Genomic DNA, 547,594 nt, shown 5'->3' on the forward strand with positions numbered 1-547,594 from the left:
ATTGCTCCGGGTCTGCAGCCAAGGGAGGAAGGAGCAAGGAGTTCATTTGTGCCAGGGAGCCCCAGCTCTGGGTTCCAGGGGGCTGTTGGGGCAGTGCAGCTGCGGGGTGTGAGCCAGGGCTGTGTGCAGAGCAGGGTCTGGGGGCTCCAAGCCTGGGGGAGCCCCTTAAGCCAGGCTCAAACCAAGAGGGTTTTGCTTTTGGACCTTTCCAGTCAAACCATTGAGCAAAGGGTCTCCAGCTCTCCTGGAGATGATCCCTGGGCTCGGGGAGCAGAAGCCAAGCATTTCAAATGCTTTAAATGACATGGCTTGAAGGAAAAGCAGCTCTGAGCCTGTTGAGTCACCTTCAGGAGGAGCTTTGGTACCTCCTTGTGCTGCCCATGATTTGTCCTGGGTGAAACTGAGCTGGTGTGGCTTTTACTGGGCAGTTCTGGATTTTACTGGGCAGTTCTGGTGCTGGGCTCTGGATCATGGGGGTCACAGGGGGCTGTGTGTGAGCAGCAGGACTGGGAGCTCCCTGTGCTTCTGGGTAAGGAAGGAAATTCCTGGAAACCTCAGCAAAGCCCCTGGTGTTCTGTTTGATGGTTCCTGAGTGGGTTTCATGGTGGTGCTCACTCAAATCTTGGCTTGGTGACCCTGTCCAGAGAAGCTGCCCCTGGATCCCTGGAATGTCCAAGGCCAGGTTGGAGCAGCCTGGGACAGGGAAGGTGTCCCTGCCTTTGGAATGGGACGGGCTTTAAGGTCCCAAACCATTCTAGGATCCCATAACTCTGTGTCCTTGGAGGTCTTTTCCAACTTTAATGATCCAGTGATTGGGGTGTTTCCCTCTCTGGGTGTACTTCCATGGGAATTGTGACTTTCTTTGGGCAGTGGTGGCTGGGAGGACCCTCTGACAAACCTGGTGGGACATGCCCAGGGTTCTGTCACCGTGGCTGCTGGCAGAGCCACCCCAGCTCAAACTTCCCCCCAGGATCTGATCCCCAGCACCCTGGGGCTGAGCGAGGGATCCTGCAGGAGGGGAAGTGAATGCCTCAATGTGATTGTTATCTTTGCTTCCTGGGCTGCTGATAAGGTCTCTCCAGGGCATATAGAATTTGAGCCTGTGGTTTCTGGAGCTATAAATGTAACACCAGTGTGTTTTCATTAAGTCTGAGGACAAATACGTGCAGTGAAACCTTATCTCGTGCGTTACCCTCATGGCCTCACTGGTCCCAGGGCTGCAGGTTTAGAGGGGTGCACGAAGGGTGACCCAGGTTTGTGCAGCTCAGATGCCTCGTGCCAGATGTGTGTCACAGCCCCAGAGCAGTGACAAGTGTCCCAGAGCCACTGCAGCACCAAGCACAAGCAGACCTGGTGCCTTGTGCGGGTCAGGCACTGCCCAGTCCAGTTCTGTCAGGGGTTCATTTTTGACCCCACAGTCCATGCAGGGTTATTCATTTCATTATTTGTGTGGAAATGGTGCCCCCAACCCTGACCCCTTGGTGGAATGCAGAGCAAAATTCTCATCCCTCTTCAGTGAGCAGGGCCATCTCCAGGCAGCCCCATCCAGCCCAGCCTTGAACATTTCCATGGCTGGAGATCTCTCTGAGCATGCCATGGCAGGGTTTGGCCACCTTCACTGTAAAATCTGCCTCTGGAACAGTCCCAGGTATCAGAGAGTCACTAAAATACTTTATTGTAATTTTAGAAGAAAAATATTGTTTTAATCTGAGTCTCTTATTAGGAAATAGGGGGTAAAATCCTTAGGCCATAAGTGTTTCTTTTCCCCCCTTTTTAAACCAGTGCTGCATATTAAATAAATCACATAATTAGTGAATTATTTAAAGAAGATATTCTTAAACTTAGGGCAAGAAGGGAATGTTTAATTTCCCTGAGTGGGAGCATGTGATGAAGCTTCTGATGTGAGAGGTTCCCATCCCAGATGGGAGTCTGGTCCATGCTGAGGAAGGAATGGATGTGGGGAAAGCATTTGACCCCGTGGTACAGAGGGGTGGATGCAGGGGTGCTGCTGCATTCCAGGGGATGCTCCAGCTCCTCAAACTCAGCCATTCCCAGCTGGCAAATCCACCCAGAAGCTTCTCCCCTCCCATTTTGGTTCAGATATAAAGGTCTCTGGATTTTGAGCTGGGTTTTATCCAAACCCCAGGCTCTGAGGTGCAGGGATGGCTGGAGCACAGAGATGGTTTGAACATCACAGCAGCAGGGATGGATCCCAGCTCCCAGCCCTCAACACGGTGCTTTGAAGCTGAAATGTTCATTTTCCACTCCTTGCTCTGGATTCTTGGATCCTGCTCCCCCCTGAGAGCTGGCAGAGCTTCCCTTGGCTCCCAGCTCCCTCGGGAGCCCCCAGCACACAGGAGGTTCCACCCAGGGCCAGCTCCTCCTGCTGCTCTGACAGGGGGAAGGAGCATGAGGGAAGAGCACTGGCAAAGGCTCCACTTCATTCTGCTCCAAGCAGAAAGTTTGTTCACCCAGAAGCCCTTTTGGGGGAGCTACTTATTTTCTAATCTTGTGGTAATAGTGGAATGACACACAAGTCTGGGGATAATGAAAACTGATTTCCTCATGCACCGAGCATAAAAGGAAGCAGGGAAGGGTTTCAGCGACAAGGCAGGAAAAGAGTTTATTTTAAATAAAGATTACAAAAATAACCTACTGTCAAAGATGATGTGAAAACCATTAAATAGCAATTTAATGTAATTATAATCATGGGTGAGCTAAGGGCTATCTCACACAATTCCAATCAATCTTGCTGCCTGGATGTGCTGTCCCAGCCCTCACTCCTGACTCCAGCCCTGCCTGCCTGCTGCAGGAATGCTCTGCCTGGAATTCCCTGCCAGCAGAGCCATGGACAGCCAGTGATGTCCCCCAAGGGCTGAGGGAGCAAAACCCTTTGTGCTCTGCTTCCCCAGCCCTGAGAGCCCTTTGGGAGCCCCTGCAATTGACACCAGAGAGTGGCACCAAACGAGGGCAGATGGCACTGCCAGGCTTGGCTGTGCTGAAATTCTGTGGCTGTGCTGGATCCTTGTTTACTAAATTGGCATTCCAAGGAAGATCACTGACTGCATTCCAAGGAGTGGCACCAATCAGGCAGGCCAGGCCCACAAAGTGCTGCTGCTCCAAGGAGTAATGTTTGAGAGAGACAATGAGGCCAAAAGTGCCTCCAGCAGAGGGAAAAGCCAGCCCTTGACTGAGTGTGGCACCCAAAAAGGCCCTGGAGGAACCCCCAAGCTGGGAATGGAGGGTCTGTGCTGCTCTGGGTGGGATCCTCGGCCAGGACCCGGCGTGGGGGGCACAGGGATGTGACACCCCAGGTCTTGCTGCAGCATTTTGGGGTGAAACAAAGGCTCCTCTGCCAGCTGGGAGTGAAGAACCCCCAAAATTAATATAACTAATCTCAGTAATCAAATGTAGAGCTGGTTCAAAGGACTGTGTGAGCTGGGGAGGTTAATCAGAGTCATTCATAGGGCTTGGCAGCAGTTTGGGCAGGGCAGGACCTGCACAGCCATGGTGGGGAGCTGCTGGGACCATCCCATCCCATGGTTTATATCTCAGCAGGGATGAGGGGCTCAGCTCTGGCTGCTGCCAACAGCTTTGGGTGTGCTGGGCAGGGGTTGGGCTCCTCTTGTTCCCAGGAAAATCCCTGTCTGCACCTTCTCCTTCAACTGGAGAAGCAAAGAGAGGCAGTGCTGGGCCAGAAGGGGTGGCTGGGTGTTTCTCTGTGTCAGGTGGATGTTTCTGAGTTGGGCTTGATGATCTCAGAGGTTTCTCCAACCTCAAGGGTTCTCTGAGTCTGTGGGAAGTGCAAAGCTTTGCTCAAGGAGCTCTGACAGCTTCTCCTGCCTCCTCCTGAGCCAAGGAACCTTCCCAACCCTCCACACTGGTACTTTCCAGCTCCAGCTCAGCACAATGTTCTTTGGATCACAAGAAAAGCCTCTTGAAAAGGAAAAATGAGCAACAGGACCAAGGGGGAGATGGCCAGAACCCCTTTGAGCAGCCTCAGAGAGCTCATTTCATCCCCGAGCAAAGGGGAGCTGGGGATTAGCTTTGTGTCACAGACTGTTCTGAGGGGGGAAATGGACTAATTAATTGGATTTTCGTTTGGAGAGGGGGCGGTGGTTTCAGAGCCGGATTCCTGCCAGCACATTAATTTCTGCTGGAAATGTGGCTGCAGTTTATCCTGATCATATTCAACTCCAGGCAATGAAAATTCTTCTTGCTATTTGTCTTGGCTTCCCTTGCTGGTACAGCGTCTGCAGAAATCTGTCATGCATGAAATGCTCCCCTCTCTTTCTGACAAGTTATTCCTTCTGCTGGCTAATTTTTCATTAAGAAAAATGCCAGGAACACCAGATACCCCGTCAGGCCTCTGTGAGGGCTGTGCACCCAGATTAAAGGCTGAGGAGTGTGGCTCTGCTGGCATTGCTTTGGATCCATTCTTTTAATGGACTTGTTATTTAAAAAAATAAAAAAAATTAAAATCCTCCCGACCCCTTGGTGCACTCCTCAGTCCTGACAGCTGGAATTTTGCCTCAGTCAAACCCAGAGAAGGAGTGAAACGTGTGGTTTGTGCAAGGCAAAGCTGCTGGCCAGGCTGAGCTGTCACAGCCCGTGCTCAGCCAAAATCTGCCTCTGGCTGGTGCTGGTGGCTGAGGGGGGAATCAGTGGGACTGGGGCACAAAACTGAGGTTCCAGCCAAAACAAGGGGTTGTGCATTAGGCAGCCTAGAAAAATGCATTGATTGCAAATAATTCCCTGCTGAGGAGTGTCCTGGTGAAAGGGAGCACAAGGGTGTGGAGCAGGGCACCGGTGCCTCAAACACCAGCAGGAGAGATGCTCAGGAGGTTCAGGTGGCTCTGAAGCCTCCATGGGGACATCCCCCAAATCCCTGCAAGGGCTGGTGGGGTCTGAGGACACAGTGAGGCCATGGGAGTGATTTAGTGATGTGAGGCCAGCAGGACCTGGAGCTGGAAAAACTGCAGTGAGAAAGATGTGAGGTTTGGGTGGATACAGGGGATTTTAACAGTGCCCAGCATTACAACCTGCTGGGGAAATGCATTGGGTGGTGGGGCCTGGAGCAGCAGGGCAGGTCCGGCCCTGGGATGAGCTGGAAAATGTTCTCAGGCACAGGATGGGATCCCTGGGGTGGCCTGTGCACGGCCAGCAGCTGGATTAGATGATCCTTGGGGGTTTCTTCACGAAATTCTATGATTCTATGACATCTTATGATTCTAAAGGTGGTATTTGGGGTATTTTCATCATCCTCCTTACCCCTGCCGCCTTCTGCTGTGCCTTGTCAGCTTCCTGAGGCACAGGGGAAACTTTATAAAGGCATTAAAAGGGGTTTTAGCACAGAAGTGGGCAGTTAAACAGAGCAGGCTCTGCCAGACAGATCGAGGCTCCTCCAACAAAGCAGCAGTGGGTGAGCAAATCGGTGTTTTGGTACCCAAAATAACAATTCCTGCACGTGCCTTCAAGCACGGAGCAAGCTGGGGGTGCAGCTGCAGAGAGGCTCCCGAAGCAGGGCTGGGCTTGGCACCGAGTCATTTCCATGGTAATTAATGGTGCCTGTGCAGAGGGGGCTCCCCGGGGACCCCCCTGTCCCAGCACATTCCTGGGGAGCCCTGGGAGAGCGGGGAAGGAAGCGGAGCCCCCAAATAACTTCATTTCCTCACGGACCTTCCCCGACAGATGGGAGAAAATTGCCATAAAAAACCCGAATCCCAAGGCAGGAAAATGTAATGAGCTATGGGCAAGGGGAAAAATAAATGCTGAGGGATATTTATGCGGCATGGGGAGCAGGCAGATCAAATCAGAAATTCCAATTAAGCTCATAATTTATTTCAACGGAAATAATAAAATTAGAGATGGGCCCAAGCGGCGAATTTCCGATTGGGATCCCCATCCAAGCAGCCTTTTTGGGGTGTTCCATGTTGAGCAATCTCCATCCTGTGGTGATGGCCAGCACGGACCTGCAGCAGTGGCAGGGCCTCCAAAATTCCTTCTGGAACCCACCTGGGGGAACTAGCAGCAGTCACAGGGCATCATAAATGGGAGATAGTGGGAGAAAGGAAAATTTTTAAAAAACTCAAAACAGAAGACCCAAGAGGGACGGATTCATTGAGAAATAGCCTTTACACCCTGTCCACATGGGAATTAAAAGCAGGAGTTAGCCCTGGGAATGCCCAGGGGGAAGAAGGGGCAGCTCCCTTTGGCTTGGTTTGGCTCTTGGTGTGAGGAATTCAAAGCCTGGCAAAAGCTGCTGGGGATTTATGGAAGGAAGCGTTTTTAACCCCATTTCAGCAGGATTCCATATTGCAATTTCTTCTTATTAAAAAACTCTCAGTAGTTGCCCTGAGGTTTCTCCAGGTCTCTGTAGCTGTGTGAACAGTGTCCTGGGAGGGTCTGGTGTCACCCACCCTGCCCGTGGCTGGATGTGATGGGACCCTGCTGGTGCTGCTGGCATGGCAACCTCAGGGAATGCAGGGAAAACCTCATTTTTTCCTGGGAATGACCCAAAGGAGCATTGTGTTGGTGGCTCCCTGCAGCTCATCATCATCATCCTCACCACCAAGGAGGGATCTGTGGTTTTTCTCTGCCTGGCTCTGTGTTGTGATGCTCTCTGGGATCCTCATCCCATGGCCATGAACTCCATGCATGGAGCACTTGGGATAGAAGGATGTACCTGGGGTCCCTGAAGCACCTCCAGCAGCACCCTCAGCTCTCGTGCAGGTCACCCCAGCCCCTGGGGGCTGTCCCAGCTGCTCACAGCTCCTCAGGACACTGCTGTCAGCATTTCACCCATCCCTCAGCCCCACTGAGTCACCTTTTCCACCCCTCTTATTTCACCCCCATTTCAGCCAGGACATTTTGCAGCCCGGGGTTGTCATGATTAGAAATGTGAGTTTGCAGTGTTCCTCCCTCCCTCTGCCCTGTTCAAACCCTCCATTTACAAAAAGTATTTTAAACACAGAGATCAAAATTGCACACCGGCTTAAATGTGTCACTTTTTGGCACGGCCACCTCGTTTCTCAGCCAAGACTTGCAACTGACTTCTGCCCCTCTGTTTTATTGATTTCTTTATTTTTTTCTTTTTTTTTTTTTTTTTTTTTCTTTCCACAAGTCCAAATAGCCCCTTAACAAAAATAGATTTAACCCCTAAGCAGCTGCTCCATCGTCTTCCTTGGGGGTTGTGCTAACCCAGAGAATTTCCCAATATTTTCCCATGGTGGTGCTCATTGAAGTTTCTCAGCTTCTCCAAGTTGTCTCAGATCCCTCAGTTTGGAGTGAAAGCAGCTCCACACAAGCTGTCCTGGCTTTTCCCAGTTGCAAATGTGGGTTTCTTAAATAGAAAGGTGTGACTCTTCAGGAAATAGGGGCTAATTTATAATCCTGCATCTCATTTTAAGGAGCTCTGAGTTTCTCGAGTGTTGTGGTCTTTAGTGCATCGTGGAATTAAAGGGGGGATTGTGGCTGCAAATGCAAGAGCCAGGAGGAGCCTGGTCTGACCTCACAGGAACCTCAAGGTTCCTCAGGAACACACCCAGAGGGTCTCAGCCCCAGATCCAAGCCCTGCCCCTCAGCAGCTGCTGCCAGGCTTGGGGGGATGGAGCTGTGCCCTGGATTCAGGAGAACACCCCACTCCTCCAGCCCTGGGTCCAGGGAACACCCCACTCCTCCAGCCCTGGATCCAGGGAAACACCCCACTCCTCCAGCCCTGGATCCAGGGAACACCCCACTCCTCCAGCCCTGGATCCAGGGAACACCCCACTCCTCCATCCCCAGCACTCCCATTCCTGGATCCAGGAGAACACCCCACTCCTCCATCCCCAGCACCTCCCAGACCAGGGCAGGCCTTCCTCCCTGCCCTCATTTCCACCAAACGTGGCCACATGGTTCAAACAACCTCGTGTTTGTGCAGGTAATGATGATCTAGGCTCATTTATGCAAGATTATCCTTTTATCACATTTCCAGACTCATTTATGAGGCTCATGTTTTCCCCCCAAGGGCATCATCAAGTGAGTTAAGTTGTACTATTTGCCTCCCGCAGTGAACTGGCAGGAGCCTACTTCATTGACTGATGAGGGCTGCTGCCTTTGCCAAATAGGGGCTGTGTGATGGATATTTTACTTGTGAATATTAGAGCTGGAAATTAGCATGTTTATTGAGGTAGAATGTGTTTGTTTACATTCTGCTACCCATGGTATTACCTTTTATGACCTGAGTTATTTAGCTGAGGAGAAGCAGAAGCGCTCCCTATCTGGGGGGAGCAGAGAGGGGGAATAAAAAAAATAGATTAATGAGCTACTAGATATCAAATTATGCTTTAAGTGAGTGACAGAGAGGCCTTGCTGGGAGCTGCCCCGTTCCTGTCACCTGGGCTGGAGCACTGAGGGTGGGAGGGAGAGCCTTGGCTCAGTCTCACTTGGATTTGCCTATGGAGAAAGAGGCTGTGCAGGAGGAAACCTCCCAGGGCCTCTTGGTGGGGATGGGGTGGGAAGGGCTCAGGGTCTCAATCCTCACCTGCAGCACCTCCCATTCCAGGCTCCTTCCCCATCCCATTGCCCTGATCCCATGGGCAGAGCCTGACCAGCACATTTCGGGGCAGGGATGCTTTCCCCAGCCAGGGAAACACAGGAGATCTTACAGAAAATTACCCTCTTTGTGTCAAATCTCCCCAAAATCTCATTCCTTCCCTACTTCAAGTGGATTCATTGTGTGGGTTGCAGAGCTGGTGTCCCAGCCCACAGTCTGGAGGGTCTGGAAAAATGACACATTCCCAGCTGTACAGAAGGGAAGCTGTGAAGTGCTCACACATCAAGTGCTTGGGAATGCAGAAATATTCACACATTCAGAAATGCCTGCCGGGAGCAGGGAATCTGCCTGGGCTGGCTGTGGCACTGGGCACCCTGCTCCTGGGTCTGTGGGGTTCCAGCCTGTCCTGAGCCTTGTCAGGGTTTAATTTGCTTTGCAAAGGTGCCTGCCAAGGTCTCTGGCTTGGTGCAGCCTGCAGACAAAACGTGGTTTATATCAAGTCAAAGAAATGCTCTCTTTTGTCTTTCAGCAAAATTCAGCTCTAATTTGTGTGGCCTTTAAAGACCCTTTGTCACATGTGTGCAGAAGAGAAAGGAATTAATGTTGTGTCAGACAGAGAGCAAGGAGGGGGTGTCAGTGAAGGGCAAAGCTCCTCCTGTGCCCCTCATGAGCCGTGAGGGGCAAACAGGGACTGGGGAATCCTCCAAAGTCCCACCAGCCCTTCCCTGCTCGGGGGATGAGAGCTCCCACCCATCCCTGCCCGCCTGCACAGCGTGGAGGGCTGGCAGGTGACACTGGCAGTGCCACCAGCCCCTGCCCACCCTGCTGTGCCCCCACGTGTCCTCACTGCCACGTGGCTCTCCGGGGTGACACGGAGACAAACACAACCTCGCTCTCACAATAACAGGCAATAAAAATTATGATTGCCAATATCTGGGAGGCACTTGTGAGTCGTGAGATGGAGAGAATTAACAGCTTGAAAAATTGTTGTCCCTGGCAGAAAGCAGAGCTGTAAATGCTGGGATTATTTCCCCCGTGCCATGGCTGCCAGTCAGCAGGGGATGGTGCAAGTGGGATGTGCTGTGGCTCCCACCAGGAATCATTTCCCCTCTCCCTCTTCCTCATGGGTGCTGGAGTTGTTGGAGTGGCAAATGTAGCTGTGCACAGGTCTGTGGGTGTGTAAATCAGCTGTCAGGGGTCATGTCCAGTGGCATCCCCAGGCCACTCGGTTGTGACACCAGCCACAGTCATTCCTTCCCACCTGCAGGGCCAAAACTTGGTTTATCCTGAGTCTGTGCCTCTTCCTGCTCCCCTAAAGAGCTCTCAGTGTTCCTTTGTCCATGTTCTTCCTCTCCTCATCCTGCTCTTGGCCTTCAAACTCCCATGATGTCATAAATTCTTGGGGCTAATTGTGCGTTCTGCAGGAAATATTCAAAGGCAACACTTTGCCCAATGGGCTAAAATACATTTGCATGAAGTGCTCATTGAGCAATTATGAATAACCTACAAGTTTTAAAAACAGCCTCTTTGTGGCTAATTTGAATGTTTGCTGCAAAGTGCAGCATTTGCTGAATTAATGAGTCATTACAGATATTTCACTGAGCTCTGGTGGCACTGCCTGCTGCTGCAGGAAGGGCTTTTTATTCATCCACTGCACCTGTACCATTCCAGCGACATGCAATGCTTAATTTCTGCAAATTACTCCTACTAGAGCAATATGAAATACAACTAACTTGGGGGAAGGAGAGGTATACTTTAATTAAATCATCTTGCAATTAGTCCTTGAGTGATGAGGTGAAGGTGGTTTATCTCCCTGCAGTGGCAGCAAACCACTGAGGAGATGCACTCAGAGGGAATTCCAGAATTCCCAGCGGCCTTCCAGTGCCTCAGGAGAGCTGGAGAGGGATTGGGACAAGGGATGGAGGGACAGGATACAGGGAATGGCTTCAAATGCCAGAGGGCAGGGATAGATGGGATATTGGGAAGGAATTCCTCCTTGTGAGGGTGGGGAAAGCTGGGCTGGAATTCCCAGAGCAGCTGTGGCTGCCCCTGGATCCCTGGCAGTGCCCAAGGCCAGGCTGGATGGGGCTGGGAGCAGCCTGGGATAGGGGAAGGTGTCCCTGCCATGGCAGGGCTGGGGCTGGATGAACTTCAGCGCCCTTTCCAACCCCAATATTCCATGATTTTATGATTTCATAATCAGATGAGTTGTTCAACAATTGGACATTTCCTAAAAGCCTCTGAACAGCTCTTTACAGCATTCAGTCTGACTCCATGAAAATTTACATTTCCTGAAATGCATTGGGCCCTGATTCTATAGAATAACACACAGAGAAACTAAAACATGCCATCAGTCAGATGTTCTGTGATGAGGAGGATGCACAATATTGAGTGTAGATACTGGATTTGGTTCTTTGGGATCTTCTCAGCTGTGGGACTCTGGCTCTGCTCCTCTTTGCACTTTTGGGGATTTTTTTTTTTGTGCTTGGAGAGCAGGGAGATGTCAGCCCCTCACACCAGTGTCATGGTCCCCCTTGTCCCTTCCATGGTGACACAGAAGTCAGAGATCCACCCCAAACCTCTCCTAGGTGGGACAAATTTTTCCCCACTCGTTTCCCTTGGGATTCTCTGCTGCAGGAGGAGATGGATGGCTGAGTGCTTCCAAAGGCACAACTCCCCCGGCAGCATTTAGCAGGATGTAAAGTTTTCCTCGTGATTTATTGTCCCCAGTGCTTTAGACAGACAAAATATGCTGGCAGTCTGTCCTGGCTGACACTGCAAACCTTGTCTGGAGCACAGAGCCCTCCACAGAGAGGAACATCTCTTGTTTGCAGACATCCAGGAGCCCCTTGGGAAGTCTCTGGGAATTCCTCTGTTGGCAGATTCTGTCCCAAATTGAAGAGCAAATGTTAAACAAAGAACACGTGCAGGACAAATCTGTCCTTCAATCACTGCTGTCTAGGTATAAAACCTAAATTTGTTTTTTAAAAAGCCCCTAAGTGCAGTTTAGCAGCAGAATTTGGGATGAAATCGTTGAAGGCAAGGAAATTCAGCAGCAATTCCTCCCTTTCCTCTCAGCCACCTGAACATTGCAAGAAGCAGTGGGATGGAACACAGGGGTAGTTTCATGCCAAATGTGATTTCTTGAAGTTCAGGAAACTGTGTTTATAGTAATAGAACTTCAGGTTCTGATAAGCAGCAGGTTCACAACACACAGCCACACAGGATGCAGACAGCACAATGCCTGAATTTAGATTTTGGGCTTGTCTTAGGTTGCTTAACAGCCTCAGTGTTACTTAAATGTAGGTGTTTAGTGTGTGGGTGCATGCTCCTGTGTGTGTGTGTCTGTGTGTGTGCATTAATAGCAATTTGTGATAGATGCCTCTGGGGCCCACACATTCAATAAGGAAAAAAGGAGTTTTTATGGGAGATAACATAACTGTTTGCAATTTGGCTATTCATTGTATCTTTGGCATTTTATGTACTGCATTAGCTGAGGCAATTTCATGCATATGGATATAATGCATTAAGTAGCAGCATTTAAATATAGTGAAACTAATTTTATGATGATTAGTTGAAGGAAAACATTGCATTGGTATCATCTATACAGGAGCCAATTTGCATGAAAATGCCCAAAGTTGCTATGCCAACATTTTCTGTGTTGCCGGTCGGGGTCGTCTCTGTGTCAAGACTTTGTATTAAAAATCGGTCTCCAGTGCCCGTGTCTTTTAATTCATTGCAAGCTGTAGGCCATTTGCTCACAAAGCGCTTGCAGTAAAACAAATGAATAGCTAAAATACTCATTTGCATGATTCCCATTTGAAAACGATTCCCCTGAAATTAAGGAAGCGTGTGACTCGGTTGTGAAGATGGATGGGCAGATGAGCCGTGCAATTAATATTTTTCGGCGCTCTCTTTTAAAGCCCTCCTAAGACTCCGAGCAGCACATGCTGCCTCCCAGACAAATTGGGTCCCGCAACAGTTCCAGGGCTGCCATGGCAGCAGCTTGTTCCCACTCTCTCCCCTTTATTGTCTCACTTACATTATGCAGTAATTAAAACTATTTACCATTCCTACTTATCTGCCATCTGCTGCCATGCAAGTTTCCTCTCCTTTATAAAGCCATCTTCCAGGAGAGGAGCGGAGTCAAGGGCGGCCGGGGGGAGGGAGGAGATGCTCCTGCTTTCATTAATAGGTAGCGGACCAGGACGGGGTTGAGTGTTGTAAACAGCCGGGTACTCGCACGGAGAGTGTCGTTTGCTGGCATTTACGGCTGCCCACCGTGGCGGGAGGAGTTCTGTCCTGGAGCAAACGGGGGCGGAGGGGAGCGGGCAGGGCAGGTGTGCCAGGGTATCTCCTCTGCTTTCACACCTGGAGGGGAGCGGGCAGGGCAGGTGTGCCAGGGTATCTCCTCTGCTTTCACACCAGGAGGGGAGCGGGCAGGGCAGGTGTGCCAGGGGATGCTCCTCTGCTTTCACACCTGGGCGCTGCTGACGGCTCACCGACCCCTCAGACAGAGCGGGAGGCATGAATGAAGAGTTTGGGGCTGGTTTGGGTTTGAATGGACTCTGCTCTCGCGAATGGGAGGGAGCTGGCATTGCTGGGTGCAATCCTGCCGGGGATGATCGCAGCCAGGCTGGATCCGCAGCAGGAGCAGCGCTCGGGGTCGGTGTATTGGAGAAATGCGATGGAAATGCCCAGAGACCTGCAGGGCTCAGGGAAAATACCGAGCTCGGGGCCCGAAGTGCTTAAATCCCCGCTGGGGTGGGGACGGGAGCGCTGACAGCCAGGTGAACGCAGCCTGCCCGGTCCTGCGGGCACATTTAGGGAGGGCAGGGCGGCCCTGCAGGGCTCGTTCCCAGCCGAATGGGCCAATAAAGCAGCTCCCGGGGTGCTGCCGCTAATAAAAAGTGAAGAAGCCGGCAATTACTGCCGCCCTCGTCGCGTAACTCATGCTCCAGATTATTTACAGTGACTCTAAAATTTAAAAAAATCCAGTTGGCTTAATTGGCTTTTTCTGCCGTGGGGATGCCAGCGAGGGAGGGCGGCACAAAAGCCGGGGACCAGCACGTCTGGAGCTCTGGGTCTGGTCGGGGTAGTCAGGAACAGTGCTCAAAAACACCGAACTTCGCTAAAAAAATGCTAAAAAGCACTTTTCAGTTGTACATTCTCCTTTCTTCCAGCTCTGGCAGGCTGAGTTACAGCTCACAAAGCCAGCCATGGCACACAGGACTCTGGCTGAGTTGGGTTTTTTCTTAGAAAGCCGTGGCAGTTCCACGAGTTTTCCATCGTTCAACTGCAATTGATTTTCTCAGTGCTCTTTTTTTAATATGTAAACACTCAGGTCTGGATTTCAACTCTTTTTCGTGGCAGTCCCTGTTTTTGCCACCATCTCTTGGTCTGGGGAAACCATCAAGGGAAAGGAGGAGGAGAAAATGTTTAGTTCTGGGTTTGGGTTCTTAACCATCGGGGCTGTTGGTTTGAAGCATCATCCAAGAAACTCTGGCAGAAATAGTCCCAAATCTACAAAAATATGCAACAGGGAGAAATTGCTGCGCTGGTGTTACAAACAATGCTGGCAAATGCTGCCAGGCTGCTGGGGTGGCTCGCTCAGGGCTCCAGAGATCCCTCCTGCCCACAGATCTTTGGGGATTTCGGGCTTCGGTGAGAACCAGCACCCAGCTTCTCAGCACTTGGTGCGCATTTCTCAACAGCTGGGTGCTCGAAGGACAGTCATTTCCCAAGCCATTGAATTCCTTTGTTACCGGGCAAATCCTTTTCATTCCTTGCCGAGTACAGCAGAGGGGGCGCTGGATTATTTACAGACACCCGGCTGAAACCCAAAATCACGGGGCTCCTTCTGCTCCTTTTTGGTGCCACACTGGGCTGTCCCCTTGGGACACCCAGCAGGATGGGACCACCCTGCTCTCCCCATTGCTCCTGAACCTCATCCAGATACGGCTGAGATCCACAGGAGGATGGAATTTGGCCTCACCACAGCATAATTTGCTTTTTGTTTGGTGTTGGTGAGGCTGGGCTGCTAAAGGTTGAGTGAAACCTCTGGAAATCTTAAATATCCCCTTCATTGAAAGTTGAAAAACTGGCTGAGTTTTCTTTATGCCATCCAGCATCCCCATCCCTTTCAGTAAATGATTTTGCATCACAATCCTGCAAAAAAAAATTACCATAGAGATCCCATTTAAGGCAAGGAGGAAAAAAATAATGTAAAAGGAAATATTTTAGGTAGGAGTTGAACAGCAAATGCTTTTTGGTCTCTGTGGGGAGTAATGATCCACAACAAGGACACAATTCTATATGCATGTAATATTATCACATGCTTCAAAAAGCTTTTAAATCACATAAATGCAGTTATGGACCATTGTACAAAATAAACATTCCACTTGTGTTTAGGCTGTTTTTAGTTCTTTGATCTAAAGTGATGCTTGCAGATTTTATTGCTTTGTAAATTAAAGCAGCTTTGATTTGATTGAACTAAATTAATAAGGCTTCTGCCTTGTTGCAAGATAACAACTACAGTATATTTTGGCTGCACTGCACGTAAGGAAACTGCAGTCTGTAACAATTCCACTGAAGCTTTGTGGAGGATTTCAATACCTATTTTAATTAAAACAAAAGCCACTAATGTGTTCCTTAAAGAGAAAAAAAAACTTAGAAGTCCTTTTAAATCTATTTTAATATGTCTTAAGGACTAGAAGATAAATGGCAGGAGAGCTGGGTTCTGACAAGGGACTTTTTCTCCGCCTTTTGAATTTGCTTCTTGCGCGTCTGAGGCGTGGCTCCTTTAGGATGATAAATCATGGAATCCTGGAATGGTTTGGGTTGGGAGGGACCTTAAAGCCCATCCCATCCCACCCCTGCCATGGCAGCTCCCACTGTCCCAGGGGGCTCCAAGCCCCAATGTCCAGCCTGGCCTGGGACACTCCAGCAGGGATCTGTGGGCTCTGACCATGCAGGGAAGGCCCTCAGCCCACTTTAACCACTGTGCTGTGACATTTTCCAGCTAATTTCTCCTCTGTGGGGCTTTCCAGCACAGTCACCATCTTTAAGTTACTCTGGAGAAGCTCCTGTAACTCTCAGGAAGGTTTGGGATGTGGACATTCCTGGTTCAAACCATCTGATTATTTTAAGGAAGATTTTCACTGCCTGTAGGTCTCTTTGGGGTTTTTTTCCCCTTGGGAAGTTTGAAACCAGAACTGCTTCTTGCTCAATTTCATTTCCAAAAAAAAAAAAAAAGCCTTCAACAAAAGCTGCTCTTTGAAATCTCTAACAATAAAAAAAAGGCAGTGCCAAAAAGACAAAAAGACAGAGCTGCCACATCCTGACCACAGGGGCACCATGGGAGGAGTGCAAGAACAGTTCCCAGCAGGGAAAAACTGGGAGCAAAAGGACTCCATTGGTGGGCATCCCCATGTGCCCCATCCCTGCAAGTGTCCAAGGCCAGGGTGGACACTGGGGCTTGGAGCAACCTGGGATAGTGGAAGGTGTCCTTTAATATCCTTTCCAACTAAACCTTTCTGGGATTCTGGGATCTGCTGGGGTTCCCAGACACAACTGCAGCTGGCAGGGCTCAAGCCTCAGCTCTCCCTGCACATCTCCAGGGATCTGGGATGGAAACAGCCAAAGAAAGTGCAAAAGCTCCCTCAAAATCTCTGTGGCCCCATTCCTGCAGCCCCTGGTTCAATAGTGCCCCATAAGGGACAGTGTTTGCTCAGGGGCTCCATCCATTTTACCCCAGAAACTCAGACCCATCCAATCTCCCCTCCTTCACCACGTGGGTGGATCTGCCCCTCACAGCAGTGCTGGGATGCTCCCCAGTGTTTTCCTAACTGGTTTGGAAGGACAGATTTACTGGTCCAACCTTTGCATGGGCAGGGGACCCCTGGTCCTGATGCTGAGCCCCAGTCTCTGCTGTGAGCTCAGTAGTGGGATGAAAAACCTGCCCCAGGCTCATCTCCCCCAGCAGCAGCCCCAGCTCCCCATCCTTCCCCTCCTTCTTATTCTTTTCATAAATAATTTTAATATAGTCCAGAGTGGCTCAAAACAGGAAACTCTGCTGTTTTAGTTTGGTCTGGAGTCAATTTTCCTAATCCCTGCGGTGGAGTTGCTAAGTTACCCTATCCCAGGGCCCTCGCTGCTGTTTTCATGTGGAAAAAAAAAAAATAATAATCATAAAAAAAATCAGTTCTTCCCTAAAGTGGCAGAGTTTAGGAAAGCTGCGGCTCGTTCTGTGCCAAGGGCTGGGCACAAGGAGCCTTTGCAGAGCTGCCCTCTGAAATCCCCTTTGAAACCCAGCCCTGGAAAAGCCAAGCCCTGGGCGGCTGGGCCGGGGTCAGGAGGGTCAGACAGAGATGAAATGAAAGACAAACAGCGGCCGTGGAAAGCTTTCCCTGCCATCTCCTCGGGCCTAATGAGCCCTGGCTGCGCGCCTGGACCGAGGCCAAACATTCATTTACCACAAATCTTCTGTAAATGATTACATTACCTTACATTAGTTTCTGCAGTACCCCCAACTGTTCCTTCCAAAGCAAGTTAAGCAGAAGGAAAGCTGCCACCTCCTGTAATTATTCTCCCCTGGCCACTGGGCCGCGCTCCTGCCCGGAGGTGTGGGACAGAGGGGGACAATTCTGCCTTCCTGCAGTGGCCTCTTGGACACTGCTGCCCTGGGTGAGGGAACAGAGGTTCCCAGTGTGGGATGGAGGGTGCAGAGCAGGGATGCTGCTGGAGGTGCAGAGCCTCCCCAGAATTGCAGCTGGGAACAGGAGCAGGTGATAATCATGGAATGGTTTGGGTGGGAAGGGACCTTAAAGCTCACCTCATCCCAAGCCCTGCCAAGGGCAGGGACACCTTGCCCTAGAGCAGGATGCTCAGAGTTGCTTCACAGCAGCAGTGATGGGTCGTCCTTTTGCTCCTGGGGTCTCCTTGGCTGCTGGAGGTGCCTGGGGCTGAAGTTTGGCCCTCAGCAGTGTGACCAGGCTCACAGGGAGGAAGGCCATGGCATCCCTGCTGCACTCCAGGCAGGGCAAAAGCCTAAGAGAACTCTTTGGCTTGTGAGCTCCAAGTGTGGTGTCATCCCAAATCTGGAAGTTTTAGAGAAACCCTATCTCTCCTTAAGCAATTCCTCTTTTTTCCCACTCCACCTCCTCCTTTCCCTACAGCAAAACCACTTGGCACAGCCTCTCCTCTCTCTGCAGCGATTCCCCAGCTCCCTCCTCTGCTGGACTGCTTTGTCCAAGCTGTGTTTGCCTTCTGGGGCTCCTCTCTCCAGCCCAGCCATGTGCCTGTGAGTGATGAAAGAGCAACTGGGCCCTTCAGCCGGGTGCAAACTCACGCTCTGCTGGTGTGAACTACTTTTCCTTGATGGGATTGACAACCACACGGTGATTTCTCCCCTCTCCACTCCTCCTCACATGACAGATTCCTGTGGCTTGCAGTACAGGGCCAGTTTATTTATTTTCCCCCAGCCCTACATGTGCAGCCCATGTTGCAGAGAGGCAGAGTGATCCCTGTCCTGACAGTTTTCCATCTCCCCAAGGCACAGGAAATAGCATTGCTTCGCCTGCCAGGGCTGCAGTTACACTGGAGGCTGGGGCTGGGGCTGGTTTGGTGCTCAAAAACCCTTGGGAAGATGCTTTGAGATGAGCAGCAAACTAAAAATAATCCCTGGGAGTCAATTCTTTCTTAAATTAAGCCAGGGAGCACCAGAGCTCTCTGTTATTCCCAGGTGTGCTCCCCTCCCTGTGTCCTCCCTCCCTTCTTCCAGCCTTTTCCCCAGGCCTTCTGTAATCTGCCATTTGTTATTGATTTTATTTAAGCTGCAGCAGTTTGTTATTATTATTAATTCCAGGCACATTTTTAACAGCACTAATAGGCTGGAAGAGAGAAGTGCTCTCATTTGCACATCCCTTCTCTCTGGAGGTGATTTAAGCCCATCCATCTCCCCAGCACAGAAAAAGAAACTGGAAAAGGGAGATAAAGGCTGTAAATGGTGAGTTTAAAGTGCTGAGGTGTGAGTGTAACGGGCAGGAGGTGACACCAGGAGGTGTTTAATTATCATCCTGTGCCATCACAGGTGATAAGGGAATGGAGCTTCTGCTGCCTTATGGGAGCCCAGGAAGGCAGTGCTGATCCTGCAGTTCCTCCCCATTAGACAGACAGCCCAAACAGCCAAATATTGGCTTAAAATGTTGTAATTTGGCCACATGTTGGCAGCTTGCTCTGGAGCTTGTCCTTGTGCTGAAATCCAGAGGTTCATCTGAGGGAGCAGGAATGGAGGGAGCTGCTGCTCCTCGGTACATCCATGCTCCTGCAGCTGATGTTTGCTGCTCACACCATGGGAGGATTTCCCAGCAAGGGAAAATGCCTTTATTAAGGGAAATTTTGGAGTAAATAACTCCTGGATTATGCTTGCCAAGCGCTGCCTTGCTTGGAGACGCTGGGCACCCTCAGAGTTCGAGGCTGCCCTTGGAAAACCTGTGGGACTCTTTGTTGGCATCTCCCCGTTCACCTCCTGGAGTGGAGGGGCCTTTTCCAGGATTGAGGGAAGGTCACTGCTGTCCTGAGAGGCCTGGTGTGGGCAGGAGCTGCTCCCGGTGCCATCGATGCCATCGATGCCATCCCTGCCATTGATGCCATCCCTCCATCAGTGCCACCACTCCATCGATGTCATCACTGCCATTGATGCCATCACTCCATCGATGCCATCCCTGCCATTGATGCCATCACCCTGCCATCGATACCATCCCTGCCATCAATGCCATCGCTGCCTCCACTCCATCGATGCCATTACCCCATTGATGTCACCACTCCATCGATGCCACCTCTCCATCAATGCCATCACTGCCATCGATGCCATCGTTCTGTCACCTCCATGCACGTGGCTCCGCTGTCCCTCTGGGCCTGCAGGAGATGAAAGCAATCAGAATAACAGTGGGACACGAGCTGTGTGCAGGAAAATCCCAATTCTGAGGCATCACAAAGGGGCCCTGGCTGGATCCGAAGTTGCTGCTTGCAGGAAGTTTGCCTTTTGTTTGATCTATTTTGCGCATCCCTATTAAATAACTAATTATTTAACATCTTTTAAAGCTTTGCTATATATTACAGCAGGCAGGACACAAATGGCTGCTTTTAATAATATAAAAGCCCATTAGCTTCATTTACTGTTAATGTTAAAATAAACATGAGGCAATTTAGATATACTATTCCAATTTCACGGAAACTTTGATGTTTTTCTTCTCCACTCACATAATTAAGGGAAAAAACTACTAATGATATTAAGTTTGTACAGTGTTAATGACAGAAACAAGCTGCAGTAGAAATTGCAGCCATTAATATGGAAAAATAAAATATTTAACACAGGAGATAAATGAAAGCAATTTTAATAAAGTAAAATGAAGAAAATTAATTTTAGAAACTTTCAGCATTCTTAAAACGCTCTCGGTTTGTGACACGTTTTGTGTGGTTTTCTGGTCGAGATTATTTATGATTATTTTTAACACCTACCTGTTTTCTTTTTTTCTCTTCCCATTGTTTTCTCTGAAGGTCGAATTCTGCCCTGATTTACACCCCATAACCTGGCAGCAGCTAAAGGTGAGCTCATCTCTAGGAGATGCTTTATCACAACCGGTTTTTTTTTGGGAATCAGGAGCCCTTCAGGCATTTCAAACCCCCAAATGCCATCTGGGGATGCAGGGTGGTGCTGCCTCATGGGATGGGGCTCATCCAAGTGGCACCAGCCTGGCTATACAGCACTCCAAGGGGATGTGTGGCAGGGTTTGTGGCTCAGGAGAGTTGGGGTTGGGAACAAGGTGGTGCTGTGGGCTGAGCCTCAGGGGCACAGAGAGCAGCTACAGGGGCTGTGCTCCAGCAGGATCTGGGCTGAGACCACCACAGCATGGAAATCTGAGTCCTGGGAGCAACCTGGAGCTTGGCCAGAAACCAAAGGGGTTCTGTGGTCAGGGCAGGAATAACCTGTGGGGTGCAGCAGCCAGCACCAGCCTGTGCTCCCCCTCCCATGGGCTCTGCTGCCACAGAGACCAGAGCAGAGAGGAACATCCCTCTGCTCCCCATCACACCTGCTTCCCACAGGAGAGGGGCGGGGAGGGCTCAGCCCCAAGCAGAGAAGCTCTTGCTTCATGGCTCAGCCACCCAGGCCCCACCATCCTGCTCATTTTGGAGCCCTTAAAGTGAATCCATTCCCAAGAACAGTCCATTCCCACATTTCCAAACTTTGGAGGGAGGACAATTGGCACCCACGTACATTTCAGTCTCTCTTCCACACCATCAGCTCCCTCACTAACATGTGGCAGCCTTTGCCAGCAACCTACCTTTAGCAACAGCTCGGTGATTTTTTTTTTATTCTGATGCATTTATTTACAGGAAATGATTAATTAAGGAATTCTTTTCATTGCCATTAATAGTTTTGCAGACAACCCGACGAGATAATCATCACACGCTGGCAATCACTTGCCATCAATTATCCCCACGCTGCTGCTGTCAGTGGATCACAGCCCCTACCTGGTGGGAGTCACTGCTGGTGCCACCGAGGCATTTTCCAGAAATGCAGGGCTGGGGAGGATGGGAAACAGCTTCCAGACAGGCTCTGAGATTGATATGCACGCCAAAGGGAAATGCATTAAACTATTTAACTGCCTGGAAATCCAGCATAATGAACATCCAAAGGTATCTTATTACTAGTGCACTGTAGCTTGCCTTTATTTATTTGTTAGCATTTAAATTTTGTTCCAATTAGTTCTTGTGTTGGGAACACTCCTGCTGCAGGGGTGGGTCCTGCTGAAGACCCTCAGATCTGTGTTTCTGCTCAGGTGGGAGTGGGAAGGGAGGGGGATGAGGAATGGCAGACAGGGAACAGCCAGGTCAGGGATGGTGGCAGCACCGACAGGGACCTGGCCTTGTGGAATTTGGGTGGCCCTGGATGAGCTCTCCTGTCCTTCCCCATGCCACCATTTCCCCACCCAGGGCCCATCACCAGGGGCTTGTCACCACCTCCACTCCCTATTGCCACATCACAGAATCCTGAAATGGTTTGGGTTGGAAAGGACCTTAAAATCATCCCATCCCCTGTCATGGGCAGAGCCACTTTCCACTGTCCCAGGCTGCTCCCAGCCCTGTCCAGCCTGGCCTTGGACACTTCCAGGGATCCAGGGGCAGCTCCAGCTGCTCCTGCCAGGGCCTGCCCACCCTCCCAGGGAAGGATTTCTTCCCAAAATCTAATCAAAACCTATCCTCTGGCAATGTTAACCTGCCCCTTGTCCTGTCACTCCAGTTCCCAATGAATTTTCCCTCTCTAGCTTCCCTGTAGCCCCTTCAGATCCTGGAAGGGGCTGTGAGGTCTCCACAAAACCTTCCCTTCTCCAGGCTGAGCAGCCCCAGCTGTCCCAGCCTATCTCCATAAAGAGGGGCTCCAGTGCCCTGATCCACCCCATGGCCTTCTCTGGAAGTGCTCCAACATTTCCAGGTCCATCTTTTGTTGGCAGCACCAGAGGTCAGCACTGCCTGTTGGATGTTTTAGGAAAAAGCCCAAACCCTTCCTGCCAGGGCTCTGTGTGTGCCCCCAGTGAGGTGTGGGGAGCACTGGGGAGCTGTGGTGGCCTCCTGCTCTCCCTGGGAAGAGCCAGGCACCCAGTGAGCAGAGATTTTGGGAAACTGGACCAGCGTGCTCAGCAATGCCTGAGCCTCTCAAACATGCCAGAAGGACATTAAATGGAACGTATTCAGTGCTAAGAATTATGGTATCTTTAGAACCTAAAGTGTATAATTAAATTATAACATCTGAGATTGGAATTGCTTTCTCACTTGTAGGGGAAAAAAATAAGACATTTTAATAACATGTCATAAGTTTTACAGTTATTGGATTTTCAAATTGTTTACAAAAGCAATATTGTTCAATTGCATTGTTGTTTTGTTGGGGTTTTTTTCTTAAGTCTTTTGATAAAAAGAATAAACTAACAATAATGTTCCCAGGAGGTAGAACAAAATTGCATTTCACTTTTGTTATTTGTTTAATTATCCATTTAGCCAGTCAGTATATAAAACTCATTTTCAGCAGATTCCTCCTCAAAGTCCCTGGCTCCAGCTGTAACTGCAAAGAGCTTTCAACTTTTATTTAACATTAATAACCCAAGGAAATCCTGGTGTTCAGGTACTGCAGCACCTTGCCTGCCATTCCAGGGACATGAGTAGGAGAGAACATCAGGCTGGTAATTCCCAGTTTTCAGGATTGGAGGGGAACACTGGCTCACAGTGTCCTGTTTATTTTCAATAGGAAAACACAGGGGAGTCCTAAAATTCCACAGTCCCTGGTGGTTTTACAAATCTTGAGCAGTTTGGGGGGCTGTGCCCTCTCATTCTGAGCCCGCTGGGATTCTTTTCCTGGCTGTTCCTCCCTGTTTGTAGGAGAAGACCTTGGGCCAGGAGAGGGATTCTCCAGGCCATGACCTGGCTGAGGTTCACATTTGAAAGATGATTTGTGTTAGGACAGGACCTGATCCCATGGCAGGTTTGGCTGGTTGTGTCCTGGTTTTGAGGAGATTTAATTAATTCATTTAATCAGTAGCTTTCTGTCTCCATCAAAACGTCTGTATTTCTACAAACCCATCAGTCCCAGCAGCCTTTAAACCCATGACTTGCTTGGCAAGGAGAAGTTGGGCATGGCTGGAATCCCACCAAAGCACTCAGTGGCTCATCTGTGTAGATGCTCATGTTGAAGCTGTTCCTGTTCATGGCACAGGGTGGAACCAGATGACCTTGAAAGGTCCCTTTGAACCCAAACCACCCCGTGATTTTGTGATTTATGATTCAATGATTTATGATTCTGTGATTTTCATTACTCTGTTTCCATGATTAGCAAGCACTGCACAGTATGTCCATCAGTGTTCTCTCTCTTTCAGCATCTCCTTCCAGAGGCTGATTCCTGCCGTGTTTGAAGCACAATTGCTGATATTCAGGATCATCTTCCAGCCCCTCCTCATAGCAGGGAGCAGCAGGATCCCACCCATTCCTGGGAGCTCCGCAGGACACCCCAGTGATAAAACCCTGTTTTTTGGGATTTACGGGCACATAACCCCCCAGAGCAGCACCTGAGCTGGAGACTGTGGGAAAACAAAATGAAAGAGGTGTAAAATGGAGCCACTTTCTTTCCCAGCCTGCGTTCCTGGGGTGAGGCAAAAGAAGGAGCTACTCCATCCCTCTGGAGCTGCCTGCTCCTCCTGCCAGCGCATATCGGCTGTTAAATGCTTACCCAGCACCGGGAGGGGGTTATTAGGAGCAGTGAATTCCTTTGATAAGTTCCCAGGTCATAAAGATGTTTGACTCCTCATTTGCACGTTCCTCTTGGAATCGATCAAAGCGGAAAAGCTGGAGGGTAAAAATCGATAAGGGAGAAGGGTCTGTGGGAAGACGTATGGATAGAGCTGGGCAGGGGCAGGGCAATCAGTTATTGTGCTAATTGATGGCAGGATGAGAACTCAGAATTGATCAGAGGCTGCCTGAGCTGATACAACTCAGTGGCTCCAGAATCCTGCTCTGGAGATGTCTCAGAGGGATGCTCGGATCAGCTGCACCGTTCCCAACCCGTTCAGCTGCAGGGGTTTATTGACAGGGAAAAGCAAAATGAGCCTGGCTCTGGGTTAGATCCTCCAAAAAGCAGGACTCTGCTGATCGGGGCTCCTGGTATTCCAGCAGATTTCCACTGCTATGTGGATCCAGGGGCTGTTGGTGTATCCATGAATCACCCACCCTCTCCTCCACTGAGGGTTTAGAGCAACCTCTGCCTCCCTCCAGTGCACCACAGGACATCAAGGATAAATAATTCACCCTCCTGACACCACTCTTGTGGGCTGGAGTCTGTCCAAAGGAGAGAGGAGACTGAGGCACAGGCACAGTGAAGAGCTGGTTGCTCCTGAACCTCACTGCGAGAGGAGATCAGAGATCAGGAGATCAGCTGTGCACCAAGGCTGTTCCCATTTTTTGCAGAGAGTTCCCAGCACTGCTGCTGTGGTATGAGACAGGAATCCTCCTGCCTCAGGCTGCCCTGGAAGGCACAGGTTTGACATTCCCAGTGAGTATTTCTGGATGAAACAGAGCTCGAACACCAGAGGGAAGCCTACAGATCCCTTTTCTTGAAAGGTATTTGATCAGATAAACCAGATCCAATCCACCTGCTTGTGCCCTCCAGGTGGGAATTCCCATTTTCCATGGGACAAACTGTGCTCCAATTCTCCTCCCTGCAGTTCCTTGAAACAAATCATACTTTGGGGATAATTTCTGGAAGATCTGCCCTGAAGCTGGATGGGAGGAAGGTCAAAGCCACCTCCATTGCAAAGCTCCAGCAGTGACCCCACAACAGGAACATCAGTGCCAGCACTGGGAATTCTGAAGACCAGGTAAGAAAAAAAAGAGTTTGAACAAGGATCAGCCCTGGGGCAATGGGGTGGAAGGTGACCAGGCAGGGTTCTTCCATTTCTGTGCCCCTTCCTTGGCCACAGGGAGCTGCCCAGAAAGGGGCTCTGCTGGTGCCCAGATACCTTGGGCTTTTCACTGCCCTGCAGCCAAGAAAAGGAAAGGAAAAACAAATTTCTTGGTAACAGCTGTGTTTCCTTAACAAACAACTGTTCCCTTAAAACATCCAGGATGACGAGTTGACAGTAATGAAGTAACATCTGTCCAATCAGTGCACTTTTTGGCAGCTCTGGAGCCTCTGAGTGAACGTTCCCTAATGTTCACCAGACACTTGCAGCACCTGCTCTGCACCCCCAGCCTCTTAGGCTGCCTCCAAATGCAGAACAGATGTGAGGGCTGAGATAAAAAGCTTCCCCAAACAATCTATCAGTCTAATAGCATTGATCAGATAAAACTATCCTGAAACATCACTTGTTTTGCTTTGGGCACCTTCCACCTTTCCTGGGAATCAACCCTGCTGTTAACCCTTGCAGGGTGCCAGGAGGGAGGGCTGGGGCTCTCAGGACCCAGCAGGGCCCACAGTCCTGTTGTGGGCCACTATTATTATTGTTGTTGTTGTTGTTTTGTTATAGATGATGGTGATTATTAAGTACATGGTGGGATTTTTGGGGTGCCCTGTGCAGAGCCAGGAGTTTGTCTCAGTGATTCTTGTGGGTCTCTTCCAACTCAGGATAATCTATGATGCTGTTGATGGGAATGCAGCATAGGATATGAATTCCTGCAAGGCTCTGCTGGGAGCAACAGTGGGACAGAAAGACCATCCATGGATTAAGAGAGATGTTTTCCATGGCGGCATGGGGATGCTGTTGGCATTGCATATGGCACTGGGGACACCTGGCATATCCAGAGCAGCTTGTTTGTGGCAAACGAGCAGGGAAGGGCAGCTTGGGCAGCTGTGAAATTCATCTTCTGAGGGGCAGCTTGTCCTGGCTGTGGAATTCCCCTTCTGAGGAGCCATTTGTTCTGTGTGACCCAGGGCAGGGATAGCGGGGCTGGAAGGATGGGCTCTGTGGATCTGGAAGGAGGAGACCAGGAGATACTGATGTCTCTGCATCACCCCCAGCTCCCTGCTGCTATAGAGAATGATGAAATCACACAATGGTTTGAGTTTAAGGCTCCTTGGAGCTCATCTCATCCCAGGCATGGGCAAGTGGCACTTCAGGACTGTTTATTTTCTCCCAGATTAGCTCAGGCCCAGCTGCAGCTCGGGGGTCAGCATCTCCGGCCCTGGAAGGTGCTGCCATCACTGGTTTTTGCTGTTCATTTCTCAGCAGCCTTTCTCATCCCCTTGGCTCGGTGCACTGAGAGGGTCCCTGGGCTGCTCTCCCTCATGGGGACACATTTCTGGGCCTGTGCAGTGACAACACGAGCAGCCGGTCTCCTTGCCCTGGCTTTGGCTTGACAGCCCTTGCCGCACAGCCGGGAGGGGTGGGAGCGCCTGGGAAAGTGGGGAGCAGCAGATCTGCCCTTTGCGTTAGGAGGAAAAGAAAGAAAAGGAGGAAAAAGCAGCGCCGGCAGGGCCGGGAGCGGGGCCGAGCTGAGCCCGGCTGCGCTGCGGGTCCGCGGCCACGGGAGGGCGCGCGGAGCCCGGGAACGGCACAGGAGGGCCCTGAGGGGGCGGCTGAGAGCGGGCTGGGGCTGTGAGGGAACGGCTGAGAGCGGCTGAGGGCCCTGAGGGAACGGCTGAGAGCGGGCTGGGGCTGTGAGGGAACGGCCGAGAGCGGGCTGGGGCTGTGAGGGAACGTCTGAGAGCCCTGAGGGAACGGCTGAGAGCGGTCTGGGGCTGTGAGGGAACGGCTGAGAGCGGCTGAGGGCCCTGAGGGAACGGCTGAGAGCGGGCTGGGGCTGTGAGGGAACGGCCGAGAGCGGGCTGGGGCTGTGAGGGAACGGCTGAGAGCCCTGAGGGAACGGCTGAGAGCGGGCTGGGGCTGTGAGGGAACGGCTGAGAGCGGCTGAGGGCCCTGAGGGAACGGCTGAGAGCGGGCTGGGGCTGTGAGGGAACGGCTGAGAGCGGGCTCGGGCCAGACTTCCACAGGGTCCTGAGGCGTTGGCTTTGCCCTCTCTGTTGCTGCGTTTGGAGCAGTTAAATCATCAAAGGTTACGTTGGAGGGAGCCTAAAGCCCATTCAGTGCCACCCCCTGCCATGGCCAGGGACACCTTCCTCTGTCCCAGGCTTCTCCAACCCCCAATGTCCTTAGCCAGTGCCAGGGATCCAGGGGCAGCCACAGCTGCTCTGGGAATTCCATACCAGCCCCTGCCCGCTCTCCCAGTCAGGAAGTCCTTCCCAATATCCATCTAAATCTCACCTTTCCCAGTGTGAACCTATTCCCTGTGTGCTGGGGAGGGATCCTGGAGCCCCTTTAGGCACTGTAAGAAGTTCTGAAGGTTCCTTTGAAACTTCCCTGTTGGGTCCTCTCTTCCTGCTCACAGTTCCTGGTACCAAACGTAAGTTATTTAAACCTGGGCCACTTGTACAAATGAAACAAATTAATTTATAAGAAGCCAGAGCATTAATGGGTACATCTGTCTTTTAAAACTCATGGAAGTTCACTGATCTACTTCAGCTCAGAGCACACAAATGGACATAATGTGGTATCTTTTGAGCTGGAAGGAAATTTGATACCAAAGTTAAATAATCCTGCCTGAGCTTCTGGGACAGGGATTGTGCTCACAGGCTGGCAGCAGAGCATGGCAGGCCCTGCCATGATTCCAGCTATTACGGGACAAAACTGTGGATTTGTTGTCCCATTAACACAAAGCCAAGATGAGTTAGCAGAGGTAGAAGGTGAAAGGTTTGTCTGCAGGCTCGCCTGGAGTCAGAGGGGTCTCAGCTCATTTTGCATGAAGTGCAGCCAACCATAGCCTCAGCATCAAGGCTCAGGGCCATTGAGTTTATGTACATTGATTTCACACCTTCACTCATTTGCCTTTCCTCTCCCCAGTCCTTTCCTGCAGATAAATTTAAGGCCCAGCAGAGAAGGAACATCCTTAGCTGGAAAAATCAACTGTGGCAAATTTGCGATAAAAGTCAATCTTCCGTGCACCTTTGTTTTACTGGGTGTTGTAAGAGATTAGACATCTATGTTATCCAGCTGGATTTTCACCCTGGGCACGCTGAGTTTTCCACAGGATGGATCAAACAGGAGGGAGGTTGCTGTGCTTTGCTCTCCTGAAGCCCAGTCCCAGCAGCAGCACTCCAGATCCCTGGAAATACAGACCCTTAGACCAGGATGCTGGGCAGGGATTTCTGTGGGGTTTTTTTGGGCTGGAATTGGAACCATTTTAGTTTTAGGAAAACCAATTGGCTGTGCAGGCACATTTATCTGAAGTGGGGGATATTGGTCCAATGTTGCAGCAATGAGGGGAGAACCTCACCCCCCATTTCTGGTGCCCCTTTTTCTTTCTGGGGTTCTCTACAGCAAACATCAGCTTGCAGCTCTTTTACTCTTTCTTCCTGCCTTATGCTGCAACCTGAAACAAGTAATTGCCTTTAGCCCAGGAAAAAATAGAATCTGTATTGTTTCCTGCATCCTCTCCAGTCCCCATTCTCTTTCCCCACTCTAGCACAGTTGTTCAGTTTATAAATTTGACAAATGCATGTCAGGGCACTTCAGACATCAACCCTGAGCTGGTTTTATTGGCAGCAGTGAGATCCTGGGCACGTTTGCAAGAAGCATCTCTGAGCTGTGGGTCCAGCAGTGGGAACTGCTGGTATGAGCTGGGCTCATCCTGAGGGAAAAGCCTTCCTCATCCCCTGAGGGACCCAGTTCTGCAGGAGAGCCACAGCCCTGGCTGTGCCAAGTGTTCATCCCACTGGAGGAGCGCAGCCCCAGCTGCCAGGCATGAGCTGGATGAGGCATCTCCTTCCAGGCTTTGTTTGGACAAAGCAGTGCTGCTCCCAGCTGCAGTGTTTGATCTTTTCCAGAGCTGAGGAGATAAGAGCAGGGTCCTCAGGGAGCTGGGAAACCCTCCCTGCTCTGCAGAGTGAGGCGAAGCTCTGAGCAGCACTGGGACCCTCAGGGGAGGGAGTGCTTTTCTTACAGTGCCATAAATCCCAGCTCCAAGGCTGCTCTGTCAGAAGGGAGAAGCAGGGAAGGGGCAGTGGAGCAGTTTTTAACCCTGGATCACCTGGAGGGCTGGGATGTGCCCTGGTGTGGCAGAGTTGCCCTGTGTGTGCCAGTGTGGGAGCTGTGCTACTCTGCCCCACTCCTTCATTTCTGATTGGCAATTACGAGCAGAGCAGGTCAAAGAAAATGTCTACAAAGTCATCACACATTCCCCTAGAATAAATCTTCTCTCTTTCTAAGTAGAACAGGGGAAGAAAGAGGAGGAAGAGGTGACTTAGGGAAGAAAGGATATTCTGGAGTGAGGAATGCCCAGGTTGGCACCACTGTGAGCCCCCCAGAGAATTGTGGTGGAGCAACCTCCTCATTCACAACCATCAGCATCGGGGGTGACTGTAGGGAAACAGTGACCAAAACTCCTCATGGCCTTTGCTATGTGTATCCCACAAAAATGTGCTTTCATCCCAGAATAACGGGGGAGAAAGTCTGTGGTTTCATCCCTGGCGTCTACAAAAGGGATAAAACCCCCTTATCTCTCAAAGCCATAAATGGCTGCTTTTCTTAGGGGTTTGGGAACAGGGTGACCTGGAATGGGGTGATTCATGCAGCCAGGGCAGCAGGAATTCCTCCTGAAAGGTGTCCTTCCCTCAATCTGCTTTTTGCCGTGTGAGTAACAGGGAACCTCAGCTCTCTGTTATTAATATGCCATCAGACCATATGTTCTCAGCCTCAGCCCATATGTATTTTTGAAAAGAACCACCTGTGAGTAATTCTGCCTCCTCAGAGGAGTGAGTAAAATCTGCTTCGGTGTGTGTGTGCTGTGTAGGGAAGGAGGACTACGGGTTTTTAGGGAATTTGTAGGAATTTCGCTGTTTTGGGCCCGCCCTGCTGCGGCTCGGGGGTTACCTGGTCCCTGTGCCGTCAGCTGTGCCACCTCACCGCCGCACAAAGCAGCCCTGAGGAGAGGCTGTTGTTGTTTTCAGGGCATGGACGGTGGTTCTGCTGTCTCAGGTTATTTGAACAGCTGCCCCGCGCGGTGCAGGCGGAGCCGGGATCGCAGCGCTGCCGGTGACTCACCTCCGCTGCCAGGGACAAAGCACAGAGCCAGCGGGGATGCCAACGGTGAGAGGCTGCCCTGCTCCTGCTCGGGGTGCTGCCAGGGCTCAGTTACCCCAGACAGGCAGAGCTGTGTGCCTGACCCTGGCCACAGGCTCCTTTTTATTTACCTCTGTTTTTAAGGGATTTCAGATGGACCGAGGCCCTTTGCAGAGCTCTTAGAGCCTCTCACCCACTGCAGCCCTAAGGGATACCCCAAAGACAGTTGTGACTCTCCCATTTCCTGAGGGTCAAATCCCTGTCTGAGCTGCTGGGGATGGCTGCACCCCCACCCGAGAGGCAGAAGGACAGACCCACTGAGAGGGGCAGCTGCCCTTTGGAAAGAAACTTCACCTTTTTGGTTTCAGGGAAGCCAAGGCACTATTGCAGCAGCAACCACGGGCCAGTGAAAGTCTGGAAGTAGCTATTGTTTGCAGATGCAGGAGAAAATGTTTGCTAAACACGTAATGAATCAGTGTTTTAAGGGATTGAAACCACATGCCTGTGTGGCTGATGTGTGGATTTCTTCATGGTAAAATGTTAATGAAAAACTCTTGGGCAAGCCAGTTCCAGTAAGCCATATAGCCCAAGCCTGTGTGATGCTGGGAATGCAGGACAGAGGAGCAGAATTTTTTTTTAAATGCTGTGAATACAACAGAGGAGTTGTTTCCCATCCCTTTCATGCCCTGCCCATGCTCTCCTCACTCCCCTGGCACACACGTAGCAAAGCCCGGGATAATTCCTGCCCCTTGCAGGAGGAAAGAGTGCACACGTGGAAAGCTGGCACCTTGGATCACTCCCCTCCGTCTGAGCAGGCTGGCTGCAACTCACAGAAGCTTTTTTCCCTTGCAGACGGAAAATATTGCTCAGTGGAGCCCCAGGATTTGAGTGACACAACAACAATATTCCCTCCAAGCGCGTGGGGCAGCCAGGTGAGAGAGGCTTTGCTGGCACCGCTGGGGATGCGCTGATGCCGGCCCCTGGCCCCGGCCGCAGGCTTCGAAGCACACGATGCTTTCCAAGTGGGATTGCACCTGGAGATTTGCACCTTCTCCAGCCTGGAAGGAGCAGCCAGAATGGCAGTGCCTTGCTGAGGCTGTGCTACAGCCAGTGCCCAGGTATTTTCCACCACAGTTTGGTTTTGAGGGGTTAAAATTGCCCAGGAGTTACACCCAAGTTTTTATCAGGGCTTCAGATTTGGGTTTAGGAGGAAATCCAAGCTTTTGGGCAAGGTGTTGGATTTCGATGCTCACTGCGTCCAGTCAGTGGAGCCATTCAGAAACATCAGCTCCCTGTGGCTTTGCAGAGAGCAGATCTGCTCCCAGCACACAGTCCCAGTTCAAAGGGACAGGGAGGTCACTGGTGCTGCAGGGACAGCAGCATCACCAGCAGGCACCGAGCTCCCAGCCACCCACCAAATGCCAGTTTGGGCAGGAGTAATGCAAATTGCTGCTTCCCTGGGTCATCCCGGGCACTCAGCAAAATCATAGAATGGTTAAAGTTTGGAAAAGACCTCCAAGATATTGAAGTCCAACCAAGTCCTTCAGCATACATTTAACACCAAGTTTACTCAAGATTCATTTAAGCACAATTGCTCATTTTAGTGCCTCACTTGGCTCAGGCACCAGATACAGTTGCTGTATGTGCCATTCCCTTTTAGCCTGCTTTCCTCTCTATCATTTGGGCAGCAAATGCTTGCTCAACCCCACTCTGCTCCAGCTGCAAAGCTTCACTCCTGCTTTTTAGAGAAATTAGGAAGTTGTACGTTGTGCAAACAAAGTGTGCCATGTGTGGCCTGAGAGTTTCATTCATTCATTTGTTTAGGAGAAAGAAAGGGAAAAGCAAAAGGCCCCAGCGCAACTAAGAAAACAGTAATTGGGAAATAAAATTTGAGTGACGATCATTTCAGGTCCACTGGGGTTATGCATCATGTGTCAGGGTCTGGAAGGGAAATGGGCTTATCAGATCCTTTGCCTTTTGTACAGATAAAGAAAATATTTCCTTACAGAAGAACACCATAAAATCTGGCACCAAAAGTCTGTCTTGGCTCGGTGGCAAGAGTACAGTGTGGGGGTTTGGTCCATAAATGTGGTGAAAATCCATATTCCCAAGCAGAGAAGCTGTGCAAGGCAAAGTTTCCAGAGCAGACCTGACCTTTGTTTATGAATCACTTAAATCATACATTTAATGTAATGCAGAAGGATTAACCCACTACAGATTTTTGAAAGTAAGCTTTAGAAAGATCACTCTCATACATTGTGGGGGTTTTTTTAGAGCAATGCCTCAATTTAATCTATGTGGAAGCTATTGTTTAAGCTGTTAAATTCCATAGGATTTCTCATGGGATTGAGGATGAGTGAGAGGTAGACAGACAGCTGATGACCAACACTGACTATTCCAGCTGCTGTTTTCTCTCCAAGGCCTCTCTTTAGTAGGGGCAATCTTAAATGTCACGCCTCGACCAAGGAACAGGGATACTTCCAGGTGCCCTTTCCTGGTGATCTCATGTCTGCACCAGGGAGACCTTAATTACAAATGCTAGGAACAGCAAGGGGGGTGCATCCCACCACCCCTGCAGCCCCCCTGCAGCAGGGCCCTGCTCTGCTCCCTCCCCAGCCTGTTTACTGCAGCCTCCAGCACCAGCGGTCGGAGCAAAGGGAGGAGCGGGGTTTTGGCTTTAGGGCTCAGCACCAAAAATAAAACTCTGCTGAAAGCCAGGCAGAGCTGGGAACCTTGAGAGAGGCTCCCGCCCAAGCAGCCAGACGGGCTTCCTCGGGTGGAAAATTAGAGATGGGCACTGAGCAGGCGTGGGCGGAGGGCGCTGCTGGAGGACTCACAGAAAGCAAGGCTGCCCTGACACAGACACAGCTGGGCTCCAGTAACCAGTGCCCCACTCTGGGGCAAGCACCACGGGGCTGGGGGACTGGCCAAGCCCAGGGGGGAGCCCTGGAGGCAGCAGGGAGAGCCATGTGGGTGCTTATGGAGCTGGGTGCTGCTGGGCAGGCCCTGGCACAGGTGCCCAGAGCAGCTGTGGCTGCCCCTGGATCCCTGGCAGTGCCCAAGGCCAGGCTGGATGGGGCTGGGAGCAGCCTGGGATAGTGGAAGGTGTCCCTGCCTTGGCAGGAAGTGGAAAAGGATGGGCTTTAAGGTCGCTTCAGCCCAAGCTATTCTGGGATGATCTCCCAGAGCCTCAAGCAGTGCAGTGTGTAGCCCACCTAGGGCCAACCTTTCTTGTTCAAATACACTACTGATATTCACCCATATTGTTTTGATTTTGGCATCTGGTTTGCCACCTCTGCTTGGAAATGGTGCCGCAAGACCATTTTGTGTCAGCAGCTTACCAGGTGACACCAGGTGTGTGTCTCTGCTCAGATGTGTCCCCAGGACTCTGCCCCTCCATCTGTCTCTTCTGATGGACCAAGAAATAGACACAGCTTTTGTAAGCCCACAGTGTGACTCTCCAAATTCTTATTTGCAGAAAGACATTAATGTTCACATGTGGTGTCAGAACAAGATAAGTGTCTGTGCAATTAAGAAACAGCTGTTGCTGGCAGCTTGCCCCAACCAGTCTCAACAAGGAGCAAGACAGGTAGCCTGGTTTTATCAGACTCTGGGATCCCTTTCCAACCCCTCCTGCGTGTTCCCAGCAAGACAATATATCAGCCTGTAGGAATGGCCCCTTGGTTTGGGGCCAAAACACAAGATTAAGTTGTTCTGAGGCAGCGTGCGCTGTGGCGAGGACAGCGTGTTTCCCCAAACAACACCTGGCAGCAGGGATTCAAAACAATGCTGAAATCAGGCCAATCTAAAGATTTGCGGGAGCTGCTAGTGATGCAAAACGAGGACAGGAGTGGCCATATTTCCAAAATTGCCCACAGCCAGTGTTTCAGGAACTTGGCAGCACCTGGCTGGGACAGATTTTCTAAGGAGGTCAGCACCCAAGATGTGGAGCCAGCGTGAAAACCCATCCCAGAATATCTAGCAGAGAAATACATCCCTTGAGGGTGGCACAAATGTTTCCCCACTGCACCAGGAGCAAGGAGACCTCAGACCCTTCTGCAGCCCCTGGACACAGCCTGGCAGTGCTAGAGACCTCTCCTACACCCAGCCAGAGGTGAGTGAGGAATCTTTTTGAGTTATCCTTGACTCAGTTTGTGGTTTGACAGCAATTCCTGTCATTTCTTGAAAAATACCTGTGCAACTCCTTTTCTTTTTCTCTCCTTACCTTTTCTCTTTTCTTTCACTCTTGATTTTTTTCTGCAGTTGGCTTTAATTTCCAAAGGGTTATTTGTGTTGTGGTGTGGAGCATTCCCAGATGATGCTGGAAGGTGCACAGACACCTCTGTCTGTCCTGCTGTCCCTACCCAGGGCTCAGGCAGGGTGGCAGCTCCTCTGAGCCAGAGCAGGATGCCCTGAATGAAGAGATGCCTCCAAACCACCTCTGTCCAGCCTTGGGAGAGGTGGGAGTTGGATCCCAGCTCTTGCCATGGTTCAAATTGGACTCAACCAAACCCAGACACCCATAAATTCTGGGAAAGTCTGGTTCTGAACTCTGTGGCTTGGACTCTTCTTTAATTACAGGTCACTGCTAAAGCTGGTTGGAAAATGTTAAATATGTTCTCTGCAAAAATGGTTGTGCCGTTAAAATTTTTTCACAGATTTTTGTTCCTTGATTCTTGTAACTTTTTATTGAGGGCTCACATACATTTGGCTGTCAGTTTTTCCACTGAGCTTCCGTTTTTCCAACAGAGGAACAGATTAAGTGACAGAAAATCAAAACCCTCCTCATGTGCATTTTTGTCCGAAAACTTGGAAAATTCCAACCAAAACAAAGAAGAACTTTAGCCAAGAGCCATTTTTGTCAACGGAGTGCTCTGTGAGAAGCCAAATTGAAACCAGCCCTGGGCACAAAGCTAAACTGGCTGCATCCACAAAGTGCTGTGGGAAGGAGTTATCCCAGCTCCCTCATCCTGTGCCCAGGGTGTTGTCCTTGCTGAGAAACCCCAGTGTGCAGCTGAAGGGGCTGCAGGAGCCCCAGGAGGGATTGAACCCTGTGGCTGTGGCACCTGGGGACATGGCTCAGTGTCCTTGGAGGAACTGGATGGGCTTGGAGGCTTTTCCAAGCTCAGGGATCCTGTGATTCTGCTGTGTTCCCTGCCAGCTCCTCCCAGCCTGTGCCCTGGCTGCTATCTCCACTCCTTCCCTGTCTTTAGGGCTGGGGAAAGTGCAAGTGGTGCATGGGCAGGACAGTGATCCAAAGGGACAGGGATGGCTGTTCCTGGGAAGTGAAGGGTGTGCAAGGAGAATTTCTGCAGTGCCTCAGTGGAAAAAAAAAAAAAAGAATTAAAAAAAGAATGCCAAGTGTCTTAAGCAATGGTGCTTCCTGCAGAGCCAAACAACAGTGAGGACAACCACCTTTGGGAATTGGTGATGCAGAAGAGCTCTTCTACCAGAGGAGGAAGCGAGGAAGTGGGAGGAAGCAAATCAGCAAGGCAGGCCAATGCTGCTGAGCAGCCTGGCCCATTGAAGTCTGCATTTTATTATTAGAATCATTATTATTTGTATTGTGGCAGCATCAAGTGGCCCCAACTGGAAGAGAGGCTCATTGTACAAGGCACTAAACAAACATGGAATAATAGACACTCCCTTCCCCGTGGGATTTGCTGGCACAGAAGATACACAGAGGACCACAGCGGACAGGAAATTGTCATTTTATGGCATTTCTTGTGAGTGTAACGGCACCTCTGTGCTAAGGACACTCTCCCACTACCCTTATTCCCATGGAGGGCCTGATCCAGAACCTAGTGGAGTCAGTGGAAACAACTCAAACCAACATTTATTTGTGCTCCCTTCCTGCCGACAGTTCTGGTTTCCAGGCAGCCCTGGCTGGATACAGATGCAGCCTTGAGACGGGAGGGACATGTTCACACTCCTCCTGGAGCTGGCAAATCTAATTTTAGGTTTGTCAGCCTTGGTTAAGTCCTTTTAAAGGCTGACCCAGGAGGGAAAAGCCAACTGTGCAGCTGTGCAGAGGCCATGCACAAGGACCACGAGTCTCTGATTTCCCTGGCCTTCAGCTTTATGAACTGGGGATTACTGCAGCAGCCTTGGAAGGGAAACTTGAGATACATCCAAGGTTGACAGATCTCCCTGGATTAAGGTCACTTGCTTTAAAAATCCATTTTTTCCACATATGTAAGTGGCTGGGACTCACTGTGTGCATCTCCAAGGAAAGTGGCACAGGGAAGCATATTCTGCAGGGTCTCCAGTTCTGAAACACAGTCCTTGTGCTGCCAGATGTGTGATAAAGAATAGCTCCAATTTACTCCATTTTTCATGTTTTTATTTTAGTCAGCTGTCTGGGAGCAGAAGTCCAGGCCTGGCAGATGATGAGCACTTTGAAATCCATTTGAAACAATGGGGGCTGCAGAGGGAGCAGCTCCACACCAGTGGGTGGTGCTTAAGGGAGGCATCATTCCCTGCTTCCAAAACCTTACAGTGGCTCACAGCAGCAGATTCCTTGCCTGCCCATAATCTGGCTGCTCTTAGACTCACACAGATGATTGGATATTCCCAATGCTCCCGCTGAGCCTGACAAAAAGTCTCTGCACAACCCAGCTGAAAAATGTCAAATCTAGTGCTCCAACACGGCTCCCTGTGCAATGAGTGGGAGTTTTGCCATTTGCCACGGGCAGGATCAAGGCTCTTGTTGATGGAGGTGGAACAGAGCTACTCAGATCTGAAGGAGGAGAAATGAAATGTGCTGTGTGAACTCCAACCTGTGTCACTGCCGAGCAAGGAGCCATGTGTGGAACATGTCCAGGGGTCCATTGCCCACCGCTGTCCCCAGAGGGCTGACACGAGAGCAGGCAAGCACAGCAGCTTGTGCCCAGGTTTGTGGCAGCTCTGAGAACAGGAAACTCTCTAGACAATTGTTCAGAGAGGTGTAGGCAGGGCACCATTTGCAAGCAGAGACTGAAAAGCAAGAAATCTTTTCCAGCCCAAAGTGACCCCAACCCTTTTTGTTGTCTGCAAGGTATCTTACCTTGTCTCTGATCTCAACAATGCTTCTTTTTCAGAGAAAGGCTTCTTTTGGCACTTAAGCATCAAAATCAAGCACTCAGCAGCCAAGTTCTCAAAAGTGTAAGTGCTGCTGAGAAGGAAGGATGCTCCCTGAGCCCAAACGTTCCCATGCCCCTGTGTTATGGTGTTTTTCTCTGCTCTGGCTCTGCAGAGTTTTCCTCCTGGGCTCCTGTCTCTTTCCATGTACCAGCTTGCTCAGTGAACCATTATTCACCCTCTTGCTGTTCCTGGTTGTGCAATGTGAGCCCCTGTGCCTCACTCACTGCTCACTATTCAAATCCTGCTCCCAACACAGAATTATTCATTTCCTTGGGAGTGCTGTTCTGGCACTGATGACAGGCAGTAGCAAATTTTATTCTTCACATTCCCCTGTGAGGTGTGGGGGGTGGCATTTGCTTGGGTTCTAGATGACGTTTGAGGCAGAGAGAAATCATGTTGAAGGGTCCTCACCAGCTCTGGGTTTGGACACGATGTGTGAGCGGTCATGGTCCCTTGCAGTGCTGCAGCTCCTTACAGCCCCACTGTCTTCAGATCCCCCCAGGAACCTGGTGAATGCAGAATGCGTTTTAGTGATGATCTGGGAACCTTTTACCCAAGTGATTTGCCTAATTCTGCTCAAAAATTCTGTGGCAGAGGCAAGGATTTCACTGACACTTTTTCCAGGTTGGTTTTCAGCTGCCTTAACTGGTTCTCTTTCTGATTTCCTCCTTAATTCCCTACATGCTACCCATCTCCGGCAGCAAGTGGAGCAGGAGCTATCAGGTTATAGCTGCCATCACCTTGCAGCCTTTATTCACCCCTTAATAAGGTCTTGCCTGCATGCTGATAGAAAGTGAGGAGACAAGGACGTGGCGATAAAATTGGTGATAAATGTTTTTGTGGGGCCACAATAAATTGACAGACAGGTCATCAGGTCTGTGTCTTCTCTGGTTCCTTCCAGAATGGTTTCATTTGAATTAATCTAAACCAAAAGAGTAAATAAAACCTCAAGGCAAACCAGACTATGGCAGGCCTTTGACATGAAATTTTCTGCTCGAGTGATGAAAGTTTGGCAAAGATTTCAGCAAGTCTTGGCATCAGGGCAGAGCTGCAGCACCAACCCTGAGAGCCACGTTTGACTGCTGGAGTGACCTCATAGCGTTTTGCAACCAAAGAAAGTGAGATGAGACAGTGATATTAAAGGTATTAAATCATTAAAGATTGCAGGAGTGGTAATCTGTGGTTCAAAGGCTGGTGGAGATGCTGGAGATAGGGCTGAGCACTGCATCCATCAGCTGGGACACCGCTGTGCCTGGGGCTCTTGGCCTCTACAGCACAAGATTCCCCAAGAGAAAGCTGGGCTGAGGCTCTGCAGCTCTCCTTTCATTTCTTATGATGGATTTCTGGGTGTGGAAGTAGTTTAGAACTAAAATGGAAACCCTCCCATGCAGCTTTTAAAAATAAACAGGCCTTAAAGGGAAAGCTCTGCTTGGGCAGAAGTGGGGCTGGCCTGACTCAGGGACTCGTGGTGTGATCACTGAGGTGAGGGGTAGGAAAGGAAAGTGGAACAAGTTCTGCCTTGAAAAAGGCAATGGGAGTCAGGGAAGAGAGTGTGTTTGAATGGGGGATGGAGTCATGGCAAGGGGACGTTCCAGTGAAGAAGGAAACACTGCTCAAGAGATGCTGGTGATGTGCCTTGGCTGTGTGCTCCTGCATAAACCAGAGAAAAGCTGGGACACAAAACTGGGATGTGATCAGCAGGTAAGGGTTCTCCAGCTTCAGGATTCATCAGTGTGGGTCCAAACCCATTACCAAGCCTAAAGCAATGGCTCTGTTTCCAGTGAAAAGTACTAATCACAGAAATCCTTTATCCTGCAGATCCCAAAAAATGGAATAACCCCTTCAAGGCTCCCCTCTGGATGGGAAAACACTGCTTGGTTCAGCTTTGCATCAGCACAACTCTTCCCCCAGCACATCCTTTGGGACAGGTAGGAATAATATCCATCAGTTCCTTTTAATTGTTGGGCAATAGGGAAATTTTCACCACTGGATATATATATATATTGCTCTTAAACTTTTCCTCTAAAAGGTCTCCTGTTTAGAGAACAGAGTAACAGCCATCCCTTAATATAATATATTTAAACATCATGATAAAAGTCCTCTCTGGGGAATTTAACAATATACTATTCCACCAACATTATAATGGATGGTTTTCTTCTTTTAAATGCCTTGCCATTAAAGTTTAATGAGCAATACTTACTTTCATTCTAAACTTATTTTTCTCCTTGACAGATTGGATACTTAGTTTGGATTTGTTAACATTGCTGGTCATAAAAATGTCTGCTTCAAATAAACTGATAGATACTGTCCTTAGGAAATTGGGCTTTGATGCCTTATTTGATTTCCATGGCAAAGTTCAGATTTCTTTTTTGGAAAAAGTGAGGTACTGTACAGAGAAAGCTGAGAACCTCATGCCCCTTTTTATTTTCCAGAAATTTCAGTTTATATCAATTTCAGTTTTTATCATTTTTTTCTATTTATATCAAATTTCAGTTTATACTATTTCTGTGTAGCTCAGAAAAGTTCTAACTCACACGGGACTTTTTAACAATGAGGGGGCATTTGTGGAATTTTCAATGGAGCTTTGACTTTCTCTCTTCTAATCCTTTAAGAATATGTACCAAGAATAACCAGAAATGAAATTGCAACAAAAGCTCATGTCTTTACATCAGGGTTATTTATGGCATCACACATCTTAACCAACAGTCTGGTTAATGTCCTTCACAGTGTTTCCAGTCCTCGTGGTTTTACTTTCAATCTCACAATATTACTATTTCTCCTTATTCTGCAGTTTCCTTCCAAAAATTTATTCTTGCCATAGATTTGGAAAGGGAAGGCTCACCTTATGAATTCTCATGCTTTAAGACAAGTAGTCATTTATTTTGAACCTTAAACCAAAAGAAGCTGCAAAGAAGGAGGGATGAACCTGACATGATTTTTCTTACATTCAATTTGTCCTTCCTCTGACATATTCAGACTCTCTTGGAAGAGTCTCTGTGATGGTGACAAGCCTTGTGCTTCAGGAACAAACAGGGAGGAAAATCTCCTTGACCCCCTTAGTGCCTGATGGCTGAGAGTGTTGTTAAGAGTTACAGCAGAGAAACAAAGCCAGTGATTCAAAGGCTTGCAAGAAATATTCACGGGGGGGGCAAAAATGCTGAGCAAGGACGTTCAGAATTTCTTTACCATCATTTCCTTCCAACAGCTGCTGTCGTTACCCTCTGCTCCAGAGCTGAGCTGCAGCACCTAGCAAGGAGCCTTTTCCCAGCTCAGACAAGGGCAACAGGTAATTGGGATTTGAAGACACTGGCAAAGAAAAAAGCAGCCCACAAATAGCCGGCAGAAAGCCCTACAACAGCGCAGCAAACATTTCCTAATTTACTGCAATGCCAGAAGATGAGTCACCCCAGTGTTCCTGTTGCATAATCTTCCCCAAAGCTCAGGAGAGTGAAACCAGAGAAGCAAAGGTCTCGCTGGGCTTTCAGTGACATTTATGTTTAGACTGAACTTTCAGTTAGGAAAGTGTGAGTTTTTCTCTGATGACAAAGGAGGGGGAACCGATAGAGTAAGGTGTTCTTTCGGAAATGATAAACTCCTGAGTGTACAGATTGTCACCTCCCTAAGCCCCCAGCCGGAGCACGGGCTCTTCTGCCCTTCCTGACTCCCAGACAGGTCTCCCCATGACCTGCTCAGCCTGCCTGGTCCCCGGGGAGCACAGCTGGGCCCCGAGAGCCTAAAACCCCTCCAGACAAAGCACGGCCATCCCTCAAGGCTGGCTTAGCTCACAGAAGGATCGTGGGGCTCCCCAGACCTTTCAGTGGCTGCAGGAGGGCTGGAAACTCCTGACACGTGTTTGCTGTGCCTCGGCATCGTGCCGGGGTAGATCCAACCCTTCCAAAGCAGCAGGATCCCCTGGCATGCAGGGAGCCCCGGGCACACACAGCTGTGCTGCCTGTGCAGTCACAGGGAATCCCACCTGGGACAAGGGAGTCAGGGCAGGCAGCAAGGTCACTGCTGCACAGCCCCTGAGAGGTGTTACTTATATACTGCTGGGTATTTTAGGGGCTAATCCACTTTTTATTCTTTAAAATCAAGTCAGGTGAATTAGGGAATGCTGCTCATCTTCAGAGGAATGTCAGGCTGAGGGCTGCATTCCTGCTGGGCTGTGTTATCCTGGGTTAGTGCCTGGTGCCAGGCATTTTTCTGTGCTGATTTGGTGAATGTTGTTTCAGAGGAGCCGGAGTGAGCAGCACAGGACTCCTCCACACCTCAGCAACTTTCTGCTCTCTGTTCCACCAGAGTGAACCAGGTTAGTTCCTCCTTCTGGGCACCATTACTACAGGCAATGTAATTTCTTCCTCTCTCTGTTGAGAGTAGAAGAATTTCCTTTATTCAGAGAGACAAAAAAAAAAAAAAAAAAAAAAAAAAAAAAAAGCGCCGAGTATTCTGAGGGTAGTTTTGTAGTTTTGTTTTTCTCAGCATTTTTGTGGGATTTCCAGGGCTGTTTCATGTCCCCCTCCCTCCAGCTGATGACCTAAATGAGCTGCCGATGGCCAAAGCATTTGTGGAGTACTCGTGTGGAAGAAATGCCCTTTTGGGAAGGGAAGGGAGGTCCTGAGCACAGCCTGGGCTCTGCAGGCCCTGGTTCAGGCAGAGCCATCTCCTCCCTGCAGCAGGGAATTTCTCCTGCTGGCTGCTGCCCCGTGCTCTGCCCTCTCACCAGGGCTGGATGTGCCCTCTGCATCCAAGCATGGATCAAACAATCCACGGGCCTGGCCTCGAGGAGGAGAGAGGGAGATCCCCAGGTGCCCAACAACAGCTGCTGGAGAGAGGCACGGGTAATCCCGAAACTGAAGAGGCTTTAGGGTTTGAGAACAAGAGGACACGGCGAGGGCAAGCTCAGTGCCACGGGGAGCACTGGGAGCCAAGCTCAGTGACACGAAGGTTCCTCACGTTTTTCAGCAGAGACCACAAAGCCAAGAGGCAGCTGCCTGTGGCTGAGAGAGGCTGCCTGACTCACCAGCGTGCCACCATGGCATGGGAGAGTGCAGGGAAGCACAGCTCCATCCCTCCCAGCCAGGAGCAGGAGCCCTGCCAGAAAGGGGAACAAAAACTCATCAACTCAACCACAGCTGTGGTAGAGAAAGGAAGATGGGGTTTCACAGCCTCTCTGCTCGCACATGAGGGCTGCACAGCACAGGGAGGGAGGGTAACCCCACACTGCTCCCAGCCTCACACCATTCCCCAGTGGAGCTGAAGGCTTGTGGTTTTTGGGTAGGGATGGGATGGAGCAGGCAAAGGCATTGAGGCGTGGCTGCCTCCTACATCCCTAAAGCCATTGCATTAAATGGAGTCATCCATGAGCAGAAAACACCAACTGGGTGAATTGTGGAGGTACAGGTTCAGCTGACAGCCTGAACAGAGAGAGCAAGGGCCTGTGGTGGTGCAGATGATGCTGAGATTGTTCTGATCTGATCTGTCAGTGGCACAGCAAAAGGGAAATAATGAGTATACATGGATTTAGAATCTACCTGAGAGGCTATAATTCCTACCATAAATGATTCCTGTCATGTCTGTGCACTGAAGGTTCCATGTAAGGAGAGCAGCTCTCCAAAAGCAGGATTGTGCACAGCTCCCTCAGAGGTACAGAGTGGTTTGGAAATGATGGGGGTACCAACCCAAAAGGAAACTTTCTCAATCCTAGATATTCTGCATGAAAATACTTGTGGAATTTTGGGAGGGGAGGAGGGAAATGTCTTCAGAGTTGCTGAAGGACTGATCATTTTCAGTGCTAAGCTTGAAGCAGGTGTTTGTGGCCAAGTTGTTAAACGGTTTCTGATGGATGGTGGCACCACCTTAACTGCAGCAACAATGGCAGGGGCTGCTGAGGCTCTGTGCTCAAAGCAGCTGGGGCTGCAGAAATGGGAAACAGCCTCTTGTTTGTTCCTCATTCTGAAGCAGGGAGGGCATATGTGCCTCCCGTGGCACAGCCCCTTCCTCTTGTATCCTCTAATCTGTGATCTTCAATATCCTGTTTTAACTGGAAGTCGAGGCTTTAGCTTCATAAGGCTGCCTACAAACTGGGAGGATGAAACTGAAGCAGGGCATGGATGCACATCAACTTCAAAGTCCTGCAAAACAAACACGTGTTCAAGTATTCACTCAAATCTATTCTGTATCAAGAAAAAAAGTATAAAGATGATTCAGTGTTTTGATCAGCAAAGGGAGATTTAAGCATACACTTAATTAATTCAGAAATTTTGTGCCCAAGGGCTGCTCCAAAAGTGTTACAAGATGTTCCTTTTTACAGAAGATCTCTTAGAGAATTCTCTTTGCAGAGTCTCATGTTATTCTATTTTAATTCATTACAGGCTAGACTTTGCCACTTCCATTAATGCAAAACCATCCCTTCATGTCGAACTGAAAATAGCTAAAAGCAAAACCCTAATTTAACCCTTAAAACAAGCAGAGTGCTGAAGGCACTGTTACAGAGAGGAGGCTGTGCCTGTGCTCTGTTTGATCTGTGCTAACTGGGGGCTGTTCAGGCCTGGGACATGCCTTGTTCACTGGAAATCAAATTGCACCCTGTCATAACAGTCTATTAACAGCCCTGAATTTCTGCAGAGCTTCACCTCTTTGCTAGAAGATAACATTTCTCTTTCCTCCCAAGGATAAAATAGCTTCCTTTCTTGCAGCCCTGCATATAATGGTGCTATTGCTTGACAGGGATGTCAACTTCCCTTGACTATTAAGGAGAGGGGAAATGTCTTTGTTACACATTTCTGTTCTCCTTTCATCCTCTTCAGAGAGGCCCCCAGCTCGATCTAAACAAAATAAAACCAGGGTATCAGTTAAAAACAAAACCATTTTGAAAACTCTTTGATCTCCCTGGCTTCCTGTTAAATATACAATCGACTGTTTCTCCACATCCTTGACCACTACAGATCTGATTTTCTCTGCAGTTTATATTGACTTTGGCACCACACAAAATTAACATATCATTGGCTATAAAATCTCTTAAAGGCAAAGAAATCCAACCCCTCCTCAGCTTCACCTTTGCCTCTCTGTGTTCTCTGCTTTTCAGTCTTGCCACCCACCCTTCTGTTTGTGTACAGGGAGCCTGGGGTTGGAGCCTGTCTGTTGTCAGACTCCTGTTTGTGACTCCTGCCTGTCCATCAGCCCTGTCCCCAGGCCAGCACAGACTGGTAGCTCTGGAAAACACCAGCATCTCTTTTGCTCTCAATCTGCACATCTTTTTCCCCCTCAGAAGTTCCTCCTGCCCTGCTCCACCAGCACTGTACCAGGGACTCTGCTGGCTTGGGTGTCTTTTTCCACCCCTGCCCTTGCCTCGCTCCGTCCTGTGGATGGGGAGGAGCTCTGGGTACCCTCCCCACGTCCCACCACCCCCCCTGCAAGGCTGGGCCTGGCTGCCCCCATCCTTCCCTTCCTCCTCACCCCTTCTCTTCCTGTGCTGCTGGTTAACACTCACTCCATGATCTTGGAGAGCTTTTCTTAATGGTTCTGTGATCCTGTGCAGCTCAGCTGCATCTCAGCCCTGCCCTTCTCCCTTTGCAGAATTTCAGCTTTTCCACTCTATTCACAAGGAATTTCTTCTCTCTCAAAGGGCTTTATGCCTTCATCCTCACCCCATTGTCATTTGAACAATCCACTGCCTTTTTTTCTTTTTTTTTCCCCTTTGAGAGGGTGACAATGGGTGGATGGGAATGGGATAGTTTGCTGTCAGTTTTCTGCTCCTTGAATGTATCTCAACTATCCAGTGTTCATCAATTTTGGTGCATTAATGACTCAGACAACATTTACTAATGATTTAGGCTGAGGAGGGAGTTCTATCTGATAGAGATGAATAGATTGTAAGGTATTTAGGTCTCACTGTACTTGTGCAAAGCACTGCACATAATCTATGGAGTTCTACAAGTAGCAACAGGAAGTTTAATCCTCTGTACTGGCAAACTGGTGACTTGGTCTCTTCCAGCATTAATGACACTGAAGAAATACAAAACGTTGTAGCTTTCAGGACTAACTGCTCCATTAAGTGTAGCATTCTGAGCAAGAGAAATGTTTGCACACAATGGAAAGTCACATAACGCTGCTCCATGCACAGATCAGATAAATTGTTCTGTAGCTTCAGTGACAGCAGAGACAAAAGGCTCTGTCTCCCTCATTGTAGCACTAACATTTGGGTGGCTGCCTCCACATTTCTGCCCTGACTTGAGGCCTCTCCACATCCCAAAAACAGGGAGGGAACATTGTTTCTCATTCCTCAGGTAGCCCCAAAATGGGCCAGGGCCTGAAGGGGCTGGGAGGGTGGGATGGATCTGATGGGATGGAGATCTGGAGGCTTCAGACTCAGGAGATCCTCCGGTCACAGCTCAGGAGTCTTTGAGGAAAACACAATTCTCAGAACTGGCAGAAGACCTACAAACAAGCTGACTCATTTCAGACATGCCTCAATCTCCACCTCAGCAAGCCTGGTTAAATTCTTAGGAAACAACGCAGAAAGCAATGCAAACCCCAAACCAGAAACCAGAGTTGCAGACAACCATCTTTGCAAATTTAGTTTCTAACCTGGCTTCCTTTCTTTCAGGAATGGAGCAGCTCTTTGGGAAGCTCTGTGAACCCCTTTGTTTGTCATGGCTGCTCCTGGGCAGTGATGGCACAGGAGTGAGGGAGTCACTTCTGAGGCAGCTTCCCTAAAAGAAAGGTCAGCCACGAGGTCACTCCCTATGGACCAGAGCTCAGGTATGGACCTGTTCATTAACCTTTACCTAGCAGCACATTCCACATCCTGTAAGTGGGCAGCATAGTGAAATTTCTGCCTACAGTGATCATTATTAATATTTTCTGTATTGTTATAAAAATATCCTTACTTTCAGGAATTTGCCTACACCACAAAATTATGCAATATTTCAAGGGATACTGAAATATATACATATTTTGAAATATGAATGTGAGAAAACAAGGAATTGATGGACATTTAATAACTGACATACAGCATTCTGTTTTTTTCAACCCAAGGACGTTCAAACTCTCCACCAGCCAGGGAAGCTGTGGCTGCCCCACCCCTGGAAGTGTCCAAGGCCGAGTTGGAAAGGGCTTGGAGCAACCTGGGATAGTGGAATGGGATGAGCTTTAAGGTCCCATTCTGGGATTCTTTACAAACCCTGATTTCCTGCCTGTGATGGGTTTTGTATCAGGCCCCCCAGAATAAAGAAGCCAGATCTCTTTTCCCAGCTCCCTCATTGCACCAGAGGCACAAATTACATTTTATTTTCTGCAAGCTGGGGAGTTGCAACCAGCTCTGGTGCCTTTGGGGTAGGCGGGGAAAGAAGTGCGGCTGATTCTAAATAAAAGTTACTGTCAGATCAACCTTGATAGCAGATAATGGCAGTGATCACATGGGAATAAAGACTCAGGCTCTGGTTTAATCATCACTCCCTATCAGCTGCACTGATGCAGTTCTGCATGACTAAGTCAAATAAATGTTAGGTAACTGAAATTATCTCCTTGCTTTGTACTCCCCCCTCCAGTACCCACAGTTTGTTTCGGGGACTTTGAAATAGGGAAATCTGTAAAGGACATCTGTGAGTGCTGATAACAAACAGGACAGGGTTTTTGTGAAGAGGTAGCTGAAGTTAAGCTATGAAAGAGAATTCCAGAGGCAAGAAATAGTCCTAAGGTCATAAAAATCACGTGTTCCTTTGAAAATTTCTATCAAGGCTGTACCCAGCTGCCTAAATTGGCTTCCATTCACTTCACAGGGTCTCTCTAAGTGCTGGAGCACGTGATCTTCAATTCTACTCCCAAAAACTCGGTAGGGGAAAGACCACCAATATTGAAAAAATGACTGACACATTACAGAAACCCCTGTAACTAGTGGTGTGACATTTTCATTTTAAAAGACCCCCAAAATCTCATATTGAAACCAATAGGAAGCCTCATGCAGGCAGTCCTGAGGTTTGGCTTGAAATCTTGATCCAGATCCAAGTTATGCTGGTTAGTTTATCCTAAAAGAAAGAATAAATGTGTAGGATCCTAATGTGTTCCAATAAAGCAGCATCCTTAATTTGTTCAGTATCTCAGGTAAATTAAAAATTAATAATTAATTGGACTTTCTCCACAGCTCTGGTTTCTTTTGCAATGCCCGTACCCCTCAGGAGCTGACTGCAAGCTCACACAGGTGATGTTCCTTAAATCCTTAACTCCCAGAAGGACAGAATTGCAACAGAACCTCCACTTTCAGCTCACCTCAGCTCACCTCATCTCATCTCTTACCTGGGCCAGGACAAGGTAGGAAACATGACCCCTTTGACACCCAGCAAAAGCTGAAGGAAGGAAACGACACTATTATTATTATTATTTTAATTTATTTGCTAAATTTCAGACCCATTTGAACAGGTTTCACTCAGGAGTTTTCAGTGTTTGAGTTGGTACTTCTGCCTTTAGCCCCCATAGCAAGGACTACTCTGTGTATTTAAACTGAATTTGATTTAAGTTTAGTTTTAATTTAGGGCAGCTTGCCCAGATTTCTTTCCCCTCTGCTGACAAACTTGGCAATGCTTTTACAGGGCCCAGAGAGCATTTCAGCCTCTCTTGCAAAGAGCCTTCACACAAAGCACTTTATTTCCCCCAGAACAAATAAACAAGGAGTAAACATCCCTCCTCTTACACACACAGAACATTTCCTTGTCATTCTCTTCCCATTTGTGCCATTTCTACTGCCCAAGTGGGACTTGAGCTTTATGAAAATGTTATGAAAAGGCAAAGCTGCATTTTTGCAATAGTAAGGACTCAAAAGAAAAAAATAAACCCAAGGTTTTTTGTATGTTTGCATGCACAGCTTGTGGACTCCCTCCAGTTCAGCTGTGTTTGAGGATCCCAACAGTAAAGGGACTGTGCTCTGTTCAAAATGCAGTGAAACCCCTGGAAGGGGAGAGCAGGCAGATTGGGGTGGTTTGATTTCCCCCTTTTTTATCTTGAAGAATGCACTTTCTTGGGTTACACATTAAACTGTCAGGAGGCAAAATCAACACTTGGGATTCTACAGGGAGCTGGAAACATTGCTCCACACAGCATGGCCATGCAGAGCTTCTCCCACACATCTTCAAGTTGTTTCCCTTATCTAACCAAGCTATGTATAAATATTAACATATTATTCATGGGCAAATAATTCCATGCCACTCCTTGCTGCTGCCTTAGAGTATTCTTGGTTGAAATGAAAATGACAGTCCTTTTGTGAGGCCTTCAATGCATTTTAGGTTAAAAGAATTGAAGAAAAAAAAAAGAGAGAAAGGGTAACTTAAATAAGTAAACCTCAAAAATGAAGAAGTGGCCTTTAACTGTTGGTTTTAATGTAGGGGAGCCACCACCACATAAAAACTACTGACTGAACTCTATAGTAATAGCAATTAGTCAACTCCCACTTGACTTGGGTGAGGTAGGGCTGGGATCCAAAGGATTTGCTCCCTGCTGTGTGCATGGATGATCTTGTGAGCAGTCTCAAGCTCAGCCCAGGTTCTGCACAAGTCTTGGCCCAAGCAAAGTCAGGCCCAGAGTTTGAACGTGATCAGGATCTCCCTGCAGTGCTGGGAGGTCAGTTTGGCCAGGCTGTTTCTGTTTCCCAAAACTGGTGGGACTGACCTCTTCATTACAGGTGAATTTTTTCATTAAATTGTTCCTTGAGAATATCCCTTGCTCACAAGGAAAAGTGTGTTCCTCCAGAAGAGGATTCTTCTTGCAGAGGGCCAGACATGCCAGCAGTTGTGGACAAGAAGCCACTGCAAGTGGAACATTGAAAACAGGAGCTTATTCATAAAAATAATGTATTTATATTTACTCCTTTAAAGCCTTTGCTCAGGAGCTTTTTTAAAGTTCAGCTGGATAGAAAATGCCCATTTCAAAACCAAAGCAAAGACTTTAACAGATGTGCCCTGGCGAAGAAAAAGGGTGCAGACACAGCAAGGAATTGAGAAACGACAGACAGTCATATATGGACACGGGTAAGGAATCTCAAATAAATGTTTGTGGCTAGAGCTGGAGTTTTTGTGCTACCTGCAATGAGCCTCTGGTTTTGGGGCCTGGCCTATTCCTCTCTTTTTTCCTGACTGCAGCTTTTGGTGCTTTTTTTATTACAGCAGACAAGGGAATCTCAGCAGCACCTCGCTCCCTCCAGCAACCAGGGCAGGGACGCATCTCATGAGGAGCACTGCCCCTAAAACTGAGAATTTGGATTTTATTTCTTAGCCATATTAAACCCCATGAAATTCCAGGTTGCCAGAGTGGGACAGGGCCATGTTTGTCACACTGAGAGCAGCCTGACAGCAGCTCCTTGTATGCAAAGTCTGGGCAGGGCTGAGTATGCAGGTGCTGCCTCCTCACACCCAGGTGCTGAAAATCCTCCACTGCATCCCTCAGGATATCAGCACATCCCACTGGGTGGCCACCCTAGTGACAGTTTTATCTCCAGCCTAATTAAAAGCATATTAATTTCAGGCTGTTAGCACATTTGGAAAGATTAGATCAGGCCTTATCCCAGTGATTGTGGCTCAGGAGAGGGCTCAGCCTCAGGAGGCTTTTGTGTCCCTGTGTGTCCCTTTCTGTGCTCTGACAGCCATGCAGGAAAGAAGCTGGAGTGTCCTCATCAAGATCTTTTATTTTCTCTTATGAAATTCCAAAACCAAACAAGGAACTGTCCTCCAGACTATCACCGTCCGTCTCCCTTCATACATTGGACACTTGCAAACCGTGCCAGGACTCCCCATGTAAGAGCCTATTAAGATTTCAAAGCCAAGCCTCTGGAAGGAGGAGGGAAAAGCAGAGCTGGGATTCCCTATGAAGGTGTTTGTGAGGAGGAGGCCCTGCCTGGAGGGATGTGCCATAAGGGGTTTGTGAGGAGAGCCGTGTGGCCCTGCCCAGCAGGATGTGCTGAGTTAGTGAAGCAGAGCTGGGATTCCCTCTGCACCCTCTGAAAGTGTTTGTGAGGAGAGCTGAGGGGCCCTGCCCAGCAGGATATGCTGAGTTAGTGATTGTCAGATTTCAAAGCCAAGCCAAGAAAAAAGGAGGGAAAAGCAGAGCTAGGATTCCCTCTGAAGGTGTTTGTGAGGAGGGCTGAGGCCCTGCAGGATGTTCTTTGAGGGGTTTGTGAGGAGGGCTGAGGCCCTGCCCAGGAGGATGTGCCATGCCAGTGAAGCAAAGCTGGGATTCTCTCTGGAGGTGTTTGTGAGGGGCTGAGGCCCTGCAGCCTGTCCCATAAGGGTTTGGTTTGTGAGGGGGGCTGAGCCCTGCCCAGCAGCATGTGCCATGGCAGTGAAGCAGAGCTCGGCCACTTCCTGTACAGCTGCGAGTGCCCCGAGCAGCCCCGACCCCAGGGGAGCAGCCAGGGCCCCCCAGCTCACCACAAACACCCCCTGAGGCCCAGGCTGCCTCACATCTCACTGAGACACACAGGGGAAAACTCACATTTCCTGGGAGATCACTCGCCTGCCCCAGCCTCAACACTGCCCTTTCTCTCTCTGCCGAGACCTGTACAGTTCATAAAGGAAATCACGAGGGAATTGTTATTTGCAGTGGATAATTTCAGTTCTTCTTCAGAGCAGCTCTGTCCTGTGCCCCACATGGGCCATGGGAAGGCTACTCAGAGGTGTAAATCAGAAGCAGAGAGGTTTAGGAGCGCAGGAGTGGCCTGTCCATGGCTCTCCAGGGAGGTCAGCTCCAGTTCAGGAGCGCCTACACAAATAACTGCCAGGAACTGGGAGAGTGTTTCAGAAGGATCACTCTGGACGTGCTGCTGCCTTGTATTTTTTCCTTAGGCAAGAGGTGCTGCCGTGGTAACAGAAAGGATTCTGGCTTAACTAGAAGTGGTTGTGTGCTTTTTGCACCACTGAGGCTCTTGGAACATGCAGGTGAATTGGCTTGTGTGTATGAAGCAATAGGAATTTCCAACAAAACAACTTTTTATTGTGTGTGCATGTTTTCTCATCTGCAGAGAAGAATAGTTGTGGTACCCTGCAAGGATTTGACTGAGCTGTGTATTTCACAGAGCTGACATTACTGCTGAAGACATTAACTTAGAAAGGCCTCGCTTTTTTCATGACTCACGCCAGAAACTATTTTCCCGTAGGTTTGTTCTGAGTGATTAAGATAGGTTTGCTTGCATATAAATGCTGTTCTACACATATAGATATATATATTACCTTCATCAGGGAAAGCTCCCACACTTTCCCTTGTTTATGCACATTATACATGATTTAGGTTCCAAGTTAAATGTCACAGCCCTTATTTACAAGGTAAGCAATGAAGATAACCCAATTTAAAACTCCTCATTTTCAGTGCTGCCCATCTCACCCTTCATGGAGAACACTGGACAAGAGGAGTTGAGGCCACCAGCCTGTCTGCTGTGAGCTTCCCAGCTTGTCCACCTGGGAATTGCAAAATTCCATGTACAGGTAGGAAATTACATTTAATATTTCAGCCAGTGAGGTAGAAATGGGGGCAGCACCTCAGAAACTGCTTCTCAACCACTCCCTGATTTTCAGCCCAGCCACAGTGGCACGTTGGGAGCTGTTGGAGCAGGCAGCCGGCTCCCTCAGAGCCCGAGCCCAGGCAGGGAACAGCGTGCTCTGGCCACGCTGCTTCCATCCTGCCTGTCCCAGCTCGCCCTGAACACCTTCCTGTCTGCCCCAAAAATCCCTTCTTGCTACTCAAAGGATGCAAAGGGAACGTGGAGCAAAGCACACAACAATTCTTCAGTCTCTGAAGCCGTTAAAAATATTTTGGATAAAGGTACATATATGCACAGCTGAGCTCCAGTGAACACCTTCTTGTTTCTCATGCTAATTTGATATTGTTCCTAAAGCAGAGCCTGATTTTTCTCTTTGTGAAAGGAGAATTTTAATCCTGGTCCTATTCATTAATCATATCAAAACCCAAGGTATGCAGATATTATTTTTTCAGTAATTTTAAGGTGCTAGTGTATTAGTAAAAGGTTAAGAAATGCAAAAGAGCTGTAAAGGGTTTGGGTTTTTTTTCTTGAAGTGTTTAGTTTCCTCACATTATTGCAGACTACATATATCTTTATTTCTCAGTAAGAGCAGACTGTGGCCCTGAACCTCTACAATTCCAAATACAAGAAAAGATAATGACTTTTTAAAAGTAAAGAACAAATTGTTCCACAAAAAATGAGCACAATCACAAAAAAGAAGCATAAACTTCTCCTGCCTAGTGGTGGCTTCCAAGACGTCAGACATTTTGTAAACCAGCAATCGGATCCAGACCATGCAGAATTGGGACGGTCCTGCTTTTCCTGTTAATTTTTCCACCATGAGTGTCCAAAACTCTCAGAAATAAAGGATTACTGTCTAGGGGTTCAGAAAGTAATATTTTCATAGACCAGTTCTTTCTGACAGGTAACCCCAGCAAGCACACAAGCTGTTCCATTAAATATCATGTCCTTAAGTATAGAAATGTATCCCACATCCCAAGCCCAATTGTTTGTTTGTTTTCAGGAGTGTTTTCAGTGCTGCTGTGGCCCAGAGTTTAGATCAGTGGTTTAGCTGCCTACACCTCATTTCGAGGTTGTAAGCAAGAGACCCAGTTTGGTTTAGTGTTTAGCAAATTATCTTCACCCTTTTGCCACTAAATCACTGTACAAGCACAAGCAAACCACTCAGCTCTTCCTCTCCTTCCCCTTATTCAAATGTACCCAGACCATGACTTGTGATATGACTGTGAGGAGTGAAGATCAGCCCATGAACATGGACAGAAAATTCTAGAAGCTCTGCTGAACCAAGGTCACAGCATGAATTGTGAGTGTAGAGATGGGATTTGAGTATTATCAAAATTTTTCTGGATGAAAAAAGCATGGAATAGTGCCCGTGGTTTTCTATCTAAAACAGCCAGAAAGAAATGCTGTTCCCCAGAACAGAAATCTGCTCTGAGATCACCCTGGTGTAATATGGACTTAGCAGGTCTGAGGCAGGTCCTTCAGCCTTTGGGCTTGCAAAATGTGCTGGGGCAAGAATTGACAAAACAGAAAAAGATTATTTAACTTCACCCCATTTCAAAATGTAGTAAGAATGTATTTCTGCATTTAAAAAAATTTGACTTCCCCATCTGTGTTTCACTTGGTTGACATATTCAAGCCATTTTCTGGAGTTGTGAACAACTTTTAAATCAGAGTTCAGACCCTTAAATAATCACAAACTATCAGAAACTTGGCCTTTTCAGAAAAACACAAATATACAGCAAGTCGACAGCACCAGCAAGTCAGTAACTGAGGCATCCTGCTTTTAGTGTAAATAGTATCAGTAATTTTATTTGCAGTGCTTTAGAGGTATTGAGAAGATATTTCCTTAAACGATGTTGGGATCATCATCTACAGGGGTTCCACATCTTTGTACTTCAGGCATCTCAACCAAAGCAGCCAAAAACTGGGTCAAGGCAACAGTCCAAAATTTTAGTGGTGAGCCTCCAAAATTCAAGACACTCAGGGAATGCATGTTGGGGAATAATATGAGAATGCTGAAGGAAAAAAAAAAAAAAGAAAGACATATTTAATTTGCATCCAATATTAATATTTCAAAAATTGGTGCTGTCAGTTTGGAATAAAAGCCTGGGTTTGAAGTGCCTGTGAAAGCCAAGGCAGCTGCCTCAGAGCTCAGCCGCTGTCTGATGCCATCGGTTGCTGAGTTGCCAGGAGGCAGTGTGGATGGCTGGCCGCTCCAAATCCACAGGCACCCACAGGGAGCTTTGGGATGCCGCTGTCGAGGAGTCTCCCCCGGGTTACTCTGGATCCCGGAGTATGGGAATGTGGGTTGGCAACAACCCGCGGGTCTGGGAGCTGCCGAGCTGCCCCGCAGGCTTCCCAAATTCGGGCTCACCGCCGCCCCTTCTGATAGGATGGAGAAAACTGGGAAGCGTATCTCAGCTTGAAAACTCAGCATTCGGGAGCCAAGTCCCACAAAATTTCACCCTGTGGCTCCTGGGCAGCTGCTGCAGGGAGATGAGATGCAGCTGGACCAGATAAAAGGAACCAGCCTGGTTGGGGGCTCCTGCAGAATCACCAGGTGCCTGTGAGAGTCCTTGCTCAGCACCATTTTGGGGTAGTTTAAGAGAGAACTGCTGCTTTGAGTAGCTAAAGTTTATAATTATATGTTTTTTTAGGACCTGGGCTGCCTTTCAGCATCCTTGAGACTGGGGAGTGTGACAACCCAGTCTGCCCAGTGATGGAAAGTTAGAAACTGGAAATGTACCTGGATGCCACCCTGAGTCAGCCCAAACCGAAGCATCTCTACAAAACACCTAGATGTGAACAAACTGCCATCCTCTGACAAAAATATTCCGTCTGAGAATTTCTGACCAGCTGCGGCGGTAAACACCTCCAGGGTGTCCTTTTTGTCTGATACAGGGCAAAAATTATTCGGGTGCCTGTTGCTCGGGGTGGAAAGATGAGGGAATGGAATAGTAAATTAAAAGGGTTGGAACAAAAAGCAGCTGATTGTCTGAGCACGGCTGGCCAAGCTGCGTTCGGGTATCTGTGTGGGAATGGACGAAATGTCCGTGGCAGGGGCCGCAGCCACGCCGTGGACCCTCTCGTCCCCTTTCCCTCACTGAGCGGACTTTACACTTGTGGGGCTTTACACTTGTGCTTATTTTCCTGCCTGCCCTCGGTGGGGTTTGTCCCGGCACCTCTCCTTGTCCTGCTCCTGGGCCTTTCTGCCCTCGCCGTGGGCCCCGCGGAGCGCGATCCCCTCGGGGAGCCGGGGCCTCCGCAGGCGGCGATGGAGGCGCGGAGTTCCCGGCGGGCCGGCCGCCTCCCCGCCCTCCTTCCATCCTCCCTCCCTCTCTCCCTCCCTCCCTCGGCGGCGTGTTTGGGAGGGAAGGAGGGGGTGGAAGCCGGGCCGGGGCGGCCAGCAGGCAATTTGCATGAGAGACAGACTGGGAATGAGCTGGAGTGGGCGCCTCTCCGCGCACACAGAGCGGGGCAGGAGGGGGAGGAGGAGGGAGCTGCCGCCGCCGGGGAGAGGCGGCGAACTCCGGGCAAAGTTTGGAGCCGCGGGCCCGCGGCGCTGAGGCAGCGGCGGGCGGGGAGCGGCCGGGCCGGGCCGGGCCGGGCAGGGCCGCGCGGTGTGAGGCGGCGGCGGCGGGCAGAGCGCGGGGGGCGGCGGGCAGAGCGCGGAGCCGGCGGCGGGCGCTGCCGGCACAGCCAGCATGTCCTCCATCCTGCCCTTCACTCCTCCCATCGTCAAGCGGCTCCTGGGCTGGAAGAAAGGCGAGCAGAACGGGCAGGAGGAGAAATGGTGCGAGAAGGCGGTGAAGAGCCTGGTGAAGAAGCTGAAGAAGACGGGGCAGCTGGACGAGCTGGAAAAGGCGATCACCACGCAGAACATCAACACCAAGTGCATCACCATCCCCAGGTACCGGGCTGCGGAGGGCGCGGCCCCGGGGCCTGCGGGGTGCGGGGGAGCAGCGGGACCCGCAGGGACCCTCAGGGACCCCCGAGCTCCGGCACGGCCGGGACAGGGCTCGTTTGGCGTCCCGGCCCTGCCGCGCTCGCTGCGGTGTTGGTCCTCTCTGCCTGCTCCTTGTCTAGTTCAGAAAAACCCCGTAACTGGCTACAGAATTGAATTACTCTCTAGTAACCAGAGAGAAAACGTAGTGGAGAAAATATGCCTCTGGCCGAGATCATAAAAAAAGAAAAAAAAAAAAAAGTTGGAAGCGCTGCGGATCAGTTCCACTCACTGAGGGTGCTCTCATTGTCAGAAGTTTCAGCGTGTTCTCAAGTGCTGTTGCATTACGATTTTCTTGTGATTAGTGCGTCAGGAAAACGGTTTTGTTTGGGTTGTTTGGCTTCTTCCTTATTACTCCTCTGAAGAGGTGATTTAGAGCCCTGCTCTGCTGATGTTTTCGAGTTACTTTTTAAATCGGGAATGCAAATGGCAGAGTTGAAGGAGGTCGTTCGGAGTGCAAAAACACCCCACACATGTGAGGGTGAATAGAACTGATTTTTTTCCTCCATTTTTTGAATGAACATAGATTTTATTTTTAGTCTGCGTTCCGAACTCGATCCATAGAGCCATCATAAATCATAAAAGACGTGTATAAAACTATCCCACCTAAGAATAATTTTCCAAGTAACTTTCAAATGGCTGCCCACAAGTGGTGTTTTATTGCTGCAGATTGTTGATTTCTGTGAGCTCAGCCAGATGACTGCTGGGTCTGTTCCTGATTGTTGTTTGAGAGTACTTTTTTTTTTTAAAGCAAAGGCCAAAGTTCATTCCAAATATTTGAATGCTGCATAATTGTGTGCTTCTGCGTGAGAAGATATCTGTGTGTGTGTGTGTATTCATGCTTCTCTCTGGCACAAACAAATGTATGCTTTCTTGGTTGTCAGAATGATTTAATATGCAGGAGCTGATACAAAGCAGCATCTGTTGCATGAAAAAGTGAAGCAAGTAGCTTAGAAATGTGGATGTTTGGAGCTCCTAAAATTTTCTTCCAACAACTGCAGTGTTTTTTTAAAAGGAAAAATAAAGCCTCCTTATCTTTTTTGGTGCTGAATGACTGTGGCTAAGATTTTGGCCAGTAATGCAAATGAGAGCTCTCAGCCTTTGTTAGAGTTGCTCCGGCTTCTACTTGAAGCAGAAATCAAAACCTGTAGAGCCACCACACAATACAAACGCCTTAAAACCTATATTTTTAAAGTTCTTGGTAAGCAGCTTGCTTTCCACGTACTTAATTCACTGTTTAAAGCACTTCCCTGAAATATTTACCATTTCAAAAGAAGAAAATTGCTGTAGCAGCCCTGCTGCTGTGACCTGGGTATTGTGTGTGGCTGATGCTGACCCGTTAGGGAGCAGAGCATGAAGGCCCTTGGAACTTCTGTGACTCCTAACAAGGTGGTTTAAATAAGGAAGGATTTGATATTTTATGATTTAAAGGAAGAAAAGAGTTGGGCCAAACACAACGCTTTATTAAAGAAAAAAAAAAAAGTAGAGGTTGAAAATAAATAACACAAACATGTATCACAAGTGATGAATACTCACCTTCAGAGATTGCCCTGGCTGTTCCTCCTCTGTTAATGAAAATATGTGCAGAAATGAAAACATTTCATGTTCATTTATGACACTGAGCCTGCATCCTGCAGATCTTACACCTCAGTATGGGGGAGGCATCAGCCTGTTTGGTGGGAGCCCCTTGTAGCTTGGCATTTGTTTTTAAACACAACTTCATGTCTGCTTCTTTATTGTTCAGAAATGACCGTGGTTAGGTTTTCTGCACTGAGATATCCCATCTGTGTGTCAGAGGTTGGGGAATGGAGCATAGAAAGATCTCTCTGAAGTCAGTGCAGAGCTGCAGCTCTGACCAGGCCTTGTGACTTTAAGAGCTGTGCCTTTTCCTCTGGGCTGCACTGCTTGTCCTAATGTATCTGTGAATCTGATTACTGTGTCATCTGAAATTAGCGTTTGCAAGACGATTTTAGCCTGGTTTTAGTTTGCTGTTTGTTATTTTCATTTAATAATTTTAACGTATGTCATTTTACTATTTACTCAAATAATATGTTGGGGAGGGGGGAGAGGGGGAAAAGCATCATTAAGGATTAGCTCATGTTGTGCATTGTCTGTAATGCATCAGTAGACTGAATTACAGTGGAGCCATGCCAGTGATGACTCTGGCCCAGCAGGAGCAGGGTAAGTCCAAAATTAGCTATTGTATCCATGAGACAGAGCAAGTTTCACATGGAAAAGGGCTCGAGCTTTGCAGAAACGTTGCTTGTGGGAATGAGGGCTATGCAGCAAATTCCTGGACTGATCAGGTGGGATTGTTTGAAGAAAGGACAGGAAAAAAATATTTGTTTTGTTGTAGGGCTGAGGAATTAGAATAACAAATGTATTCCTGCTGTCGTGTTTATCTGCTGGGATCTGGAAGCATGTACTGCTGCTATCTCCTGACAGATTAGTAAACAGGGATTAGTTTATTTGCTTGTGTATTTGCTCAGCATGTATTACTTCTCCAAGTGCTCAGTTTCTGAGGTGTGACAGACACCCCAGGTTTTCTGCTGGGAGAACCTGTGGCAGACAGCAGAAGGCTGGAGAGGCCTTCAGGGATTTCAGTGTGACTCTCCTGGCAAGAAGGATTTTTCCTTGTTTTTACTGCTGGAGGAGGAAGTCATTTCCACCTGCAAAACTCTGGTCTCAGACCAACTGATGGTTTCTGGTGCTGCACAGGGGAGCTCCTTCAGAGGCTCTTCCTTCCCTCCTGCTCTGGGCACAGCTGCCAAGGCCCATCCTGCCCCAGCAGGACCTTTCTTTAAACCTTTGTGCCCTTTGGTGTCAGAGCTGACCTGTGAGTCCGGGTCTCCCTGGCAGAAGGGTTTTTTCATCCTCTATTGGGTGATAAAAGTTGAGAGCACACATTCTTCTGCCATTAAAATGCATCCTTTGTCACAGTTGCTTATCTTGCAAGCCCAGCTTTCAGGATGAGCATTTTTATCACTTTTCAGACCAAGCTGGGCACAAGTGTGCCATTAACACCTACCCAGCACAGGCAGCTGGGTGTTTGTGGCTTCCCTGCTTTGCTCTGTGAGCAGGCACTGATCTGCTCCAGCTGCTTGCAGGATTTTGGTGCCTCTGTTCTCTTCAGAGACCCAAAAATGTGGTAAGAATGGCATCTACATCTGGCATTCATACAAACCTGCAAAAATCTGAGTTTCTAGCACTGTTCTGAGCAGAAGTGAGGCTGTTTTGTGCACCTGAGAAACCAGCAGCATTTGCCCTGGAAATGAGGTGTGATGAGTGTTCAACTCAACATTTTTAGGGTCTGATCTGCAGAAACCAGACACTTGATGGGCACTCAGTAATTTCTACAAGCTGGGCAGTATCTGTAGTCCTGCTTTATGAGATAGTAAATGCTTTTTTTCAAGAGCTTTAGTGGTGCTACACACACAGCCATAAATCTCCTGACATTTTGTAATATATTTTCATATGCACATTTTTCTTTTGAAGTCATTACTGTATTTATTTGTTTTGGTATCACCAGTGGTTTTAGGGGAGCCAGGATTCCTGTATGGAAGGAACACCTTCTTTTAAGTGGTGGGTTGTATTTTTTTTTTTTTTAATTTAGAAAACAGTTTTGCAGAGAGGTGGGTGTTATTTCTTGTGGAACTCATCTGATAAGGGCAGAATGTACCAGTTAAAATGGAAACATGGCACATTTGCTTCTTAGAAGCCACTGAACAAGGTGTTCCTTAAATTATTTACATTTTGGTGGGGAAAACCGGGGATAATACACAAGGAACTTAATGAATAAGGATAATTGAGAAGGAACATAAATATTTCAGAAACATCTTGGGTGTGAGCACAGCTTTGGTTGTGTTGGTAGTTGACCACACAATATTTACAGGACTTGATCATGTTCTTGGGTTTGAGGTGATACCAGGAAAATGGGAAAGCTGTGAGGATGTGAAGTGGCAGAGGCTGTCTGCAAGACCCTGAAGGATGCTGTGTTTCACATCATGGTGTGATTTTGGGGTCACTGGACTTGCTCCTTGTGGGTCCCTTCCAGCTGGGGATATTCTGTGATTCCACACTTCTCTTGGGGCTGCCCATCTGATGCAGTAACCAGCAAAGGATCAGTCACAGCTCTGTGTGTCCACGTGTAAATTTATTTCTTTTTCAATGCCAGTTTCGAGCTACCTTGTTTTCAGTTTTCTGTCCCTGAGTGTGAGGAGCTTTAATATTTCATGGCCTTGTCTGGGAGCGCCTGCAGGGGCTCAGCCCTCGTGTGCAGGGTGGCTACAGCCCAGTCCCTGTGTGCAAACCCCCCTGGCTGCCATCCTCCTGCTCAGCTCCATCTGCTGGGATTTGCCTGCTGCAAACCCGTGTCAGTGACCTCTGTCCTGCCCGAGCTTCATGGGCAGGGTTTACAGCCCTGCCCAACCTTTGTGCTGCTGCAGAGTCCTCACCAGCCCGGCTGTGTGGCCTCTGTGGGACAGGCAGGTTGGGTCTGCAGGTGAAGGTACAGGGAGTGCACATGGGCCTGAGCCTGACAGGGCTCCAGGAGTGCTGGGCCCTGCTCCTGGGCACAGGGTGTGACTCTTGGCATGGTCCTGTGCAGGGCAGGAGCTGGACTCTGTGATCCTTGTGGTGCCATGGGGCTGTGCAGGGCAGGAGCTGGACTCAGTGATCCTTGTGGTGCCATGGGGCAGGGCAGGAGCTGGACTCAGTGATCCTTGTGGTGCCATGGGGCAGGGCAGGAGCTGGACTCAGTGATCCTTGTGGTGCCATGGGGCTGTGCAGGGCAGGAGCTGGACTCAGTGATCCTTGTGGTGCCATGGGGCAGGGCAGGAGCTGGACTCAGTGATCCTTGTGGTGCCATGGGGCTGTGCAGGGCAGGAGCTGGGCTCAGTGATCCTTGTGGTGCCATGGGGCTGTGCAGGGCAGGAGCTGGACTCAGTGATCCTTGTGGTGCCATGGGGCTGTGCAGGGCAGGAGCTGGGCTCAGTGATCCTTGTGGTGCCATGGTCCTGTGCAGGGCAGGAGCTGGACTCAGTGATCCTTGTGGTGCCATGGGGCTGTGCAGGGCAGGAGCTGGACTCAGTGATCCTTGTGGTGCCATGGTCCTGTGCAGGGCAGGAGCTGGGCTCAGTGATCCTTGTGGTGCCATGGGGCTGTGCAGGGCAGGAGCTGGGCTCAGTGATCCTTGTGGTGCCATGGGGCTGTGCAGGGCAGGAGCTGGGCTCAGTGATCCTTGTGGGTTCCTTCCAGCTCAGCTTTTCCTGTGTGATTCCGTGACTTTCTGCCTGCAGTCCTGCTTGTGCGTCAGTGCCTTTCTCATCTCCCCACAGGTCAATTCCCCCTCTCTGGGCACAGATTTCTGCTCCCTGCAGCCCCTCCAAGTTTTTCTCTCCCCCTTGCACTTGTTCGTGCCTCTGACATCAGCCTGGGTGATGTGTGTGGAGTTGTTGTATTCCATTGGCATTCCCAGAAACAAAGCACTGCTGTCAGGCTGGAGCAATAATGTTGGTACAAGCAGTTAGGGAGCAGCTACACACTCAGTTATTGTGGCAGAGACAAGGAGCAGGGAGAGGAGGGAGGCTGGGGAGGAGTTGTGCTCTCTCCCCTCCAAAGAGTTGCTGCTGGAATAGCACAGCAGCCCTTTATTAAAGTGCCTCCTCTGTTTTGTAATTTCTTGTGCAGTCACTACCATTCAAACCCTTTTGCCAATATATATATTTATCTTTTTGCCTGAGTTGTGCAGGGCAGCTCACACTTTGCATTAAGACCAGTGATAAAACTCCTCCTGTCTTGAAAAACAACTGAAGTGTTTATCCAGGACACTGAGGGGCTAAGAGGAAAAAATTGATTTTACAATTTGTTAAGATGCTTTCAGATATTCATATCTCTGTCTTTCATTCTTCTGCCCTTTCTCAAGAGACTAAAAGAGTTAAAATAGCTTCTGAAGGGCCTCATGATGTTCTCATTATATTGTGTAGTAAGTGTTGAATCTGTGTGAAATAAAATATTTTAAATGGTTGCTTAACTTTCGTAGCATTAGGAAAAGACCCTGAATATCACAGTCATTTAAATATAATGAGAAATAAATGCAAAAAATTGATGAAATAAGGAAATACACACTGTACAGGATTATCACATCAGGGATCCAATTAAAACGAGTTCTTCTAATAAATATTGGTTTAATAATGCAAACTTGTGATTGCTATATTATTACAACAAAAATAAAATAAACGAGATTTAATGGACTGAGCAGCCATTAATTTTCACTTGTTAATTTATTAGGAACTTCTAATGCTGTTAGATGCACAGTAAAGCCATTATCCTGCATGAACTACTTGGTGAAATAAATAGGGCCAACAAGTGCTCGAATTAAATTGAAATCAGTTTTTATTCCCAAATTATCTCTTTCTGTTGTTTGGGTTATTTTTTTATGATTACTATGTTTTAGCTTTCCTCTACTGAGTGCAATTAAATTTTCAGGGATGGGATGCAGCACTCCTCCAGCCAGGCTTATGAATAGTCCTAATTAACTTTTGTCCTTGTGTGCCTTGATGTGTTTGTAAAATCCCTGTTGCAGTCCCCAGCTGCCCGTGCTGATGGGATGGGAGCGAGGCCAGGGCAGAGGTTCCTGTCCAGGCCCTGCAGTCCCAGCTCCAGCAGGTGTTTGCTGATTCCTGGAATTGGTGATGATTGCACGGCTTTGTTAGCTGAGGAGGCAGTAATGTGTGGGTTGTTGCGGTAATGCTGCTTTTAAAGGTGTTTGGGAGCTTTTCAGACTGGATCCTCCGTTGCTGGCATCTCTTTGCCCCCGGGGTGATGGGACTTGCCCTTAGGGAAGTTTGACTGCTCCGGGTCCTGTGCCTCCGTACAAACAATACAAAGGCAGAGCTCTTTTCTTCTGTCCTAAAGACTCAGCTCATCGGAGGACAGCTGTGAGTGGGAATAAACTATTCCCGCACAGTCATAGCAGCCCTGTTAAAAACCCTACCAAATAAAACCAAGGGTAACCCCTAACTTCACAAGAGCCCAGCCAGGTAAGAAATAACAGCCTGCTTTTTAAAGTGTCACCCAGGGATCATCTGAGCTCCAGGAGGAAGTCTTTGTTAGCTAAGGAACCCTGAGATATTAGAGCTACACAGTTCCAGATACCCAGATTTGTTCCTTCAGCAGCAAGGGAGGTTTTTGTGTGTGCTGCAGAGACTTCTGACAGCAGCTGCTGTGGAAAACATGGATTATTATATCTCTCACTGGTGAGCCTTGTGGAAGAACGTGCTTAAAGCTCCTGCAAAACCTACCTGGGAGAAATGGAGCCTGTGGTGTGAGTCTAGGGAAGGTGGAGAGGTGATCCTGGTCAGTTGTGTGTGTGTGTCACAGAAAAAGCCCACACAGCTGACCTGCTGTTCAGCACGGGGTTATGAGGGCAGGGAGGGGACAGGTCCCAGGTGCAGCTGTGCCCAGGCTGTTCTGGAGCAGCTGCACAGGTGGGCTGGGACCATGGATCAGCTTATGGAGCACGAGGGTGTGAATCCAGGAGAGGGAGTGCAGTGGCTGGTGTGGCACGATCCTCTCCCTGGGGTTCCTTAGGTTGGAAGTAGTGGGTGAGCCCTCCTTTGCTCACTTTATAATTTGCAGTTGAGAATTTGAGTAAATTTTCCTCACACATTGCGTCAGAGGAAAAGTCGGAGTTTCTCTCTGCACTGGTGACGTTCATGAACCATAACTCAACCTTTTTTTAGAAAGGAAGCCAGAACAGAAATTTCCTCCTTTGTGGTGAAGCTGCAGCCAGCAGTGGTTGAATGATGGATGCTGACACTGACTCTCCTTTTTCACAACAAAAGAGGAGAAACTTTGTCCTTCCTCTTTTAGTTGCTTGAACATGAAAAGAGAAATTCACTTACTCTTCACACATGTCAGGTTTACAGAAATATTGGGCTGAGAGGAGGACATCTGTGCACGTGAGAATGCCTCTGTTCCTGGATTGAATGTGTGACTGTTGTTGCTTTATCTACTTAACAGCTGGAGAATTCTTTTTTCCCCAAATTTCCTTTCCCTCCATTAACTGGAATTTTTGTGTTGCTGTGTGGGAAGACAAAGACCCAACCTCAAGAACCTTTAATTTTCTTATTCTGAGCAAGACCAGATGAGGGTTTGTTTCATAGGGATACAAAGTCTATGGTTTCCACATATATGGAACTGTACAGCAAGGTCCTTATTATTTGTTGAACAAATTGTTGTTCCTGAGATGCAGAGCCAGTTTGTAGCACATGTGTAACAAACAGTATCTGAAAAATTCTATCCATGTTTAAAAAGCGCTCAAAGTGAAAGGCTAATAAGCAGCTGGAGGCTTTTCCCACTCTTTTTGTGTTTGTGTAGTTACATGGATTTCAGTAAATTTATTTCCAATTTACAGGCAAGTGAGGGAGAGTCGGGCCAGCACAGGAAAGCAGTGAACTGAAAACAGGGGAGAGGTGTTTGTTGGTTGAATATTGTTCACTTTTCTCTTTTAAATTCAGGGATTTGGTGGCTTTTGTGGGTTCTTGGCAGGATTTGAAGCCTGCCCAGCAGAGCCTGTGAGACCTGGGGGCTCCAGCCCCAGGAAGGCTGAACTTGTCAGGCCTGGGCTGGAAATGTGGCAGCAAGCCAGGCAGGCTTTAGCTGGAAGTTTGATGAAAATGATACTGCTCTGCAAAACATTTAATTTTCAGAGGAGTTCACTGATATTTCAGGGTTTGCTGATGGGCGCTGGTGGGACTGGGCAGGGACCCTGGCTGAGGTACCTCTGGGGTGGCTGATCCTGTGCCTGGCCAGAAGGCAGCATTGGGCACTTCTATGTTTGTTTTTGTCCTTTTAAAAACCATTTTAAGCAGCTCTCAAACCAGTGGTGAAGGCCTTGTTCCAGTGTGCCCCTGCCCCACAGCTCCCCAAGCTCAGGAAGCAGAAATGTTTTTAGATAAAGCCCCCCACAATTAGAGGCCTTGAACTCAGGAGAGCACAAGGTCTGCTAATGACATCTGTCCCTGCTCTCCCAACAATCAGCAGCCCCTGGGATAAAAAGCCTGGAATAGTTGTTGATGCTGGCCTGGAATCTTCAAGCAAAATTCCAGTGGGCACTGGAGATTTTGGATTAATGACCTTGTCAGAGTTCCACAGCTTGGGATGGGCAGGCTTAGAGATGACCTGGCTGATCTTTCTCCATATCTGCTGCTTGGGCCTAAATTTACCTGACTTACTCAGTATAAGCTTCACCATCAGCCAGATCTGTCCTATTGGCCTGGTTTGTGTCATTGTTTTCTGATCAAAATTATATATATATATTTTAATAACCAGTTTTTGCACGAGAATGGTAGAAATTGCAAACCAGATGTGAAACCACTGTGGTAGAATGAAGCTTTACACAGCAAAATGGCAAATTTTAAAGAGCTGATAATCACTGTCCACTTTTGGAGCTGATACAACTTTCTGGCTGGTTTCTGTTGCCAGTCAAAGTCTGCTTCTGAGTAGAGCTTTGCTCTGAATTTAGATGCCATAAATAACTCGTGTGTAGGTAGACAGCTGATCATTGAAGCTTTTCCCAAGCCTGGTTCTGCTTGTTTGGGAGAACTGCAGGCTGAAAGTTCAGGTATAGAATTGCAATTGCATCTTTGTTTTTCCCAATCATAACTGAATAAAGATGGGGTTTCACTTGTGGATTGCTGCATAATGAATGCTCGTTGTGGTTAGGGAAGGCTGAAAATACCAGGGCTTGTTCCACACCACTGTGTAACTGTGAGGATAGCATTGCACCCTGCTTGTACCTCAGCTACCTCCCAGATGCACTCCTTGCCTGTCAGGGAATTTAATTACAGTTGGGAAAGCTCTTAAAATCCCAGGATTTTAAAAACCTGTTGCAAACCTCATTACCTCGCTGCTTTAAAAAGCTTTCTGCTGCTGCCCAGCAGCAGAAAATGAGTACACCATCTCATTTGTACTAAGAAAGCAATTTTAATTTTTGTTGGAAGCTCTTTTTGAAAATCTGTAGGTGCTACGTCAGTGAGAATATTAGAATTCCACAGATGTTTAGTGGTAAACCTTGGCTGGGTTTGCCTAATATTTATCTATTCATCTCTGTAGCAGTGCCTCCTGTGCACATGGAATATTTTGACTGGTTGATACACATCATACCACAGAGTTCTGAGCTCCAGTCTGAGTCTGTTAGCACAAGTCCAGGGGAAACTCTATACATGTAGCCTCATGTTTTCAGTTATATTCTATAGCCATATGTGAATTTAATGCCATCCAAATACAGGATGGGAAATGAAAGAAATGTGTGTCTGATGCTGGTGGGCTTTTACAGCCATGACCTGCAGCAAAACCACTTGGAAAAATGTGATTTTTGTACCTGTAGCTGTGTCTTTTACTGAATGTTTTGGCAGCCTCTGAGTGTTGAGCACTCCCATCTATTTGCTTCAAAGCTCCTTTGCATGTGAAGACTTTGTGGGGAATTGTTCTGAAAGAGATGACTGAAAACTAATAGCTGGCCATCTGGCTGGAAACAACATTATTAATTAAACGTTCTCTTTTAAATCATTTACAAGTTTGAAATAAATGCTCTTTTCAAAGCTATTGAAGCAAGATGAATTTGAAGCCCTGCTGTGGGAAACAGAGTATTTAATGTATCTCCTCACTAAAATTAAGGATGGAGAAATAACATCTGAGATCAAGGTTACGTAGATTAGCTGAGAGCAAAACAGCCTCTGGATTTTTTCCCTGTGTGTTTTCCATGGTTAGTTTCCTTGAAGGAGAACAATTAAGCTCCAAAGCTGGCAGCTACTCCCATTTAAAAATAATAATAATAAATCTTTACTATACAATATTCATTGAGTCCTCTTAAAGACCTTTTCATTATGTGCTTTTGAAGGGAGAGCATTTGTGGCCTCTCATTTTGTACCAGAGTTCTGATCTTAAATCCTTTATAGCAGAAGGATTTTTACCCTCTTTTGCTGATGGGAGAGAGTGAATCCTGAGAATGGGGTTGATTTACCTGAGGCTGATGGGGGCAAAGGGGGCAGACATCCTAAGGCCTGCTGCAGTTTTCCGTGTGCAGGACTGAAGTGGCATCTTCCTGTGCTCTGGATGGAAAACAGCAATCAGTTCAAAAGCTGCTCTCTCTGAGTTACACCAGTAATTTGTAACATGGGGATTTTATATTCATAAAGCTAATTTTCAGCTAAATAGAGGAAGAAGCCTCTAGCATTTTAGAATTGTAGACCCAGAACAGTGGGTGTTGGAAGGGACCTTCCAAGCTCATCCTGTCCAGCTCCCTGGATGTCCAGGGCCATCTTTTACTGGGGAACTCAAAGCACCCTCCAGCCTCCCTTGGAACACTTCCACTGCTGGGGCATTCACAGCTTCTCCACACAAAAGAAGTAAGGAAGTGCTGAGGATACACCTCAAGAGATGCAATTTCATTTTATGTCCATATTTTCCAGGCTTAGGATGAGCATGGAGCCTTTCTGCCCTGGTTTTTCAGTACATTAAGGGTCCCAGCAATTATTTTTGAAGTGTCTGAGTGACCCAAGAACCAGCTTTAATTCAAACCTATCCATATTGCAGTTCCTGTTGGCTGCATATGGAAAATGTGTGTTAGGGTGTTGGAACAGAGAAGCCATTTGAATGGATAGAAATTCATGAAGGGAGCACCCTTAAATAGGGTTGAAATAATAGTTCCATGTAAACATCCCCTCTGTTTCCTCCCTTTACTTCTCCATTTGTTCTCTGATGGGGTTCGTGGGGTAAAACAAAGCTGGTGCCAGACACAAATGAACCCATGGAGCCAGGGAAGGGCTTGGAAATGCTGGCCTGGAGTGGGGTCCTGTGAGTCCCTGCTCTGCCTGCCAGGCTCTGCTGGTTTGAAGGGCCTGCTGGGGGAGCTGCTTCTAAACAGGAATAAAAATAGCCATTGGAGTGTTCTGATTTTAGAAAGAAAAAATAGCATTTATTGGATTATGATTGGCTGATGACTTTGAAGCTGGAGACAGTTTTATATTACAGAGCTTCTCACTCTGCTTATTCTCTCAGTTCCTGTTCTCCCCCCTCCCCTCTTATTTTTCCTCTTTTCTTGCTTTCTATTTTTAGGGTGGCATTTCAGAGTTTCTGCTCTGCTGCCAGACCAGCTATTCCAGAAGAAAGAGGAAAGGTGGGAGGTAGAGCTAATGAGCACTGTTATTAATTTGGCTTTTGAGTTGGTGTTCAAAGTTTATATGTTTCCAATTTGTCTGACAATCAATGAAAGATCTGTTTGTGCTTGAAGCCATTGATCATGCACATTTGACAGTCTCTCCCGTAAAAGAGAGGAGAGCAGGGAGTTTAGGACTGGAGAGAGGCCATTAAAAGTTTAAGGTCAATGTTATATTTTGTTGTATCTGTATGTATATATTTAGGTTTTTATAATATATATGTAAAAATTTGTATCCCGTAGAATCAGCTTCAAGTGGAACATGGTATTTAATTAATCATTCTGTGGAGAAAAAAAGTATTGTAACTTCATTAAAAAATGGTAATGGTCTGTTACCACTGGAACAAAACACTTGTTTAGTGTTACATATGCCCACACAAATAAAATAATGGGATAAAGGTTTTCCAGTCAGCTCTAAAGCTGATCAGAGTTGCTTTGAGGCATAGAAGCAGAGAGAGGGAATTTCCAGGAGTACCCTGGTGGGTATGGAGGTGACATTCCTGCACCCTCCTGCCAAGGGCTCTGCTGCTGGCTGCCCTTGGTGCTCAGAGTTGTTCCCTGGGCTGCAGCTGCCCAGAGGCCCTTGGCTCCTTTGTGCCTTTGTCACTTGCATTCTCCTGGGTGTGCTTTTCTTTGTTTATTTGTTTAGGGATTGGGGTGAGGTTTTTTTTGTTTAAATATTATTTTTCTCCCTTGTGCTGTGGCTGAGAACCTTAAACAACAGGGGAAGATGGTTATTAGGAGGGCAAGGAAGGGGACAGAAATGTTCTTTGTTGTGAGAGCAAAGGGCATTCCTCAGTGTGAGTGTGTAAAACAATCCAGCCACAGGTCTGGGGTTCAGACCTGACTGGGGGGTGATTTTGTTATTAGTTCAGTAAATCACATTTTTCACCTGTGTGAGTTTGGGGCCATCATTTTTGCACGTGCAGAGCAGCTCTGAATTTACATCACTGTGAGAGAGGAACTGGGGAGGCACAGAAGGCTTGATCACACCTTTGCTTTAGGATCACCTCTTGATTTTAAAAATCCTGTCACGTTTCATTCTTAATTTTGCTTTGCGGCCCCTGTGCTACTTGGAGCTCTGAAGGATATTTTTCTAGGCCCATTTGAGAGTTCAGTGTTGTCAAAAGGTGGCCGAAAGTCGGTTGAGTGTAACTGCCCATGTAATGTATTGCTGCAAATTAAATAACCCAGGAATTGGTTTTGGAAGACAAGGATTATTTCAAGACACAGCTCATAACTTTTCTACCAGTGATTCAATAACTTCTTCCTGTTGGTTAAAAATTGCACCTCATGTTGAGTTGGAGGCAGTGCCAACTTGCAGGATATTTTTTAATATTTTTTTTTTTCAGCAGTGAGGTTTCTCCAAGGTACTAATCCCCTTCAAAATAAAAATGTTTTAGAATCAACATGAGACAAACAAATCTTGTGCTTCACAAAGCTGATCCAGTTTGTTTTGTGGCTGTCAGGGACACTGAGGAGTGCTGCCCAATCTGAAGCTGGCAGTCCTTTGGGGATTCAGTGTACAGTCTTGCCCACAGGATAACCTTTCTCCAGTTTAGCTTTCTGCTGTTATCTCCTGGCACAAAAGAGTGGAGGAGAGAGCTGGTCAAGTGTTGAAAATTTGTCTATATTTATATCTCCTGCTGTGGTTTTCAGGCCTGAAGAAGGTGACTGATGGAACCCCGAGTGTGTGTGCTGTGCAGCAGCTCACAGGGCTGAATCTGCTCCTGGGGGTCTCTTTTGGGAAGTTTTAAATGAAGTTTTTCCAGGCTGAAGAAGCCAAAAGCCACTGTGAGTGTGTGCAGTGGGCTGGCAGATGCAGCTTGGTGTAGCAAGGGGCATTATGTTGGTGGAATGAGATAACAATAACCCCTGCTTTTATTTGTCAATAATTTTTTATCTTTTACTTTAAACCCAAATATTTTCTTCATATGCCAATAAATGGCAGAGTGGATTTGGACTGAGCAGCCATCTCTGGCTGTGCTGCTGAGCTGTTTGGAAGCCAAATTAATTGTAACATAAATGACAGCTCTGAATGTCTGATTTCCATGTACCTTTGTACTGTCATATCTCTCCATATTCTGATAATGATACATCAGTGTCATAATTTCATTTCTGGTTTCACTTCAGTGAGGTAGCTCCTGTTAATCCACTGCAGGAATGTTACCCACCGTGACCCCCGTGTCTTGGAAGGCTGTGACCGTGCTGAAGGGTTTGGTTTCTCACATCCCACCCCGGGCACCGGCAGTGTCCTGTCCCCAGGGATGGTTCAGTACCAGTTTGTGCTCCGGTCGTGTTTCATGGGGAGCAGGCACCTCACCCTATGCACAAGGCACCGCTCTGGCCATTTGGGGACTGTGCTGGAGGTGACAAGCGCTGAGGGTGCCAACCCCGTGCAAACCTTCTGATGTCCCCTTCAAAGCAAACGCTAAACGCTGTTCATTGTGTGAGGTGAGTGGCCCCGTTAGTGGCCATGTCCTTTAATGAAGAACTTGAGCTCTTGCATTATCCTTAGTCTGGCGCTTTTCCTGAGTGTTGAAAGCGTTTCTGTGCCGGAGCAAGGTGTTACAGCAAAGTCAGACGTGGGTGCAAAACCGCCTGGGTGTAGCAGGGATTTGGCATCCCCGTGTGGAACGTGAGGAGCTGAGTGACCCTTGTGCAATGAATAAATGAAATCCTGCTCCGTCTTCTGAACCAGTCTGCCTCTGCAATTCGGGCATTCCTTGCCCACAGATAAGATAATTAATTGAACAAGAGGCAACATTACCTGGCAGTTGCCTAATCTTCCTCCCCATGTGCAATGATCTGCGACCCAGATGTGTTGGACAATGCAGATGTGAAATGCTATAACTTTATAGCACTCTTTTAATGTGCTGAAAATCAGCTGCAGCACCCAGGTTTTGTCAGAGATGAGACTGTTTCAGAATGTGGACGTGCAAATGTCAATGACAGGAATTGTGCCTGGAGTGTACTGAAAATACACTCCTTGAAATGTTTTTCCTTTAATTTACATCAAAAGAATCTTGTCTAATTTTAACATATTGTTGCCATCGGGTGGTGGTGTCCATATGCAGCTCCAATCAATGCAGCACTGCTTTCCTTGTCTGTTTGCCTTCACTGAAGCCACTCATGAAATTATTTCAGCTAAAACCTCTCATTCCCTGGAATTTGGGCTCTTCCTCTGCAGTACATAAAGTGATAGATCAGCACCTAATAAAAGTGGGATTATCTCTGAGCTGGAAATAAGTGGAAAGAGCCTGCTGTGGAAATGACAGGGCTTGCTTGTGGTTACACATTTAATAATAATACTTGTTGTAACTCCAGCAAGGTGAGGGTCTTCAGAGGGCTTTGTCACAAACTGCTTTTTACTCCTTGCAAACTCTTTAGACTTTGGCTGTTCACACTGTTCCAGTGCTCTCACTGCAGTCATGCAAATATCACAAGCTGTTCAACTTGTTCATTTATTCTCTTGGAAAGGCAGAGAGGAAAAACAGCCTGGACTTGCACCCTGGAGGGAGCTGTGCGAAGCCAGGCTCAGGATTCTGGGGGGAGCTGTGGGGTTTTCTGTTCTTTTGTGGATGAGACTTTGCTTTCTGTCATCTCTTAGCAAATAATGAATAACAGTGATGGAGACATGAAATCTGGAAGCGTTTATTCCAATTGTGTGCGAAGCAGAGTCATCAGCAGAGCCAAGTTTCTCACGGGCTGGTCTGGTTTGTGCCTGGGGCAGGAGTTTGCAGCTATCTTGGTAATAAAGGCTCAGGGCCTCTGCTCTTTCTGCTTCCCAGGTTCCCTGTGCATGGCAATTACTGTCCCTTCTGGGATTAACACCTGGCTCTCATTTCCAGCAGTAACAAAGGGCCCAGCTCTATAAAACCCTCTGCTGTTTGTGTGTGGAGCACTTTGCTTTTACAGTCCAGGGCTGGAGGACACCACAAAAGCACATGAAAGCCAAGTGAAGCCGTTGCTGCAGTAGGCCTAAAACAAACTTTAAAAATCGTGAGGTTTTTCCTTCCTTCCCTTCGTGGTTTATTTTTGTCTTTCTTTTTTCTGTGGGGGAGGGGGGTGTGTGGTGAAGATTTATCTCTAAGCACAAACACTGAAATTTCGGTGGGGATTTTGCACTCTGTTGTTTGGGGAATTTTTAATCACCTTCCCCACTTTAAGAAGTGCTTTTTTAAAATCAAGATTTCCACAAAAACTCAGTCCTGCAAACCTTCCCATGGCCACCCCTGCGTCCATGGAGAGCTGGAGGAAGCTCCTTTGCCCTGTGCAGCCTTAGGATGAGTAATAATGGTCCCAGCACATTCACACGTGCTCCAAGTCCTGCATGTTATGAAGAATTTTGCCAGGTTGAGCCCCCTGTAAGTCCGTGGAACTGGTCACATGTCAGGGTTTAACCCTGTCATTCCCTTCCTGAGAGCTGCAGCTGCCTGTGCCACTGCCTGAGCTGGTGTCACATCCATGTGTTTGTTTCTGAGGTGCTTTTCCTGCAGTAACATTGCTTCACTTTTATTTTTCACTCTCCACAGCAGATCTGTTTAACAGCAGGGTTGCTGCTGCTTTGGACTCTAAAAGCATTTTGGGCAGGATTGCAGTAAAGTGATTTTTCAGCTTGCAGTGACTGCAGTCTGCTTACTAAATACCTATTTACTACTTTCCTTCGGGTTTTAAAGAAAGTGGAACATCAGATAATCAGTTTAACTCCTTGTGTGCAGTAATCTCATCTCTGTAGCCAGCAAATGTAAAACAGAAGGAGGCATTGGGGGGTGAGTGAGGATGTGGCTTCGTGTTACAGCCCTGATTTGGGTAGAACACCATTGAATGGCATAATCCCATTTCTGGCTGTCTCTGAGTTTTCTGCAGTTCTGAGTCTCTTTTTATCTTTATGGCAACAGGACCACCCACTCTAATAGCTTGTAAATGGTGCACTTCTAAATCAGAGCTTTGGGTGGAGTTTTGACCTCTGTTGAAATCAGAAACCTGGACAAGTGTCTTTCAGAAATGCATCCTGTCTTTATTTAAAGATACCAAGACAGACATTCCACTATGTTGGTTTTTTGTTTTGGATTTTTGTTTGTTTGTTTTAACAACTAATAATCTCCTCACATTAAAAAAAAAAAAAAAAAAAAAACAAAAAAAAAAAAAAAACCTACTGTATTTCAGCTGCAATTGGCCCAGAGTCATCTTACAGCATTTCTTCATTTTACCTCTCTTGGCCAGACTGACAAATCCTGCAATATTCCCTTTTCCCCCTTCAATAAACATACTTCATACCCTGCTGGGATTCAGACCTCAGTCATCTTTGTCTTATTAGAAACAATGGATTGAAACTCTCATATCTTTTGTTTTAAGATGTTTTCTTTTGCCCTAAACTGGTTTTTGTGGGTTTATTTTTACCAAGCTGATTGCTTTACTGAAGTCTAAAGGCATTATATTTGTAAAATTACCTTTTATCAACCAACTTTCTCCTCTAACAAGGGAATTAAACAAAATTTGAGAAGATTTGAAGCTAGATTGCACCTTAATTCTGTAGAGGTCTAATCTTTTTCACTGGAGAGAAAAATGTAACCCTGTGCCTGCCTGTAGCAGCCTCCCACCAAATTATGTTAAATCAGGTGATGATGGTAAATTTTGTCTCATGATGGGTTTTTAAAAATGTTTTGGGTTGTGTGCCCTTGTGGCTTGTGCTCCTTCAAAGAACTTTCCTGAACCCAGCTTCACTAGGAGCAGCAGTGAAGGAAGGCAGAGTTGGGATTTCTGTGTGATTCCCACAATTTTAGGAAAAACAGAAATTTAATATCATCTATCTTCTTTCCTATTTATCTTTGTTTTTATTTAAGATGTGGTAGGACTTTGCAGTTTCAGGAGTGGTGTGGGAAAGACAGATATTACCAATCCTTCAAATATTTCTTTTATGGGTAAACTCAGGACAAAACGGTGTCGTGTTTCAGGCTGCACTTAGCATTTCTGCCCTGAGGGAAGAGCAGGGCTGCAGAGCATCGAGGGCTTGCTTGGACAAGCTGCAATGAATGTTGAATAACTGTTTGGGAGCAGCTCGTGCTTTTAACTTCATAAATATACATTGTGGTGATGTTAGAGGAGACCTCAGGATTATAATTATTTGAAATACGCTTTCCAAGTGCTTAGCAAAGCAAAGCAGTTTGGAGCCTCAGTGAGGAGCACACGCTCTGAGGAGATGCAAGAATTCTCCTTCATCCCGTGTGGTTTAGAGCAGCAGAAGAGATCTGCCTCTCCTTTGGCATCCAGTAGGGGCTGGGAGGTGTTGCAGAAGCACTGGAAGATGTCTTTAAATACATCCCATGGTGGCAGAATGATCCTCAGCTGGAGCGACAGTTGCTGAACAGCAGCTGAGCAGCAAATTCTGCTCAACTGAGATTGGTGCCTTGAGCTCCTTGTGCCTGGAGTGCTGCAGTTCCAGGCAATGATCAGAAATATTCCTTGTGACTGATTGATAAACTGATGCCCTTGGAAAGCTTAAAGGTCTGTGAGCAGAAGGAGGAGTTATTGAGCATTTACCTGAGTGGTTCTGAGGTCCAAAAGAATCTCCCTGTGCCTGTTCATAGCTCCACTGTTGTTGTGAGTTTGGTTAGATAAAAAGGGCTCCTGTTCTGTGGTGGTTGCCATTCTGTGGAATCTTTTGTTTACTTTAATCTCGCATTTAATCTAGTGCAGAATGAACTCTGACACTTTGGAGGCATTAAAGTAGGTAAGATTATAAACTGTTGTGGTGTAAATTGTCAAAAGGTGATTAATGCTGGAAGCTGTTTATTTATTGTGGTTGTGTGGACAGTGGCCAACAAAGAGCTGCATTGTTCTTTGTGAGCAGAGCTTGGGGCACTCCTGTTTCTGTGCAGGGTTTCTGGGGCAGAAGCTGTGTGCAGCTGCAGTGGTGCACACACAGAGGAAGCTGGCAGGTTTGGAAAGCTCAGCCCCAGGTTTCGGGGCAGGCTGGATGGGCTCACGGTGGGAACTGACTCCACAAGAACCCTGGGAGCTGAGCTGCCTCTCCAGGGTCACACTTGTCCCCATGTGCAGTGACATAATTGGGCTTTCTGGACTTACCACAACCTGTGGCTTTGACCAGGCACAAAGAAAAGTAGAAAACCTTCAAGCTCTGCCCAAACACTTTTTAAAATAAATCTGCGAAACCTGGAAGCTATTTAAAATGGCAAAGTGATTAATTTCCACTTCATTTCTCCAGCTGGAGTCAATACTTTGGACAAGAGCTGCACCCTGGGAACCAAGCATTGAAATGCAGGCTGAGAAGAAAGGAGATTGCTCACATACCTTTTGGCTTGTTTCTGCTCAAAATAGCTCATACAAATGGAAATTGGTGCCCAACTTGCCCTGACTGGACCTGAAGTGAGCCCTGTTCTTTCTCTCAGCGTGGGGGGACTGTCACAGCCTGTCCCTAAATAGACCTGATGTGCATTTAATGATGGTTCATTTCTCCGGGGAAATTCTAGGGTTGGCTTGTTCCTGTTGGGGGTTCCTCAGTCAGAAATCAATCCAGGGTGTACCTCATGGACAAGGACACACTGCAGCGTTTTGTGAGCCCCTGGATTTGCTGTGTGCTCACAGGCAGCAGTTTGTGGTGTCTCCAGCTTTCTGAGGGAGCACATTCCCGCTTTCCTCGCTGTCACTCCTCTGTGCAGCACATGAGCCCTTGTGGTTTAAACTCAGCTCTGCCATGGCATTCCAGGGGAGCCTCAGCCAGCTCCCAGCTGCCTCTTTCCCAGGCACTCTTAGGTCTGAGCAGGGGATGGGATGCACCCGGGATGAGCTGTGGGACAAACAGCCCGTTCCCAGCCACCATCCTGCCCGGGGAAAGTGTGCCCGAGGCCACATGAAAGGAAGGAGGGAGCTGGGCCGGGGCCCTTGGCTCTGGGGGAGCAGCCTGGGGTGAGCAGGACAATGTGGAGTTCCCTTCCTCCTCCACAAAGCGCCAGGACTCCTCATGGGCTCCAGCAGGATTTATGGGACACTCGGATGTACAGGGTTTTTTTGGGGGTTTTGAAAAGAAGGATCAGCTTGCAGAACTGTTAGATGTTGATGCCAGATGTATTTGGATGTGGTTTGCTTTGTTCTTAAACAATAGACAGTTTTAAAGAAAGAGAAATATTCCTTGTGCCCATATGTCCCATTGTTTCCACCATGGGTATAATCCTGGCTACAGGGCTCAGCATTATCATGCTGATTCTGCTGGGAGTGACTCATGCAGCTGGATATTTGTCATCCAGTTTGTGGAATCTTTGATCTCTGCCCTTCTCTTCTCATCAGATCTGGGATCTGCACCTTGAGCTGGAGTCAGGAGTTCTGAAGGAGGAAATCCCAGCGCTGCACACCTACGAGGTGCAGGGGCTGTAAGGTGTGAGCAGTCAGTTCTGGTGCAGCTTTTCATGGTGCTGTGTTGACCAGCAGGGATTTCAGAGGGAAATAATATGCAGATTAAAAAATATTCTAATGGCAGACCAACAGCATGAATTTAAAAAGTAATTTTCAGAATACTCTGAAAAGAACAAAGAAATCCTCCTGGTGGCACTTGCTTTTAATGTCAGCTAAGCATCTCCTTCTTCCATGAGGGTACATCAAATCTACTTTGAAAATGATAGGAAGCTATCAGGAGCTCATGCACCTGAGAATCATTTAGCTTTTTTTTTCTTACTTGGAATTCTCAGGTCTTAATTAGTTTGCCTGAGACATCACTGAGTATCTTTGATTTCTCCCTGAAATTCAGGGCTGATGGCTGAAAATACTGCAGCACCATTTCCTGGCTGTGTGACCCAAAGTAGGAGTGGGGAAGAGCATAATTGGATTAAATGTTTTCCTTTACCGTTGGGGACATGGGTAAAATCTGTGTCTTTGAGTAGTTGTGTTTTGTCCATGCTGGTTAAAGGTCCTGGGCTGGTGGCTGTGTCACAAAGGGCTGAATAGCAGATGGCAGCCGTGCAAGTGTAAATTAGCAGCAGCTGACAGTTCTGGAGAGCCACTGATTGTGCAGGGCCCATTCTGGGGTGAAGTGCTAGATACTCCATCAAAACAGGATAGAACCTCTTGGAATCTTTCACTCAGTTAACCCATCAAGAGTTCTTTCTTCTGTCCATTTACACTTTCTCTGGGTGTTCCTTTATTCACCAAAATAACTTGTTGTGTGAGACCTGGATTCTAGTTTATGGACAAAAAATTCCTAGGCTTTACAGCAGCCAAAATTTGTATTATTGAATGTTTTGTCCTTCTTTCTTGGGCTGTTCCCATTCAGGCACACAGAGGTGAGGGAGAGGGCCCAGTTCCCATCGGAAGTGCCTGGGGGAATTCGGTTCTCTCCAGCAATTTGTTGCTGACTTGGGAGTGGTGGTGACAGGTTTTGCAAGAAGTAACATCCTGTGTCCTTGGCCAAGTGAGTCCTGAGTGTGATTCAAGGTTTTTTTTGGGAAATAGTGGATTTAGCAATACAGGATTGTCATATTGGCTCAGCACCTGGGGCACCTGCTGGTGTGTCAGGCTCCACAGGAGCTTCCAGGCCTTCCCAAAAAGATCTTGGCAAAGGTGGCAGCAAAGAAAATCAAGCCTTTGGGCCTTGATATAGCAAAAAGAAATACAAATTTTTACCTAGTTTTAGTCAATTACTCAAAATGGCAGTCCCATTTTTCAACATCTTTAGTACTGGATTTATCTTTTTTTTTCTCCTCAAAGAATTAGGAAAGTGCAATCAAGGCATGACATGAATGGAGTAGAGCAGCAACCCCAAAGCATCTGATGCTTTCCCCAGCCTAATAAATAATTAAATGGATATGCAGACTGTTGTACAGCAGTGTTTGCATGGTGCTGCTTTACTCCATGATTGCTCCCTAGCATGGAAATGTTACATTAACACTGGATAAAAGGAAAATACAGGACTTCAAGTCAAGAGAGAGATCAGGTTTGCTGGTAAAAATCTTCAAATCCAGCTGCTGCTACAAATCTGGAAATGACTTTTGTGTGCAGCAGAACTTCTCAGGTGTTCTCCTTTCAGCCCTGGAAGTGAGGGGGGAAGGTGTGTGGAAAATCAGCATTTCGAGGTCCCTTTTCAGCCCTGGAAGTGAGGGGGGAAGGTGTGTGGAAAATCAGCATTTCCAGGGCTCTGAGGTGAGGCTTTGGTTCCCACCCCACATTGTGGGCTCTCCTGGCTGGAGCAAGTGAAAATTGAGAGCTGACTGAACTTCATGGTAGGTAAAGCAGTGATTTCAAACACGAGCAATTTATCTGCACGTTGCTGAGGATTTATTTGTGGCTGGATTTCATTGTTTGGAAATATTTGTGGTTTTACTCTGAGGGGAGTTCTGGGGGGGGGAGCTGCCCCAAATTGCTTCTGCAGCTGCCGGAGGCTCCGTGAGCCTTCCCTGCTCCCCAGGCAGAGCTGCTGCTCCTTTTTCAGGATTTCTGTCCCATTTTAGCCCTGAGCAGCTGCGTGTGCTGCCCCTGGAGCCGTGTTCTGTCCTGCCTGCAAGGGGGCCTGGCTGGGGGCGGTGGGCAGGGCAGGGAGAAACAGGATGGGAGCTGCCAGGACAGATCCTGGCTCCAAACCTCCCTCTCTGGGCTTCCCATTCCCTCTCTGGGCTTCCCATTGCCTTCCCTGAGCTTCCCACCCCTCTGAGGCCTGCTGCCTGTGAGTGTTGCCATCAGTTTGGGTGGGTCTGGCCCTTTCTGTGGCAGGGCTGGCCCTCCTGCCCGGATGGGTGACCATGGGTGCCATCATCTTTGGCATCAGTTTGGAGCTGGATCACCCAGCAGCTGCAGCTGGGAGCTCTTTTTATTTTCAGTCTTTCAGGGATGCAGATCAGGGTCTCATTACTTTATGCTTTCTTGCTTAGAGACACACACATACATATATACATATGTATATTCACTTTTTTTAAAAATCTGATTTTTTTTTCCCTTTTTACTTATTTTTTGATTAAGAAAAAGACATGAGGAACATCTTTAAGCAGTTAAGGTGAACGCTGAGGTGAGACCCTACAGCATCCATTCTGCACTAAGGGAAGGTCTCTCCCAAGCTTAGGAGCACTAAGAAAAGCCTAAACTCAAAGAGGCTCCTGTTATTCAGCGCTCAGAAATGTAATTTTTCCCTTTTAACTTACTTTTCCAATAACAAAAAGCCATCAGGAGCATCTTTAATGTGCACTTAGCAGGCAGTCAGGGTGAAGGCTGAGGTGTGACCCCACAGCAGCACTGTGCACCCGGGGAGGGTCTGTCCCAGGCTCGGGAGCCCAAGGAAGGCTGGGCTCAGAGCTGTGTTATTCAGCGCTCAGGAATGCACAGCCCCGCTCCAGCCGGCTGTGGGCGGCTGTTTGCTTTGCGGTTCTTGCTGGGGGGTGGGTGATTTTGAAAAGCACTTGCTGAATTCGCATTTGGGTGAATAATGGCTACTTTATACACAAATGATAAATGTTAGTCACAGCCGAGCAAAAGAAGTTTCTTGTGTTGGTCATGCTTTTGGCATATCAAAAAAGGGAGAGGGGAAAGGGAAGAGAGAGAGCAAGCCCAGGGTTTCAGTGCTTCAGAAACTGCAAATTAAACAGAGCTGCATTTATGTTATGTGACATCTCTAAGCCTTTGGCTCTCTCGCCTTAATGCCAGATATCTAATTTGGAAATATTTATTGTAACTGGCATATCTTTTAGAAGCCTGTCATCACGGAAAAGCTGTCATCAAACTGTCCTTGTTAACTTGGTTCTGTTAAGTGACTTTTTTTTCAGTGCTTCAGAGTCAGATGAATTTCTGCTTTCCTGTGGCACACAGTGGCTGCTACAGAAAAGCTTTCAGGATCTTGACTGCATTTATGTGCTGGGTTATTTTTGGTTTGCTTTACTTTTGTTGGTTTTTTTTTCAATCTAGAATCAAAGATTCTGCAAAATCAGATGCTTGAAGCTGCATTCCTAGAGTATTAAAAGTATCTCTGACAGAACACCTTGATATTTATGTTTTCCCCCAAGTGCTGAGGGCTCAGCAGCTCCTCTCAGACTCACACTCTGCTGACCTGATTTTTTCAGGTTACTTTAGTGCATTAATATGGAATGAGGATAGAGTTCTACATGAAAAAACAAAGAGCAGGTTAGGCATAGAACTTGTTTGAGGATGAAATTTTATTTTCCAGCTGACTTTGGTTTTTAAATGCTTTTTTTTTTTTAGTTTTACTATTGATTTGCTGTTATTGGTATTTTAAAAAAGCAAAGCTCAGTGCTCCATGCCTGGCTGAGGTTAATCCCAGTGCCTGGATCACTGAGATGCTTCCTCTGGATCCAATATTTTTGCTCTCCTGCTGTTCTCAGGCAGGTGCCCAGAATTCCCAGCTGCAGTACCTGCCTTAACTTGGTGTTAGATCCCAAAAGAAGCATCCCAGCGTGTAGAATCCAATAACAGGCTTTGCCTTTGGGAAAAAAATTTACAAAATCCCAACTACATCAGTGCAGCAGCTCCCAGAAAGGCACAGAGAGTTTTAGGGGGTAGGGATGATTTGATTTGAAACAGATCCTTGCAAATCTTTGCTGCTCTGGCTGGTTCCTCTCTGCCCCAACAGTGAGACTTGTTTAAAACTGGGCTTGGCTTTGCTCATTTTAAATTATGTGTCAAATACCAAGCCTCAGACCCAAAGGGAACCAGTTCAGGACACTCAAGATGAAGCTGAGCGCCGACTCCTTGCTCTGCTGAGCATCCTGGCAAAGGTGGATTAGAGAAATCCCAGTTCCACTGAAGGGGAAAGGATTCCTCCTTTGACTTCTGTGCAGCAGCTCCAGAGGGTCGCTGAGGCAAGTTTTTAATTAATTTTTGTGGGGGGAGGAATCCTCAAATATTTCCCTGTTTTTTGAGAGATGAAAAGGGGCCTGCCTATCGCTTTTAACGTCAATGATGTTAATAATGCAAAGCCACAAAAAGGAAATTAAACTTTAAAAACCATGTTAAAATAACACTGAGAATTTGACTATAGCCCACAGAGGCAGGAAAGTTCAAAGGGAAGAGTGAACTTTATCTGACCCTGACGTGCCTAGGAATTGCAACACAGTTTCTATGTAATATTATCCAATTTTTTGAGAGGCTTTAGCCGGGCAGGAAGAGGAAGGTTACTGGAACCCTATTTAAAATTGAAGTTAGTTCCCTGTATAGTTTGTACAATGCTGGGAAAAAAAGACTTTAAAATCATCATTTTATGCATCCAAGCCCTGAAGTTATTTTATATGTGCCTATTTAGATGATGCCTATCAGGAAAGTAAAAATATCCTTAAACTTACAGGTTTTTTGTTTGCTTTTTGCCCCAGAGAAGGTATATGAGCAAAATATCTTTCCTCTGGAGGTTAATACTCTTTTGTTCCTCTAAACTTTTAGACTTTCAAGCTGTAAATCACTTCACTTGATATATGTTTCTCATTAATCACCTTTAAGCCTTTCTGCTCTTTGTGGCTGGTGGTTTGATGGTTTTTTTCCTACTCTTGTTGTGCCATCTTAGTTTTTGTGTGCATGTATGTGAGGGGAGGTTTTTCAGTGGGTTTTTTTGCTGGTTTGGAGTTTCATTACAGGTGTTGGTGTGGTTTGGCCCTGCACTTGAAATACTGTCAAGAATTGTGGCCCCTAACAAGCTGGGAAATTCTTGAGTTAATGAGGACTGCCTTTCTCACAGGTGCTGCAGCTCCGTGCAGTTTTGGCTTGGGGAGGAGTTTTTAATCAGAGCTGTGAGTGTTTGCTGGTCCTTGGCAGCCTGGGGAGATGTGTGCCAGCTGCCCAGCACGCTGTGGAGGCTGTGGAGGGGAGATGAGCTCCATGCCAGCCCTGCAGTTTGGCCCTGATGAGTTGGGGCTGTTTGCACCCACCAGAGGAGCTTCCCCTCTGTTCTTTGTTGTGTTCACCCTTGGGGCTGCAGCTCCATGCTGGGAACCTCCCTGTTTCCTCTGCTCTGGCAAAAGCCTCACCTTCCCTGTCACTCCTGCAGGTTGCAGAGCTTTGTTAAGCCATGAGATCCCTTCTGCTTTTGGTGTCTGCTGTCACTTCCAGTGGTGCTTTGGTTTTCCCTGAATTGATGGGGGGGTTCCTCCCTAATGCTCTTAAAATTGTTAAAAGTCTTCCAGGCAGATGCTTCTCAGAGAAACCTGCAGCCTGCTGTGCTTGGCTGACCAGAAACCCCAAACTCCAGGGCAGGCCAGAAGGGGCAGAGGTGTTTGTGGGCTGCACATGAGTAACACAGGGGGGAGAGGTGAAGCTGCTCCAGCCCCCTGGGTTTGGAGTCACTGACTCAGGGAGGAGGGATCCCCACATGGAGGGAGCTTGGACAGCCTCAGCTTCTGCCAGCCAGGTGCCTTTGGAGGCCTCAGGTTGGCTTGGAAGGGTGCTGGGGAGGGATTTTCTTTGGTCGTTCTGCTCTGACCTTGGCCCTGCAGCTCCATGAACTCCCCGGTTTCAGTGGTGCCGCTCAGAGGTTGTGCAGGCCCTGTGGTTTCACTCTGGGTGAGCTTCACGTGTGTTTTCCTGACTCCTTGCAGGGCAGATTGTGCTGCTTGTCAGCAGAGGGGGAAGGTTTTCCTGCTCAAGTGTGAAGCTGCAACGTGGGCACTTCAGTTTGGTTTTGTGTTTGCTTTCCTGGAGAAGCTCCAGTGGAGCTCTTCTCCTCTGAGTAACCCTGCAGGCCTCCTGCACAGCCTGAGCACATGGAATTCCCACAAGAGACACTCCACAAGAATTTTTTTTTTGAAATAGCAGCCAATTAATAAGAGACTGCTGCTGTAAAGACTCACTCCGTGCTCATTCAGAATGTATTTGATTCTGCCAAACCACACAGAATAGATGGGACAGAGACATGAGCATTTGCAAGGGAGGAGTCAGTGGTTCATTTTCCCAGTGACCTGTGAGAGACCCAGGGAGGGTGACTGGTCAAGTGCAATCTACAGAATTCACTGCTGGAGCAACATGGCAATGACGTGGAAGCCCTGGACTGTGGGAAGATTTTTTTATTTTAATGATTTTTTTTTGAAGTTATAGTAAGCAAATCTATACACAGACACGACTGGCCTGATCCAAAGTCTGAGTGCATTTCCCAAACTCCTCCTGAGCTTTGGATCAACTCCTAAGTCTGCAGAGAGGAACAAGGGAGTTATTTTTTGGGATTGTGGCTGCCCTGGGCTCTGGCTGTGCTGTGAGAAGCAGGATGTCAGGATTGCACATGGGATCTGCACACACTCTTCTCCAAGGTTTAGGCAGGAGGGCTGTAACCACCACAGGAAATATTAGAATGTCTGTTTTACAATAGAATATATGTAAGAAATGTTAATCTTCACTGCTGTAAGCTATGATGAAGAATTTCCTGTCTTGTCACTGCAAGATGTAAGATAAAGTTTATTATTATTTCTTGTTGCATTTAGTTTCTCAAAGAACACACACACGTGGTAGTGGGACCGCATTGCACATGTGGCACAAGAGAACTGGGAGAACTGCACCTCTGTTGTTGTCACCCTCCAGGTCTGGGAGTGTCCCTGTGCCTCAGTTTCCCTGCTTTGAAATGGAGCAAACCATTCCTTGGGGCACTGAGACAAGTGAGTGAAAGTGTATCACAAATGGAAGTGTCTGATGAAATGGGAGCCAGAGAATTGCATAATTACATTTAAGACAAAATTTTCAGGTTATTGTGGGCATTAAGTTGTGTAATGGTGTAAGAAGGGAAAATTTAATGCTCTGAAGGCATTGTGTAGAATTTCAGTGTGGTGAGCAATGTTTCTGTTTGGGGACAGAGCAGGGTGCAGAGGCTGCATTGCATCCCTGTGGCATGGCAGGGAGCAAACTGCAGGGAAAGCTGACCTAAACCCAAACTGCAGGGAAAGCTGACCTAAACCCAAACTGCAGGGAAAGCTGACCCGAACCCAAACTGCAGGGAAAGCTGACCTGAACCCAAACTGCAGGGAAAGCTGACCTGAACCCAAACTGCAGGGAAAGCTGACCTGAACCCAAACTGCAGGGAAAGCTGATCCAAACCCAAACTGCAGGGAAAGCTGATCCAAACCCAAACTGCAGGGAAAGCTGACCTAAACCCAAACTGCAGGGAAAGCTGACCTAAACCCAAACTGCAGGGAAAGCTGACCTAAACCCAAACTGCAGGGAAAGCTGACCCAAACCCAAACTGCTCCCTGGAGTGACTCAGGAAGGATTGATCTGGTGGCAGATCCCTGCTGATGGTGGGTCAGGATGTGCCAGCAGGGGTTTTAGCACTTGGACAAGCACTGGGTACCTTGCAGGTTGCTTGAGGGTGATCAAGCAGCATTACTTAGAACTTCACTTCTATTTTTTTTTTTTTTCAAAAGAAACTAATCTGAATTTTTAGTAGTAAAGGAATCAAAGCTTGTCTTGCCAAGGGTCATGGGCAGATGATGAAGAGGAGGAAAAGAGCAGTGAGTAAACATGTTCATTGGTAAGGGATTTTTAAGGCAAAGAAGTAAAGCTGGTGAGTTACATTTTGGAGTCACAAGTATTTTTTTAAATTTTATTGGTGAAGTGTTTGGTCTCTCAGTGACTTCACTCAGATAATTTTGGTCAATTATTTTATAAAACTCTGCCTCATGGGAGCGTGCCCTCCCAGGACAGAGGATCTTTTAGCAGTCTGTGTCCTGATTTGCCATTGAATCAGGAGGAATCTGGGAGTTCCCCTGAGGTATGTGCTGTTTTGGCTGCACCTCTGCTGGTGCAGGTCTGGCACTTGAGAGGGGATTTTGTCCTGCACAGAGGGGCAGGGCCACGCTGGGACAGCAGCAGGCAGGGGAAGGGCTGGAAAGGAGAACTCTGCTGAATGTGAGCATTTTGCAGCCCCTCCTGAGCTTCCTCAGGCTGCCAGTGCCTGTGATGGGCACTCAGTGCTGAGCTGGTGGGGAAGCCAGGGACAGTGAGCATTCCTTGCCAAGCTCCAGCATCCAGCAGAGCCCTTCTCCCCCTCTCAGAGGAGAAGGATCCTTAGGGAGCAGTGGGGATCTGCTCTGGAGCTCTAAAGGAGACTGCAGGATCCCACAGGGCTGGAAGGGACCTCTGGAGATGCTTCAGTCCAACTGTTCCCTGCAAAGCTGCTTCTGGGTTGCTCTGGCTTCTGGGCAACTCCAGCCTGCTTTAAGAATTTACCCAAGCTTGGAAATGTCCCCCAAAAAGCTGAGTTTTACTGTGGAGTGTTGTGCCTTAGTGATGTTCTCCAAGGTAACTAAACAGTCTGCCAGTATAACTTGATATCAGTTATAAATGTTAATTAATTTATCATGGTATAAAAGCCATCCTTAGTGATACTGCTGCAGCAACAGTAGGGCTTCTGGCAAAAAAAAAAAAAAGATCACAAGAAATACACTTTAATCAATTTAATGGGGGGAGAGGAGAGGAGAGTCCCAAAGCTCTGCATGGGATCTCTGCCAGTTTGAAACCCAGCCCTGTGCTCCCCTGCCCACCAGCAAATAACACAGAGCCCAAATGTTCAGTGGAGCTGGAGTTGGGTCGTGGTTAAGAGTGAAAGGCCTTGATTGCATAAACAGAGCCAAAACACAAGGAACAATTGGTGGGAGAAAGAACAAGGAGGAAAAAAAGCCTTCCTAAATCATTTTAATCAGTAACACCCCACATGAAGGAGAGCTTGTTCTTTGGGAATGTGGTCCCACAAGGGGTGGTGAGTACATGCAGCCCACAGTTTTGACAAGGTCAAACCATCAATTTTTCACAAGGTTTGTTCTCTATTTGTTGTTTTGGGGGCTTGGGTTTGGTTTTTTGGCAAAGCAAGTTGCTTTTACTTTGTGACTTTGTGCATCGTGACTGGAAATGTGCATTTTTCATCAATGGAGAACATACACTTTGATATTCTTGGTATTGTGTCACCCATAAGGGCCATTTAATTAAGAGTTGGACTCAGTGGTCCTTGTGGGTTCCTTCCAGCTTGGAATATTCTGTAACTGCTGCCTGCTGAGCCATTAGTACCAGTTAAGCTCATGGTGACACTGACCTTCATTTATCACCCCTCATACAGTCATCAAGATTTCATTGTTTGTAATCTATCACCAAATGCCTTTAAAAAGCAGTTCCTGCTGTGAACAAAGCAAAGCAAGCCCAGCAATGGTTATTTGGAAGTGTGCTCTGTTTCTGCATCCTGCATGGAGGCTGTTCCTGTGAAGGAATGATTGCCATCAGTGGAGGAGTGGACTGGCAGTGCCATGAGTGGGATCCTTCCACCCCCTCAGTGCCAGGGAAGCTGAGCCCTCCTTCCCAGTGTGAGCTCTCAAGGTACGTCAGATTTCTCATCTCCAAAACTCCTTGCCCAGAAGCTGCAGCCCCAGCAGTGAGATTTGTGCTTTCTGTGCTGCTTTAAAAAGAGCCCATTGTTTCTCTGGCCTTCCTGTCTCAGCTCTTTGTGCCTTTTTCCTGTTCCAGATGTTGTACCACAGGGCTCCTCTGGAACTCACTGCTCCTTCAGGCTTCAGTTGCTTTTTTGGGGACACATTGTGACAAGTGGCACAGGAAAGCTGAGCCTCCCTGGTGCCTCAGGTTTGAGCTTTTATGTTGTTCAGGTTCTGTGCTGCTTTAGTCTGAACTTCACATGAGGGGATGGTGAGCTCTGTGCACAGAGCAGGGACACAAAACAATTCCTGCTCCAGCTGGGCACCAAGCACAAATGCCCCAAATCTCAGCCCAGGAGCACAAACCCCGTGGGCTGCAGAGAGAAAAACAAGCAGGGTGGGACTGCAGGGCTAAAGCTGGAATGGGACAATGAACTGCAAGGTGCAAATGGAGCAGAGCTGATCCCAGGGACAGAGCCCGTGCCCGGCCGTGCATTTTGGGGCCATTTTGGTTCATCTTGGGTGCAGCCCTTGCTGGGCTCTGGTGCTGCCCAAGGTGGATCCATGGAGGAGATGCTGTCAATAAATCCCTGCTTTGTTCTGGAACTCTGCCCAGCCTCTGCTCCAGCTCAGCCCAAGGCATCATCCCTCCCAGCCTGGCCCTCTCTTGGTTGTCCACACAGTCCCTCAGCTTCTGCTCTGTACTGAAAAACCTGATTATTCTCCCAAAATTGCCATTATCAGCTTCTTGAGAAATATTTCACTCTTTGTGAGTGGAAACTTCCAGAGCCCCTTGCCTTTTGTGCTGTTGGCAGAAGCCAAAGCAGTGATTCCATGGGATTTTTTCCAGTGTGGCAGTGAATGCTCTGTTTTGTGGAGCCTGGTTAGTGCTGGGTTCTGGAAGGTGATCCTGGACAGCCATCCTGCTAAAATAAACACAGTGCTGAGGGTGATCAGCTTGTGGTTAATTAGCAGCACAGAGAATGAATGTGGATCAGTGTTCAGATGTTTGAATTGGAAGTTCTTTATGTAACTTTACAGCCTTGGATGCTCTAGCATTTTTTCAAATCCTAAGGAACCATCAAAAAATGTACTTTAAAAGCTCTTTTGAAGGCAGCTTTCTGTATTAAACCAATTGAACTGAGGGCTGGTGATGTCATTTCCCACAAACTTGCTGCAAAACTCCTATAAAAGCCTAATGTTAGGAAAACCACAGCAAAATGAGAGTGTGCCCAAGGAATAATAATGCCATCAGAGTGGAGTAACAGAGTCTTGCAGCAGCCTGGAAGGAGCCCAGGTGGTTTTCCCTGAGGAGGTGTTTGAAAGCCTCCTGTGCTCCTGGAAGCCTCTCTGTGCAGTGCTGACACTTCCCAGCACGGTGTCCTGAGGATTCCTGTGATCCTGACAGGAGAAAACAGCCTGCTTGTAAAACAGCCTCTTAAAACAAAATGTTCCACAGAGAGCGAGCTGGCAGCACCATTGTGTGCTTTCTTTGAAATGTCTGCTGATCCAAACTTGTGATCTGCTGAGCTTTGGGCTGCTTTGGTGTATTTTTGTGGCTTCCCTTGGTGGGTTTTTTTAAGGTTTTCCCTGAAGCAGTGCAGGGGCTCAGTGAGCACTAAAGCCAGCCAGCAATGCCATTCTGGAGCTTTGTGCACATGGGATTTTTACTGCTGGAAAAGGAGTATCTTAAAGGAATCTCTGTGTGAAAGTAAGCAAGTTTGGCAAATAAATATCACTAAATTTGCCCACACTGTTGTAAACATTCTGTGTAAAGTGTAAGTCAGACAGGTTTAATGTTGTGACAAAGCAGAGCAAAATAATCTTAGAAAAGAAATGTAATGAATCCTTCTGTGTGCCAGGCTCCACTCTCTGTTCCCTCCCCAAAATATCCCCACGGCTGTTTTTAGAGTGCTGTGATAGGATGAACCTGGTGCCTTTTCTGCTGTGCTGAATTTTGGGCTGAGCACTCTGGGATTTCAGTGGTGAGGTACAAACCCAGCTGGGCTTGGGCACGTTGGGCCAGGATTGCTTCAGGAGGTGCACAATCAAATTAAATGTGTTGTAACAGGGAGTAAATGCCCTGCTGGGGTTTGGGCAGTGCCCAGAGGCTCCCACAGAGCTCAACAAGTCTCTTTTCCCCTTTCCATGGACCTTGTGCAATGATCTCCACCAGCAGGGCAGAAATCTCTGGATCGTCAGGCAAGGGGGAAACATCAGGAGCCTTTTGGATAAGGAAAAGCAGGAGGCTGCTGGCTGGGAAATCCTTTCTAGAGCAAAGCATGCTGGAGTGGTGTTAACTCTGTGTAACTGGGTCCTTCACACAGGCTGGTGCAAATTCATCCTTTATTTTTAGGGAAAAGACATTTGCAGTTACCTTTTCCATCCAGTGAAAACTTGGGCTTTGAGTTTTTTCAACTGTTCCAAGAAAGAAGATGAAATGTTGACTTTAAGCACCTCAGTTAAATACTCCCAAGCTGTGAAAGTGCACATTTAATAGAGGAAAGTTCTGGTTTTAATGCAGTAGTTTGCATTTATAGGAAAGATAAACCCAGTCTGAAGTAACATTTCTCTGAGCCTTTTTTGGTAGAATTTGATCAGTGGTTTAAGTTCCAGGAACACTTCAAAGCAGGCACTTCTCCTTGGCCATTTGCAAAATCACCTTCTGAGACTGAGGCTCTGGAAATGCATTTATTCATAGAATATGTCTTGCATTAGTCCTCAGTTGGCCAACAAAATTATCTAAGGCATGTCTGAGGCAGCTACTAAAAAGAAACTTAAAAGACATTACTGTTCTAGTGAAGATGATGCAATCCACTGGAGCTATTATCAGTCTCCAAGTAAAATTAAATACATTCAAATGAACTTGTTCTGAAGGGATTTGATGAATACAGAGCTTTAAAGAAAAGTTGCTTTGAGTGGAGGCCCACCCTTGTTAATTTATTGTGCCTGAAAGCTGAGGTGAAGGGAGGGTGCCTGTCCCCACCCTGAGCCGAGCCCAGGTTTGCATGGGATGAGAAGGAAGTGACACATGATATTCCATCTTGTTTTCCTCATCTCACAGGCCAGCCCTACTACACTGGAATCTTTGCAGCAGGAAGCAAAATGCTAAATGAGTTGGCTTTTATTCAGCTAGAGCAGAGTGGGGTGAGTGTTCCCTTTAAATCAGAATTCCTAGCTGTTGCCTTGAGGTACCTCAGACAGCACTGCCTGCTGGGGCTGAAATAAAATGTTATTTTTATTTGTTGAAACACTTCATTATCTAAGGGAACAGCGGTGTTTTAAGATTTCAAAGTCTCTTTCATCCTAACTGAGCACAGCAAAGCTCTGCCTCCATCCAGGAACTCTGCAGGGCCTCTGAGGCCAGGCTTGGACTGAAGAGTTAAATTAATGGAGCTGTGAGCAAATGCCCACACATTCCAAGGCTTCTGCTGATGCCTTGGCAAGGCTGGGCAGAGTTCCAGAACAAAGCAGGGATTTATTGACAGCATCTCCTCCATGGATCCACCTTGGGCAGCACCAGAGCCCAGCCAGGGCTGCACCCAAGATGAACCAAAATGGCCCCAAAATGCACGGCCGGGCACGGGCTCTGTCCCTGGGATCAGCTCTGCTCCATTTGCACCTTGCAGTTCATTGTCCCATTCCAGCTTTAGCCCTGCAGTCCCACCCTGCTTGTTTTTCTCTCTCCAGCCCACGGGGTTTGTGCTCCTGGGCTGAGATTTGGGTCATTTGTGCTTGGTGCCCAGCTGGAGCAGGAATTGTTTTGTGTCCCTGCTCTGTGCACAGAGCTCCCCATCCCTCGTGTGAATGCAAACCCACCCACTAAAGCAGCACAGAACCTGAAAAATATAGAATCCAAACCTGAGACATCACTGGGATGCCAGGGTGGGTAGGGAGGGCTCGTTCCTCACTCGGAGCTCTCCGGGCCCATCAGCAGGTGGGGCTGGCAGCAGGTGCTGCTGCTCCACACCCCTGTCACCAATGGCACCGAGCACTCCCAGCTCCTGCCTCCACAGCCCTCTGGGGAATGTCTCACGGCTCTCAGAAAACAATTAAGAGGCCATTAGCAGGAAATGCTTTTGCCAAGCCAGCACCTGACACAGCCACTGGATGCACCTTCACTTGTGAGTCTGAAATGCAGCTGCCTTGGTCAGGGGAGTATTCCCCCAATGGGCACTCTGGCCCTGCTCCAGCATTTTATTTTATTTTATTTTATTTTATTTTATTTTATTTTATTTTATTTTATTTTATTTTATTTTATTTTATTTTATTTTATTTTATTTTATTTTATTTTATTTTATTTTATTTTATTTTATTTTATTTTATTTTATTTTATTTTATTTTATTTTTCTCTTTATTTTATTTTATTTTACTTTATTTTTTCATTTTCTTTTATTAATTTAATTTTTCTTTTCATTTTTATTTAATTTATTTTTATTTTATTGTTAATATCAAATGCTCCAAAAAACCCCAATACCACCTTTTTGCATGGTTTCCATATCTGTGCCTCTTGTAGCCATCCATGTTGCTTTTTTTATTACTAAGTAGTAGCTGGCTGAGCAGCCAGAGCTTTTATAGCAGTGAAATCGTTCTGTGTGGGAGGGTGTGGCCCTTGTGGAAGTTTCAAAGGCAGAGACAATCTTATCTTCCTAAAAAGTACGAGTAAATAATTTAAAGCAGATTTTAAAAGAATCCCTAAAGAGTCATAATAATTTATCAAGGGCGATCAGCAGAGGAAAGCAGAAAGGATTGATGCTCTTTGCTTTACTCATATACACATTTCCCCACAGCCTTCCCTTCCTCATGCCACTCTGATTTTCAGGGAAAAAACATTGTATTTTTAGTTCCTAGCATGTTTTTTCCCCTCTTTCCTCTCTCTGCCTGTAGAAGAAACCGTGTATTTCCCAGGATTTGCTCACCTGGACTTGAGCAGCCATGTTTTGGAAGTGAAATGGGATGAATTGCTGCAGGAAGAATGGGATGGGGACGTTTCTGCTTTCTGTTCCCCACGAAGCCTTTCACAGCCCTAGCAGGATAACTGCTCCTTCCTGTCTGTCCTCTCATTTACCTGCTCATCCTGCTGGAAATGCAGATCCTGGGTCAGGGACTTTCTCTTCTCTGCTGCCTGTGTATTGGCCCCGATGTTTGCTTGGGGTTACTGGGTGCTGCCATAAAACAATGGGCATCCTCCAGAGCCGGGTGTGAAGGGTGGGATGGAATCTGCTGAATCCATTGCGTGTGCAGAGGAGCACAGCCAGGTTCAGCTGAGAGCTCTCCTGCAGGGAAACAAACCTGGCAGGTTTGGGGTGCCTGGCTGGACACCCCCTTCCACCTGAGAGCTTTCCATAGCTCTGGGCACAGGGAGCTCCTGAGCTCAGATTAAAGTGTCTCAGTGCTCCTGGCTCCTACCCGAGGCTCCCTTAGGTTTGGGAACTGTTATGCATAACTGCATTGATGATTTGGAGTTTTGACATATGTTTTTGTGGTGTTGGAGCTCCTGGAGTGTTTCCAGAGTCCTTGCACATTTGCACAGCAAGGAGCTGCCACTTGTATTTACAGAAAAGCATTGAGAGCAATGGGGACAATTTTGATAAGGATAAAACACTTAAAAAGCACCTGAAGATTTTGAGAACTTTGGTTTAATTACCAAATCCAGCTAAGCTTTATGTGCTAGAACAAGAAATTCATCTCACTTTGCTCTGTTGGAGAACTGTGTTCCCAGAGCCTCACTTTTTTCTATCTGGTGTGGCTTTTACCATTCTCTCATTTATGCTAAACAAAATATTTTCCCCTTCAAGCCCAAATATTGCAAATTGGGAGCAAGGAATGCAGAATGTGATGTATTCCAGTTACCCGAGGCTCTCATGTTTTATCTTTGATTGTGCTGAGAGAAAGGAGATACCAACTGCTCTTCCCTGGCAGGGAGGAGGAGGAGGAGAAGTATTTTCAGCATTACAGCCCCGTGGTGAAACAGCACATCCCCAGGCTGGGTTTCCTGCTGTGGGCAGGACGTGGTGCAGAGATGGGACCCCAAAGTGCCACTTCCTCACCTCACCAATTCCTGAGACAGCCCAGCCACACTCCCAGGAGAGCTTCCCACCACTGTTCCCAAACAGAGAGGGATTTATGGGGTCAGGAGCATGGCACTTGGGGATGGAGGCTGCAGGAGGAGCAGGGGGCTCTGATGGAGGCTGCAGGATCAGGGGCTCTGATGGAGGCTGCAGGATCAGGGGCTGTGGGATGGAGGCTGCAGGAGGAGCAGGGGGCTCTGCTGGAGGCTGCAGGATCAGCACAGGTCTCTAGGATGGAGGCTGCAGGAGGAGCAGGGGGCTCTGATGGAGGCTGCAGGATCAGCACAGGTCTCTAGGATGGAGGCTGCAGGATCAGGGGCTCTGCTGGAGGCTGCAGTTCTTCACAAACCCTGTCCCGGTTTGCCGTGGGTGCCCTGCTGTGCCCAGCGGTGCCGGTTCACACGGGGCTGTTTGCAGAGCTCAGGCAGGATGTGCGCCGCGCTGTCTCACTGCATTATCTGCTCCTGGTGTATTTTTAGGCTCTTGCTTCCATGACAAAATATTCAGTGACAGTATATTTGCCCACAAGCCTTTGAAGGGCTGGTTTTGCCTCGTGGAAGAGCTGCCATTGTTTGGGACTCAGCCAGCCTTTCAGCAGCAGTGCTGTGTTTTGCATGTCATCTCCATAATGTTTCTAGAAACAAACTTCGCGTTGCTTTCAGTAAAGCCGCGGCTGTGCCTCAGAAAGGTTGAGTTTGTGGCAGGCTGGCTGCTGCTCGGTCCCGGGTGCCAAACGAGTTGTGGGGAATGCTGTGAAAGCAGGGGAGGGTGTGTGTAATTGCAGCAAACAGAGCAGCCCGAGGAGGAGCTGCTCTCCTCCCTCCTGCCTCACCCCGCTCCCTACCGGGGAAAGACCTTCCCGGAGATCCCGGAGAGTGCACAGTGATGGTGCAAGTGCAGGAGCTGAAATGTGAGAAAGTCGTGCTCTGAGGGCAGGATGGAGACTTCTGCTGTGAAGTCCTGGGCCGGAGCTGTGGAACTTTCCACCAGCACTGAGAGCTAATTCCCCAAGCTCAGCATATTCAAAGTCTGAATTCAAAACTCATCTTTTCCATGAGTATTTTTTTTTTCTCACAAGCTCACAATGGATAAAAATAAAATCTTAAGAACTAATCCAGTTAAGCTTTTTCTTGCCGGCTGAGAAGAGAGGAAGACAGGAGGAATAATGAGCACTTTGTTTCTGTTTTGCAATATCTGGTCAGTGGTCAGATACAACAGAGGTGAAGGGGTCACATAACCACAGATCATTTGGAGCTGGATGTGTTGCATCACAGGTCTGGGTGGGACATTTTGGAGGGGACAGAACCAGCATGAAGCTGTGTGGGCATGGTGACTTAAAAGACTGAAGAAGACAAATCCTTTTTTTCAGGCTCATCTATAAATCAATTACCATTTGTTCCTTATTAATAATTTAGCTGCCAAGAACGTGCTTATTGCTTTAGAAGAGGGGGAAAAATACAGACTGTCCCTGTACTGAGGAGCTGGCAGGCTCAGAGATGCGAGGCAGCACTCCTGGGAATATCCAGCGAAAACTGTAACCACGGGCTGTATTAATTACTGCAGTAATTTTGCACTTTCTGCTCCCTGCAAACCTTTTTGTCTGCTTGCACGGTGTTGATCCTGGTTGGTGCTCTCAGTTTAATCAGCCTTCCCAAGGAAACGAGAATGTGAAGGATCATCCTTCCATCTCCTCAGGGCTGGAAGGAATTTCTGCACACTGTAATGCTGAGAGCTGCCAAAAGCAGGGAGAGGGGCCCAGGTGGGAGGGGAGGAGAAGCCAGAGGGAAGCATGTGGGGGATGTCCAGTCTGGACATGGAGTTTGGGACAAGCTGCTGGTGGGATGAGCCCTCAAGTGTGTTATAAAAGAGGGCTGGAGTGCCTTGAGGACAAGGGTTTGAACTTAATACCTCTGAGAAAATATGGGACAATGTGAGAGAGGAGGGTGATTGATGGGTCACAGTGATAATTTTAGCAGCTGTGTTTTCTGATGGGTTGGAGGAACAAGATATTTATCTGATGTGCCAGAGAGGAGGAAGAGGTTAGTTGGGATGACATAAGGACAGGCAAGTTGTTTTGATTGCTGAAAGGAAAAATAAGGGGTAGGTCTTCACTTGCTTCAGAGGTTTGGATTTTTTTTTCTTTAACTTTTGTATAAGGAAATGTACCAAACAGAAAGTGGCTGGGAAGGCTGCTAGGGGTGGTCTGGAGCAGTGGGTGTGGATGGTGAGTAGTCTCTAGGGTAAGGTTTGGTGCCAGGATGGGGCTGAACCTGGGGGCTCTGGCTGCAGGTGCAGGCAGTGGCCTTGCCTGGGGCAGCTCAGAGAGACACAGCACAGGTGAGGTGCAGAATCAGAGAATAACAGAAAGGTTTGGGTGGGAAGGGACCTTAAATCCCACCCCATCCCACCCCTGCCATGGCAGGGACACTTCCCCTGTCCCAGGCTGCTCCAACCCCGTCCAGCCTGGCCTGGGGCAGTGCCAGGGACCCAGGGGCAGCCCCAGCTGCTCTGGGCCCCTGTGCCAGGGCCTGCCCACCCTCACAGGCAGCAATTCCTTCCTTATATTGAATCCAGATCTCCCCTGTGCCAGTTCAACCCATTAAGGCACAGCACAGAGCTTGAGCTCAGGTGCTCAGGGGTGTTGGAATGCAGAGCAGGGAGCTGCCAGTGCTCTCCTCTGGGGGACAGCCCCTGGCACAGCCCTTGGCATGGATTGAGGGCTGGTTTGGGATCAGCTGGCATGCTGGGCACTGCAGTGTCCTTCCCCTGGCAGCAGCTAGGAGTGACTGCAGTGAGTTCATCTGGGAGAGGGATGTTTGCAGAGGTGGAGGTTTGGGAATGGGATAAGAGTTGGACTTGCTGGTGTTTCATGTCTCATTGAGAGGGGGAGTTGGATCCTGTCACAAACAGAGCAGACTTAGTAAATAGGCTGAGTGCTGAGGGGGAGGCTGGTTGGTCACTGCCTCTGTGTGTTTTAGAGCAATCACATTTGTTTTTTTGAGGATGGAGTGGGTGTGCGGACCAAAGGCTTAGTCACGAGGGGAGGGGAAAGAAAACTGTCTTGACTTGTGAAGTCAAATATTTGTGACTTATCCCATTGTTTCCCTATCTTTGTGTAGTTTCTGTCCGTGCTCACATGCTGTGGGAGTGAGCAGTGCTGCTCCATCTGTGTTTGCCATTATTCCTCTTTGCAGCATCCAGGAATTCCCAGAGCTTTCATGCTCTTTTGCACCCTTGGTCTGTGCTGTGTCCTCCCTCTCCTGCCCTGGACAGCCTGGGCAGTGTTTGGGGAAGGTGCAGGGAGTGAGACATCTCCCACCAACAGAACCTGGAGGGTGCTTCAAACCCTCTGGGTGATTCAATGGAAAGCCCTCTGCCCTCTGAGTCACTGCTGCCCCAGGCACCCAGCAAGTGCATTTTGCTGCTCCAGAGGAGACAGAAAATGCCATAATTGAACCTTACCCCTCTGTGCCTCATCGTGTTGGTTTGGAGGAGCTGGGTGGTGTTCCTGGGCCCCCTGTCTGCATTTCATCTGCACAGTGATTGTGGCTTGCTCAGAAGTTCCCAGAGCTTTGATTTGGAGGCCTCATGGTGGTCTCACGGTGCCATCTGGGATGTTGGTGTTGGCTGCCACACAGGGCTCTGCTGTCCCTCTCATCCTGGCTGCCCCACACACATGGACACATCTATCTGTGCACTTTTGGAATGCTGAAAACAATGAAGGGTTTGAAGGAGCTGGGAATTGTTTTGTCTTCTCTGGATTCCCATTCAGGGCACAGCAGAGGGTGTTGGGCTGCTGTAGGACAGGAGGGGTCTCTCCAAAGAACTTCCAGGCTTTATCCAGCATTATTGCCCAGGAGGGTGTGAGGGCTGTGCTGGGCATTCCCAAACATCATTCCCTGCCCCTCTGGGGAGTGCCAGGAGCCCCTGCACAGCCCAGCCCTGCCCACCTCTGTGTGCCTGGCACCTGCCAAGAGGGGCCAGAAAGGAAATGAGGAAAAAAACATCCCTTCTTTCTAGAATTCTGCTGGCTGTCTTCCATCATCTGCCTGCCTGTGTCACTGTCCCCCCAGAGCAGCTGCCAGGTGCTTGTCCCCCCTTACCACCTTGGCCTTCCAGTGGTTGGCAGAGCTTGGCATGAAAATCAAAAGCAGCTTTAAAATGTGCTCTGGCTTTTTCAAGTACAAACTAATATTTACCTGTGAGTCTGCTTCTCTCCTCATTGCCTCTCCTGGGCAAGATCCAGACCTGCTTTAAGCTCAGTGTTTAAGCATTTATCCAGTGAGGTTCCCAGGCCATGAATATCAAATATTCTTTGGGGTTTGGAGGGGGGAAGGGGGAGCTGACTGCAGGAAAGGTGCCTGAAATGGCTCTCTGTTCCTTAAATGTGAGTTTGATATTTTCAGCTGTTCATAGTGGACACCTCATGGAAAACTTTTGAAAAACATCTCATTTGGGAACAGTGCTGCGTCCTGTGGTGGTTGAGAGGTGACCTGTTTTCATGCTGGGGTTTTTTTCTGGACTGTTCTTTAATCACTTCTTGCCTCAAGCTTTTATTACTGCTGACATTTACATGAAAATAAGGTATTTGTTTATGTTGATTTTAGCCACTTGCTTCTTCCTGCTGCATTTGGTGTCACCCCAGCTGGATTTCCAGGAGCAGGAAGGGCCCTGTGCACACACACTGGAGATCCTGTTTGGGTGATAAGAGTGACTGACTTGGCGTGATCCTGGTGCTGTGGAGAGCTCTTATTCACTGAGCTGCTCTCCCACACATCCTGCATTAGTCAGAGCTCAGCTTTGGAGTTAGACATCACTGCTCCAGGAGCACCAGGGAAGAGGGAAGGACAGAGGGAAATGCTGCATCCAGACAGCAGCACCGTGGAAAAACTACATTTTTGGCAAGCAGAGAATCCCTTGTGTCTCACAGCATGGAGAAGATAAGATACTCTTCCCCCTCCTTTTCTCAAAGTTTTTCAGGTTTTTATAACATAATCTGTAATTTATGGAGGCAGAATTTGGCTTCCATGAATGAGATAATTATCTTGGCTGAGGGAGTGACTTCTCTGCATGAAAACAACCCTTGCCCCTGTTCTGGAGAGTCACAGGAAGAAAGGAACCTTTCAGGTAGGCCCCATACACAGCTTCCTTTTTGCTGCTGAGAGTCTGAGGTGTGGGAAAAATATATATTTCAGCTGAAGCTGCTTCCACCTCTCTGGTCCAAAGAACCCATTTTTCTTACTGTAAGGATAGATCAGAGTAATAACCCCAAAAGCAGCAGCACCTCCTGCCTGCCCTCAGCCTCCTCTGAGGTGCTGTAAAAGCTGATTATGAGACAGAGGAGGTTCCAAAATGCTTCCTGCAAACACAGCCAACACTGATTTCACTGGCAGTTACCAATAGAAGGGACTGTTCAATATTAACTCGTGTGAGCTTTTCATGAGCAGCTCCATCTGAAATCTGCAGCACTCCCCAAAGCCATCCCATTCTTTGGGGCTGCTTTTGGGGCTGGAGTGCTCCTGCATGGCTGGTGACTCACAACAGAGCAACTCAGAGCTGTAAAATGAACAGAGCCTGCTTCCAGTACCCTTTTCACCTCAGCACACACCTTGGTTAACTCCTGCTGGAAACTCCTGCTGGAAACTCCGGGGTTTGTTTGGGTCGCTCTGTGTCATCGGGATTAGGGGGAAGCCTGTGGGAATTGCTCTGGGATGAAGCACATGGGAAGTGATTCACCCACAACTGATTCACTGGAGCTGGGAAAGCTCCTCTGGAATACAGAGCTGGGGAAATAATTCCTTGGGAAGAGGGGAGAGCCTGTAAGGAGCCCAGAAAGATTTTTGTGAGCAAGCTGGGTTTTATTGAAAGGAGACCAGACCCCTCACGTGGGGATGGGTCCCAAAGGACATCCCTGGGGAGGAGCTGGAGGAAGTCTGTGGGAGCAGGTCCCCCTGTTTGTGCTGTGCTGTTAATTGCTGCTGGTTGTGCAAATAATTACATCTGTGAGTGGCTGCTAAGCCAGCTTGGGAAGCAATAGAGCACAGAGGCAGTGGGATTAAGGGAAGACTTGAAAGGCCTCTGTAATTCCAGCAGAGCATTGATCTCTGCCTTGAGTTGCTTTTGGAAATGGGCGATGGGCACTCTGGAAAATTTCACCCTGGATCTCATTATCCGTGCGGGGGAGGGCCAAACGCAGATGGGCAGACCTGCAAATAGCTGCTTTTCAAATTACAGGAAAAGCAGCAGCATTTTCACTGTATAATAAAGAAAATAACAGCAACGAGCCTCGAGTAGCCTCAAACTATTCCAAACAAGATAATTGGAGGCTGGAGCACAATGTATTTTTAGCTATATCTGCTATAAAGTAAACATGTTCTTTGTCCAGGACCACCAGAAATGTTTCCATAAGAAATGTTGGCTTTGGCCCAACTTGATAGAATGCACAAACATTTGTCTGAGGAGCCAGTTTTGACTCTGGTATTTATATGAAGGTTCTGTTGAAGGCACTGGGAATTGTATATATTGTGGAGGGGAGGCCAAGGTCTTAAAACTGTCATTTTCCACCCTCCCTCAGATTTCCCCTTTGCTTTTGTTAGCACACACATATTTGGGGCAGCAGTTCTTGGTGTGAGGCGTCTGTCCAAACACTGTGCAGCACAAGTTTCTTTTTCCTTTCTTTCCTGGGTTCTCTAGCTCTGGTTTATCTGGGTTATATCAACAGCTGATGCTGATTTGCAGAACTCTCTTGATTTCAGTGAAAATAGGAGGGTTTTTTCCCTACAGTATCAAGAAGATGCACATAGAAACTGGATAATTAATGTAAATCAGTGTAAGTACCGTGGAGGCAGACAGAATAACTGAGCTTTACAGCAGCTTTTTTGCCTTTTTCTCCTTTCTGATTGCCATGTGCTCCAGTAATTCAGTCTCCCTTGAAGTGCTTTTGTTGTGGATGCACTCTGGGTTGTGGAAGATGATCTGAATTTCCTTGGCATTTCCATCCATCCCTTTTCTCCTCCTGAAAGTGCCCTGCCCATGCAAGGCCACGGCCCCTTCAGGATGCCTGGAGTCTCCTGGGAGAGGGGAAGTTGCTGCTTTGCTTGGATGAAAGAGTGCTGGGGTTTGGATTTCAGCTCTGGAGTTAAATACAGGATTCGGGGAAGGAGTGACGGGCTCTGATAAATGACTTTTCAAAAAGGCACGTTCAGAAACCTCTCCTGGGTCCCCTCCCTGCACCCTTAAGGCTCAAGCACAAATAAATTTCAGTCAGTCTGACACAGATTTGGGCCAATAAACTTTGCTGAAATAAATAAAAGGACCAGGACTGCTTAGAAAAACTGGGTTTCACATTTAGAGGTCCCAGGGATGCAATACTTTCGGAAACACAACCTCAAATCCCACTTATATTTTCAGTGGAGAAAAGGCAGAAATATTGGAATGTATATTAGGAAGTTTGGAAGTGGGTTTGTGATTAAGCCTTAATTAAGCATTAGGGTATATTCTGTCCTTTCTGGGGTAGGAGGGGGTGTGCTTGGGTCTCTGGGGTATCTGATTTGTTTGCTGTGCTCCTGGCTATCAGGAAAAGGAGGAGCTGAAAGAAATAGAGGGGCATAAAATTACAAAATGGCTAAAAATAGAGGAGAGGGAGCTGGGTTTGGTAGCCACCAACCAATATCCTGTAGCTGGGGCAGAAACAGAAGGGGTGTAAATAACAGAGATCAGTGAAAAATACAGGAGAAAAAATAGTTGGTGATATAGGAGAAAATGAGATCTCTCCATAGCTTCAAAGAAATCTGAATTCAACTGAGATTGGAAGGGGGACAAGGCTGTGTGGAGCAGCAACAATGGGCAGAGAGTTTATGGTAAACCAATAAAATGTACTTATGTCTGAATGTGAAATTAGACTCTGAAAAATACGGTCTCAAGGCACCTGCTAAAGAGCTTACTGGAATCTTAATAAATGACTCATGCTGTCATAATCTGATCCTGACATCAACTCCCAGGGCTGGAGTTCTTCAGCCCTGCAGGGGGAAGGGAGGCTGCAAGGACTGGGGTGGAAATGGGCAGGTAAAAACCATTTCCACAGGAGGTATTGGTAATTTTTGCCATTATCAGCTCCTTTGCAGACCCAGAACAAAGGAGACTCGGGCAGAGGAATTGTGCAGCACCAGCAGAAAAGATGGATTTCTCTTTACTTGGTGCTGTGGGTTGTTTTGTAAGGGATGTGTGGTTTCCTTCCAAATCCAAAAGAGGATTTTAGTGGGAAGAAAGAACCAGATGAGAGATTTACCAGCACAGAATAGGGGTGATCACTGAGAGTACTGAGGGAGAGATTCACTCTTCTCTCCTGGTCTTGGCTCTGCCTCAAAACTTTTCTTTTGCTTTGGGAAAATCCTTTAACTCCATTCATTTGGAGGTTATAAAAACTTTCCCTCTCCATAGGCATATGTTGAAAATTACATTTATTAATTATTTTAATCTTCTATAAATTTTCAACAGGAGTGTTAATTATTAGTTTCCTCTCTGGTAGCACATTGCAAACCTCAGCTTGACACCGGGAACTTCTTTTTCCAGACTTTGAATGACAGCACTGTTAGAAGTGCCCCAGAAATTGGAAAATTCAGCGATGCTGAGCAAATTGAGGGGAAAGAGATGGCAGAGGATCAGCTCTGGAGTTACAAATGTGCTGTGTGGGTCATTTTTTTATTCCCTCTTGTTGGTTTGGCCGCTGTTGAGGGAAAGTTGAGATTTTCTCCAAGTGCTCAGTGAAGCCCTGTGGATATTGCAGAGCTCTGCACACAACACCAGATTCTGCTGCAGGAATAAATGCAATTTCCCTACTGCAGGGCCAGTAAGGAACTGCTCACCATGTTCTGTGTTCAGGAGAAAATCACAGCCTGTGGCCACAGTTCTTGGTGCATTTTGGAGCAACTGGCAACTTATTAGTCATGGGTTTAAAAACCAGCTCCTGCTCGTGGTTTTTAAAGTGAATAATTTCACTTTTTCTCCTGATGGTTTTTCTTTCTTTCCTTTTTTGCACACAGTGATGTTGCTGGATACTTGAGTTTTCCAGGCATTTTGCTCTCTTGCAAGATTAATGACAGGGATATAAAACTGATGGGGAGGGGAAGGGATTGGATTTCTAATGGAGTAAGTCTGAATTTTTCCAACCTGGGCAAAACTCTTTGATTGCTTAGATCACTCTCCTTAATTTGCACTCCTGGGTTTTGCACCCCTGATTTCAGCTTTGCTTTTACAGCAGGAGGATGGGTGCAAGGCAGAGTTTCAGTATCCATCTAAAGATAGCTGCTAAATGCTCAAAGAGGAACAAATAAATTGACCAAAAACTTTCAGAACGTGGGGTGGGTTTTTTGTCTTTCGCAATCCAGGATCTTTCAAATTAAATACAGTTAAAAAAAGCAACCACAAAACAAACCCCAACAGAAAAACCCCAACAACAGCAAACCCCAAACAAGCAGAAAAAAACCCCAGTCAGGCCTGGAAATCAAATTCAGGTTGTGCAATGTTCTCCTGTTTAGTTCAGACAGATTGTTTAAAAATAAAGCTTCGATGTTGCTGTCATTTTTTTCCCTCCCCTCGCTGGTTTTGCCATTAAAGCCTCACTGATGCCCTTTGCTCTTTGAGCAGCTTTTGGCCTTGGAGAGGCAGCTTGGTGTGGTACATTTCCCTAGGAAATGGCTTTAAGGATGGATCCCTGCTGAAGGTGCTCAGCCTGAGGGGTTTTGGCTCTCAAGGACTCCTTGGAATACTGGGATGACAGAGCACAAACTGTGCTGGTTTTGTGGAAATGTGGGGCTCTTGTATAACTGATTAATATGATTAAGTAGAAGTTGTTTATTGTTTACATTACACATATATTTATAGATTGTACAAATGACTAAGCACACACTTGTTGATTGGTGTCTTTGTCTTGTTCACTCGTTTGCTGTTTGTATTTCTTGGAGTAGATGATTGGTTCTGGTCTAGGTGTTTCAGCCTTCTGTTATCTAGTTTGTGTGGTCTTGGTATTCGGTTTCTCAGCCTCTTCTTTCTTAATTTAGCACAATTGTTGTTCTAATAGCTTTGACAAATTGCTGAGGTTTTGATAACAAACTTAGCACAGGTTGGCTGGTGCCCACTGTGGCCTCACCCTTGCAAATTCATTGCAACATGCTGGTTTTTTAGAGAAAAACCCAATACTAAATTTTTCCCAAAAATTTTTGGTAGTTTCAAAAGCAATCCTGTTAAATAGTATGGAATAATAAATATATCAAGGCAGTTGTACAGGGAGAACTGCTCAGCCCAGGCTGGTTTGAGGAAAGGTAAAAGGGAGGAACAGTTCAGCGTCCCCAGGAAATCTGGGGTTAAATTCTGCTGATTGTAATGAAGTCTGGCTGTGCTGAGCTCTGGGATGCTTTGGGGTCAGCCCGTGCTTCAGAACAGGAGCAGGAGAAGGAAGAAGTTGTGTGTGCCCTGGAGATCATGATGGGATGGCTCCATGGCACCTGTGCTGGGTCACCCCTGGGGCAGAGCAGTGTTGGCTCCTCTCATCTCCTGCCCCATCTCAGCCACACCAGGAGCTGTTCCTTGGGACAAAAAGCCCCTTGAGGGCTGAGGAAAATGCTCCTGGAGGGTTGGGGCAGAACAGCAGCAGCAAGTGGAGCTGCCCAGTTCCCAGCCACGCTCTCAGGGACGTGCAGGTGATGCTGGTTTGTCCCAAATCCCTCATGGGGAGCCTAAGGAGAGATTTCCCAACCAGAAAAACCCAAGGAACCCCCAGGGCTTTGGGGGAATATCATTCCTATTACCATATCTCTTATGGAGGGGAGAGGGGAGGTTGCTGGACTGGAAAATAAACCAGATGGCTGTGTCATTGTAAAAAGTCTCTCCAGATAAAAGTGCAGGGAATTCCATCTGTGTCTGTGCTGTGGGCAGAGCCTGTGTGGGGGCAGGAAGAGCCTTTCCCACCCCAGCTGACTGGGGAGGTTGTTGTTGGGGAATGCAGGGAGAGCCCCATCCTTGGAAATCACCCCAAAGTCAAACACATTTTGTGTGAATGCCCCAGCTCAGCTGCTCTGCCCAAATCCACAGTGCCCACGTGCTGCTGGAGACTGGGGGCAGCAGTAACCCTTCCCACTGCTGGGATGCTTGGAACATTCTCTCTGAGCCTTCTTTTTTCTCTTTTTTCCTCACTTGGATGCCAGAAATGCTGCCAGGCAGGCAAAGGTGAGGGGGATGGAGAAGCACTCCTGGTTTATTCCTTGTCTCATCTCCTTTTGCTAAATTCAGTGAATATTTTCATATGTATTTTTTTTAAACCTGGTTAGTTTGGAAGTCGCATCACTGCAGTCTTGGCTCCAGTGAAATCAACACCAGAATTCCCAGCTTTCCCAGCAGCTCAGGTGTAGCCACTCTCCTTGGGAATACTCCCCAGTTTTGGCTGGAATCAGTTGTGTTTTGCCTTGCCTGTTGTTGTAGCAGTGTTTGCAGAGGTGTGTGTGGTACCAAGCTCTGCCAGAGCAGCTTTTGGGAAAACTCTGCTAGGGCAGCCAAGATGAGCCCAGCCTCTTTGGGATAATTGTCTGTGTGCTTTGCTTTGGGTTCGCTTTGTTTTTCTAACTCTGCTGCCAACACAAAGAACCAGGGGAAATAATTCTGGGTAAAATTTCAATTTTCTTTATTTTTCTCTCTCCTTGACAAATTAAAAAAGAGAAATATTTCATTTCACCAAAGCCCTGAAGTGTTTCATTTGGGTCATTAGGAAAAGCAAGGGAAATGAAGGGTTAGACTTCAAAGGAAGTGCCTGGGGGCAGCTCCCATTCATCCAGGGTGGAGGAGACCCTGCTCCAGCCTTTTCCTCTGCTGGAGAGGAGCTGAAAACTCTTGTCCTGCTTCTGGGAAGCTTTGCTAGGAAAAGGCTGTTCTGGGGTGAGGATGGGATTAGGTGAAAAAATGAGCTGCAGGAGACACAGGGTAGATGTAAAAATAAAAATAAGCAATGCTGTAAAAACTCTGTATTTGCTTTCAAGCTGCAACTTGGAAACAAAAGTGGAAGTCTGGGTTGTTTGTAAGGGTCCCTGAACTTTATATAGACATAGTTGATAAGTTTACAAAATGGTATCTATATTGATTTGGTCACAATGAAAATTCATCTATCTGTGTCTTAAGAGTCCAGGTTTATTAACACACATTTTAAGGTGTAACACCTTTCCAAGCACAGCAGATTTGGCTGAGAGCTGTGCAAACCCTGCTTGTTTAGGAAATGTCAGTGTTTTGAGTGCCACTGAATTGTCCTGTTCTTGCTGGCTGTAGCTTCTGTCTCTGCCTCCTAATCAACCATAAAATAGTAAAGAAACAAGTTAAAAATCCAGATCTCCAAAAGGAAATCCAGAGCAGAGCTGTTGCATAAAACAGATATTATTTGTTGAGGATGCTTCATCCAGGGCCTGAAGGGGCTCCAGGAGAGCTGGAGAGGGACTTGGGACTAGGGATGGAGGGACAGGACACAGGGAATGGTCTCAGATAAAAGAGGGTGGGGTTAGATGAGATTTGGGAAGGAATTGTCCCCTGTGAGAGTGAGGAGTGGCTGGGCTGGAATTCCCAGAGCAGCTGGGGCTGCCCCTGGATCCATGGAATGTCCCAGGCCAGGCTGGACACTGGGGCTTGGAGCAGCCTGGGACAGTGGGAGGTGTCCCTGCCATGGCAGGGATGGCACTGGATGGGCTTTAAGATCCCTTCCAACCCAGACCAGGCTGGGATTCCATGATTTTACTGCTTTTGGAGGGAAATCCTTGCCCTGAGGGTGGGCACCAGCGGCGGCCTGGCAGCTCTGGGTATCGGTGACCGTGCCAGGTGTTTGTTGGTGACCGTGCCAGGGCAGAGGCAGCCGTGTGTCCCTGTCTGACTGCAGGCTCACAGCCCTGTGTCCCCTGTGCAGGTCCCTGGATGGAAGGCTGCAGGTGTCCCACAGGAAGGGGCTCCCCCACGTCATCTACTGCCGCCTGTGGCGCTGGCCCGACCTGCACAGCCACCACGAGCTGCGCGCCATGGAGATGTGCGAGTTCGCCTTCAACATGAAGAAGGACGAGGTCTGCGTCAACCCCTACCACTACCAGAGAGTGGAGACCCCAGGTACAGCACAGCCCTGCCCCCTGCCTCTCCTGCAGCTGGGGGCATCTCCAGGGGCATTCCCAGGGGATCCTTGCCATTCCCAGCCTCTCCTGCAGCAGGAGCCATCTCTGAGGGCATTCCCAGGGGATCCTGCCCTCCCCAGCCTCTCCTGTAGCAGGAGCCATCTCCGAGGGCATTCCCAGGGGATCCTGCCCTCCCCAGCCTCTCCTGCAGCAGGGGACATCTCTGAGGGCATTGTCTATTATTGGTGATAATCCCTTCCTCTCTGCAGTAGCATAATTTATGAACGTTCACTCAGGGAAAATATCGTTGGGAAATGATGAAATCCCAGTGAGCAGGTTCCCAGTGTGCACATAACTCACAGCAGGAAGCATGGCAGTGTTCTGTGCATCCCTCACTGCTGGGGTTAAATTCAGGATAAACTGTTGAGCTGGGTCTAAGAACAGCTCCAAGCTTCCTGTTCTGGAGTCTCCTCCTGCCTCTGGAAGAGACTTTGATCTGGAGCTGCAGGAGCTTCTGCTGCATGTCAGCACAGATCTGCAGAGCCAGGCAGGATGTTTATGCTAATCCCACCTGCCTGCTCCATCCTATGGGAAACTCATTCCTTGGGAATCATGGGGTGCACCATCTCCTAAATGGTGTTTCCAGCAGAGCTGCAAGGGGGCACAGAGAGCAGATGTGCTCAGATAAGCTCTGTCCCATTCCCAGCTGGGAATAAACAGCATCCTCACCTGCTGCTGTTATTCCAGAGGCAAACATCAAATCCTGTCCCTTAACGAGCCCTGTGTTTGAAGCTGTCACTGCAGCCTGGTTTCTCCTGTTCCTGCTGTTTCCCTGCCCTCACTGCTGTTCTCTGGCAGTGCTGCCCTGTGTTTGAAGCTGTCACTGCAGCCTGGTTCTCCTGTTCCTGCTGTTTCCCTGCCCTCACTGCTGTTCTCTGGCAGTGCTGCCCTGTGTTTGAAGCTGTCTCTCCAGCCTGGTTCTCCTGTTCCTGCTGTTTCCCTGCCCTCACTGCTGTTCTCTGGCAGTGCTGCCCCCGGTGCTGGTGCCGCGGCACACGGAGATCCCGGCCGAGTTCCCGCCCCTGGATGACTACAGCCACTCCATCCCTGAGAACACTAACTTCCCTGCAGGTATCGAGCCCCAGAGCAACTACATTCCAGGTACCTTGTGTCTTCCATAAGGGAGCAGAGGGAAGGGGCAGAGAGCACAGGCAGTCCCAACCTGGCAATCTTCCTTTCCAGTGTTCCTCTGGAGCTACAGAGTGCAGGAATAGCTGGGAATTGTAAATGGGGCACTCAGCATGTTCATGGCTTGGTTTTGTTGGGTTTAAACTCACCTCTGCATTCAGTGGTGCAACTTCAGTTTATTGTGAAATCTAAACTGGATGTTTCCTTATTGACTTGAGATTTGCATGAAATTCAGCCATTTTGAGTAAAACTCTCCAAATTTCTGATGGAATTGAGCTCTTCTATTTATGTATCTATTTTACAAGCAATTTACACCTTATTTGCATGGACAAGTTATGCAGCTGCACTCCAGGAGAGGAGAAATATGTGGACAGAAAACTGCCTCCATGGCTTAAAGTTTCATGGGACTGAAAATCCGGATTTTTTTGTTTTCCCCCTCCTCTGTTATTCACAAATATGGATATCACCCTGGCTGTGCTGGCTCCTCCTTCCAGCAGCTTGAGAAAGAAAAGTAATAAAAAAGAATTTGAGCTCCTTGTGAATGACAAAGTGAATGTTTTTGGTGCCTAAAATCCAGAGTTTTCAGTTGCACTGACAGTGTGATGGTTTTGTGCCTCCAGAGACCCCTCCTCCAGGCTACCTGAGTGAGGATGGAGAAACCAGTGACCACCAGATGAACCCCAGCATGGATGCAGGTGAGTCACCTTTGGGGTTTTAATTTAGTGGCTGTGTCCCAAAGGAAGTTCAATGTCCAGGTTTTCTCTCATTGCCACAAAAAGAAGTAGCCAGGTTTGGAATGAGGGTACCTAATTAATATTCAGATAATCCATATATTATGTTCAAATAGCCCATATTAATGTTCACATGTCATGGACTTCCCTCTTTATAGAAAAAAAAAAAAAAAAAAGAAACCAGCTCAGAACAATGTGAAAGGAAATGTAAAAATGGGCTGCACCATCAGTCTGCATCCATGGGACATCCAAGTGCAGATACTGAAATTATAGGCCCAGAATTGGTGGCAAATTTACATGATGGAGGATAAAACTCTGACAGCTTTTTGGTCAGATCTGTGTAACCTGATCCAACACTCCATTGTCCCAAACCTAGCAGGATTTGGGATATAAATGTTATGGTTTTAATTTTATTTTGTCTGGCAGTGTGCACCCAAGCTCTTTAATGTCCAGCTAACTGGGTTTGTCAGGATGGTACCTGAAAGCAAAACAGCCAAGTGCTGCTCAGTGTGGGAAATTAATGGGTTAAACTCCAGTGAATTCCCTGTGAAGGGGCAGCAAGCTGATATTTAAGGAGTAGTGAACATGAGAGAAGCTGCAGTGTCAGAAATGAGGCTGCAGTGAGCACTGGGCTGTCCCTCCAACAAGCCTGGGCAGCCCTGCAGATCCTGTGAATGTTTTTCCTGGTGCAGATTCCATAGCAATAATTACCCCTTCTTGATTTTCAGGTTCTCCAAACCTATCACCAAACCCCATGTCTCCAGCACACAACAACCTGGGTAAGCACATGATCCTGGCAGCTGTAATTACAGCCAAGAGGGTGACATTTGGATGATGCTGTGGAAGTTGTGCACTTCTTGCAGTATTCCAATGGTTTGAATCTCCCATAGGGCAGCTTTGGGTTGGATGTGAGCAGGGAATTGTTCCCTGGGAGGGTGGGGAGGGGCTGGGCTGGAATTCCCAGAGGAGCTGGGGCTGCCCCTGGATCCCTGGCAGTGCCCAGGGCCAGGCTGGAGCACCCTGGGACAGGGGAAGGTGTCCCTGCCATGGCAGGGGTGGGACTGGATGGGATTTAAGGTCCCTTCCAACCCAGCCTATCCTGGAATTGTGTGATTCTGTGAGACTGAGCATGGTCTGAGCACAGAGGAGTGGAGGAGGTTGGTTGGTGTGGGGCTGGAGAGCCCAAATGAGCAGGGAATGTGCAGGAATGCCAGGGAATGGAGAGGTCATGGTCAGCATTCCAGGGGTGGTGCTGGTGGGGGAGATCAGGGGAGGACTGATGTGGCTCACAGCAGCTGCTTTTCCTCACCCAAACCCAAATCACTCTGCAGTCTGGAGTTGTTTCCCCCCCCAGCTCCATCCTGGGCACAGGGAGCACATTCCAGCCCCAAGGGCTCTGTCAGGCCATGGCTGGCACTGTCTCATCCCACACCTGGGGCAGAACAGGGCAACCCTGAGGAGAAGGGAGAGCTTTTGTGGCTCTCTCTGCACCTCTGTTATCTCAAAAGTTCCACCCCGTCTGTTCATTCTGATCTCCACCACTCTGAGCTCCTGGCCTGTTTGGAATTGCTGTGCCATAAAAATCCCTCCCAGCTCTGCCTGGCTGCAGGATCAGCTCCCCAACTGTTCATTAAGGCAGCAGACAGAGCCCACTGGAGACTCCTCTGGAATAACCATGGCCATAAAGTTTACATATGCTTTTAATCCTGGCACGCAGGACTTTGACACTGCTCCAAAATTTGTCAGTCATTGGCTGACTTTTGGATATCTTGGGGCTGTTGAACAGAGGATTTCTTCCCCCACCTCCTTTTTTAATATTGCCATGGTGACACAAAACTTTTATTTCTTTAACTGCTACAGCCCAAGAAGAAAATGCATGACTGAGACGTTTTTATTTCATTTTTCCCAGTGAGAACTGATGAGATGTTCTTGCAATTTTTCCTGCAATTCTTCCTTTTTTTTTTTTTTCAACTTAAAAAGCCAATTCCATGTAACAAACTCAAGCTGGCAAGTGGTATCTGCCTTCCATAAGGCAGAGAGGAGTTCCTAGGAAAGAGAGCCCTCATATCCTTCCTGACAGGGACACTGGTTGGTAACACATCAGATGTCTCAGGTGCTGTCTGGGGACAAAAAAAGGAGCAGGTGAAGCTGGTAAAGCATGAGGAGTCTCTTTGTAGTCTGAGGAGCAGACAGCAGAGAAGCAGTTTAATTTACCAACATTAAAAAATGCCTTTGAATTCTTGCAAACCATATTTATTGCTCTCAGGCAGGAGCTTCCACAAATGAAGAACTTCTTGTTGCTTTTAATTTTATTGTAAATTTTTGCCTTTGAGGAAGCTACGAAATAAGAAATGAAAGAGCAGCTGATCCACACTTAAAAGTGTCCAAGGGCAAAATTGCCATCACATGAGTGTTGTAAATGGTTTATCAGCAGCAAGGAGCTGCTCTCAGGGAAGTCAGACCTTCAGCCTGATGGCACAGCCCAGGAAGGAGCTGCTGGTGAGCTGCTGCAGCACTCCTGTCGTTCCTGGAGAAGCAAACTCCACTGTCTAGGGCTGGACTTTGCTCTGCAGGAGTCCACAGAGGCTTTCTGTGTGTCTGTGGAGGAAATGGAACAGAAATCCAAACCCCAGCAGTGTGTGCAAGGAGGAGGTTTCTCAGCTCTGGAGCAGAGAGTGGGCTTTGCCATGAAGAAAACAATGTCCCAGGATTGCTTTGTTTGTTTGAGCAGAGCTACCTGAAGCTTTTAGGACAGTTCACTTTGCGTAAACTGAACTTTGGACCCAAATCCCATGGCCATATTGCAGAGGCAGTAAAGCAGCATGAGGCAAACCAAGTGTGACACCAGGGGCAGGGTTACCTCGAGGGCAGGGCAGGTTTTCCATGGCAGGCTGAAACTGGGATGGAGGGAGCTCAGGGAATTTCATCTTTCCATTCCAGGCACAAAAGTGTTGCAAGGTAACATATTGGGGATTTTTAAAAAAATTCTCCCTTCAGTTTGTGTTGGAGTTGGAAGTGTTGGAGTTTTGGTTCCAAATTACACTTGTCAAGTTTTCAGTTGTCAAACAAAAGCTTTAAGTGGAAGTCACAAGATGCGAGGATCTCTTCCCTATTGCTGAAACACAGACTGAGGGAAATACTAAAAACAAAATGAAAGGAGAGTTGCCAGCATTCTGTGGGCACTGGGAATGAAGTCAGGGATTGGGGCTGGCTGAGGAGCAGCCCTGTGGTCACACAGCCATTGTTGTTCCGAGGGGGCCATCCCTGGAGCACAGGAAATCCATTGTCAGGGATTGCCCCATGAAGGGCCCAACGCAGGAGCTGCCAGAGCAGGGAGCACACGGCCCTTGTCACATCCCTGTCCCTGTGTCCCTGTCCCAGGGCACAGCCAGCCCTCCCTGCTGCAGGGGGAAGGGAGCATCTCCTTGTTCCCAAGGAGAGGGCTGGGATTGGCACAGGGAACATCTGAGTGAGCTGTGGGCCACACTGTGATCAGCACACTCCCTGAACCAGGGTAACAACCTCCCTCCCTGTGTCACAGGGGAGCAGAGCACACAGCACATTCTCCCCAGGACTTTGATCTGGCAGGGAGGATGCAGGGCTGGGACCATCCCAGGGCCCAGAGGACACTTCTGACAGCAAAGCTGTGTCTGAGTCAAGGCTGAAATTGTGCAGAGACGATTCAGGCAGGAATTGCCCGGGTTTCATGTATCCTGTTTTATTGATTGTGTACCCCCACAGGGCTCTTTGGCTTTAGCAGAGCTGCATTCTCTTCCTTTTCCCCAAACACTGAAGCCATAAATTGAAAATGAATATTTAGGACAGCTCTAACACAAGAGAGAACATGCCCATCCTACAGCAGCTTAAGCTGAGGTTTAAAACTACAAATCGTAGGAGAAAGCAGCATCATAAAAAACTTGCTTGCAGTTTTTAGAGACAAGCTTTTCCTCAAACAGGATTTGTTGGTTTATGTCTTTCCTCAGGCTGCAGATAAGCCAGAAATAAAATTTCTGTACATCCTTCAGTGAGGAATCCACAGTTCCCTTGGGCCCCAGCGAGGTGGAGGTGGTTTCTGAAGGAAAGGACCACAAAACCATGGAGAGGTTTCAGTGTTTTTCTAACTTGAATAGCACCAACCTGAGGGTATTACTTAAGGATCAACACAAGTTGATTTTTCTGGAGCTGAGCAGCGTTTTGATTAGAAAAGCACTTGCTGTGGAGTAAGAGCCCAGTCATGTGGAACGGATGTGTTTTCTTTGGTGGGTGCTCTCACCTTGGGAGGCTCTGGGCAGAGCTGGTGTTTGCTGGGCCTCTCTCCAAACTCTGCTGGGGCCTCAGAGCCCACAGCAGTCCTGAGGTGGCCACAGCTGCTGCTGGGAAAACTTGCCTGCTGTGGCAGTTTCCAGTGGGAACACCAGATGGAACGTGCAGGAGAAAAAGGCAGGGACAGTAAACTTGTGGCACTCCTGGATGTGTGAAACAATCTGTTTCTATCAAAGAGGGGCTTGCTTTGAGCTGTAAAATTCAAATGTGAGGAAGTGGCAGGTAAAAGAAGCTGGGGATGAGTACAAACTCCAAATTTCATAGATTGTGAAGACTGCTAAGGATTACAGAGTTCCCCAGATGTACTTCTATTCAATTCCTTATTTGCTGTCAGCAAAGCGTGTAACAAAGCAGAAAGCAAAGTGATTTTCCTGATTAATGGGAACTCTTCCAGCAGTGGAGAGGAAGCCAAGGTGCCTTTTGGCTGCTCCAGCCTGTGCCTGAAAGTTATGGAGTAACAGGTACAGGTGAGAAAAGGCTCCCAGACCTCTGCAGAGACCCTGGTCAGTGTGAGAGGAGGCTGGGGTGGTGAAAACCTGTCTTGGATTTTTTTGGAGTTGATCTCTTAAGCCCCACATTCTCCTAAGCCCTGCAGGAGCAGCAGATGAGAAAAACCTGGGTTTTGCTGCTTGATGTTAACTCCTTGGCCAGATGGGAGCTCTTCTGTTCTCTCTTTAAGCACCATTTGAATGGGGGTGAAGTGATGAATTGAGGGAGGGCTGGAGGGAATTCTCCTGCCCTGGATGTGGGGAGCAGCACTCAGGAATTGGCTGGGTCTGCTTTGCAGTCCCTGCTCAGCTTGGCTCTCAGCAGGGCTGGCACCTCCCTGGGCTGCATTTCCAGGAAATTCTCCTTGAGCCTTGCTCTGCTGGAGTCTCCTGGGCTTCAGTAGAGCAGTGAAATCTCTCAGTGCTGTCAGAGTGCCCACCTGCCTTCCTGAGGCTGCCTCAGCTCCCTCTGCTCCTCAGCTTCAGCCCCTTGGCTTCGGTCCATGAGGCAAACCAGGACCCCGGGGGAAGAGCTGAGCCTCCACCTGCTGGGAAAATGGATTTTCCTGTGGTGCTTGGAGATCCAGTGCACTGGGAAGGTTTTTAAATCACTTTGATGCCACTGTTAAAGGCAGTTTGGGGCATACTTTTCAGACTCTACTGGTTTCACCAGTGCCAGAGAGGTCACAGCAGGGTCAGTGAGAAGGAAAGTTGGATTTACTGGTTGCAAGTGCACAGATTTAGGGTGCAGTACACCTGTGCTATGGACAGCAGGTCTGTGCTTTATGCTTGCCAAGGTTTTCTGCTCCTTGCTTTTCTTTGTCTCCTTAAGGAACTGTCTGCCTAAAAGGGATCCCACATTTCATAGTTAAAGCTGAGTTTATTTATTTAATTTCCCCCAAGTGTGAGGCTGCTCAGTGACACCCCACTTGCTAAGTGAGTAATGCCTTTGACTATCTGTGATTGCTCCACGTGCCAGAAGCTCCAGGGCTGATGTCACCTCCTTGCTGTGGTCCATTAAAAAGAAACCTTGGTTGAAGTGAGCCTGAGGAATGAAGCAGAACAATATTCCGAACCAGCTGGGTTGTATTTTTTCCATCCCCCTTTCCCTTGCTGTGGCTGATGTGGCTTTTGTTTGGTGCAGACCTGCAGCCCGTGACCTACTGCGAGCCGGCCTTCTGGTGCTCCATCTCCTACTACGAGCTCAACCAGAGGGTGGGGGAGACCTTCCACGCCTCGCAGCCCTCCATGACCGTGGACGGCTTCACCGACCCCTCCAACTCGGAGCGCTTCTGCCTGGGGCTGCTGTCCAACGTCAACCGCAACGCGGCCGTGGAGCTCACCCGGCGCCACATCGGTAACGCGCTGCCCCCAGAAACCCCTCCTCAAAACCCCTCCACAGAATCTCCTCCTCAAAACCCCTCCACAGAATCCCCTCCTCAAAAACCCCTCCATAGAAACCCCTCCTCAAAACCCCTCCAGAGAATCCCCTCCTCAAAAACCCCTCCTCAAATACCCCTCCTCAAAAACCCCTCCACTGAATCCCCTCCTCAAAAACTCCTCCACAGAATCCCCTCCATAGAAACCCCTCCACAGAAACCACTCCATAGAAACCCCTCCTCAAAAACTCCTCCTCAAAAACTCCACAGAATCCCCTCCTCAAAAACCCCTCCACAAAAACTCCTCCTCAAAAACCCCTCCGTAGAAACTCCTCCATAGAAACCCCTCCTCAAAAACCCGTCCATAGAAACCCCTCCACAGAAACCCCTCCTCAAATACTCCTCCATAGAAACCCTTCCTCAAAAACCCCTCTACAAAACCCTCTGTTAGCCGGTTTAGAGCCCGGTTTAGGGTGGGAATATCAGGCTGATCTTCCATACAACAACACTAATTGTGATTTTTCACATAATTGTAATATAAAAATGCACCAAGGAACGCTAAAATTGCTGCATGTCATAGAATTTAAACCATTTCACACACTGTGTATCTGGAGGGATGTCAGGGATAATTTTCTGTGTTCTTTTCCCCTCCTGCACTGTTTTATTTTCTGAGTGACCTTTTATAAATGGAAACTGAGCTCCTTGATTGTCATCTCAATTTCCACTTTTCCTCCAAGGTCCCAGCCAATTTGTTCTCAGTGAAACTTGTTCTAAGTGGAACATCCCAAATTTCTGCAATTTTGCTAAAAGTCAATTGCTTGTTCTTTACTGTTTTCTGATGACTCCTATCAAAAATGAACCCAATTTTTGTCCTAATTTTGCTCCCCTTTCCCGAGCAATTGGAGAATCCTCCCTTTTGCACAGGAGGATCTTTTCTCACTTGTTTTGAAGATTATTATATTCCAATCCCCAGAACCCACCGAGATTCAGAAATCAGATTTTAAATGCAGCAGAGTCCTTCTGCTCGGTGGAAGGATGAAAGCAGCATATTCAGACAGGAATGTGAGACCACATCAAATGTTTATTTGAGCAACAAAATGTATTCTTCAACTTTGTTCCTTTATTAACTGAGATTTTAATGATTTGTGTAAACACCTATGGGCAATGTATGTGTCCTGGTACACAAAGTCATCTTCAGCAAAAGGCCAGGATTTGGAAGTGCTGTGGAATTCCATTCTGAATCATTGAGTAAATCTCCAAACAGTTGTGTCCAGCTGGGATGACTTTCAGAAGAAATTATGATTTTCATGTGTTAACTGATAGAAATGATGACTTTCATGTGTTAACTGATAGAACATTCATATGGAAACTATCAGTGTGCATGAGTTGGAGGGACCTGGCTGGGGCTGGAGGTACAATTCCAACTGGAGCTGCTGCTCCTGCCTCCCTCAGCTCGCCTGCCCTTGGAGCAGTTTATTGGAATGTCCAGTGGGACAGAGTTTCCATCAGTGGTGGCTGAGCTGCTGGTTTAGAGCTGGCTCAGGGAGCCGTCCCAGCCCTGGGGTCAGTTTCTCCCCCTGAGGGAGCCATCCCATCCCCGGGGTGAGTTTTTCCCGGTGTTTTTCCCCCTGAGGGAGCCATCCCGGTCCCGGGTCAGTTTTCCTCGGTGCTTCCCCCCCGAGGGAGCCATCCACCCCTGGCACATTTTTCTGCCCTCAGGGAGCCGTCCCAACCCCAGGGTCAGTTTTCCCCCCCCTGAGGGAGCAGTCCCAACTTCTGGGTCAGTTTTTCTCGGTGATTTTCCCCCTGACGGAATCGTCCCAGGCCCTGGGGCAGTTCATCTCCCCTGAGGGAGCCATCCCAACCCCGGGGTCAGTTTTCCCTTCTGAGGGAGCTAACCCATCTCCGGGGTCAGTTTTTCCCCGTGTTTTCCCCCCTGAGGGAGCTATCCCATCCCCGGGCTCAGTTTTTCCCGGTGTTTTCCCCGGTGTTTCCCGCTGACCCTCGCTGTGTGGCAGGCCGCGGCGTGAGGCTGTACTACATCGGCGGGGAGGTGTTCGCCGAGTGCCTCAGCGACAGCGCCATCTTCGTGCAGTCGCCGAACTGCAACCAGCGCTACGGCTGGCACCCGGCCACGGTGTGCAAGATCCCGCCAGGTAAGGGCACACACAGCCCCGGCACTGCCCTGCTCGGGGCACTCCGGGCAGCTCTGAAATCATACCGGGCTGCGGTGGGATGGGTTGGGTTGGGTTACATTGGGTTGGAACGTCCCCTTCCACACCTGGCACTCCCCCATGCTGCTCCAAGCCCCGTCCAGCCTGGCCTGAGGCACTTCCAGGGAAGGGGAGCCCACAAATTCTCTGGAAAATCTATTTTACTCTTTTAGAAGCCACTCGACAATTCCAGCAGGGCATTTTTATAGCTTAAGGGATGGAGGTACTGCTGAAGGAAGCTGCTGTGGAGCCTCCAGTAGTTGCACTGCGTTCATCTAACAGAACAGAATCTTAGCACAACTTAGAGCTGAATCTGCCCCTTGTTCCTTCAGTGTTTTATCAGTCTGTTGTTGTATTGTAATTATCTCACAGACACGTTGATAATTTTGTTTGTGCCTCTAAGTAATAGTAAGAAATTTCTCTTGATTTAGATTCACCCATAATAGATTTAAATCGCTCCTTTTTTTCTGGTCTCTAGTAAAATCCCTTCCTCTGTGTGAATTGGTTTGTTCTAAAGAAATCACATTTGCAGACACCTTGTTGTTCTGGTTAGAGCCTGAAGTTTTTGCTGAAACATTACAAGATAATTTATTTCATCTACTTGGGAAGAAAAGGCTTTTTTGTTAGATAAATGCAAAAAAGCTGGTAAGAGAGGAGATGCTGTTTGAAATGGAATTTTGTTATTTAGCTAAGCTTACACAAGCTGACTTTTTTACAGTTAAAAGCCTGTATATATTTAAAAACTGAACTTCTTTGTTTAGAAATATTTGAATTCTTTTCTATTGAGAGGAGATCCATACGCTCCAAGCTCTGGCCCATCCTAATGGGTTTCCTTTCTCAGATGCAGCTGCCAGTGCTGCAAATTATGACTTAATTCCCCACCACATCACAGGAGTCCACCCTGGCTGGAGTCAACATCTGCAGACATGAAAAGCCCACATTTCCGCTCAGACCCAGCTCAGGCTCAGTTTTTGGATCCAGCTCTCCCCACTTTTGCCACAGTCTTTGGCCGCCTGCTCTTCAAATCTTTGCTGGGTTTGGAGCAGTTTCTTCATTGCCTCATTGACAGCATCGAGTCATTGCCTCCCTCCCCCATGGAGAGACCTGATCCCAAGTGCTCCCAGGGGCTGGGATCCAGCACTGGGGTCCTCCTGGACTTAATTCCTCCTTCCCTGAGCTCAGCCTGGCCCTGGCACTTGCACCCTCCAACCTTCCCTTCAGGCTCCCTGAGACTGCAGCCCTGGGCTCCTGCCTGGTTCCAGAAGTGGGCAGTGCTTCCTGCAGCTGCTGTGGTCACCCTTTGCTCCACACCAGAGGAGTCCAGCCCAGGAGAGGAGGCTCACAAAGTGATTTTTAGCAAAACACAATTCATCCCACTCCAAATGTTGTTTTTCAGCCTTGGCCCATGTGTAATCCCAAATGAGCCTTAGCTGAGTGCCTGGTTTCAGAGTTTTAACTTGTTTATGGTTATCTGGGAGAAAGCAAACGTAGAAACACTTTTTAAAGAGTGGGGCATTTATTTATTTATCTAAACTCTGAAGGATGTTATTATATTTCACCTTTTTCCCCTAAGAACAGTTGGATAAGTTGTTCTCAGTTGTTTAGCTGGGGCTAAACATCAGGGGAAAAACTTGTGTTTTGAAAGGAATGTGTTTGGCACATGGCAGTGAAAGTGGAGAGAGGATTTGAGCAGGAGCAGCCCTGGCACCAGCCCTGGCACCTCTTTAACCCTCAGAGCTGCTTCCTGGAGTGTCAGAGTGGTTTCACTGCAGAGCTCCCCCGTTCTGTGACAGACTCGTGTCAATCCAGCACAGGGAGCTCCTGTGTTCACCCTGTGTTCCTCCCCTCCAGGCCTGCAGGGATCTCTGCTGGCCAGTGCTCAGTCACAGGCAGCCTTTAAATTACAATAGGAAGGAAATGGTATCCAGGAGAGAGAAGGAGGTTCCAGGGGAGGATCCCAAGCCTGGTCTCTCCAGTCACAGTCTGCTGGGGGGCTCCAGCATTCAGAATTCTCCCTGTGCAAATGTGGCAGCGTCCATTCCTGTCCCTGGGCTCTGGGGACATGGGAAGGCAGCCTGGAGTTCTCTGAAAAGCCAGAACTCTCAATGCCACCGAGCCAACGGCGTGTCCCTGCTGTGTCCTTTCCCCCAGGCTGTAACCTGAAGATCTTTAACAACCAGGAGTTCGCGGCGCTGCTGGCGCAGTCGGTGAACCAGGGCTTCGAGGCCGTGTACCAGCTGACGCGCATGTGCACCATCCGCATGAGCTTCGTCAAGGGCTGGGGCGCCGAGTACAGGTGGGGCCTCCTGGGCTGCTCCTGCTCTGCTCCTGCCTGGGACAGAGAGCCCTGCAGAGCTGCCAGTGCTGTCTGCAAGGGGGGGACAGCCTGCCCAGGAACAGGGATGGGCTGTGCCTACTGGGATTGGATCAGGGATCGCCCCAGGCTCTGCTCCTCCTCAGCTCCTGGCTGGGAGAGAGAGCCCTGCAGAGCTGTCACTGCTGTTTGAAAATGGGGAAAATTGCTCTGTCACCCCACTGGTGAGCAAACATCCAGGGGAGAGCAGGGATGGATAGTACAAGCAGGTGAGATGCAATTCAGTGGAAAATGGGTGTAATTTTCTGAGAGGGCAAGCTGGTGAGGGATGTGGAAACACTGGACTCTGCACGCTTTAAAGCTGTGGCCTCACTCAGAGCTCCGTGGGGTCGCTGCCATTCTGGGGCTGCTCTGCTGCAGGAGGGGGAGAGGCCTCAGGAGCAGCTGGGGCCCAGGCCCTGCACGTTGCTCTGCCACTTTCTTCATTTCTCCAGATGTTTGGAGTCCATTTTGTTTTGAAATCGTCCTGAGCTGGGGCCAGAGCAGCGCAGGGCTGGCTCCCAGCCAGGCCCTAATGAGCTGCAGAGGAGCGTGACTTACGGAAAGCCAGGGATCCCTGCAGGGCAGGGCTGCTCTGCCCATCCTGCTCTCCCTGCCACAGAGTTCTCCATGTGATGCAGAGATGGAGATGTTCCTGTGGAGCATCCAGAGGGCCATTCCCTGATCCCTGGTTCACCTTTGAGCAGTGATGGGGATGTTTAGTGCTCCTCTGTGCCAGGGATCTGGTGCAGGGAAGGGGGAGAAGCCAATTCCATGAGCAGCCTGTGATGGACTGGGATGGTGGTGGGGGGCAGCCCCCCAAGCACAGGGTCAGTCCCCTTTTCACCTCTGGTTGTCCCTGGTCCCACAGATTTCAGGTTCTTCCTCCCATCACCAGATTCCAAGGGCAGCTTCTGTGGGAAGTGGGGGTGTAAGGCGAGGCTGTTTCTCCTGCTTTGTAATCTCCCTCCTCCACAGCAGCTGTCCCTGCCTGGAACAAGACCTCGGCCATGCCTCAGCAAGGGAGGGAGAGCCCCTGGCTCCATGTCTTGGTCTCCCTTTCCTTCTTTTCCTCCCCATCTCTGTGCTTTGCCTTCTGGAGATACCTGTGGGGTCTGGGCTCAGGGGGAGTGACAGGAGGGGAACAGGGATTTGTGCAGGGGAAGGTCAGAGCAGCTGAGCTCCGGCCCAGCAGGGCCATGGATGCAGGAAGGGTCTGCAGGGCTTGGGGTGAGCTCCTCCCAGCACTTCCACATTCTACTAAAACTCAAGGGTGCAGTAAAAAGTGAATATCCTTGTCTTGTGCATAGGAAAACTGAAGATATTTGGTGAACACAGACCTTGATGTCTAACTAGGAAAGGTCTGCAAAGGAAAAATGGGTTTTGCATGGATTGACACCTTGTTTCCCTTCAGGGAATCAGCTGCCTGTTCCCAGGAATCTGAGCAGTAAATAGCAAGCTGCTCCTGTGGCATCATAACAAATATGGAGGGACAGGGTGGGTTTTTAAAAGAAATCAGCAGCGCCTGGCAGAGGCTGTGGCAGAGCAGAGCCACTGCTTTGGCCGGGTGGCTGTGGAGGCAGCTCAGGAGCTGGCAGCCTGTTGTGTCTGCTGAGGTCTGTGGGTCACGGTGGTGTTGTGTGCTCTCCCCTGGCAGGAGGCAGACGGTGACCAGCACTCCCTGCTGGATCGAGCTGCACCTCAACGGGCCCCTGCAGTGGCTGGACAAGGTCCTGACACAGATGGGCTCCCCCAGCATCCGCTGCTCCAGCGTCTCCTAAGGAACCCCCTGGGGCCCTGGGGAACGAGGACTGCAACGCCCTTAGCAAAGGCTTAGTAAACAACTCCCCAGTTACTCAAGCAATGAGAAAAAAATCTGCTTCAAAAACAAAAAGAAGTGGGTTTTCTTTGTTTTGTTGTTGTTTTTAAATACCCATTTAAGCCACTTCCACTGAAACTGTCGGCACTTTGGTCGGACTGCAGTTGGAATTTGGAGCTGGAGTTGGTGAGGATGAAGAGCTGGATGTTGTTTCAGTGGAGAGCAGGCACTGCTCACCTGCCTCCAGGCTGTGTGTGGCACAGGAGCCATCCCAGCTGCCAGGAAACTTCCCCTTCCTTCACACAGCTCCAGGCTCTGCAGCATCCCAGGAACCCCAGAGCCTGAGGGCTCCAGGATGGGAACACCAGAGCCTGAGGGCTCCAGGATGGCTCCTGCTCATGCATCCCTTCCCCACCCACCTGATGCACACCAGTACTGCAGCAGCAGGGGGAAGGAGGCATTTCAAACACCCAGAAGAAGGAATTCCCCAGGAATGTTCCGAAAAGGAAGGAATTTCCCACCCTGGACCTGCAGCAAGGAGGCAGAGCCTTGCCTGGTGCCCAGGGATGATGCCCTCAAGGATCAGCCTGGATTCACGTGGAGCCAAAGCCCACTGAGGGCTCTTTGTGGTGTTGCTGCAGCAAAGTTTGACTGGAGCTGCTCCCAGAGGGAGAGTTGTCCCTGGGGAGCCCTGCCTGGAGCATCAGGCTCATTCTCTGCAGTCTGTCTGCATTCAGCCAGCAGCTCTGGGCTGTGCTTTCCCAGTCTCTGCCTCTCCAGAGCCCGAGGGGCTCCTGTCCAGGTGGAGCAGGGCTGGAATGTCCAGGCCTGGCTCTGGAGCAGCCCTGGAGGGGGAGCCCGTGCTGTCACGTGCAGCAGCCAGGACACCTCAGACACAACCAGCCCTCTGTGCTGTGGGAAACTCTTCCAGCTGATGAAAATGCTCTAAGATGTGTTTTTGCCTGGAGAAATTGGGAGAGTGTGTATTTACTTGTATTATAAAATGTTCATTTTAAACATACATGCTCCAGACTGTTTAATATTTTTTATCCCTGCAGCAACTGTCGTGGCAAACAATTTCCACAACTGGAAAAAACCCTTAGCACTTGTTTTTATGGTTCACATTTGCCAAATAAGTCTCATAACTTTGTCAGTGCTGTCCAATTATCTGTTTCTTTATATCTGCAGTGAATATCTTATGCATTTGTGCCAAAATATTGGAGGGGGACGGGAGAAAGTGATAATCAGTTTCCTATGGAAATCTTTTTTTTTCTTGTTTTTTTATCTATGAAAGACAAACAAGCTGGATGTGGGAAGGACTGACTGGGATGGACTTGAGGATGGTTTTGATAAAGATTTAGTCCTGCAAACTTCTGTGGGAGTGCCCTGATCCACAGGGGGAACTGACTGGATCAAACACCACCAGGAATTTCCATGCTCCTCCCTTGCCAAGGCTCCTTCCTCAGAGACCTCTGCCAGCCTCTCCTGCTTTGGCACAGCCTGTCACACTGCTGCAGCTGAGGGCACCCAGTGCCACCAGAACAGATCCCAGAGGCTGCTGCTGCTGAACGCAGATGAAGGGATGGTTTGGGGAGTTCCCTTCCAGAGAAAAGCACCTGCCTTGTTACACACCTGAAATGCAGGGAGGACTCTGATGGTGGATGTGCTCCTGGTCACACAGGACTCTGGATATCCTGGCTGAGTCTGGACTGCAGCTGTTCTGTGCAGCACAGCACAAGCAGCACTGGAGGCTTTTGGATGTTTGTTAAATTTTACAGTGTGCCTGATCTGAGTTACAGGTCTGCCTGCACAGACTGGGACAAGAAGAGATCTGTATAAAACAGGAGTTATTTGGGCCTTTTACAAAGCAGGTCTGTTGTCACCGTGGGTTGGTTCAGATACAGGTTTCTAAATAGCTGTGAAGAAAAGTTTATCCTAAATTTTGTAGAAATATTTGACTTTTGGCTGTTTAAATGAGAGGGGAAAAAATGTGCTCTGTAAAATGGCTCTGGGTTTCCTCCATGAGTGTCTGATTTGCTTATTTTGGTGACAAATGTTGTTGTTGTTTTCCTCATAATCACAGAGGAAACTGGACTCGGCTGCCTCCTGCATTAACCACAAAATGCCCTCTGAAATCCCAGAGGGATTACAGGTGATGGTGTGAGCAGGAGCCCAGCCTGATCCTGAGGGCACAAGTGGGAATAAATCCCAATTTAATATGAAATCTGCACACGGAGTCACCTCCTCAGCCACCCTGCATTTCCGCTGGGAACCGGAGCTACAGCCCCTTGCTAAAGGATAATTAATTGCTGACCAATATTAATTGAGGCCTTTTGAAACCCAGGATTCAGATGATGCATAAAAACTTTGCTTAATCTCCCCTCATCATCTCTTAAGTGAAATGACTTCCAGTGGAAAATGTGAGCTGGCCCAGCAGTGCAGTGAGATAAAGGGGAGATTATCTCCACTCCAGCATTAATTTCCTCTCTCCCCTTTGTTTGCTGCTCCCTGATTCATGAGAGCTCTGTGGGTTCTGGAGTCACCTTGGGGAGCCCAGCAGGGCCCTGGGCAGGGCTGGGGCTGAGCCAGGGATGCCCTCACTGCCCTGGATGCTCACAGTGGCTGCAGGTGAGGTGAATTCCTGTTCCTGTGGCCAGGGAGCAGGGACTGCTGGGGGCAGCTGGGCCCTGAGGGCACCCGAGGCTTTGTTTGATTTCTCCTAGAACTTGATTAAAGCAGCTTTGGTGTGGAGCTCAAAGGGATGAGAGCAGCCTGCCCTGGCTCAGCTTGCAGCTCCAGGCTGGAACATCCTCTCATTTCATGGCAGGCTGGGCTCGTTTCTCCAGGATTTCACCCGGGTTTGTTCCTCCAGAGTCAGCAGCAGGACCTTTGACTCTTCCCTTGGTGTGGCTGCACAGCACAGGACACCCTGTGCTTTCCCAGGCTCTGGTGATCTGTTTATTGTTAATGTATTGAATGCAGGTTGTATTTTGTGTTAAGCTTGTCTTAGGAGTAATCCAGTGCTGTCCATTTGACTTAATCTCCAGCAGTCAGTGCGCAGATGCACAAAGAAGGAGAAATCCCATGGTAAGGCATTTCCCTGGAGCTCTGGCTGCCCCTGGGTGTCAGGAGAAGGCTGAGGGAGCCCCTGAGTTACTCACAGTTTCCTCCCCCTTGCATCAGCGTGGTTGAAGCCTGCAGGATCCTCTGTAGGTGAGGGATGTTCAGGACTCACCCCAAGCAGCCAGTGGTGGCTCCTGTGCCCTGAGCCACTTCCCGACTGGAAAAGCAGGAAAGCCCAGCCCAGGGAAGGGCTGCAGCCACAGGCACAGCACCCAGAGCTCTGCTGGTCCCTGAGGGGCAGGAGGATGGAGTTCCATGGCTGTGCTAAGCTGGGATGAGAACCAGGCCCTCTCTGGTGGTGGCCTGAGAGGTGTGCTTGAGAAATTAAATGTTTTTTACTATGTACCTGCTTTTGTATTTATGTGTCTGTCTCGAATATTCAGATGAATCCAGTATTTAATTTTTAGCAGAAGGGGCAATTAAGGACTCAGAGTATTAAATCTTCCATCTGCTCTTTGCTGATGACTGCTGGAAATGAGGAGTTTGTGATGTGAGACCAGAGCTGAGCACAAACTCCCCGAGCCCTCGGTAGCCACGGTGCTGCTGCTGCACCAGGTCGGGGTCTCAGAATGGCTCTTGGGGCTTGATGGGGCTTTAAAAACCAAACCTGTTCCTCCAGAGCTGCCTGGGTCATCTCTGCCCCTCCACACCTGGCAGTCCCTCCTGTGCTCCCCAGCCCAGCTGGGCTCCCCGTGCTGGCTGTGCTGGGACACCCAGCCCTGCCCCTGATGCATCCACGGGAGCTGTGAGTCCTCCCTGGCTGTCTGTCCATCCTGCCCTGCCCTGCAGCATTACTGCCTTTGTTACGCCAGGCCTGTCCCATGTACGCCCTCCCTTTCCATGTGGAACTGTAAGGTCTGTTTTTGACATTTTAATAAACTTTGATTTGAAAACTGAGGCTCGTGAGCACATCAGGCTGTCGGAGGAATGTATTTAAGGACACAAATTGACAGTTTGGGTGTTGCCATGACAGTGATTGGGACACAGCAGCATCCTTAGGTTGGTGCAATCCCAGTAAAGCACACAAGAGCTCAGTGACAGGTAAGACCCTCCTTCTTTTTACAGCTGGGACAGTTTTGTTCAAGAATTTAAAGTCAAATATATAAAAAAACGTTTAAAATTGCATTTAGTTCTTTTAACTAATGGGACTCAGGGGTGAGTATAAGTGGAGTTCTGTGCTCCAAGGATTTACTGTTCTCCAGTTGCTGGAGAAGTCAGGCACAGTTGAGTATTCACGGGTTCCAAGTGCCACTGGAATTCCATGTAGGGAACTGGGGAGCTGTTCCCAGCTGAGGAGAGCAGGAGCTGCAGAGGAGCCATCAATCACTGCTCTCCTGCAGTGCCCTGTCAGGAGCAGACCCCGAGTTCCTGCCGTGTCTCTGTGCTGGAGCTGCAGACACGAGTCCAGCCAGTAAATCCTGGAGAAAGCCCTGAGGAGCAGAGATTGCACCCTGGTGAGCCTCCCTCCCTGGTGAGCCGTCCATGGCTGCCCTGTGCTCCTGCTGGGAAGGTTTTCCTCATTAACCCCAGGCTGCGATGCCATCCCGGGGACAGGACAGATCCCTGGCACTCCGTGCCCTCGGGGCAGGCACTCCAAAGAGCCCCGGGGAGGCTCCAGGCACACCGCGATCCGATCCTGCTGTGAACTCCTCACGGCCCCCGAGGGTTTCACTGGAATTCTCTGCTTTGGGGCTGTTTTTCCTGACAGGATTTACGAGAATGCTTTTTCCACTCGGGTTTCCAGCCATGTGGTAATGAAGGGTCTGGTCCAGGCTCTGTGCTGGGCTCGCCAGAGCTCGGGCAGGCTGCAGCGAGTCCGTGCGGAGCTGGGGGCTCTGCTGGGTCCCGGTGTCCCGATCCCTGCTGGACACGGGCAGCGGGAGGAATTAAAATCCTCAGCCGAAATGAAGAGTGAACTGCCACGGCCTGAGCGGGTGCTTCAGGCCAGAGCTGGGTGCCAGGGCTGGGTCGGTGGCAGGGAGGTCTCTGCCAGCCCAGAGCTTCAGCTGCAGCCTGGCCTGCCCAGGAACACTGGGAATGTCTGAGCTGGGAATGCTGCAGCAGCAACAGCTCTGAACTGGCACAAGGACACCAAACCTGGGGCTGTCCCTGCCCGTGGCAGGGTGGGACTGGGGGCCTTTAAGGGCACTTCCAACCCAAACCACTCTGGGATTCTGTGGAACCAACTGGGAATTCTTCTACACAAAGAGAAACTGAGAGGCACAAATCTGCCTTTCCGCTAATGCCCCCTTTATTCATTTCTGTAACAACTTCTTTTGTAAAGAAATTCTGTAGCCAAAACCAAAGGGTCTCTTCAGAAAAACCCCAAACAACCCACAAAAAAAATAAGCACCAGCAAAGTAAACCTTGATTTTAAACCACAACACAACAACCTCAAAGGATCATTAAATTATTTCCCAGTGTCTTCAGCCACACTTCCTGCCTCCATGATTTGTGCCCCTACAGAGAAGACCCACATTTACAATAAATCATGTTTAAAAGAGTTTTGAGTATGGGAATGAGCTGCTGCTACCTCATAAAAAGGCAGCAAAGCACTGGGTTTTAACTGATATGATCTCATTAAATTTAAAATGTCACATCTCTATCACATGTCTAAAGAATGGGTTTATAAAGTGTCCAAGTCCATTTTTTCTTCGCTGCCTCCACTCCATTCCCTTGGCACTTTGGCCATTTATCAGCATTGCACAACAAAGATTTAGAAAGGGCAGAAACAATCTCAGCTCCCGAGAAGCCAATGGGGAAACCATTCATTCCCTGCCTGGAATGAGCCACCTGCAGCTCTGTGCCTCATCCTCTGTGCTGGGACAGAGATGGAGAGCAGGAGAAGGTGCAGTCACAGCAAGGCCCCGCAGCTGCCTGGGAAGGTGTCCCTGGCAGGTGTTTCCTTGGCTGTCTCATATTCCAGAATTCTTCCCAAACCAGGTGTTTCACCACGGGGGAGCTCCTGCTCAGGCTTCAGCTGAGAAACGCTTCCCAAACTGCCAGTGAGGCTGCAGTTCTTGTCCTTGAACGCTGCAGTTTCCATGCAGGAAATGATTCCCAGCATTCCAAGAATGATGATTTACATTCACCTTTGCTTCAGCATTAAAAAGGGAATTCAAGGAGCACTCTGAAAGTGCTGCAGGACGTAAAGCCATCCAAGAATCGATGGCAAGCCCATGTCCTGGGACTCGGCAATTTAGGGGACATTGGAAAAGGTAATTTTGGAATTCCTAACTGAGGGTGCTTAACAGGGTGGACTTTCAGATGGATAAGGAAAAGTTCTTGGGGCCAGACTCTTCCTGTGGATCCACAGCCTGTGCCTGCACAGAGGAGCCAGGGTGGCATCTCCCCTTCCTCCTCTGGCTCCTCACCAGGCTCCACGTTCCTTCCATGTCCGTCATTCCAGAGGCTCTGTGCCCTGTGCTGCTGTGGAAGTGACGGGGGCTCCCTCCAGGAAAGGGAATTCCCTCTGAGCCCTGATGGACACACAGGGAGTGGGCACTGAGCCCACCCAGGGGCACCGAGGGCTTTGGGAACTGTGCACAGAGCTCCCAGAGCAGCTCTGTGCACTCTGCCAGGCCTTGCACAAGGTTTGGGCAGGGAACTCCACCCCAGGAGCAGCAGCAGCCATCTGGCATTCCAATGGGAATCCAGGGAGTGTGCACAACACCTGGCACTGCAGGGAAGCCCCTGTCCTTACACAGGCAAAATCCAAACAGAACCCAAGCCTGGGGCCACGTGTAATGGCTTGGGCACTTGGCAGGATGGGGCTCAGCAACCTCCTCCTCATGGCTCATCCAAATCTGGCCAGTCTCAACTGGGAAAAGCTCCATAAAACCATCCAAGAGCCCTACAGCTGAAAAATGCAGTTTGGAATTCAGGAGTGACTTCCCAAGCCCCAGCCCTGTGTGCAGAGATAACTGGGAGCACATTTGTTTATTTAAACCCCAGAGAGGAAATAATAAAAATGTTCATTTGTAAAATGTAAACTCATCACTGTTTCCTTGAACCACACTCGTGTCACCTCCCAAAGTCCTCTGGGAGAGGAGACAGGACAGTCAGACAAAGCCTCTGGAGCTGGAGATGCTGTGGAATGTGGAACATGGGGAATGCTGTCACCAAGGGCAGCAGCTACAGCTAAATGGGGTTTTTGGCAATGAACACTAATTCAGGGAAGGAGCGTTCCCTCAGGATTGCTCTGGCACTTCCAGCTACAGAGGAATTCAGTTATCTTCATCTGAGGAGAGACCTTCAATCTCATCCCTGTCTCCTCCAATTGCCATCCAGAAGGCTTTGGCCACCTACAATGGGAAAGAGATGGGAAAGGGAGAACATTCCCATCACATGACTGAAGATTTTGTATTTCCCATCCAAAGAGCAGGAACTGAGCAGCAGCTGAATCTGGCAACCAGCTCTGTGAGTGCAACACATCCTCTCTGAGGTGAAGGAATTTTAGCTACACAGGTGCAATGGTTCAAGTCACGGGAGGCACCTGTGCTACAAAACCTGTGCTATTTAAGGCATCATTAAATTCTCCAGGAGATCCAGACTTTTCCATTGACTTGTGGAGGCTGGCCAGCACCCCCAGTGACTGCAGGGCTTTCAGCTCAGAATTCAGAAAGAGGAAAGTCTTTTTTTATGGCACTGGGGTGGAATGAGATGATCTTTAGGGTCCCTTCCAACCCAAACCATTCCAGGATTTTATGCTTTTCTGGTATTTCAAACTTCCAGGTTATTCAGTTTTTGGGAGATACCTGACAACTCTCATAGGACTGTGTGGTTTGTTCTCACAGCTCTTAATCCAGGAACTCTGCAGGAGCAGGAACTGTGCTTGGAAAGAAATCACCCATTTTACTGACCCCACCCCAGTTCCCAAGGCTCACCTTCTCTGCGTGCAGCTTCCTCTGCTCGTGGGGCAGCGTGGCCGCTTTGTCTGTGGGGAAGGAGAGGAGAGGGGCTGTGAAGCTCAGGAGGGAGCAGAGAACAGAGAGCACCTCCTGCCCTGGATTTGGGAACTGCAGAGAAAACCTCCTGTCCTGGGTCTGGGAACTGCAGAGAAAACCTCCTGCCCTGGATTTTGGGAACTGCAGAGAAAACCTCCTGCCCTGCATTTGGGAACTCCAGTGCAACATCTGCCGCTTCCAAGAGCATTATCAAGATAAAGGACAAATGAATGGAAACAGCAGCTACCTCTCAAGGACCTGAGGCAGGAGAACAGGAATTTCACAGCTTCCCAGCTCACTCCTGGCTCTATCTGAGCCACTGCAGGAGGTGCCAGAGCTCAGGTCCATCTCTCCAGGTGCATTACCTTTCATTTCTTTCAGCTTTGAGAAGAGCCTTTCGAAGTTCTCCAGGTCCCCATCCCTCGTGGTCAGGCTGGCCAGCTCCTGGATGTCCATATCCAGCATGGGATCTGAAATACAGCTTGGTTGAAATGATTCTGGTTTCTCAACAGAAAACCAGGATTTTAACAGCTGCAAATCCCATTTACAAATTCCAATGTCATAAGAGAGAAAGAAACACTTAATTTACTGATTGCTCATAAAGACAAATCATGGCATTGTTACAGTGGTGATTAATTTTATGGCAGAAATCCTTCCCTGTCAGCATGGGCAGCCCTGGCAGAGGAGCCCAGAGCAGCTGTGGCTGCCCCTGGATCCCTGGCAGTGCCCAAGGCCAGGCTGGACAGGGCTTGGAGCACCCTGGGACAGTGGAAGGTGTCCCTGCCATGGCAGGGGTGGAATGGGATGAGCTTTAAGGTCCTTTCTAACCCAAAATATTCCAGATTCCACGATTCTGTGATACATTACATGTGAGCTCATCCAGTATTTAAGATTTCTTGCTGATTCCAGAATGATCTGGATTCACAGCCACAGAGTGCATCAAAGACTGATGAGGGCACATCAAAGATGCAGATGTCACACAGAGCTGGTAAGGCACTCCCCTCTCCTGGAACGCTGCAGGGATTTCTGGCAGTGCCCCACGCTGCCCTGTGTCCCTGCCAGGTGTGCTGAGCTCACCTGCAGCACTGTCAGGCTCCAGGCTGTGTGTGCCAGCTCCATCCTCCCCACCATCTGACTGGGATTCCTCCCTCTCTCCTGGGTTGGACTGTCAGGACACAAAGATATTTCAGTATCCAGTAATGCATGAAAAAACCTCAGCAGCAAATCAGGTGCTCCCAGCTTTTCCTTCAAACCCTTGCAGGTTATCTCAAAGTGTTACTGCACAACCTGTGCCATGAAAGGTCCCTCCTGCAGCACTGGGAACTGGGGCTGCATGAAAGGATTTCAGGATGGATTTGTTGGGGTTTTTCCAATAACACCATAGAATGACAGGTTTTGTTGTGCCCAAAGGGGATAATTTGGATATAATCAAGCCCATCTTGAGTGGAGCTTTTAGTGCTCTTTCCTTTGGCTCTGTGGCACAAGGGGAGGTCCCGGCCACCCCCAGTGGGTGCAGGCAGGGCCTGAGCAGAGCAGCAAGCAGGAATTACTGGAATCACTGTTTACTTCTGTCTCCGGGGTCTCTTCACAGCCACGGCTCCTGTTTGCTCCTGCCAAGGTGCTGAGGAGACCAAAGCCCTGGGTCCTGTCTGCAACAAAGCACAAATTCCAAAATTACTGCAAATACTGGGGCTGGCCAGGTGGGAGAGGGGGAATTTCACAGCACCATGGAAAACTGTGCCAGTGCACTTGCAAACAGATTTTAAGCAGAAATTTCACATCAATTCTAAGCTTTAAACTGTGTCTGCACCGTTTGCTGCTAAATATTCCCCCCAGGGAAGGGAATGTGAGCCACAGGAGATGTGGGGTCTTTTCAGAGCTTGTTGGAAGCCTCTGCTGCGTTGGGATCTGAGCTGGTAAATCCCAAATGGGCAGCTGGAAAATCCAGAAGCAGAATTTTCTGTTCCTGGTGCCCAGGTTTAACTCCATGGGAAGCAGCCCCGAGTCTGAGGGTGGATTCAGGAAAGGCAAGGAGAGCCTTTGCTCACACTGAACAGGCTGAGCACGACAATCATGGCAAAGAAAATTGTTAAATATCTAATTCAGAATTCCTGGGTGGATTCATCCATCAAATCCAGGGTTTCTTCTCACTACAAGGTGCTCTGGGCTCTCCCCACTGCTGGCCTAGGGTGTATTTCAATGCCGTTTTAAAACCCAACCTAAAAAGTGATTTCAAACCTGAACAGTCATCTAAGACAATAAATGTGGTGCAGTATTTTTAATTTGAACTGGCTGTATTTTTAAACCTGTTTTATATAAAAATATGTGCATAATGGGTGATATGATGAGGTGTTTTTTACTAAGTCAGGTTTTTCTAAGTCAGTTTACTACTCAATACAAACTGGCCTTGCACTGAGTAGTAAATATTTGCAGTTACACAAGGCACTCAGGAGATTTTTCTGCAAACCTTTGTATTTTAGTCAACTAAAACTGAAAAAATGTGAAGTTATTGTACTAGAAATAGCCAGGAAACAATGACTTCTGCCAGAAGCAAGATTTAATGTTACTTTTTAAGAGAAGTATGTTCTAAATTATTACACTCATGACTAAGCTCTAGACTCAACTGTTGAGGTGATGTCATTTGGATGCTCTGCCCGAATTTCCTTGCCATTTCTCCAGCCTCTCCTTCTGAGGGGTTGGATGTGTAACTGGGCCCATCCAGCACTCACACAAACACATCTCCATGGGAGAATCCTGAGCCCCAGTCCCCATTCCCTGCTCCTGCAGCTGATCTGTTCTGCCCCATCCCTGGCAGGTATTTGGGGCCCCTGGCTCTGCTTTATCCCTTTTGCTGCTTTAGCAGATCCCTGGCCAAAGGGGTGGGAAGAAGTGAAGCAGTGGAGCTGAATGAATTCCCTGGAAAACCTTCAGCTGCCTGTGAAGTCCAGCAGGTCAGTGAACAGGGATTGCAGGATAAAGTTTGGGATTTGCATCCCAAAGAAAGCAGCTTGCCCAGTTTCATGGGCTGAGCAGAGAGCTGGCTTTGGGGAAGCTGTGAAGGTGGACATGGAGCCAATCTCTGAGTCACCTCAGGCAAGGCTGGACACTGCAGTGCAGAATGTCCTGGAGAGAGAACATTCCCACACTGGCAGAGAGGTGGATGCAGTGATCTAATCATGGCCCTCGTTCATGGCTGGGATTAGAGTCTGTCCTGCACAGAAAAATGGCAGTGGCTCCACATTCCCTCCTCCAACACTGCAGAACCTCAGCCAGAGTTATTACAAATGTCATCCCTTCTGAAAAACCTGGAGTGTGCAGCAGGGATCTCTGAACAGCAGCTGTTTGTCCCTGGATCCATGTTTAGGGAGGAGGCAGACACAACACTTGGTTGCAGGCACACCCTTGGAAAGCCCTTCCTATAAACTCCATTTATTGGATGTAAAAGTTATTTCAACTTCTGGGTGCAATTCAGGAAGTGGGTGATGCCTTACACAGTGTTCTTGAGGCAGGAAAGCCAAAAATTAGCTCATCCCACTTATGGAGGAGTCAGTGGCTACGGTGGAGCCCAGAGCAGCTGTGGCTGCCCCTGCAGGGCAGGAATGGGATGGGATTTAGGGTCCCTTCCCACCCAAACCTCTCCTGATTCCATGCTCTCTGTAGCTGCACAGGAACCACTCATGATGCTCTGAACATGGATTCAGCATTCCCAGACTCCTGTTTCATGGCCAAGTGTTTTCCACTGCCTTTACCTATTATTATTCCTCCTGTCTCCAGCTGACACATGGTGATCCTTACACATAAAACTGGAATTAACACATCAAAATTCACAATTTGTTTGAATGGCCTCCCTAAATGAGGTTAATTGGCTGTGATTAGAGCCAGGCTCATTCCTGGCCCCACCTGAGGTAAGCAGCTTCACCTGGGATCACTCAGGCTGGGATTTAAGCAGGAAAGACGCCAAGCAGCCTCTTCTAGAGGACTGGAAATGGTTTCTCTTCTTGCCACAGAGGCTCTTGCAGGGACAGGGAAGGTTAACAGCACTTTAATGCCTCTGTGGGGAGGGAACTGTGTCACCTGGAGAATCCCTCACGTTCTCCTGCTCAAGAAAACTTCCAGAGACTGACGGGACCTCCAAGGCCTGGAGAACCAACCTGACAGCAGCTCCAGGGAGGATTTGCCTGGCAGAGTCCCAGGTAAGGCTGCTCCTTTGGCTTGGAGTAGAGATAATGCTGCTCCATTTACTCACAAAGCACGTGGGATTGGTCACTTGGTGTAAACTTGTTTCTAATTCAACTGTGTTACATTTAATAATTCTTTTTATGGATTGTGTGAGAATGATGCATTTAATGGTGAGAGAAAAAATCTGAAGTTTAAAATTTTAATGAATAGGTGTGTGAAAAAAACCTGCAGCTTGACAAGAATTGTGTTGGGGCTTAATGCAATAAAATAATGAGTTTGGTGTTTGTGCTTGAAAAAGGCTATTCCTGCTCTGTCTGTAAATTTAAATTCTCAAGGAAACAGGTTTTGAATGAAGGCAATGCTGTTGAATAAAGGCTGCACCTAACAGTGCTGTAAGTATTTGCTAGTAGGCATTTACTACTGGAACTCTCTTAGGGTCTCTGATAACTCCTCCCTGCATGGTTTTTAACCAGCCAGGAGTTGCAGGTCATTTTCAGTGGAAAAGTTAAAGTTGGATTTACATGGCAGCCAGTTTCGAGGATCTGGAGGAAGCTGAAAACAAAAGATATGTTACAGGTTGTAAAAAGTTTTATTTTAAGCAAAATGAGCTCAACAATTTTCCTTTGAAGGCACAGTCAGGCTGCAACACCTTCTAAGTATAGCTGACTTCCTGAGGGGTTTGTGGTGGTGCAGCAGTGCTGTGTGGGGCTGGTGCTGTGCAGAGAAAATCAGGATTTGTCAAGGAGCCTGACCTTTACAGAACACAGCAGTGATGTGCAGGAATTTCCCCCTGTGAGGAACTGAGCATGTGACTAAATTCTGCTGTTCTGTAAGGTGGTATCTGCCAGATACAGGAAATGTGTTGGTAAAAAACCATTTTTAGCACAAGTGAGATAAATAACCTGACACCATCTGCCCAGGTTACCTGGTTCTCTGCAATGGTTACACTGAGTCACACCCCACCTTCACTTCAGTTCTGATGGGCAATGAGAAATCCTCAAAAAGCTGCATTAAAAAATGGAGGTTAATAATGCTCATCCTGGTTTCACTGAGTCCCAGCAAGCCCCTTGCAGATGCAGAGATTAACAGCAGCCTCTCAGGGCTTTTAATCATTCCACAGTTAATGGCTGCAGGAAGGGAGAAGCCACAGCAGAGGGAAATGGGACATCAGGGAGCAGAGAGGTGTTGGAAGGTTGGTGGTGGGATGAGGCTTTGTGAATAAGAAATTCCAGGCCAAGCACTCCTGAAGAGTTTGATCTTCCTACATTTTCTGTAGCAGTTTGTGTGATTAGAAAGGTAATTAAAGGATTTCAAGTAAATGGAAGGATCTACCCTTGTAACCACAGCATTTCCTTTTCTGATGACTCTAAGGCTAAAGTGATTTTTCCAAATTCTAACTCTACCTGATATCCAGCTTCCTCAGGAAATTATCTGGGGTTGCCCATTTTTTGCACTGTTGTAAATAAAATATGTGGTTTCCATGTACTCAAGTGGGGTTTTCTGTAGCAAAAACAGCCCTTAAATGTTTGACACAGCTCCTTTGCCAAATCTCATCTCTGCATTTTCTATTCTCATCCCTAGTACAAAGATTTAAAAAACCAACCAAAAATCCCCTACAACAAATGTGGAATTTAGCCTTTACTTCTACACTGACGCATGTATCAGTCTGGTAAAGCTGATAATTACAGCCTATTTCTTACTAGAGTTTGGTGGAATCAACTTTGAGTTTTCATTGCAACCTGCAGGATTAATGGAATATTTAACTGAAATTATTGGTAGAGTGCAAGTTAAAGCAGAGAGGGAGCAGGAGCTGGAACAGGAGCAGTTTTACACAGAAATCCCTTCCTGTGAGGGTGGTGAGGCCCTGGCACAGAGCAGCTGTGGGTGGAAGTGTCCAAGGCCAGCTGGGTGAGCTTGGAGCAGCCTGGCACAGAGGACAAGCTGAGCTTTGAGGTCCCCTCCCACCTAAGCCATAAATTCTGTGATAAATCTCACCCACTGCCTGTGGGGGTGAAAGCAATGCCTGGGCCCTGCTGTTCCCTGGGGAAGGTCCCATTGTGCTGCAGCTGTGCCTGTGCTGGCCCAGCTGCCCCACGTGAGCTCCCCCAGGCTGCAGGGCCAGGCCCAGGGGCACCACCTACCCCCCTTCATCACCACGTTGGACCAGACGTTGGCGTTGAGGGCCTGCACGATGCGCTTCACTCCCGTGGACTCGGGGAAATCATCTGCACAGAACAGAGAGGGGCTCTGAAACTCCTGAGAACAGCTCCAAACACCACCCCATGCCTCCAGAGCTGGGGCTGAAGGCCTCTCCTGGCTTCTCAACATCATTGCCAATTCTGCTCCTAGTACAAAATGCAGATTTTGCACCTTTGATTGATGAGAGGCCAAGTAAATGTAAATTAATGCCTCACTTCTTGGGCTGAGCTTCCAGAGATAATGAAATGTGAGCTCAGCATTTTGCAGGTATCTAAATCCTTTTTGTTAAATATTTAGCAGGAGGCCTATATTAAGTAACATCTTCATAGCATATTATAAAAGTAAAATATACTTTAATATATTATAATTATAAATATTAATAAATTAATAATAACAAAACAGTAAATTATAATAAATGACAGTATATTATACTTTATAGTATATATATATATAAATTTAATAGCAACAGACAAGAAACTTCCATCTTTCACTCCAAGATCTTTTACAATGCTGTATAGCATAGAAATATATTAGAAAATAGATACCAGAATTATTTTTCTTTCTTTTAGAAAGTAAAGAACTTGAGACAACCATTTAAAAAGGGCGTGATGCCTGTAAAAAATGGAAAGGAATATTGTAAAGCTGTCCCCACAATAACTTACTCCAAAAGTTCCAGTAATCCTGGGAATTACAGGAACTTGAAAGCCCAGGGAAAGCATTATTCAGATTTTAATTTATTTACTGAATAGATTTGACACCACTTTAGATCAAGTCAGTTTTCCCATTTCCTCAGTTTAGTCAGCTTCCCATGTTTGTGCAGGTTGACAAAGGGAAAAAAAAAAACCCACCCAAACAATCCTTTGGATACAAAACTGTTTTTGTTTAGAAATCAAACTCAAGTGACTCAGGGATCAGGTGCAGTAATTGAAACTGCCTTTAGAAATGCATTTAAGGGTGAAATCAGATGTTTTGCCCTCTGTGGTGCTGCTGTTTGGTTTGATATCAGAGTCCTTATCAAGAGTCCCAGTTTAGAGCTCTTGTCCTGGCTGTGCAAACAACTGACAATGAGTCAAAACCAAAGTTCCAGTTTATTTGAGATGAGCTGCCTGAAATGTCAGAATTTGGAGTAGAGATTGGCCCAGTGTGTTTACAGCATCTGTTGTGCCTTTGTAACTCACCCAGAATGTTTGGGGGGTAAATAAGTTACTCACAGGAACAGTTCCTCCTCTGCATGAGTCACAGTGAATCAACCACCAGATTAAACAGCTAGGAAAGAACATGTATCCCAATATCCCACAAATTAACATCCTGAGTTGTTATTATTCCCATTAAAGAAATGGTAAAGAGCTTGTTCCCATAAATGGCAAAGAGCTTGTTCTTTACAAGAATTATTCAATAGGAAAATAACTTGATTAAAGGTTACTATTTTTAAAGCAATTAGTATTTGTTTAGTCTAAGGAGTCCTCACTTCCGATTTTCCCAGTTTCTGTGAATCAAATCTGTAAATCTCCCTCCTTGACTAAAAAAAGGGAAACACTTTTAAAGGCATGCTGGGGAGAGAGGGAAACTTCCCAGCTCCTCAAGATCCAATTTTAGCAGGCCCTTAAAGGGGGGAAAGGGGTGGGATGTGTAGCAGTGGGGATTTTATAGTGAATTATTTTTGGTGGCTGCAGTGTGCTTGGAGAACCTGAAATAGAGCAAATGTTAGTGACTAATTCCTCTCCAGCCCGCAGTTATCTCATTTTACTCCAGGGAGGTAAGGTGTAAATGCTTTTTTGTGTCACTGAAGTGAGGAGATAAGGCTGATGCTGATAAGGCTGTCAGGAAATGCACAGTCACTTTTCAAGAGTGGAAAACCACATTTGACTCTTCTTGCTGGTTTTTTTTTCAAGTTATAAATGTTGGGCAGCCAGTGATTCTGAAACTGGTTTATTTCCTGTGTAACAGCTCCTGTTGCTCTGAAATGTTTTTAACAACCTGCCATTTTCAGCCTATCATGTCACTGTTTGTACCAAGATAGCATAAAATAGTTTTCAAGTCTTTTTAAAACCAGAATTTTTCTGCCCTCATGCAGAAAAATGTTTCTTTAGATTGATTTTTCCAAGTGGAATATAAAAACTTCTGATGTATCAATACAGTCCCAGGGCAGTGCCAGAAAAAGGAGCAGATATTTTGACGTAGGTGCTGCACAAACAGCAGCTGGATTTGGGAGGGGACAAATGGAATTTCTCAGAGGAAATAACCTCCTCCCCCTGCTGACCTTTTACAGCTGAGACAGCCCCACCAACCCAGAGCATTCCATGCTGTAATCATGTGCCATATCAACAACTGCAAGGGGCACAACTTTACTTAGAAGGTATTTCTGGGCACTTTTCAGTCTCAAAATGGCAAGAGAAGCAGCAGACCTACCATCTTCATCAGGCAGCTCCTCAGGGCTGAGCTCTACCAGCTCAAAGCCATGCTTGATGCACCATTCTTGAGCTTTCTGTCTGTTTACACCTAAATTGGGAGACAAAAATGGGTATTAAAGGAGAGATCTGAGACCAGTACCAGCACATTTATCAGAATATTTAGCTGTGTTTTATTCCCTCAAAGTTGTTTGCTTGCTCTGGAGTGTATGGGAAATGTAGAGCAGCTGGCATGGATCCTCCATTCACTGTGGCTTCCAAAAATAGAGTTAAACTCCTCCTTGGAACTGAGGAACAGAATCAAATGGTTTTGCAGAGGGTACAACGCAGGTGTGAATGAAGACTTCTGCTGACTCTGGCTTTGACACTGAATTGAGCTGCAGGGACACATCAGCACCTCCCAGCTTGCTGTGGCCTAGAACCACAGCAAATGTGTGTGCTCAATCTCCAAATGTCAAAAAAATGGCATTAGCAACCAAGTTCTCCCCCTCTTTCAGCAGGGTCATGCACATGCAGCAGCAGGAATGCCTTTTACTCCCCCTGCAGTGGCAGGACAGAGCTGACTGAGCAATCTGGTAAAATTCTGGTTGAGTTCTAACACACCCCACTGAAGGTTTCAGCTCCTGCTCCCCTGAGCTCTCCAGGCCACTCTCACCCAGACTCTGAGAGGTAACTGTTGATGTAATTACAAAGTCAATTATTATGCAGGCTAATGGCTCTGAGTGAGGATGGGAGTTCTCTGGGTCTCCTACCGTTCTCAGACACTCTGTCACAAACCAGGATCATCACTTCTGGCAGCCACTCTTCTGTCAGGGGCAGCCATTCAGAGACACCCTCCAGTCCAGTTTTCTGCAGGGGAAAAGAAAAGTGTTCTTCAGAGTGCATTCTGCAATACTTTAGTTTTTAATAGTATAAGAATTGAATTATATAAAGAAATGGGCTTTTTTTGTCTCAACCTTTCTGGTTTCTGCTAAACCAGTTTTCACTGCTGCTGGTTTAGTAGAAACAATTTTGGGTGAAATGCCCTTTAAAATGAATTTTACGTTTAGCTCCCAAAATCCTGTCTGTCCTAAAGGAGCCTTTAAGAAGCAGCACCAGCTAGGAATAAAGCTGGCAGATGGATTTGCCATGGTGGCATAATGGCTCCTGAAAACCCCTCTTCCAGCTGGAGGAGAGGAGTAAGGGAGAAGGAAACTGCTGCTGTTTTTGTTAGCAGGGAAATGGATTAGTTAGTATTGAATATTGACCTTCTGCCAGTGAATAGAACACTTAAAGGGGATGGGTGGGGTTCTGGTTGATGGTCTCACTGTGGGAAGGCAGGAGAATGAAGCAGGAGAGCCCTTACTGTTGTGCTGTCAAAGTACACCACAAATGCCTGCACAGCCTCGGCGATCTCTGCGGTCACGTGGAACGTGTTTGGGACCACACAGAGGTGGATATCTGCACAATAGTATTTGTTATCTATCGTCCAGGGGTAGAAATTCACTCTTCCACTTGTTATTGCACCCACAGTCAGGTCATCTTCTCCTGTGATACCTGCAGGAGAGAAAAAGGGTGAGGAGGAGGGTAAAAGCAGCAGCAAGAAAATAATTTGTCTAGAAAAGCACAGTGCCAATGCAGATCCATCTTTACTACAATAAACCAGTACATAATCAAGATCTTTAAAAATTCAACTCAATTTGTTACTCTGTCCCAGATTTTATTGCTTAGCTTTCAAAAGAGTTTATTTTCTAGTTTTCAGTCTAAAGTATGACCCAGAAGCTGCAGAAAGCCTTTTGTTTTCCTGGAAATGCCTTTTCAAGTGTTAACCTCACACTCAGTGGCTGTAAACAGGATGTATGGAGAGAAAACCTAAACTTTATTACAACCCTTGCATGCTCTTTGAGATGTAAAGATCTGTTTAACTGTGACCAAAAGCTGAAGGTAACTAATGAGAAAATAAACCCAGTTGCTACAATTCATCTGCAATTCCCATTAAATTCCTTGTGGGAGCTCAACCATTAAAATCCAGTGCTTTGCTCAGGTGCTGCCAGGCTCTGCCCTCCGAGGCAGGAGCCTTCCCAGAACACTCCTGGAGCTGAAGCACAGCACCCCAATATTCCTTGAGGGAAAGGCCAGGAAACCTTGCTCAGGCTGGATGAACTCGTGGACACTTTGGAACACAGGTCAGTGATTTCTAAAATGGACTGAGTCATCCAGAATTGCCTGGGGCAGGAGAAGAGTTAAAGAATAAAGCTTTTCAAGGATTTGTATTTGAAGGTACTGAGAGTTCCTGGAGCTGCTGGAACAGGCTGTTCCCCAAATAGTCTGGAGATGAATTTGAATTTATCTGTATCTTATTAGTAAAGAGACAGGAAAACCTCCTTGCCAAGGCTGCAGTGATTTTTACAACTAAACTGCAAAGCTGAGAAATGGATCTGGTGACTGAGCACGGGGCACAAGGCAGGGAGAGCTGCAAACCAGGATTATCTGCAGCCCTGGGGAGGAGATGGAATCTGAGGGAGAAATGTGACCTTGGAAACAGAAACCTGTAGCCATTTCCTCCTTAAGAGAGTGAAACAGGAGTCTCCTCTCAGGGTTGCTTAAAATAAGAAGTGCCACATCTAAATGATTTTTCCAGGCTCAAGTTTGATTTATTTTGGATGGCAATTATTTTTCAGATGATTTCAGGTGATCATCTTTAATCAGATGATATTCCATGCTAAGATTACCCACCTCTCTTTGGAGCTGGGGGACAAAGATCCTGAGTCACCACCAAACAAACCTGGGTTCTGAGCTTTGTATTCTCAGAGGTTTGTTTGGAATATGATATTAATTTCCCTTTACTAGTGTTTTGACAGTTAAAAATAAGTAAGTAAATTAAAATCAGTCTGAGCTAACAGAATTACAAGTCAATGCCACAAGAGGCTAAGAATAAAAGGGTCCACAGAAATTACAGAAACCCAGAAAATCAGCAGTAAGACTTGGGGAGGGAAATGGGGTGAGGAACAAAATCAGCTCTGAAGTCATTGAGTCAGTCACCCTAACAGGGATACAAAGGGGAAGAACCCTCAGAAAAGGTTTTCAGAAGCTGATATGAATTTCACGTCTGCTTTGTAAGGGACATTTTTTAGAAGAGTTCATGGACAAATTTAGGTCTGAAAGCACTGCTAGAATGAGGCCATGTCCCATTTCCTATTACCTGCTGCTTGTTCCTGTGTTTTAAGGGGTTTTCTTTCATCCCATTGTGCTGCTGATTTCCCATCCTTCATGCTGAGATTCTGCCAGTTCCCTGTGGAATTTCTCTCCCAGTAATTGCCCTGTTCCCTAATACCCAAGTAGTATTTCAGCACTTTTAGCACATTGTGTGCATAATAATAATTTTTAAATGATTACAACTTCTTTTTGCAGTTTTTTTTCCCCAAAGAGATTAAGATATTTACCACTTTCCGTAGTGTTTTTCAGATTGAATAAATGTTTTAAGAACATAATGCCCTAAATGCTCCCAAATCCTCAGAGCTGTCAGGTATATGGAGCAGTTCCCACATTCTGGGCCTTGAGAGCCACCTGGTGGAATGAACCATAAAAAATACTCCTAAAATTACACCAAGGAGTAAAGAGAGCCCAAATATGCTGGGGAGGAGGGGAGTGGTAAAAATCCAAAAAGAAAAGGAAGAACAATCAGACAGAATGAAAACTGAACCAATCTTATTTGCAGTTTTGTAATACATCACAATAATAACAGGCAGATCTATGTTGAGCACTTTAAAAAGATTTGTTTTGCCACAGTGTCCCATGAATTAAAGCATTCAGAAAAACAAATAAAAATATATCTAGCAAATGTATCATCAGCTGCTTCTCATCCTCCAGCCCTTTTCCATTGAACAGAAGGAAAACCCTGGAAAAAGTCTTGGAATTGACCTGGAAAGTTCTGGCAGGTTCTCTCACCCCCCCAAACCCTCCCCACTGCTGCCCCGTCCCTGCCTGGGTGTCCTTGAATGTTTTACAGTCTGCTGCCTCTGATTTAATGTCACTTGGGGCTTAAGATGCTGATGGTATTTATTTTATCCAATGATTTTATTTCTTTCAGGAGGGTTTTAATGTCACCCAGTCAGAGGACACACAGAAAAGACTCCAGTTTTGGTACTGGGAGCAGTGGAAGCTGAGATATTCCAAAGTGAGTACTAGTCTTAAAAATATATGAGCTTGTATTTTAAGATTTTCTCAGATTAAGTAGCTTTTTGCTCACCTACCTTTTCTACCTGTTTCACTTTACTATGCAAAGTAATCAAAGGGGAAACCTAGAGGAACCTTGAGTAATTCCTTCCAATTTGCTTATACCTTCCTCAAAAATAAGGTAATAATAATATTTTAGGTGTGGAATCTTTAAATAATTCAGTGTCTTGCAGCTGCTCTGACAGAGAAGCCTTTGACTGCATATCTTGTACTGTTATTTTTCTTCCAAAATGTGCTTTAATGAGGTGGAGGGAGCCAGTTCCTGGGGGCAGCCCTGTGCTTGGTGAGGTTCTAAGAACTGTTCAGAAAGAGAGAAAAACAAATCCAGAGAAGATTTGAGGGAGTTAAATTCTACATCTCAGTGTGCACAGCAAACTGTTCATGAACTCCCTAAAAAACAGGGCTGTCCTAACACAGGCAACCCACCAAGATCATGAACAGCTTCTTCCTGGAAATCTCCCGATTTTAAAAATATTTTTAAAATACCAGAAATTCCACCATGGCTTTCTCTACTACCAGATCTTGTGTTCCCTTTTTGAGCCAGAAAAACAGCAACTGGTTTCCAGGAAAAACCACTTCCTACTGAATGAGTTCTATGTACTCGGTACCGAGTGTAATCTGCAATTCTACCAGCTGCAGGACAGAATTCTTAGCTTTCCCTTTCAGTCCTTCCGCATTGAGAAAGCGGTGAATTATTTCCTTAAATCACTGAGGAGGCTCCCGATACCCTCTGCAAGGGCTCGGGGGCTGCGATCCCCCTGTCCTGAGGGGAGGACTGGGACCCTGAGAGCAGAACTGCGACCTTGACGGGAAAAATGAGAACCTGAGGGGAAATTTGGATCTGTGAGGGGATGGCGGTGACCCTGAGGGGAAAACTGGGTCCGTGAGGGGATGGCGGTGACCCTGAGGGGAAAACTGGGTCCGTGAGGGGATGGCGGTGACCCTGAGAGGAAATTTGGATCTGTGAGGGGATGGCAGCGACCCTGAGGGGAGAACTGTGATCCTGAGGGGAAAACAGCCCCCCTGAAGGCCGGGGCTGAAGGGAGCCGCTGCCAGCCCGGTTCGCGCGGGTGCGGGCAAACCGCGACCCCTGGTTCCGCCCGCTGCGGCGCCGCGGCGGCCCCGACTCACGTTTGACGAGCTCCTCGGGCGCGAAGCCCGCGGCACAGCTGGTGAGCAGCGCCAGCGGCCGCGCTGCCGCCGCCATGGCGCCCGCGCCCCGCCCCTTCCGCCGCGCCGCTACCACCGCCCGCGGGGGGCGCGGCCGGGGGAGGGACCGGGCGGAGCGCGGGCTCGGCCTTCGCTGGATGCGCTGTCCCCCCCCCGGCGGCGGGGCGGATGGTGCGGCCCGGCCGGCGCGTCCCGTTGCCGGGAGCGGCGGTGCCGCCGTGGCCGGAGCGGGGCTGACGCTGCCCGGTGGGTTCGGACAGCGCCGGGAGCGGCTCCTCCCTGCCCCGACCGGCCTCTGTTGGCCCGGCAGAGCAGCCGGGACACCCCGGGTTACCCTCAGCACCCCGCGTCATCCCTGGGCTGAGCGCGGCGCGGCCGGTGCCGTGAGGGGCCGGGGGACGCGCGGGGCTCGGCCCTGCCTGAGGGGCAGCGGGAGGGAGCGGGAATCGCGCTGTGGGTGCTGCGGGGCTGGGGAGCCCGGAGCTGTTTGGTTAACGTGAATACTCGGGTTTGACATGGGCTGGGCTCTCCTCACAGGCTGCCTGCAGTTTGTGTCCCTCCTTAAGGATTTTGAGATCCCTGCCCACTGAAAGCACCTGTGCCGTGTGTGAGATGTGTGAGGAAACATCCTTCCTTAAGCGGAGAATCTCAGTCCTGAAGTTTATTGTCACTGCTTTGTGAGGTTTGTTTTAAAATTGAGTTTTTCCAGCCTTTCTACAATCAGTTTAAATACTTGGGTTTGTATTCTTGGTTTATAATAGTACAGAACTACGGGGAGTCACATGGATCCTTTTTCCTGTATTTAGGAATAATTTAATTTGAATTAACCTCATAGGGTTTGGTCGATTTTTGTCCTAACTTGCTTTTTAGATTCAAGAAGACATTCAGAAGCTTAAAATGGAAAAAAACAACTTGAAAGGAAATGCAGAAGCTGTGGATATTTGTGACCTCAGAAAAGCAACTGAAAGGACTGAACTTGGGCTGAGAGTAAGTAAAATAGAGCAGATCCGCACAATTATTCTGTTTTTAAAGTCTGTGTTAATAATTCACTTGGCCACTTATTTGTTGTGTTACAAGATCCCTTTCCAATCAGCAGCTGATGAGATTATTCAGACATTACAGTTCAGAAAGATGCCTCCCTTTTGTGGGTCATCAGAATTAACTGATCTTGATCAGCCAAAATCAGATTTTTAGTCTGACAGAGACACAAAGTTTATCAACTTTTCAGTCAAGCAAAGACCTGGTTGCCTAATGAACCAAGTTAAATAAAATTAATTTCCCTTATATCCTTGTAGTAGGCTAAACATGTTTTTTCCCTCTAACAGAAACAAGCTGAAAATTATTCCAGTGTTATAGATGGCCAAGAGTTAACTCTTTTTTCAGCTGGTAATAAAGAAGTAAATTCCAAAGAGCCCCCTAAGTGGTAAGTGAAACAGATGTTTTATTGCAGCAGGACACAAAAACTGAGGTGACATAATCATGTAAAGCAAGTGGGAGTATTGACCTAGAAAAAGTTAGTTTAGTCATTTCCTATTTTGATTTTAAGTTAAAAAAATATGCAAGTGTAAATGCAATTCTAAGTGGCTTCAGCAGTGCTCTGCTAACTTGCGTGATTTTACTTCTGCAGAATGCAAGTTTAAATAAAAATACAGTCATTTGGATAGAAGTGGGTGGAAGCAGGGTGGGTTTAGCAGGTGAAATCCAAGCAGTTTTTAGGAAGCTCAGTGCCTGTTTCTGTCCCCAGCAGGAATCCTGAATTTGGAGCCTGTGAGCAGCAGCTGGTCCTGCCCCGGGTGCCGCCCCTGGCTGTGCAGAGGAGCAGCAGAGCAGCCCCACGGGTGTGGAACCACAGCCTGATCCTGCTGCACATCCATGGCTGCTGGGTGTCCTGTGCATCCCATAATGCTCTGGCTGCCATGGAGTCAGGCTTTGATAGCAGGGTTTGGTATCAGGGTTTGAGAGCACCCCATGATGAAAGTGTTAAAACTCCTCAGCAGAAGGAGCGGCTGAGACAGGAGCCCTCTCCCAGCCCAGGGTAACACTTGGGCTGGGAAAGATCCCAGTGTCATCCATGCAGGGTGGAATTGGCCCTTCCCACCCACCCAAGCTGACAAAGCCACTTTATCAGGTGGTTTTTTATTAATAATTCCAGTTCTTGTTATCCTGTGTGGCACCTTCCCCTCTCCATTGATCATTTCCCTGTCAGCTGAGTGAGGAGTTTGCACTGGGAACCATCTCCTGCTTTAATTGAAAGGTGCTCAATTCCCCCAATTCTGGTTTTAATAGCACCAGCACTTTCCTCCCTGCATAACGGTGTGTTATAGTAATAAAATAAATACCACAAAAGCACTGATGAGGTGAAAATTGAACTTTCTGTCTCTGTGCAGCCATGTGGCTAAAAGAGTAATTGGCTTGGATAATAACTTGTGTTCTTACAACCCCAAATCTAAATGAGCATCTCATTGATACATCTGCTTGTAATTACCATCAAAAGAAGAGAGAATATATAGTGCAGATAAATAAATTAAAGCATTTTTACTGCTTTCACAAAGTAACACAGTTCTTCAATACTTCAAGTACACATCTAATGATTCTTGAACTTTTTATGGCATATTTTGTTTCTAAAAATTGGAATTTTTCTGGATTTATTTTTACATTTATACAAAAGAATATGCACCAAAATATTTTTAACTTAAGAAACTTCTACTGTAGTAAAAACATAGGGCATCCCTCTGGGGTTTATAGGTATGCTTTAGGTGTTTCTTATAACAAGAAGAAACTTTTAAAGTCTTTTTCTGCCCATTGGGATTTAAATCATCATTATTTTTATTAGCAGAATAGTTGAGCTCATTCCATGCAGATCACAGAGTGCATTAAGAACTATATTTTAATTCTGATTACTGTCAGGGGTTTTTAATTCCTCATTTACTAATGGTCAGGTTCTGTGCCTGCATTGATGTGTCCATTTGGATAAAAGTTCCACTCCTTACAAAGTTTTCCATCTAAGCAAAGGCACTTTGCTGTTTGCCCAGTTCTGTGTGGAGTCAAAAAATACCAATTTTTATAATTATTTTGCAAATTTACAACTTGTTAGCCAGTTTCTACTTCTACTCACTTCAGCTCCAGTGTAGTTATTTCAGGATTATCCCTATTCTCTATTTCAGCAGCAGGTGGAAATGGATTTTAAAATCATGCTTGACCCAGAGAACATGGAGAATAAAGCTGGTTTAAAACTTCCCAATGATGAGACCAGGCTGCCACTTATAGCTAAGAAAAAATCTGCTCCTGTAAGTAACTTTTATTATTTTATGGGTTTGTTGTATGCATTGCTTTACAGTATTACAGTTAATATTTACTAGTCCTAAATAAAATATTCACATTAAAGTTATTCCTCATAATTTCCTGCTTTTTGACATGGGTATTTAAAGATCAGAACATTTTGAGTGGTGATACTGGGAAAAACAGATCTGAAATGTAACAGGTTTATGTCCCAAGATCCCAATCCAGCAAAAATAGGGATGTGCATGGTCAGGAATGTCAGGAAAATCAGGCAGAGGGGATCAGCTGGAGCTTGGGCACTTCTGCATGGGACCCAAAGGTGCAGCAAGAACTAAAAGCCCACTCCTCTCCCTGCTCTAGGAGTGTTCAGATTGTGCAAGGTGAAGTTTTGATTTTCCCAAATTTCCCTCCTGCAACTGCAAATTTCAGTTTTGCTGCCAGTTCTGGAATTATTCTGCAGCAGTTGAATGTAAAGATATTTTTAGCAAAGAATGCTTTCAAAAAAAAAAAAAAAAAAAACCAACAAAAAAGAGTAGGCACATCCACCCCTCCAAAGAATCAATTATGTTCACAAATTTAGCACAGCACTCTGGTCCACACAGCCAATGGTCTCACATGGGGATGCTCTCCTAAAATTTAATTTATGTGGCAGAAGCATCCTGCAGCAAGCCCAGTGCTCTAGGAGAGATTCTGGGTGTTTGGTTTTAAACAACACAAAGAGAATCTGTGAATGGCGCAGTTGTGAGCTGCCACTTATGAAAAAATGATTTTTGGAAAGCTGTTGCCCAGACTTGAGAGGTGATTTGTGTAACCCTGTGATAATAGAGTTAATTAGAAAAAAGCATCATGGCTAATAGGTTTTTAGAAGCACTCTAAAACACTCACAGAGAGGAATATTATCTGGCTGCAGAGAGCCATGTGTTTTACCACTCTCCCTGAAACATGCACTGAGCACAGGGAACTTCTGGGGGATTTAAACTGCAAACATTTAATGTGAATTGTGAATTGCTCAGGCTCCCAGATAGATATTTACAGTTATTGAGGAGCTGACAGGCTTAAAATCCAAGCAGGTATTTCCTCTCTAATTTATTCTCTTCAAAATTTTAGGGCACAATGTGTGGTTTGGGATGTTCTGCCTTCTCTGGCTGTAAAATTTTTGCAGTTGCTATTTGCTAGATATATTTGTTGTTAAAGGGAGCGCTTAAGGGAGGGATTTGATGTGATCTATACGATGATACCTGTGATTATTAGCGGTAAGGCCAATGAATCTGGTGCAGTTTCAGGCGCACAGTTTGGGTTCATTTGGGTAAATTTCCATTAAAGCGGCTGCGGAAGGGGCGGCCGGCAGGGGGCGCTGTCCGTACGCGCACGTCCCTGCGCTGTCCGCGGGGTCAGCGAGCGGCTCCCCAAGAAAACCCCAAAAATCACCCGCGTCCGAGCAAATTCCAATTAAATTCCAAACTAATTGCTTGTCTCCCTCCATTCAGGAGTTTCCAGCGAGGGCTGAGCGGCTGAAAGAGTTGTGAGGTTGAAAAGTCGGGGTTGGAGGTGACCTGAGGGGTCAAGCACAAATCTACCCGGACTTTTTATTACCCTGCCATTCCACTAGTTGGAAAAATTATTAGTCAGGGTTTCATTGTTTCACCAAAAGTGATGTCTTTTCTTCTTCTTTTGGTATTATAAAGTTGCTGATGCTGGGTTTTATTATAGAAACTAAGAACAATTAACTGTTGCCCTTTTGGACCTTTTTGGGTCTAATAATAATGCTTCATCCTCTGCCAAGTTCTGTAGTTATTTTAAAATGAAGGCTGTAATTCTGTTTGAAACACACACTGGGCATCACTTTTTTTTTTGCAGTTTATATCTGGATGAGAGATGAAAAATGATGAGTGGATAATTATTAAATATGTATACTTCCCATGGAGTATCCAGCCAAAGGAACAGTAATCTGAATTGCAGCAAAAATAATTCTGATGTACTGCTGCAATGTAGAAAAGATTCAAAGCTCTACCTTCTGTTTTCATAGGGCTGCTGTTCTGTTATAGAATTATACTGGCACTTTTGGGTCCTTGTTTTCTTATAAATGTATATTATACTGTAAACTTAGGAACCTTTTCATTTATTCATGAGGTAGAATTTAATATGGTGATGATTTCTAGCCTTTATGAGTTGCATCTTATCTAGTGTGGCTCTAATGGTGATGGCAGTGATTCTGAGGCTTTTTTTAAGCTCACTTGTTTGAGCACAACCATTCTAATCATATCTTCAATTATTCATTCTTTATTCAGCATTTGCATGCTGCTAATCATTAACGCTTATCCCTGAAAGTGTATTTATTTTCAAAATTATAAAGCAAAGCAGGGAAATTCCTTTCATTTCAAGTGACTGGAGGAAGATGTAGAAGAAATCCAGGTTTTTTGGTGGCCCAGAGCTGATTGTGTTTTAAAGCCAGGCATGTGGCTCTAATTACAGCCAAAGCAGAGTTTGGCAGTGGTGGCAGGATGAGACTTAAACAAATTGATGTCACACTACAGTAAATCAAAAGAAGCTCCTTGCATTTGTATTAGGGTGTGTGATCATAATAAGCAGCACGGTGATTGAATAAAATCCTCTTGTCACTAAAAATAAAAAGGAAATAATTGCTGGGAGAGAGTTAAGGTAACAGATGAGTGCAGTCAGCATCCTCTCAACCTGGAAATGGGAGTGTGAAGGTCACCCCATCTCTCCTGACAAACGCAGAATGTTTTGTTGGTAAACAAATTAATCTTTTGAAAGGTCACCATTTGTTTGAAGTTTTTATCCAGTTCTTGTCATGTGGAATTGGAGCTGGAGTGTGATTTTGCCAGGCAGGGGTGCAGGCAGAGCTGCTGAAGCTGTTTGTGTGCAGCCCAGCGTTCCCTGCCAGCTCTGTGCCTGCTTGGGATGCCACGGGCTGCTGCTCACAGCTGGACAGGGAGGGAGCTCACCCTGAATTCCAAGCAGGGATTGATCCCACAAATCCTGGCCCCCTGCCCACAGGAAAGCATCCTGTGCTTCAAGGCAGCAATTATCTGCCTCCCTCCCTTCTGTGCTGCTGCTATTTGACAGAGCAGATGTGGGATGCACCAAAGTTCTCCCTTCATTCTCTGTCCCACCTGTTAGGGAGGAATTCTGGTGGATCTGGGTTTCTGGGGGAGCAGGAGGTCAGGAAAGGGGCAAAGCTCAATTTTTTCCAAATTGACAGTTCAGAGCCATCTCTGGCTACTTTAAGAGCTTAGAGAAGGTAAGGATAACACAAGATCTATTGTTAAAGATGCAATTCCAAATTTTTCCAGTTAAACTTACCCTCTCCAAGCCATTTCCTGATGGGCTCCTGAACATCCTGGAAAGTGACCTTAGTTCCATTGGTTTTATTTTGCTGTGCTTCCTCTTTCCCTTTATAGGGGTGAGTGCTGTGTCCATCAAATCCTGGCAGGAACTTCTTAACAGCAAATCTGACAGTTTGGAGAAGATTAATTTATCATTACATCTATCTGTTATATCCCTTTTTTCTCATCACTATCAAACCCTCAGATTTTCTGATATTTATTTACTAGATCTCATATCTCTTTTCCTGGTACACAATACTCCTCTTTCCTCTGTATTTAATACCAATCTCTGTTTCTTTTACTGGAAGAAAAAATACTTACAAAGATATTTACCAAAAAAACACAAAAAAAAAAAAAGTTCTAGTTAAATATTGCTAGGTAAAAAGAAAACAAATAGAGAACTAATCAGAAAAATCCCTGTGGTGTTCCAACAAGTGCCCTATTTAAAATGAAGCAAGAAGAAAAAAAATTTAGAGAGGTTTATCCACAGGAGAAAAACACTTTAGAAAGGGTAATAGAATTGTTTTCCTTGTGTCCCAGGTTAATTACACTCAGAAGCACTTGAAATGAAAAAATAGTTTTTTAGCACACTCCAAGCATATTTTAAGGCAAGTCAGCCTTGGTCTGCCCTGCAATTTAAGAGCTCCCTTCCAGCCCTGCAAAACTGAATTTTAGAAGTGCTCATGATGAAGCAGTGATGTTAAAACTAAAACCTTTCTCTGGCAGTACTTAATATTATGTTTGGGGTCTTATTATGGTTGTGTTGGTGTAGTTTTAGTGGCAATAACTCCCAGAGTGGCAGCAGCTGGGCAGTTTTGCCGTGGTGTCTCCCTGAGGTCTCCAGGAGGGAGCCAGAGCAGCAGTCAGGGTGCTGGGGGTGAAGGGGTGGGCTGGGATTTTCATGGGGAGCTGCTCTGGATCAGCTCCCTGTGCTCCTGTCCTGCTGATGGTGGCACTGGGCAGTGTCAGTGAGAGATTAAATTAAATTAAATTCCGTTTCTGTTCCATCAGCCCTTGTTCTAACATCACACCTGCCATGGACTTTATAGAAATTAATGGATGCAGCACAAAGGAATTAAATATCTGTCTCCAATTAAAAAAAAAAAATCAAAACCCCCAAGCCTCCAGGCTGCTTTTGAACTCACACACTGCACCTGAACTGCTTTTCCTTGCAGCCTATTCCATCTCTATGAACACAATGAAAACAAATATATTTCATGTGCTGTTTATCATAACAAAACCTCATAACTGGGATTTCAATTAGGATAAAACTGACCAGGAGTTAAATCAGTGCTGCCCTACTGCTGCACCAGCAACAGTCTGGAAGAGGAATCACTGTTTAATTCAATTTCTTACCTTTTTATATATTTTTGTTGTGGCCTCACCAGACTGCTGGGTTGAGGGTGAGCAGGAAAATGTGGATTATGATTTCCTTTTCTCAGTATCACTCACATGGCAGCAGACACGAAGTTAACCTTTGTTCATGGTTATTGCTGTTTTCTTGGAAAACCAGGACATGAGGATTCATCCACCTCCATCCCTTAGAACAGGACGTTCCAGAATGGCCATAACTGAAATGAGGGCCTGGGATTGCTCTGAAGGGTTCTCTGTGATGATAAAAAGTGCAGATTTTCTCTCCCTCGTCTCTTGTGGGCAGCACTGTTAGACAAATTGGGAGGAAAGATTGGAATAGTTAATTTGGATCTGTCTCATTTCCCTCCTGAGAGTTCCTTCTCTTTTTAGAAAGTTGCTGGGTGCTGTTATTCAATAATTAGGACACAACAGTGCTCCAAGATCCCAGTCATGGCTAGGATTGCACTAAAAGCTTGGTAATCACTCATTAAAAGCTAATATTTTAAACTGTTTCTTTCTCCTTCTGCTTCCTTGCCTGTTGTATGCATTTTATATTTTTAACACCAATGTTTTGTCAAGAAACACTGCTCAGTTTCAAGGAGAGTAGTGTAAATACAAACTTCCTGAGATCCCTTCATTAAATAGTACACAAGGCATCAATTAAATTTAATTAACTTTATTTTCAATGACTGAAGCAACAACAGTAGACAATACTGTAGCATGTTCACAAGTAATAAAAGGAGTGGTGCACTGTTAATTCTTAATGAAACAGTCACAGCAGAAATTCTGTTTATTATTTATTGCTGCAGGAGTAGAGGATGTGTAAATGTGTAAATCCCAGATTCCCTGTGTGACAGGAGGTTCTGTCTCTCCCAGGTGTGCAGTCAGAGGACAGGGAAGGATCCCACAGCCCCCAGCCCTTGGGCTTTGCCTGCCTTCCTCTCCCTGGGCTCTCCCTTGCCCCTGCTAGAGGGGGACACCCCAACAGGTGAGTCCCAGAGGGCCCTGGGTGCTGCTGCTTCCAGCAGATGTTTGGGAATGGAATTTCCTGCCCCCTCCAGGCTTCCAAGAATTGTGATTTCAGACATTACAAAGGGTGGGGTGAACTTTAGGGTGTAGGGTGATGGAGGGTGTGGAGTGTGTCCTGTGAGCATCACCCTGAGGAGCTCTGGAACTCACAGGGTTCATCTGAATTGTGAATTGTCTGTGTGGTGGAGGTTCTGGTCTAAATGCCACTCAAACTATCATCATTAACAGCTGGTTATTAATTGCCCAGTCTTAACTAGGCTTGCACTGTTTTAGCAATCAGTTTTTAGTGGGAATTGCATGATTATATTGTGCTTTGCAAGAGTTGATTCTCATCTATTCTGCATATTAAATTGCATTGTACAAGCAATGCGATTAATAGATACACAAACATGTAATTATAGATATACAAACATATTTTAGAATTAGCACTGCTGCAATATCTTACATGTATTTATCAAGTGTGATAGGCACAGCTCACCTTCCTTCAAGGTAAAATATTGACTGTTTAAGATAGGAATCTTTCAGTTAAAGGAAACTGCTGCTTTTGTGGTGTTGATGCAGAACTTGGAATTCTTTCTTCATTGCCAAGAACTCCTTGTCATTCCCAGCTGGAATGGCTCAGGAGTTCCATCTCCCTGTAGGTGCCCTGAGCCCCAGTGGCCAGAGGCTGATCCTCCCAGCAGCACTGAGAGCTCTGCCAGCCCCTCCTGCCATGCCCAGAGCAGCTCCTGGCCCTCAGTTCCCCAGGCAGCACAAGAAACCAGCTCTAGGTGAGTACAGAGCACTGCAAACAGCCTTCAGCTGCACCTCCAGCTTCACTCCCAGCTTTTATCTCCCACTCACCATATTCTGCAGGGCACAAAGCACAGGGAAATCCTGTGTCTTGCAACTGGGTTGGAATCAGATTTCTTCATCCCTGGGAGGGTTTGGTTCCTGTACATTCTGGGCTCCTCCTACCTGCACATTTCAAATTGTAAGCACCCAAATCTGAAGCCCTGCCCAGTGCTGGGTGCTGGCAATCATGACTTTGACCAGATGATCAAGCTCCTGTTTGCCACATTGTTAAATTAACAACTGATAATAAGTTGATAAAAAGTGCAATCCACGATTTATTTGTACAGGAGAGATGAGTGTCAGGCTGGACCCTGAGAGCACAGACACCATCACCCTCCCAAAGCCAAAGGAAGCAGTTTATGGCACATATTCCTCTAGTAAAGGGAGCATTCCATCACTCCCATCCAGCAACTCCGTGCTTTCAACAAGGAGATCAAGGCCAGAGTGGAGGTGTTCAGCTCAGCAGCTGCAATCTGAGGTGCACATTCCGCCTCAGACGCAGGTAACTGATGGAAGGGTCACTCAGTGAGGATAATGAGGGTTTTATTTGTGTTTTTTTATTGTCTTCACCAGGGCTGGTTTAGGGAGGGACTGTAAATCTCAGGAGGGTTTGAACCACGTCCAGTAAATACTGAAATAAAATAGCAAATACTTTGTGTATTCCCAATTTCTGCTCTTTCAAGTCTTCTACCTGAATTTGTCTGAGTTTTTTTTTTTTTTTCACAGAATCTTAGAAAATTAGTTTAGAAGGGATGTGAGGAGGTTATCCAGACCTCCAGGCAGAATCACTTGTACCTGTAATATTGCAGACAGCTGTTTTCTAACCTGTTCTGAAAACTTTGGGTGATAGCAACCCCTCAGCCTCCCTGGGCCATCTGTTCCAGTGCTTAACTAACTATCTTTACTGTTATAAAGGAGTTTTTGAATGCTTCATCTCCATTTCCCCCACTGCAGTTAAGCAAATGTGGTGTTTCCCTTTCTATTTACAGAAGACTCTGGGGGACTTTGACCTTGACTGCTCAGTGTCTGCTCCTTGTTCCTGATCCCAGTGGAAAAGGGACATTTCTTTCTTTTGTGGATAATTACTGTGTTCTGTGACAAAATCTCTGGAGTTTTGTTCCATCTTTTCGGACTTTTTGACTTTTGTTCTGTTGAGGAGGTGTGAAAATGAGAGAGAAAGTAAACTTGAGAAATGGAGATTGTGGAATCATGGAATAGTTTTGGGTGGAAGGGACCCTAAAGCTCAGGGACACCTTGCACCATCCCAGGGTGCTCCAAACCCCGTCCAGCCTGGCCTTGGGCTCTGCCAGGGATCCAGGGGCAGCCCCAGCTGCTCTGGGAATCCATCTCAGCCCCTGTCACCCTCCCAGGGAACAATCCCTGTCCAAACTCCCATCCATCCCTGCCCTCTGGCAGTGGGAGCCATCCCCTGTGTCCTTTCACTCCAGAGCTGTAATACCCTCCCCATCTCTCTTAGTGCCAGTGAGATGTTGAAATAAATAAAAATAATTACCCAAAAATAGTGTGAGTGTAGTGCCCTTAGATTGGAAATCAGAGCTAATGAGTTGCTGGCTGAAGTTGCCAGGAGTTAGGGAGTGCTGGAATGTTTCTGTTCCAAGCTTTACCCCATTTGCATTTTTATGGAAGGATGTTTCCCATTCTCCTGGGAAAGGTGGAGGCAGCCTCAGTGCAGGAATGCCACTGCAGTTACTTGCTGATTTTAGTCCAGTGAATCTGTAAAGTTTAATTTTTATATTTGGTAAATCAAGCACTCCTTGCTGCAATTGATGTATTTTTTTTACATGGCTCAGAGTTTTGCATGACCCTGGAGGTTTCTGTGTGGCAGTGGGTGTGATGGTAGAGCTGGGCAGGATTTGTGGCTCTGGTGGACAGAACCAGGATCAGTGCATTTCAGATTCACAAATCCCCTCAATCAAGTCATAAAAAAATAACAAAAAAGTGCATTTTGACCCCTCATTTACAGCCCATCTGTGATTCTTCTCTTCCCACAGCCCCCACAAACAGCTCAACCCTTCCAGGATCCCTGCTCGGACATTGCTGTTCACCAGAAAGCTCCAAGTGTTCTGACCCTTCAACACCTCCATCATTCCTCCTGGGGGAGCACTGTGGGGTTTTTGGAACCCTCAGAAAAGCTCCTCAAAGACCACTCTGTCCCCCTGGCCACCATCAACAGCCAAAAGTTGGCACAAATCACCTCGGACTTGGATTTTAAAGAGAATCCCACCAAAAGTGACATTTTGTCCATGATGAAGAATCAGCCAGCTGTGGAAGAGACCCCAAATGGAGCTGGGCAGGGGGGCAGCACAGGGGGGCACAGGGGGGGTCCCAGCCCCGTGCCAGGCTCAGGCCAGCAGCAGCAGCAGTGGGCAGCAGGTGTGACCAGCCCCATGCCAGGCTCAGGACAGCAGCAGCAGCAGTGGGCAGCAGGTGTGACCAGCCCCATGCCAGGCTCAGGACAGCAGCAGCAGCAGTGGGCAGCAGGTGTGACCAGCCCCACGCAGCAGCAGTGGGCAGCAGGTGTGAGCAGCCCTGGGCAGCAGCAGTGGGCAGCAGGTGTGCTCAGCTCTTCCTGGCGCTCCTGGAGTCACCTGGCACGGCTGAGGGGTGCCCTGAGGGCAGCACGGCGCAGACACCTGGAGAATTTCTGCAGCAGGGCCAAGGTGTGTGCTGCTGGCAGCTGGTGCTGCAGCGCTGCCTCTGCAAACATTGCTGCTCCCATCCTGCTCCCCCTGTAAGCATCCCCCTGTCCAAGGATCATATTTCATCTTTCATCAGCAATTCAGCCTTTGTGGCTGCAAAATCTGTCGCAGTGTTTCTGGTGAAAATGTCCCTTCTCTTTGGCTTCAGTGGTTCTGTCAGAAAATCAATGTTTTAACTGCATTACCTTAGTTCCTTATATATACCTTGTGGCACTTAATTTGCTGCAAAAAAAAAAATCCCTCTCTTGTCTACATTCCTGTCACCACTTTGTCAGAAAGTATTTAAGTTTGCAGACAGCCTCTTAATTAGTGCTCACAATTTCATTTATGTTTGCTTTCTTTTTTTTTTCATTCATATTCTGTTAATTAAGTGAGCAGCCTCTAATCTTCCCCTGCCAGTAGCTTCATGTAGCCACCTAATTAAATTAATTGGGGAAGATGTTTTAAGTATGTAATTAAATCAATTAATATAATTTATGCCTGGCTTAACTGTACAGTGGAAAAACAGCTGAAGTTTGACTAGATGAATCCACTACAGCTTCCTGTCACTGATCAATGCTCTTCTTGATTTTTAGCATCTGGCAGCCAACTGGAATCGCATCAGGACCTCCAGGAGGACTATTATCCATATCCCATCATTAGGTATAACACTTTTGCCTGCAAATCTATCAGCAACCTCTATTACCCACCACATTATGACTCCTTGATTGAGTTCAAGGAAGGCCCCTTGTTTTATTCAAATTGGTCTCGGCAGGAAAATGTTCTCGACATGATGAGAGTAATAACACAGGGCCCTCGCTCGAAATGCCGTTTAATTTGGGGATTAAGCAAATAAAGTCATTATGTGGGGGCCTCTATTCAGTGGAGAGGTGATTTGCTGTAATTTGCTTTCATCTGTATGAAATGAACTAAAAAGTTGTGTATTTTTTTTTTCCCTCTGAAATAACAGATAATGTTTGCAGGCTCCTTTAATGAGAGACGATGCCGGGCCCGTGCACGCCGGTGCTGGTGCAGCAATAAGGCAGGATATTGCTTGTACACTGATTTTAATCAAATGTGCAGTCAAAATGATAAGCTACATTCTCTGAAATTATTTAGTTCTAATTACGAGCAGATGGGATGCTTTATTTGCACCTAGGGCGCCTGAGCAAAAGGAAATGCTGTGTGAACAAGAATAATTAAGAAGTTGAATAGTGTTTTTTGCGCTTAAATAATCTGCAGTTTCATGTTAATTAGCACTAATGTAATTATTTAATTACATTTATGAACTGGGGGAGCCGAAAAGCTGGTTCCTGCCACGTAATGGCAAAGTGGAGGTGTTGAGAAATTAAGAGGATGATTTCTTGGGAATTTCTAGGACGCACTGATAATCTCCTAAAACATGAAATCCTTGTCAAAACGCTCCTAACTGCATTTATAATTTGTATTTACACAGCAAATTAATTGACCTGAGAGCTTCAGGATTTTGTAAAGTGAATTGGTTAAGACCTGAATTAATGAAGATGGTAAATAAGTTTTAAACTCTGTTTGGCAGCCCAGATAGCCCTTTATTCCCTGATCCTGCTGACTGTGTCTAACCTAAATATACATTTGATCAACAGCTCCTTCTAATTACACCTGTCCTAAAGTCTTGTGACCATCCCAGGTTGAATCATGACTGAATCCTATTTTAAACCAGGACAATTTAAAAATAATTTAGACATTCCAGTGTTCTAAACTGGATAGAAACGTGGAGGAGAGCATTTAGGCAGAAAAAAAGCAATTATTAATCAGGTGTGAGAATTCCAAAGTCAGCAGAGTTGTTGCACACCAGATGTTTTCAAAGTCGTATTAAAATAATCCTCAGTATAATCAAAACAGGCTGACATCAAAATTAATCATTATGTCTCTGTTCTTCTGCTGGATTTGGGGATTTATAGAAGATTTTTAAATTATTTCAACCTCTTAAGTAAATGGTAAAACTCCAGGGAAATTCCACTTTTTTCAGCACTTCACTGGGAGCCCAGGCCCTGATTTTCACAGCCTTGTGCTGTAAATACAGGAATTTGGAGATGTAGGATTTGAGTGGAATCTCCCCCTTAATGAGGAAGAAAATATAAGAAAGATAATTTGAGTGCAGGTATTTTTTTAGAAAATTAGAAAACCTATATAAGTAGGTTAAAATATTGAAAAAATATAAATTCTTCCTTTTAAAAGAGGGGTTTGAAAGTGCTGTTTGGAAAAGTTATTCCTGCTTGTTTTATTAAATGCAGCTATGTCTGGATATTTCCAGTATTCCATAGGGATTTTACATGGATTAAATCATGATAAGTTTATTAAAATATAATGGAAATATTTGGGGATTTTTTCCTTCTTTTGATGTGATAAGATTTAGACTGATTTTGAGAAACAGCAACAAAAAAAAGTCTTAACATTGAGCAATTTTGGTTTGATCTAATTTTAAGAACAGCTAATATTTAAAATTTTGAAAGGTGAAAACATAAAATCCCTACACTAAAAACTTTTAAAATCTAACAATAAAAATTTTTTATGTTTAATTATTCTGCTCCTGCACATTTGATAATTTAAAATTAAGAATTATTGGAGTAGGCTTAGAGGAAGCTGGAAAACTTAAACAGCAAATATTTAGCTCAGTCAAAAAGGACTAAATATGTGAATTGCCAGCTGATTTCAGCAGTGTTTTTATTTTTTACTACCTTTTGCTACCATAAAAAAATTTTTAAGCTACAAAACCTGGGACAGAGCAGATTAACAAGAAGACACCAAAGTTTGATGATACTCAGTGATTTTTCTGTTGAGTTTTGTAAATCAGAAATAAAACCTGAAATTCTCTGCTCAGTGTCCTTGATTTCAGCATTTGGGACAAATCAGAGTCTGATTTTTCTTCCCTTGCAGGTGGAATTCCAAGGAATGGTGATAGAGGCAGGAGGTGAATTTCTCATTTCACAACAGTTTCAGATTCATGTCAAGTTTCTGGAAATAATCCAGGAAAAGGGATGGTGAAGGGCTTGAATTGTACTGCTGGGAGCAGCAAATGGTTCCTTTTATTTCACCCAGACAAAAACTTGGGATTTCTAGGATAGTTAAAAAACAAAGCAGAATCCAGTGTTGAAGGATTGTTGTCAGGCAGAGTGAGGAGAAATTAATTTGAACCTTTAAATCAGATTTACTGCCACAAATGTGTGCCAAGCACAGAGAAAAATTGAGTTTTATTGATGAAACCTTGGCTGTTGTTTCCCAGAGCTGTCCCAGGTCCTGGGGAGCAGCAGGTGAGTGATCCCAGCTCCTTTTCCTCCTTCCCCTTCAGATCCTGCCCAAGAACTTTCTGTCCTGTCCCCCTCTGCTGCTCCTGTTCTCCAAGGAACCTTTGAGGATTCTTTGTTGGGAGAAGCCACTTGGAGATGAGCAGAATTTATTAAGGAAATGTCAATTAAAGGGTCATTAAAGGGCTGAGGTTGGAAGGGGAATTAATTCCTCCTATTTTGGCACTGCTCTTGCACTTTGGAGTCATGAATGCCAAACCCAGTCCCACTCCCAAGTGCTCCTTTGTCCACATCCCAAATTCCAGGCACCATTTGGAATTTCTTGTCCAGGAACCAGAACTGATGGCACAGCTGCCCTGGAACATGAGGGTGTGACCACCATATATTGCATTTATTTGGCCTGGGGTTTGTTTAAACTGGAAGAAAAGTAATATTAACCCTTTAATGAGATTTTTCAGGTGTCCAGTTGTGGAGTTGGGAATGCTCAAGGTGGGTCAGGAGGAATGTGGTTCATCCTGCCCAGTGGGAGGGTGAGGATTCACCAGCAGTGAATATTCCTCATTAAATCTAATGGGGTCATGCCAGTGCAAGTTAATATATTGTCACTTAATATGGTTTATTAACCTCCCTCTGCAAAGTACAGCACTGCGTCTGCAGAGCCTGAGCAAAATGCAGATTTTAACTTATTTAATTGCCACTTTGTTGTTCCTTTCAAATAATTCCTGGCTTTCCAAGTGATGTTGGCATGTTATTTTTTGGCTCTATTCTTAAAACCCAATGTTTTCAGGGTAAGGAAATCACAGCATTCTGAGGCTGACTTTTAAATGGTTTGAAAATATTAGGCAGCATTTCTAGTGCCTTAAAATTGGGTGGGAGAACAAAATGAAGCCTTGAGACTAAAGTTTAAATACTCTGAGCAAGCTTTTTTCTAATTATTGTAGCTTAATACTAGAGGAGTTAAAAAAACCTAAAATCAATGTATTTTACTTAGATGAGTTCTCCAAGTGTCTGGTACCACTGTGCTGACTGTAATGTAAGTTTGGTAAGAAATGACCAAAAATTAAACTGGTAATTTAAATTTCTCTGTATTTTCTGATGTTCTGTGTGCAATTGCCACAGCACCTTAGAATGCTGATCACTTGCAGTAATTGTCTTTGTAATTAGGCTGAAATATCCACTTTGCTGTTCTCTACACGAAAGCACTGAAATAACTGAGCAGATTTTAGCCAAATTAAGTTTTCCCTGAGTTTCTGATAATTTTCCTTGTGCAGATATATGGAAATGTAAGGATCTTGTTCCTGAATCAGTCACGTTTTTATGGCAAATACTGAAAATTGGGACTAATCCTGATGGATTAAACAATTAATATCCCTGCTGGTGCTTGTCAGTGGAGCTGTGGCTGTTTGCACAGACACCACAATTCCTTTGGAATTCCACCAATTTGAAAATTACAGCCTTCAAAAAATTATAGTTACAGTGCTGCTGTCGTTTCCTGCAGTGTTTTTGAACGTGAGCAGGGAATCAGCTGGAATTGTGACCTGCAAAGAGATAATCCAGGCTCAGACAGGCTGTCACTCACCTTTCCTCTGCAACAAAGTGAGCAGGTAGCACTGAGACATCTCCTTAATGAAGTGGCTTGGGTGCCTTTTATCTGTGTGAAGGACAAAATTACCAGGATTCTTGCTTAATGATGGTGTCAGGGTTTTTTTCTTCTCCAGTGTTTACAAAAAAAAAAAAATTATCTAGCAACATGAAAGACTCCCAGCAAAATGGTCTGCATGGTTAAATTAGAAAACTCTGTAGGGCTGTAACATTCCGGTCTGTATTTAAATGAGAGAAAAATGTGAAGTTACATCAGTAATAAAAGTAAATTCAGAGAAATGCTGCAATGAGTGCTGTGAAATTTCAAATAGGGTTTTTTCCCCAGCTTTTTTGAATCCAGAAATCTGATTTTTTTTTTCCCCCCCCAAATCTGTGCCAGGGGTTTCTGACTGCAGTTTGAGGGGGGCTTTCCTTGTTTTCCAGGATATTCCCAACACATCCGTGAGCACATCCCTGACCTTGCTGTCCAGCAGAACCTGCAGATGGGGAGGCTCTGTGACATCCTGGGTATGTGATAGCCCCTGCTCTCTGGTTATTCCCCCACCTGCCACTGAAAGGAAACAGCACAAACAAAATTATTATATTAAAATTATTATTATTAATGTTAAATATAGAGCACAGGCTCTGACATCCTGGATATGTGATAGCCCCTGCTCTCTGGTTATTCCCCCAGCTGCCACTGAAAGGAAACAGCACAAACACTTTTTAAAATTATTATTAATATTAAATATAGAGCAGGGAGAAGCTGAGAAGGAATTGTGGTGTTTCTAGCCATGTTACCCATAAAAATATCCATATTTTTGCCCCTCTGTGCTGAGGTGGAGCAGCTTCTCCTGTGAGCTGCTCAGCCCCACAGAGTGTTCAGGGCTCCCAAAATGAGGGAGCCCATGAGAAACGTGCTCCAAAAGAGCAAGCCCTTATTTAAACCCTTTTTTTTTCCTTTTAAATCAGCAAATGAGGCATAATGCATCTATTTAAAAGTTTGGGGTTTTTTTCCTGGCAGGCTTCTTTTAAGCAAAGCAGGGAAGGATATTAGTTAGCAGTGACCAACTGCATTGGCTCCCTGGAATGACATATTTTACATGATTCATGTATATTTCAGGATCATGATTATTTTATAAATGCCATTTAGTAAGTTTGGAACAAAAATATATTACATCCAGAAATTTACAGTTGCCTAAAATAATAATGTAATTGCCTTTATATATTATCTAGGCACTAATACTGTTTCTTTTCCACTGTACTGGTTTTTTATTTATTTTTTTAATGTGGATTTTTTTTGGCTCTTAAATGATAGAAACTTAAAGGGACAAAGTCACACATTAAACATTTTTGTTCTGATTTCTGAACATGAAAATTGGTTCTGCTGTAAAATAGACTACGAGGAAGATACAAACTAGTGAACTATTGACTAAATTATGGACTGGATCATGTGCTTTACCTGTGCCTGGCAGAGGAGACTTAGATTTTCCATTTTGGTTTGGTTTTTCTTTGGAAAAGCTGAGGATTTCCTTGCTGTTTGTGATCTCCTGTGAGTGAAACTCTCCCTGGAGCCCCTCTGTGTCCTGAGGAGACTTTATCTCTCTTTGTAGGGCAGTGCTACAGCAGTGAAATGTGCTGCAGCTTTTTATTCCCAAATTCACCTGAGTTGTCAGTTTTGCACTTGAGTAGTGACTGGTGAATGGTGCTGAACTCTTCCATTAGTTATTTTTAATAGTGATCTGGTAAATAATTATACAAATACTGTGCTTGTGGGCTCTGTGGTACTTCAATGCCTCAGGTGAGTTCTGGCCTCACATTTTAAATGTGGATTATTTCCCTGCAGCTCTGGCAAAACAAAGCCAAGCAATGGGGATCTCTCATTCACTGTCCAACATTTGGCTCAGGGTTTCCTTGTCCAGGCCTTGCTGTGCTGCAGTCCTTCCATGCAATAGCAGTTATCCCTGGCACTTGTGCACAATAAAACAATGCAAGGCTTCCCACTGATTTGGATCAAAATCTTGGAGTGCTCTTTGCCTATCACTGCCTCAAGGCCCATTAATTCATTAGCTCATCTATCGCCATTAATATTTTAGCAGAACAGAGTGGTTACAATTTTCCCAAACTGCCTGTGTTACAGATTTCCCTTCTGTGTGGACACAGCCCTTCAGCCCAAGCTGTTTTCCATGAGGAAAAGCAGATTTCCCCACCGTGCTGCCCTGCACACTGCCATGCCAGCAATGGTTATTAATGACACCCCACCCTGAGCTTTTGTGTGGGCAGCACAGGAGTAGGAACAGCCCATGGAAAATCCAGGCAGCGTAGAAAATTGCAATTTCCTCAGCTTTCTCAACTGAATGGCTCAGTTTTATAATTTACTGGCATTAATGGGATATATTTTCCAAGCAGTTCAATTCCCATTGATGTTAATGGGAGCTGGGCTCACAAATCCCCCTGCACCACTTCCCAAATCCTGCCCCAATATGTTGTGCAGATTGAATCCCAGGAAGCAGCTCTTCCTCTGGGTCACTGCCCTGCCTGCAGAGAAATGCTGAAGCACAGCAAACAGCCCTAAGATTAGGGAGTGAAGCCCCATTTTTCTCTATTTGCAGTGCTTTTTGAGGGAGGGCTGTTGGTGAGCAGAGGGTTGGGCATGTTGGCATTGCTGTTGGGAGTGTGGCACCCTTGTCCCAGCAGTGAGCACTGTGCCCCTTTGTTTCAGATGCCAACGTGGACGTCATCTACATCTGCCCCCTTGCTCTGAGTGAGGAGTTACTGCAGTACTACAATAAACTCCTGGGTCTGCAGGCAGCTGTTAGATCTGGGAGCCCTGAGGACATGGCTGACCTGCAGGACAGGTTCAGAATTCTCACCCCTGAAGCTATAAACAGCTTCCCTGTGAGTTTGTCTTCTAATTACTACAGCTTGAGGGATGCAGTAAAATTAAATTGGAAATTTTATAACTTGCAACGCTCTGGTACACATCAGTGAAATATTATTGCAAGTTTAAGGGCTTTACTGATTAGACTACTAGTTAGAGCATTGGAAATAAATATCCTGGTTTAGCTTTATAGACTTGCTTGAGATAGTCCTAGATTGGCTATTTGTAGGCTCTCGTCCCTTCTGACTCTGTGCTTGGGACTGGGAACTTGATAGATTTATATCTCTAAGCAAATAATAGCAATAAACCATTCTTATTGCTCAAATTTTATCTCTGGCTAGCCCAGCACTCAATCATTGCTGTGTTTGCAGTGGCTCTTGCAACTAAATCCAGTGCAGAGCTCCCTAAAGAACAAGGCTTAAACAAAATTAGGTAATAATACAGAAATCTGAGTTTCAAACACGTCAGAATAATATATAAATATGAGCTCCAATAATACAAAAGTGATAGTTCCAGAATAGCAATTAATAATAGAGAAATATTAGTTCCAAACCTGTCAAGTCAGATTTAAATCAGTGTGCTAAAACATGTTCTAATTAATGTACAGTGTGTTCAGTGTTTCTGGAAATGCTGCAGTGCAGTGGACACTTCACAGTGAAGAATATATTTTATTGTTTTATAGTTTTATATTCTAAAATTTATATTCTAATTTAAATAGTATTTATATTCTAATTTAAATATTAAACGCAGAGTGTCTTGGCTGGGATTGGATTGTTATCAAACTTTGTGGCACATTTAGGGGCTTTAATTGAAGCCTTGCTGCTGGTTTTGCTATTTTTTCTTTGTAAGTTGCACTTTAACTGTCATTGCAGGGTTTTTCTCTAGATTATTTTCCCAATAGTAACTTCCAATTATGAATTAATGCCAAAATCTGTCAGGACAATGGGCAACACCAGATTTTAGGTGAAGCAGGTTGAGGTGACCATGGCTCTTGGGTGCCATGCATCTGTTAATGTGCAAAACCCACCCTGTTTTCATTTAACATGTGTTCTTTACCATATAATAATTAATATTTTTAATGAATACATTCTCTGTGTGGAGAGGAACCTGCTCTGAACTGCTCCTGGTCATCCCTTGGCTTCAGTGCCAATTTGGGCTGTGTAAGGGTTTGAGCTTTATAAGTTACTATAAAGCATCTTTCTCCTGGGTTATTGAATAAAAAGCTTTCATTGCACCTAATGGATCGAAATTTATTCCCAATCAATGAAATTGTGGCTTGAAGGCCACTTCAGAGGGCTCCTTTTAGCAATTCCAGAGGCACAGATCAGCCCTGCACTGGAAAATGTGTGGAAAAGGCAGAGCTGGCCCTGATCCTGCACTTGAGGTGTGCCCAGCTGAAGGCAGCTTTGCTGTCCTGGTGATCCCAATGCCAAGGGCAGATCTGGGATCTTGGGCAGCTGAAAACAAAACAGAAATCAACAGGTTTGAGAGCCAAGAATTTTGGTTAATCCCGTATCCCCTGTTCCTGCTGGAATCCCTCAGTTCTGCTTTTCCCTGCTCTCCCTCCCACTTCCATATACCCTGGCATCTGTAGCCCTCCCAAAAAGCAGGAATGAAGCAGCTTTTACAGCCTGACCTCCTTAATTAGCTGTAAAATCCATTATTGAGGGGCACAAAGCAGATCTCCTCCCCACAGCCCCACTGGCCCCAGGCTGGGAATGGATCCTGTTCCTGCAGGCAGAGCTCTGGGCTGGGCCAGGCCCTGCTGGGACCAGGGCTCAGCAGAGGGAATCCATCCATGGAGCAGGGCTTGCAATGGTTTGGCTTTAAAACTGATCCAAGCAAAAGGGCTCCAGGTGATTCGTTTGCTGTTCTTTTCATCTGAAACTTCATCTGAAAATTCTCTTTTTCTGCTGGAGCTTTGGGGATTGTCTCGTTCCTGCTGTCCTTGCAGGGTGCTCAACTCCTTCACAGAGAGATCTGGGCACTTTTGGAGCTGTGTTTGGTGTGAGGAAGCACCAAGGAGATTCCTTGTGTTCTTTTCCAGCACCATCCTCCCTACCCAAGCAATGAAATCAGGATTTCTTCAGTCCCTGGCAATGAACTTCCAGGACTTGGGAGGAAAATATTCTGTGTCCTTCAGTGCTGGAAATCCCTGGCAAATCCAGGATTTACATTATCCTGAAAATTGCTGTGGCCTAAATGAGATGAAATCTCAATAGGAAGATGATTTTCTCCTTGTTGGGATTATGATTTGTTCATGACAATTTATTGCAGTGGATTTCTCTATACGTGTCTCATCCTCAGTATATTTTTGGGAATATAATTGGAATATATGCATGGGATATATGTTGTTTAAAACATTTCTGAGGTTTCACCTGCCATGACTGATATTCTTAATTAAATTCAGTTTGTAGGGTACGTCATGAGCTGCTTGTTCAGCAATAGATTTTTTTTGGGGGGAAGAAATGAAAAATTCCTTCAAAAAAGTTGGTACCTTTGTGTTTTAAGCAAAAAAAAACCCTACTACAAAACTGCTCCCCTCTCCTTAAGTGCTCCTTTAGATCAGCAATCAGAGCTCCTGTGAAATGGAAATGTGCATCCCCAGTAATTTAATGTAAGCACTGAAGGCTTTTGTAAATCAAAGTGTTTTATTCTCAGAGAATCACTTCAAATACCCTGAACTGTATGTGAAATACATTCCCTGCTATAGGGAGGGGGGGATTCTTCATTTTTTTATTGATTTTGAGGAGCTCTGGAGTTAAACCATGCCAGGAGTGTTGCTGAGATGAATCACTATTATCCAAAGGCCAGCAGCCTCTGTGCCTGACAGAAGGATAATTCCACACGGATCAAATAAATACAGATGTGTAGTAATTAGTTCTATTCCCAACGAGGCCATTTCCAACCCACTAAAGATGTGCACGATTATGGAGCCTCACCCCAACAGCTTTTATCAATTTAAACTGCTAAGCTACAGGATAGGTCATAACCCAGCCTGCTATTAATAATGTATTTATTGTGGGCAACATTTGGAATTAGGGGGAGGAGAAAAAAAAAAACAAAAAAAAACAAAAAAACCCCACTTTTCATAAGAGTAAATGAAGAATAAATGCTCTCTTTTTGCAGGAGCAGCACATGTGCCTGGCCACGGTGCTCAAGTACAGCCCCAGGACGCTGCAGAGGCTCCAGGGTCTGCTCCAGGGCAGGGATGCCTACATGGTTGGGGGTGTTCCCCACCTGGATGAGCTGGCTGTGGCTGACCAGCTCCAGGTGCCACTTCTGGGCTCAGAGCCAGCAGTGGCTCAGCTCTGCAGCACCAAGTCTGGCAGCAGGAGAATCTTTGCCAGTGCTGGAGTGCCAACCCCTCCCGGAGAGGGGGACATCCACAGCAGGGAGCAGGTGAGCATTTGGGGCATCCCAAGAACTCCACTGATGAAACCCTCATCAAGTTTTACATTGCAAATATTTAACCGACAGTGCCTAGGCTGGGATTTGGTTTTTAGCAAACTTTGTGGCACGTTTAGGGGCTTTGCTTGAAGCCAACCCAACCTCTTGATTGGGATTTGATTTTTAGCAAACTTTGTGGCACATTTAGGGATTTTGCTATTTATTTTTCTTTTCTAACTGAACTTTGACAGTCATAGCAGTTTTTTTCTGGATGCTGGGTTATTTTTCAATGGTAACTCCCAACTATTTTCCCATTAGTAACTCCCAAACCCTCATGGGTTTGATCGAGTCTTGGGTGAGGTTGGGTCCTTTCTTGGCTCAATTAAATGCAGTTTGTGCCCAAGGCAGGAAGGAACACAATTACCCTGGGGCTCTTCATGGGCTTGAGGATATAAAAGTGTTTGGTCCAATATTTGAGACAGCTTGTGCTGGTGAAGTCATGGAATTAATCCATTTTACCAGTGACTGAAGATGCACATTTTCCAAAAATCCTTGTTCTAAGGGGAAGAAATCTCCCTTCAATGAGCCTGTTCCCACTGAGCATCTTTGCAGTTTTACTTTGCAGCCTATCATTGCTAAGTTCATCTCTCTTGTTGGCATGACCAGTAGGAAAATAACAAAACCCTATTGAACTGAAATTACGAGGCACAAGAGGTTTCTGTACTTCCATTTTACATGTTTATTTTGCAACCAGTCCCTCAGTATTTTATTCTCTAAGCTGATTTTTCAATTTACAATGATATGTTTACATATTTATTTTAAAAAAACTCAACATTTTTATGGTGGTATTACTTCTCATCCAGGAAAATAATCATTGCTAAGGTTTTTTGTAGGTGCTCCTGCTTCTTCAAGAGGCTTTTCACATTGCTTTAGTTTTTATTAATCACCTTTAGCACTGAACAGTCTAAGCTACACAAATCCATTGCTACTTCTCCAGTAGATGAAATAAATGTATGATCAATGACCTGCAAAACAGCTGTTTGATTTATTTGATTCACGTAAATTATTTAACAATACTTCTGGTTCATCCTACAGGGTTATGGAATTTCTCCTTCTGTTGTTTGCTTGTATGAAATATTGACATTTTAGGTTAAATAATCAAAGTGAGGTGACACCATGGTAAAGCACAATTCAATTTTCACTTAAAGATAGCACATAATTCTTTGTGATTGGTGCAGTCCTTACAGGATTATTGATCCTTTTCATTACTGTAGGGGGAGCCCTCAAGAAAAACACATTTATGTGATTCTCAAAAGCCACAAATGGAACACATGTAATTGTATTTTAGGTCAATCTTTAAAAAAAAAGAAACAAAAATCCCTCAAATTACTCCGTAAAACATAGAAGACTCCAGCCAATGCAACAAGATCTGAGAATACTTTCAGCAGGTTCAAAGTCATTTGCAGTTTCTAAGAAGCTAATTGCATCCTGCACCAGCTGGGCAAAAGGCATTTGGAAGCCATTTAAATCTGTGTACATACACAAATAAATAATTAGCATTTTTATAAAGCCTGCCTGGTACCTCCTCCGTGCATTTATAACCATGGGCTGCCCTCTCCAGCAGCAGCCTTTCCCAGCTGTTGGGGCTGGTGCTACCCTGGCACATTTCTGCAAATAGCATCGTCCATCCCACGTGGTTCCCTGTCACAAACATTCATGGAGCACTCCCGGGGATCCAAAACATCAGACAAAACCAAAAAACAACACCTGGGCAGCGGATTCCTCTGTGCAGAAAACAGGGATGTCCTCAAAGGCAGCTTTCAATCCACATCCAAACAGCTGTAACAACACAAACACCTCTGAGAAAAGGAACCCATATTGTTGGACTATGCCCTTTCCTGACCCAGAGGTGTTTTAAAAACTTTTATTCCATTTTCAGACAATACAGATGTTATAATTAATGCCATTGCAGTCAGAAGCCAACTAATTCCTAATTACATTTAAGTGTTTCTTGGTCTATCAGCTTTGGCCACACCATGCTGTAAATGCCTTAAAGCCAGTCATCTAAAATTACCCCTCGTGGGTCCTACCTACAATGCATCTTTCATAGTTCTGTTTCTCTAAAATATCTAGTTTTATTTGTAAGGCCATCCTTTGAGATTGTTTCTAGTCCCATTTCTCTCTCAGCAATGTCTGTCCTGTTCCAGGGCATTTCTAAATCAGCATTTCTTAGCTCAAGCTTTGCATATGGATGCACACTATGGGTCTTCTGTTAAGCTTTGAGAATTTCCTACAAATCCATTTCCCACATTTCCCCCTCTCTCTTAGACAGAAAAAACTTCTTTGATGGTTTTGTTCATCGATTGCTGTGCACAATGAAGTACACAGGGCGTTATCACTGACGTCACTGTAATAATCAATGTATAGAAACTTATTTTAATAAATAATTATAATATATATAATATAAGATATAAATACAGTGCATATATTATCTAATATATAATATTTTAGATATATATCATACTATATAAATCACACAGGGCTTTATCACTGGCATTGTCACTATAATAATGAATGTATAGAAACTTATTTTAATAAATAATTACACTATAAATAATATATAATGTCTAAAATATAGTATACATTCTCTAATATATAATATTTTATATATAAATATATATAATAATGTATATAATCTTAATAATCAATGTATAGAAACTTAAAGCTCCTTTAGCCAAGGTGCAAAACTCTGTCTTTCAAATAAGTCATCTAAGTCATCACACTATGTGAGCCTTCTGTCGGGCTTTGAGAATTGTCTACAAATCCATTTCCCACATGTATTTAGGAAAATAAGCATTAATAAATGTCCCAAATCAATGTTTGGGAGGTGGAGGTGTGAAGGGTTTTGTGTCCCTGCCCTGCAGCTGCTCCATGCCCTCAGCCAGCTCGTCCTGGACAACCTGGAGGTGCAGCGCTGGCTCTTCAAGGTGGATGATGAGCGTGCAGGAGATGGCACTGCCTTCTGTGATGTCATTTCTCACCTGGAATGCCAGCCCTGGATCCAGAGGGAGCAGCAGGAACACGGCCCCGGGGTGTGGAGCGAGAGCCAGGCTCGTGTGAGTAACAAAACTGTGTTGTCTTGGCTCTTTATGTCCCCTGAGGTCCCTGCTCGCTGCAAATCTCCTCCCTGAGCCTTCATTGGAAGGTAAATGTTGATATCACAGCCCAGCCTGGCTTCACAAAGCAGCAGTAATTCAAATAAAACAGGGAAATATTCCAAAATAATATTCCAAAATATGAAGGAATGCCTGGCAGCCAACTGTGGAAGGATTTGTAACACTTCCTATGCAATAAAAGGCAGGGTTTATACATTTTTGATACATATAAAGTTTTATATATTTTTGTGAAGACATATAAAGGAAGGTTTATAGGCAGCACAGCCTAATCTCCATTGGAATTCTTTCCATAGAAATTTAGAATTATTGAAACAAAGATTAATTGGGATTGGGATTAAAATAGCTGAACGCCACTAATTTGAAATCGTACCAGCTGATTGGTTTTTCAGCTGGTTTTCTATGGATTATTTTTTCTGGATGATTTGCCTCATTAATAACTTTTAAACCTGTATGAGACAACACTTGTAGGTTTTGGTGATCATTAAGATGCTGTAAGTTTTATTACCAGGGATGTTCAGGTAAGGAGAGCCATCTGTAAAAATCTAACTAAGGGAAACATTAGAGCATGAACTCAGGCACTCCTGGATTCCTAAGAATCCCCAGGATTGAGAGGCTGGAAGATGATACATTTTAACTGCAGAAAAATCCATATGAAACCACACTTCATTATTCTGGCATTCCAAGAACTATTTGTAGTTTAAATATTCATTGGTATTTAAATGTCTTAATTTCAATAAGCATTTGATATTTCTGTATATCTTGCCAAATTCATTCCTAATGTAATGGTTTTAAAGCCAGAAGGAATGTATCCAGAAAAATTGTTTAATTTACATAAACTACTCATTATAGCTCCTCTGATTTTTTTAAATTCAATCAAAATGGGTTTGAAATTTGGGGCTGATTGAATTATATTGTATATTAAAGTTTCAAATTGGGCTGATTACAGTTCTGCTGTGTTTGACAGATACAGAATAATTTCACATTATAAAACAGTTCCTGATAGAAAGCTGAAGGGATAATTCCTCTGATCTGCAAGTCAGGCAGGATGAAGCAGACCCTGAATTTCCACCCCAGTGGGACACAAAGCTCAGGATGTGTCCAGGGCCTGCCCCCAGACCTGAGCCAGGACACAACCAGGAGCCAGCACTGCAGTTCTGTCCCTGATAGCAGTGGCATTCCCTGTTTCTGTGCCTTTCTCATTCTGTTCCTAAGTGCTTCTGCATAAAGGCCACAGTGAGCCCAGACTTCCTTTTTACTGCCTCGAGCTTGGGTACAACCAGTGAGAAACCCCTAAATGCAAACACACGTTGGAAGTTGGGAAACAAACATGGAATAATGAATTTGATGTCATTTCCCAAAGTCAGCAGACAATTCCAGGCCAGTGCTGACGTGGCCTTTGCCAAAGTGTTGTCCAGAGAAGCTCTGGGTCCCTGATCCCTGGAAATGTCCCAGGCTGGGCTGGACAGGGCTTGGAGCAGCCTGGGATGGTGGGAGGTGATGGGATGGGATCGATGCCTTGGTCAGGCTGAGCTGGAGCAGAAGCTGGGCAGAGTTCCAGAACAAAGCAGGGATTTATTGACAGCATCTCCTCCATGGATCCACCTTGGGCAGCACCAGAGCCCAGCCAGGGCTGCACCCAAGATGAACCAAAATGGCCCCAAAATGCACGGCCGGGCACGGGCTCTGTCCCTGGGATCAGCTCTGCTCCATTTGCACCTTGCAGTTCATTGTCCCATCCCAGCTTGAGCCCAGGCAGTCCCACCCTGCTTGTTTTTCTCTCTCCAGCCCACGGGGTTTGTGCTCCTGGGCTGAGATTTGGGGCATTTGTCCTTGGTGCCCAGCTGGAGCAGGAATTGTTTTGTGTCCCTGCTCTGTGCACAGAGCTCCCCATCCCCTGTGTGAGGCCCAGACCCACACGCTAAAGCAGCACAGAACCTGAAAAATATAAAAGCTGAAAGCTGAGGCATCAGGATGATCCTGAAAATCCCTCCCAATCCAACCTCTCTGATTCCAAAGTGTGGAACTTGCTGCTGTTCTGAGCACCTTGAACATTTCTCCAATTTCCCTGCCTTCCACGTTTACCCTCTTTTGAAACAAGGACTCACAGCCTCCCCAGCCTCAGCACAGGAGAGCAGGGGATTAAAACACTCCTTTGTCAGGGAACACCATTGTAATGATCCACATTTAAACATCAAAGCAGGAGTTTGTGCTTTCATGTCCTGGTGCAGTGTGGGGACCTGGTTCCTTTGATAATGAAGACGTCGTGTCACTGCCACACACAAACGGATGCTGGCAGGTTATTAAAAAATTCAGCTTCTTGATGAAAGACTATCCTGCAGGCTAGCAGCACAGTGAAAAGCCTCTCCATTCTGGTGGAATTATTAGAAATGAGAACATGACTGTAAGCACTAAATTATGGTAATACTTACAAATAGCATCATTTGCATAGCAGTTTAAGACACGCCACCCAGATTCTCCTCAGTGGCGTGGAGTAGGCAACAGATTAAAAATAATGGACTTGGTGAGTTTGAACTGTGTAAAAAACTATTCCAGCTAAAAATGAGCCTGATTTTAGATTCCTCAATGCAAATACAGCATTGGGGCAGCCCCAAATGCACGACAGGATTATGGATGGGTTTCACCTTGTTGACTTAATGCAGCCTCTGAGTTATCTGAACAATTAATCTGCAGCTGCAGGAAGGGTTGAATTCATAAACTGCAAAATGTCTCCAAGTCCATCAGCCCCCTGTGCACTGCTTGAGTCTGTCAGCAGAGGAATTTCATCCTGAGGCCCAGGCTCCAATGGTTCAATATCCAGAGAACTGCTGAACTTTTGGCACTCGTGGGGTTGGTTCTGGAGACATCTTCCAGTGTGGAAAAGAACATCAGGGTCTGGCCCTGGTTGTGTACAAAAAAACCCCCAAAAACAGGTAGTCTGATAAGGAGACTCAGTATCCTGTAGGGTGAGTGATGATTGTAGGGAACAAATAAATTCATTTTTAACATCTGCAGGTTTTCTGTGCTAGTTCAAGCGGCAGTCACCCCATGCATAGCACAAAAAGTGGTTTTGCTGCTGTAAGAAAAAGTGAATCATTTTTTGGAATATCTGGATTAAGATATCCATAATCCTTATTAATAGATGGTTTAGCTGGGTACCTCATTCCTGCTCCAAGTCAGCAGTTCAGATTCTGGAAAATCTCACCCAAACTTTTATGGACCCTTGCTGGGAGACTAAATTCATGAAAAATTCTCATTATTGCTGACACAATCTCTGATTTAGAGGGATTCTGACTTCTTGGAGGCTGGGAGAGTATCCAAGTAATGGATAAACTCACTCTGTCTTCATATTTTCCTTTTTCTTAGGAACTCAAACTCCCAAGACTCTTCCCTTTTAGGGCAAAGGGAAGAGTGTTGGCCTTGCCTTTTTTCTTCTTTTAACAACTCCCTTTATATAAATAACACAGGACTGCAGGATCCCATCCTCTTGTATAAATGTGGAATTGTAGTAAATCACTAGATTAAATTACTACTGAAATTAATTTTAGAATTATCTTTTATTGCCCTGTGACTTAATTAACCACCAGGATCAACAACATGATGTGAGTTTATCTAGCAGCAAGTCTGAAAAGAACAAAGATCAGGCTGGAGACAAAGGGATAAAGAAGAGCTGAAAATCCAGGGATAGAACAAGACACAGAAAAACAAGCAACAAATACTCTCTAAACAAGCCTTTAAAAGGTAGCTACACAGCCATTTCAAAACTCTTCATCAAATATCTGTCAAATATTATCAAATAGGGGAAAAAAAAGGATTTAATGCACTTGGGCAGCCCCTGCTAGAAAAATGTTTGAGTTTTACTCCTCCAGTTGAGTCAGAGGATTTTGTCTCTGTTTTTTTTCCTTGCAGGCAGTTAATTAATTAATGCAGTTTATTTATTACAATGAGGAAATCAGAACCTTTTCAAAAGGACAATTGTGGACAATTTGGTCTGAATCACCTAAAACAAGATTTGGATGCTGCTTGCAGGATTTTGCAATGATTGCTGTTGGGAAATAGGAATGCAAAATGCAGGATGCTCCTTTAAATGAACCATTTTTTGGTCAGCTTTTAAAAGTCCTGCAGGAAGTAATAGATGAATTTTGGGATTAGCTGGCAGTTAGGAATAGAGGGGAGCAGATTGTGTCCTGCTTGGATGAATTCCATGCACTGAGATTTCCACACCTTATTTCTTTGCTGAGTTCAGGAACTCAGAGGAGGATGTGTGTGCAAACAAATCAGGATAAAACCAATCCATCAAAAACGTAATTTCAGAAACCTGCCAGTGCCAGCACACTCCTTCCTGACCCCCTTTGAACACAGCAGAGCTTCCTAACACTGCTTTTTTCCTGAGTTTTTGTTGATTGATCTGAGTGTAACACCTAGAGCCCACGGAGGGGGTTCTCAAGGAAGGAGCCAGCTGTGCACGTGCAATTGCAGGTGTGGAATTCTTCCAGCCTCAAGAGGGCCAGAAACCCTGACAGATCCCCAGAAAATGCATTTCCAGCATTTTAGCATTTCTTCTAACTGATATCATGTTTAACAGGGAAAGAAAAGGGAGCCCAAAGACTTCAGGAAGAGCTCAGTGATGGAAAGGAGCAGTGCTGGAGGTTTTTTAGTGAGAGCAGAGCAATTATTCCAAATAATTGAAATATTCATTGCACCTGCAGACAACCCTCAGTTTATTGAGATTATCTGCACGTGATGAGCAAATCTGAGGTGAAATGAAGCAGATTTGTGTCCCTGGGCTTGGTGAAACCCAGAATATCATCTCTGAACCACAAGCAGGGGCTCTGCAAGCTGTTGGGCTGTGTGTCCTATTGATTTAATATGCTCCTAATCAGTACATAAAGCTATAGGCCTGCAGTGTTAATTTTTCATATGCTTACAAAGTACCCTTTGATTTTCTGTCACGCGTTAATTACAGCGTTTTGCCATTAAATAGGAAGCTTTGTGTAAACTAATTACTAGGTAATCATTGTCTACCGCCAGCGTGCTGTTCCTACCTTTTATTTTATTCGAGAAATGCACAGATCTCAGTCTGGAACCACTATACCTTCCAGCCATTAGCTCTCACTAATTCATAGCATTATTGTGCTAAGATTGTAGGAGTTGTAATTGTTGTGGTATCAGTGCTGTTAATTACCGGAGTAAACAGTTGAAATGGTGCCAAGGTCTATTGTACAAGGCAGAGGAAAAGGAGGTTTAAATGTTACTTCCACCATCTGGGGACTGGAGGAGAGGCAAATGCTAGAAAACAGCAGTGAGGCAATATCAGAACTTCAGCTCCAGGGTTTGAGGCCATATGGATCCAGAATATTTTGAATCAATTGAATTTAAGTGCCAGTTTGTAGCAATAACAGTGGGGAAAGAGAGGATAAAGCAGGAGCACTAAAGAAATCTGAAATGCCTTAATGTTGGTGCAGCCAATAAAATGCCTGCTTGGATTATTTTAAAAATGTTTGTTTTGCTAAAATCCAAAAAGTAACGCATAGGCAACTCTGGGAATAAAGGGAGTTTAAGTGTGTGTTGTTTGTGAAAAACAATGCAGGTTTTGTCTGACAATTCCTGTAGCATTACAGCAATTTCCATAAAATTCCTGAGAAGTGACTGTGGATTTTCCATATAAGGTTTTTTTTCCTTTCTGAAACCACATTTTTGGAATTCATTAGAATATTTTGTTTAGAGGTACAAACCAGAAAGGAGAGCAAGTCACAGAAGTGTAGCAATTTTATAGAGATGGAAAAAAAGGAAAGTCAATTAATTGCGAAAATAATTTTCTTCTGAGGACATCAGAATTGTTTGTGCATTTGCAGAAATCTCACTAAAATACAGAAAATGCACTTGCAGAAATCTCTCTAAAATACAGGAAAATGCTCTTGCAGAAATCTCTCTAAAATACAGGAAAATGCCTTCAAACACTCCTGGTCTCATTTTATGTGAGAATCAACATCCCAATGTCCTGAACTTACAAATGCTGCCTTTAAAATAAATACAGGATTATTGTTTTGAAGAGAGATTTTTGAAGATCGTGACAATTATGTTTTCTTTGCTCTGAAGGAAGATGTGGGGAACCTTGCACATGCAGGATACACCTTGCAAAAGACACAATTTGGAATATTTATTTAGATTAGAAAGCAAACTAACTAATAAAATTATCCTGATCCTAAATTCACATTCAGTGGGTAAACAAGCAGAATTATTTGAGGAGTTCACAGCACTTTGAAGATCCTTTTCCTGGCTGATTTTTGCAGCACAGATTTGATCTTTGATTTCCCTGCATAGATTGTTTTCCGAGCAGGGATCTGGCAGCAAATTGCCGCTGCCACTTTCGGAGTGTTTGCAGGAAATAGGAAGGATCTCTCTTCCTAAACAATCCTGGTTTATTTATTTTTTATTGGTCTGTTAGCAGATGTTGAAGTAGTTCGGGGCACAATGTAAACATGTGCTTTTCAATGGATGCTAAATAGGAAAGTGCACAATGAAAGGAGCGCTTGGGAGGGGGTTTGGAGCGGGGCAGAGGGGGTTTTGTGGGGTTTTTGTGTGTCTGTGGTTGAATTTAGAATTAAAAGAAGTGCTTGATCTTTCAGTGCCCAGACCCTGAGCGCGCAGAGCCGTGGCCCCATGTGGTGTGAGAAAAGGAGCAGCACTTGAAGGGCTGGGGCTTTGAAAAGGAGCTCAGCTCCTTGTTGTGGCAGCCTGGAAGGGGCTGTGCTGTCTGTGGGGCTCATTGAGGCATGGCAGATGTGCCCCAGCCCCACAAACCCTCGAGTGGGAGCAGCGCCGGCCCGGCGGGCAGCGAGGATGCGCCCAGGCAAGTGCAGGATTGTGGGCTCTGTGTTCTGCACCCCCTCCATGGCAGGCAGCTGAAATGGGCCATTAGCTATCAGGGAAAATTGTCTTTGCTCCTTTCAGCAGATGGAGCAAATATTTTACAAAGCAATTTTACATAGGAAAAGCATTTGTGTGAGGCGGTAATGACGGCTGTTTGCCATGATGGGACCCGAGCTCAGAACATGCTTTCCCAGCTCTGGGGAAGGCAGAATTGGCACTTTTTAAATTTTAAAATTTGCAGTTAACACTGAAAAGCCCGGGGTTTAAATCAGGTTGCACGCTTTAAGAAGATAGAGGGTGTTCAGTGTGCTGCTTCCAAAGCCATTCCCAGTTTTAGAGATCTCTCCATTTATTCTGTTCACTGTGGTACTTTGTGCTTCTGGCCGGGGTGGACCTGTCTGAATAAGAAAAAAGTGCCCAATCAGTTTAATTTGCAAAACAGGAAATAATGGCAGTTACTTGGACATTTGGGCAGCAGGCGCTGGCTCCTTCCATGGTTGCTGGTGTCACTGAGAGCATCAGGGCTGGACCAGCTCCCACCCAGGCTGGAGTGAGTTATCCCAGCTCCACTGCTCACAAGAGAAAGGATGTGCTTATAAATGGCAGGAATTGTCATTGTGCCATCCAAGTGGCATAAATGGCCACAGCTCCACTGACTGCAGCAGAGTCGTGGCACTTTGTATTGCTCAGGAGTTCTCTGCTGATTTTATTCCTCTCTGACGCACTCAGCTTTCCTTTAAAGGAATTTGGAGTTCCTTTCTTCACTGTGTTTGCTTGCAAGGTCTAAATGATCCTTTCCATCTGGTTTTTAGCTAAAAACCCCTGCATCTTATGCATCCTGCTCTGCAGCCTCTTGCTTTCCCCAGATCTTTCTTCCTGTTTCTATTTCTTCTTCCTATTTATTTATTTATTTCTCTTCTCAACCAGCTTTTCAGCTTTTCTTTCTTTTTCTTTCTGTCTCCAGCAGATTTCCTACTACAGCCTTCAACATCTGCCACTCTTGGTCCTAATTTTGTGTTGCAACTGCCAAAGAAAACCTTTCAAAATTCATCTTGCAGAAGGGTGAGAAATTATTTCTCATTTAGTGGGAAAAAGCTGTAATTTTTTTTTGTGCTTCTTCATTGTTATAAAAAGGTGCTAAACCAATTGGGAGAGATGTAAAGATTTCTACATGATGTAAACAATATTTGAGCTGCTCATTTTTAGTGCTTCTGAGAAACATCAGCTGCAAGGTTTGAACAAATGCTCCCTGTTTCTGTTGAGCCTGTGGTCCTGGATTGTTTGGGGCCACATCAAGAGAGAAAACATTGGTAGGCTCTGCTGGAGATACTGTCCAATTTAAATGAAATTAGCCAGCTGAGCACTGATCCTTTTAAAAGGTTTGACTTCATGAGTGAATGTTGGATGCGGGCTTGAATTTGCCTACTAAAACTCCCTATAATCAGGATTATTGCCTTTTTAGAGCTTACAGTTGCAAAAAACCCTCCAACCAGGATTCCAGGAGCTGATCCCTAAAGGGTGAGTCCCTTCTGTGGGCACCCTGAGTGCCCAGGCTTTGTTCTGAGAGCCCACCTGGGCTTGGGGCTCGAGGGAGGTTTGGCAGATTTTCTTGAATTGATTATTTGTTTAAAATCCTGCTTTGTTTCTGTCAGACAGGTTTGGTGCTCACATCCTTCACACTCCCCAGAGCTGTGGCTGCTCCTGGATCCCTGGAGGTGTCCAAGGCCAGGCTGGAACCTGGGATAGCAGCAGGATGGAATGGGATGGGATTTAAGTTCCCTCCCAACCCAAACCACTCCAGGATTCTGTGATTTATTATCCTAAAGCACCATCCCTAGATGTGCAAGAGAAAATTTCCTTGAAGTTGTGCCTGATTTTGCAGCCAGGTTAGGGAGGTTTCTTCCACAGCCAGGTGTGATCCTCCAGCTCTGTGTGAAAGGAGAAGCAGCTCAGAACTGTGGCACTGGAAATCTGTGTCCCACTTTAATTGTTCCTTACACAAACCTGGGCACAGCACTCCCAAATGCCTCCACATCCAGCAGACATTTCTGTTTTGGTTTTTTTCCGCCTGTGATTTATCAAAATCTTTCAGGCAGCCGCGGCACACCTCTTGCTTTGTTTGTTTTTATATTTCTGTTTAAATTGCTCCATACCCTGAGTCAGCAGGTCTCAGGGATGAGGAGGGAATGACAGAGGTGTTGCTGGGTGCACTGCCAGCTGGGAGCTGATTTGTGGGGCAGCAATTCCAGGCCATCCATCAAGGCTCACATCCTCCCTCCAAAGATGAGAGGATTTTCATGAGCCACCTCAGCCCGTGCCTTGTTGGCTCAGCAGTAATTCAGCACAAACACAAACCTACACAAGGCCAATGGGTGTTTGCTCACTGCTCTGCTCTTTCAGTCAGCTCAGCCATCCAAACCCAAAATTCCTCCTTCAGATCCTCAGGAAATCAGCAGGGTAAAACCCTGAAGCTGGGTAAATTCTGAGTTTAGATCTCATGCTTTATGTGCTCCTTTATTATTGGGTAAATTCTGAGTTTAGATCTCATGCTTTATGTGCTCCTTTATTATTGGGTAAATTCTGAGTTTAGATCTCATGCTTTATGTGCTCCTTTATTATTGGGTAAATTCTGAGTTTAGATCTCATGCTTTATGTGCTCCTTTGTTTTTGCCATGAGGTTGTGCTGCTCAATGTATTGATCTACTGACTAAAACCACTTTTAACCCCTTTCTTTGTGATATTTTTTAAGTCAAGAACATATTTTCCTCTTTATTATATGATAGGGGTCCACATATCCCAGATCAGCATCACCATGTGAGCACCCATATTTTTAAGGTATTTTTCCCCTCAGTTGTCCCCCTTCCATGGCTGGGCAGCTGAGGAGGCCCAGGTGGAAAATCCCTTTCCCAGGTGGAAAATCCCTGTCCTGCAGTCTCAGGGTGGCTGCAGCCAGCAGCAGGGTTTATCCAGCTCTCCTGCACGCAGAGTTCATCCCATATTCCCCAATTGTCCAGAGGAGCTGTTGGTGCCCCTGGATCCCTGGAAATGTCCAAGGCTGGATGGGCTTGGACAGCCTGGGACAGGGGAAGGTGTCCCTGCCTTGGCAGGGGTGGAAAAGGGTGGGATTTCAGTTCCCTTCCCCCCAAACCATCCAGTAATTCCAATCATTGCTCCATCCTCCTCGTGCTGGTAGGCAAATCCCAGTGAAGTCATTTGGAATTTGCATTTTTGGTTACTTTCCATCATGTGCTCCATGACAAAGCCCATCTCTGCAAACTCACTGCTCCGGAAAAACAGCTTTCATTTTTTATTTGCTATTCTTAGCTGTCAGCCACAAGGATTCCTCATGTTCCTCCAGAGGCTGGCATGGGGTGATGGTGGCTGAGGACATGGCAGGGCCAGAGCAGGGCTGGTCACTGCTGCAGCTGAGCAGAGGGGATGGAAACGGGGGAAGGAGCCCCAGGGGAGCAGGGGAGGCTCATGAAGCAGCAAGGAAAGGAGCCTGAAGCAATCCAGTCAGGGTCCTTGCACTTTATATGCTCCTGTTCTTCTGGGGCTTTGGGGAGCACTAAAAGCAGAGCAGTTACTTGCTGTATTTAATGGGGCCGGGCTGTGTGTGTGATAATAAAGAATTTGAAACTAGGAAAAAAGCTGCTTTAGCTGTGGAGTGACTAATCAAATCCCAGCAAAGACACGGGCACTTGGGAATTTGTTACAGATATTTTGCAGATTTAAAAGGATATCTCCTGCTTTAGAAATGCTTTTGCTTGATTATTCCTTTTTCTCTTTTTTTTTTCTGTCAAAAGGGTATTTGGGTTGCTAGAAGAGCTTAAACATAGAACCAGCAAAACTATTGCTGGCATATGTGACTATTTCAATATGCTGCTTCAAAATACAAGCAATGTACAAGTTATTGACTGCTGCTATTGATCCCAAAGCAGTTACCAAGTACTTGGCATTTTCAGATGCCAGATCCAATTATTGATATAAATTATAATGCGAGAGATGCTGTGCTGAGGGGGAGATTGGCTTTCAGAGAAGGACAGTTTGCAGGAGGAGGGAAGAGGAGCAAGCAGAAAAATTAAAAAAGGCTTCCTGACTGTGGGTAAACAGTAACCACATTTTTTTTTTTTTGCCTGTTGGAGGCCTGGTTTTTAATCACCCCACAAGCAGTTTTCATTTCTGTAGTAAAATTGCTTGTGGTTCTATTTAATTTGTTTCTGCAGGAGCTAGCTTTGGTGAAGATCTCCCAGGAGCTGCCGGGCCTTTTAGCACAGCACGTACAGCCAGTCAATGAGAAACGATTCCCTACATGGGAAAAATTCCTCCAAACATTTCTTACTCAAGGTAAATAAGACTGCAAAGTCGCTGGGAAGTGTTAGAAGGAGTAATTATGCCATATTGTCTGCCATATTCTTGTTAGTCTTGGGCCCATTTAAATATTTATCTCCTTTTATTTCTCCATTATGCTTCAAATGTTCATTTACCAATGAATTATGGGCCACTGTTCTATCATTCACTTGTCCTATCCAAGCTTTTAGTCCATATTTATCCTGGATTCTGAATCTATAAGCACCAACTCCTTAATCCTTGGGTCCTGCACCAAAGGTTGTCACATCTGGGGAAAGGTTTTGGGGAATTCCAGCATGTGAGGTAAATGTGAGAATATTTAATATATAGATTTCTTTATGGAAGTGGCAAGGATGAATCAAAGCCTTGAAGGTATTTTTATTTTTAAATAATGCCACTTAACACATCTAGTACCAATTTTATTACATAGCTGTTAATCCAAATAAATGGGATTATGGCATTATATGCAAGGAAAAGGCAAATCCAGAGTGCCAGGCAGTTACCTTGGTGATTTTCCTGTGGAAAACCAAGCTGGAAATTGTTATTTCCGTGCCAAATTCCTCTTGTGGGTGAATGCCACAGGCAGACTCTTAGCTAAGACCATTACATGGATGGGAGTCTCCAAGATGAGCTCCCAGCATGAGCTGCCATCCCCCAGATCCCAACATTGCATTTCCCAGCTGTTCTGGGCTGGTGCTGAGCTGGATTCTCTCCTGCCACCCCAGGGATTGTTTTCCAGTCAGTGTGGGACTGATCCCCTTTGGAAGTGGGAATGAAAATCACAAATTCAACTCCTTGTTCTTCCGTGAGACCCGCGATCCTGGCTCTGCTGCTCCCCTCGCTCCGATTGATTTGCTGTTTCTCCTGGAGCTGGGGGCTCCATCCTGTGCCCTCTGAAGGGCAGCACTGGTGGGTTTGATCCCACGGGAATTCCTGTCCCGTTCCAGGGGGGGTGATCGAAGCCTTTCCCTGCTCGGGCAGCGTCGCCAACCTGACGGTGGATCTGCTGATCGAGCCCACGGGGGAGCTGACTCTGCTGGCATCTGGGGAGCAGCTCCACGCCGAGGGGCCCCTCAGATCCTCTGGCACCACCATCCCACAGCGTTCCGTGGATCCCGGCCTTCTCCAGGCTCTCTGCCTGAAGGTTGGGGAGGCCTGCAAAGCCAAAGGAGTGCTGGGCTACTTCTCTGTGGACTTCGTGGCTTTCACCCATCCCCAAACGGGGCGGCAGCAGGTGAGTGGGGCAGGTTTGGGACCTCACCCTGTCTCCCTGAGGCTGAGAAACCCCAACTTTCCCATGGAACTCCAAAAAATGTCAGGAAAAAGCTTTGCCCTTTGGAACAAACTATTTCCAAACTCTGGGGCATGCGAGCTGAGGGAAGCACGGGGGTATTCTAACAGCACCTGAGGCATCTCCTTGTTTTTCACTCTCCTGACATTGTTTTCTTCCGGGATCTTCACTGAGGACCTCACCTCACTGTTTAGGATGTGTTTGACTGTAAAAGGGAGCATCTCTGGATTTTAAGGCTGTGGGGAACTGGGGAGCTTTGAGGTTTTTGGGAGCTGACAGCACTGTAAGGGTGGCTGTGGTGAACAAGAGAATCAGAATAATCATGGAATCATGGAATGGTTTGGGTAGGAAGGAACCTTAAAAATAATCTCATTCCATCCCCTCATTTTAACACCTTTCACTGTCCCAGGTTTCTCCAAGCCCCATCCAGCCTGGCCTTGGGCACTTCCAGGGGTCCAGGGGCAGCCCCAGCTTCCCTGGGCACCTGTGCCAGGGCCTGCCCTCACAGTAATCTGTGAGCTCTGCAATTCAGATCCCGGCTATATTTGACTCCCAAAATGGATGTGCAAGGCACTGCAGTCAGAACTCTGGGTGAGCCATACTGGGCAAGTTCCATGGGAAGTTCTTTAAAAAGAGGAAGGGATGACATCCTCACCCATGGAAATCCATGGGAGTTCTGCCAATTGCTCCACTCAAGCCAGGAGGTCACTGAAATGCAGGATTGCTTCCTGGATTATTGAGGTTGTGACATTTCCTGGCACAAACAAGGACACATTAAATCATTTAGTGATTATTGTGGCTTCTTAGAATTCCTGTCTGTTCCCTCTTGGTTTTCTTCCCTGTTCCTAGCTGATTTTTACCTTAACATTTCCTATGTTTATCAGCATGTACCACAACCTTAACATTATTTAAGCACAGGTTTTTAAATTTAACTGGATGTGGAGGCAATTAATGAGGCCATCTGTCTTGTGAGAGAGAGATCACACAAAGGCTTGTGTTCCTGAAAGCACCATTTTTTTGGCAAACAAGAAATCCTGTCAGACCCTTGGAACATTTGCTCACTCCTTTCACAAGGGTCCCCTTGAATGCAGTAGGTGGGAGGCTCAGATGTAGCTCCTGGAAGTACAGGATACTCAGGAATTCTTTCCAAGTGTGTTTTACAGAAAATAAAATATTGATTTTTGGAGCACTAGGAGAAAAGGATGGATAAGGAACAATGTGTGTTGTCTCAGTGGGGAGACAGAGCCTTGGCTGCCACGAGATCCAAGGGGCAGGGAAAGCTGGGATTCCACACAATTCCCTGTTTGCCTCAGGAATTTGTTTCCATCTCAGTTTCAGTTTGTGCCTTGATCCTGAGGGAAGGGAGATGGAGATGCTGTTTTCAGTGTCATGGGGAAGAAGTGGAGGTGCATCATTTGGAGTGAATCCCTTCTGATTCCCACTTTATTTTCCACAATGATCATTCCAAGCCAAACCTTGGTCCCTGGGAGTGGAATCCTGCCCAGAGCTGTCAGATCCCAGCTGGGAGCTGCACCCAAATAAATCCACGGCATTGACTGGGAATATTTAACACACCCACTTCCTTACATAATAATTTGGAGAAGCAGGATCCTAAGCCACCTTTTCCATAGGTCTGGTGGCTTTTACACAGCTCCAGCCTTTCCTAACAGTGAGGGAATAATAAATTGGATAAAGTGCTGGGGCTGGACAATTCCAGCAATTTTCTCCAGACAAAAAACAACACATTTTTCTGTGCTATCTTCCAACAAGAGCCAGAGTGCTGCCACCAACCATCACCCAGCAGGACAGAGGAGTGGCAGAGCCCTAAAATTGGAGTTTTTGGGCGAGCCCAGCCCATGCCAGCAGCTGCCACGAGATGGCAGCCGGAGGAGAGCCTGCAGCACCGCCCCAATCCATCCTCCCGCAGGTTGGGAAGTCACAAAAGCCACTCTCTGCATTAATATTTTACTAATTGACATTTTCACAGTATCACTCAAGCACTTCTTTAAAACTAGCACGGGTGCTCTTCACAATAACGCAGCCGTCGATAGCAAAGCAGATAAAACAGCTAAACCAGAGAGAGCCGAGCTGTAATTTAGGAACTCTTTAAGAATTTATGTTTCCTTCCCTTCTCAAGTTTACATTCTAACGCTGAAGCGTTTTTATGGAAGCTGTAAAGAATTCCAGCATAATTGTGGCTTTATTCACTGGAGCTGTCTTCAGCACAAAGCGCCGGCTCTGGAGCTGTGTGTGCCCAAGGAGAGTCCCCTGGAAGCAAATGTTCCCTGGGATAAACAGCCAGCAAGTCTTGCAGGATGTATTTCTAACTCCTTTTGTTTCCATTGGTGGGAATCTGGAGAGTCCTAATCTGTTCTGTGCTTAGCTTGACCTAAAACCAGTCTTAAATCTATCTAAAATCTTAATTACTGCCTTTGGACTTTGAAAATCAAGTATCAGTTCTAGGCTGTTCTGTCCCACTTTAATTTCTGAACATAAATTCTGAAAATCCCCACACTTCAGATGAGAACTCCATGTGTTCTGCTAATTTTCCATGCAGTCCTGTCAAGATCTGACACCACCAATCATAAATGTGTACAATTACATGCCTGCCCTTATTGTGTATGCTCAGAAAATGGGGATGGGGTCATTAATAGATGTTTGTTAATCTGTAGGGTTGTATCATTCTTTACTTAAACTTCACCTTTGCACAGGTCATCTCTAAGAGCTCCTGATTTACTGGAGGAGATTATTTATGTGGCCAGACCCCTTGTCCAGGCCCCATGTTCTCCCATTTCTGTAGCAGCACAAAGGGGATTTAAAGGACATTTTTGTGTTTCCATGGCAAAAGGGAATCCCCTGCTAGGATAAAGCTGGAAAATCTTGTGCCATCTGATGCTTCTTCCTCTCTCCCCCACGCCAGGGATGTTCTGGGACACATCCAGGGCAGGAGGGGACATGGCCACAGCCAAAGTGTTCTCAGAGAGCCCCGAGCCAGGCAATCAGTCCTTGGGGGTGATCCCAGCTGGCACCAAGGAGTGACCATTTGGCTGCTCTGAGTTCCAGCAGGGGTGGTTCAGCCCCGGGCTCAGGGATGGAAGGAGGTGGACAGGTGGCTTCCAGCCATGTTTGCCTTCCTCCTATTCCTCCTCCTCCTTCTCCTCCCCACACCTTAGATTGGAAAATGAAAATATTACAATGACTTTACCTGAGGAGAATGTGAAGCTTAAGGGGGTTTTGGAGCTCTCCTTTGTTACAGCAGGGGAGGGGATGGACATTTCCTTCATCCCCCTGTGGATCCAAACTCTTCATTTTACAGGCAGCAGCAGGAATGGGGCTGAGATGATGAAATCACACACAAAAACGATTTAATCCTCTCTGGATGCAAACAGCAACTCCTTAAACCAGTATTTGGTCAATCTCATCATTTCCAGCACAGAGGTTGCCCTGCTGAAAGCTTTTTCTGTTCTTCCTTGCTCTCCCAGCCCTTTCCTTGGGAGCCATTCCCTGGAGCAGGGGCTCCAGAGCAGCTCCTGGGCACTGGGGCCAGCCTGGCGGGCTGGGGCTTTGTTTAGGTGCTGTGAAATGCATCACACTAGTAATTACTGCGTTTTGTCTCCGTCTGAAATGAAAACAATGTCATTTGCTCCTGTTTGAGTTGTAGGCACTGACCAGGTAGGATCTGCCCCAGCCTGGTGGGGTTTGTGTGGGTCCCTGGGAGGGGGGAATGGATTCATCCACTGCTGATGGCTGCTTTGTGAATGTTTGTTAATGTTTTATCTGCTGTTAAATCCTCAGCCCATTCCCTGCATTTTGCTCTGGGACTCACTTCAGTCACAGGGATGTTTTGGCTGTACCTTTTTCTACCCTTTGCCTTTTTCATGGTGCCCCTTTAGTCCAGCTGCCTCCTGCAGCTCTGTTTGTGTTCAGTAAAGCTTCAGGTGTGGATTTTGAGATCAGGTGTAATATCAGAGTCTGGGATAAGAGCAAACACTTCACCTGGAGCCAGTGAACAGCCCTCAGATATCTGAGATTTTCACTCCCTGGTTCCCTCATTCAGCTTTGTCACTTCTTTCTGAGGGCAAAGTTTTAATTGAAAGGGCAAAACCCAGCTCAGACAAGATCTAGGACATATTGACACAGATTTGTTGATAATATTTATCAAAATTAATGGAACACTCCCACAATGTGAATACTTTATAATTATTATTTGGCTCATTGAAAAAGTTGGCACACAGTGGGAAAGGAGAAATGGACAGCAAAGTTCCTCCTGTCTCACAGAAGTGATGATAAACAATAAATTATTGAAGAAAATTAAGTATTATAATTGGGGAACATTCCCCTATTACTAAGTAAAGCCAGCCATTAGCATCCAATTTGCATTTTAGACCGTGCAGCAGGAAATATTTAAGTTGACAAATAGGATATTTAATACAGCAACAGATACTTGGCAGTTAGACATTAACAACTGTTACTGGGGTGATTTATTCCCCATTATCCAAAGGGCATTACTCTGTGCATATGATTCTGAAATTAACTCCACTTTTCCAAGAGGCCTTGGCTGCCTGACCCCTTAATATCCTTATAATGAGTCCATTTACCATTCCAGGGCTGAGGCGAGTTGTTCACTGGGAGATTTGTTTTAAGGGGTCCTCTGTAGGGCAGCTCTTGGTGTGTGGGAACATCTCTCACTGGCAGAGTAGGCACAGGGATTTTTAAAGTGGGAAAAGCAAGCTCTTGGGGTGGAGAGCCTTGCAGAAGGAATCCATGGTGCTTCCCTCAGCCTCCCTGGAGGATTAGTTCTGAAGTTACAGAAGAGTTCTGGCTGTTCCTGTTTGGAAGTGGTTTGTGGAATCACAGAATCCCAGACTGGTTTGGGTGGGAAAGGACCCTAAAGCCCCTCCAGTGCCACCCCTGCCATGGCAGGAACATTTCCACAGTCCCAGGCTGCTCCCAGGCCTCTCCAGCCTGGCCCTGGGCACTGCCAGGGATCCAGGGGCAGCCCCAGCTGCTCTGGGCATCTGTGCCAGGGCCTGCCCACCCTCACAGACAGCAATTCCTTCCTCACATCTCCATCACTGCCAACCCTGCTCCAGCACCGGAATGCCAACACACAGGACAAAACCAGGCAGAGATGTTCCTTCACAAATGCTGAATTTTGCTCTTCTTGTTGTTCTTTTTAATTTATTTGAATGCCCCTCTTTGTTTTTGATTAGGTGTGGGCAACAGACCTTGACCTTGGCTACAGTGACCAGCTGGCCCTGAGTCAGCTCCTGGTGTACCTGACAGATGGAAATATGGATTGTGGCTCCAGCATCCTGCAAGCACCTCTGGGAGCAAAGGAGAGCCAAAGCCAGGGCGTCCAGCACGAGGGGACAAAACCTGTAAGCAGTGATGTGCTCCTGAATACAACCATTCATGGAACTCCCAGTTCATGTTCTGTTCCAGAGGAGCTGAATCTGCTCCCTTCAGGTTTTAAACTGCTGCTCTTGGAGTTTACCAGGTTAATGAAGCCATGGGCTAACAGCACAGTGGGAATTAAAGGGGAACAATCCCATCCCAAGGCCAGGCTGGACAGGGCTTGGAGCACCCTGGGATGCCCCAGGTGTCCCTGCCCATGGCAGGGGTGCAATGGGATCAGCTTCAAGGTCCCTTCCCTACACAAATATTCTGGGGCTCTATAAAATAGGAAGAAAAGTCTTTAGAAAAGCCAGCATAAGGAAGTGTCTGTCTGTGTACATACACATACGGACAGACAACAAAAGCTGTTTGCCATATTTTGACAGAAGATTCACAGCTCCCTTTTTTCTATCCGTAGAGGAGGGGATGTATCACCATTCCAAAAATGTCATGGAGCTGTAATTTAGAGGTTAACGAGCTCTTGATCCATTGTTCTCGTCAAGCAACCACTTTTAGTTGGAGAGAAGTAAATTAGATCTGATTAGTCCCAGTAGTCCAAGTTTTAGAAATGAAAAGTAATCAAGTAGCAACTTTTTTTTAATTAAAATTCTGTCAGAATTAACATAAATTGTTGTTATTTTATGCTTTATTTTTAATTCTTTCTGTATTTCTGAGATTTTTATCTCCTGAAGAGTTAACTACAAGACTCCAGTCTCCCAGGAAAAGAGAAAAAGAAACAAACCAAGAGACAAATGTTTTTACTGCACATGATCTGTAATGAATGATTAAGTAAAACACTTTGTGTAAAATTATGATGTTAATAATGATTCTGTCCCTTTTAATTTATTAGATATTCTCCATGCTGGTAGGGCTGATTTTGATAAAACGGAGCAGCCCCGCAGTTTGTGCAGGGATTTTATTTTTAGAACTCCTTCTTTGAAAGAACAAATTTCCTAGATACTGCTGCTCCTGTAATTATGTACAAAACCAATCACTCATTATAGTTAGGATACATTATCTTCTAGACAGATGAGGCTAAATAAGCAACACATTAATAATTCATCCTGCAGTTCATTATGCATGTGTATGCATGCTTTGTAGCTGAAATAAGCACCTCATCAACCTGATGCCAACCCTTAAACAATAGTTCTGTGTTATTGCAGCCACATTCAAGTTTACGCTTGTTAAACTGCTGCTTGGATTATTTTATCAAGCATTCATTTATTTGTGGTCCCCTACTGCAGAGAAACAGATTTTGGAAGCTCCTTTTTTAAGTTAATGACTTGAGCAATGGGTGTTATTAATTCTCAGAATATTATAAACATGATTAATTTTCAGGCAGAGATGTATTAGATCAGGATTTCAGCTACGTCAACTTAAATGAGTCAATGTCAAAACAAATATCATTTTAGGGGAAATACTGTAAATTACAGGCTTTGATGTGCAGTGTCCCTGTTCCCAGGGACATTAAAAATAGCACCAGGAAAGCCCTGGTTTGGAACAGAGCTCCTCAGAGCAACATCTCTGTTCTTCTGGCACTGGTGGGAGTTTAAACTTGATGCAGCACCAACCTTAATCCAAGGGGGAGAGAGGGCAAGGTCAGGTGGGAATAAATATTGGGAATAAATTCCTCCCTGTCAGGGTGGGCAGGCCCTGGCACAGGAGCCCAGAGCAGCTGTGGCTGCCCCTGCATCCCTGGAATGTCCAAGGCCAGGCTGGATCCAGTGCTCTCACAGAGCTCAGTGACCACTGAAGCTATGAAAACACCAAAATGGGCTTCATGGAGCAATTCTGTGGATGTGATCTGTCAAACAGGGGTTTGTGGAAATGTCTGTGTCCAGCAGAGCCTGTGAGGAACAGGAATTCCTCCAAATGGAGCCTTACTCCATGCTGAGTTCACTGGCAAAAAGCCATTTATGGAATCACAGGATCCAGCATGGTTTTGGGGTTGGAAGGGAACTTTAAGCTCATCCCATCCCACCCCTGCCATGGCAGGGACACCTTCCACTGTCCCAGGGTGCTCCAAACCCATCCAGCCTGGCCTGGGACATCCCAGGGATCCAGGGGCAGCCCCAGCTGCTCTGGGAATTCCAGCCCCGGGAACACTTTGTTCCCAATATCCCACCTAACCCCACCCAATCAGTCTGAATCCATTTCTTGTCCTGTCCCTCCATCCCTTGTGAACAGCCAGTCAATAATTCAGCATTTTAGCTGTTGGGTTCTGATATAAATGGTGTGACAATGAGGAATCCTGGGTGCAAAGCCAGTAATTCAGCATTTAGCTGTTGGGCTCTGATATAAATGGTGAAAATGAGGAATCCTGGGTGCAAAGGCAGCAATTCAGCATTTGGCTGTTGGGCTCTGATATAAATGGTGAAAATGAGGAATCCTGGGTGCAAAGGCAGCAATTCAGCATTTGGCTGTTGGGCTCTGATATAAATGGTGAAAATGAGGAATCCTGGGTGCAAAGGCAGCAATTCAGCATTTGGCTGTTGGGCTCTGATATAAATGGTGACAATGAGGAATCCTGGGTGCAAAGGCAGCAATTCAGCATTTGGCTGTTGGGCTCTGATATAAATGGTGACAATGAGGAATCCTGGGTGCAAAGGCAGCAATTCAGCATTTGGCTGTTGGGCTCTGATATAAATGGTGACAATGAGGAATCCTGGGTGCAAAGGCAGCAATTCAGCATTTGGCTGTTGGGCTCTGATATAAATGGTGACAATGAGGAATCCTGGGTGCAAAGGCAGCAATTCAGCCCTCAGCTGCTGGGCTGTGCCCCGAGCTGGCGTGACAGTGAGCAATGCTGGTGTTCTCTGCAGCCTGCCCCCAGCAGCCCCCGGTGTGCCGTGGCCAGCAGCCAGCTGAGGCACTGCAGCCTCTCAGGGATCTCCTACAGCCTCCTCCTGCACACCTGCAAAGCCCACGGCATTGGATTTGACCCCCAGGTAAGAGCAGGAAACATGAGACAAATGTGATGTTCCTCCTGCAGAATTTTTGTTTGTGAAGTCTTTTATGGTAAAACCACTTCTAGCAATGTAAGTCATAAATCATGGAATTGTTAGGCTTGAAAAAGACTTCTAACATCATCCAGCCCTCAACCCACCACCCCCATGTTCACCACTAAGCCATGTCCCCAAGTGCTACATACACCTATTTTTCTTTCAATTTAAGTGTGTATAAGACTTTTAGGGGTTAACCTGCTTCTTGACAAAAATAACTGTGTAAGGAGATAATTTTTAAGACACTTTTGACCATCCCTTACTGCTTTGAAACCCAAATATTTGCTGTGAAATAGACTGCTGTATTTATTGTATTCTCTACAATAAGTTAAAACAATAATCTATTTAAACTGAGCAAGAATTCCTTACACACAATCCCAAACCAGCCCTCCTTAGTTTGGGTGTGTACTTACTGTGACACATTTATCACAATTCCCACTATTTGGGGAATAAATAAAGCAATTTTGTCTTCATTTACAGGAAAAACAGGGAACAGTTTTTGTGTTGTATGAAGACCAGAAGCGACACAGCCTGGGAATGATGTAAGTGTGGAGTGTCCCTAACCCAGGGTGACAAACAGCTGGGGACACCCTGGATGTGTAGAGAGTGACAAAGGCTAGTGACAAGGGCCCTGACCTGTCCCAGGACTGGCCTTTGGGGCAGTTTTAGGGTGCATTTCAGCATTTCAGCAATAAAGAAAGGCCAGGGCTGTGCTGAGCCGGGGCTGGTGGCACTGCAGGCTCAGGAGCTGCTGGAATTGGCTTCAGGAGAGCTGCATTCCCTTCAGGAGCAATCCCTGCCGTGGATCAGCACAGCCTTGCTCTTACAGGCAACATTATTAAAGGCCTGACTTCCAGGAGGCAAAGGAGGGTGAAGTTTAATGCCTTTTTACATTGTTCTTGCCCAAGTCTCCTGCCCAAATGGGCTGTAATGAGGGAGGAGCTGCAGCGTTGTGCTCTCAGCCTGTTCTGTATTCCTTTGGTGCTGCAGCTATTTCATTAATGACCTGGATAACAAAACAGCTTCTTCAAGTGCTGGATGTGCCTGCAAGTGTTCTGGAGGGCAGGAACAGAATTCAAAATGATCTCCACAAATTGAAGGAACAATATGAGAAATAGAATTAGGTTTGGCTGGAACCAGGTGAAAGAAATTACATTTAGAGAGAAGTAATGAATATGAGGAACAAGGAGGTTTTGGGAGCAGGATCTGTGAATTAAACAATGTCTTTTTCCTGTGCAAAAAGATAAACAGTGAATCCTGGGAGATGCTGGAAGAAATCCTGCTGTTCTGTGAGAGGGAGGCAATGAAAATGTTTAGAGTTCTGGAGAGCATGAGTGACATGGAAGGACTAAAAAGGAGAGGGAGGGCAGAAATGGGATCTGCTGACGATCTCCCAGCACAGAAAAAGCCTCTGCAGGAAGGAAAAATCTGATTTTTTGGTAGAAGAAAGAAGAAATAAACTCAACTTGCAACAAAGAAAATTCCTGTTGTCTGCCGCACATTTTCAATGCAACTTCATAGCCTTAATTGGGAGCTATTTTCAAGGTTGTAGGAGTTGGAGCTTATGAAGTAACTGAAATACCTGAAACATCTCAGAGAATTACCTATTTTATTCCATTAGAGATCTGTGGTCGATTCCAGTGCATGAGGTACATTATTCCTCAGTGAAATTCCCTGTCCCGTGAGGTGTGGGGAGTCTGTGTGGACCTGGGAAACCAGAGCCTCAAAAGCCACAACAATCCAAGGAATGCTGATCCTGCTGAAATGTCTTGCCCACATTTTAGGCTGAAGTTTTTCCCAAGTGATGTGGGTGTTCCAAGTGTCCTGCTGCCTCAGTCCTTCCTCAGCAGTCACCTTTTACTTGGAGTAGCTGAAACCTCTCTGCTTACTTCTGCTAAGTTGATTAATAAAAATTATTTATTACACAAATCCTTCCCGTTGACAAGTTAAAATGGAGCCTCATCTTTCATATCTCCCTGAAGATTTTCACCTTGTGAGATTGAAAATCCTCATTAAATTCCAGCACCAGGCAGGCACAAATGAGAGGGCGATTGTTTTTAAGCATGTGAAGGGAATCATTGGTAAACTCATTTGTTTGGATATCATTAACAGAACAATCGGAGAGGATCTCCAGGGGGTCCTCCTGACCTTTGCTCGCAATCTCTTCATCATCCATCAAGAAATATCAGCACCTAATATGCAAGGCGAGACCAATTTTAAGGTGAGGTGTTAATTAACTAACGATCCTGGTTAATTTCTGTACAAGGCCTGCAAATACCTCATGCTGGATCATAAACAAGTGCTAAACCATTCCTTTTTTATCACTGCCTGTGTGTGGTTTACAGTGTCTGGGTCAGTGTAGTGGGTCTCCCACGGAACCCGTTAGTTAAATTTAAGTTTGAAACTTTTTCTTTGAAAAGAGGCATCCTTGAGAGTGAAATTATTTGTAATCTAATGTTCCTGAGTGTCCTTTGGAAGAGCAAAGGAGCTGTTGGCACTGCCTCACACAGTTCTGTCACAATTGTCTGCTTTATTTTAAAGGGACACCATCAAGGTAAGAATCTTAAATTAGAAACAATTCTCTCAGTTGGTAATAACTGCTTGGATTATTAACACTCATTTCTTCTAAGAGAGGCAGCCACTAATCCATTCCTTCCCACCCTCACCCTGCCATCCCTTTCCAGGTGGATTTTGTTCCCAATTCTCTGTGCTGTTGGAAGGTGCCCATCCAAGAGGGGGAGTACAAAGCTCAGGGGCTCACCCTGGGGAGGTTCCCCCACCCTGCAGCCAAAACCAGCAAAGAATCACCAACCCAAGCCCGTGCCCTGGGACAGGCCCTCCTCACAAAGCTGCTTTTGATCCCACAGAATTGCTCAGCTGCCCACAGGGAGCTCCTTTTGCTTTAACTTTATAAAAACTTTCCAAGATGCTGTGTGTGTTTTGTGAAAGGTGAAGGGGAACGCTGTGTTAGATTTGTATCTTCAGTCATGTCACATAATTTATAGCAGATTTCTTTCCACCCTGACTGGATTTTCCAGTAGAGTGTGAAATGACAGATTTTGGGGAAGACATAATTAAATTTCAACATGTTACAGAATAAGCAACAACAACAACAAAAAAATCTCATTTTTCAATATGAGGGAATGAAAAGCAACCACTGAGGAAAAATAAAACAGAGAAGTTTTCTCCATTGTGCACGAACATATGTGAAATAAAACACCTGTTAGTTAATTAGGAGCACAAATTGTATTTTTATTTACCTGGGATTTGTACATATTTACTAATAATTTCCCCCAGTGTCTCCAAAGTAATATTAAATTTAATTGGTGCATCCTGTCCCGTGTAACCCTGTTACCTCTTCAAGGCAGGCACTGCCAGCTGTGCACCCTGGCTGCTGGATTCCATTATAATGGCCATTAAATAACTTGTATTCCTGGAATCTGTTACAGATGGCAATTCGAGACATTGAAGCAATTCTAGGAGTTACAGCAGAAAACAAACTGAGATTGGAAGAAGAGCAACCTTGGGAAGCAGATGCTCTGAAAGAATAGTTAACAGAAAATGTTCAAGTGCCTCATTCCTTATGCTTCTGGAAAGGCTTCCTCATCTGTAAGAGCAGGTTTGGTTTTCCTTCTGAGCTGGTGTGTGAAGTAGCATTAACTGAGACAGAAAATCTCTGTGGCTGCTGCCTGTGGCACTGGGAACATCCCACCTTTCTGGCTGGAAAGCACAGGATCATCCCAATGCTCCTCATGTCCCTGTTGGCATTCCTGGAGTTCAGCACGTGGGTTAAAAATCTCATTAATGGGGTCGTGCTGCCTTTGTCACTGATTGAGCAGGGGGAGCACATCCACTGAAAAGAGCCCTGGGAGCCCAAATTCCCTTTCCAACAGGCTGAAACACTGAGCACTGAAAGAAAGGAGTGCAGAGACTGCCAGGGTGGGCAGATGCAGAGACTGGCAGGGATGGAGCAGCTCTGCAGGGAGGAAAGGCTGGCACAGCTGGCATGGCTCATGGTTCACCTGCACAGGAGAAGCTTGGGGTGAGCTCAGGGTGGCCCTGAAGATGGAGAGAGACTCCTCAGGAGGACCTGGGGTGCCAGGACAAGGGGGAATGGCTTCAAACTGAAGGACATTGGGGTTAGCTGGGGTATTAGGAAGGAATCTTCCCCTGTGAGGGTGGGCAGCCCTGGCACACGTGCCCAGAGCAGCTGGGGCTGCCCCTGGATCCCTGCAGTGCCCAGGCTGGATGGGGCTTGGAGCAGCCTGGGATGGTGGAAGGTGTCCCTGCCATGGCAGGGGGGTTGGATCTGGAGGATTTTTAAGGTCTCTTCCAACTCAAACTATTCCATGGGTCTTTTGCCTATAAATGCTTTAATTTAAGCCCCACTTCATCAGTAATCCCAGCAACCCTCATTCCCCTGCAGAGCCATCTCTATTGTTATGCTGCTTTTTCTGTTATCTAAACACTTTTGCAGCAGTTCTTTCATGGTCATTTTCAAATTATCAAAAAGAACAGTAATAGCACTAATTCATCAATAGAATTCTACTTGCACTGTGATTCCCAGAATTCCATGGCTTTTGCAGGTCTGTCCATCTGCACTTTGGACACTGGTGACCCTTTTGGTCACAACTGCTGTGCACTGTTGTTAAAGGACAACATCATATTTGTAAAATCATCTTTATCAATCAAATCTTTAATATCCCAACAGACAACACACTCCACATTTTACTAAGGAAGAGCAGATCTCACTGCATGGAGCTTTTATCCTAGGAATAGCAAATATCCTTGGGATTAGTTCCCAAACAGCTCAGGCCAAACCAGTTTTACCACAAATACTAAACAAGACCAAGAAGTTGCATGAGATCAGCCCCCAGTTTTCCTGACAGCAAATCTTTGATCCCTCAGCATGACACATTATTTTCTGTGGAGTTTTTTCCTCTTCCACTTTGATCACAGAATTAATTCATTGCAGATAAAAACATTTGCATAAATGCTGGTTACTGCTTCAAACAAAAATCCACAGGAGTATTTTTAACTCCTGGTTTTATTGCTGTTTTACCTCAGTGTGGTGCTGGGTTTGGATAGCCCACAGAGACTTTGCCAAGGTGGAATTTAGCTGCACTTGAGCTGGTGTGCAAAGGGTTAAGGAAAAGGAAGCCTTGATCCAAGCCAGAACAACATAAGGTCTGAGAGGCTCATTAGTTCACTGGCACTTGATAGACTGCAGTGTCCTGGGAGGAAATGGAACCTGCACTTCCTTCTGCCTTTGTTCTGCCCCGACAAAAGAAAACTGTACCTGTGTTTGCAGGAAACAAGTGACCTGAAAGTTCCCTTGGTGAGAGAGATTTCACAGCATGTGCAAAGTGTGAAATGTATTTTGAGGGGGGGAAAAAGAAAGTTTTTAATTACTACTAACACTTCTGAGCCTTGAGCTGATGGAAGGATTGAAAACTGCTTGGCAGTCTCTCACATCCAGCTCCCATGCTGCTGGTGCCAAAAATGTGGGTTTTAGCAATGCTGCAGATTTAAAATGAAATTATAATGTTGTTAAAAAGTCAGGAATATATTCTGTTCACACTACTGGATTATTTATTCCCACTCGTTAAAAGAGTAATAGAGTTGTTGAACTGTAGATTGAATTTCAGAACGTGAAATGGATGGGAAGAAAACAGAACAAGTGTGAAGCAAAAGATTAAAGGTGGCCCAAGTGTGGCTTCCCATCAGAAACTCCCCCAAAAAATGCCAGGTTTGGGCAAAAGCTGGAGCTGGCTCCATCAGAAACTGCCCCAAAAAATGCCAGGTTTGGGCAAAAGCTGGAGCTGGCTCCATCAGAAACTGCCCCAAAAATGCCAGGTTTGGGCAAAAGCTGGAGCTGGCTGCTCAGCTGCAGGGAGAGCAGGAATGCTCGTGGAAGCAGGTGAGGGCCAGCAGGTTTGGCAGCAACTGCAGTGGATGCAGACAATTAAAATAAAGGATTTGTGCTCCCCAGGAGTCAGAGCTGGAAATGGAGATGTTTGTTTAACTGGCAGCACTTGGTGGATTTTGTTTGAGCCAGAATTCAGGGCAGCACAGACCAGGTCAGTCTCCTGAAAGAGCTACCTGGAGCTGATGAGACTGGAAACTGGGTCTCCTGTTTTAGGTAGTTGGGTTTAAAGCCCTGGGTAAAAGAAATAAAAAAAGCTTTTAGCCCACATTTCCACGTTTAGAATGACAACTCTGAGCACAGAGAAAAAAAAAACAAGCAGTTTATCAACACAATTTCCAGATGTCTTCTGAAATGAAATGTTCACCCTCCCTCTTTCCTGGAATATCTCCAGCACCTCAAGATCAGGAGAATTCATCACCTTCCCTCTAGGTTAAGGTAACAAATCTCTGCATCTTTAAGGCTATCCTTAAAAACTCGTATCAAACCCATTTAACAACAGGATACTGTAGCTCGAGGCATCCCCTGTTACATTGCACAGATCCTCTGCATTTCATTTTAGACTGCAGTATTTGTTATATTGATGAAGAACAAAAGATTAAGAACTACAATCATTGACAACCTTCATTAATGTAATTAATGAAACACAACAGCATTGTATCACTTTTAAGGTTCAATACTTTATTTCACCCCTTCAGCACAATACCACATTCTAACTTTTCTATCCTCAGCCACCACTAAAGAAAGATATTAGAGCTAAACTATATGCTCTATTAATTACAGGGAGGTGAACTTGAAGGGGAAATTTGTTGCTGGTGATGATTAATAATTACTTGTTCTACACACATGTAGTACAGTAAATAATCAGGGCATATTGTTGGGTAGTAACTGATTAATTAGCATGTTCATACTGGATAGCTCCATGGTCTAAGATTGCTGAGTTTGAGATATTGCTTGCAATTATTGAAAGAAAAAAATCTGTTTGCATTTCTCAGTTTTCTGGACGTTTCCCCCCCTCTCAAATAGAATGTTAAATGGTTCAAAACCTTAGCTTTTAATTAGAAAAATGGAATATAGGCTGTAATTTTAAAATATTTCTTTGGAGGGGTCTGACACTTGAAGGCTTTTAGGGAGGTCTGCCAGGTAAATCTGGATACACTCCTGAGCCTGGGTGGTGCTGCAGGTGCTCCCTCAGCATCAGTGTCAACAAAACCTCTCTAAAAACGCGATTGTCCATTTTTTGGTGATGCTCTCACTGTGGGGCTCAGGGTGGTTCATCCCCTCAGCACGGGCAGCTCCAGCGCGGCCTCGGTGTGTCTGTCACGGAATCCCAGAATCGCGGAGGCTGGAAAAGCCCTCCAGGGTCACCCAGTCCCAGCTGTGCCCATGCCCACCTTGTGCCCAGCCCAGAGCCCTGAGGGGCACCCCCAGGAATTCCTGGGACACCTCCAGGGATGGGCACTGCAACCCTCCCTGGGCAGCCCCGATGTCTAATCCGCCTTTCTGGGAAGAAATTCCTCCCAACGTCCAACCTGAGCCTGCCCTGGCTCGGCCTGAGGCCGTTCCCTCTCCTCCTGTCCCTGATCCCAGCCCGATCCTCCCGGCTGTCCCCTCCTGTCAGGAGTTGTGCAGAGCAACAATGTCCCCCCGATCCCCCTTTTCTCCAGGCTGAGCCCCTTCCCAGCTCCCTCAGCCCCTCCTGGGGCTCCAGCCCCTTCCCAGCTCCGTTCCCTGCCCTGGACACTCTCCAGCCCCTCAGTGTCCTTCCCGAATTAGGGGCCCAGACCGGGGGGAATTCCCTTCCATTCCCGGGCCGCTCTGTTCCCGGGGCCATTCCCTCTCCATTCCCGGGCGATCCCGGACCGTTGTCCGGCTCCCTCAATTCCCGGGCGATTCCTGCTCCGTTCCCGTTCCATTCCCGCTCCGTGCCCGCTCGGTTCCCGCCCCCGGGCGGCGCAGGCGCGCTGCGGGCGCAGGCGCGGAGCCCCGCGGGATGCGGGCGCTGCTGCGGCGGCTGCACGGCGCGGCCGTGGCGCTGCTGCTGTGGCGGGGCCGCGCTCCGTCCCCGGCCCGGCCCGCCGCCTCCGAGGTGCTGAGCCAGCACCTGCGGCAGCGCCGCCTGCCCCACTGGACCTCGTTCTGCGTCAAGTACAGCGCGGTGCAAAACGACCAGTTCGGCCTCTCGCACTTCAACTGGCCCGTGGACGGCGCCAACTACCTGGTGCTGCGCACCGGCTGCTTCCCCTTCATCAAGTACCACTGCTCCCGTGCGGCACCTCAGGACCTGGCGCTGCAGGACGCCTTCTTCACCGCCCTCAAGGTGCTCAACGCCGGTGAGTCCGGCCTGAGAGGCGGCCTGAGGGGGCGGCCTGAGGGGGACGGGACCGCGGCTCGCACCGGGCAGCTCCGCTCCCTCTCCGTCTCCTTTTCCTTCTCTTTCCCTTTCTCACTGTCTTTCCTCACTTTCTCCTCTCTTTCCCTGTCCCTCACCTTCTCCTCTATTTCCCCTGTCCCTCTCTTTCTCCTTTCCCTCACTTTCTCCTCTTTTTTCTCCATTCCTCTCTTTCTCTCCTGTCCCCTCTTCTTCTCCTTTCCCTTCTCCTCCGTCTCTTTCCCCCTCGCCCTTTCTCCTTACTCCTCTCCTCTCTTTCCCGCTCTCCCTCCCCTTCTCTCCTTTCCGTCCCCTCAGTCCCGGCATTCGGAGCCGTGTGCTCGGGCAGGGCAGCGCCGTAGCTCGGCCCTGTCGGGGGTTTGGCCGGGCTGGTGTGGCTCTGACCCCTGTGACAGGCACAGATCGCGCTGTTGGGGTTTCAGCCGCTCTCGCCTTTGGCAGGGAGCGTTTTCCAGCTGGAAATCCGAGTGCCGGGAGGAACTTTGTCCTCTGAGCAATTCTGGAGCGAAACTCTGGCAGGCAGTGTCTGGTGCAGGGATGGTCAGGCTGCTTGGATCCTAACGTGCTGCTGGAATAGAAACCCTTGTAATAAAAAGGCTTTATCAGCACCATATTAATATAAAAGTAGATATAGTTTTGAAGTATATTATTCCAGAACTTTGGCTGCAGATTCAATGCTTATTTGTATGCCAGCATTGACAGTGCCAGTGCTATAACATTTCATGCATTCTTTATTTTCATATTTAATTTCTTAAAATTTCCTTTTTTTTCACAAGCCTTCATTGACTTTTTCAAAATGTGTCTGCTGCTCTTAATTTTCTGACCTGATGTAGTGAGAAAATATAATCAAAAAGATTGATTTCTTAATAGCACCTTTAAATCTGATTTCCTTTTTCCTTCCACCCACTCACACCTTTGTTTTTCTCACAACTACCCTTCATGTTTCATACTTAAATGATTGGAAAACATTATTTAAAAGGCAATCTATTTCCCTCAGAATCCTGCTTAAGCACTCAGCTTCAAGCATGTTAAATTTGGTGTTTCTGAACTCAGGGCCTTAATCCAGCTCTGTTTTTTCCCCTGTAATAAATAGAATAATTTCTGTAATAGATGGATAAATTGGCAAGGCTAAAACATGTCGCTTTAAAAAAAATATACATATATATATATATATATATATATGAACCTTTTTGCCCATTGCAGTTCTGTTGGAGCTGGTAGTTTTGACTACTAATCTGATTTTCCCCAGAGCAGCTTCATGTTGATCTATGGATTCACTGCCTAATTTTTTAATTTCTGCTCTGACATAGACTCCAATAACTTAAACTGGATATTCTGGGAGTTTGGGTTTAGTATTTGAAGATATAAATATAAATATATAAATAAATAAATATTTAATCAGTAGAAATCATGTGTACATGGCAATGTTTTGCTTCTTTCATGTTCTCCTCCTCCTGATTTCTTTTTCTAATAATTCCTGCATTTTCCTGCTTCCTGCCTCGTGCCAACAGGAAAGATGTTGAGCACTGGTGGCTGTATTTAAATAAAGACAAAATATTTCTGAGGCAGCTTTTCCAGGGGTACTTTTCCCCTCTCAGTTCATTTTGGAGCACCGTTCCTCGCTCTGAATTTGCAGTTAGGATTTCACTCTGAGTGTGTGTGACGTGTTTTTATCTCTCCTCAGGCATCCCAACTTTACTGTATGGAATTGGCTCCTGGTTCTTTGCCCGTGTCACAGAGACTGTTCACACCAGCCATGGCCCAGTCACCATTTATTTTCTAAACAAAGAAGATGAAGGAGCCATGTACTGAGCTGAATAGCTGTCCTCTGGTGGGTTCTGGGCTACAAATATCTGCTGCCTTTGACTGAAAACACCTAAAAAAATTGGGGTTTATACTGTGTTCTCATACTCAGTGTGCTGTTTCAGGAAGCTGCCTGGACTTTTTGGTTGTGAGAGATTTATTTGTGCAGAGGTGTGAGGTTGAAGAATTAGAATTTCTGAGGGTGTGTCTGGAGCTCAGGGACTGGTGCTGCTGGACAAACTTGTGATCATTTCATTAAAGAGATGCATTTATCAACTTAGAGAACTGAATTGTAGCCTGTGAGCAAGGAAACTGTGAATGCACTGACTTTTCCAGAATGTTCCTGAAAAGATCAAGCTGCTCAGGTGTAGATCCTGTCTAGGTATTTCATAATGAATTAATTGTCACTGGGTCTGAATAAATCCTTGGCACTGAGTGGTCACCATCACCTGGAAGAGTCTTTGGTGGGAAAAAAGCCCACCCTAAAACAAGTGCAAAATGGCTGTATCACATTTCTTGAAATGATATTTAAATAAAATGTCCAAAATACATTTGGTGCTTGTATCTTTTGCAATTCTTGAGCTCCAGATGTGTGGTGTTATTTTTCTTTTGATTGCTTTATAGGTAAGTACAAAATCTAAGTGATGTAGAAGATTTAGCTCCCTGTGCTAATTCACAAATTGCTGGTGCTTTTAATTAATGGGGAGAATGAGAAGAATACTACAAGAATATCTCAGTTTTTGGATGCAAAATAACTGATTGCTCCAGTTGCAACCAAGCACAGCTTTAGGCACAAACAATGACAAAACGACTTCATATCAGTTGGAAACCTGGGCAAAAATAAAAAGCTTTTGGGGAACTGTTTGGATGGTGGAAATCTGGAATTAATGGAAACAGGGAGACCTGTGCAGGATCTACTGCTGGTGCTGGGATTTAGTGCCAGCAGTTAATGCTGCCAGTTCCAAATCCCTCAGCTGGTGATGGAATTGGTCATTCCAGTTGTCACGAGTCAAAAAAGAAATGTGAAATGGGTAGGGGCTGCTTTGAAGGGTAATCACTTCTCAATAAATCCTTAGCAAGCTACAGTATAATGTCATTTAAATACTTTTTAACTTCATTCCAGATAAAAATGTGTTTCCCACTTAATGAAGCAACACATGTGGCTTTTCTAAAAGCAGCAATAAACACTTCCAGCAGAGAAGTGCTTGCACTGGTAAATTTTGGAGAATATTCTTGCCACAAGTTAAATGCCTCAAAGAAACAGAGATGGCATTACCAGGACCCTCATTAACAAGAAAAATTGCAGTTAGCATTTTCCTCGAGCTGATTTTCCCTGCAGCCCATAAGTTTAAAGTCAAATACTGCTCACTCACTGCCAGAGAGCTCATCAATACCTGGCTGTAAAGGTTTAGGCTCAACACAAGGTTGATAAAATGGTTTTTAATTACCAGACCATAAATACAGCTCTTCATTGGAGCTGCAGCTCCTCTCCCTGCAGCTGGTTTGATTTCTGATAATGGGCACTGCTGACTTTGCTTACCTGTTTTCCAATAGCTGCAGCAGCAGCCCCTGGCCTGCAGTGATGGGCAGGGCTCCTTGGAGAACATCCCTGACAAACTGCCCTATTGATTGCTGCAATTCCGTGCTGCTTGCAGCATTAAATGGAGCCCTGATCTCTTGTTCAATGATCTCACTGTGTAACAATTAAGCAAATGTAATATTTTCTTGTATTACATGAAAATCAATGGACCTCTTGCTCTCGGGAAGTTGATGGTGCTAAAGGATGAACTGGGAGATGTCTGAGGGCAGAGTGCAGATATGGGATGGCTCGTTCCTTTCATGAGGGCTTGCACTTCTTCAGAGGGAAAATGAGCTCTTTGTCAGGGATAACTTCAGTTATTAAATCATGAAATAATTTTCATCATGTGTGGCTATAAACCCAGCTGCTTTTTTCAAAGGTGAGATGTTTCATCTGACTTCCACTCTTGTTTTGCTATAAATACCAACTTCTCTATTTTTTATCGCTCAGGTTTTGGCCTGAATGCAAGATATTGGAGGCCAGGAAGATTTGTACCACCCTGTCTCAAAAAATTCTGCAGCACTCAGGGATAATTGATCCACAGGATGACCCTTTTGACTTCTGACAGATTTGATCTGCTCTGCCTCCCATTCAAAACAAAGTTTAGCTCCCCTGCAAGCCTCGCCTTAATTATCTCTTTGCTGATGTTTAAATGAGGCAGAGATGACGTCCCAGAGCTTTGTTTCACCTCCCTTAACTACTCCAGAGAAACGAAACGCCGAGGATCAGGTGGCTCCTCCTTGTAGCACCTCTTTAAATAATAATGATCCTTGTGGGCACCTGAAGCTGCAGGAGCGGCGCTGTCACCCCTGGGCCGGGTCAGCGGGCTCGGGTGTCCCAGTTAAACTCTGCTGCTGTCACTTAATGGGAAATGCAGCTGCTCTGCTGAAAGATCAATGTCCAATAAAGGCTGCACAATCAAATCTTGTTGCAATGATTGAGGTGCTTAATTGCCTTTCAAAGATAAGGTGGTAATCAACACACGTTCAGCTGATCTTTTTTACCGCCTCAATTACACCCTGATGGCAGAGCCAGGGCAGGATCTTTAACTACTTATACTTATTAAATCTTACCTGGCTTCTGAAAAATTACTTAAGCCCTGCAATCGATAAAGCCCAGCTCTTAATTACTATATTTCACTTTTAGGCCTTTTTGTATGCTTGATAAATGTTTCACCTGAGACTGCACGGTGCTAATGAGTTACCCCAAGAAATGCCCTTTTCTGCTGCTGTCTCCAAATTGTGCTTAAACATTGGTGGGTTGGTTTGTTTTCCTGAAGTTTTGGGGCTGCTGATGCAAACCTTTGTTTTACTGAAATATTTTTAGATTTAATTTCACTCTTTTTCTCACCAGTTGATGAACTACGTGCAGGTGGACCCAGTTCAACACAAAGTTCTTAACTTTTTTCCCCGCTGTAAATTAATTCTGGATTTAAAGATTGGATTTGAACTCCTAAATATTTATGATTAGTACTCTCATGTTGTCTGAAAAATCAGTTTTTGTGCTCTTTTCCTGCTCCCCTCTCTCTCCCTGGAGCAATATCCAGAGCTTTTCTCCTGCTGACCTTCCATTGACTTAGGCACAAGTTAAATCTGTCCTCACCTTACCTTGTGTGTTGACCTAAATCTCCTCACAAACCATAATTATAGATCTCCCTGATGTAAGTTATTATTATTGAATGAAATTTAGGTATTTTTAATAGTTAAATGCCCTTAGGGCTCTGGTTTAGAGCAACTTTTCCTGAAACAAAGGGGATTTTGCCTCATGTATTATTTACTGTGGCCATTTAATTTATATTGGCTTTTGCTGTAACCCCTTAATCATGTTCACTACAGAAAAGTGAGTTAATAATTCTGAGAGTTGTCTTGATTTCTTTCCCTATTTCTGGAAATAGAAGTTATTATTTAAATTTTGGGCTGTATTTTTCAGTTTAAATACACCTAAGAACAAGTGGCAGCTTCAGCACTGCAGCCAGGGAATGTAAAATAAATATTGTCACTAGTATATTGCAAGTTTCCTTGAAAGATTTATTTCATTTCTACAAAAAAATAAGATGTTGGTTTTGCATTTAAGTCCTAAAAAGTCAAACACAAACAATTTAGAGTGATTTTGAAAGTAATTGCATCACTTTAAGCACAGTTTATGAGCCCTGCTGTAGTTCATTATAAACCCAATTTATTTCTTGCAGTGATATTAATAATCCTAATAGAATTAAAAGTGGAAAACATGATTAAAAGCAATCCTTCAGACAAAAACTCTGATCAAGGGAACTTTCAAGTTTAAAATGTAAATATCAGATTAGAACACTAATTTTTGAACAAGATTACAAAGTCAAACCTGTTTGGTTTTTTTTTTCCTTAAAAGAAGGAATGCCATTAGATATGATTGTTACATGCTCAGTGATTCATGGGCCTGCTTATGTACTTTGTGAGATATGAATAATTTAGGAAGAAAAATCACAATAATTTTGTTGTTACTCAAGAATTTATAGGTTGACAGAAAAACAATTATGCAGCCCCTGGAGCTGGTCTGAAGGGGTACAGGAGCATCATTAACCACACACAGCCCAACTGCTGGAGTTACCTTGTCACAAAATCTGCTTGTTTTCAAAAGTTATTCATAATTTAAAGCAAAAACTAAATATTTACTAATTTAGCATAAATCAGGTTTACGATTGTTATGTTTTCTTTCAGTCCAAGGTGAGTTTACTGTTTCAAAAGTTATTCATAATTTAAAGCAAAACCTAAATATTTACTAATTTAGCAGGAATTAAGTTCACTTTTGTGATGTTTCCTTTCAGTCTGAGTTGGGTTTACTGTGAAAAAAAGGAGCTTTAAAAGATCTGCGTGAGGCCAGTGAATTTCCCTGTGAACTGGAAATAAGACGAATTTATTTTCCAGATATTTGGGTCCCAGACAATTCTTTTGTATTCCAGAGCCACTGCAGAGTGCCTGGGAGGGCAGTGGGAGCTGGGTGGAAGTTTCACTGCCATTTTTAAGGAATCTGAATTTGGTGAGCCTTTCCAGGAGATGCCTTTCAGGGAGGAATATCTTTAGAAAGCCTGGACACTGCTGACCTATTTTTCACCAGCCTGAGGGAATTCAGTTTGCTGCACTCACAGTCAATTGAAAGGGGAAAAAAAAGTGAATTTCACTGTGATATGTTATTTATCAACATAGAAAGTTAGATATTTGTATCTTTCCAAAAAGACAGGAAAATGTGTGTTCCTAAAACAACCATCAGGGGCCATTTTCTCCAGGAAACTGAGAATTTGTCCTTTGTTATTTATAATTGCAGCCTAGAAACTGGTGCAGGGAGGAAGCAGGGATGATAAATTGAGTTTGGTGAAGCAAGGGCTGGCACAGAGATCCTGATTCCTCCAGGTGTGTTTTATACTCAGTGTCTGAATTGCAGGTAAGGTGGCACAGCACTGGTAACAGCAGTATTCCAAGATATTTTCATAGTCAAATGGGAATTATTTAGTCTGTTACATAATAAATACACATTATTCCTAGGTAATACATCATTTACATATTAGTTATATTATTTTTATTATAACATTATATATATTTTATTTTCATAACATTATACTAGTATATTATTTCTATTATATATTATTTTATTATAACATATATTTTATTATAACATATATCTTATTACAATATTATTATGTCATATTATATTATATTATATTATATTATATTATATTATATTATATTATATTATATTATATTATATTATATTATATTATATTATATTAGAAATAAATATTATAGAAATAAATATAAATAATATATTATTTATATTATATATTCTATATATCTATATCTATACCTATATATCTCTCTCTACATATATATATATAATATATATGTATATTTTTTATATCTATAATTATTCCTAGGACATAGCTGGGAAAATTCTAGTAGTAATGAGATTATTGGAGATGCTGAGTAGGATGCAGAATGAAATCAGTATTTCCTGCCTCTCTCCTTGCTGTGCCTCCTTTTATCCAAGGGGATGAGTGCAGGACTGGAGGAACTGGGGATCCTGATCTTGGTTTTAATTCACTGTGGGCATTTTCACCCATCCCACTGCTGAGAATGAGCTCCCCCCTCCCTGCTCAGGCCAGGAACAGCTGAATCCACATCAGGCACTGCAATGTTCAGGAGCAGGGCCAGGGGAAGCAGCTCTTGTTTCCATCCCTCTTCTTTTATAGACTTCTGCTGGAGGGACCCAAAACTCCATTTCAGGGTGTTTGTGACAGAGCAAAAATAGAAAATTTCTTGTGCTGGGCAACTTCCTTTGCAGTGGGAATTAACCAAGCAATAACTTTTTCCTTACTTTTGGAGTAAATTATGTCGCTAAGCAAATCCCTGGGAGACAGCATTTCCCATCCTCACGGAGACTCCTGCGAGGTTACAACGATTTCGCTCCTCACCGTGTCAGCACTCTGGCAATAAATATTTTCATTCCTGGCGTGGGCAGCTCGGGCTGCTCCCGGTGCTCTCCGGCGGCGCTGGAAAGCAGCAGAGAGCAGCAGCACACTGCAAGAGGCAGCTGCTGGCAGCCACCGAGGAGCCTCTCCCCCCTCGCTGATAAAAACCCCAATTTAGGGAAGCTGTGGCTTCACCATCCTCTAATTAAGGCACTGACACCTCGTTCCTTGGGGATTTTGGGTGCTGTTCCCTCGGGGGTGAGCAATCATTTTGGATATGTGGTTATAAATGTTGTGTCGTCCGCATTTAGTGGGGAAAATCAGGCTTTTAATTGTTTAAATTATTTTTAATGAGGATTCTGGAATCCTTGTAGTGGGAACCTGAACTTTTTACAGGGAGATTCTTGGGCTGCTCACACGCAGAACTTCAAGAATATGTTATATTAAAAAATGAAGGATTTTGTTCTCCCAACAACAATTTGCCCTCACCATTAAAGAATAATATATAAATATTGGTGACATCTCATAGCAAAACTTCTGCAACATGATAAAACAAATATCAACCATTTGCTTCAAATGGCGTATTTCAAATGAAAATTTCTGATTAAACTTGGGTTTTAAAGAAGCCTGTGGCAAAACCAAACCTGTATCAATAAATACGTGCTCGATGTGCTGTACTTCTTAAAAAATAAAAACCCTTCAAGTTTGATTACACAAATCAGAATGGGGGATTAAGGTTGTGATTAGCCCTGGAAAATCGACGTAATATTTATGCAAATTTGGCAAATTGAGTTGGTTTTCCCCATAGTCTCATAAATGAAGAAGACATTTTAGAAAAATTGCAGGTCTATAGAAATTCCATCATTTTGTGTCCTATTCTTTAAAATTTAATAGAAAATGACTCTGATTGAAATGGAGCTGAGTGAGAGGTACACAGGGACTGCAGGTAAAAGGTTCATTTGAGCAGAAAGATGTCTGTGTGGGCACCACCAGTCCCTTAGATCCTTAGGAGCTGGGGCTCTATTAATTTTTAGTATAGGAACTAAATTATAAAGTTATTGAACAGAGAGAGAATTTATCTCTGTTAATGGCCATTGAATTTTTTTTTTCCTAAAGCTCAAACAAAGTAGAATCCGAATATGAAGAAGCTTGAAGACGTTTCAGGAATTAAATATACCTCCCATTCCCCCCTCTAAATTGATAAAATAACTCAAATAGTCCAGTTTGTCAGAGATGATAATGTGAGAGAGTGTGATAAAATGCACAGATCAATAGCCCACAATTGAGATTAATGCTGTTCTCTTAAAAAAAAAAAAAAAAAAAAAAAAAAAAAAAAAAAAAAGTGGATTGTTTTATGCTGCAGAGCTGTGCAGAGCAGAGAGCTTTCCTTGTGACTTGTGGCAGTGAAAAGCTGGTTTGAAAAGCTGAATTTGGGGTTTTGTGATGGCAGAGCTGTCAAAACACTGAGCAGGGAGAACTCAGAGATGGCAAAACTGTACCTGGACATCAGAGAATTGTACCGGGGAATTGTCCCATCTGGGACTCAGAGAATTGTCCCGTCTGGGACTCAGAGAACTGTACCTGGATATCAACCCTGGAGAGCTGTAAAGTGTAGGAGCTGTGACGTGCGTGACACGGCTGGACAGCTGCCTCCAGCCCTTCCCTAACCTGCTCCTGCAGCTTTTGGGCTGGCCCAGAGCCCATCCAGTGCCCATTCCCAGTGCCCATCCCAGTACCCATTCCCAGTGCCCATCCCAGTGCCCATTCCCAGTGCCCATCCCAGTGCCCATCCCAGTACCCGTTCCCAGTTTGCTCCGCAGGGACACCGAGGCAGGGATGGGCAGAGTCGGGCACGGAACCCCCAACTCTCACCCAGCACCGCCATCGCCCTCCCCGTGTCCCCGAGTGCCACAGTGGGACAGCCCCGGGCACTTCAGGGGCAGCGACGGCCCCAGCTCCGCGGGCAGGTTATGGCAGCGCAGCTGGCACGGCCCGGAGCTTGTGTTCGAGTTTGTGTTCGTGTTCGTGATGGGACAGCGGGAATCCCGGCCCGGCTGGATGTGCCATTTAACTGCGCTTTTCCTGTCAAAGCACGAGGCGCAGACAGAGCAACGCGATTCACCGCGGGGCCGGGCCCGCCTCCTCCCGCCCATGGCGCCGCCTCCCCTCCCTCTTCCCCTTCCTCCTCCTCCTCCTCCTCCTCCTCCTCCCGCCGCCGCCGCCGCACATCCCCTCCTCCCGGGGCTGCGTTTTGGTTCCGGGGCAGCGGCTCCTTCCTGCGGGAGGGCGGTGCAGGCTGTGCCCGGCCCGGCCCGGCCCGGCTCGGCCCGGCGCGGCGGCCGCAGCATGTGAGCCCGCGGGGCGGGGATGCTCTGGCTGCTCTGCGGCCCCTGCGGCGCCATGGACAGCCAGGCGCTCGTCATCCGCATCAAGATCCCCGACGGAGCCGCCGTGGACTGGACCGTGCACTCGGCGCCACAGCTGCTCTTCAGGGATGTGCTGGTGAGTGAGTCCGGACAGGACCGGGACCCCCGAGCCGGCCCGGGGGATGGCACCGGGACCCCGCTCACGGTCCGGGGGATGGCACCGGGACCCCCGAGCCGGCCATTAGGGGATGCCACCATCCCCGCTCCGTGCGCCCAGGGTGTCCGAATCCCTCCCCGGAGGTGTTTTTGGGGTGTGTTTTGGCGGAATGTTTAACGCTGGGATGGTTTTTGTCCGTCCCGGGCCAGCGCCGGCGTTGCGAGGTTTCGGGAGAATGCTGCAGGTGCCAGGCAGGGGCATCGTGCCCCGGTTTGGGCTGGAGGGAACCTCTGCAGTGCCCAAATCCGCTCCCGTGCCCTGGGCAGGGACACTTCGGGTCAGGGCATCCCCTCCTCCGGGCCTTGGGATGGAATTCCCTGCTCAGGAGAAGTGTGGGCTCTGCGCCGGGGCTGGGCCACCGCTGCTCGTGTGGCATGTCCCCTCTCGGGCTGGGGCCACCGCTGCTCGTGTGGCATGTCCCCTCTCGGGCTGGGGCTCTGCTCTGCCTCCTGGCCCTCAGCCCCTTCCCTGCTTTGGCTTTGTGTCCATTGCACACAAGGATGCTCTGCTTACTCAGAAATGGCAGTGGGTGTTTGTCCCGCTCAGAAATGAGAGTTTGTCCCGCTCAGAAACGGGAGTGGGTGTTTATTGTGAATTTCACTCAGAAATGAGAGTTTATCCTGCTCAGAAATGGGAGTTTGTCCCACTCAGAAATGGGAGTGAGTGTTTATTGTTTGTCCCACTCAGAAATGGGAGTGAGTGTTTATTGTTTGTCCCACTCAGAAATGGGAGCGAGTGTTTATTGTTTGTCCCACTCAGAAATGGGAGTGGGTGTTTGTCCCACTCCCTCCTAGCCGTGTCCTTAGCCCAAGGGGCAGCTCAGGGTGATGCTTTCTGCAGCCTGCCCTCACCTTGCGCTCCCAGCACATCCCAGGACTCTGTCTGTCCCCATTTCTCTAAAGAAAACCTTCCCACCCCATCCTCAGGTGCACGTTCAGTTTTTACATCTATTATTCACTCTGGAGAGAGATTTTGCAGGCGTCTTTCAGGAGGTCGATCCTGTGCAAAGGACACGTGGGGATGGAGGGTTGGGTTGCTGGAAGATGCTCAGTGTTGGGCCTGGAGGGTTGCAGAGCTAACTGGATGGGATGACAGAAATCCCAGCTGTCCTTTCCCCAACATTTACCATTATTCATGACTTTCTGTAGATGGAGGAGTGGGAGCAGCACCTTTGACAGACCAGGGAGGTTTTTGGGAGGGTCAATTTCCCCTTGGTGGTTGCACAAGCCTGTGGTGACCCTCTGTGCCCTTAAACAAAAGTGGAGCAAATGAGTCTGGTTTTTCTCCAACTCTGCTTCATGTTTTTGTTTGTTTTTGCCCTTTTTTTTTTCCCCCAAAATAAAGTGAAATTACCCCTGATTCTTGGACTCTCCTTTGCCATCCTAGAATTACTGTAAATTGAGGTTGGCTATTTAAAAGTAAGTAGAGACACTGTGGCCAGTGGGTGACAGAGGATCTGGAGTGGGCTGCTGTTCTTGTCCTGTCCCACCTGTGCTGCTGATGAGAATTTCATTTATCCCCTGTCAGGCTGTTGCAGTCAGGTGCTGCTGGTTGTGTTTCAGGAGGTGCCATCACAGCATTCACCCGGACTTAATTGGTCAGATAAATGCAGGAATTAAGTGAAATAAATTAAATTAAAATAAAATAAAATAAAATAAAATAAGTAGGGCTTCATTCCACTCAGAAGTGGTGGGTCAGATAAATACAGGAATTAAATGAAATAAATTAAAATAAAGTAAATGAAATAAGGCTGCAGTGCGCTGAGGAGTGCTGGGTGTGTCCTCACCTGGGCAGGATGGGGCTGCCCTCAGGGTGATTGCTCCCACCTGGCAGCTCCAGGTGGTTTCTCAGGGGTTTAATTGCTGCAGGATCAACTAGAGAGCCCCGGGAGAATTCAGGTGTTCCTTGTTGAGGGCAATCACTGGGGAGCAGCAATCCAAGGATGTTCCTCAGGCTCTGAACAATCCCTGTGGGGCTGCCTGGAGCTCCCCAGCTCCATCCCATCCCTGTGCCCCTGTCCCAAGGCGTTTTTGGGATTTTCTGTTCTGCTGGAGCTGCAGAACCACGCTTGGGACCAGCCCCAAACCAGGGGAATGTCCCAGAACCTGCACCCCTGAGAGCAGATTTGGGCTCCTCTTCCTTCCAGGTGGGTCCCAGGGGCTGCTCTGTGTTCAGAAAGCCCCATAAAATTATCTTTGAGATTTTGTTTTATATATCTAGATGATTTTTAAGCTGATTTTTGTTGATTTTGCCTCTCTGTGAGTGTAGCCTTGCAACCTTTCAGGCTGCTGAAATGATTCTTCTTATTTCATATTTTCAGGTGGTTTTTAAGGTAATTTTTATTAATTTTGCCGCTCATTGAGTGCAGCATCAGGCTGGTGTGCAGGTTTATTTCCATCCCCGTTTTCAGAGCTGTTCTTTGTGGTGTCACTTGAAATAAGTTCTGTGTGTATCAGCTCTGCAGGCCTGTGAGTTGCCAGTAAATAGCTTTATTTTTAAGGCCCCACTAAATGAATTACAATAAGCTCTTTTTTTTTTCCCCTCAAGCTGTCTGCATTCCTCCTGTCAGTGGTATTTAAGCACTTGGTGTTAATTCTGGGTAACTTCACATTGTCATAGTGAGATAAAACAAATTGAATTGGAATGTGAGAGCTGTGGCTTCAATATTTACCCTGGCATTTGAGCAGAGTTTCACATTTTCTGCTTCCTCAGAGAACAGATTTGGTTTTGGAGTTCCTCTTGCACCTGCTGTTCCCTGATTTTTCTCCTGGTTTGTAGGGGCTTTTCTGTTCTGTATCCCTTACATAAACCCACTTCAGCAAGTGGATAATATTTTATTATAAAATATATGTTATGTATAATATATAATATATTATATATATTATATATTGTATGTTTTATATATTTATGATAAAATACATATAATATATATTATATACTATATATATTTCATATGGTATATATAATATATTTTATTATAAATAAAATTATATATTTTATTTATAATATATTATTATAAAAATAATATATTTTATTATAATATATAAACATATATTATATATTGTATATTTTATATATATAATATTGTATTATATTATTTATTATATATAATATTATAATCTGCATCCAAGTTGGGGGTATTTTATTGCTCACGGTCTCTGTTGTGATAGCAGAAAATCCCCTGTGCACTTGTAATCCTTTGAAATTTGGAATAATCCTTTAATCCTGGGTCAGCCCGGGGTCTGGGCTTGGGATGGGCTGGAGCTGCTGCAGACACTTTGGGAATTTCACCGTGATGGGATTTCCCTGCCTCCTCGCCCTGCCAGCCTGGTTTCTCTCAGACACACTCATTTCATGGAATTATTGAGAGCTGGGCAAAGCTTTGGGGGCTGCTGGTGCTTATTTAGTGCAAGAGTTGGGGTGTGTAATTCACTTATTGATTATCACTTAGGTATTAATTACTTTTTGATTATTACTTACTATTAAAGAAGTCTCAATACACAGAAAAAGTTATTCTGGATGGGTGCAGGAAAATAAGATTTATTTTTAAAATCCCTATTTCAGAGCTTTGGAATATTTGGAGTTTTCCAAGCAGAATTTTGGGCTATCAGAGCTGCCTTTGAACCTTCCACACCCCCTTAAATTTAAATACAGTTTTTAAACAATTTTAAAGTCAATTTCTTAGAAGCATCTGTGTGCCCATAGAGGAGGATTGACAAGGGGCTTAAATCTAACAGAGTTGAAGTGTGTTTGCTCAGGAATTTCCAGTGTTTGAATGAATGGATTTAGAAATAATTAGTACATTCTTCTGTGCAGGCAAGGCTGATTTCTTATTAGCAATAGTGGCTTTTGACTGAGGCTGGTAAACCCTGCAGAATGGAAGAATTTTTATCAACATGGAAATATTTTGGTGGCTTTTTTTCCCTTATTTTTGCCTCTACAAATTTACAATTCCACAATTAATCCACACTGCACATTTCTGGTGTGCCGTAAATAGTTTGAATCGCGTTTCTTGATTTATTTTCACATCCAAGACGCCACCAGAAAGTTTTGTATTTATTACTTGCTTCAGTTGGCTCTGTGGAAACCCTGTGCTGCTTTCACATGTTATTAATTGTGTCTGTGTGCCACAGAATCTTTAATTTCATCCTTTGAGATGAGAAATGGAGGGAGCAGGAGTGGCAGGACATCAGTGCAGCTTTGCACCCTGAGAGGCTCCAGGGGCTGTGCTGCCATAAATCCTGGGCTTCATTCATTCCCAAAAGTTCATTTTTCCTGCTGTAAATCCCGGGCTTCATTCATTCCCAAAAGTTCATTTTTCCTGCCGTAAATCCCGGGCTTCATTCATTCCCAAAAGTTCGTTTTTCCTGCCATAAATCCCGGGTTTTATTCATTCCCAAAAGTTCATTTTTCCTGGGGGGCACCAGGAGGGGCAGAGCCACGCTGGGCATTGGGGCTGTGCCCTGGAGTGGCTCCTGAGGGGCTGGGGAAATGATAAAAGCTGGGGAAATGATAAAAACTGGGAAAATTGATAGAGGAGCTTCTCTGGTACCAGCAGAAAAAATCTGGGTTGGAGCAGGGATGTGGAGCTGGAAGTGTTGCTGTGGTTTGGCTGGAAAAATGGGAAAAGCTGAAAAAATGGTAAAAGCTCTTCTCTGGTACCAGAAAAAAAAAATGGGTTGGAGCAGGGGTTGGAAGTGGAAATTTTGGCTGAAAAATACTAAAAGCTCTTCTCTGATACCAGCAAAAACAAAAAAAGTCTGAGTTGGAGTGGGGTTTGGAAATTTTGGCTGAAAAATGGTGAAACCTCTTCTCTGGTATCAGCAGAAATGGCTGGGTTGGAGGATGGATTGGAGCTGGAAATGTTGGTGTGGTTTGGCTGCAAAAATGATAAAAGTTCTTCTTTGATACCAGCAAAAAAAAAGGCTGGGTTTGGAGCAGGGGTTGGAAGTGGAAATTTAGGCTGAAAAATGGTCAAAGCTCTTCTCTGGTATCAGCAAAAAAATCTGGGTTGGAGCAGGGATGTGGAGCTGGAAGTGTTGGTGTGGTTTGGCTGGAAAAATGGGAAAAGCTGAAAAAATGGTAAAAGCTCTTCTCTGGTACCAGCAAAAAAAATTGTGTTGGAAGTGGAAATTTTGGCTGAAAAATGGTAAAAACTCTTCTCTGGTATCAGCAAAAAAAATCTGGATTGGAACAGGGCTGTGGGACTGCATTGGTGTGGTTTGGCTAAAAAAAAATGATAAAAGTTTTTCTTTGATATCTTCAAAAAAAGGCTGAGTTGGAGCAGGGGTTGGAACTGGAGATGTTTTTGTGTTTGGTGTTGTGGAGCTGCCTCAGGCTCTGGCTCTGCTCCTTTGGGGGTTTCCAGTGAATCCCCCCAATATTTGAATGCTCCTCCTGAGTTTTGGAGAACTTCAGATCTCAGCTGAGGCTGACAGAGCCCTCCAAACAGGAGAAAATGTTTTTTTTTTAAAGCAAAAAAATAATTCATAAAGCTCCATAAAGTTTATGGCTGGTTTTGGTCAGCTAGGTGCCAATTTTCTATAACCCAAAGGAAAAAATGGATTTTTTTCACCTGCAGGAGCAGAGAGCACAGAGCTGTTTGCAATGAGGGGGGAATTATTTGGGAAGAAAAGAGTTTTCCTGGAGGGGAGGAGAAAAACATCGTGATGGGAGCAGATTTGTGTTGTGCCCTAAAAACTCCCTCGTTTTGGGGCAGTGGGGAGGGATTCAAGAGATTTATTGCCAATCAGGCTTTTCCCATTTGATATTTAATGAATTTTTCCTTGCATTTTTAGGATGTCATTGGTCAAGTTTTGCCAGATGCAACCACCACAGCATTTGAGTGTAAGTGTGACTTTTGTCAACCAATTCCTTTGTCACATTGCTGGGCTGTAACTGAAATAAATCATTTTAATTTTATTCTTCTTATATTCTGATTATATTTATTATTTTAAAATAAGTGATATTCATTATACATCGTGGTTAAATATTTATGCATTAATGCAACTTTAATAATGGCACTAAAGCAAGCAATATTTTATTATTTAATCACATCTGGAATATTTCCACACAGGAGCTTTAATTACCAGCCTGACCTTACCATGCTCTTACTCCTCAGTGCAGTTTTATTGCTCAAATTAAATGAAAAGTATAAACTACCTGTAGGTCTCAGCTTAAAATTGTAATCTTCCAATCCTCCCAGCAAGTATTTAGGCTAATATCTGTTCTTTAAACCCTGATTATTTTTATTTTTGGAGGGGTTCCTGGGGGATTGTCCTGTCTGGAGAGCAATCAGCTGCAAAGGGGAGGAAAATACTGAAAAAATGGGAGTTTTTTATCCCAGGGGATAAAATACTGAAAAATTGGAGTTTTCTTCCAAATGGAGCAGGCTCCTGCTGCTCTCTTTTAATTTTTATTGTATTTTTCCTTCTGTTTTCCTTTGAGATGAAAGGAAATTATGATTTTTATTATATTTTTTCCTCTGTTTTCCTTTGAATGGAGGGGATGGCAAGATCTGAGTGAGGGGGGACAGAGCAGATTTGAGGTGGGGCCTTTAATTTTTATAATTTTATTTTTATTTCTCCCCTTTTTGGATCTTTGGGGCTCATTCTGCCTGTGGATAATCAAAGGAAATATTGATTTATGGTCCTTCCAGTCCTATCTAATGCTCTTTTTTCTTTTCACACCTTTGTTTTGAGAGAGGGAAACACCATTTTTATTTCTGAACCTCGGCGTTTTCCCTGCCCTGCTTCTGAGCACCAGCCCTGAGCTTCCAGAGCCTTGCCATTTATGGGTTCTTTTCACTTTATTTGGTGCTAACATTTGTGTTTTATCCCTGGCACGTCCCACACGAGCTGTGTGTGAACTTCATGCTCCATCAGGGCAGCACCCACAGCAGCAGTGCCATGTGCAGGAGTCTCCTGGAAAATTCTGATTTTTTTTTTTGCTCTGCCTCCCAACATCTGCTGCTGTGCCTTCCCTGCGTGTCTCTAGTCTGTCATTTCCAGCTGCTGAGCCCATTTCCCTGCCACTTTACTGCCATCTCAAATATGTTATGGATATCAATGCTTTTAAAGGGTTTTTTTTTTCCTTTTCCCCCGCTGGATTTTCCTGCTTGGAGTTCAGTTCTCCATCGCTGCCTCAGGTGGGGGTGGTTGTCTCCAGGCCAGCTTTCTGTGGGTTTTGTTTTGGTGTTCCCAAATGCAGATTTCCCCCTGCTCTCCCAGCCCCAGTGCCAACATCTGGCCCTCAGCATCCTCCCGTGCCACCCCATCCCTGCATCCCAGTCCTGCTGGCTGCAGCTTTGGGAGTTGGGCTGCTCAGGGTTTCTCTCCCGCCTGCTGCTCTCTGCTCAGGGTCATTCTGAGGCTTCTTCCTCCATTTTAAATGGTGCTAAAAATCCAGCCAGGACTGGGGGAGGTTTTAGTTTTGGTTCGTGCTGGAAAATCAGATCTGAGTGCTCTGGGCAAGGAGGGAAGCCTGGAAATCTTTGTGGATCCGTTTTTGGGATGGTAAAGGAGCTCTGCTCAGGTTCAGGGCTGGTTTTCTTCTGGTTTTACTCTTTGCCTGGTTAATTTAGATTAATTTTTATTTTTTTCTGCGTCTTCATCCGCATATTTTCAATTCCTTCTGTTTGTACCACCACCAGGAATTCTGCAGCTGGGAACTGAGTTAATTCCTCAATCATTTCAAAGGGATGATGTGGATTTTTTCTGAATAATTTGCTAGAATTTTCCGTTTTCCCCCCTTTTTTTTATGGTCCAATCTCAGTCTGTTCCCTCTCCCCAGACCTTTTATCCATAAATCCATCTCTCTTCTGCTTTCCCTCTGATCCCTCTTGTGGATGTGTGCTGCTCCAGTAGCTCTCTTCCTGTTTGAAACTCCAGTTTTGAGGTTTTTATGTTTTATTCTTCTGCATTGCTTTGAGTTTGGTGGTTTGTGGGGTTTTTTTTGTTTTTTGTTTTTGTTTTTTTTTTAAGTGGTTTTTTTTTTTTTTGGTCTGGGTTTTTTTATAATTTTTTTTTTGTTTTAGTTTTTTTTTTGTTTGTTTTTTTCATTATTACTTATATATTTTTTTTCATTATTATTTCCAGAGGCAGAATGAACAAAATCCTTTACTCACACAATTTGAATTCCTTGGGTTGTTTTTTCCCTCCCGGATTCTTGGTGTTTTCCCCAGATTCTTGGTTTGGTGTTTTTTTTTTTTTCCCAGGTTCTTGGGAATTCCAGCTTGGGGAATGTTTTGGGGAGGGAATTCCAGCTTGGGGAAGGTGCTCAGCTTCAGGAGAGGTTCTGGCACTAAAAGAACCTGCTGAGAGTGAAGTTTGACAAAAATCCCAATTCTTGCTAATCAATATTTGGAGATAATATACAATTTTTACGTTATTATTTCAGAGTCCTTGTGCAGTTTCTCTTTCAGTTTTTTGGTTTTATTTGCTGCTGGGAGTGCAGATGAAGCGCTGCCTGTGTCAGAATTGTCCCTGTCCCCTTCCCTTGCTCACCTGGTGCTTCCTCTGGCAGATGAGGATGAGGATGGGGATCGGATCACGGTCAGGAGCGATGAGGAGATGAAGGCCATGCTGTCCTATGTGAGTACACTGCCACAAATCCTCATTTTTCCCTGTGTTTATCATTTTTTCTTGGTGTTTTTTTGTCCCACAGTGTTTGACTGGGCCATATCCCCGTGTTAAATTCCAATTTTTGATATTCTGCATGGAATGGAGGTGGTTTCACACCAGATCCATGGACAGGCTCCACTTCAAAAAGAAAAAAGACTTGTTCACTTACTGATCATATCATAAACATTAAGAATAATGCATCTTAATGACTTTTGCATTAGGTATAGTGCAGGCTAAATGGACTATCAATTTCTTGTATTTTTTATGCAGTACTTAAAGTAACGGCTCATTAAAAATGAACCCCTGGGCTCTAAAAATTTTTCAAAATCTACTTTCATCTGGAGACTGCCTCACCCCTCCTCACAGAGGAGTTTCATTGTAGCTGCAGGCTCAATATTCATGGAGGATTTAAAGATGTGGTTTGTGTTTTTCGGGGGAGATGGATGTGGCTGCGTGTGCCTTTGTGTAGGTAGGGGTGTGTGAAATCTCTGCATCCCCATGAAATAGAAATATAAATAAATATATCCCATTAATAGAAATCTCCTGCAGGAGGGGAAGGGTGCAGTTACTGGTGGCCACAGAATCATTTGGATGAAGGGGGGAAAAAATATCCTTGAACTTCTCTTTTCAAAGGAAATGAGTGAGCAGGAGGGGTAAAAATGGGGATTTTCCCTGTGGTCCAGAAGGATCAAAATTCCCATAAATGACCTGGCAGAGCCCAGCCCTGTTTGGGAGCACCCAGAGCTGATTTGGGGGGAATTCAGAGGATCCCAGACTGGTTTGGGTGGGGAGGGAGCTGAAATCCCAACCAGGGAACATTCCCAGGCTGCTCCAGGGGTGACCACAGCTGCTCTGGGAATTCCAGCCGGGAATTCCTTCCCAAAATCCCACCCAAATTTCCCATTTCCCAGTCTGGATCCATTCCCTGTGTCCTGTCCCTCTCCAGCTCTCCTTTAGGATCTCTGAGCATCTCCTGGTCCTTCCCTTCTCCAGGAGAACATTCCCAGCTCTCCCAGCCTGGCTCCTCCCCATGTTCCAGGTGGCTTTTTGGGATTTTTTTTTTCTCCCCAGATTCTTGGGAATCCCAGCTTGGGGAAGGTTTCGGGGAGGGAATCCCAGCTTGGGGAAGGTTTTGGGGAGGGAATCCCAGCTTGGGGAAGGTTTCAGGGAGGGAGTCCCAGCTTGGGGAAGGTTTCAGGGAGGGAATCCCAGCTTGGGGAAGGTTTCAGGGAGGGAATCCCAGCTTGGGGAAGGTTTTAAGGAGGGAATCGCAGCTTGGGGAAGGTTTTGGGGAGGGAATCGCAGCTTGAGGAAGGTTTTGGGGGGGAATCCCAGCTTGGGGAAGGTGCTCAGCTACAGGAGAGGTTCTGGCACTAAAAGCCCTGCTGAGAGTGAAGTTCTGAGCACTCTGTGCCCCTTTCCCATCCCTTTTTGGGTCCAGCAGCTCCCTGGAGTTCCCTCCCCGCAGAATTTTCTCTTTTCCTGGGAAATCTCAGCCATTTTTTGCCTTCCAAGTGGCAAACTTTGAATTTTGCTCTGGATGAATCACGCCTTGGGAAGGTCATTTTTTTGCTATGCTTCCAAGCTCACTGTTCAAGTTTCAGTACATTAGAGTTCTGATTGCCCAACTCTCTGCTTTCCCTGCAAAATTATGGGATGCCTGGAAATGACTTCTTTCTGCTTCAGCAGCTTCTTCTTCTCTGAAAAATTCTTCTCCTCAGTTTTAAACTAATTTTTTATTTGAGTGTTGCACCGATGGTTGAACTTCCTCACATGCTATGGGCTCCGTTTTGGGATGTGTTTACCAGGGAAACAAATGTTCTGAGCCTGGGAAATGGATTCATTCATAATCTTGGGGAGGAGAAATGCTCATTCTGAGGTCTGCAACAAATATTTGGAGCATTGGCCAGCTGGGAAAGCATTTCAGGGAATTCTGATGTGGTGCAGGTGTTCTCTAAAATGTAAATAAAGTGGATTTTTTTTCAGTTAAGGAGAAAAAACCAATTCCCTGAGATTGGACTTTGGAATGTATTATAACTGGGAAGATATTTGGGGTAATTTTGATTTTTTTTTTTTTGGAGTACTTTTGATTTCTTTTTTTGGAGTACTTTTTTTTTGTTTTGTTTTGTTTTTTGTTTTTTTTTGAGTAATTTTGATTTTTTTTTGAGTAATTTTGGGGTTTTTTTGGAGTAATTTTGGGGGGTTTTTTTGAGTAATTTTCATGTTTATTTGGAGTAATTTTCATATTTATTTGGAGTAATTTTCATATTTATTTGGAGTAATTTTCATATTTGGGATAATTTTGCTACTTATTTGGGGTCATTTTGCTACTTATTGGGAGTAATTTCAATATTTATTTGGAATTATTTTGATATTTTGAATAATTTCAAACCTTCCCTCTAGGTTCTTTGCTTTATGAATTTGACAAGACCTTAATTCAGGTCTGGAATTCTCTCAGATGATGCAGAAATGCTTTGGATTAGGCCAATTTTGGGGGGTGTAAATGGGATTTTTTCAGGGCTGGGCAGTGCAGTTAATTAAGGACAGCCGTGGAGCTGCTCTGGAGCTGTTGTCTTGTATCTGTATAAAAAGGCAGTAATTTTTTTGACAGCCACTGATTGGAAAGTTGCTTGCAGCTCTCTGAAAGCAAGGGCTACACGCTCTGGATCAATAAGTGGCAAATTTCCCATTAAAAAGAATACCTGAACAATGTTCCAAATAGCCACTGGCATCTTAATTTTCCATGGAAACCTCCAGCGCTGGCCTGTGGAGGACAAGTCATTTTCAGACAATTTTTCCAGACTACTTGTTAACAGTTATTGCTGTCCCAAAAGGTTGACAGCTTACATGATTGATATTTCATTTACTTGTCATCGCTGGTGAGTAATGGAGAGGCTTTTCCTCCCTCTCCCTCCCGCTCTGTTGTGTTTTTTGGGGGGCAGGAGCCACTCTCAGGTGTGTTTATTTCCATTGGTTATTCCAGGGAGGGATCAGGAACGGTTCTGTCCTGTGTGGGGTCGTGGAATTCTCTTGGTGAAGTGGGAATTCCAAAGCTGAAAGCTCATCCCATGGGCAGGGAGAACTTCCAGCACCCCAGGCTGCTCCAGCCTGGCCTTGGACATTGCAGGGGCAGCCACAGCTGCTCTGGGAATTCCAGCCCAGCCAGGAATTCCTTCCCAAAATCCATCTAAACCTTCCCTTTCCCATTCTGAAGCCATTCCCTGTGTCCTGTCCCTCTGTCCCCTGTCCCTCCCCATCTCTCCTTTAGGATCTCTGAGCATTCCCTGATCCTTCCTTTCTCCAGGAGAACATTCCCAGCTCTCCTTTAGGATCTGAATATTATCTGATCCTTCCCTTCTCCAGGGAAACATTCCCAGCTCTCCCAGCCCAAGCATCTTGCTGGGTTTTGATGCTCTCAGCTCTTTCCCAGCTCTTTTTGCCCATTCTGAGGGTTTTTTTTAACCAACAAACACCCCTGGATCGCTGCAGCAGCTCCTGCTCAGTGTCTCAGGATTCTGCAGGGAATTCCTGGGGTCTCAGCTTTGGGATCCTCTGTGCTGATTCCGCATCACTGCCCAGAATTCCAGATCACTTTGGGGTTCCCTTGGAGTTTTCAAAGTGCCCAGTTTTGGGGTAATTTAGGGGATATTTGGGGTTTATTTGCACCGAGGCTCTGTGGCCGTGTTTGGTTTTCCTGGCTCCTCCAGCTGCTGCATTTGCTGTCAGTATTCCATGCTGTAAATATCTCATTTCCTCACCTCCTGGAGCATCCCCAGCTCTCCCAGCTGAGGCAGCAGCAGATCCCTGTGGCCCCCCAGCTCCCTTTTTTAAAATTCCTTTTTGTGGGAGCACTGCAGGTGGACAGGAACCATCTGAAGGCTGATCTGCACCGTGGCACTTGCAGAGAAAATGAAAACACACAGAATTACACAATCCATAAGTGCTTTTACCACTCCTGGGTTACTGACTCATCTCTTTTTTTGGGCTTTTTTTGCAGTATTACTCCACTGTGATGGAGCAGCAAGTGAATGGACAATTGATAGAGCCTCTGCAGATCTACCCACGAGGTAATGCTGAGCAAATCCCAACCCCAGCCCAAGTGGCTGGTCTGGAACAGCTCCTGGCACGTTTTGGGGAGGTTTAAATGCACAGAGCATCGTGTTTACCTCCTTATTTGGAGAGAGGAATTCATTATTGTGGGGAGTGTGGAGAAAAGTGCATTTATTGCATAGAAAGCAGCTAATTTCCTGGAGTAAATTAGACTAACGAGGTTTGCAGAGTACATATTTAAGTACATTTAAAGAACTCGTTGGTGATGGTTCTCTCCAAGCAAAGCAGATGAATAACTGAAGGCTTGGATACGTATGAAAATTGGGCTTTTTAGAGCTGTTTTGATGTCATTAATCAGCCTGCCAGGCTGGGGAGTGTCCCTGTCACCACTGCAGCCACAGCAGCTCCAGCCAGGACAAGATTTTGTCTGAAATTTGGGCATTTAGTGCTGCCCAAATATTCACCAGCACTTCAGTAATTCTGGACAGGGACAGATGTAATCAATTCTGTGGACTGAGGCTGTTAAAAAGTAGGTCATCTCCAAGCTGACAGAAATCCACAGGCAGCTCAGGAGGGTTTTTTTGGGAATGCTCTCTCTGAGCTCCAGGAATGGTTGGAAAAAAGCCTCCTTAAAAAACATTACATAATTCATTCAGCTCTCAGTGGCCAGGCTCTGAATCTCTGCCTCTTAATTGATGGAACTGAGAAGGCTGAAATTCTCCAAGTAAATCTCCCAGCAATAAATTAATTGAAATAATTAAAAATTAAACTCCCCTCACTTAACAGATATTACACAAATAATCATACTGTGAAACTCCCAATTAAACATTCCACACTTGCATTACTTACAACTCTCTGAAGTTTGAATTGGGCAATTAACAGGAGCCTCCTCAAGCCCTGCTAACGAGCTCTCCAAAGAGGCTGGGGGGGATTCCTGGGGTTCCCTGTGCTCCCCTGGAAAGGGGATGGGAGTTTGAGGGGAATGGGGGAAATTGGGATTTATAGAAAATTGGCAAAGAGAGGGAGGGATCTCCTGCCCCTTCCCAGGCATGGATCATGGAATCCTGGAATGGTTTGGATGGGAAGGACCTGAAATCCCATGGATCCTGTCCAATCCCATCCCATGGATCCTATCCAGTCCTATCCCATGGATCCCATCCCATCCCATGGATGCTATCCCATCCCATCCCATGGATTTCATGCCATCCCAACCAATATTAATGATCCCATCCCATCCCATCCCATGGATCCTGTCCAGTCCCATCCCATGGATCCCATCCCATCCCACAGATCCCATCCCATCCAATATTAATGATTCCGTTTCATCCCCATTCCCATCCCATGGATCCCATCCCATTCCATCTAACATTAATGATTCCATTTCATTCCCATCCCATGGATCTCATCCCATCCCATGGCAGGGACACCTCCCACTGTCCCAGGCTGCTCCAGCCTGGCCTGGGACATTCCAGGCATCCAGGGGCAGCCACAGCTGCTCTGGGAATTCCATCTGAATATCCCAATATCCAGCCCTGCCCTATCCCATTTAAGCCATTCCCCGTGTCCTGTCCCTCCATCCCTTGTCCCCAGTCCCTCCCAGCTCTCCTGGAGCCCTTTAGGGGCCCTGGAAAAGCTCTGAGGATTCCCTGGATCCTCCTCTTGTGGCTCAGAGGAACTGGATGATCCGAGTAGGTTGGAAAATCTGGGAATTCTCCTTAAATCTGTACATTTCCCTGTAAACACCCAGTCCCAGGAGTGCTGCCAGGAGCTGCTCACACGTCACCCACCCTGGGGTTTAAAGCACATTTTGGGATTTAAAATTCTCCCTTTGGCTCATTCCTGGGAACTCCTGTTCCTGCTGCTGTCTCCTGGATGATCTCTGGACAGAATTGGGAATTGTCTCAGTTCTGCCCCAGCTTCAGACCCCTCCAGATCCTCAGCCCTGCCTCAGCCCTGGCTTTGCTGCATTTCCTCCTCCCCACTCCCTGCAAATGCTCCAGAGCTCAGGTTTTGTTTCATCTTCCCAAACCACCCTTAAAACCCCTTTTTCCCTGGGTTAGAACCTTCAAACCTCCCCAAACTACCCCTGAGCTCTGCAGCTGCTCTGAAATATCCAACAAAATCACAAAATCTGCTCTCCTGCTCTTTTTTTTCTGCTTTCTTGCTCATTTTTTAAATTTTTTTTTCCTTCCTTGTCTCCTCGTCCTGCCTCTCTAATGAACATCCTGAATTTTGGCAGCCCTTTTCTCCTGTGCCCTTTTAGCCCCACTTGAAAGCCCCAGCAGCACCTGCAGCTTTTCTGCCTCTAATTTCCACTTCTTCCCTTTCAAGGGATTCCTTTGCAAATCCTTTGAGTTCTTTTCCTTTTCTGCCTCTCTGACTTCTGAGGGAGCCTCAGTTCCTGCTCCCAAAAACTCCTGTATTCCATAAAAATCCTGCCAGGAGCACATTTCCACGTGCCAACCTGTGTTACCTGGGCTGTGCTTTATTTATTCATAATAAAAAGATCTTCAAGAGGAAAAAAAATTGGTACTTTCTCTATTTTTAATAGGTTTATTATTGCTGGTTAGGTAGTAAGAGGCAGCGGGGGATTTTATATTAAAAATAAACATCTGTATATGTGGTGTACATATAAAAATATGTGCACACATATATATCTGTATATGTTTTATATATATAGATATATAATATCTATAATATATATTTATATCTCTTTTTCTATATTTATCTGTATAAAGATATTTTTAGATGGCTATATTTATTTATAGATATGTAAAAATCAATGTTTTTATATATCTACATATGTTTATATATATCTACATTTTTGCACATCTACGTATTTTTAGTATATTTATGTATTTATATATTTTTATGTATCTTTGTATTTTAAACATATATGTAGATGGAAATAGAAATATATAGAGATATATTTTGATATATGTATATTTTTGTATATCTACTTAGATTTTTAATATGTATTTGTATATATTTATATCTATTTATCTCTGTCTTTTACCCATGTTATTTACATCCTGTTTGTGGAATGCAAGGTGAACACAGCAACCAGATACACACCCTAAAAATCATTATTGATTGAATATCTTGTTCAAAATGTCAATTTTAATCTATTGGCAAACCAGGATGGGCTTATATGCATTTATAATTTATATTTTTGGGCTGGTATTTTTTTAATGTGTGCTTTTTTTCCCCTCTTTGGATGCACGTGGTAATTTTGGACGTTGTTGGAAGGCACGTGGCCCCCAGTGCTGTGTTCAGTAACCATCACCTGTGTCCTCCTGCCTCACGAATTGTTCTGCTGCTGCTGGCAGAAACAGGAGAGGAAAAAACTCAGATTTGTGCCAGCCCCTGTAATGGAGCCTTGCAGGGCTCTGGGGCTGGGACAGGCAGCTCTGGGCCTTCCAAAAGCTCCTCCCTGGCTGGAGAGCTGGGAATGTTCCCTGGAGGCAGCTCAGGAAAAGGCTTCCTCCTCCTCCTCCTCCTCCTCCTCCTCCTCCTCCTGCAGCTCATCCCTCTGAGCCCAGCCACCATCCAGTGCCACCTTTGGAGCTCTGTCCCCAAAAAGTGACACTTCAGTGGCATTTATTCAGTATTTAGCTCTTATTTATTCACTATTTACCCTTTATTTATTCAGTATTTGCCAGAGAGACTCACTGCTGTTACCCCTGCCGTGGTTTCTCCCCTCTTTGGTTTCCCCCAGATTTTTCCCCCACATTTCCCCCATATTTACCTTTGATTTATTCAATATTTACCTTTTGGGGCTCTGCTGTTGCCTTTGGTTTGGGTTTTCTCCTAGGTTTTTTTCCCATGTTTCCCCCATGTTTTTTCTCCATATTTACTTTTTATTTATTTGGTATTTACCTTTTATTTTCTCAGTATTTACCAGAGAGGCTCACTGCTCTTACTCCTGCCATGGTTTCTCCCCTGTTTGGTTTCCCCCCATGTTTCCTCTATGATTTCCCCCATATTTACCTTTTATTTATTCAATATTTACATTTTGGAGGCTCTCTGCTGTTGCCCCTGCCAGGTTTTTCCCCAGGTTTGTTTTTCCCCAGGTTTGTTTTTCCCATGTTGTTTCCCCCATTTCTTGCCCATTTCCCCCCCACATTTCTTCCCCGTTTCTTCCCCATTTTCCCCCAAAGTGCCTCTCCCAAAATGGCCAATTCCTGACGCGGCCAATTCCCTAAAAATCCCAATATTAGATTGCAAATATCCCTGTGAAATTCCATGGAAAAAAAAACACCCCAGCGTGTGAAAACACAGCACCACAAGGTTGCAACCTGAATTACCAAAAAAATCCCCTCATTTGAGCCAAGGGTTCTCTGGGTTGTGGTGTGTTTTGAACAGAAATGAGAATTTCCAAGGGTTCTCTGGTTTGTGCTGTGTTTTGACAGAAATGAGAATTTCCATGGCACGGTGTCAGGAAGCTCTCAGCATTTATAAATGCTCACTCCTGCAAGTTAAAAATCCTGGGCTGTAATTCCCACTCTGGGTCTCGCCAGGCACTTTTCAATCATTTCTCTCTGCTAATTTTGGTGTCACCCTCATTTCTTTTGAAAAGATTCATTTTGAGCAAATTTGTAAATGGCCCTGATGTGTTCTACAATTTAGTCAATTACTGTTTCAGCCTGCAAACCTCCTGGGAAACGGAACATACATGGCCTCAAGGTACGAATTTCAATAATTGTTTCAGGAAAGTTAGATGGATTTGTAATGCTGTGTTCCACTTATTGAAATGTCAAATAAAACTGCACTTTCTTGAGCTCTGACAAGCAGATTTTTTTTTTAATTCTTTTTTTTTTTTTTTTTTGGTAAGGGTGGGAGAAGGATTCATCTGCAAAATGCTGGCTGTGATATCTATATTTATATGTCTATATTTATAGATGTGCTTTTATTCAAAATGGGTTTGCCTTTTTGTTTTTAACCTCTGCTAATCATGTTCTTAAATTTTAGTAGTTCATTTATCAACTGCTGGCTGCCACTACTTCAAAGCTTTTAAACCCCCACCTCATTCTGTGATTTCAGTCATTTATCCAATTGTGGGAAGGCACCACAGTGGGATTATTTTAGATTTTTAATTCCTTATTGCTCCTACAATCACGTGGAGGAGCCTATGAGCGCATTAAGTGATTTTTTGAGTGTTTAAAAAGAGAACAAATCCTGAATTCCTCCCCCTTCCTGGCGCATCCTTAGCGGAACGGCGCAGCCCGCTAACCTACATCCCCCCCCTCAGCCAGCAGCGTGCCTGGCAAGCAGCTCATTAACCTTGCCAGGCTGATGAGGGCTCCGTGGCAAATTACAGGTTAATTAGCAGGGTGTCCCTGAGCAGGGCTGAGCTCAGGCTCCCCTCTCCCTCTCTCCTGCAGGTGAACACGCGGGCGGGGGCCGGCAGCGGCGCCTCCGAGGCCCTGCCCAGCAACAGGTGAGGACCTTTCCTTTTTTCCTTTTCCCTCCTTCCCTTCTTCCCCCCCTTAATTCCCTTTGTTTGGGGCCCAGAGCAGAGCCCCACGCCCCGTTGGTTCTGTGGGGTTGGGTGGGATTCCCGTGGGTGATGCTGGGTTGGCATTGGTGGGGATGCTCCCCGTGGGTTTGTGCTGGGGAAGTGAGGGGTGATGGGGAAATTGGGGTTTGGGGGGGTGTTTCAGGGAGAAATTGGGGTGTGGTGGGTGTTTCAGGAGGAAGTAAGGGTTAGCTGGTGGAGAAATTAGGGTTTGATGGGTGTTTCAGGGAGAAATTGGGGTTTGATGGTGGAGAAATTGGGGTTTGATGTGTGTTTCAGGGAGAAATTGGGGTATGATGGGTGTTTCTGGGAGAAATTAGGGTTTGATGGTGGAGAAATTGGGGTTTGTTGGGTGTTTCAGGGAGAAATTGGGGTTTGATGGTGGAGAAATTGGGGTTTGTTGGGTGTTTCAGGGAGAAATTGGGGTTTGATGGTGGAGAAATTGGGGTTTGTTGGGTGTTTCAGGGAGAAATCGGGGTTTGATGGTGGAGAAATTGGGGTTTGTTGGGTGTTTCAGGGAGAAATTAGGGTTTGATGGTGGAGAAATTGGGGTTTGATTGGTGTTTCAGGGAGAAATCAGGGTTTACTGCTGGAAAAATCAGGGTTTTCTGGGTGTTTCAGGAGAAATTGGGGTTTGCTGCTGGAGAAATGGGAGATTGCTGATTTCTTCAGAAAGAAATTAGGGTTTGTTGGGTGTTTCAGGAGGAGACAAGGGTTAGCTGGTGGGGAAATTGGGGTTTGATGGGTGTTTCAGGAAAAATTGGGGTTTGCTGCTGGAGAAATTGGGGTTTGGTGGGTGTTTCAAGAGGAAATGAGGGTTTGCTCCTGGAGAAATTGGGGTTTGGTGGGTGTTTCAGGAAGAAAGGAGGATTTGCTGGTGTTTCAGGTGGCTCTAAGCTTAGAAAGCCCTGAGGTGCAATTGGGGCCCAGCTCCTTGGGCTGCCCCAGTGCCAGGTCTGTGCTCAGCTCTTTGTTGCTTGTTCACTCCAGGACTCATTGATTTGAAAGTTTGATTCCCACTCATAGGTTTGTACCCATAAATAACCCAAATAATAAACTTATGTAGATTTGTTAGGGTGGGGTAGGATTTTTTTAAAAATCCTTTCAGTTTAAGTGCCTGTTTCCTACAGTTCCAGCCAAGTTTTGGGGTCCATCCCCCTTATCTTGCTTTTTACATTCCAGGCCTAATTTGAAAACTCATATTGAGGTCTTAAAATGCAAGAGAACTCATTCTATTTTTTTTTTTATTTGTTTTACAAATGCTGGAGGATAAACTCCTTTTTATTACATGAATTGTTACAGGAAGTCATAATACTGATGGTAAAAACCTACAAAAAAACCTTTCTGTATCCTTAAAAAGAAATAAGGAGTGTCTGGCTCCATCTTCCTACAAGAGCATAACTGAGCCATGGGAATAGAATTCTCTGGGGGCTCCTTTCAGCCTAAATTATTCTATTATTCTAACAAGCACACAATATTCCATTTATCTGTGCATCAGCATCCTGCTCCCTTTTCTCCCTGGGAAAAAGGAAGGAAAAAGGAATGTTTTGGAGATTAAAAAGGTGAATTACCACAGATGAATGTGGTCAGAGGGGCACTTTTGTGGTGCTTTGGGCACGTTTGGAATTTGGTGAATTTTGGGGGCCTGTCCTGAGGCTGGGGCAGTCCCACAAATCCGATTTTCACTGTGGGAGATTCCAGCTGCAGGGCTGGGGTTTTTCCCTGCTGAAAACCCCATCCAAACCCAGTAATCCCAGTTTGCTGCTCCCTTTGGTGGCTCTGTCATTGTGGAGATTTAAAAAAATCCCACCCTGGCAAAGTTTGCCCCATCCCTGGGGGAGCATTCGACCCCATCCCAAAACTCTGAAATGGAAAGAGAATAAATCAGAATATCTGTGTGCTCTGCAGTCCCCCCAGGCTGAGCTAAATAAAGCTGATTTTTCTGTCACTGCTGCTGCTTCCTTTCAGTTCCTCCTGTACTTTGAGCTTGTTCTTCAAGTGCATTGAAAATGAAGCTTCTAGAAGATTCTTGTCACCTTATCTGGTGGTTAATTGCCATTCCTTTTCCAAAACCCTCTGCACCAGGAGTTTTGTTTTTGAAGTAATTGAAAGTCTCTCTTTGTTTCATGTTCACAAATTGTTAGTCATGAAAGATGACAAGATCAACTTATGTTTCCTTGGAAAACTTAATTTTTCTTTAAAGCAGTCGTGGGAACAAGAGGCCTATTAAAGAACAAAGCCACCAAATATGAAATCTGTGTTTTCACTGTTCCTGTTAATAATGATCTGTGATCAAGACACGTGCACAGCCCTTTCAAGAATATATTATTTTGTACTTTTTTCTTTTTTTTTTTTTTTTTTTTAACTTCAGTAATAAGAGCAGAATGTCCCTTTGAGATGAAGTTTTGCAGACGTTGCTGCCCTGGCAGTTTGTTGTGCTGAAGCTCCAAGGAGCAGAGTTTGTCAGGAAAGGAGGGGAAAAACCAGGATTTTGGGAGATTTTGGAGGAGTTTGGGTTGTGAGATTTTGGAGGAGTTTGAGGGCATTAAAGGTTTCACCCTTTAACTCACCAAGCTGAGAAGTGGGGCTTGGTGAGGTTCTCATGGAGGAAATCAAAGTGAGTTTTGTTTTCTTGATTTGGGGGTGGATTCTCCTGGAAAAGGAAAGGGATTAAATTAATAGGAGTTTTGTTGTATTGGTTTGGAAAAGCCAAGGGAAGAAATTCAAGTGAGTTTTGTTGTGTTGGTTTTGGGATGGATTCTCCTGCAAAAGCAAAGGGAAGAAATGAGTTTTGTTTTGTTGGTTTGGGGGTGAATTCTAAGGGATTACAATAGTGTGAGTTTTGTTTTGTTTTTTGTTTATTTGGGGATGGATTCCCCTGGAAAATCCAAGGGTTCAGCAGGCTGCCCTGGGATGGGCTCCCCTCAGGGATTTGGGCACGGTCTGAGGTCCCAAATCAGGAATTCTGCCCCAGCCTGGGGTCCCTGGAGGAGGGGGTGACATCCCTGGCAGCAGAGCCTGGAGCTGAGATGCACAGGAATCCCTGGAATCCTGCCTTGGGGAGCTCAAAAACCAGATTGGCACTGCAAAACTGGGTGCCAGCCACGTGCTTTGAGAGCTGGGGTCAAACACCCAAATTTATTTCAAATTTCCCTCTTAGAGCTGGTGAGCAATAGCTTGTGTCCCAGCAGGTTGTGCAGTCAGGTGTCTAAACCAGCTGTAAGGTGGAAAACACATAAATTTTTTTTTTTTTAATTATTATTATTTTTTAAACTGTTCATTGCTGCTGCCTGCAGTGCTGGCTGCTCTCACCACACCTTCCCCTTCAAGTTTAATCTCAGAATATGGAGCCACAAACTCCTCTTGTTGCTCGATTTGTCTGATAAAAATAATTGCTTTAATTTGTTTGTTTGTTTTTTTTTTTTTTTCCTTTTCCAGCTTGAAGAAGTCCTCTGCAGAGCTGAAGAAGATCCTTGCCAATGGCCAGGTGGGTGCTTTGGCTGGGGCACACCTGGTCCCCGGGTGGAGCTCCCAGCTCCTGCAGCTGAAATGTGATTTTTTTAACCCAAAATTGGGGGTCATGGGAGCGTTCAGGGTCCTGATTTGCTTTTATTGGCACAGAAATTTGTGCCAGTAAATTCTCAAAATCAGCTTTAGCTGCAGATGGATGGAGGCCCCTCAGTCAGTGTTGGGTAACTTGAGGGAGCTGCTCACTTGTCAGCCTCAATCAGACATGGAAATGGGATGAAACACTTGGTTTTTTGTCTAGAATAGTTATTTTTTATTTACTTAGTGTATTGTTAGGACCCTGGTTAGTGGGAATTTTCCACTTTTTGCACTGACAAACTCTGACCCTGAAGAGAACCCTGCATTTGATCTGAGAGCGTGCAGAAAGCTTCCAAAATTAATTGATAAAATTAAGATTATAGGTGTGTGGTTTGGTTAAAAGGGTGTAATAAAGAATGAAGTTTATATTTGTAGGAATATGTAATAAAGAATGAAGTTCATATTTACAGGAAAATTAGAAGGTACTGTGCATGGATTGATTAACAATCTGCTGAAATTCATTCATCTCATTGCCAGTGTGTGTGTTTATTAAATGTCTCTATTTCTGGGTAGTTTACATATTTCCATTACAGATTCTTTTGGGATAAAATTCTTGTTTTTGCAGGTTTTTTCACAAGAATAGGTTGTTATGTAAACTGATTTTCACTCTTGGAGTTCATTTCTCATGGGAGCTCCACAGGCTAGCTGTTAGTTTAGTTGGAATAGCAGCAAAGCCGGATTTTACAGTTTACTGTAAAATAAATTTTATTTTATAAGGTTTTATTTATTTGCAAAAAATGACCTTAGTGGGTTTTAGGGCAGGAGATGCTGAACTATTTGTCAGGTTCTTGCAGGGAGCCTCTCTGGAATCACCTCAGGGTTGTGGTTTTGGGCTGGGAGGGATCTCAGAGCCCAAACTGAAAATCCTCTGCCCCAGGGAGCTCCAGGCCCATCCTTGGACCCTCCCAGGGATGGGGAATCCACAATTCTCAAGCAGCCACCTAAATATATTTGAATATATAAATATATTTTATAGATAAATAAATATAAAGTATAAAAATAAATATGTTAAAAATATGTTATCTGCATTCATTATATATTCATATAAATAAACATAAAAATATAGATTCAAAATATAAAAATACATTGAAATATATGATATATATAATAGTGAAATATATAGAAATATATAATATATATAATAAAATATAAACTTTATTACATTATATATATTAATATATAAATGTATTATATAAATTAATAAAATTATAAAATATATGTTTTATATTTATTTTATATTTATAAAACCAAATATAAAATATATTAAAACAATACACATTATATATACTATTTATATATTATATGAATATATATAATATATAAAAAATAGAATATATATTATTTATATTCTATTTATGTATTATATATTATATAAATATTATATATATATAAATAAAATAAAAAACAAAAATATATTAAATATATTTATTTTACATTTATTGTATATTTATAAACCCAAATAAATCTATTTTAATATACAGATATATTTGTGCCAGGTTTGGCAGCCTTGGAGGGAGGCACCTGTCCACGGGGCTGCCTGTTAGGCTCTATTGACTGAGACATCTGTGTCACTGCAAATAAAAGACTCTCATTGATTTTCTTAACTGCTCCTCACTTCCCCTCTGCCTTGGCAGCCTGAAATCTTCATTATCTCAGGTGCCTATTCAGTGTCACACCGTGACCTCCCCGGGCCTTGGTGGCATTTCATGAATCAGGGGCTGGGCCTGGCAGCAGGGCAAGGGTTCAGCCTCACCTGGGCTATTTTCAGGGGAAAAAATGAGATTTTTTTTTTACTTGCCATAAATGAGATTTTTTTTCCCCCTCCAAAAATGAGATTTTTTTTCCCCCTCCAAAAATGAGATTTTTTTCCCATCCAAAACATGAGCCCAGCGCTGCTGAGTCCCTGGATACAGCTGGAAATGGGGATTTTAGGCTGAGATCAGTATTCTCAAATTCCTGATATTTTAAAAAACTATTTTTATATTACATAATTTTATATTAGTTATCATTGTATTCCTGTTAATTTTAAATTTTTTTTTAATATTTCAGAATTCCCAGGTAAGTAATGTATTTCCCTTGCTGCCTTGAGATTCTGGAGTAGCAGCAGCAGCAGGTGGCTGAACTTGTAAATCAAGGTGGTGCTCTCTCTGATGTTACTGATTTATTTTCGAGTAAAACCCCAGAATGGGAGTAAAATCTCTCTGTGGTTGGCTGAATTTGGCATTTTATTTGTTCTAAACTACAGAGAACAAGGGGTTGGGGTGCCCTGCAAGAGATTCACAGATTGCTTCCCTGGGGTTTCGAATTTTAAAACCAAACTTCTTCTTGTGGTACTAAAAATGTTGCTTAAACTCACTGGAAAAAAAAAAAAAGAAAATAAGGATTAAGTGCCTCTTCTTATGATATTAAAAATGTTAATTAATCCCACTGAAAATAGAGGAAAATAAGGATTAAGTGCCTCTTCTTACTATATGGAAAATGTAAGTTAAACTCACAAAAAAAATTTAAAATTAGGTACTACTTATGATTTTGGAATTGCTACTTAAAACCCACTAAAAAGAAAATAAGAATGAAGTTTTATACTTAAATCCAGTTAAAAAAAACAAGGATTCAAAACCTCTTCTTCTGATATTAAAAATGTTACTGAAACCCACTAAAAATAAATAAATAATTCAGTTTTAATACTACTTTTTAGTCAGCCTGATGGGAGTTGATTTGTTTTTTGTTGAGAGGAAATTATTTCATTTGTGTTCTGCAGAATTTTGGTGATGGGTTGCTGGGTGAAACTTCAACTTTTGTTCATTTTGGGGGGATTAAGTCACACTTAACCATTACTTAAGTGTGGCCTGGTCATTATTTTTGATTATTTTTTGGCAGTTTGTGCTTTGAGGCCTCCCTAATGATATTCCCCCAGTAGTTTCCATTTAGCTTTAATAAGGAATTCATATTAATCATTAAAAGAAGGGGACGTGATTCTTCAAGATAATCAAATATTGACAGGTTAGAAATAGCTTTCTGCCCGGCCTCATTGATAGAGGTGATGTGATATAAATATTTATTTCTTTTCTGTCACTCAGGGTAAATGCCACCAATTGATTCAGCATTGATAGAGTGTCACCAGTTCATAAGGAGCTGCAGTGCCTGTGCTGCCCCATTAGAGCCTCCCTGAAAAGGGGATTTGCTAAAGCTCCTCCCTGGGCTCTCAGTAATGCACAAAAACCACCCTGGTTCCACCAGGATTCATTGGGAATTTGACTATTTATTCACAAAAACCCACCCTGGTTCCACCAGGATTAATTGAGAATTTGGTTCTTAATAATTCACAAAAACCCACCCTGATTTCACCAGGATTAATTGAGAATTTGGTTCTTAATAATTCACAAAAACCCACCCTGGTTTCACCAGGATTCACTGGGAATTTGGGTTTTAATAATTCACAAAAACCCACCCTGGTTTCACCAGGATTCACTGGGAATTTGGGTTTTAATAATTCACAAAAACCCACCCTGATTTCACCAGGATTAATTGAGAATTTGGTTCTTAATAATTCACAAAAACCCACCCTGGTTTCACCAGGATTCATTGGGAATTCGGTTTTTAATAATTCACAAAAACCACCCTGGTTTCAGCAGGATTCACTGGGAATTTGACTATTTATTCACAAAAATCCACCCTGGTTTCACCAGGATTAATTGGGCATTTGGTTCTTAATAATTCACAAAAACCCACCCTGATTTCATCAGGATTCATTGGGAATTTGACTATTTGTTTACAAAAAACCCACCCTGATTTCATCAGGATTAATTGAGAATTTGGTTCTTAATAATTCACAAAAACCCACCCTGGTTTCACCAGGATTAATTGGGAATTTGGTTCTTAATAATTCACAAAAACCCACCCTGGTTTCACCAGGATTCATTGGGAATTCGGTTTTTAATAATTCACAAAAACCACCCTGGTTTCAGCAGGATTCACTGGGAATTTGACTATTTATTCACAAAAATCCACCCTGGTTTCACCAGGATTAATTGGGCATTTGGTTCTTAATAATTCACAAAAACCCACCCTGATTTCATCAGGATTCATTGGGAATTTGACTATTTGTTTACAAAAAACCCACCCTGATTTCATCAGGATTAATTGGGAATTTGCTTCTTAATAATTCACAAAAACCCACTCTGATTTCAGCAGGATTAATTTGGCATTTAGATTTTAATAGTAATTTTTAAAATTTACAAAAAGTCCACCCTGATTTCACCAGGATTAGTTGGGAATTTGGTTGTTAATAATACACAAAACCCACCCTAATTTCACCAGGATTAATTGGGAATTTGGCTCTTAAAAGTTGATGAAAACCCACCCTAGTTTCATCAGTATTAATTGAGCATTTAGATTTTAATAATTTACAAAATTTACAAAAAACCACCCTGATTTAATCAAGATTAATTGGGATTTGGGCTATTTATTTACCAAAAATCCACCCTGGTTTCACCTGGATTAATTGGGAATTTGACTTCTAATACTTCACAAAAAAATCACCCTGATTTCATCAGGATTGATTGGAAATTTTGCTCTTAATAATCTACAAAACATTGTACTAATTATTCATAATTCTGATTTCACCAGGATTAACTGGGCATTTATCTTTTAATAATTTCCAAAAAGCCCACTCTGATTTCACCATGACTAATTGGGAATTTGGCATTTATTTCCAATAACCCACCCTGGTTCCACCAGGATTAATTGGGAATTTGACATTTATTTCCAATAACCCACCCTGGTTTCACTGGGATTAATTGGGAATTTGGCATTTATTTCCAAAAACCCACCCTGGTTTCACTGGGATTAATTGGGAATTTGGCATTTATTTCCAAAAACCCACCCTGGTTTCATCCCCAGCCAGTGGAAGGGAGGGATGCTTTGTTTGCTGCTCCCTGCTTGGTTTTCCATGGATTCCTGAATTTTCCAGCCCATCCAAGTTGGGGTTGCAGCTTTAACACCCCCTGCTATAAGGGGAACCTTTTATGATGGAGAATCCAGTTTTCCCAGTGGGATAAATAAATCACCCCCTGCTTTTGGCACCTTTATTTGAGCCAGTAAATCCCATTTTATCTCCCATCAGCTGCAGCTCCTGCCTCCAGCCCAGCATTCCTGCTTTTCCCTGGGATTCTGGGTGCCCCAGGGGATGGAGCTGCTCCTGTCCCTGTCCTTTAGGGAGAAATGTGGAGAAAAATTCCCTTTTCCCAGTGGGAAACAAGCAGGGAATGTGCTGGATGTCTCCAGTTCTGCTCAATTCAGTGTTCATGACTTGAGGAACCTCCAAAAAAAAAATCTTCTCTTTTCCCCATCAGGCTGCAAAAATACAAATTTATTGTTGGTTTTGTGGGTTCATTGGGTTTCCTTTGGGGTGATGGGGAATTGCATCTCCTGCATTTTTGGGAATTCGTGCATCTCCTGCATTTTTGGGAATGCAGGAGGTCTTTACTCCAAGGCTGGAGGATTCAGGTGCTCCAGCTTGGAAGAGCAAAACTCCTTAAAATTCCCAAGTCTGCAGCCAGAGAGAAATTATTTTTATTTTAGGGATCCTCTGTAGATTCTTTGCATATTTTAAATCCTATTTATGAGCAATTGTTCCTCGTGAGGAACAACTTCCCCCCTTTCTGTTTGCATTTCTGATGAATGCAATGAGCAAAGGAGCTTTCAGTAGTGAAATGTTAATTTTCATCACAAACCTTGGTGTTGGAATGGGCCCTCCTAAGGAACCTGGCCCAGGTTTAATTACAAATAAATAATAAAATCATCACCTTCTGTTTTGAGTTGTCTCAACTCAGGATTTCCCATCCCTGTGTAGCAATTCCAGTGAGAAACCACAATTTTTTGCTCAGGTAGTGAAAGGAAAAACCATCAATTTTGGATTAATCATTTCTGCCCTTGCAACTTCTTTTAAATCAATAAAATATTTCATTTTCTGGTCATTAGAAATGCTGAGTATTGACTCTTTGGGACATTTGAGCTTGTTATCATCACTTGTGTTAATACACAAAAATGACATCTTTAAGCAGCCAGGCCAAGCCATGTGAAATATTTAACTTGGTGTCGTATAAAATACAAGTAATTACTGAAAATGAGTTAATGTTTCCTAGAAAAATCTCTTTTCAAAGCGGGATTTGCTCAAACATTTTCTACTTAAAATGATCAGGCAACAGGGGAATCTTTCTGGAAAATTGCTTTTAACCCAGAATTAATTCTGTTCAAAATATTTATTTTAAAGTATAAATGTGCATTGCAAAAACGTCTTTAATGGGATTTTTAAATTTGTGCCAAATCAGAGTGACTCTGCTTGTCCAGGAGAAGGTGGAGCTGTGGTTTTACATCCCAGTTGTTTCTCAGGCAAAATGTTAAGCTGTTGTAAAATCCATGTAAAATAAGGTGCCAAATTCAGGGATTTGTGCAGTGCTTTTATCAGCTGAGGATCTGAGCAGAAAAAATGGAGGGAAGGAATTTGCTGTGTGTTTCAAGGAAAATCACTTGGATTGGGATTCCAGGCTGATTTTTCTTCAGATACAAAAAAATTGCTTTAGATTTTTTAAAATTTTTCTTTAGATACAAGAATTTGCTGTGTGTTTCAAGGAAAATCACTTGGACTGGGGTTCCAGGCTGATTTTTCTTCAGATACAAAAATTTGCTTTAGTTTTTTTTTTCAAATTTTTCTTTAAATACGAGAATTTGCTGTGTGTTTCAAGGAAAATCACTGGAAAAATCCAGACTGATTTTTCCTTCGGACAAAAAGTGTCCAAACGGAGCTGTGCCAGAGCTGCCTCTCGCCGAGGCTCAGCTGTGGGATTCCAGAATAAATCCCAAACTTTTCCAGCTGCCAGGGTTGTTCCCATTCACCTCCAACTTTGGCTCTGCTGATGTGCTGCTCTGGAGCCCCTTTTCCTCTCAGCAGCAGTGCCCTGACCCTCCTGAGCTATATTATATCATTCCATTTTGACACCTTTTATCAAACTTTAATGAAATGACCCAGGCAAACAAATTGTCATTAAACTTTCCATCACTTTGTCCCTTGGTATCGTCTTTTATAAATTGGACAGCAAATGTTGTATTGATCTTCTCGTTCTTGCAGCTGAACTTGAAATGACCCAGACTGCTTGTTGTTTATGGCCTGGAGTTGCTTTTCCTTGACATTTCCATCCCCAGCATGACATCTCTTTTGTTTTTCTTTCTTTCTTGTGGAGATGAATGAACAAGACATTCGATACCGAGACATCCTCGGCCACGGCAACGGAGGCACCGTCTACAAGTGAGTGGGGGTTTCGCCTCTAACCTGCCCCAAAATTCAAATTTCACGGCGTTTTTTCTTCTTACATTTTGCGGTGTAGACAGGCTCTTTGCTGCTCTGCAGGAGAAAAATCTTGGTGTAAAGTTTTAAACCGTTCTGGGGCGTTTTATTCTGGTTTTAACGCGGCTTTGGATCTCTTCTGGGAGCACGTTGAGGGTTCACAGTGGGATTTGGGATGTCCTGGGTTGGAATCCAGGATCTGGAATTCCTGCTGGCTCACCTGGGGGTGACAGCAGTGGCATGTGGTGGCACCAGTGCCCTCAGGATCCCTCACCCCCTTTTTGCTGCTCTCCCTCCCTCCCAGCCTGATCAACTCCCCCAAATTTCAGTGCAGAAGTTCCAGCCCTGGAGCCAGGATTAATTTTAATACTGTAAAAAAATTAAAATATCACAGATAGGACTCTCCTGTTGAGAAAACTCCTGCTTATGCATCACGCAAAGTTTAAACTACAGAATGTAATATCTGGGACTTAGTAGTCTGCAGTGGGGTATGAAAAATATTCCTGTGGGAATTAAGAAATCCATACTTTGCCAGAAAGCCCTGAGGGAGCAATAAAGGTTTCCTCCAGAGAGCTGTTTACCATATACAGTAACCCAGCATCCCATTAGGGTTTTGTTTATACCTTAGACATTTTAACTTTGATATTAACATTTTTTCCCCCCCACTAAAATGTTTTAAAAGCCACGGTGCATTTAGTTTGGTTTCTAATTGGCTGCCAGCATTGCAAAACAGCTCCTGGCAGAAGGTTGGATGGAAATGGAATTCCAGAGCCTCCAAGGGGGAAATGCAGCCTTGGGATGGACTCTTGAAATCAGGTTGGCCCTGGGGGTGGAAGGTGCTTCAGAAATCTTTCCTTGGAGAAGGATGTTCCTTGGACTTGAGGAAATGGTGTTATTTTCTGGTTTTATGGGAGATATGAATGTTGAACTTTAGAGCTCAGACTGTTGGTGTTGGGTGGAGAGGCAGAGAAGGGAATTGGGGTAAAAGCTGGATGTTCTTGTGTGACACCATCCCGTGCTTCTGAGGGTGTGGAATTGGGATAAAAGCCCTGTGTGACACCATCCTGTGCTTCTGAGGGTGTGGAATTGGGATAAAAGCCCTGTGTGACACCGTCCTGTGTTTCTGCAGGTGCCTGGAGTGGGGACTGTGACAATTCCCTGCCCTCTGGGGAGGGACAGTCTCACCTGGAGAGGCAGGAGCCCCTCCTGTGTCAGGGAGGTGTTTCTGTGGCTCCTGTTCCTTTTTATCCCACTGTTATTTAAATTAAAGTCAGCAGCTTTGGGGTGTCTCCAGGACAGGAGTCACTCCAGCCTTTTCCAGGGAACGGGTGCTGGTTTGGGTGTGGAAATTTTACAGATTATCATGGAACCCTCCAGTGGTTTGGGCTGGGAGGGAGCTCAGTTTATCTCATCCCACCCCTGCCATGGCAGGGACACCTCCCATTGTCCCAGAGTGCTCCAAACCCTTCCAACCTGGCCTTGGGCACTCCAGGGATCCAGGGGCAGCCACAGCTGCTCTGGGAATTCCATCCCAGCCAGGAATTCCTTCCCAAGATCCATCTAAATCTCCCCTTTCCCACTCTGAAGCCATTCCCTGTGTCCTGTCCCTCCATCCCTTGTCCCCAGTCCCTCTCCAGCTCTCCTGGAGCCCCTTCAGGCCCTGAGCATTCCCTGGATCCTTCCCTTCTCCAGGGGAACACTCCCAGCTCTCCCAGCCTGGCTCTAGAGCTCTCCAGCCCTGTGGCAAAGCCACCTCCATCCCCTTTTCCCAAAAAGTCCCCAAATCTCCCACTCTGGCAGAGCATCCCCGCCCCAGCGGGAGATGAGGGATCAAACTGGAATGCTCCCAGGGATCAAACTGGAATGCTCCCAGGTCTCTGCAGTGCCCCGGCACGGGGAGCAGCCCAGGGATGTTTTATTGCAGTAAATCAATGAGCATTTGTCAGGTGCAATGAATTGCAGAGGTTGGGCGCTTTCCCTCTCTGGCTGGGGCTCCTGGCCCGTGTGGGGATCAATGTGCAGCTCAGCACCGGCCTGTCTGCACCCTCCCTTTCATCTTTTTGTTATCCTTACCTCGTATTTTTTATGTTATTTTAATCCCCCCTCTCTTCCCTGAGCTCTTGATCCTGCCTCATATCCATTATGGCAGTGAAATATTCCCGGTGTTCCAGGGACGCAGGAGGCTGAGCAAAAACCTCCTTTTTCCATGGAAAAACTCTTCTATTGGAATAGTTTATTGAGATGGAGGTATTGATCAGCCCTCCTGCTCCCCCCTGGCTGGAGGTGGGCTGCTTCCCTTTGGAAGCCTGTGTTTAGTTAGGAAACATGGGGTTTTTTTTAGTTAGAAAACGGATTTCATTTTTTTGGGTTCTTTACAGCTGCGAGTGGTTTATGGCTTGGAGAAGAGGTATCTTAGCTTTATTTTTATGACAGTATAATTATACTTTAGAAATACACTTGATTACTGTGTGGAGCAAAATTGTTCCACTATATTGGCTCGGCCAATATTGCTATACAAACAACTTTTCAGTCAATTGAGCCTGGTGAAAAATCAATACTTTATAGCAATATTTCTAGGGAGAACTTGCTGAATCTAAATGTTTTTCCTGTTCTAAAAAGAAGGGATTTTATAGTTCTTTGACATCCTGTTCTGCCCCTACCTTTTGATCCGCTGTTTGCTTAATTAAGGAACGATAAAAATTCTCGTGTTAGATATGGCAAAACCAGTTAATTAGCTTTGCTTTTTGGTTGCTTGCATGTTCAAAAATATGTGAGAAAATAGAAAACAAGCCCAAAGTGTCTATTGAACATTGCAGCAGAAAGCAGGAATTCTTCCAGAGCTGCTGAGGGGGCAGAGTGTGCCCTGTTTTGGGTAAAGATTGTTAAAAAAAGGGGAAAATCTGCTGCAGCAACGCTCCTGAATTAAATATTTAATTCCAATTTTATGCATTTTTTGAACCTCAGCTGCCCATGTGGCGGGACATCTCTGGATTTGCTTAAATTGCCCTTTTTTTTTTTTTTTGGAACAAATAATTCAGTGGTCAGCCCAAAAGGCATTTAAAGGATCTGCTTTGTGCTGCATCTTTGGGCTCCATCAGTGCCTGCAGAGACCTCTCTGAGGAGATCTTTCCTTAGGTGAAGGATTTCCTTTGGAATGTCTGGATGTGCCAGCCAGTTAAATTAAAGCAGCTTCTTTAAATTATTTAGACCTCAAATCCTTAATTTTGTATATTTTGAACCCAAATATTACAAAGTACAAGTGTTTATCTCTGGCAAATAATTCCTCTGTCAGGTCTTTCTCACACGATGTGTCTAAAGCATCACTATTTCCTTTACACAGGAGCAAAATGAAGGGTTTATCCTAATTTTGTGTTCTTTAGATTTTGTTTTTCAAGGAGAAAGGAGAAGTGAGATGTCCTGAACTCTGTTTAGGGCAGGGCACATCCTCCTGGGATTTATTTTACAGTGAGGTTTTGTAGCTCTGTGGGTTCTGTTGGAGTCTCCAGCAGCAGGAGCATAAAGGAAAAATAACCATAAAGCCCCAATGATGCCCTAATTAATTTGGGAGTTACCAGGATCTGGGAGAGAGGGAAGGAATGGGAACATCAGTTCCCATCTCAGCAAAGTGCTGTGAGAGCAGAAGGCTTCACTTGGAAGTTGAGTAATTGGGAGAGAAGTGGCTGTGGCTGATGTCCCAGGCTGAAAGATTGGATGGCCTGGAAAGCAGGGAGAAATGAGGGAGTTAATTTGTCTGAGCAATTTCCTGAGCAATTCTGCAGCGTGGTGGAACGTTCCAGCATCTGCCCTTCCCCTCATCCCTCCCTCAGCCAGCCTTGGGGTGCCCCAGCAGCACATGAAATGGAAAAGTTGGGAGACAGCTGCTCCACAGCCTGGAATCCATCCTGGGACAAAGCTGGGCAGCCCTGGAGCAGGTGATGGATGCCTCAGGTTTGGGTTTTATATTTCTCAGGTTCTGTGCTGCTTTAGTGGGTGGGTTTGCGTTCACACGAGGGCATGGTGAGCTCTGTGCACAGAGCAGGGACACAAAACAATTCCTGCTCCAGCTGGGCACCAAGCACAAATGCCCCAAATCTCAGCCCAGGAGCACAAACCCCGTGGGCTGGAGAGAGAAAAACAAGCAGGGTGGGACTGCAGGGCTAAAGCTGGGATGGGACAATGAACTGCAAGGTGAGTCCCAGGAAAGGCTCTCCCAACCTTTTCCCACAGTTCTTGTCCCAGCCTGGTGCTCAGGGAGCCATCACAGGCAGGTTCAGTAGCTTGTTTGGCATCCAAACTCATCTTTGACCCTTAGAAGTCTTCAAATTACATCTCCCTTAATTCCTGTGGAAGCATTTCCCTTGCTCTCCTTTCCTGTGCATTCATTTTCTGCTCCTCTCGTTTGGGTTTATTTTTAGTCCCACTGAGGGTGTTGGAGCAGCCCTGCCTGGCTGAGTTAGAGGTGTCCCCCTGGATTTTGTCTGATTGCAGTGGGGTTTGGAGGAGACTGACCAGTGCCTGCTGGTCACTCACTGCAGACAGACTGACCAGTGCCTGCTGGTCACTCACTGCCTGTGACCCTGGTGGGCACTCAGCCCCCCCATAAAGTCCGTTCTGCACAAAAGTGCATAAAATGAAGATAAAGTACCTCCTTGGAGCCTGACAAAAGCCATTCCTCTGCAGAATGGGAGCTGCAGTGAAAGTAAATAAATGAATGGACAGCAATCACAGCCTAGTTGATGAAACTGTTCAATTAAAGCACAGGCATTTACATGGTGTAATTTCCCTAAATTGCCAATGAGCCCCTTTAGACACAACCAGTGTTCAAATTGATTTCAGCATTGATTTTGGCTGAAGCTGATAAATTTCTGCTTGTTAGTTAAAGTAATTTTGCAGAAGACTTTGTAGTGCAGTATTGAAGTGTTCATTTAGCTGATGGTTAAAAGAGGAGTTATTTACAGAGGGTTCTACTGTTGGGCTGAGATGGGACAATTCCCCGGTCATCTTTTTACTTTTAATTTTTAAGCTTCAGTATCCGATCAATACGTTATTGAAACTGATTAAAATGTATCCAGCCAGCTGCCTATGGCTGTTTAATTAGAAACTGGATGATTCTTAAATTAAAGTTGTTTTGTTTGTGGTGGATGTCCGTAGCTGGGAAAGATGGAGCGAGTGGGAAATGGGAGTTTGTGCTGGTTAGCAGGGAGTGAGCTGGGGTGGGAGCCCAGGGCTGCCCACCCTCACAGGGAGCAGTTCCTCATCCCCAATATCCATTCCCTGTGTCCTGTCCCTCCATCCTTGTCCCCAGTCCCTCTCCAGCTCTCCTGGAGCTCCTTTAGGTGTTGGAAGGGCTCTGAGCTCTCCCTGATCCTTCCCTTTTCCAGGTGAACACCCCTCATGTTGGCATCCTAATTCCTGCCACCAGAGAAGGCGATGCAGGTGTTGGCTCACATTCTGTTTCTTCATCTTTCTTTCCTAAAGTTGTGATGTGTTCACCCCAGGCTGTCTGCCACCCACATCAGTCAGAGCTCAGGGCTGCTCTGCTGCCCCTTGTCCTTGCACCAGGTGAAATCCAGCAGGTAAATCCATCCCTGTGCCTGCAGCTGCTCTGGGTGCAGACTAAATTCAGATTAAATCCAGTTTAAATCCAGCAGATGAATCCATCCCTGTGCCTGCAGCTGCTCTGGGTGCGGATTAAATCCAGATGAAATCCAGCAGGTGAATTTATTCCCATATCTGGAGGCACACTGGGTGATGTGGTGGCATTGTGTGACCTGGTGTGGGTGACCCAACGTAGGTGCTGGTGGCGCCTGACTCTGCTCGAGCTCCATCTCCATTGCAGGTGTCTCTCTCTCTCAGGAATGGGTTCTGCCCCACAGTGGGATGGGCACAGATCCCATTTTGGAGCTGCCCCTCAGTGTTTTTCTGCAGGAGGGAGGGAGGAGTCCCTGAGTGGTCACAGGTGGGATGAGGAGCAGGTCACAGCACGGAGGGATCCTCACTCTCTGTGATTCCAGCACTGAGCTGGGTTAAGTGAGACTTTGCTGCTCCTTTCTGCAGCCTCTGCTGCCAACTGTGCCCTTTTCCCCAAGTTTGAGCATTCAGGCACCACTGTTTGCTGTTTGTTTGCCACTTCCCCAGCAAATCATTTTGCAATCAGCGCTGGAGCATCTGCGGTGGCGTTTCAGAGGAGGGGAGGTTGTGCTGTGAACCAGCACAGCCCCATAAAAGCTCCTTTCTCCAACTGCTGTGCACTTTGGCTTCCCTGATTTAACAGCCACAGTCAGGCTAATGTGTTTGCTATTGCAGGAGGCAGCAACTGGCAAAGTGCTTATTTCCTAGGAGCAATTTGAATTTCTTTCTTTGGATGGCCGTGGAGTACGTGACGCTGCTGTCACTGCCCTGCCACAGGCAGGGGCAGCACCAGGCCAAAAAAAAAGGGGAAAAAGGAAAAAATGAGCAAATGTTGGGTGGTTTGCTGTGTTAGGCTTGCAGCTGGGGCTGGGTTCCTTTTGCTTGGCTCTGGCACAGCTTTGTGCTCCTGGTTGTTTCTCATCAATGTCCAGTTTGGCTCCTCCTGTGCCCTCACGTCTGGAGGTGCTGCTTGCTGCAGCTTTTCCTGGCCATTTCTGAGCTCACATGAGAAGCTTCAAGCTTTTATTTCTGTTTGGGGCCATGGCAGAGGGTTTCCAGAGAGCTTTGGGGTGTGGGTGTGGAGATCTTCCTCTGCAGTCCTCAGTGCTGAGAGGAAACCGTGGGGAATGGGACAGGATTTCCCAGCCTTTGGAGGGAAATGATGCCTTGCTGTTTATAACAGATGTGGGTGATGATTTCAACCCAAGGTGTGAAGGAAACAAGGCAGAGAGAGGAACCAAAATACTCACTTGTAGCTTTACTGTGTGGCCTGGGAAGTTGAGGTGGCAGGAAAGGAGGAGCTGCAGAGCTGCAGCTCTGGGACGGGCCCTGGGAGAGGCAGGGATCTCCATCCTGGGCAGGAATTTCTCCCCAGCATCCATCCCTGTGGCAGTGGGAAGCCATTCCCTGGGTGCTGTCCCTCCATCCCCCGTGGCACCAGCCTGAGGTGGGGCTGGAGCATCCCTGGCTCCTGCAGCCCCATGGCTGCTGCTGCCTCCCCGGCACTCCATCACTGTGTCATATCTGCTGATGCTGGTGATATTTCTGACTGACTCATTGGCATAGCAGACAGGTCATGGCTTTCCCTTGAATCCTTCAGGCTTGCCAAGGAATATCTTATTGATTAGAAATTGTTTCCCTGGTTATTGTGGGGGGAGAATAAAGGGATTTATCCTGGTGGCCGGAGGAGGCAGATCCTGTGCTGCTCCAGCCTCCTGCAGTTCCATCCTTATGGCAAAATAACTGTGATGAATTTTGGCTTCTAGGTAGAGATTACATTTATTTTGAGATTTAACATAAGACTAAACTCAGTTTCTGGTGAGGACTTGCTGTGTTTGATGGGAAAAGCTGCTGGAAAAAGCTCAGGGGTCTTGGCAAGCTCAGCCCCTGCTTGTGATGTGACCATTGTTGTGTCACTCACACCTGGGCAAGGGGTTTGCAATTAAAAAACTAGGGAAAAATTGAGAATTGGTGTTTCCCTTGAGTTGCCTGCAGGTTGCAACCTGTAGTTGGTTTTGTCGTTGCCCTGGAAGGAATTATCCCACAACCACAGATCCTACAACCATCCTGCAGCTCCCTCTGGGCTTTGGGGAACATTCCTCACAGGGAAGAGAGAAAATTGTTGGTTTGAGCAAATTTGAGAGAGAAGTTGGTTTGTTTGCCATCTCAGCTATTTATTAGGAATTTATTAGCTGTTAATATTAAGAATCTGCTGCATTTTCTCTCAAGTTGGGTTTGTTTTCCTTCTGTGTTGAGTAGAAATTCATCATATTTAGTGCACAAAGTTTTAGCATTAAGTATTAGCAGTGGTTTATTCCATGAGGAGCCCAGGGCACTGACATTCCTCCTTGCTTTTCTGTACTTCAGGAAGAACAAATCAGGTAATGTGGATTTCATTTCAAAAATTCCCCTTTTTTTTCTCCTTAAAACACAAACCAGCTGCTTCTGATGCTCCCAGTTGTTAATTTGCTTTGCTGTGCAGCCACAATTCCTGTCTGGGCTTGGGGGGAGATGCTGAGGAGCTGGCAGATCCCCCAGAGCCCCATTCCAGTTTTCCCTGGTATTGATTTTGATTTTCTGGGACACCAGGGATGCTCTCTGCAGTCCATCACCGGTTTGGCTCAGCTGCAGGGCTTTGCTCAAGCACAGTGCTTGCTCCCACGCCACCTCTCTCATTTATTCCCCAAAATAACCCAGATTTTGGCCACAGCACCCCTGAGGGATGAGATTGGAGGGGACAAAGTCCTGCTGGAGGACTTGGCTTGTGTGGGGCCCTTCAGATCTCTGGGGATGGGTTTTTTATAGCTGAAGGTGATGAAATATTTGACAGAAATGTGCCTGGGAGCTGCTGGGATGGGTGCAGGGGCTTGGGATGGCGAGTTCTGGTGGGAATGTGGAGGGAGGGATGGAAATTGCTGTTCCCCAGTGGGGATTTTGCAGGCAGGCAGTGTTGGGGTCTCCGTCCTTGCCTTGGACAGGGCAGGCTCTGTGTCCTGGGGGAGCTCCCCACCAAGAGAGGCTCCCTGCAATGTGGGAATTGTCCCTGCCCGTGGAAGAGGGGGCAATGGGATGGCATTGAAGGCCCCTTCCCACCCAAGCTATTCCAGGATTCTGGGCTTGGAGATGGAGATGCCCCCAAACCCAGCTTGGTGCTGAGCATCCCCTGCAGGGCACTGCTCAAACCCACCCCTGGTTTTGGGGTTTTTAGGAGTGGAACAGCTGGTTTTAGCTGGTTTTCAGGAATTTTCTTGCCATCCTGGAAGATTTAGAGTGCATTCCCTGAAAGGTTCCCAATTGCTGAAGGGACCTTTGGGGTTTTGCTGCTTTTCTCTGCCTGGTTCTACAATGATGGGTTTGGCTGCTGCACTTCTGGAGGTGGCACCAAAACCTGGGAGATGAGGCTTTGAGTGGGAATTTTGGTTTAATCCCCTCATAGCCATCCATGGATTGAGTAAAAATCTGGTTTTCCTCATGCTGTGCTCATTGTCCTGCAGGATTTTTGTGGTTCATCCCTCAGAACCTGCATTAAGGTGTTAAATACAGGATTTTGCAGTGCTGCCTGCAACCAAAATGATCTGTGGGACTGGAAGGTGGAATTGAACATCCCAGAAAATCCCTTTTTCCTCAGAAGGGGTAATTACTGCAGCAGCTCCAGCCTAATTTGAAGCGTTGGCTGTTAATTAAAGCACCACAGAGGTGTAGGGTTGTCTTTTGGTGTAACCAAAGCTCCCAGCCCAGCTCCATTAATCACTTTACAGTTATTGTGCAGGGGAAGGCCAGGACAACTGAGATGCTGGATCAGCCTGGAGTAAACAGATTCCTGCCCTCCTGGCACGGCCCAGCCCCAGCCCAGGGCTGCTGCTCTTTGTGATCAATTCCCAGCCATAATTAAATGTTCAGGTGGGGCTGTCAGTGCTCTGTAAACCAAACCAGGTAGCTGCCCTCTGCTGGAACCTGAGCCCAGCCCGCCACGGATGAACTGGCGTGCATCATAATTAAATCATCAGCTCCTCCCTCCCACCCGCTCCCAAACTGGAGATCTCTCCCATGGAAAATGGATCAGCTTTCCTCAGCAGCTAATTAGGCTGTCCAGTGGGCTCCCAATTAACCCAGCAGATGTGGAGCATCCCTTCACAACCCCTCCATCCCTTATTCCTGCTCGTCCCAAACCCAGGGTGTTTCCCCACTGCTGGGTTCAGTTCCTGTCCTGTCAAAGTTCCCATGGAAAATCTCATTTTTTTACACTGATTTTTCCCCTCTGTCTTGCTAAGTCCTTTTTTCCTCCCCTGAAATCTGGGAAATCGTCTTAAATCCAGGATGTTTTCCCAGTGTTGGTTCATCCCCGGAGCTCGTGGATTCATGGATTCAGCTCTATCAAAGTTCCCTTGGATAATCTCATTTTCTACACTGATTTTGCCCCTCTGCTTTGCTAAACTCTGGTTTTTGCCCTCTAAAATCTGGTGCCAATCAGTTGCGTAAATGTTCACCCAGGAGTTATTAAATTAAGGTGAAGTTTTTAGGAATTTCCAAGCCATTAGCAGAAACTAAGAGGAAAAAGGATCAGTTTTCCTGATGAGCTAATTAAGCTGTCCAGTGGGGTCTCAATTAACCCAACAGATGTGGAGCATCCCTTCCCAACCCCTCCATCCCTCATTCCTGCTCTTCCTGAACTCCCTGTTGGTTCATCCCAAGTCATGGATTCATGGATTCAGCTCTATCCAAGTTCCCATGGAAAATCTCATTTCTTACACTGATTTTTTCCCCCTCTGCCTTGCTAAATCCCTTTTTTCCCCCCCCCTGAAATCTGGGAAATGATCCTAAACCAGGATGTTTTCCCAATATTGGTTCATCCCCAAGTTGTGAATTCATGGATTTGTGGATTCATGGATTCAGCTCCTGTGCTATCCAAGTTCCCATGGATAATCTCATTTTCTACATTGATTTTTCCCCTCTGTCATGTTAAACTGGTTTTCTCCCCCCCCAAAATCTGGTGCCACTCCACTGCATAAATGTTCACCCAGGAGTTATTAAATTAAGGTGAAGTTTTTAGGAATTTCCAAGCCATTACCAGAAATTAGGGGAGCTCTCAGGGTTATAAATAAGATTAAATGACATTTTTGCCCTGTCTGCGGGTGATTTTACATGCAGAAAACCCCAACTATTAAAGCTTTTCTTCTCCAGCAATAATTGCTGGAGGTACAGAGAGGTAAAATATTGGAATTCTTTAAAGTTAGAGCCACGTCTCTGCCAATGCTGCCATAAATCAGAGGGAGGCAGTAAAACCAGTGAAGAGGAAAGCCTTTAATGGTTTTGTTTTTATGCAAAATTACATTGGATTTTGAGGTGTTTTTATTTTTAACTTCCTCTATTTTCTCACGTTTTCATGGTTAGAAATATTCAAGTCATTGTTAAATGGCCAATTTTGGGTGTTTCTCCTCAGAAATTAAGACAAACTGCTGTTGAAATACTCTGGAAAATTATTTGGGGTGCATGGGAACATCACCAATAATTCTTTCTATCTTTATATGCTCGCTGTGATCATCGAATAAATGCAGAAATTGAATTTTGCTGAGATTTTCTGTGGGTCCTTAAGCTCTCATATAGGATTTGCCATAATCTGTTTTAATTCAATTTATTTGGTGAAGCTGCTTGTCTCTGAAAATACCCATGGGACTGAGATAATCCTGATTTTCCATGAAAATTCTGAATAATAGTGATAATCTCCATTAATTCCATTGAAGGAAAATTATTCAAATTATTCAATTTTTTCCTCACCCAGGGCTTACCATGTCCGCAGTGGAAAAATCCTGGCGGTGAAGGTAAGAAATTCCAGACATTTCATCTTTTCCCAATTTTTCCTGCCCTTACTTTCCTTGCCTTCCCTCTGATTTTTGGCTCTCAATTTGATTCATTGCATTAGCTAATTTATTTACAGAAAATTTATTTATTTACTGTAAAGTTAGTCATTCCCAGTGAACTCAGATTCCCAAAATTCAGGATTTTCCCCCAGGGAATTGCCTGAACATCTCAAATTTTGATACCTCCAAGGATGTTTCCAAGGGCAGTTGGGCTCCTTGATTAAACCTGGAATTTGTAGATTTTTGTGGTCAGGAAAAATGCCAATTTTTCTCTGAAATTCACTTAAAACTGGGATAAAATAAGAGCAGCAATGGGGCAGATCTTGGACGCAATTTGTGAATTAAATTAAATAATTTCATTAATAAATGAAATTATTAAATATGTTATGAATGACATTTTTAATTATATATTATATTAATTAAGAATTATATTAATTATTATTAGTTCATCTGCACAAAAATAAGCCAAAAAATGTAATTTTGTGGGGCTTTTTAATGATGAAATCCAGATTTAATTGCACAAGATAACCACAAACCTGTTGACTATAACACTTCCAGCTGGTAAATAATCAACCCAGTGCTAATAATCCATAACATAATCCCTCAGTGATGCACCAAATTTCATATTTTGCATAACCTTGACCTCCAGAGGACTTAATCCCTTTTTCCAAGTCACTTTTTCCTATTTAAAGGGGAAAATCCCAGCAAGTCTGCACTGCTTTTTGCCATTCTCCCACTGCTTTTAGCTGCAATTCCAGTGCAGCGTTTGATTACCATTATTACCTTTATTATTTATTACTCCTGCCCACAACACCCCGATTTTCCTCTGAGCTGCGCACACTGTTAGAGACAAGGATGTCTTAATTAAATTAAAGCAGAATCTCCGAGCCTGACCTGTGATTTTTGCTCTGCTTCCCTTTAGAGGAGGCAGCAAATGGAGGGAGGCAGCGGTGACAGCCCGTGATGAATTGCTGTGTTTATTCTGGATATTTTAATGGCCTCTCCCTAATTCAAATTGAGCAGGGAGTAAATTATAATTCAGTCACTCAGCTGCTGGGCCTCACCTGACAGCCCAGCCTGGGTTTGCTGGGGGAGCACAGCCTCGGGTGGATTCCTCTCTCCAAACTTCACCCTGGCCACAAGTGGGGCTCCAAATCGCTGAATTTTGGGCAAAAAAAAAAAAAATCATTAGAAAGGTGCAGCGTGGTCAGGAAGATCAGAGACCTTCCCAGAGAGTTTGCATGTCATTTAAATTGGTTTTTAAAAGGTTCTTCTGGTCCAGCATCCATCCCCAGCTCTGCTCCAAAGTTCACCCTTTTCCCTGGGCCTGAGGGCTCCCAAATCATTGAATTTTGGGCAGAAACTTCATTAGGAAGATCAGAGGACTTCCCAGAGGGTTTGCATGTCATTTAAATTTATTTTTGAAAAGTTCTTGTGGTCCAAGAAGGCTTTGGAGCCCCACTCATCCATCCCCAGCTCAACTCCAAAGTTCTCCCTTCTCCCTGGGCCTGAGGGCTCCCAAATCACTGAATTTTGGGCAGAAACTTCATTAGGAAGATCAGAGGACTTCCCAGAGGGTTTGCATGTTGTTTAAATTAATTTTTAAAAAGTTCTTCTGGTCCAGCATCCGTCCCCAGCTCAACCACCTCACCCAGGTGTGACCCTGGGCATGCTCAGGGGATCCCAGGGAGATAATGATTGCAAAGTTCTTGGTTTAGGGGGAAAAGCCACAAAAAATATTCAATTATTGGATGTACCCAGGGAGATTGTGGATTCCCCATCCTGGAGTGTCCAGGGTCAGGACTTGGAGCACCCTGGCATGGAGAAGGTGGAATGAGATCCCTTTAAGGGCCTTTCCCACCCAAACCATTCCAGAATTCCAGGAATTTGCATCCAAATGTTCATTTCGATCTTCATCCGCAGCAACAATGACTCTGAGGAGATTTTTTTGGTTGTTTTGGTGGGTGTTTTGTTTTGTTTTGTTTTGTTTTTGCTGTAACGCAGTTCCAGCCCATGCTGGAAACTCATCAATCCCTGGAAGTTTTTTACCTGTACAAAACAGGCTTGGAAATTTCATACAAAAGTAGATGATAAATGCAGGTTAAGGTGAGATATAATTTTTTTTTCCCTCTTTTTGTGCTGCAAATTAAGAAATTCCCTCCAGCCTTGACATGAGGTGGGGTCACACAGGCCACACATTTCCAGCTGGAAGGAAACATAAAATAATTCTGCAGAGAAAGGGAGGCTGAACTCCCCTAATTAATTTTGGGGTGAAATAATCTTGTAATTGCTCTGTCTGTGCCCTTCCCTTGGTGTCCTGACCACCTGGAAATGGGCAAACTCTGCTTTCCCAGGTTACCCTCGTTATCGGGATGTTTGTAATTAGGGTTGATGCAAATGAGCCCCAGACCTTTCCTCATTCTGGGCCAGGGATGTTTTTGCTCCTGGGGTCAGAGAAATTCCTTGCTGGGATTGGAAGTGAGTGGGATAAAGTTTTGATTTGATACCCCTGATAAGGTGGAATTTGGTGAAATTCAGAGAACACCACTGGTGGGATCCCAGCAGATGAATTTCTGAGGTTTCCGCGCTGGAAAAAATGTAAGTGAATATTGTTGGCAAATGATTATTGATCTGGACAAGCGTGTTAAATGTTTCTTGGCAGCCCTGGACTCCACTTACAATTTAGTTTAGTGGCAGCTTTTATAAATAACCCCGGAGCAGCTCGGGAAGAGGCAGGTTATTGGTTTTTCCTGGAGACAGATTTTGGTGCTGGGCTGGAAATGGGCTCCCCGTGTTGTGTTCTGTTCTGTCAGCATTATTCCTGGAATGTTTATTCTGCTGATCCTGAAAACTGACTGAGTTCTGCTTCCCTTCAGCCTAAAATATTGAATAGTGAAGGGCTGGCTGGGGGCACACTGAGCCTGGCTCCAAGCACTCAGTCCAGTTTGGTTTGTAAAGCAGAGCTTAATAATTGAGTTTTCAGGTCTTCAAAGAACTGTGGCAAGAAATTCTCTGTTCAGTCTGAATTTCAGTGCCTTGTTCAGAGGGTCTGCCCTGAAAAATCTTGGGAATTTAGAATTGCAGAAGGTGCAGCCCACTTTGGCTGCTTTGGTCCTGCTGGGCACTTGGGATGGTGAGAAAATTCCCTTCCTGTTAAAATATTCTTTCCACCTATTCCTCTCCTTCTTGTTACCCCACAATGATCATTATTCCACAGATCTTCAGGATTTTTATCCTGAATAATTCCTTTCCCTTTTACATGAATTCTGTGTATTTCTGTGTTTCAGGTCATACCCTTGGATATAACACTGGAGCTCCAGAAGCAGATCATGTCAGAGTTAGAAATTCTTTACAAGGTACATGTAATAATTCCAGTTTTACCATTGGAATTATTTTTACTTCAGTTTTCTTACAGCAGATTCTAAAACAGCCTCGTGGCTTTTTTCTCTCTTTTCCCAGTGTGACTCCTCGTATATCATAGGATTTTATGGTGCTTTTTTTGTAGAAAACAGGATTTCATTGTGCACAGAGTTCATGGATGGTGAGTAGTGGATCCAGTTTGCTTTTGGTTGCTAAGTAATTAAATGAGAAAGGATTTTTTTTTTGGTAGAAAGAAATGCAACAGTAAGACTCGAAAATGTGGAGTATTAATAATATTGCAGGTAGTTAAAAAACCAGAGCAGGTTGGAATTGGGATTGAGGGACATTCTACATTTTCCCTGCGTGGAACTTCGCCTACTTTTATGGAAAATGTAAATAGAAGAGGAATAAAGGCAGCCTTAATTTGTGGTTTGATATTTGAGCCTCCCGTGCAATCTGTCCTCGCTGACAAAACAGCTGTTCCTCACTTGTAGTGTTTTGATAGCCAAAACAGCTTTTCCTTTCAAGAAATCTATTAACCCAATGTCCTGGGTGTTTGCAGTGGAAATGGTCTCTTAATTACCAGGCAAGGAGTTATTTTCCAGCCCAGCTGTTTCCCAGCTCGCTGCCGAGCTCCTTCTGGAGTCCCCTCGTTCCTCCCCACGAGAATCCTCACCCCAAACCCATCCCTGACCCCACAGCCTGGAATTCCAGAATTCCCCTGGGCTGGAGAATTTGGGATATTCCTGAGGAAAAGCAGGGACAATGCCCTGGGGCAGCAGTTTGCCACATTTTTAATTCTCAGTTTTCAATTTCTTTCCTTAAAGAATTTGTATTTCAGCCCCAGGGACATTTTGGACTCTGGTTTGATCACAAGGTTTTTTTTTTGCAGAAGAGAAGGGAGGTTTCCCAATCCCTTGGGAATGTCTGTAGGGATTTGGAGGGAATCCCATGTCCCCATCAATGGAGGATGCTCACAGGGCTGTGCCAGGTTCTTTCCCATTCTGGATTTACTGGGAAAACTTCCACTGCTTCCCCACCAGGAATTTTATTTCAGGCATCAGTGTGGACATGGCCAAACCCTCCCTGGTGTGATGTCAGGAGGAGATGGCTTTAATCATGGATATAAAATGGATATTTATTTCTATTTCAATGGCTATTTAGGTCCATTAAATTGGATGTTTATATCCATTTCAATGGCTATTTATATCCATTTAATTGGATATTTATATCCATTGAATCATAGGTATAAATATTGGATACCACAGAATGGTAGCACCAGCTTTTGGGGAGAAGAGTTGGGATACTTTGGACCTTGAAATCTGCTTTTCTGGGGTGATTTTGTTATTCCCAAGACATTTTTCCACACAGTTTGGAGTTCTTTAACGTTGATATTTGTGACTGGAAGGTTTTCTAACATTTTGTCACTGCTGTTTCCTGAGTACCAGTGCTAAAGCAGAAATGTGGTAAGAAGCTCCCTGAGTGCTGTTTTGTGTGTTTCTGCAGAGTTTGGGAGGTTTTTAAGGTCAGTTATTTCTGCCACAGCTATTGCTCTGTCACTGATGGTGTTTTTATTAATAACCAAGGCCTAGAAACCCCTTGGGGCTTCAAATCTGGGGCACTGTTTCATCTGGCACCACCTGAGCTCGTGCTGTTTGTCCCTGCAGGGGGGTCTCTGGATGTTTATAGAAAAATTCCAGAACACGTTCTCGGAAGGATAGCGGTGGCTGTGAGTAATTTATCGCTTTTTATCTCTCAGTTTTTGCTGTGGGGGTGGAAAATCTGGGTTTGGGTGGTCACTGGGAGGCTGGGGAAGCTACAGGGTCTGTGTGAAAGGAGGGTTCTTTCCTCTCTCTGCTCCTCCAAACCATCCTCTGTGCTCAGGGGCTCTGTGGTGAGGGAAAAGTGCCTTGGGAATGACCAACACAACCTCTGGGGCTGTGGAATGACCATCCATCCCCTCGTGGGGTCTGGGAGGGAAAGGTGGGAGCTGGGATGGTCCAGGCTGCAGAGGAGAGGGCTCCAGGAGAGCTGGGGAGGGGCTGGGGACAGGGGATGGAGGGACAGCACACAGGGAGTGGGTTCAGAGTGGGAAAGGGGAGATTGAGATGGGTTTTGGGAAGGAATTCCTGGCTGGGCTGGAATTCCCAGGGCAGCTGTGGCTGATCCCTGCATCCCTGGCAGTGCCCAAGGCCAGGCTGGATGGGGTTTGGAGCAGCTGGGACAGTGGGAGGTGTCCCTGCCATGGCAGGGGTGGCACTGGATGGGATTTAAGGTCCCTCCAACCCAAACCCTTCCAGGATTCTGTTGCTCAAATCTGTGTGACAGGATGGGGTAAATGGAGTGGCATAAGGAAACAAAAGAATTTTCTGGAAGTCTGTGTGGTCACATCCCTTCCTGTCAGCATTTCTTCCCATCAGGATGGAGAAGTGCTTTTAATCACCTTGATTTATTAAATTATTTCTTTGGTGCTTTCAGGAGGTGGCTCAGGGGCCCTGTGGGGATCCTTTGTCTCTGAGTGTGTGATTTCCATCCTGGCTGCCCCTGTTCTGGCCAGAGGGTCTCCCTTGGTTTTCCAACCCTCTCTCTTTGGTTGTTTTGTGGATTTTCCCTGAGGGCTTAGAGGGTTGGGTTGGTTCCTGCCACCCAAATGCAGAGGCAGAACAGATTTTCTGCGTTCTGCTCAGGGAGGATGGAGTTTTTCCCTTGGCACAAGCCAGAGCTGCCACGGGCTGGACTCTCAGCCCTTGCACACCTGAGCAGCCCCAGGGAAGGGTTAATTGGGGTCACTTTTGGGGTGGTGAGGCTGTGCTGACAGAAGAACCCTCAGATCTCCTGGGCTTGGTCATGAGGTGCTGACAGTGGGAGCCTTAAAGCCCCTGGTAGCTCATCCTTGGGGCTCTGCAGCCTTCAGCTGCTGAAAATCCACTGGCCACGATTGAAAACTCAAATTACGGACCACCAGAAAATTCAAAAGTTCAAAAAACCCATCTTTCCCCACAGCTGAGCAGAGGGTAATGACCAGTGTCTCAGTGGATCTCACCGGGGAGGGAGACACTGCAAAACAATTGCCAAATATAAGGAATACTTTGATAACTTAAGCAGTTTAAAGCATAACAAAGTTATTCTATCATGTGCCATTTAATTAAGTGCTGGCTTTTCACATTCATTATACATCAAGCTGACAATTTAAATCCTTTAATCCAACACAGGCAGCTATTTAGTCTCTGTTCATTGTAATTCACAGCTCTCCTTTCCTCTTAATTTGTGTGGCCTGCCCAGGGTGATGAACATCCCTCTCTGATGCTGCTTCCTCTGAGCAGCTTCAAATCTGCTCATTATGTACCTGGCAGTTCCTTGTGCAGTTTGAGAGCTTTTCACCTCAGCTCACAGGGAGAATCTTTCATCTCCATCCCTCTGCAGCAGTGAGTGGGAAGCTGCTCACAGAATCCCCATTTTCCTGATGAGGATGATGAGGATGGTTTGATGATCTGGGATGGGCTTCCAGCATCCCCTCAGCTGCTCATTCCTTCTCCTTTTCCTGGTTTTGGTGTGGGTTTAATCCATCACACCTTGGTTTTATCTCTCCTCCATCCTCCCCTTGCCATCCCACAGGTGTTCCCCTCCAGGTTTCCTCTCACCCCTAATGCTGCTGTCCAGCCCCACCTTTGGTGTCTCCAGAGCTGGATTTTTTCATCCTCCTCGGGGTCATTTTGTCCCTGATCAGTCAGCCTGGGAGCCTCACTCCCTGAGGTGGATATCTCACTTTTCCTGGTTATTTTATTTCCTATTTCCTGCTTGTGAGCCTCACTCCCTGACATGAATATTTCACTTTTCCCAGTTATTTTATTTCCTGCTTCCCGTTCCCAGTGCAGAGCAGGGGCTGAGGAAGGAGAGGAACAAAGGAGCTCAGAGCAGGGAGGCTTCCCCCTCGTCTGCTGCTCTGGGAGCAGAAGGTGAGCGCTGAGGCTGAACCAGCCCTGGCAGCTCCTGGCTCTGGTGCTGGTGCTGGCACGGTGGAGGTGCTGCAAGGAGGCAGCAGGAGCCTTTTGTTTCCCTGGAATTTCTCCCTGGCTCCTCTGAGCCTCCCCAGGCTGTGTCTGAGGGGCTCGGGCACCTTTGTGCTGAGTCCTTGTAATCCCCTGAGCACCTTGGGATTACCCAGATCCTGGGCTTGCTGAGGGAGGAGAGACAAAAGCTGCAGCTCCATGGGTGGATTTTGTGGACAAAACCTTCAGCTTCCATCATTTCTTTCCCCACTCTGGTTTATTTTCCCATCCCCACAGTAATTTTTTTATTCTCCCAAGACATGTCCAGTGCATGAATCCCTGGGAGCTGCTCGATGGCATGTGTGACCTGCACATCTGCTAATTGCAATTTGTGCAAGTTTTTAAGGGAAGACATTTCCAGAGGAAAAGGATGCAGCATATGCAGGCATTCCCTGCATCCCAGCCCTCCTCTGGCTCCAGCTTTGGGATTTCTGGGCTTGGACTCAGATCTGGGAGGGCTTTTACAGCCTAAATGATTCTAAATGGGCACCACTGGGTTTGTCTTTTTAGTTTTCTGCCCTCCCAGCCAGACTTGGCGTGGATGTGGGGCAATTCCAGAGAGGCCCCGGGGGCTGGAGGGAGCTGGGAATGTTCACCTGGAGAAGGGAAGGAGCCAGGGAGAGCTCAGAGCCCCTCCAGGGCCTGAAGGGGCTCCAGGAGAGCTGGAGAGGGATGGGGAAAGGGACAGGACACAGGGAATGGCTCCCTGTCCAGTGTGGCATTCCAGGGCTCCAGGGGCAGCCCCAGCTGCTCTGGGCACCTGTGCCAGGGCCTGCCCACCCTCACAGGGAACAATTCCTCATTCCCAATGACCCATCTATCCCTGCCCTCTGTCAGTGGGAGCCATTCCCCTTTCTGGTCCCTCCATCCCTTGGGAATTGTCTCTCTCCATCTCTGGTTTTGGTTCCTGCAGGCCCTGCAAGGCCCCACTGGGGTCACCCTGGAGCTTCTCTCTTTTCCCAGGCTGGACAATCCCAGTTCTCTCAGGAGATGTGCAGGGATCTCTGCCCTCTATAAAACCCATCCCTGCTCCCTTTGTGAGTCCCCAGCAGTGAGGAAATCTCCCTCAGTCTCTCTCCTTCCTGCTGTTTTTGTTTCCGTGGAGGGCCGGGGTGTTTTCTGAAGGAAAAGCAGATTGGGGGGGCCCAGGGTGAGGCTGTGGCCATTGCTGGGGTGGTGCTGCTCCCTGTGAGCTGGGCTGGGGCTGTCAGAGCCCCTGTGCCTCTCCACACATTTGTTTTCCCTCCCTTCTGGAGCAGTGACATTGTGCTCTGTGCTGTTGATTGAAGTTCTCCCTGAAAGGATGTGCACTTGAACTGTCAGCAGAGTGAGAGATTGACAGCAGGTGGAAGCACTTTTTGTGTCAAGGCTTTGTCAAGGCATTGTTGTAAAACCTCCTTTACTGAATACCAATAATTCCTGCTCCAGCTTCAATCAAAAGATTCTCCCCTCCAGTTTTAGAATAATATTTAATGCTTGAGAGTCCTTCCCTAATAGGCAAATGTAAGGGGAGTGAATAACGAGCGGAGTCCATTTGGGGGGCTCCTGTGAGCAGATTTACAGCCCCGGATAAAGGGAAAAACTCATTTTTTATTCCTTTGTACACCCAGGGAGTCTGAGGGGAGAGTTTGGTAATTCCATGGCTTCCCTCACTGCTCACCCAGCACATGTTCCATAATAAAGATGTGTAGTAACTCACAGCTGTTGATTTGTTTCCTGAGAAATGTTGCCCTTTTTTTTTTTTAATGGATGCTTGCTTTAAACTAAATGATTTCCTATGGTTTTAAAGATTTTCAATAGTCTAAATACATTTTAATAATCAAAGAGTTTTCTGTTCTGAAAATCCCTTTGGCCATTGAAGGAGGTTTGAAATGTTGCATCTCCTTGATCTGTTTTTGCATTGGTAGATTATAATCTAGATTTATACTTGTATGTATATTTACATTTATTATTTATACATTTATATTTATTTGGTTTTATTTGTTATTAATAATTATTATTTTAATGTTATTGCTGGTGTAATTATGTCAAAATGCTGTAGATAAAAATTTCCATTTGCTTTTCATAAGCCATGGAATTGTGGAAAGATTAAGTTTGGAAAAAATCCTTTAAGATCATCAAATCCAAGCTTTTTGAAAGACATGAGGTGAACAAGCCACACCTCTGGACAGGCAGAATTTGACCAAAGCTTTTGTTAAAGGTAAAAAGCATCTGAAGGCAGGAGATGTTTGGGTTTGGAGTGAGTTTAAGGGAGGAATTATCTCCTGGAACATTTTCTTTGGGGTTCCACCATCATTATTTGCTTTACAAAAAGATTCTGATTCCACCAACATCATTTCTCTTACAGAATAAATCTTAAATTTTGAAAGAGTTTCTAATGCAAGAGGAAGGCAGAAAATGACTGTGCTCTCTACTTTTGCTCTGTGTCATTTTTAATGCTTCTGCTCGTTCACTGCAACATAAATAATTTCATTTTTGGGTACTTGGAGCACAGAAAATGAATTGTCTTGACTGCAGAACTCAGGCAACTTTACCAGTGTCAGAAATGCTGCATTGTTCTGGAGATCTGTGAGGAAAACCTCCTGAAAATGGAATTAAATTTCACCTCAGAGATGGGGAGTGTTGAAAAGCCAGCAGGGATGGGCTGGGGAGCTCAGCACTGCTTGGAATTTTGTGGTTGGAATTTTGTGGTTGGAATTTTGTGCTGGTTGAGTTTTGTGCTGCAGTAACTGGGTTTGGAGTTTGGCTTTAGCAGCTTTGGTGGTGGAAGGAGCAAATTTTGAAACCTGCCCAGGTTTAGGAGCTGTATTTCCTTTTAGGAATTTCCTTTTAGGAATTGTATTTGGTTTTAGGAGTTGTATTTCCTTCTAGGAGTTGTGTTTTAGGATCTGTAATTTTTCTGCTGTGAGAGGCAGCAGGATTTGTGTTTGGTCCAACATGAGAGGAGAATGAGGGAATTTTCACAGCTCAAGAAGAAAAGTTTCATATTTGCATTAAAGTAAATTTTAAAAAAGCAAAGGATAAGGTGCAGGGTGCAGCAAATGGAAAAGGAGGAAGGGAGGATGAGGTGGAAGAGGTTATTAAGAGATTTTCTTGGTTTCTGGCCTTTTTAAAGAGGACAGATCATTCCATCCTTTGGCCTTCATGGTTTCTAGCACCCCACAAGGGCAGGTGAATTAAAGATCCTCTGAGATGCCTGAAGGGATTCAGTGTGAGCTCAGCTGAGTTCAGCTTACAGCTCCTGGCAAGAAATTAATGTGTGTGTTATTAATTAGTGCATTAATAAAGGACCTGCTGCAGGTTTTTAGCAGGGCTCACCTGAGAGGGAGGTGGGGTCTCCCCTTTTCCTGCCTTCATTCTCACACCTGGCTTCTCTGATCTCCCACCCCAGCTGAAATGGGGAATTTTTCCTATCAGGAATCCCTAAAATGTGATTTTTTTTTTCTTTCTTTTACCTAAAGGTTGTGAAAGGCCTGACCTATTTATGGAGCCTGAAGATTTTACACAGAGGTGAGTAGCAGATGTTTTCTGTTTTCCAGTGAAATTTTAACATCCCTTTCTCCAAAGACCAAGCAAACATCTGCTTTGAGTCCAGTGGGGTGCTGCAGAGTGAATCTCACTCATTAACCTTGCACACTTTCTTGTAAAACATTTTTATTGCTCTTTTATTGCCCTCCCTCCTCCCCTGAAAGGAAAAGGACTGAGGAGAGGAATGGATTTTACAGGGATTTAGCAGCTTGGGGTTGCAAACAGGTGCCCAGTGGAGAAAATCAGCAAGAAATGAGATGTTTGGTGGTAAACAGAAAATAGGCAATGAGTTGTCTTTGGTGCTTCAGAAATCTCAGGTGACACCACAAGTGTTGCTGGTGGCTCAGATCTGTGAAATCATGTCCCCTGCCGTGGTCAGGGACAGGGAAAGGCTTTAAACCTGCTTGGACATCAGTCGGTTTGGGGGTTTTGCTGTTTATTCTCTTTCCTGCAGCTAATTTGGGATGGTTTTTTAAAACTTCTTATTTATTCCTCGCTTTTTGCTGTTAAATTTTGCTTATAGTGTGTCTGTTTGGAAAAATTAATTCAGATCCACCAAAAGTTCATAAACCAGTATGGGAAATGCTGTTTAAAGAACAGAGGAGCCCATTCCCCCTGCACAAAACTTCCAAGACAAATAGGAAAAAAAAAATAAATGAGAAACTAATTCAATTTTGAATGTTTCCAAGGAGTCTGGAGGTGGCTGCTGAGCTCCCTGGTGTTGCTGTGTGTTCCCAATCTGTTCCTCATCCTGGGAGCAGCACCCAGGTCCCTCCTGAGGAAGGAGCATCTCAGTGGATCTTTAATTCACCTGCCCTTGTGGGGTGTTAGAAACCATGAGAGCCAAAGGATGGAATGATCTGTCCTCTAGAAAAAGGCCAGAAACCAAGGAAATCTCTAAATAACATCTTCCATTTCATCCTCCCTTCCTCCCTTTCTTTCCATTTTCTGCATCCTGTGCCTCCTGCTCCAGGTGATTTCTGCTCTTTTCATCCTGCCATTTTTGGGCTACAGAAAATGTGAATTTCTGTCTCCTCAGAGCAGGGACAGAGGGTTGGAATGGCAGAAATAATGGTGATTATTTCTGCAGGTGATGTCCTGGAGTGCCAGGTTCAGAATTGTGTTGTTTTACCCATTTTTGGGCAACAGAAAATGTGAATTTCTGTCTCCTCAGAGCAGGGACAGAGGGATGGAATGGCAGGCAGGTGATTATTTCTGCAGGTGATGTCCTCCAGCTGTCTCCTGATGCTCAGAGGTGAAAGGAGGAATTCTGGCTCCTGATTTTCCTGCAGTGTCACCCAGGGCAGAGCAGGAGAGTCAGGAATTTCCAAGGAAGGGCTGCAGCAGTCCCAGGGCAGAGAATTGGAGAGCAGGAAGCAAACAATGAGCAAGGCTTTTATTGCAGATCAGACATCTCAGCAAATATTCCAGCTCCACTTCAAAACAAAGCTCACAACTAATGAGGTGATAGCCGTGCATATTAATAAACCCGAGCTGGAGTCATCACACCCACATCAAACATAAACATAAGATTAACACCTCCACCACTTCCTTGGAAGATGTGAGAATGTCCCAATGATAAGTGTGCTCTTTTCCCCAGAGCATAAGAAGTAGAAATGGAAGGGTAATGAGAAATTAACTTAGATTTAAAACAGAATTAGCAATTAAACAAGTCTAATCATGTACAAAGTCAAAGTTTGTCTAAAGACAAACCAGAATCTGTTAAGTTCAAGAATAAGTATAGACCGTGTGCATTTTATCTGCTGTGTTTTGCTGTGTTCACACCTGCTTCTTAAAGGGATTGCAGGAAATCAATGTTACCCACTTGTGTTTAATTGTACTGAGCTGGATTGGTGACTTGGCTCTCTGAGTACTGGGGCTGTTTATATATAAATTACAAATATTTATTTATTTTGTGGTTTGGGCACCTCAGTTCCTGGTTAGGTTTTAAATGGAGGTTCTGGAAGTGTTGCTGGTTTGAAAAGTGGGAGAACTGAGGATCTGAGATGTGCTGTGTGCAGGAGGAGGTTGTGCATCACTCAGACCATCTCCTTTTCCCCCAGAACATCAGAAATCCAAGGATGTTCCACTCCTCTTTGTTCTGGCTGGCAGGGACAGGCACTGCAGGAGCATTCCCATCTTCTCACCATTACTATTATTATTAATAATTATAATGTTACTGCTGTTGTTATTATGTCAAAATGCTGTAGATGGAGTTTCCATTTGCTTTTCATAAGCCATGGAATCACGGAAAGATTAAGGTTGGGAAAAACCCTTTAAGATCATTAAATCCAAGCTTTTTGAAAGGCTTGAGGTGAACAAGCCACACCTCTGGGCAGGCAGAATTTGGCCAAAGCTTCTGCTAAAGGTAAAATCCCACCTGATTGTTTGCTGAGGATTCCACCAGAGATGTCCAGAGCTGCATATTTGCATCTTCCCCCCTTTCCTCTTTTATTTCTGGGAGATATAATCAGCCTTAGGGCCACCCAATGGAGCACAGACACAAACCCAGGGGTGTTTGGGGATTTACCAGCCTGGGATAGTGGGAGCTGTCCCTGCCCATGGCAGGGGGGACAGGATGAGCTTTAAGGTCCTCTCCCACCCCAGCCATCCCAGGATTCTGGGTTTCCATGCATTTATTTATGCCTGTATGTAAAGCTGAGCACACGTTCTGGGTTTCCATGCATTTATTTATGTCTGTATATAAAGCTGGGCACACATTCTGTGTTTCCATGCATTTACTTATGCCTGTATGTAAAGCTGAGCACACATTCTGTGTTTCCATGCATTTACTTATGCCTGTATGTAAAGCTGGGCACACATTCTGTGTTTCCATGCATTTATTTATGCCTGTATGTAAAGCTGGGCACACATTCTGGGTTTCCATGCATTTACTTATGCCTGTATGTAAAGCTGAGCACACATTCTGTGTTTCCATGCATTTATTTATGTGTGTATGTAAAGCTGAACACACATTCTGTGTTTCTATGCATTTATTTATGTCTATATGTAAACCTTGCCCACTCATGGACCACTTAAGGCTTATTTTAAAAAAAATTAATCCTGGCCTCTGCCAAACCACGCTGCTGCCTTCCTTGAACCCGGCCTTTTGCTGTTTGCTGTTTTTAAAAGCCAGCAGAAGTCAAGAGACAGCTTTTAAAGCAGCTCAGGGCTTTGTTTTTTTTCCCTTTTTTTCCCCCTCACACAATCATGAATCTGTTTGCTTTTCAATGCCACCAAGGAGTGAAATGTTTGGCGTTCAAAAAGCTGAACCTCTGATGGTTCTATTTACTGGTGAGTGAGAGCTTGGAGGTCCTGTTTGTTTGCAGAGAGGTGAAACTACTCAGGCAGCTCCAGCACCAGGAGAACTTGTTCATCCTCCATAAAGATGCTTCATGGAAATCATTTGTATTAAGCAAGCCCTGGTAATGGGAGCATAATGACCCCTTTTGGCTCTTGTTTAAATTCTTTCACTTCTCAACACTAATATTAATCACAAGCAGATGGTGCAGAACATTATTTATGCACACTTGTTTCCCAAACCCAAAAAATATTTAACCCATTAACTGAAGTGGGTGATGAGACCAAGGGGCTGATTTGCTGATGAGCTGATTGTCTCCCTGCTCTCAGCAGCAGATACTTTGTGCAGGGCTCTCCCTTCCTTTCCTTTTGGAGGAAATGAGCACAGCCACTCAAAAGCACAGCAAATATTTGAGTGAATTCCCTGATTTTGTGGTGTTTGGTCCTGCAGGGTTTGTGTGGCTGCCCCTTGCTCTGCAGGGTCCCCAGCTTCCCCTGCCCATCCTTTAGGGGCCAATTTCCCAGTGCTTTCTCATTTTAGAATTTTCTCGTGCTTTCAGCTTTGTTTGTGGGGGGATTTCAGGGTCCTTTTTGTTACAGCTAAAAGCAGAACTGGTCAGGCTCAGTTTTCCTCTGAGTTGGGAGCAGCTGGACATGCTGGGATAGACATCAGCATTCCCTGTGTGCTCCTGGGGCTCATTCCAGCCCAGCCAAGCCCAGCTCCATCATTTTAGGAAGAAGGTGAGGCGGGATCATTCTGCACCTTGTTCAGGATTCAGGAGAGAGCCTCTGCTGTGCTCAGCACGTCTGCTTGGATTTAGCAAAGTCACTCAGCTCCAGAGCAGGCAAAACTCCATCAAAAGTGCAGCACGTGGGTGGAATTCCTAAAGATGGAGATGAGCAAACACAAACTGAGCCTCTGCATGCCCAGGACTGGGGTTTTTTGAGGGAAAATTGCAGGATTTGCAGGAATTACAGTGCCAGCAGTGTTGATACCTCACTTACAAAGTACTGATCCACCTGGGGTCTGCAGGAACTATTGGGTGCTCCCGTTTTTAATCTGGATTTTTAGCTCAAACAGAGGCGAGCTTTAATCAGCTTCTTAATTGAGGTTCTGCATTTCTCCATCGCAGAGACAAATTAAGGCAGCTCCTGTGGTACCAGCAAACAGCTGCTAAAGCAAGGCAAACCTAATGATAAACAAAATTAGGTTCTTTTCTAGTTGGGTTTCATCCATCTGCCCCCAACCAGTGCTCACTTTGAGGGGAGGCGCTGACTCAAGCTGCTGCCTTTAATCCATTTTGACAGAAGAAGGCAGTGATTAGGCAGAGCCAGGCTCTAATCTTCCCATGTTTGAGCCAGGCTGGAACGTGCACGTTCTGCTCCCCCACTGGCATCCCTGGAACTGCAGAGATGTTCAGTGTTTCCTGCACCAGAGCCAGGCTGGGTGCTGAGCTTGTTCCCAGCTGATTTTATTTTACAGCAGTGCACCAACTTCCTGTGGCAGCAGGAGCAGTCCGCACCAGGAATCAGGAAAAAAAGATGGAATTCCATAAATAAACCATCCATGTCCATTCCAAAACCAGATTATCTATATAAATATATATATAAATATCTATATAAATATCTTATAAATAAATATAATAAACCATCACGGATGGTTTATTTATGGAATTCCATCTTTTTTTCAGGCTGATTTTGCGGTTTGGTGAAATCCCTGTGAGTTCAGGATGAATCCCTGTTCAAATGCAGTAATTCTGTCTTTCCCTATGTAATTCCATCCTTTTCTCAGGCTGATTTTGCAGTTTGTCAAAATCCCTGTGAGTTGTTTTCCTGCCCATCAGTGCACTTGGTTCCAGATTCCAGATTGGTGTCACCTGCAGGTTTAATAATGTGGATTTTTGGTATTGTATAAAGTCATCTGTGTAAATACCATCTCATATCTGTGTGGAGGTGATGTATTTTATATCTTTTTTATTTATATGGAATTTTATCTGTGCTGCTGGCTTACAAACCACTGCATATGAAATAGATATTTGTAACCTTTCCTATGAAAAGCCACCGTGCCAATGCTCCCTGGATATTTGGGGTTGTCCAGGAGCTGGATTTGGATGTGGCTCCCTTCCAATGGAGGATATTCTGTATAAATGGTGCATTTATTATCCAGGACAATGTGGATAATGCAGTTTTTTCCCCCAAACAGATGTGAAGCCCTCCAACATGCTGGTGAACACCCGGGGCCAGGTGAAGCTCTGTGACTTTGGGGTCAGCACCCAGGTAAATCCCCCCTTTGCCTGTCCCCCCATTCCCCTCCTGTGTCCAGATCACCTGGCAGCCCCTCAGCAATCCCCCCTCTGCTGGGACAGCCCTTTTCATTTTTAATCTCTGGGCGACTTTTCCTCCATCCGAATATGATTGTTCATTGTTTAATGACAGTAAAAACTGCTGATATTGTAATTACTACTTACGAATGGCAAACTTCATTGAAATGCAGCTTTGATCTGGGAGCCTTTTGCCCAGACAAAAGGGAGGGCAGAGCAAGAGACGTGTCTGGGGAGCCCAACTGGCCCACAATAAAAATTAATATTGGGAGCAACAATAGTGGTGGGCTTTGACAATGTGCAGCACAAATTTTAATTAATTTCCATTTTGGGCCTCCCTGGAGGACTTCTCTGCTAGTGACCCATGAGCTCGCTGTGCTGTTGATTTGAATTTCAGCACCTTTTCCTCTCAGCCAAACACGAGGCCCAAAGAGAAGGTCAGCCTTGTATTATGGGCTGGCGGGCTCTGTTGTCCCTCCAGTGTTTCAGGGATGAATTGGGGCTTTATTCACATCTGACTGAAAAATGAGTGTGCTCAATCCTGCTTCCTCCTAATTCACTTTTTATATCACACTGGTGTGGGGTACTAAAACAGCATCCTGTTTAACACAATTGTTTAAGGTTATCTGCCATAAACTGTAATGCAGTGCTTGCTTAAATTGGAATCCTCATTCCCCAACCCAGGCGAGATTTAATCATTTTTAACGCCTTGGCGGATAAATCCCTTCCCTTTTTTACATAATTTTTGGTTGATTTATAGGGATGATGATTGTAGGTTAAATGAGGAATAATTGCCCATTTTATTTCCACATTATCTTTATATTGTTCTAACAGCCTGTTTTGTCTGATAGCTGGTGAATTCCATAGCCAAGACGTATGTTGGAACAAATGCTTATATGGCGGTAAGTGATGCAGGAATAACATTTCAGTAGAATTATTTGTCCTCACTCTTGTTCTGTTCAGTGCAGGGGATTCCCTAAATCAATCCTCAAATCTCCATCTCTTCTTCATTCTGTAGGACAACTCTCCTTCTTGCTGAGAGGGAGGAGGAATAGTGGAAAAGTGGTTTTTTAAAATATATTTTCTGTTGGTTTTGCTCCTTGTGACAACTGGGAATAAAGAGAAGCCAGTTGGACATTGAAAAAAACCCAGTTTTTTATTCTCTGCAGATCACTGACAGCCCCAAACCATCCAGGTTTTGGGAGTGCTGGGGTTTGGGGAAGCGTTGTGCAGAGGTTGATGGGCATTCCTAAAAATCCCATGGAAATCTGAACATAAAAACACTGGGATTAATAACATCAGGGCATTAAAGTGCAAGTTTTTTAGCTCAAAAAAAGTCATCACTACTTCCACTTCTTTGTACAAATTTTGGTCAGTCTTTGTTAACACGAGACCACTTTTGTCATGTTCATTAAAGCCCCTAAATTCCCTTTTTTTTAGATTTTTTTTTTTTAGCACATTTTTAGGGATTCATCATTTGGGGCAGGGTTTGGGTTCAGAGCTGCCAAGTGCCAGCCTGAGCAAACCAGAGCGAATTTTCTGCACAAATTGTTCTGCACAAAATTTCTCTGCAGAAACCAGAGTGGATTTTCTGCACAAATTTCTCTGCACAAATCAGAGCGGATTTTCCATCAGATCCATTGGATCCTTTTCAATTCCCCATTTCAGATGTGAAAACTCCACAGCCTCAGTTTTTAAAGCACTTTCTGAACTCTTATTTTGGCCATTAAAATCCTTTGAGCAAACTGCTCCTGATATTGCTGAGAAAAGAAGTGCTCTGCTGGGTTAAAATAAAAATATAAACAGCACAAAGTGGTTGGTGCTCATGTTTTTCAAACCTCAGGGAAGGGGAGGGAGAAATCCATGACCTTTAATCGCTTTCAGGTATTTTTTTCTGATTTTCTTGTCAGGGTTCCCATTTATTTGCTAAGTGCTTTTCCACTCGAGCTCATTGTGTGGCTTCTGAAAGGCTCAAGTCACCATCCTAGAAAGACTTGGACTGTCCTGTGTCATCAGAACACTCAGAAACAGCATAAAATAAATACCTCAGAATAGCAGAAAAATGGGAGGTTTTAAATAAAAAATAGAGCTTAAAAAAAGACCTGGAACAGAGAGATCCAGACAAAGAAACAGCTTCAAATTAATCAACTTTTCCAGCTCAGCTGTTGCTTCAAACTGGTCTTAAGCAGGGCTGAGAATTAAATTGTATTATGCTTTTAGTGCCCAAACCAAGATTACAGTTCTCTTTCCCAGGTGTGCATTAAATAAATTGCTTTTTCTGCCTTTCTGGATGGGTGTGATGCCTCCATCTCTTGATTGTGAAACAGAAATTTAAGCTCAAAATGTGCTCGATCTGATTTTCTGTGTTAAAATCACTTTGCTTCTTGATTGAGTCGTTTGCTTGTCATCAAATTTCCAGGCAAGCCCTCAAAAAATAATGAAGGTCATCAGCTTTGCTTCACCCACTTGGCAGCCTGGCAGTGAATTTGAAACTCTTGAAAAAATTGAGGTTTTCTGTGAAAAAAAGAAAAGGCTTTTTGAATTTCTGGGGTTTTTTTTGAAAACAAAAAGGCTTTTTGATTGAGAAATTAAAATTTCCAACCAGAACACATTTTCTTAAAATAATTTCATCAGCGTTTTATATAGAAAAAAAAATTGGATGAAAAAATAATCAGTTCTAGAAATTTTTAAGAGAAAATACCTTTTGGTATTTTACCTTTTGGTATGGGCTGTGTATTTAGAGTGATCCATGTGTTGCAAACTTGATGCATCTGTTATTCCTATTTTCCTCTTCTGTTCTCTTAAATCCATCTTTTGTTTAAAAAGCTGATTTCTTGGCCCTTATCTTTTGTGAACCCACAATTCCTCACTGGAACTTGCTGTTTAGAGCTGGAACTTTAAGAATAAACCATTTAATATTGCATAATATGACTTATAAATCTCATTTGGTGGCACAGGAAAGGTCTAAAAAATGGGATGGGTGTTGGCACCTTGCTTGGACCAGGTTAGCACATCCCATATCCCATTATAAATTTACTCTTGGCTGCACATCTGCACCTTTGTGAGGATATTTATTAGTATAAAAATATGTCAATATAAAAATACATCACTATAAAAAGATGTCAGTATAAAAATTTATCAGCTGAAAAAAATCACACGCAACATTTCTAAGTGTGCTGACCTAGGTTAATTATACTCAATGAATTAAAAAACAATAAAATAAGATTTTGGGGTCACTCCCAAGTGAGATTTGGTCAATTTGGTGAAATTGTGGGGATTTTTGGGGAGCTTTGGATGGCTGTTTTTAGCGGGAATTGGGCAGCAGTGTGGTTTTTATTTAACATTCACGCTGCGATAAAAGCTCCTGACCTGGGAGTAGCAGCACAGGGTAAACATCCAAAAACACATTGGAGTGGCACTAATTTGGGAGTTTGTTTTCTAACAAAGGTCTCTGGATTATTAAAGAGTGAAAATCCTTTGTAGGTGGCTGGCCCAGACAGGTGCATTAACAGCACAGTGGGGAGAGGAGTCTCAGGGAGCCTTTTATTGTTGCATTTCATGCTGTACTTGACCTTGGAAATGCTTAAATTGTAGCTTTCAAGTAAAAACCAGCAGATATTTTTTACAGCACTCCATTTCATGAAGCATTAAACCTGCTATTAATAGTTTGGAGCAGGGGCTTTTTTTTCCCTTTTTTTTTTTTTTCTCCCCTGCAGGTCAAAAAGCCCAAAATTAAAAAGTATATAAAATAAAGTTGCCACCGTGTGGTGATTCTTTTGGCTTCAGCAGCTTGGCTTTTTAACTGAGGTTATTCCCCAACCTCTGCACTCCGCACTGGGAATTTTTTCCTTGCTGTGGTGCTTGGAATTGGGGAGAAAAGTGGAAAATTGGATTCTCTCAACTTGACCTTGTGCTTTTCCCACGTGCACGAGCCCTTGGATTAAACAACCCCGACACAAATCCAAGGCCAGCCTTGCAAGGACCCAGCTTTTCCTGAAGAATTCCTGAGTTTTCCTGGATTTGCTCCCTGCCAGGGAAGCTTTGAAGCATCTTGGTGGTTTTTGGTGTCTCCAGGTCCCACGGGGCAGCTCCAGTCTCTGCTCTGGGGTGGGTGACAGAGCCCTGGGAGGGCTGGAGCTGGGCCAGGGCAGCTTTAATTGGATTTTAGGATAAATTTCCTCCCCCAGAGGGTGTTGGGGCACGGCACAGACTCCCTAAGGAGTGGGGGAGCTCCAGAGTGTTTGGACAACATTCCCAGGGTGGGATTTTGGGATTCCTGTGCAGAGCCAGGAGCTGGAATTTGATCCCTCCCAAGTCAGAGCATTCCAGGATCCTGTGATTTTTCTCGTATTTTTCCCATCCCGTGGTTTTTCCCATCCCTTGCCCTTGGAGCAGGATCCCTGTGTGCCTGCAAGGCTCAGGAGTTGTTGCTCTGCTTTCCTCCACAGCCTGAGAGGATCTCGGGGGAGCAGTACGGGATTCACTCGGACGTCTGGAGCCTGGGGATTTCCTTCATGGAGGTATGCAGAGAGCTCTCACCTTAACTCTCCCATCAAAAACAGCATCTCAGTATTTCAATTCAACCTTGGCTTATTCTTTGAGTCCCCTGTATATTCACCTGTTGCTAATTTGGGCTGTATTTAGAATGGGTTTGTTCATTTGAGGTCTTAAATAAAACTCTGTGTTGGGGTAGGAAGTAGGGCCTGGTGTGTGGGGGCTTTCCTCTTTTTCCTCTTTCTTTTTCCTCTTTCTTTTTCCTCTTTCTTTCTTTTTCCTCTTTCTTTTTCCTCTTTCTTTTTCCTCTTTCTTTTTCCTCTTTCTTTTTCCTCTTTCTTTTTCCTCTTTCTTTTTCCTCTTTCTTTTTCCTCTTTCTTTTTCCTCTTTCTTTTTCCTCTTTCTTTTTCCTCTTTCTTTTTCCTTAAATTTCCTCTTTGTTTTCCTCTTTTTTCCTCTTTTTTTCCCCTTTTTTTATCTCTTTCTTCCTCTTTTTCCTCCTTTTTTCCTCCTTTTTTCCTCCTTTTTTCCTCCTTTTTTCCTCCTTTTTTCCTCCTTTTTTCCTCCTTTTTTCCTCCTTTTTTCCTCCTTTTTTCCTCCTTTTTCCTCCTTTTTTCCTCCTTTTTCCTCCTTTTTTCCCTCCTTTTTCCCTCCTTTTTCCCTCCTTTTTCCCTCCTTTTTCCCTCCTTTTTCCCTCCTTTTTCCCTCCTTTTTCCCTCCTTTTTCCCTCCTTTTTCCCTCCTTTTTCCCTCCTTTTTCCCTCCTTTTTCCCTCCTTTTTCCCTCCTTTTTTCCTCCTTTTTTCCTCCTCTTTTCCTCCTCTTTTCCTCCTCTTTTCCTCCTCTTTTCCTCCTCTTTTCCTCCTCTTTTCCTCCTCTTTTCCTCTCTTTTTTTCCTCTCTTTTTTTCCTCCCTTTTTTTCCTCCCTTTTTTTCCTCCCTTTTTTTCCTCCCTTTTTTTCCTCCCTTTTTTCCCTCTCTTTTTTCTTTTTTCCCCTCTTTTTCCTTTTTTTCCTCTTTTTCCTTTTTTTCCTCTTTTTTTCCTTTTTTTCTGGTTTTCTTTTTCTTTCCCTTCTCTTTCCCCTCTCTTTCCCCTCTTCTTCCTCATTTTCAGATGAAGCTGGACATACCTTTAAGTGAACTGTAGCCAATATTTTTAGCAGAAGGTGAAGTTGAGTACTCTCAGTGCTGGCCCCTCTGCATCTTGGCACGTCTCACATTTTGCACCCCAAAACGGAACCAATTTTACATTTTCACACAGTAAATTCCTTGCCAAAGGCCTTTAAACCAAAATGTAGGTGGTGGGTGCTGGATCAGTGCTGGCAGATGTGGTTAATCAGTGTCACCAGAGCCAGCCCTGGGTGGCAGGGTGACACAATTGGATGTGTCCCAGGGCAAAGAGGGAGGGTCCTTCATTTGTTTCAGTGCACATTTGAATGGTTTGTGGTGCTGGAGAGCCCTCCCTCAGGATTTTGGGAGAGATGCAGACCAAATTCATGCACTCTCTAAAGAACTCTAGCCAAAAAAGGGCTGAGGTTGTACTCCAGGAAGGCTTTGTGGTGGTGTGGGTGATAAAAAGAGTGATGTAAACACAGGACTTTACAAATAAAGCATTTCCCAGTTCCTCTGCTGATTTAAAAGCTGTGCCCCAGCAGATCAGTGATCACCACGAGATATTTGGAGTTTATTTTAGGGTTGTTAGTGACCAACTTGGCTGCACATCAATTCCACGTGCAGGCTGAATTTTATGGGTAAAACTCCTTTCATTTGCATTCCCTCCTCTGGTTTTACACCTTCCCAGCTTTCCTCTCCCTCCCTCCCAGGGGTTTCTCCTGAGCCAGATGTGCAGGATGCAGTGTGGGTCTGGGTGCTTTGTTAATTGGTTTGTCAGCTGCTCCTCAGAGACCTCTCCCACCAGCAGCAGCTTGATTGAAGTGCTCTGAGTGATGTTAAATGATGAAAACAAGGACAGTGCCTTAGAAAAATGCCTCCAGAAAGGTGAGGAAGGTGCTCCAAGAGGCACACAAGGTCACTGTCATTAAAGTAACACCCTATTGACGTGGGGATTGGGAGTGGAGACACTCTTGTTGCTGTTAAAATGGAGAGTTTTGCTGGTGTTTGCTGCAGGATTTAAAATCATCTGCACTCAGTGCAGCTGTGCTCCAGCCCCACACCTGGCTGTTAGCAGCACGTTGATTTTAGAGAAATATCAGGTGGGATCGAGGCAGCAAGGGCTGTGCTGGCAGGTGAGGATGTAAATTGTCAGTAAATCTTCTCATTTTCCTTAATGCTCTTCTGAGCCCTTGAAAGCTCTGGAATTTCTTTGCTGCAAAGCTGTGTGTGATGAGGAGTGGGAGTGTTATGTGGGAGGTTGAGGAAACTGCCCCAAAAAAGTTGGGAGCAGAGAGGGGAAAGTTTGGCATAGGAGTCCTGGATGAGCTTTGAGAAATGGGGAGTGTTTGTGTTCTCTCAGAGGCAATAGGGGTCTGAGGGTGCTCAGTCATCCCCTCAGAAATAAAAAAATAAATTAAAAATTAAATTAAAATATAATGAGACTAGATATGCAGCGATATCATCATCATTATTATAGATTGTTACTATAATCATTATTATTATCATTATTATCTTATTTTTGTTACTTTATTTTTTTTTTGAGTTTGCCTTTCTTCCTTCAGGATTTTCCCGAAGGGAATGAGATTTAGTCCCTAACCCAGAAAAACTGTTCAGAAGTGTTCCACCACAAATAGTTTGTGTGTTTCCATGAGGTTTCCCCGTGTTTTATTTAAGTGCTCTTGGCTTGACAAAGCAAGTTCAATTTAAACCCGTGCCACTGCTGTCACTACACTGACCACTGTGTCAGCATTTTCATTTCTAAAAGCTGTTTTTCAGGGTTTATAACTCAGCCATAAAACACATCCAGGCTGGGCTGGAGCTGGCTGAGCTCTGGAACCCATTCCCTCTCTCCAAGAGCCGTGTCCTGCACGGGAGGAGAAATTAAATTGCCCAATATTTCTTGTTACTCTCCAATATGACTCTGGTCCTAGCTGTAATCCACAAGTGAACTTTAAAACATCCAAGGGAGGATGAAATCCATCTGCCTGGGGTTTAATAGCAGCAGCAAGGCTGCCTTGGGTGGGTCTGGAAGGTTCCCTGCCCTTGGGAAATGAACTTTGAGGTCCTTCCCAAGCCACCTCATCCTGGGATTCTGTGGTATTTAATTTTATCTCCAGGCAGAGTTGGTGTTACATTTAAATTCAGGAAGTGAAAGCAATTTGCTAATGCCCAAAACCAAGTAAATTTTGGAGGTAGAAGCTCCTGTGCTTGGCTTTTTGCTCCTCCTCTATCATGTCCTGGTCTCTGCTTTCCTCTGCCCTCTGTGTTCCAGGTCTCCTTTGAAAATTAGAGAGAAAATTCTCCGTTGTCTCCCCCAGAGAAAAGGAATTTGTGCATCAGTTTTAATATATATTAGTTCTTAATATTAGTTCTTTAATATTAGTTCTTAAAACTCCCAGACTGAGGATTTTAAGTGTTTGGTGAGCAGAGTTCTCAGTAGCTGTGTATTTGCAGGAGCTTTCAAGGATTCTCAGCAATCTCTTAAGAAGCCATCAGGTGTTTTCAGTGTTTGTGTGCATTCCCAGACATAGGAAAATCAGGAATCACCCAACAAATGTGCCTTCCTTGGTACTTGAGGCAGAGCTGAGCGCTGTGGGAGTGCTGAGCCCAGACCCTTCATCCCACTCGGGCTGGGGGCACACAGGGAGCTGCACAAGAGCTCACTCAGCCCGCGGGGAGGAGGAGGAGGGTGCTGCCAGAGGATGCTCCAAGGAAAGCAGCTGTGCTCGGAGGTGGTTCTCTAAAAGCTCTTCAGTCTCGAGGATGTTTGGCTGCATAAAATTGGAGTCAAGACTCTGTCAAGGAGGGGAGGATTCAGATCTCCTCCTGAGGCGTGGGATCGGTTACAGCTGAGCAGCCTGGCAGGGAGAGTGGCTCCAGGCAGCACTGTGAGCCCACCTGAGGGGGCTCTGCAGGGTTTCAGTGCTCTGGGGGTGCTCTCTGCTCAGGGCACCCCTCACCTGAGCCAGGGCTGCACCTGTGGCGCTCAGGGACAGGGGCTGGTGGTGCCAATAGCTGCACCTGGTGCTCTTCAAGGTCTTCTCCAGCATAAAGGATTCTGTGGTTGGAGGTGGTGAGGGAAGAATCTGAACCCCAAATCTTGGTGGTACGGCCTAATTTTTGTATAGGTGTGGGAGAAACAGCCTCGAGGTGGGAAAGGTAACACCTTCCCTTTAGGACTAAGGAAAACAAGGATGTAAAAAATGCTTTTTGTTGTTGATGTTGTTGCAGGGAGCCTCACCTGGCTGCTGTCAGGTTTTAAGGACCCTAGTGCTGTGATGTTGGTGACTTGGTGACAACTCCTCGTGCTCAGCCAGGCACAGGGATCTTCCCCACTCAGCAGCCCGAATCCTCCTTATTGAGGAATATTTATGGAGTCTCAGCCATTCCACGTGGAATGATGCACTTCACAAACTCCTTCTCAAGCAGGAAAGCTGCCCTGTATTTTGATTATTTCACTCCCTGGAGCTGTTTGGGGTGATTCCTCCAAGCACAGCCTGCTCCCTGTGGCTCCTCTCCCTCCCTTCCCAGGGGTTTCTCCTGAACCAGAAGTGCAGGATCTTCTCTTTTTCCTCTCTTCTTCCTCTCTTTCTTCTTCCTCTCTTCTTCCTCTCTTCCTTTTTCCTCTTTCTTTTAACTCTTTCTTTGAATTCCTTTTTTTTTCCCCTCTCTTTTCCCTCTCTTTTCCCTCTCTTTTCCCTCTCTTTTCCCTCTCTTTTCCCTCTCTTTTCCCTCTCTTTTCCCTCTCTTTTCCCTCTCTTTTCCCTCTCTTTTCCCTCTCTTTTCCCTGTCTTTTCCCTCTCTTTTCCCTCTCTTTTCCCTCTCTTTTCCCTCTCTTTTCCCTCTCTTTTCCCTCTCTTTTCCCTCTCTTTTCCCTCTCTTTTCCCTCTCTTTTCCCTCTCTTTTCCCTCTCTTTTCCCTCTCTTTTCCCTCTCTTTTCCCTCTCTTTTCCCTCTCTTTTCCCTCTCTTTTCCCTCTCTTTTCCCTCTCTTTTCCCTCTCTTTTTTCTCTCTCCTTCCTCTCCTCTTCCTCCCTTTTTCCCTGCGTGTCCAGCCTGCTGCCGGTGGGGCTGGGAGTGGAGGGAGCAGTGCCCGAGGGTTGGGCCATGAATTAATAATTGCAGTGTGCTGGAGGAGGCCCCTCACACGGGCTGCAGCCGGGAAGTTGCCTGGCAGAGCGCTATCAATCACCCAGTGACCAGAACTTGCAGTAATTAGTGTATTTTATGGGCCTGTGCTTCAGTGACTCGGAAGCACATATGCTCCACTCCCAGCTAAACTTAGCCAGAGTAATATTCCAGGATGATTTATCCGCCTGCTGCTCTGGGATGTAACCCTATATTAGGTGAAGATTGTGAACTAAGCTGCAATAAAGTGGAAGTTTAGGTACAGTTTGCGCGGGTTGAGACCTCGATGGATCATTGTTGCTCAGCAATTGCTCCTAGGCCGCTGTGGGCAGGGAAATAAATAATCCAGTTCTCCACCCAGGCTGAGGGGTGGGGGGACAATTAAGGCACGGCATCAGCTCTGGGTGTTTGGAATGTGGGTTTTATATGTAAGGTTATTTAATGTATAGAACAGAATAGGTTATGTGAATTTTTATGTGTAAGTGAGGGCCTGGCACAGAAGCTGTGGCTGCCTCTGGATCCCTGGAGTGTCCCAGGCCAGGTTGGACAGGGCTTGGAGCAGCCTGGGGTGATGGAAGGTGTCCCTGCCCATGGTAGGATGGATTAGAGGATCTTTAGAATCCCACCCACCAAACCACTCCAGGATTCCATCACTCTATGTATTGCTTCCTATTCTTACTCTGTAGTTGTTTCTACTTTTAAAGAGTCAAAAAATGAGGCCTTTTCCCATGATTGAATGGCCTGTCCTGGCAGGTGAGCCCTCGCTCCAGCAGAGCTGGAGGAGAGCAGAAGCTGAGCTGCAATTCCACCAGCACAGCCACATTTAACCCATTTCCCCCTTTTTGTTCTGAATTTAAACCCAGCAAACAGCCAAGCAGGAAGCCTCTCTGCTGGAAGAAGGAATCAAATTAACCCTCCTGGAGCACTTGTGGGGATTTTGCTCGTGACAATTTCCCTGGAAAGCCCTGGCCCACCTTTGTCCCTTCGGAGAAGGCGCTGCCATTCCCGGTGTCACCTTTGAAGATGCAGCAGTAAAAGGCTGCTAATATCCAGGATTTGTGGCCAGGCAGAAATGTGCAATTTAACCCTGATTGTCTGCACAGCCTTGAGCTGGCAGTGCATTTGCTGTAGTTCATATTTAAAAGAAATCAAAGTGAAACTAATTATCTTTAATTAAGGCGAATTAAGCTTTGATTTTTAATATATTTTTTTTTTTTTACTCTGAGACGGAGCTGGAACTCATCTGCTCAAGCCAAGGAATGTCCCAAAGGTTATTAGGGCATTTTTCTGGTGCTGGTAATAACCTTCCCCCCTCGCAGCCCTGGCCACCAACAACAAATCTGTCACTTCATCCGTCTCCCCTGCCCCTCCGCAGGGGTCGCAGATTCCACAAGTTATCAGCTAATGGCCTTATACATTAAAAATTGAAGCTTTCCTCACTCCCAGGCCTTGCAAGGCTTTGTTCTTAAGCCCCAGACACTTTGGAGTGCAGCTGCAAACTATAGGCAGAAGATTAAATTAATTTGTAACTCTTTTTTTTTTTTTTCTTTTTTTTTTTTTTGTCGGGGCCCTGCATTACTAAATCCTGCACATTTAATTGAAACCCTACTTCAAGATGCTTTGTGTTTCTGTTCCTCTTTGTTGTCAGTTTAACCTCAGAAGCACTTTAACTCTGCTAAATTGCTGTTATATCCTTTTGGAGTTTTTTTTTTTTCTTTTAAAAAACCCTCTGCAATAAGAGGACAGCAGAATTGATATGAGGAGGAGAAGAAAAATCTTGGAGGAGTTTTTTGAGGTATTTAATATTTATTAGGGTCCGTACCCTGCAGAGTTACAGGTGATTTGAAGCCCATCTATCTAGGAATGCATAAATTGGTCTTGGAGTGGAATTTCACCTGGGGAATTTTGTGTTATCCAGTAGTTAAGTCTGCTTTTGAAAGTTTGAGCGCAGCAGAGTGGCGGCTGCTTTTCCAGAAAATGAGGGTTTAACTGCAGTGCACAATCTAAATGCAAAATCCTGGGATGGAAATTTAATTGTGTAAAATGTGCACGAGGTAATTAAGAACAAATTTTAGAACATTTCAGACTATAAAGTCCTCCTTCAGCTCCATCACTGGCGATATTGCCAGCGCTTATTTTCAATTTGCAGTTATGCTGAGAAACATGGAATGTGCCTAAATTAAGAATAAAAGCATCCCCTGCTCTCCAGTGTAACTGTAAATTAAAAAACAACTTGCACAACATCGACAATAATCTAAGTGGGAAACTTTATTGCCTGAGTGTCCTAAAAATATGTTTTGAACTTCCTTGCCTCAGCCACTTTGCAGGCAGGATCCAGACAGAGCTGCTGCTGTAATTTTATTCACCAATGTGCAGCAGGCAAGGAAGAAGTGAGCTGGAGGAAGTGATGTGTAAGGGGGGGATTTCTGATTTCCCTTTTCAGTTCTACAATGGCAACTTGCTTTATTTCAACAAGTGATTTGAATTTTGGGTTCATTATCTGCACCTTAAGAGTGTTTGGGAACAGTTTTTAGTTGCTTTCCACCCCTGCTTCTGCTGCTCAGTCCAGAGGTTCTTCCTGAATCAACACTTAATCACTTGAAATTCTGATTTTTTTTTAATCAAAAATTTTTGATAGTTTGGTAAAAGTCAGTACACACGCGCCCGCTGCACCTCTGTTATTCCATAATCTGAGATTATTTCTCAGTTTAGCAAATTCTGGTTTGAAATCTGCTGCTGCATCCCACCCATCCATCCCCTGGCCAAGCTCTTTCTCAGGCCACAACCTCCCTGAGCTGCTTTAATTGCTCTCCTGAGCTGCCTCTGTGTTTGAAAAAGTAATTGTTCTAAAAACACGCCCCAAAAATCTCCTCCATGGAGCTACTCTGGAGTGAAATGGGGTGAGAAAGTGTTTTCCTGGCATAATTGTGGGTGATTGATCCCCCTCTCATTTCTTTCCTTACCAATCTGCCACTGCAGGTCACTGGGCTTTTGAAAATGAAAGTTTTTTACAGTTATTGTGTAGGAAAAGTGCTCAAGATCATCAAATCCAACCATTGGGAAGGGATCCATGGGGAAATGGGAAGCAGCACCCTGAATTTCAGGCATTCCCTCCTCAATATCCAGACATAAAACCCTGATCAGTTCCCAAGCCCACCTAATTTAAGTTGAAATATTGTATTTTTGTTAAAATGCCTTAAAAGAGTTGCAGGTTCTGGAGTTTCATCCTTTAAATGCAGAGAAGTTTTGGACAGTGTGTTAATTTGGTAGGTTTTGGTTTTTCCAGCCTGCACTGGGTTTGTTCCTCGTGTTCCTGTGACTTGCTTGAGACAAATGATAATTTGAAAATCCCTTTAGTGAATCTCTCATCTGTTTGTTGTTTGGTTTGTTGTTTTGTTTTTTTTTTAATCTCACTTTAACTGTGACACTTTTTATAAATCTAAATCTACACCCAGAGGTCACTGGTTGGCTGAACTTAAACCGTTTTACTTAGTAAATTTAATTAAGAAAATACAGTGCAACTCATAAGCAAATGAGTTTTTCCTAGTTTTAAACCAAACCACCCTCTCGAGTGCTGATTGCCTCGCTCGACCCCTGGTGATACAGAAACAGGCAAAATTAAAAAGGACATTAAAGCTTCATTAAATCTGAAACACATTTAGTACAGTGACATATCTGCAGGCTATTTTGGGGAAGATTACAGACTCTTTGCTAAGTTTCTTAATTTATAATACCTTGACAATGTTGCAGGGAGGAATTGTGAGCAGATGGATGCAGGGGTGGTGCAGGGGATGCAGAGGTGGCACAGGAGCTGGCCCTGTGTGTTCCAGCACTCAGCTTCACTGGGAAATGTTTATTTTTTAACATCCCCCAAAGAACTTGTTGCTGATGCATTTTGGGGTCCTTCAGTGTTCATTTATTCACCCTGTGTTTGTGTCTGGCTCTTTTCCCCAGTTTTTCTGCTGCCTGGGGTGGTCAGTGGGAATGGAAGTGCTTTGTTTGGAGTCATCTTCGAGGCAGGGATTGTTTTTCTTAAATAACATCTGCAGAAAGATGCTCTGTGCACAGAACCATCCTCATCTGCTTGTTCTGTCTGGAGTGTTTCACTGTTCTTCAGTGAAAAATCAGAACTTGCTCTGCTTCTGTTGGGCATTGATGGGTTTGTTTCTGTCCCAGCAGCACAGCTGCTCAGGATCTCACATTTCTGCTTGGGGCAGGAGTGTGGAACTCCCAAAAGAGGAGAAGGTGGTTAAGGAGGATGGGTTTTGGTAGCCCCACAACAGAAAATGGGGGGTCTTTGTTGAACTCTGTAGCATCGTTTTCAGAGCCTACCATGGGAGTGACCCAAGTGGCTTTGCTGAGATGGGAATGATCAGGGAATTCCAAAATGCTTTGGGGTCAGAGGGACCTTCAGGATCATCTGGGCAGGGACACCTCCCACTGTCCCAGGCTGCTCCAAGCCCTGTCCAGCCTGGCCTTGGACGTCCCAGGGATCCAGGGCAGCCACAGCTGCGTTGGGCACCCTGTGCCAGGGCCTGCCCACCCTCACAGGGAACAATTCCTTCCCAATATCCATCTAAATCTCTGCTTTCCCACTCTGAAGCCATTCCCTGTGTCCTGTCCCTCCATCCCTTGTCCCCAGTCCCTCTCCAGCTCTCCTGGAGCCCCTTCAGGCTCTGAGCTCTCCCTGAATCCTTCTCCTCTCCAGGGGAACATTCCCAGCCTGGCTCCAGCCCTGCAGCAGCTCTGAGGCCTCCCCTGGACAAGAGTTTTGAATTCTCAATATTGTGAAAGCTTCATTTAGCAGTAGCCCCCAAGAAATTGTTTCATCTGTGTCACCCAGAGGCTCTGGGCCCCACTCTGGGTTTGTGATGTCTCCCCCTGACAGGAATTTGCTGCTTTTGCTGAGGCTCCCAGGCCAAAGGCTGAGCTCTCCTGGGGCAGGAGAGTGGGAGAACCTGCCTAGTACAAAGAATTTCTCTTGGAATGTTTATTAATTATGGCCAGTAGAATATTTTTAGACAATATCCATGAAAACGTTGATTTTGTGACTGCACTGCAATGTCTGAATTAATTTATAAAGCAGCAGGGGCAGCAAATGGGGTTGATATCCTGGAAAAGTGGATCTGGAGGAAGGATGAGGTTTCTCTGTGGGCTCTCCCCACATCCCACTCAGGTTTGTCACCAACGGGGACACCAAGCTCAGCTCTGTAACCCAGATTTTACCCTGAGCCAGTTAAGGGAGGACTTTGGGAGTTGAGAGCTGCCTGCTCATCACAGATAATTATCAGCAAAGGGCAGCGCCTTGGCCTCCCTGCTGAGGCTGAACTGGTTTCATTTCCACTCCTGGGGAACCTGGGCATCCTTGTGAGGGAGACACAAGGCTGGAGAAACCCAGAAATCCTGGGGAAATGAGGGGTGAGGGTTGTGAGGGACCCATTCTAAACACAGCTCTTTGTGCCTGCAGAATCCCTTTTTGGCCATTTCAATTTCTGTCATTGTGAGAGTTGAGAACTTTTCTCTCCTGAAGGAAATGTGCCTTAATTTGTCATCAAAAGGTGGCACTGAGGGAAGTAAAAGGGCTGGAGAAACCCAGAAATCCTGAGGGGTGCTGGTTGTGTGGGGCCCATTCTAAATACAGCTCCTTTTGTCTGCAGAATCCCTATTTTTCCATTCCTACCATTGTGAAAGTTGAAAATTTTTCTCTCCAGAAGGAAATGTGCCTGAATTTGGGAATCCAAGGGTGGCACTGAGGGAAATCCCCAGAAAAATGAGGGATGATGGTTGTGAAGGGCCCATTCTAAATACAGCTCTTTGTGTCTGCAGAATCCCTTTTTTTGCCATTTCCCCAATTCCTACCATCGTGAGAGTTGAGTACTTTTCTCACTTGAAGGAAATGTGCCCTCCATGCAAATCTCTATAACTAGACAAATATTATTTCCTTTCCCAGCTTGCTCTTGGGAGGTTTCCATATCCTCAGGTAAGATTGTTCATTACTGCTGTTTGCCACTGTGACATTCATTCCTATGTATGAAGGTGCAGAGAGCAATTGTGAACATTTGAGCCACATACAAATAAATCTGTCCTGTTAAATTGAAAAGTGGGAGCTGGAAGGAGTCATTTAGAAGTGTCTATTGATTTTTTTTTTCTTTTGCCCCCCTCTTTTTCTCTTCTCCAAACTCTGTTTCCTTTCCCTGGAGACAATGAAAATTATGATGATGTTAATCTTGTTAATTTTTGTCAGGAGATTAAAAAATAATCCAGTCTTTACAACATTTTTTTTTTAAGCAGGAAGGTGTATCTGCTCCTTTCCTTATAATTTAATTTTTAATTCAAATTTTGAATAATGGTATGATGGTCTAAAATCTCCTCAAAAATAGAATGTGAATGGAATACTTAAGGGAGCTTCAGATTCTTCCTTTGAAGAGGACCTAATATTAGTATTTGATGTAAATACTGGTATTTTCTGAAGCTGCTGGTACAACTCTGTCCATCTCTGGTGGTGTGGTTGGGTGGATGCTGAGCTCTGCATCACCATGGAATATTTAACTTTTTACCCTTAAAAACCCCATCAAGCTCTGAACAAAACAAATCCAGAACTGGCTTTGGCGATTGCTTGAAATTCTCATCTCGAGATGGATGTTAGAATTCACAGGAACAAACTGTTCAGCAGTTCCTCCAATTATTCTTTCCGGGGAGAGGGGGGAAAGAAGTGAAGTGTCCAGGGACAAAAATGAATTATTTGAATGTGGTTTTTTATGTTTTCATATGTTTTATGAAGACTGTTCTCTGCATCTTGGTCTCTACAGCTCGCAGTGCCTGGAGGCATGTCTGATTTAAAGGTGGTGTTGGTCTGTGCTCTTTAAGCATCTATTAACTTGCTATTATTATGCAAATAACTGTTGTAATACACATACTAATTTATGCATGGTTAGATTATGCAGATGCCTCACAAACATGGTTATTGAATAATAGGCTGGGACTCATTCCCTCTCCCATTTTTAGAAGCTGTTTTAAGCAAATTCTCCTGACACTTTTACAGGCTTGGGAAGGTTTTGCCTGGGTGGAAATATTCTGATTTTTCACTTTTTTTTTTTTTTTTTGTTTCCTCTGCAAAATGTTCACTGGCGCCGTTAAGAGAATAGACTTGGAATATTTTATCTGGATTTTAAATGTGTTTTTGGAGGGGAGGATTGGAAAAGAAACTTGTGTTGAAGAGCCCTCCATGGATGGGGAGCTCTCTGAGGGTCTCCATGGCGGTGTTTAAGTGTTTTATAACCCAAAGTGGTGAGGGGACAATTCAAAATAAACCTGATGGACGTGTCCGAGCCCGGGGAAGGAGGTTGGAACGGGCACATTCCATGTGGTTCCAGGCAAAAATGTCTCCCTGAACTGGGAGCAAACCATGATTGCCAAGTTTAAAGATGCTTTTTGCTGTTCTAATTAAAAAGCAGATCGGGTTTGTGAAAGAATATTTGGCAAGGCAGTAGTCCATGAAATTGTATATATTTTTTAATGCAAAACAGTCGAGGAGGTGAAACTTTTAAAATGTGGCTATTAAGCTTTTCAAGCAACTGCTTTTCAGAAGGGATTTTATGTGAATTTATGTATTTTAGGCATGTGCTGGGCAGGAGAACCCTTGGAAACCTTCTTTGGTTAGGGGGATAATTAATAGGGGGTTTTTAATCTCATTATTTTCCTAGTAAGGGCCTGATTCTGCTCATTCCTTGAGTAATTCCTCCTCCCTTCAGTGGGATTATTCAGGGAATGAAGTTAATCAGTGTCTGGTTCCAGATTTGTCCCTAAAAACCTCCAAGTTGCTTCCCTGTGAGAATGGAGAGTGCGGCCACGTGGGTGAGAACACCTGAAATTTCCTGCAAATGGATGTTTGTCTCCAGCTGCAGCTGCAAAAAATGTCTTTTTTTTTTCCTTTTTTCTTTATTTTGACGACACAGACAAATGGTGTGTGTAAATTCAGTTTAAATGAAGAAGATTTATAGGGGGAAATCACTGCAGTGTGGAAATTCAGGACATCCTGCAATCTGCCAGTAAAACTAAAGGATGATTATTTCATTTTCTGGCCTTCAGTAGAATATTTTCATGGCAGGACCTCCTACATCTTTATTTTATAACTGTTTATTTTGCTGATTTATTAATAATTATTTAATCTTTACAAGTCCTATCTTGAAAGCACTTAGAGCAACTGCTGTGTCAGTAAAGTTCCTTACAGGTGTGTTTAGAGTTAATATATAATTATTAACTCTAATGATATTTTTTTTTGTCTCAATATACAGAATATAATCTTCATAATCTCAATATTGTCTCAATATACAGAATATAATCTTCATAATCAGCCTCTAACAGCAAAAGGGAGCAATCTGAGCAGGGAAATAACAAATAATGATGCTCAGAAGTGACTTTTCTGCTCTAAAAACTTTGCACAGGGAGCTCTTAAGCCCTAAAATGGAGTAAATATCTGAATTTTTGCTGCGTTTCATTGTTTTGGTGTTGGTTTTCCTGTCGTGGTCATGGAATGTGCTTTTGTAAAATGTAAAAGTCCCTTTGGAAATAGGAGGAAATTATTTTTACAGGATTTTCTTTGGGTACAAAATGAAGTTTTTAAGGGCAAATGCATTCTGAATTTATTTGCACCACTCAATTAATAAGAATGGTGCATGTGCTCACAAATACTCTTGAATCAAGTTATTTTCTACATAAACATTAAAAAAAAAGAAAGGAAGCCCCTTTTCCAAGGGTGCTGGTCCATTACCCATCCGGCTTTTTAGGGACGGCACACAAGGAAAATAAGTTTTAAATTTTCCTTTAAAAGTTTCACCTTAATTTACATTATTTTGAAACTGGAAGGAAAAGCAGATACCCCAAAAAGCCACAGCACCTTGAATATTTAATTAAATTTGATGTTGGAACCCCAAAGATCTGAACAAAAATTCCACGAATAAAACCACGGTGGGGGCAATGGCTTGTTTAATAATAATGCAATTTAGGGGAAATGAAAGGAATTGCCCACTAAATATCCTCAGCTTGTGGTGAAACTTTGTAGAAAGCAGGGTGTGAAAAGGAGGGCTCATCCAATGGGGAATATTCCAGAGAGCAGACAGCACTCAGCCTGCCGAGGATTCAGCAGCTGCAGGACCACCACCACTGATTAAGAGACTTTTACATTTAGAAAAATACAGTCCCAGTCTTCTCTTAATAAATTAGATTAAAACGACCTGGATTTTTTTATTTTTTTAAAGGAAGAAAAGCACCGAAAATATTCCCATCCCTCATTCCACCCCTTCCCATCCCGTGCTCCCCCTTCCCACCCTGCTGCTCCCCCCCAAATCTGAGCAAATACTGCCCCTGGTATTGTAAAGCTTTGAATGTTTTCACACCCCATTAATTTATTACTTCTCTTGCCTCATCTTTAAAATTTTTTTTCCCTCTTTTTTTATTTTTTTTTTCCTCCTTTCCTTTTTTTTCTTTCCCTTTTTTTTTTTTTTTTTTTTGTTAAATTCCGGCTCCCCGCTGCTACAGCGATTTTCATCTTGTTGTTAATTTTCCCTGCTCCATATGGAGCTCCAGACATTTCACCTGGAGGCTGTACTAGATTTTGCTGTAGCGATCGCACTTCCGGAGGCCAAAACTGTCATTTAAGGTTCCCGGTGCATCTGTCTACGCCAGGCTTTTTTTTCTTTTCTTTTCTTTTTTTTTTTTTTTTTCTTTTCTTTTTTTTTTTTTTCCTGGCACAGGGAGAGTGTGAATAACAAATTGGATGCACCTGAGATTCGGATGATTAGTGTGTTTTGTGGAGCTGGGGCGACTTGTAAGCAGATCGCTGTAGGGATGGGGAGGGCTAAAGAGGCACCCCGGGTGAATCTCCCTTTTCCACGCGGGGGGAAAAAAAAAGGAATAATAATAATAAAATAAAAAATTAAAAAAAAAAAAATGGAGCATCCCGGCACCAAATATTTCATCCTGCCTTGTCATTGATTAGAAAAGAGCCTTTAATTTCATTTCACCCCATGTTGTGATTAATTTGCATTCTTTGTCAGAAGTTAATGGAGTTTTTTATGGTTTGCTCTGAAATCCTTGAAGACGTCGGAGTTGATCTGATGTTTATACAACCGCCAGCGGAATTTTTGCTGTTTGATTGATGGAGAGCTTGATGTTATTCCAAACGGCTTTTTAAGCTGTTTTTAAGAATTATTTGAATAAAATGCGAGCAAGATATTGTTATAACGGCGGAGATTATCTGTTAAAAATCTGTTTCAAATAAAGAACATGATAAGTAGGAAAAAGGAGATCAAAAAGACAGGAGGAGTGATGGACGCGGGAGATGATATTTGTTAAAATAGATCAGCCAGGGATTCAAATAACTTATTTCAAAATGCACTGGGAGCAAGAGACCTTAATTTAAGGCTCTTTTTTATATACAGAGTTCATTTTTGCAGCAGGAGAAATAACAGGAATAAATTAGGGAAGAATTTAGTCATAGTTGAATTTTCCCCTTGATTTTTTTTTTCCCCTCTCAGCTTTTCCCCTTCCTTTTCCCAGCACTGTGAGCACAAACTGGGAGAGACGAGGCTGTCAGAGGTGGTAGTCCAACAAAATGATGACATGTCCCTGCTCTCAAGGAGGAGGCATCCTTAAATCCCACAGCAAAGGAAGCAGGAGTGGATAATGGGGAATTTTACAGCCCAGGAAAGCGCTCGCTGTGGACCTGCCGTGGCTTTGCTTCCTGAGAAAACATAACAGGGAGGAAAAAAAAAAACAAAACCACAAACCAGTGGAAGCAAACAGCTTTGTGCTGCTCCTGGTAGGGAAAGGTTTGTGCTTTTCCCAGATCCCGGGGTTGGAAAAGCCTGGCAGGGACAATGCAGAGCATTGGGATGCTCAGCTGGGTCCTGCTGCTCCGGGGCTGGGGACAACGAGCATCCCCAGCCCTGGGACACGGCTCCTTCCTCCTGCAGGACACCTTGCCCTTTTTAAATTATCATCATCCTTATTATCACTGTTCCTCGTTTATTTCTGGCCCCAGAGCTGAGGGGTTTCACAGGATTTCGTGTTTCCCCCTTTGGTTTCTCTCCCCTCCTCAGCCAGCTCTGCCCTCGCCGCGGTCTCTGCCGTGAGATTTAATTCCAGCTCGGAAGCTCCCGTGCAGCTTTGCCGTGGAAAGCGTGGATTTATTTGCTGTATCTTAGTTTGCTAAATAATTGCCTGCCTTGAAATGAAGTTGCTGCTTTCTGATCCCTGCATTAGCACGGTCCAAGGTTCTTTTTGTTCTCTGCAATCCATACTATTGACCAAATTCGGCCTGGCTTCATTTAAATGGAAGCAGCTTGTCAAGGGAAAAAATATTTCGTTAAAGTTGGGATGCGAAATAACCATTTTAGTGTTGTTTTTTCCATTGGCAGAGGCATCCTTTAAGCATTCATTTCTTTGGGGAGGATAAATTGAGGGTTGTTTACAGCATGTTTCCTGGTAAGAAAGAAATGTTTTGTCTTCCAGATCTATCATTACATCGAACCATTTAAAAGACATTAAACACTGTTCAAATGCTAATGCCAAAATAGTGAATGAAATTGTTGGGTAATATCTTAAATATGATAGATTTCTGCAAATCTTTTTGCTTTTATAATATATTCCAGAAATCACTGGCAATATTTGAAGTCGTCCGCTATTGTTTTTAACTCCTCCTAATTTCTTAGCATAGGTTTCACATTGATCATTCCTGATAATTTACTTCAGATACTTTTTACTTTAATTTTTTTTTTCTCTCCATAGCCAGAAATTAGTTTGAACTTGAATTTGATTTGCCTATTAGAAACTTGCTGTGAAATTTAAATTTAGTTTATTTTTCCAGAGGTGCTTTCATGTTTGGAAAATGGAGAGATTTTAGAAAAATTTTTAAAAGATCTTTTAGGAATCTGAAATATAAGGAGAAAAATTTTATTTATTTATCTTAATCTTCCTGATATTTTTAAATGTAAATTTAATGTTTAAATTATATAGTCAAGTGCAAAAATGGAGGTAGCCAGTAAAATTTTATGATAAGTTTTAATATAATGGTTTTATAGGAAGTTTTATTATGATCTGAGTATATTTTAACAGTGGATTATTGGTGTGAGATATTGAAATGCTGATGTGTATTTTTAAATTCTAATCCTAAGAATTCCAGGCAGTCTGAGGGAGCAGATTTGTTCCAGGATTTCTTCTGTCTTGTGTGGAACAAGGTGGGCTTTAGGGTCCCTTCCCACCCAAACCATTCCAGCTTTCCAAGAAATGCTGAAATTCCTGCAGAGGTGTTTTTGCAGATCTAGAAGGGTCTCCTGCATGCGTTGGTGGAATGGGAGATGTCCCTGGAGGGCTTGGAAGGAAACTCCTCTCCCAAATCCCATTCCTGCTGCGATGCCCATGAAGGAATTGCCTGAATGGGACCTTGAGCCTGGGATTGGAGTTTCCCTGAGGCAGGAAGCCTGCAGGGGGATTTGTGTGCCTGGGGTGGCCCTTGGAGAGCCATCAGGAAATACTGGATTTACTGGAATTTTATTATCATTGGAGACTGGTCTGGGTTGGAAGGGACCTTTCGTTCCATCCCCTGCCATGGGCAGGGACATCTTCACTGTCCCAGGGTGCTCCAGCCAGGCCTAGGGCACCTCAGAGATCCAGGGGCAGCCCCAGCAGCACTCAGCGAGGCCCTGCTGGCCTGGGTGAGGAGCAGGTCCCTCCCAGGAGATGACCAGGGACAGCCCCAGTGCTCCTTTGCCCGTTCCCTGGGCAGGGCTGCAGCTGTGGGAGCTCAGAGCGGAGCTGTTCTTCTCAATCCTCAGCAATTGCTGCTCCTCAGGGCTGGGGAGGCACTCGTGGGCAAGGGCACAGCAATCCCAGGGTTTGGGCTGTGCCAGAGGCTCAGGAATGTGTTCCCAACAGGAGTGGGGTCACATCTCCTCCTCTGCTGGGTGGTGGTTGCTCAGCACGGTGAGGAGCTCCAGCCCCAGATGAGGAGTGAATAATTTTGAGGTCTGGGCATGTTTCCTCATGTCCAGAGCATCCATTCTTCTGCTAATCCCGTGGAAATTTGGGGTTCATTCCTGAGAGTGCAACACAACCCTCCATGGGCAGTCCAGTGACACAGGAGAGGATGGTGGTGCCTCAGTGTGAGTAGAAAACTCCCCTGAGGAACCCCAATTTTTATTGCTCTGGATTTACTCCCCTTCAGCTGTCCCTGGAATTGTGACATCTGCAGTGATCACAGCTGATTTTGCAGCTCCAGTTTTTTTAGATGGCTCAGAAAGTGAGAGACTTCAGCAATCACCATTTTTACCTGTTCATTTCCAAGCCAGAGAGGACCTGCAGGGGTGTCCTCAGGAGCAGGGACAGTCCTGGTGGAGATTCATCTGCTGCTCTTCACCCCTGCTGCTGTGGCTGGGGGCTCTCAGATGGTTCCTCTGCTTTGTTCCTGGAGAGGTTTCCATGCTGCAGGATTTGAGGGCAGCTGTGAGTGGAATGAGCATGGATGGGGTGGTGGTTGTGGTGTCCTTGCTCTGTTTGCAGGTTCTTTGGGTCTCCCTGGCTTTCTGACTGGTGGGGTTCTCCTCTGAACATTCCCACAGCTCCCTTTGGGGGTGCCCAGGCTGAGGCCCGGGGAAGCAGGAGGGATCACCTGGGGTGGTTCAGCCTGTCCGTCCTGGGCATCCCACCACGGCGTTTGTGGATTTTGGGGGTTTGGACTTTGTTGGATCCCTCAGAGAATTCAGTGATTTTCTCCTCGCTCAGTTGTGCTCATTTTCCCTCTCCCATGGTGTCCAAGAAGTTCTCCTGCTGTTCCTCTCTGTTGCCATTTGTGTGGCACAAAAAGCAAGATCTGTGTGGAACAAATCCCAGTTCTTTGCCTGGTGTCTGTTGGACCATTCTTTGTTCTCCTCACTTTTTGTGGTGCTGGGAACAAGGCCTGCAGCCACATTTGGGATGATGGTTGACTCTGTCATCTTGGGGACCTTTTCCAACTTAAATCATCCCAAAATTTTCAACAGCAATTTGCTAAATTTTGGGTTTTTTCCTTATCCCTACTCATGCTGACCAAGGGATTTGTTGTCAGGGTGTTCTGGTCCTACTCTGGTGTAGAAATTATTTCTGGGAGGAGTTGTTGTCACCACAATCCCTCCAACAGTGTGGAGCTTTCCATGCCCACTTTGTTGAATTGTGTTTCTAAACTCTGGTAAAGAGATTTCTCTGAGAAGTGGCTGCAGTTCAATGGTGGATGAAATAATCTCTTTATATAAATTTGTTTGGAGACCTCGGGGAAAAGCAGCGTAATATAATTGTAAGAATATATTTAATATTAAGGTTGTTGTGAATTGTCTTTTTTATTGTGAAATAATTTTCTTCTTTTTTTTTAAATGTTTTGTGACAGTGATTGAAATTTGCCATTTGCAAAATCCCCGGATGGGGAAGGGTGTTTAGAATATCAGGAACAAATTAGGGAGGTCATTCTCACTGGTTTGGTGCTTTGACTTCTTGCAGAAGTAGCAGCAATTTTGCAAGAAATTGTAAAATATATCTGGAGATCATCCCTTAATTCCACAGGAATTGTGGAATGGTGGTGAAGCCCCTGTGGAAACCAGAATATTTAGATATTCCTTTACCTTTTATATCAGGGCAGAGATAAAGCTTTTGTCAGTAGGACACAATGTTACTTTTTGCTCCTTTGCTCATTTGTGCAGTTGAAAAATAACTTCTGTCTGCCTTTAAAATCCACAGGAAAATAAATGTTGTCGCGTGAAGCCTCCCTTAAAAATCATAACTGTATGATTTGTTGGTAGATGGGTTTTTCTATTAAAAAAGCCACTAGAAGGAGCTTGAAAAGCAGTATATATGTAAAGAGAAAATTTGCTAACTGCTATGGGAAGATCTAACCCTGGGTCACCTGCAAATCTCTCAAACAAGAGCTCCAGGGCAACTCCTAATTCCAGGGAGTAAAAGCGAAAATTAAAGCTGTAGCTGGCGCCTCCTCCAAGGTACCCGGGGTGGATTCATTTGAGTTTCCTTGATTGTGCTGGTGCCTGCAATGGGAGAGGGATGGGAGAGGTCTTCTCAGCCACCTCCCGGCCCAGGATCTCCATGGAGACAGAAAAATAACCTGATGGTCTGTCAGAAGTTGCCTTTCTTAACCAGAGGCATTCATTAAATAGGAGATGAAGCAGGAGACAAACTTTGGCATTTTTAACCAACCTTGGGGGGGAAAAAGAAGTGCTTTTTGGAGATTGTGCTTTCTGGAGTGGATTATCCGGGTTCCACTGGTGTTCCGTGGCCTGAGGAGTACTCTGGTAATGGGACAGATTTATTGATCATTTCCCTGTTTCTGCAAATCATGAACTGTCACATGCAGTAGGTAAATCCACTGAAAATACAAGGCAGGTTCAAAAATACCAAATAGTGAAGCTATTTCTGCAAGTTCAGACTGTTTCAGTGGCTTTTGGAAAGGTTGGAGAAGCTTCTGGGCAGGAGGTGCTGGTGATGAGCAGGGCAGGGCTCAGAGATGCTGAGGGGGAGTCTTGGTGCTGAGAGCCTGAAAGTGACTTTTCTGAGGGGGAATGATCATGAAATTTTGGAATGCTTTAGTTGGGAAAAGGTCTTAAAGTTCAGCTGGTTCCTCCCCTGCCATGGCAGGGACACCTTCCACCATCCCTGGGTGCTCCAGCCCTGTCCAACCTCACCTGGAGCATTCCAGGGCTGCAGGGGCAGCCACAGCTGCTCTGGGAATTCCAGCCCAGCCAGAAATTCCCAATTCCCACTATCCCATTCTTCCCTGCCCTCTGGCAGTGGGAGCCATGCCCTGTGTCCTGTCCCCCCATCCCTTGTCCCCAGTCCCTCTCCAGCTCTCCTGGAGCCCCTTCAGGCCCTGCAAGGGCTCTGAGGATTCCTGGATCCTTCCCTTCTCCAGGGGAACATTCCCAGCTCTCCCAGCCTGGCTCCAGTGGAGCTCCACCCTTGGAGCACCTCCATGTCCTCCTCTGGAATTGCTGCAGCAGCTCCGTGACCTTCTGGAGCTGGGTGATCCCTGAGTTGGACACTGGATGTTCTCACAAGGACACCAAATCGTTCCTTGATGCTCTCAAAACATGTCCCGCTTTTTTTTCTGCCTTGCTTTCACTCTGGGTTTTTTGCATTACTGCTACCATTTCACTATTTAAAATTCTTCATGGAGAACATGCAAACACAACAATCTCCTCAATCCCCAGGTTTTTAAGGCATCATAAGGGTTAGGAACCCCAAATTTTCCAGCTTTTGAGCTGCAGCCGCTGCACTGGGATCCCTCAAGGTGAACCTGCCTTCAAAACCCCTCATCTCCCAGTAGTGCACAAAATCCTGGCACTTAGGCAAGAAAACAAAAATGGGACATTTTCTGAGCCCTTTCAAAGCAGCTGTTAGTGCTCAGGAAAGCTGCTGCTCCCCTTTTCCCTGAACTGTGGGCAAGAGGAGAAGCCCCGGCCGTAAAGTTGTCGGCGCTCGGCTTTGGTTTATGGTGGCTGAAGCTGCCCCGTAATGGGAGCTGGGAAAAAGGTAAACAACGTGGTTTGAGCAGTGCTTGAAGCTGCCCTGTGATGGGAGCTGGGAAAAAGGTAAACACCGTGGTTTGAGCAGTGAAAAATCTGCCTAATATAAACACAGCAAAGTTCAGCCCCGCTCCCGAGTTGAAAAATACGGCTGCAGCTCTGCGGAGGGAAGGGAGGAGCAGAGCGTGGCCTCACCAGCCATTTATCCAAGGCAGGGAGAAGAGGTAATCCATCTAGCCGGGGAGTCTCGGTGGCATTGCAGAGAGGAGAGCACAGGAGCTTTATTTAATTGAGAAAATGAATCAATTACAATGATGTTGCATCATCAGATGCGAGGGAAGCGGCGGCGATGTCGTTACAGCGGGTAACAGTGTTAAAAAGTAATTGAGTGTCTTAAGCGTTTTGAATCAATTCCAGGTAGTGGCCCAGCCACCTCAATGCAAAATTTATGAAGATGATCTCCAAATAATTTGTTGCCATCAGAATTGTGTAATAAAGGCTGGTAACGACGTGTGTGGGAGCGGGGCCGCGGCTGGGCCGGGCTCCGCCGGTGTCACGGGGAGAATTCCCTAACACTTGGATTTGTGTTGCTTGATTTTTCATTAGGAGGGCCGAGTGCTTTTATTAGAAATGATATTTTAAATCTTGCTCTGAAATTGGATGTAATCATCCCCGCGTTGGGGCCGCTCCGTGTGACCCCACCTCGATTCCTTTCTGTGACAAGAGCTATTTTTCCAGGAAGGAAATGTGACTGATGATCTGTTTGGCTAAAACCTGTTCCTGTGCTCTAATGTAAAGAAGCTCCAAATCATCCCTATTGAATAAGCTCAGTCTATTTTGTCATTTAACATCTGGAAGTGAAGTAGGGGGAAAAAAAAAAAGGGTTTTATAGCCACGGAATATTTCGCTTATTAGCAAAACCAGCAGATTTATTCTGTTGAATTGTAATAGATGGAGATTGATGATTGAAAAATATAATGGGCTGCTTCTGCCTATTTATTATTGCATTTTCTCCTTGGAAAAAACAGAATTATACTCAGGAACTTTGTTTGTGTGCTGCTGATACAGTAATAAGAGACTTGAGGTGTGTAACAGCAGCTATTTCCTTGGTGCTGGTCTTCATCCTCCTCTCTATCCCATTTACTGCTGGAAAAGTGTTCCTGGGGGATCCTGAAAGGGGAAAGAGCTCCCAAAGCTGCTGGGAGCCCAAACAATCATCATCCTGGCAGCAGGGAGGGGGAGGATGGTGTGGAAGGGGCAAGGCAAAGGAACGGGGTTAGAAAAGAACATTTTCACTGAGGATCCTGTTTGCATCAGGATTGCGTTGGGTTGCCAACAACTTTGTGTGTGTTGGGGAAAAACAGGTGATTGATTACCCCCTCCATGAGAAATGGGGTGTGTTGGGAAGTGTTGGGAGAGCAGCACCCCAAAATTCAGCGTTTTACACAAAGTGCCTGCTCTGTGCTTTTTGTTTCGTTCTTTGTGTGGGGATCCTGCCTTTGTTTCTTCTTTTCCATCGAGGGGAATGTGGGTCGGGAGATTTTGCAGCTCTTGCAGCAGTGGCAGGGTCTGTTACTGCAAACTCTCCCCCAGGTTGTCCAGAAATTCAGAAGGGCTTGGAGATAAATCTTCCTTTTCAACTTAAAACAACACAAAGTTCACCAAACTTCCCCATCTCGTAGATGGTGGTGCTCTGCTCAGAGTCCAGGGAAAACTGGATAAAAAACTTGGGGAAAAGTGGAGTGTTAGAGGCTTTCCTGAGCAGCAGTAGATACTTCAACCACATAATTAAAGTTTTCTTCACAAAAAAGGGATTGTGAGCAGAGCCTGGCAGTAATCCAAAATTCTAATTTCTGACTATGATTTAATTTCAATTTTAAATAAATCGGTTTTTAATTTAAAAAGAGTGAGCTTCATAACATTAGCAATGATTGCAACATTAAGCCCAGTGTTCACAATCTAGCAATATAAAACATTATTTATATCTGAATCGTAAACAGCCTTTTGAAATGGATTATGGTTTTTCTTCCTATTCTAATACAACCTGGAGGGTACTAAAAAGTGTTGTGTGAAATTAACATTCTGCTGACTTTCGCCTATAAATGAGAAGCGAGCTATTAACATTTGTGTATTTTCATTATGTAAATTGTGTTAACACATGCCCACAAATTGCCACCAGCGATGCAATAATTTTCTCTCAGTGATCATAATGTGTCCAAGTGAGTCATTTTGATTATGACATGCTAATTACATATTGTCTTTTTTCAGATTCAGAAAAACCAGGGATCTTTAATGGTAAGCTTTATGAGTTCAGAAAAAAATTCACTTTTCTTTTTCCTGATGGCTGCTCCCTCTGCATGCTTGAATGCCTTGTTTTAAACTTAGCAAATTGCATTTTGAAGAAAATGCAAACCTTTAACTGCCTGTATTAGATTAGGTACCATTAGAAATAATAGAACATCCTGAGCATCAATGTTTTGATAAGAGTTTGCTGCCGTTGATTAATCTTGCTATATTTTATTGCATTAATGATTTTTTCTTTCCACTCCACTGTAAAGATATTGCATATAGTCTAATACTTTTTTCCTCCCTCTCTCCTTGCCATTGCAGCCTCTCCAGTTATTGCAGTGCATTGTTGATGAGGTGAGTCGTCGTCTTATGTGCTTTCACTCCTAAAGTCATTCCTAATGGAGTGGAAAGCTTATATTTTGTTTCCTAATGAAGCACAATGCCCAACATCCTCCCCAGCACAAGTTGCAGCTCGGAGCTCTCACACATGAACTGGCCTGGTCCCGCTCTCTGCTGGTTTTCTGCTCTAAATATTGAGTTTATCCAAGATTTGGGTGTCTCACGAGGCAGGGCTCGGAGCTGCCGGGGTCCTGGAGCCTCAGCCCAGCGCTGGGAGCTGTTCCTCTGGTGAGCTGGGACAGGGACAACCAAATCTTCAGTGGGGACGTGTTAAAGGAGGTTTTGATGGGCAAAAAGGGCATTTTATCAAGCAGGGAAAATGAGGCGTAAGCAGGAAAGCACCTGAATGCCATCCAAACATTTTTATTCAACCAGAAGGCCACAGTAAAATACTGGGATGCAGGAGATGCAGGTGTGAGCAGGAGACTGGATTTCAGTGGCAAAACATCACATTTCTGGAGTGGAACACTCCTTGCATCTCCCACATCCCTCCCCAGCTGAGCTGGAGCTGGAGCCCAACTCTGAACCATGGGGAGATAGCTGAGGGCAGACCTCTGTCCTCTAAACCCCTGAAAAATATTCCAGAATCCTTGAAAAAGTGGGATTGTTTCCTCCCTGAGAAAAGCAGCTCAAAGCCAAGAGACTGAAATCTCTTTAATAACTGTATCACCCCTTGGGTCCTTTATAAAAGGCTGCAAATGGTGTGCTGTCAGAAAACAGGAGTTGGCTTCATCTTTAAAGTTGGTAAGGTGGTGCTGCTGGTTAGGGAGTTCCACCAGGAGAACAGGAGACACCACTCTCTGAAGAGCTGCCTCAGCCTCTAGCAGGAGGTCATGTCCAGCTCCTCAGGGGGAGTTCTGGGTGCTGATGTGTCCAAAACCTGTGAGAATCCATCCAGCTGCTTCCAGCCTGTCCCTGTAACTTCTGTTGGGCTTGGGGTGAGCCAAGTCCTCCTTCCTGTTGTCTCCACCTGCCTGGGCTCACCTCAGTGAGTGCTTCTGTCCTTCTGGTGGGAATGACTTGGTGGCTGAGCTGAATTCCTTCCTGAAGTGCCATTTGGTGCAGTTACATTAAAATGAGCAACGATCCTCTGTGTCAAGAGAAGTTTTCCCAGTCTGTCCTTGCCCTGGCTCTTGGTGGAGATCTGGTTCTTTGGGTGCTTTTTAGGGAATTCTGTTTCTTTAACCTCTTCCATCCATCATTATTCCTCTTACACACACCTTTGGTTGAGGGGTGGATATTGCAGAGCACCAGAGGTGCCATTGCCACCAGCAAAAGGCCCTCTGCATCCTCAAGGAGCTCAGCTTAAGGCAATCATGTGCTCTGCTGCTGCACAAATCCCTTTTAAATGGGTGCTGCTGCCTGAACCTGAGCTCACTGTTCTAAAGCACAGCCCTGAGGAGCTCAGGTTGGGGGGGATTATTGGATTTGATGATCTTAGAGATCTTTTCCAACCTGAAGGATTCTGTGACCTTCTGGCAGCTTTCACATCTCCTCAGGATCACAACTGCTCCAGTCTTCTCACAAAAACTTCAGCCAGGGAACTTTGGGCAGGCTGTGAACATCTGAGTACCTTCACCAGTATTTTGGCATTTTTTAGATTATTTGTATGTTCCACAGCAAGTGAAGTCATCATTCAGCATTAATGCTCCTGGTGACAGAGAACAGCTCAGCTGAAAGTTCTTTAAGCTCCACTCGCTATGGTTTGAACAGACTTGATGTCAGAATGGGAATTTTCAGAATTAGAAATCCTGATTTTGTAAGACTGGTTATTCTGGGTCAGATTTTCCCCTTGGCTCCAAGGAGGTCTTAAAATTCCCTCACTCTTTCCCCTGGAGCCAGCTAAAACTTCAGAGCCTGATCCAGGAGAACCTAGAGATGTTTTACAGTGATGAAATGGAGACCTTGATTCTTTCTGGTTTTATTTCTGGGTTATTGTATTGGTAGTGGTGGGATTTAGTAGAACTTCCACCAAAACTCAGCAGGAATCCAAGTTAATATTAATTCATAGGATTAATTAGTTCAGCTGCCCAGAGCAGCTGTGGCTGCCCCATCCCTGGAAGTGTCCAAGGCCAGGTTGGATGGAGCTTGGGGCACCCTGGGATAGTGGACACTGTGGAATAAAAATTCCTTGGGGATTTTTAGGTTTTTGCAGTAGTGGGATTTTTGGAGCTGGTTTTAAACTCTTAGTGAAATACGTGAAACACAGTGGGTCGCTTTGGCAGTTTGAGAAGTGTATTTGTTGGTTTTCTAGGACTTCAGTTGACTCACAGAGAGGATGAATAAGCCATTTGAGAAGCAGGAGAATTGAAGCAAACCAGCCAGGCACGGTGGCTCCTCTGAAATCACAGCAAACCGTGCCTGATGGCTTGTGTTGAGAAATGATCTTCTGGGGCTGCTAATGGCATCGGGGCTGGGATTATTTTTTAATGGCAGAATTAGTGAGGAGCATTGTGTGGATGGGATCAATGTGCCTGCCAGAACCTTTATTTTTTACCATGTGGTGCCTCAGAGTGAGCTCTGATCCAGCTCCAAATGAGCCACGCTCGTTTGAGCACCAATCCTAATTGGAGCAGCATCTCCCACCATGACAGGATCCCTGCTCCTGGCCCAGAGGTGGGATGGACTGGCTGTTCTTGGAGTTCCTCCTGCCACAGCCAGCAGTAAAGGCAGGCTGCTGGTGTTTGGGATGCTGGATATCCCAGCACTGGGCTGAGTTTGTCTCCAGCTGCAGGAAATGTGACATGGATGATTCCCTTTGGGAAGGACACTCCTTGCTGGCTCTGTGAGCCTTTCCAGAGCCTCCACATGAGGGATGGAGAGGGGCTGGAAGCAGGAGCCTGCCTGGGAAGGTGTCCTGGATGTGGCCCTGTTGTTCATGGTGGCACAGCCAAAAATCCTGCCGTGGAAGGGGATTTTGCTTCCAGAGGAATAGCTGCAGTTTCAAACCATTCCTGAAAGTTTTTGTTGTCGGAATCTGTTCCAGATACACAAAAAGAGCAGCACTGGGAATTAGAAATGCAAACCCCAGAGGCCCAGGAGCAGCTGAGGGAGCCTGGAGAGAAGGAGGCTCGGGGGAGCCCTTGTGGCTCTGCACAAGTCCCTGACAGGAGGGGACAGGGACAGGAGGAGAGGGAACGGCCTCAGGCTGGGCCACAGGAGGTTTTGTTTGGATATCGGGAAAATTTTCTTTGTGGAAAAGGTTGTGAAGCATTGGAGCAGGCTGCCCAGGGCAGTGGTGGAGTCACCATCCCTGGAAATGTTCAAAAAAGTGTGGATGTGACACCTGAGGACAAGGTTCAGTGCTGAGCATGGGGGTGCTGGGTTGGCAGCTGGACTCAGTAACCCTGAAGGTCTTTTCCAACTTTGACAATTCCATGATTCTGGTTGCAGATTGGGTACAAAGATCCCAAAAGCCCAAACCCAGGAGCTTTGTGGTTTTCAGCATTTCAGCTTCCCATCCTTTGGATCCCAAGGCTTTAGAGGGTCTGCTCTGCATGTAGAGAAAGTTGGACCAGCAGAAAGCTGGAAAACATCCTGTAGGGTGCTTTAAATATTCCTTAAGCTCTGCAGGGCTGTTTTGTTTAACCTTTATGTAGCTGTAGTCCCTTCTAGGAAGGCAATTCCTGCCAGCCCCTGGAGCACTTTGGGCTCCAGCTCTGTAGTTAAACATCAGCTCTGCTCTCCAACCTTTTCTTCTTCCTCACCTGAGAGAAATTAATTTTGCTTTCAAAGGTGCCGTGGTTTGTCTCACTGTAATTGTGATTTAAGTGTTGCTTTTGCTTTATTTGTTTTTAATTGTATTGGATGAGGGAGGATAAGAACTGGATTTTGGCAGTTTTAAGTGATTTTGTTATTCCAATTCCATCAGAAGCTCGGGGAGGGGAGACTTCCAAGAGCAAATCCTGGTTTGTACATACAGGAGGCAGCATTGCAAAACCTGCCTGGTTGAACAAGCCAGGCAGAAATGAGGAGAAAAATTAATTAGTTGTCCTCATGAATCCTTAGCCTGATAGCTTCATGAGTAAGCAGAGAGAAGATTTCCATGAGTTTCTTGAGCATTTGTGTGAAGTGCCCCCACAGAGATACTTGGTCTCACAAGACTGCAGTTTAATCTAGCTCAAGGACTTTCCAAACTCCACAAATCAAAGACCTCTTTTTTTTTTCCCTTTTTTTTTTTTTTTGTCTCTTTTTAAATCCTTACTCCAGAAACATTTAAGAGCTGGTGGGGTGTTAACGCTGAGCTGTGAAGCATTTCAGTGTCAATATGTTTTCAGATTTTCCTGTGGAAAAAAAAGAACTTGCACTTAATCCATGTTTTCTGTATAGTTGTTCCGATTATCTTTTTTTTAATGGGGTTACATATACCCCTTACTTATTGGAATAGCCTTAAAAATTCCCAGGATGTTCAGCTTGATCAAATAACATGAGGAGGGTTCCTGAATTCCTTCACCTTAATGAATCCACGCTGCATTTGCTCTTGCTGTAAATGCAGTAAAAAACTCCACAAGGCTCAGAATTAAGCAAGATTTAATTTCTTTTTGGGAATTTTTCTTTAGATTCTCAGGTATTGATTTAAATGTAGGAAACCTGGAAATTCCTGGTGTTTTGGAGATTTCCATAGGTTACACGCGTGTGTGTGTTTACCCAAAGCTACAATAATTTGTTTTGTGGATAAGCTGGTTTAAGGAATAGTTTTATGGAGACAGAAAGTGTGACCTTACCAGTGTCTGAGATTCAGAGACTTCTACAGGAACAAGGTAAAACCACAGGTAGGAATTGCTGAATAATTACCTTTAGACCAACCTGAGCAAGAACCTTCCCAGGAGAACAAGCTCATTTAATGGTTCCTAAAACTCAATCTTGTGGATGTCAATGGTCATGCTTGATTATTTGCAGCGGTGTTTTATGAAAAAGCAATAAAAATGCGTCGGGAGGGTGCAGGGGAGGAGAGGGAACAACAAATGGGTTGAGTTTTTTGCCAGGTCCCCTCGGTGTGGCTCTGGCTGCCCAAACCTGCCGTGCTCTGCTGCCTGATGGGCGACAGGAGAGGGAGGAATTCTTGGCTTGTTGGAGAGAAAAAGCAATTACACTTGTGGTGGAGGGAAGGATTAACCTGTTTGTGCAGGCCCTGCAGAGGCACAGAGCCTGGCTGATGCATTTTTGGGACTACCTAAAAACAGAGGCCAGGCAAAAGGAAGGGAGTAAAAATCAGTGATGGTTATTGAAGGGCCTTCGGGTACATTTAGGACATTCCTGCACCCAACAATGGACCACAGGTTTTCATACTTTTATAAGTGTGGTCCATTTGCATATTGGGGCTAATCTCCCAATTACAGCTTTGGGTAATGAAGGAATTTACCCCAAGTTTGCTCCCCCCAACTCACTTTTGTTTCCATCTCTGGGGTCTGAGGCAGTGAGATGTCCTTGATTGCCAGGCCTGGAGAGGAATTGTTGTGTCTGCCCAAAACAGGACAGCAGCAGCTCACACTGTACATGGAGTTTAGAGTTACATACTAAAGAATTCCAGGATTATAAATACATGAAAATATAAAAGCTAAAATCCTAAAATTTTTAAATATAAAAAGCTAAAATTCTTAAAAAAATATATATATAAACTAAAAATCTAAGCCATCATGGCAAGGGGAGAAAGTGCTAAGTGCCATGTCCTACACTCTGGATTATTCCTGCTCCCAATCACTTTTTTCCTCCCTTTTTCTGGGCTCTGAAAAATATCCCCCAGTAGCTACAACCCAACCACCCCAATATCCAGTGGGTTATTTGACCAGGAGCATTCCACGTTCCCAAGAGGGGAATTCTGCTGTTCCCAGGAATTGGGGGAGCAGCTGGCTGGAAGAGGAGCTGGTCCTCAGGAGGGCTGAGGTTTTGAGGGAGGAAGAGGAGCTTGGGAGGGTTGAGGTGTTAAGGGAGGAAGAGGAGCTGATCCTCAGGAGGGCTGAGGTGTTGAGGGAGGAAGAGGAGCTCGGGAGGGCTGAGGTGTTGAGGGAGGAAGAGGAGCTTGGGAGGGCTGAGGATTTGAGGGAGGAAGAGGAGCTCGGGAGGGCTGAGGTTTTGAGGGAGCAAGAGGAGCTTGGGAGGGCTGAGGATTTGAGGGAGGAAGAGGAGCTCGGGAGGGCTGAGGTTTTGAGGGAGGAAGAGGAGCTCTGGATGGCTGAGGTTTTGAGGGAGGAAGAGGAGCTCGGGAGGGTTGAGGCGTTGAGGGAGGAAGAGGAGCTCGGGAGGGTTGAGGTGTTGAGGGAGGAAGAGGAGCTCAGGAGAGTTGAGGTGTTGAGGGAGGGAGAGGAGCTCATCCTCAGGAGGGTTGAGGTTTTGAGGGAGGAAGAGGAGCTGGTCCTCAGGAGGGCTGAGGATTTGAGGGAGGAAGAGGAGCTCGGGCGGGCTGAGGTTTTGAGGGAGGAAGAGGAGCTCGGGAGGGCTGAGGATTTGAGGGAGGAAGAGGAGCTCGGGAGGGCTGAGGATTTGAGGGAGGAAGAGGAGCTTGGGAGGGCTGAGGATTTGAGGGAGGAAGAGGAGCTCGGGAGGGCTGAGGTTTTGAGGGAGCAAGAGGAGCTTGGGAGGGTTGAGGCATTGAGGGAGGAAGAGGAGCTCGGGAGGGTTGAGGCGTTGAGGGAGCAAGAGGAGCTTGGGAGGGTTGAGGTTTTGAGGGAGGAAGAGGAGCTCTGGATGGCTGAGGTTTTGAGGGAGGAAGAGGAGCTCGGGAGGGTTGAGGCGTTGAGGGAGGAAGAGGAGCTCGGGAGGGTTGAGGTGTTGAGGGAGGAAGAGGAGCTCGGGAGGGCTGAGGTTTTGAGCTAGGCTGTGTTTTGGGGATGAAACACTGGCCTTTGAGCCTGGCCTCTGCCCAGCTCCAGCTCTGCGGATAAACGAGTTTCCTGTGCGCACACAGCTTCACACCGAGGCGCCCCCGCGGATCATTTGTCACTTTGGGCGCCTGCTACTGAGAGAGGAGCAGGAGGTGCGGAGATGTAATCATCCTTCACCTTCCTGCCCGGGGTGGAACCATCCAGGAATTCTTTCAAGTCCGGGCCTCGGAGCCACCTCCAGCCGCCGCTGCTGCTGCCAACTTGTTACTTGTCAGAAATCCCCTGCATTAGGGCTGCTCGGGCCTTTTGAAGTAGATTGGCTGGAAAGGCAGAAATGGATTTTTTTTTGTTGTTGTTTTATATAGAGATATTGTTTTAGGAATGCTGTGGAAGAAAGTTGTAAGTGTAAATCAAAAGTCGGGCTTTGATTTTGGTTTTTTTATATAGAGAGTGGGGTTTTTTTAGGGTTATTGTGGAAGAAAGTTGGTCTGGAAGGAGTAAATCTAAATTGAGGAATGTATTTTATTTATGTATGTATAGATATACATAATTTTTTTTGTGGAAGAAAGTTGTAAGTGTAAATCGAAAGCCGGGCTTTGATTTCTTTTTTTTTAATATGGAGAGTGGGGTTTTTAGGAATGTTGTGGAAGAAAGTTGGTCTGGAGGGAGTAAATCTAAATTGGGAAATGGATTTTATTTATGTATGTATAGATATATAATTTTTTTGTGGAAGAAAGTTGTGCTTGTAGGAGTAAATCTGGGTTTGTACAATATTGTCATTCACTGCTCTTGTTGTAGCTAAATATCATTCACTTAAGAGCTGAGCTTGGTGATCCTTATGGTTCCCTCCAAATCAGAATTTTCTTGGAGCCACAGTGCATTTATTACCTGTAATTGCACCTGGCAGTATTTCTGGTGCATCTAAAACTTACTTTTCCAGAAAAAAAAAAAATTAAAAATCACTATTTGGCCACAAAACAAAATGCAGCTGCTATAGAAAAGTAAATACATTTTTTGAAAGCTTTAGTAGGAGAGAAGCCTAAAAATTCTTTAATGCTAGAGATTTTGGGGGCTGAGGTGACAGGGCAGGACGGCTTTGCAGAGGGCAGGCATTATTCCTGCAGTGCTGCCATTTCAGCATGCAAGGAGGAGCCAGGAGCCCAGAGGAGCTGCGCAGTGCAGGCAGGGAGCCCCGGCAGAGGAGCTGGGTTTGCTGTGCTGGGCTCTGCTAACTTCCCTCCTGTGGCCCTGCAGCCACAGCACCATGGCAGCTCCTTCTGCACAGACAGAGCTGAGGGCAAGGATTGAGCAGGAGCATTTAACCCTTCCCAGAGCAGCAGGAGCGAAACCTGCTTGGATTTGGGCAGCCCCTGCTGCAGCAGGACGTGCTGGTGGAGTTGTCCGTGGTTCCATCCGTGGGGCTGGCCCCAAGGGATGAGGAATGTGGGTTTATCCCAAGTTTTCCATCACCACCCTGATGGCATCGCTCCAGCTTTTCTCCTGTTCCCTGGCTCGCTGTGCACAGCTGGTTTGGAGAAGTCAGAGGCTGCTCTTGTCTTCTCCTGCAGCAGATCCCAGTGGTGGAAATGGCCCTTGGATGCTGAGGGAAAGCTGTGAATCCTGGTTTTCCACTGAGAGAGGTGGTGGCATTTCTGCTGCAGAGGGTTGTGATAAATCTCAGCCATTTAAATATGTTCTTAGAAATATTTCACTATCCAGGAATTGTGTGGTGGGTAACACCCCTGAAGGTGTGGAAAGCCTGAGGGTTTTTGGTGTTTGTTGCCAGTCAGAAATTACTCCCAAATTTCATTGACATGAGAGTGTTTCCAAAACAAAATAAGCAGCTCCAAACTGTATCTGTTGAATTTTCTTCTTGAAGTTATCCATGCAAACCTGCAAGCTGGACAGGAAAAGGAGGAAGGTGCCTTATCCATGTTTATTTGTGGATTTGATGGGCATTATTTATTTCCTGACCTCAGTAGCATCTGTGCCACTGCTCTGCTTAGGGAGAGCGAACAGAGCAGGAGAAGTTCCAAATAATCAGTTGGAGGAGTAAGTGAGGATAATGCTGGGATCTGTAATTCAAGCTCATATTGCAAAGGTTCCAAAGGATTGGCTTCTGGACGTGCTCTTAGGTGGTTCTTTCTTCCTTTGTTCAGATCTGTGAGGGAAAAAAGGAAGATCCAGGTCCTGATGTTGTTATTGCTGCCTTCAGAAGAGAGGGATTCGGGAGGGATTGTTCAGTGCTCTCATTCTCAGGTCTTCATTTAGATAATGTGGCTTCCCCTGACTCCAGGGAAGTCAATAAGGTTTATACCAGAGCCCTGGCACTCTATAAATTAAATATTAGGAGCAGCGTTTGAAGTTTAAACCCTCCCTCCTCCTCCAGCTCGGATTTTCTGCCGCTTTGCTTTTGTCTTTCTGCCTGAGCACCTTGCTGACAAGTGCTAATAACAAAATGCCAAGAGAGGGTCCAGTCGGAGTTACCACCCATTAAACATTCTGAACTTGTCCTTTTGCTCATAGATTGTGCATAATTAATAATTAAACGGTTGCAGTTGTAATGGGTTGACCTCCTTGAACTGTTCATTATTCACAAGGCAAAGGCATCACTCAAACTTTTTTCCTCTTGCCCTTCCCTCGCTCGGTGTGCACAGCTGGTTTGGAGAAATCAGAGGCTGCTCTTGTCTTCTCCTGCAGCACATCCCAGCTGTGGAATTGTTCCTTGGATCTTTTGCAACAGATCCCAGCTGTGGAATTATTCCTTGGATCTTCTCCTGCAGCACATCCCAGTCATGGAAATGTTGCTTGGATCTTAGGGAAGCAGCCAGTCCTGGGAATAATGTTCCATGTGTCCTCGCTGCCATTTTGGCATTATCCCCATTATCAAGGTCTTTATGGCACTGGTCAGAAGCTGTGGCAGCTCATGAAAAGGAAAGAAGCTTTTCCCAGTCAAAATTGAAAATATCTGTTCCTCACTCCTTTAAAATCTTGGATTTCTGCTGTCTTTCCCTCTGTAGTGTGAATTCATTGTGTAGGTGGGGAAATCAGGCAGGTCACTGTGACCATATCCCATCACTCAGGCTGAGTACAGGTGTGTAGCTTTGCTTTATTTCCCTTTATTCCCATCTCTTTCCCCTCTAATTTCCCATCTGGGAAACCTCAGGATACAAAATAAGCTTTATCTGCACATCCTGGGCTTGAGCAGCCTGCTCTAATAGAAGGTATCCTCAAGATTCAACCTTGGTTTCCTTGAGCCTCCCAAAAAGCTTTGCATTTTTCAGGCAAACATCTGATAAATCTGTGTCCACTAAAATCCTTGGAATGCTCCTTCTCCTTTCCTTTCCACCCTGAGATCCAGAGTGGATCTCCACCCTTCCACACCAAATCTCCTCCTCAGAGTAAACCTGCCCGGGTGTGGCCATGGCCAGCAGATCAAATACCTGAATTAGACAGAAAAATATGCCCTAAAAATGGGAGTAAAAAATAGAATTTAACCTTTACTTCCATGCAGGTAAAATGTTCTTTGGCAAGAGCCCCTTGTCCCATGGCTGTGCTGCGGGACAGGAGCTGCACAGTCCAGGTTTTTATGCTGATGTTGGAACAACTTCTCCCCTCGCCTCGATGAGCCCAGAGGGTTTGGAATAACCAGAGTGGGACTCTGGTGGCTCCAGAGCAGCTCATCAGCTTCTCCTCCCCTCTCCTAATGAGCTTTCTCTCCATTATGGGCCCGTCATCTCTTGTGAATGCAGAAATTATCACCTCCCAAATGAGTGTGAAGTGCTGGATGCCCATCCCGATGATCCTGCAGCTTGGACTGAGCTGAGCTGGCAGCCCCTGGGAGGGATGCATGGCTTGGAAAAAGCTCCTCACTGGCATTTTAGTTAAAACAAACAGCAGGGGTGGCTTGCTGGGCACAGCCAGTTCCCCAGGGAGTGGTGTCCCATGGATTCTGTCTGGAGCATCTCCTGCCTGTCCCTTCTGAGTCCATCCCAGTGAATTCTGTCTGGAGCATTTCCTACCTGTCCCTTCTGGGTCCATCCCATGGATTCTGTCTGGAGCATTTCCTACCTGTCCCTTCTGGGTCCATCCCATGGATTCTGTGTGGAGCATCTCCTGCCTGTCCCTTCTGGGTCCATCCCATGGATTCTGTCTGGAGCATTTCCTACCTGTCCCTTTTGGGTCCATCCCAGTGAATTCTGTGCCCTGAGCATTTCCTACCTGTCCCTTTTGGGTCTGTTCATGGATTCTGTGCCCAGCACATTTCCTACCTGTCCCTTCTGGGTCCATCTCATTGGATTCTGTGCCCAGCACATTTCCTACCTATCCCTTTTGGGTCCATCCCATGGATTCTGTGCCTGGAGCATTTCCTACCTGTCCCTTTTGGGTCCATCCCATGGATTCTGTCTGGAGCATTTCCTACCTGTCCCTTTGGGTCCATCCCAGTGAATTTTCTGTCTGGAGCATTTCCTACCTGTCCCTTTTGGGTCCATCCCAGTGGCTTCAGGGAGAAGCCCAGGAAGTCTCTGCTGGGCAGGAGGAGAGGATGGGGAGAGGCAAATCCAAGGCTGGCGTTTCCCTCTGTGTTTTCTCTGTTAATACAGATAATTTTCATGGGCAGTGCTTTGAAGTGGAGAAAGTTTAATTGTGCTGCTGATTTCCTTGTGTTCCCTCCACTCTGCAGCAGAAGCCTTCTCTAGATTGCTGTCATTTCTTAAGTTTGGGAACAATAACCTCTCCCTCACCCGGCCTGAGTTCAAAGAGAATTTGGCCACGTTCTATCAAACACTCCTTGCATTTAATAGAAGTCTTTGAAAATTGTCAAGCAATTTTGGCTTCTCCTTTTACTCTTCAGCTACTTTTGATTTAATTGTGTTTTCCAGCAGTTTCCAATTGTTCGGATTGGAAACAAAGCCTTAATAAGAGTTCTAGTTAATTTTCTCTCTTGTAATTACCGATCTCATTTTTCTGATAATTGGCCACAGCAATTATATGTATATTTACTAATCACACAGGAGGCTCTGCAGTCGTGTCTATCTGCCACCATTGATAATGGCACACACATTGCAGAGGTGCTTTTATCATCTTCTTTTTTCCACTACATCAAAGCTATTTCCCCGTTCCCCATAATGAATACATGCATGCATTTGACACAGTTGTGTGCTAGAGAAATTGTTTGGCTCCCACCAAATGCTGCACGCTCCGAGTTTCTTGCCTGCAGCGCTGGAAGGTTGTATGTAATGATATATTGCTCATCCAAATGGCCAAAGCACTCCAAAGCACAGTGAGATTAAAATAAGTCATTCCTTTGTTAATTTAAATAGGTGCATGTATCATACTTTGCAGGGTACTTTGTGGAGGGATGTCAGGGAGGAAAAAAGACGCCGAAAGGTATTTTTAATAGCAAATGAGAATAGATGAGAATGGAGTCATTTGCAGCTGCGTGTTTTATGTGGCTCTCTTGTTCCAACTGTAGGTCTAATGAGATGACACTGTTAAAGTACTCTGCAGTGTAATTTCATTACATCCTGAGCTGTTACACTATAAACACAGTGGAGCTCTCCGTCATTCCTGGAAAAACTCCGAAATTCGTAAAGCCCTTCTTTGCAAATGGTGATGTTGTTTGTTCCCTGTTCCTCATCTTTCTTTTTTTCCCCCTTCTGCTCTCTTCCTTTTTTTATTTCCATAAATACTGGCTGGTTGTTTTCTACCACTAGCCTGATAAATCCTGGTCCTTTTTTTTGTTTTGTTTTTTTGGCTTTTAAAAATTCTTTTTGCCTTTTAAATCGTGAACAGGCAGCATATGAGGACAGCCTGGAAAATGAATAAGTGTAAATAAACATGAGTGTAAATAAATAGCGAATGCAGTGAAAGAAACAAAGGTCAACACAAGAATAATTTCACAGCTCTTTGTTAATTACAAGACCATTTGTGTGTTACTTAAATAATCATTAATTTCTCATTTACACTTTCCCTACCTTCCTTTTTACCCTGTGGCTATCATTGTCCTTTTTTCACCTCCCCTCAGTGTCTTTCCACATGTTTTTACCCATTGTGTAATACTCATTAGTTGAAATTCAGTGTTTTATAACACATCCTCCAAAGAATTTGTACCTTTCTGTCTCAAATCCTGCCGTGTGAAAAGAAGGCTTTTGGGGTTATTATTCCTGGGGGGATTTTTTTGGGTTGTTTTTTTTTTTTTTTTTTAGTGTGTGTGTGTTTTGTTTTGCTGTTATTTTGCTTTCCACCTAAAAAAAAAAAAAAAAGAAAAAAAAGCTGTTGCCTGCTCCTGACTGCTCCTTGTCTCGCTGCAATCCCAGGAATCGCCGGTGCTTCCAGCCGGGGAGTTCTCGGAGCCATTTGTGCACTTCATCACTCAATGGTGAGCTGGGTCTGCGCACTGCCATGCCCTGGATGGAAATGATCCGTGCCATTAACTCCCGGCTCCCCGAGACCTTCTGGCTCTGCAGCCCTTCCCGAGCACGGGGGGCTCGGGGGCCTTGGGCAGATGGGGCAGCAAAGCTGAGCAAACTGTTTAAATTATGTAAACGTTATTTACACAAAGGGTCGTAAAAGTACTTGCAGGGGTTGGGCCTTTTTGGGGCTTTTTTTTTTTTTACCTCTTTTTTAATAAACCTCGCCCTGAATGCGGCTGCTGAGAGTCTAAGAAATTCATCAGCAAAATTCATATGTGTAATATCCTTATTTCGGGGGGTTTTTAAAAAATATTTTGTATAAAATTGCCTCAATATTTAGGAAGGCAGGCAGCCTTGATGAATTTATTGGCTTCTCAGCAAGTCATTTTTACTTTACAGTAAGTAATTCATCTGCAAAATTCATGTATGTAATATCATTATTTAGGGTTTTTTAAAAAAATATTTAGTATAAAATTGCCTTGATGTTTAGAAGGCAAGCGGCCTTGATGAATTCATTGGCTTCTCAGTAAGTAATTTTTACTGAGAGCTGTGGTTTAAAACACACCACTGGGTATATTTGCTGTCCTTAAAACGGAATAGTTCATTGGAAACCTTTTAAATTAAAGGAGAATTGGGGAGAAGAGGAGGTTGTAGAATAAAGAATACAGTTCTTGAGCGAGTAGAGGATACAAATCTGGCAGGTAAGAGATCCTAAAGAAGCAAAGAGAAGGGAAAAATCTCTTTCTAACTGCCCCACACCCCTCAAAATCCAAAAATAATTTTAAAAGGGAAGAAATTTATGCACAGCAGAAGAAATAAGCTTGAATTTTGTGAAAATGGGAAGTGTTGGAGGGAGAAGCATCCCCTCTTGCAGGGTGGGTGAGGTCAGAGGGAGCCACCAGAGTGGGAGCTGTGTGTGGGTGGGAGCAGGAATCCGGGGATGTGTCTTCACCCAGGGATTTGTCCTGCTCCTGGGATGGGTCCTTGTCCTCCCCCAAGCCCCCAGCCACTCATAGGTTGGGTTTTGCTCATTTTGGGGGTTTCTGCCACACGCCAGGGCCGCTGCAGCAAAAGTGACCCCAAAAAAGTGAATTCTGAACAGCTCAATGAGCAGAAAGTATCTCTGAGGCCTGCCACGGCCTGTAACAAATACAGCCACAAAAAGCAGGCTGATGAGCAGTTAATTAAAGTAACTAAATAATTAAAGTTTGTGTAACAGAGGCCTCGGTTTTCAGTGGTTTCAGCTTACAAAGACCGAGGGTATTTGGAGGATCCTGCAGCACAACCCGGGCTGTGGAGCTGCAGCTCCTTTCATCCTGCCCAAAGCAGCGATGACAGGCTGCTCTCAAAAACCCACAGCCAGGCAGAGGGAGGGACAACCTGTGCTGAAACCCCCCAATGTCAGCTGCAGCAGGAGTGATGGTGGCTAATAGGCTGCCTCTCCCTGGGGACAGGGCTACTTTGGGCTGTCAGATTAGAGCTCTGCCCCAGACAGCTCCTGGGACCTGAATATCTGAGGGGCTCACTGTTATTTGTAGGGGAAGGTAAATTGTGTCCTTAATATCTCCAATTTACAGCACAGCTCATTTGGTGTTTTATACCCAGTGCTTTATTAGCTGTGCTTTGCAGTGGGGGGAATTACTGCTTAAAAAAAAACCAAATAAGGAGCAACTATATCTTATTTAAGCAATCAATTTGGAATAACCCTGAGAGATGTCAAGTGAGCAGCATCCCAGACTTTGTGCCAGGCCCTCCATAAAGCCTGGCTGCTTGGATGGAATCCAATTAGTCCACAGGCAGCTCCTGGTGGTCACCTCTGTGCCACGTTATTGTGTTCCCTCACGCAGCTAAGCACGGCCTCCAGAGCTAATTGCACCTGTTGCAGGGAAAAGCAGGACTGTTTGCATGAGAAACATGATCCTATAACCAGGTTAATGCTGTGTAATGAACTATCACCCTGCAGGGTAATGGAAATAAATGGGGGAAAGTGAAGGTAGGAACCCCAGGGTATTGCATGTTCGGAGGTGGAGTTGGATTTCCCACCTGTTTGGATAATTCTTTGTGTCATAATCCCCAGAAAAAAATGGTGTGTAAATACAGAAATCCACACAAGTGGATTTAAAAGTACATCATCAAATACAAATCAAATGTGCAAATACATAATCCCCACCTTTCATGGGGGGGAGCCCTATATCCCATAAGGGGAGGCTGGGAGGGAGGAAAATCCCACTAATATTTTGGTTACTGTTAGGAACCCTGTGTCCCATACACTGAAATCCTTCACTCCGTTATAAAAGGGATAAAATACAATTGGAAAAATGGGAATCAGCTCTCTGTATTTCCTGTTTTTTGGGGGATCTCTGTATTTACACACTTTTCATGGTTGCAAACAGTGCGGAGCCCTACACCCCTTAAGGGAAGGCTGAGAGGGAGGAAAAACCCAAAATTAATATTTTGGTTACTGTTAGGAGCTCTGTCTCCCATCAGCACCTGATAAATTTAATACCCTGAAATTTTTCACTCTGTGATAAAAGGGATAAAATACAATTCAATCTTTCAACATTTCAAATAAAACGAGTCAATCTTTCAACATTTCAAATCAACCAGCAGTTCTTTTGATACAAACATTTTGTTTTATGACACAGCATGAAGAAGCAGCCAAAGGAAAGGCCAGCACCTGAAGATTTAATGGTGAGTGAAACCTCAGTTTGGATTTGTCAGTGAATATATTTTGGTCATTTACATAGAAATTTATCTCTTTTTTTCCTGCATTTTTCAGTGTGCTCAGTGTATTTCTCTCTGAACTCTTCCTGCTTGTGCAGCAATTCCATATTTGCACCCAAAGCAGGGGTGGAGTTGTGGTTCTGAAGTTGGTGGGGATTTTGCTGTTGCGTTCACTTGTGATTTGGGGAGTTAATTCAGAACTTCCACAGCCACTATCGAGTTTCCATCAAAACCATTTTGATGCTTGATACACATTTTCTTGCAGTTTGGATGTCCAGGGATTACAGCTTAATGTAGGTCACTCCTTGTCAGCATTTGCCAGCCTGAACCTTCCCAAAAGTGAGGATTGCAAACAGAGAGTGGGGTTAAAATATGTATTTTAATGAAATGCAAGAGCCACTGTTTTCAGTGATGGTCATGTAAAATTAAACCAGATGGGCTGCAGGAGAATGAGAATATTTGGTGAGGTATGCCCGTGGAAGGGCTTGGAATCTGAACTCAGAGCCCACTTTTTGTGCAGTTGTCATTTTTCAATTATTAATTATTGCTAAATACAGCAATTTATGTAGACTCCCAATCTCCTCTGGGTCATGTCAAACACCTTTAATTTAAAAATGTTTCCTTACTTTCCTTTATAGTCTCCTTGCTGTAACTCAAAAGCTTCTCTAAAACAATCATGATTTATTTGAAATGAAATACACATTTCAATATACTTATTTATTTGAAATGAATATACATCTGTGCATGAAGTACACAGGGATAATTGGAATACAGGAATAATTGTAAGGGATTTTAACAGGATCAAGACACTGGTGCATCCTCTCATTTCTTGCTTCCAAGAAAGAGAATATTCTCACTGCTTCTGTGAGAATAAACAAATTTTTCTCCTGCAGCAATTCTCTAGTTAAAGGCTAATCTGTGAAGATGCCCAGGGGCAGGTGTCTCACATCCAGACCAGTCTCTTTCCTGGTTAGGAGGTATTTAACTGTGAATCTCATTTTAGGGATATTGACTCCACCAAATCTGCGCTTGGAGTTGGGCACCTGCTTAAATACCTCACTGAAATGAAACCTTAACATTTATCAGAGCCCCTCCACTTTGGGTTTTCTCCCACCAAAGGCCGATTTTTGTCTTTTTTATGAACTTTGGATGGCTGGGGAATTCTTGCAGTTAGTCACATCTGAGAAAACTTGGAGCAGGTTCTGGAGCTGCAGCCACATTTACCTCGTGCTCTGTTCTGCCATGGCTGGGTGCCTCGGCTATTAAAACAATGGAATGGGCTCTCAGAAAACCTCTCTCTGCTTGCAAATGCACATTCTGGTGATGCAATAGGCCTGCCACTTATAAATAAAACATCTGCAGATCCCAGCGCCCCCCAGAAGTGTGCGTGGGGATGGTTGTGAGCAATAACACCACTCCAGGGTGTAGAGCCATAAAAATGAGGCCAAAGGGTGAGTGCCTGCAGTAGCAGGGAAGTGCACAGATTTATCTTTCCAACTACATGCCCTGGAGTGTGCTGGGCCCCTTCAAAGGAGGTGTTTTGTGAAATTGTTTGGAAATTCCGGCGCTTCTGGGAAAAAAAAATAAATAAAAAAGGAGCGTTCTTACTTTTTAAACAATTTAATGCATTTTTATTCCACCTGCTCTTTAGTCAGTTAGAAATGAGCTTGCAACAACGAGTAGTAAAACAGGAGCTGCTCACTCCTTTATATTATAGAGGATATAAGTAGTATTGTTTATATAATATATTTCTATTTTTATTTCATATTATAGATAAATATGTATTTATAATTAAGTATTAATTATATTAATTATAATATTAATTATATGATATTATATAGTGTGGTTTATTTTCTATTGTATTATAATTAATAATAATGTTTTATATAATTAATATTATTTATATAATATGTTTGTATCTTCATTTTTATTTATATATCATATGTTTATAGAATCAAACACTTTATATTTTTGCTTTTCCTCAGTCTTCTCAAGGAGCACTTTATTTATAAAATTAATATGAATATATACATTAGCATTATGTGTCTGTGTACACAGGTACACACACAGCATATCTGTGCCTAAATATGTGTGTGCAGAAATTCATTTATAATTGCTGGAAAACAGGGCCAGAAAAAACCCAAAACTTTAAATATTGGGGAATGAATGAGGTTGGAGAAGCCCTCCAAGGTCATGGAGTCCATCTGAGCCCCACCTTGAGCAGAGCACCGAGTGCCACATTGCCTGGGCACAGAAATCCTGTGAATTCTGGAATTCCTCACCACTGCATCCTTTAATGCCACCTTGCTGAGATTGCCACGTGGCTCTGGTGGATGGAGGGAGTGCTCAGAGGGATGCAGTGAAACCCTGCATCCTCAAGGTCACCTTCTCCCTGATTCAAACCAGAGCAGGGTTTCACCTTGCTCACTGCAGTTTGGGTTGGTTTATTTTAATTAAAAGCAGTGTTCCAGCAATGATGGGAGGTGTCACACACCCACCCTCACCTGCAGGCAAACCAGAGCATCTCCTCCTCCCCTGCAGACACCGCTGTGCTGGGAGTCACTGTGTTGTGACCACTTTGGGATAATTAAGCGCTGAAAGCAAAAGGAAGGGAGCAGAAGATGAATCTTTCCCTCCTCTGCTGAAAATCAGTGTATTTTGGGTGTGTTTGAGGAGCTGAGTGCCAATACCTGGAGTGCCAGGTTGGCACCTCCACCAGAGCCCTGGGATGGATTTCCCCACTGCCTGTCATGCAAAAAGCTCTTTTTTATAAAACCCAAAATGTCCATTTTGTCAGGAAATAGGGCTGGATGAAATTTCTGTTTAAAGTCAGGTTTTTCATTATCACAGATTTCCATGTGCAGGTGGATCAGGATTTATTTATTTTATTATTTATTTACTCACTGCCCTTTCTTCCCTACAGCCATGCCCAAAACAAGATAACCCATTGGTTTTTCTGGATGTGCATAATCAAATCAATTGACTTCTTCCACAGCAGTGAAATAAGGCATTTCACCAAGAAATGAGAAAAAAATTGTCCATTCAGGGAAAGGAACAACCTCAGAATTTACCAGTGGTCATCCTGAACTTGCTCTAAAATGCTGCTCCTTTATCTCCTTTATCTCCAGTTCCCTTTATCTCCAGTTTGTTCCCTCTTAAGAGAAAGGCAGAGAGCCAGTTTAATTGAATATATTCCTGTATTATTACAGGAAGGGCTGCACAGCACATTCCTCTCTGTCTCTCCCCTCCTTTCTAACATGAAAATCTCAACAATTCTCCTGTATAAAGAGATTTTTCCCCTTTGCTGTTGTGTTTTTTGCCAGAAACACAGAGATTTTCTGGCTCTCGGGGCAGTGCTTATTCAGGAGTTGTGCAGTGGCAGCCCAGGGAAGGTTTAAACTCTTGTTTAAACCCAGGGAAGATTTAAACTCCTGTTCCTGTTTTAAATTCCCTTGTTGTGCTTGTTGGAGATGTGGGAACAGGCAACCAGAATGCATTTTTGAGTCTCTAATATATTGACACATGTCTTAAGATATTTAAATACACAAACTAACTGTTTATCTGGGAAAAATACCCATTACAGCCAGTAAAATCAGGGTGCCTGGTCCAGAGCCATTCCTGGAATGGGGAGGGCGATTGCTGGATGCATGGGAATGGGAAATTTCAAAATTGTATTAGGCATTGAAATAAATAAAATACCAGAGGAGAACAGGTTTTACAGCATGTCAGTGGCTTTGCCACAGATCATATACAGTTTATCACACAATGTTTAAGTTGATACGTTTAATATTTTTTAATTTTATTAATTTAAATTGATACATTTTAATTTTTTTAGATTTATTTTTAAATTGATTTTTAAAATTATTATAATGTAAATAGAATATCAACATAAGAAATGTCAGTAATTTAAATTTTAATTCCTGTTTAAACCCAGGGAAGATTTAAAGTCCTGTTTAAAGCCAGGGAAGGTTTAGACTCTGGTTTAAACCCAGGGAAGGTTTAACTCCTGTTTGAACCCAGGGAAGGTTTAACTCCTGTTTGAAGCCAGGGAATGTTTAAGTCCTGTTTAATGCCAGAGAAGGTTTAACTCCTGTTTGAAGCCAGGGAAGGTTTAGACTCTGGTTTAAAGGCAGGGCAGGTTTAACTCCTGCTTAAACCCAGAGTCCAGGGCAGCAGCCAGGCTGGGGCTGGGCCTGTATTTACGGTATTTTCCCAAAGCTTTCCATCCTAAGCTCTATTTAATGGAATCTATGCATAGTAAGTAATCAGGTCAGAGAGAAGCAGCATCCCCTGTTTGAGATCAATCGCTGGCTAATACTTTATCTAGGCCACTTTATTATCTCATGCTGATTCCATTCCCATTCTCCTCCTCCTTTGTAGCGTGCACTTCAGCTGTGGTAAAACTACGCCTGGCATACATATTAAAAACATATACCCATTCTATCTGTATGTAAATGGGGGAGGCACAGCTGGATATTGCAGGAGTTTGATTTACTAATAGTTATTATCTGTTCTAGCTGTTCGGAGGCAGGGAGAGTTGCAGAAAACAAGCTAGCGCAGAAATTGCCTTTATGATATCACTGCCCTGCTTTGGTAATTGTTTAAAATCTCTTCTTTAGCTGCAAGCTCGGCCTCGGCTGCTGCAGATTGTTGGTGCTTTTTTTGGAATTGCTGGAGCCTCTTGGTGAGGGGTTTTTTGTTGTTAGTGCAGCATTGAACTCCTCCGTGATGGTTATTGGAACGAAAGGTGTTTGTGTAAAAAATGGTATTTGAAGCGCCAAAAGTCAGGAATGGAGCAGTTATTCTGTTGTGCCTGCCTTTAGGATTTCTCAAGGAAAAATTGGGCACGGAGATGATGCAGTCACCTCCTGCACTCCATTACTTTTGCACAGATCTAATGATTCTTCTTCAAGTGGTCAACACAACCAGGAGATTTTATCCTTCTTAAAATTTAAATTACTGGTGCTTCTTATGTCAATATTTTATCAATTTAAATGATATAAATTTAAATATTGTGTGATAAATTGTACATCATCTGTGGCAAAGCCACTGACGTGCTGGAAAACCTGTTCTCCTCTGGTATTTTATTTATTTCAATGCCTAATACAATTTTGAAATTTCCTATTCCTATGCATCCAGCGATCCCCCTCTCCATTTCAGGAATGGCTCTGAAGCAGGCACCCTGATTTTATTGGCTGTAGTGGGTATTTTTTCCCAGTTAAACAGTTAGTTTGTATATTTAAATATCTTAAGACGTGTGTCAAGATATTAGCGACTCAGAAATGCATTCTGGTTGCCTGTTCCCACATCTCCAGCAAGTACAACAAGGGAATTAAAAATGTAAGGTTTTAAGTAGCTATATTTTATGTAGCTTTATTTCAGAGGGTCTGCACAGTAGCTAAACATATTTGCAGTTAGTTGTGTTAAACCCCTGGTTCCAGCTCTCAGGAAACACTTTTATGGTTTAAACAAACAAATGGAGGGTCAGCATAATCCTGCCTGGATTTTCATCTAAAGCCCCAGAATAAAGCCAATAAAACACTGGTGCTTAGGTTTGTCAATAAAGGGCTTTCCCCCAGTGAGGAGCCAGGGCTGGGGTTTGGATGGCGATGGTTTTTGGGATGGACCAGAGGGCTCTCAGCACTTCCCTTTGCACAGACACACCCCAGAGGTCCTGTGAGATCAGCTTTAGAGATCCTGTGAGATCAGCTTTAGAGATCCATGCTTGTTGTGTGCCCCCATCCAGATGTTTCGGCACCATTGCTGAATCACAGGGAGCCAAGAATTTTCCCTCTTTGGCTACTCTGTTTTGTCCTGGGCCAGTGCAGGATCTCCCATCAGGGCTGATGGAATTGTCTGTGCTTGGAGCTGTGATGAATGGCTTTGTTTGCAGATGTGCAGCCTCTCCTCTGTCACAACGATCCCAGTTATTCACTCCATGACAAGGGGAAGTTCTGACAGACACCAAACACAAGCAGATGTGAAGGAAAGGGCTCTCTCCTGGTTTTTCAAGGAAAAAAAGTACAGAGCCAAGTATTTTAGCTGTTGTAAATATAGAATTGTTTAGGTTGGGAAAGGTTTTTTAGGATCATCCAGCTCAGTCATGAAATATATGTGATAAATAATAAACTGGGTCTTCAGTCTCTCACTTCAGACATGCAGTGGACAAGGAGTTCTGGATCAAATCACTGAAGACAAATCAGAATTTATATTGAGGCAAGGATTTCACAGCAGGGCTCAGGATACGCCTGTCACTGGGTGTTCAATATCTTCCTTGCTCAAGGTAGCTTAAGAGGAAAAGAATCTGTGTTTCTTCAGGTGGCAGCATTGCTCAGTGAGCTGAAATTGGTAAAGGTGGGTCAGGGATATTTCCCCCTGTCTTTCCAAAAAAAAAGTGGGGGGAAAAGCCATCTCTGTCCTTTGGGGTGTGAGTTCTTCTGTGCCACTTGAGAAATTGGCTCTTGAAATGGAGACATCCATTCTGTCAGTATCACTAAATCCAGCAACCACCCAAGAGCAGGATGGTGACAGCTTAAGGGGTGGTGCCTTCATTCCCTGCCTGCTGCACCCATTGCTATGGGATCACCCAGTTCCCCCAGCAAATGGGAATATCTGGGAATAATATCTGGGAATAAATGGGAATATTCCCCTCCTAGAGCTGCACAAACCAGCAGCACTTCCTTGTGAAATGTGAAAAGGAGTAACTCGAGTTGGCTGAAAGAGGTGTTGAAAATCTAAGGAAATTGGACAAAAATGAATTGGCAACAGCTTAGAGGGATACAGTTCATATTTTTTGGCTACTTGAGTCTCCTGGGCTTTGCAGTTTAATTTGAGCAAATGTTTCATTTGGCACTGCTGGTTGTTCAGTAGTTCTCCAGGCACAGGGACAAATATTTACATCTCACTCATTTTGGTAGCAGAATTGCAAATCTTTCAATTACTCGATATTGAGAAGTTGTGCATTTGCCTTGTTGATGTTTTATGTCAGCTGTCTTCCTTACCTATTTATTTTGAAAAATTGAGGAAAAAAAAATCTGTTAGCAGTTCCAAAATAAGACCCCTATCTTTAAATCCCAGAATATTGTCCTCTCTATTCATTCCAAATCCATCAAGGAATTTATTCTAACAGGCAACTGTTGAAATTCACGTACAATTTTTATTTGTGCAGTGAAATTGGCATTTTAAATCTATTCAGACACTCTGCGTAGATTAAAATGGCTGGTGCTTGTGGAGTACCAGCTACATGTGGGTCTCTAGTCCAATTAGCACCTCAGGACACTCCTGCAGTATTAAATAAGAGTAATAATTGCCTATGAATAAGCAGAGTATAAAGCAGGAGATAGAGATATGGCTTCTTAGTGACCTGTGTGCATTATGCCTCAAATCCCTTAATCAGATTTGTGCCGCTTGATTCTTCCATCCGCAGAAATTCTGCTGGAGGATCAGGGCCTAAAGTAGTAAAAAATCAATTAATACGACTTTCTAATTTGTGCAGTTGACAAAAAAAAGGGGAAAAAAAAAAACCGCATATAAATAGGGGACATTTTTCTCCTGAAGAGGGGCCGTGCTGAAAGATTTTTTAATTGGATTTTCATTGTGATTGACAGCGCTTGATTATGACAGTAACTTTATTTGGCTGGACTGTTAGAGCCCCCTTGTTCAGGGTGTTTTTTTTCCCTTTTTTCCCCATCAAAGGCCTTTTTTTCTCGGTGGCATTCCCGGCGGAGAGGCAGAGTTTGTGAAAGAGCCTTTTAGCACCTTTGTTGCCGCCATCCCTGGTGACGATTGGGCCCAGCTGGTTGCGGGTCGCAAAATGCTCCTCTCACAAAGAGAAATCTCCCTGGCCTCCATCATTTTAAGAGCTCCAGAAACCTGTTGAGGATTAGAAGTAGCTTTAGATGTGAAATGAGTGTTAAGTATTAGTAATCGGGAGATTAGGGCCCCGGGGACAACGGGAGATAAACAACCGCAATTAAGGCAAATCTGCCAGAGTAAACAAAATTGAGCAGAAACAGATGCCCTCGCCATTTTGGGGGATTGATTGGAGGGCACCGAGGAATCGATTTTTGTCTTGTTTACACTTCCAAACCCCGGTGATAAACTGGGAGGCTAAATATTTCATAGCGCCTGGTTTTAGTTAATTTTTCTCGGCTCCTCACAGTGACCAGGCCCGGCCTCGCTCAGCCTTCACAGGGAGCAGCTAATTGCCTATGAAGGGCCCCTGTGTTTAAATGGGCTTGACAGGAATTTAAATTTTGTTTCAATCAACCTCTGTGCTCACAGCCTGCTCCAGTTTCTAATTTTTAAATTAAACATGATTTCTTTTTTTATTTATTTTCCTTTTTTTGAGCCGCGGCCTCCCCTCCGGAGCCGGCTGCTGGTGCTCCCACCCGGGGCAGAGCTTGGAGTACGCAGCTTTATAGAGGCTGAAACCCCAAAATACAGCCCTGGAAAAGTTCATTGTCCCATCAATGTGCATCTGCCTGCTGGAATTGATGGGAGAGGTTGGGAAAACACTCAGATGCTGTAAATCGGGATGAGCCGGTGCCTGCTGGGCTGGGGAGAGCCAGGTTTCCACCAGGGAAAGGCTCCCCTGGATTAAAACACAGCTCTGAGCGTGGAAATGGTGCTGGTGGCCTCGGTCCTTGTTCAGTGACCTTGGGAAGGATTCAAAGGAATTGATATTTTTTTCCCCATGCCAACTTGTGATGATGTATTTTGCTCTGTGTTTTCATCAGGACTCTGTGCGTTTATGCCAACATTGTTTCATACCTTAGCTTTCTCTGCTCCTCAGACGAGGGGATTTGGCAGCACCTGCCCCTCCATCATTTAATACTTTACTGAGTCCCTTCCCAGAGCCTGCCAGACACGGGGATGTCATTTTGCACTCCATGCAGGCAGTGTGCAGCCATGGAATGCAGGATGATCGTAGTGGTACTTCTAAAAACAACTTGTTCATTTGCAGAAACTTCATCACAAAAATGCTAACGAAGTACGAGCTGTTCCATTCTCCCTTTTTGCTTCCAGCCACATAATTTTCAGGGTTTTTTTGCTTTTGTTAATTGTTGTTATTTGTGCGTGTGTGTGCACACAGCATTTTCTTCTCCAGGATTTGGGTGAAAAACATTTAGGAGATTGTTTCAGTTTACTTCTGCATAGTAATTTGCTTAGCAAATTTTTTTTTCCCCAGTAGAAAAACTTGGGGAAAACAGTTGTTTTCTTCACCCTTCCCCCCGAGTCTAGGGGAACACTTAGTCCTTGTTTGAAGGAAATTCTGTATCAGCCCTGAATTCCTGACGAGCTCTGTTTGGTGTCACTGAGACCATTCCTGTGTCCTGAGGACACTTCTGCAGGTGCAGCTCCAGCAGAGTTCAGGTCAGGTGTGCCTTTCTGGTGTGAATCTCTGCTCTTTCTGAGCCCCCACTCTCTCATTCTCATCACAGCCAGGTCTTGAAGCTCACGAACTGAATCGATTTCAAATGAAGCCCCACCAGAAGATGTGCTCCAGGCACACACCTAATGAGCTCCAGCTACTAATGGGCACTGAGGCCACAGACCAGACCAGAGCTGGGCAAAAGTCAAAGCTCTTCCATCCCCAAAATGTTGCACCGAGCGTTTCACTCAGCAGAGCTGCTTCTGTTGTCGACAGCTTGCTAATGTTGACAGACTCCATCAGCCTTGGGCCACTCTCCCCATTCCTCCTCTGCAGCTCTCCTTAACCTCAGCAGCACTTGCAGAAGTAAACTCCAATTAGATTTGGGTTGCTTTAGTTTGTTTTAAGAGTTTTTAAGAGTCATAACACAAAAGTGAAATACCTTTGCTGAGAGCTGGCTCGTTTTCAGCTGAGCAGCGTGAGGAGCGCCAAGGACAGTTTCTGCTTTAACAACAAATATCAAAAGCAAAGCTGCTGTGGAAAGAATGATCTGCAGATGGGCAAATAGATTCCTCTGTGCCACAGCCAAACCCTAAACCCTGCAGTAAATTTCAGACCAGTTTTTGCCACAGGAAGGGAGCAAATAGCAGACCTGGGGTGCTGCAGGAGGAGGGGGTCAGGAGTTTGAAGTCAGGGCCAGCTGTGGAGTGGAGCTGCTCCAATTCCTGCTGTTCTCACCTGAAAAATTCCCTCTTGACCCTTTGTCTGCTGATGAGTTGCTAGCTTGGACACATCAGTCAAGTGCACGAGGGGTCTCTGAGGTCTGTTTTGGGGTCACCAGCTGTCCAAAGCTTGGGAAAATAATACTTTAATCATAATGAAGAATCTGTATTGCTGTTTAAAATGGAAATTTGGGTGAGGTGTGTAGACAGTTGATGTTCAGGTTAAGGTGTTGAGGTCAAAGTTAAGGTGTTCTTTCTCTTGGTCCATCCATCAGGCCTGGGGACTGTTGTTATTTGAATACAAATTTTGTAAATTCCAGGAGAGTTTTGGTGCCTCAACAAAACTAAACCAGCTGAAAATTGCTTGCAATTAACTTTATCATATAAAAAGGAAAAATGCATTAGTGAAAGTCAATCTACAAAATGAAAAATAATAGGAGAGAAAAGTACTTCTTAAAAAAAAAAAAAAGGAAGAAATACAACCCCAGGGCTTCAGTGCTTAGTTGTGTTATCCATTTATCTTTGTTTTGCACCATCTTTTCACTGTCTCACATATCATCAGAGGGATAAAATCATTAGTGTGCTAATCTAGGTAGCCATAGTTCTAAGGCTGACCTAGGCTAATCTGCCTTTGCAATTTCAAGTACTATGTTTGACTCCTCTGAAAGTAACCTTAAATTGTAGTCTTGTAAGAATTCCAGAGCTGTATCCTTCACTCCTTCTCCTAATGAGGTTATGACCAAATGCTCATTATAATTGCTTTAGACTCCTTTTAATTTTCAAGCTTATTAATCATAAGAAGAGTTATTTAAAATTGCATAAATTAATCTTAGATTAAAAGCCCATCAAAGCCTCGAAACAATTAAGAATAAGTAGGATTTCCCTGGGGCAGCAAGTTTTATTTTAATAGTGTAGTCAGGTGGATATCAGAACATTGAAGTATGGTAGTGATTAATGTATGCAAAATTTAAATGAGAGTTTTTAAATGGCAAATCTAAATCACATATTGACCTAACTGTAGGCTTTAACTGCATTGTCTGTCATATATTTAAACTGTTTAGTAATCAACATTTTAATTACAGTGTGTGATAGGGAGGCCATGCAACAAACAAAACTCCCCACTTCCCGAGTGGAGCTGCTCAGCAGCCTGGGCTCTGCTCTCAGCTGAGGAGCGAGCAAGGAGCAGAAACTTGCAGGAAAATAAGCAGACTTGGTTTTCCCTGTGGATGTGTTCTTGTCCCTGCCTCATCTCCAGCCAGAAAACGCCACTGGTCCATGCTGGGAGTGCTCAGGGTTGGATGGGAGCAGCCTGGGCCGGTGGAAGGGGGAGGAGTGGGTGGGTTTTAAGGTCCTTCCAGCCCATGATTGGGGATGCCATGGTTCTGTGGTGTCAGGTTCCACCCCCTGCACTGGGGCTTTGTCTCCAGCACCCAGCTGAGCACAGCTCTGGGGTGCTGGAGCCTCTCCGGTGCAGCAAGCACAGTCCTTGCCCTCAATAGTCTGAGGACAGAACAGTGAGAGAGAACTGGGCCAGCAAACCTCGCTCCCAGATCAGGCACAGTCCCAGGGAGGAGCTGCAGTTTTAGGGTTAAGCTCAATCTGTGATCTGCCATCCCATTTGGAAGAGACAAGGAGGCTGCAGCTGACCTTGCTGCAGCTTTGGGACACTCTTGGCAGACACAGACTGAGCCTCCCAGTCCCTGCTGTTCCAAGCACTTCAGGTGCTCACACTTCCCTTAAAAGGGTTTAAAAATTCCCAAAATTTCAAAAGGAAAACAAGAGATGGAGCAGCTGGATCACACTAGAACAGTGTCCTGCAGGGCCCTTTCACCTGTGGGTACGTTCTGTGTCTCTGTGGGTTCACCTGTGCTCAGCCTGCAGAGCTCCTACCCCACTCAGGCCTCAGAAGCTGTGTGGAGCATCCCCTGAGGATGCCCTGCCACCTCCTGTGCCTGTGAATTAACCATGGTTTGGGAGTCTGCAGTGAGACAATTGGCCTGAGGATTCCTCGCTGCTATTCCTGGCTGTGGGAGCCGCAGTTGGATCCTGTGGATAGCTGGCACAGATAATTAGAACAGCTTTTAGTGTGGCTTGTCCTTGGAGGCAGCAGCTCGAGATGGAAAATCCTCCAGCACTGGAGGCAGGCCTGGAGTGATGAAATCCTGACACGTGCTGAGGGCACTGCAGGGGGACCTGGGGTCAGTTTGGGGTGGTTTGGGTTACTCAGCACTTGGTGTTTCCAGGAATTCTGGGATGCTGTTTGCATTGCTCAGCATTTGGTGTTTCCAGGAGTCCTGGGAAGCTGGTGCAGCTCCAGAGCTGAGCTTTGTGTTTGTCCTGTTGGAGGTGGGACTTTTACTCCATTGAACATGAGGATGGGCAGGATTTCCCCTCGAATCCATGCCCTGAGTTCATACAAGAGCTGTGCACAGCACAGGCACCTCAGGAGCAATGGGAGAACCAACTGGGATGTGCTGCTGGACAGCCAAGTTGGGACTTTTTGGAGTTGGAGGGATGAGCTGCCAGGCAGGCTTTCCTGGTTTAACATTTGAACAGAGCACCTGGAGTGGGGGAAGGCCTGGAACATCCCACCTGCTCTGGGAGCAGCAGGGGTCTGGTGGTTTGCTCGTGTTTCACATGGAGTTAGGGCTGGAATTCTGCTCAGGTGAAATGGGCGCAGGGGCAAAACAGATCCCAGGTGTCCAACAGAGAGCTGGGTCAGAGGATGCTCTTCCCATTCCCAACTCTTAGTGCCAGGGAGGAATTAAGGAATGGCAGGGAAGGGGAGCAGGCTTTCAGTTTCCACTTGTGCTGTGTTTTATGCAGGAAAATGTGCATCTGATGCATTCAGGGCATGCCAACGGCACCCAGTAAACTGCTGCATCTTCCTCATCCCCCCTTTAAAACACTGCAAGTTAAGCAGCGAGTGAGCTTGCCTCAGAGCAGCCTGCAGCCAGCAGTAATATTTATTTTCTCTATTTGTTTTAAGCCTGGGAAGGCTGTGCTTTCCTGCACACTGTCCTGATGGAGCCCTGCCCAGCGAGCGTGCAGTGCCCCCAGCCCTAATGTGCCATTAATGATAGGTTAATGTACAGTATAATGTTTTTTGGACTATGGGTTCATTACACTTCTGAGTGCAAGGTCCTTCTGCAGAGCGCCCAAGGTCCCATTGCATTATATCATGCAATAAAAATACCCTTTTCATATCACACACTAATAAACTGTATTTGAAATGCTGTCTGAGGGCACGGCCATTGTCTTCATAGGCTGTGGCTGCAACAGTTGGGATCTTTTTTATTGTGGTTTTTTTGTGGTCTTGAGTTCAGAATTTTTTAAATGGAAGTTATGGTTTGTCTGTGCTGCTTGGTGATAAATGGAGTTCAGGCTAGGAGGGTTCCTGGAAAAAGGAATGTTAAAAGGGTGGCACCACTGCAACCAGTGCAGTGCCACTCATTTCCCAACCTTCCTTGCATAAGCATGAGGAACTTTATTATCATTTTTAATTGGCTGCCCTCCCCAATCAGCCTCTCACTGTGCCAGAGGGAAAAAAATATAAGGAGGTGCTGGAGTGGGTTAGATCTCATGTTCTCCCACCATTTGGGATTCAGGTTCCTGCCATGCTCTGTGCCCCAGGGAGCACCACCCTGGGGAGGAAAATCTCTCATTTCTGGCGATTTCCAGGGAAATCTGTGGCTGACTGGCATTTCACCCTGGGAATGTCCTTTGTCACCACTGCAGGCTGGTAGCTGCCTGTTCCATGGACCTTTAGAGCAGTCTGACATGAACACTGACTCCTTTTGAGCCTGAAATCCCAGGCATTGCACAAGGGGCATTTTTGATGGTCTGCCTGTCTTTGGCATTGCTCTGAGCCTCCCTGGTGCTCTCCAAACACATTTTATGGCCAGAGGATCCTGTTTGTGGGAGAGGCTCTCCTGAAGCTCTTCCCTGGATTTGTGTGTGAGGGGCAGTGGAAGTTGTTCCCTGTGCTTTAGACTGAAGAGGTGTAAGGATTTGGGGTTGTGGGTGATAATTTTGTATCCCAGAGGGAATTTCATCCACCTGGAGCAGAGCTGTACTCTCCAGGTGGGCACTTGGAGCTGGAAAAGGCCCCTGGACCTGCAGCCCTGCCCAGGATGCCATGAGGCAATAAGCTCAGGGTGGGTTATTAACAGAAACAAAGATTTTTTTATAGGTCAGAGGAGACAGCCGTGAAAGCAAATTGCTGAATTTTAGGGGTAGATAAAATGATGGAACTTTTACCCTTGAATAATGGGGATTTAATTGACTGGGCTAAATGATGGATGGTTGGTGAGCACTGAGTTGGAATTACCAGGGCTCTGTGTTCAGGGGGGCGCTGCCCTTTTAATTTCCTGTCAGGTATTTAAATCCTTCACCTCCTCCTCTGCCAGGAGCTGCCCTGTGAAAGAGTTAAACCTGTCTGGGGGGACACTGCAACTCGAGAAATGTACCCTTTATCAAGAGAACCAGAAGAGACAAGTTCATTTAAAAAGCCTGGTTTGTCATTGTTTATCTCATTTTCAGGCTTGACACACAAAATTAGGCTGCCTGACACTCACTGGGGGCCAGCCCTGGCCCTGTCCTGCCTGACCTTTCCAGCTCCAGGCTCTGCAGCAGCCACTTCCCATTCCCTGCAGGATTCCCAGTGCATCCCACTGAGCCAGGCCACAGCACACCAGTACCAGACCAGTAAGAAAAACCAGTTTGGTGCTGGATTTTCTACCTCTCTCCTGCTGGCTGTGCTGAGTTCCAGGTATTTTTAAGGCTGAATATTTAAAAACCTGACAGCTGAGGTTTCAGAGCTGAAATTTCATTTGGAGCAGCCTGAATGCAGGGATATCCTGGGGGTGAGTGGGCTCTGGCTGCAGGGTCTCTCCATCCTAAAGGGGAAGGGACTGGCTGGAATATTTGGGTTTGATTGCCCCAGAGCATCTGCCCTGCCCTGTCTGTGCCTCCTGACTGTTCTCTGCTGCTTCTCCATCCTAAAGGGGAAAGGACTGGCTGGAATATTTGGGTTTGATTGCCCCAGAGCATCTGCCCTGCCCTGTCTGTGCCTCCTGATTGTTCTCTGCTGCTTCTCTCTGGTGTCCTTGGCTGTTCTGTTGAGGAGGTGAAACAGCTGCTTCTAGGCTGTGTTAAAGGCATTTCTCTTATTCCTGCACTTTTCCACCCAAAACCACCCCAGTGCTGGGCAGAACACCTCATCATGTCACTCCTGCCTTGTCCAGAGTCCCTGTCCAGCTCTCCTGGATCCCCTTTATGCTCTGGAAGGTCAGTGCACATGAAGGATGCATGGTTGGTTGTTAAAGAGAGGAATTTTAGGACATCGCACACATTTACAAGCAGAGGAGCAGATTAATGAGGTTTTTTTGGGATATCATTTCACCCAAACACCATTCAGCAACTGCTCAGCTGTCCTGGAAAGGGTCTGGCTCAGAACACAAGGAGCAAATGGAATAACAAAAAGAGCATTTCCAAGGAGTCTGGGCTGCCTCTTGCTGCTCGGAACAGGCTGCAGGGAAATCCACTGCTCTGAGGCAGTGCTTCATGGCCCTGCTGTGGCTGTCACCGTGGGCTGTTTGTGCTGCAGGAGGGCTCTGTGTGTCTGTCCTGCTGACCCTCCTGTCCCCTGCAGGGCCACCCGTTCGTGGTGCAGTACAACGACGGCAATGCCGAGGTGGTGTCCATGTGGGTGTGCCGGATGCTGGAGGAGCGCCGAGCCCAGGGAGCCCAGTGAGCCCCGCAGCACCCGGGGCTCTCCCCACGCCGGGACCTCCACCTTGGCACTCTCAGCTTACCCAGGTCCTGTTCTACTCCAGCTGTTTCCTAGAAGCGTCGACAACATCAGGGTGTTTGCTGGCTGCCTTTTCCTCACCGCCACGTTAAGGAATTTTCTTAATTGTTTCTTTTGTTGCTGAGCAATTTCCAGGTTTATCTTCAGTTATACTGTACACAGCCTTAAAGCAAGTATTTTATATCTCTATTTTTGGGTTACTGAATGTTCTGTTTCCTGACTCCAGAGTATTTTTTAACTGTTGCTCCTTTCCAAGTGTCCAGAGGATTTCCTGACGAGTTGGTGGCTGTCTCTGAGTGCAGGCAGCCACTCAATACTGGGTTTAAGTGTAAAACAAAAGCAAACAGACAAAAAAAGAGAAATATCTGGGCTTGCCCACCCTGTGAGGAGATGAGGGGGTGCCAGGAGGGTCAGCATCACACCAGTGAGTGACTGGGAATGCCCTCTCTGCTCCCAGTGTCAGCTGCTGGGACACGAGGAGCACCCATGGTCAGGCTGATCCCTGAACCAGAGAGGGTTTGCTGAGGTGGAAAAGGGGGAAAGAGGACAGGGCTCTGCTCTGGAGCCAGGCTGGGAGAGCTGGGAGTGTTCCCCTGGAGAAGGGAAGGATCCAGGAATCCCCAGAGCCCTTGCAGGGCCTGAAGGGGCTCCAGGAGAGCTGGAGAGGGACTGGGGACAAGGATGGAGGGACAGGACACAGGGCATGGCTCCCACTGCCACAGGGCAGGGATGGATGGGGTGTTGGGAATAATCCTTCCCTGGGAGGGTGGGCAGGCCCTGGCACAGCTGTGGGTTCAACCAGGCCAAGCACAGGCTCCAGGTTTGGTGTTGCAGGAAAAAGGAATGGCTGCAATGTCTCTGCTGGGTGTTCCTGGCTCCTGCAATTCCTGGGGAACATTTCCACAACAGACCAACACAGGTTGAATCATTCCTTGTGTAAAAATGCTTAATAAAAGGAAAAAAAATAAATAAACCATGGATGTGAGAGGCAGGTTTGGGGTGAGTGAGTTGGGTGGGAGGAGGTTGGGGTTTGTTTGCTTGTCTTTGCATTAGAAATAAACTTTTGCTAAAAAATAAAAAAAGACTCAGGTGGTTTATTTTCTACCAGCAGCTTCAACTCTCCCCACAATTCAGTGAATTATTCTTCCCGAACCACTGCAAATCCTAAATGTTATTCTGGAAGCAGCCTGGAAAAGACTTGCTTTCCTTCCTTGGAGGGATCGTTTGTCTTCTTTTGAAGTGTAGAGGTTGCAGGCATGAACTTACAGACTAAAGTTTGTCTTAATTGCTCTGATGTCACAACCTCGCTGGCAGATAACAGGCAATGAATGAGGCAGCAGCCCCCCGTTCCTCCAGGTCCTTTTGCTAAAGTGAGACAAATTCCCTCCCTGTGAGCCAGGCAGGGCATGGCAGCGCTGCCATTTATTTATCCCTAACAGTTCCAGCAGCTTTCCCTGTATAAAAGGGCTCTCTCTCCCTCTCTCTCTAGGATCTGGTTTAAAACTCAGCAATCCCAGGGCTTTTCCTGCTGCTTTTCCTGCCGGGGAGGTTGGGAGAGGAGGACTCACCCTGAAAATCCGTGTGGGATGGAGCTGGAAAAAAAACTCCTGGTTAAAGCAGGGACAGAATTATGATTCATGTGGTTGGTCAGTGGGATGAGTCCAGGGGAATTTGGGGCTCCATCCCTTCCCTCTCCCAAATCCTGGGGTTCAGTGCAGCCAGGGATCTGCTCATCTGCCCCGTCCCGGCAGAATCTGGGGAATGGGGCTGGCTGAGAGGGCGGAGGAGGGAAGTTTGGGGTTGAGCATCTCCTCTCAGCCTTGCTGGCATTCCCAGCTGAGACCTGGGAGTGGACCCCAATTCCTGCACCACCCATCAGCACCGAGGGGCACAGCTGAGGGGGAATGCAGGGAATGTGGCCAGGATTGAGCTCACCCCCATCCCGAACCCAGCCCAGGCTCCTCTCCCTGCTCCAGGAACGTCCCAGTCCGTGTCTGTGCCCTGTGGGATGCAGGTGAGCCTGGCATGGGGCACCCCACAGTGCAGGAACCCCCAAACCTGCCCCAGGGGATCCTCCCGGGCTGCTTTGGGGCTGAGCAAATCCTGCCCCAGGACAATCAAACATGACTCTGAGGCGGCCAGGACACAAAACACGCCCCAGGTGTAACATCCCCCTGTTCCCAGAATGTCCAGGGATGGGAATGAAGCTCCAGGGAGGTTTTCCTGAAGTGCTGGGCGCTGGGAAGGGGCTCAGCAGTGCTGCTCTCCCCACAGGCAGGAGCTGACCCACACCTGGGGCTGCCCAGGAATGGGTTTGCCCTCTCTCCTCTTCCCTGCTGCATTTTTGGGGGGTCTGAATTGTGGCATTTCTTGCTGGAAATGTTGCAGGAAATGCAGCAATATCACACCCTACAGCTGAGTCCTGCTCGGAGGATGGCATCAGGGGTGTGCAATGAGTTCAGCAGAGGATGCCACAGCTGCAGTGACCCCCCAGTCCCACTCCTCACCCCAGCTGCTCATTGAGGGCTCCCCACCGGTGCCACCTCTGTCTCCCCTCCTGTAACCTCAGTGGTGATGATTCCCATGGGAGTGTGGATGTGGGAAAAAAGGAATGTGTCCCATCTGTGCCAAAACTTCCAATATTTTCCACATTTCCCTTTCCCACTGCCCGGCAAAGCTCCCGTGAGAAGAGCCCGTGGAAGATCGCCCTTAAATCAGCACAGAATGAGAAAATATTTTGTTTCTCGTATCCCGTGGCCAAATCCAGCCCGCTGTCAGCATTCCCAAGGCAAAGCGCCCGCCTTTGTTTTCCGGAGAGCAGCCCGAGCAGCCGGGGGGCAGGCGGGGCTGCCGGGGCTCCTTCACCTGCCGCTGTCCCTCGGCCCCACACCTGAGCCACGGCCGGGAGCAGCTCTGGGGAGCCCCGTTTGATCCCGGGCTACCCGAGAGGAGAACCAGCGGGAGGGCTGGAGCTGGGGAGGCCGTGGGTGCTCTCCTGCCTGCCGCTCCTGCAGGGAAAGCTCACCTGCAGGCATCCGTGGGACCGCGGGAGTGTGCGGGCAAAACCGGGGAATTTGGGGCTTTTTTGGGGAAAAAAAACACTCCTGCAGGGAACCAAATCCACTGGTGGGGAGCGAGAGCTGCGGGAGAAGCGGCTCGGCGGGGACAGAGGGGGCGATGGCCCCGCAGCGGGCACTGGCCTGGCCCCAGCGCTGGCCCGGGCAGGACAATCCGGAGCCACCGGGACAATCCGGGCAGGACAATCCGGGAGCCACCACGTCCCACGGGAGCTGCTCCGGGAACCCCGGGAGCTGCAGCTGGGCTGGGCAGGGGGGACAGGAGGGACAGGAGGGCCAGGGGCTGTCCCAGGTGGCGGCTCCGCTCTGCGGGGCTGCTCCGGGGCCAGGGCACACACACGGAGCCCCTTCGGGCAGGGAACAGGAGCGGCCAATCCCGTCTCCAGGATGCTCCAGGGCTGCTCAGCTTCTCGGACACCTCTCCGTGCTCTTCATCCCGCTCCCGTTGGGATGTGACAAACACAGGGACACCCCCGGGGAGCCGTCCTTGCCCAGCTGCCACGGGCCGGCCCATGAGGGCACAAACACAGCCCAGGTGCCCCCAGTCACCCGGGAGCCTCAGAGGATCCAGCTGTGCCCCCTCTGCCCCCAGGGCGGGGTATTTACGGTGCCTCTGCCCCGGGAGCCAGGTAAGGAGCATCCCGAGCCCCAAATGCTGCGGCTGGGTGGCAGCGATGTCCCCGCGGGCACAGCCAGGCCTGGGGGGCACCGGGGCTCTCGGGGGGGAGCTGGAGCCACTGAATGATGGTGAGGTCCTGAGCTGTGACCGGGGTTTTAGGGTAACTCATCCTCAGCATTCCCGGGGGGCCTCACAGGCACCACAATTTGGGGGTGTCCTCTAAACTTTCTGGCCTCCTCCTGCTCCCTCAGCTCACCAGCCTGGACTGGGAAAACCTAACGGGGAAAAAGAGAAATTTAAAAATCTCCTATTGCAGTATTTGGTCACACCGAATAAAAAAAAAAAAGGTTGTGCAAGCTGCTCTAGAGGAAGGTGTCCCTGCCCATGGAGGTGGGGTTGGAACGAGAGGAGCTTTAAGGTCTCTCCTAACTCAAAGCAGCCACAGCGAGCCTGTGATCCTGCGCCTTTCCCGTGGGGAAGCTGCAGCCGGAGCTGCGTTACCTTCGGCAGAGGCTCTGTCCGTGAAGCACCGTGCTCGCCCAGGACAGGATTTATGGATTGAGCCTTCCCGGCTGCGGCTGCTCCGGCGCCGGGCCCGCGGCGCAAGTTCAAGGTTTGTGAGAGCCGGAGAGCCCGGGGGTGTTTAATGGCAAATGGATGTCTGGGGCTTTTATGGGCAGCAGCAGAAGCAGCAGGAGGAGGAAAACTTCCCGCGGCCAGGCCCGCGCAGGTGAGTGCGGCTCCGTCCCGCAGCGGGCACGGCACGGCACGGCACGGCACGGCCTGGAGCGCTGCCCTGGCCGCGTCCCGCTCCATCCCTGCCCAGTGCTCGGCTCCACCGATCAATAAATCGGCGCCTATCGATCCCGCGCTCCCGCAGCCGCTCCGGCCCAGGCAAACGGGGAGGTTCCGAGGCGCAGGGAGGGTTCGGGGGGACAGAGAGGTGAGGGGGACAAGGGGACAGTAGCTGTGGGTTGGGCCTGGGGCGCACTGGGGACAGCCGGGGATGTGTTGTGGGGATGGAGGGTGTGTGGGGTGTCACGGGGGGCACGGAGGGGGCCATAGAAAAAGGGGGTGCACAGACTGGGGATGCACGGAGGGCATGCAGCGGGGTGGGGGTCAGCTGTGCCCAGCCCTGTGAAAGGATCCCGGGGCGCACCCAGAGGGAGCCCCAGGCTCCCCGGAGCCCGCACGGCTCCCCCCGGCCCGCGGGGGCTCAGCAGCCGGGTCAGGCCGAGTGTGCCCGGCCTGCAGAGAGCCGCCGCCCGCTCCCTTTGTCAATGTCCAGTAATTAAAATGTCACCGTTTAATTTTCAGGCCTCTCGGAGCAATCTTTTCCTAATAAAGAGTCTAATCGAAACGCTCCTTCCCCCGCCTCGGCGGGAAGGGCCGCGGAAGAGGCTGCGGAGGTGCAGAGCCGCCGCGGATCGATGGAGAGAAGCCCGGATTGATCGGCCTCTAAAATTAAATTTATTGGGGTCATGGTTTTATATGGTGCTGATACAACTGTTAAATGGGGAACATTCATTTCCAATAGGAGGCGTTTATTAAACTTCCACTGAATTAGACCGCCGTGATTTATGTGGCAATCTCGGCTCAGCCCTCCAGGAGCGCGGGGCCTTCCGCGCCCGCCACGCGTGATTATTTATTTATACACCCGTGACACGGCTCCCTAAGTTTTAACCTAAATTATCCTCCGGCTTCGGCTGCGGGCGGCACCGGCCCGGGGAGCGGGGAAGGACGGGGGGTCCCGTCGGGGCTGCGCCCTCCCCGCCGGCCGCGGCCCCTCCGCGCCCCCCGGCCCCGGGGGTGTCCCGGGGGGGGTCCCCGGTTTGGGGGGCGCCGGAGCCCGCAAACGTCCCGGCTCCCGCGTGCGGCGATCGTTGAGCGTTAATTAGAAATTCATTACAATTAAAAGCCGCGCGCACACGCCTTAATTACATCTGATTTTTAATTCCGAATCCGTGTTTACACAGTAAGCGAGACGTACCTCCTGATTATCCCCAATACTCTTTATACTGTACTAATTATGTAAATTAAACCTAATTAACTGACAAAAACTGCAGTCAATTCAACTGTTAAAAGATACGGCGGTCGCGAGGAGCGGGGAGCGCGGCCGGGGCGGCGGGGCCGGGGTCGGGCCCGGGGCCGCTCCCCTCCCCGGGGCTCCGCGCCGCCGTCGGGGCGAGCCGGGGCCGCCTCCGCCGCTCCGGGCGAGCTCCGCGGGCACCGGGCAGAGGCACGGCCCGGGCAAGGGCACGGCGGAGGGAACGGGGGCAGAGCCGCGTCCTCCCGGAGCGCCCCCCGCTCTCTCCGCCCCCCGGTCCCGGCGGTACCGGCTCGGTCCGCGCCGCCGCCCGCTCCCGGTGCCTCGCGGCCCGGCGCGGCTCCCGCGGGCGCCGAGCGCGGCGGGATCGCCCCAAACGCGGCGCCGAGCGGGGCTCGACCGGCGCGGGAGCGTCTCACCGCGCTCCTGCCTCCGTATGGCTGCAGGAGGGGAGGCTGGCGAGGATAAATAATTAAAAGGCGAGGAATAATTACCGGCTCGGGTTGCGATCATTGCGGGAAGGCCGCGCCGCAAGGCCCGGCCGGCAGCGCCCGGTCCGCGTCCCCCCCGACGGGGCGTCCCGGGGGGAGCCGCGGCCGCTGTCCCGCGTGGGAGCGCGGCCGGGGCTCGGCTCTCCGCGCAGGAGAAGGGCGGCTCCGCGCCCGCGTTCCGCTCCGCGCCGGTCGAGCCCCGCCGCATCCTCCCGGTGCCGCCGGTGATGGCGGGGAAGGAAGGCGCGGGGGCACACACAAAAGTGATAGCTGGGGGCGATCCGCGCCGTTATTAACTTCTGTTTGATCGCTGTAATTGCGCCGATCGCGGCCGGACGCGATGATTAATTACAGTTTAATTAACGTGGCTGTGACGAGCGCCGCATGCGGGAACCCAACCCGGGCAGGGATGCGGCGAGAGGCCCCCGCCACACCGGCACGGCCGGCGGACACCGGAGCGCCGGGTCCCCTCAGCCGCTCCGCCGGTCCTATCGGCCGGTCCTGCCGGCGTGGCGTGAGACCCCGTGGGGAACGAAAAACCCCAGCTCGCCCCTCTCTGCCCCCTCCTCCCGGCGATTTCGTTGCCGCCCGATCTCCCCCCCCTCGTCCCCGGTACCGCTCCCGCTCCCGCGCCCCGCACCGGAGCGCGCATCCCGGCTGCGAGAGGGATGCGCGGCAGCAGCGCATCCCCGATTTCGATGGGGTCCCTCCGCCGCTCTCCCCGGGCTCCTCTTTTCGTTACCGCCCGCTCCCCGCGCAAACTTTCAACGAGCATCGCTGCCCCCGGGCTGGCGGCACGGCGGGAGGCGGGCGCGGGGGGGACACGGGGACGCGGAGCCCACGCAGGTGCGGCGCGGGGCCGATCCCCGCTCTTACCTCGGGCTGCCCGGGCGGGTCCCCGCTCGGTGGCGGCCCCCCACGCCCTCCCCCCCTCCCGCTCCCTCCCCGTTCCGCCGTGCCTTAAAGCCGCGCCGTGATTGACTGGAGCGCATCGGTGATTGACGGCGGCGGGGTCCCGGAGGCCGTTAATGTAAATATGCTGGTGCTAAGTGGGTGTGTCTTCCCGTTATTTTAGCTGTCACCGGATCAATGTGCAGCGTCTCCAAGTACGGATCCGGATCCTCCCTCGGTGGCGCGGCTGGTCACTCGCTCTTGTTGCATCTCGCCCGGGCGGACGCGGCGGCGGCGGGGCGGGCGGCGGCCCCGAGGCGTCGGTGAAGGGCGCGCCCGCTGCCCGCCCGCCCCGCAGCTCCGGCTGCCCCGGGAACGGGCGCGCTGCGGACGGGCCCCCCCGGCCGATGGCGGCCCCGGCCCCGGGCTGCGGCCCCTAGTCCCGAGCAGAGCCTGCACGTCCAGCCGGGCTCCGCGGCGCGGTGAGTGCGGGTGGGCGGCGGATGGAGGGGTGGGCGCGGGGATGGGGGGGGCGCAAAGCGGGGCGCGTTTTCGGGACTCGCTCCCCGTTATTTTGTGTAATTACCACGGAAGCGGCTTAAGCACCGGGAGCCCTCCCCGCTAAGCCAATTTGCCTGGCTCGCTGCTGCCCTTCTGCTACGTGCGGCGGGCGCTGCCCGCCCCGGCCCCTAATCCGCCCGCGCCTAATCGCCTGCCGGGGACACCACAAAGGGGCTCCGGGCCACCGCGCCCGCCGCCCCGCTCCGCCCGCGGACACCGAGCGCCAAGTTTGGGCCCGCCCGCTCCGGCCGGGGCTCGGGCCCCCGGGACGCGCCGGCCGCATCCTCCGGCGCCTTTCGTTGGAGCCCGCCCGGAGCCCGCCGCGAACCGGCACGGCACGGCACGGCCCGGCGAGCCGGCACAAAGGGAAGGGACGCGGCACCTCCCGGGGACTCGGCGCGGGAGGAGGCGGAGGTGATGACCCCCCCGGGGTGCCCTTGCCCCGGGCTCCCGGGGCCGCTCAGCCGCGGGGCCGCGCCCGGATGCGGCGGCGCTCGGTACCGGCGGGCGCGGGCGGGGGATGCGCTCCGGCCTCGCCGGACCCCGCCGGCCCGGGAGGGTCCTGCGGCAGCGCCCGAGCGGCTCCGGGTCGGGGCCGGCAGCGCAGAGCAAACAGCGGCCGGGCCGCGCGGCGGGGATCGGGCGGAGCGCGGGGCCCCGGGAGCGGCGGGCCGGGAGCGGCGGCGGGGCCCCGGGAGCGCCTCTAACCCGCGCCTTTCCCCGATTTCGTTTTGCAGGGGCGTTTTGGGGGGGAATGGAGGCGATCGCCAGTCAGATGGGAAATGGGAGAGATGCAAGCTCCTCCCCAAATTCAAAGCAAGAGCTGCAGCCGTACCAGGGCTCCAATACCCTCAAGCCCAACCAAGTGGGTGAGACCTCCCTGTACGGCGTGCCCATCGTGTCCCTGGTCATCGACGGGCAGGAGCGGCTGTGCCTGGCGCAGATCTCCAACACGCTGCTCAAGAACTACAGCTACAATGAGATCCACAACCGGCGCGTGGCCCTGGGCATCACCTGCGTGCAGTGCACGCCGGTGCAGCTGGAGATCCTGCGGCGGGCCGGGGCCATGCCCATCTCCTCCCGCCGCTGCGGCATGATCACCAAGCGGGAGGCGGAGCGGCTCTGCAAGTCCTTCCTGGGCGAGCACAAGCCGCCCAAGCTGCCCGAGAACTTCGCCTTCGACGTGGTGCACGAGTGCGCCTGGGGCTCCCGGGGCAGCTTCATCCCGGCGCGCTACAACAGCTCCCGCGCCAAGTGCATCAAGTGCAGCTACTGCAGCATGTACTTCTCGCCCAACAAGTTCATCTTCCACTCCCACCGCACCCCGGACTCCAAGTACACCCAGCCCGACGCCGCCAACTTCAACTCCTGGCGCCGCCACCTCAAGCTCAGCGACAAGACGGCCACGGAGGAGCTGTCGCACGCCTGGGAGGATGTCAAGGCCATGTTCAACGGCGGCACCCGCAAGCGGACCTTCTCCCTGCAAGGGGCGGCCGCCGGCGGGCCCGGGGCCGGCTCCCCCGCCGCCAAGGCCGCCCTGCACCCGCCGCCGCCCGCCGGCCCCGAGCTGGCCCCGGCGCACAAGAGCCTCCGGTGCAGCGGGCAGGAGGCGGCGGGCGAGCGCGGCGCGCTGGGGCTGGCGGCGGCGGCGGCGCACGGCGGGGCCGCGGGCGCGCACGGCGGGGCGGGCGCGGTGCGCAGCTACCCGGTGATCCCGGTGCCCAGCAAGGGCTTCGGGATGCTGCAGAAGCTGCCGCCGCCGCTCTTCCCGCACCCCTACGGCTTCCCCGCCGCCGCGTTCGGACTGTGCCCCAAGAAGCAGGAGGAGGCGCTGGGCGGCGCGGGGGGCGGCGAGGCGGGCAAGGGCGGCGCGCTGCCCCCCGGCATGTTCTGGGGACCCCCGCACCCCCACCCGCACCAGCCGGCCCAGCCGCCGCACCAGCCCGGCGCCGCCAAGGACGCCGGCGTGTACCCCTCGTTCCCCGTGTTCTGGCCGGCCGCCGGCAGCCTGCCCGTGCCGCCCTACCCCGCGCAGAGCCCGGCCAAGGCGGCCGCCACGGCCGTGGTGGTGGCGGCGGCGGCAGCGGCGGCGGCGGCGGCGGCCGAGCCGGCGGGGCTGGCGGGGCGGCACGGGGAGCTGGAGGGCTCGGAGCCCTCGGGCAGCGGCCGGAGCAGCGCCACCCCGCAGGAGGGCGCGGGCGCCGAGGGCGAGCGCTGCCCCAGCGCCCTGTCGCGGGCGGCGGGCGAGGAGGAGCGCTCCGGGGACGAGGCGCTGCTGGCGCCGCTGCCGCTGCCCAGGAAGGGCAGCTACCTGTCCGCCTTCCGCCCGGTGGTGAAGGACGCCGAGAGCATCGCCAAGCTCTACGGCACCCGCGAGGCGTTCGGCGGCGCGGGGCCCCGCGGCCCCGGTTACCTCTCGCCGGACTTCCTCAGCGAGGGCAGCTCCAGCTACCGCTCGCTGTCCCCCGGCGGCGACACGGCCGAGGAGCCCGAGGTGGACGTGGAGTCCAACCGCTTCCCGGAGGACGAGGAGGAGGAAGGCGCCGCCGTGCCCGCCGTGGGCCCCGCCGAGGGCCGGGAGCCGCCGCCGCCGCGGCTGCTGGCCGGGCCCGAGGAGCCGCAGCCGCCCGCCGGGGCCGAGGGGCCCGAGGAGAAGGCGGGCGAGGCGGGCGCGCAGGAGGGCGGCCCGGGCCCCGACGGCAGCCCCGAGCGCAGCGGCAGCAGCGGCGCCTACGAGGTGCGGGGCCGGCAGGGGGATCTGCCCTCGGGGCTGCCCGGGGCCGGGCCCGCTCCTCACTCGCTCTCTTGCAGGTGTTCGCGGCCGAGAGGGGGGAGCTCCTGCAGCCGCTGAAGCCCGCAGCGTCCCTGGCAGCCCCCGCCGCCTTCCTGTGCGCCCCCGAGGCCAAGGGTAACGCGGGCTCGGCCCCGGGGGGGGCGCCCAGGGGCCGCTTTCGTTGGGGGCTTTGGGGAGAAAAGCCAAACAAACGGGATCCGGGCGGGGAGCGGGGCCGGTGCGGCGGGGATGGGCCGGCGGGGCCAAGCTCCTGCCCGCAAGCTACTTTCCAACGGCAAAGCGATTAGGATGTCCGCTAAGAAGGTTTTAACGAGGGCTTTGTCCGTAATTATGTAATTAAGGATATATCAGGACCATACTTTCATTGCTTACGGTTGAAAATCGGTTTATTAACTTTAAGAGCAAGATAAAGAAGACAATCACTCCGCGGCGGAGGATTTAGAGAGCAGAAAATCCTATCAGGACCAAAGGAATGTCTCTCATGCCAGCCCTGTAAATACCGACAGAGGTAAGCACCGCTCCGCGGGGCGATGCGCGGCCCCTCCGCGGGTGCCCCGGCCGGGCTGACGCCGCTCTGGCCCCGCAGGCGAGGAGGGGCTCGCCATGGATGTCACCGGGACGCAGCTGGTGGAGAAGGACATCGAGAACCTGGCCCGAGGTGAGGAGCGGGGCTCGGGGCGGGGGTCGCGGCGCCCCCCGGCCCCTGCCCGCGGCTCGGGGTATTTGTGTTTTGTGCAGGAGTGATTAACTCCTGTGATTAATGTAACGTAATGCGATTAGCGCCGCGCTGAGCCGCCTCCAGATGGAAAAGTGCGGGCTCCCCTCAACCCCGCCGTGTATTTTTAAATAGATGAGTTACAAAAACTGGTCCTGGAGCAAATGGAGCTGAGGAAAAAGCTGGAGAGGGACTTCCAGAGCCTGAAAGGTACCGGTGCCCCATCCCCTGCCCACGGCCCGCCCCGGCCGGGCAGGGGGGCGCGGCGCTGACCCCCGGCCCCACAGATAACTTCCAGGACCAGATGAAGCGGGAGCTGGCGTACCGGGAGGAGATGGTGCAGCAGCTGCAGATCGTGCGAGGTAAGGCCGAGCCCGTTAGTACTTCTATTTTTGTTTTATTTATTTTCTTTCATTTTTAAAAAATTTAATTTCATTTGATTTATTTCTGCTTTTTTGTTTGTTTGGGTGGGGGGTTTTCAGGAGGGTTTTTTTTTTATGTTTTGGGGTTTTCAGTTTATGTTTTAGGGGTTTTTTTGGTTGATTGTTTTCTGTTTGTTTGGAGGTGGTTTTTTTGTTTTGTTTTGTTTTTTTTTCTCCTGTTTTTTGTTGATTTTGTTTGGGGTTTTTTTTGTTTTGTTTTGTTTTTCCTTTCTTTCGTTCTGTACCTTTTCCTGCCCTCCAACTCCTCTCGCGATTCCGAGCTGCGAGGAATCGTTCGCACGGCAGCGAACGAACCTTCGCTCCCGCAATCGCTTCCACTCGGGCTAAATTAAAAATCCGAGCCGTGAAACGCCTTACCCGGCGAGCCGGGAGAGCCGTGCCCGGCCCTGCGCCCCCGTCCCCCCGTCCCCCTGCCCTGGGTGCCCCGGGGCGGGCTCAGCCCTCAGCCGGCGCCGCTCCCATCGCAGACACGCTGTGCAACGAGCTGGACCAGGAGCGGAAAGCGCGCTACGCCATCCAGCAGAAGTTGAAAGGTACCGGGGGGGTCTCGGGGGTCCCTCCCCGCCCGGGGGGGCTCCGGGGGTGACGGCTGGGTCCCTTGCAGAGGCTCACGACGCGCTGCACCACTTCTCCTGCAAGATGCTGACCCCGCGGCACTGCAGCGGGAACTGCTCCTTCAAGCCGCCGCTGCTGCCCCAGTGAGCGCCGGGCCCCACGCCGAAGCCATGCGGGCAGAGCCCACCCAAGCCATGCCCACGAGGAGCCACCTGTACATAGAGGACAGAGCCCGGCTGTGCTCGGACTGCGCCAGGGCGGGGGCGGCCCCCGCTCCGCCCGCCCCTCCCTCCCCGAGTGTCCGCTTCTTCCACCCTCGTCCAGACTGGAAACAAAAGTGGCGATGTGCAATGGATATAAATGTACTGTGATTCTCTTGGTACAGTATTTGTCGGATTTTTATTTATTTATGATGTATATTTATCTCCCCCCGCCCTCCTCCTTTGCCCCCACCCCTGTAAATTCTGGATGTAACGGCACTTTAACGGGCGGCCCGCGACTCCCGAGGCACAACAACGCTCGCCCGCTCTGGGGACAGCCCCCTCTGTACGTGACTTTGGTTCTTTAATAAAAACACACTTGGAGAAGCCGCCTGGTGCGTGGGGCTGGCCCGGGGCCGGGCCGGGGGTGCCCCGGGCTCCCCGCGCAGCCGGAGCTCATTAATGCCCATTTATATGCTCGTTTCACACATGAAGGTACCGCATTAATGAGCTCGGAGCGCGGGCGCGGAGGTGCGCGCACACCTATTGGCCCGAAATAGCCGGGTTTTAGCCCAGAAATAACGGGATGGGGAGAGGCGGCCCCGGGGGAGCTCCGGGGCTCGGAGGGGATGCGGGGAGCACCGCAGGACCGGCCCGGGGAAGGGATGCGGGCCCGGAGCACCCCGCGGATCGGGACCGGGGCTGCCATGGCGGGGTCCGGCCGGCCCCGGGAGCCCGGCGGAGAAGGAGCCGCTGTCAATTAGCGCGGGGCTCAATTAGCGCGGGGCTCATTAGGCCGTTCCGCGGCCTGGGGCGCCACCGCGTGGGTGCAGCCGGAGCTGCAGCTCCTCAATCCGGCCCTGATGCCGAGCTCGGGATCAGCTGAGCGGGGCAGCATCGCCCACCCGCCCTGGGGGAAGGAGGCGCTTCATCGGGTGGGATGAAGGCTAAAAACCCCCGGGGCGGAGGCCTAAATGGGGGCTTTGGGTTTCTGTCTGTTTGGGTCTCAGGGAACGTTCTCAAGGCTCCTCTGCCCCATCCCTGGGGTGCCCAGGGCTGGGTTGGACGGGGCTTGGAGCAGCCTGGGACAGAGGGAGGGTCCCTGCTCATGGCAGGGGCTGCAGCGAGATGAGCTTTAAGGTCTCTTCCCAGCCATTCTGGGATCTGGGATTCTTCCTTTGGTCACAGCCGCCCTGCACAGGACACCCCGAGTGTGACGGGAACCCCTGAGCAGAGCAGCGGGGCTGGTGGCACCCCCAGGTGAGTGCAGGGGGGATCCCTGGGCAGGACACGGAGGGGACCCAGGGAGGTGAATTTGGGGTCTGAGTTGAGCTGAGAGGCCCTCGCTGGAGAGAATGAAACATTCGGACATTTTGGAGTTTGTGGAGTAGCAGCAGAACCTTTCCCTCTCGTTTTGTGCCTCTCAGGGTCGTTGGTGCCACCCGACAGGAGTGGCACCGGGTGACCCCACAGAGGAGGTGCCCTGGGTGCCTCTCCAGCCATAATTTCACCCAGGCCCCGCTGAGCCCACCTGCCCCAGCGGTGCCTCCCAACACAGGCACAGAAATGAGCCATTAGGTTGTATTAATATTGCCCCACTACTTAGTGCTCATTAAAATGTGCTTTGCAGAATTTAATATGCGGCTTGAAATGACACAACGTATTAAGTGCTTAATATACTAGAAATTATGAAACTATTACAGTCTAAGTAATATGAAATAATTAGAGTGAATTAAACTTCACCGGCAGAATGAGGGAAAGGCTTCAATTTTTTTTATAGTTGGTGGGGTTTTTTTTTTTTTTGTCGCTGTTGTTTAGTCTCAAAATAGTTGAATGCGGTAACAGCTCCCGAAAATAAACAGCCAGAGTCGGGATTTTTAAATAATTAAAGCAGGAAGGCGCCTGTGTGTGGGGAATGGGGGAAGCAGAAGGTTCTGCGGCCGCAGCGGATGGAGCCGCTCCTTCGGGCGGGTGGCGGAGCGGCCCAGCCTGGCCCGGCCCGGCCCCATCTGCAGCTGCCCTGTCCCTGCCGGGGCTCCCGGGGACACATCGGGGACAGATCGGCTCCTGCTGCCGGGCCGGCACCGCCCTGTGCGGGGCAGCCCCACCTGGGGGTGCGGGCACCGGAGACCCCCGGGACAACCCCAGCAGGGATTTCCCCCCTTGGGAAGCGCTCGGAGCCATCGCGGGTGCTGGGGTTGAATTCCGGGGGCTTTTCCCGGCCGGAGGCGATTCCCGGGGCTGGGGATGCCCTCGGGAGCGATGCCAAGGGCCAGCTTTGGGCAGGGGGTGGGAATGGATGGGAATGTGCCGCTGGGCACCGAGCGTGTCCCAAACCTCTGCTATTCCCCCGGTGGATGAGTTTTAGATGGGATTTTGGGCTGGAATTCCCAGAGCTGCTGTGGCTGCCCCTGGATCCCTGGCAGTGCCCACGGCCAGGCTGGAGCCCCCTGGGATGGTGGCGGGTGTCCCTGCCGTGGCAGGGGTGGCGCTGGACGGGCTCCGAGCTCCTTCCCGCCCCAGTTCCCGATTCCTGGAAGGCGCCAGGAGGTGGCGGCTCAGCCCAGCGCTCCCCTCCGGAGCCGGGACCGAGCGGAGCTTTGTGCCCGGGCTGCCCCTGGGCAGGACGCGACATCCGCCCTCGCCCGGTGCCAGTCCCCGCCCCTGGCGATGTCCCAGCGCTGCCCCCGCTCGCTGCGTCCCCACCGGGGCGGCAGATCAGGGACAGCATCGATCCCGAGGGACGGCGCTGCCCCCGGAGCCGGCGGGACTTTGTGCCCCGGGCCATCACAGCCCGGCCGGTCCCGCTGCTCGTTCCCTTATCCCGTCCCCAAATCAGCCACGAGGATCCGCGGACGCTGCGCCAAAGCCGGAGCCAGGGTAAATAAACCCCGCTGTGCCTCCCCCCCATCCCCGAGCGCCCCAGGAACGATCCGTGCCCGGGAGGCTGCACCAAAACTCCAGCCCCAAAACTCCCCGGGGATGCATCCCAGCAGGATCTGCTCCATCGCCTTCCCAAGGTGTCCTCTGGGCTTCCTCCTCCCCTCCCAGGCCGAAGCTGGAGCCGCAGCCCTGCTGTGACCCTTTGGGGAGGATCCCGCGGTCCCACAGGGATGCAGGCAGGATCCTGCCCACCCGGGATGGGTTTGTGCAGGATCCGAGCAGCACCTGGAGGGTCCAGGTGTGACCAAAATGATCCCGCGGTCCCACAGGGATGCAGGCAGGATCCTGCCCACCCGGGATGGGTTTGTCCAGGATCCGAGCAGCACCTGGAGGGTCCAGGTGTGACCAAAATGATCCCGTGGTCCCACAGGGATGCAGGCAGGATCCTGCCCACCCGGGATGGGTTTGTCCAGGGTCTGAGGGGGACCTGGGGGGTTCAGGTGTGACCAAAATGACCCCGTGAGCTGTTGGCTGCCGGCAAATCCAAAAGATCTTTCTTGGGGAAATAATCCCAGCTGTTTCAGGGTCTGGCTGAGGACAAGGTGATGTTTAGTCCTGGCCTGGCTGGAGGTTCCTCCTGCCTGATCTTAATTTTTTTGGGAAGCTCATTTAATTTGAGTGATGATAAGTCTGGCCGGTGTCCTTTGGGTTGAAATTCAGCATTTTAGGGGTGAGTGTGAGCAGGACAGAAAAGACCTGTGCATAAACAGGGGTGTCCACATGTGAGGAGAGGTGGGTTTAATTAAATTGATTTAATTTTGGGTGCTAAAAAGACTTTTTGTGTGTTGCTCTGTTGTGAGAAGGGAGCGAGCAGGGCAGCTCTCCTTGCTTACAGAACTATTTTTAATTCACTTTTAATTTAACAAAGTGATCCTTCTGGAAACTTAAACCACATTTTCTGGGAGTTTTTTTGCCCCTCAAAAGCTGACAACCCTTCCCTTTGATCTCCTTTCTGACTCTTAATGAAGCTGTGGGATCTGCTTCTTTTGGAGGGATTGTTTTGGAGATCTTGCACCTCAAGATTGAATCGTAAGATTCTGCATCTTTTTGGATGTTATTTTGGAGATCTCCAGGCTGAGCAGCTCCATCTCCTCCTCCTGCCCTCACAAGGGGCTGTTTCATTCCCCTCACCTTTGCAGTCACCTCCCAGCTCTCAGGACACTGCTGCAGGTGAGGATGAGTGGGGCGGGATGCCAGGATCCCGACCCCTGGCACGGTGGGAAGTGCTGCACAGCTCCTGCCCCGAAGGAAAACCCCCTGGAGGAGGCCAGGAGCCCTTTTTGGGGATCCTCTGGAGCTGCCCTGGCTCTGGGGCTCAGCCTTGGCCTGGGAGGGCAGTAAATGTCACCTTGCCCGGAGCCCTGAGCTCGCAGAGCCCTCTGCCAAGTCTCGCACGTTTTAATTCGCTCCTTTCCCAGGCATTCCTGCGTTTATGGCTCTGCTCAGCCCCTGGAAAGCTCCCTCCAGAGGGTCCCTCCACGCCATAACCCTTGTGGGCTCCCTGGGGGAAGCTGATGTGCTGTTCCCTGGAAGGTTTCCACCTGGGCAGGGGCTCTGGGCTGGATTTTGTGGGAATCTGGAAGCTGGCAGGAGCTGCGTCTCTGGGATTCTGTCTGAAGCTGGGGCTGGTACTCTGCTGCCTGCTTTAAAGGCTGCCTTGTTTTCAGGTAGGATGGACTTGGGAATGTGTTAATTGTGTAAAAGTGAAAGAGAAAGGGGGGGGGAAAGGAGAAACCTGGGGGAAAATGGATTTTAGTGATGCCTGCACCACGTTGAGGAGCACATTTGGAGCTGGTTACCCTCTGCAGCACGTGGCCAAAGCAAACACCACCAGCCCAGCCAGCTTTGGCTGCGTGCTCGCCATAAACCATTGCAAGGGCATCCAGACTAGCACAGCCCTGGAACCACTTCTAGGATTAGGCCTTACTCCCTTGAAAAATAAACCTTGGCAGGAGCTCCGTTCTCCCCAATAAAAATTCCATTTTCACAGCTCCAATCAAGTTTTCCAGAGCCGTGGTCCAAATGAGAAACTGCACACAGAATCCCTGACCCGGGAGAAGGAGATGGAGCCCTGCATTTAGGGCTGTGCCAGGCTGAAAATTTCCAAAGTTCTGGGTGTCCCAGCCATGGCAGAGCCCTGGAGTGTCCCAGGAAATCTGTCCTGGCACAGCAAAGCTCTGCCACGACCAAATCCCTGCTCCCAGGTGGGTGAGGCTGCTCTGCAGGGAGAGTTGGCGTTGTCCAGCCTGGAGAGGAGAAGAGAAGGTTCTGGAATATCTCAGAGCCCTTCCAGGGCCTGAAGGGGCTCCAGGAGAGCTGGAGAGGGACTGGGGATGAGGGATGGAGGGACAGGACACAGGGAATGGCTTCAAATTGGAAAATGGGAAATTTGGGTGGGGTTTTGGGGAGGAATTGTTCCCTGTGAGGGTGGGGAGGGGCTGGGATGGAATTCTCAGAGCAGCTGTGGCTGCCCCTGGATGTTCCCAAGGCCATGCTGGACACTGGGGCTTGGAGCAGCCTGGGATGGTGGAAGGAGTCCCTGCCCATGGAACTGGACCATTCCAGAATTCCATGATTCCATGAACTCGCCCATTGGGCCTGTCTGTGAAAGGAGGATCCACGCCACGCTTGACCTCTGTGTCTGAAGATGCTCAGGAACAAAAACCTCGGGTGAGGTTGGGGCTGGAATGCTCTATTGGGCTCCCAGTTGTGGCAGCATGCTGGATCCCGTGGCACCAGGGGTTACAGAACACCTTTTATGGAGCTCTTGGCAGCAGAACAACGTGTAAAAATAACAGATGTGGCAAATCACAACCACGTTCTGAGAGCTCGCTGCAGCTCGGGTTTGTGGAAACAATAGGCTGGGTTTAAATTGCTTTGGTTTTTTTTGTTTTTTTTGGTTTTTTTTTCTTCAAGAAAACCTCCATGGGCAAAGAAATGGTTGAAAGAAGGGGGCAAAGGCTGAAAGTGCAGATGGGGATTTGCCTAAAGGAGCTGAGATGGGGGGAGGGTTGAGCCTTGGAAAGCTCCTTGGTGCCTGCAGTGAGATTTTCCTTCTGAGGCTGCTGAGTTCCTGGGATGGATCCCAAGGGAATGAGGTCCTCCAGTGTCCCCATGAGCAACCGTCCCTCTGGGACATCCCTGTGGAAATGTGGCACTGCCTGAGGTTGGGAATGTGGCTGGGGGTGTGGATTCTATCCACATCTGCCAGAGGTGAGGCAGTTCTCTCTGATCATTGGTCGGGTTTCTTTATCTCTCCCACAGCCAATCCTCCCTCCAGGAGATCTCTTCTGATAATGGGCCATTAATTATTAATTATCTTCTGTTCATGGATCATTAATTATTAATTACCTTCTGTCCATGGGCAGTGAGTGTCCCTGCATGGCTGATCAAATTCCACCATCCCACGGGGAGATGCTCCGCCCAGGGGAGGAGCCAAGCATTCCTAACTGGATACAATCTGAGGTTTGGGACACCAGAGAGATCCTGCTTGCCCTGCATGGCCAGAGGGAGCCCAGGCCCATCTGCAGCAGCCCTGGAGCTGCAGAGGAAAACTCCCCCCTTGTGCAGGATCCCTGCTGCAGCAGAGCCACAGCTGGCACTGCAGGAGGGCTGAGCCCCCCTGGGATGGGGCTGGGACACCTCCTGACACACAGGGGGCAGGGCATGGTCTGGCTCTGGCAGTGTAGGTTTGTATTACTGTATTTTTATTTTTAAATTTTATTTTTAAATTTTATTTTTTATTTTAATTTCTTAATTTTAACTTCAATTTTTATTTTTACTTTCTTAATTTTGACTTTAATTTTTATTTTTAATTTTAAATTTTATCTTAATTTATTTTCATTTTTCCTAATGAAGAACTGCTATTCCCGCTCCCATATCTTCACCCGAGAGCCCCTTAATTTCGAAATTACAATAATTCAGAGGGAGAGGGTTTACATTTTCCATTTCAGGGGAGGCTCCTGCCCTCCTGAGCAGACACCTGTCCTTCCAAACCAGGACAGGCACTGGGGACATGGCTGGGTTGGTGCCTGGACCGGAATTTGCAGCCTGATGATCCCCTGATGGTCCCTTCTGCAGAACGTGCAGGTTTGGGATGAGCTGGGAGCACAGCAGGGAATACCTGTGGCTGTATCCGTGTTTTCCCAGGGCTGTATCCGTGTTTTCCCAGGGTTTCCTGGGATGGGCTGGCTCTGCAGCTCCTCAGAGGCGCTGGGACCAGCAGCAATGTGGATTTTCCCCCAGGCCCCTCCCAGGGGAGCAGTGCAGAAGGGACAGGCTGTGCCTGCCTGGCTGATAAAGAGGAACAAACTCAATCAAGCACCACCAAACCCCTCTGTTTGCCATGGGACACGGCGTCCTGAGCACCTCAAACCACACCCAGCCCTGTAAACCACAGCAATAGTGGGATATTGCTGGGGGTTGGGTGCTTTTTTTTTGTTTTAAACCCTTTTTTTTTAAATTTCAACCTTTTTTTTTTTTTAATTTAAACCCATTTTTTTTTGTTTTAAACCCCTTTCCTGGCCATCACTTTACAGCTGATTTTTACTTGGACATATGGGAAATCCCTGGTGCAGCAGGTCCATCATAACCCCTCTTCCCAGAGGGGAATTTGGCCTCCAGTCTGCTCCAGGATGTGCCATTAATCCATAATTTATTGTTTGGGAGAGCCCAGATGTGTTGCACAGGAGCAGCCACTCCACAGCAATTTTGGCCAAGAGGTGCCAATTATTTCTTGGTATCATTTGAAAGAATTTTGGGTCCCCAGACGGGAGAAAACTGCAGGACATCTTCAATGGGAAGGGGAAAAGCAGTGCTAACAGTCTGTCTTTATTAGCAGAGAAAAGAAAGATATTTTAGCTAAAGGCTTCCAACTTGGAAAAAAAAAAAAAAAAGAAAAAAAAAAGGAAAATTCAGCTGAAAGAGAGAAGTCACTGTTTTGAAAGAGTTCACTGGGTGGAGACATCAAACAGAAAGGATCTTGTGTAATTCTGCTTTTTTGGTCTAATGCTAAATTCACCCCTTTATTCCTTGGCTTTCCCACAGGGAGCTGGCTGAGGAACGCTGAGGGAAAAGCTGAATTTTGGAATTTTGGAGAGGCTGAAGCATGTGGCATCTCCCAGGATCAGCCCCAGCCTCTGCTGTCTCCAATTTCTGCCCAGACATCTGATATTCCCGAGCTCTTCCCACCCTCCAAGGCCTCTGCAAGTGTTAAGTATTTTTTTGCATCCAGCAAATGGAACAATAAGGGAGGACTTAATTTTCCCATCTGTCAACTCATCCCGAACAAATTGTACGTCTTCCTCTTCGGAGTGAAATCTCAGCTAAATTAAAACATTTACTGTTCATTTTCATGTAGCAGAGGTTCTGCAGGAAATTCTGTCATCACATTTCTGCCTGGTTTGGTTTTTTTAATTTTTTTTTTTTATTTTAATTTTATTTTTCTTTTTTAAATGTGTCACGAATGACGGATGGTTTGGTTCTGGAGCTTGGGTGGTGGCTCTGTCTGAGGTATCCAGCCTGGAATTGTGCTGCCCCAGAGTGATGCTGGGCGGGTTGGAGCCAGAATTGTCATGGAATTCTGGAAGGATTGGGGCTGGAGGGACCTTAAATCCCCTCCAGCGCCACAGCAGGGACAGCTCCCCTGTCCCAGGGTGCTCCAGCCTGGCCTTGGGCACTGCCTGGGATCCAGGGGCAGCCACAGCTGCTCTGGGAAGGGGCATTTTGGGTGTCCCAAGGGGCATTTTGGGTGCAGAAACCTCCTTTTCTCTCACAGTTTTATTTCCTTGCAGATGCTGTCTGTCTGTCCTGCCCTCGGCCTGTCCCTCCTGCTGTCCCAATGTCAGCCAGCTGGCTGGCTCAGATAAGGGCTCCAGGGGCAGATAAGAAGTTCCTCCCCTTCTCCTCCCTCTCCTGGAGCAGCAGCAAATGGTGAGGCTGAGCTTTGACAGCCCCACAAACACCCAGGAAAGTGAAAACAATCCCAGCCCCTCCCAGGCTCTGGGAAAAACATTTGTGAACGCAATTCTTTGGTGAGAGAAGTGAAATAATAACAAAAAAAAAAGTTACCCTTGAGGTTCCAGGGCAGGGTTACCTGGAGCAAACGCCGCTCTGTGATGTGGCAAGGACACACCCTGCAGGACACAGGTAGGAATTTGGCTCCGGAGCTGTTTTCATGGGAAAACAAAAGGGTTTCTGTGACAGTGCAGAACCAGTGCCAGCTCCAGGCTGTGAACTCTCCCCAGCCCCTGGGAACTGAAGGATGTCCCTCACAAGGTCCCTCCAAGCCAGCAGCGGCTTTTCCCACCCTTCCCAATCAGCTTGAGAGCAAGGTGGTGACAAATCCCAGGAAACTGGGAGAATTTCAGGGCAAATCAGTGATTTCTCCTTGTGTCCTGGTGCTTGTCCCTCAGTGAGGCATTCCCAGGGAGCATCCATGGATGCAGGAGGAGCAGGAATCCTGTTGGGATGTTCAGAGGAGCTGTGGCAATGCCCCACGCTGATCATGATGCCTTGGGCAGGCTGAGCTGGAGCAGAGGCTGGGCAGAGTTCCAGAACAAAGCAGGGATTTATTGACAGCATCTCCTCCATGGATCCACCTTGGGCAGCACCAGAGCCCAGCCAGGGCTGCACCCAGGATGAACCAAAACGGCCCCAAAATGCACGGCCGGGCACGGGCTCTGTCCCTGGGATCAGCTCTGCTCCATTTGCACCTTGCAGTTCATTGTCCCATCCCAGCTTTAGCCCTGCAGTCCCACCCTGCTTGTTTTTCTCTCTCCAGCCCACGGGGTTTGTGCTCCTGGGCTGAGATTTGGGGCATTTGTGCTTGGTGCCCAGCTGGAGCAGGAATTGTTTTGTGTCCCTGCTCTGTGCACAGAGCTCACCATCCCCTCATGTGAAGCTCAGACCCACACACTAAAGCAGCACAGAGTATGAAAAATAGAAAATCCAAACCTGAGGAGGGGCAGAGGCAGCTCCTGCCTGGCCCGGGGTGTTGGGAGCTGCTGGTGACTCCCGGCAGGAGCTCTGGAGCAGATCAGAATTTGGTGTTTGCTGCAGCAGGGTAAGTGCTGATGTCAGAACAGGGATGTTGTGGTGTTGCATCTCCCCGGTGGGGTCAAGGCTGTGCTGTGCAGCCCTCAGAGAGAGAGCACACGGCAGGAAGGGGCAGGAAAAGCTCCGGAGTGTTTGGGTCAGAGCTGCAGACAAAAGGCTCTTTGTGCCCAGGGCTGACAATGACAAATAACGAGGAACCTGTTGATCTAGGGGAGAAACTGAGGATTATGGAAACATCACATGAGGAGGAAAAGACCTTGGCTGTTTGTCCGGCTGTCAGTCTGGCTCTTCCTTAAAGCACTTTGCTTAAATTAAACATATATTAAAAAAATTAAAATCTAAAATACAAAAAACTCTTAAAACTTTAACCCTATAAACTAAAACTTCAACACCAAATTTAATATAAAACCTTAAAAAAACCTTCTAAACTTAAATATTAAAAATATAAATTTATAACTTAAAAAATAAAAACACATTTAAAATTTAAAATAAAACCACATTAAACGAAATAAAAATATTAAATTAAATAACTACAAAAATAAAGAAAAATTAAAATACAATGCTATATAAATATATATAGTAAAAGTATAAATATATAGATATTATATAACTATATGTACTTAATATGTAATAATAATGTAATTATTATTATTGCATGTAAATAATACATGATTATAAAAATTTATTGTACTTTAATTTATAATATATATATGTCTATATTACATATATTTATATATCAGCATAATTAGGTCATAATATGTAATTATGTAATATACACAATATATATGTAATATATGCATATATTATACATATATATGCATATATTTTTATACATGATACAATATTTTGTACATTATACAATATATGCATATATATTATCTATTCATATATAATGCATATATAAATATGTAATACACATAGTTATGTAATACTTATGTAATTATAATATGTACATAATTATATAAATTTGTTGTATTTTAATTTATGATATATGTAATATTTCTATATTTAAATATATTTATATATCATAACATAAATAAGTAAAAAGCCTTACACTATGATATAAATATAACACCAAAACTTAGGCTATAACCTCTAACACGAGCTCCTGTGCTTTTTTCCACAGCAGAGGGGATCTGCTCCTCGCTGGCCCCCAAGGGGGGCAAGAATCAGGACAAGAATCCGTGTTTGCAGAGCCCTGTGATGGCAGCAGCACGGCTCAGCCCCGCTGTCTGTCCATAAATCCAGGACACAAAGAAAAGTGGGAACAAACCGCCTGTAACTCAGCAAAGTTCCTGGAAGGAGCCCAAAAGCCGTGTCTAATGCTAATAATAAGCGTATTTCCCAAAGGTAACATTTGATTTCTCTCCAAAACGAAACATATTTGAAGCTCTGCCTGGCTGGGGTTGTATAGGAGATTAACTGGGGTGCTTTAATGTGTGGCTGGGTTTGTAAAGCCTCCAGCCAGCTCTGGAGGAACTGCCCCAGCCCTGACAAGAGCCACAAAACCCTTCCCAGATAATGTGGTGTTTTTCACAGCAAGCCTGGAGAAATCCAGGGCAGGGCTCTGGGTTTGTGGCACGCACATCTGGCCCGTGCAGAGCCAGGAGTGGCGTGCACAGAGCATGCTGACCAGAAATATTTGTGCTGAGCATCGATGGGCTGCCCAAAATGACCTCCAGAGCCTGCAGAGCACCGTGGATTCCTCAAAAATCTATCCCAGCCCATTATGTGCTGGAATGCATCCGGGTGCACCAGGGAGACCGATGGAAATGGGGGGGATTTGGGATAAATCAGGGTTGTGGGGGGGGGGGAAATCACAACAGAATGCTTTCCCTGTTTTATTTATTTATCTTTATTTATTTATCTTTCCAGCTGGGGGAGGGGAGGTGAGCCCCAAAGGGAGACGGGCCCTGGCTGCCCTGTGAGCGTTTGCAATCAATGCAGATAATGCACTTGGAAGTGCTCTCTCCTTTACTGGTTTTCCAGTAAACTGCTGGGCACAGCTTCCCAGTGATAATGGCAGAGCTGTGCCTGTGCCAGCAAGGATCGACTTCCAAATAAAAAAGGAGAGTGCAGTTCCTTGGGATGGTTTAGTCTGGGAGCTCCCTCGAGGTTCCACCTCTCCTTCCTGTGGAACAGAGCGTTCCTCCCTTCCCTGGAGTTTATCCCAAAGACACAACTAACCCAAACATCCTCCTCCTCCTCCTCCTGCTGGAAATGCCTGCTCAGGGAGGTCTGGAATCCTCAGCCCAGGATGCTGAGCTTCCAGAACCCTGGAATGGTTTGGCTTGGAAAGCTCTCCTCATCATCCCAGGTGTCCAAGGAATTCTGGATGTGGCACTCAGGTGATGAGGTGGGGATGTGGCACAGCCTGGACTTGATGCCCTTGGAGGGCTTTTCCAGGATTCTGGAATTCCTGCTCACCAGGAGCAACTCTATTTATGTAATTTGGGAGGGTAATTTTTGGGACTTGATGACCTTGGAGGGCTTTTCCAGCCTCAGGGATTCTGGAATTCTGGCTCACCAACCAGAGCCCTTTTCCAAGCACTGCTCTTCCTTCTCCATTTGCCATCCTGGTTTTCCACCCTGGCTGTGGGTGATACATTCCCAGAACAGCTGGATTAGGCCTAGGGTTCAATTAGCCTCATTAAAAGTATAAAATAACAATTCCTCATTAAAAACATAAACTAATAATTCTTTGTTCAAAGTGTAAACTAATAATTCCTCGCTCCGAGTCGGTTTGCCATGGACAGCCCCACCAGGGATTTAGTGCCTGATACTGGAGTGTGGGCTGAGTTTTCTTTTCATGCTATTTTTTAACTGGAGGCAGCTCTAATTATGTGATTTGGGAGAGTAATTTTTGGGACTTGATGACCTTGGAGGGCTTTTCCACCCTCAGGGATTCTGGAATTCCTGCTTACCAACCAGAGCTTCCTTTTTCCAAGCACTGCTCTTCCTTCTCCCTTTGCCATCCTGATTTTTCACCCTGGTTGTGGTGGATTAGGCCTAGGGTCCAATCAACCTCATTAAAAGTTAAAATTATTACACTAATAATTCCTCATTAAAAATATAAACTAGTAGTTCCTCATTCAGAATATAAACTAAGAATTCCTTGTTCCAAGTTGGTTTGCCATGGCCAGCCCCACCAGGGATTTAGTGCCTGACACTGGAGCTGGGGCTCAGCTTTTTTTTAAATACTATTTTTTATCTGGAGGCAGCTCTATTTACCCGTGCTTTGGGAGGGTAATTTAATGGGTAAATATAATCTTTATTAATATTTTCTTTGTTAACTCATTGATGTTGGTAAAGAGCTTTGAAGATGAAAGCGCTGCGTGCAATAAATATTAACGTTATTCCAACTTATTTGAATGTTACCAGCATTCCAGCTCCAACATCTTTCATCCAAGAATCTCAAAGTGCTTTTCCAAATGTTAATTAATTTCCTCTCAGCAGTCCAGGGAGACACCTTTTATCAGCAGCATCTTCCTTTCCCCGAGGAGTCATTCCGAGTGCATTTCACCCCACGGGTTTGGGCAAACTCAGGGAATGTGGCAGGAGTTTTTTGGGATGGATCCAAGAATTCCTGCCTCCCGTTTTCCCAGCCCTGCTGCCTGACAGCATTCCCTTCCTGGGAGTGGGCTGTGACACTCAGCTGCTTTATTGGTGGCTCTTGGAAGAAATGAAAACAGACCAGGATCACAGGCCCCACCCAGGGCAGAGAAGGAAATGGAATTCTTCCAAATCAGGATGATCCCAATCAGGAATCCAGGAATTTTTCAGCATTTTTGATGGGAAGGAGGAGATAATGGGATCTTGAGTCAGAGCCTCGTAATTCTTATTTGAAAGACCATTATAATGAAAATATTTTCTGAAATGCAGCACAGGGGAAGATCTGAGCTGAAGGAAATGGAACTCTCCCAGACCAGGATGATCTCAATCAGGAATCCAGGAATTTTCAGGATTTTTGATCTGCAGGAGGAAATCTTGATGGGATGTTGAGTCAGAATCTTGTAATTCTTACTTGAAAGACCATTAAAATGGAAATATTTTCTCAGGTGAAGATCTGAGCTGAAGGAAATAGAACTATTCCAAATCAGGATGATCCCAGTAAGGGATCCACCAATTTCCAGGATTTTCATGTTCCATTTTTTGATTTTTCAGGAGGAAATCTTGGTGGAACGATGAGTCAGAACCTTGTAATCCTTATTGGAAAGACCATTAAAATGGAAATATTTTCTGAAATACAGCACAGGTGGGGATCTGAGCTGCAGAGCAAATGCTGCAGGTGAAACTTGCCCTGAAAATCCCTCCCCAGTCCAGAGGTGAGTGAGTGATGAGCCAAAAAAAGAGGATTTCGAGACAATGTGACTCCAGCAGGCCATGAGAACAATGAGAAGTTCAAAAATAGCACTATTGACTGGTGGAAAAACAACATACATATAATTTTCAGGTAATTACTGCAGCATAATTAGCTGGGTTGTTTTCACATGAGCCATCTGAAATGAGCTCTGCTTGCTGCTGGAGCTCAGCTTTATTTGCAGCATTCCCATGACTCAGGGGATGCTGGAAGAGGAGGGATTGGGTGGAAAATGAAGATTTTTCTCCTAGCTGAGCCCATCTCGGGGCACAGCCTGGCTGCTGCTGCTTTATCCTGAGTTTATCCTGCTTTTTAGGCAAAAAAGAGGAAATTTGGAGCAAAATCTACTCTGTAGGAATTTCTTGTGTGGACCATAATGGGAATTATAGGACAGGAAAGAGACTCAAATTGGAACAGGCCTTTTTCTAGGGAAAAATGATGATAAATTCAGATTATATGAAAATATCAGTATTTTATGTGCACTGTGTGAGTGGAGGGATGGGGGAAGATCCTAAGGACACACTCTCCAAGTTCTGGAAAAGGTGATTTATTTTTATTTCTTTGTTTTATTGCCACAGGCTTTGCTTATTAAGAATCATTTACTATCTGTAGAAACAACTTCTGACTTAAGCACTGGGGCCTTAAAAAATCACTTTTAATTGGAATGAGAGAGTTCCTCCCAGTGAAACCCTGGGTCTGTTGATGCTGGAAGTCTGGAGAGTGCAATTAAAAGCCTCCTTCACCTCTGTGATGATATCTTGGAAATAAATGCAGCTTTCTGGAGTTTTTCTCCTCGTGTTTGAATAGTTTTTTGGCCAATTTGGAGCTTCTGGAGGATCTGATGTTTTAAGTTTTGCCTGGCTTTGAATTTCTCAGCTGCCCAGGACCTGCTGTGGTTGCTTTTTACTCTTTCTTCTTCTGCTGCATCCACAAATTATGAAAATGGGTGCTAATGACCAAAAAAAAAAAAAAAATCCCAATCGTGATTCATGGAAATGGAATTTTGTTGACAAAAAAAGGGGGATTTAACTTGGCCAAAGGAAATGCTTTTCCAACTGGAGATGAATATCTCAGGAATGACCATTTCTTCTCAGAGACAGAACTATTCCAGTTTTCATTTCAGAAAAAACAAAATAGAATAATGCAAATAAAGACCTGGAGAAAAGCAAGCAGATCCACCCAAAAGGGGCAGTTTTTCCAGGCAAAGAAGTCCCAAAAGTGAATTTTGGGTGAGTGAAACGAAGGTGGGGAGGATGCTGGGGCAGGAAACGCTGTCACCTCCCCTGGGCTGGCCACACCTCGTCCCAGTACAGACCAGCGGCTCCCAGAATCCTGGAATGGTTGGGCTTGGAGGGCACCTCAGAGCTCTCCTTCTCCTCCAGCTGTCCCCAAATCTGCTCCTGAGGTCCCCAGGTGTCCCCAAACCGTGTCCAGGTGTCCCTTAGAGCCCTTCAACCCCATCCCCAAAGTCCCCAGGTGTCCCCAGCCCTGGTCCTGGTGTCCCTAACCCTGTCCTTGATGACCCTCAGTGTCCCCAGCCCTGGTCCTGGTGTCCCTAACCCTGTCCTTGATGACCCTCAGTGTCCCCAGCCCTGGTCCTGGTGTCCCTAACCCTGTCCTTGATGACCCTCAGTGTCCCCTGCCCTGGTCCTGGTGTCCCTAACCCTGTCCCTGGCATCCCTCAGTGCCCCCTGCCCTGGTCCTGGTGTCCCTAACCCTGTCCTTGATGACCCTCAGGTCCCCTGCCCTGGTCCTGGTGTCCCTAACCCTGTCCCTGGCATCCCTCAGTGCCCCCTTCCCTGGTCCTGATGACCCCACGTGTCCACAGTCCTGGTGTCTCTGGGTGTCCCCAACCCTGTCCCCAACATTCCCTGGTGTCCCCAAACCCTGTCCAGGTGTCCCTCACCCTGTCCCTGATGTCCTCAGGTGTTGCCAGTGCTAGTTTGGATGTCCCCAGGTGTTCCCAAACCCTGTCCAGGTATCCTCCCCCTCATCTGCGGACAGGTGACCCAAACCAGTACAGACATGGACGGGGGACTGGGGGATACTGGGAGATACTGGGAGCCCCTCCCACCCCAAGATCATCCCGAGAATGCAAATCCTGGGCAAGAAGGGGCTGATTGTTGTGGCCACGGCCATTGTCCTGCAGCTGCAGAGCCCTGTGGGGCTGGGGAGTGACAGCGGCTGGGATGGGAATTCTGTCATTTGGGCTGGGAATTCTGTCACTCTGGGCTGGGAATCGAGGCTGGGATTTCTGTCATTTCAGGATGGGAATTCTGTCACTCCAGGCTGGGAGTTCTGTCATTGCAGGATGGGAATACAGGTGGGAATTCTGTCATTCCAGGCTGGGAATACACCTGGGAATTCTGTCATTTCAGGATGGGAATACAGGTGGGAATTTTGTCATTCCAGGCTGGGAATATGGGCTGGGAATTCTGTCATTTCAGGATGGGAATACAGGTGGAATCCTGTCATTCCAGGCTGGGAATGTGGGCTGGGAATTCTGTCACTCCAGGCCAGGAATACAATCTGTGAGTGCAGGGCAGTCCCAAAATGAGGTGAGAAATGTGAATTTCTGTAAATGTTTGCAGGAATCACAGCGGGGCAGAGTTTGTGCAAAGCCACGGCGGGGTGTGAACGGAGCGGTGTGAGCAGAGCCTGGATCTGGATGGGAGGAGGGAAGATGCAGGGAACAGGGAAATGAGGGATGTGTCACCCCGTGCCACTGCTCACATTGTCATTAACAATTACACAGACTCATTTGCATGTGCTTTCCATGGGGCCGCTGCTGGGGTGACATCCCCAAATGCCCCAGGATCCCTAAATTCAGGTCTGAGCTCCCCCTCTGGGAGTTCCCCCACAGGAAATTTTCCTTTCTAAGCAGCAGCCCTCGACTGGGCCCAGTCTGGGAGAGGGTGGAAACACAATATGATATAATTTGGTCTGATATTGCTCTTGGATGTGGGTTTGGGGGAGATGTTTGCGCCAGCCCTCTCCACATCAACTTCCTGCTCAGCACACAGAGCCACGTGTGTTGTTATAAAGTTAAAAATGGGTTTATTTTATCAGATATTGGCTATTCCGTTGTCTTCTCGTGCAGCCAAGTAATTTTCATTGAAATATTCCTCTTTCTGTCCCTCGGAAAAGGGTATTTCACACTTTTCATGCCTGCAACAGCCTCAGCAATAAAGGGATTTTAAGGGCTTGGTTGTGTTTTCTATCAAGAAATAGTAACTGAGAGTCTCTCATTAAATCATTTTTATTCAGGGTCAGAAATGCCCCTATATTACTTTAAAGCAAAGAGTAAATTTGGATTATTAGGCAAAAAGGGAAAACTCTTGGATAGTGGGACTAATGAAAACAATATGTTCAGAGAAAAAAATGCATATCTTTAAAAAATATTATTGTGTCTGGACATGGCTTTGAGCATGTGAGTTATGTGACACAATACATTTTTGGGGAAGTTGCAGAAGAGGAAAATAAAAGAAATGGGGGAGTAGGAGATAGATTCTGAAGTAATTTATTTTATTGTGATACTGCCAAAAGGGGGAAATGCAACTTTGGAAAATTAGGAATTGAAAACAACAGAATTTTGGAGGGTTTGAGGGAAATCTTGATCTTTCATTTTCCCTCCCCACAGAGGTTAAAAATCAAAAAAATACCATAGCTTTAGCTCAGGAGGAGGACAACTGGAGGATTGTTTTGGGGCTGTTCTCCCCTACTCCAGTTGCATCCCAGTATTTTCTTTTGGAAATGGAAAGAAAAGGAAAGATTTAATTTTCTGACAGATCTGAGTGCTGCCATCACTGCCACAGCTGGAGCCACTGACAGCACCTCTGGAAATGACTGCGTGTTGACAAAGGCTTTTTTTGGCAATAAACCATCATCTGAGCCTCGGGAGCAGAGAGGAACAAAATTTCACTACATGTAAATAATAGCCTAAAAATAGAAGCGCAGATTGTTTTTCTCATTAAGTTCCTTCTCCATCCTCCAGTTTATTCTGCACTGAAAAGGGAGTGACTATCAAAAAGCCCAAACTGAAAAAAAATGAAGAGCCTGGTAGAGGTTTGGCTGTAAAAAACACTGGCAGGACCATTTTAAACCTGATTTTCTGTATCCCCTTTTTTAGTTCCCTTCCTTATCTTAATGCAGCCGAAGCCATTCTGGGGCTGCTTTATTTAAAGTGAGTTTTGAGAGAGGACGCTGTGGTTTATGGCCACGTGTCAAGTTTGATAGTGGTGTGCCATGATTTGGCAAAACACTTGAAGCACATGTCCACATCCCACTGAATTTGGTAGGAAGTGAAGAAGCAGAGGAAAAGCTGTTTGGCTGCGCAGCAGCCTCATTCAGGGGGAAAAAACACAGAAGTGATTGAAATAAACCAAGGATTGGTCTCCACACAATTACAGAGCTTTAAGGCCAAATTCTTTCAACTTGACGTGAGCTCATTGATCATATTAGATCACGATTATGACATGTGTTTAATAATTTCAAATGGAAGGGTTCTGCACTGGGCTGCCTCAGACCACTGAAATAGACGGGCTAATTATGGGAGCCGTGGGCGTGCTGGAGTCATCTGACTTTTATTTTTTTTAGCAATCTCACCGAGCACCCTGCCCCCTCCCCAAACAGCATTTCAGATTTGGAGAGAAATCTTCATTACACGCAGGATTATCGGAGTGCTGCTCATCAGCCTCCTCTAATTGCTGCTCATTTTCCGAGGGCTTCGTTTGAACGTGGCAGAACTCCAGGAGAACAGTGGCCATCCATGGAGCTGGGATGAGGGATGAGGAAGGAGGGGTGGCAGCCAGGAGTTCCCCCGATTTTCTGCCAGGCTGGAGAAGATTTCTGAGTGAAACGCTTGGAAATGAAAAGTTTGGAAAGAGATACGAGTTGTGCGCATTGTATCCGGACTTCATATATCCTTACCGTGAACAGGATGCCATCAAAAAGCTGCTTATTGAACACATAAAATTTATATAAATGTTTATATATTTATTTATATATGTTAATATAATATATATGTTCCTTTTCTAGGTTAACTATATGTGACCTGTCCACCTTGGTCAAAATCCACAGTTTTGTCCTGGATTGATGGGAGGTGACACATCCTGATACCATTCCATTGTCATCCCTATCTACTAGGAGTTGTTTTCTTCAGGGCTTCATATAAATATTCTTACCAATAAACAGCATTGTATCAAAAAGCTCCTTAAACACATCTCTCTCCCATTCTTCCCTTAACACAAACTACGTAATTTTAAATCCTGGGTAACCCTCTGAGTCAAATTTTTTAAATTTAAATTTAAATTCTGTAATTACCACTTGTGATTATCTTACCCCAGGTTCCCTGCATGCGTTGTTTGAATCTGCAGAGTTGAGACATTAAAGCTTTATTTTATTTTATTTTCAGTGCCCATAATCTAAGTGCTTTCTGAATGTAGGACGATGGATTTTATGGCAGCTATGGAAAAATAGGAAATTTTGTTTTCTTTGTTCCGTTCTGTGCATTAAGGTGAAGGCCAAGGAGAGAAATTGTCGTGGTGATATATTTACGGAATAACACACAGGTAGAAAGAAGCTGAATCAAGCTATAGTGGCTTAAATACTAATATTTGATCCACCCAAATTCACAACTGATGCTGTCATCTTGCCAGGCAGAATTTTGGTAGATATTTTCCCCTCTGTCTTGCTGTTGGAAGAGCACAAATTTTATTCAAAATTGACATGAAATGAGCGTATTTGGATCCCAACTGTCTGCTCCTTGGGACTCCTAAAACACCTGTAGTGCTGTTCCTCGGTAACAGGAAAACCCGGGAGAACTCACGGTAATTCCTGAACTTCTCCGAACTAGCCCAGGGAAATAAAAATTATAATTCCCTGAAATAAAACTTGTAATTCCCCGAAGTAAAGCTCATCATTTCCCGCTTGGCGCAGACCAGGAGCCGGAGGTTCCGCCGGCGCCCGCTGAGGTACCCCGGCCCCATCCCCTTCCACTACTAAAGGTCTGAAACCTGCGGATTGAGTAGCAGGAAGCGGAGCTGCAAAATCTCACTTTAATCAATTTATTTATTACTGCAGGAACGCGCATCCACCGCTCCCCTGTGGCGATCCGCGGGGCTGAGGGGAGCCGGGGCGCCCGGAGGGACCCGCGCCCCTCACGGAGCGCGCAGCGGGGCCGGCAGCACCGCGGGGACCGCGCCGCGCACGGCGAAACTTTACGGGCAGGGCGGCGTCCCGGGGCGGCTGGGGAGCCGCAGCGAGAGCCCGGCGGGTGCGGCGGACCCGGCCGAGGGCTCCGAGCGGCGGGGCCGGCCCGGCCGAGGAGGCACAAAATGGCGCCGCGATTCAAACGCTGCGCGCTGCGGGCGGGCGGGGCGGCGGGGGGGGGCGGTGTCCCGGCGGGGTTCACTGCGCCTGCGCGCAGAGTCGCAAGATGGCGGACAGTGCGGAACTAAAGGTAAAGCGCAGCTCCGGGTCCCCCCGCGGCGCCGCCGGGGCCGCGGCCGAGACCGGCCCGGGGCGAGACGAGCCCCGTCGGGGCGGCCGCGGCGGAGCCCCGCCGGCAGCGAGGGCTGAGGGGCGGGGTGGGTGGGGAGCGGAGCGCGGAGCTGCCTCCCCTCGCCGCCCCCCCTCGCCGGCCGCGCTCCGCCGGGCGGCCCCGCCGGCAGCCGGGGCAGCGCGGGCGGCTCCGCTCGGCGCCCGCCGGGTCGGGCCGCGCCGCCGCGGGCGGAGGGCGGCGGCCGGGGGAGCCCCCGCGGGGGGCGGCGCGGCCGCTGCCGGGGCGGGGGACGGAGCCCCGGGCGCCCCGCGAAGTTTGCAGGGGAGTCCGGCGGGAGCGACCCCGGCAGCGGCGGCGCCCGCGGTGACAGCGGGGGCAGCGCGCCGGGGAGGCCGGCTCGCCGCCCCTCCGGTAAATAAAGAACGTCACAAGCAGATGTGGAGGAGTTCCGCGGCGTTGAGCTGGCGGCCGTCCCTGTCATCCTGCGGAACGCGTGGAAACGGGGCGCTCCGAGCGCCCCGCAGCCCGGCCGCCGCTGCCCGGGCCGGGGTCGCCGCGTTTGGGGCGGTTCCGGAGGATTTTTTGGGGGGGTTTTGGGCGCTCACCCGCGGGGCAGGAGCGGGAGGAGCTCTGGCGAACGCGGAACTTCGCGTTTCCTAAGGCGCAGGAGAATCAGCAGGTTTGAGGAAGAGCAGCGTGGATGGAGGGTGGTAAGGGAAAGCATCCGCCCCACAATCCGAGGAAGGGACCCCCCGAAACTCTGCGGGCGCTCTGAGGCCGTGCGTGGGTGCAGGCTGAGCCCTGCACTCCCTGCAGGGTGCTCGAAGTTGCAGAGTTTCCTCGCAGTTGTCACAGGGTCCGTATTCACCAGGAGAGCTCCTGCCTCTGGAAGTTCGCAATGAGCGGCACGAATCAGGTGGATGTGAAATGTGTGCGGGCACGGGCGTGTGAAATGTGTAGCATAAACTACGGAATATGTCAAGTATGACTAAGGAGATATTTTGTCTTTCCCCTGAGGTTTGGTAGATCTCAGTTTTCTGGGTATCAAAGGTATTGTGCACTTTCGTTTTTAGATGCTTAAGGAGCTGTCAGCAGGTGAAGAAATAGCAGATCTTGGGTGTGTTCTGGCTGGTGTGGGTCAGGAGCCTTCAGATCCTCCTTTAAATCCTCCTCTGGCCTCTGTTTTTCTGGCTATCCTCAGACCACATTGTATTGCTTGAGCTGTGGAGTCCTTAAGCCTTTTTTCTTTTCAAACTCTGCTTCCCACATAACGAGATCAAAGGGTTAAGATGTGATTCCAGTGCTCAACTTTTTGTTAATTTTAGCGTGGCAAATGGAATAGAGTGTTTTGGTAAGTAACTGAGAGAGTTTCTTGGTGCACAGCAGCCAGCTTGGCTTTATGTGATGCCTTTATTAGCAAGAGGGACTCAAAAGGAGTTCAGAGAGGTGGGAGATAGGGAATAAAGTCATTCCAAACCTCTTTATTGATCACTGTTAGAAATCTCCTTCTTGAGAGCCAGCAGAGAAAAAACAGAGTTTTTTTGAATTTATGTTTCCTAAAGTGCTGTTGCCTCAGGGATGTGGAGGGTAAATACCAAAGTTACTACTTTATTGTCAATTCAGTTTTCTGCTCGGGTTATGACTGGAGTGGTACTTTGCAGGCAGGGATGGGAGGATGACTCTCTGTGAAAAGTTGGGCTTTTTTCTCTAGCAACAGGAGCTTGGCAGTTTGCTTAACAAAAAAAGTCATTACTTCATAAATTCATTCTTGGAAGACCTCAGGACATTCTGAATTTTTTTATCTTTGAACTTATAAAGGTGGGTGGGTGGGTGCTGCTCTGTCAGGAAGGACAGGGGGCACAGAACCTCCTGCTTGGGCTTGGAGCTGTCACCCTGCAGCTCTCCAGGCTCTCAGGTGCTGCAGGGGCTGAGTGCTCCTCACAGAAATGTGGCATCGTGGCTGGGGACACTGGCTGTGTTTTAAGCAGGAGTAAATCCCCAGAAAACATGCTTTTAAGTTCCTTTTTTTTGGGAGTTGAAAGGTAGCTAGGGGAGGGTTCGTGAGTAAGACTCTGCTCTTTGAAGAATGACCAGTGAATTCCTTTAATTATTTTCTTAGGTAAAGCCTTGTACGGTTCTCCTCTGATTAATTAGCAAATGGGATTGATTTCAAGTTTAGTGACCTTAAAAAAAACTAAAATCAACTGTAATACTTGGGCTGGGACTCTTTTGCCTGGCCAGAAAAAGTTTGTTAGGAAAACTTACTCAAGTTTCTAAAACTTTGTTGCCTTCCTGTGCAAAGAGCCCTGGGGCTGTGTGTGGGGAGCATGTGGAAATTGGGGAATGTGATATGATGGGTGCCATTGCCAAAGGAAAATTAAAGTTCTTGCTCCCTCCAGAAAAACAGTGGTCAGTCTTACTTGCCACAATTTTTCATGGAGTTTTAATCATGAAATTGCCTTTCCTGTCATCTGTTTTCTTACCACAAGCAAGAGCCTTTCAGCCTTTTTTGCCCCCATTTGGGATTGTTTGTTCTGTGGGGGGAAAAAAAAAATCAGATAAGATGAAACAGAACTTTGCAGATCCCAGCCTTGTGAGGTTCCCGAATTCCCAGGTACTCAGGAAGGCTGGGGTAAATTGAAGCAGTGTGTTTCCCTTCCTGCTGCTGAAATAAGGTAACTGCAAAGTTTGTTCTTGTGCAGAGTTCTCCCTCACTCCATAGGCTGAGGCATATGTGAATTTTCCTGATCTTAATTACTATTCCTGTCTAATTGCACCCAGACTCTAATTTATCTCAAGGTAAGCTATTTAAAGCTCTTTCTAATTGGAAGGAGTATACTTGAGTGATTAAATCTTTCCTTCAATATTTCTTACATCTCTTTAAATTGGTTATTAGATTGTTGTGATCTTTGCCTTCCACTCCAGCATTTTGGAAATCATTACACAGTTTGCAATAATCAATTCAATTAAGCACGGATCAAAGAACGAAAAAGAAAAGCTTATGTTCAAGTATTGTCATTCTTGATACTGTCCTAAGAAGCTGGTTTGGAAAGCACATGCTGGGAGGTTTTCTCCTTTGTTCTCTCTCCTTTTAAGAAAGTGCCTTTGGGGATTGAAGAGATCCCTGGTGTGTTTCTTGTTAGACATAATTTATACTTTAAAAAAAAAAAAAAAAAAAAAGTGAGCCAAGAGTTTGAATGAAAATTCATCACAGCATTTCCACACAATGGTGAGGAACACAAACCACTTAGAAATATTCTCAGTTGGGAAATACCCCTGCCTGAAATCCAGGGAGGCACTTTTGGGATAACAGTGACAAATGGACCTGTGGAATTGCATCCCTTATTTTAATAAACATAATCTACCTGTTTCAGTGTTCAATTAGAATTTTACACTTCTGCATTACGAGCTCTTCCTGCTTAATCCTTTTATAAGTTGCTGAGGTTGTGTGTTGCTGAGATTAAAGTAAATATAATCCACTTTTCATTGTTATCTGAGCCCTTGGATTACGTTTGCTCATGCTCTAATTTGGTGTGTGCCAGCACAATTGTATTTTTCACTGCTTTTTGGGCTGGGTATCTTTTTTTTGAGCTTTAGGTCATCAGCACTGGGGTTGCAGATATCAGAGGGATAAAATTGGCAGCTGAACTGTGCAAGCCTCAATCCATAACCCTTTTTTATTGCCAAGAAACCCCAGATTGTTGCATGCACATAAATACAGTGCCAGAGAAGTTTGGGTAAAAGATCCTGGGAGGATCTCTGGGTCTGTGCAAGTCAAATTCACTTGAGGAGGAAGCACCAGCATTTCTTAGCAGTTATTTTCAATGGATTTACAGATTATTTTCTTTTGGTTATGAAGGTATTTAGGAATCCCAGTTAGAAGCAGGTAGGAGATGCACCAGAAAAATGTTCCTGCAGGAAGGAGAAGTGCTCAGGACTGGCTGGCCTTTGGTAAGAATATTCATGGTCAGGCACACGAGAGAAACAGTTAACAGCATGCCATGGAGCAGGGCTGGGGAGCTGGGGTGCCTCTGACACGGAGGTTATTGATGGGGATGGAGCCTGAGTGCTGTGGTTCAGAGCCCAGCGAGGGCAGCTCGTCCCTAATGCGCTTGGCACGGTGGGATGGAGTTCCTGGAATCCCTTCTCAGGGAAACCAGCCTCTCAGCAGTTCTCTGCAGTGCTGTTAGAGTGAAAACCAGACCAGGGCTTGGGGCTCTTGAGGCTCGAGCGCTCCCTGTAATTGTTCTGAGATACCCCCAGCCCTGGCCTTTCTCTGGAGCATCTCCTGGAAGCCTTGTTTGTCCTGAAGCTTGGGGTGAGGTGAGGGCTGACCCCTTAGAGCATCTCCTGGAAACCTTGTTTGTCCTGATGCTTGGGGCAAGGTGAGGGCTGACCCTTTAGAACATCTCCTGGAATTCTTGTTTGTCCCAAAGCTTTGGGTGAGTTGGGGGCTGATCCTTTAGAGCATCTGCTGGAATTCTTGTTTGTCTAAAGCTTGGGGTGAGGGTGGTTCTGACCCTTTAGAGCATCTCCTGGAATCCTTGTTTGTCCTAAAGCTTGGGGTGAGGTAGGGTCTGACTCTCTGGATCATCTGGAATTCCTGTTTGTTCTAAAGCTTGGAGTTATTTGGGAGCTGACCCTTTGGATCATCTCCTGGAATTGAGGTGGGCAGGTGCTCTCCATCCCTGTGGCATTGGGCTCTGCTGAAATGATGGAATCTGAAGCCATAGTCCCTTGGTTGCTTGGGAATCAGCATTTTGAGAGGGTTAATTTTTGGATCTCTCAGTGTCCCAGAGGATTTGTGGCTGGAGAATGGATTTTCTCTCTTGGGGCTTTTCTCTTACATGAGGCCTTGATGTTTGGCTCTTGGCAATACGAGGAGAGGATTTCACCTCCAGAGCTGAAGTTGTGTCAGAAATGTCTCTTTGCTTTTGCTGCTGTGCTTTCAGTGTAGAAACTTTTGCTCTACAGGTGCCCTTCTAATGGAAAACTTGGCTTTATCACCCTCCATAAAAAGTAGGAAAAGCCTTTTGAAAACCCCAGATTTCAAGGAAGAATGCAAACATGGCTTTTACGTGAAAAACTTCTCTGTAAATACCTTGTGTGCCTCAGCCTGTGCTGCCCCCCTTCACCTGTGATTAACAGAATTGTGCCTGCAAGAATCACAAATAAATGTTTGTGTTGTTCTTGAGCAGGAGAAAAGGAGAGATGCCCACCTGGGGCAGCTGGATTTTGGGATCCTCTTGCTGAAGCTCAGGTATTGATTGTGCTCTGTCTCTGCTCCAGCTCTGTGCAGACCAGTGAGTGCTGAGAGTGTTGGTTTGGGCTTTTTAAAGTGGAGATGATTGGATTTTATGATGCAGAAATTGCACGTAGTACCTTCAATAGCAGTCTGTTCATGGAAACAAATGCCTTTCTTAAAAGTAGAGTGAGTAGAGAGAGCAGATATTGAAAAATCTTTTGCTAGGGAAGGGGATGAGGAGGAGAAAGGAGCTTACAAAAGACTGCTTATTTCTTAATTTTACTCAACACTGTCAAAGCCATTTCAAACGTAGTCACTGCCATAAAACGTGGCTGTTTCAAAGTAAATTAAAAGCTTGGGGGCTACAAGACAAACTGGAAGTATGAAAGCTTTGAGAATAGATGGAGCTGAGGCTGGGCCAGGAGATGGTAGCTTTGCTCTGATCTTGCAGGTTTTCAGGCAGAATTCTGTGGAACCAGGTGAACAGGATATTATTGTCCCTTCAAACCTTTTCTTCTCCCTCTTTGGCTGAGGCTGCCGTGGCTGGTGCAGCTGCATTGATCCAGGAGCTGCTCAGCAATTTGCTTCATCTGCTTTTCCCTTTGGGATTGGGGCTGTCCCTGCTGGTCTGTTGTGTCCCTCCAGATTGGATTCCAAGGCTAGGGAGGAGAGTGGGAGGGTGTTATGGGCGTGTCTGGAATATGGGAAACAAAGAAACGAAAAGCCAGGGTACAATTAGACCAGAGGTCAGCCTGAGCTTGACCTTCACGTCTACGGGAGATGATATACAAGAGATTTATATGGGAAGTGGCAGGATAATGAATGGCAAGGAAGAGGAGCCTCCTAAAGGCTGTGCTGGGGGAGAAGGGAGCCCTGGGCCCTGCAGCAGAGCAGGGACTCTGTGGCCACGTGGAAGTTTATTTAGGGGACACAGATAAGTGCTGTCACCTCACGGGCTGCACTGCAGATGCTCTGCAGTGAACTTCCCGTGTTTGGGTTAGGCAATGGGAATGAGCTGGCTCATTGGGAGTAAACATGGATGGGCCCTGCCTGGGCTGCAGGAAATGCTCCAGGGGCCGTTTCCATCCGGGAAGGACGCCTGACAGCAGGCAGGGAGCAGGGGCAGCTCCTATCTCTGCCCTGCTTCGGGGCTCACACAGCCAGCCCTCCTCCTGCACACATGGTGGAGCATCCCTTCATCTCTGTAGGGACTTCCTTCCCTGTCCCTTATCTGCTTGTGGTGTATCCTGAGTGCTTTTCCCCCGTTTCCAGCTCTGATAGAAATTGTCATGCTGAATTCTTTAAGCCAGAGTTCAGCAGGGCTCTCCCGTTGGTTTTTCATGGTGTTTCTTTCCGTTTGACACCTTCTTGCTCCTTGATCCTGACCACCCACAGATCATTCGGTGACTCTGCTTGAGAGGGACTGTGGGCAGTCTCCAGCGCGGGCAGGATCAGCTGTGGGGTCAGAGCAGGTCACTCAGGGCTTGGTCTGAGACACCTCCAGGGATGGAGATGGCACCACCTCTGTGCACAGCCTCTTCCCTGGCTTGGCTGCTTTCGTGGTGCACACAGGGTTGGTTTGGCTGTTCTTGCTCTCCATCCCGAGCCTCCTCCTTAGCTTGTGCTGTGTGCAGTGGGAGGATCGTGGCTGTTTCCGTGGTGACCTCCTGGACACCTTGGAGGGTTGCCAGGAGGTTGCTCCAAAGCCTTTTCTCCACCAGGCTGAACGAGCCCTGTTCCCAAACCTCCTGCCAGGCCATCCTGCTGGGCCTCACTTGTGTGACACAGAGTTCCTGGGAATGGGGTTTGGGCAGGTGATTCCATGCCACAGTGCCGTTCTTGAGGAGTTTCCACTCCTGAGGATTTCTGTTTGTGCATGTCCTCAGCAGTGTGCAAAAGTAGTTCCTGAGACTGTCCACTGATCCCAGTGGAAAAGGTGGGAATTGCTCCCAGAAATTAAAATTTCATAAGCAGTGAACCTTTAGAGAGGAGAAGGTGACACACAGCTCTTCACCAGGAGGCTCCATGAAATTATTGTTTATTTTTAAGCTCTCCTACTCCTTCCCCTTCTCCTGCTAAATCCATGGTTCTAAGCATGTGGGAAACTGAGCTCAATCTCCTCCTTGGTGGCTGCAACACCTGAAGTTGCATCTTTTGTGGTCACAGCCAGTGGAGCGTGCAAACACGTGAGAAATGTTCTCAGAAATTCGTGCTGGGCAGAACTTGGAGGCCTGGCTTTTCTAAGCTGGGCTTACACAGGATATTCAACTGAAAATGGGACATACAGGATGTTTTATATCCAACTGAGAAATGGTTAGTTAGTGTGCAGAGTAGAATGTAGGGTGAAAATAACAGCAAAGTGAGTTTGCCTTGGCAATTTAGCTTAGGTGTAGCTCCCTATTTTGTATTTTTTTGTAAAAAGCAGAAGCCAAATGCAGTAGGGATAATTTGGTTCAGGCAAAATCTGTGATCTGAGCTGCAGGAGAGTCCTGTGAAGAGTTGTGTGGATGAGAATGTTTTTGATGCATTCATTCCTCGTCTTGTTTCTCGAGACTCCCTAGACAAAATGATCTCACTTCTGTGCAGATGTTGTATCTCGTTTCCCTGGTGCAAAATAAGAGCCTTTGAAGCAGTCCAAGTATTTGTGGAGATTCTCAGCTTCTTGGAAAAGCTGTTGGAGGCAGCTCTGCTCAGGCTCTGGATGGAGCTGTGAGTGCACCTAGAAATGCACAGCACCAGGAACGTGGGACACAAACAAAGCTGTTCTTTTTGGTAGGTTCTGTGTTGATTTAACAGCCTCTCATCTGTGAATCTGCTGAGGCCACTCCATGGCAGGGCTTCAGAATTTTTTTTTTTTATTTCAAGTATCAGAACTGTTGTTGGTTTGAATCACAAGGGTTTGAAATAATATTTTTCTAAAGGGTGTCCACCCAGGTTTTCATTCAGTTAATTCCCACTTTTGCCTCTTTGCTGTTAAAGTGTGTCTCTTTCTGTTCTGCAGTGACATTTTTATTTGAGGCCTCGACAATGTCACTTGGCTTTTAGAGGAAATGGCTGAAAATAAACGTGTTAGAAACTGCTTCTTGGGGATGGAAAAGTGGCTGTGGTGGTTCAGACCAGGGGTCCATCCTGCCTGGTGGTGTCTCCTGCAGCTCCTGGAAATGTGTGAGTGAGGAAAAGCAACAGCAGGGAAAGGTGGGAGAAATCCCTCCCTGCAATGTTCCTGCATCTGCAGGCGCTTCCCCTCAGCCCTCTGCCTCCAGTGGGGTGCATGAGCCATAATAAATCTGTTCTCAAGGGCCTTTCCAGGTTTCCTTGAACCTTTATCACCTTTATTTTGGGAGGGATTTCTGACCCTGCCTGTGTTGTTTGGAGCCTGGTTCCATGCCTGGGTGCTGTGATGGAGGAGGACAAACAGCTCCTCCCTGCCCATCTCTGTGTGCTGCTCGTGGTTTTCTAGATTGGATCACAGCTGTCCCCAGGTCCTCTGTTTTTAGGTTGATAACTCTGAGCTTTCATTACTTCTTCATTAGGGAAGTCATGCTGGACTTGTGCCATCCTCTGACATTTCTGTGTATATATGTATATATAATTATTTAATTTGTTTTTTATGGTGAGACCACCGAACCCACCCACACTTGGACCTTTGGGCGAAGCAGGAATTGACATAATTTAGATTTTTTTTTTTTTTTTTTTCTCTCTGCTCCCTCCCAACCATTTCTTCCAGTGATTTGTGTGCTCGCAGCTGAGCTGATGTTCTCATACCTGGTTTATCTTGGGCCCAGCAGTGGCAAAGGTCACTGTGCAAAGCTCTGGCCTGGCTGCTCTGCTTTCCCCACAAGTTCTGGACATTAAACTGGGCTCTGCCAGTGATGCTCCATCCTTCAAACCCCACTGATGTGGGATTTTCTGGCTGTTCAGGAACAGGTTAAGGGAGAGTGCAGTGCAGGACTCCATGCATGACCTTCCCCTATTGTTTGCTCAGAACAGCTCAGCCCGGTGGTAACACAAGAACTTTGAATAGCTGAGCATCCAGGGCTGCTTCACTTTCTTAAAGGAGTTCCTGGTGCTGGAGGAATGCTCAGCTCGTGTGTGCACACTGGATTTTCAGCCTTTCCTTTGACCTGTTGTGTTGTTTTTGAACACACGGAGTACTCTGAGATGGTGCCAGGCTGCGTGGAGGGGAAGCTGAGATGTGTTGGAACTTGTTTCCCATGTTCACTTCACTCCAAAAGTTTGGTAGAACGTGCCTCTGTTTTTTAGAGGACATTCACAGAGTTTGGTAAAAGGCTTGAGCTAATTAATAATTAATTAACCGCATGGACTCCATTCCTTGGGCCCACATGATGATGTCTTGATGTCTCTCTATTTTTATTTTTCCTTTTGCTATAGAGGCTGAGCAGTATTGTGAAGCAGTTTAAACATCCTTACCTGGAAGTTTTTTTACCTAGGGGTGGGTCAGGAGGCACAAAGGTGAAGCCAGTTCATACTAAAAATCTCTGCTGCAACCCAGAAATTGCCTTGTTTTGTCAGCAGACCCTAAATAATCCTGTGTGTGTAAAAGGGACAGGCAGGGAATAAATTCATGAACGTGTGAGATTTATTCAGGGGCCATTAATGAGCTGCAAAAGCCTTGTCTATATGCAAATTGCTATTCAGGGTGGGATTTGGATGAGGTGGTTAATGAGGTGGGGCAGAGGTTTGGGCAGTCAGGATGAAAAGGAGCAAGGATGGAACATCCTCCTCCCTCTGCCCCAGAGTGGGATGGCAATGGGGCAGGAAGGCTCGGAAAACTGAGGGAATGTTGAATCAGAAACTGCAGCTCTCTCACCTGGTTGGGATTTTGATCATTTTGCTATCAGAGTTCTCCCTTTGGATCCTGTGGGGGTTCACTTGCAGTGGTTTTCATGGATTTGGAATTCTAGGTGTGGCTGAAACTTGGCTTCTAAAATCCCCTCATTCCATCAGGGTGTTTGTTTCTGTGCAAGGTAGGGGTTATTGTGGCAATAAATTAATTGGATTCAGTCTGATTGTGAGGAGAAGTGTCTGGAGGACGGGGTGGTGGGTCGGGGGAATGAGATCTCCCTCTTCCCACCAAGCAATGTCCTTAGCATGTGCCAGAGTGCTGGGAAAGCGTTCCTGAAGGCCCTGCTGAGCTCTGTGTGGGCCAGGAAAATATTGCATGCAGAATATATAGAATTTCCTAACTCGCTGCGTGCTTGAGCCTATAGGTAACACTCTGGTCATACGCATAAAATGCAGTTCTCTGGCATGGACAGCTCTGGAAGCTGGAAGGACAGAATATCCCAGATTTTGAGGGCTGAAATAGGATTGTGGGGTTGGTTTCAGCTTTGCCAGCAGTTCAGGCCTTGCCCAAGATGCATCTTTGGCTGTTTTCGTTGCAAACCATTTTCTTTCTCCTCGTTGAGGGCTGAAGAAAAAGCAGGAAGATCTGCTTCCTCTGCCATTCTTCTGCCCTCTCTGTGCGTTTTGCACAGTGGGGAGAAGCCCTGCTTGGGGCTGATATGGAAAACTGAATTTCCTGCTGAAAACTGAAAAACTGAATTTCCTGCTCCCCCTTTCCCTTTCTGTGTGCCCGGGGCTCTTTGGGCTCCAGCCCTGGGATCTGCATTCGGGCCTTGGCACGTGCTGCTGCCATACAGAATACAGAATTTATTTATTTAATTTATTAAATTAGTTAAATTTATTTATTTATTTATAACAAATAGATTGCGATTCTGTGAGAACAGGAGGTTTTCAATGGGAGCTGGACTTCTCCCTGCCATACAGAATTCAGAATTTATTTATTTAATTTATTCAATTCGTTAAATTTATTTATTTATTTATTTATAACAAATAGATTGCGATTCTGTGAGAACAGGAGGTTTTCAATGGCAGCTGGACTTCTCCCTGCCGTACAGAATACAGAATTTATTTGTTTAATTTATTAAATTTACCTATAAAACTTTATTTATTTATTTATTTATTTATTTATTTATTTATTTATTTATTTTTAATACATAACTAACTAACTAAATAAATAGCAATTCTGTGAGGACAGGAGGTGTTTTTCAACAGGAGCTGAACATTTCCCTGCCAGGATTTTCACCTGGCCTTGAATTCACATCATAAAACTACTTTTGCTGATTTCTCTCATTATAAAATACATTTTGGCACTTTAATCTATGTCACTATGTGATGTAAATATAAATTCTATACTATATATAATTTAGTTTTAAAATTTTTATTCATTTATAATAAATATTATTAATATTTATTATTGAAGAACTCCCTGCCAGGATATAAATATTATTATTTATTATTATTGAAGAACTCCCTGCCAGGATTTTCACCTTGGCTTGGATTCACATCCCAGAATTTTTTTTTTCTGATCTCTTTAATCATAAAATACATTTTAGCAGTTAATCACTATCAGTATGGGATGTAAATTTTCCTTTTCCCCCCTTTTTCCCCCCCTTTTCCCCCCCTTTCTTTCCTCCCCCATTTAAGCTATTTTGGAGCAGTTAGTGGAGATTTTTCACTGATTTCAGGGAAAATCCCAAGAAACCCACTGTGGGATGGATGTGACCAGGGGGATCCTTGGTGCCCCCTGACAAAGCCTGAGCTCCAGCCTTGGGAATTCATCTCTTGAAGGGAATTTTGCCTCAAATTCCAAAAGAAACCCTGAATTTTGTCACGTTCCAGTTTGGCTTTCATGACTTTTTCCCTTTTCCAGTGTGAATTGTGAGCTGATCACTCCAGTTTTGCAGTTTTCCCTCTCTTGGGGCATTAGCAGAGCCATTGGTTACTTTTCAGGGAAATGAGATTCAATTATGTACTGCCTTCACCCTGCTGTTCAGCACTTTGCAATTCAGTATCCAAATTTAATATGATTCTTAATTAAACCTTCTTGAGATACCAGAATAATAGTCAGGGGTGATGTCTTCTGTCTCCTGTGCTGCATCCTAGAAAATGGGACAAATGAGGAGTAAAAAGGGGATAGTTTGGATATATTTGAGTGCATAATCTCATCTCTGAAAGTGTTAGCTCATTTGGAGCTAATTAATAGCAAAGTTTTAGTGGGTAACTAATTTTTCACTTAGGCCACGCGGGGAATAAATCACTTTGAAGGTACAGAAATAAGATTGTGTTTTCAAATCTTGGAGGCAAATCTGCATCTCTTATGTCAATAATTTATTTTAATCAAGCTGGAGTTGACAAACACAAGGCAAGCAACGCTGGCTGTTGGTGCAGCAGGGGTTTACAGAGTTTTACAAGCAAACATCATCCCCTGGGAATGCTGGTCTTGGTGAGTGTGTCCTGCTGCTGGCAGGCTCTGGGAGCTGCTCCTGGAGTGCATTCGTGGAATTCCAGGTGCATTCTTCTCCAGCTTTCTCTCCAAATTGGCTCACAAAAGCTCCCTGTGCTTCATGCAGGTATTTGAGATATTTAGGAAGTGAGCAGAGGTTGTTTCTGGTGGGGAAAGGATGGCTGGAAGGGAGTCTGACAGGAAAATCCTGTCTGGAAATCCCAAATCTCTCCAAGAGCTGGTGGGATAATTTCTTCTTAATTGTGGATTCCACAGTGGATATTTTATTGTTTTAAACCACAGAGGGAGGGGAAATCAGTGTGGATTTGTGACCTCCTATGTGGCTTCTTAGTCCTGTGTTTTTTTACACAAGCAGACAGCATTTCAGACCATTCCTGAGTGCTCTGACAGTTGTTTTATTTTGGTTAGAAGCTGTGATCCTGAGCGGACCCTGGGTTTAGGAAGCTCTTTGCACATCTGCCTGGGGCTCCAGTGCACCTCAGCCCATAGGAGCTGCCTCTGCTGTCAGCCAGCAAGGCTTTGCTGCAGAACATTCTCCATAAAAACTCAATTTGTCTGGCACTGACCCTCTCCCAGATAATTGTGTTCACCCTTAGCCTCAGGTGTGTTTGCAGAGAGGCTCCTGTGGCAGATCCAGGAATTCCTAAACTGGAATTTCTGCCTTTGCTCCGCGTGGAAATCATTCCCAGCTGCTACAAGAAAAAAACACCAGGGACAATTAAGTTTAAGCGTGGCTGAAAAGAACCTGGAGCCTCCAAGAAAATGGAGATTACCACTGTGTCGGCAACCTTATTTAATACCAAAAGTAATAATATCCTTCACCTAGCAGGGAAATTCTCCTGGGCCTGCTAAAACTTTCGTTACGGATTAAGATAAAACGGGCCTTGCTTTAAATCAAACCTGCTTTAGACATGACTTAAGTCTTGGCAGACCTCTCCTAACAAATCTCTCTCGCAGCTGGAGCAAATCCCTGCCCCAGCAGCTCTGCCCAGCCTGCTTGGTGTGTCCTCATTGCCACCACTCAAAAACCCCACAGGGTTCAGTGAGCAAACTCTGAATTTGGGGGTCTGGTCTGTGGCTGGATCCTACAAGAAAACCCCGCAAGATTCAGTGGGCAGACTCTGAATTTGGGTGTTTGGTCACACAGTTTGGCTGGATCTCCCTCTCAGAGGAAAAACTGTAGGAAAAGGGCTGGATTTGGGGTCTAGAAGGGCACTGAAGTGCCAGGTTTAGGTATTTCCCATCTCCCAGAGCACAGCAAAATCCCACAGGCATCTGCCAAAAGCACAGGACAACCTTTAAAAGGTGGGGATTATGTTAAAAATTCCAAATTCTGCCTTTGCCCAGCAGCAGTTCAGGGGGCTGGGGCTGCCTCTGTTTGTTTTTCCAGTATCCTGTCACTCGTCACTGAGTTTTGGGACTTTTATCACCGTGGGTTTTTGGGATCCAGGCAGTGACAGACATCCCAAAGAACTCGGTGACATCACTGGGGTGGGATTAGCTGGAGAGCTCTGGCTGGAATTTACAGGCTGGAATTTCAGTTTATTGGTGTTCAGGTATGGAACAGCAGCACTGAGCTTCCTAAAACTGAGTTTGGGCATTTATTGGTGTTCAGGTATGGAACAGCAGCACTGAGCTTCCTAAAACTGCATTTGGGCATTTATTGGTGTTCAGGTATGGAACAGCAGCACTGAGCTTCCTAAAACTGGATTTGGGCATTTATTGGTGTTCAGGTTGTTTTATTTTGATTTTATATTCAAGTTGTTTTATTTTGATCTTGTATTGGTGTTTGCAGTTGTTTTATTTTGGTTAGAAGCTGTGATTCTGAGAGGACGCTGGATTTAGGAAACTCTTTTTTAGGAAACAGCATCACTGAGCTTCCTAAAAGTGAATTTGGGCACTTATTGGTGTTCAGGTATGAAACAGCATCACTGAGCTTCCTAAAACTCACTGAATTTGGGGCTAGTCAGGTTTTACCAACATAATAAATATAAACTAGAATAACTGCTTGCCAGGGGAATATTCCTTGGGTTAATTATCTGTAGAATTCCAAGTTCTGTGCTTGCATGCGCTGGTACAGAAGGATTTTGGTGGGAGATCCTGCCCAGAACTTCCACCTCAGGCGCTGCAGATTTTATGATTTCCTCCCTGCCAGCTTCTTAATGTTAGCACTGAGCTTAAAGGTGTAGAAGCTGAGTTGAAAATGGCACAATCACAGAATGGTAAAGGCTGAGAAGGCTGGCTCAAGGGTCAGGATGTTTCTATAAATAGGTTTGCAGCCATTGAATTGACAAGGAAATCTGCTGTTTGTGAGCCTGCAAAGGTAAATAACACCTGCTGGCTGCAGCTCTGTGGCAGGGAATGCATTACTGGGGAAATCAGGAATGCAGGTTGAATTTAAGGGAGCCCAGATCTCTGGGGTGCCATCAGCAGCTCTGCCCAGGCTGTTGGGGCATTTCCAGCATTGTTTTGTTGGCTGATTTTTACTGTTTCAAGCCTGTCAGTTTGCTCCTACAATTCCAGCCTGGCCTTTCTGAGCACTGATACCCTGTGCAAACAGAGCTTTCTTTGATGAAGAAATCCTCAATCCTCTTGTATGTGCAACAAAACCATATTTAAACCTGCTGCTGCCTGGTTCCTTCACTCCTCTGGTTCTGCCTCCATTCCCAAAACCCTGCAGGTGCCAAAAAAGAGCTTTTCCTGATGGAGCCCTCCTTAAAGCCTGGAGGATGTTGCATATTTATGATTGTTCTGCTGTGCTCTGAATTGCAGGGGCTCCAACCTGTGGCTGTTGTGGTTGCTGGACAAAGGCAGGAAGTCCCAGGCTGTCCCTGCAGCTTCCCGGGTTTGCCTCACTCCCTCCTGCAGATTTTGGGGAGAAAGAGCTCAATTTTTATAGTTCAGCCTTGAGAGTTTCCTTAGATGAGCCTTGCAGGTGGGATTTAGGGCTAGGGGATGCGGGTTATTAAAAATGGGGATGTTTTAACCTTTGTGATTGGCCAGGTTCTGTGTGAGTGTCACTTTTCCAGAACGTTCCTCTCAGGGGTTAAGGAGGCTGCTCAGAGCTTGCAGGAGCTGTATTTTTACAGCTGAGGCCTGGAGTTTACTGGGATTCATTCAGAACCATTTCCATACTTGTCTGACACTTCCTCATTGCTTTTCTTAGAGAGGAAAAAGATCAATTTTACGTTTTTTTTACCTGTCTTTTGGAAGTGATTCCAGAATTCCTTTTTGATAAGGGGGAAATTTCCATTGGTGTTGTCCTTCACCTGTGAAGGAATTTGCTGCAGAGCTTGCTCTCTTCAGTCATAACGACCCTTAATTACTAAAAGATCACTAAAGCTAATCACTGTGTTTTTAATAACAAATTTACTATCACTGCCTGAAATTGCTGTTTATAAATTGATGATCTCCCATTTATTTTTTTTCTCTCTTTTTACTCATTCTCTTCCATCTTTTCACTGGGGTTTGAGGTGTTTTGTTTTTTTTTTTATTCCTATATTTCCCCCCTTTATCTTTCAGGTTAATGGGGAGGACCTGTTGGATTGCTTTAGGCACAGAATGTGATGTGGGCCCAAGCCAAATGCTTCTTGTTGTTCTGGCAAATAATTTAAATATGTTTTGGAGGCTTATTCCCTGCTTCTGCTTATCATAAACATCCAGGAATAACTCGTTGGGTTCTCCTGATAGATCCTAGGGCTGATAACTGGAGAAATGTCCTTTTAAAAAAACAGGGATCAAACTTGGATTTGAATATTTTGCTTTGAGGACAGTTTTGGTGCTGCTGGATGGGTGAAAAATGCTCAGCCTTGTCCCTCACTCTGTGGATGCTGCTCAGTTTATTAAAATATAAATAAATATTGGTTTTTACCTCTCAGACAAGTCCCTCCCTTCTAAAAATGGGGAAAATAATTCAGGTTCACAGATTATTTCCCTGAATAATCAGTGCCTGTGGGACCAGCCACAGGTTATGCAGGGAATGTCTTATCCAGAGGCACCTACACTTGGATTTTATTTATTTTTAAGCTTAATTCCTGATTTTCGTAGGTCATGGAGGCCAGATGCATCTCCTGAAAATGCTCTGAGCTGCTAAGCTGTGCTGAGGGCTGGAATTCCTGGAGCTCAGTCTGGGAATCTTTCCTTGGCTGGAACAACTGGGTTTGTGTGGAAAGCCAAATTTCATCTCTGCTGTTGCTGTTGCAGAGAAAATCCAAGTAAATGATTCTTACCTTCTTACCAGTTTTCATCTTTAATAGCTTTTTTTAAAATGCCCTGATTATTTTGGGCAAGAGCTGTAGGTAGAAGATCCCTTCCCTATGGGTAATCAATCACCAGAGAGCCTGAGGGGAATGGCATCAGTGCTGCCCATGGATTACTGCCATATATTTCAATTATTTTTTTCCAAATCTCCTTGGCGGAACACTCCTTGTTTGCAGGTGGGTTCTTTCAGAGTGTTTCCTCAACACACAGAAATTTGGGATGCTCCTGCAGCAGCAGGAACGGCATGAAGTGCTGGGGGTGACGCGGGCAGGAAAATGGCCCAGGTTGGACCCGGTGCAAACAGGGCGGAGGGAAAACAGCCCGGGCTCTTTGCCACCTCTCACAGGCAGCTGTGGGGCTGGTTGGGTGCCCTGAGGGGTTTGGGGAGGCCGTGCTGCTGGAGCTGGGGTGCAGGGATGAGGAATCCACGAGTGATGCAGTTTTGGTGCAGGAGCGCGGGCTTGGGCTGGGTTGTGGAGCAGGAAATGTCAGAGGTGTGTTCAGAGATCCCTCCTCGCTCCAGGAAGGTGTTCACAGGCAGGCAGAGCAGAAATGTGCCACCACCCCCTGCTCAGCTGGGCTTCTGGAAAGCTTCTTCTGACTTTCACTCTGTGAAGAATGTCTCTCACCATCCTCATCCTCTTTTTGAGCATTGAGTGTCCCCTCAGTGCCAGAATGCACAATACCAGTGTGTGCTTGAGGCTGGGATTTGTTAAAAACCAGTTTGAAGCTGAGTGCCAAAACTTCGACCTTTTTGGAGCCAAACGACATCAATTCCTTGTGCACTGTAGTGCTGTGTGCAGGAATGGATATTCCCACAACAAACACCTGGAATTGCAGCGGGCAGGATTTCTCTGCAGCCAGTCCTTGGGAGCTGTGCCTCCTTTCATTTCTCTGCAGTTCAGCTTTTTGTTGTTGTTTTGTTGCTTTATTTCCTGTTAGCATAGGGAGATCCCAACATTTTGGCAGTTCTGCTCAGCAGCCAGGGCTGGGGCAGGTGTTTGTTATTTGGGGGCAGTCTTTGTGCTGGGGTTTGTACCTGGCAGGTGCCCCCGATCTTTGTGCTCCCCTGCTGCAGGCCACAGGAGAGAAATGCAACATTTCCTGCAGCAGAACTTTCTGTGTCTCTGCCCTTCAGCTCTGCTGCTGCAGCTGAGCCAGCCAGGGCTTGGAGTTGAGATGGGACAGAGAAAATGGGAGCAATTGAGGCTTTTCCTGGATTTTCCTGGTGTGTTTGGCAGCACTGGGGTTGTGCTATCCTGCCTGTCCCAGGGTTAGGATACCATGGATCAGAGCATGGGGAGGGCTTGGGTTTCTGCTGTGGAGCTGGGCTGGTGTCAGATTATGCCCTTTCCTGACCCAGAGATGGGGCAACTGAGATGTGGTTTAAAACTTTTATTCTATTTTCAGTCTCATGTGAAGGGTGAGACAATTCAGATGTTATAATTCACAGGATCACAATCAGCAGCCAACTATTTCCTAATTACATTTAAGTGTTTCTTGGTCTATCAGCTTTAGCCACACCATGCTGTAAATGCCTTAAAGCCAGTCATCTAAAATTACCCTTTGTGAGTCGTACCACAATGCATATCTCAAAGTTTTATTTCTCTAAAATATCTAGTTTTATTTGTTAGGCCATCCTTTGAAATAGTTTCTAGTTCTTTCAGCAATGTCTGCCCTATTCCATGGCATTTCTAAGTCAGCATTTCTTATCTCTTACGAATCCATTTCCCACAGGTTGGGCCCTGTAAACCCCAGCTGGGTTGGAGGAGGGACAGGAATTCTCCTGTTGGTGTTGTAGGAACTTTTCCCAGCTCAGCTTCCTAGGGGCCTGTGCAAGGTGGGCATGGTTTGAGGCATTGCCCCTCTGTGATGTGGAAAGAAGGTTTATCTATAAATTATGGAAGTGTAATAAACCCACCAGGTTTATTGCTGGTTTTAGGGATGGATCTGTCAAGGCCCTGAGCACTGCAAACAAAATTGTTCTTGTCCTCCTGTGCAGGAATGCGCGGGGTGGGGAAGATGTGGGGATTTTGTTTGTTTTGGGCTCTGAGCTGGCTCCAGCACGGCCCCTGCTCTCCGTGTGCTCATTCCAGCTCGCCTTTACCTTACAAATGGGAATTATTCAGCGTGGAGCAGGAGCTTCTCCCTTGCCTCGGTTATTTCTTAATCCTCTCGTGCTCTTGGCGAGCTGAGCCCGTGAGTTTATCACAAAACAAGAACAGAGTGAAGCTCTGAGAGGTTCTGCCTGTTCAGGAAGTGACTCTTAATGGTGATGGCATTAAACCCTTCAGCTGTAACTACTCATTCTGTTGAAGAAGTGTTTGTATAGCATTATAAATAGTGTTTTTCCATGTTTCAAATCTATTTGTTTCACTTTCCTTTCAGCTGTCAACACTTCAGATTGGAGCTGAAATGCCTTATTCTTTTAAGACATCTTCATTTCTTACCAAGTACCTCGTCTGTTCTCATTAGTGGCTTTCTGACAGTCTCAGAGTTGAGTGTGAAGAAGGTTCTTGGGGTATTCAGGGAAATAAAACAACTCCAGTTCCATCCAGAGGGTTTGTGGAAGGCTGAAACAAGGATTTGCAGCGAGGTTCCCAAGCTGTGGTTCAGCAGAGCAGAAATCTCGTGGCAATTTTGACTTCAGTGTGGCTGCTGCAAACCTCATTAAAGACATGAATCATCTCAGTTAGGGCTTTTAAATACCAGGAGCAGTTTCAGTGGAGGGAAAACCTCCCATGGACACCTGGGCAGTGAAGATCTCTGGCAGGTACTGAAGCTCTGAGATGATGGGAGTTTGGGCTGGTTTTGTTAAAGCCAGGGTAGCACCTTTCTAATCTTGGCACTTCAGGTTTGAGAATTAACGTGGAAAAAATCAGAGCAGTGTTTGAGACTGAGTAGTTTGCACAGTTTGAAGGAGCAGAGAGGAATGGGAGCATTTGTAGTCAAATTCAGAGATGTCAAATGCAAATTCTGGTTTGGGTCTTCATCCTTCAGTGGCTGGGAAATTGCAGAGCCCTCCCTCGTGTGCTGCATTTGCTGCTTTGGTCCCAAATCCATCCATCAAGTGTTGTCTGGAATCAGATCTTCTGGGGTTCACTACAGAATATTCAGTGTGTTTCCTGCAGAAGATTCAGGCAGCCTGGCACATCGATGGGTTTTAGGCATTGTATTTCTTTATGATTCCTTGGGAATCCAAATTTCTGAAGGGATATCATCATTCCAGCTGGACTCTCAGGCGTTCTGATGATGAGCAAGCCCCTGCCAAGCTCTGAAATGTATTTTTCAATGAAAGCCAGACCCTGAAGTTGATTTTCTGGCTCCTGCCTGCCCAGTTGATGCACACTGGTGATTACTGGTTTCACTGGTTTGGGAAGTGTTTTCCTCAGTTCCGGGAGAAGTGAGCCAGGTGACAAGTTGTACCAGTGTGATTCATTGGATCCTGTTGGGAGGCACTAAATGGCTGTGCTAATGAAGATGCTAATTAGCAGAGGGCAAAGCCCAGCTTCCCATCCAAACAGGACCCACAGCTCTGCTGGGAGCAGAGCAGAGGTGGAAGGGGAGGAAGTCTCCTTTAACCCAGGAAGGTGACAAGGCTCAAATGGGATTATGTTCCCTCTCCTTTTAGTGACATTGATCTCCTTTCTCTGAACCTGTGTGGGTCAGTTCTGCTGCATGGCAGGAGCTGAGGGAAGCTCGTGGGAGTGTGTTTGGAGTTGAGCTTGGATGTTGTCAGTGCACAGCTGCTTTTACATCCAGCTAGAGCAAGAAAAAATTCATACCATCAGAGATTCCAGCAAGTGATTAACAAATAATTAGTTACAACCTTTATTTTGCGCCGAGTCCTTTTCTCAGCTTTTTGCCCAGGGAATGGAAATGCCTTTAGAAATCTCTCACTGTAGACTTGAAAGTAAACACTGAGCATTGTAATAAATACTGAGCATTATATTAAATACTGAGCATTGTAAAAGGGGGCAGAGCAGGGGCACAGAGCCTTGAAAACTTAATGCTTAACGGGCTTCAAGCCCTTTCTGGTGTAGTGAGGATGCTGAAGTCACCTGTTAATTCTTTGTTTTTGTTTCTGGTGAGGATTCTGGAATTTACCTGTTAACCCTTTGTTTTGTTTCTTTGAAGCAAATGGTTATAAGCCTTGGGTGAGGATGCTGAAACTCACCTCTTAACCCTTTTATTTTGTTTCTGGTGAGGATACTGAAGTCACCTGTTAACCCTTTGTTTGTGAGGGTGCCGAAAGTCACCTGTTAACTCTTTGGTTTATTTCTTTGAAGCAAATGGTTATAAGCCTTGGGTGAGGGTGCTGAATTCACCTGTTAACCCTTTGTTTTGTTTCTCTGAAGCAAATGGTTCTGAGCCCTGTTGAGGGTGCTGAAAGTCACCTGTTAACCCTTTGTTTTGTTTCTGGTGAGGATTCTGGAATTCACCTGTTAACTCCTTGGTTTGTTTCTTTGAAGCAAATGGTTCTGAGCCTTGGGTGAGGGTACTGAATTCAGCTGTTAACCCTGTGTTTTGTTTCTTTGAAGCAAATGGTTCTGAGCCTTGGTGAGGGTGCTGAATTCACCTGTTAACCCTTTGGTTTGTTTCTTTGAAGCAAATGGTTCTGAGCTTTGGGTGAGGGTACTGAATTCACTTGTTAACCCTGTGGTTTGTTTGTGAGGGTGCTGAATTCACCTGTTGACCCTGTGTTTTGTCTCTTTGAAGCAAATGGTTCTGAGCCTTGGTGAGGGTACTGAATTCACTTGTTAACCCTGTGGTTTGTTTGTGAGGGTGCAGAATTCACCTGTTGACCCTGTGTTTTGTCTCTTTGAAGCAAATGGTTATGAGCCTTCGAGTGTCGGAGCTGCAGGTGCTGCTGGGCTACGCGGGCAGGAACAAGCACGGCCGCAAACACGAACTGCTGACCAAAGCCCTGCACCTGCTCAAGGCCGGCTGCAGCCCCGCCGTCCAGATGAAAATCAAAGAACTCTATAGGAGAAGGTTCCCCCAGAAAATCATGACCCCGGCAGACCTGTCCCTCCCCAGCGTGCACTCGAGCTCCATGCCGGCCGCGCTGTCGCCCTCCGCCATTCCACAGCTGGGCTACGACGGCCACCCCGCCACGTCCCCCCTGCTCCCCGTGTCGCTGCTGGGACCCAAACACGAACTGGAACTGCCCCACCTCACCTCGGCCCTGCACCCCGTGCACCCCGACATCAAGCTGCAGAAACTCCCCTTTTATGACTTGTTGGATGAGCTGATCAAACCCACCAGCCTAGGTAAGGAGAGCTCCTGCAGGCTTTGGGGGAAAATGGTCAAGTTCTGCTGCTGCTGCTGCAGCGAGGGGTTAAATATTGCATCACAGCAGTGTTTAGAGAATTGCTATTTTTGGTAACTTTTGGAACAGATTGTTCTACATGGAGAGACATCTTACCTAACACTCATTAGTTGCTTTAGCTGAGCCTCTAAATATGGTTTAAACATCCGTTATTTTAAGGGGGGGGCTTTGAGAAAAAACAAACTAAATCTTAGAAAAAAAAAAAAAAAGGGAAAAAAACCGGTCTGCTTTCAGTAGTTCTTATAAACCACAGAGTTTCATTATTAAAAAAAAAACCCAAAGTAAACAGAACTACCCCCAAATCTGTCGGGCTTCTAGAATGTTCTCAGCCGTGCTGGGAAGGAGTGCCAGGCTGGAAATTTGCTGGATCCATTACAGCCTGAGCATCTGAATTTAGGGTTCTTTTGCAGTTGTGGCTACTTTCCTTGCAGCTGATTTTTGTGTGAAGGTATAAATCACTGGTGGAGCTGCTGAGGAGAATGTGCTGCTCCCAGAGCATTATGTAATGTGTGATTTTCCAGGCTCCACTTCACAGCATGGTTACCTTCTAATACTGCTCAATATTGCCTAAATGCACCAGGCCTGGTGATTTCTGTGTGGTGGAACCTTCAGCTGGCTTGAAAGCCCAGCAAAGATTCCCTGCTGGTAGGAGGAGCAGATTGGTGAGAGGAGATCAGGGGAGAGAGGGTGGGTGAGTGAGAAAAAAAAGCCCTTTGCAGAAGAAATCCCTTGTAAACAAAGCTGAGCAGGTACTTTCCAGTGACAGTCTGGAGGGCTGGGGGATGTGGGAGGCCTGGTGTGTGACTGCTGAGCTTGTCTGTGCATTTCTGAAGGATCTGGCACACTATTTTGCTTTTTTTTTTTTTTTTTTTTTTTTTGCTTTAGCTGCTATAATGGAGGGAAAAGCAGAGAGATTTTGGTAATTTGATCTTCTGGCTCAGGTGTTCTTTGCAGAGGTGCACTGTATCTGTTTAGCTTTAATCTGAACCCTAATTGCTGAATAACCATTCCAGGCAGTGCTGGTGCTGGGAGCTAATGAGGTGCTCAGTATGTGTCTCATCACTTTTACAGCAGAAATACTTCAGGAAAAGGCTGGAATTTCCACAAGACATTCCAGTGCAGGAGTGATGGCGTGCATTTATTTATTTAGTTAGTTATTTATTCCTGGATGTGGGAAGAGCCCTTTGCTGTCAGCTCTGAGTGGGACAGAGCACCCCAAACGCAGGGATCATCATTCACCCCAAATGCAGGGATCATCATTCACCCCAAATGCAGGGATCAGCATTCACCCCAAACACAGGGATCAGCATTCACCCCAAATGCAGGGATCAGCATTCACCCCAAATGCAGGGATCAGCATTCACCCCAAATCCTGGGATCAGCATTCACCCCAAACACAGGGATCAGCATTCACCCCAAATGCAGGGATCAGCATTCACCCCAAATGCAGGGATCAGCATTCACCCCAAATCCTGGGATCATCGTTCACCCCAAATCCTGGGATCATTCACTCCCCGCCAGGTCTCAGGCCTCAGGAGCTGATGGACAATGGGATATTTCTCCCCTTTGTGGAGTGTCAGGGTAAGAAAATGGAAGTGCAATTCCAAGCAGATACCTTTGGAATCAATCCCTCTCCTTTGTGGTAACTTCAGGAATGTTTGGGGCTTGTTTTGTGTGGGATTTCTGTTTGTCTGAAGGAATCCTATTAAAAAGCCTCTGAGCTGAGAGTTTGGGGGGAGAGCTTCAGTATCCATCATAAAATTCTGGAATGGTTTGGGCTGGAGAGGACCTTAAAGCCCATGCCCACACCTTCCACTGTCCCTGGCCTTGGACACTGCAGGGATCCAGGGCAGCCACAGCTCCTCTGGGAATTCATCCCAGCCCCTCCCTAGCCTGAGCAGACTCAGATTCATTTTCTCCATTTATGCATTTTCTGATACTTTGGCAACAAAATCTGAGATGATTTGTAGAAGGTTTGCCCCAGATGGTCTGGGCACCCTTCTGTGTGCTGCCAGCAGTGTGGGTTTCCTCAAGTGTCCCACGTGTGGGTTCCCTGGTTTGTTTTCCACTGGCAGATATTACTGCAGCCACTCAGAACTTGGAATCGAGCCAGTGTTTCAGCATCTCCTGCTTGCTTTTTCCCATCAGATTACTCATGGGATAGGGATAAAGGACTTTTGAATTGACTCTGGTTCCCTCCCCCACAAGGATGAACTGATGACCCGATGTGGGGTTTGGAATGATTCTCTGCCTGCTCGGAACAGAAGGGAAAGAAAATGTGTTTGAGAGAGAGAATTTGTGTAATTCAAACTTCACACCCTCCTGAAATGATATAAAACCGGGCAAAGCACATCCCTGGGTGCTGGGATTGTTCCCATGGTTGTTCCCATGGGCAGGTGGCACAGCTGGGAAGGTTTGCTCCAGTTTCTGTCCCTTTGAGAGGTGATGGTTGGTTGAAAAAGCAATAATTTGAGCGAGCCTCGGGGCAGGGAGGGTGCCCAGCAGGGCACTTGAGCAGGCATTCTGTACCCAAATATTTCGTGTGGGTGGGTAGCACACAGCTAATGTGAGGAACAGATAAGGAAATGAAATCTGCTAACTCTTATTTGTACCGTCAGGAACAAAAGGAGGAAACAGAAATTCTTATATTTAGATAGAAATTCTTATATTTGACTGCAGCTCAGCCTGGGATTCAGAGGGATGTGCTGGGCTGGCTTCATGGAATGCAGGGATTTCTCCATCCCTGCCCTTCCCACCAGCAACCTGGGGTTCTGGGCTGGATCCCAGAATCCCTGAGGCTGGAAAAGCCCTCCAGGATCAGGGTCCAGCCTTTGATAGTCACCTTGTCCCCAGCCCAGGCCCTGAGTGCCGCGTCCAGTGCTCCTTGGCCACTGCTGGGGTGAGACAAAGAGCCATTTGTTCCTTTGCAGTGGAGCTGTTGAATTTGATCCACATTTATTAGTCACCCTCCCTGCCAAGTGCAGAGAGCATGGGGATGGGATGGGTTTGTGTCCCAGCCAGCCAGGAAAGCTCCTCGTTCTGAAATCTGTGCTTGCAGCTCTCTGCCCCTGCTTAACCACCATTTTCGGGGATTTTTAGTTTTTTAATAAGGATTTTTTGTGTTTGAAGGAAAAGCTGCCCACTCTGGCTTTGTTGGAATGTTTGCCTTATTCCTGTGCTTCTCTGTTGTTCTCCTAATAGGATCTAAGGAGGAGAATTGAGGTTGTTTGTCAAGTGAAGCTGCAGCTCTGCCTTAATTCCCCCATTTCCAGCCCCCAGAGCACAGACATTGCTAATTGGTTGTTTTTTAAGCACATTTTCTAAAAGTAACTCCTAACACACAGATAAGATCTCTTTTGTGTGCTGAAATGTGTTTGCTGTGAGTAGCAAGGCCCAGAATTTGCCAGATTATTGTGTAAGGGACATGAGATAGTTAAACAGCATCTTAAAAATGCCTCTTGTTCCAGCAAATGTCATTCCTAATTGCTGGAGCTGTGTAGTTGTTCCAAAAAACATTTTAACTGGCTTAAGGGTCTTTACTTACCTGTAAGGGAAATGAAGATGTTTTATTTTTTTTTTCCAATTGAAAGGATTAAAGAGGCTGTGAGCTCTCCTCCTGTGTAAAATCAGTCCAAATGGCACAAGGATCATCCTCCTGCAGTTTATTTGCTGTGCTTCATCTCTCAGCGATACAAACACAGCGCTGGAAGCTGGATCCGAGCCAGAGAAAGGAGAATTTTTACCTGCAGCCTCCTGGAAGGAAGAGGCACAGATCAGTCATTATCCCTCAGAGGCAGCAGAATTCCAGCTCCATCAGAGCCTCCACTGAGGCACTCTTGATGGAGGGCTCAGGTTAATTCCTTCATTTCTGTGCTCTGCTAGCAGGATTTCTGCAGGCAGCACAATTTCCCCCTCAGGGTTGACTCCCACCCTGCATTTGTGCCTTGCACTTTCCCTGGGTTTTCCTGTGAGCAATCCTGGTGCCTCAGACCCGGAGCCAGATCTTGCAGCTGAGCTGCCTAAAATCTTGAGGGTGCCTGTAGTTCAAGGTACAGCCATTAAACAATTAAACAATTCAGTGCACGAGAGAGCCGGGCTGGAACCCATGAAAGTTTTGTTTGGCAAGAATTTCTCCTTTTTCTCTATCAGCGAGCTGATCTCGTGCTCTGTGCAATTGCTATTATGGTTTATATGAAAGTCACGCTTTTACTGTCTGCTGTGTTTATTATTTTTTTGAAATGTACTTTGTGGGAGGAAGTTCAACAAAACACTAAATTCTCAACTCAGCTTTGAGTTCTCTGACTTCCGGCCCTGCAGCTTTGAACCGTGCAAGAACGGGGTGAAATATTGGCTCTGTGCTGGGGCTCAGCTGGAATTACAGCACATTTGGGGTTCTTTACTTGGGTTTGCATGTGCTGGGCCCCAGGATGAGCTTTCCACAGTTGAGAGTTTCTGCTGAGAGAGCTTTAAGCAAATGGGTAACTCCTAAAAAAAGGATTTATTCAGGTTTTCTTCAGCTGATTGCTCAATCTCCTTGTGTGTGGAGCTGAGGTCAGTGAGGTTCCAGGACAGGGATGTCCCCAGGATTCCAGGACATGGATGTCCCAAGGTTCCAGGACATGGATGTCCCAGGATTCCAGGACATGGATGTTCAAGATTCCAGGATATGGATGTCCCAAGGTTCCAGGACATGGATGTCCCAGGATTCCAGGATATGGATGTCCTAGGATTCCAGGACATGGATGTCCCAAGGTTCCAGGACATGGATGTTCAAGATTCCAGGCCCTGACAAAGTTTCCAGGCCCTGCAAAGGACTTTTTTTGGACATGGATATCCAAAGTTTCCAGGCCCTGACAGGGCATGGATATTTCCAGACATGGCTGGAATGGAACTGGGAATCACAGAAAATATAAAATATCCTGAGTTAAGACAAACAAGGGACAAAACCCATCTCCCTGGCCCAGCAATCCCATCTTGTGCCTGAGGAAAAGCTTTTCTTGTTGAGAGGAGAACTTCTCCAGAGCAGGGATGTGGCAGTGCTGGCTTTGTGCTGCTCCTTTGAGGTGGCTGACTTGGTGCTTTTAGCAATAAAAGTTAAAATATCGAAGCTGAAAGCAGCGTGGGAGTTGTGGGATGGAATTCAGGTGTCTGAAGGAATCAAGGGGCTGAATTTGAGCAAGGAGGATCCTGTGGTGTTCCTTCCCTCAGGGAAAATGCTGGGTCAGGTGAGATCCAGGGATACAGGAGAGGAGAGCTGGGATCCATCCCAGAGGTGGTTGGGAGAGTGAAGAGTTGGGAATGTTGGCATGAAATGTCCCCTGATCTTCCTGCAGGTCTTCAGGAATGCTCCACCCCATGAGTGATTTAAAGAATGAATAATCTCACATAAATGTCTGTCCAATTGCACATAACTTCCAGCTGATCTCTTCTGTCTTGTGTTTATACAACATATCAGAAAGAGTTATAAAATCCATAATATTTATGGATTAATTGTAGCCCTTGGAGTATTTCCAGGCTATTTTCATATATATCTTTAGGCACAATTTCAAATCAGCTCCTTCACATTTCTTTACTCCCTTCCTTTCCCACCCCCAGGGTGGCTCTGCCTGTTCCTCCTGAGGATTAACTGTGAGTTGGACAGAATCTAAAATGGATTTGAAGGGATGGATGCAGCAGCTGGCCAGAGCCAGGGCTCAGTTTCTCACCCGTTCCAAGGTGGGGAACGTGGCCCTGGCACTTTCCTTTCCTCAGGGTGTTTTGGGCACAGCTGTGACTGTGGGGGTGCCAGAAGGGCTCAGCAGGGCAAGAAGGGTTTGGGTGTTCACTAAAATGCCTCCCCTCAAGTGGTTTTGAAGGGTTTGGAGAGGTCAAGGATGCAGCACCCATTGTGATAATTGGAATGAAGCAGAATGGCCAAGGTGGGACAAAAAGCAGTGGGAATTTGGGATTTCTCTTGGCTCTGGAGCTCAGATCTCCTGGATGCCACAGCCTGTGTAGGGCATGGCTGAGGGGTGTCAGGCGTTGGATTGTGGGGTGCAGAGCCCTGCTTTGGCATGGGCTGGGATGGATTTAGTGATGGCTGAGAGGGTCTGGCTGCTCCCAGCCCCATCCTGCTCGCTCCAGCTGCATTTAATGCAGCAGGAAATGCAGGAGTGGGGGGTGTGGGCTGGCAGTGCTGCTGCTTGCAGAGCATGACAGAGCTGGGGGCTCAGAGGCAGGAAGCATTGATGTGTAAATAAACACTGGGTTACTGGGGAGCTCCAGAATTTGGGCTGGCTTTAAAGGCCATCCTGAGATTGATGCCTCAGGTTTGGATTTTGTATTTTTCAGGTTTAGTGGGTGGGTGTGGGCTTCACATGAGGGGATGGTGAGCTCTGTGCACAGAGCAGGGACACAAAACAATTCCTGCTCCAGCTGGGCACCAAGCACAAATGCCCCAAATCTCAGCCCAGGAGCACAAACCCCGTGGGCTGGAGAGAGAAAAACAAGCAGGGTGGGACTGCAGGGCTCAAGCTGGGATGGGACAATGAACTGCAAGGTGCAAATGGAGCAGAGCTGATCCCAGGGACAGAGCCCGTGCCCGGCCGTGCATTTTGGGGCCATTTGGGTTCATCTTGGGTGCAGCCCTGGCTGGGCTCTGGTGCTGCCCAAGGTGCATCCATGGAGGAGATGCTGTCAATAAATCCCTGCTTTGTTCTGGAACTCTGCCCAGCCTCTGCTCCAGCTCAGCCTGCCCAAGGCATCAAGATGAGCTCCTCCATCAAGGTGGGTTTTCCTCCCCCAAACCCCCTTGGATTGAGCTTCTCCACAGCTCCAGCACAGCCTTGGCTGCTGCTCCAGGGGCAGCTGGGGAATATCCAGCTGAGCAGGGGGATCCCAGGGGCTCCCCATGCCTGGGGTATCCTGGGCTTCCTGCCCTGCAGCAGGCTTTGCACTCAAACCTCTCTGAATTCTCACATTTTCAAAGGTCAGATGTTTGCTATGCCCTTATCTAGGCAGTTTTGGTCTGGTTGGGACGTGGTGGTGAAATTTTCAGCAGTGGTGTTTGATAGAGGATTGGACATAAATTGATAAAATGCCTTCTGTTGTTTAAAGGAAAAGCAAATTGAGGCACCTCACCTGTCTTGGGAGGGAAAACAAGAACTGGGGAATGTCCTGGGCTGGGAACAGACACCCCAAAATCCCCCTCGTGCATCCCTGAGAGCATTGCCCCAATGTTCCTGCAGTTGTTGGGAATGTGCCCATTCCCTGGGGAGCTGTCCCAGTCCCCCCCAGCCTTGGGGGGAAAATCCTTGTTCTGATTCCCATCCCAAACCCCAGACCAGCTTCCCTCCTGCCCCTGGGCACAGGAGGAACCTGGAAATTCCATGAGGAATTATGGAAGTCCCAGGAAATTCCACATTTCTGGTTAATATTTGGACAAATTCAGCTAATCCAGACCATTAATTAGTGAATAACCAATTGGGCATCTCTTGTTTTTCTTACAGCATGCAGCAAAAGTTTCCTCTGCTCCTCATCCTCTTCCTTACAGCTCTTTTTACCTTAGGAAATAAACACAATTATTGGGAATCATTGGGAATGGGCCCATGCAATGACATCTTAGGTAATTCTTGTGTAAAGTGCAGTTTAATTTTAGTGCAAGCCTTTCTTTAACACATTCCCTTCAGTATTTAATAATTGGTGATGCTGGTGGGAAGATGAACCTCAGTTCATTGGTGCTTAGGAAGCATCACCATCCCAACTCCATGATCCCAAAAAATCCCTGAAGGATTTGAAGGTGTCTGTGCCTGAGTGGAAATTCAGAGTGGCTTTTTCTCAAGACAGCAAGAGGTATTTTACTGCAGAAAGATTGTGTGGCTATTTTTAGCCCTGGGTACTGGTGAGGTGGAACAGAATATTTTTAGAGCTGTAGAAAATGCAGCCACTCAAGCTGGGTTCTTTTTTTCACACTGGTGCTGGAGGGGTTTTCCAAAATAAAGAGCAGAATTAGTAGAAAATGGCTTTTCTGTACCGTTTTTATTTATTAAACAAGTGATCTGTGGATATACATATATATTTTATATATACAGCGGCTATTTATATTTATATTTATATTTATATTTATATTTATATTTATATTTATATTTATATTTATATTTATATTTATATTTATATTTATATTCCTGTACAATTTTAAGTGGTTTGACCCTGTGAATACCATGCATTAAAACAGTTTTCCCTCAAATTTTGGAAACTTTTTACCTCAGTGAAGTGTTTTAAGGAAATCCACAACCAGCAAGGTATAATTTTGTCCCTCAGTTAATCTGTACCAATCCTGGATCATTCCTGGAGTGAGGTAAGCCTGGAATAATTCAGGAAATGTTGGTGAAATTAGGAAAAGAAAAGTTTGGGAGGCGAAACTCTGTAACTTTTGAGGCATTTTGACTTTTCCAAAGTCTGTTGCATTCACAGTACAAAAGAAAATGTTTTGATATTTAATAAATCATAGTTCTGGAAAAGAGACAACGAACCCAACCCCCCAGAAACATTCCTGGCATCTTTCTGAAGAATGTCCATATTAACTCTGTTGTCCTGGCTTGATTCCAGCGTTATTGGATTATAAATTCTATTTCCATCCTCTTGGTTTTCAATTGCAGATCTATTTTTACCTTTCTTTTGTTAAATAATAATCGTTGTTTGCAGGGCACAGTTGTGTTTGTGGCCATCAGAATGATTTTTTTTTTTTTTTGGTCTAAAACTGTATTTTTCTAGTTTAGTCATCCTCCAGAACTTCTAAAAGTAAATTATGTGCCAGGATCTGTTTGGTGTTTTAAACACAGCAGATACACCAGATGAATTAACAGAAATCTGTCAGCTTTTCTGCACCCTGAAATTCCAAATTCCCAATGTTCCTGCCTTGGAGAGTCTCAGATCTTTGGGAATAGAGGAGTTGGAGGCAGAGATAACCACAGAAATTTGGTTTTTAGGGGAACAGCTGCTCAGTGTTTAATGTGGTTTGGTGGGATCTTCACGCATCGTTTGTGGGGTAAGCAGATCTGGAACGGGCTGGATGTGGGCATAGAAAGATGATAAGGGAGAAGATTAGAGAAAACCACACAGAAAAATCAGATTTTGTCTCTTTTTTAGAGGCAGCTGCACATGCAAGGGGCAGAGCAGGATCCTGGGAGTAGCTGAGGAGCCTGACCATAACTCAGTTGTGGTTTCAGGGAGCTCCTTGCCGCCTCCCTGTGCCTGCTCTGCTCCGTCTGGCAGGAGTTTGGAAATATTTTGATTGCCTTTTGAAGCATCTCTGCCTAATTACCAGCTTTTCTTTCCCTTGCCTCGTTGCAATCTGGCCGTGCTCCCCTGGCAATCACAGCGAGGGCTGGGCAGAGGGGAGGCAGGGCTGCTCTCTGGGACCAGGATCCAGCAGGGATCCAGCAGGGATCAGGGTGTGCTCACAGGCACTGGGACACAGGCAGTGAGCACAGAATTCCAGGAGAGTTTGGGTTGGAAGGGAGCTGAAATCCCATCCCATGGATCCCATCCTATGGATCCCATCCCATCTCATGGATCCCATCCCATCCCATGGATCCCAACCTATGGATCCCATCCCATCTCATGGATCCCATCCCATCCCATCTCATCCCATCTCATCCCATGGATCTCATCCCATCCCATGGATCCCATTCCATCCCATTGATCCCATCCTATGGATCCCATGGATCCCATCCCATCTCATCCCATGGATCTCATCCCATGGATCCCATCCCATCCTGTGGATCCCATGGATTCTGTCCCATTTCATGGATCCCATGGATCCTACCCTTATCCCATCCCCATCCCATGGATCCCATCCCGTCTCATCCCATGGATCCCATCCCATCTCATCCCATGGATCCCATCCCGTCTCATCCCATGGATCTTACCCCATGGATCCCATCCCCATCCCATGGATCCCATCCCATCCCGTCTCATCCCATGGATCCCATCCCGTCTCATCCCATGGAACCCATCCCATCTCATCCCATGGATCCCATCCCATCTCATCCCATGGATCTCATCCCGTCTCATCCCATGGATCTTACCCCATGGATCCCATCCCATCCCATGGATCCCATCCCCACACCTTCCACTAAGCCTTCTCTTGTGTTCCAAGCCTTGTTCCATTCCAGGGATCCAGGGAGCTTCTCTGGGAATTCCATCCCATCCCCTCCCCACAGTCCCAGGGAGGAATTCCTTCCCAAATCCCACCTAACCCCATTTCCTGGCCAGTTTAACCCATCCCCTGTCCTGTCACTCCCTTTCCAAGTCTCCTCTTTGAGGCTGCAGCAGTAACTGCACAAACACACTGAAAACACAAAAAAATCCCACAAATCTCAAGAAAAAACGTCAGAGGCCTTTTTGAATTCGGGTTTTGGTTCAAGCAGAGGCTTTCTGAGGTTTGCTGTCCTGGCACAGCTCCTGAGGAGAGCTGGAGTAGGGAAAGCTCCCATGGCAGCACTCAGGACTGTCCTTCCCCATTTTCTCCCAAATAAAAGTATAAATGCTTTAATCTGATTAATATAACAGTTGGATGTTAGGAAATATTTCTTTCCTGGGAGAGTGGATAAGTATTGATACAGCTTTCCCACGGAAGTGTGGAATCACCATCCCTGGAAGGGCTCAAAATCCAATTTTGATTTAATTGCCAAAGTGCTGTTCAGTCAGGAGTTGACCCTCATGAGCTTTGAGGTCTTTCCCAACCTTAATAACTCAGTGATTCTGTGAATATGGAAGTTCAAACCCCACTTTTCATATCACTGTTTAGTAAAAATAAATCTGTTACCAACATGAGCAGAGGAAAAAGGATTGAATTTCAGAACCTTTGGTCCAAACTTTGTTTTCCTCCTGCACACAAATTCACTTCCTCCCTTTTGCCCATTTCCCTGATGGATTCCCTAAATTAGAGCTACTGCAAAAAGGTGGGAAAGGGAGAACTTGGGAAATCCAAGGAATTTTGGGAGCTGCTGGTTGGCTTCTCTGGATAATTGAGCTTTAAATGAAGGTGGCATCAGTTAAATAGTCAGCAGTTTTTAATTAGTGAAGTGCTGCAGTTCACACCAAAGGTTCCCAAAAACCTTCCTGAACTTTTCTAATGAAGCCAAAATTGACAATTTCCAGGCTAAAGCAAATAATACCTGGGAGAAAAACCAACCCAGCAGAAAAAGCCATGAAAAAGCCGGAAATAACAACTGGAATTCCCTCCTTTCTCTGCAGTGCATGAGCTTGGCTAATTCAGCTTTTGTTAATTAGAGTTTGTAATTGTGATCTTGCCATTTATAGCTAAAAATAGGTGTCAAATTCTATGGAGGAGCAAATGTGAAAGCAGATTTTCATTGTTAATTGTATACATTGTGTCTGTTTCCTGCAGACATTGGATGCAGGAAATGTATGCATTTCAGAATCTGAGTTATTTATAAAACTTAATTCTTTCTCAAAGATTCCCAACAGCAGCTTCATGTCCCTGTTCCTGCTCATGCACAGCAGCAAATCATGGGATCAGTGAAGGATTTTGGAGCAGTGTGATGCAGGAAAGATAAAAAATGGAATTTTGGGAGGTTCCTGCTGTAATATTTACACTCAGTGTCTTTGCTATTGTTGGTTCCAGCCCACCACACGCTGCTTGGAACAAAATCTCAATTCTCACCCTGAAATACTCACTCAGCTGTCACTCAGGGATGAGTCAAGAATGCATTATAGTAAACCAAAAAATGGGAAATCTATCCAGTGTTTAGTGCACAGATAATTATATTGATGTATTCACAATAATTGTATTATATAATATTTATTCAGAACTTACAAATTTATTCAGAACTTACAAAATTATGAAGAATAACGGGATTGAAGTGCAACTTACAGGCAGCTTTTCATTCACTGTGTGTTGGTGAGTGTGTGGAATCTTTCTCTGGGGAGATGATGCTTTCTTTCAGTTTATGATTTAAAAAACCTTTTTCATTGCTGCAGTGGCCCTGTGAAAGGCTGTGTTTTAGCTAAAACCACTGTTTTAGGGATATTTAACATTGGTTTCCAGCAGCAGCATTTTACTCTTGAGCACTGTTTGGTTCTGGAGTGGCACAGAGTGGGAAGGCTTTAAAATCAGATTTTATGGCTGCAGATCTCATGAGTTCTTGGCTTATTCTGGATATATTTGGTGCATTGAAGTCCAAAAAGCATCAGACTGAAATGTGAGATGTCCCACGTGTTGTGTTCAGCCCCTCTGTGAACTTTGACAGGCTGAGCCTGATCTGGCGCATGGAGGGAAATAAAAAAGAGATTGATGAGAAATCCTCAGATGTATTTTTATTTCATATCAGAGCACGTTTGACATGAAATTACAGCGATAAAAAGCCTTGATTTGCCTCAGCTCTGCTGTTATCTCCAGCCCCATTTTAATGTACACTTTATAGGCACATAAAGTTTGTTCATTGTATTTTTATTTACAGGAGGCTTCCAATGGCAACTTCCTCAAAAGCTCTTCAGAGCCAGATGTATCTGATGCTGCTGGAGTTTAAAAAAAGTGTGTTCTGACTCGATGTAATTATTCCCTGCTTGTCCTGGCTGCTTTTTGATGCTCTCTGCTCTCTTGCAGCCTCAGATAACAGCCAGAGGTTTCGAGAAACCTGCTTTGCCTTCGCGCTGACGCCGCAGCAAGTGCAGCAGATCAGCAGCTCCATGTGAGTGAGCTCCAGCAGCCCTGAAATCCAAATAACCCTCCCCAAACCCACCCAGCCTTCCATAGCCCTGCTGGGAATGGCAGGGGAAAAGTCCTCTGGGGAATTGGTTTGTCTTGTTGTGTGGGGAGCAGAGAATTCAGCCCCACCACTGACTTTGGGCTGGGTGTCTCTGGTGTTAAGCTCCCTGCAAATCCAGAATTCTGCTCCCTGCAGCTCTTCCTTGCCACCAGTTTGTTGATTCATTACAAAGTTGTGACTTTATGGTCACCCATCAGAATTTTTTTTTTCTAATATACAAAAAAAACCCCAAAAAAAAGCCAAAACCCCCCCCCCCCCCCACAAAAACAACCCATAAAACACATAACCCCCAAAACAGCAAAAAACAAACAAGAACCCAAAACAAACAACCCCCCAAAAAAACAGCAAAAAAAACCCCCAGCAAACAAACAAACCAAACAACAAAAAACCAACCCCCCCCAAAAAACAACTAAAAAAAAAGCCCCAAACAAAAACCCTAAAAAATAAAAGCCCCCAAAAACAACTAAAAACCTCAAACAAAAACCCCACAAAAATAGAGTTCAGACACAAATTTCTTTATTTACCTGAAAAAATAAAACCTCTTCATTTTAACCTCTCTTGAGAGTGGTGGTTTGAGCAGGAGCAGCAAAGTCTGCTGTGCATTATACATACCTGGAAGTGTGAATTTTCCATTTTTTATGTAAAAATGAAGTTTTTTCCATAAATTGAACTTCCAGCAAACTCCTGAGGAATCTGTATTGCAATGCTGAGGAATCTTGTGAACAGCAGGATATTTTAATCCATTTTCTCTTGTTTTCAGGGATATTTCTGGGACCAAATGTGACTTCACAGTACAGGTCCAGCTAAGGTAGGGGTTTTGTTGCCTGTTGGTTTTTAGGCTTTATCAGCAGGTCCTGCCCAGCAGGTTGGGAATACTTGGATGGAAAAGAGTTGATTTCCCTCATCCTGGCTGATTTTCTTGCCAGTGAATCCTTCCTGTAATTCCACCTTGGTCATTCCATGTCCTGGGGCTGGAAAATCCATGAGCAGGGAGGGTTGTTTTTCTTAGCATGGGCATTCCAAGATCTGCTTCTTTAGGCACTTTGGGCGTCACCAGCCTGGTGAATTTGGGGGTTTTTAATAATCATAAATGGATAAAATCCTCTGTCTCAGCCTGGTGGGGTGGGATGGACCAAGGGTGAGGAGAGAATGAACAAACCCCTCTTGGATGGTCCATGGGCAGGGATGGGGCAGGTCCCTGGAAGGAACCCAGGGCAGCTGAGAGGTTCTGCTGCTCCTTGGAATGCTCATTGTCCTGCTGGCAGCAGGAAGGGTGAGTCCTGCTGGGATCCAGCAGCAAAAACACCTCTTTGAACTGGAAAGAAAGAAATCCAACAGCAGCAACTGCCTGGAACTGCAGGTGGGGCAGGGGAAATGTCATCTGTGACACCTTGGTCTTGTGTGGAGAGGTCAGGCTGGAGAAGAGGCAGAGAAGGAATTGGGGGTGGGATGAGTCAGGCTGAGGAATTCAAGGAATCTCAGAGGAACCTCCAGGTTGCTGAAGCTCTGTGATTTTGGGGGGCTTTCCTGCTCTGTGACTTCGTTGCAGGGCTGTGTTGAGGAAGATCTGTCATGATTTCAGAGCTCAGTGGAAAAAACAGTTCCTTCTGGGGAGAGATGATCTTTAAATCACTGTAAAAGTGAAAGATGATGGCAGCTCTTTGCTTTTTAGGTTTTGTTTATCAGAAACCAGTTGTCCACAAGAAGATCACTTCCCACCCAATCTGTGTGTGAAAGTCAATGGGAAACCATGCAGCCTTCCAGTAAGTAAAATCTCCTTTTAGTACTCATTTTGGGATGCATTATTAGGAGTTACCTGCCTGAAAATTTATCACAATCTTTGTTTTCACATTCTGGAGCATTGGAATGAACAGAAAAGATGGAGTAATTTGTTTTAGCCAGTAGATGCAGAAGTTCATATGGAAGTTAAAAACTCCTTTTCAAAATCATAAATTTAGTAATACTAAAATGAGCAGAGAAAAAAGGATTGAATTTTAGAAACTCTGGTCCAAAGTTCAGGGGTTTCTGTTTAGTTTTGCTGGGACAGGAGAGGTGGCAAAGTTCCCTTTAGTTTTCTGTGGGCAGGGTTAGGATTTTGAATTTCCGTCAGGAGAAAGAGCTTCTAAAATGCTCCATATTTTATTGTCTTATTCTTCTCTCTTTGAATTAAACACAGAGCCTGGTCCAGGTGCATTGGGAGGGACAGGAGGCAAAAACCCTGTGGGATTCTTTTTTCTGAGAGCTAAAATTTTGCTTTTCAGGGCTACCTGCCACCAACCAAAAACGGTGTTGAACCAAAGCGCCCCAGCCGACCAATCAACATTACCTCACTCGTCCGCCTGTCCACCACGGTCCCCAACACCATTGTCGTGTCCTGGACTGCAGAGATTGGCAGGGTGAGTGCCTCTGGGGTCTCTCCTGTCTGCCTGAGAGATAATTCTGGGCAGAAAATCCTTCCTGGGCTGGCCACGGGTGTCCTTGTCTGTGACGGTGTTCACAGGGGTCCAAGGATGGGGGAAGAGATGAGGATCTGACTCCATGTTTCAGAAGGCTGATTTATTATTTTATGGTATATATTATATTAAAACTATGCTAAAAGAATAGATTTCATCAGAAACCTAGCTAAGAATAGGAGAAGAAGGAATGATAACAGCAGCTTGTGTCTCGGACAGAGAGTCCGAGCCAGCTGACTGTAATTGGCCATTAATTAGAAACAACCACCTGAGACTAATCACAGATGCACCTGTTGCATCCTCAGCAGCAGATAACCATTGTTTACATTTTATTTCTGAAGCTTATCAGGAGAAAAGATCCTAAAGAAAGGATTTTTCAGAAAATATCATAGCTACACTTGCCCAGCTGGAATTCTATGCTGCTGGGATGTGCTCCCTCAGATCCCTCCCTCACCTTGGGGTGGGATCTTTCCCTCCTCATCTTTGTGACTCAGGGAGAGCCAGATAAAGAGATCAAGGCATCCTCTAAGCCTTTTGTTTGTTGATTTGGCCAAACTTCAGACGTTGAAGCTCTTCCTGATTGCGGGACTTGACAAAGCTTGGCTTGGACTTGCAAGGAGCGGGTGCCATCAAGCCCAGAGTGGCCTTTGGGGCTGTGAGTGTGAACACAGTACAGCCCAGCTAATTCCATTGAACTTTTTTGCATTTCTCCCAGCTACTCTCCTTATCCTTTACATTTAAAACCTCATTTTTAATCATTTTTGTGTCTGTGGGGAGGAGGTTACAACCAGTGTCAGAAAATCGCTGATGTTCCACCGGGCTAATGAAATCTGGAACATGCTGCAAAAAGTGACTCCAGTAAATCAGCCATGAATTACTGAGCTGCTTTCAGTGCTGGCACCAAAGCTGCTGGGTGGGCATTCCAGAGGCACCGTGTGCTGCTGCCACTGCCCCCATCCTGTTTTTAGAAGTGCCCAGAATTGTCCTGAGGTGAAACTTTGGCCAAGAATTTGTCAGCGTGCAAAGCCCAGCGTGGAAAAATGCTTACACTCCAGTCAGGGACAATGGGCAGCTCTGAAACACCAGGGTGGGATTTCGGGCTGGATTTCTTGTGGAGCAGAAAACAATCTCCATTCAGATGATGGCTGAGTGATTCTGGTCCAAAAAATCCTCTTTTATCTAATGAGATATCTAATGCAGGTATCAGAAGGAAGCAGTTCCACATCAGCCTGCTTGGGTTTGCATGCTGAGCTGCAGGTGGGTGGGTCCCAGATGCTGCTCTGAGGGATTCACAATTCAGGATTTAGGGACAAGAAGTGCCCCAAGTTTGAGTCAATCCCTTGGGAACTGGCTGGTTCTCAGGTTTCACGGATTAATCAGTTATAAAGAACATTTTGGGGAACTTCTGGCATAAATAAGCACTAGATCCAGAGGTGTAGGACAGGGTTGGAGCAGCCTGGGACAGGGAAGGTGTTCCTGCCCATGGCAGGGGTGGAATGGGATGGGATTTAAGATCCTTTCCAACCCAAACTGTCCTGGAATTCCATAAAAAACAGTACTTCCTATACGGAGTCCTTAAGACACAATCCTTCATAAATTGATTCTTTAAGACACAACCCTTCCTAATTTGATTCTTTAACACAATCCTTCATAAATTGATTCTTTAAGACACAACCTTTCCTAATTTGATTCTTTGAGACTTTGACAGTGAAATGTGAAGAATTATTTTATATTTGGCTGTGTAGCACAAAATCTGAGTTCCCCTCTCCCCTTTCCCTCAAGAGTCAGTTCTGGTCCCAACTGTGCTCCCTACCTTTGCTGGAGCCCTCAGTGTGATTTTTACACAATCTGTTTCAAGAGCCTTCTGTACAAGATGCCTTGGGCAAGTTCCTGCCTTTGTAGATTCAAGCTGTCGGTAAATAATTTCACAACGTTAATTAGCATTTTTCTAACTCCTCTCCTAATTGAGGCATTAAACAAACAAGTTAAGGCAGTAGTGGTTTTTAACGATGTGAGAAGCGTTCATTGTGAGAATAAAATATTTAAAATGTGGTGTTTCTGATGCTGCTCCAATTGGTGTGATTTTGTGGTGAGATATATCACTGAGAGCCTGCCTTCAGATCCTAAATAAAGGATGGGGGATGTCACAATTGCATGGATTTTTTTAAAGTGGAAACGTGTGGCACTTGCTGAGGGAAGCCTTTTATTTTTCAATTTAAATTGTATGAATGCAGCTCCAGGTTTAGCCAATGTTCAAATCAAAAAATAATTGATGTACCCTAATGTGAGAACACGGATTTGGTCCTTTCCGTTCTGGGGGATGAGAGGTGTTGCTGCTGAGTCACATTTTTAGAAAGACATTTATAACCTGATTTTTCTGGAGATTATAAGAAAAACGAGAGCTTCAGAAATCCCAGGAATTTGGGCTCCATGGCAGGAGGAGTTCATTCCATGAGGGAAGGTTCACCTGAGTTGGGTTCTGCCTCTGAGCTGCTTTGGTGATGAAATTCACATTTCAGAGACAATTGAGTGCAGGAAGAGAAGAATAAGATGGCCAGTGCTTCCAGATATTGCAGGTGATGCATCTTGGGAAGAGGCATCGCTGCTCCCTTTCCTATTTTGTTTTAAAAACAGAATAGGCTTTTATTAAAAAAAAATAAAAACTTCTGATCATATTTGACCTGACAGCTTTCCTTAAATGCACTGACACCAGTGCAGTGCTGAACACTATCCATGTAAAAATTAAATATACTGACACAATTGCAGTGCTGAATATTGTCCATATAAAATTAAACCACTGACACAAGTGCAATACTGAATATTATCAATATAAAATTGAAGTAGCTCTCCTCCACAGTGCTCTGCCATCCCATAACAAAATGTTACGTGTTGCAGACAGGGTTTTCCTGGATGTTTTTGGGGTTTTCCCTGATGCTTTTGGGTTTTCTCTGATATTTTGTGGGATTTTCCAGAACTATTCCATGGCAGTGTGCCTGGTGAAGCAGCTCTTCTGAGCAGTGCCCTGCAATCCCATAACAAACTGTTATGTACTGCAGACAGGGATTTTCCCTGGTGTTTTTGGTATTTTCTATGATGTTTTAGGGTTTTCTCTGATGTTTTGTGGTGTTCTCCAGAACTATTCCATGGCAGTGTACCTGGTGAAGCAGCTCTCCTCCATGCAATCCCATAACAAACTGTTATGTACTGCAGACAGGAGTTTCTCTGTTTTGGGGGTTTTCCCTGATGTTTTGGGTTTTCCCTGATGATTTGTGGTGTTTTCCAGAACTATTCCATGGCAGTGTACCTGGTGAAGCAGCTTTCCTCCATGATGCCCTGAAATCCCATAACAAACTGTTATTTGCTGCAGACAGGATTGTCCCTGATGTTTTTGCTATTTTCTCTGATGTTTTTGGGTTTTCCCTGATGATTTGTGGTGTTTTCCAGAACTATTCCATGGCAGTGTACCTGGTGAAGCAGCTCTCCTCCACGGTGCTCCTGCAGCGGTTGCGGGCCAAGGGAATCCGGAACCCGGATCACTCCAGAGCACTGAGTATGTGTCTGCTGGCCTTCTGTAAAAAAATGAAAAAAAAAATCACTTTTGTGAGGGGAGATGTGGAATTAGGACTGTGCTAACCAAGCTTTGGACTTCCTACAGCCCTCTGGGCTTTGGGAATGTGATAGTGGTGTTCTTTGTGTTCAGCTCCAATTCAAAGACTCGGAGCCTTTGTTTGCACTAGGAGCCAGTCCAGGAACCCTGTTGACACTGTGAGGGGAAAAATGCAAGAGAATCTCTTTCAGCTCAGCCATCCTGGCTTTGTTTGTGCAGAATGGCACAACTGTGCTCTGCAGTCAAGTGGGCATTCAGTACCTCGGGAGGAGGAATTGGTGGAAGTTTGTGACATAAAATCAGCACAAACTGCTGCGGGTTTGGTTTTCAGGGAGAGGGGGAAAATCCAAGCCCCTGATGGTGGTGTTACTCTTTAATTAATGCTCACATCAGGTTTTGTACTCTCTCCAGAGGGGAAAAATGAGTGCAGCAGTAAAAAATGGTGCAGAATGGTATAAATGTGTTTTACAGTGAAGGGGGCTGAAGGCCTCGCCCTGGGCCTGGGCCTGGGCAGGAGCAGCTCCACCGAGCATTTTGTGTTCCCAAAGTTGTGGGGTGAGCCTGGAAAAGTGCCCAGCACAGAGCCCATCCTCACTCCAGAATGAATTTGCTGCCTTTCTGGCTCCTCTGACAAGAAATTGGTGGAAATTTGTGGCATAAAAACAGTAAAAACTGCTGTGGGTTTGGTGTTTGGGAAGAGGGGGAAACACCTGATCCATATAAAATTACTCTTTAATTAATGCACACATCAGGTGTTGTACCTTCTCCAGAGGGGAAGATGTGAGTCCAGCACTAAATGATAATGCTGGGCATTAATTTGTCCTAATGCAGTTTGATGATTTATGCACAAAATGCACAAAAATCTACAAAGTTCCAGGTGGCAGCTGCTCTGCAGGGTGAGGATGAAGGTGTAGGTCCAGTCCTTAGCACAGGAATAAAATTACTCTGAGTTGTTCATTTTACCAATGGCTGCTCATGAAACAGGCCTTGTAAATAAAAATAGAAGATGAAAAGCTCCAGGAATTAAAGACTTCAGTGTTTCACTGCAGTTATTTAAATCTCAGATTTTGTCAGGGTGCTGCTGACTGCCTATTGCTCAATTTGCTTTTCAGTTTGAAATCACTTGATGAGGATTTTGGGGGTTATAGTGGTGCCTGTCCATGTGAGAGTTGTTAACAAGTTTAACTTGAAGTTGGAAATGAAATTAATGTGATATTAAATATTAAATAATGGTCAGGTACAAAGTTGCATGCAAAGGAATGAAGACATTTCTGGGTAAACACATTTTTAGGGGTCTTGAATTCAAAGTTTACTCTGCCATTTCAGATTTATTTTATTTCTTTATCATCCAATTCATGTTTGAATTAACCTAAAATAAACCTTTTCTTCTTTCAAATACCAGTTAAAGAAAAGCTAACTGCTGATCCAGACAGTGAAATAGCAACAACCAGCCTAAGAGTGTCTCTGCTTTGTCCAGTAAGTTGATTTTTTATTCCCTCAAAAGTGATTCTGATGGAAATGTGGCTGTTGTGGTGGAAATTACCTCATGTTTACCTGGTGTAACTTTGTGGGGACAGAAAGCAGCTGAAGATATCTCTGTGATGAAAAGCTTCTGAAATGCCCCTGGGAAAATGAATATTCCATTAGCTTGGAAATGTTACTCAAAATATATGTAAGCAGACATGTAATGTGTCACTGCATCCTCTGAGAGTGCAGCTTGGGCTTGGATTGATAAAAACTCTCTCCAAAAGGGGGAAAAGGGGGGAATCTGATGTTCAAAGCAGCCAAAGGAGGCAGCACCTCCCAGAATTGTGCAGATGCACACTTGGGTTTAATAATCTGAATTTAAAGCCAAAGCAGTGTCCTGGAATTGTTCAAACAAAATGTTTAATTTTAATTTTAATTTTGGTTTTAATATTAAATTTTAATTTTAATTTTACTTTTTAATTTTGCCCTCCAAGCTGCTCAGATCTTCCTTGGAATTTGGCATCCAGGATCCAGAGGAGCTGCCCTGAGCCTGGACTTCAGAGCACACTCAAATTCTTGTTCATTTTTCCCCCTGAAAGCACAAAAAAATAAATCCCCAGGCCCTGCAGCAGGACCAAATATTTAACTGGAGAAAAGTTCCAAATCCAGGGGTGTGCTGGAGGTTCTGCAGCTTTGTTTACAAATCCTGAACTCCTGTTTTGTAACAGGGAAATAGAAATGTTTTGTGTGCTCGTAAAAGAAATTAATGCAGTGTTTTTTTGGCTGCCAGCAGGCAGGAGTCAGTCCCAGTGATGGAATGCAGCTTTTCCACACTTGGGATGCATCCCTGCTTCTTTTGGTTTTTTGTGGCAGAGCTGATCCAGGAGGTTCAGTGCCAAAAATGGGAAAAAAGCACCAACCTGGGAACCCTGAGCGTGGTTAAATCCCATCACAGACAGAGGTTTTTTACCAAAACCCTGGAAAAAAAAATCTTCCTGTTTTTTAAATCTGTTTTCTTTTTGCTTAGGGACATTGCAGGTAGAAGTTTTCTACCAAAACCTTGGGAAAAATCTTCGTAGTTTTTAAATTTTGGGGTTTTTTTTTCTCTCAGGGACATCACAGGCAGAGATTTTCTGCTAAAATGTTGGGAAAATCTTCTTGGTTTTTAATCTGCTTTTTTCCTCTCAGGAGATGGGGTTTTGTTGTCCTTCCTGTCTTTCACCTTCCTTATTTTGCTTTTGAAGCATCCAGGTTTTCCCTCTGATGCTCCTGAGCTGTGCCCAAAAATGAAATGAGCCATTGCCCCAGCAGCTGGGAGATGAGAATGCCTGACACACACAGAGCAGGGGGGAGTTGTTTTTGGGATGGGAATAATGGGGGTTTTGGGATGGGAATTATGTGGGTTTTGGGATGGGAATTATGTGCTTGGTCATGGACTTGGGGGGAGGAGGTGCCAAACACCTGGCACCAGAGCATCTCCTGTGGGAATTCTGAGCCCCCAGGGAATTCTGTGTCACCTCCCATCACTGGGGACAGGGTGACAGTGACTGAGAGCCAGGGGGAAGGAAAATAAATGAGATTTCAGTTCAAGGAGTAAAAACAAGTCCTCACCATCAGGCTGGAGGAAGTGGTGGCCTGTGAGAAGAGCCTTTGTCTGTGCTGTGGGTTTGGGTTTGGGGATATTCTGGTGCCATCCTGTGGCATCCTCCTTGTACTGCTCAGCATCAGCTGGATTGAGCCACATCCCAAAAATCCCATTCCCAGCCAGAGCTGCTCAGGTGCAGCCTTGTGGGTGTTTTACTCCAATGAACACAACTTCACACTCCTCAGTGGGAACAAATCTCCTGATTTAGAAGGTTCAGGTTTAGATTTTGTATTTTTCAGGTTCTGTGCTGCTTTAGTGTATGGATCTGGGCTTCACACGAGGGGATGGTGAGCTCTGTGCACAGAGCAGGGACACAAAACAATTCCTGCTCCAGCTGGGCACCAAGCACAAATGCCCCAAATCTCAGCCCAGGAGCACAAACCCCGTGGGCTGGAGAGAGAAAAACAAGCAGGGTGGGACTGCCTGGGCTCAAGCTGGGATGGGACAATGAACTGCAAGGTGCAAATGGAGCAGAGCTGATCCCAGGGACAGAGCCCGTGCCCGGCCGTGCATTTTGGGGCCATTTTGGTTCACCTTGGGTGCAGCCCTGGCTGGGCTCTGGTGCTGCCCAAGGTGGATCCATGGAGGAGATGCTGTCAATAAATCCCTGCTTTGTTCTGGAACTCTGCCCAGCCTCTGCTCCAGCTCAGCCCAAGGCATCACTGCATAAATTCTTGTTCTGTTAGATTTTCGTGTGGTGAAAATCCCATTCAGACCTTGCTGCTCTCACCTTTGGTGTGGTCAGTCCAGGCCCCTCCAATGCTTAAAACAAGAGAAGTGATTCCAATAAACAAAAATACATATTATAGTAGAGCCATGTAACACAAAGTAGTCAATAAACAACAAAGTTCAAAGAGTTTCTTTTTAGTTGTACCAGGAGGAAGAAATGTGGGAAATAGTAAAGGTAAGATTTTCAGAAAGCTGTAAAAACAGGCCTTAGAAATAGAGCAGAGAAAAAAGAACTAACTGAAGCTGCAAAATCTGAAAGTAGAAAATTTACAATAGTATAGCAACCAAGAACATTTGAGCAACTGCTGGGGTTTTATGAGGAGATTTTTATTTCAGATTAAAGTGAAATTCCTTTCTCTGTCTGCTTTCCTTTCAGTGTAATGATGCTTTCATGATAATGAAGGATAATTCTGGTTTTGGTCCATATAATACATGGAATAATATATAATAATTCTGGTTTTGATCCATCCAGGCCACTGCTATTTACAGGTGCTCAGTGCATTTTGTTACAGGAATATGGCAGGATGTATTCTTCAGCTTCCTGGGTCAAATAAAACTCAAAACATGATTTTTATTCACTTTTATGCCCTTTTAAACATACAGGAAGGAGGGAACAGTGCATGTGACCAAACTCAGATTTCTGAGAGTTCTTTCTGGAATAAAACTCAATCTGACTTTTGTCTCTTTTCAGGCAGGAAAGCCCTGGTGCTTAATTTAACTCCAAGGTAATAAAATCCTGGTTTTTTTCTCTTGCAGCTTGGCAAGATGCGCCTGACCATCCCCTGCAGGGCCCTGACCTGCTCCCACCTGCAGTGCTTTGATGCCACTCTCTACATCCAAATGAACGAGAAAAAACCCACCTGGGTGTGCCCTGTGTGTGACAAGAAAGCTCCCTACGAGCATCTCATCATTGATGGGTGAGTGAAGCTGAAATCAGAACCCCAAGGGATGTTCCTGTCTGCAGCCAAGGGGATTTCTCTCCTTTTGGAGCTCCCCATGTTGGATTTCCTGCTGCTGGTCAGGAATTCCTGAGCAGCTCCTTCTCAAGGATTCTGCTCCTCCAAACTCAACTTGATAATAATGAGAGCAATTCTCAGTGAATTCCTGAGCTTTCCTAGGTGCACGCAGCACATGTTGTATTTCCTTTTAATGGAGCAGCTGTACAAATCTGGCAGGGCTGATAACAGACAGAGCAAATCAATGCTGCCACCCCTCCGAGTGCCTGCACAATTCCGTGTACAATTTCACACTCGGGGAGTTGCTATCTATAGAAAGTGACACACAGATTGATTCCCTGGCTCTGCCTGCTTGCAAAACACTAAAAAAATAAATAAATCTCACCTCAGGCTGGGCCTAGGGTGGATTTCTGGGGTTGCATTTTAATTTCTTTAAGAGAGAAATTTTTTGTTTTTTTTTATAAAGGGAGAGAATAGGTTAGAGGTTTCTGAGAATACTCTCAATATAAAACAAAGCCCAAAAATGGATGAAACACATACAGAAAAACCCCAAAAGCAAAGGTGAAAACACCCAGGAAACCCCAAAATGTTAAAAAACCGCCTCATCAATGATGAGTCTTTCAGGGAATGTATGTTTTATTTTGCTAAGGAAGGATGAGATCACTCAGAATCCCTTTAGAGCCTTGCAAGAGACACTCAGGCTGATCTGGACTCCTGCATCCCCAGATTTCCAGGGATAAATCTGCCTTGGATCAAAGAGCTGGGGGCTCCTGCTTGAGGTTTCTGCCTAAAACAGCAAAGCCAAAAAGCAGGAATAATGCAAACCCCACTTTCCCTTATTTCTCCTGGTGCTGCCAGGTGCAGATGTTGGGTCTGATCTAACTGGAACATCCTAAAGAGAAAGTTATCTGTGGAAATGCTCCAATCTGGGAAAGAGGGAGCTAATTAAAGCCAAGCTCTAATTAAAGCCAAGGTCTTCCCTGCAGAACCACATGAATGGGCCTGGTCAGAAGCTGGAATTCCCACTGGCACTGATGTGCTGCCAGGATCCTAAAATTTTAGGACATGCCTGTGGGAGAAGAGGCTGCAAATTGAGATTCTCAGGCTCAGCATTTGGTAGGAAGTTTCACAAGGCCTTAAATCCTCAGATTTAAGAGAGGTTTCCTCAGTTAAGTTTTGTCAGGATTTTTTATCAACTCTGGTTCACAGAATTCCTTTGTTTTGGGAAATGGAGAGTTCTGTGTCACGAGCTCTGCAGGATTCCACTCTCAGTGCTTTTAAATAAAAATCTTCATTTTTGCAGATTTTTATTTTAGGTAATACTCCAATTTTGTCAGTGATTCCTTTTAATCAAGGAAACAGCGAGAGGAGAACAGAACAGTAAAAGCTTCACCACAAATTCAGATTTACTGTGACTAGTAAAGGGAAAAAAAGCTCTTTTTTGGGACTGATATGAAATATTTTTGTGGACAGGTTGTTCATGGAAATCCTGAAGTTCTGTACAGATTGTGATGAAATCCAGTTCAAGGAGGATGGGTCCTGGGCTCCCATGAGGTCCAAGAAGGAGGTGCAGGAGGTGACAGCATCCTACAACGGAGTGGATGGTGAGCCATGGCTGGGCTGTGCAGGACACTCTGGCATCCCCTGTGTTCCTTCACCTCCCAAAATGCTCATTTTTAACCATGCATTTATAGCTTTAATCATTTCTGTTCAGCTAATTGGGTCACACCTGTCTGGGGCTGGTGGTGTTTAAAGTTACCAACATTCTGTGATTATTTTTTATTTTAATGTTGAGCTTTTTAACGAGCTGTGGGTGTAACTGATTGTTGGTTCTGTGCAGGGTGCATCAGCTCCTCCTTGGAGCATCAGGTGTCCTCTCACCAACAATCCAACAAAAACAAGAAGGTGGAAGTGATCGACCTGACCATCGACAGCTCCTCAGATGAGGAGGAGGAGGAGCCCTCGGCCAAGAGGAGCTGTCCCTCCATATCCCCAGCATCACCCATGAACAACAAGGGGTGAGCACACAGCACTGCAGGGGGAATCAGAGATTCCAGAATAAATCAGCTCTAGAAACTTCTGGGGTTGGGTTAGAGCCTCCTGTGGTAGCTCTGGGTTTGCTCCCAGCGCGCGGCCTGGGGTTGGAATCACAGCTTTGAGTGTGGAACGCAAGGAAATATTTCAGTTGTGAATTGGTGCAAAGGAAATCAAAATTTAAGTGTGCAACACAAATATTTCTGTTGTGTTTGTGAATTAGTGCAAAGGGAATCAAAGATTTAAATGTGCAACATAAATATTTCAATTTTGTTTATGAAATGGTGTAAAGGGAATCAAAGATTTAAGTGTGCAACGCAATGAAATAATTCTGTTGTGTTTGTGAAATGTGCAAAGGGAATCAGAGATTTAAGTGTGGAACACAATGAAATATTTCTGTTGTGTTTGTGAAATTGTGCATAGGGAAATCACAGCTTCGAGTGTGGAGCAGCATGAAATATTTCAGTTATGTTTGTGGAATGTGCAAGGGGAATCACAGTTTTAAGTGTGCAACATAAATATTTCAATTGTGTTTGTGAAAGGGTGCACAGGGAATCAAAGATTTTAAGTGTGGAACACAATGAAATATTTCTGTTGTGTTTGTGAAATTGTGCATAGGGAAATCACAGCTTTGAGTGTGGAGCACCATTAAATTCAGTTGTGTTTGTGAAATATGCAAGGGGAATCACAGTTTATTCGTGTGCAGCATAATAAAATATTTCAGCTGTTTGTGAATTGGTGCAAATGGAATCTTAACTTTTGAGTGTGCAACACAGAATATTTCAGCTGTATTTGAAAAAAATCAGTGTAAAATGATGCAAAAGGCACAAAAGTGTGTGGATTATGCAAATCTGGGAATGTTTTTCTCCCACTGGGAAATGTGGAAGCAGCAGCAGGGAGGAGCAGGGCTGTGGGAATAGGGAGTGCCACGAGGGCCTGGGCACACCTGAGCAGCCAGGCTGCAAACAGCTCCTGGTTTGCATAAATCTTGTGGGATGGAAGCCAGGGATCCTGCTCCACAGTGGGAATCACTCAGGGACCCCTCCAGCCCCTCAAGGCCTTTTCCAGCTGGAATCACCTTGGAGGGTGTCAGTGCTGTGGGGTCACACGGATCCCTGTGGAGTTTTGGGTCCAGTATTCCTTCAGGATTGTCTTGTCCTTGTTGAAAACACCTGTAACACATTTCCAGAGATGCCAGCAGCATTTCCAGTTCCTGCTGTTTGGGACTGAACTTTCCTTTCCCAAATTCCAGCTGTGCTGGGCTGAAGGGATGTTCCTGATGGAATTCTGTGAGGAGAAGCTTGGGGAGTGTGTGATGCAGCTTTGGAATGGCTGCACATCCTCCAGGAAATTCAGAATGTATTTTGAATTTAAGTCCAATTTGAAAATAAGCAAACAAGCATCTCCTGATGGAACAGCAATAAACTAAGAGTGTATTTTATGCTTTTAACAAGCTTTTTTTTTTTCCCTTCCAGCATTTTAAATTTACCCCACCAAGCTTCTCCTGTGTCAAGAACCCCAAGCCTTCCTGCTGTGGACACCAGCTACATCAACACATCACTCATCCAGGACTACAGGCATCCATTCCATATGACACCCATGCCTTATGACCTGCAAGGTGAGTTCTGGCTGCTCCTGCACAGCTCTCCAGGCACTCATTTAATTATAAAATAAAAATAATGAGGGTAATATCTCTGGTGGCAAAGAGAATTTGGAGTGTCATCAGTGTTTGGCTGGTTTATTTCAAAATAAGTGGTGACAAAATGGACAGAGGCTGTTTTGAGAAGCTGAATTTTGTTTTTTATCTCTTGACAGGTTTAGATTTCTTCCCTTTCCTGTCAGGTGACAATCAGGTAAGTCAGGGAGAACCAAACCCTGTGGTAAACACTTTTCCTAGCAGGATTTGCTGTGTGGGAAGCAGCAGCAGCATTATCTGAACACAGGTGTGGGATGAGGCGCAGCAGAAATAAATATTTGGGCAGTTTTAAAATTTCAAACTCAGCAGCCACTTCATTGTGGAATGCAGGTGCAGCTTGATCCCTTTTCCTCCAAAAAAGGGAGCTGGGATGTCTCCTTGCACGTTCTGCCCTCCCAGGGAGGGAAATTGCACTAAAATTGCCCTGAAAGCTGAGGGACACTTTGATATCCTCATGGAGAGTAGAGCCTGCACTGGGAATTTGGGCCAGGAAATGTGGCTGAATATCCAAGATCTGAGAATGATTCTGATCCAAGGAATGCTGCTCTGGTTGTGGAGGAGTCTTTGGGAACCAGGTTGTGACAGCCTGGATGTTGAGTCATGGTGGGAAGGATCACTGAGGGCAGGGTTCCTCCTCAGGGAGGTTGTGTTCAAATGGCATTTGTGGCTGCTCAGGCTCCTGCAGCAGAGAGGAGAGCCTGGGACAGCCCTGCTCCACCCATGGCACCAAGCTGGCCCTAAATGCAATTCCCAGGATTGTGCCTTGCTGCCAGCAGGGACCAGCACAGCTCCCCCTCTCAGCTGGCTCACCCTGGCTCCTGGGGCTGGCAGAATGAGTCTGGGGGAATTTCACCCCCAGGGAATTTTTTGAACAACTAAACCAAACAAAAGCCCCAAAAGTGCTGCTGCTTGCCCTTTTTGCTGGTTTGGGCTCTCTGATCCCATTCCTGCTTGCCCTTCTTGCTGGTTTGGGTTCTGTGATCCCATTCCTGCTTGCCCTTCTTGCTGGTTTGGGTTCTGTAATCCCATTCTCTCCCTGCTGTTTGTAACCCCAGCAGCCCCAATTCCTTTTGCCTTCAAACCTGGGGGACCACAGAGCTAAAAATCCATTTCATGTCCCACTGCCTGAGCTGCTGTGAAACCCAGAACTGCCAAAACCTCCCCTTGACAAAAACCCCTTTATTTCCTGCAAAACCCGAATTTTAACCCCTTTATCTCCTGCTGCAAAACCCGAATTTTAACCCCTTTATCTCCTGCTGCAAAACCCGAATTTTAATCGCTTTATTTCCTGCTGCAAAACCTGAATTTTAACCCCTTTATTTCCTGCTGCAAAACCCGAATTTTAACCCCTTTATTTCCTGCTTCAAAACCCGAATTTTAACCCCTTTATTTCCTGCAAAACCCGAATTTTAACCCCTTTATTTCCTGCTTCAAAACTCGAATTTTAACCCCTTTATTTCTTGCAACACCCGAATTTTAACCCTTTATCTCCTGCTGCAAAACCCGAATTTTAACCCCTTTATTTCCTGCAACACCCGAATTTTAACCCCTTTACCTCCCGCTGCACAACCCGAATTTTAACCCTTTCCTCCCCGCAGCATTACAACACCTCCCTCCTCGCCGCGGCCGCCGCCGCAGTCTCGGCCTCGGACGATCAGGAACTTTTGCACTCCCGCTTTTTCCCCTACACCTCGTCGCAGATGTTCCTGGATCAGCTGAACGCCGGGGGCAGCAGCTCCCTGCCCGCCACCAACGGCAGCAGCAGCGGCAGCAACAGCAGCCTGGTCTCCTCCAACAGCCTGCGGGACAACCACGGGCACCCCGTGGCCAGCAGGAGCAGCACGGACACGGCCTCAATCTTTGGTATCATACCAGATATTATCTCCTTGGACTGATTCATTTCTATTTTTTTTTTTTTTTTTTTTTTTGGGGGGGGTGGGATTTGGGTGGGTTTGGGGACAGAGGAAATCTTCGTGCTCAGTTTTCCTTTCTGTTCTGGAAAAAAAAAAAAAAACAACAAAAAAAAAGTTAAGACAAGGTGGTTTTTTTTTTCCTTTTTTTAAAAAAGGGGAAAAAAAATTTATGTGTACAGAGAACAAAAAAAAAAAAGTCTATTTTCAGTTTTACTTTTGTATATAAACCTAAGATGGCCTCGCTGGTAAAAATAAGAAAAAAAAAAAGACAAAAGAGAAAAAAAAATTTAAGAAAAACAAGGAGCTTCAGTTCATTTTTATGGATGCTGAAGATTTTACACCTGTGCATTTGTCATGTGAGTTTCTTTCCTTTTCTTTTTCCCCCCTATAGTTTGGACACCAATGGCATTATTTTCTCCACAGTTACAGAAACATGAGAGCAGCTGAGCTTCTAAAGTTCAAGCTTGGGGAGAGGGGTTTTTCTCCTCTTGGAGAATTTCCCTTGGCTGGTGGAATCTAATTCCCCCATCCCATATTTAGTGCAGATTTTATAATTCTGGCAGCAGAGCACACCCTGCTCTGTCTGCAGCCCAAAGCCTTTCAGGAGTGGGGTTGGTTTTTTTGGGATTTTTTTTGGCATTTCTGGTTCTGTGTGCCCTCTACCCAGGGAAATTCTCCTTTTGAATTCCATGCTTTAGTCAGGAACGTTGCAGATTCATCCAGGGAATGACACAAAGCTGACTGGGAGGTTTAGGTTGGATATCAGGGAAAATTCCACCTCCAGAGGGTGTGGGGCAGTGCCCAGGCTCCCCAGGGAATGCTGACATTCCCCAGGCTGCCAGAGCTCCAGGAATGCTGGGACAGAGCTCCCAGGGATGCTCAGGGTGGGATTGTGAGATGCCCTGTGCAAGGACTTTGATCCTCCTGGCTCCCTCCCAACTCAGAATATTCCACAGTTTTGGGATTCAGTTACTCCTGAGGGCCTGACTCCATCAGATCCCAGCTGAGGAATGGCCTGTGGGACAAAATGTTCCATTTTTATGGAGTAGAGCCCCAAATCAACATCAAAATCCAGCTGAGGAAAGACTTGTTGAGGAATTCATTGAGAAATGAATTTGATTTGGTCAAGCTGTTCCATTTTTATGGAGTGGAGCCCCAAATCATCAAATCCCAGCTGAGGAATGACCTGTGGAACAAAGTGTTCCATTTTTGTGGAGTGGAGCCCCAAATCAACATCAAAATCCAGCTGAGGAAAGACTTGTTGAGGAATTCATTGAGAAATGAATTTGTTTTGGCCAAGATGTTCCATTTTTACGGGGTGAAACCCCAGACCAAAGCCTCACTTGGGGCTGGAGGGTTTTGTTCCTCAGAGCTTCAGTCCTGCTGAGCTAAGTTCAGCTCTTCCCTGAGCGTGTGTTGGTGTCACCTGGTGGAGCTGCTGTGTTCAGACTCAGCCTGAGCCCCCCTGCAGCTGGGCAGTGCAGGTTTCAGTGCATTTTTCTGTGCAGGTTTCAGTGCTGCAGCTGTGCCCAGCACACCCTGCATGCTCAGAGCTCAGTGCTCCCCCCGGATATTCCCTGCTCAGTGCCAGCCTGACCCCCAGACCCACCAGGAAAACCCAGACTGTTCCTCCCCATCCTGCTCCTTTAGGGGTAGCGGCTTCCAAATTTCACTTTTCCCTCAGAGTTCTTTGGATTCTCCGGATTTTTTTCAGCCGTTTTTAATTCCTGGTTTCTTTTCTCATTGTTCTTAAGTTGTGCATGACATAGGAAAATTTTTTTTTTCTTTTGGGTCATTTGGGCTGATCTGTTCTTCTTAAGGAGTGGAATGTGTAAATAGCTGGAATGCAGATTTTTTTCAGGAGATTCTTTAAAGTCAGAGAAAGGGGGAGGGAAGGAAGTGATTCTCTTGTGTCCCAAAGTCCATGTCAGAGAGAGTAAATATTTCCTCTGGTGTGAAAAATATTTTTATAACTGGTTGAAAGTGCAGGTATTGAGTTTATCAGGAAAAAGAGAGTTAAGGAATACTAAAATTAGCAGATTCTTGTCTGAATTTTTTCATGTCCAAAAAAACTGTTGATTGCAAATAGTCGCTTCAAGCATTGACAAGGGCCACCTTTTGCCTATGAAGTCGTCTCTAAAAAACATAAATATAAATCTTGCATTGATTAAAAAAAGGAAAAAAAAACAGGAAAAAGTTTTTAAAAAACCAAGAAAAAAAGAAAAAAATCTTTAATCCAAGTAGCATTAGGTATTGCTGTCTGATCAGTCGTATGGTTATTTGAAAGGTTCACATGATGTGGCATCAAAAATTGTTTTTAGTGTTTTTACAGCATCCCTCTGCCACTAAATAGTTGACTTGAATTTTGGAAAAAGGAAACTGTTGGTGTTTATATGTATATGTGTGTGTATATATGTATTTATAGATCCGTGTGTGTGAGTTCCAGGTGAGTTCAATAGTTTTTTCCCATGCATGTGTATTTCATACATATCTGGCTGATATATTCTATTTCACCATACACCGATTTTATAATTTATTAAATGTCAGTTAAAAAAAGAAAAAAAAAGAAATAAAAGGATAGAAAATGGGAAAGACTTATTTTTGAAACAGTCTGATTTTGAAGTGATTCAACCTCTGCTAGGAATATCTCTTATCCGGTTTAGGAGGAGATTTTTCATGGATAAGCTGGAGGATTTTTCTGGAATTGGGGCTGAGTTTGCCTGGAGCCTGCGTGTCCCAGCTCCTGGAGCATCCAGCAGGAATTTGGGATTGCTCACAGCTCTTTTCCCACTTTTCCATGGAGTCTGTGAAGGGCGACCCCAAGAGCAGCGGGATCAAAACCCCATTAATGCCATGGGAAATGGAACTGGGCAGTGTTGGTGTGCTGGGATTTGGCACTTTGGGAACGGCACCTTGGACAGGAGCATTCCCTATTCCCTGTGATCCTGCTGTGGGGAAGGCTCCAGGCCCTGCCAGGAGGGACAGGGGCCCTGCAGGATCCATGGCCTGGGATCATTCCTGTTCCACACTCAGCATTCCCGAGGCTGGGATTCCGCTGTGCCTGCGAGCACAAGTGAGCCTTGTGGTACAGTCTCAGTCTGCTTCTCCCCATTCCCTGCCAGAGTCATTCCCAAATCCCCAAACTCCCAAACTTCCAAATTCCCGAACTCCCAAACACCCAAATTCTCCAACTCCCAAACTTCCAAATCCCCGAACTTCCAAACTTCCAGACTCCAGCTCTGTGGTCTCCAGCCCTGCAGGGGTGGCCTGGGCTGTGCTCCTGCTGTGATCCCTGGAATTGCAGGTGGGATTGTCCTCGGGGTGTGCCACACGGGCTGGGGTGTGCACAGCCATGGCTGGGGGGTTTCACACATCTGGGGTGTGCAGATGTGCCTGGGATGTGCACATCTGTCTGGGGGATGTGCACACGTGTGTGGGGGATGTAACACGTGTCTGTGGGATGTGCACACATCTGGGATGTGTCCATGTGTTTGGGATGTGCACAGATGTGTGTGGGGGCTCACATGTGTCTGATAACATACATCTGGGATGTGCACATGTGTGTGTGGGATGTGCACACGTGTGTGTGGGATGTGCACACGCTCGTCTGGGATGTGCAGCCATCTGTGGGACATGCACACACCTGTGTGGGGTGTGTGAGGGACGTTCACACATCTCTGGGACATCCACGCATGTTTGGGGTGTGCATATGTGTGTCACACACACACACACACACACTCAGGTTTGGGATGTGCACACAGGTGTCTGGGACATTCACACATGTTTGGGATGTGCACACGTGTCAGACATGCACACAACACATTTGGGATGTGACACGTGTGTCACACTCTCACACCTGGAATGGGCACACATGTCAGACATGCACATACACACATTTGGGGTGTGCACACACGTCACACACTTGTGTCACGCTCTCACACTCACACCTGGGATGTGCACACATGTGTCACACACACCTGGGATGTGCACACGTGTCACATGTGTCACACTCACACCTGGGATGTGCACACGTGTCCCTGTCCCATCCTTTGGAATGGGAAATTCCCCCTGAGCCATCCCAGAGCCCCTCCAGAGGGATGGAGCAGCAATTCCCCTTCCTCTCCCTGGAGGATTCCACAGCTGGGATGGTCCAAGAGTTCCTGGGATTCTCCAGGAGCTGCAGGGCCCAGGAGTGTGAGGAGAACGTGGTGGGAATTCATTCTTTGTTGCAACTGAGCATTTCAGGGTTTGAAGTTCATTTTAGTGGGAAAAATTTTGGTTTAGCAGTGTGATTTTAGTGTATTTTATTTTTTTAAACAGAACTTAGATTTCTAACAAGGGAAGATCACTGGTGGTCCCCAAAAGTGCTGCTGTTCATGAATTAACAAAAGGGAAAAAGTGTAAATAAGGACAATATGAAAATGACCATGAATTCCATGAATGGAAAGCTCTCATCCATTGCCTTAAACCTTTTCTCTTCATTTTCCTTAGGGCATGCCAAACCAATCCATGGATTTACAAATGTACAGTAGCCCAATGTCAGTTTGTATGAAAGTACCGAGTGAAAATATTTATTATATGCATTGGAAAAAAAGAGAAAAAAACAAACCAACCCCTGGTTTACCTTTTGAATGTTCCCTGTTCCTGTAGAAATCCTTCAATGTAATAAAAAGCATTCGGTTATTCTGTGTTTCCTGAGGGGGGAAAAGTGGGAACAGAGGGTTTTCCTGGGTGGGGTTTAATCAACCTGGAAAATAAGGATCAGAGGGGGCTTCATCTGTCTGGGGATGGGGAGGTTTTCCTGGTGTGGAAAAAGGGAATTTTCCTGAGGAGGTTTTTCTTGGTGTGGAAAAAGGGAATTTTCCTGGGGAGTTTTTCCTGGTATGAAAAAGGGGAATTTTCCTGGCCCTGCTTTTCCTTTTTCCCTGTTTTTTTCTTTGTGGAGACACCAAACACCTGCTGGGCTGTGCTGACTCTTGGAGAACCAGGAGACCTCGACCATGAGTTCCTTCTGCCACATCCCCAACACTTAAATGCTTTTTAAAATGATTTTTTTTTTTACAGCTTGACACGTGTTGTCACACTCAGTTTATTTCAATAACAGTTATTATTGCTATAATAACAGATATATATAATAATATTATTTCTTGTTTTTCCAGGAATCAGGGGGGAACCCGTGGAAATGTCAGCACTAAATGAAGGCAAAATCAGGTTTTGAAAGGCAACTGATGGTTCCCGAGTCTGACTAAAAGTGGGAAAAATAGAACTAGAAACCCTGCAGGTGCTGCTCTTAGCAAAGCCCACTCTGGGTTTCAGTAGTCGACCGAGGGAAGGCAAATGTGGCGCACAAATTCCTCGTATTTGATGGTTCCATTTGGCCCCACCTTGGCTTCTTTCAGCAGGTCATCCACTGAAAAATGGGAAAATATCACTGGGATGCAATATTTGGAGGTGTTGGGGTGTTCAGAAGGAAAGCAGCACTGCAGGGTTTGGGGGTTTTGTTGGCAATCACCTCTGGGATCAGGTGAGAGTTTCACACTGGCACCAATCAGCACCTGGATTTTAACTGCATGTAAAATTCTCTGCAGCAGCAATATACATCTTTTTGAGTTCCACAGCGGGGGAAAAAACCCCACAGATTTAGTCCAGATGGGCTTTTGGGTTTATTGTGCCACTCTGAGCCAAATTTCTGACAAACTGGAGGGGTTTGGGATTTTTGCCTGTTTTTACTTTGGTGTCTCCTGCTGGCACAGGCCCTTCCTCATCCCAGAGGCTGCTGCAGAGGAGGAAGAGGAAAAAAGAGAAGAGAGAACAGAAAGAGGGAGAAGATGAAGGAGAGAGAGTAAAAGGGAGAGGAGAAGGAAAAGGAAAAGAAAGGGAAAAGAAAGGGAAAGGGAAAAGAAAGGGAAAGAGGAAGGGAAGGGAAAGGAAAGGAAAGGAAAGGAAAGGAAAGGAAAGGAAAGGAAAGGAAAGGAAAGGAAAGGAAAGGAAAGGAAAGGAAAGGAAAGGAAAGGAAAGGAAAGGAAAGGAAAGGGGAAGGAAGAAGGAAAGGGGAAGGAAAAAGGAAAGGGGAAGGAAAAAGGAAAGGGGAAGGAAAAAGGAAAGGGGAAGGAAAAAGGAAAGGGGAAGGAAAAAGGAAAGGGAAGGAAAAAGGAAAGGGGAAGGAAAAAGGAAAGGGGAAGGAAAAAGGAAAGGGAAGGAAGAAGGAAAGGGGAAGGAAGAAGGAAAGGGGAAGGAAAAAGGGAAAGGAAAGGGAAAAGGGGAAAGGAAAGGGAAAAGGGGAAAGGGAAAGGAGGAATTTGGTCCCCGAGGGAATTGCAGGTACCTTCCTCCTCGGAGAGCTTCTCCCCCAGCCGGGTGAGCTTGGCGCGCAGCTCGGGCACGGCGATCACTCCTCGCTTCTGCCGGTCAATCATGGCCAGGGCTCTCAGGATCTCCTCCTCGGGCTCCTCCTGCTTCATCTGCCTGTACATGATGTTCAGGAAGGTGGAGAAGTCCAGCTCTGCGTTCCTGTCTGGGAGAGGAAGGGCAGATCTTCTGGGAATGGCTCCGTTTGGGGGCTGGATCCAGGGCTAAACATCCCCCTCATCTTCTACCAGTTCCCTTTCCTGGCGTTTCCTTTCCCTGATCTGGATCAGGGCACGTCACAACTTTCTCCTAAAACAGAATCCCTAAAAAATGGGGTTTTTTTTCTCCTAAAATCCCATTTATAACTCTGTTCAATTTGTGCTCTGAACTCAAATCCTGAAGTTTTAATCCCCCCCCACACCTGATCTCACAATTCCTTGGGTTTTGTGCTTTGTTTTTCCCACAGATCTTCAGCTGAACATCTTTCTGTGCTCTTCCACCTCTGCTGGTTGGCCTGGACAGTCTCCCACCCCCCCCCTCCTCCAAATCCATATTAAATGTTTGTCTCCTGCTTTTTTAGGGATTTTAATGGCGCTGTTCTGATTTGTGGGCTGGATTTAACACATCACAACAGCTTTCTGGAGACTGCTCCGGGTGGATGCTCCCTCCCGGAATATCCCAGCTCCAGGAAAAGGGGATTTTTGCACGTTTGATCCCCGTTGTGGTGGCTGTGCAGGCGGCTCACCGATCCTGTGCAGCTGCAGGTGTCTCTGCACCTCTCCTGGCGTGGGGCTGGCTCCCAGGCACCGCATCACTGCCAGCAGGTCCGACGCTTTGATCTTCCCTTTTTGTTTCTTGTCGTACAGGGAAAAACATTCCTTGAACTCTAATTAAGAACCAAAGCTGGGTCAGCCGCAGGATCCCATTGAGGCCGGGCCGGGCCGGGCAGGATTCCAGCCGGGATCCGGTGTCGGCCCCGGGGTGTCGCCTTTCCAGCGGGGCGAATGACGGGCAATTAAAACCCCGAGCGGCGCTAAGTGGGGCCCTCGGGCTGAGGAAGCGCCGATGGGACGGGAAAAGGGCTGGGAAAGGGCAGGGGTTTGGTTAAAAGTGATTTTCCTGCATTGGTGGGTGAGAGAGGGACGGAGGAGGCTGAAGGAGGGAGGGGGAGGATGATGGAGGAAGAGAAGGAAAAAAGAGGAGAGGAGGAAGAAGAAAAAGAGGAAGGACAGAAAGTAGAGGGAAAAGAGGAAGGAGGGGAAGAAGGAAACGAAAGAAGAAGCAAACTGAAGAAGAAAAGGAAGGAGGAGAGGAGAGGATGATGGAGAGGAGGATGCTGGAGGATGTTGGTGGCGGAATATTTTGGAGATGGAATATTTTGGAGGTGGAAGCTGCCGAGTTCTCCCCGCTCTCCCGCAGCTCCGCCCGGCTGCAGCTGACCCAGATCCGGCCGGCTCTCTCCCGGCTCCCTCCGGCTGCAGAAACCCCGCCTGGGCTGGTGCCACCCCGTCCTTGTCCCCTCTGTCCCCAGCCCTCGCTGCTGCCCCGGGGATGCTCCGGGGCCGCCCGTGGGCGCCGTGGCCTCCCCTGGCCCGGCCGCCTCCTCCGCTCGCCGATCCCTCGGCGGGGCTGATCAGATTTGCAATAATACTCCCATTAATACTCTCATTAATGCTCTCATTAATACCCTTATTTCAGCTTCCTTCGGCCGTTCCCGGAGCAATCCAGCCCCGGGCGCGGTTCCGCTTTCCCAGCGGGAATTCGGATCCCCTGCGCCGCCTCCTTCCTCCTCCTCCTCCTCCTCTTCTCCTCCTCCTCCTCCTCCTTCCTCCTCGCGAGCCCCAGGACGGGACTGAACCCCGGAATTCCCGGGTGTTTTCCTGGGGATGGGCACCGGGCGCTCCCTCCCGGCTGCTCCTGCCCTGCAGAATTTCCCTGGAATTTGGGAGATTTCCCTGTTTTCCCAGGCAGCCGATCCGGGACGGAGGGACAGCGAGCCCACACCGAGACGCTTTGGGGGAAAAACGTCATTTTTTATATAAATCTAAATTGAATCTCGCTAATTAACGCCCGAAGCGGAACAAACTCATACCTACCATTAATTTGATCCTGGGACAGAAACTTTGCCTGGAGCAGGAACGGAGAGGAAAAAAAAAAAACAAAAACAAAACAAAAAAAAACCAAAAGGAGCAGCTTTAAATGAGATTTGGGGGCGCAGAGGGGCCCGGCGGGGCCCGCCCGCGTCACTCACCATGGTTTTGGGGCCAATTCGTGGGGTTTGGGGTCCCGGCGGGAGCGGAGGCGGCTGCGGCACTTTTGTGCTTTATTCGGGGCCAAAGTGCGGCCGGGCGGGCGGAGGCTGTAATAAATACCCGCTGCCATGGCTACGGGGCTGAGCCCGCTCCGCTCTGCTCCTGCTCCTCCTGCTCCTGCCGGGAAAAAACATTTCCCAGCCGCTTTGGGACGGGGATTTGCGGCTCTCCGGGGCCCCAAAACCGCGGGTTTGATCATCCCAAAGAAGCGCACCTGGCACTGAGCTTGGCTGCTGGGAGAGGAGGAGATAAAAATCTAAAAATTCAGAATAAAAATATTCCGAAATCCAAAATTCCGAAAATTGCCAAATTAAAAAAAAAAATAAATCCAAAAATTAAAAAAAAATATCCCAAAATCAAAGAATTCCAAAATAAAAAAAATTTAAAAATTTCTAAAATTCCAAAATAAAAAATGCAAAAAGAAACCAAAATGAAGATATTCCAAAATCCAAAATTCAAAAATTATTCCCAAATAAAAAAATCCAAAAATTCAAAAAATCCAAAATTTCCAAAATTAAAAAAAAAATCCCAAAATTCCAAAAACGAAAAATCAAAAATTAAAAAAAAAAAAAAAAAAAAAAACAAAAACAAAAAAAATCAGAAAATTCCAAAACCCAAAAGGGAAGGGCTGGGGGCTCTGGAGAAGGCTGATGGGGATTTCTGGATCTGCAGGAGGGTTCGTAGGGAAGGGCTCTGGTTTTATCCCAAATTTCACCTGCTGATTTCCTCCTCCCAGCCCTGGAGCTGGAGCTGCTCAGCCCTGGCTCCCCTTTCGGGCTGGTTTGGGGGAATGCTGAGGAATTCTGAGGAATTCTAACGCCCTGAGTGAGGGCTGAAGGTGCTGGGGCAGAGATCCTGGGAGTTCCCCCTTCCCGATAGATTTTGGGGCTGTTTGTGGGGAATTTCCCCTTTTGTGTGAGCTGAAGGTGCTGGGCCAGAGATCCCCGGAGTTTCCATCCTTCCTGAAGGATTTTGGGTTGCTTTGTGGGGAGTTCTGAAGGATTCTTAAGTATGAGTGAGAGCTTCTGGTCTTCGTGCACAGACCCCTTAAGTTTCCCCCCTTCCTGATGGGTTTTGGGGCTGTTTGTGGGGAATTTGCCATTTGTGAGAGCTGGCAGTGCTGGTGCACAGACCCCAGGAGTTTCCCTCCTTCCTGATGGATTTGGGGCTGTTTGTGGGGAATTTGCCATTTGTGAGAGCTGGCAGTGCTGGTGCACAGACCCCAGGAGTTTCCCTCCTTCCTGATGGGTTTTGGGCTGTTTGTGGGAACTGCCCTCTCCTGCCCCATTCCTGTGCTCACCAGTGAGAGCGAGTTAATTCATTTTAATTAATCCCCTCCCCGACCAGCAGTAATCACCACACAGCCACCACCACTCAGGAATTTATTGGAAACACATGAATCTACATTAGAAAAACTAGATTTCTTCTCTTTTTTTTTTTTTTTTCTTTTCCCCCCCCCTCAAAAATACAAAAGCTTAGAAAGCGTCCTTGGCTGCGTGCAGGTTGTTCATGTGCAGGGTGTAGAAGGCCCAGGGCTCGGGGATGTAAATCACCCCCGGGTACTTTTTCCGCAGGATTTTGTCATTCCAGAGCCAGCCCACCCAGGCGGCGATGAGGAGCAGGGTGATGATGAAGGAGAGGAAGAGGAAGAGCCCGTTGCTGTCCAGCACCAGCCCCTTGCGCCGCTGGTGCATCACCAGCGCCATCATGGCGAAGAAGGTGAAGATGTAGAGGATGAAGATCTGGCCCTCGGTCACCAGGTACCTGCGGGGACAATTCCTGGGGATCCCGGGCTGCTGGAGAGCATTCCCAGCCCCTCTGGGATCAGTTTTGATCCTGGGATTGCAGGAAGAGCATTCCCAGCTCTTTTGGGATTCACAGGGAGAGCATTGCCAGCTTTTCTGGGATCAGCGGTATCCTGGGATCACAGGGAAAGCATTCCCAGCTTTTCTGGCATTATTTTGGTCCTGGGATCACACAGAGAGCATTCCCAGCTGTTATGGGAGCAATGGTGATCTTGGGATCATGGGGAAAGCATTCCCAGCTTTTCATGGACCAGTTTTGATCCTGGGATGCAGGCAGAGCATTCCCAGCTTTTTTTGGGATCCTGGGATCACAGGGAGAGCATTCCCAGCTGCTTTGGGATTACTAATGATCACAGAACCCACAGGGAGAGCATTCCCAGCTTTTATGGGATCAGTTTTGATCCTAGTAATCACAGGGAGAGCATTCCCAGCTGTTCTGGAATCCAGGGTGATCCTGGGATCACAGGGAAAGTATTCCCAGGTTTTCTGGGATCACTGGGAGAACATTCCAGGCTGTTCTGGGATCAATTTTGATCCTGGGATCACAGGGGGAGCATTCCCAGCTCTTTTGGGATCAGTTTTGATCCTGGGATCACAGGGAGAGCATTCCCAGCTCTTTTGGGATCAGTTTTGATCCTGGGATCACAGGGAGAGCATTCCGCAGAGCAAAAGCTGCCCTGGGGAGCCCTGGGGAATGGAGCAGCTCTTCCTGGAGTATTCCTGGGTATTCCTGGAACATTGCTGGGTATTCCTGAGGAATGCCCTCCCAGCCCGAGGCACTCACCAGTAGTAGAGGCTGCTGGGCCCCACCAGGAGCAGGGCAGCCAGGGGCATCCGGCTCTGCCCCGCCGCGGGCGTGAAGCACCCGGTGAAATAAATGAACAGGATCAGGAAAAACGGGATGTACCTGGAAAAAACAGCAATTCCCAGAGCTGGGAGGGGCCTGCAAGGGACTGGAACTCCCCCAGATCCACCCCACACCCGGAGCTGCCCCTGTGCTGAGCCTGGGGAAGGAGCAGCTGTGGGATTCCTCCTGCTGCTGTGGGATTCCCTGCTCAGGGGTTCCTGTAGCTGTGGAATTCCCTGCTGTGGGGTTCCTTGCTGTGGGATTCCCTGCTCAGGGATTCCTGTAGCTGTGGAATTCCCTGCTGTGGGGTTCCTTGTTGTGGGATTCCCTGCTCAGGGATTCCTGCTGCCTCCCCAGGGCACAGAAGGGGCTGGGCTTGTCCTGGGCTCTGCAGATCCAGAGAATTCCCAGCCTGGGGCAGGAAAAGCCTGGATTTGCTGATGAAGGCAGAGCTAGGTTCCAGCTGCCTTGGACAATTCCAGCAGGGCATTCCTAGGCTCCTGTGCTCCTAAAGGATTCCTAAAACCCCCAGAACTCTTCTTCCTTTTAAAGGGCTCCAAAGGATGGGGTTTGCTCCTTCCCAGCACTCCAGGAACCCCAAATCAGCCAGAAGAGATTTCCCCAGGATCACCTGGAGTGGATCCAGGTCTAGCCAGGCCCTCCTCTTGGGATGTTTGGGGTATTTTGGGATATTTGGGGTGTTTGGGGTATTTGGGATATTTGGAGTGTTGGGGATGTTTGGGATATTTGGGGTGTTTGGGATGTTTGGGGTATTTGGAGTGTTGGGGATGTTTGGGATATTTGGGATGTTTGGGGTATTTGGGATATTTGGAGTGTTGGGGATGTTTGGGATATTTGGGGTGTTTGGGGATGTTTGGGGTATTTGGGATATTTGGAGTGTTGGGGATGTTTGGGATATTTGGGATATTTGGGGTGTTTGGGGTGTTTGGGGTATTTGTGGTGTTGGGGATGTTTGGGGTGTTTGGGGTGTTGGGGATGTTTGGGGTATTTGGGATATTTGGAGTGTTTGGGGTGTTTGGGGCACATCTGGGGGTGCTGGAGGAGGAACCTCCTGTCCCCCTGGAAGGACAAGCTGCTCCTCTGTCCCTCCAATCCCAAAATACCCCTGAGCAGAGGGGATTTTCCAGCGATTGCCAGATCCCCCCTAATCTGGATCCTAATCCTAATCCAGGCCTGGCCAGCAGATCATTATCCCCAGCCAGCTCTGGCTCGGGGTTATTTTATTCCACTTTAAGCCCTGCCCTTCCCCCTGTGCCATCCCATGAGCTGTGGGCCTGCTGGCATCACTCACCACATGGAGTGCCCCAAATACTCGTCGTAGTAGTAGAGCAGCTCGAAGGAATCGATCTGTGGCAGGACACGGGGAGAATCCCAGTTAGCAAATGAGTTAATCCCAAACAGCTTCATCATTCATAAATCCAGATTTTAGAAATGCTTGAGCTCAGCTCAGTTCCTTACCAGAGTCTCAGGGTGAAGGTTCCTTTATCATTTACAAATTCAGATTTTACAAACCCAGCTCAACCCCTTGCCAAAATCTCTGTCTTGAGGTTCCTTTATAATTTATAAATTCAGATTTCAGAACCCAGCTCACCCCCTCACCAGGGTCTTGAGTTTGAGGTTCCTTCATAATTTGTAAATTCAGATTTTTAAGACCCAGCTCAGCCTCTCACCAAGGTCTTGGGTTTAAGGTTCCTTTACCATTTATGAACTCAGAGCCCAGCTGAGCCAGGTTTGAGGTTCCTTTACCTTTTACAAATTCAGATTTCAGAGCCCAACTGAGCCAGGTTTGAGGTTCCTTTATAATTTACAAATTCAGTTTTCAAATCGTGGCTGAGCTCTCACCAGGGTCTCAGGTTTGAGGTTCCTTTATCATTTATCAATTCAGATTTTACAGACCCCGCTCAGCCCTCACCAGGGTCTCAGGTCTGAGCTTCCTTTACCACTTACAAATCCAGAATTTACAAACCCAGATTTTACACACCCCGCTCAGCCCTCACCAGGGTCTCAGGTTTGAGTTTGAGTTTCTTTCACCATTTACAAATTCAGGCTTCAGAGCCCAGTTCAGCCCTCACCAAGGTCCCAGGTTTTGAGTTTCCTTTCCTATTTACAAATTCAGGTTTCAGATCCCTGCTCAGCCCTCACCAGGGTCTCGGGTTTGAGGTTCCTGATGATGGGGTTCTCCCTGACAGACAGGTGGTGCTGGTACCCGCTGAAGATCAGCCGGTGGTTCACCGAGTCTCCCACCAGGTGGATGCTGGCGCCCATCACGAAGGTGATGATGCTGACGTAGACCATGGACCTGGGCAGGGTCTTGGGGGACCTCTCGATGAGCTGCAGGCACAGGGAGGGTGGGAGGATGAGGAGGAGGAGCAGCAGGACATGGCAGCTCCTGCCCTCGCTGGGTTTTGGGGGGTTTTTTTGCAGAGCGCTCAGAAATTCATCACCAAAAATCCCAGAATGTCCTGAGCTTGAAGGGACCCAAAAAAATCATCAAGTCCAACTCCTGACTGACCTCATATTGGGGTCAAAGGCACAGGTTTTGTGTGTTTAGCACCAGGAGCTGATGAGTTGGGCTGTGCTGAAGAGAATGGATTGCCTTCTGCAGGTAAGGCACCTGCGTCTCACCAAAATCCAATTCCAGGCACTCTGCCTTGCACTGAAAGTTGCTACTACAACAGATCCCAAGAGTTTCATGTCATAACAGCAACAGATAGCCTTGGTTTATTGGGATAGGAATCAGAAATGGCATTAAGTGCAATTTTAAATGGACCCAAGCTAAATATTCCAAGACAAATGTTGTCATTCTGCCAGGGTGCTTCAAATCAAGGGTTACAGGCCTGGTTTTCAGCACTGGCCCTCAGGCCCTCAGGTTTTAAGGACCTTAGGTTTTAAAGGTATAAACTCAGCCAATCCCTTTTTCTCAAAGATGTAACAACCTGTCCTGGCTTAGGATAATTTAAAGGGGTTTCTGCTGCATTCAACCCCAGGATTTCGTTTGGTTTGCTGTTAACGAGGGTTTCCCCATCAAAAGGCCGTGGTTCTCCTGCCTCTGGAGAGGACTGGGAGGTTGGATGTGCCCTCCAGTGGCAGCAGAGCCTCCAGCACAGAGCTCCTCACACTTCCCACCCCGTCTGGACACTTCAGGATCCCCCAGGTGAACATTTTGGGGTTCTGTTCCCTTCCTTCCCCATGGAATGGGACTCGGCCCCCACAGTTTGACCCCACAGCCAGGAGGAGCCACAAAACCACTTGGGGCAATTTTTGGGCACCACTTTCAGTGCTGGGCTCCCTCCCTGCCCCATCTCGAGCACCTGAGGCTGGCTCAGGGTCCAGGACAAGCCTTGGAACAGCAGCAGGAATTTTGGGATGCAGCTCCACGCTCAGCTTGCACAGCAGGAAGAGCTCCCAAGGCAGATCCCAGCCCCAGGAGTTTTCCAGCTTTGGCTGGGTCAGCTCTGGGATCAGCCAGGCCCCCCCCCACCTCCCTAAATCAGCTTTGCAGCCCTCCCCAGGCAGGGAAAAGCTCCTTATTTGTGTTTAATTTTGACCTTATTTGGGTTTAATTTGGAGGCTTAGCTTTCCCTTCCCCTGGAGCTGCGGCACGGACGTCACAGGAGGACAAGGAGAGCACAAGGTCCTGGGGGGGACAGGAGGGTGGGACACGTCCCTGGGCCAGGGAGATGCACCCTGGATCTCCCTGTGGGTGAGCCCTGCAGAAACCACCTGGGAAAGGTCAGCTCCCACCTCCTGGATATTCCCTTTTTGCCCCCAGTCCCGAAATCCTCCCGGGATATTGAGAGGGAATCATTTCCACCTCAGGCCGTAATTCAGTTCCCAGCTAATGAAGGTTAAAATAGATTTATAATTGCTTTCTCCTCAAGTGTTTAATGGGAAAAGATTCCTAATGATCTGACAGGGTTTCACCTCGTGAATGGTTCATGGGATCCAGAGGTTGGCAGCTGGAGCCAGATAAATTCCAGCTCCAGCCACAATTCCAATGTCAAAGATCAAGTGGGATTAAGCTCTGAACAATTCAGAAAATCCACTCTGCTTCCAGCTGCCTGTTAAGCCAGGGGTGGATATTGTCCTAAAAATATCATTTGGGAACAGCTCTGGCCCCTCCTGAGGCCAGAATTCCAGGGGAAGTGATTTGCTTTGGATATGCAGGAAATTAAAAGGTGGCACCACAAATCCCTTCTGGAGTGGGAAATTCCTCCTTGCTGGAAGGAATTTGGGAATAACCAACATCCTAAAATCCTCTGAGCCTTTGCAAAACCTGGAATGGAAAACCTCTGAACATTCCCAGGTTTACCTTCAGCTCTGACTCCTCCTGGAGTGAGAATTCCAGGGGGATTTGCTCTGGACATGCAGGAAATTGAGGTGGCATCACAAATCCTCTGAACTCTTCCTTACTGGCAGGAATTTGCGAATAACCAACACCCTCAAAACCTCTGAAACTTTACAAAAGTGGGAATGGGGAACCCCTGGACATTGCCAGGCTTACCTTCAGCAGCAGGAAGGGGGTGATAACGTTGTAAGCCATGTGGAAATAATCTCCAGCGCTGGGTTTGTTCAGAGGGAACCATTCCAGAGGGAGGATGATCTGAGGAGAGAGGGAAGAGCAGCACATCAGCGATCGTGGCAGAGGGAAAATGTTGAGATTGCTTGGGAATGCTCAGCTGGGCTTCAGAAGGTTGGCAGGGACCACACTGGGCAGCTCATCTTGGAGCAAACTTCCCAAAGATCACCCTCTGGAAATTTCCACTCCCGTCCCTGCCCGGTGCTGGCAAGCTGTGGGGACAAGGAAAGGATTTGGGATTCCCAGATCCTCCTGAACCTTCTGCCAGCTTCCAGCTCGAAAAAATTCCATTGAAATGGAATGGCCACTCCTGGGAGCTGCAGCCCCAAACTCTGGAATGCAGGCAAGGAATGGGGAAGAGCAGGTGTGAAACAAAGGTGTCGGAGAGGTGACAGGGAACAGAGGCTGGAGCTGGCTTGGCCCCAGTGCCACCAGAGCAGGGCAGTGGTCCCAGCTCCTCCAGGACACCCCCCGGCCGTGTTCCCTCACTCACCATGGCGATGGGGCGCCCAAAATCCAGCACCCAGTTCTGCAGGGTGAAGTAGAACCACAGGTCCAGGTGGAACGGGGACGTCTTGAAGGTGTCCTCAGCCTTCCCTGCCCCGTGCCTGGAGGGGACAGAGGGACACGGAGCTCTGGAGCAGCTCTGGGAGGAGGCAGAGCTGTCAGCCCACGCCAGGGCTGCGCTTCCCCGGCTCTGGGAGCTGCGGGATGACAAAGCTGGGGAGCAGGCAGGGCAGGAGAGCACCAGGCTGTCACCATCCCTGACCCGTCCCTGTGGGGAGGCTCCTCCCGGCCTCTTCAGCAAGGTGAAAAGTGCTGAATTAAGTGCAACTATTTTTAACTTTTGCATGATGAAGCAAAATCCCAACTCCCAGGAGTTGAGCTGAGGGCTGAAAATGCGGCGCTGCCCGGCGGGATTCCAGCGCCGGGATGGGATGCTCGGGATGCAGCGTCACCTTCAGCTCCTGCTCCAGCCCCCTCTGCCGAGGATCCAACCCCGAGGATGCAACCCCGAGGGAGCCTTTCCATGAAATGCACCCCCAGCACCTCTGGACCTTCACCTCCCTGCAGGAAAAGTGCATCAATGCCTCTCCTGGTGCCCAGACCAGAACGGGATCAGCTGGAGCAGCCCCGAGCTTGGGCTGCCCGTGGTCCGAAGTCCATGGAAGTGTCCCTGCCCTGGACCCACAGGATCTTTAAGGTCCTTTCCACCCCAAATCACTGTGGGATGATTCAATAAACACCGAGAGCTGGAGGGTGAGGATGGGGTACCCTGGATGAGCTGGGAATGCTGTGGCTGCCTGGAAGAGTCTGCCAAACCCTGGATCGGCTGGGATAACCCAGGTACGCCGGGATGTCCTGGACAAAGCTGAGTGGGGGAACCTTGGGGGACCCCGACCCTGGGGACATCTCGGACCCTGAACCTGGGGATATCCTGGACCCCGACCCTGGGGATGTCCCGGACCCCAACCCTGGGGATATTTTGGATCCCGACCCTGGTGATGCTCCGGACCCCGCAGCACCGGGGGTGGTACCCGGGAAGGGGCCGGGCTGTCCCGGGGGGCTCGGGGCGGGCTGATCCGGGGGGGTTGGATGCGGTGAGGATCCCCAATGAACCCGGGGTGGATTTTCCCGTTCCCGAGCCCCGGCCGCGCTCACTCACCTGCCCGGGTAGAGCGGCCCGGCGGGCGGGGGCGAGCCCGGGGCCGCGGCCGGGAAGGGCCGGCGCCGCGCCGAGCCCTGCATCCGCCCGGCCCGGGCTCCCGGAGCCGCTCCCGGGGCCGCTGCCGCTGCTGTGGCGGTGCCGGGGCCGACCCCGCTGCCGGGAGCTCCCGGCCCGGCCCCAGAGCAGCGGCGGCTGCGCGGGGGCGGCCCCGGGCCCGCCCGGCGGGGCGGGGGCAGCGCCGGCCCCGCTCCGGGCCCGGCCCGGCCCGGCCTGCCGGTCACACACCGGGAGAGCGGCGGGGTCGGGGTAACCCCGGCTGTGAGGGGCACACCGGAGTGCTCCGGACTGGGATCAGGGAGGAGTCCCCCGGGGATCAGGGAGGAATCCCCCGCATCCCCGGGCAGGGGCAGCGCCGGCCCCGCTCCCGGCCCGGCCCGGCCCGGCCTGCCGGTCACACACCGGGAGAGCGGCGGGGTCGGGGTAACCCCGGCTGCGAGGGGCACACCGGAGTGCTCCGGACTGGGATCAGGGAGGAATCCCCCGCATCCCCGGGCAGGGAACGCTCAGGGCGTTCCGTGCCGATCCATCGCTCCGAGCCCCGGGTTCACGGGGAATGAGGAGCTGGAGCTCTCCGGGGGTCTGGCCACGCTGCTTTGCCCGAGTTTCCATTGCCCTGGGTTATTCGCAGTGGGTGCCCTGCTCTGTTCGCTGCCTGGTTTTGGCTGGATAAATCCATGGGGATGGGGTCGCGCCCAGACAGGGAGGGATTCGCAGCTTTCAGGGCTGAATTTGTGGTCGCTGGGCTTTGGAGTTTTGGGTCTAAATCCAAAGGTGAGGTGCATCCTGCTATGGGCAGGGACGTTTTCACAGGATTATCCCCGGTTATCCTGTCCAACCTGGCCTTGGACACTTCCAGGGATGTGGCAGCCACAGCCAGGGCCTCCCCATCCTCACAGGGAAGAAAGTTTGAGGCACCAAACCCCTCCAGGAGGGCTTGATCTGGGCATGGAGGCTCCATCACCCCTGGGTGGGAGCTCCGTGTGTCACACCCTGTCCCCGTTCCCTTGGATGTGCATAGTGTGACACGGGATGGGAACAGGACAATCCGTGGGAGGAGCTGTGTGTTCCACTGAGGAATTCTGGCCTGGAATTGTGGTCCCAGTGAAGCTGAGGGGGCTCACAGCAGCAGCAGAAGGGAGATCTTGGTCCCTCTCGAGGAGCAGGGGACCCTCCCCACACCATCCCTGCTCCCCCAGCAGGACAGGGGTGACACCTGGGGAAATAGCTCTGAAAAGTGTCGGAGATCACCAAGATAACGGAGCCACTTAATCTTACCAGGACCCTGCTTGTCACCCTGAGCCTGACACGGCTTCATGGCTCTAGACAGGGCTGGCCACGGCCTGGCTCGTGTCCCCTGGTGTCCCCTGGTGTCCCCCGGGCTCTCCGGGCTCCGGCTGCTGCTCCATGAATAATGCACATCCCACAAAGGGCCGCGGCTCCGGTGTCAGGACTCCAGGTTAAAAATTAACGGGGCTGAGACCGGATCCCCCACAGGACAATGGGGCAGCAGATGGGCCCGGGGTGGTGTCCCCTTACTGCTGGTGGCTCGTGTCTCCAGCAGCCAGGGAGGTGGCCCAGCAGGGGGTTGAGGTGACAGGTGTGTGACAAGGGGTCCCCAAAACCAGGGGTGAGGGTCCTGCGTGTGCTGGGTCTGGCTTAAAAACCCAAACTGAGCCCAACCCAGCCCAGCGGAACCCAACCGAGGTCAGTCCAGTCTCACCCAACCCAACAAAACCCAGCTCAGCCAGACCCAGTCCAGCTGAACCTGGCCCAGCCCAGCCCAAATGAACAAATTCCAGCCCAACCCAACCCAATCCAGTCCAACCCAACCCAACCCAATCCAGTCCAACCAACCCAACCCAACCCAACCCAATCCAGTCCAATCAACCCAACCCAGTCCAACCCAGTCCACCCAATCCAACCCAACCTAACCCAAACCAGTCCAAACCAACCCAGTCCAGTCCAACTAATCCAACCCAACCCAATCTCCCTCTCCACACTCCCTGACAGGAGGGGGCAGCCAGGGAGGGTCAGGCTCAGCTCCCAGAGAACAGGGAGAAGATTCAAAGACATTTTCTTAAACTGCACCAGAGTTGAGGTTTAGGTTGGATATCAGGAGGAATTTCTCCATGGAAAGGGTGGTCAGGGGTTGCTGGGGGGGGTTTGGAGTGCCCATCCCTGCTGGTGTCCAGGGAATTCCTGGATGTGGTGCTGGTGACACGGTGGGACTCAGTGACCTCTCAGGTATTTTCCAAGCTCAGTGGTCATGCAGTGGAAATGAGGATGAAAAGCTGAGCTGGTGACACAAGCAGTTGTCTGTGTTATTGTGTTTTGGGGATGTGCCCTGGCAGTGCTGCTGATGCTTTAAGTTTCAGCTTTCCTATTTTCCAGATTCTGTACTGCATTGGTGTATAACTGAACTTCATATAAACTATTACCAAGTTCTCTTCATGGTTCAGTCAGACAAAACAATCCTTTTCCAGGCCTAGAACCAAGGACGCCGCTGCAGCTTCAGGCCCAAAAAGTGCAAACAACAGCGAATTGAGGAGAGCAATCGGGAGGATGGGGCTGCATAACCTGGAGCTGGAATTGGACAATTAACACCAATATGGAAATGGATCAAAACGTATAAAAGTGTGAAAACGTGTGACCTGGAGTCCAACTCGGGTGTAGCCACGGCCAGGCCCTTGCACTGCCCAAGGTGTATCCTGTGAAGGCCTTTAATAAATCCCTGCTTTATTCCTTGAACTCTGCCCGGCTGTGTTGCCGCAGGCCCTCAGGCCCCGCTCCCGGCCCGGCTCTGGGGCCGCCGGCGCTCCCGGAACGCGCTGCCCGGGCGGCCGCTGCCGGCCGGCCCCGCTGCGGCGGGCGGGCGCTGCCGAGCGGTTCCGGGGCGGAGCGCGGCGGTGCCGGCCGGGCCCGCGCTCCGGGCGGGGGGGCCGCGCCTTGCCTGCCGGGCGGCGGCTGCGCTCCCGCCGGGGCCGGGGCAGCAGCGCCGGGAGCGGGGCCGGGGGCGGCGGGCCCCGGGGCGGCCGCATGTGCGCCCCGCGGGGCGCCGCGCCAGGACGGAGCGGGCCGGGGCAGAGCCGGGCCGGCCCGAGCGGGGCCGTTGCGGGCGGCGGGGCCGCGCGGAGGCGGAGGCGGCCATGGAGGGGCTGGCGGGGTACGTGTACAAGGCGGCCAGCGAGGGCCGCGTGCTCACCCTGGCCGCGCTGCTGCTGAACCGCTCCGAGAGCGACATCAAGTACCTGCTGGGCTACGTGAGCCAGCACGGCGGGCAGCGCTCCACGCCGCTCATCATCGCCGCCCGCAACGGGCACGCCAAGGTGGTGCGGCTGCTGCTCGAGCATTACCGCGTCCACACGCAGCAGACCGGCACCGTCCGCTTCGACGGGTACGTGAGGCCCGGCCCGGATCGGACAGGCCGGGCGCGGCCTGGGCGGCTCGGGGAGAGCGGGGCTGGGCGGGCCGGGCGGGCCTCGGGCGGCTCCCGCTGCTCCGGGGCTCGGCGGGGCTCGGGAGCCTTCCCAGCGCAGGGGGTTCCGTGAGCCGATGGGCTTTGTGGGTTCTGTGGTTCGGTGCTGGGTTCTCTTCAGCTCCGGCTCTTCTGTGACGTGCTGGTCCCAGCTCAGATTATTCCGTGACTTGGTGGTGCTTGTGGATCTCCTACAGCAGAGTGTTCTGTGACTTGGTGGCCCGTGTGGGTATTTTTCAACTCGGGCTATTTTGTGATTTGATGCTCCTTGTGGGGCCCTTCCAGCTCTGTGTTCTGTGACTTGATGGTCCTTGTGGGTTCTTTTCTGCTTGGGCTGTTCTGTGACTTGGTGGTACTTGCGGGCCTTCTCGACTCAGGCTGGACCTTGAGGGTCTCTTCCAGCTCAGGATTCTGTGACTTGTTGGTACTTGTGGGTTCTCCCTAACTCAGACTATTCTGTGACTAGCTGGTGCTTGTGTCTCCCTTCCAGCTCAGGACATTCTGTGACCTGGTGGCCCTGGTTGGCCCTGTCCAGCTCAGCATTCTGGGCTTTGATGGCCCTTGTGTGTCCCTTCCAAGGCTGTTCAGTGATCTGTGATCACTCCTTGCCCTCTGTGGGCCTCAGCAGAGCTCCCAGGAGGATCTGATCTCTGATTTTCCCAGGCTGACAGGTTGGCAGTGCCCAGGGTCCTCCTTGCTGCTGTTTTTAGAAATGAATTCGTGACATCCCCACCTAAACATCACGTGGGTGTTGGAGGCCACAGTGAGGTCACAGTTTGGTGATTTTCTGGTAAAAAATGCCTGTGTGGTTGGAGATCTCACCTGATGCTTTATGAGCCATAAATGACTTTTCCATTTAGGAATTCCCCACGTGAAGCTGTGGACAATAATATTCACAGGATAATATTCACAGCCCAGAGAGCTTCTGCTGGGCCAGAGTGGCCTTTTTGGGGCATTTTTGCTGCTGCAGGTGACAGTGCCATTGGGAAGGGTTCTCACACTGCTCAGTTTTCACATGCAGAACCACTTCCCTGTGTGGTTTTTTTATTCCTTCCTTTTCCCTTCCAGCTCGGTTTGTTTTGGGTCTTTTTGTGTGCATTTTTTTGTTGTTGTTGTTGTTGTTTTTTGGTGGTTTTTTGTGTGTGTGTTTTTTTTTTTTTTTTTTTTGTTTGGGTTTTTTTCTTTGTGTTTTTTTTTTTTTTCTTTTTTTTTTTTTTTTTTTTTGTTTTGTTTTGTTTTGTTTTGTTTTGTTTTGTTTTGTTTTGTTTTTTCCCCAATCAGAAGCAGGTTGAGAATTCCCGGGGTGCAAATTCCTGGAGGAAGCACCTCCTGACAGACAGCAGATGCTGGAATTGTGCCTGGCTGGGTGGGGATGTTTTCCAGAGGCTGTGCCTGGCACGGATTGAAGGAGGAGTTGTGGGAGGCACAGTGGATGCAGAGAGAGGAGCAGAGCCCATGTGATCCCCGGGGATTGTTGTTCCTCAGATAAGGTGGTGGCTCGGCAGCTCCTCTCCCTTGGGCTTTCCACTTGGACCCTCAAAACACCAGCAAATCACCTCGGGTTCATGGAGAATCCCCCCTCCTGACTCTCCTCCTGCTTCAATGCATAAATATTTCAATGGAGTTATTTACAAAATCAGGAACTCCTCACTGGGAATTCTCTCTGAGATCCTGAAGAGCCTCTGGAGGTGTTGGATTTACAAACAGTTGCTGTGGAGCTGCGAGGACTTTATAATAATTAAAAATTGCTGTGAAAGTGCAATTTCAGCTGATCTTACCATATTTTAACTCTGGGGAACGTGGCTGTTTGAAAATATTTGTCCTTCCTGTGTGTTTGGGACTTGCCCTGAGGGTGTGCGAATCCTGCCTGTTTCTTTATTTAAATCCTTCAGAAACCAGGGAATGGGAAAGGCAAATCTTTTATTTTGTGTGCTGGGTTTGAGGGAATAAAAACAGCTTAAAAAGAAGGATCTGTCCCCTCATTTCCCCGTTATTCATGTGACACAGATCTGTGGAGCAGCCCAGCCCAGAACTTCTGCTTTTTTGGGTTTTATTTTCTTCCTGAAGTTCCATTTGTGTCACCAAGTTGCCAGGCTGATTCAGGGCACGGGATCTCAAATAGGGAAGCACTGGGGAACTGCAGCTCAGGGAGAGGGGACAGGCGAAGTGATTGGATCCAAGTTTTGAAGCCAGGGCTGTTGCTGGTGTCTAAATCTGATTTTATTGTGTGTCAAAAGATCAATTTTAAGGTTTTTCTTGGTTTTTAATATGTCACTTAGTGGCACTGAAGGGGTCATTTTAGAACTCTTCTTGCCAGACCTCTCTAAACTGAGGCTGGAGTTTGTGAGTGGGATCTTCAAGGTGGCCAAACCCCTTTGGCAGCCTTGAAGCTCCAACTTCCAACGCTCCGTGTGCTCCCTTGGCCTCATTCCTTGGCCATGGCGATCCCGGTGAGTTCCTCGGAGTCCAGGGATGGGCTGGCTGTGAAATCCCCATTTTGGTGGCTGGGTGCGGGATGCTTTTGGAAGAGCGTCAGCCTAATTCCCTGTCCTCTCGTCCCCAGCTTCGTCATCGACGGCGCCACCGCGCTGTGGTGCGCGGCCGGCGCCGGCCACTTCGAGGTGGTCAAGCTGCTGGTGAGCCACGGCGCCAACGTCAACCACACCACGGTGACCAACTCGACGCCGCTGCGGGCGGCCTGCTTCGATGGCCGGCTGGACATCGTCAAGTACCTGGTGGAGAACAACGCCAACATCAGCATCGCCAACAAGTACGACAACACCTGCCTGATGATCGCGGCCTACAAGGGCCACACGGACGTGGTGCGCTACCTGCTGGAGCAGCACGCCGACCCCAACGCCAAGGCCCACTGCGGCGCCACCGCCCTGCACTTCGCCGCCGAGGCCGGGCACCTGGAGATCGTCAGGGAGCTGGTCAAGTGGAAGGCGGCCATGATGGTCAACGGCCACGGCATGACGCCGCTCAAGGTTGCCGCTGAGAGCTGCAAGGCCGACGTGGTGGAGCTGCTGCTGGCTCACGCCGACTGCGACAGGAGGAGCAGGATCGAAGCTCTGGAGCTGCTGGGGGCCTCGTTTGCCAACGACAGGGAGAACTACGACATTTTGAAGACTTACCACTATTTATATTTAGCCATGCTGGAGAGGTACCGCGACAGCGAGAACGTCATCGAGAAGGAGGTGCTTCCCCAGATCGAGGCTTACGGAAACAGGTCGGAATGCAGGACCCCTCAGGAATTAGAGTCCATCAGGCAGGACAGAGATGCCCTTCACATGGAAGGCCTCATAGTGCGGGAGAGAATCCTGGGCTCGGACAATATCGACGTCTCCCACCCCATCATTTACCGGGGCGCGGTCTACGCGGACAACATGGAGTTCGAGCAGTGCATCAAGCTCTGGCTCCACGCCCTGCACCTGCGGCAGAAGGGCAACAGGAACACGCACAAGGACCTGCTGAGGTTCGCTCAGGTCTTCTCCCAGATGATCCACCTGAACGAGCCCGTGAAAGCCAAGGACATCGAGAGCGTCCTGCGCTGCAGCGTGCTGGAGATCGAGCAGGGCATGGCGCGCATCAAAACCACGCCGGACGCCGACATCCACACGGCCATGGACAACTACGAGTGCAACATCTTCACCTTCCTCTACCTGGTGTGCATCTCCACCAAGACGCAGTGCAGCGAGGACGACCAGTCCCGCATCAACAAGCAGATCTACAACCTGATCCACCTGGACCCGCGCACGCGCGACGGCTCCAGCCTGCTGCACCATGCCGTCAACTCGGGCACGCCCGTGGACGACTTCCACACCAACGACGTGTGCAGCTTCCCCAACGCCCTGGTCACCAAGCTCCTGCTGGACTGCGGCGCCGACGTCAACGCCGTGGACAACGAGGGGAACAGCCCCCTGCACATCATCGTGCAGTACCACCGGCCCATCAGCGACTTCTTGACGTTGCACTCCATCATCATCAGCCTGGTGGAGGCCGGCGCCCACACGGACATGACCAACAAGCAGAAGAAAACCCCTCTGGATAAAAGTACCACCGGGGTGTCCGAAATCCTCCTTAAAACTCAAATGAAGCTGAGTCTCAAGTGCCTGGCTGCCCGCGCCGTGCGGATCTACAACATCAGCTACCAAAACCAGATCCCCAGAACTCTGGAGGAGTTTGTCCAGTTCCACTAGGCCGTGTCCAACCTTTTGTGGTGGTGCTATCCCGGGACAACACCAGACAGCAGAATACACCCGTGTCCATGAAGTTGTTTTTCTCCATTCCTTTGGTTTTGGGTTCCCCTGGATTCCGTCTGCGGCCTCAGTTCTCGGGTGGAGATGGTGGAGGGCAGGGGGGCAGGAAAAGCCACATCGTTGTCCTGTAGTTGAATCTGATGTTTGAGATTTTGGTCCTTTTCTTTTTTTGATTCAATGAATCCCTTCATTAGCTCTTGGTTTTCTAAATGACACGAGAAGAATCCCCCAGGTAACTCCTGTCGTGTCCGACACGATTCGCACAATTGGATTTCAAACTCCTCACAGTGAGGTGGGAAAAGAAAAATTGGGAATTCTGTGGTAGTTGGGTTAAAAGTGGAGTGTCCAGCCCCAGAGCAGTGCGTTGCTCTCATACCTCACTGTGCTTTTATGCCTTTCAGCTCGTGCTGAAGATGTTGGTAACATTTTAAAAGTTGTGTTTTAAATCAAAATTTACAGCTACAGACGTGAGGGATGCTCTGTTAGGAAATGCAGGTGGAAATTCAGCTCTGAGGGGCTGAATTCCATTATCCAGCTCTTCACTGACACTGCTCCAGTAAGTGCTGAGTAACCTATGGACAAAAACCACTTCCACGCCGACCGAAAATAACCGGAATCATTGTTTCTTTTTCCGTAGCTCCGTCGCTCCTATCCAAACATCATGCATGGATCCCTAGAAACTGGGTAGGGAATTTGTGTTTGTGTGTGTCCCAACATTTCAAAGTGCTTTGGACTTGGGTTTTTTTCTGTTGTTTCGACGCTCAACACGCACCTTTTTTTTGACTCAAAGTCTGTCCAGCTGCACTCTTGGATTCCAGATGCTGTATCTTCCTAACGGAGCCGTCTGCCGCCAAAGAGAGTCTTCCTTGAACCTGGCTTTTCCAAGAAGCGTTGGAGTCTGTGCCTCCCTGAATTGGACTCGAGGATTTTTCATGGTTTTTACTCCTTCCAGTAGGAAAATCTCTTCTTAAAAACTGATTTTTACAAAAAAAATTAAAAATTCTCCTCTCATCAGCCTCTTTGCTGATGAGCGAGTGATTGTACGGGGACGTTGTCGCTTGAGAACTTTTGGGAGAAGTGGCAGATGCTCCAGCAGGAAAGTGTCACTTGTTGGGACAAGGCTCCTGAACCCTCTGTTCCTTTCCCATGCAGCTTTTTAACCGTCAGGATGAACGAATGTTCCGTGGGGTTTTTTTAAAAACAATCCAGGTAGAACTTTCAGGCGAGATTTGGGGCACACGTTTCTATTTGTATGACAAAGAAATAAACATTGAATGTGGAATTACCTTGGAATTCCTGTTTTTTTCTCCGGGGTTTGTGTCCTTTGAGGGAAAAGCTTTAGGGTTGGGTTTAGGATCAGGTTCTCCGAAGGAGCTGTGACTTCCACATCTCTGGAATTGTCCTAAGGTAAGTCTGGGCTAGTGGAAGGTGTCATTTTCCTGAGGAGAGGGTTCCCAAGTAACAATAAAAATTCCTGGCTGTTGATTCCAAAACACTTCCAAGCAGGGGAAGCTCTTTGCTGTGGAAAAGCTGCTCCTGCCTCTGGCCTATTCCCGGTTGTTATCCTGCTTCCCAGTGAATTCCTGCTGCTTGCTGTCATGGAATGCTGTCCTGCCACCTTCCCCGTGTCACCAAGAGCTCTTGGCAAAGGGGAGGGAATACCTGTGCATGCAGCCTTGGGAATCCTGAGATCTCCAGGATCTGGAATTTTCCTCCCCAGTATTAGACACTGTGAGGTTGCCCTTGCTCCCCTGTTATTTAAAGCCCCTGATAAAATTCCTTGGAGGCTCCAGGTGCTGTTTTCCCTGGAAAAGCACAGTGAGGTTCCTGAGAAGAGCCGGGTGCTGCCAGAGGTTGGGATGTGGTTGACGGAGCAGGATCAGCACTGGGAGAGGCAGAAATAAACCCGGCCTGGAAATAAACCCGGGGCTGAGCCAGGCCTTGGAATGCTGATCCTGCTGTCCCGAGGGATCCAGAGGGTCTGAACCACCCAGGGATTGGGGGCAACCTCCAACCCCACCAAGGGTCCTGGAAATCTGGGATTCCCAAATATTCCTTGGGAATGGCTGGGGAGGGGAGCAGGAATGGGGCAGCTGCAGCCTGAGCTCCACAGAAATGTGGGAATTGTGTCCTATATATAGATATATATATATATCTATATATATATATGAATTTATATATATAAAATATATCAATGTATTTATATATATAAAACAAATCCATGTATTTATATATATAAATATATCAATGTATTTATATATATATGTCAATGTGTATATATAAAAATATATCAATGTGTGTGTATATATAAATATATAGATGTATGTATAAAAACATATCAATGTGTATATATAATAGATTTTATATATTTACAGAAAACATTACAATATTGTTGTATTTATATAAATTATATCTAGATATAGAAATAAAAATATAAAGTCTATATTTTTACATACATGCACAATATATTTTCTATATTTTATGTATTTATATATATACATACACACACATATATATACGTTATACATGTGTATACACACATATTTTATATACGTACATCTATGTTATATTTGTACACACACACACACTTATATATATGTTTTTCAAAAAGTCTAGCCATAAATTTATTTATAAATCTATATGCACATATAGTGTGTGTGTGTGTGTGTGTAGATATACATCCATAGATATAAAACCACAATGCATATATACATATTTATGCATTTTTGGTATACATATACATATAGATATATACATATATAGAGATATATGTGTATATATATATATATGTGTGTGTGTGTGTATATATATATATATATATATATATAAAAATCCTGAAGTACCCTGTCCCTTCCTGCCTGCTCTCCATCTCTTTCCCTCCATGTGCCAGGATCCAGATCCTGGGAATGTGGTAGGGAGGATCCTGTGGGATCCCACTGGAGCTGAGCTCCCAGATCCCAAGTTGGGCTCTCCAGCATTTCCCCGCACCCCAGCTGGCCCCCTGAGCTCCCAATCCATCAAAAACTGGGAAATGCAGAATTCCCACTACAGCTGAGGGTTTAATTTCTGATTGGGGAAGTTTTTTTATCCCATTTTTTCCCATGTTTGGGTCTTCCAAAGGCTTCACTTGACTGCTCGTCCCTTTCAACCATCCTTGGAAAAGTATGCATCCCTTAGAAATCAATGATGGAAAAATTCCAGGATCCATCCCCCCGCCCAGTCCCAGAGCAGCCCCCCTCATATCCACAGAAAAAATGGAACAGACTCCAGGAATTTTTAAAATACCATATTTTTAATCCTTAAAAAATACCAGGAACACTATGTCCCGAACCTCACCCTGCATCCAGAAAAATCCTCTTCCCTCTTCTCCATAAAATTAATATTAGCATAAATAATTCTGCTATGCCAAGGGCATTCCTGCCCTTAAAATTCCATGATTTCCATGGCACCAGCTATGTACAGGTATGATACACGTGGGCTCCCCTAACTGCTCTGCTGGGACAAAACTCATCAAACTGCTTTTTAATTAATGCTTTACATGATTTTAAAATTTTTCAAAATTATTTCTAAGTTTGTGGTTTGCTTTTTTTGTTTTTTTTTTTTTTTTGGGCGGGATTTTTAATATTTCCCCCCCTCCTTTCCTTCCTGTTTTTAGAAGAATTATGTACAGCTGGACACGGGAGATTTGGCATTTAAGGTGCTTGAAATCACAAGAATTTCATTCAGTGCATTCAGACTAATTAACGCCTCTGCTTAATTACTCCTGTTAACGAAGGCAGTTTGAGAGCTGCGGCCAGCAGAGCCCGGGATCTGCGACAGCTCCGCCACGGGAAGGAGCAATCCATGGGGGATTCTTTGGGATAATATTTTTATTTTAAGGAGTTTTCCAGCTCCACATCAGGGACCCCTCGCGTCGGTGTCCCCTCGTCCCCACTGCTGCCACCTTGGTGAAATCCCAGGTGGAAGCACTTCCGAGGAGATTTTTGGGGAATTTTTGGTTGATTTGAGGCTTTTTTTTTATGGAATCCCAGTTGAAAGCACCTCTGAGGATGTTTTTTTGGGACCTTTTTGGTTGGTTTGTGGTGTTTTTAATGGAACCCCAGTTAGAAGCACCTCTGAGGTGAATTTTGGGGCATTTTCCATTGGTTTGAGGGTTTTTTTTTTTATGGAATCCCAGTCGAAATCACATCCGACGAGTTTTCTGGGGAATTTGCAGTTGGTTTGAGGGTTTTTTTTATGGCTTTTAAGTGCTGTTCTCTCATCCTGCTGCAAAGCCAAGCTCAGCCCCCAAATCCCTCGGGGTCTTGGGAGTCTCCGGAGCTGGGAGGGGGCTCCTGGCCCCGGCAGAGTCACTCCATCCCGTGGGAATTCTGCTCCCGCTCGGCCGCGCGCCGGCGGCTCCCGCTCTTGAAGAACCCGAGCTGAGGGGAGGGAAGAGAAACAAAATCCCGCTGTTATCCCAGGGGATTTCAATGGGATAGCAGCTGGAAGTTGGTCCTGGATGTCATTTATATACGGGAAAGGGGTTTTGGAGGGGGTTTTGAGGATTCTTGGTGGTGTTTAGGAGTTGTTAGCGTGCTGGACATGGATCCAGAGGGTTTCTCCATGCGTGGGAATCTCCAAAAATCCCCCAAAAGCTGCTCACCTTCCAGAGCGCCAGGACCAGCAGGGCCAGGAGCAGGAGACCTCCGAAGGTGCTCCCAAGGATGATCCAGATGGGAATCTGCGATTCCTCGGGCTTGGAGATCTCAAAGGTGACCTGGAGGAGAGAAAACACTGCAGATTCCAGGCAGGAATGGCAGGGGAAAGGGGATAACGGGAATGCTGAGCAGCCCTTCCTTTGGGAATGGCTCCACCAAGGATTTGGCTGTTTTCCCTGTGGAATTTGGAGATTCCAGTATCAGAGCTTGGCCTCAACTGCACTGAGTTTTTCCAGACCTGGGTCCCTCTCCATCCCAAGGGGATCAGGGCAGGGTGTGGCAGCATCCCGAAATTCTGGGTGCCCCCCATCCCAGGGCTGACCTGGCGGCTGGGATCCTCCTCCCGGAAAACGAAGGGGCTCCGGAAGCGCCGCTGGAGCGCGGCGATCGTGGTGAGCTTCAGTGCCTTGAACTTCAGCTGCACGGAGAGGGCTGGGGTGAGCATTGCACGTGGAAAAGGAGCCCCAATTCCCGACAGGATCCATCCCATCCCCATGGGCTGGGGTGAGCATCCCCCGTGGAAAAGGAGCCCCATTCCCCACAGGATCCATCCCATCCCCATGGGCTGGGATGAGCATTCCACGTGGAAAAGGAGCCCCCATTCCCAACAGGATCCATCCCATCCCATCCCCATGGGCTGGGGTGAGCATTCCACGTGGAAAAGGAGCCCCATTCCCCACGGGATCCATCCCATCCCCATGGGCTGGGATGAGCATTCCACGTGGAAAAGGAGCCCCCATTCCCCACGGGATCCATCCCATCCCCTCGGCTTTGTATCCATAGGGATTCTCTTTGCATCCATGGGAGAGGAGGATGCAGGGCAGGCAGGAAGTGAGGCAGAACAACAGCAAAAAAAGAGGTTTTAGATTACTTAAATTTGCATTAATTAATACATTATGGAATTAAATAATCCAAAATGCCACACTATGGATGCACAATCCAATAGGATAATCGGCTTTGGGAGCAACAACCACCCCATACATTCCTGGGCTTCCTGGGGAGGGGAAAATCCCAGATTTTTGGGGTGCGAGGGTTCCTTTGGGGCATTTCTCCCTGAAATCCACATTTTCTGGTGAGCACTCACTGCTTTCAGAGACTTCATCCACAGATTCCCACGCAGGTGCAGGTTCAGCTCCTCGTTGGGGGCCAATTTCACCTCGCAGTCGATGGAAACCACGTCGGAGTTGCTGTGGTTCTGCAAAGGGAAATGTGGGATCACAGCTGGAGAAGGAGGGAAAATCCCATTGAGGGAGGGAGGATCCCACGTGTCCATCCTCCTCTGTGGCTAAATCCCCCCCTTCTTTAAATTTTCTCCCCCTTTTTCACCCCAAACTTCCCAATTTTGCTGGGTTTTGTGATGCTCTTTCCCTTGGAAAAAAATGATCCTGATCTTTGTGAGCTGGAGAATTCCCTCACTTCCCATAAACCCTGAGTATTAATGGGGCTCAAGTTGCAGTGGCTGAGAGGAAAAATAAAAATAAACTGACCAAAGGGCTTAAAAATCTCCTAAAATTTCCAGCGTGCCCCTCCTATGTCCATGGGCCATCCCTATTCCAGGTTTTTCCCTGTTTTGGGATATCCTGGAGCCAGGGTTGGCCCTGTTCAGGCGAGTACCAGGTGTGGGGTGCGGGACAGGTCCTCCTCCGCCGGGGTTCTCCGGTAGTCAGTGGTGTTCCCCCAGATGCTGCAGGTCGTGTTTTCCTGTGGGAGAAGCCGATGGAATTACAGCATGGACACGGGATCATGGCGGTGGCTTCTCTGTGCCCCCATCCCGAATCAGGGATCCCCAGCACGCCCCAGGATGTGCTGGAGCTGGGATTGAGTTTGGCTCGCTGTGGGATGTGGCTGGAGGACTGGGATCCCATCCTAAACTGCCCTAGAATCCTATCTTAAATAGGGACAGAATCCCATCTTAAACCAGGCTGGAATCCCGTCCAAAACTTGGACAGAATCCCATCCTAAACTGGGCTGGAATCCCATCCTAAATTGGGCTTGAGTTCCATCCTAAACTGGGCTGGAATTCCATCCTAAACCAGGCTTGAATCTCATCATAAACTGGGACAGAATGTCATCTGAAAATGGGCTAGAATCCCATCCTAAAACACACTAGAATCCCATCCTAAACCGGGACAGAATCCCACCCTAAATGGGGATGGAATCCCATCCTAAACTGGGACAGAATGACATCCTAAAATGGCCTAGAATCCACTCCTAAACTGGGCTAGAATTCCATCCTAAACCATGCTGGAATCCCATCCTAAACTGGGACAGAATGTCATCCAAAAACGGGCTAGAATCCCGTCCTAAAACACACTAGAATCCTGTCATAAACCAGGACAGAATCCCACCCTAAACCATGCTGCAATCTCATCCTAAACCGGGCTGGAATCCCATCCAAAACCAGGCTGGAATCCCATCCTAAACTGGGACAGAATGCCATCCTAAAATGGTCTAGAATCCCATTGTAAAATGGTCTAGAATCCCATCCTAAACTGGGCTGGAATCCCATCCCAAACCAGGCTGGAATCCCACCCTAAGCTGGGCGCTGGAATCCCATCCTAAACTATGCTGGAATCCCATCCTAAAATGGTCTAGAATCCCATCCTAAAATGGTCTAGAATCCCACCCTAAACCGGGCTGGAATCCCACCCTAAACCTCCATCCCGTCCTACCTGGTCTGCCCGGAACTCCGTGGGCAGCAGGAGCCGGTTGCCCGCCCGGGTGGCCACGGGCACGGTGATCTTGAGGGTCACCCCTTGCACCGGGAAGAATCCCAGGTTCTGCAGCTGCCAGGGAAGAGCACAGGGATGTGTTGGGATCGGGGAATGGGGATCCCTGCTCCCGGGGCAGACCCCAAATCCAGGAGAACTCAGGGATCCGGTTCCTGCTCACCGTGAAGGTGCAGTGGAAGGGGGGCCCGATGGGGTTGGATGCATCCAGGGAATTGTTGGATCTGATCTCAAAATAGTCCAGGCTTGATGTCCTGTGGGACAAAGAGGTTTGTAGGATTTCCCCTTTCTTTGTAGAATTTCCCCTTTCTCTACAGGACTTTCCCCTTTTCTTTGCAGGACTTTCCCCTTTTCTTTGCAGGATTTCCTCTTTTATTGCAGAGTCTTCCCTTTCTTTATAGGATTTTCCCTTGTCTTTGCAGGATTTCCCCTTTTATTGTAGAATTTTCCCTTTCTTTGCAGGATTTTCCTGCCTTTTAATAAAGCAGAGCCATCCCAGGCCCTGGCTGAGGTTTGGATGTCACAGGAGGTAAATCAATCCCTGCTTTGCAGCTGGAGAGGCGGGAAAAGAGCCAGGAATATCCTGTGGGAACCACTTCAGGAGCACCTGTGATGGCCCCAAATCCCCACATTCTTTAAAATTCTCTCCCTCCTTTCCCACTCCAAAATTCCCAAATTTGATATTTTCTGTGCTGTACTTTCCCTCCAGGTTTTCTCTTCATTCCGAACTGGAGAATTCCCTCGCTCCCCATAAATCCTAAATATTAAAGGAATTTTATTCGAGGCATCTGAGTAAAAAACATAAAATGACTGAAGGGCTGAAAAATCCCCGAAAAATTCCAGCAAGCAGCGCCAGGGAATGTGCTTCGGGATCCCTGATTTTCCCATCAGCAGCTTCCTAAATTATCTCTGCCTTCATCCCTGGCTGTCCCAGACTTGAATTCCCAGTGATTCCACGCTCATCCCACAGCTGAGCTTCCCTCTGATGGTTTTGTGGGATGGCCACTGGCCCAGACACTGGGAACACCTGTTATGGCCATCATTACCTCCAAGAATTCCCTTTTTTTTCCCATGAAAGCTCACCCTCACACCTCTTCAATAAAATTTATGCCTTTAAACATCGGCAGAGTCCAGCTCTCCGCGGCTCGCCAATTTTATAAAAAGCTCTCCCTGACTTTACGGCTCCTGTTTTTTCAATAAACTCCCAAATTAAACCTGGGTTTGAAGGCTGCTCCCAGCTGGTTTTTCCCAAGGGGATTTCCCAATCCATGACCTCCCAGGAGCCAAATCCCATCCCAAACCCCTCACCTGGTGAAGAGCAGGTCGGCCTCGTACTTGAGCTGGAAGTTGAGGTGGGCAACGTTGTCCTCCTTGGTGCTCTCCTTCTCCTCGCTGTCACTGCAACAGCAGCAGGGCCAGGGGGTCAGGCAGGAGCCAAATCTCCCCGGGAATGTTTTTTGGGAATGCTGAACTCTTTTGCTTTTTGGTCAAAGCAGGATTTTATTCTGAGATTTTTATCATTTAAACGATTTGGAGGGAGGTGTCACACCCAGCAGCTTAAAGTGGTGCAGAGGAATCCTCCTCTGCTCTAACAATTGGTGAAACTTTAAAAAATAAATTAATTAATATTAATAATTTAGTTCATTAAGTCAATTATTTATTAATAATTTAATAAATATTAAGTTGATTTAATTTTTCCCTTTCTTTGTAGGATTTTCCCTTTCCTCGTAGGATTTTCCCTTTTTTTGCAGGATTTCGCACATTTCCTTGTGGGAAATCTTTACCTGTGGAGGAGCGAGTAGTAAGGAGAACTTTGTAAAATTATTAGGTGATATTTTTCCTGGGAAATATTTGTGGTGGGAGCATGGATAAGAAAGCAGCAGTGGCTGGAGATCCAGCAGAGCCCGGCAACTTCCACAGGCATGGAAAAATCATGGATGTAAATTCCCAGATAAACAAAAATAGCCAGGTTTGGGAGCACAGGGTAACCCACAGCAACTGGGTCTCCATGGGGTTATTCCATGGAAAAGCTCTGGCTCTGGAGGAAGGAATCCCAAGGAAAGCCAGCTGCATCCTAGGGTGCCCAGAGAAGCTTCCTGGAATTGTCCAAGGTTGGACACCCTGGGATCAGGGAAGGGGTGGGACTGGGTGGGCTTTTGTTCCAGCCCAAACCATTCCATGATTCCGTGATTCCAGAGGGAGAAAGCATCCCCAGACCTGCTGGCAACCATGTAGACCTCCATGCTCTGCAGGAAGACGGACTTGCTGAATTCAAAATCCAGGCGGAAAGCGACCTGCGGAGAAGGGGAAAACACCGGGAAAAACATCGGGAAAAACATCCCAGGGAATAAAATCCCGAGTGCTGAGCGGGGCTGGTGCGGGACCCTGCAGGAGACACAATTCCCAATCCCACCAGAACCGAGTAGAGCAGGATTGCAGGAATTCTCTCAGCCCCTGTGATGGGAGCAACAAGCAGCTCCCTTTGGAAGCAGATCCCTCCAGAGGCCCGGGATCGGCGGGAAGGGGAGGCAGCTGGAGAGAGCCAACACCAATAAAACGGGATGAATGTGATAAATGTCACATCTGCAGTGACCTCAAACCGTCTGGGCCGGCACAGCTGACTGGAATATTAAAGCTCCCGCGGCTCTGGAGCCAAAATTCCATTTCCAGCCTGTCTTTGTTTTGGCAGGAGCGGCACTACCTGATGGCCCACGGACGCATTCCCGACCCCGTAGGTCATGGGCAGCCAGCTCCTCCTGCAGCCACAGGCATCCCACTGGGAGTTTTGGGAGCTTTAAAGCCGAGCCTGCTGCCTGAGGCTCATCCATCATAATCCAGGAAAGGTTTCAGACGGATACAGGAGCTGGGGAGATTTTATCTCCAGATCCTGCTTGTGTTGGTCCCTTTTCCCACGGGTGGCAGGTGGGATTCCATGCGGATCCTGAGTGGATCTCCTCCTCACTATTCTTTTTCCCAACTGAACCCTGAATTTGATGTTTCCCAAGGGTTTATGGCTTATAAAAATGATAAACTGGATCTGGGCTCATCCCAAATACTGGGAACACAAGTTTGGAGGATGCCACCACCCAGGGGGGCTTGGACTGGCTCTGAGCAGGATCCAGAGGCACTTCAGGGCAAGGAAAACATATCAGGTGGGGAAGGAGCCTCATCCTGCAGGGAATCAGCTCAGGAAAGTTCCCATCTGTGGTTTGAAGCCAACATTAAATTTTTCCAAAGGATTTGAGGCAAATTCTGTCACCTGGAGGAGCTGGGTTGGATTCTGGGGCTCTCCTGAGCACCATGGTAGGATCCCAACCATCCCAGCTTCCCTAAGATGCCTTTCAAACTCCAAAAGGGAAGAAACCAAAAGTTTATCTTCAAAATCCTGCTCAGGGCTGCCCAGATGTGACCCTGGGGGCAGAAGGTCCATGTGACAGCAGAGTGGGAAGTTGGGAATGTCCTACCTTGGCCTTGGCTCGGAAGAAGGGGTAGCTGATGTTGCACACCCTCCTGGTGGGGTGTCTGTCATCACTGGCACAGTCGATGTTGATGTCGCTGTCGTCCTGAAACGGGACACAAAGTCCTGTCCATGGAGTGTCCAGGACACTGGGAATGAGCCCTGGCTCTTTGGGAAACTGGGAACACCAGAGGGGCTCAAAACAGGCCTTGGCTTTGGGGAAACAACCAACCAATGGGCAACCAATGGCATGCCAATGGCCTACCAAATAATGGCCAGCCAAAGGCCAACAAAATAATGGCCAACCAGTGGCCAACCAAAGGCCAACCAATGGACAATCAACCAATGACCAACCAACGAAAATCCAACCAACCAATGACCAACCAATTGATAACCAACAACCAAAACCCAATCAACCGATGACAAGAACCAATGACCAACCAATCAACAAATAACCAACCAACCAACCAACCAATGACCAAAACCCAACCAATGAATCACCAAAACCCAACAAAACACCAGCCAACCAATGACCAACCAACCGATGACCAAAACACAACCAAAACCCAATCAACCACTGGTCAACAAACTAATGAATGAAGGAAGGATACAACCACCAACCAACCACCAACCTGAACCCAACCAAAGGACCATGCAAGCAACCAGCCAGTCATCCAAACCACCCTGCTCGCTGCAGCTGGGAATTCTTCCCATGCATTTGTTATGTTCCTGGAAAGGACCATCTCTAGGAAGCAACTCCCAGTTTCCTGATTTAAATCCTCTTTATGAATTTAATTACAGCAGTGAATGAATTTAACTGCGGTGAATGAATGAACCTGATTATTCCTGGAATTCCTGATTTTTCTGTGATGAGGAGTCGTTGGGAAGCACTGAGAGACAACATGACCTTTTATCCTGCGTGGCCACCAGCTAAGATGGAATTCCCTCACCTCAACACTGACATTCCTGCTGCTGGAACACCTTCCACCTCTCCAGCCATGGGATGTGCTGTCCATCCTCACCATGAGAGGATGGGCTATTCCAGCTTTTATCCCACAAGGGGTGACTTTGAGCTGCTGCCACTGGAAAATTCCTACCCAGGAGCTGGAATATCCCAGCACCAGCCACCAGAAACACCCTGGAGCTTCCTCACACTCTTCTGCTGAAATTATGGATCTTTTGGGGCCACAGCCACTTTTTATTTATAAGACACAGATATCCATCCCCCCTGTGTCCCCTTGATAAAGAGGGACATCCAGGAGCCTGTTATCCATGACTCCTCCATGACCACCTGCAAATATTCCCTACCACCACTGCTGCCCGGTGCTTTCTGTTCCCCACCATCCCAGGGATTTTCCCTGCTCCCCTCACTTCGTTTGGAATAATCTCCAAAAAATGCATTTTTCTTATTTTGTGGGCAGCAAGCCCCACAATTTTCCTTTGGCACGGCTCGGAGAAAAACAAAGGAGATGGGATCTGCGGGCGGGGATGAAGTCATGGGGAGGTGAGGGAAGGCTCAGCAGCATCAGCACATTCTCAAACCTCGCTGGGAGCAGGCAGGAGTCGCACCAAGATCGAGCGAGGGGGGCAGTGACATTTTTGGGGCACTCTGGGACCATCCAGGGAAAGCCATGGAGAGGTGGCATCGCCCGGCTCGGTGCTGAGCTGTGGCCACATTTCCATGATCAGCTCCCACTTCCAGGAGTTATTTCTCAGCTGCAAAAACTCATTCCTGACGGGAACTTGGCCATGTGCAGGGAGTATTTTTAAACAGCAGGAGAAAAATAGAGGGAAATAATTTCCTCTGCATTTGACCTTCGCCCAGTCTCTTAAAACTCAAAACCTTTTTGTATTTCCAAAATAAAGAGCTGGAAGTGCTTAGAAACGGAGCCCATAAACAGCTCTGATTTATGAGGAATGGAGACAGATTTGGGCTCTGCTTTGGGCAGCAGCTTTCTCCTCCGGCCAGGATTAGCAGCCCCTCTGGAAAAGCCTGGAACTGCCCCGGGAGCTCACCCTGGGGATGAGGCTGGCCAACTGGAGGTTCCTGGAGAAGGAGATGTTGAGGACGGTGCTGTAGGCGTTCTCCCCGCGGTTTTCCAGTGTGGCTTCCACGGCCACCCTCCTCCTGCTGCTCTCGATGACGAAGACGGAGGCGTCGAAGGAGAGGCTGAAGGCCGAGCAGTCCGCCCTGCGCAGCGCCCTCCGGCAGAATTCCCTGCAAAACGCGGCATTCCCGGGATTTTACCGCCATGGAGATCCCTGCTCTCCCCCTCTGTCCCGCTGCGCTGAAAGAGGAATTAGGGATTCTTCCCATCGTGCACAATTTGGGGATTTTTGGCCAGTGGTGAGATGCTTTCTCAAATATTATTAGGAGTGCTTGGAACAGCTGGGATGTAGGGAAAAAAAACAGATCCCACGCCAATAGCAAAAGTGGCTCCAAGCTCCACTGTTCAACCTGGCCTTGGACACTTCCAGGGATCCACAGCTTCTCTGGGAATTCTATCCCAGCCTCTCCCCACCCTCACAGGGAACAATTCCTTCCCAATATCCCATTGATCCCTCTTTCACCTAAAGCCATTCCCTGCGTCCTGTCCCTCCATCCCTTGTCTCCAGTCTCTCTCCAGCTCTCCTAGAGCCCCTTTAGGCCCTGGAAAGGCCTCTGAGCTCTCCAGGTGAGCATTCTCAGCTCTCCCAGCCTGGGTCCAGAGGGGCTCCAGCTCTTGGAGCAGCTCTGGGGCCTCCTGTGGATGCAACCTTTAATAGCTCTGTAACCACGGAGCTGCAGTGCAGAATTATTTCCATGAGTCAAGCCCGTAATTGCCAGGTGGGTAATGCCAGCCTTGCAGTTATTCCCTGGTATTTCCTGATTTGTATCCCTGGAACTCATCACCATGGCACCAAATATTCGCTGGTTTGTGGATTCCCCGAAAAACCACAGGCAGGGAGTAGGGAGAGGCTCAGAAGTGCCAAGGAGCACCTCATGGAGGGCTTGGATGAACCTTGTGGTGATGCTGGATGAAAGACCAGTGACGTCAGAATTTACAGAACACAGACTGGGGCTGGATTTTTGGAGCCTCCCCCAGCTGGTGACACTCCTGGAGGATGCTCTGGGTCACCTACTCACATGGCACTGGGAATGTCACTCCTGGCATCCAGCACCAGGTCGGGGACACAGTGCTCATCCTCATTGCAGCCATTCCAGAAGGGGACCTGAGGGGACAACGAGAGCAGCTCGGTGACAATTCTGCCAGGGATAAATCTGCCCTGGTGCCTTGGGAGGTGGTACTTTGGGAGGTGGCACCTGGGAGGTGGCACTGGGGATGTGGCATTTGGGAGGTGACACCTGGGATGTGGCACCTCAGAGGTAGAACTTGGGGAGGTGACACTTTGGGGTGTGGCAGTTGGGAGGTGGCATTTTGGGAGTTAGAACTTTGGGAGGTAGCACTTTGGGAGGTAGCACTTTGGGAGGTAGCACCAGGGAGGTGACATCATGGACGTGACATTTTGGGAGGTGGGATTGGGAAGGTGAATCTGGGAAGGTGTCACCAGGGAGGTGTCAGCTGCTACCTACAGAGACCCTGAGGGAGGTGGGCCACCCATCGTCCAGCATGGGGCCGTGCTCGGGGTGCTCCAGCTCGTAGTCGATGGAGAACGTCACTGGCTTCACGTAATCCGCCGAGTCCTGGGGCACAGGGAGAGCACTGAGAGGAGCCCCCAGGGCTGCCTGGGCTGGGGCACCCATCAGGGTGTCCCCAAAAGTCACACACCTGTCCTGCAGCCCCAGCTCACGGCTGGGATGTAACAGAAACCAGATCCCATCTCCAAGGTTGCTCCCAGCCCCATCCACCCTGGCCTTGATTGCTTCCAGGGATCCAGCGGCAGCCACAGCTCCTCTGGGAACTTCATCCCAGCCAGGAATTCCTTCCCAATATCCCACCTAGCCCTGCCCTCTGGAAGCCCCTAGGAGCTCCTGTCGTGCCTGCCCCGGGGTGCAGAGAGATGCTCTGAAGGGAGATGTTCTTAAGGGCTAAATCACGAGCTCCAGCTCCATTTCCAGCCTCCAATTTCCCAAAAGTTCACGGCAGTTCAGCCGGGGCTTGGGGCTGGGCCAGTCTGGCAGCTCAGGCCTGCCTGGCTTCCACGAGATTCTCCTCATTCCCTGGGAATGTTTGGGTTTGGCCAGGTTTGTGCATCAGCTGTTCCCTGCAAGCGAGGGATGCACCAGCTCTGCACCCTGGGGTGGGACCACGCTGGGACACAGGGGGACACCACCCGGGGCTGGCACAGCGACACTCCATTCCCCATGGAAAAACAACGGGCATTCCTGATTTTGGAGCAGGAAAAGCAGCCTGACCCTGGGATGAGGAGCACACACGCTCCCCGAGGACACGGCTGGTGGAACGGAGCACGTGGAGGCTGATGTCACTGCTTGGGGACCCAGCAGCTGCCACGTGCTGGCAGCTCCGTCCCTGACCACATCAAACCGGCGGGGAGGAATCCAGCAGGATGACTCCAGCGGGATGAGGCTCGGGATGCTGGAGAGAAGAACATCTCCTGCTGCACACTCACCAGGACGTGGAAGGGCAGGGTGTGGCAGAGCTCCTGCCCGGCGGGCAGCACCAGCGCCCGCGGTGCCGCCCTGCCGTCGTCCAGGTGTGCCCGGGGCGAGTAGCGGCGCTCGTCGATGGTCGTGTTGTACCTGAGCCCTGCAAGGACGGGCCCAGCTCAGCCATGGGGCCACACACCCTGGGCAAAGAGTGGCCCCAAGGTCCATTCCCTGCTGAGGGAAATCCCAGGCAGTTCAGAAAAGCTTCCCATCTACAAGCAAAGGGTTTGGGGAATGAATTATTGCAAGGCCATGGGTAAAATCTGTGCAGGCGTGGAGTTGTTTGCCTCTCAAGTGTTCCTGTGCTGGTCTGGAGGAATTGGAGCTCACAGATCACCTGGATGATTTATGGAGGTTCTTTGGTGCCTGCACTGCTGTTGGAAAGCAAGAGGAGATTCCCAACCCAGCAGGGATTTCAGAGAACCACAGAATCTCAAAACGGTTTGGGAAAGGACCTTAAATCTCATCTCACTGCAGCCCCTGCCATGGCAGGGACACCTTCCACTGTTCCAGGGTGCTCCTAGCCCTGTCCAGCCTGGCCTTGGACCCATCCAAGGGCAGCCACAGCTTCTCTAGGAATTCCATTCCATCCCAGCCCCTCCCCACCCTCACAGGGAACAATTCCTTCCCAATATGCCATCTGTCCCTCTTTCAGCTTAAATCCATTCCCTGTGTCCTGTCCCTCCATCCTTTGTCCCTCTCCAGCTCTCCTGGAGCTCCTTTAGGTCCTGGAAGGGACTCTGAGGTTTCTCTGGATTCTCTTTTCCTGGCTGGACACCCTCAGCTCTCCCAGCCTGGCTCCAGAGCAGAGGGGCTGACTCTTTATTTCCAGGGGAAATAAAGGTAAAATCAAATAAATAAGGAAATCCCACTCAGATCTTATCCCACAGGGACAAGCAGCAGGGAGAAAAACACTGGATTTGACAGCAAAAAACAAAACCCTTGCTGTGGGCAATGGGAGTTTTTCCTTGGCTTTGATCCTGATTTTCCTTGGACGGTGTTTGCTGCTGGCTCACAGGGGCCGAGCCGCTATCGCCTCCCTGCTCCACTGACTCCCGGGAATCCGCCGGGGATCACTCGGGGTCACGGCTCCATCCAAGGGTTTAACAGAGGGCTGGCCAGCTCCAGATTCCCTGGGATGTTGTGGAAAATGCACATCTGGCCGGCAGATGTGGCCTGCTGCTGCAGCGGGAGGGAAGGATGAGCCCTGCGCAACGCGGGCCGGGCACATCCTCTCCTGTTCCGCTGCAGGGACATTCCCGTCACCCAGAGCAGGGAAAGGCAAATCCCAGGAGAGCTCAGCCCAGGGAACAGGTGAGAGATAGGTGGGATTTATCCTGGGGGGGTTTCTTTGGCAGAACAACCACCAGAACCCGGAGACTCGGCCGGGACAGGGACAAACGTGAGTGACACCAAAGTGGCAGAAGGACACGTGAGCTCCTCCAAGCTCCTGGGGGGTTTCCTGTCACAGACACATTTTATGAAAAATCCTTTCCTTAGAATTTTTCCTCCTGAGAAGCTGGGAGGCCTCAGGAACAAAATGTAAACAATGGTTATCTGCTGCTGTGGAATGCAACAGGTGCATCTGGGATTGGTCTCTTGTGGTGGTTTCTAATTAATGGCCAATCACAGTTCAGCTGTCTGGACTATCTCAGTCAGTCACAAGCCTTTGTTATTATTCTTTCTTTTTCTATTCTTATCTAGCCTTCTGATGAAATACTTTCTTCTATACTTTTACTATAGTTTTCATATAATATATATCATAAAATAATAAATCAAGCCTTCTGACACATGGAGTCAGATCCTCGTCTCTTCCCTCATCCAAGAACCCCTGTGAACACCATCCCATTTCCATCCCAAAAGTTGGGTTTTCCATGGGGCTGGGGACCTGAGCAAGGCAGGAATTGGGGTCCTTACCCACGCTGGCAGTCTGGAAGTGAGCGGAGAGGAAGAGGGCGGTGAAGCAGACGAAGGCCCTCATGCAGGTGGCCTCCTTCCCGTTGCGCCTGCAGTCCTTGGTGAAGATGTTGATCTTGGGGGGCTCGAAGCGGAGGCTGGCGTTGATCTGCACCACGCTGCGGGACCTGCGGGGTGGGGAGAGGGCACGGGATGGGCTCTGGCTTGGGATGGGACATCCTGGAGTCTCCCACAGCTCCAGCTTTGCCTTTTTGGCTCCTTTTCCCTCCTTTTCGCAGGACGTTGGGAAGACCGAAGGCGCTCTCCAAGCAGAGCCCAGGGTGACGCATCTCGGGTGGGCACAGCCACCCTACATCCCAACAGCTTCAAGGGACCCTCCAAAAATTATTAATTAATATTTGAAAATATTGTTCTAATTAAACCAGACTGGAAGGAGCCTGGGCAAATCCCCAAAAATTAATTTGGAACTTCTGGAGAACCATGGATGAAACTCAATGGAGAACCATGGATGAAACTCAATGGAGAGCCAATTCTGGCATCTTTTTAGGTCCTGTGGGTATTGAGATCCCACAGCCCCGTTGGACAGGGGCTGGTTGTTCAAGAAAGACGGCTCAGATTGTTGTGAGACCAGTTTTTCCTGGAAAAATTTTGGCATGATTTGGGCAGAGGAAATCGGGAGAGGGCACCAAGGATCCCTGGCTCACCAGAGCACCACGGCGCTCCCCAGCGAGCCCACGGCCAGGTCCACGAGCCCGTCCTCGTTCAGATCCAGCTGCCCGTGGATGCTGCATCCAAAATACATCAGGCCCGGGGCTAGGTCGGCGGCCGCGATCCGCTGGAAAGGAATGGGAGCAATCCAGGCTGGATTCCAGCAGGAGCATCCCTGCCTGCCAAGGCTTTGCCAGGCTGACTCCGCCTCGCCGCTGAAAATCCCCCGTTCCAAGAGAACATGCTAAACATGGCTCTCCAGGGAATTTCTCTTTGGAAAAGAGAAAGCATTTGCTTCGAGAGCAATTTCTCTTTGGAGACACCATCCGAGGTTGCAACTGGATTTACCCAGCATGTTTAACATTTATCAAAAGTGTAATAAAAAAAATTTAAAAATTATAATGAAATAATTAATCTATAGCAGTCCCTTGCAATGATTGCTAAACATTGCCTCTAATTTCAAGCCTCTTTCCCCACTATTCCATGGAATAATTCAGGTTGGAAAAGCCATCCAAGACTGTGGAGTCCAACCACCCCCTGGCACTGCCAAGGCCACCACAAAATGTCCCCAAGTGCCACATCCACACGTCTTAAATGCCAGCAGGGGTGGGGACTCCACCAGCGCTGTTCCAGTGCTTGAATTCCAACGTTTTGTCTTGGATGCCTCAAAAAAGGGGAATATCTGGCCGTAATAATTAACAAATAAATCCCAGGTGTGGATTTGTCCTTAAAACAGGGACAAATTATATTTTTCCCACAAAAGATGAAGAGAACCAAGCACGGGGAAGCCCCACCTGCTTGTACTTCTTCAGGATGGTCTCCTGGAATCCCAGGAAAACGTAAATGGCTCCTTGGTGCTCGTCCTCCAGAGGAGCCCCGACCACCAGGTCGTTGTAGGAGTCCTGGTTGAGGTCAGGAACGGCGGCGATGCAGGAGCCAAAACGGGAATTCTGGTAACTCTGGAGGTCCACCAGGGCTCCGCTGGGAACAAAGAGGTTCTGCCAGGGAAAAAAAGGAAGGAAGACAATTCCCAAAGCATCAGCAGCAAGGCTGGGAAGAGGAGAAAGCCTCAAATGAACAGTGTGGGGATGTGGGAGGCATTCTCCAAGGAAGGAGTGGGGAGCATGCCCAGGGATGGGGATTTTGGAGCACATCCCTGGGGAACGAGGAGCCCTGAGCACCCCCAAGCCAGCCCCACATCTGCTTTGCCCCCTAAATAAATAATTCAATAGTAGTAGTAGTAGTAATAATAATAATAATAATAATTATTATAATAATATTCCATATTAATAATATGTTCCATAACAAACACAAATTCCACAATAATAAACATTCCATACTCAAAATAAATTCTATAATAAATACAAATTTCATAAATAATAAAAGTTACTATAATGATAATGATAACGATAACAATAATAATAATTCCATAAATAATAAAGTGCTTTGGGTGTAAGGATTCCATGCTTCAGGTGGGTTTTATTTGCTTCGTAATTCCAACTGCAGGAATTCCTCATCCAGGGAAGCAGCTTCCACAGGGAAGCACCTTTAGGCTCTGGAAGGGACTCTGAGCTCTCCCTGGAGGGGAGCAGGTTTGGAGGATGCCGTGTGGCCGGAGATGGTTTCTCCAGAGGGTCATCCACATTCCCATGTGGCAAAGATCCCATTCTACCCCTCCCTCGAGACTCCACCAGGGCACACAGCCTCCATGACGTCACCCAGATGTCCCAGTGATGTCCCCACGATGTCCCACTCACCCCGCGCAGGGTGTACACGTAGACCTTGCCCCTCTCCCGGCCCTCGCTGAAGAACATGGGCGCTCCCACCAGCAGCACGTCGGTGACGCCGTCGCCGTTCACGTCCAGGGAATTGATCTCACTGCCGTAGTAGGAGCCGATCTGGGGGAGACAGGGCGGGGTGGGAGTGATGCCACCATCCCCCTGGATCCACAGGGACATCCCAGCCCTGCCACAGCTGCGCTGTGGATGCTGCCACAACTGGCTGTCTTGGGTTGGAAATGGGAGCGTGTGTTCTATCACATCTGTCAGAGGTGGGGCAGGTCTCTATTTTAATTGGGCGGTTTTCTTTATCTCTACCACAGCCAATCCTCCCTCCAGGAGATCTCTTCTGTTCATGGGCCATTAATTATTAATTATCTTCTGTTCATGGATCATTAATTATTAATTACCTTCTGTTCATGGGCCAGTGAGTGTCCCTGCATGGCTGATCAAATTCCATCATCCCACGGGGAGATGCTCCGCCCAGGGGAGGAGCCAAGCATTCCTAACTGGATAGAATCTGAATTTTGGGACACTGGAGAGAGCCTTTGCCCCCTGCATTGCCAGAGGAGCAGCTTTCTGCTCCCTGCATTGCCAGAGGGAGCCCAGGCCCATCTGCAGCAGCCCTGGAGCTGCAGAGGAAAACTCCCCCCTTGTGCAGGATCCCTGCTGCAGCAGAGCCACAGCTGGCACTGCAGGAGGGCTGAGCCCCCATGGCATGGGGCTGGGACACCGCCCTGACACACAGTGTGTCAGCTCCTGCTCTCACTCTGTCAGTGGTTTGTTTTCTTTTCTGTACTATTGCATTTGTATTTTTATTTTCCCTAGTAAAGGACTGTTATTCCTATTCCCATATATTTGCCTGAGAGCCACTTAATTTCAAAATTATAATAATTTGGAGAGAGGGAGTTTAAATTTTCCGTTTCAAGGGAGGCCCCTGCCCTCCTGAGCAGAGACCTGTCCTTCCAAACCAGGACACCAGCACATCCATGGCTGTGTGGCGCTGCCGAGCTGTTCCAACTAGGGAAAACCAAGGGAGAGGGTTGATTTTTCCAGGGGGGAAAAGCAGCACAGCGTTCCCAGCCGGAATTACCTGCTCTCCCTTGAGGGCCTGGTGGATGGTGAGGTTCCTGTTGCTGTGCATGGTGAACAGGATGACCTTGCCCGTGTGGTTGAAGCGCGGCGCTCCCGCCACGTAAATCCGCTCGTGCTTGGTGGAGACGACGGAGGAGACGGTGTAACCTGGGGAGGGATGGACACGGAGTCAGGATTCCCTGCCTGCACCCAGGGTCTGCTTTCCATTAGCCCCCAGCTGCTGACACAGCTCTGGCTACTTCCCAAAAAGGGAAGCTTAAAACACCTGGATATTTGCAAAGATGAAATCGCTCAGAGGGACCCCAGCACCTCCGAGCCGCCCGCTCCGGTGCTGCCACGGCCGGCGCTGTGCCAGGAGATTTGGCACTGCCTGATTCCCACTTCCTGTGCAAATCCTTCTTTTATCGAAGATCAATCAATTCCTGCAATTCCTGGATTTCTGGCTGTTTTATTTCATGGCTCAATCAAGTTGGACAGACACTTTGAGGTGCTGAGTGTTGGGAAGTTGCACCTGCTGCTGCTCTGGGAACACCAGGCAGGAAAAGCTTTCCTGGTGCTTGATGTCAACATTGCCAGTCCAAGAAAAGCCATGAATCCATCAAAACCTTTCCTCCTGATGGAAATAACCCTGCCTAAGCCAGTGACCCTGAGCAATCCCTTTTTCCTAGTGGGATCACCTCCTGGGCTGCAGCACTTCCATGGCTGCAGATGGGATTTTGTAGGAATATAAAGCTGGGGCTGCCAAATCCCAGTTTTCAACACCAATTCCAGGTTCCTGAACCTTCAGGCTCAGGTTTAAATTCCAATGAAATCCTTAGAAGTGGAATGGGGTGCCCAGAGAAGCTGTGGCTGCCCCATCCCTGGAATGTTCCAATCCCAGGCTGGATGGGGCACAGAGAAACCTGGGATAGGGGAAGGTGGAGTGGGATGAGCTTTAAGTTCCTTTCCAACCCAAATCATTCCAGAATTCTGGGATTCTATGGAACTCAAAGTCAGGCCAATCATGAAGCTGAATCACATTCCCTGGGATCACATCCAGTTGAATTTTTAGTATTTCTAGGGACATTTTTAGGGACCCTTTTCCCTGCTCACCAGCCTTACCTGGGGTCCCTAAAAATGTCCCTCCTGGAGGGATGTTCCTAAACCAACCCTCAGCCCTGAGCTCCCCAGGCTCAGCAGGATACACCAGCATTCCTTAATATTCCTGGAATTCTCACTCCAGGCAGTGGTAAAGAGAGCCCAGCTGAGCTCCCACAGGGATTCCCATGGGACACCCACAGCTATCCCAGCTCAGGGACACTCAGCTGTCACCCCACGGATGATCCACGTGTCCCCATTCCCAGGGAAGAGCCTGGAGGTGCCGATCCCACAGATCCCACAGAATCCCACCTCTCTCCCCGCCACGGGACAGCCCCATCTCCGAGGAGAGGCTGCATTTCACAGCCCAGGCTGATATTTTTATTCCAGAGCTGCAGTGGCTGCACATGGAACGGATTAACCCAGCAGGTATTTCCTGCCTAGGCATGAAATTCCATCGGTGCTTTGAAAGCACTCCAAGGAAAGCTGCGGATCACCCGCCGGCTCGGCTGCTCCTGGATTCAAATCCCATTTGTGCCCCGCTCTTCCCAGGTGAGGATGCTCCTGTGCTGCATCCCACAGCTCTCCCATGAGGAATACCCGCCGCGCTTCCTCTTTTTTCAAGGATAAAATTCCCGAATTTCCCCCCGCATGGCAGCACGGCCTCGCTCAGCTTTCCCACCTAAGTAGGCCCCGTGGTTTTTCAGCTCCTCCGGGAATTCCTGCAGGTAGGATTCCCGCAGAGGGATGACCTTCCCGCTGCTGGTCTCCTTCAGGACGGCTCCGTTCCAGTCGTAGGCTCCCACTGCTCCCAGCAGGATCCCGTCCTGTGGGAATACAGGAGCGGTTTTACGGGATTTCTTCCCAGGTGGAGGCGATTCCACCCCTCTGATCCCACACAGGCCAAAAACACCTGGAATGCTGGAGGGTTTCAAAACTGCTGGAATGACGCTTCCACCCTTATTCTTGTTTTTCCAATGTGTTTTTTCTCCCCAGGAATTCCCAAGAGTTTTTCCCATGGACATCCCAGCACGTCCTTCCCAAGAGTTCATGGCATCAGGAGGATCTGCTGCAGATCCCGAGGGATGCTCGGGTCTCCCAACACCTCCCTTTCCCATGGGATAACCCAGCAGCATTTCCTTATCCTCACGTTAATTATTCAACTCTGCAATTAATGATTTGTCCCAAATCCCAATCTCCCACCTGGAGCAGGGGGTGATAAACAGGACAAGGCAGGAGCAAAATAAAATTCCCACATTTCCTCTCTTACTTCCACAACGTGGGATGAAAATCCAGTCTGGGACATTTCCAGTCCGAAGGAGATCTCGTTCTTGTTGGTTCCTTAAACAAGAAAAAAAAGGGAATTTGTGTTTAATAGAGATTTTTGCTTTCCTGGAACAGCTCCGTGGCCTCCTCTGGAATTGCTCCAGCAGCTCCACATCCTCCTGATGATCCCATTTCTCCCTAAATCCCCCCAATTCCACAACCTTGTGCTTTTAGGAGGTCTGGGAGCTCTGCTGGTGTACAGCAGAGCTGCAAGATCACCCAAAACTGGGGATTTTGAGGTTTTTGCTTCATAATTTCAACTGGGGGAATTCCTCATCCAGGGCAACTTCCACAGGGAAGCACCAGGCTGCACAGAGGAAACTGGGAAACTTGTGGGGAGTTTGTGAGCTGGTTTGAGCCAAAATCCCCCAAATTCAAGATGTTTCATTCCCAGTGCGGGCCCTCCATCTTCTGTTCCAATTGCTCATTCCAGGCTGCATTTTTCCTCTGAAATTCGGATAAATTTAGTTTGGGAGGGCGACAAAGTTGTCACAAGAGCTGACATTTAAGACAGAAATATTTCCTGATATTTCATTTCAGCCAATAAGCCCGAAATCCCAACATTATTCCCATAATCTCCTGATGTCTGGCACCCCGGGAAGCTCCTGTGTGTGTGTTTTCCTGTTTACAACCCTGGAATTTGATGGATGAGGGAGACACCGATGCCCAAATTCCCCCCATACCAAATCTCCAAGGTTTTCTATAAAAAGGAAAAATCAAAGCCACCAGAATTCCTCTGGCTGGAACGAGGTGTGTCCTTTGGAAAGGGGATCTCTGCTTCTGATATCCGAGGGAAGGAACAGCTCCAAATAAAGACATTTCCTCAAATATGAAGATATTCCAAGCAGGATTTTGGGCTCAGATATTGCGGAAGCCACATAGAAATTCGGGGAAAAAGGGATCAGCAGCACATTCCCAGCCCTGGGAGGTGCCAGGGAGGAGCATCTCTCACCTTCCAGGCTGAAGATCCTCTCTCCCAGGGCATCCACGATGTCCTTGAGGGCCGCCTCGTCGGTGACGTTGAAGAAGTGTTTGTCATCGGGGTCGCTGGCGATGAACTTGATCTCGTTCAGAAAGGCCTCGGGGTTGATTCCTCTCCTGTTGTAATAACCCAGGACCTGGTTGGGAACAAAATGCGAGACTTTCATGGAATTAGAATTCCCGGGTGGTTTGGGTGGGGAGGGATCTTACAGCTCATCCCATTCCGTGGGCAGGGACACCTTCCTCTATCCCAGGCTGCTCCAAGCCCCGTCCAGCTTTGGTCACCTCCAGGGATGGGGGGTCAGCAGCTCCTCTGGGCTGTTTTCCCAGGATGGATAAAACCATCCCAAAACCATTTGGGCTGTCCACGTGGGAGAAGCCCCGTCCTCGGATCTGACACCACTTTGTGGGAACAAGCGGAGGAACTGCTGCAATTCCTCCTGGCAGGACATTCCTCATGGAATCTGGGGCCCTGCCTGTCCCTGGTGCTGGCACCAGCTCCAGCAGCCAAATCCTGAGCTGATCATCCCAAGAGCAGCACTTGGAACTCTTGGAATGTTCCAGGAGCAGCAGAGATGGGCTGTCCTGGTGCTTTGGGATTGCTGGAGCACACAAGAAGGTCTTGGAATGCTCCAGGAGCAGTGGGGACGGACAGGAGCTCTTGGAATGCTCCAGGAGCAACAGAGAAGAGCTGTTCTGGTGCTTTGGGATTGCTGGAGCACACAAGGACCTCTTGGAATATTCCAGGAGAAGTGGGGATGGACAGGAGATCCTGGAATGCTCCAGGAACAGTGAGGATGGGCTGTCCTGGTGCTTTGGGATTGCTGGAGCACCACCACGCTCTGCAGGATTTCCAGAACCCAAAAGTCTCATCACTCACCGCCACCGCGTATCTGGTGACGTTGTCCCTCTCGCTGTCCTCGATCACCTTCTCCAGGTCTGGGCTGTCGTGGGACTCTCCATCTGTGATGACAATCATTACTCGCTTTGCCCCTTTCCGGCCACCTTTCCGAAACGCTTCCGAGCTGCAAGTGAAGAGATGCCCTGGGCTGCTCAGCCCCGCCAGCTCCGTGGGGCTCCTCCGCCCCACCGAGCCCGACCCGAGGGGTCTCTGGGGCTGCTGCCCCTTGGGGAGCTGCAGGAACCCCCAGGAAATGCTTTGGGATACGGGTTCCCCCACTTCTTGCAGGAAAGAGGCCATAATTCAGCAAAATCAGGTGAGGGAATGGATCTTGAGTTGGCCAGCGGAGTACTGGCCATGGCCCACGGGGCCTTTCCCGGTGAGGGAAAATTTCTTCATCCATTATCCACCCCTGCCAAAATCCCACGGTTTTGACAAATCACAATCCCAAATCCCAGCGTATTTATGGAAAAAGGACGCTGAGCAGGGCTGGGGACTCTGAGTGACACAAATCGTTCAGGACCTTGCTTGGATCTGGCCAGGATCCATCTAAAACTTTCTCAAGCTGCCCAGGGCAGTGCTGGAATCATCATTCCTGCAGGGATTTCCAAACCACATGGATGTGGCACTTGGGACATGGTCAGTGGTGGCCTTGGCAGTGCTGGACTTGATCTTCGACCACTTTTCTAGCCTAAAATTCCATGATTCCCAGCAGGAATACAAGGGCAGGAGTAAGGATTTGTCCCTTTTGTTGTTTATGAAATGTAGGGAGATTTATAGGGATTTATAAGGGACAGGGAGGAGGTGGAGCTGTCCTGAGCTTCTGGGGTCTCTCCAGAGATTTCCAGGAGAGCTCCAGGTCCTGGGGCTGATTTTGGGGGCTGGGAGCTCACCCCTGGGGTCTTCCAGGGAGAGGCCACAATTCCAGAGCCTGCCCCAGGTGCAAACAAGGATGGAGCAATTTTGGGAAGCCCCACTCTCAAAGCTTCCCCCAAACCACATTTTCCTACAAACCCTGGCGATTCCCCTATTCGTGAGCAGCACGGAAAACAAAGGGAGAGGGAAGGAGGGGAGAAACAGGGATTTGGAGGTTTTCCTGGGGATGGGAGCGGGGCTGTGAGGGGTTTTACCGAGCGAACTCGATGCCGTAGGCAGTCCTGGTCTCGGTGCCGCCGCGCTGCTCGATGTGGCTGGCGGCCGCCACCACGTCCTGCACGGACCTGTAGTCGTTCAGATGGAACTCATGGACCACGTCCTCTCCGTACTGCACAACTCCCACCTGGGAACGACGGGAATGGCACCAGAAAGGCCGACAGGACGAGGTCCTGTCCACCGCGAGCGCCGTCAACCGCGGGTAAAATTCTCTACGCTCTTTTTGAAATTCCATTGCCTAGTTTTGCCCCCCATGGGATCGTCATTAATTCCCAATTTTATGGCTCTCCCCTCTGCTCTGCTCCCAAGTTTTGGGGATATCCAGATGTGCCCAACCATCCCAGTTTGGACCCATAGCATCTCCAGATGGGACTGGGGTTTTTGGGAAAATCTGGGATGTTCCAGCTTAAATTCCTGCCCAAATCAACCCATGATTACTCGGAGCAAGAGCATGGAGAGCTCCTTTCCATGTGGTTTCATCCTCCCTGTTCCCACTGGGATGTGGGATCCCTCCACAGCTCACTTAGGCACATTATTGGAAGCATTTTCCTCCCATGGGATGAGTCAAAAATCCCAATATTTTGACAAATTCCAGCAGTTTTACAGAAAAGGGACATTGGGAATGGCCCTGGGATGACACAAATGGTTCAGGGCCTCACCTGGATCTGTCCAGGACCAATGTAAAACTTTTTCAGGATATTTATCAGGAAGTGCTGGACCTCAACCCACGGATAAATGCTGTTGGATCCATCCAGAACGATGATGATGTCCATGTAGGTCTGGCATCCTGTGGAAAACCCAGGGATTTATTAAAATTCCTCTTGTAAAGGGGCAGATTTATGGCTTCACTTCCAGCCAGGTACTTCCTCTTAGGATTGTTTGGGGAAAAAAATTTGATTTTAATAGTTTGAGAAAGAATTTGGGCTCCAACAAGGTGGGGAGAAGCCACAGGAATCCTCTCTGCTGTGAAAAGATGGGATCACTTCCTAGGAATAACACTCAGCGGCATCACTTGGGATTCAGCTTTGGAATTTGATGCCATTTAATATCATTCCACACTTCAAAGAGGAGCAGGATCCGGCTCCTCTCCTCCCGCAGAGCCGTGCCTGATCCCTGAGTCATTCCCAGCCCTGCCATGGAAAGCAAGGCGGGCATTTCCTCCCTTCTCATGAAATCCTCGGCAGCCAAAAACCCCGGAGGGGACCCCAGGGCTCGGCTCTGCAGCCAGAGCAGGAAGGATTTAAGGATTTTTTTCCAGTGGGGAAAATTGCTCAGGATCATCTCAGTCTTGCTGATGTTTTACAGCATTCCTTGGTGATCCTGGATTTCGGAGACTTATTGGCTGCTCTTTCACCCTATAATTTTTAATGGATGAAAGAATCCATGGACTGGAGTCACTTATGGATCACTGGGATCTTCTGTGTGCCTCCATCTCCATCCCATCCTGGGAGTCAGAGAGAGGAGCTGACCCTGCATCCCATTAAATAAACACTTCCTAAAAGTCCCCAAAATCCCAATTACCCTTTGCAGTGAAGGCTGAACATAACGAAGGAAGTGACACTGGGAATTTGATGATGCCTTTACTGCCTTAATCCCAAAAATCTCATTTTTCCAAGCCCCTCTTTATGCCCTGGCAATTTGGTGGTGAGTTCTGCCTTTCCTGTCTTGATCCCAAAAATCCTATTTTTCCAAACCCCCTCTTTATGTCCTGGGAATTAACCAACACCAGAGAGGTTCTGGAGCTGGGGAACCACATCCCATGGGATGAAGAGTTGCCAGGAACAGGACAGACTTCTGGGAATCCTTCCTAGCTCCAGGAAAAGCAGGAAACTTCACTTCAACCCTCCAAAACAAAATCCCGTCTCCAAATTCCCAAATTCCAACATGTTTGACTCCTGGTCAACGAGGGCTTTGTTTTGTGCAGCCAAGATGGGATTGGAGATGGGATTGGAGCCGGGATGGGAGCCGGGATCAAAACAGGGATTGGAGCCGGGATGGGAGCAGGGATGGGAGCTTGGATCTTGGTCCTCACTCTGCAGAGCTGGAGCCACGGTCCTGGAGAATCGGAAGTTGGAGTTGACGCGGGAACACATTCCCGTGGTGTAGTAGGAGCTGCCACACTCGTGGGACCACAGGGGGCTGCAGGCCTAAAAAATGGTAAAAAAGGCAGGATTTGGTTCAAAGGATCCCTTTTCCGTGGATGTGCTTTATTTTAATTTCACTTTCTTTAATTTTACTTCATTTCATTTTATTTATTTCCATTTAATTCTGTTTTATTATGCTATATTTTACTATATTTCGTTTAATTTTATCCATAAATCCCTGTAAATCTCCCTACATTCCATAAACAGAAACCCACCGAGAGGAACCTCCCGCTGCCTTCCCGTCCCGGTGCACATTCCCAAATTCCCATCCCACGTTCCCAGGCATGCTGCTCACCAGGAAGCTGCTGTCCCTGGGGTTGGTGGCCAGGCTCAGGCCCAGGCGCATGTTGTCCTTGCGCTCCGACACGTTGGACAGCGTCACCCGCCCTTGGGAGAGAGGCTGGCATCAGGGACATGCCCGGGGAATTTGGAACGCCCCTGGAATCTCTGGAGGAACTGGGAATTGTGTGCTGCAGAGGAATCTTCAGGTTTTGGGGATTTTTGGAAGGTAAGAAAAAAGTTGGAAAAATTGGATTTTTTCCTAGATGAACAAGCAAGGAAGGAAAATTTTTTTGGAAATGAGGCTGGGAGCTGGAGAGGAAAAAATCCTTCGAAGGGCTCAGCTCCTGATCCTGGATTCCCAGGGAGTCCCTGTTTTTTCCAGAAATTGGGAACAGCCCCCAGGGCAGCCCTGTCAGTCCCAAATGGGATTGGTCACTGAGATGTGTCCCAAATCCTGATCCAACTGTTCCGCTGGAAAACTCCCAGCTCCCCATGAGCCAGAGCTCCCCCTCTGGGTAGCAAACTGGGAATCATGGAATAATTTGGGAATTTAAAGCCCATCCACCATCCCAGGGTGCTCCAAGCCCCATCCAACCCAGCATTGGACACTTCCAGGGATCCAGGGGCTTCTCTGGGAATTCCACCCTCCCAGGGAGGAATCGCTTCCCAATATCCCGTTTTCCAGGGATAATTTGGGATGTCTGGGGCTGGAACGCCCTACCCAGGTTGAGCTTGGTGCAGTTTCCGTGGTTGTCACTCAGCACTGGACACTTGTAGACGTCTCCGGTTTTCTGCTGCCCGTTGGATTCGTACGGAGCTCCCACCACCAGCCTGCGGAAAACACGGATCCGTCAGCACCAGGACAATGGGAATCCCCTGGGAAAAATCCCCTCAGCCACAATTCCCAGATTTGGGAATGGCAGCAAAGGGCGCCAGCTCCAGTGGAAGGAAAGCTTCTCCTTCTCTTCCCGCTGGAAAGGGAAAAAAACTGGGAATGTGACTCTGCCACCTGGAATTATGGAATTCATTCCCATCAGCTGCAAGGAATGGATTCATGGAAGGGGGAAAACCCAAACCCATCTGGAAGCACAGGGAGGAGCAGGGAAGCAGCTCCACGGTGGCACCAAATCTCTCAGTATCATTATGGATTGTCCCTTCTCTCCACTGCCTGTGGAGGAGCTTTTCCACAGGGTCATGGAATGGTTTGGGATGGAAGGGACCTTAAGGATCACCTCATCCCAACCCCCTCCATGGGCAGGGACACCTCCCACTTCATTCCCAGAACATCTCCAGGACATGGATATGGAGACACCTCCCACTCCATTCCCAGGACATGGATATGGATGCAGGATTCCAGCAGAACCAGAAGGAATAACAAGGAGCTGGTGGAGCACTTCCAGCAAATCCCACTGCGATCCACAAGGAATTTTTCCCCAGAAAATCCTGAAAAAGGGGATTTGCTCCAAGCTGGGATTGTTATGAACAGCCCTGAGCTGAACATTGGGATCTCCAGTGGTGGGTGAGGAAATTGGGAAGGAATTTTCCCAGGGAAAACCCTGGAAAAAGGAATTTTCTCCAAGCTGGGATTTTTACGGGCACTGGGAGATGAACATTGGGATCTCCAGTGGAGGGAAGGAATTTTCCCCAGGAAAATCCTGGAGAAGGGAATTTGCCCCAAGCTGGGATTGTTACGGGTGCTGGGAGATGAACATTGGGATCTCCAGTGGAGGGAAGGAATTTTCCCCAGGAAAACCCCAGAGAAGGGAATTTGCCCCAAGCTGGAGTTGTTCTGAACATTGGGACCTCCAGTGGACATCGGGAATTTTCCTGCTCTCCAAAAGAAGGGAGCTGCTAAATCCCAATCCCCAGAAAGGACACCAACTTCCAGCTGAGATATTTTTGGGACACCCAAACATTTTTCCCACTTTTTCTTGACCACAGCAACCCAAAAGTAGGAAGAGTGCAGGACCTAAGGAATCCATCCCTTCTTTCCAGGCTCTCCCAAAAATTCTCATCGCTATGAGTTGATGGCAACTCCTGCTCCCAAAATAAATGGGATTTTTTAAAAAAAAATTTTTAGCTTCCCCAAAAAAATCCTATGGATGCAACCATCCCAGTCTGGATCTCCAGATAAACAGGAGCTCTTTTGTTCCACAGGGCCCGTCCCAGCAGCTGGAAAAGCCACCGGCACAGATGTTCCCTGTTAGACCAGGAATTGTCATTCCTTAAAAATGCTGCCGCTCCAAAGACAAACATCCCATTCTTTTATCCCAAACCGGAATCGCTCCCCCAAGGAAAAGCTCCTGAATCCAAGGATTCTCATGGAAACACTTCCTGAATTACGGCTTAATGTGGGAATTCACCACGGGAAAATCATCTCCAGCTGGAGCTGTCCTCAACAGCATCCAGGAAAATCTGGGATTTTTCAGGAATTTGTTCATTTTCCTGAGGCTCTCCCACACTCTCATTTGGTGGAGAGGAGGGAAAAGATGGAAGATCAGGAAGGGGAATGAGAAAACCTTGAGGATAAGGAGGAATAAAGGTGGTGGTTCCTTGGAAAACAAGGATCTCCTGGTGTAATTCCCAAAGAATTTCAGATACATGGAATTTCATGAACTTCTGGGAGCAGCTCCAGCTTGGTGTGCCCGTCATCCTGCAGGGAATCCTCTTGGAGACTTTTCCATGAATTAATATTCCCATATTAAGATGATCACATCACCCATTAATCAATATTCCCCAAAAAACCAGCGTGTTTGGGGTTGGATCATCCCTTTGGGATGACGAGGCAGACCCAAAGGAAACCCAAACATTCCCAGATTTTGCCATGAATGAGGAGCAGCTGCAGAGCTCCTGAAACCGGAATTCTGGTCTCCCAAAAAACAATGGAATTGTTTTCCCTTTTTGGTTAAATGGGAATGATTAATCAGCTGGAGCTGTCAAATCCTCATGGAAACTTGGCAGCTGGGGAAAAAGGCTTTTCCAGCTGTTTGGAAGGTGTTTTTAGGGATGCTGCTCCACTCTTCCTTTACTTGGAAATTCGGGCTAGAAATCCTGGATTTTTCCTTCCTAAAAGACAAAAAAAACCCCAGGGATTTGGGATGGGTTGTCCCAAATTCCCAAAAATATCCAAATGATCCGGCTCATCCCAAGAAAACTGGAGCATCCTGCTATAGAAGGGAGACATTCCTGGTTTTTTCCAAGCTTTCCCCCTCCACACATCCTGGGATCATCCCAAATCTCCCGATTTTTCCCTGGATTCCCAAGAGGGAAGCAGCTCCTGCATCACAACTTGGCCAAAAAATGAGACTTTGAAAGAAAACCAGAACTAAACAATTCCTGCCTCGCCTCCTTCTCCGTTCCCTGCTCCCGGAGAAAACAAAGGGAAAAAAAACAACAGGGATTAAGTGGGAAAAGCTCTGACTGCCCCAAGCTGTCTGAGTATGGATTTTTAACTTTCATCCCCAAAAAAATAAGGAGAGAAAAAGCAGGAATACCCCAGGATATTGCTCTCCAAGCAAAGCCCAGTGCTGGGTCCCTGATTCCCAGTTTTCTGGCCAAGCTGGGAATGGGATGTGTCCATGCCTCCAGGCTGGGAAAGGCTCCAAACCAACAAAATCCAGGAATTCTGGAATGGTTTGGGTGGGAAAAACCTTTAAGCTCATCCCATTCCACCCCTGAGCTCCGGGCCCTGATCCTGGACAATCCCGGTCCGAGCCCAGCCGAAGGGAAAAGGAGGAGGGGAAAAAAAAAAAAGAGGGAAAAATCTTCTGGCTGGATTGAAAGCCAGAATTGTGCTGATCTGGAAAAACACTTCCAGGGGTTTCTGTTTTCCAGCTCCTGCCAGAGGTTTTCTTGGCTGGGATTCTCCTGTGGCTTGGCCGCCGCCGGAGCGCTTGGAATATTTTGGTGGAAGCGCAGAGAATTCCATAATGTCTGCTCCCAGCTCTCCCTCCCACCCCGGGATGCAGGATCTGTGGCAGCCCACCCTATTCCCTGTTTTTTGGGGGGGGTTTTCCCTCTTTTTGGCCTCGTTTTCAGGAAAATCATGGAATGGTTTGGGTCATTCCAGCCCCACTTCCAGAGATTGCTCCCAGCTGGATTTGAACCTTCCAAGGATGGGGTGGCAAAAAGTCTGGGAACCAACAGTGGTTCTGAAGGAGAAGTGTTTGTTTGGGGTGGAAATGGGAGATTGGGAAAATCTCCCAATCTGGGAAATTCCCAGTGTTCTCGGGAATCTCCAGAGGGAAGCTGGAGATCCCGCAGGACCCTGTGGATACAGATCCCAGAACGGCTCCATGGAAAATCCCAGCTGAGCCAAAAACACGGAGAGGCCTCAACTGGAAACATCTCCTCAACATCCAAAAAAAAAAAAAAAAAGGAGGAAAAAACTTCAGGAAAAACGGGAATGTGGCATTCCTGCTGCCCAGGGTATTCCAGAGTTCCTTGTGCTGCCTTTGCTCCCATTATCTGCTGTTTCCTGGGATTTGGGCTCTGGATTTGTCATCGCTGCCTGTCCCCATCGTGTCTGTGCCCTTCTCCAGGATTCCTTGGAAAAGGAACTTTGGGATGCTCCCAGAGAGGAGTTTTGGGATCAGAACTTCCCTTTGGATAAGTGGGATACGAGGTTGGGATAGGGAAAGCTCCCCAGGAGCATCCAGCATCCCCAAAATTCCAGGAATCAGCTCCGAGTGTCCCTCTCCAGGATTCTTTGGAAAAGGAGCTCTGGGATGTTCCCAGCCACAGCTCCTGGAATGATGGGAAGCACCCTGGACAAACACTTGGAAGTGGGAGATGAAAGATGAAGGGAATTTTTTCCCCTTTTTCCCTGCTCTTGAAACTCCAGGAAGATTATTCCCAAAATCCCACAAGATTCCAGGTTGTGCTTGCCCCAAACATCCAGGAGCTCTCCATTCCCATGAGATCTTCCAGGTTTTAAGGGATACACATCCCATGTGTGGGAATTCTGCTCATTATTCCCAAAGAAATTCGTCCACAGCATCCAACCTGCCGGGATTTGGGATTCGAACCCTCCAAAAGTCTTTTCATCCTCCCAGGAATTCCTTCTCCTTATCCCAAAATTCCTCACAGGTCATTTCATCCCAGCAGCACAGGGAGTTCCCATTTTTCCCAAAAACCCGCAGTTTGGACACTGGGAATGCTCCAATCCCAAAATTCCAGGTCCCTCTTTCCCTGCCATTCCATGGAGCTCTGGTGGTTTTTGGGATGAATTCCAGGCACCTGCTGTCATCGTTTCCATCCCCACTTGGAGAAGGCACCCCCAGCTCCATGGAAAAGATGGAAAAAGTGTGGAAAATGAGGTATGGAAGCCCCACAATGCTCTGGAAAATGCCGGAGCAAAATCAAAATCAAATCCCACATGGATGAGCTTTTCCAGCCTTAAATATCCAAGTGGAATATTTTCCCCCTCCAGAGTTTAATAACCCAAATTTTTTCCTCTTGGATTTTCCTCATGGATTTTTCACTCTCTGGGATGCACTTCCATGAGTCTGGGTGGCTCCTTGAAAAGTCTGGAAAAGGAGAAAATTCCCGACTTCCAAAAATACCTGGAAAATCCAATCTGTTTGGAGCCGCTCCAATCTTCCTTTAGAAATATATGGAAAAAAACATAAACACAGAATTCTTGGAATCCGTTCCCAAACAATTCCCGGCAGCCAAAAGCAGCATTAAAAGGCTCAGACTGAAGGAGAGGTGCCAAAATCCTCGGATTCCGCGCTTGGAATTTGGCAGCTGGATCCCAGCACATCCATGGCTGGGATTCTGAGAGAACCCCGGAGTTTCTGCTGTATTCCCGTGGATTGTGTGGAATTCTTTGGGATGGGATTGGAAGATGCTCAGCAGGAACTGGGGTCTCAGGACATTCCCTTTCCTTCCGTGTCCTGCCAGCTCCTGGAATTATCCAGCTCCTGGAATTCTGATCCAGCTCCCTCTGCACATCCACGGTTTTTATTCCAGAGGTTTCTGGTTGCTCCCACATTTCTCCATTTTTCACTGTGTCCACATTTTTCCTTTGGAATTTTTTCCTGCTCAATTGCAGATTCCAGCAGCGCTGTCCTGAGTTTTTGCGTCCATGTCCATCCATAGGATCCCGCTGGAAAAATTCCATTTTTCCAAGCAGAGGAACCAACAGGAGGAAAAACTAGAGGTGGATCCTGCGGGTGTTGGCAGGAAAAGTTGGGAAAAGAAGCCAGGGATGGCCTTAGGTCCTGCTTGGGAAAGCAGGAAAAAATTCCCAGTTTCCAGGGAATTCAGCCCTTGGCCACCCCACCAGTGGTGGTAGCATGGAAAAACGGGATAAGAGATCCCAAAATCCCGGGAATTGCAGCCCCTCAGCTGGGATGGAGCTAAAACAGCTGCTATGGATACAACCGGGAAGAGAATATCCCCAAAATTGGGATTTTCCAGCAATTTCCCTCAGAATCCCAGGAAACACTGAACTCCCAGCTTTTATACCAAGGCATCAGCCCTTCCATAGGATGCAGAATTCCAGTGGGAAAAACTCCCAGTCCTGGTGGAAAATGGGGCTGAGAGCCATGGAAAGAAAGACCCCGACTTCCCAAAATTCTGTGGAATGGGAATCTCAGGTTCAGGACACAGGAGGGTTTTCCAAAGGTGGCAAAGGTTGGATTCCAGAATTCCAGGAGTATCCACTGCATTAATTATGGGAGATTAAGCCTGGATTCATCCACCCGGGAGGAAGATCCTGAATTCCAGGGAATTCCATGGGCTTTGGAGCATCCGGATGTGCTCCTGGAATGCACCAAAGGTCTCTGCCAACATCTGGGTGGGATCCCCTGGAATTCATTCCTCTGGGATCATCCTTGGATTCATCCCTGGGATTCCCTTGGGATAACCCTGGGATGGGCCCTGGATTCATCCCTGGGATCAGCCAAACCCACTCCAAAATCCCAAACCTGAGCCAATCCCAGGCTCATCCCACATTCCCAATGGATCTGTTCTCCAGGCTCTGGCTCCTCCATGCAAACAGTAAAAACTAGGATGGACTGGACCCAAATTCCAGATGGGATCCCAGCCCTGGGGGGCTCCAAGGAATCGTGACCCAGCCAGAACATCTCCTTCCCAAATTCCCGATATTCCCTATCCCACCCCAAATTCCTCTTTTTTAAGGAAAACCTTTCCTCCATTCAGCACCTCCAGAGCAACCTCATCCTGGCCCAGCAATTCCTGGGAATTCTGAAGGAGATTTGGTGAAATTCCCAATGAAATTCCCCCTGGAATTCCCGGTTTTCCAGAGCCCACTCACCATTTCTTGCCGCCGATGTCGTGCTGCTGCACCGTGTATCCAAAAAAAGATTCCCTGGATCCCGCGATGATCTGGGGCCTCTTGGTGTCGATGTTGAAGGAATTCCCAAATCCTGGGGGGAAAAAAAAGGGGAGGATCCATCAGCCAAAAAGCTGGAAAACACAAATTCCACATGGATGAACTCGGAATTCCGAAATCTCGGAACGGAATTATTCCAATCCCAGCCCCGCTCCGGGTGCTCCCACTTCAGGTTGGATTCGATGATTCCAGAGGCACTTCCAAACTCAGCCATCCTGGGAAAGCTGTTCCCGGATTTTTGAAGATGCTGCAGGAGCAGGGATGGGTTGATCCCATTCCCATCCCAGCCAGGATGGGAATTCCAAAGCATTCCAGCCCCGCCTCATCTGCAGCTTCCCAAAATTCCGCTCTCCATCCTGGAGCTCCCAGGGAATATCCAGCCCTTGGGATGGAGCTTGGAGCTCATTTAGGATTCAGAATTCAGGGAATTCAGTCCATTCCCAGCCCTCAACAGCTCATCCTGGGCATTCCCTGGAGCCAGGTTGGGAAGGGGAAGAAGAAAGGAGCTCCTCCCTCTGGAATCCACGGATTCGGCCACTTCCATGGGGATCACGGGATGGGATCCATGGAAAAGGGATCCTGGCCAATCCTGAGGGTTTTCCCAGGGATCCAAACCTGGGATTCCCATTCCCTGGATGAGGAGAGGCAGCTCCAGAGGGGGATATCCCTAAGGATGGAATTCCAGCTGGGACAGGGTGACTTTTGGGATCGGTCCTTTCCCTCTGGAAAATGCTGCTTCCCACAGAACAGCAGGAGCAGGATCCACGGCATCCCAATCCCGGGATTCTGGTGCCCACAGGGGACAAATTCCAGAGAAATTTCCTTCAGCAAAATTTGGGGAATTCTCTGGCAGCTCCTCCCTGTGCCTGGAGCCAGATCCAGGTGGGAAATTGGGAAATCAGGAATTGCCCCAGGGGTGGGAGTCTTGGGAATGCTGGAGATGCTATCCATGGGAACAGAGGGACACGGCCCAGATTCCAGGATAGAGCAGCAGGACGGACATGGATAACCAGGATATCCCAGACTGGATTCCCTGAATCCTGCTGGATGCTTCATTCCGAGAAAAACCTTGGAACCCTCCTCCAGGACAGGGATGGGCTGCTCAGTTTGGAATTTCTCAGGATATAAAGGAGCTGTCAGCAGGAAAATTTGGCACTGCTGCTTCCCAGGTGGAAAAATGCAGGATGGGAATGTTTGGATAGGCAGGAATGTTGGAGAAAAAGGGAATGCTTGGAATCCTAGGAACAAATCCGCTCCTGGAGCACGGAATGGAGGAATCCGGCCACATATTCCAAGGAGAAGGAGCTTCCAAATGATCCAGAAAGAAATTCTAGAAAGCCAGGATAAAAAAACCCGGGATAAAAAAAAATAAAAACCAAAACGGGAGACGGGGATGAGAGCCAAGATATTTTGTGGAGCGTTGACCTCATTTCACATCCCAAAGAAATGAAAACCTCGGGAGAGAGGGAAGCTGGGATTGGCCATGGAATGATGGGAAAGAGAAAGGGGGAAGGGCATCAGAGCACCCCGGGAGCAGAGGGAATTTTGGGAAATTTGGATTCTCAGGAAGAAATTCCAGGATCCGGAAGAGTCTTGGATGCAGAGGAAGTGTTGGAGAGGATGGGGTGGATTTTCCTCTTAATTTTCCTGGATTTTGCATTGCACACCCCCAAGCTGAGGATTTTTGGGAATGGGAACACAGGAATAAATTGGAGAATCCCATTCCATGGTTTAGGATTAAAATCTGGAAAAGGAGCCAGAATAAATGAACAGAAATATTCCATGAAATGGGAAATCTCTGGGAAAACAGGGAAGAGAGCTGGGAGTGGCTCCTGCTGGAGCATCCCAATCCCAGGGAAGCAAAAATCCTAGAGAGAAGATTCCAAGCAATGGATGGAACCTCAAAACTCTGACAGAAAGAAAGGAATAAAATAAATATTGGGAATATTCCAACTGGCTCCGACTGAAATGGGAATTTTAGGAGAGGTTATCCAGGAGATTTGGGAGCCAGAGAGATTTTCCTGCTGGGAATCAGGAAAACCTGAAAGTTCCCCCCCTTTGATCCCAAAGAAGTGACCAAAAGCTCCAGGTTTTCCTTGGAATTCCGAGGGAAGGAAGCCTCAAATTCCTCCTTTTCTTTGGAGCTCCTGGAGCACCCAAACTTTTTATTCCTGTCAAGGAAAATATTGGGAAACAAGAAAATCTTTGGAAAGAAGGATGGAAATAAAATCCACCTTTCCTGCCAGGGTAAAAATCAGCACAGAAAGAAGTCCTGGAAGGGAAATTTCTGGGATGGGGATGATTCCAAAGGCCCCAGCACCAGGAAAAAAATGGGGAAAAACTGGGAGGGAGAAGGGGGAAAAGGGGGAAAAGGAGGGGGGGAGAAGGGGGGAAAACTGGGGGAAAAAATTGGAAAAACTGGGGGGAAAACGGGAACAAAGGGAGGGCAAATGGGGGGGGGGGTGGAAATTGGAAAAACGGGGAAGAAAATTTGGAAAACCTGGGGACAAAAGGGGAAAATTGCCCTGGCTGAATCCCTTGGGATTCCCAGCTGGAAAAGGAACTCTGGGAAGTGCTTGGAAGCATTCCCATGATTTCCAACCCTGGTTCTGCTTCCATGAAAATTTGGGGCTGGGTTTTGCTGCCTTTGCCCCAGAGTTTTCTGATTCCCCAGAAGAATATCCCAGTTTTTCTTGGACTGTCAGGAAAATCCAGGTTTTTCCCCTGGCTTCCAGCGCTGCCAGAGCTCGGGGTGGAATTCCTGGAGAGGGAATATTGGGCTGAACAAGGAAAACTTTCTAAAGGATAAAAAAATTTTGGGAAAATATCTCTGGGAAGCAGCAGGGTGGGCTTGAATTCCTGGGAATCCAAGGGAATGCTGCCAGCTCCCAGAGTCTGTCATTGGTTTGGGGAAAATCCTGGGATTTGGATGGGAAGGCCGGGAATGCTGGGGATGAACAGAAGCTCAGTCATCCTGGAACATTCCTGCCTTGCCACAAAATTGTTTCCCAAAAAAACCCCCATTCCTGCTCTCCCAAAAATTGTTTCTCAAAGCTCAGGAGGGGCTTTGCTACAGCAGGGCCTTGTGCTTCCGGAATTCCCACAAAATCCCTGGATCCAGAAACATCCAGGGACAGAATGGAAATCCCTGAGGGAAAATTCACGGCCAGAAAAATCCATCGATAGGGGGAAAAAAAAAAAAAAACTGGGAGAGAAGAGAGAAAATCAGGGAATGTTTCATCCCAGGGAGCAAATTCAAGGATCGTTTCCACACATCCCAAGGCGGAATTCCCAAATCCCCCCTTCCCTGATCCCTCCTTTATGGACCAGCACCGTGTCCATGGGGGAATTTCCCGGGAATCCGGCAAATCCCAGGATTTTTCCAACATCCCATTCCGGAGCCACATCCATGCCTCCATCCACACATGGATCCAATTATTTCAGGAAAAGCAGCTCGGCCGCGGCTCCCTTGAAAGGATCCCGCGGCAGAAAGGGAAAAATAAATCCCAAAAAAGCGCCAACCCCATAAAAACCCCGAGCAGGCTGGCGCGTTTTCCAGCAGGAAGTTTGGGAATGTTTGCAGCTGGAGGAGGCGCGAGCCGGTGGCCGAGCTCCTGGCAGTGGGGAAAAGCGCTTTTTTCCCGAATTTTTCCCGATTTTTTTCCCGGATTTTTTCCCCGTTTCCCTCCCGCTTTGGCGGCTCCCGGCGCGGGTGGATTCCAGATGGGATTAAAGCAGGAATGGGGAGTCGCTTTTCCCGAGGAAAAACCCCCGGGAAAAAAAGCAGGAAAAAAAATCCATCCCAGCCCCCCGGAGCAGAACGGGAGAAGCCGCAGGATCGGCTCCTGGAATTAAACTCCGCCTAAAGCCTCTCCTAAACTTAACCCCGAGCGTTCCCCGTTCTCCAACGGGACAAACCCCAGAAAAGGCCGGATTTCGGGAAAAGGGAGCTTTCCTTCCCCCACGCATCCGATCCTTTGGGATTAATCCCGCTCCGAGGCCGAGGAGGGATCGGGAATTTCCCGGGAATTCCGGGGTCTCCATCCCTTTCCAGCAGCCTCCAGCTCCCTCCCGCTCCCGGCAAAACTTTTCCAAGAGCCGCCTGAAGGTTCCTCCGGCGCTTTTCCCAAAGCATTCCCGGTTTTTTTTTGGGGGGGGAGGTTGGGATGGGCACTCACCGGGCAGGAGGCAGAGGGAGCAGGCCAGGAGAATCCCGCTGGGAATATCCATGGAATCGCCGGCTGCCGCAATCCCCGCTGCCGAGCATCGGCGGGACTGGGAGCTCCGAGCCCAGATCCCGTCCCTTATCCCAAACTTTTCCCGGCTCCCTGACAGCGGGAGAGCGCTGGGAGGGAGTGGGAGGGACCGGGGAACGGGGAGGAGGGGAGGGATGGCGATGGGGACGGCCCTTTCCAGCCGGGACACCCTTTAGGGAGCGGAGCCCAGGTGGGAATTCCAGCCTGGAATCGGCTGTGCCAACCGGGGATTTCAGCTTGGAATCAGCTGTGCCAGCCGGGAATTGTATTCTGGAATCGGGGCTGTGCCAGTTGGGAATTCCCACCTAGAATCCTGGGATGAGGCGCAGCAGGAAAGGATGGGAATGGGGACAGCATCCTCCAGGCCGTGCCACCCTTTAGGGCGGATTCCAGCCGGGAATTTCCACTTGGAATCAGCTGTGCCAGTCGGGAATTCTACCTGGAATCAGCTGTGCCAGTCAGTAATTCCAGCCTGGAATCAGCTGTGCCAGCCTGGAATTGCAACCTGGATTCGGGGCTGTGCCAGCCAAGAATTCTGTTCTGGAATTGGGGCTGTGCCAGCCGAGAATTCCAGCCTGGAATCTGCTCTGCCAACCTGGAATTGCAACTTGGAATCAGCTGTGCCAGCCAGGAATTCCGATCTGGAATCAGCTGTGCCAGCCAGGATTCCTACCTACAATTGGCGGTGCCAGTCAGGAATCAGGACTGTGCCAGCTGGGAATGCCCACCTGCAATAGGGGTTGTGATGGATCCCAGGATTACCCTCCCAAAACGCTGGCATGGATCCTTGGATCTGCTCCCCAGAATTCTGGGGTGAGTGCTGGGATCTGCTCCCAAAATCCTAGGAAGAATTCTGGATGTAGCTCCCCTAAAATGTTGGGATGGATATTGGGATTTCCCCCCCAAAATTTCCCTGGAGTGAATCCAGGGATCAGCCTCCCAGCTTCCCGTGGCCTCTCCTGGTGGATCCCACAGGGATGGGAAGGGTTTCGAGGTGCCCAGGTGTCACCTCCTCTGGGAAAAGAGGGGAGAAAACTGGGAAAAAAGGGGGTAAAAACCTGGGAAGAAAAGTGAGCGGAAGCCGGGAAGAAAATAATGGAAAAACTGAGAAGAAAGGGAGGAAAAAACCTGGGAGAGACAGGGGAGAATTCGGGAGAGAGTGGGGGGAAAACTGGGGGAAAATAAAAAAACTGGGAGAAGGGAGGAGAAAACAGGGAATGTTTCATCCCAGGGAGCGAGTTCAGCTGGATGCAGACCTGGGAATGACATCAGCCATTCCCAAAGGGAAGATCCCGTGTTTTTCCCAGATTAAAATCCTTGGATGACTCCTCAGAAACCCTGGAGGAGGAGGCTGCTCTGGCCGTGTGCTCCCAGCTGACCCCTGGATCCAGGGAAAGCTTTTGTTTATCTGGAAAAACCTCTGGATAGCAGGAATTCCTCATGGAACCATGGAATGGGGAGGTCATCCCATTCCAATCCCTCTCCATGGGCGGGAATGGCACCCACAAATCCCTGGATCCAAATCCCAGCTCCCCCAAATCCCACAGGACTTTGTGCTTCCATCCTGACCTTCCTTCCCTGTTTTTTGGGATCATCCCAGGAGGTTTTCCGGATTTTTCCAGGCTCCAGCTGTTCCCGACCTGTGGGAGGCATCTGGCCTTGGATGCAGCTGCCTCGGGAGTTTGGGAAGAACCAGCCTGGAAACCAGGAATGTAAACACAGGCTGGGAATGACAACAAATCCCCAAATTCCCAGATTTCAGCGCAGGAGGAGCAGGGGAGGGGGGGAATGCAGGGATTTTATCCCATTCCAGAGGATTTCCCCACTACCCAGGGAAAGATGGATGCTCAGGAACAGCAAACCCCACTCCAGAGCTGGATTTGGGATTGGGATTTGTCCCTCTGGATACCCGGGAGCAGCTCCAAGCTGGAGCACGTGGATCCCTCATTCCCGATCCAGCAGCTCCGCTGAGCTCAGAGCTCCGGAGAATTGCTCCAAAAAAAAAAGTTGGAAGCAGAATTCCAGCCTCTCCCACAGCATCAGCTCTTCCCAGAGCCAGGAAAACAGGGAAGAAGAATTCCAGTCTCTTCCACACAGGAAAACAGGGATCAGCCCCACCCCAGATACTGGGATGGATCCTTGGATTATCCTCCCAAAATTCTGGGATGGATCCTTGGATCTGCTCCCCAAAATTCTGGGGTGAGTCCTGGGATCTGCTCCCAAAATTCTGGGAAGGATTCTGGATGTAGCTCCCCTAAAATGTTGGGATGGATCTCAGGATTCCACCCTCAAAATGCTGGGGTGAATCCAGGGATCAGCCTCCCAAATTCTGGGATGGATCCCGGGATCAACTTCCCAAAACTTGTGGTGTGGATCCTGGATTCAGATCTCCCAAAATTCTGGGATGGATCCTGGGATCAGAGCCCCCCAAAATGTTGGAATGGATCCTGGGATCTGCCCCCAAATGCTGTGGTGATCTTGGGATCAGCCCCCAGAATTCCAGGATAGCTCCTGGAAAATTGGGCAGGACTGGATGATAGGGGCTGGAAATCTTGGGAATTCTGGTGGGAATGAGGAGCTCCCATCACGGCCCTTTCCAAGCCCTGCTCCCATTCCTGGGAATTGTGGGGATCCTTGGCTCAGTGGGGGGCACTGGGGGGTCCTGATCCCCTCCCTGTCATCCCAAGGAAATTTGGGAATGCTCCTGGAGCGAGGGGAAAGCCAGGAGCTGAGCCAAAGGTGTCGGGTTTGCCTTTAAAATTCCCGGTGGAGCCAAGTGCCAAACTCATCCATCAAACATCGGATCCAGGCATGGAAAACGCTCCTTCAGTTCCCTGGGCTGGCTTCCAACAGGATTCCTGCCAGGAGCCTTTTCCATGCTCCCCTCCGGCTGTTTTCCGAGCTGCCACCAGATCCCAGAGTTTCCAAATCCAGCTTTTCCCCGGCAGACGGGAATGGGGCAGCCGTGAATTCCCTTTTCGTGGAATTCCATATCCATGCAGGAGCCTGGGAAGCCCCAGGATGGGGAAGGCTGGAATGGTTTGGGTGGGAATGAACCTTAAACCCATCCCATTCCATGGCCAGGGACAATTCCCAGTATCCAGGTGGCTCCAAGCCTCATCCAACCTGTTCTGGGACACTCATTCCCCAAATTCCTCTCTTTTCCTCCAAAATCTCTTCCCTGGATCTCTTGCCTTTCTCCCTTTCCATCACCCTCTCCCAAACTTTTCCCATCCCGGGGAATCCACACTCCATCCCCAGGAATTCCCAATCCTGGTGGTCTCCAGAGGATTGGAAGCTGAGGGCACCACTTGGAATTGGGAATTTCCGGTCCCACTTCCCTCTCCTGTTCCTTTGGAAGTGATTTTCCATTGGGAAGAGCTTCTCCCCCAAATCCACACTTCCCAGTAATTCCCAGTCCTGGTGATCTCCAGAGGATTGGAAGCTGAGGGCACCACTTGGAATTGGGAATTTCATCTCCCCCTGGGAGGAGCTGCCTCGTCTCCGATCCTTTCACCCCTTGGAATTTTCATTTTTGCTCCGCATTCACTTCATACTTGGAATGAGTCAAGGCGGCTCCAGATTCCCCTCCCAGTGAAAAATTGGGATCTTTTCCAGGGATAATGGGAACCAGCTGCCGGCGGCGGAGCAGACAGAGCTGTTTGTTCCCGCTCCCGGCGGAACAAATGGAATCATCTCCCTTTCAAATCCCGGGATCTGCGTTATCCCAGCGCCAGGTATTGTTATTCCAGAGGAGCTTCCATCCAAAGGGACGAGCGCCCGGCCCTGGACTTCTCCATAAATTATCCACTCTGGAATCCAAACATCGGCCTCCGGATAATTGGCGGCTGTGGATATTCCAGGGCTCTCCGGGTGCTGTGTCCGTGGTTTTCCCGTTCCTCTGTAATTGTGGGCAGAGCCAGGGACGTGCCGGGATTCGGCCACGCGGCTCCGGAATGTCCCGGGGCCGGAATCCCTGGAAGGGCCACGGCGGCAGCTCCGGGGGTTTTTCCCTAAGGATCAGGTTTTGCCAAGGAGGATCGTCCATCCTTCGTTTCACAGGGAATGGTGGTGCTGAGGAGGAGCTGGAAAAGCTGGAAATGTCCCACCTGTCCCTGGTGGGGGGGGGGTCTGGATTGTGGGGGTAACAGAACTCCATGAAAAGTTGGGATCAGCAATCCTAGGGGAAGATGGGGATCGCCATGTCCTAGGGAAAGATTGGGATCACCATTTCCGATGAAAAGATCGGGATCACCAATCCAATGGAAAGATTGGGATCATGACATCCTATGGAAAGATTGGGCTCACCATGTCCCATGGAAAGATTGGGATCACCAATCCGATGGAAAGATTGGGATCAGCAATCCAATGGAAAGATTGGGATCGCCAATCTGATGTAAAGATTGGGATCACCAATCCGACGGAAATATTGGGATTCCCAATCCCGCTTCTCTCTTCCCACATTCCCAGCCAGCCAGGTGGGAATTTTCCCCCGAGGATTTTTTTGAATTGCTTGCATCCAGCCCGGCAGCACCAGGAAATGAAATTCTGGGATAACCCCAGGGGTGGGATGAGGAAAGATGGAAAATTATCCATGGTGGGCTGTGGATGCTGCCAGGGGGAAAACGGGAAATTTTGGGAATGGTTTCATTCCTTATCCCAGCTCAGATCCCCGATCCTGAATTTCTGTGGAATTCCGCTCATCCCAAGGGTGGTCCCGTGTCCCTGCGGTGACCACACCCGTGCTCCCGGTGAGATTCCCATTCCCAGATTTCCGCAGCGATTCCCTCCCGGCAGCGCCAGGAGAGGGAGCCCGAGGCGCTCCCGCATCCAGGAATTCTCCGCTCCACGAGGCCGCATCCAGCGGGATCCGCTCTTCCCGTTCCCGCGGCTCGGGAATTCCAGCCGGGATTCTGCTCCAGAGCTCTGGCAATGGCGTGCCTGGATCCAGCCCCGCTGGGGCAATTCCCCTTGGACTTCCCTTGGGAATGCTCCTGGACTGGGGGAGACACATTCCGGAGGGAACAGGCACCAACCTGGATCTCTGCTCCTGATGGGAATTCAGAAATCCTTGGTCCTGATGGGGATTCAGGGATCTCTGGTCCTGGTGGGAATTCAGGGGTGATCGTGGATAATTCAGGGATCTCTGGTCCTGCTGGGAATTTAGGGATGCTGGTGGGAATTCAGGAATGCCGATGGAAAATCCGGAATCTCTGGTGCTGATGGAGAAACTGCTGCACCTGGAAGAGACCAGGACACAGCGCCCGGATCTTGCTCGGTGCCAGCAGGAGATTGGAATCCTTGGAATTCTTTCCAGGTGCTGAGCATCTCCCCTTCCCGGGATCCGCAGCAGGATGATGGATGTTCTCTGGGAAAACAAATCCGGCTGGGAGCTGGAATGGGATCCCACCAAACATTCCAAGCCAAACCTGAGGCACAAAATCCCTGGGATGTTTCCCTGCCCTCCCCAGCATTCCCAAAGCTGGGATTTGGGATTGCAGGGCTGTCCTGGAGCTGTTTTCCTGACCACGCCAGAGGAATTCCCTCTGGGAAGGGAACTGTCCCATCCTTGGCAGTGCTGCAAATTCCCAAATTCCCAAATTCCCACCCCATTCCCAGCATTCCCGCTACTCCCAGCTCGGATGAGGGGCTCCCCTGGCTTTCCCAGCTTTCCCAACTCCCAGCCCCCTTCCCAACATTTCTGGGCTCATCCCAAGCTGCATTTGGGATTTGGGAGATGCTGGGATTTCCCCAAATGTGGAAAATCGGGATCCATCCATCCATCACCAGATTCTCAGAATCCTCTGAGCTCCAGGCACCTTCCCTTCCCATCCTACCTTCCCAGCTATCCCAGCTCGGCTCCCAGTTTGTTTCCAAGTTTTCCGAGTTTTTCCAAGCAGTCTATTGGGATAATCAATTCCCCCCGTGGGATGAGGCAGCCGAGACACGGAGCTGCTCCAAGGCTTTGGGAAAATTGGGATTCTCCTCTCCGGCTTTTCCAGGCCTGGATATTCCCTGTCCTGAGCTCTGCTTCATTCCAAGCATCCTCTCAGACCCTTAAGATCCCAGGAAAATGGAGGATTTTTGGGAAAAGGTCACGGCTGGGTGGGTCGGGATTTAGCGGTGGCTGATGTCATTAATTCCCTGTTAATTGCATTAACCTTTCCCACACTTTGCAGCCCAGCTCACGTGGTTCATCCTTAAAAATAGTTGATTTTCAAGGAAAATTTGGGATTTTTCCTCCTCCTGTTATCAGATCCAATGGTTTTTGACAGGGATGCTTGGAATAAAACTCATCTTCCATCGGATTCTTGGTGAAATAATCTCCTTATAAGAGGGAAATCCTTGCTTTTGGGGCTGTGCTTTTCTGCCAGGAGGATTGGGAATGCCTTTGGAATTGGCCTGGAGTTGTTTGAAAGAAATAAAATTAAGCGGAGGAAAAAAGAAATTAAAAATAAAATGTAAAAACCCTGAAAAATCAATCCTGGATAATTCCAGGACTTGGCAGTATCCTGGTTCCATTCCCTGGAAACAAGGAGATAATTCCCCCCCACCCCACCCCACCCCCATATATTTATCTTCAGTATTCATCTGTCATCCCAGAGATTTTGAAATATGGGAAAGAATTGCCAGATTTGGAGCCTGCAAGGTGACACAGCCAGGAGTGGCAGGGATGCTCCTAAATTCCTTTATTCCATTTTAGAATTCCCCAAATTCCCCCAGATTTCTTTGGAATCGATGCCACAGGGAGTGGGATTTCCTTGGTGGAGAGAGCAGGAGCTGGGATAAAATTCTCCAGGTTTTTTTCCCTTTGGGGCCTGGATTTTGGGGTTATTTGGACACACTAATGTCCTAAATTATTCTGAGCGTCACTTCCAGCTGGGCCTGGAAGACGGAGCTGCCAGCCCTGCTGGTGTCACTGTCGACAATAAAAACAGGGTAGAAAAATGTCCTTTTCCATGCGGATGGATCCTTCTGGATGCTGCAGCAGCCTGGAATAGCCAGGAATATCGAAATATCCATGGATTCTTTAATTTCCATGGAACATCCATCCCCCTGGGTGGCTGGAAGCATCCGAGGCCGGGCCTGGCACGGGATGGGCTCTCAGCTCATTCCCAGCTCAGCATTCCAGGATTTCCTGGCGCTGTCGGGATGGGAGGGAGCCGGGCCATGTCGCGATAGCGGGGAACCCTCGCCGACACCGACACCGACACCGCGCGTTTGTCGCGACCCCTCCCAGCACGGCCGCACCGGGCCGGCCGCGCATCCCGGCTCGCAAAGGGTTAAAACGGAACCGGGGCTGGACCGGGGCACGCAAAGGGTTAAATTTGAACCGGGGCAGGACCGGGGTTCCCAAAGGGTTAACGCGGAGGTGGCACCGGGGCTGTTGAAGGGTTAAAGCGGTGCCTGCGGAGCGACACCGGGGCTGCCGAAGGGTTAAATCGGCACCGGGTCCGGACCCGAACCGGGGCTGCCACAGCGTTAAATCGGCACCGGGGCTCCGAAGGGTTAACGCGGCCCCGGGGCCCCGGAGGGCTCAATCCGAAGCGGGGCTCGGAAGGGTTAACGCGGCCGCGGGGCCCCGGAGGGCTCAATCCGAAGCGGGGCTCGGAAGGGTTAACGTGGCCCCGGGGCCCCGGAGGGCTCAATCCGAAGCGGGGCTCGGAAGGGTTAACGCGGCTCGGGCCCCCCCGGCCGGGCCGGCCGCTCCCCCCGGGGGCGGTGCGGGGCTGACATCACGGCCCCGCCGCGCCGAGCCCCGGCCGAGCAGAGCTGCGGGCAGCGCTCGGCGGCGGGCACACCCCACCCTCCTCCTCCTCCTCCTCCTCCTCCTCCTCCTCTGCTCTCCTCGCTTCTCCTCCTCCGGCCGCTCTCGGCGTCCCCGGCGCTGCCCGCTCCGCATGCCCGTGCCGAGGTAAGCGCTGCCCGCGGTGCCCGCAAGGTGCCGGGCCCGGCCCCGCCGCCTCCCCCGCCCGGCCGAGCCTCCGCCGCCCGCCGGGCTCCGAGCGCGGCCGAGCCCCTCCCGCGGCCGCGGCCGCTCCGGCCCCGCAGCTCTGCTGCAGTTTTAACCCTTGGAGGGGGCGGCGGTGCGGGGCGGGCACCCCCGGGGTTCGGGACGGCCGCGGAGCCGCTCCGAGCGGGGCTGGCACCGCGAACCGCGCGGCGTCCGAACCGGGCATCCTCCCCGACACCGAGCATCCCCCGCCAACCGCGCATCCACCGGGCCGAGCGTCCCCCCTAAACCGCGCATCCCCCCTTAAACCGCGCATCCCCCCTTAAACCGCGCATCCCCCAAATCGAGCATCCCCCAAATCGCACAACCCCCCCAAACCGCGCATCCCCCGGACCGCGCATCCCCCGGACCGAGCATCATCCGAACCGAGCATCCCCCCCAAACCGCGCATCCCCCCGGCCCGCGGTCCAGCCCTCGCGGGGGTCGCGCATCCCCGGACCCCTCCCTAGGCCGCTGCTTCCCGGACCTCTACAGGTGGCTGGAAGGGCGTGGAAAACCTCGGGAATGGCTCCGGGAGCTCGGAGGAGAGGGTGGGAGGGGGGCCAAATCCATCCTGGAGCAGCTCCCGGATTCCTGTGGGGAAGGTTTTGCTTCCTGGGGGTTGGTCCCGTCTCTCCCCATCCCAAATCCCTGGGAACTGACCCTGCTCTCCCATCCCTGATCCCACTCTCCCATCCCGTGGCCTTGGTTGTGGCCCTGGAACGATCCCGAGCCCCTGGATCCTGCTGGATTTGGGATTAGGGAGCAAAGGGGCCGATTCCAGAGGAGCCGTGGGATTTGAGATCAGGGAGCTCCAAGCCTGGGCCAATTCCAGACTGTGGGATCCTTGGGATTTGGGGTCAGGGAGCTCCAAGGCTGTCCCAGCCCGAGGGTGTGGCACAGCCGTGACTTTGGGAGGTCACCAGACATTCCTGGGAATCAGCCCCGGGAAAGGTCATGGGGTGGGAAGGGTCTGGAATGACCTCAGTGGGCTCTGGGAATGGGATTGATGATCCCATAAAAGCCCTGGGCTGTGACCCAGCCTGGGAAAGGCTGGAATATTGGGAATGGCACTGGGCTGGTGCACTGGGAATGGGAGGCAGCAGGACTGGAGCTGATCCCTCTCCAAATCCTGGACTGGGATGTGGGAATGCCCAAATGACCCCAGAGAGAACAGGGAGAATCCCTCCTTCCCTTTTCTTTTTCCTTAGGAAAAAACTTGTGGGATGTCACCAGCGCTGCCTTTGGGGTTGGCTATTCCCAGGTGCCATTCCCAATCCGTGCCAGAATCCCTGGAAAAGTGTGTTCCCAGCAATTCCAGAGAGAGATCGATGAGCAGGCCGGAATTTGGGATATAAATCCACAACTGGGATTAAAGACCCCCAAATTCTCAGATATGCAGGGGTGCAGTTGGAAGCCAGGCTGGGAATTTGGAGCGCTCATTCCCAGGGATTTTTTTGGGATGGGAACGGATTTATCCCAGAAAAAGGCCCCAGAGACAGCACCTGCAGTAGGATGGGGAATTTTCTGTTGATTTTCAGGGAATGGATGAGCAAATGGAAAAGTTTTCTGTCTCCTGTCCCAAAAAATTCCTCTGTTCGATCCAAGCTTTCCCTATGGATTTTATCTCCTGCAATGTGGATTGATGAAATCCTAAGAAATTCCAGGAGCAGCTTCCTCACCTGGCTCAGCACTGATTCCAGGGCTTTTCCAGGCAAAACTGGGACACAGATCTGGGGAATGTCAGTCCCTGGACATTCCCTGGATGTGCAGAGGGAAAAGGGAAGTGGGACAAGGAGCTGTGAGAGGATTTTCCAGGATGGATTTGGCTCTCCGGATTCAGCACAGATCCGGGAAAAGCTCTGGTGATCCAAAGCTGCGGGGAAGGGTGGGATGTGGGGATGGGAATTGTTCCCACAGAAAGGCAGGAAAAGGGGGAGCCCCAGGGAATGTCTGGATCTGCATCCTGCCCCAGCTGCCGGCCTTATCCGGGACAGGAATTTGGGATTCTCCTGCAGCAGCTCCTCCCACGCCGGGGCCGCTTCCCAGAGGAGCTGCAAACCTTGGATAAGCTTTTCCAAAGTTTGTAAATATTCCCGAGCAATTTGGCCTGGGAGGAAAATCCAGCTGAAAATCGGGAGCAGGGCCCTAAAGCCAGCACCAAGAGCTTTTCCTGGGATTTGGAGGGCTGGGAAAAGGCTTGGAGGGGGCTGGAATATTTCCTGGATCCATCCCTGTCCCGAGCCACCCCCTCCCTTCCCACGGGAAGGAGCAGCCGGAGCTGCAGCTCCTGGGGGAGTTTGGGACCAGGGAATTAAAAATAGGATGGAGCTGGATCCATGGGAATGCTGGGAGAGCCCACGCCTCGCTCCGGGAGCTGCCCAAATTCCCTGGAATCGTGGCATGGATGCCATGGAATGGCCACTCCAGCTTTTTTTTCCCAGCTTCCAGAAGATCTGTAGGAATCCGGGATAATTCCTCTGTGCCGTGGAGTCCTGTTTGGTCTCCGTGCCTTGGCAAGGGAAAAGCATCCAAATTTTGGGAATTGTTATCCCTCAGCCTGGATGACTCTTCCAGGAAGCTGAGGGAAGCGGGATTTGTGGGAGAAGGGATGGGAGTCAGGATGGGAACAGAAAGGGCAAGAAAGAGATTCCTTTGCCATGAAAATGGGAATCCTTGAGAATAGCCAGGTGGGAATTCTGGTCAGGGAGGGGACGGAGAATTTAACCTTGGATCAGGAGCTCCCAATTCCCACCCATTCCAGAGGCTGCTCCCAAATCCCAAATTAATGAATTACTGGGATCTGGGGGCGTGGTTTTTTTGGGAAGAGGGATTTGAAACTGTTTGAATTTTTCCCGAAAAACAGTGTTGAAAGGAGGATGGTCCTGGGATGATTCCATGGCAAAATCATGGAGCTGGGATCTAAAGGAATGGGAGCATCCAAAGGAATGGGAACATCCAAAGGAATGGGAACATCCAAAGGAAATGGAGCCAAACCCAGATTCCAGATAGGAAATTCCAGCTGTTCCCTGTCAGGATTAAATAAATGGTGCCCTACAGAAGTTCTCCATGGCTGGGAGGTTGGAACGCCGGGATATTCTGGTGGGAATTCTCAGTGTCCTCTGCCGCCTTGGAAGGGCAGATGTGGTGGCTGGAACAAATGCTGATCCATGGAAAAGCTGATAGCGGATCAATCCGGGGGGAGCTCGATGGAGGGGCTGGGCAGGGAATTGGGATTTGGAGAGCACGGATTGGTTTCCTGGGAATACGGGACGAAGGCTTCTCCAGGGGGTTGCTAAAAATGGATTTGATGGAGAATCTGTCCTTGAGAATTCCAGATATTCCAAAGGGGCTCCAGGAGAGCTGGAGAGGGATTTGGGATAAGGGATGGAGGGACGGGATAGAGGGAATGGATCCCACTGCCAGGGGTAGGGATGGATGGGATATTGGGAAGGAATTCCTGGCTGGAAGGGGCTGGGCTGGAAATCCCAGAAAAGCTGTGGCTGGATCCATGGAAGTGTCCAAGGCCAGGGCCTGGAGCACCCTGGGATAGTGACAGAGAATCCATGGAATGTGGAAGTGGGACATTCCCTGCCTCATTATTCAAAATCTCCTTTCCTTTCCTTTCCTTTCCTTTCCTTTCCTTTCCTTTCCTTTCCTTTCCTTTCCTTTCCTTTCCTTTCCTTTCCTTTCCTTTCCTTTCCTTTCCTTTCCTTTCCTTTCCTTTCCTTTCCTTTCCTTTCCTTTCCTTTCCTTTCCTTTCCTTTCCTTTCCTTTCCTTTCCTTTCCTTTCCTTTCCTTTCCTTTCCTTTCCTTTCCTTTCCTTTCCTTTCCTTTCCTTTCCCTCATTCCCTAATTCTCCATAAAACCAGGGAAAAGCCCAGGTGCGGTCACCAAACTTTGGGATTGCTCTAGGTTGGGAATAGGGATAAGGAGCCGTTGAAATCTGGGAAAGGAAAATCCCTGCTCCAGGACAAATTCCCCTCATCCAAGGCAACTCCAGCCCTTGGCTTTTTAATGAGTTTTAATTGGGATTCCGTGCAATTAATTGGGATTCCATGCAATTAATTGGGATTCAAAGGAATTAATTGGGGTTGTTAGCGGGGCCTGGCGGCATCGCCGGGATCCGTAACTCACACCCGGCCGGGCAGGCTCGTTCCCAACCCCCTTCCCACTCTTTTCCATGGAATTTTATCAAACCATGAATGGCTCCATTCATCCCGGATTCCTATCTCCCGAGTCATCCCCTAAATCCGGCAGCTGGGGGGGAAAACCGTCCCCGGATGGAGGGAGGCAGCTGCTCCGGTGCCCCCCAAATCCAGGGATTGCGGCGCTCCCGGAGCCGTGCCAAGGCCGCTCCCAGAAATCCCGCGCTCCTTTGTTCATGGCAGAGCCGCTGGCACGGGCTCCAGCCACGGATCTCCGGCTGGAATGGGGCTGGGAAAAGCTCCGGGAGCAGAAAGGCCATGCCGGGGAAAGGCTGGAGTGCTCGAGGTGTTGTTGGAGAGCAGAAAAATTGGGATAAAACGGGATAAATTGGGATAAACAAACTGAGACGTGAGCCCAGATTGGGGTCTGGCTGTGGGAGATGCGGTTTGATGGGAAATGTGGGAATGCTGGGAATGGTGGCAGCCACATCCCTGTATCCAAAGCTTTTCCAACCTCATCTTTTCCAAGCTCATCTAAAATTCAAGGATGTGTGTCCATCCTCCCTATGGATCCAGAATTCTCATGGATGAGCCCCCAGCTCAGTCCTGCTCATTCCAATGGGAAAAGGGACTTTCCCCCCTCTCTGACTTCCCTAAAACCCCCTCAAGTTAGGAAAAATCCTGGAATATTTTTTCCCCTCAAGGACCAGAATTCCACGGAGCTCAGCCCCATCCTGGTGGAATTCCAACCGGGAATTTTCCCCTCTGGAAGTGGTGGCTTCTCCCAGCAACTCCCACTGTGCAAATCCCAACAAATTATGCAAAATAATGATGGAATAATTATGGAAAACATCCTCCTGCACCAAAAGCTTGGGAAGAGCCGTGCACCAGCAAAATTCCCTGTTGTGCATCCTGGGAAGCTGCTGGGATGTTTGGGATAGGGCGGTGCCAGGAGCAGGGATTGTTTGGATTTGGGAATGGGAATGACCTGGAAGGCTGAGCCGCATTCTGGGAATGTCCAAGGAAAGTTTGGATGGGGCTTGGAGCAATCTGGGATAGGGGAAGTGTCCCTGCCCATGGAATGGGATGGGGTTTGGGGTCATTCCCATCCATTCTAGAATTCCAGGATTCCATGATCTCCAGGGATGCTGCTTGGCAAAGCCTGACCCATGGCGATGCCGGATCCCTGTGGATCCCAACCCTTGGAATGCCACCAGGCACTGGAGTTAATCCCCAAATCCTCCAGATCATTATCCGTGTTCCCCAGTTTTGGCAGCCCTGCGGCTGGGAATTGATCCCGGATGGAAGTTGGGAATCCAAAGGGTTTCCTTCTTTTCCAGGCTCCTGGAGCAGCCCTGATTCCCTGAGCTCCGTGTCCATCCCGGGCGATCCGGAGGCGCCCGAGCAGCCCGGGGCCAAGCAGGGCAGGTGAGGATCCCGAGGGACCCGGAGAGGGATGGGAACATTCCCGGGGTTCAGCGGGAATCTCCCATCCCATCCCATCCCATCCCATCCCATCCCATCCCATCCCATCCCATCCCATCCCATCCCATCCCATCCCATCCCATCCCATCCCATCCCATATTTCTCCACTGGAAGCTGGGAATGGGCTTCTATGGGTTTTTATCCATAGGATTGTAGCATCTTCCATGGAGTTCCTTCGAGCACTTGACCCCTTATCCCAAAAAATCTCTGAGGATCAAATCCGTGAATGTTTGGTCTCAGTGGGAATGAGGATGAAGGAAATTAATCAAGGAAATTATCCAAAATGGATGGAAAAATTGGCCAGGATGAGAATTCCATGCAAGCTCATCCAGAGGGATCCCAGCTCCCGGTGGGATCATCCCATACCTCTGGAAAAGAGAGTCTCGGGTGAACAGCAGGGAGCCCCGATTCCCAAAAAATCCAAGGAAAAGCTGGGAAAAAGGGGGATTTGAGGCACATCCGGGGCAGGGGAGGGACGTCGCGGCCGCTGCTCCCAGAATAATGAGGAGAACAAGGGAAACAAGGGAAAAAGGAAAACAAGGCTCCCTTGCCTTTCTCCGGAGGGTTCCGCTCATGCCGGGAGCCGGAGCACAAGGAAAGGCTTGTCCAGGATTCCCGAGGGCTGGCAAGGGGGGTCGGTGCCATCCCGTGACCTTCAGCCTCCTCCAGAGCTTCCCGGGAAACGGGAATGTGCAGCCTGGAATACTGACTGGATCCTGCTTGTTCTCCTTCCTCTTTCATTGGCGGATTTGGCCGTTCCTCGATCTCTGCTGGAAAAGTCTGGGAGGAACTTCCCAAAAAATCCTTTGGGGATTTTGGGTTTGGAGCCACCCCAGGGTGCTCATTCCTGGGAATATTTGGAATTTTTTACGTGGAAAGGGAGACCTGTCAGAGCTGCTTCCCAGAGATTTGGAAAAATCCCAGGAAAAAGAAATTTCTCAGGATAAATAAATTTCCTTTTCCCATGCAAAGCTGGGGCTTGGAAAGGGATTTTTCCCAGGCTATCCCAATGTTTCTGCTCCCAGTGGATTTTTTCCAGCAGTTTTTTGATCCTCTCCCACCTGGCACCTCCCTAAGGACTTTTTTCCCTGTGGGGTCCCGGGGTCCCTTTTCCCTGACAATTCCATCCCTTTAATTCCCGCTTTAAAGTGGCTTTTCCCCCTTTTTCCCATTAAAAAGCTGACTTTGGGAAAGGTTGGATTGATGGGATCTTCCCCCTGGAGCCTTTTCTTGGGATAGATCCAAACTGCTGGATCCCGGCTGGAAATTCCTGTTGGATCCAAGGATTTGTGATGGGATGTGAAATAATTCTGATGGATGAATCCCTGGCTCATGCTCATTCCAATGGGAAAAGCGACTTTTCCCCCTCTCCAACTTCCCAAAAAGTCGGGAGAAACCCTGGGATATTTTTTCCCCCTCAAGAAAATGGAATTCCAAGGAGCTGGAGGAGGGAAAATTCCCGGGGGTGGTGCCCCAGGGCAGCTCCGGGGGCTGGGAATGTTTTGTTCTCCATCCGGAGCTTCCTGAGGTGGGAAGGACTCGGAAAACAGAGTGGGAAGCAAACTGGGCTTGCTTCCGGAATTTGTGCCGGAGGAGGAATTTCAGGATTGTTCTCGGCACGTGGGGCCTGGGAAAGTTTGGTTTTCCTCCTCCGGAAGTTTTCCCAGATGGAAAGTGATCCAAACTCTGCTCCCTGAGGGTGCCAGGGGTGGGTTTTGCGCCTTTCCGAGAATTCCATGAGATCCATTGGAAACTTGGGAAGCAGCTCCAGGATCCAGGAGGGATGAGGATTCCTGGGAGTAGCTCAGCTCTGTCCAGCCTCACTTGGAGCGTTTTCCCAATGTTTGGGAAGAGGGGAGGCCATTCCCAGGATTTCTAGGCAGTCGAAATCCTTGAAAAGTCGAACTCCATGGAAATCCCAGGCTGGAAAACCTCAGCTGGGAGATTCCCAGCCGGAATTGTCCCACCTCCCCCATTCCATGGATTCTGTCGCTGCCCCAGGCTGCTCCAAGCCCCATCCAACCTCACCTTGAACATTCCAAGGATCCAGGGGCAGCCCTGGCTTCTCTGGGAATTCCAGCCCAGCCCCTCCCCACTTTCCTAGGGAAGAATTCCTTCCCAAATCCCATAATCCCACTTTTTTGAATCATAAATCCATGATTTTGATGGAATTCCTTTGTCCTCTAGAAGGACTTTGGCTGCCACGTGGAATTCTCCAGAAGTGGGAGGAGGAAACGGGATTGGAACCACCAAAAATTCCCTGCTGGGGGTCGGATCCCGGCCCTCCGGAGCAGCAGGAAGGGCTGGGGTGTTTTCCCTGGAATTCCCAGGAAATGAATGGAATTTTTTCCTTTCCCTGTCTGCACAGAGCTCCATGAGGGACCTGCACAAGTCTGAGGTGCTGGGGAGCAAGCGCGGCCTGGTGAGTGAGCCGGGAATTCCCACCTGGCTGCGACAAAATCCATGGAAAACTCATCCCGAGCCAGTCCAGAGCCCCCCAGGGGCTGGCTCCGCTCTGGAGATCCCTTGGAACAAAGGGAATTCATGGCATTCCCACCCAACATCCCGAATTTCTTTGGGGTTTCTCCCTTGGGATGGAGCATCGATGCTGTGGTGAGGTGGGATGGGGAATTCCAAACCCAGGGCTGGGCTGGATTGGGAATTCCAAACCCATGGCAAAGTCAGGTCAGGAATTTCAACCCTGCAGTGAGGTTGGATCGGGAATTCCAGCCCCATGGCCGGGCTGGATTGGGAATTCCAGCCAGCTCCTGCTCCTGAGTTTTCCCCTCCCATCCTGGATTGGGATGGGGAGGTGGCTTTGGAGGGGCTCTCCCAGCATGTTTTGAGGTATTCCAGCCTGGATTTCAATCCCAAAAAATTCTAGGATATCAACCCCAAAATATCCCCTGGCTCCAGCCGGGCGGGATTTGGGATCACCCCAAATCCATTCCCAAACAGACCAAATCCTTTGGGATTTAATCCCTGAGGCTCCCACATCCCTCGGTCCCGATGCTCCCAGGTGCAGATTCTGTGTGGAATCCACCAGAAATTTGGGATTGCGGGTCTATCCCAGGAATCCCCCCAGGAATGTGGCACAGCAGTGAGTCCAGAGGGGATTTTTCCCCCTAAAAAATTCCAAATTTTAACTTTTTTTCCCCCGTTTTCTGCACATAGAAATTGAGAGATGTCCATGGGGTGGGATTGGGCAGCTCCAGCTCCTTCCTGGTGATTCCAGATCCTTGATTTTCCTCCGGAAAAGCGGCTCCTGTTTGTGCCCAGCCTTAATGAACCATTGATGCTGGAAATGTCAAACTCCAGCATTCCTGACCTTTCCCATGGAAAAAACTTCCAGGGATGTGCCGGATCTGGAAGGAGGGAGGGAAAACCACTCCACACCCGAGCCTGGGATCAGCTTGGATTTGGGATTTCTACAAAATCCCCAAATTCCTACAAAACTCAGCCTTGACTTTATCCAGAAAATCCCAGACAGGGAATTTTTGTCACAGCATCTGTGCCGGGAGAGAGGCAGGAAAACCGGGAATAACGGGATTTGGGAAAGGCTCTGTCTCCTTCCTGAAAACCCTGGAGTTTTTTGCACTGGATTTCCTTTTCCTGATGATTTTTCCAAGCAAATCATTCCCTTTTTTTCCCCCCTGCTACTCAACCAAATCCGTTGGAAGAACGAGGGAAAATCTCTTTATTCCCATTAAAAATCCTCAGGGCATGGGAAGTGCCATGGTGACAACACAAAAGGGCAGGGGCACAATTCCAAGGGAAAAAAAAAAGGCTGGAAGGGAGGAATTTTTCCTCCCAAAAATTCCAGGTGAAGGCAGAGATGAATTTCTCCGTGAGCTCGGACGCTCGGGGCGGATTACTGGGAGCTATTTTTAGGATATCCAGGTTTTTTCGGGATTAGGGCCGGGGCTCTGCCTGTTGTTGTGGCCACAGCTCCTTTCCCGATTTTTCCCTCGCTCCCGCTGTTTCCAAGACTCCCGAGGGATGAAAGGATCCTTTGAAAAGCCAAACACATGGAGACAAGAGCTGCTCCTGCTGCCGCTCCGGGAAAGGCCGGAGCTGCCAGAAAAGCGGGAAAACGTCCAAGCACGGCTGGGGGGCTGTTCCTGGGTTCTTTTCCCTGTTTTCCAGGCATTGCTATTCCCAGGGAATGAGGGCAGAATCAACAGAATTTTACTCCTGAGTCCTTTTCCTGGTTTCTAGGCATTGCTATTCCCAGGGAATGAGGCAAGAGCTGCTGGGGTGTTCTTTTCCCTGTTTTCCAGGCATTGCTATTCCCATGGAATGAGGGCAAAGCTGACAGAATTTTACTCCTGGGATCTTTTCCCTGTTTTCCAGGCATTGCTATTCCCAAGGAATGAGGGCAGAGCTGGGGATTTACTCCTGGGTCCTTTTCCACCAGGATCAGCTCGTGGATCCTTGGGATCCCTGCTGGATGCTGGGCTGCTCCATGCAGGAAAACCTGCGGAAAACACGGAATATTCCCAAAGCTCCCTCCATCCCCCTCCCGCCCCAATTCCCGCTCTCCCGCCATCCATTTCCAACCCATCACATTCCAAGCTGGAATTCCTTTGTCATGTGCACCCAGGCATGTCCTGGATGAACATTCCCGCTCCAAAGGGGAGCAGCTGGAATTGTGTGGCTTTCTGAGCCTTTGGGAGCCTCTCCAGCAATGGTGCTGTAGGTTTTTCGGGAATGTTCGCGTTGGAATGGGTCCATCTCAATGCTTCCATGTCTGTGGTAAAAACAGGAGAGCAACCGGGAATGCTTTTATGGGAATGGGTTTTTTTGGGAATGCTGAGCTTTCTTTTTGAGCCTTTTGGGAGCCATTCCAACACCGGGAGAACGCTTTCGATTTTTTGGGAAATCTCATGTTGGCATGGGCCCATCCCAATACTTCCATGTCCATGGTAAAAATAGGAGAGCAACCAGGAATGGTGTTTTGGGAATGGTTGTTTTGGGAATGCTGAGCGTTCTTTTTGAGCCTGTTAGGAACCATTCCTTCTCCGGGGGATGCTTTCAATTTTTTGGGAATGCTTATGTCGGAATGGGTCCATCCCGATGCTTCCACGTCCATGGTAAAAGCACAAGAACAACCAGGGGACATGGAGCTATTTTTGGGAATGCCGATCCCTGCGTTTCCCCGCAGGGGATGTCATGGCGGCCGCAGTACCGCAGCTCCAAGTTCCGGAATGTTTACGGGAAGGCGGCGAGCCGGGAGCACTGCTTCGACGGAATTCCCATCACCAAGAACGTCCACGACAACCATTTCTGTGCCGTCAACGCGCGATTCCTGGCCATCGTCACCGAGAGCGCCGGCGGCGGCTCCTTCCTCGTCATCCCGCTGGAGCAGGTGAGATTCCCAACGGGAATTCCCAAAAGAGTGTCCAAATCTCCTTTTCCTGGGGTTTCCTTTTCGTCCTGCTGGAGCAGGTGAGATTCCCGACGGGAATTTCCTAAAAAGGAATCAGCTCCTTGGAATCTCATTCCACTGCTCCTTCCCTTTCTTTGGGTTTTCCAAAGAATGGCTGGAGGCACACCAGGGATTTAAGGTTGGACTTTTTGGGAAGAATTCCTCATCCAAAGGGTGGTTGGGCACTAGAACAGCGCCTTTCCATGTGAAAAGCAGGAATTTTGCGAGGGATTTATCCCTCTCATCCCTGATCCAGGCGGGATCTTTCCCCTCCTCCTTTTTCCATCTCCATCCCAGATTCCCCTCGCTTTTCCCAGGAATTCCCCTGGGATCTGCCCATCTCAAGTTGAAATTCCAATCAATCCAGCAGCTCCTCCAGCCAATCCCGTGGGATCCACAGCTCCCAGGAAAAGAGGCAGCAGCGACTTTGAGCCTGGAATTTACCTTGGAGAGGGAAAGGGGAATGTTTTGACGGGAAGAGAATCCGTTAAAATGAGATCAAAGGAATTTTTCCAGGGGGGGAGGCCCTGGCACAATTCCCAGGAAAGTTGTTGCTTCCCTATCCCTGGGATATTGGAATGGGATAAAATCCTTTCCCATGCAACCCATTCCTGGATCCTGGGATTCTTGGATTGCTCCCAAAATTTGGGCACTCACTTGGGCTATTCCTGTATTCCGAGCAGGAATCCACATCCCATCCCTGGGCACCTGCAGCTCTGGGATGCTCCCAGCCTCAGTCCCAGGAGGAATTTTGCCATGGCTGAGCTGCATTCCCAAATTTCCAGATCCCAAATTCCAGCTGGGAAGGGAAGCTGGGAAAAGGAGGAGCTGTCCCTGGTTTTCTTTCCCTCCATCCCATCATTCCTTCACCCCTTTCCCTGTGCAGCATTCCCACCTCTCCTGAATTCCTCGTTCATTCCGGAGGCAGCTCCAGATGGAAGGAATTCTAATCAGGATTTAATTGCAGAGCACAGCTTGAGCCTCATTAATATTCCCAGAAAAAAAAACCGGGAGCTTTGTCTGAGCACCCGGAGCGCTCCAGCTCTGGCCTCATCCCGGCTCCTTCCTCACGGATCCCAGCTGGAATCACCATCCACACCCCCTCGATCCCGAATCCTGAGGAACAGCCCCACATTCCCAGCAAATCCCACTTTTTTCCTGGCAAAATCCTGGTGGGATAAAAGCAGGGATGGCGTTCCAAAGGGATCCTCAGAAATCCTGGGATATCCAGCTGGTCAATCCCGCCTGGAGCGGCCCTGGATGCTGGAGGAGTTAATAAATTCCTGATTTTTTTATTTTTTTTTTTATCTGGAGCCTGATTAGCTCATTAAGGAGAAACTCATTTTCCTTGGAAATCAGCAGCTCCCTAATTAATTGTGATCCATAATTAGAAGCTAATGAAGGTAACCCGGATACCATGGAGCCGCTCCGAGGATTTGCTGCCGTATTTTTGGATCTTTTCCCTGGATTTTGCCCTCAGCAAAGCTCCCGGAATCTGGGCCGGGCCATCTGCTCATCCCAAATCCACACCCCGGGGTTTTCATGGAGCGATCCAAGGGGTGTGTGGGTTGGGAAGAGGGAGCTTTGCTCCTCCCAGATTCCGGAGCCTCGGGATTGGGAATGAGCCTGTCCCCAGCACCAGGATAAAAATATCCCAAGGGAGTGGGCGAAGGATCAGGAGGAGCAGGATTGGCTCCCTAGGAATGGGAGAATCCCAGATTGGTTTGGGTTGGAAAGGACCTTAAAGCTCATCCCATTCCATGAACAGGACAGGGCTGGATTTGGGATGGGAAAAAGGCTGGATTTGGGATGGGACAGGGACAATTCCCACTATTCCAGAATGCTCCAAGCTGGCCTTGAGGATTTGATCCTGGAGACCTCTTGGAAAATATTCCTTTCTTCTGAGTCAGGGAACAAAATCCTTGGATGCTGCAATTCCATCAGGAAGCAGCTGGGTGCCTTCGCATCCCATCCTTCTGGAGCTCATCCCGTTCTCCTGGAGCCAGGCTGGGAATGCTGGGAATGTTCCTTGGGAGAAGGGAAGGATCCAGGGAATCTTTAGAGCCCCTTGCAGGGCCTAAAGGAGCTCCGGGAAAGCTGGAGAGGGATTTGGGATAAGGATTTTGTTGTGATCCCCACGGATCCCTTTGCAGAGAACCACTTCCATGGAAACAGAGGGATTTTTGTTCCCGCCAGGAACGAGGAGTTGTTTTCCAGAGGCAGCCAATGTTCTCTCCAGACGGGAGTGGCAGCGGGAAGGAGCAGCCTCTGTTTATCCGGAGGAAGCTGAAATCCAAACTCCTGCTCCCGTCACTGCCGGGACTGTGGGAATGGCTGCATTTGGGATGGGGGAAAGGCTGGAATTGGGATAGGATAGAGTATGGAATTCCCAAACCTCGCCGAGTTCCCTTCCGTGTTTCCTTGGGATTTTCCATCCAGGAATGAGATCCAGAGGTGCTGCCGGATGGATGCTGCATCCATCCCTGAGGTTTTCCATGAGGGATTGAAGGATGGAGTGGAACGAAGGGATTTTTCCACGTTTGTGGAGCTTTTCATGGAATATGAGGGTTTGGAAGTGCTCCTGGTTTGCGTTTTCCAAGGGAAAAGCCGATTTGGGGAATTTCAGATATTGAAATAATTTATCCAAGATTTCCTGCTGGATGGATTTCTGGGAAAAGTGGAATTCAGCCGTTGCCAGGGTGGAGCTGTGCTGCTCCAAGGATGGGAATTGAGGATTTTTCCCACCCCTTGGATTTGGTGCTGATGGATCTGACGGAAAATTCATCCCGGATTTCTATCAGGGAGCAAAATTCCATCCCTCCCATCCCAGGGATGGCTCTGAGTCCACTGGAATCCCCGGGATTCTCTACACAGATTCCTCAATCCCATTCCCTGATTCCAGAATCCAGAGGGTTTCCATCCCTCTCCCTGCTGCCATTCCAGGCATTCCCAGCGAAAAATTCCCTCTCCACCCCGCAATCTCCAAAATTCACAATTTTTCCAAATAATTTTCCCTTTATCCAACATAAGCCAAAGGATTTTCCCTTTTCCAAGCGCTTCAACAAAGGGAGGGGTGGGAGCTGCTGGAAGATTTCCTCTTTTCAGCCTTTTCTGTGGAAAACCTCGGAGCTGCCGGAGCCAGGAGAGCTCCAGGCTGTCCCTGAGGGCCGGAATCTGGGTCACCGAGCTTCCCTCAGCCGGGGATCAGGGATCCAGGGATTAGGATTCACCTTGGATTAACTCAGGCTGTCGGCAAGGTCCCACTGAAAAACGGGATAAGCGCGGCCGGAATCCTGGATTTTTTTAGGGATTTTTCCCTTTTATTGCCTTTATTTTTCCTTTGCCTTTTCCAGGTGCCCTGGAATGGCACATTCCTTGTCTTTTTCTCAGCGTGTGCAAGCAGTATGAATCAAAATTCCGGATTTCTTGGGAAGAAATGAACCCTAATAATGAAACTCAGTGTTGTCCTCTTAATATCCTGATAAATTTTGGGAAAATCCGTCAAATCTTATGGTAAAAAGGCATTCACTCGGCTGATTCCTCAGAATAAAAAAGGTGGAATTTGAATTTGTGCTGTTAAAAATTCCATCCACCTGGAATTCCACAGTTTCTGTGGGAATTTCTGCTGTGGCCAGGGTGTAAATAAAGTCCTGTCAATGCAAATCAGACATTTGGGAAAAGCAAGATAAGCTGATCCTTTGGATAAGTGATGGGGGCTGGAATATTTCATATAACAAAGATAAAACCAGGAATTGCATCCTAGGAATTCTCTGGGAGGCAGAACTAAGGAATCACTGACATTCCCCCGTTCCCTTTTCCTTCTCTGTCTCATCTTTGTGAATTTTTCCTTCCCAAATTCCTCCCTGCAGCTCGAGGGAGGAAATAAATCCCAAGAAACCTTGGGAGCGACAGCTCTGGAGCCGTTCCTGGCCCTGATCCGACTTCCTGGAGCTGCCGAGGGCAGAATTCCCAGCACGTTCCTTTGTTCCCAATAAACGGAGCCGGGAGCTCGGCACGGGAAAAGTCGGGAAGGAAAATCCATGAAATATTCAGCGGCTGTGCCGAGCTGACCCAGTTATTCCGCACGCTCCGAGCGCCGCTCCGGCACGGAGCCAGAACGGAGCAGGGAAGGACACCGGGGTGGCATCCGGACACGGAGCTTCCTTGGGAATGGGAAAGGTTCCCATCCCGGTGGGAATCTTCCCAGGAGGCTCCGAAAAAGCTTTGGAAATTCCGCATGGAAAGATCCCAGCCTGTGGGGTTGGGGATTAGCGGGAGTTGCGTCATCACAGAATTTGGGGTTTGTTCCCATGGAGTAGAACCTTGGAAAATGGTGGTTCTGAAGTTTGGGAAGGAAATCCAAAATTTGGGAGGGAAATTCCAAATGCTCCAGCTCCAGGCTGGGTTGGATGAGCTTGGAGCAACCTGGGACCGGGAAAGGGATCCTGGGCGATGGCAGAGATTGGCAATGGATCTCCTGGAAGATCTTCCCACACAAACTGTTCTGAAATTCTGGGATTCGCGCAGGATCCAATGGCTGAGGCGATTTGGAGCCTCTGGAATCTCTTCCAGTCCTTTTGCCCATGGATTTGGATCCTGGAAGGAGAGGTTTGGATATTTGGAAGACTTCCTCACAGAGAGGGTTTTCCAGCCCTGTCCCCATTCCCAGAGGGACTGAAAATCCCTGTGGATGAAGCCCTTGGGGACATGGATCAGTGATGGGAATGGTTAGACTCCATGATCTTGGAGTAATTTTCTAACCCCAATATTCCATGATTCCATGAATTCATGCTGAGCCCCCAGCTGTCCTTTCCCTGCTTCATGGAGTCTGGAGAAACCCCTTCCATCCATGGATCAGCTGGGAATACTGGGAATATTGGATAAACCAAATCCCTGGCTTGGCCCATCCCAGGCTGAACTGCATTCCCCTTTTGCAACAATTCCCCATCCCTGGAAACAGCTATTTCTCCTGAAATTTGATGGCTTTCCCGATGTTTTCCTTGCTTTTCCATTCCAGACCGGCCGGATCGAGCCGAACTATCCCAAAGTTTGTGGTCACCAGGGAAATGTGCTGGACATCAAGTGGAACCCCTTCATTGAGAACATCATCGCCTCCTGCTCTGAGGACACATCGGTGAGCTGGAATTCTGGGATGCAATTCCCAGATCCATCCATCCTCCCCGTCCCATTGATTTCCTATTTTGATATTTGCATGGATTTGTTTTGGTAATGCTGAGGGACAGGAGATCAAAGCCAATCCCAAATTATGCCCAGCCTGGCTCCTGAGCCAGAATTCCCTCCAGTTTTTTATTTTCTGGACACAAATCCAGAGGATCCAGAGGGTAATTCCCATGAGGAGCAGCTGAGGGAGCCGTGAATGCTCAGCCTGGAGAAAAATGGGATCCGGAGGGAATTCCAGGCTCTCCACAAGTCCCTGACAGGAGGGGGCAGCTGGGAGAAGTCCCAGGGAAGGTTCAGGTTGGAAACCCCCATGGAGACAATTGAAAAGAGGAGCTAAATCCTGGGAAAATCCCTGGTGGTTTTTAGAGCAACTAACCTGGAAAATCTGGGAGCCTTTATCCCAAAGGATCCCAAAATGTGGAGTCTGTAGGGTCAGGTTTGGGGTCTCGGGACAAGGAAGGGCTGGGAATCTGGGAATTCAGGATGAGGATTCCAATGTCCTGCCTGGATAATGCCATCTGTCCTGGCTGGATTTTCCCTAAGGGATCCCAAGGGTTCCTTATTTGTCCTTGAGGGACAATCAGAAGCAGGGCTGATCCTGGAATTCCCAAAAGCTTTGTTTTTGGGAATTCCAGGATTTTGGATGTTTTTGGGAAGGAGCTTTCAAGGCCAGGAGTTGGGATGGTCCGAACCCCATTCCGGGTGTGGATCCATCCTGGCTGGATTTTTCCCAAGGGATCCCAAGGATTCCTTATTTATCCTTGAGGGACAATCAGCAGCAGGGCTGATCCTGGAATTCCTGGGCAAGGCAGGAATTCCAGGGGCGGGAGTTGGGACGCTCCAAACCCCGTTCCAGGTGCGGATCTGGGAGATTCCAGAGGGAGGACTGAAGCGGAACATGACGGAGGCGGTGCTGGAGCTGTACGGACACAGCCGCCGCGTGGGGCTCGTGGAGTGGCACCCCACCACCAACAACATCCTCTTCAGTGCCGGCTACGACTACAAGGTCAGCCTTCCTGGGAATGCCATTCCAAAGGGCTTTCCCGGATCCTGGCACCGCTGGGAGTTGCCTGTAGATGGCCAGAGTGGGATTGTGGAACGCTGGAATGGTTCCAGTGGGTTGGAGGGAGCTTAAAGCTCATCTCATTCCATGGTTTCCATAGGGCAGGGAGAGCTTCCATAGGCCAGGGAGACATTCCATGGACCAGGAACACCTTCCACAGGTCAGGGAGAGCTTCCATAGGTCAGGGGGACATTCCATGGACTAGGGAGACATTCTGTAGATCAGGGAGACATTCCATGGATCAGGAACAGCTGCCATGACCAGAGAGACATTCCATGGACCAGGAACAGCTTCCACAGATCAGGAACAGCTTCCATGACCAGGGAGACATTCCATGGATCAGGGAGACATTCTGTTGATCAAGGAGACATTCTATGGACCAGGAGCAGTTTCCACAGATCAGGGAGACATTCCATGGATCAGAGAGACATTCCATAGACAAGGAACAGCTTCCAAAAAACCAGGAACAGCTGCCATAGATCAGGAACAGCTTCCACATACCAGGGAGAGCTTCCATAGACCAGGAACAACTTCCATAGACCAGGAACAGTTTCCATAGATCAGGAACATCTTCCATATACCAGGGAGCGCTTCCATAGATCAGGAACAGCTTCCATAGGCCAGGGAGACGTTCCATGGACCAGGAGCAGCTTCAGCAGAGCAGGAAGAGTTCCCACCATCCCGGGTTGCTCCAGAGGCTGTTCCCGCAGGTGCTGATCTGGAACCTGGACATCGGCGAGCCGGTGAAGATGATCGACTGCCACACGGACGTGATCCTCTGCATGTCCTTCAACACCGACGGCAGCCTCCTGGCCACCACCTGCAAGGACAAGAAGCTGCGCGTGGTGGAGCCGCGCTCCGGGAGGGTCCTGCAGGTGGGATGGGTGCTTGGAGTGAGATTTTTAGGGAAGAGTCCTATGGAATGTCGTGAAAGTACCCGTCAAGTGCCATAGGTGCTCCCCACGGGAGGTTTTCCGTGTGGTGGAATCCAATTGCCAGCCTGGTTGTGGAGATGGTGGGAAGGGCTTGGCCTCATCCCAAGCGGAGGAGTTGGAAGCTTTGACTCTGTTGTTAATTAAGGATTTGTGGAAAACGGTGGGAGTAAAAGGGAAGGTGCAGGGGAAGGTCCAGAGTTGGAGGCTTTGATTCTGTTGTTAAGGATTTGGGGAAAACAGTGGGAGTAAAGGGGAAGGTGCTGGAGGTTTGGAGGAGGGTGATGGGTTCTCCCTGATACCAGGGAAAATGGGAATTTTGGCTTGCCCTGGGGTAGGTGCCGAAGGACAGAGCTGGAATTTCCCCAGGATGAGGCTGGGGGAGCAGGGAAAGGGCTTTCCTGGGATGAGAGCTGGATCCAAGAGGAATTCCAGAGCTCATTCCTGTCTTGCAGGAGGCCAGCTGCAAGAACCACCGCGTCAACCGCGTGGTTTTCCTGGGAAGCACCAAACGGCTTCTGACCACGGGAGTGTCCCGCTGGAACACCCGGCAGATCGCCCTCTGGGACCAGGTGGGTGCTGGGATCCCTCTCTGTCCCTGCTGGAATTGCTGCTCCATCCCTGCCAGGATCCTGCTCCATCCTTGCCAGGATCCTGCTCCATCCCTGCCAAGATCCTGCTCCGTTCCTACTGGAGTTCCTGCTCCAACACCACCAGGATCCCTCTCCATTCCTGCCCAGATCCCTGCTCCATCCCTGCCGGAATTCTTTCTCCATGCCCCCGCCATCAGGACACAGCTAACACCGGGATTTTCCTGTTTTCCAGGAAGATTTATCCATGCCTTTGATCGAGGAGGAGATCGATGGGCTCTCGGGGCTCCTCTTCCCATTCTACGATGCCGACACCCACATGCTGTACCTGGCTGGGAAGGTAGGGATGTATGGAGCATCCAGATGTGCCATTCCCAGAAAAATCCCCCAGCATTGCCCAAGGGACTGGGGCTGGAATTTGGATCCTGGAATGGTTTGTATGGAAAGGGAGCTTCAAACTCATCCAGTCCCATGGATGTCCCTGCCATGGGACACATTCGATCATCCCAGGCTGCTCCAAGTTCTGTTCAACCCAGGATACTCCAGGGATCCAGAGGCAGCCACAGCTTCTCTGGGAATTCCAGCCCAGCCCCATCCCACCCTCCCAGGGAATGATTCCTCCCCAATGTCCCATCCATTTCTGCCTTCTAAGTGCTCCTAATCCTGTTTTTTTCCACCTTCTCATTTCCAAATCCATTCCCATCCCTCTTCCCTGCTGCTCCAGGGTGACGGCAACATCCGGTACTACGAGATCGGCTCGGAAAAGCCCTACCTGAGTTATCTCATGGAATTCCGCTCGCCAGCTCCGCAGAAAGGACTGGGTAAGGGTGGTGGTGCTGCTGCTCTGCTTCCCAGAGCACGGAAAAGGTGGATGGGAAAGGTGCTGGATTGAATGACACAAGGAAAAGGGCTTGGATTGGGTTTGGGTTGGATTGGTTTGGATTGGATTGGTTTGGAATGGGTTTGGGTTGGGTTTGGGACTGGGATTTTCCATGCTGGAATTGCGTGGATGGGTGATCCCGGTGCCTCTCCGGTTTGGGATTTTCCATGCTGGGAATTTCACGGATGCCTGATCCCGGTGCTCTCCGCAGGGGTGATGCCGAAGCACGGCCTGGACGTCTCTGCCTGCGAAGTTTTCCGTTTCTACAAACTCATCACCCTCAAGGGGCTCATCGAGCCCATCTCCATGATCGTCCCGAGGCGGGTGAGTCCTGGAATGTGGGAATGAGCGGGATCTGGAATGTCTGGGCAGCTCCACAGCCATGGACATGCCCCACTTTGGCCAATCCCATGCATGGCTCTGTTCCCACCATCCCCGCTCCTCTCCATCCATATTCATGCCATGGAATTTCAACGACAAAACAGGAATGTTTTTAGGGAACGTTTCTCCTAGGGGTTGGTCTCACTTGAGTTTTGGGAATTTTGGGGAAAATATCTCGTGGATTGGAGTTTTCTGGGAAGCAAATCCAGCTGCTGGCCAGGGCTGGGTGGAGGACACAATCCCAGGTTCTCTGCTCCAGCCAGCACTTCCCAAATTTCCTCCCTGTGCCTGGAGTTTCCCAACTATCCGGGTGTTTATTCCTTCTGTGTGGGAGGGAATTTTTCCTCAATTCCCAGGGAGCAGATTCCCAGATCCATTGCTCTTTTCTTCCCATTTTCCCAGTCGGAGACGTACCAGGAGGACATTTATCCCATGACTCCAGGGACAGAGCCAGCCCTGACCCCGGACGAGTGGCTCAGTGGGGTCAACAGAGGTAAACCCACCAGGGGGGTATCCCAAAAATATCTGGGATGTGGGAAAGGACCACCACATCCTGCTGATCCACCAGCTCTCCCACAGATCCCATCCTGGTGTCGCTGAAGGAGGGATACAAGAGGAATTCCAAGATTGTCTTCAAGGCGCCGGTGAGGGAGAAGAAAAGCGTGGTGGTCAACGGGATCGACCTCCTGGAGAACGTCCCACCCCGCACGGAGAACGAGGTGGGGCAGCCCTGGAGTGGGAATGGGAATGGGATCTGGGGATGAATCTGGAAAGGCACCGTGCTGCCAGTTTCCATCCCAACAGAGGCAGGAATGTGGGATCCCTCCAGGGATGGGAGCCTGGGAGCCCATGACCCTTTCCCATGGTGGGAATGTGGGATCCATTCCATAAGCCTTTCCCATGGTGGACACCTTTTCCAGGGACACCATCCACTATCCCAGGCTGCTCCAATTTGGCTTTGTACACTTCCAGGCCAGCCACAGCTTCTCCGGGAATTCTTTCCCAAAATCCCATCAAAATTTCCCATCCTTCAGCTCAAATCCATCCCTTGTCCCCAAAACCAGCCAAGTTATGGCCCAGCATGGAGCTGGCAAAATCCTGGGATGAGCTGATGTGATCCCATCAGCCCCATCCCTTCATCTCCATCCTTGTTTTCCAGCTGCTCCGGATGTTCTTCCGGCAGCAGGACGAGATCCGGCGGCTGAAGGACGAGCTCTCGCAGAAGGACATTCGGATCCGGCAGCTGCAGCTGGAATTAAAGAACTTCCGGAACAGCCCCAAGAACAATTGACTCCAGGGATGTTTTCTAAAGAAATTCCTTTGTTTCTACTCCTGAATTCCTTGGATCCACTCACCCAGAACACAATTCCGGAGTCCGCGGCTCCCGAGAGCCTGGAATCACGTCCTGCGTGTCTTGTCCGGCACTAATCCCGCTCTAACCTGATTCCTGGGAAAGCCTGGAGGCTCCCAGTAAGTCGGAGCCATGTCCTGTCCGTTGGGATGAGCCAGCCCGGGGCAGATTCCCGGGAAAGCGCGACGCTTCCTTGCTATTAATTTTTTTTCCTATGCAAAAATGTGACAGTGGGAGCGGAACTGGAAAAGGGGCGGGAAGTGGGAAGGGCTTGATCGTCAAAGGGAGTTTCCATGTGGGAATCCAGGATCCTTCCCGTGCTGGGAAACTGGGATCATTCCCATGGGAGCAGGACGGGATCCTTGCTGTGGTGGGAAACTGGGATCATTTCCACAGTGGGAAATTTCCACATGGGATCCTTTTCATGATCCTTTCCCATGCTGGGTGCCCAAGACTCTTCCCACGGTGGGATCCCGGGATCTTTGCTGGGTTGGGAAACTGGGATCATTCCCATGGTGGGAGCCTAGGGTCCTTCCCATGGGAGCAGGATGGGATCCTGTAGTGGGAACTTAGGATTCTTCCTGCAGCTGGAGCCTGGGATCTGTCCCAGGATCCTTTCCCATGGTGGGGAACTGGGATCCTTCCCATGGTGAAAATTTGGGATCCTTCCTGTGGTGGGATCCTGGGATACTCCTGGGGGTGCTGCCCCATGGATGGAGCCCAAGGGACGGATCCTGAGGATGGATCCCGAGGGATGCACCTGGAGCTCGCCAGGCTCAGCACTTTGGACAATCCCAGGATTGACAGGATTTGCCTGGAGCACAGGGAATGACACCAAATCCCGTTGGTTTTTCCTGGAGATCCCAATTCCCACTCAATCCGAGCTGCTGAAGTTCCCCAGCGCGGGTCTGTCCCGTCCGTGTCCTGCGTTCCTGGCGTTCCCTGCTGCGTTCCATGTGCTGTCGTTCCTGATTATTTATGCTCCCACGGGATAGTGATGGAATAAAATCTTTTCAGAATACCAGAACCGCATTCCCGCCTTTCCTTCTCCATCCAGGGGCTGGGGGGGATCCCAAGGAAAATTCTTGGATGCATCTCCCCAGACCAGGGAGGGGGGAGAAGCCGAAGATGGATCTTGGAATCCAGCTCGGATCCTCATTCCAGCATTCCCAGCTCATCCCAACATTTCCAGGGAGGAAAACACAGAGTGCTGGCTCTTACCTGGGATCCAGGAGCTCCTTGTTCCCAGCAAAGCCAGGAGAGGATTTTCCAGGAGAAAGGCTCCAGTTTTCCTGGGATAAACCCCCCAGAACCCCCCATTCCCAAGGGAAAACATTCCAGGAGCTTCACTCAACCCCAGCCTCTCCCTGGGCTTCATGCAAAGGATTTTCGGGAGACAAAGGTGCTAAAAACACCAGGAATTCCCATTTTTCTAGAGCTGCAATTCCTTCTTTCAAGGGTGCTAAAAAAGATCTGGGAATCCCCACTTTTCCAGGGCTGCCATTCCTTGTTCTCCCAGAAAGAATTCCAGAGGCAGGATTTGTATAAAAAGCTTTATTGAAATTCCTCAAAGCTAAACAGACAAAAACTCCAAAGGTGGCTCTGCCGGGCCCCCAAATTCCCAAAAAAACCTGGAGCCGCTGGATTTCTACACACGGAAGCTTTCCTAGGAAATCCAAGTCACTTCCAAAGGGATTTTTCCCACAGGATCTGTACATTCCCCACGGATTTTCCTTGTTTCTTGCCTCCCACAAGGTAAGAAAATACAATTTTCAGGAATTTCCATGGAATTTCAGGTATTTCTCTCCTGGAATTCCTGGCTTTCTGGGTGAAAAAATTGGGATTTTCCAAGTTTTTTTTCCTGGATTGGGGCAGAAATTCCAGAAGGAGCTGATTGGGAAATGGGGGAGGAGTTGGTTTATTCCAAGGTCGGGAAATTTGGGAATTTGGGATATTTTTTGTAGGGATTCCCATTTTTTTTTCATGCCTGCCATTTCCAGGGATTTGGCTGCACTGGAGCCACGAAAATCCCCCTAAATTCCCCTAAAAACCCCCAAAATAAAAAAACTTCCTTAAAAAACCTAAAATTCCCTCCCAAATTAAAGGAAAACTGGGAACACACAACACACAGGGATCGCAAAGTCACCAGCTCTGAACCCATCCCAAAAAATCCAACATTCCCAAAAAAGTCAATGCTTGATCACTATTTACAAAGAGGGAATTCCCAGGGTTGGGAAAAGGGGCTGGAAATAGCAGCATTCCCAAAAAAACCCCCCATGGAGCAAGGCACCATTGCCACCCCAGGGAGGAGGCCTGGCTGCCATTCCCAAAAAAATGTGGATTTGGGAATGGCAGAGGTGGGAAAATCCCGGCTCATCCATGGATTTCAAGTCGGTTCTCTCCTTGTTTTGCTTCCGAGATGTCCAAGCTCCGCTCCGAGAATTCCCAACTCGGTTCCTACTCAACTCTCGCAGTTCCAGGGATTCAAGGAAAATGATCCAAGGAAAAAATTCCCAAAGAAATCGGAGGAGGAGCGGCAGTAAAAATAGGATTTTATTCCCTTCCCACCCTCGCTGCTCCCGCTCGGTTCCCACAGCAACGTTACAATCCGGAAAAAAAAAACCAAAAAAAAAAAAAAAAAAAAAAACCAGGAAAAGAAAAGGAAATCCAAAGGGTCGGGAGTGGGAAAAGGGAGAATTCCGGGATAAAAACAGTCAAATCACAAGAGGGAATTTTTTCCAGGGAAAAGCTGCTCAGTCGTCCTCATCCCCATCATCCTCAGGCTCTCGTTTCCTCTTCTGGCCCCGCTCTTCCTCTGGAAAAAAGAAAGAATTCCCATTATTCCAGGAGCCACATTCCTGCTTTTCCGGGAGTTCCATTTTCCACGGAACTGAGGTGGTTTTTCCTTAGGAAAAGTGGGATTGGTTCCGTACCAGGCTCCTCCTCATCCTCCTCATCGTCCACCTCGCCGTCATTGTAGCCTTCCTCATCCTCCTGGAATTCCGGGAAAAAACAGGATGTAAAGCTTGGGATCAGCCCAGGTGCTTCCCCAGTATCCCATCTTCCAAGGGAAAGTCCTTGGAATGACCTCAGCAAGGAGCTGAGGTATTCCCACTGTTTTATGGAACAGCAGGAGCTGGCACCGAAATCCCAGGGAATCAATCCCTGAGCTGGAGCTGGGAAGGTGGGAATGTGCCATTCCCAAGTTTAGGAAAACTGCAGTGGGATTTATGGGATTGGGAAAAGCTGGATTGATCCAGAGGCTCCAAGCAGAATTGAGGAGGCTCAGGAACATTCCAGAGGGGCAGGAGAGGATTCAGGGCTGGAGGAGAGGGAAAACAAATTCCTGTAATTCTGTTTTCCCCTTTCCCATCCCACTTTCTCTGATCCAATCCCATTTTCCTTCCTCCCATCCCACTTTCCCCTTGCCCTTTTTTTCCTCCCTCAATTCCATTTTCCCCCCCAAAATCCCGTTTTCCTTCCTCCAACCACATTTCCCCCCCATAACCCCATTTTTCCTCCTATCCCATTTTCCCCTCCAATCCCACTTTTCTCCCCATCCCATCCTTCATCCGCCCCAGCACAAAGTGAATCCTGAAATTCCTCAAATCCCGGATTTCCTGCCCAGCCCCTCCCAGCCGGATCCCGCGGATTCCCGAGATGGAATTCCAGGGCTCACCTCCTCCTCTCCGCTCACATCCTCCTCCTCCCCTTCCTCCTCCTCCTCCTCGTCCTCTTCATCCTCCACTACCTGAGCGTCGTCGTCGTATTCCTCCTCTGGAAAAACAAAATCCACGGAAAAAGTTGAGGTTTTTGGAATAATTCCACCCAAAATCTGGGAACACAAGCAGAGAATTCCTTAGGGGTAGCACAGAATTGTCAGGGAATGCAGGGTTGGAGTCGCTCCAGCTGCTCCACTTCCCACTATTCCCAAGGATTTGGGAGCTGAGGTATCCCAGCTTTTCCAGGAATGGATGGAGCAGAACTTTCCCATCATCCACGAGGAGCCTTCCCATGGACACAAAATTCCAGTGATTTTTTAGGCGATTCCCAAAATTCCCAGCAGAAAACCAGGAAGTGCCGAGCCCCTGGAGTGTTTTCCATGTGTTTGGGAGCTTTTGGGAACCTTCCCAGAGTTCCCACTCAGCATTCCCGGGAAAAGTGCACATCCAGCTTTTCTGCTGTGCTGCTGGGATGGGAGAATCCAGCAAATTCCCTGGGATCAGCCAGATCCTCATCCTGGGATGGCTCCAGGGGCAGCCAGGGAAAGGTGGTGCCTACAGCACTGGGATTCCCTGGAATCCCAGGCTGTTCCTTCCTCAGTTTCTGGCACAGATTCACTGGAGCTTCCTGGTGTTTTCCATGCACTTCCCTCATGGAGCAACTCCCTAATTCCTGCTTTTTTTCCATGCCCATGGAAACCCTTTTCCATGAGGAATTCCAGAGTTCCAGCACATTCCTTCTTATCCATGCTCACCCCTGTTCCTGCAATTCCTTCAGACCCTTCCCGATCCCACCCCTCCATTTCCAGATGGAGGAATGGCATTTTCCAGGCCCTGCCACCTCCTCCCCTCATTCCTTTGGCATGCAGGAATCCCATGGAGCACATCCCACGTACCATCCTCATCCTCCTCCTCGTCGTCCAGCCCTTCCACGTATCCCTCGGCGTCGGAATCCGGTGCTTCCTTGTCGTCCCGGTCTTTCACTAGGGATAAAACTGAGGAAGTTGCTCCTTCAGGCCATGCCCAGCTCCTTCCCACCATTCCCTCAGGACACCCAGATCCTTCCCCTCATTCCTTCAGGTCCTTTCCCTCATTTCCTCATTCCTTTGGGACACTGAGGTCCTTTCCCTCATCTCTTCCCTCATTTCCTCACTCCTTTCCTCAATTGCCTCACTCATTCCTTCCCCTCCTTCCTTCATTCCTTTGGGACATGCAGTTCCTTTCCCTGATTCCTTCCCCTCATTCCCTCAGGACACCCAGCTCCTTCTCCCACCATTTTTTTTGGGACACCAAGGTCCTTCCTCTCATTCCCTCATTGCTTCAGGTGCTTCCCTCATTCCCTCAGGACACGGAGATCCTTCTCCCACCACTCCTTCAGGACAATAAGGTCCTTTCCCTCATTCCCTCAATTTCATTTCCCTCACTCCTTCCCCTAATTCCCTCATCCTCCCCCCTCCATTCCCTCAGGACACTGAGGTCCTTTCCCTCATTCCTTTGGGACACAAAGATCCTTCCTCTCATTCCCTCAGGACACAGAGGTACTTTCCTTCATTCCCTCATCCCTTTCCCTCATTACCTTGTTCCTTCCCCTCAATTCCTTCCCCTCGTTCCCTCAGGACACTGAAGTCCTTTCCCTCATTCCTCCCCTCAGTTTCCTCATCCCTTCCCCTCATTCATTTCCTCATTCCCTCCTCTCAATTTCCTCAACCCCTTCCCCTCAATTCTCTGAACTCCTTCCCCTCAACTCCCTGATTCCCTCAGGACAGTGAGATCTTTTCCCTCATTCCTCCCCTCAATTCCCTCATCCCCTCCTCTCATTCCTTCCCTTCAACTCCCTCACTCCTCCTCATTCCCTATCCCTCTCCTCATACCTTCCCCTCATTCCCTCAACTCCTTCCTCTCAATTCTCTCATTCCCTCAGGTCCCTTCCCTGATTCCCTCAGGACACCGAGGTCTTTTCCCTCATTCCTTCCCTCAATTCCCTCCTCTCAATTTCCCTAAACCCTTCCCCTCAATTCCCTGAACTCCTTCCCCTCATCCCTTCTCCTCATTCCCTCATCCCTTCCCCTCATTCCCCCATCCCTCCCCTTATACTTTCCCTTCATTCCCTTATCCCTTCCCCTCATCCCTCCCGGTGCCGGTTCCCGTACCATCCTCATCCTCCTCCTCGTCATCCAGCCCCTCCACGTATCCCTCGGCGTCGGAGTCAGGCGCCTCCTTGTCGTCCTGGTCGTAGCCGTCCAGGTACGTCAGCTGCGGCAGCAGCTTGAACACGTTTTCTCTGTAGTCGTTCAAGTTGGTCACCTCACAGTTGAACAGGTCTAAGCTCTTCAGGTTTTCCAACTTTTTCTGCGAAAACAAAGCAATTTGGAAGGTTTGCTGGTGTGGGAATTCTCTCCAAAGGCGAGGATGCCACGGGGAATGTGCTCAAGGGATTCCCGGGGGTGTTTTGGGCTCCCTGGAGATGGCAGGCACGGAAAAAAAAAATGGGGATCTTTATAAAAAAATACCCCAAATTCCCAAACTGCCTGACCTTGCAATAAACCAACTCCTCCCCCTTTCCCAATCAGCTCCCTCTAGAATTTCCACCCCTAATCCAGGAAAAACCACTTGGAAAATCCCAATTTCATTTGGTATTTGGGATGGGAAAGCCTCTCCCTGGAGTCCTGCAGCTCCCAAATCCAAAGGAATAACTGAATGCAGGGAATTATCCCAAATGAGCCAGATCCAGGAATAGCTGAGGTCCAGGGAATTATCCCAAATGAATTCTTGCAGATGGAAGCAGGAATGCAACACTTGGACACAAGAACTTTGATAAGAGAGGTTTGAAAAATGCAATTATTTTTCCTTAGACTATGGAAAATGGAAAATGAAAAAACACATCGAAATGGAACAGGAATTCAATTCCTGGGGGGTTTGTGCAATTCTTTTTTGGGAAGTCTGCACTGCTCACAGAACTTGGAAATCCTAAAAATAAAATCCAAAGGAATTGAGTATTTGTATCAAGGCTTATCCATGGATAAGAAATATCAACTCTAAGGGAATATCCCCTTTCCCTTTATGTGGAAAGCACTTGGGAAAAAGGCCTGGAAATGGGGAAACTGGGAGAGCTGGGAGCACTTCCAGGCTTCTCCATGAGTTTAGCACTCTGCCTTTTCCCTGTGGCGCAGGAAAGGAGCTGCAGGAAGGAGCTGCTCCTGGAAGGATTTCCATGGGAATTGTAGTGCCTGGAGATGGATCCAGAGCCTGCGGCATCCTGGGAAGCTGCGGCGGCTGCCGCCGGGAACGGGGGAGCCCGGCCCGGCAGCCACTAGAGGGAAGCAGCGGCTCACCGGGAACAGGGACTGGGGATGCGGCCTGGATCCCGGGATTCTGCGATTTTGGGAAGGAAACGTGGGGGAGGATCTGGCACAGATTCCCGGAGCGACATTCCCTGGAAGCGCCCAAGGCCGGGCTTGGAGCAACCTGAGATTCATGAGGGAATTCCAAGGGTTTGGAACGGGATGAATCCCATTCCTTGGAGCAAAACCAACTCCCCAGGACTTGGGATGAAGGAATAACTGGGATTTTGGGAAGGAATGAGGGGGGAAAGGCCCTGGCACACATTCCAGGAGTGACATTCCCTGGAAGCACCCAAGGCCGGGCACGGGGCAACCTGGGATTCATGAAGGAATTCCAAGACGAATCCCATTCCCAGGAGCAATCCCGACTCACCAGAGGTTCTATTGTCCCGAGATCTTTAATTTTGTTGCCGCTTAGGTTTAGGTGCGTGAGGTTCGGACACTTCTCTGCCAACACTTCCAGGCCTCCTGAGATTCTGTTGTCGCTCAGCTCGAGCTGCAAAGGCCCAAAAACATCCTCAAAAATCCCATCTGATCCCATTTCCAGCCACTCTTCCAAACACGAAGAAGGGGAAAAGGAGGGATTTGGCTCAGGGAGGTGGGATTTACCTTCTTAAGTTTGTTTAACTTTGGTAAGTTTGCAACTGAGGTTAAGCCGACGTTGATTGTGCTGAGGAATTCCAGCTCCTCAAACTCATCCGTGAGGCCCTCGATTTTCCCTTCGAACGACCTGCAGTTGTCCAGAACGAGCTCTTTCACCTGCAGAGGGAAGAAATCAAGGAAATATAGAAGGAATTCCAGGAAATTGGCAAGAATCAGGAGGCTTTCAGCAGAGAAATGCAAGAGTTTTGGGACTGTGTTGAGAAGAAAGCCAAGATCAAGGTAGCGCTCCTGATCCCACACACTGAGGGTAAAAACAATCCCAAAATTCCCCAAATAAACTCTCAAACCACTAATTGGGATGAAATTTAGATAGAAAACCCCCCAAAATAAGGAAAGTAAGTTGATCTTTTCCCTCAATGGTGTTTAATTATCAGGATTCTCCAGAGGATCCGTTTGGGCATAAATGACCTTTTTCCCCTCATGTGAGGGAAAAAGGTCTCAAAATTCTCAAAGTAAGTTCCCAAATTACTCATTGGGTTGAAATTTGGGTAGAAAATTCATGGATTTCATCCCTCAATGGTGTTTAATTATGAGGATTCTTCAGAAGATCCATTTGGGATAAACAGTTTTTTCCCATTCTTAATACACACCCAGAGTTCCCGCCAAAAAAAAAAAACAAGGCGGGAAAAGTGCAATGGAGGTGAATCCGCCTTATCTGTGTCCCTGCTCCGTTATCTCATCCCAGCACCCCCAGACACGGAGCCAGAAGGGCTTGGGATCCTCACCAAGAAGCCCCAGATGGGTTTTGCCTCAGAGGAATTTGGGAATTTGCCCAGAGGAATTTGCCTCAGAGAATTTCGGGAGCTGAGGGGAGCGGGAATGGAGGGAAGGGAACGAGCCCAGAGCTCACACTGAGGGACAAACAGCTCCAGCCCTGATCCAGGAGGTGGGATATCCATCCCTCCCTCCTCCCTCAGCATGGGAACCAGGGAATTGCACAGAAAACCAGGGAATTAGACAACAATTCCCTCAGGTGTAGAGTGGAGATTTAAGGAAGAGCTGGAAATAGTCTTGGATACAAAGGAAAATCCCTTAGCATGAAGGCCGATTGACCCAACAGCCTTTTTTTTTCCCTTTTAATTTGTATTTTTTTTAGAATCTTGGAATGTTTTGGGTTGGAAGGGACTTTAAAGACCATCCCATTCCCACCTCTCAATGGAATCTTTTACAGAAGGCTGTTTCCTCCCTGCTTTTCAGGAAGTTTGGTTCACAAATGCCACATTCCCTCTTTTCCTGTTTCTAGCACTGGGCAAAGGCACAAATCCAACAAATCCATGGAGAATCCAAGAGGCCATGTTTGGAAAGCTTGGATAAATTCAGAGACAGTTTGGGAAGAGCAGAGCACATTCCCAACCTTTCCCAAGAGCAACATCGTGTCGGCGTTAACTCCCCGAATCCCTGGAAACAACAGCATTCCAAACAAAATTCCAGGATGGCTCCATGCCCTAAGAATCCCCAAGGAAATCCAGGAGGATTCCCCAAGGAAAGGAGGAAGAACTGGATTAGTGGGATTTTTCCCAACACTCCACAGGCATCTCTGCCTTCCATGGCACATTCCCTCTCCATAAAATCTCAGAATTTCAAGGAGAAGAAGCCTTGGGAGAGGCCATCACTTCCCACAGCATCTCCAACAGGGAACTTGTCCAAGAATTTGTCTCCCACAAAATTCCAACCGGAGGCGAGAAATTCTCTAGATTTCCCATTCCAATCCCACCTGGAACGCAACCAGACCAACAAAAGCTTGGATGAGCTTCCTACTCAATCCCAGGATTACCGGAGCTGCTCCGAAGGCTCTGATGAGCCAATCCCTGCTCCAAGATCATTCCAAAACACCCAAGCTCAAGAACTCAATTAAAATAATTAATTATTTAGATTCCAGCTGCAATTCCAAGCTCTCCATGATCCAACCCCACGACAGCTCAGAGCAGTCCCATTCCCGGTGGGAAACAGGGAAGGATTCCACAGAATATCCCCCAGCAGCTGCTCTGCGTCCGCTTGGCCACCGCGCCGGAGCTCTTCCAGGTTTTCCAGAGCCCTTGGAATTTTGCCCAGGGCAGGGAGGGCAGCAGGTGCCATGGCCCGTGGCCACTGGGGATTCCCATTCCATGGGATTCCCATCCCAGGGGGATCCTCAGCTGCTGCTGCTGCTCAGGAGTGAGGAGGAGCTGACCTGGAGCAGGACCCCGTTCCACAGGGAAGGGAGAATTCCCAAGGTTTTCCACCCTTTTTCCTGCCCGGGGATAAACAGTGGATGGAATTCGTTCCCCAAACCCCATGGGATTTGGGATATGGATACAGCCCTCCAGGGCTTTTTTGGGAATATCCCAGATGGGATAAACTGAGCCCTGAGGAAAGTCAGGATCCTTGGGATTGCTCCTTTCGCACCAGCTCATCCCAATGGGAATTCCAACCTGGAATCAGAGAATCCTTGGAAAACACCACTAAGCCATGGAATCCAACCACCAATCCAATCCCACCACTTCTCCAGATTAAACCTTTCCTGGGAATACCAAATTCCCATTGGGAATATCTGAGATGGGATAAATTGATTTCCAACCAGTTATCCATGAGCATCTCCTGGCTGGGAATGTGCTGGGAAGAGAATCCCAAAAATCTTGGGGCAGGGAGAGACGGTGCTGGAAAACAGCCATGGAACACAACCCAATTCCTGGGAAATCCAGCAGCCCAATTCCATGGAAATCCCGGGAATCATCCAGCCTGGAGAATGCCACAGCAGAGGCACGGATGGGACAGGAGGGGATTAACACGGATACTGGGACTGGGAGCAGAATTCCATCAGCACCTCTATGGATGGAAGCAGCACCATGGCTGCTGGGGCTTCCCAGGAATTTTCTGGGATTTCTCCAAGCTCCAGTTTATGGGAATTCCCCCTAGCCAAGAAATCCTGTTCCCTTCAGCAGTTCCCAGGTGGATTCCTGAGGAAAGCCAGGATCCTTGGGAACACGCTCCATTCCTGCCCCTTTCACACCAGCTCATCCAGCTGGAATTCCAACCCGGAATCAGAGAATCCTTGGAAAAGACTTGGAAGACTCAACAGAATGCAGCCATCAATCCAACCTTTCTGGACTAAACCTTTCCCGAGAACACCAAATTCCCATCTCAGCAAGTTCCAACTGGACTCCAAACTCATCCTGGCTTTCCCAAAATTCCCACTGGAATTCCTGCTCTGCTGCAATTTCCTTGGAAAACCCCACCTGAGCCTCCCCTGGCATTCAGAAGGAATTTTAGGAAGATTCTTTGCTAATCTTCCCTTTTTTCCAGGAAAACCCAGGAAAAAAGCTGAAGTCTCTCCTTCCCTCCAATCCATGGGGATTCCATCAGGGATCGATTAGTAAGAGAAATAAAAATATTTTTGCTGTGATTCATAAATTTAACAGGACAAAAAGTGGGAATATCTGGGAAAAAAACTGCCTGAACATCCGAAAATTCCCAATTTTCCAGGAGTAAAATCCACTGTTTTCCTGACTCTGAATTAATATAGTTAAAAAAGGGAAAATTAAAAAAAAATTAAACAATAAAAATGAGACTGAGGAAGGAATTTCTCCACAAAATCCACCTGAGCATATTTTTAGGATGTTTTAATAATCAGGATGTAACTTTCTGGGATTATCCAATGGAGAAGCCCAGAATTCCATGGAAAAATATGAGATCCAGGTGGAAAATATCCCAAAGAAGTTCAGGAAAAAGCACAAAGCCCCATCCACGTCCAAAGATTTAATTCAGATTTTCAGGATTTAAATCAAAAAGTAGTACAGAATTCAAGGAGATTCCCAAAACTCAGGGAGATTTTCCCAGAATTTCTTGCTATTCCACATGAAATTGGGAAATAATAAGGACAAACACTCAAAATTAAGGTAGATAAGTCCCAAAGTCATCTTGCCCACCTAAAACTTCCTAAAATCCAGGAATAAATGACTTGGGCATCAATATTCCTGCCAAATCCCAATTCCCGAGGGTGGAATTCGCAGGATTTCCCTTTAATATTTTAAAGGAACAAAATCCATCCCACAAACTTCATTCCCTAAAACACACGTGCACACAGCTAAGAACACAACAACATTCCCAACAGGAATTTCCATCTCTCTGCCTAAAAAACTGGAAAACCGGGATTTAGAACACTTTGGGGGGAGCAAGGCACCAATTTATGAAATTTACAAAGAAATTTACTGAAATTTACAAGGAAATTTACTGAAATTTACAAGGAAAACCAAGCGGTGAAAGGTGAAATTATCCCGATTTTCCAGCTCCCTGCTGCCCATTCCCAGCCCTGAGGAGCAGGAACTTCCTCCAGCTTCGAGTTCTCCCAACTTTTTTTTTGGCGTTAGACAAAAGTGAGCGGAAAGAGCACAAAATGCAAGCATGGAAAAGAGGAGAAAATTGAGTTTATCCCTTTGGAGGCTCGTTTTAAACAGCGTTTAAAATGGGGAAGAAACCTCCAGCGATGAGGGTGGTGAGTCGAAATGGGAGGCAAAAATAGAAAACTCTTTAAAAATTAGGGGAAAACTCATGAAAAAACCAGAGAAAAATAAGAAAAAACAGGATGAAAAGGAGCAAAACACTTCCCAAGCCCAATGCTGCCTCCCCACAGGGCCCTGCCCAGGAAGGAGGTGGATTCCCCCGCTCCGCGCTCCTCACCCAGGGGAAACGCGGGGCTCCTCCCGGTGCTCCCCCGGCCCCGTTCGGACCTCCCGGTGCCCCAAATTGTCAAGAAAACCCAATTTTTTAAAAGCTGGGTTTTAATTTTTTTTTTTATTTTTACCCCCAACGCGGCCCTCACGAATCTCCTCCCGCCCCGCGGCCGGCGACAAAATGGCAGCGCTGCCCGTCATGTCGGGAGGGCCCCGCCGCAGCCTCCGCAGCGCCTCAGCCCCGGCGCCAGCGGGGCTCCCTCACGGCCCCGCGGGGCCGCCCGCGGCCGAGGCAGCGACAGCGGCGGGAGGAGGAGGAGGAGGCGGCGGCCGTGAGGGGAAGGCGGGGGGGCAGCACAGAACATGGCGCCGCGTCCTACTTGCGCTGCGGTCGCCTCACGGAGCCCCCCGGCCATGGCGGCTGTACCGCGGGGTTTGCCGTTGAGTCGTCCCCCCCCCCCTCCCTCCTCTCTCGCCGTCCTCCTCCTCTTCCTCCTCCTGCTCGCCCAGGAGTTTTTAAACTTTAAAGCGCAGCTTCCGCCGCCCCGCGCCCGCCTTTGTCCCCCCCCCTCCCCGGAGCACACCGCGCTCGGTTCGGCCGCCGCGTCCCGCCGCACTGCCCCGGGCGCTGCCCGCTGAGGTACGTTCGCCCCCCGCTCTCCCCTTCCCGCAGCCCCCGGCGGCTCAGGGGACGCGGCGAGGCCGGGGCTCGGTGAAGCCTCCCCGGGCAGCGCCGAGGGCCCGGCGGGGCGGGGGGGAATGAGGGGAAGGGGCTTCCCCGCCGCGGGTTCGCGCCCCGCCTGCCCCCGGCCACCTCCCGCCCACTCTTTTTGGGGTGATTTTCCTATTTTTCGCTTCTTTCCTCCCCCCTCCCCCCGTTATTTTCTTGCTTGTTTTGGGGGTTTGTTGGGTTTTTGTTTTTTGGTTGGCTTTTTTTTTTTTTTTTTTGTCCTGCCAAAGTTTTTCGCCGTCCCCCGTTTATTCCGCCAGACGCGGAACAACAACCTGAAGTCCGGCCCCGGGGGAAGGAAGGGGGGGAAAAGGGGGAAGAAGGAAAAACACGCACACACATCCAGCCTTTTTGTGCGTGTGTGGGGATGGAGGGGGTGGAGAGTGCGTTCATTTCTTCCAATATTATTTTTTATTATTCTTATGATTATTAGGATTATTATTCAACGCTCGCGCTACCGGCGGCGATACCCCATCGCCCGCAAAATAAATAAAAAAACAACAACAGGAAAAAAAAAAAAGCCCAAACCAAACCCAACCAACGCTAAGCGTCGGTTTCAAAATTCTTTCCTTTTATCTTCTCAGCATCTGGAGAGAGGGAGAGAGAGAGAGAGAGAAAGGGCGCGTTCATGAGGACTACAAAGTTACAAATATGGCTCCCCAGTCTCTCTTGCCTGATCACTGCAAAGAAATGAAGACGCACTTTAAACTAAACCATTCGCAACTCACTCGCAGTCCCTGCCTGCCTCTCCCTAGCCCAGCACCCTGCACAAATATTTGCCAACTAAACACGCCGAGAGAGAGAGCAGCGAGCAACTTATTTTTTATTTAATGCACGGCCAGCCCCTCTCCGAGGCATCGCAGCCCGGCACGGGCAGGAGCAGCCCCGGGGAGCCCCCGAACGTCCCCGGAGCGCCCCGCGCCCCCCAAAGCGGGGGGCACAGCCCCCCACACACACAGGTAGGCACCTCAAGGGCAGCAGCGGCCCCGCCAACACCTGGCACGCTCCACCCCGCCAAAAAAAAAAAAAAAAAAAAAAAATTAACCGTGGGATGCCTTTTTATTATTCTCATCATTAGCGTTATTAGCATTAATTTTTTTTTTTTTTTTTTTTTTGGCATTGCATTGCTTACATCTGAGGGCGTCCTGTTCCGCAGCTCTAAGTGGATCCTTTTCTTCATGTCCATGTCCGTGGCTGGCGGGAGGCGCGGAGGGTGCGCGGCTCGGCTGGCGCAGTGACCCCGTGCAGAGCCCCCCGATCGCGGGGCGCGGAGGGACTCGGGCTCGCCCAGCGCCGCTCGGAAGCCCGAGCGCAGCACCGCGGCGCGCACTAACCTGATAACCGCGGGGGCGGGCGCTCCGGGGGCTCCGCCGGGATTGACGGCGCGAACGGCCAATGGGAGCGCGCCGCTGCCGCGTCTCAGCCAATCAGCAGCGCGAGGCGCGGCGGAAGCCAATGGGGGAGCGGCTGTGCCGGGCAGGGGGACAGCCCGGCGCCGAGCCCAGGCTCATTCCGCGCTGCCGCCTGATGGGGACGGAGCGGCCGCGGCTCCGCCGCGCCGGGCACGGTGCGCGCTGCGCCCTGCGCCCGCCCGAGCCTGGGGGAGGCGCCGGGGCGGGGAGCGGCGGCCAAACCGGAGCCGCCCGGCCAGGGGCGCGCAGCCAGGAGGGAGGGAAAGGTGCGGAGCGAGGCACGGCAATGGCGCGGGCAATGGCGCGGGCCCCGGCGGCGGGGGGCGGGCGGAGCGGAGCGGCGGGCGGAGCGAGCGGGCGAGGGAGGGGCGGCGGCGCTGCTGAGGGCAGGGGGAGCGGCCGGGCCGCCCTCGCGGCTCCCCGCGGCCGGGGCCGCCTCGGCGGGCTGGGAGCGGCTCCGGACGGGAGCGGGGGGCGCTGCCCGTGCCCGGAGTACCGGGAGGGGCCCCCGGGAAGGGCCGGGGCGGGGCGGCGCTGAGGGGACGGGGAGCGGCCACGCCGCCCTCGGAGGGGTCCCCGCGGCCTCGGCGGGCTGGGAGCGGCTCCGGAGGGGAACGGGAGGGTTGGGGCCTCCGGGGAGGGAAGGGCGGGAGGATCCCCCCGGGAAGAGACAGCGGGGCCCGGCTGTGCTGGGGTGGAGCAGGGCCAAGGACGAGAATCCTTCAGTTCCCAGGAAAGATGGGACGGGATTTTTTTCCTTGGAGTGCCAGGATAAGGGGGATGGATTCAGGCTAGACGAGAGCGCAGTGAAGTGGGATATTGGGAAGGAATTCCTGGCTGGGATGGAGTTCCCAGAGGAGCTGGGGCTGCTCCATCCCTGGAATGTCCCAAGCCCAGGCTGGAGCAGCCTGGGACAGGGGAAGGTGTTGTAGTTGGAACTGGGTGGGTTTTCCAAGCCACATCCCAGGAATTTTGAAGGAAAATAGGATTCTCCAGGAACAGTGGAATGGGGATGTGAATGCTGGGGAAGGGAAGGATCCAGGAATCCTCAGAGCATTTTCCACGCCCTAAAGTAGCTCCAGGAGCGCTGGAGAAGGACTGGGACAAGGGATCGGACACAGGGAATGGCTCCAGACTGGGAAAGGGGAGAGTGGGGTGGGATATTGGGAAGGAATTCCTGGCTGGGCTGGAATTCTCAGGGCTCCATCCCTGGGATGTCCAGGGTGGGCTTGGAGCAGCCTGGGATGGTGGGAATGATCCTAGCCCCTGGAATGAGATGAGCTTGCAGCTCCTTCCCATCCCAAACCATTCCCTGCTCCTGGATCCTTCTCCAGGTGCTGCAGGATGAGGATCCAAGCCCAGAGCTGCTCTTTTCCAAGGATTTGGGATTTCCAAACTGTTCCCATCAGCTGGAGCAAAACTCAGGTAAAAAGTGCTTTGATTCCTTCTAAAATCCCTGTTTGTCCCTTCCTGCTTTTCCTGGAAAACACAGGGCTGGGAAATCCCAAAGAGTTGTTGGAAAGCATCAAGGGAATGCTGAAAATCCCTGCAAAACTTAATTTTATCAATGTATTTTATAGGACAGGATGGAAACAAAGCCTCAGCTGTGAGCATGGAAGAATTCCAGGAATATGGATAAAACCAGCAGGAATTGTGTTGGCAATGGGACAGGAAAAGCTGGATCCAGCTCTAGGTAAAAATTCTAATTTCAGCAAAAGAAAACTGCAAAATGTTCCTTTTTTGGGATGTTTGAGGGGTTTAGGATGGAAGTTTGGGGTTGGCTGAGAAATCCTTGATTGGAATTAATATTCCAAAGTTTTTGAAGTGTTTGAGATTTGGGAATGAGGCAGAATTTGATTTGAGCTCTCTTTAAATTTCTCTTTTCCAGGTGTATCCAGAGGTGTTTCCTGGGATGAATCTTCAGGAACTTTTCATGGAATTTCTGCTCCTGGTGCTGCTGAAAACCTCTGGAAAAGGACTTTTCTCCTGGAAAAAAAAATTGCTGGGACAAGATGGGATTTCAAAGGAATTTCTGGGAATCCAGAGCTGCATTTTCCTTTGTTTGTTCCAAAGAAAAATGTGGATTTTGATTGTTTGAAGGTGCAGAAAATTCCTTTCTCTTTCGTTATTGAGGGAATTTATTCCCAGTTCCAAGCCAAAATTCCACGTTTAAAGCTGCTCCTGTCATTCATTGTATTCCAAGAGCTTGGGAATTAAAGAAAGATTGGGAATTGTAATATTGGGAATAAACCTGAAGGGTTATTTTTCCATGGTACAACTTTCCTCCTGTGATTTTTCATTCCTGAGTCTTTATCCTGCTTTGTTTTTATAGGAATTGTGAATTTATGAGGTTGGTTTTTAATGGGAATTGTTGGGATGTTTTTCCTTGTTTGTTTTTATCAGGAATTTGGAATTTATGGGATTGGTTTTTAGCAGGAATTTGAGGTTTTTTTCCTTGCCTTTAACAGGAATTTGTGGGATTTTTCCTGTTTATTTTTAAGAGAAATTTTGAATTTGTGGGATTTGTTTTTACCAGGAATTTTTAATGGGATTCCTGGGATTTTTCCTTATTTATTTTACCACGCCTTTTGAAATTATTTGGATGTGGTTTTAAGGGGAATTTTCAATGGAATTTGTCCTGCCCATTTTTACCAGGAATTCTGAATTTATGGAATTTTTCATAGTTAATTTTTAACAGGAATTTATGGAGTTTTTTCCTTGTTAATTTTTACCAGGAATTTTCAATTTGTGGGATTTTTCCTTGTTTATTTTTAAGAGGAATTTTGAATTTGTGGAATTGGGTTTTTTTTGCAGGAATTTGAGTTTTTTTCCTTGGCTGTTTTAACAGGAATTTTGAATTGATGTGATTTATTTTTACTAGGAATTTCTAGGACTTTTCCTTCTTTATTTTTCTGGAAATTTTGAATTGTTGGGATTGGTTTTTAGCAGGAATTTTTAATGGAATTTTTGGGGTTTTTCCCCACAGGAAATTGCAGTTTTTCCCTTTCTTTTCCCAGGATTCCCTCCCAAATTCCATAGGAATCCTCCCATTCCTGCTCCACATTGCTGGGGTGAATTCCCATGGAAAATCCCTGGGAATTGTTTGTTCATCCCTTGAATGTCCCTTTGTTTTCCCACACAAAGAATTCCTTCTTTTCCTTAGGAACAACTTCCAGCTCTGCACAGATGAAAAGTTCCCAGAATTCCCCAAATTTCCACCCTCAACATTCCCAGCTGGGGAACTTTGGGATGAAAAAAATCCCTGGGATCCAGGAATTCCATGGAAAACACCCTTGGGATTCCACAGGAATTTCCAATTTGTGGTTTAACCCCTTAAAATCGGAATTTTCACAGCATTCCAGGGAAAAAAGTGGGAAAATCTGATAAAAATAGGAGGAAAAGCTGATTTGAAGGTAAAAAATGAGGAAAAAACTCTGGGATGGCTCAAAAATTCCCTAAAAATAGTTGGAAAATGTTATTCCCATTTTTAAAATATTATTGTTAAATTTTCTTCTTCATGGAAAAATTTGTGGGATAATTGCCATGTTCCTGATTTTTCTGATGGAATATTCCAAGATTTTCCTGCTTTATTGGCCTGGATTAGTGGGAGAATTTGGTAAAATGCCCCAAAAATTCAGGGTGAGTTAAAAGTCCAAGGAATTCTGGGATAATACCTCAGAATTTAGGGAGAATGGGTGGAAAACATGGAAAACTGAATGAATTTGAAGTAGAATCCAAGGAAAAGTTGGGAATTGGGGGAGGTTTCCTGTGAAAAACAGGGATTGAATTCCTCAGGATGAGCAAATCCTTTGGAAAACTTGGGAATGGAGGGTGGTTCCTGTAAAAAACAGGAATGAAAGGGATTAAATTCCTCAGGGAAAATGTGGGGAAAACAGGGATTGAATACTTCAGGATGAGCAAATCCCTTGGAATCCAAGGGAAAATTGGGAATGGAGCTCCCATTGCTGCCAGCCCCCATTCCCAACGTTCCCACCTGGAATTCCCATTCCTTGGAGCTGGGAAAAGCCCCTCTGGAGCCCCACATCCCACGTGGAGCAGGAGAATTCCCGGGTTTCTCCCTGTGGATGCACCTGGATACGGCACAAAGAGCTGGAAAAGCAGTGGGAAAAGGAGGGAACGGCTCCATCCCAGGAAAAACCTTTGGGGATCCCAGAAATACCGGGATAAAGGCACAGAGATCCTGGGGAAAAAGGCTGGATTTGGGATGGGGGAAAAAGGCTGGATTTGGGATGGGGAAAAAAGGCTGGATTTGGGATGGGGAAAAAAGGCTGGATTTGGGATGGGGGAAAAAGGCTGGATTTGGGATAGGGCAGGGCTGGATTTGGTGATGGGAAAAAAGGCTGGATTTGGTGATGGGAAAAAAGGCTGGATTTGGGATAGGGAAAAGGCTGGATTTGGGATGGGGGAAAAAGGCTGGATTTGGGATGGGGGAAAAAGGCTGGATTTGGGATAGGGAAAAAAGGCTGGATTTGGGATAGGGAAAAAAGGCTGGATTTGGGATGGGGGAAAAAGGCTGGGTTTGGGATGGGGAAAAAAGGCTGGATTTGGGATGGGGGAAAAAGGCTGGATTTGGGATGGGGAAAAAAGGCTGGATTTGGGATAGGGAAAAAAGGCTGGATTTGGGATAGGGAAAAGGCTGGATTTGGGATAAGACAGGGCTGGATTTGGGATGGGGGAAAAAGGCTGGATTTGGGATAGGGAAAAAAGGCTGGATTTGGGATAGGACGGGGCTGGATTTGGGATAGGACAGGGCTGGATTTGGGATGGGAAAAAAGGCTGGATTTGGGATAGGACGGGGCTGGATTTGGGATAGGACAGGGCTGGATTTGGGATGGGGAAAAGGCTGGATTTGGGATAGGACAGGGCTGGATTTAATCCAGTTTATCCCAAGATCCTGGGGGTGTTTGGAATTTTTTGGGGTCAGTCCTGTGCTCCAGCAGCTCCTGGCGGTTTTTCCAAGCGGGACCCGGGGGCTCGGATGCCTCTGGAATGCGGGAGTTGTACCTGGGTCTGCTCCTGACATTCCCATGGCAACCTCGTCCCAGGGGGATTCGTTGTGGAGGGAATCAAAGGATGGAGGCTGGAGAAGACATCCCCGGTGTGTTCCCGACGGGCCGGAATTCCGGAGTGCATCCCGTGAATGGCGGCTCCAGATGGGTTTGGCAGGAACACAATTCCCGAGGGATGGATGGGACAGGGAATGTCCAGTGCAGGGCTTGGCTGAGGGATAAACAACAGCTGGGAAAAGCGGGATTGGGATGGGCCACGGAGCTGGGAGGGATTTGGGAAGGGAGGGATAATGGGGAGCAGGGATTTGGGATTTATCCCAGCCAGACCCATCCCTCTCCTCCGGAACACTGCGGGCTTTTCCAGGATTTCCCTTTGGAGCCTCCCTGTTGGAGGTGAACAGGAGAGGCTAGAGATGGGAAAATGCTCCTGGAACCTGGATTTTCCTTTGGATCCTGGGGAAATCTGGGATGCTGGGAAGTGCTGATGGATTTCATGGAGCGTGGGGGATTGGAGGAATTTTGGAGGGCTGGGAAAGGAGGGAATGGGAATGGGGAAGGAGGGAATGGGAATGGGAGATGATCCCTGCTTGGGTTTCCTGGGTAAAAGGAATCCCCAGGGATGCTCCCATGGACCCCGTGATTATCTCAGGAACTGGGCTCAGCAGCTCCATGGAGATTTGGGATTCCATGGAACGCAGCTGATCCTTGCAGGATCCAACTTTGGGATGCTCCATGGAACGAGGCTGGGAGATCCCAAAAAGGGATTGTTGGGATTTAGGAATCGCTCCGGAACCATGGGAACGGCGGCGGACGCAGAGTGGCTGCGCTGGGTGAGCAAGAAATTTGGGAATGTCGCTGGGAAGGAGAAGGAAATCAGCCTGGAAGAGTTCAAATCCGCCCTGCAGGTCAAGGAGGTCAGGGATCCGTGGGAAGAGGGAACGGGATCCGTGGGAAGAGGGAATGGGATCTGTGGGAAGAGGGGAGGGATCCATGAGAAAGAGGGGAGAGATCAGTGGGAATCCCCTGATCCATGGAGAATATTCCTCAGTTCCCTGATCCATGGAGAGCATTCCCTGCTCCATGGGAGCATTTCCAGTTCCCTGCTCCATGGGAGCATTCCTGATTCCCTGCTCCATGGGAGCATTCCCAGTTCCAGGGGAACATTCCCGCTTTTCCCGCAGTCCTTCTTTGCTGAGAGGTTTTTTGCGCTCTTCGATTCCGACGGGAGTGGCTCCCTGAGCCGGGAGGAGCTGCTGGGATCCCTGCGCCGGCTGCTCTGCGGGAATTCCACCGAAAAGCTCAGATTCCTCTTCCAGGTGTACGATGTGGATGGTGAGAGGAGGAGAAAAATGGGATTCATTGGGTTTTCGGGGATAGATTTGGGATTTGGTCTGCTCTGAGCATCCGGCTTTGGCTGGGATGAGGCTGCTGCCCTCGTTCCGTGTGGGAATGGGAAAATTCCTGCGGGAAGCCAAGGATTCCATCAGTCACAACTGAGGATTTCCCATCAGCCAGGGAGAGCAGGATCTGCTCTGCTCCAATCCCAACTCCCCATCCTGCTTTCCTGAAATTCTGGGATCGTTTGGGTTGGAAAAGCCCTTGGAGATTGAATCCAACTGTTCCCACCCCCAAGTCCCCTTCCAATGCCACCCTTTCCATGAAGGAATATTCCCAAATATCCAACCTGAACCTCCCCTGGATGCCATTCCCGTTTTCCCATCACTTGTTCCTGGGAGCACATCCTGACCCATCCAGGATTTTCCACTGGAAAATCTGTAGGACCGTGGAAAATCAGAATGGAGGTGACTCTGTAGGAATGTGGAATATTGGGATCAATCTAATTCTCCAGGGAGCAGATCCTGACCCAACCAGGAATTTTCCTCCCTGTGAGGAAAATTCCTGGATTAGGGCTGGAAAATTGGGATGGAGGTGACTCCATGGGGCTGTGGAATATTGGGATGGAGGTGACTCCATGGGGCTGTGGAATATTGGGATGGAGGTCACTCCATGGGGCTGTGGGATATCGGGATGGAGGTGACTCCATGGGGCTGTGGAATATTGGGATGGAGGTGGCTGTAGGACTGGAATATCAGGATGTAAGTCACTCCATGGGGCTGTGGGATATTGGGATGTAAGTTACTCCATGGGGCTGTGGGATATCGGGATGGAGGTGACTCCGTGGGGCTGTGGGATATCGGGATGGAGGTGACTCCGTGGGGTTGTGGGATATCGGGATGTAAGGCACTCCATGGGGCTGTGGGATATCGGGATGGAGGTGACTCTGTAGGGCTGTGGGATATCGGGATGGAGGCGACTCCATGGGGCTGTGGAATATTGGGATGGAGGTGGCTGTAGGACTGGAATATCAGGATGTAAGTCACTCCATGGGGCTGTGGGATATTGGGATGTAAGTCACTCCATGGGGCTGTGGGATATCAGGATGGAGGTGACTCCTTGGGGCTGTGGGATATCGGGATGCAAGTCACTCCATGGGGCTGTGGGATATCGGGATGGAGGTGACTCCATGGGGCTGTGGGATATCGGGATGCAAGTCACTCCATGGGGCTGTGGGATATCGGGATGGAGGTCACTCCATGGGGCTGTGGGATATCGGGATGGAGTTGACTCTGTAGGGCTGTGGGATATCGGGATGGAGTTGACTCTGTAGGGCTGTGGGATATCGGGATGGAGGTCACTCCATGGGGCTGTGGGATATTGGGACTGTCCCGGTTTCCAGGGAGCGGCTCCATCGATGCCGAGGAGCTGCGGGTGGTGCTCCGGGGGTGTCTCCGGGAGAGCTCCCTGGCCCTTCCCGAGGAGCGGCTCGGGGCGCTGAGCCAGGCCCTGCTCCAGGCCCTGGACCGGGACCACAGCGGCTCCATCACCTTCCCGGAGCTCCGGGAGCAGCTGGAAGCGTTCCCGGAACTCCTGGAGAACCTGAGCATCAGGTGGGGAGGGGACTCCTAGGAAAGGATTCCACAGGGAGCCCACAGTGGGGCTGGGAGCAGCTGGAGAGGTTTGGGGTTGGATCACGGATGGTTTGGGATGGGGCAGGGTTTGGATTTTGGGATGGATGCAGGGATGCTGCCCCTCTGGCTGTAGGGCTGGGTACCACCCCGGGCTGGGTACTGCTCCAGCTCCCCATTCCCCATCCAAACACCCCCAAATTCCCATCCAAACCCCAATTCCCATTTTCCCAGTGCTGCCAGCTGGCTGAAGCCCCCCAGTCCCAGCCCTGCTGTGCCCTGGCTGTGCTGCTGTTCCCGGGAATCCCGCGGGGATCGGCGGCCCGGGATGTGCTGCTGTTCCCGGGAATCCCGCGGGGATCGGCGGCCCGGGATGTGCCGCTGTTCCCGGGAACCCCACGATGATCAGCGGGCCCGGCTGTGCTGCCTGGGGGCCTGGGTCGCCGCCACGGCGCTCCTGCTCGCCCTGGGGGCTCTGTGGCACCGGGAGCGCGGCCCGGCCCTGGCGCTGGCCCGGGGCTGCGGGCAGAGCCTCAACCTCAACTGCGCCCTGCTGGCCGTGAGTGCCCCGCGACACCGGGGGACACCGGGGGACACCGAGGGGACACGGCGGGGAGGGAGCAGAAAAGGCCGGGAGGGTCCCGGGATAGCCAGGAGGGATGCTGGCCCAAAGTTTCCTGTTGTCCCCGGCGTTTTCCAAGGTCCCCCAACATTTCCCGTTCCCTCTGGAATTTCCCATTATCCCCCAACATTTCCCATTGTCTCCCCGCATTTCCCATTGCCCCAGCGCCTCCCATTTCCATTTGCTCCCGGGTATCTCCGGGTGCCCTGGCCCCTCTCCTCGCCCGCTGCTCGTCCATGTCCCCAGCGCTGTCCCCGTCCCCTCCCTCACTCCCGTCCCTGTTCCCCTCCCCTCTTGTTGTCCCCTCCCTCGCCCCCTGTCCCCGTCCCTCTCTCCCGACCCTGCCCTCACCTCCGTCCCCGTCCCCTGCCCCGTCCCCGCTGTCCCTGCCCTGTCCCCTGTCGCTGTCGCCAGGCGCTGATGCTGCGGCGCTCTCTGACCTGGCTGCGCTCCACGCCGCTGGCGGAGCTGTTCCCGCTGGAGCTGCACGTGCGGGGCCACGAGCGCGTGGGACACCTGGTGCTGGCCCTGGGGACCGCGCACGCGGGGGCACACCTGGCACAGGCCGGTCAGTGACAGGGGACACACCTGGCACAGGCCGGTCAGTGACAGGGGACACACCTGGTACGGAGGGTCAGTGACAGAGGGACACACCTGGCACAGGCCGGTCAGTGACAGAGGGACACACCTGGCACAGGCCGGTCAGTGACAGAGGGACACACCTGGTACAGGAGGGTCAGTGACAGAGGGACACACCTGGCACAGGCCGGTCAGTGACAGGGGACACACCTGGTACGGAGGGTCAGTGACAGAGGGACACACCTGGCACAGGCCGGTCAGTGACAGGGGACACACCTGGCACAGGAGGGTCAGTGACAGAGGGACACACCTGGCACAGGCCGGTCAGTGACAGGGGACACACCTGGCACAGGAGGGTCAGTGACAGGGGACACACCTGGCACAGGCTGGTCAGTGACACGGGGATGGGAAGCCCATGGAAGGGGTGTCCGTGTCCCAGGATCCCATGGAAAGGGTGCCCAAGGACGGGAGGGGGAAGTCCTGCAGAAGGGGTGCCCGTGCCGGGGAGACTGCGAGGGCACGGGTGGGGACAGGGACATGGGCCGGGCAGGGCACGGGCAGCAGCCGCGGGCTGTGATCCCCCTCTAGCGGCTCCCCCGCACAGCCGAGGTCCCGAGCGGGATCCCAGTCCCGCATCCCCAAATCCCGCACCCCACAGCCCCAAATCCTGGCACCCCCGCATTCCCAAATCCCGCATCCCCAAATCCCGCACCCCACAGCCCCAAATCCCGGCACCCCGCATCCCCAAATCCCGCACCCCACACCCTGGTATCCCCAGTCCCCATCCCAGAGCGGTGCCAGGGCTCTCCCCGCTCCGCTCCTGCGCCCCTCCCGTGCCAGCCCCCCCGGGACAGGCCCGGGGCATTCCCGGCGGGGGTGGCACGGCCGCGCTGAGCCGTGCCCGTGTCCCCAGGGCTGGCACGGCGGGACTGGCTGGTGGCCCTGGGCGAGTACGTGCGGCGGGCGCGGCCGGGCGCCGGTGGCGTTGGTGGCGTTGGTGGCACTGCCCCGCAGAGCGGGCTGGCGCTGCTGGCGCTGCTCCTGGCCATGCTCGCCTGCTCCAGCCCCTGCGTGCGCCGCGGCGGCCACTTCGAGGTGATCCCATGGGAATTCCCGGCTGGAATGCCGGGGTGCCCTGGTGGGAAGGGGGTGCCCGTCCTGGTGCTGCCCCGCGGGAGCCCTGGGCACGCCACACTCGCAATTCGGGGTTCCTGGGATTTGCTTCCCCAAGGGACCCAGGGAACGGTTTCCCAGCGCCACGGGGATATTGGGATGGGATTCCCAGAGAAGCTACGGGTGCCCCTGGATCCCTAGGAGTGTCCATGGAGCAATGTGGGACAGAGGGAGGCGTTGGGATTGGAACCGGATGGGTTTAAGGTCCTTTCCAAGCCAAATCCCAGAGATTCCAGGATTCCCTTGGGCTGCCTTTTCCCACTGGGATACCCAGACAGCCCCAACAGGAAGCACCATTTGGGTCCAGCACTTCCCATTCCTGTTCCCATTCCCATCCACGCTCCCATTCCCAGGTGTTTTACTGGAGCCACCTCTCCTACATCCCCGTGTGGCTCCTGCTGCTCCTGCATGGTCCCCACTTCTGGAAGTGGTTCCTGATTCCCGGCTCCCTCTTTGTGCTGGAGAAGGTTCTGGGCTGGGCATGGCGCCGGGCAGGGGATCTGCACATCCTGGAGGCCAAGCTGCTGCCCTCCAAGGTGGGAGTAAATCCCAAATATCCCAAACATCCCAAATCCCAAACATCCCAAATATCCCAAATCCAATCTATCCAAAATCCCAAACATAGCATCATTCCACATCCCAAACATCCTTCATCCCAAACATCCCACATCCCAAATCCCATCCATTCCACATCCCATTATCCCAAATCCCACCCACTTGCTGGCCTTTGGAGGGGCATCCATCCCATCCCATTCCATCCCATCCCATCCCAAATCCCACTATCCTAAATCCCACTATGCCACCTCCTACTGGCACTCTGGGAACGAAGGAACAAACAAACATGGAAAAGCTGGAGGTGGCAGAGGGAGGCCAAAGGAATTCCTTTATTTCCAAGCCTTTTCCCCAATTTTTTAAAATGAAAACTCATGGAAAAGCCGAAGCAGAACAAAAACTCCTGGAACTCAGAATTTTTCCCCCAAATCCTGTAATTTGAGCCCAGTCTGAACTGGGATTTAGTGCAACCCAAACTGGGCAGGGAATGGGGAACAAACCCAACAGGAGGGGCAGAACCCGGAATTTCCGCTGCACAGAATCCAGCAGGGGACATCCTTTGGGCATTCCCAGTTCTCCTGCTCCCGTTCTCCTGCAGGTGACCCACCTGGTGATCCAGAGGCCGAAATCCTTCCGCTTCCAGCCGGGGGATTACGTGTACCTGAACGTGCCGGCCATCGCCGCCTACGAGTGGCACCCCTTCTCCATCAGCAGCGCCCCGGAGCAGCCAGGTTCCTCCTGCGCCCTGCAAATCCCCCTGGAATTTTCCCTTAACATTTCTGGGATCTGTTTCCTACCCTTGGGATCTGTTTCCCACCCCTGGGATCTGTTTTTCATCCCCAGGATCTGTGAGCCACCCCAGGGATCTGTTTTCCATCCTCAGGATCCGTTTTCCCACCCAGGATCCATTTCCCACCCTTGGGACCTGTTTCCCATCCCCAGGATCTGTTTCCCACCCTTGGGATCTGTTTCCCATCCCTGGAATGTTTCCCACCCTCAGGATCCATTTCCCACCCCCAGGATCAGTTTTCCATCCCTGGGATCCGTTTCCCACCCCCAGGATCTGTTTTCCATGCCCATGGTGAAGTTTTTCCAGCTTGGATGGGGCTTGGAGCGAGCCGGGCTATGGAAGGCGTTTCCATGGGATGAGTTGGGTTTGAAGTTCTTCCCAATCCAGAGAATTCCAGGATTTTGGGACTGATCCCCACAGAAACCCTCTGGCTGCACATCCGGGCGCGGGGCCAATGGACCACCAAGCTCTACGAGTACTTCCAGCAGCTGGAATTGCACGGCCTGGAGCCAAATCCACCCGGGAAGAGCCGCAGGGAGCGGAGGAGCCGGCACTGGGAACAGGTGGGACTGTGGGGTTGGGATCGGAGCAAAGGGATGGATCCCATGGGATCATCACAGCTGGGGAATCCCTCGGGATGAGCATTCCCTGCTTGTCCAGCCTTGAAGGATTTGTGTCCCATGGAACGGGAATTTGTGCCCTGTGGAATAGGAATTTGTGATCCGGGGAATGGGATGGATGGATGGATGGATGGATGGATGGATGGATGGATGGGATGGTAGGATTTGGGACTGATGGGATTTTGTGCCCCATGAAATGGGATTTGGGATGGATGGATGGATGGATGGATGGATGGATGGATGGATGGATGGATGGATGGATGGAATGGTGGGATTTGCGATTAACGGGATTTTGTGCCCCATGGAACGGGAATTCCTGTGACTCTGCTGGAGGCCCAGCAGATCCCTGGAGCAGTGATCCCAGTGCTGATTCCAGCCTTTGTTCCCAGGAGGGCTCTGTGGCCTCTGGCAGGGATGGAGCCGTGGAGCTGACGGCGTTCCGAGCCTCCGGAGCTGCTTTCCCGGGAAAGGACCCGGAGCAGGGGGTGAGCACTGCCCCCATCCCAGGGACAGGGACTGGATCCCAAATGGGACAAAACTCCTTAAAATCTCCTCTTTGGGAAGAAATTCCTTGGATATTATTGCAGCATTGACAGCTGGAATTGTGTGTGCGCAGCCCAGTGGGAAAACGCCCAAATCCAGGGAATTTTGGGAGTGCTTGGGAAGGGGGGGATGGTCACTGCTCCCCTCTCCTGCAGGACACCGGGCCTGGGGAGAGCCAGCGGAGCTGCAGCGTCAAGGTGAGGATGTTCCCAACTTCCCTGGATCCAGGGAAATGGGCTGGGATCAGCATTCCCACCATCCCATCCATGTTCCCACCATCCCATCCCCATTCCCACCATCCCATCCCCATTCCCAGTTGCTCCATCCCTGTATCCCTGTGCATGGATGATCCCACCTGAGGCTGATCCAAACCCTGCCCTGCCAGAAAACTCCAGTCCTTCCCACCCATTCCTTGCTCCCACAAAACCCCAGGAAGATCCCAAATTCCTGGACCCCCTTTGTGCCCTTTTCCTCCGCCCGGGAGCTGCTCCAGCCCCTGGAAGTGCTGGATCTGCCCCTGGAACTGCTGGGTCTGTCCCAGTGCTTCCTGGACGGTCCCTACGGAACGCCGAGCCGGCGGATCTTCACCTCGGAGCACGCCGTTCTCATCGGGGCCGGCATCGGGATCACCCCCTGCGCCTCCATCCTGCAGAGCATCATGATCCGGTGCGTCCCCTGGCATCGGGGAACTCCCCAGGGATTTGGCATGCAGGCCCTGGTGGAGCTGTCATCCAACCCTTGATCCTCGGGATTCTGTCCTTGGGATTCATTCCCACGGGCACAGGTGGGGCCTCTCCTGGCGCCAGGGTTTTCCTTGGGGACTTGGGCCACGGGAAAGGCGCTGGAGGGAGATTGGCCATGGGCAGGCAGGGAGGGAAGGGGCAGGAATGGGAAGGAAGGAGCAGGAAAAGGCAGGAAAGAGCAGAAATGGGAAGGAAGGAGGGAGCAGGAATGGGCAGGAATGAGCAGGAATGGGCAGGAATGAGCAGGAAATGCTGCTTCCTGCACAGGTACCGGCGGCAGAAGCAGAGCTGCCCCAGCTGCCGTTTCTCCTGGAGTGAGGAACGGCGGGATGAGGAGATGACACTCCGGAAGGTGGGAATGGGAGCAAGAGGGGATGTGGGATCCAGGCTTGGCCTGGCATGGGGCTGCAGGGTCTGGGGTGGAGAGCCTGGGAGCACCCCTGAAATCTGGGAGCTTTGGGAATGGGGGTTGGATCTGGTGATGGATCCAGTGCAGGGATTTGGTGATGGGATCTGGTATCGGGATCTGGTATTGGCACCTGGCAGGATCCAGTGAGGTGCCAAGGCGAGGCTTTCCCGCCCTGCCAGGTGGATTTCATCTGGATCACGCGGGAGCAGCAGCACCTGCAGTGGTTCCTGGGCCTCCTGGCCAAGCTGGAGGCGGAGCAGGCGGAGCTGGAGCCGGGAGGTGAGCGGGAGAACCCGGCATCATTCCCGGGAACACCCCCAGCCCGATGCAAGCCCTGGAGCGGGGCAGATCCTGGTGGGAACGGCTGGGATCGGCAGGGAGGTTCCTGGAGCTGCACCTGTACATGACGTCGGCGCTGGGCAGGGGCGATGTGAAGGCGCTGGGGCTGCAGCTGGCCCTGGACCTGCTGGCGGCGCGGGAGCAGCGCGACTCCATCTCCGGGCTGCGCTGCCGCACCCAGCCCGGCCGCCCCGACTGGGACCAGGTCCGGGAACGGGATACACGGAACGGGAACGGTGGGCACGGGGAGAGGGTGAGCGGGGCCGGGGGAGGGAGCAGGGCATCGGGGAATGGGATCGTGGATCGGGGAATGGGAGTAGGGGATCGGGGAATGGGATCGTGGATGGGGGAATGGGAGCAGGGAATGGGATCAGAGAACTGGGGCATAGGATCATGGAATGGGATCATGGAATCGGGGAATGGGAGCATGAAATAGGATCGGAGAACTGGGGAATGGGATCAGGGAATCAGGGACTGGGATCATGGAATGGGGGAATGGGATCATGGAATGGGATCACGGAATGGGATCAGAGAACTGGGGAATGGGATCTCAGAATGGGATCAGGCAATCAGGGACTGGGATCATGGAATGGGGGAATGGGATCATGGAATAGGATCAGAGAACTGGGGAATGGGATCACAGAATGGGATCAGGGAATCAGGGACTGGGATCATGGAAATGGGGAATGGGATCATGGAATGGGATCATGGAATCAGGGAATGGGAGCAGGGAATGGGATCAGAAAACTGGGGAATGGCATCATGGAACACGATCAGACAACTGAGGAATGAGATCAGAGAATCGGGGAATGGGATCATGGTATGAGATCATGGAACTGGGGAATGGGATCATAGAATCAAGCAATGAGATCATGGAATTGCATCGGAGAACTGGGGAATGGGATCATGGAATCCTGGAATGGGATCAGAGAACTTGGGGAATGGGATCAGAGAACTTGGGGAAGGGGATCATGGAATCAGGGAATGGGATCATGGAATAAGATCCAAGACTTGAGAATGGGATCAGGGAATGGGATCAGAGAATCATGGAATGGGTTGGGAGGGAATGGGAAGATGATCTCATTCCAAGCCTCTTATCTGGGTCAGATTGTGGAATTGCGGAATGGGATCATGGGATTCTGTAATGGGACCAGAGGATCGGGGAATGGGATCAGAAAACCATGGAGTGGGTTGGGTTGGAAGAGACCCCAGCGGTGACCTCATTCCAACGGCCCCGTGTGTGAGGCCCAGGGATGCAGGGATGGGCTCGGGGATGCGGGCAGGGCAGGGCAGGGCAGGGCGGATGGCGGCGCGCTCCCTTGCAGGTGTTCGCGCGGGTGGCGGCGGAGCGGCGCGGGGCGGTGGCGGTGTTCCTGTGCGGATCCGCGGGGCTGGCCCGGGCCATCCGCGGCCACTGCCGCCGCTTCGGCTTCCGCTTCCACCGGGAGAACTTCTGAGGGAGCCCGAATTCCGACCGGGATCTGCGGCCGGCAGCGGGGCGGGGAATGTGGGAATGCTCCCTTCGGAAAAGCACGGGAATAAATCGGGAAAAGATGGGAAAATTTCCTTTGGATCTGAGGAATAATTGAGGGAAAGATGGGAATGCTGGGGTTCATGGAAGCAATTCCAGCCCCTTGGCAAAACCAAGGGAAAACTGGGATGGGAATCAGTGTATGAGAGATGCTACTCCCTCCAGCCTGGAATCTGTGCTGGATTTGGATTGTGTTTCCTGGTGAATCAAGGGACTCCAGGAATCAGGAGCTGGTGAGGCCATGGATAACAATTCCACGCTTGGAATTCCTGATTTTCCAGCCTTTTCAAGGCCTGGGATACGCTCCAAAGCAGCAGCTCCTGGTGGGCAAGGCACAGAATTCCTGGGTTCGGGTTGGATTGGGATTGAACCGCATTCATCCGGGCTCTGTTGGGTCTATCCCGAGCCAGGTGGTTTTTAGGGATGGAGGATCAGGCATTTGTATGGAATCATGGAATTGTTTCTGTTGGAAAAGCCCTTGGAGATCCCGGGCTCCAACCACACCGCTGTCCCCAGGTGCCACATCCAAAGGGTTCCGATCCCTCCGGGATGTGACTCCAGCCCTGCCTGGCAGCTCCTCCGTGCCTGGAGCTTTTCCAGGTGGGAATTTTCCAGGTGGGAATTTTCCAGGTGGGAATCTTCCCAACATTCCCAAACCTCCCCTGGCGCAGCCGCTCCCCAACCCCCGCCGCTCTCCCTGAGCCTCCCTGCCCAGCCCGCCGCTCTCCCGGTCCCTTTCATCAGTTACTCATTAATTATTCATTAATTATTCATTAATCCCCGTTAATTATCGCGATCAAAGCCGCCGCCTCACGCGGCCCCGCCACGTGACCACGCTGTGGGCGGGGCACCGCTCAGCCAATCCGCGGCGCGCTCCGCCCGGAAGCCCCGCCCCTCAAACGCGCGCTTCTGATTGGTCGCCGCCGCTCTCGCGGGAAGCCGGGGCGGGGCCGCTCCCGCCGCTCCCCCCCGGCCGCGCCGGTGCCAGCGGGGGCTGCGGCGGTGCCGGGGCCCCGCGCGGGTGCGAGCGGCCCCCGCAGCGCTCCCGGTGCCACCGGAGCCGCCGGGGCGGCGGCGCCTCATCCCCGCCCCTCCCCACCCCGCCCTATCCTACCCGGCGCCGTTGTGGCGGCGGCACCGCCGCGCCGCGCTTTCCTATTGGCTGGCGCCCGGCGCTCGCGCCGCCCCCCGAGCGCTCCCATTGGCCGCGACGCGCGAGGGCGGGGCCCCGGCGCGGCCCCTCCGTGCTCCCCCCGCTGCCCCGCGCGGGGGTTCCGCCGCCCGCCAGGCCCTGGGCGCAGGTGAGGAGCGGGCCGGGATTCCCGGGAATTCCCGGGATAACGGGAATGATGGCTGTGACGGGAATGGTGGGAATCATGGCAGCGGGAGAGAGGGAGGGCAGCGCGGTTACCCGGGCTGGGCGTGCTCGGGCCGCCTCGGGGTTGCTGCCGGCGCCTGGAATGAGGGAATGGGAGCGGTGGGAATTTGGGAATTCGGGAATTCGGGCTGGGAATGCGGGAATGCGGGCTGGGAACGTGCGGGAATACGGGATATGGGCTGGGGGAATGTGGAGTGCAGGAACCGCGGCTCGGGGATTCGGGAATATGGGATCCGGAATTCCTGGGATTCCCTGAGGATTTTCCTGGAATTCTGAAGCGTTTCCTGGGAATCAGAGGAGTTTCCCGGGAATACCAGGATTTCCCTGGGAACGTCAGGGTTTTCCTGGAATTCGGAGGAGTTTCCTGGGAGTACCAGGATTTCCCAGGAACCGCTCCATCTGGGGCTGCTCCAGCTCCATTTTTCCTGGTTTTCCCTGCAGGAATCCCAAGAGGAATCCATAAATCCCGGGATTTTTTCCTCTGGAAGCTCGAGATGCGTTAGAATTCCAAGAATTCCCAGAATTCCCTTTCCCTAAGGTAAGAGCAGAGCTGCTTTTCCCCATTCCCGTTTATTCCCGGCTCTGCTGGGATCCCTGGAATTCCTATCCCGCCTTGGATCCCAGATTTCCCTGATTCCTGGGAATGTTGGCACTGACCCTGGACAGGGACACCATTCCCATCCAGGAAAGCTCAAATCCATGTCCTCATCCCATTTTTCCATGGTTTTACTGGGAATGTTCCGCCATGAGTGCCATTCCCATCTGGAACATCCCAGATTTCCCTCCTGATCCCATTTTTCCATGTATTCCCAGGACTGCAGGACTGTGTGCTGATCATTCCCATCTGGAACATCCCAAATCTCTGCCCTGATCATGTTCTTGCATGTTCTTCCTTGTTCTTCCGCGTTCTTCTGTGTTTTTCCGTGTTTTTCCACATTTTTTCCATGTTTTTTCCATGTTTTTCCATGTTTTCCCAGGAATCCAGCCCCATGCGCTGCCTGGCCCTGTCACCGTGACCATTCCCATCCAGAACCCCCCAAATCCCTGTCCTGATCCCGTTTTTCCTGTTGCTTTTCCCAGGAATGAGGCACCATGAGTGCCATTCCCATCTGGAACATCCCAGATTTCCTTCTGATCCCATTCTTCTGTGTTTTCCCAAGATTGCAGCACCATGCACTGCCTGGGCACCATTCCCATCAGAACCACCCCAAATCCCTCTCCTGATCCCATTTTTCCCTGTTGTTTTTCCCAGGAATGCAGCACTGTGCACTGCCTGACCCCATTACCATGACCATTCCCATCCAGAACCCCCCAAATCCCTCTCCTGATCCCATTTTTCCCTGTTTTTCCCTGTTTTCCCAGGACTGCAGGACTGTGTGCTGACCATTCCCATCAGGAACCTCCCAAATCCCTCTCCTGATCCCGTTTTTCCCCGTTGTTTTTCCCAGGAATGCAGCACCATGCGCTGCCTGGCCCCGTCACCATGACCACACCCCAAATCCCTCTCCTGATCCCGTTTTTCCCCGTTGTTTTTCCCAGGAATGCAGCACCGTGTGCTGTCTGGCCCCGTCACCATGACCATTCCCATCAGGAACACCCCAAATCCCTCTCCTGATCCCGTTTTTCCCCGTTGTTTTTCCCAGGAATGCAGCACCATGCGCTGCCTGGCCCGCCTCAGCTCCAAGGCGCTCCTGGTGCTCTGCTCCCTCCTGGCTCTGCTCTCGCTGCTGCTCTGGACCCGCTGCTCCCATCGCCCCCCGCCCGCCCCGGGCCCCCCGGAGCACCCCGGCCTTGCCGACAGCGAGGAGGCCTCGCCCCAGGACGCCCCCCGGGCCCCGGGAAGCGCCGGGAGAGCGGCGGCGGGGCCGCGCTACGAGGAGATCGACTGCGTCATCAACGAGGAGCAGACGGTGAAGGGGCGGCGCGAGGGCAGCGAGGTGTTCCTGCCCTTCAGCTGGGTGGAGAAATACTTCCAGGTGTACGGGCGCATCGCCCAGGCTGACGGCGGCGAGAGGTTCGAGTTCTCGCACAGCTACTCCAAGGTGTACGCGCAGCGCGCGCCCTACCGGCCCGACGGCGTCTTCATGTCCTTCGAGGGCTACAACGTGGAGCTGCGCGACAGGGTCAAGTGCATCAGCGGCGTGGAGGGTGAGGGACGTCCCTGGGCTTGGGATGAGCCCTAAAGTGTGCTGGAAGTGCTCTGTAAAATGTGCTGGAAGTGCTCTGTGAAATGTGCTGGAAGTGCGAAATGACCTGGATGCTCTGGTGGGAATGTAGGAATGGTGATAGGGACAAGTGCGTCAGTGGCATGGAGGGTGAGGGACTGGGTGTTCCCCGTGGAGAATCTTTGGGGTTGGGATGAGCCTTGAAATCTCCTGGAAGTGCTTTGTGAAATGTGCTTGAAGTGCTTTGTAAAATGCGCTGGAAGTGTGAAGTGACCTGGATGTTCTGGTGGGAATGGGGGTGGTGACACAGTCAAGTGCAGCAGTGGCGTAGAGGGTGAGGGCCTGGGCATCCCTGGGAATTTTTGGGGTTGGGATGATCCTTAAAATCTCCTGGAAGTTCTCTGTGAAATGTGCTAGAAGTGCTTCGTAAAATGTGCTGGAAGTGCAAAGTGACCTGGATGATCTGGTGGAAATGGGGGAGTGGTGGTAGGGTCGAGAGCATCAGTGGTGTGGAAGGTGGGATGCAGAGGATTCCCAGGAATTTTTGAGATTGGGATGAGCCTGAAGGTATCCTGAAAGTGCTCCTTAAAATGTGCTGGATGTGCTCCTTAAAATGTGCTGGAAGTGTGAAGTGACCTGGATTTGGTGATGGGAATGGGGGTGGCACCGTCAAGGTCTGTGACAGGTCAGGTGCATCAGTGGTGTGGAACGTGGGTTTTGCTGGGAAAGCAGAGGATTCCCAGCAATTTTTGGGATTGGGATGATCCTTAAAATGTGCTGGAAGTACAGAGTGACCTGGATGTTCTGGTAGGAATGTGGGAATGGGGGTGGCACTGGCAAGGTCTGTGACATGGTCAAGGGCATCAGCAGAGTAGCAGGTTTTTTGGGATTGGGAGGATCCTGAAAATCTGCTGGAAGTCCTCCTTAAAATGTGTTGGAAGTGTGAAGTGACCTGGATTTGGGAATGTGGGAATGTGGGAATGGGGTTTAGTGGTGGCACCTCTGGCCTTGGGATCCTCAAGGATGAGTTGGGTGGGACAGGACCCAGGGAATGACTCCCACTGCCAGAGGGCAGGGATGGATGGGATTTTGGGAAGGAATTCCTGGCTGGGCTGGAATTCCCAGAGAAACTGTGGCTGCCCCTGGATCCCGGCAATGTCCAATGCCAGCTTGGAGCACCCTGTTTGTGGAAGTGGGCCTACCCTTGGTAGGGGGGGAATGGGGTTGGATTGAGGTTCCCTTGCACCCAGCCCATTCCACAATTCCATAAAAGTTGGGAAGTCCACATCAGGGATTCCTCTGCCAGCTAAAACCATGGAATTCCAGTTTTTAGTGGGAAAGGGCCCAACCTCCTCCTTCCCTCTAACCTCCAACCGCATTGATGGAGCTCCCAGAATTTCAGGGTGCAGAGGAGGACTTTTCCCCTCATTCCAACGCTTTTCCCATGTTTTTTTCCGGGCAGGAGTTCCTCTCTCCACGCAGTGGGGCCCTCAGGGCTACTTCTACCCCATCCAGATCGCTCAGTACGGGCTGAGCCACTACAGCAAGAACCTGACGGAGAAGCCGCCGCACGTGGAGGTGTACGAGACGGCCGGGGACGGGAACGGGAACGGGGAATGGACGGTGCCCAAGGGCTGCTCCCTCACCACCGTCTGGGACAAGACCCGGCTCACCGGCGTCAAGCAGTTCTCCTGCCCAGGTGGGTGGTGCAGCCGGGAGCGGGAATTGTTGGGTGCTGGGGTTTTGTTTGGCCTTTGTTCCCAGTCCTTGATTCCAGTCCTTTGTTCCCAGTCCTTCATTCCCAGTCCTTTTCATTCCCAGTCCTTCATTGCCAATCACTTGTTCCCCACCCTTTTAATTTCTAGTCCTTCATTCCCAATCCTTGAATCCAGTCCTTCATTCTCAGTCCTTCATTCCCAGTCCTTTTCATTCTTTATGCTTGATTTCCTGTCCTCTTCACTCTTCATCCTTTTCATTCTCCATCCTTTTTATTCCCCATCCTTTTTCTTCCCAATCCTTTGTTCCCAATTCTTCATTCCCAGTCCTTTCGTTCCTTATCCTTCATTCCCAATTCTCCATTCTCCATCCTTTTCATTCTTTATCCTTCATTCCCAGTCCTCCATTCCTCATCTTTTTCATTCCCAATCCTCCATTCTCCATCCTTTTTGTTCCCAGTCCTCCATTCCCTGTCCTTTTCACTCCTCATCCTTCATTCCCAATTCCAATCAGGTGAAACAGCCCAGAAACGTTGAATTATTGAAGGGCTGCTCTAAAAGCTTTGGAATCCCTCCCGGGAGCGGGGATGGCCTCTGGAATCCGCTCCAATCCTTTGGAAGCGGGAATCTTTCCGTGCTGAGCGAGGCTTTTCCGGGGTTGCTTTTGCAGAAAGCTCCGAGGGCGTCTCCCTGGAGCTCAACAACGGCCGGGATTTCATCATCTCCTTCGACCTGAAGCTGCTGAGCAACGGCAGCGTGTCCGTGGTGCTGGAGACCACGGAGAGGAACCAGCTCTTCACCGTGCACTACGTGTCCAGCACGCAGCTCATCGCCCTCAGGGACAGGGACATCTTCTACGGCATCGGAGCGCGCAGCAGCTGGAGCACGCTCACGCGGGACCTGCTGACGGACCTGCGCAAGGGCGTGGGGCTCTCCAACACCAAGGCGGTGAAGCAGACCAAGATCATGCCCAAGAGGGTGCTGCGCTTGGTGGCCAAGGGCCGCGGCTTCCTGGACAACGTCACCGTCTCGGCCACGGCCCACATGGCCGCCTTCTTCGCCGCCAGCCGCTGGCTGCTGCGCAACCAGGACGAGCGCGGCGGCTGGCCCATCATGGTCACCAGGAAGCTGGGGGAAGGCTTCAAATCCCTGGATCCGGGCTGGTACTCGGCCATGGCGCAGGGCCAGGCCATGTCCACGCTGGTCAGGGCCTACCAGCTGACCAAGGAGCCGGCGTTCCTGGGCGCGGCGCTGCGGGCCACGGCGCCCTTCAAGCTGCCGGCGGAGCAGCGCGGGGTCAAGGCGGTGTTCATGAACCGGCACGACTGGTACGAGGAGTACCCCACCACGCCCAGCTCCTTCGTGCTCAACGGCTTCATGTACTCCCTGATCGGCCTCTACGACCTGAAGGAGACGGCCGGGGAGAAGCTGGGCAAGGAGGCGCGGCTGCTCTACGAGCGCGGCATGGAGTCGCTCAAGGCCATGCTGCCGCTCTTCGACACCGGCTCGGGCACCATCTACGACCTGCGGCACTTCATGCTGGGCACGGCGCCCAACCTGGCGCGCTGGGACTACCACACCACGCACATCAACCAGCTGCAGCTGCTGGGCTCCATCGACGACGCGCCCGTCTTCAAGGAGTTCGTCAAGAGGTGGAAGAGCTACCTGCGGGGAGGGCGGGCCAAGCACAACTGAGCTCCTCCCCGTCCTTGCCGCGGTTCCGACGGGTCCTTCCCAAAATTGTGGGCCTTAAAACTGCTCCGGGGAGGGTTTGGGATGGGGACGCTCTCTCCCGCGTCGAGGTTGGGTTTTGTTGGGATCGGTTTTTCCTTTTCCAGGAAAAACGTTTGCAGAAGCCATAGAAGTCTTGGAGGCGCGGTCGCTGCCTGGAGAGCTCGTCCAGGGCCTCTTGAACCGGGATTTTGTGTCCATGTTGGAGCAGCTCCCGTGGGATGAGCGCCGTCCACGGGAATCACTCGGAGCCTGGGAGTGCGAAGCGTGGCTTTAAAGTGGGGGGGTGGGGTTTCCTAGGGATTCACTTTTTCGGGATGGAAAATCCGCAGTTGGAATATTTTGCCAGTTCTCTGCCTGGAGGTCCTGGAGCTGGAGGGTTTCTTCATGGAAAACACGTGCCCGGCATCATGGAAGCACAACTGGGAGCCTGGAGCACACAGCCCCGGGCCACCAGTACCCGTGTCCCCTCGGAGCTGGGACCCCTTATCCTGGTGTCCCCTTGGAGCTGGGATCCTTATCCCAGTCACTGGAATTCCCATGGAGCTGGGATCCTTATCCCTGTCACCAATGTCCCCTTGGAGCTGGGATCCCTTATCCCTGTCACCGGTGTCCCCTCAGAGCTGGGATCCTTTTTCCTGGAGCTCTGTGTTTTCTGTGGGATATTGGATATCCCTGTGTCTTCTGTGGGATTTTGGAATTCCATCTGGGAGGTTCCTCAGAGCTTTGGGGGTGTTTTTGGGAATTGCTGAGCGGGACACGGGGGTCATCCGGAGTTCCTCAGGAAATACAAGAATTTGGGAATTTTCATTTTTCTCCTGCTCCAGCCCATCCAGCATTCTAACAGTTCCATCCCAGAGGTTTTTCCAGCTCTCCCTGGGCTGGAATTCCCAGGGGAGCTGTGGCTGCCTCTGGACCCCTGGAATGTCCAAGGCCAGCTTGGAGCAGCCTGGGACAGTGGAAGGTCCCTATGGAATGGGATGAGCTTTAAGGTCCTTCCCACCAAACCATTCCATGATCCCATGATCCCACCGGCTGCCTGATCCCGAACTCCTGGTTGGACTTTGGGAATTCCCACTGCTCCCATTCCATGGTGGAGCTGATCCCAATCCCAAAATCCCGGGCACAAGGACAACACCCATCTCCATCTTTTCATTGCTTTCATTTTTTGAGGCTTTTCCTTCATTTCTCATCGATCTCAGAGCGACCTTTTCCCGGCTTTAATCCACGCGCTCCGGTCAATTCCACCCATCCAAAGGATGGCAGAGGAGAAATTCCAATACCAAAGGTAGCAGAGGGGAATTTTTCCATGCCCATGGAAACCCAGCAGACACAAACCCACCCCAAACCTGGGATTCCTTCCCAAAAATCTGCTCCATCCTCCCCTGACGTGTTCCTTCCATCTTTTTCCCAGTTGGAAACCCCAGAGAGCCTCCTTGGGTGCTGCTCCAGGATGGTGCTGGTGCCTTACAGAGGCCAGAATTCCTCTTGGTTGAGTTTTTGGGAATTGATGCTGATGGTGGGGTTGGAATGTGGCCGATTTCTCCACTCTGGAAGTGCAGGATGGGCATTCCAAGGTTGTTCCTCCTGTTCCACCTCTTGTCCTTCCACCTGGTGGCCTTAGACAGGTGGAGCTTCCAGGAATCCCCAGAGGCTGTAAATCCATGGAGAATCCATGGGGATATTCCTGGTATTCCTTAAATTCCGTTGTGCATTGGAAGAGGATCCTTGACCATGCTGGCAGTGCCCAAAACTTCATGGAATTCATTCCAGTTTGGGATCTTTTTTGTTCATTTTCCATCTTCAAGCTCCCAAAGATCTTTGGGACCAAGATCAGCTTTGATCCCAGATTTTCCTGTGGGGATCCATTGGCTCTTCCCATGGGATTTTTTTTCTCCATGGATGCCGCTGGAAGTTTGGGATGGAGCATTCCAAGGTTGTGCCTCCTGTCCTTCCATCACCTTCTGCTGGCCTTAGCACAGGTGGAGCTTCCAAGAATCCCCACTAGAGGCTGCAATTCCATGGAGAATCCACGGGGAATTCCTGATACTCCTTAAATTCCATTGTGCATTGGAAGAGGACCCTTGGCCATGGAGCCGATCCCCAAAACTTCTTGGAATTCATTCCAATTTAGGATTTCTTTGTTCATTTCCGCCTTCAAACTCCCAGAGACCTTTGGGACCCGGATCAGCTCCGATCCCGGATTTTCACCCAGAGATCCATTGGCTCTTCCCATGGGATCCCCTCTCCGTGGCTCCCCCACCCCAACAGCACAAGCACAACCCCCCCTGGGATCCAGGAATTCCCTGGGATCCGGCGTTCCCTGGGATCCTGCATTCCCTGGGATCCAGGAATTCCCTGGGATCCGGCGTTCCCTGGGATCCTGCATTCCCTGGGATCCAGGCATTCCCTGGGATCCCTCATTCCCTGGGATCCGGGTGTTCCCTGGGATCCTGCATTCCCTGGGATCTGGGCGTTCCCTGGGATCCTGCATTCCCTGGGATCCGGCATTCCCTGGGATCCGGCATTCCCTGGGATCCTGCATTCCCTGGGATCTGCATTCCCTGGAAGCCGCTCATTCCCGTTCTCCTCCTCCCCGGGTGTGGCTTGGCTGGGATTTTGTTGGATTTCCCGGGATTTTCCCGAGGATCCCGATGGAAAATATGCAATAATTTGTTTACAGGATGCTCCGGGCTGGGCGCTCCTTTAAGCACAATGTGCACAGGATAGTTTTGTATTCCGCCCCTCCGGAATTTTTGGCGGGAAGAGGTTCTCCTACGTTTCTATGGGATATTGGGAATGCTTGGAAAGCTTTCTAAGACTGGGAAATAAATTTTTTTATCTTAAGAAAAAAAAAAAAAAAAAAAGACCAAACCTTGGGATGTTTTCCTTATTTGGGGATTTTCCAAGTATTTTATTCTCCAGATGGAATCCAAGTTTTTTTTCCTGTGATGGTGGCTTTGAGGTGTCGTGGTTTTAAGGAGGTTTTCTTCTGGAAAAGTGGGGAAATGTGGATTTTTTCCTATTAATTAAGGATTTGGTGATTGAGGGAAGGAGCACAAGTGGTGGATTCCTGCTGGGAATTATTCCAGCTCGTTTGGAATTTTTTGGGAATTGTTAAATGAGGATTTTAACAGAGCGGTCACTAAAAATATCCCAATGTTGGGAATAGGGAAATGCAGCTCCAGGGAACCCCAGAGCCCCTTCCAGGAATCCAGGGAGAGCTGGAGAGGGATTGGGATCAGGGAGGGAGGGGCAGGACACAGGGAATGGCTGGAAAAGTGGAGATTTAGATGGATCTTGGGAAGGAATTCCCAGCTGGGATGGAATTCCCAGAGCAGCTGTGGCTGCCCCTGGATCCTGGGGCAGTCAGA

General features: G+C 48.0%; 15 protein-coding genes and 4 long non-coding RNA genes across 32 annotated transcripts; 14 read left to right on the forward strand and 5 right to left on the reverse strand.

Annotated features, from left to right (window-relative positions):
• The first annotated feature begins 45,931 nt into the window (after nt 1-45,931).
• Nucleotides 45,932-54,771, forward strand: LOC134425037 (uncharacterized). Its single transcript, XR_010029577.1, has 4 exons — nt 45,932-46,074; nt 47,456-47,622; nt 51,661-51,776; nt 54,493-54,771. It is a non-coding gene; the product is annotated as an uncharacterized LOC134425037 (long non-coding RNA).
• A 721-nt stretch (nt 54,772-55,492) lies between these two features.
• On the forward strand, nt 55,493-124,111 carry SMAD3 (SMAD family member 3). Of its 3 annotated transcripts, none has more exons than XM_063170004.1 (9): nt 55,493-55,745; nt 105,402-105,595; nt 106,624-106,758; nt 107,406-107,480; nt 108,245-108,295; nt 113,472-113,684; nt 115,725-115,862; nt 118,071-118,215; nt 119,930-124,111. In XM_063170004.1, the coding sequence occupies exons 1-9, from the start codon at nt 55,540-55,542 to the stop codon at nt 120,051-120,053; spliced, it is 1,281 nt and encodes a 426-aa protein (XP_063026074.1). In that variant the 5' UTR covers nt 55,493-55,539; the 3' UTR covers nt 120,054-124,111. The 3 variants fall into 3 exon arrangements, with proteins under 3 accessions (XP_063026074.1, XP_063026075.1, XP_063026076.1); XM_063170005.1 differs by having other exon boundaries at nt 106,624-106,728; XM_063170006.1 differs by lacking the exon at nt 106,624-106,758.
• A 17-nt stretch (nt 124,112-124,128) lies between these two features.
• Nucleotides 124,129-142,378, reverse strand: AAGAB (alpha and gamma adaptin binding protein). Of its 2 annotated transcripts, none has more exons than XM_063170007.1 (10): nt 142,293-142,378; nt 138,292-138,482; nt 137,699-137,795; nt 136,948-137,037; nt 134,481-134,564; nt 129,727-129,809; nt 129,238-129,325; nt 128,526-128,630; nt 128,101-128,150; nt 124,129-124,644 (listed from the first exon to the last, which is right to left on the reverse strand). In XM_063170007.1, exons 1-10 carry the CDS (start codon nt 142,366-142,368, stop codon nt 124,534-124,536), a joined length of 975 nt encoding a protein of 324 aa, XP_063026077.1. In that variant the 5' UTR covers nt 142,369-142,378; the 3' UTR covers nt 124,129-124,533. The 2 variants fall into 2 exon arrangements, with proteins under 2 accessions (XP_063026077.1, XP_063026078.1); XM_063170008.1 differs by lacking the exon at nt 124,129-124,644 and adding an exon at nt 125,444-127,518.
• On the forward strand, nt 139,001-196,685 carry IQCH (IQ motif containing H). Of its 3 annotated transcripts, none has more exons than XM_063170001.1 (21): nt 139,001-139,111; nt 141,016-141,102; nt 142,869-143,013; nt 143,202-143,318; nt 145,496-145,618; nt 151,187-151,298; nt 151,981-152,109; nt 152,461-152,675; nt 154,186-154,854; nt 155,469-155,535; nt 160,182-160,265; nt 162,460-162,635; nt 165,748-166,020; nt 168,933-169,124; nt 180,281-180,401; nt 181,352-181,638; nt 186,909-187,076; nt 189,915-190,040; nt 190,575-190,636; nt 192,207-192,315; nt 193,544-196,685. In XM_063170001.1, exons 4-21 carry the CDS (start codon nt 143,229-143,231, stop codon nt 193,643-193,645), a joined length of 3,105 nt encoding a protein of 1,034 aa, XP_063026071.1. In that variant the 5' UTR covers nt 139,001-139,111; nt 141,016-141,102; nt 142,869-143,013; nt 143,202-143,228; the 3' UTR covers nt 193,646-196,685. The 3 variants fall into 3 exon arrangements, with proteins under 3 accessions (XP_063026071.1, XP_063026072.1, XP_063026073.1); XM_063170002.1 differs by having other exon boundaries at nt 145,499-145,618; XM_063170003.1 differs by lacking the exons at nt 139,001-139,111; nt 141,016-141,102 and adding an exon at nt 143,657-143,754 and having other exon boundaries at nt 142,998-143,013.
• A 1,328-nt stretch (nt 196,686-198,013) lies between these two features.
• C15H15orf61 (chromosome 15 C15orf61 homolog) lies at nt 198,014-200,766 on the forward strand. The gene is made up of 2 exons (XM_063169229.1): nt 198,014-198,353; nt 200,097-200,766. Exons 1-2 carry the CDS (start codon nt 198,014-198,016, stop codon nt 200,222-200,224), a joined length of 468 nt encoding a protein of 155 aa, XP_063025299.1. The 3' UTR covers nt 200,225-200,766.
• Nucleotides 200,767-208,571: 7,805 nt separating this feature from the next.
• Nucleotides 208,572-327,926, forward strand: MAP2K5 (mitogen-activated protein kinase kinase 5). Of its 2 annotated transcripts, XM_063170009.1 has the most exons (22): nt 208,575-208,734; nt 214,614-214,662; nt 217,339-217,406; nt 221,434-221,503; nt 226,132-226,172; nt 226,871-226,926; nt 230,443-230,491; nt 237,849-237,913; nt 249,363-249,402; nt 252,729-252,797; nt 252,901-252,982; nt 254,469-254,530; nt 260,312-260,360; nt 265,882-265,955; nt 266,851-266,901; nt 270,448-270,519; nt 281,680-281,709; nt 294,557-294,583; nt 294,899-294,931; nt 308,118-308,179; nt 310,859-310,904; nt 326,686-327,926. In XM_063170009.1, exons 1-22 carry the CDS (start codon nt 208,600-208,602, stop codon nt 326,785-326,787), a joined length of 1,332 nt encoding a protein of 443 aa, XP_063026079.1. In that variant the 5' UTR covers nt 208,575-208,599; the 3' UTR covers nt 326,788-327,926. The 2 variants fall into 2 exon arrangements, with proteins under 2 accessions (XP_063026080.1, XP_063026079.1); XM_063170010.1 differs by lacking the exons at nt 294,557-294,583; nt 294,899-294,931; nt 308,118-308,179; nt 310,859-310,904; nt 326,686-327,926 and adding an exon at nt 282,539-282,610 and having other exon boundaries at nt 208,572-208,734.
• Nucleotides 327,927-335,269: 7,343 nt separating this feature from the next.
• SKOR1 (SKI family transcriptional corepressor 1) lies at nt 335,270-339,206 on the forward strand. Its single transcript, XM_063169231.1, is given in 8 exon segments — nt 335,270-337,324; nt 337,327-337,438; nt 337,725-337,832; nt 337,911-337,982; nt 338,175-338,249; nt 338,327-338,401; nt 338,950-339,015; nt 339,087-339,206. Coding segments are annotated over 8 exon segments (2,646 nt in total). The 5' UTR covers nt 335,270-335,284; the 3' UTR covers nt 339,185-339,206.
• An 8,025-nt stretch (nt 339,207-347,231) lies between these two features.
• On the forward strand, nt 347,232-358,813 carry LOC134425404 (uncharacterized). Of its 2 annotated transcripts, XR_010029670.1 has the most exons (8): nt 347,232-347,580; nt 347,973-348,327; nt 350,363-350,586; nt 353,119-353,294; nt 353,401-353,689; nt 354,175-354,825; nt 355,863-355,919; nt 358,634-358,813. It is a non-coding gene; the product is annotated as an uncharacterized LOC134425404 (long non-coding RNA). The 2 variants fall into 2 exon arrangements; XR_010029671.1 differs by lacking the exon at nt 353,119-353,294 and having other exon boundaries at nt 355,863-355,987.
• A 1,200-nt stretch (nt 358,814-360,013) lies between these two features.
• On the forward strand, nt 360,014-411,521 carry PIAS1 (protein inhibitor of activated STAT 1). The gene is made up of 14 exons (XM_063170012.1): nt 360,014-360,056; nt 381,762-382,206; nt 394,876-394,960; nt 395,799-395,846; nt 396,711-396,801; nt 397,300-397,434; nt 400,936-401,041; nt 402,501-402,574; nt 405,696-405,856; nt 407,369-407,499; nt 407,736-407,913; nt 409,405-409,547; nt 409,745-409,782; nt 411,224-411,521. Exons 1-14 carry the CDS (start codon nt 360,033-360,035, stop codon nt 411,518-411,520), a joined length of 1,956 nt encoding a protein of 651 aa, XP_063026082.1. The 5' UTR covers nt 360,014-360,032; the 3' UTR covers nt 411,521.
• A 5,090-nt stretch (nt 411,522-416,611) lies between these two features.
• Nucleotides 416,612-420,255, reverse strand: CALML4 (calmodulin like 4). Of its 3 annotated transcripts, XM_063170013.1 has the most exons (5): nt 420,138-420,255; nt 419,983-420,013; nt 418,632-418,772; nt 417,864-418,052; nt 416,612-416,948 (listed from the first exon to the last, which is right to left on the reverse strand). In XM_063170013.1, the coding sequence occupies exons 1-5, from the start codon at nt 420,138-420,140 to the stop codon at nt 416,851-416,853; spliced, it is 462 nt and encodes a 153-aa protein (XP_063026083.1). In that variant the 5' UTR covers nt 420,141-420,255; the 3' UTR covers nt 416,612-416,850. The 3 variants fall into 3 exon arrangements, with proteins under 3 accessions (XP_063026083.1, XP_063026085.1, XP_063026084.1); XM_063170015.1 differs by lacking the exon at nt 419,983-420,013 and having other exon boundaries at nt 420,138-420,203; XM_063170014.1 differs by lacking the exons at nt 419,983-420,013; nt 420,138-420,255 and adding an exon at nt 419,574-419,664.
• Nucleotides 420,256-421,566: 1,311 nt separating this feature from the next.
• Nucleotides 421,567-429,199, reverse strand: CLN6 (CLN6 transmembrane ER protein). The gene is made up of 7 exons (XM_063170016.1): nt 429,117-429,199; nt 427,944-428,058; nt 427,376-427,474; nt 425,014-425,202; nt 424,163-424,218; nt 422,788-422,910; nt 421,567-421,962 (listed from the first exon to the last, which is right to left on the reverse strand). The coding sequence occupies exons 1-7, from the start codon at nt 429,197-429,199 to the stop codon at nt 421,674-421,676; spliced, it is 954 nt and encodes a 317-aa protein (XP_063026086.1). The 3' UTR covers nt 421,567-421,673.
• On the forward strand, nt 428,588-431,927 carry LOC134425408 (uncharacterized). Its single transcript, XR_010029672.1, has 2 exons — nt 428,588-428,797; nt 431,663-431,927. It is a non-coding gene; the product is annotated as an uncharacterized LOC134425408 (long non-coding RNA).
• A 379-nt stretch (nt 431,928-432,306) lies between these two features.
• On the forward strand, nt 432,307-438,198 carry FEM1B (fem-1 homolog B). Its single transcript, XM_063170017.1, has 2 exons — nt 432,307-432,573; nt 435,218-438,198. Exons 1-2 carry the CDS (start codon nt 432,326-432,328, stop codon nt 436,851-436,853), a joined length of 1,884 nt encoding a protein of 627 aa, XP_063026087.1. The 5' UTR covers nt 432,307-432,325; the 3' UTR covers nt 436,854-438,198.
• Nucleotides 438,199-440,186: 1,988 nt separating this feature from the next.
• Nucleotides 440,187-480,370, reverse strand: ITGA11 (integrin subunit alpha 11). Its single transcript, XM_063170019.1, has 30 exons — nt 477,308-480,370; nt 473,052-473,163; nt 466,491-466,600; nt 465,783-465,874; nt 465,376-465,490; nt 464,003-464,130; nt 463,322-463,470; nt 462,171-462,315; nt 461,262-461,427; nt 460,254-460,324; nt 459,666-459,810; nt 457,905-458,053; nt 456,791-456,931; nt 455,828-456,031; nt 455,030-455,160; nt 454,326-454,492; nt 452,372-452,508; nt 451,374-451,484; nt 450,927-451,012; nt 449,816-450,017; nt 447,807-447,905; nt 446,560-446,636; nt 445,651-445,740; nt 444,506-444,596; nt 444,286-444,399; nt 443,228-443,314; nt 442,698-442,808; nt 441,936-442,031; nt 441,559-441,672; nt 440,187-441,334 (listed from the first exon to the last, which is right to left on the reverse strand). Exons 1-30 carry the CDS (start codon nt 477,357-477,359, stop codon nt 441,263-441,265), a joined length of 3,564 nt encoding a protein of 1,187 aa, XP_063026089.1. The 5' UTR covers nt 477,360-480,370; the 3' UTR covers nt 440,187-441,262.
• Nucleotides 480,371-485,152: 4,782 nt separating this feature from the next.
• CORO2B (coronin 2B) lies at nt 485,153-507,844 on the forward strand. 2 transcript variants are annotated; one of them, XM_063170020.1, is made up of 14 exons: nt 485,153-485,300; nt 490,867-490,954; nt 493,380-493,433; nt 496,176-496,379; nt 501,457-501,573; nt 502,477-502,626; nt 503,394-503,558; nt 504,071-504,187; nt 504,441-504,545; nt 504,930-505,026; nt 505,297-505,409; nt 505,869-505,959; nt 506,046-506,185; nt 506,626-507,844. In XM_063170020.1, the coding sequence occupies exons 3-14, from the start codon at nt 493,386-493,388 to the stop codon at nt 506,755-506,757; spliced, it is 1,479 nt and encodes a 492-aa protein (XP_063026090.1). In that variant the 5' UTR covers nt 485,153-485,300; nt 490,867-490,954; nt 493,380-493,385; the 3' UTR covers nt 506,758-507,844. The 2 variants fall into 2 exon arrangements, with proteins under 2 accessions (XP_063026090.1, XP_063026091.1); XM_063170021.1 differs by lacking the exon at nt 493,380-493,433.
• A 512-nt stretch (nt 507,845-508,356) lies between these two features.
• Nucleotides 508,357-521,233, reverse strand: ANP32A (acidic nuclear phosphoprotein 32 family member A). Of its 2 annotated transcripts, none has more exons than XM_063170023.1 (8): nt 521,055-521,233; nt 514,490-514,639; nt 514,254-514,376; nt 512,690-512,888; nt 511,436-511,522; nt 510,497-510,594; nt 509,751-509,811; nt 508,357-509,632 (listed from the first exon to the last, which is right to left on the reverse strand). In XM_063170023.1, the coding sequence occupies exons 1-8, from the start codon at nt 521,106-521,108 to the stop codon at nt 509,571-509,573; spliced, it is 834 nt and encodes a 277-aa protein (XP_063026093.1). In that variant the 5' UTR covers nt 521,109-521,233; the 3' UTR covers nt 508,357-509,570. The 2 variants fall into 2 exon arrangements, with proteins under 2 accessions (XP_063026093.1, XP_063026092.1); XM_063170022.1 differs by having other exon boundaries at nt 511,436-511,534.
• LOC134425413 (uncharacterized) lies at nt 519,530-523,612 on the forward strand. 3 transcript variants are annotated; one of them, XR_010029674.1, is made up of 5 exons: nt 519,530-519,832; nt 520,507-520,881; nt 522,669-522,759; nt 522,915-523,027; nt 523,223-523,612. It is a non-coding gene; the product is annotated as an uncharacterized LOC134425413 (long non-coding RNA). The 3 variants fall into 3 exon arrangements; XR_010029675.1 differs by lacking the exons at nt 519,530-519,832; nt 520,507-520,881 and adding an exon at nt 521,519-521,600; XR_010029673.1 differs by lacking the exons at nt 519,530-519,832; nt 520,507-520,881 and having other exon boundaries at nt 521,997-522,759.
• A 3,546-nt stretch (nt 523,613-527,158) lies between these two features.
• Nucleotides 527,159-537,262, forward strand: NOX5 (NADPH oxidase 5). Its single transcript, XM_063170148.1, has 17 exons — nt 527,159-527,278; nt 527,546-527,696; nt 529,102-529,312; nt 529,565-529,596; nt 529,681-529,889; nt 530,367-530,520; nt 531,445-531,626; nt 532,058-532,240; nt 532,855-532,987; nt 533,467-533,609; nt 534,056-534,151; nt 534,365-534,406; nt 534,751-534,875; nt 535,220-535,304; nt 535,541-535,640; nt 535,739-535,905; nt 537,026-537,262. Exons 1-17 carry the CDS (start codon nt 527,159-527,161, stop codon nt 537,155-537,157), a joined length of 2,265 nt encoding a protein of 754 aa, XP_063026218.1. The 3' UTR covers nt 537,158-537,262.
• Nucleotides 537,263-538,463: 1,201 nt separating this feature from the next.
• GLCE (glucuronic acid epimerase) lies at nt 538,464-545,355 on the forward strand. Its single transcript, XM_063170024.1, has 5 exons — nt 538,464-538,532; nt 539,051-539,147; nt 540,253-540,757; nt 542,237-542,473; nt 543,160-545,355. The coding sequence occupies exons 3-5, from the start codon at nt 540,265-540,267 to the stop codon at nt 544,182-544,184; spliced, it is 1,755 nt and encodes a 584-aa protein (XP_063026094.1). The 5' UTR covers nt 538,464-538,532; nt 539,051-539,147; nt 540,253-540,264; the 3' UTR covers nt 544,185-545,355.
• The last annotated feature ends 2,239 nt before the right edge of the window (nt 545,356-547,594 follow it).

The sequence above is a fragment of the Melospiza melodia genome, chromosome 15, assembly GCF_035770615.1.
Source record: "Melospiza melodia melodia isolate bMelMel2 chromosome 15, bMelMel2.pri, whole genome shotgun sequence".
Lineage (NCBI taxonomy): Eukaryota > Metazoa > Chordata > Aves > Passeriformes > Passerellidae > Melospiza > Melospiza melodia.

Excerpts from the sequence above, each read along its gene's own strand:
- SMAD3 (XM_063170004.1), top strand. The coding sequence starts at position 55,540 with ATGTCCTCCATCCTGCCCTTCACTCCTCCCATCGTCAAGCGGCTCCTG. Across the intron at positions 106,759-107,405 it reads CCAGAGCAACTACATTCCAG|AGACCCCTCCTCCAGGCTAC; the intron begins GTACCTTGTGTC and ends TTGTGCCTCCAG. Across the intron at positions 115,863-118,070 it reads GGTGTGCAAGATCCCGCCAG|GCTGTAACCTGAAGATCTTT; the intron begins GTAAGGGCACAC and ends CCTTTCCCCCAG.
- AAGAB (XM_063170007.1), bottom strand. The coding sequence starts at position 142,368 with ATGGCGGCGGCAGCGCGGCCGCTGGCGCTGCTCACCAGCTGTGCCGCG. Across the intron at positions 137,796-138,291 it reads TGTACTTTGACAGCACAACA|AAAACTGGACTGGAGGGTGT; the intron begins GTAAGGGCTCTC and ends TTTCCCCTGCAG. Across the intron at positions 129,810-134,480 it reads CAACGTGGTGATGAAGGGGG|ACAGGACCCAGGGCTTTGGT; the intron begins GTAGGTGGTGCC and ends GCTTTGTTGCAG.
- IQCH (XM_063170001.1), top strand. The coding sequence starts at position 143,229 with ATGGAAAAAAACAACTTGAAAGGAAATGCAGAAGCTGTGGATATTTGT. Across the intron at positions 152,676-154,185 it reads ACATTCCGCCTCAGACGCAG|CCCCCACAAACAGCTCAACC; the intron begins GTAACTGATGGA and ends CTCTTCCCACAG. Across the intron at positions 187,077-189,914 it reads AGCACGAGGGGACAAAACCT|CCTGCCCCCAGCAGCCCCCG; the intron begins GTAAGCAGTGAT and ends TGTTCTCTGCAG.
- C15H15orf61 (XM_063169229.1), top strand. The coding sequence starts at position 198,014 with ATGCGGGCGCTGCTGCGGCGGCTGCACGGCGCGGCCGTGGCGCTGCTG. Across the intron at positions 198,354-200,096 it reads CCTCAAGGTGCTCAACGCCG|GCATCCCAACTTTACTGTAT; the intron begins GTGAGTCCGGCC and ends ATCTCTCCTCAG.
- MAP2K5 (XM_063170009.1), top strand. The coding sequence starts at position 208,600 with ATGCTCTGGCTGCTCTGCGGCCCCTGCGGCGCCATGGACAGCCAGGCG. Across the intron at positions 214,663-217,338 it reads AACCACCACAGCATTTGAGT|ATGAGGATGAGGATGGGGAT; the intron begins GTAAGTGTGACT and ends TTCCTCTGGCAG. Across the intron at positions 270,520-281,679 it reads TGGGGATTTCCTTCATGGAG|CTTGCTCTTGGGAGGTTTCC; the intron begins GTATGCAGAGAG and ends TTCCTTTCCCAG.
- PIAS1 (XM_063170012.1), top strand. The coding sequence starts at position 360,033 with ATGGCGGACAGTGCGGAACTAAAG. Across the intron at positions 360,057-381,761 it reads CGGACAGTGCGGAACTAAAG|CAAATGGTTATGAGCCTTCG; the intron begins GTAAAGCGCAGC and ends GTCTCTTTGAAG. Across the intron at positions 401,042-402,500 it reads GGATCACTCCAGAGCACTGA|TTAAAGAAAAGCTAACTGCT; the intron begins GTATGTGTCTGC and ends TTCAAATACCAG.
- CALML4 (XM_063170013.1), bottom strand. Across the intron at positions 418,053-418,631 it reads CCTGCAGCTGCACAGGATCG|ACAGGAACGCAGAGCTGGAC; the intron begins GTGAGCCGCCTG and ends TTCCTCTCCCAG. Across the intron at positions 416,949-417,863 it reads GAAGCTCTCCGAGGAGGAAG|TGGATGACCTGCTGAAAGAA; the intron begins GTACCTGCAATT and ends CCCATTTTTCAG.
- CLN6 (XM_063170016.1), bottom strand. The coding sequence starts at position 429,199 with ATGCAGGGCTCGGCGCGGCGCCGGCCCTTCCCGGCCGCGGCCCCGGGC. Across the intron at positions 424,219-425,013 it reads ACCTCAAACCCGAGACCCTG|ATCGATTCCTTCGAGCTGCT; the intron begins GTGAGGGCTGAG and ends GTCCTGCCACAG. Across the intron at positions 421,963-422,787 it reads CCCAGCAGCCTCTACTACTG|GTACCTGGTGACCGAGGGCC; the intron begins GTGAGTGCCTCG and ends TTGTCCCCGCAG.
- FEM1B (XM_063170017.1), top strand. The coding sequence starts at position 432,326 with ATGGAGGGGCTGGCGGGGTACGTGTACAAGGCGGCCAGCGAGGGCCGC. Across the intron at positions 432,574-435,217 it reads GGCACCGTCCGCTTCGACGG|CTTCGTCATCGACGGCGCCA; the intron begins GTACGTGAGGCC and ends TCTCGTCCCCAG.
- ITGA11 (XM_063170019.1), bottom strand. The coding sequence starts at position 477,359 with ATGGATATTCCCAGCGGGATTCTCCTGGCCTGCTCCCTCTGCCTCCTG. Across the intron at positions 465,875-466,490 it reads CTGCACCAAGCTCAACCTGG|GGCGGGTGACGCTGTCCAAC; the intron begins GTAGGGCGTTCC and ends CTCTCTCCCAAG. Across the intron at positions 462,316-463,321 it reads TACGGCATCGAGTTCGCTCG|CTCGGAAGCGTTTCGGAAAG; the intron begins GTAAAACCCCTC and ends CTTCACTTGCAG.
- CORO2B (XM_063170020.1), top strand. The coding sequence starts at position 493,386 with ATGAGGGACCTGCACAAGTCTGAGGTGCTGGGGAGCAAGCGCGGCCTG. Across the intron at positions 493,434-496,175 it reads TGGGGAGCAAGCGCGGCCTG|GGGATGTCATGGCGGCCGCA; the intron begins GTGAGTGAGCCG and ends GTTTCCCCGCAG. Across the intron at positions 496,380-501,456 it reads TCGTCATCCCGCTGGAGCAG|ACCGGCCGGATCGAGCCGAA; the intron begins GTGAGATTCCCA and ends TTTCCATTCCAG.
- ANP32A (XM_063170022.1), bottom strand. The coding sequence starts at position 521,108 with ATGGACATGAAGAAAAGGATCCACTTAGAGCTGCGGAACAGGACGCCC. Across the intron at positions 514,640-521,054 it reads GGAACAGGACGCCCTCAGAT|GTGAAAGAGCTCGTTCTGGA; the intron begins GTAAGCAATGCA and ends TTCCCTCTGCAG. Across the intron at positions 514,377-514,489 it reads AGTTAAACAAACTTAAGAAG|CTCGAGCTGAGCGACAACAG; the intron begins GTAAATCCCACC and ends GGGCCTTTGCAG.
- NOX5 (XM_063170148.1), top strand. The coding sequence starts at position 527,159 with ATGGGAACGGCGGCGGACGCAGAGTGGCTGCGCTGGGTGAGCAAGAAA. Across the intron at positions 527,279-527,545 it reads CCGCCCTGCAGGTCAAGGAG|TCCTTCTTTGCTGAGAGGTT; the intron begins GTCAGGGATCCG and ends CTTTTCCCGCAG. Across the intron at positions 534,407-534,750 it reads AGCGGAGCTGCAGCGTCAAG|TGCTTCCTGGACGGTCCCTA; the intron begins GTGAGGATGTTC and ends GGTCTGTCCCAG.
- GLCE (XM_063170024.1), top strand. The coding sequence starts at position 540,265 with ATGCGCTGCCTGGCCCGCCTCAGCTCCAAGGCGCTCCTGGTGCTCTGC. Across the intron at positions 540,758-542,236 it reads GTGCATCAGCGGCGTGGAGG|GAGTTCCTCTCTCCACGCAG; the intron begins GTGAGGGACGTC and ends TTTTCCGGGCAG. Across the intron at positions 542,474-543,159 it reads CAAGCAGTTCTCCTGCCCAG|AAAGCTCCGAGGGCGTCTCC; the intron begins GTGGGTGGTGCA and ends TTGCTTTTGCAG.